At 45.1% G+C, this 530081-nt stretch overlaps 3 protein-coding genes and 1 non-coding gene across 7 annotated transcripts; all 4 read right to left on the bottom strand.

Annotated features, from left to right (window-relative positions):
• Window positions 1–28932: 28932 nt before the first annotated feature.
• Window positions 28933–376290, bottom strand: ARHGEF3 (Rho guanine nucleotide exchange factor 3). 4 transcript variants are annotated; one of them, XM_012934215.2, is made up of 13 exons: window positions 376240–376290; window positions 324196–324288; window positions 262155–262218; window positions 189092–189154; window positions 69218–69325; window positions 54847–55017; window positions 50606–50668; window positions 48906–49002; window positions 48657–48733; window positions 43168–43425; window positions 36979–37149; window positions 33558–33744; window positions 28933–31152 (listed from the first exon to the last, which is right to left on the bottom strand). In XM_012934215.2, the coding sequence occupies exons 2-13, from the start codon at window positions 324237–324239 to the stop codon at window positions 30800–30802; spliced, it is 1656 nt and encodes a 551-aa protein (XP_012789669.2). In that variant the 5' UTR covers window positions 324240–324288; window positions 376240–376290; the 3' UTR covers window positions 28933–30799. The 4 variants fall into 4 exon arrangements, with proteins under 4 accessions (XP_012789669.2, XP_004615210.1, XP_004615211.1 ...); XM_004615153.2 differs by lacking the exons at window positions 262155–262218; window positions 324196–324288; window positions 376240–376290 and adding an exon at window positions 221988–222072; XM_004615154.2 differs by lacking the exons at window positions 189092–189154; window positions 262155–262218; window positions 324196–324288; window positions 376240–376290 and adding an exon at window positions 97241–97482.
• A 13194-nt stretch (window positions 376291–389484) lies between these two features.
• IL17RD (interleukin 17 receptor D) lies at window positions 389485–463755 on the bottom strand. The gene is made up of 13 exons (XM_055136974.1): window positions 463581–463755; window positions 419464–419521; window positions 413880–414005; window positions 409554–409672; window positions 408634–408754; window positions 404461–404505; window positions 404208–404359; window positions 402941–403006; window positions 401064–401118; window positions 400479–400589; window positions 399405–399589; window positions 396693–397593; window positions 389485–396167 (listed from the first exon to the last, which is right to left on the bottom strand). Exons 1-13 carry the CDS (start codon window positions 463704–463706, stop codon window positions 396055–396057), a joined length of 2178 nt encoding a protein of 725 aa, XP_054992949.1. The 5' UTR covers window positions 463707–463755; the 3' UTR covers window positions 389485–396054.
• LOC129404533 (U6 spliceosomal RNA) lies at window positions 413534–413640 on the bottom strand. Its single transcript, XR_008629931.1, has one exon. It is a non-coding gene; the product is annotated as a U6 spliceosomal RNA (small nuclear RNA).
• A 37016-nt stretch (window positions 463756–500771) lies between the features above and the next one.
• On the bottom strand, window positions 500772–502427 carry HESX1 (HESX homeobox 1). The gene is made up of 4 exons (XM_004615151.2): window positions 502271–502427; window positions 501359–501558; window positions 500979–501080; window positions 500772–500882 (listed from the first exon to the last, which is right to left on the bottom strand). The coding sequence occupies exons 1-4, from the start codon at window positions 502425–502427 to the stop codon at window positions 500772–500774; spliced, it is 570 nt and encodes a 189-aa protein (XP_004615208.2).
• Window positions 502428–530081: the final 27654 nt, after the last annotated feature.

Consider the following 530081-nt stretch of genomic DNA (forward strand, 5'->3'; position numbering starts at 1 on the left):
CGAGATTGACCCAAGAACAGGAGAGGTAGAGCAGTGGGTAAGGTGCTTGCTTTGTATAGGCTAGCCTGGAGTCATTCCTGAGCAGTCAGAAGTTAGCCATGAGCACATTAAAGTGGCCAAAACAAACAAACAAACAAACAAAAAAGTGGCCAAAACAAAAAACAAACAAAAAAATGGAATTAATTAAAATTGGATAGAATATTTTTTTCTATTTTGACTCAACATTAATTTTGCTGTTGTTCAGCCCTGGCCCAGAGATACAGCAGTAAGTCCCAGAAGGCACCACAGTGCTGGAGATCTCTCTGGGCCCCATACTGGGCCAGTTTCACCTGGGCACCCCAGATGGAGCAGATGGGATTCCACCTACTCCATTTGGAATCCCAGGAACTTCCGCAAGAGCTTCCACAAGCAAGGCCCATTTATGTGGGTTTCAGGACTGAATCTCCAAGCCTCATGGCGACAGAGGACCTGGGCTGTCCCTCCCCGGATCCCCACCCACCCAGCAGACTGGCTGTCATGCCCAAAATTTGCCTCTGGGCTCCATTTTAGCACACGAACAGCCCTGGCCCAGAGACTCCCAATTGAATCCCAAAATATATTAGTGCCATACAGAGATGTTTCTGGAACCCAGTCATTTACAATCTAGAAATTTATGTTTACAATCGCCGCCATGTGAGCTCTCATGATGCTCAAAATGAGCAATGAAAAATAAATTATCAAGCATCCACTCCTGGCAGGTAGGCTTGAATGGTGTTGGGAAATTTTGAGCAAAACATAATGCCAAAATTAGAGAGAGTATTGGGGAAATTGTCTGCTGTAGAGACGGGGTGAAGACTGGGATGTGGGTGGTGGAAAATGTGCACTGGTGGAGGGATGGATGTTCCATCATTGTATGGCTGAATCTCAAACATGAAAGCTTTGTAACTATTTCATGGTGATACAATTAAAAAAAAAGTAATGTGGAGTTCATGCCCAATTCAATCAGCTTATTCAATGGCTGAACAAATAGCAGTATTCCTACATTATTAAATAAAAATTGCTGTTGTTTGTTTTCAGGTTGGAGTTCAAACCCAATTTTTTTTTCTATTTTTATTTGAATTTTTTAAATTTGTTCAGTCGCTGTGAGATACAAAGTTGTCTCAGTGTACAGTGTTGGATGACCCATCTCTTTACTGGTGTCCACCTTTCTCCACCAATGTCCACAGTTTCCCCCCTGTCTGCCAGCCTGCCTCTATGGCACTTTTCTCTTTTCTTTTTTCCTTTTAGGCACCCCAACTTTTTTTTCACACCACTGGCTGTGACCCTGGAAGCCACCGGCTCCACCAGGGTCCCAGGCTATCTCCAGACCATCTGAGCCCCCAAACCACTTGGGAGGACCCCTGCTAAATATATATCTACATATAACTAATGTAGATATACATATTTATATAATACACATATACATATATACATGTGTATATATGTATATGTGTATTATATATGTGTATACATATATACATACATATATGTATATATGTATATGTGTATTTATATAATACACATTTATATAATACATTTATATAATACACATATACATATATAGACATATGTAGACATAAATTTTTAGGAGGGCCCAAGGATGTAGCTCTGCAGAAAGGTGCTGTGCCTTGCATGTCTGAGGTCGTGGGCTTGACACTAAAGCATATATATGCATATTGCATAGATTTAAGTGTTTACTGAGTGTACTGCTATGTGCTAAGGATAAAATGGAAGCAAATGAACATGGTTATCTCCTTAGGATTTACAATTAGTAGGGAATATATCTAAAACTAGGATCTATGGTGATGGCCAAGCAGAAACCAAAAACTTAAGATGGAGTTAGTGGGTGATGGGGGTATGAGTGAGACTATATGAGTGTTTATACATATGCATATAGATATCAGATATATTTGTTAGGGAGCGTTACCACAGATAAACAGAATTCTAGAGCTAAAGTTACCAACCAGAGATTAGAAGTCTAAAATCTATTGTGTTCCCAACAAATCAAACTGGTAATGGGCACAACATATAAGGGCATTAGAAAATAATGTGGAACAGTCTATAAAGGGACTGCTATCACATTTCAAATTTGCAAACATAAAAATGAATTTCAACTTTATTTTAAAATAATCTCATTTTAATAGTGACCCTAGTGACATTGGATGCTAGTAAGAAATGTAAACTGTTACCCAACACTTTCTGTATGCCAGGCAATAGTATAAGACTATTCTATGGAGCCAGAGAGAAACTAAACAGACTGGAGCTCATGCTTTGCACACAGGAGGTCTGGGTTCAATTTCCAGCACGTCAAGTTTCTCTGAACACCACTGAGTGACACGAGTACTGCGGAGTGTGGGACCCAGACAAAAAGAATTGTATTACATGGTTTTGAGTTTTGGGGGCACATTTGGGGGTGTTCAGGGGCTACTGTTGGCTCGGTGCTCAGGGCTCGCTCCTGGAAATGCTGGAGATGGAGGGCTGGACCATTCCTGCTGATGCTCAACCTGGACTCAGACTTCACAATGTGATGCTTAGGGCCACCAAGTCATACTGGTGCTGGAGATAGAACTTGGGGTCTCATTTATTCTAGATGCATATATAGGCTATTGCTTGAGCCATCTCCCTGGCCCCATTAACTTCCTTCAGGTAATTTAGATTTGATAGGGATAGGGGTGAGTCACACCTGGCAGTGCTCAGGGCTTACTTACTTACTTACCCCCATCCCCCACTAACTCCATCTTAACTTTTTGGTTTCTGCTTGGCTCTGTGTTCCTGGTTCTGTGTTCAAGGGTCATTGCTGGCAGTGCTTGGTAGACCTAATGTGCTGCCAGGAATCGAACCATGTATTGTGCTCACTCCTTAACCCCCGTACTCTATCTTTATCCCCATAATTTTAAGCCAATTCTGGAAAGAGAGTTACCGGACCAGTTCTAAGAACTGAGTAGGGGTGAGGCAAGAAGAGTTATTCTAGGCACAGATGATTGGGTTAGCAAGGATTGCCTCGGTGTGACAGCATTTTAGATAAGGGAATTAAGTTATATATCTCATCACGGGGCTAATACTAGGCCACTTCATGAGGTGGGTATTCACATTTTTCTGAAGCAGTAGCTTACAATGTACTAGCTAGTATAAAATAGAAGCTATGACCAAAGAGATAAATCAAAAGGCAGGAGCACATGCTTTGCCTGCAGAAGCCCAATTTAATTTTCAGTACTACATGGTTCCCCAAGAACTACAAGGAGTAACTCCTTAGCACCAAGTTCAAACACTGTTAGATATGGCCCATAAACAAAAAATAAATTTAGAACAATTTAAAGCAAGGCACAGAATAGAAACAATAGACTGTTCTATTTGGGTTAAATCAGTTTAAGTCAAAATAAGATTAGTGCTTTTCCTACCAGCTGTAGCAATAGCACAGCAGGTAGGGCATTTGCCTTGTATGCGGCCGACCCGGGTTCGATTCCTCTGTCCCTCTCTGAGAGCCTGGCAAGGTACCAAGAGTATCCTGCCTGTACGGCAGAGCCTGGCAAGCTACTTGTGGCATATTTGATATGCTAAAAACAGTAACAACAAGTCTCAGTGGAGACGTTATTGGTGCCCGCTTGAGCAAATTGATGAACATTGCTACAGTGCTTTTCCTACATCTTTCGTGTTACATAACTACCCACATTAGTTGGCCATAGAGAGCAACTGCAGCTAAATGACAAAGATAAGGGAGACCTTTAATTCTACATACTTTTGTACCTTAAAGCATGTGAATATATCACTCAAAAACAAACTATGGTTTAAAAAGAGGAAGTGGTCAGAAAGATGTTACTGGGATTAAGGTGCATGCCTTGGAAACAGCTGACCCTGACACCACACTGCATATGTCTAGGTGCAGCCCTGGAAACCTCTGAGGGGTCCCTGGAACTCTTGAGCACTACTTGGGAGCACCCCTCCACAAAAAAAATAAGTAAAAAGAGAGAAGGCATTTGGACTCAAGTGGAAAAGCATGCTGAGTTATCATTGTCATTACTAGCAGCTTGTGCAAAAGTAATACAGTAATAATAAGAATCTAGAAAGTCAATACATAAACTTTGGGAAAAGTCCTTACATTTGATTATAAAGGAATTACAGGCTTTCTCGTGTTGGTCAAAGCAATAAGGCATGTATATAGTTAGAATAAAAAGTATTAATAAAATCTTTTAAATTTTTTTGGTGTTCAGGACTTACTCCTGGCACTGTGCTCAGGGATCAATCCTGGCTCAGGGGATTATTTGTGGTGTTGGAGGTTGAACCCGGTGCAAGGCAAGCATCGTGCCCACTATACTATCACTTTAGCCCCAGTGACTTTGAGGAGAATAAAGTCACTAATAAGATTTGATAGTAACAATCCTTAACATAACAAAGAAACTTCATGTGACTTAAAATACTTCCTTATGTGTTCTCCTTGTTCCTTTATTGTTGCAGTGACAGGAGTGAGGGAGAGATAGCACCCACAGAAGAGATGTTTATAAAATTGATTGTTCTTGTGGGGGGCTGGAGCGATAGCACAGCGGTAGGGCGTTCGCCTTTCACGTAGCCGACCTGTGTTCAATTCCTCTGCCCTTCTCGGAGAGCCCAGCAAGCTATCAAGAGTATCGCGCCCACACGGCAGAGCCTGGCAAGCTACCTGTGGTGTATTTGATATGCCAGAAACAGTAACAATAAGTCTCACAATGAGAGACATTACTGGTGCCCACTCGAACAAATCGATGAGCAACGGGATGACAGTGACAGTTCTTGTGGGAGTTGCTCATGCACATTTGGTTCTTGCACACTGTAAATTGTACAGTTTATTGGAGCATCTAAGATCCCAACTAGTACTTTTGCCAGGATCACACTCATTATATAAGTCTGTGCCTAGGATGGAAGTCATACCCTTGAGCCTGCAATGCCAACATACTACCATTGAGCTAACCCTTCATATGAACTTCTGGTAAAAGATGTATTCCATACTCTATGTATCTTGAACATTAAAGTTCACATAACTAGGAGCCTTCTTTATATTTGGTATTTCTGTCGAAATTAGCAGGAGGGAGAACAGAGAGATGCTGAAGTAAGGCACATGTCTTGCTTGTGGTCAACTGAAGTTCTATCCCTGGCACCACATATGGTTCCCTGAGCACTTCCAAGAGTGATCCCTGAGCACAGTTAGGTGTTTCCCAGCACCCTTTTCCTCCTCCCCCCAAAATAAATTAGATCTAAGGAAAGATAATATAGGCTAATCAATAAAACCACTGTGAATAAATCTAGTTTATAGAACTTTAAGAATTTTAGGAATTAAAGGTCAGATAAATGGCTAAGCAAGAGCACATGCTTAGAATGTGCAAGGCCCTGACCTTTGATCACTAGTACCATGTGTCTAGGTGTTTTGTTGCCCTAGAGCATCACTGGAGGAAATCCCTACAGAATGGGTTTGATACTTAGCATTGTGTTCCTCCGTGCACCACCAGGAGCGACCCCTAAGCACCAGAGTGGGAGTAACCCCCCCAGCATTGCTGGCTTTGGCACAAAAATAAAACAAATACCCTTTAAATGATTTATATTTAAACTTAAAGTGCCTTTTACTGCATCTGAGAAGATAGATGAACTTCATTAGCTAAATCCAAGACTTGCTGAAAACAATATGGTTTAATAATTGAAAGTAATTATTGAGTTATAACAGCTGGATTATCAGCACAAACTTGGTTATATGGTCATTTACATCACACATAATTTCACTCAGAGAAAGATTTAGATTTATACTAAATTCACATTGTTATTGTTAGAGCACAATTGGTAAGTAAGAGGGGAGAATGGCACAAAGTACGTAAAAAGGAAGTAGCTACTTCAAGAGGAAGTAGCACATTGCAAAAGTGCAAAATGGTGAAATATGAACATATTCAATTAAGAGTGTTCACGTGAGTCAGGCATTTGAAGTCAAGTAGAGCACATGCCTGGCATGTGCAAGGTCCGCGTTCAACCTCCAGCATCCCTGGACCTCCACCCAGCACTTCCCCATGTGGACCCCAACAATAAAAATAATAGGTAATTTAATGATCCCAAGTATTACCAGAATTGTGCAACACATTTAATTTTAGAATATTGTATCTACCTTAAAAGATATAATACATATCTACATATCCCTTACCTTTCACCTCCAAATCCACCATTCCTCCAGTCAGTTCTAGACAATTGCTTTTGGACTTTCAAGTCTTTAGGTTTTTCTATTACAGACATTTCATATAAACGGAGTCATAACTTTTGTGACTGGATTCCTTAATTATACATAGCTTTCAAGGCCGATCTATATTAGAAGCACATATTAGTGCTTTCTTCCTTTTTTGTGGCAAAATAATACACTGTTATATGATTATACCTTATTTTTCCATCCATTCACTAGTAGTTGAAAATTAGCTAATGGGGGACTGGAGAGATAGTACAGCAGTAGGGCATTTGCTCTGCATGAGCCATGCCAGGTGCGATCCCTGCGATCCCTGACATCCCATATAGTCCCCCAAGCACTGTCAGGAATAATTTCTGAGTGCAAAACCAGGAGTAACTGCTCAGCATCACCAAGTATGGCCCAAAAACATAACAAAAATATAAGAAAAATAAAAGAAAAAAGAATTAGCTAATGTTCCTTTAAAATTAGTACTTAATATGTCACTTCATCCCATTGCTCATCGATTTGCTCGAGCGGGCACCAGTAACGTCTCCGTTTTGAGACTTGTACACCACGGGTAGCCTTCCAGGCTCTGCCGTATTTAATATATAACAAAAAAAGATGATGATAATTTTAACTTTTATTACTGGAGTTTTGTGAATTGGGGGGGGTGAACATCCAAAGTTAGATGAAGTCTCAACATTCTGGTATTATGAAATTATGACTAGTAGATAACCAGAATCATGTTGTATAAAGCAGGCTTTGAGTTCAGTTGTTGCTCAGTCAAGGAAACTTGCTTCTGCCTGTCCAGAAGTCATCCGCAAGTCTGTAGGTGCCTTTAGAGAAACAAAAACTTAAGAATCTGGTATTCCTTTGTTTCTTTTAATTTATTTTTTATTAAAAACACTGTGGTTTTGGAGTTGGGAATGGGCTATTTCCCCCAAGCTCCCTGTACTTCCAGAAACCCTGCAGTCACACCCTGGACCACCTCCAGCACCAAGTAAGCTCATTCACTGGCAATCATCCAGAAACTCATAAATAAATATTGAAAGAGACCAAAAGATAAAGAGATTCTTCTGGATTTCATGCAAGGCTGAGTTGTCTGAGGCACACTTAAGGGGGGAAGATGAGCCCAGCACCTTTTCAAACAGAGCCCCGGCAGCTGGAAACCTCTACACTCCACAATTGCTGCCATGCTCCCAGCTGGATTCCATTGCTCAGGACGAGCCTTATCTAGAAGTTAATCCACTAAAAAACTCAGGTATGTGGGTTTTGTGACTGAAATCTTCAGACATTTATGGAGTCAGGGATGGGCTACCTCCCCCAATCTCCCTGTGCTTCCAGAATCCCTGGCAGTTAAAACTTTAACTCCATCTTTAACACTCCATTAAAAATTTTGTACTTCCTGGAGCACGCAGCCATCACATCTCAAACTCTACAACACTGATAAATCAGGAGTAGTACACCAGATTGGGTGGGATGTAATGTAGAAGGCAATTAATCTCAACAAAATATAAATACCGAAGACTTAACCTGTAACATTTTCGTAATCTCTTATACAAGGATTTAATGGCTCCATGGTAAGACAAAACAATTGTGACTTTCTTCTAAGGAAACATTTATTTTGTTAGCAAATTCTGTTAGCAAATTATTGATAACAAGCAATATAAAATAGATTATTGAGGCCCTTCTATGAGGACAGGCTTAAGGAGTGGTTGGAAAATTGGAAACAATGGTAGAGGGAAGGTATAATGGTGGTGGGATTGTTGTTGGAATATTGAATGCCTATAAAAAATCATCATGAATAGCTTTGTAAATCAGTGTTTATATAAAATGTAAGGTGAAAAACAAACAAAAATAACTACTATGATTTACAAAGTTGTTCATTATACAGTTGTTTCAGGCATTTAGTGTTCCAACACAACCATTGTGACCTTCCCTCCACCAATGTCCCCGTTTTCCCTCCCATCCCCAACCTGCCCCAAAATCTGGTGTTTCTAAGGGTGCTGGTGGGAAGTTTTTTTATTTTCTCAGAAAAACACGAAGATAAAACAAATAGGAGAAATGATACATAGAGGAATGGCTTAAATGCGTAGGGCTATAACTTCATATGTTTTATTTTATGAAAATACTAATCCAAAGAGCTATGTGCATCCCTGTGTTCATTGCAACATTATTTTCAATAGTCAAGATATGGAAACAAGGGCTGGAGAGATGTCTCTCAGGGTTGAGCACATGCTTTACAGGCATGAGTCCCTTGTTTAATACCCAGCACCACCTGGTCCCTCTAGCACTTCTAGGAGTGAACCCTGAGCACTATTGAATGTAGGCCCCTTCCAACGTGAAAATAGGTATGTAAACAACTGCTCATCATTGGATAATGAGTAAAGATGTATTATATATAGTCAAGTATAACTTCATAGGAATATATTCTAAAAAATCTATTATGGGTGATTCTATTGTGTGTGAGCATCAAAGGGTATATCTCACACCTTGGCTTACTATACGAACAACTATTGTATATGTGGTTCATCACCCATCAAAACATCATTATCCAATACAAGACAAGACTCTATATATAGTGGAATCCCAGTCAACAATAAAAAGAAGATGAACTTTGTAATTTATGGCAACATGAATGGACTTGGAGAATATTGTACAGAAGTTAGATAACTCATGTAAAAACACAAATACCCATTATTTCACTCTTATGTATGTATAAAATAAAACAAAAACACATTCTTAAATTATAAAAATAAAATGGTGACTATTATAAGGAAAAGAAGGCAGAAGCTAATCTTTTGGTCTAGTTTAAAAATATAATATATAAAAACATCAAAAGATAATACTGGGTACAGGAAACAAGGAATGTATTATTAAGCAAATTTTCAATGTTTTAAAAACATTAGTTCATATAACCTTTTAAAGACCAAGGTCATTATTAGCATAATATATTACTATGCTCATCCAAAACAAAAAAATTTAACTATTTCTATTGTTTAAAAGTTTAAATTGGCTCTTAATAATGCCCAAAAGTAGAGAGAGAATATGGGGAATATTGTCTGCCATAGAGGCAGGGGGAGGGTGGGAAGGGGCGGTATACCCGGGATATTGGTGGTGGGGAATGTGCACTGGTGGAGGGATGGGTGTTTGATCATTGTGAGATTGTAACCCAAACATGAAAGCTTGTAACTATCTCACGGTGATTCAATGAAATTTAAAAAAAGGAAAAAAAAAGTTTAAATTGGTTTTAAAATACTTTATTTTAGGAGGCCAATGCTTTGTTCATTAGGCTACTGGGGCTTCTTAAATACTTTATTTTAAATGTCATTTCCTATAATATTTCCAAACACAAAAACATTTTCCCCAATTATTTTTTTCATTCAATGTAAAACATTTTTTGGGTAGAAGTCATTCACAAATGTTTGCAAATTAGGTGTTTAAAAACAAAAATCCACAAAGTTGTAGTACCCTCCAGTGACTGAAAAAATAGACAATTAATTATTTTAATTTTTCTTCTAAGAAGTCGTTGGGGAATCAGCCAAGCTTAAATGGGGGTAATTGGTAGGTTTATGGTTACAATTTACATAAATTATAGACACATAACACCAGACATTTATCTAATTGTAAAAAAAATCTGGTGTTAAGTTACTTCCCTGAAAGAATTCTACTTGTGGTTTGTACCATATGGTGATTAGACAGTTCTCTTGAGAATCTAAATGTGTTTCTCTGGGGACAGGATATGTGAAAAATGGGAATAATGGTTTATAAAAGCTCACTTTTTCTTTACTTTGCAAAAGTTCAAAATATCTATGTATATTTCTTTAATAAAATGGTATTAAATATATAACCTCATGATTCCTTAATATTTGTACTCACCTTCCTACTAGAGATACTAATTAGCACTCATCATTATAGTTGCTTTTTTGTTAACTAATGAATTCTTCATTCTCCTAATCAATCTGCTATCATAAATTGTATGATCCTTAGTTGGTTTTTTCCCTATAAATGTAACAAGAAACATAAAATTATAATACAATCTTTTTCAGATATTTATTTTATTTTTATATTTATTTATTTTTTATTGAATCACCATGAGAACAGTTACAAAGCTTTCAGGTTTAAGTCTCAGTCATACAATGATCAAACACCCATCCCTCCACCAGTACACATGTTCCACCACCAAGAGCCCCAGTATAGCCCCCATTCCACCTCCCACCCTGCCTGTGTGGCAGATGATTTTCACTTTACTCTCTCTTTACTTTGATTACATTCAATTTTTCAACAGAAGACCCACTATTATTATTTGGAATTTTCCCCCAACAATCAGACCTGCTGAAAAGGTATCATTAGATAATTTGTTTTCTATTGCTGATAATGAAGAGCATATGATGTTGTGTGGCTGCAATAGCGGCCACACGATTTTGGGTTTCTGGTATTTTAGTAATTAAGTCCAGAGGGATTTCTGCCAGAAGCCACTGGGTTCCAAGATTGGTTTGTGTGCCTCTGGGATCATGGTCGTTTGGGAGCGGAGGAGCCATTGGTGGGCAGCCACTCAGGGTCTCATCCGGACAAGGAGCTGGGCCGGTTCTGCTCCCCCCATCCCAAGAGTCCCTGCATGCCCCATCACTGCAAGCTCATACCTCTCTCTCTGTCCAACAGGCTCTGAAAGATGGCGGTCACTATGCTGCCGCTGAGAGGAGACAACGCTCTTTCCCCAGGGGCAGCACAGGGCCATAATTCACAGACCAGGAGCATTTCTGCCAAAAGCCGAGGGGTTCTGAAATTGGTTTGTGTGCCTCTGGGATTGTGGCCGTTCAGGAGCAGAGGAGCCATTGGTTGGCAACCACTTGGGGTCTTTCAAATATTTCTTATACTAAGTTTAAAATGCTATTTTAGTTCCGGCCCCGCGCAAGATCGACCCTGGAGGCAACTGAACCACTTTGGACACGAGCGGCGCCCCCAAAATGCCTCCAAACTGTGTGCTCGGAGCTTCTGGCCCAGGCGCTACTGGCGGGGTATGGTCTTTTCTCTCTCAACTCTTTCTTTTTGAACGCAGCGAGGCAATAGCCGGTTTTTAGACTATACAGGAAGCCCGGGAAAGCCGATGGGGCGGGACTTCCGGCTCCGCCCTGTGCCTGCCGACATTTAAGCACAGAGCCATGTGGGGACGCTCCTTTCCGGCCCCGTGCGAGATCGACCGTGGAGACAACTGAACCACTTTGGACACGAGCGGCGCCCCCAAAATGCCTCCAAACTGTGTGCTCGGAGCTTCTGGCCCAGGCGCTGCCAGCGAGTGGTGCAATTACCAAAAGAATTTTCCCTGGACTTCATGTAGAAATCCAAAACCGCGTGGCTGCTATTGCAGCCGCGTGACCTAATATCTCTTGATTGTCAGCAACGTGTAAATGTTCCTTTTTGGCAGGGCTTACCGTGGGGGGAAACTCCAAACAATAGTACTAAGTTTTTTGTTGAAGGGTAAAAGATTGTAGCGATAGAATTTTAGGCAGAATTTTCCCTGGACTTTATATAGAAACCCAAAACCGCGCGGCCGCGGCAGCCTAATGTCATCTAATCATCAGGAATATGAAATGGTTCCTTTCTAATGGGTTGGACTTTAGGGGGACCATAATAGGGTTAAAGTTTGTAGCGACGTGTAATTTCTGGCTGTACTTTCCCTGGACTTTATACAGAAATTCAAAGCCGCAAGGCCGCTGCCATGGCCGTGCAACCTATTATCATTTAATCATCACCAATATGAAATGGTTCCCTATTAACGGGTCGGACTTTGGTGGGAAATCCTAACAAGAATAGTAAGTCTTTTGCTGAAATATTGAAGGCTACCAAAGTGGTAGCCATCTCTATAGACTGAACTAAGCCATATCCCCACGCCGGCTGAGAAGAAATATCCTTCTTTCTCGGGAAGAAACGCGGCGTGGCGTTAACCATAGTATGATGTCCATTAAGCTGACACGGACCTGGTGGCGTGGGAATGGGATACAAGGGAATAAATGATTATGTACTTGGAACAGCAGGACGCTGGTGGAATCTCGAGCCGGGGCCAATACCAGCGTATTACTTTTGGTTCCAGAAACTGCTTGCAGACATTCTACCAGACTATCAACTAAGCCAGAGCCCCACGCCGGCTGATGACGGGAAATAACCATCTTTTTTGGTTTGTTTTCCCTTTGTCAGGCAGCGTGGTGATTACTAAACAGGCGTGATCTCGGTGGCGCGGGACGAGGGGGGAAAAAATAGAAAAGTTATGTAACAAACAGCGGGACTTAATATCTCTACATTCTCAGCAATGGAGAGTCATCAAATGCTTCCTTGACAGTGGGACTGTCTTTTCTTTTTTGGGGGGAAACCCTAGCAACAATAGTGAGTTATGTGTTGAAACATGGACTATAACCAAGATAAAGCGTAAACGAAGTGAAACTTATCACTTACAAGGGCGGGGACTGGGGGGGCGGGAGGGGGCGGGAGGTATAATGGGGTGGTTGGTGATGGAATATGGGCACGGGTGAAGGGAAGGGTGTTTGAGTATTGTATAACTGACATAATCCTGAGAACTATGTAACCCTCCACATGGTGATTCAATAAAATTTAAATTAAAAAAAATTACCCTAAAAATTAAAATAAAAATCAGTAAGAATGAAGGAGGATAATTGTATGTAATATATTTTCTGTATCTTCTATTAAATGTGTATTTCATCTTAAAAAAATAAATAAAATAAAATGCTATTTTAAACAAGTATGTTAGGCATTTAAAACTTAAACCACTACAGAATTATATGTATCACTTGTATCACTTGTCATCCCATTGCTCATTGATTTGCTTGAGTGGGCGCCAGTAGTGTCTCCATTCATTCCTGTTGTGTGCTAGTGTAGATCAATGACGTCGGCTCACTCCAGGAACATGAAGAGCCTCAAACCATTTGTTCAGGGTCTTGATGAAGAAGTCTGACCATCTTATAGGTGGGCAGCTAGGCGTTCTTTTGATATCCCATGGAATCCAGACCGTAACAGATCTAGTCCAGTGGTTGTCTCCAAATCACATTACGTGTCTGGCCCATCTCCCAGATATTTAAGCTTAATTAATTATTCAAAGTTCTATGCTCCCTTTCCTACAGAAAGGGATTGGGAGTCAAACATGGAATTTTAAGTGTACTTTATTTAAGTCGGGGGCGGGGAGGGGGCAGGAATCTCACCTAGTTGGTTCTGAGCTCAGGGGATCACTCCTGGCAGAGATCAGGGTTCATATGTGGTGCCAGTAAGTGGGTACATGAACCTAGGTGATCCTGTCCTTAAGTGTGTTTTAAAAAACACATGATAACATATAAGTAAATTAAAAAACTTCAATGATCTCCAGCCATAGTCTACCTACCGTAGTCTATCTACTATATCTAACCTAGAAAGCAACCTTAAATGTAAAAATATCTCATACATTCATGTTGGGACCTATAATTTTCACTTTACCACAAACACTAATTGCATTTATTCACCAAACCCATTTTTTAAATAAAGTTTTTATTATTTTTTTCTTTTTGGGTCACACCCAGCGATGCACAGGGGTCACTCCTGGCTCTTCACTCAGGAATTACTGCTGGTGGTGCTTGGGCCACCATATGGGATGCTGGGAATAGAACCTGGGTTGGCTGTGTGCAAGGCAAATGCCCTACCCACTGTGCTATCACTCCAGCCCCTCACCAAAGCCATTTAATTATTTAACTGTCAGGGTTTTTTTTTATTTATTTATTGAGACACCATGTGGAAAGTTACAAAGTTTTCAGGTTTAAGTCTCAGTTATACAATACTTGAACACCCATCCCTTCACCAGTGCACATATTTCACCACCAAAAATCAAAGTATAGCTCCACCCCTAGCCCCCCTCCATGTAACTGATAAATTTTGCTTTACTTTCACTTTGATTGCATTCAATATTTCAACAAAACTCACTATTATTGTTTGGAGAGTCTCCCCCCTAAAGTCGGACCTGCTGAAAAGAAAGCATTTGATAATTTGTTTTCCATTGCTGAGAATGAAGAGGTATGAGGTCGAGTGACCGCACTTAGCGGCCTCACGGTTTTGGGTTTCTGTATTTTAGTATTTTAGTAACTAAGTCCAGAGAAAGATCTGTCAGAAATTGCATCACTGCCAACTTGTACTTCTCAGTTATATTATATTCCACATATGAGTGCAATCTTTCTATGTCTATCTCTTTCTTTCTGACTCATTTCACTCAACATGATACTTTCCATGTTGATCCATTTATATGCAAATTTCATGACTTCATGTTTTCTGACAGCTACATAGTATTCCATTGTGTATATGTACCAGAGTTTCTTTAACCAGTCATCTGTTTTGGGGCACTCTGGTTTTTTCCAGATTCTGGCTATTGTAAACAGTGCTGCAAAGAACATAGAAATGCAGATGCCATTTCTACTATACCTTTTTGCCTCTCCGGGATATATTCCCAGGAGTGGTATTGCTGGGTCAAATGGAAGCTCAATTTATAATTTTTTGAGAATCGTCCATATTGCTTTCCAAAAGGGCATTCCCACCAGCAGTGAAGAAGAGTCCCTTTCTCCCCACATCCACGCCAACACCGGTTGTTTTTGTTATTTGGGATATGGGCCAGTCTCTGTGGTGTGAGATGATATCTCATTGATGTTTTGATCTGCATCTCCCTGACGATTAGTGATGTTGAACATTTTCTCATGTGCCTCTCACCCATTCGGATTTCTTCTTTGGGAAAGTTTCTGTTCATTTCATCACCCCATTTTTTGATCCGGTTGGCAGTTTTCTTCTTGTGGAGTTCAACCAGTGTATTGTATATCATTGATATCAACCTTTATCGGATGGGTACTGTGTAAATATCCTTTACCATTCTGTAGATTGTCTTTGTACTTTGGTCACTGTTTCTCTTGAGGTGCAGAAGCTTCTTAGTTTGAGATAGTCCCATTTATTTATCTCTGTTTTCACTTGCTTGGCCAGTGGCGTGTCAACTTTGAAGATACCTTTGGCTTCAATGTCCTGGAGGGTTTTGCCAACCTTGTCTTCAATGTACCTTAGGGATTCTGGTCTGATATTGAGGTCTTTAATCCATTTTGATCTGACTTTTGTACATGGTGATAGGTGGAGGTCTAAGCCCATTTTTTTGCATGTAGCTGTCCAGTTTTGCCAGCACAATTTTTTAACTATCAGTTTTTAAACAACAGTGTCTAATGAGGGAGATTAAACATAAGACATACATCCTACTTGCAAAGATAACCAAGTGAAGGAGACCAACCTGACACCATTTCATAGAGACAGACTGTCTGAGTTTGCAAAGCCAGAGTTATGGAGGAACTAAAGCAGTAAGGGATCAATGATAGGAATCTAGAAGGTGAGGAAACAAGGGAAAAATAATATACAAACAAATGAATCAAAAACATTTATGTATCAAGGAAACTTTTATCTATCAGGTTCTTGTACACAGGGCTAGACTGAATCATAGAGACATTCATGTGCTGTTGTGTTAAGTGATCTGGACTTAATCCTGAAGGTAAGAAAGAAGAATTTAAAGAAATTAGGAGACAGATCCAGTAGAAAGTGCATTTTACACAGATCATTCTGGTTCCTTATAGAGAAAGTAGATTTTAGGGTGATACATGAAGGCTCAGAAAGACAAGTTACGATACTTGCAAAAATTAAGATAAGAGGGGCTGGAGTGATAGCACAGCAGGTAGGGTGTTTGCCTTGCATGCGGCCGACCCAGGTTCAATTCCCAGCATCCCATATGGTCCCCTGAGCACCGCCAGAAGTAATTCCTGAGTGCACAAGCCAGGAGTAACCCCTGTACATCACTGGTTGTGACCCACCCAAAAAGCAAAAAGCAAAAAGATAAGAGATAATTTAGGACTCATGGTAATTGTCAACTTAGATAGATTTTCTTTGCAAATAAGAGACTTCTTCCAGTGGCAAGATCTGGAATACTAACCAATAATAGTGAAGGGAACATGGCTACATTCCTATCTTAAATGGAAAGGATTTCACCACCCTCACCCTACTCCTTCACCCACAGCTTTCCTTTCATGAATGTGAGATGTGGACAAAAAATAAAATTCCAGTTTTAAAATTAGACAAAATTTTACTTGATAATCAAGGTGAAGATTTGAATCTTGTTAGGAGCTGCTCCACCTGTTACAAGCTCAAGCTATCTTAGAGAAAAGGAACAATCTGTGTCAAACAGTACAGTCCAATATTTTTTAGCAGAGTTTCTGAGTTTTGTTCATAAAATTTGAAGTGTCAAACTTTTCTATTTGTTCTGATTCAGAGATTGTTATCTATCCAATGAGGGAGTCAAGACATCAGCAAGGTTAGACTTTTGCTTTAAACTTGCTTGAGTACCTGTTTCATTACCTTTTTTGGGGGGAGTGGCACACCTGGCAATGTTCAGGGTTTACTCATGGCTCTGTGCTCAGGAATTACTCCTGGTGGTGCTCAGGGGATTATATGGGATGCTGAGGATCAAATCTGGGTTGGCCACGTGCAAGGCAAACGCCCTACCCACTTTGCTATTGCTCCAGCCTCCTGTTTAATCATCTTATAACTGCCTTCTGGTCAGCAACAGAAGTTAAAAAGAAATTGAAGATTTGTAGGTTTTATTTCTGCACAGGCATGTGGATTTATCTGCAGGACTTCTTCCCATAACAGGGTCAATCAATTTCAAACTAACAGTAACATCCTCTATACTAAACTGTGAACTATTTTCCTTGTTAGAATGATTTAGCAGAAACCCATTGAGTTTGAAATGGAATGATGGGGTATAAGAACAAAGAAAAAGAAAATGAATGGTTTAAGTTTTCCTGTTTTCACTCCAAGCCTAGATTCAGGCTGTATTTGATGTGCCAAAATTAGGTACATGTATAATCTTAAGCACACCATATTATGTTCTTTTAAAAAACAATACTGGGTGAGAATACCAGTTTAATTGTAAAAAGAGTTTAAAATTGTTAAGGATAAAAGGAACTGGAGAGTTAGTAGATCAGATAAGGCTCTTGTCTTGTGTGAGGCTGTCCTGAATTTGATCCCCAACAATACTTTGGGTCCTCCAAATCCCACCAGGAGTGATCCTAAAAAAAACTGTTTGGGAAATTAAATTTGAATTAGACATTTGCAGAAAGTCTGATATACCTCTATGAAACTCTGGGTTCTGAGAAATAATTCAATGCCTGGCTAGTGAACACTAAACCTAACATCTTTTTTTTTCTATATAGCAAACAATTTTTATTTACAGCATACAAGTATTTTGATTTGTTTTTTAATTAAAAAATTTCAATACCTATAAAAATGAATTAAGATCAGTGTATATTTTAGTTTGATAGAATACCCAACATAATGAACTGGAGAGATAGAAAAAAAATTGAATTGGATAATTTAAAAATTTTCCAAAATTTTTGACTCTATTAAAAATGTGCTGTTCTGAGTGGGAGACTATCACCCAAGAACTGTAGAAATAAGTACCAGGAGGTTGACTCCATGGCTTCGAGGCTGGCCTCACGTTCCGGGGAAAGGTCAACTCAGAGAAGTGATCACCAACTACATTGTAGTCGAAGGCCATGTGGGGGAAGGGAGTTGCGGGCTGAATGAGGGCTAAAGACTGAGCACAGCGGCCACTGAACACCTTTATTGCAAACCACAACAGCTAATTAGAGAGAGAGAACAGAAGGGAATGCCTTGCCACAGTGGCAGGGTGGGGTGGGGGGGAGATGGGATTGGGGAGGGTGGGAGGGACACTGGGTTTACGGGTGGTGGAGAATGGGCACTGGTGAAGGGATGGGTTCCCGAACTTTGTATGAGGGAAGTATAAGCACAAAAGTGTATAAATCTGTAACTGTACCCTCACGGTGATTCTCTAATTAAAAATAAATAAATTAAAAAAAATAATAAAAAAAAAATTGCCTTTTCTTATTTCCTTTGTAAAGAACTCAGTATTAGTAGATTATATGGCAACTGATGGACAACTTGTGACATTGGGATGGATTTAACTATATTCTGGAGTATATTGCACAGTCATATAGAGCATTTACTGTAATAGTATTAACTTTGTTTACTTTATGTTTTGTATCTTACTTTCAATTTCTTGATTATTTTTCAAGAAAAGATTTCGATTATTAAAGAAAAGTATGACTTCACTATTTGAAAAAAAAAATGTGCTGTTCTCATTTAGATGTATGCTGTGACTACACAGTTATTTGTTTGAGGAAAAAAATATAAAGCCACAGTAGGATATACTGGAGGTAGGCTAGTATTTAACCTGGACAACATTCAACATCTACTTTCAATTCACCTACCACCATCTGGATAAACACTTAAGTAAAATAAGTCAAAACCATTTTACATGCTTAATAGAAATCTCACCTGAAGTTTTCTGACTCAGTCTTTGATTGGGTGAAGTGATGAAGCTCAGTAAGTATAAAACATATTCTATAACAAATACTTCATGCAAACAGGGTTAAGTATATTCTGAAGGAGACTGTCCAGAAAAATTTCTCAGAAACTAGAATGAATAATTTTGGAAATATTTTGTTTTCAAATCATGTCCTCTAAAGCTCAACAGAGCTATTTCTAAATGAGAACCTTCATGAATCACCTAAAAAAAATCCAAAGAAAGTGAGTTCTCTCCACCATTCATTTTTATGTTATTCATAATCCATCAGTCTTTACCTGTACTTCCTAAAGGACTCTATTCTTTGATGTTAAATAAGTTAAGGACCAGTAATGACTCAACCAGCTTCTTCTAGATTCCATCCCCTCCTGTTTTGTACCTGCTCCTCTTTTTGGCCCATAAGACCTACACCTTTCTCCAGATAAACAAAGATTGGAGGGAAAATAATAAACTTCCTTTGAAGCAATGTATCTGCATCTTTCTCTATTCTAAATTTGTCCTTAAATAACCCCAAGTCAAATATCTCTATTACTAAAAATAAATCATTTACTTTAATAAACATTTCAGGGGCAGGGGTTATTGCCCTAACATCTTTTTTAAGCCCTGAAAACTAGCCCTCAGAAACATAAATATCGTCATTCCAGAAGAGGGCAGCAAAACTTTACTAAGCAGTTGAAAAAAAATCTGAGTAGCTTTTTTGTATTGCTTAACAATATTTTTCAAATGTTCAGTAAGAGTTAAGTGAACATACACATATGTATGTTCAGAAAGGTATATACTAATCTTATATATAAATGTTTAACTACACACACACATACACAAGCTTATCTTATGTGAGCTCTACTATCTAATTGTAGATTTTTTTTTGATTTTGCTTTTGAAGGCCATAACTGGTGCTTCTCAGGGCTTACTCCTGGCTTTATGCTCAGTGATCACCCATGGTGGTGCTTAGTGAACCATATGCAGTCCAAGGATCAAACATGAGACAGCAAGTGTCTTACCCTCTATACTCTCTGTCTCCTTCAGGTATTATATTTGGTTAATCAGAATTTTTCGCAGAGTTCTGAGACCACAAGTGCTCTTGGATGGATAGGACCTAAAGCAAGAGCAGAGGGAAACAGATGTGTGAAAAATGTAGACGGAGTGTGATCTCTGATTTGATCTCTGGCACCATAAAAAGCCCCAAGCACTGACAGGACTGAGCCCTGAACACAGCTGGACAACCCAACTTCTCCCCACACCATCTCCACAAAAACCAGAATGTGAGTACCACAATTAAATGAGTGTGACCTCCATTTACCACCACCCACAACAAAAAAGCAGCAACAAAGGGAAAGGTATAAAGGTTATAAAAGAGGCACAGAAAAATTTTCATCTTAACCTTTTTTCAGTGTATAATTGAACAGAGTTAAGTACTTTCACATGATATGTGCCCAATTCTACCTCCTTTCTTAGCTTGCAAAACTGGAACTCAGGCAACTATTGACTTACAGTGTTGCCCATAGGTGCTGAGACAATCCTGACAGATTTGCTCTTTGGAATTCTCAGGAAGATTCTGGAAGATTGCTCAGTGGCTTAGGAAACACTCAGGGTAAGTGAGTGTTTGAACTGAATCTCTGATGTTCAGCAAGCACCAGGCAATCCATAATGTCCTGGAAAGTGATGAGATCCTGGCAAGGGAAAACTAAAACAGCAAACAAAAAATTAACACCTTTAGACATTAAAGCACAATTTCCCATTCCCTTGTCCCCAGCCCTGTATGCTTTCTTGTCTATGATTTTGACTGTTCTAGGTACCTTATACAAATAGATATATAGTAATTGTCTCTTTGTTATTATCTTATTCCCTTATAATATCTTCAAGGTACAGCCATGATATATACTATGTGACAGGAATATTCTTTAAGACTGAATAACATTCCATTGCACATATATATCTATTTAGTTTAGCCATCTATCCATCAATGGAAATGAAGCTTCTTAGCTACTTTGAATAATGCTGACTTGCTCTCTGAGGGGCTGGAGTAATAGCACAGCTGTAGGGCGTTCGCCTTTCACGTGGCTGATCGGAGTTCGATTCCTCCACCCCTCTTAGAGAGCCCGGCAAGCTACTGAGAGTACCGAGCCCTAGGGACAGAGCCTGGCAAGCTGCCGGTGTGTATTGGATATGCCAAAAACAGTAACAATAAGTCTCTCAATGAGAGACGTTACTGGTGCCTGCTATCAATGAGCAACGGGATGAGCTCTCTGAGACCTTGCTTTCTAGCCTTTGTAGATGAACTGGGAAGCAGTATTGCTGGATTATATGGAAATTTCAAGTTTTTGATAAACCATCTTCTATCTTACTGCTTTATAGCACCTGCCCAATCTTACCTTCGTACCAATGCACAAGGCTCTAATTTACCTACTCACTCATCTTTCTTTTTGTTGTTTTTGTCTTTTGGACCATACCCAGTGGTAATCAAGGATCACTTCTGGCAGGGCCGCACACGCTCATGCTCGGTGCGTTCGGAGCCCCGGTGGCTAGCAACACTGCGCATGCGCCCTGAGAAGCCCGCCAAGGTGCGGCGCCGGCGGTCGTCGGGAGGGCAGCCCGTGACGCCGTGAGAGCTTTAAAGTGAGGGTCGAGCAGGGCGTCGGAGGGTCTGTCCGGGAGTCAGGCCAAGTGTCCTCGGCGGCACGAGGCGCTGCCGGCGCCCCTGCCCCCCGGGACGTGGAAAAGGTGGAGGAGGAGGAAGCCTCGTTGCCGCCACCGCTGCAGGACCCGTCGCCTCTGAGCCTTGACCCTCGCGCCCGACTCTCGACGTCCCTCGCCGGGTTCTTCAGCCTCGCATGGGAAACTGGCGTCCAAGATTCTACCCCCTCCCCACCCCGGGGCCCCTGGGCGCGTGCCCCGAGAGCCATGCCCGCGCGCCCCGGAGGATCCTGAAGCAGCGTCGCGGGGGCCGTGGCGGCCACGTGCAACGCCCCCATTGCCCGTGAAGGGAGCTCACTGCAGAGACTCCTGCCAGTACCTCCACACCCTGCCCCTCCGCCCGCACTCCTCCAAGAGCCCAAGCCGCTGCCACTCCGTTTACGTCATAAGGCTGAGAGCCTCCTAAGGTTGGGAGGGAAGAGTCTGGAAAGGGTGTCCCAGAGAGGGGTCTTGGGGGTTGAAATTTGAAGTTTCCCGGGACTAATTGGAGGGGATGGAAATGAACAGTTCAAATAAAAGGGTATTTGAGCCCTGCTGTATCTCCTGGGATTAGAACAATGCGGGGAAAAAAAACCCAACTTGTTACATGAATGAAAAATAAATAAATGAATATTGATGGAAAAGTCTGGTGCCTTGTGGATAATGAGAGAGGAGGAACGCCAAGTTTGGGAGTGGAAGACAGGGGGAGGTTGCTGGGGCATACTGTTTGGATCTGGGGATCAGAAGGGTTTCTTTACTCACCAACACCCACTAAGCACGGCACACTAGCAATTGGTAGGCGCTGGAAGTGGCTTAGAATTAGACAACTACAGGGGTCCCAGGATAGCTCAGGACCTTAAAGCACCTGTGTTACAAGCATAAAGGCATCGAGTTCAATTCCAGATGCACAAAGTGTGATCCTGGCAGCTCTGCCACAAGCAATTCCCAGCCCCACAGCAGATATGTGTGAGCACACAGCTAAGAAGCTGTAATACCTAATTGAGCACCATAACTAAAAGACGTGAACACTTGGGCCAAAGTGTTTGTGCCCTGTGTCCTATGTTTTTAGTCTTTCAGTTATGTCTTTTGATCATGTCAGAGCAGAAGTTTTTCCTTTTAGTTTTTTTTTTTTTTTTTTTTGCGGTAGTGGGGCTCCAAGCTCATATGGGGCTCAAGGGCTGTGAAGTGCCAAGAGTTAAACCCAGATTGCCACCATGTAAGTCATGTGCTCTGCCTTTTAAAAATCAAGTGTCCATTTAGTTGTTATGTTTTGGGGCTCTCAATTTATACTATTAACAATCCCTCTACCAATATTCCACTGGTTTGGTTATTGTAATATAGGAAAATTTGAGCAACTCTTTCAATTTTGTTCATCTTAAGTTGTTTTGGGTGTTCTATGTCTTTCGATTCTATATGAATTTTATCTTATGGATTTTATCCAGTTTCTGGGGTTCACTTAACTTCTTAAATCTGTGGATATATAGTTCCCAAATTTATGAAAGTTCTTGCAGTCTCTATCATCACAGATGGGGGAGAGGGACACGCCCATTGGAGCTCAGGTTGCTAAAGCTCCAGGCACAGTGTTCTGGGATACTCCCAGTAGTCTCTGGGGAACCATACGGCTCTAGGGCTCAAATCTAGGACTCCCACATGCAAAGCATGGGCTCTAGCTCTTTGACCTATCTCCTTGGCCCCAAATATTTATTTTTTGTCTCTTCCATTCTCTATCCCTATAGGCTTGCTCTAAATTTGTCCATGCTCCACATATGTTTTACAGGTTTTTCTCTATGTGTATGAGGCAAGGGGTGGTGGTGCGTGGGACCATGGTGTATAAGGAACCCAACCAAGGACTTACACATGAATAGGAAGTGCCCTACCTGTGAACTCCACCCTCTTTTTACCTTAAGTGTTCATCTTTGATAGCTTATATTACTATATCTTGTTCACCAACTTTCTGCAATATATGATCTGCTACTAATCTCATACATTTTCTTCTTGACATGACCATTTTCATTTTCATCACTAGAAGTCAGATTGGGCCATTTATTCATTAACCTCCATATCATTCATGTCTCTACCTAAAATATGGAAAAATGCTAAAATAAATATTTTCAAATGTCCTTGTCTGCTCTTGCTAGTATCTATGCCACATCTACATTGGTTTCAAATTTTAAAAAATATTTTTATTCTATTTTTTTCCTTCTTTGCATGCCAGTTATTGATTAGATGACATGCCATTAATTAGATGACAAACATGAATTTTTTCCTTTCCGGTACTGTATACTTTTGTGTTCTCACATAGATTTTTTAAAAAATTCCTCTCCCATTCCCATTGCCATTGTTAGTGGTGACCAGATTATACACACAACTACTGTGTCTGTGCATTTACCTGTGGTGTTCACTGAGTGTTTCACACAAACTGTGGTGCTAGCAACTTGACAGTACTTGCCAAGGGTCACACTTCTTTAGTTGTGCTTACATAATGTTCTTTGAGTTGTTATACTCATTAGCTGTGGTCCTCACACATTTTCCAGTTGTAGTGATTGCTGGGGATATCATATAGCCCTTATTTTACTTTTAGAGCTTGCATACCAGGATGCAGTGTGGTAGTAATCACTTGTGTTTGCAAAGGATCATAGCAGAGCTTGCAGGATTACACTCAATACATGTAGTGGCACTGGAGTTTCAACTTGTTATCTGATAGTCACAAGGCATGTGTTCTCAGTTATGAGATAATCCATCAGTCTTTAGCTTTGTTCTGGGATGCATTTACTTGAAGAGAGTTTAGTTCTTTTGATCCCCGCCTCTTTTAATTTGATCAAAATAGTGAGATTTGCAATACTATTAACAATGATTTCCATAGTACATAATTCCTTTGCAATACTATTAATGGTTTCCACTGCATAATTCCAATACTACAGCCACCAGTGTATCCCCCGACAGTGTATCCTTAATGCTCCTCCCTTTCAATCCTTACCCCCAACTCAGTTTGTAGAACAGTTCTGATTTATGATGCCTTTGGCCTTTTGTTGCTATATTGCTGTGTATCTTCAAGTCCTGCATATGAGAAAGATCATTCTATATCTATCCCTTTCCTTATGATAAACTTCACTTAGCATGATATCATCTAGTTCCATTTGTGTCATAAAAAATTGCATAATTTAGTTTTCCTTAGAGTTGCATAATATTCCATTGTTGTGTATATATCACAACTTCTTTATTCGTTCAACTGTAGTTTGGCATTTGTATTGCTTCCATATTGGCTACTGCATTTTAGTCTTTAAGATCTGTTGGGTGAAACCAGAGTGGTAATTTACTCTATGGTTAATTATTCCCCTTTGCTGAAACCAGGCCTCATCAGGAATTTAACCAATGATGATACTCTAGTCTTATTTGTGAAATAGGCACCAACCTAAACACCATGAGTTCCTGCCTATCTTTTGGGATATTTTTTCCACCCTTGGGTAGTTTGTTTATATGTGTGCACTGATCAGTACTCAACTGAGTACTTGAGGGAGTTTCTCTAGAGATCTCCAAGCTTTTTGTTGTTGTTGTTTTTCTCTCCATGCAGCGCTCCCCTCTTGGGGCTGAAACTGTCTCTGACTTCTCAGCAACATATCTTCAAACTGCTGAGTACACTGTGTACAGTCTGGTTTCACCTCCAATCACCACAGATGCCACAGCAGTAAAGCTTCTGTACCAGTAAGTACAAACAGTTCACATAAGTGCAGGGAAGGAGGAGCAGGTAGGGTGAACTTGGGGAGTAAGGGTAATGTCTGACACAGCATTTTAAAGTATAATAGCTCCTTTAATCCCCTTAATAATCCACAAAGTGGGCCTGAGAGAGTGCAGGAGGTAAGTCCTTGACTTGCAAGTTGCTTGCCCCAGTTCAAATCTCTATTGTGTATGATTCCCTGAGCATAACCAAGTGTCATTCCTGAGCACAGAGCCAGGAATAGTCCCTGAACACCACTACATGTGGCTCAAACCCTATATCGCCAATTCAAAATAAAATAAACAACAACAACAAAATAATCCAATAAGTTATTAATGTTATCCCTTAACTATTGTGTAAACAATACACAAGAAAAATTCAACAAATCTATAAGATACTATTTTCCTAAGATCTGGAATGCTGTAAGAATAAGGACAGTGTTGAAAATGAAAAAGTCTTTTTTTCAAAACCAAAACAACAAAAAACTGTGAGAATAAACCTTTTCCCCAAATGAATGCTTACCAGATCCCAGAAGGGTTAAAAGATAAAGGTGAGGAAATTTCCCCAGGAAATAAAGTAGAAGGACATTAAAAGTAGGAATGAAGAGATTAAGAGTAGAAATGAAGAACATTAAAAGTAGGAATGAAGAAATAAGAATACTCAAAGAATATTCAATGCAGGAGAAATGGGACCAAATCCAGGAGTTTCACTTTGCTCTTTCTAAAGTTCTTGAAAAGAAAAAAACAAACAAAATTGTGGAAAAGAAAGATACCAAAGAAGCGTTTGGGGAGACTGTCACTGTATCACTGTCATCCCGTTGCTCATTGATTTACTCAAGCGGGCACCAGTAACATCTCTATTCCTTCCAGTCCTGAGATTTTAGCAGCCTCTCCTAACTCATCTTTCCCAATGATTGGAGGCTCTTTCAGGGTCAGGGGAATGAGACCTATTGTTACTGTTTTTGGCATATCAAATACGCCACGGGAAGCTTTTGGGGGAGACAGTTGCTTGAATGTGACCAACCCAGGTTCAATTCCTAGTACCCCCTATGGTCCTCAGCCCTGTCATGTGTGAAATCTCTGGTTGCAGAACCAGCAGTAAGCCCTGAGGACCACGGGGTCCCAAATCAAAAGAAAGAGAAAATAAAGAGGGGGGATGGAAGAAAGGGAGAAAAGGAGGAAGGAAGGAGGGAGGGAGAAGGGAAGGAAGGAAAGAAGGGAGGGAGGGAAGAAAAACATTCTCTGGATAGACACCTCTCTACCCCCACTCCTCCCTGTAAATAAGAAGCAAAGTCAGTGAAAGAGTCTGGGTAAATCTTTGTGGCTGACTGAAGTGCCAACTAAGCCTTCAATAAATAGTGACTGTTTGGCAAATGTTGTTTGCTCAAGCAACCTTCTATCTGCAGTGACTACAGTTATCTCTTCTCACATGGGCAAGGTTTTAAATCATCATGATCTTCAGATTTCTCCTGGTGGGTTTGGTCACCTCTTCTAATTCCCTTTCAATGTGGTCCCTCTAGAATTCTGTCAGGAAACAAGAAAGCATGAATTAAATGAATCCATGGCATCAACAAGAGAGAGGTTCAGTGGTGTTTGCTGCAGTGCTGTGGGGGTGCCAAGCAAGCAAAACCAGCAAAGTGAAGCTGTACAACCAGATGTTCTCTTTACCAAATCTTCCAAGTCCCTGGGCTTTTGGAGAACTAGTAAGAGGATCACAGAAGCTTTATTAGAACAGGACTCTTGTCGTGAAGAGTTTTGCATTTTTAACTCTTGAAGACAGCTAGGAATGGAAACTAAAGCAGACAGTGGTAGTGACCACAACCCAGGAGCTGAAACCACACTCTAATTTTGCACAAAATTGCTAGTTCTGGCTCCCTTATTTACTTATGGCTTTTCATCTAGATGATGAGGATTACGTGTACTTGTGTGTAAAATAACATCTTGAAACTAGACTAAGAAACCATTTAGCCCTCAGCCATTTGTTCTAACCCACAAAATGTCAGTATAAACATTTTCTAACATATTCATAGTGCTTCACTATTTGATATCAAAGTTGATTTGATCATGGGAAAGTGGGGGGAAAAAGAGAAAAAAAGCAAAGTGACACCCAAGAACGATGAAATGGGGGAGAGATAAGGAAGAAGTAGAGAGGTGAGTAAGAAATACTCATTTAGAAAAAATAATTGGGGGACACATACCTGGGGGTGCTCAGTCATCCTCCCAGCAGTTCTCCAGGGGACCAGGGTGGCCAGGGCTTTGGTATTCACAGCACAGGTTTCAGCCCTGTAAGCCACCTCCATAGTCCTTAGAGAAAAATTTGAACTTACATTGATTTATACGAATATACTGGTTACTCTGGGAATTGACAATATGTCAAAGAAAATGGGGATAGTATATTTAAAGACCAATAACCTACCTTATTGAACAAACTTGCTATTGAAATTTGGCTACCAAATCTTAAATTGTTTAGATTTTTCATCTAGGAACTACTCTTAGGGCTTGATAGATTAAAAACTACTCTTGGGGAGCCAGAGAACAAGGAGATCCCCAGCACTGCATGACATTTCCAGCACCCCTGGGTGTAGCCCTGGAGACCCCAGTTCTGCAGAGACTGAGCAGTACTACATTCATGGGTCCTTTCTTGAACTGCCAGTCCTCTGGTTAGCTGAGATTTGCTAGCAGGCATCCTCACTCCCCTTGACCACCGCTCGAGAACAATGCCCCTCCAAACAAAATTAAACAAACAAAAAACTAATAAAAACAACTCTTGGGTCAGGGGAGAAGGCTCAAAAGGGCTGGGTCCTTGCTTTTTACACGGGAACCCTGGGTTTGATATTTAGTTCCACAGGGACCCCAAACATGACCATGAAAGACTTCTAAGCACAAAGCTGGGAGTAAGCCCCAAGCACTGCCATGTGTGCGCCCAAATCCAAGAAAACCCAAAATCAAAAATTTGCTCTGGATGAACTAAAAAAATTTCATTAAGAATTTGAGTAGTGAAGGGCTGGGTAGAGCACATGCTTTGCATGCAGAAGGCCTGAGTTCAATCCCTGGCATCACGGGGTTCCCCAAATAATATGCCTGAAACAGGCCCTGAGCACTGGCAAGTGTGGCCCCCAGACCAAACAATTTCAAAGAGCTGTTTGCCTCCTATTATATAGCTTGGAGTTCATTAACAGTCACATAATCTAAAAAGAAAATTCAACACTACTATTCTCTGATAAATATGGCTTATTACTTGACTTTATATGTAGTATAGTTTCAAGATAGTTGTTAAAATGAATAAGGGGCTGGGAATATAGCTCAAAGGGATGGAACACATGCCTGGCATGACACTCCGGTCACCGTAGCTCCTCGGCCCATTTTCAGATGTGGCCATGGTGGATCCCAGCAGTGATGGGCCCAGTCATCTAGCCACCAAGCCTGTTGCATCTGGTTGAATTTGGCCAGAAGTGGCCTTACCCTGCCCTTCCCCCAGTACTGTGCATGTAGCTCCTTTAAAAAAAATGCATAAGTGAATGATAAGAAAATACATGGAAAGTGGAACTTAGAAATGAGCTCAGCAAAAAGCTTTGGTGCCATTTACCAAAAGTGTTTGTTTTGAGGCTTACACTATTTTAAAGCTTGTATTTGGCTGGGCTAGAGATTAATACATTGGGTAGGGCACTTGCTTTGCATCCAGCTGATCTAGGTTTGATTCCTGACACCACATTATGGTCTCCTAAGCCTGGCAAAGGTGATCCCTGAGTGCAGAGCTAGGATTAACCTTGAGAACAGCTGAATGTGGCCTTTACTGCCCCCCACCTCCCCCCCAAAGATTTGTATTTAGGCAAAATAGGCAAACATTTTAGAAAGAAATTTCAGAAAAAGAACTGAAATTGAGAATTTAGAGGACAAATATTGTACACAACAACAACTGTGACAATGACTTTTTAATGCAATTTATTTGAAATGCTTCCAGAAAAGTTTAAGGCCATTATACAAAAACATTCAACATATCAAAACGTTCCTTGACTTTCCTCTCAGAGGCTATCACTTGACAGACCTCCTTTCTCAATACATTGGCCAAAGTGGCCGATGCTTCCTGCAAAGAATGATTCATTCTTTTCTCCACCATAAAACAACTCTCCATGACTTTCTTCTGCCTCTCTCTGCAACAGGTCCATGTTCTTGCTAAGTCTGTAACAACTTAGAAACAAAGCAGTTTTAAATAAACTTGTAATAGAAAAAAATTCATCATGTTTAAAATCTATAAATACAGAAATACATTTTACAGGGCAAAACTGACCACAATATCTTTTGTTTTTTGAAAAATAAGTAATATACCTTGCATTTTTATTGATAAATCTTGTTACATAGCTTCTTTGAATGCACAGGATAGATGTACATAATAAAACAACAACATAGTATTTACTGCTTTCCTTTCTGTAAACTTGAAAGACACAGAAGATTATAAAAGAAACTTTTTTGGCAATAATTTAGAATCATTACTACTAGTGCTGGTGTGGGTATAACTTTGCACAGATTATTCTTAATATTTACACTGGTTGGGAGCTTTTCTGCGTAGTCAGATAATGTTTCTTATTAAGGTCTGTGACCCTCAGTGCGCTGTAAATCAAGGCTGGACAAAGAGGTTACTAGTTTGGCTAGCTCTTCATTATTAATCACAGTTAATGAAGTTGGCCTTGGGAGAATATAATTAGGATTCTGATCAGCATAGAGCCAGAGCTGGCACATAGAGACCCGAAAACCAAGTGGGAAAACCCAGGGCTCTGGCCTTTCCTGAAAGGGCAGCGGACCTTGCCTTTCTTCGTCAATGTTTCTTACATAAGGTCATGATACAGCTCTTCTCAGTTTTTCTTTTCACACATTTCTGTAAGCCGAGTCCACTGGGTCACAGTTCTTCTTTCCTCATCTCTTCCTTCAAACTCTAAAATACATCAGCCTCGGCAGATAAAACAAGAGATGGGATCGTTTTGTTATCTATCCCGCGGGGCTGCCCAGGACCTTGCAGTCCTCTTCCACTGTCTTAGGCTAGAAGTGGCTTTTTCACACAAGCTGGTCATGATGACAGAGCCCTACTGGCGTGAGGTACTCTGCATTTCAAGATCCAGAGTTGACAGCTGCTTTTGTGCTCGTCCGTTTAAGGTTAGACTCTCTCTCCTGTCCCAGGAGATGTGTGCATCAGATCTGTACTGATGAAATTTCAGGGTCAAGACAGTGCTGCTTCCTTTATAAAATTAATCTCCAGAATCCCCAGGAATTTTTTTGTGCATTCTAGCTGGATAACATCGAAACAAGTTTACTCCAAGCATTGATCTTTTACAGCTCTTTGGGTGCCATTGCAATACATGAGTGACTTCCTCGTGCCCTGTCTGCAGGGCTCTCAGTTCCAGTCCTTCAGTTACCATGTCAAAGAGCTTAAGAAAGCATTTGAGGAACACACAGGGACTCTTCCAATAATCTACATGAAACAGTAGTTTAGGGATCTTATTTCCTTCAATTTAAAAAAAAAATCCAGCAGGACAACTGAATATAACTTGTTCAAGTACCTCTCCATCCATCCTGACACTTGTGAAATACAATACAAGATAATAACAGTTGCCAGATGCCAGCTTATCCAAACAGAATGGCAGTTACAGTACTAGGGATAAAGGTAGAGATACAAGAGACTGGGTCAACACAGTCATCAAAGGATTAAAAAGTGCTTCTCCAAACTGTTCCATGTGTGGAATGCAAATACTTGTACAGGTAAGACACAGGGCTACTTCAGGGAAGTACACGCACTTCTGTCAGACATTGCTTTCAACATGTGTGCCATTCCCACAGGAGGAGTCTGTCTGTTCCATGCGCTCACAGTCAAGGCTGACTTCACTGGTGTCCATGCTACAGTCAGATTCACTGTCCGATTGGTCCATCTGCTCAAGTTTGGTTTCTCTCTGGGGCTCCCTGCTCCCAGACGTGGGACTGAGAAATGGTCCCTCGGAGTCAAGCACCCCCACTTGCCCAGCTGCACACAGGACTGTCTCTTTGGCTTGACGAATACAGTTGAGCCACTGCTGTTTGTTGAAGGTGTCATTAGCTTGGAGTGAGTGAGTCTGGCTTTGGGATCCGTTTTTGAAACTTACTCTGAAGAAATTTTTAACTAGGAATGAAAAACACATGGGAGAAAAGGTTAAGAGAGAAAGAGAGAATTCCACAGGTAAAGAAAAGTGGGGACGGGTAGTAAGTAGAGAGGCTCTAACCCTGACCCCTGTTCCTAGTGGCCAACATCAGAGATTGGGTATAAAATGTGACACAGCTCAGCTTACTCAGCTGCCACCACCAGATAAGTATAGTTGATACAGGTTGAGCTCAGTTTTCATCAGACACTTGCAAATGGGTATCACAGCTATGAGCAACTACATCTTATGTTTCAGGGGACCCCAGAGGACTAGTTACCAAGTCCAGCTGCCAATCAAAATTCCCTGGAGAACTTGTTAAAAATATAGGCTGCTGGGCTCTACCCTTAGAGATCTGGATTCAGTAGGTGGAACTGAAAATCTGTATTTTCAACAGCTGATCTAAGCTAGAGTTTTTTCAAGTTTATGAAGCTCTTTATAATACCAAAATTATGCCTACAGTCCTCCATAAGATGGTACCTATGTATTTAACATTACAAATGACTGAGACAATAGGCAAAGGCACAGAGTTATTATACATTAGTTTCAATTATAAAAATTGAATAATGTTGCATTTATTTTTATTTTGGGGCCACACCAGTGGTGCTCAGGGCTTACTTCTGGCTCTGCATTCAGAAGCACTCCTATCAGGGCTCAAGGGACAATATGGGGTGCCCAAGATTGAACCTGAGTTGGCTATGTGTAGGGCAAGCCCCTACCCTCTGTATTATCTCTCCAGGCCCTGAGTTACATTTAAAATACTTCAACAGAAGTTACATCCATTTGAAAATAATAGTGCATAGTCTGGAAGACTTTTCTTCTTTTTGGGTCACACCTGTTGATGCACAGGAGTTACTCCTGGATCATGCACTCAGGAATTACTCCTGGCAATGCTTGGGGAACCATATGGGATGCTGGGAATCGAACTGGATCGGCCACATGCAAGGCAAATGCTTTACCCGCTATGCTATTGCTCCAGCCCCCTTTTTTGTTGTTTAATAGCAAAATACAACATTTAATGGGCCCTGTGCAGTGTGCAACACAGAGTTCACAGGAGCAACTGCAATCACTCCTCTTGCTCTCCTGTCTCTGTAGTCAACAATCTTGAAACCAACAGTTCATATCAATTCAGGCTCCACTCTTTGCTCCTGGTCAAGACCCTTAACTCCTTTATATCTCAGATTCATTATTTGTAAAATGGAAGAAATAAAGAAGATATCTCTTATACGGTTACTATGGAAGATAAGAGAGCTAATACAAGTAAGGGCTTACATAATGTCTGACGTGTAGTCAGTATTCAAGAAATATTAGAGCTGCTGCTTCTGCTGTTCTCACTACCACTAGTATGGAAGAAATAATGAGGAGAGAAAAGACAGTATATATTAAATAACTTCACAATAAAATAACAGTGTTGGTAGTGAAGAGACAGTACAGCAGGTAGGGTGTTTGCCTTGCACCTAGCTGACCTGGTTCGATCTCCAGCATCCCATATGGTCCACTGAGCACTGTCAGGAGTAAGTCCTGAGTACAGAGTCAGGAGTAATGCCTGAGCATCGCTGGGTATGACTCCAAAACCAAAAAATTAAAAATAAAATAAAACAATGTTAACCCAAGAGGCTCAAATGTCACTTCCTCAAAGGCTTCTCTGGTCATTTAATCTAAAATAGACTTCCTATGGTTATTTCTATCCCTCTACTGAATTTTAGTTTACTTAACAGTATACAGATTTGCTTTTGTTTGTGTACCATGTATTTCTTATACTGTAAGCTCCAGAGAAACAAGAATTTTAAGGTTTTTGTTCACCAATATATATTAGCTCTTAGCACAGTGCTTCACACATAGGTGATACCAGAATAGACACTGCTATCTTAGTTTCTCTTGGTTACATTTTTACTAAGTATAAAATTAGAGAGGCCCATTTGAGTAACTACTGAGGAACTCTAAGGCCAGTTTACAGTTCTTCTGTCTTTTTAGAAATGAGTTTGCCAGCTCAACTTTAAAAAACCCACTGTTATGTAACCTGTAATTATGTAGAGCCTCTGTGGTATTCATATGCTTTTACCCAATAGGAGACAGACACAGCGGGTATAGTGTGTATGTGTGTGTGTGGGGAGGAGGGGGGCAGGGTGCCTATAAGGAAAACCAATTTTATATGTGCACAACTTCACCTGCAGTCTCTTTCTTAATCTTTATCGCAACATGAAGTAGGCATGCGTGTATGCATCCCTGCCTTGCATATGAGAAACAGGCTTCCGGAGATTGAGTAAGGTCACCTATTAGTAAGGAGTGAGTCAAACTGCTGTTTCACTCCAAGGCTCTCTCCCTCTCTCCAGCTGGCCATCCCAACCTCAACCAAAGACAGTGCAACGGGTCAAAATGCCATGCATACTTCTTTCGTTGTTGCTGAAAGCCCCACGCAGTGAGCCGCCCAGCCTCACTTCTCCATCTTGCAAGTCTTCTAGCAGCAGATCCTTCACTGGAATGGGCTGCCGGTACAACTGGTAGCAGAGCTGTTCATTGTGGGTGATGGCTCGTGTGATCACAAGCACTTCTTGGAAGAGGAAAACATGCAGTTTCTGAAAGAAAAGAAGCCACAGATCTCCGTAAGCAACAATCTAGTGACTAGCTCACTAGTGGCTTTCCATGGGCAAGAGAGCCCATCCCCAGGTTCACGTTGGATTATGGATTTCTACATCAACTCTATCTGCAGGGGCATACAGAAGTTGTCAATGTGGAGGCATTTCCAGAGTATTCCAGTACTATTACTACAGGAGTAAGTCTGTATAATAGCATTCTGAAGCCCCACTGAAGACAAGCACTATAGACAGACACACCTGCAACCAGGAATTCCAACTCCAGATTCACTATCCTTGTTGCAAGTTACAACCTGTGCTGACACACATAGCCTAAGGCTTCCATAAAAAAGAAGGGGGGAGGGAATAGAGTGAATAAAGTGAAAAGTGGGGCTTAGAAGAGAAATCCCTGAGTGCAGAGCCAGGAGTAAGCCCTAAGCACAGCCAGTATGGCTCAAAAACCAAATAAAATGAAATAAAAATAAAGTGGGGTTTAGTACTCCTGGATTTGGCTTATAATACCTAACACTTCTGAAAGATTAAAATTAACAATAGTCTATAAAGGTTGAGACTGGTGTAACAAAACCTATGATTAATCTTTTCTTCTCAAACCTGTAAGAACACTTATTCCTTCAACCACAGATTATCAGCTTGGGCCACGCATTCCAACTCAAAACACCGCCCATTCCAGAGGAAACCAGAGCATGCTGCCGAGGCCATAAAGGAAGATGATCAAAGTTGTCCTAAGTTAAATGCATCAGAGCCTTGGATCTCTGAAGAGACTGCACTTAAAAGGCTGATTGATGACTGATGTGTGGTGGTGTGGGCAAAAAAAAAAAAGAGAGAGAGAGAGAGAGAGAGAAAAGAAAAGAAAAAAGAAAGGCTCATCTCAAACCACATCATGAAAGCAATTTTACTTGCTGGGTGAAGCTGGAGTAAATTGGCTCCACTCAGTTCCAAGTGCTAGTCTGAAAATGCTTGGGGACTGAAGTGAAAAAATAAATCTATAATTTTGTAGCTAAGTTTTTGGTTTTCTAATAGAAATACTTGGGACTGTATTTCTCAAAGGTCCAGAAGATCAGGCCAGGGGTGGAGTGAGGGTGGGGAGTCACAATTTTGATTTGGGGTACTGTAGCACTGTCATCCTGTTGTTCATCGATTTGCTCAAGTGGGCACCAGTAACGTCTCCATTGTGAGACTTGTTGTTACTGTTTTTGGCATATCAAATATGCCACAGGTAGCTTGCCAGGCTCTGTCATGCAGGTGAGATACTCTTGGTAGCTTGCTGGGCTCTCCAAGAAAGCGGAGGAATTGAACCCGGGTCAGCCATATGCAAGGCAAACGCGCTACCTGCTGTGATTTGGGGTAAAAAAACAAATATTGTCAGACAATTATTCTTTGGGAGAAAATTCTACTGAGAAAGGAAAAACTAAGTTAAAAAAAAAGAAAAGAAAAAAATCCCCCCCTTTCTACTTTTGTTCTCAAAAATATATCTACCTGTGATATGAACTACAGTTTCTTTGGGGCTGGGGTGGCAGGATCGATCCCTGGGTATCATCCATGCAAAGCATATTCCCTACCACTGAACTACATTCCCAGCTAGAATCCATCTTTAATGCCCTTGCCACAATCCACACAGTCTTCAGTCCTTAGCTGAAAGAGAACAGGCCTTCATCCGAAGGACTGAGTCACTTTCCCAAGTATCTACAACAGCACTTCTGAGAAAATATGGTGAGGGAGCCAGACATCAGACATCAGTGCTCACTAGTGCTTTGTGAAAATCAGTGAAAAGCAGAATTCAGCTTCCAGCAACAAGTGGAAGCTGAATTCAGTATAAAAAGAATTATTTCATAAGCAGTGGCCTATGATAGATCTTATCACCTCTGTGCCACCTCCAGTTGGTTGGCTCTATAGAAGTCCTGATATTGTGTACTGTGACATGTGCTAAATAATTTAAAGTAACATTTCTAAGTGACTGGGCCCAAACACTAAACTGTCAGGATTCCATACAGGGTTGGGTATTGCCTGGAGCAGCCCCTGGGCCCCAGAGCACTGCTGGGGTGGTGCCTTTCTCAAGAAAAGAGTTGGCAGATACTAAAGATGAAATGCAATTTAAATGGAAATTTTTTTCTCAATGGCTTATTAACATTGAAATTCATTGAAATTTAGATATATATTAAAAATATATTATCACATAAAACATAAAAATTATATATACACAGCATTAATTTCTACTGGCTACAAGTATAAATGGAAAAATTTTTAACTTATAATTTAAATCCATATCCTTCTTTTACTCATTGACTCCATGACCTTACATTATTGAGTGCTGACAATGTGTTAGATCACCATAAAAAGTGCTCAAATTGACAAGGCATATCAATTTAAGAATTTTTTTAAGAATTCTTTTTCTGTCAAAAAGAAGCTAGAAAATGGGATGTGTACAGTTTAGAGCTAGAGATGAGGCCAATGAGTTTAGGTTACTATTTCCACAAACAGAAACTTGGTCTTAATATGTCTTTCTAGATATATTTGCTAATCCATAAGAAAGTTTTTTCTTTTCTCTTTTTGGGTGGCACACCTGAGGATACTCAGGGCTTACTCCTAGTGGTACTTGGGGGACCATATGATATGCAGGGGACTGAACCCAGCTCGGCCATACTGTTCTGCCTACTGAGCCATCTCTCTGTCCTCGAAAAGGGTTTCTTATAGCTTAATGCATTCAACTTCAGCAGTACATTGAATTTAAGGATTATCTGTTTTCCTGTGATCTCTGTTAACATCCTATCAAAATCACCCTTTTTTTCTGGTATCAAAGTGGGGGAAGATCATAACTGTTTTGCATCTGATAAGGAAGGTCATGATCAAACAAGATAAAAAGTTGGTACCGTTATGTTTCTTTTCAGTGTTCCCTCTGAATATGTCCTGCTCATGAAATTTTAAACACACACACAATAAAATATACTTTACATAATATCTGAGTATAAATAATATATAACAAATTATAAACATTACATGTTTGTTATGTATAATTAAAGTTATATAAAACATAAAAACATAAACTTCTGTGTACACACATTCCCATGCAAAGATGAATATGTGATCCCTGATATAAAGGACAACGGGAAGGCATTTTTGTGTAAAGAACATGATGGTGGGTAGAGAAAACATAGTAACAGGAGGCCCAGCGACAAATGGATTAAGTGTTGGTCAGACTGAGACAGAGGATCTACTCACCACACCCCGGTTGTTCTTCAGTTCACCGTGACAACACAGCACTCTCGAGCTGTCGATCAGAGCGTCTTTCTGGCATTCTTCCAAGTAAAGAAGTCGCTCTTTATAATAGCGGCATTCAGATTCTCCAGTCTTGGTGTTGATTTCTGCCACAATTCCCTGAATGATGTTTATCTACAGAAACAAAGAAGAAAGTGTGGGGAAATTAAGCAACTCTTCCACACAGAGTCACAGGGTCTAAGCCAAGAAAATCACCAAGATAGGCTTGGATCAAATTCTGAGCTGCTTTGGGAAAGGGCAAAATAAAGGTAAATTTTAATATACCATATATCTATTCATCAATGCACATATACATATAGACATGCATATATATACATACATATACATATACACATACATATTTTTACAGGTCTATAGGTATTTGCAGTCCATATAAAACTATATTTTTAAAATTTGATTTTATGCACTGTAGTTTACAATACTGCTAATGATATGATTTCATGTATAATACATTCCCACATCACACACCCTCCACCAGAGTGTCCACTTCCCTCCACTATTGTCCCAGTGTTCTCCCTACCCCCTGACCTATTCCCTCCCACACTTCTCTCCCCTATGGTAAGCTTTGTACTAATGACCAGTTCTCAGTTTCTGTTGTCTTTGGGTATTTATTAAACTCCTACTTTCTTTATGTCCCACTTATGAGAGAGAGATCATTCTGTGTCTGTCCTTCTAACTACACTCTGCACGAAGCTCTCCATACCCATTCACGTAGCAGCAACTTGCATGATTTCATCTTTTCTAAAAGTATTCCATTGTATATATGTACTGTAGTGAAACTAACTAAAGCCTAATTGGATCTGTGAAGATGACCTTAGGGTACAATTTTTAATGTGCAGGAATCATAACTAAGGCTCCACATTGCATATACTGTTAATTAAAAAATTACGCAAGACAAAACAAGGATATAATATGGAGACATGATCAGTGGACATTTATTCTGTGGTGATATTTTATCACATGAATAATAGGACTAAAAAGTCAGAAAATACTAGAAAGTAAAGAAGTGATAAATTAGTTGAGCAAAAACTCAGTGAGCACAATCAAAGGCAAAGTAATGACTTCCTTAGCAGGATACTCTGTCCCCTAAGAGTGAAAAGACCAATAGTTTCATCTCTCCAGCAGTGGTATAAACTGAAAAGACCTGGTGAGAGATACTAGTAAGATTTCTTGGTCATATTTACTTAACAGAAAAACAAAGAAATCTGTGAAAAGCAAGATTTCAAAAGAGGCCTTTACTGAACAAGAAACGACCAAATCTTGTAATTTGTTAAAGTGGTCGTGAATTCTAGGACCTAAGAGATTACTTTTCACAAGTTAGTGATATGGTATCTTCTGTCCAAAGGAATAGGAATGAAGAATGAAAAATTCTACACAGTAATCTTTGGTAGCAAGTTTGGGAGAAGATTTTAAGGTTTTGAACTGAAGTCTGGTGACTGTACCCTATGGACAGATATATAATCTCCACACTTCAGTAGCGACTAAGGTTCAAGTATTTTTTGTTATTTCCTATCTCTCAAATTTAAATTCATTATACTTTGATAAAAAAATAACACAAACTGCTGACAGTAGATGAAGGATCAAACATGATGGCCTCTCAGTATCTGTATTGCAAATCATAATGCCCAAAAGTACAGAGAAAAAAGAAAGGTGCATGCCAGAGAGGCATGGGATGGGGAGGGTGGGGGCAGGGGTCAGGAGGAAAACTGGGAACATTGGTGATGGAAAATGCGCACTGGTGGAGGGATGGGTGTTCGCTCATTGATCACGGAAACTCAATCATGAAAGCTTTGTAACTCTCTTACGGTGATTCAATAATTTTTAAAAAAAATAACATTATTGAAAAAAGCACTAGGCTCCTTGTATCATAAATGTAGATCTTTAGCCTTTGATGTCAGCCTAATTTATTGAAAAGAAATCATGTGAAATTAGACTGATTTTTTATTAACACCTAACAAGCAATAAGTAGAACACTTTGGTAAACAAATTTTATCTTTGTTTCTGTCCCCAGTGGTTTTCAAAATTATCAAAAACGAAACCAAAAAAGTCACAAAATATGCTAAAACTATGACTTCTTTAAATTCAAATTAATGCACATTGAGCACCTGTTCAGTGTTAGACTAGATGGTTGCATGAAAAAATGAGAGAGCTTCTTGCCCTCACATAGCTCTAAAATATATGGCAGGGGGCTAGAATTGGGGGCTGAGTACTTAAGGTGCTTGCTTGCCTTGCATTATGTTGACCCTACTTTGAATTCCAGAAACTACATATGGTACCCTGAGCACCAAACCCCTGAGCATTTCTGGGGATGGTCTCTAACACCCTCTCCATCAAACATATCTGGGAGGTTTCTGTGCCATTGCTTTATCTTACCCCTCTGAAGCTGTAAATATTTATTTAGGAATGTTGGGCATTAACCGCAGGGCCTCATACATGCAAGACATGTACTCCATCACTTGAACCACATTCCCAGCCCCTTTAGCATTACATTTTAAATATAAGGGAAGCCATACATTTTACCTTGTTTCAGTATTCATTGCTGTGGCTCAGGTTATCAATTAACTATTACTAGGTAAACCTGGATAGCTAGATTTAACTAATAATTGAGTTGACTTCCTGTACTTTCTGCAAGTATTCTGGAAACCAAAAGAAAATGCAAAGCAGGCAGAAACACATATTCACTTCCTAAATTAACTGAGGAACTGAACAGCTGGCATATTACACAAAGATTAATAAACTCAAATGCCATAGCAGCTTCCTAGAGCAGCTTTGACTACTTTCAAATGCTGCTTCTTTCTATGGTATTTTAAAAAATGTAAAGATATAAAATAATGAAAACCATGTATTCTGTAGTTTGTGTGTCTGTGTATTAATATGAGGAACTGCCAGTCTGCCATTTATTAAAATAATTGTTTTGCATATATATATATATATGTATGTATTATCCTGCACACAAAGAGAGTTTAATCCTTCTCTACTGGTTTCTGAGAGGGATTTGTTATGCAGAATTACTTCAAGGAATAAAGTTACATATAGCAAATTATCAATAGCAATCAGTTGTGGTAAGTTGTGAGTTTAAGTGAAATTCTTTTGCTTCTCTTATCAGGGTTCAAACTGAAAGGAAAGGACAGGTGAAGGATATGATGAGGGACACCTGGAACAGACCAGGGGTGAAGTTCCCATAGGCTGGAATCCTCATCCTCAAAATGCTCTCTAAAAGCCCCGAGTGTCTAGTCACTTGTGTGATAGTATCTATTCACTGGTTCTTAATAAGAATGAAGAGCAGCAACTTTCACTGATTTTTGCAGTGACAAAAATCAAAAGCAGGACAGTCCCTCCTATTGATACCAATGATTGTGCGGGTTTATGTGTGTGGTTTTGTTTGTTTCCAGGTCATACCTGGTGGTACCCATGCAGTTGGAACAGTACTAGGGCTTGTCCCCAACAGTGCTCAGGGGCCAAGTGATGCTGAGGACCAAACCTGGGTCTCCTGCATGCCACGCATGAGCACCAGCTCTTTGAGCTACCTCCCCAGCCCTCTGATGACTTTTATTTTTTTAGGAGCTGGGAAGCAGTGGTAAGTAGAAAGAAGAGACATCTGCAGGGTCATTTTCTGGGTAAAGCAGTCCTTAGAATTTATAACATAAACAATCAGATCTAAGGATTATTTGCATATCCAAGTTCCTATTTTAAGAATTTCTCTTTTGGGGACATTCCTATAAGCCTTCCAAAATACTTTTAAGAAATTCTAATAAGATATGGTAGTTTATGTACCACTTTAAACTAGAGCTTTCCTTAAATCTAATCATAAAACTGAATGCTTGAGTAGAAGCAATTTACTTAGAATACTCTGAATTTTCCCTTTTCATAAACGAAAATTTTATTCAGAGAACCTAAGTCAAGCTACATTATTACTGTGGATTTTCTGTTTATTAAACACTCACAATATGCCCACAAGCACAGGGCTAACTATTTCTGCTCATCAAGAGTAATAACATGGGAATTTTGAAAAGAAGGGGAGAAATTGTCATGCCTATATAGTATAGTTTGGCGTTTAGAAGACTGGCTTTGCAGACATTCTCAAATGCAGATCTGCCATGCTTTGTGCACAAACTGCCTCAAACAAACTATAGACCTGCTTTTGAAAATGGCATCACATTTTATGTACCAGGAAAGCTGGGGCCTCCTTTCCAATTGTAAGCAACTATATTCTTCTTTCTCTATTTCAAAATTCACACTCTAGTTCTCTCGTGCTTTTTTTGTTCTGTTTTATTTTTTAAAAACAGGACATTATTTGTCCATTAAAAAGAATGTCATTATTTGCTCCAGATTAAAAAGAAGAAAGCTTTATAGTAAAATTCAGAGCCTGTGCTTAAAAAAATAAAAGTAATTATTTAGACTAGTTCGAGCTCTGTGTTGTTTTCATTCCTGCAGACCACACAGTAGCTGAGATGAAATATGGAGAGGCAGCAACTCTATTGCTTGCTTCCCTGTAATAAAAACAAACATTATGAAGTGAGATGGGCCTCAATCTGGGTGCCTACATCACCCCTTGTGATCAATTGAGGATCTGCTGTTTATGCCATACACACTGAACACCTCATGAATCAGGACAGTCTTTCTCCTCCTTCCTCTCTGCTTTATCCTAGCTGGATTCCACCTCAGCAAGACTGCCTCACAATGTCTAGAGGCCAGACTTCTTTCTGCAATTCCAAAGGCAACAGGGGCTTAAAGAGGTGGCAAGGCTTTCAGCATCATGGTATAGGATCATAAAGGAAGAGAAAAGGCACATGGGTCACAGTCTAGAGTTCTGATGTCAATTCCATCACCTGCAGGCACCGGACCTGGACAAGTCTCGTCTGGAAAACTATTCTAACAACAGCAGCTATTCCATAAGTTATGAGGAGGATTGAAAGAGACACATTAACCAGAAGGCAGTTACATAAAGCTGATCTACTTGGCATTCAGCAGGCATTACTAGTGTTACTGCTTATTACTATAAACGTCCTCTCTGGGAAAAGAGGAAGTTAGTTTAGCAGTTCAAGGCTTCTGTCTGTCAAATCTTTTATGCATGTCTTCGTTCAGTCATTGCCCAGATCCAGTCTGGGAATGAGCCCTATGAATAGGTCTCTTTGCTGCCGACCCCACTGCCACATCCTTTGGTTTTCAAAACTGTACACCTGCCCCATCACAACTTCCTCTCCACTTGCCTCCCTGTCCTTGAGTCTCCTCCTCTTCCTCTATCTCCTGCTCTACAGACAAAGAGATCAATATGCCCAAGGTCAAAGAGCTTATTAGTGATGGAGCTGGGATTTGTGCCCTGAATCCAATCTACAGAGAATACAGAAAACAACACAAGAAAAAAAGAAAGTCTGAAATTGTTATTTTAAAAAGCTTCTATGTGGGGTGAGCCCTATCCTTTGCCTCCTTTTCTAGCTGCTTCCTCAGACTCTCCTTGGCCCCAGGCAGACTGATCCATGATGACACTGTTCAGGCAGGACCAGTCCTGTCTCACTCTTTGCTCAAACCATTCACTTGTGCTAGGCTGCCAGCTTCCTCGACTTGCCCAGAAGAGCACCACAATAGACCTGAGCTTTCTGGGTGGAATGCTCAGTTTTCAGTGTTCCTGTGATATGGACCCCACTTCTTCCTGGCGTTCAATAGCTGCAGGGGGAAAAAATCCATAGTTCTCTCTATTCAATAAACATTCTCAGTGTTTTGACGAGTTCCTCCACTGCAATCTGGCCTTGCTCTTAGACAGGCTTCACAAATGGGCTTTGGAGTGCTGGTGAAAGGTAACTCCCATTTGCTAACTAAGCCAAGATATTCCATTTAAAATATTAGCCCTCAGCAACAGTAACCATTCGATTACAGTCATCTATAGAGAAATCAAGATGCTTTCAGAATCAAATTGACCTCAGAGCTCGTTTCAACATAAACACTGAGTTAAGAAGCTGAAAAGTGACTTGCAAAATCAAAATACATTTGATGGTCAAGTTAAGCTTGAAGCCTGAAATTCCTGGGTTCCATTTTCCTGAGGGCCCTTTACTCATCCACTTTCCTAATCCTCTAGATATAGAGGGTAGGAGTGGGGGAAGTTGAGTGGGAGACAGAAAGAAAGTCACCACTTACAGCTTCTTCCAGGTGCTGCTGGTCTGGATTATCATTTGGTGTGTGCCTCAAGATTTCCCGAAGCAGCAGAGGGTATTTCACCAGACGGCTTCTTGGGATATCAAGGAAATTCCAGAGATCTAGTTTGCGGCTAAAGGGGGATTCTAAACATCGCTGCAGAAAATCTTGAACTCGGTGGTCTTGTTTTTTGTGGTCCAGCAGAGCTTTGGCGGCTACTTGATTGCTGCAGTAGCTGTCATAGGAGCTGAGACAAGGCAGCTAAGAAAGGAACATCAAAAGAGAGTTGGAATGTTAAAATAACTGTGCTCTGAAGCTACAAGCAAACATCGCTTGTTGCAACTGAACAAACACTTAACTGGTCTCCAGGCTGGGCTATTATCCCTTTATCTGCCTGGCTGGAGGAGAAAAACCAGTGAAATTTTCAAATCATTATTAGGCTCTGGCTTCCTCACACAAAAATAATTTTCTTAGTTGCATCATTAGTTTTGTGGTTGTCAAATTCCTACATAGTTCGTTTGCATTTTCTGTCAGTCTAAGCTAAAAAAAAAATAGAATTCTTGCATATACCTAAATTTCAGTACTTTCCTAAATTGGAAATAAGGCACATATGCACAGTTCAGATATACTGTCAGAAGAACCTGGTAAGGGTACTTCTTTGAGAAATTATTTAAGAAATGCAACTTATTTTTTAAATTATTCATAAAAAATTATCTAGAAGAGTTAACTCATGCATGCATTCATGTGTGTGCATGTGTGCACACAGACACATACATGAAGAAGCCAGACTTTACAGCCCAGATGTGTGCATGGTACAAGCACCACTACATAGATGACTAGATTCAAAGGTGGATTAATAGTAAAAAAATATATAAAAATATAATTAAAAAATAGAAGCTAGAAGCATTTAGAAGGATGACTTCAACTTTTTGACAGGCCCTTAACCACTGAATCTTGTTTTTATGCAATGGTTAACCTCACAATACTATTCACCAAACAATTCAAGACTTTGAAACCCTTAGACTCCACCATGTCACTTTTAGTGCAATACTAGTTTCCCTAACATGTCGCATCCATAGCACCGCAAAGTACAAACACAAAGTCAGAGACTTAGTGAAAGGGCTGCCCATCTTTCTGTCCCCCTCCTCTCTCTTTGTGGTATCCAAGATTCAGCACCCTGATACATGAGTTGCCAGTTTCCATGGAGTTACCAGAGAAGACAAAATGCAGCTAATGGTCCAACTGTTGATTTCTCTCAACAGTGACTATAGGTGCTCCAAATCATGCTCAGTGGAGGCAAGAGAGCTTTTTCATTTCTGCCTCCCAATGATTTAAACTGGACCTACTATCCAGTTGACATTCCAAGTTTGTGTTCCGCTTAAATTAATACATAACTATTTAATAGGGTGCCAGGTTAGGAAGTATTTGATGGTTTGCTTACAAATAAGTTGTGCCAGTACTGTACAAACCAACTAGCTAATTATTGCAGCATCCAGACAATAGGTTAAAGTAAAAAGAACAAAGCTGCAGTTTCTCTTAGTTCTCTTAGTGAAATAATTCAGGGACCCGAAACAAACAAAAATACCATGGAAGTGATGTTTAAGAAGTTCACTTCTGAGTTTAACATTCCTTGGAAATGTCTACCTTCCTTACATGTTATAAAAAGAAAACCCAGAGCAACCCTTTATTTCTCTATTTGTGTTAAAAAAGAGCTGAAGAAATTCTTTCTGCAACCTTATATTTGAAAGTAATGATAATTGGTACTTACACACACACACACACACACACACACACGCACACACACACACACACACACACACACCCCTCCCAGATGTGGTATTATGGCTTGTAATTTAGATTTTTAGAGTTAATTAAAAGGAGCCTCAGGTCCTCTTAATTTCATTTCTACTTCCTCGCCTCTTAAAAAGACTGGGAAATGCCCAATGTTTTCATTACCGGAAAACAAATCAACAGTAACCATTGGATGTGAATTATCGAAGAAAGCCCGCCGCATTGCTGCCCACCGTCCAATGGGCCACTGCTCTCTCTGATCCTGCCGCCTCTGCTGCTATGGCAACCACACAGAGCTCCAGTCCTGCATTCACACCTGACAGAATAGAACGCTCATTTCCTGAGCAGGACCTCAAAGGCTGTCTGGCTTAACCCACTGGCTAGAAAAGGCCACAAGTATAACTGAGAGAGAATGTAAAAAGTGGTTCCTAAATACACACACTTGCTACTATATGCTGTGAGAGAGGATAAGGCAGTGGTTAAGAGGACAGGCTGTGAAACAGAACAAGGTTTAACTCAGTTACTGGTCAGGAAACCCTTCTGAGTTTCATTTTTTCTACTTCCCAAAGCATATACTGACATCTTCTTATACTCTCATGAAGTAAGGTAGATAAATAGTGTAGCATGGCACTTGGATCCTGGTTAGGAATCAGTACATACTAGCTATTATTGCTATCCTACAACAACAGTAGGATTTTTGCTGTTTTTTAAAATTAAAGCAGTCATAATTTAAAGATACTAAACTATTTGCTCAGTAGGAGATAAACTGAAGCATATTCTCTGCTCCCCCTTTCCGGCGAAGCTTGAAGCTATTCAACATCTCTTTAAACAGACTATAAAGAATTTATTATGGAAATTCATTTTTCTTCTTTTGCTTTTTAAAAGAAATTCTATCTCTGTAACACTGTGAAAAGTTAAAGAAAAAAAAATTTTTTTCATTTCTTTCATTCCATTCCTGACCCTCTCTTTGGAATTAAAATTTAATTAGAACCCAAATTAACATGACAACTTGTCCTTTAAAGAGCTTATAAATTATTTTATTACTGAAAAAATGATAGTCTGAAGATTAGTTGCTTGGGAAATTGCTCCTTTCTCTCTTTTTCAGTTTTTTTTAAAAATAGCCTTTAAAAAAAGTTAACATATATGTAATAGGAAACTTAAAAACTTAAAAACAAAAAGCAAAGAACAAAGTCATACACAATACAACAAGCAGTTCTGTCTGACATCCTTCTCGGTGCTATTTAGGAAGTTGTTTCCTATGACAAGGAGGCTCAGGAGAACAAGCTTGAGACATGTGGAGGCTGATCCACAGTAACCAAGGTGGCTGGGGGGAAACCCGCACTGTGTAAAGGTCTTCAAAGTGAAAGTAATTGATTCATTCTAAGGTCAAAAGGACTGACCAGGGTTGTCCACTTGGGAAGCTCACTTGTTTGAAAGGTTCTCTCCCCTCCCATTTTTTCCCTTTGGGGGCAAATAAATCAATTTTTCATGGATTGCCTGGGCTCTGACTTTTCTCATTCAAAGTCCACTAAGATGTTTATTTTGTTCTGTTAAAAAAGCCAGAACTCAAACAGATGTACCTCTTGGTTTACAGTTCCCACTCACAAGGACACATCTGCAGTTAAAAGAGGGAAAACATTTAACAGCTCATCGGGTCTGATAAATAAGGGTCAGTTCTCATGAAGCCTGGTAACAATGGGCCACTTGTTAAATATTAGGCTGCTCTTCAAGCTACAAGTCTCCATTTGAGGTTTGAAATGTTCAGATAGCAATGCACCAGCACGGTCATGCTTTCTTCGTCTAATGACAATAAAGGATAGCAAAAGCCATCCTCTCATCAAACCAAATTTCTGAACAAAAGTGACATCTGTTTCAGAAAAAACCAAAAATCTTCACTTATGCTCCTGGAATAAATGGAAAATCTATATCTGATGCCTAAGTAAACCATATAGCTGCTTAGAGCCATCAAATAGAGCAGTTGTCAAATGCATTGTGGAGTGTGGCCTCTTTGGCCTCTTTACTCTCCATCAAAGCTGTCCACAGCCTCAGGAAGGTTAACAAATACAGAGACTGACTCTTGGGAGAGAGCTCAAAGGGCTGGGGGCCTGGATTTGATACCCTGCCTCAGAGCTTCCAAATACCACCAAGTGTGGCCCAAACAAAAAAGAAATACTGAGGTAGACCATCTAATCTCATTAAAAATGTTCTGTTTCCAGCTGGTAGAATCTCTTTAGAGAAATTTTTTATGGGCTAAATCAATTTTTAAAAAAAATCACCAGGACTCAGAACAAAATGAAAGTCAAGAGTGTAAGATGAGTGATCACTCTTGAAATATTAAGGCTGACTTTCTAAATTATTTATCTTAGAACATTACTTGCCCTTCTGACACACTGGGGATATTTCAGCCTCAGTGCTAAAATGGACTACTGAACAAAAGTTATCTATGTCATGAAACCCTCAAAGTCCCTGCTGGAAAGAATAATTGGGAAGCAGAGGTTACAATAAAGAGACCAACAACATGAAAATTAGGTCCTGAAAGGTTTTTAAGAAGTTTAAAATACAAATGTGACTGTAGAAAGAGATCATGGAAACAGTATGATTTATAATCTTCATAATATACTAGACAGTGGAATGACTCTTAACACTTGTCAGTATGGTACATGCTGCTTATTTTTCCAGATGACAGTGTGGGCAGACAGATAAGAGAACTGATTTTGTATGAAAGAAGTCATCAGGGTAATCTGTTTTCATTATTTGCTTTATAACAAATGAAGAACACTTGGAGCTGGGTGGGATATTCAAGTGCTCAAAGAAACAGAAATGTACAATTTGGAAGTGATGAGCACTATGGCAGAACACAGCTCATGTCTTGTCTAAACTAAATTATAGTAATCAGCAACCACCTATGAAATCTGATAAAACACAAATTCAGGGTCAGGATTATATATTTAAAATGTATATGTACATTTAAATGTCTATATAAACATACAGGATTGTATATTTACAACCTAAGACTAAGCTTACAGTTTATTTCTTTGTTTAATTAGGAAAGGAAAAGCATTCCAGTAGGATAATTAGCACAATACCCTGTTCATCTAGTAGTTACTTAGGATCAGATGTATACTAAATATTCACAACATTTGGTTCTGATCTTGTTAATGAAATTACATTTGATCATAAGCCTTATTATGGAGCCTAAATAAAAGCCTTTAAGGTAATGGACAGGAATATATCCATGAATTTTTACTGGAATAAAAGTTCAAACAATATGGCAGAATCTGACCTGAATATCAACTAGTTTTACATGAGTTGATGTGAAACTAGAGTATCATGTATGCCTCCATGGGACTCAAGGGTTATGTGGTGCAGGGTATTGAACTTAGCCTCACAAATGTTAGGCATGTGTTCTACCAGTTTAGCCCCCTACCCCCACCCTGTGCCTTCCCATTTAATTTACTGCACAAATGTCATGCTATCGTTAAATAAATTTGGAGTAATTTTCAGTAACTTTTTAAGAAGAAAAATATGTTTTCATGCTTTGAGGAGATAAAGTATTACACAATACTTCATTTTACTAGAAATTTAGTATTTGATCTGTTTTTACATATGAATCCAATCATTTCAATTTCTAAAAATCTAAATGAAACTCCATTGAAATTACTGCAAATTATCTTCCATTAAGACCAGAGAATTTTTCTTACCCAGCCCACAAGGATAGGCCCAACATATTCAGTTGAACCATCAGGTTTCCGAACATCTCGAAGCTGACTCAGGAGCGCTGATAAAGAAAAAAAAAAAAGTGGGGGAGGGGAAAAACAAAATTTGTGTTTTGTTAGACACTTCAATATAAACAAGACTAGATTTTTCACATTGTTTCATAATCCCGAGTTGTTAAAAGACAATTCAACTAAAGCTACAAGTTATGACTCATTCAGGGAATGAAATTATACCTTCATGTAAAGGAATGAGAGAGTCCAGTGTTCCAAAGATTTGATTCAACTCTTGTTCTGTCATGATGGAAAGTTTCAGCATGGGGTCATGATAGGCCTACACAAGAAGGATAAAAGATGGGAACAGATATTGAAAATCAGAGGATGTTAGTTGTTCATGTAAATGAGGTCTGACATAGTAACAAGAAAATTTATTCTCCCCAGCAATATCTTCCAAACAGGCTCTGATCACAGCTCAGAAATGACACAGGTGGGACTTCAGAGCGACAGAAAGTTGAACTAAGCACATATAGCAGGGGTCCTTTTGTTTTTATTTGGGAGTGTTTGCCCACTACGATGTCACAGGCCTTCAGAGGTCCTTTCTGATTCTGTGATTCTTATAGAGGCTGTGACTATCAGATAGTCTGATTTTTTTTTTGTAACTGAATCACTGTGAGATAGTTACAAAGCTTTCATTATTGAGTTTCAGTCATACAGTCCATCCCTCCACCAGTGTACATTTTCTACCACCAATGTCCCCAGTATTCCTTCTGCCACCCCCACCCCACCTACCTCCTACAACTATGGCAGGAATTTTCCTTTTTACTCTCTACTTTGGGCATTATGGTTTGCAATACAGATACTGAATTGGTCCTCTGTCTACTTTCACACACATCTTGCATCTCGAGTGATCCACCATTGACTAAGTGATCTCTTCTCTATCCCAACTGCCTTCTTCTCCAGCAGGCTTCCAGACCCTGTCTCTACTGTCCTTGGGTATTAATCTCATACTATATTATTTTATATTCCACAAATGAGTGCAGTCATTCTATGTCTATCCCTCTCTTTCTAACTCATTTCACTCAGCATGATATTCTCCATGTCCATCCACTTATAAGCAAATCTCATGACTTCATCTTTTATAATAGCTGCATAGTAATCTATTGTTTAGCCCCAAGGGAGTCAATGGATAGCAAAGTTTTGGAGAAAGATTTATTGTCAAGACCTTCTTAAACTTTTCCCACTCCAACCACATTTTACCTGAGAAAATGCAGCTTGGGTAGCAATGCAAGAAACATTGTAGATTCAAGAGGTGATTGATTTTGAGTTAACTTTTGGTGGCTGTGCACCCAGGAACCTTTCCCTCTTGCCAAACATTTTGCCATCCCCCACAAATGTGATCCCCATCCCCAAGTTTGGAATCAACCAACAGTTTAAGCATCTAAGGTCAAGATTAGACAGACTACAAAAGTCAAGGGTTTCCTCTCCTGTCCAGCATTTAATTTCCACATAAAACTTATACACAGTATATAATCACCTCCTTCAAGTACTTTAATCCACTCATGAGACTCCAGTAACTTTTTTTGTATTTCTGGTCCCTATTTCAGACAGTGCACACTCCCCACGGATATAGGAACCTCCATGTGAGACTTTTAAGATAATGAAATATACATAAAACTAGGCCCCCACAAACACCTTTGGTGAAACGATTCCTGGAGGTTCATTAGTAATGTACAGGGGAGAACCCCTGAGGGTACATGGTTCAGATAGTCTTTTTGATTTGAGCTATTTTCTCCACTGCTAGATTTGCAAAGGTTCTTCTCTATTTTTGATAGCCTGTCTTAGTCATAGAGTGCCTATGTAGCACAATTTTAGAAATGTGAAATAACTCAGAAGGAAAAAAAACAAGTCGCTAAACTAACCACTAGATCTAAACTTACCTTTTTTGCCAGTTTCAAGTCCTCTATCAAGTCTTCTTCTCCTTGGGAGAGCTCAAAGATTGCCTGCAAGAAAAAAGCATATTCACTGACCTCTTCCTTTCTGAGACCAAATTGAATAGTGCTTGTTCCTGTTCTCAAAGCCCCAGGTCTACTTATTCTTAAATACACTCAAAAATTCTCAACAGTTAAATTAATCCCTAATTATCTTAAGGATTCTCAACAGTTAAGTTAATTTGCAGCAAAAGTGTCAAGTAGCTAAAACTTACAAAGCAAAGACTGTAAAGCCTCTGTATTGTGTGCTTATACATCTGTGGGAGACTTTCCACATATGTTTTCCATCTAACAAGTCATCTTTCTTGGTATAGAACTTTAATGAAGCCGAACAAGAAGGAACTATTTTAGATGAAATAATTATAGTTTGAGCTATGGATTCCATTTCTCCATTGTAAGAGGCAATCATAGTATGAGTTTGGATGTGTTGGACACATCAGTTTTATTAATCAGAGCATCACAACTTGTCTTTCTTCTACTCAACAGAAGCTGGATCTCCACAGAAATCCTTTTTCCTTCCAGCCACTATCTTTTTCATTAGTTCGGTTTTTTTTTTAATTGGGGAGGGACATACCCAGTGATATTCAGGGATTACTTCTAACTATACACTCAGGAATCACTCCTGCAAGTGCTTGGGGGACCATATGGGATGCCAGAGCTCAAACTACAGTCAATATGGCAAGGAAAATGCCCTACCTGTGATACTATGGCCACTTTTTTTTTTTTTTTTTTTGCTTTTTGGGTCACACCCAGCAATGCACAGGGGTCACTCCTGGCTCATGCAGGAGTCACCCCTGGCGGTGCTCAGGGGACCATATGGGATGCTGGGATTTGAACCCGGGTCAGCCGCGTGCAAGGCAAACGCCCTACCCGCTGTGCTATCACTCCAGCCCCCCGCCACTTTCTTAAGACTGAAAAAATCCAGTATTTCATCATTAAACATGTATGGCAAAATTAATTCATTCTAAATTACTTCCAAGTTTTACCTGGCACCATAAATTAAAAGAAGCTGTCCATGTGCAAGAGTGTGTAAATGGGCCGTTTCTACCTTGCCTATATTAAGCCATCATTTTTAAAAGCTATGATGTACAGAACAAATTTTTCCTTCCATCTGAGAGTCTAATTGATGACTAACATAACATTATAAAAGACTGCATGTTTGTGGTGATAGTGTGGTCACTACCATCTTTCTTTCAGTCTATAGGGAAGAAGTAACTTAAATTTGAACCCCATTCCCTATCTATGTGGGGAGGGAAGTGAAGTACAAGAAAAAAATGGGTATCAAAAAGCAGATGGAGGGTTGAATAGAGGGAGTGATTCCTGAACACAGAGCCAGGTGAAAGCCTTGAGCATCACTAAGTGTGGCCCCCAAACTAAATAAAACAAACAAAAAAGAGATGGAGGTGGGACATATCGCAAAAGACTGGAGCATATTCTTTGCCTGAGAAAGCCCCAGGTTAAAATTCCTGGCACTGCATGGTCCCCTGAGCACTTGGAGTGGCACCTAAGAACCAGTGTGTGACCCCAAAACAAAACAAAAGAAAATGGAAGCAGAACACAGCACTAGAATCTAGTGAATGAAGACCCCTGACTGAGGCACAGGAAAGTCTCCACGTCATGTGTTTCAGTGGGCTCTATTTTATTTAAACTTTTATTTTTTAAATAATTGCAGACTCACACAAAGTGGCAAAATCAGTACGAGGAGGATCTGTGTTCCTATAAACCTACTTTCCCCAATTGGGGGCACCTTACATAACTATAGTATATTATGTAAACCAGGAAATGGCTTGCCACAAAATAATTATCTAGCCTTTACTTAGACTGTCCTCAGATTTCCTGTACATTTGTTTTATTAGTGGTCACTTCAATAGGTCTGAGACTCTGACTTAACAAGTATGACTGGATGGGGCTGGAGCGATAGCACAGCGAGTAGGGCGTTTGCCTTGCACGCGGCCGACCCGGGTTCTAATCCCAGCATCCCATATGGTCCCCTGCGCACCGCCAGGGGTAATTCCTGAGTGAAGAGCCAGGAGTAACCCCTGTGCATCGCTGGGTGTGATCCAAAAACAAAAAACAAAACAAAACAAAAAAACAAGTATGACTGGAGAAGAGGAACCCCACTGAACCCCACTCTGGGTAAAACACCAGAGTTAGAACTTTGTAAAGGGTCAGCACAGTGTCACTGTGAAGACCAGAGGTTTTGGAGGAAGACAGGATCTGGGTTCAAATTTGATTTTGCAACTTCCTACATGAGTCACCTTGGATTCACTGTACCTTAATCATCTCCTCATCTGATGAATCAATCCTACCCTTCCTTCTTACTACCAAACTGTATAGGTCATACCTATATACTACTATTCTTTGAGAAAACACAGGAAAGTATAAATCACCCATAATACCTGTCATTGGGTTAACCAGTTTAAGATTCTGCAGTATTTCTTCACAGGAATTTTCAGGGGAGTTATTTAAAAATGTTTTCAATGTTTCACTTATTTATAAATAGTATACTGACACGGTGCATGAATGGGTACATAATAAAAACTTACCTCTAACCTTTTTTTTTTTTTCAGCCACATCTGACTGGATCAGGGGTAACACCTGGCTCTGTGTTCAAGGATTACGCCAGATGGGGCTCAGGGAACCTTATGTAGTGCCAGGGACTAAACTTAGGTCAGCTACATGCAAGGAAAGTGCCCTACCACTAGTTCTCTTGTTCTTTCTCCCCTCCTCTCTCACCTCCTTTCTTTACCCAAAACCCTTCCCAGGAGGAAACAATGTTATCAATTCTTTGTAAGTACTTCCAAAAATATTACACAGCTCTACGGTAACGCATACACACTTGTTTTATGACGGCATACTATACATCCATTTTTGTGCTTTGCTGTATTCACTTAGCCATACATATCAACTCTTGTGTTCCAACAGCTATGGACTATTCCACATGTGGACATTCATTATTTAACAGCCTCATGGTAACACAACCAGGGTCTTTTTAGCTGGCTTATAAACACAGTGATGAAAAACCTTGCATACATATTTTTTTTTTAATCTGTGTATAAGTGGACTTGACCAATAAGTTCCAAAAAATGTGTCAATGAGTCCAAAACCTAGAAAGTTTTCAAGTACTCCTTCCTCAAGGTCAAAATTTCCACAAAAATAGACATTAAAAAATTTCACTAGCTTAATGAGTCAGAAAGTGAGGGACAGACATAGAAGGACTGCACTCATCTGTGGAATATAGAATAACATCACATGAGACTGACACCCAAGGCCAGTAGATACAAGGGCCAGGAAGATTGCCCCATAGCTGGAAGACTGCTTCATGAGCAGAAGGGAGAAGGCAGATGGAATAGAGAAGGCATCACTAAGAAAATGATGGCTGGAGGAATCAGTCGGGATAGGAGGTGTGTGCCAAAAAGTAGATAATGGACCAAACATGATGACCTCTCAGTGCCTGTGTTGCAAGCCATAATGCCCAAAAGTAGAGAAAAAGTATGGGGAATATTGTCTGCCATGGATGCAGGGGGAGGGTGGGAAAGGGCAGGTATACGGGGGATATTGGTGGTGGGGAATGTGCACTGCTGGAGGGATGGGTGTTTGATCATTGTATGATTGTAACGCAACCATGAAAGCTGTAACTATATCACAGTGATTCAATAAAATTTAAATAAATAAATAATGAAACAAAACAAAACAAAAATTTCACTAGCTTAAGCCTGGCCTGGGCTTTCTTTTAATACAGTGTATACACAGCCACAGAGGGCTTATTGAGACAGAAATCTTACATGGATTGAAATTAACTGCATCTCTAAAAAAAGAGGTTTTCCCCTAGGTTGGATCAATCAATGTTTTATAAATGGAATATTTTTAGAATATTCTAGAAGTTGCTATTAAAATTAAAATGATCCCTTTTCTGAAATCCAGATTCCTAAACAGATACTTCCTGATTCATCTTTATAAATCCATTTTTTAAAAAAGTTTCCATTGAAAGCAAAGGCTACACCCACCCAGCTGGGTGCTGGTTTTTCAGTTCCTTCCACAAATTCTGACACAACCCCATGTTAGCCGCTATCCCTCTACAAATGCACTGAAGCTCTCATCTGGAGACCATGGCCTGGACCCGCCTTGGCTTTCAACTGCAGGGCACCCTGAGCCAGCTCCACTGCCTTGTCCCTGGGTCCCGTGCCTACCTCCTGCCGTTTGATTTCCTTGGAAGTAAGCATCTGATTGACGCACACATCGAAGGTCTCACTCCACAGCTTGCTGTCTCTCCGTTTGGTGCTCGAGGAGGTGGCATTTCTGGACCAGGGGCGAGGGGCGAGGATGTCGGGCCGGCTCTCACTGCGGAAGCTAATGGAACGCTAAACAATGAGAAAAAACAAACTGTTACGGGGGCAGGAATGGCAGGGCTGGGTGGATCCTCGGAGCAGCTTCCCGTCACGGACAGAACATAAATCAGACATTTGCAAGAAATTAAAAAAAAAAAAAGGCAATGCTGCAAGGCTTTTGGGAAGCCGGGCATTGTTATTTGCAGGAGGCTGCTTTCACTCACGTGCGGGGAGTATCCGCTCAGAGAGAGCTGAGTACCTAGTGTACCACTGCATCAGAACATTGCAAGCCACACTCAAGCACAAAGGCCACTCAAAGTAATGAGCTCTGCATTCCCCCCCAGGGATGCTTCCCCTCTTCAGATGAACAAGGATTAGCAGGAGTGGACGTTCTTAAAAGAACTCTGGGAGTCCCCCTCCTCTCTCTACTTTCTGGCAATAGAATCAATCTCCCAACTTCCTTCCACACCTTGTCTCACAAAGTGTGGGTGGTTTCCCCTGACCTGACCTATCACTCTGGTTCAGGGGAGTGGGACATGATTCCCTGCAATCTGTAGGAGAAAGAGAAAGAAAGTCTTTCCTCTTTGGGGACTGAACTCTAGAGAGAGTAAAAGGATGAGTTTTGTGCAACTCCTTTCAGATCACAACAAAAGAGTCCGCTATAGGAGAGAATAATAGGACAAACATAATGAAGGCTGCAGAGAGGTAATGGCAAGAGGGAGGTAATGAGCTTCACCAACACCATTTAAGCATCCCACAGTTTTAAGCCAGAAAGAGCCTCCTAGACTTAGAGACTAATTAATGCCATCCCCTTTCTCTCCTTCCATTAATCTCAGTGGAGCTGTGTCAAGTGGAAAAGTACCAACTACCAACACAACCAATTTATATGCACCATCACAGCAGCAAACAATGCCAATTCCTGAAGCATTTTCTTATTTTCCAAAAAGGTTCCACAAAATCTGGGGCCAATTGAACTGCTCAAAGTCTACCTTTATGGTTGAAACAGGCTCCCATAGTACTTCCTCATGACAAAAAATGATCAAAAAGAAAGCCTAGAGCATCATCTTTGGCCTTCATGAGAGGTGGATTCAATGTATTTATTGGAAACATTCCTAAAGTACTCAAGTATCACTGTGCTCAAAAACCACATCTTAGTGAGCAAATATTCCCATGTCAGCAGCCTTCAGTGTGAAGTTGCAACTCCTCAGTTTGATACAGAAGAGCTCTTGGAGTCTGACTGGTGTGTCTATCAAGGATCACCTCCTGCACCCACCCACTAGCCCCCATCTTCAGCTTGACTTGGCTAACTCCATTCATTCTTTAGGCTTCATGCTTTGCCAGCGCTTGGTGTTTCACTCAAGCATATTTTTCTTCCTGGAATGCTTTCATTGAATTAATTTCTTAGGGGCTTGGGACCACACCTGGAAGTGCTTGGGGCTACTCCAGCTCAGTGCTCAGAAGTCTCAGAGGTCACTTGTGGCAATGCTCAGGATCACACAATCCTGGGGATGGAACCAGTCCTGGGTTGAGGCACCTGGCATACTTTTCTTTTATGTTTTTTGCTTGGCTAACATCTAACTCTCCTCATGCTACAACTCAAATTCCTCCTATGAAAGGATCAATGCCCCCCCCCATTCCATCTCCCAGAACAATCTGAACACACCTTTGATTTAGCAATGATCACATTTCATTATTGCTTACAGGTCACCTGCTCTGAACTATAAATTTCCTGAGGGCAAGAAAGGATTTTACATGACATATGAATCATTATCACTAAGGCATTCAAAGATAACTTCCAAATATTTTGAAATCAACAGTAAAATTCAAATAAAGAAAAATAAGTGTGTGTGTTGCTAGGGATACAACCCAGGACCTCACACATGCACAACAACAAACAGTTCTACTGCTGAAATGCATCCCAACTCTGCAAAAATGTTTAGAAAACTATTGAATACAAGGACATTGTTAAGTAAGTTAGCTTAATGGAATATTACCTACCCACTAAGACAGCTCTGAGATGGCTAAAATCACTTCTACTTAGTTTAAAATAGGAAAATCTAAAAATGAATATTTTAATACCATTCCAAATTATGAAAATGCACACAGAAATAAAGGAAATGCCACAAAATTCTGTTGTTTTAGCCTGTGAATCTTAGTTGCCAAGCTTTCATGAAATATGCAGAAGGAAACTTCCAAGGGGCTTTAGGGCTTTGCCATGACCTTCTGGAAGCCGACTTTGCAAGTAGCAACACAGCCACTCAAGCGGGCATAGACATCTCTGAGTTCCCAGCTTGTTAATATGCTGGTCAAGAAAGTACTTGCAGCAAAGACACAGTTCACTGATGGTATCTTGCAAATCCCTGTGATCTTCCAAAACAGGTCCTTATAAACAACCACCCAGCTAATGTTTGCAGATGCCCCAGCACTCACAATCAATTAGCCACAGGCACAGAAAGGTCAAAAAACGAGGGAGTGAGTCATCAAGCAACTCACTCATCTCAGTTTGTGGTTCTAATGCCAGCCAGGGCAGGAGTTAAGGAACAGGAAGAGAGGAAAACATAGAAAAAGAAGATTCAAAATGAAATCCATTTTCCACTTTCACTTGAGAAAGTTAACCACCCACCGGCTCATTCTGTCAATCCCTGACCAACACCCCACACTCTCCCACCCAGTTCTGAAAGTAAGTTATGTTCATTTTAAATATTCAGACCTTACTAAAGAATAATAATGAAGTACAAATCCCCTCGTTTTCCCACATCCTCTTCCCCAGAGTAACTGTTGTTAAGTATGTTCCAGATCTTTCCAAACCCCTCTATGCACTTGCTATCATTCAGAGAAAAGAGTTTTTTTTCCTCCTCTGCAATATGAGTCTTTGCATTAATACTATTTTATTTTAGTTTTGTTTAGGGGACCTCACCTAAGTGGTGCTTGGGGGTTGCTCCTGATGATGCTTGAGGGAACATATGACACTGGGAGTCGAACCCTGGTCTGCGTGCAAAGCCTGTGCTCTATCCATTGAGGTATCTGGCCTTAGAACATGACTGAGGTGAGAGGCTGGAGAGACAACACAAGGGTTAAAATGCTTGCGTTTCGTGGGGCCAATCCAGATTCAATCCCCTGCACCACATAAGGCCTGAGCACTGCCAGGACTGATCCCTGAGCACAGAGCCGGGAGTAAGCCCTGAGCACTTCATGTGTGACTCAAAATTATCTTCCCCCCAAAATTACTGAGGTGAAATTTACAGAAAATAAAAGTAGACCTGGGTACTACTCCAGTGATTTGCAGTGAATACCCAGGCCTAAGGAAAAGGTGTCACTCAAGCCCTTAGGTGCTAGAGATTACCAGGACCAGGGCCACCTAGATGTGCATGCACCTGGGAGTCGGAGTTGGGGAAGGAACTTTCCGATCCATAAACTGATCATTTAAAAAAAAATTAAATTAAATTCAGTAGCCTTTAGCACACTCACGATGTTGTGCAACTGCCACGTCTATCTAGTTCTAAGACATTTCCATCATCCCTAAGTCACTCCTTCGGCTAGCTGCAGCATTAACCTACCTAGAATCTGGATGGGACGCAGTGATTCAATAACCCCCATCTGATGGATATTAAAGCCATTTCCTGTGTCTGGCAATTACAAAAAGTATATCAGCAAATCTCCTTTTATGTATTTGTGGTACTATTTCTGTAAGACAGAATTCCTTAAGTAGAATTCCCCAGTCCCAGAAGTATCAACATTTTAGTGTTTGATATGTACTGCCAAAATGACCTCCAGACCATCTGTTCAGCATTCCCAGAAAGGTATGCCAGCACGCTATATCATACTCCCGTCAACAGGAAGTTATTAGCAATAGGATGGGGGAAAACAATGAGAGCTTAATTTCAGTTTCATGTTTTAAATGTAAGATCAAACATCACTTATTGAAAAATTTCCCAGAGTTGAAGGTTTCCTTTTGTTGCAGGTTGGGAGAAAAAGAGAAGCAAATTCTATGAGGAAGCTAGGGCTGTGAGAAATTTGCCACTTTGTGTTTCCTTCGTGATTGCTGGGCCCTGGTACTAAGGAGGGAAGGGACGGGGGAAAGTTCACCTGGTATATCCCTTAAGAACTGTTCTATGCCTGCCTGTTCTTAGTCCTTCAAGTGAGTTCTCTATGATCCTCAAACCTACCCTGCAAAGTGGTTAGTTTACAAATGAGGAAACTGAGGCTCATGGAGGCTAAGGGACTTGCCCAGGCAGGTTTCAAAACCAGATCGGCCAGGATCCAAAACTTGAGCCCTTTTCATCTGGGGGCTACATCTGTGGCTTATAGGAAACTCATGCATGGTGGGGAGTTTCTGTGACATGGAGCCTGAAGCTGATTTTAGGAATAATGACCGAAATGGTTCTTTGATCAAAGTTCAGTCTCATATCTTTAGTTAGGCTGGTTATAACAAGCATTCGGTCTTTTAAAACTCTACCCAGAAGCTGGGAGAATGTTGATAGGAAGATCCCAAAGAAGAGATAAAGAATGGTGGTCAGGTGCATAGTCAACAGTTGGCTGGCCTTGGGGACAGTTTATAGTTAACTAGGCTGAAATCATGGGCAGCGTCCACCCAATGTAACCAGAATCATGCACCCTACCTACCAACCATTAGTACAACTGGGCACAGTGAGGCGGGGAGTTGAGGTGGAGGAGGAACTTAGACTGACCACTGCTAGTAGGAAAAAAAGAAGAGGATGCCTCTGAGAACACTGTGCTGCCACTACCCACTCCTCAATTCATTTCCTCCTGTTTTCACCATGTGCTGCATGATATAATTTGCTGAACTGTTTCTGATATGTCTGTTTCCTCCAAACTGAAGGGGAGTTCCTTGAAGGCAAAGATACCCATCTGCTCTACTCACTAATACTTTCATCAGGATCTCAACAATTTTGCTTGCATGTGCAGCAGGAGGGGAGCTGGGGAGCCGTGTTGTACCTACAAGGAACAAATCATTCCTACTCATGTTTGACCGATGTAGAAACTGCAGCCTCAGAAAAATGACACTGTGCTAAAGATTATGCGGCTAATGAAGGCTGCTCCCAAATTTATCCCCAGACAATGGCGAATGACAATGCAAGTCTGATCCCTTTCAGTCCACCCTCCACCCCGGTCCATTTTTTAAACTAGGACCTTATCCTGCTTTTTTCTGGAGGAAGATTTAAAGTGTGAAGTAATACCTGTGCCCAGATAGATGAAGTTAAGGTTTAGTTGATGACAGAGTTTCTCAACCATACCTCCACTAACACTATAGACCAGAAAATTACCTGTTGTCCTATGTGTGGTAGGAGGCTTAGTAATTTCCTGATCTCTAATATTAGATACTGGCTGTATCCTCTCCTTGATTGTGACAACCAATACATCTCCAGGCCCTGTCACTTATCCCCCAGAGGGATTGGGACAGGTCTGGCCCACAGAGAAGGACCCCACCTCTTGGAGGCAGAATGTATGAAAACAGAGACAATGTCCTGATCCCATGGGTATGGGAGAACAAGAGCTGGAATAAAATCTGTTCCAGGATAAGCATGAGATTCCATGAGGGACTCTAGCCTAGCACATGAGTTTTAAAAATCCCAAAGCTCATAATGGTTGGTAGCTAAAATAACAATGACTATAGCAGGTCCAGATATTACAAATTTAGGAAATGGGTGCACGTGTTTAGGCCTGGGCTGGGTTATGGAAAGATGTTGCAAAGTCTGTCAGGTGGGAGAGGGGCTCTGTTAAATGTGTCAGGGGAAATGTAAACCCAGCAGGTTATGCATGATGGAACCTATTTGATAATGCCACCTGTTCAGCGGGGTGCTCCCCGGTCCTTTTCCAAAAACAGAAGGACTCTCCAGCCAAAGATAACAGACTCTAACAGAAAAGAAGCCAAGCCAGGGAAATTCACCACACTCACCATTGCTATTTTGCAGCAGATGGCTTATTATGAAATAAATTGGAGGTTAGGGTGGGACTGTAAGAGAAAAACACAGCTATAATTGGATCAATCAGTATGTACCATGTTATAGGCAGGACTGGAAAATGTTCTCCACTAGTATCCTAAAGGACTCTCACAGAGAGCCTGATTGAGCAATTAACTTAAACTGAGAAATAACACTTCCCAGCTGTGTGGTCTCCATCACATTTGACCTTCATTCTAATCCTAGCGTGAAGGATTAGTGTGAAGAGGCACTAAGCAGATTCTTGTATTTTTTCCTTTTAATAAATAAAAATATTGAGTACCAGAGGATTAAAGGATAGACACAAGGGTTGGAATAGGAACTGAGTGCAGTCCTTCGACTATAAAACATGAATTTGAGTTACGAGCACAGGTTTGGGAATAAAACAAACATGGCTTCAAGTCAACTTTGTGATTGAAAGATCTTGAAATAGTTACTTTCTCTCTGAGTTTCAGTCTCCTTATCTGTAACAAGACACAGAAATGACTAATCACAAAATCGAAATGAAGATAACTCCAGGACTTATCAAAGCACCTGGAACTGGTCAGCAGGAAAGTGGATACTGCCTCACACTGTTGTTATACCTCTGACTGCATTGCCACCATTAGTGTGGTTTATGTGTGTTTTCGTCATTACCAAAAAACATGTCTCTGGTCTACTTGAGCAAAGAGGTCACTGCATGACAACCATTTGGATAACTTGAGGAGGGGGAAAACCCTCAGCATCAGGTGCGACTTATGAATGCAAAAAATCCAGAAAGAGTTTTAAAATGTTTCAAAATTGGAATTAGTTCACCAAAAAGCAACAACACCCATAATATGGAATATTACCCAGTTGTTGAAAACATTCCTTTGTGTCCCCTTTGGGGCCACAACTACTAAAACTGGAACTGTACAGAGGAGAGTTCTGTACAGTTGTATGCCCCTGCACCAAAAACCCATGCAAATTTGTCATGAGTTCTTTTAAAAAAATCTTTTTTGTTTTTTTAAAAATAGTATATATATGAGCTACCATATATATATGGTAGTTAATTAAACCTAGTATGGTGTAATCATTTCACAGTACCTGTAAATCAAGTCCGCTTATGCAGTGCTCTAAGTCAATTATATCTCAGTAAAGCCGGGGCAAAGCATTCTCTTTTGAAAAAAACCTTATTAATAAGAAAATCTCACGTGTAGAATTCAGACAAAAAAGACTGCTGGTTAAAATCAAATGCTAACAAAGGGTTATTCCCTAGATGTGGGGGGAGGGCTATAGACTATTTTGTATTTTTATCATCATACTTCTTTACACTTATTCTCCAGATTTTCTATAATGGAGTGATATGAATGAAGAAAAATCAGAACCAGTAGACAAATACACAAGACCATGAACACCAAATCACATGCATTACTTGCTAAGAACATAAAATCTCACCTGTAAAGTGTGGTTCATATTAATACACACTAAAGACATGTTTTTTTTGAAAATACCCAATGAATTCACAATCAGTAAATGTTGAATCCCAAAGACTCAGTGCAAGGAGAAACACTCTACAGCTGTGAGGCATTCTGAGCAGAATGACTGAGGAGCAGAAGAAAACTTTAGTTCAGAGGTGGGGAAAATATTAGTGGAAACTAGCAGCTCAGCTTCTTCACAGGACACCATGAAATGGCTTTTACATAATAATGTCATGTTCCACAAGCTGAAATGGAAATTCTGATTAGCCCCACCTCTCTGGCTAACAAAGGAACAGGAGTGAGATGGGACGCTGCAGTCCCAAAGCCTGGCCACGACTTTTTGATCTTGGTAAACTGCACTGTTATTCTCACCAAACTGACGTTGGGGGGCAGTCCACCTCACGAGCAGCCCTGGTAGATTCCACAGGACCCGTTTCCACAGGCACTTCCCGGTGGAATCCTCGTAGAGTTGTGAAGGAGACAGCCCTGAATCTAAATCGCTTTGCACAGAACTTGGTTTTTTGTAAATACTACACTAATGGAAGTTGTTATTTCTGAATAAAAATAGATAATTTTTATTTTTATTTATAATTTTATAAATTTATAGTTTATTAATTAAATTTATTTTATAAATCTATAATTTTATAATTTTATTTAACTTTAAATCACAATGGTCAACAATAACAATGTTTTACTATTATTCTAAAAATTATTCTATTATTCTAATTACCAGAGCAATAGTACAACAAGTAGGGCATTTGCTTCATATGTGGCCAAACTGGATTCAATCCCTGGCATTTCATATGGTTCCTTGAGCACTGACAGGAATATACTTCTCAGTGCAGACCCATGAGAAACTCCTGGGTGTGGCCTCCAATACCAAAATAAATAAATAAATAAATAAATTGTTACTTGGTGGTCAGGGATAGGGCTCAAGTAGCAGAGCATGGATGAGGCCCTAAGTTTGATCCCAGGTATGCGGGACCCATGACTGAGCTCTCCAAGCTCACTCAGAATGGGACAGGGCCTCCTCCCCCAGCTCCCCAGTTTTCCAGTAGCTTGGCAGTCACACCCACCAACTGCCCCCAGCACCATATAATCTCATCAATGGCCAAGACCAGAGACTATAAAATAAAGCTCCTAGAAGGAGGCAACACAGAATGTCCTGGAGTATGCAGCTGGACCTCTTATACTCTAGCCCACTGATGTACCAAAAGTAGCACACATTTGTCTGGTTTTAACATACATGCTCGTAATCTCTTACATAAGGGCTTAAACGGCTCCAGGATGAAATACAACAATCTTTACACACTTTCCTATTATGGTGGTGTGATGGTACATGGTGGTGGGAATGGTGTTTGAATATTATCTGTAATGGTGTGAATGGTGTTTGAATATTATCTGTAATGTACTACTGTGAACAACTTTATAAAAATATTAAAAGAATTATGTCCATAAAAATATTTAATGACTTAAAAACACATTCTCAAACTATAAGTTCCTTTATCTAAGACATGAAATTATTTATTCTGACAAGAGGAAGTTAAAATAGTATAACTATTATTTTATTAAAAGATACACATCACATATAGACTACAAAAATAAAAATACATATATGTCAACATGTTAATTATGTCAACATAATTCTTAAATAATGGTGACTTGTGATTAAAAGTGACTTTTAGGGGCTAGATGGATAGTAAAGAATGCTTGCTTTGAATGCAGCTGTGGCTGCTGGACCCTGGTTCATATTCACAGTATCTTAAATGGACCTCTGAGTGAGCACTGTCAGGGTGACTTCTGAGCACAGAACCAGGAATAGTTCCTGAGCACTGCTTGGTGTGGTCCCCCAAAAAAACATACTCTTCTCTGTGCTTCTCTATATTATTCCATTTTTAATCACTTTATATAATCATGTGGGCTGGAGCAATAGCACTGCAGGTAGGGCATTTGCCTTGCACGCGGCCCACCCGGGTTCGATTCCTCTGTCCCTCTCAGAGAGCCCAGCAAGCTACCAAGAGTATCCCACCCACATGGTAGAGCCTGGTAAGCTACCCGTGCCGTATTCAATATGCCAAAAACAATAACAACAAGTCTCACAATGGAGACATTACTGATGCCTGCTGGAGCAAATTGATGAGCAATGGGATAACAGTGATAAAGTGATATAATATGGTAAAAAAGCACTTAAAATATGGCAAATGGATTCAGAAAACATTCTATACAGTTACCTAAAGACATCAAAATATTCACAGTCTAAGTAACTTAATTAGGAGATTAGTGATGTAAAATAAATCACACCAACATGCTGAACTAATGCCCAGTTCATAAAGATCTTATTTTCCAAGATTGGCTGTGATACAATACTTCCCTTAAGCCAGATCATAAAATTCTCATCCAAATAAAGGATGAAAGTAAGAGAACAACCTATACCAGGAAATATACAACCAAAAATTCCAAAAAACCATTAGGAGACCAAAAAATATTTAAATAAATAAACAAAAAATAACTTTACGAAAAGTTAGCGTTTTTCCAGAAAGCTACAACTAGGATAAGAAACCTTTGATAATTGCACAGCTTGGAATGGTAAAACCAAACCTAACAGCAGGGTATAGAGATGCAAGAGAAACTGATCAGCCACAGGCCCCAGGCAGGTTTGCTCAAAAGCGAAAAGATGATAAGGAAGGGCAGCAGGTGAGACTCTGCATAAGCCCAAAATCAGGCTGGGGTGTATAAATTGCATATTTACACCTAGAACAACGCAGGAAGGAAATGAGAACAATATTGAAAAGGTTGATTGGGTGTGGGGGACTACACTCATTCTTTTCTCTTTCCCCTTTCTAGATTTTTCCATCATGAACACACTCTTTTACAATGGAAAAAGAATAAAGCCCATGTTGGGAGAGAAGGCCAGGCCCAATCAGAGCGGAATGAACACTGCATTCCACCATATGCACTGCTCTCAGCTCAAAGGAGCCCGCCAGCAGCACGCAGCTGGGACCGGAGGCTGCGCGCATTCTATGCGAGGAGCAGGAGCCTGCAGCCGTCTTTCAGAGCGGGCCAGATTTTCCTCTTGGGCAGGCCAGCAAGGGGATTTATAGGCCCAGGGGGATCCAGACATCTGTGCCCCAGTCTACGTCCCCATCAGAAGCAGACAGAGCGCCATGCAGTCGGCAGTCCCTCTCCAGCTTCCACAAATGCTGCCTTTGTGTTGGGGCCCTAGCCCCCAATCCATATGAGGCCCTGGGGAGGAATGGGAACAAATCCTGCAGTGTCTTGCTGGACTGCTGCTGCGTGGACCACTCATAACTGTAACTGGGCTTTTAACCTTTGTAGAAGGGGCTGCCGGTCCCCAGCTCTCCTGATATCCTCCTGGGTAACCTGTGGTCTCCCAAGGAGCCAGAGGAAGGACTGTTGAGTCTTCCGTTATTGATGAGAGCATCCTGCTTGGCCACTTGGATTTAAATCCTCTCTTCTCCTGTAATAAAAGAAACCCTATGGAGAGCCATAACCAGATATCCAAAGGGCCAGAGTTGTCTGTAAGGGGACAGGGACAAAGTACTGTGGCAGAAAACCAAGCTGCTTATTTATAGTTTTGAAAAGCCCAAATAATGCACACATGAGGATAGGGAACGAATGATTACTGACAGGGCTGGGGCTGCCCCTCCACTCCTCAGTCTCAGGTCTTCCCCTTCTAGAAGGAGCAGCCAGACCACCCCAGACCACCGCAGGCAATATGGGAAGCTATCTGAGTGTCCCTTTGGGGTTTTCCTTTCTCATTCAGCCTCCTCTCAGATGACATTAGCATGCTAGCCCATTCTAGCTGTCAGGTAAGCAATCAAGTTACAGGGCACTTACTGGGGTGCCAGGCATTCTGAGGAACTTGTCCTGCATGTGCCAAGGTGAGAGGTAAGGGTATGGTGGGAATGACTCCTGAAGCTCTGCGGATTGCCATGCAAACATTCTGCATCCAACTGCAGGGGCATATTGTTATTTGATGACTCCCTCCCCCAGGACACACTCAAAACATAAGCACATTGCTCCAGCTCTCTCGGAGTCTATATTGTAAAACCATTATGAATAACAAGTTCTCCTCCGTTGTTTCTGTCCGACAACTGAAACCTGGTGTGAGTGATTTATCAGGACTTTTTTACAAAAGCAAATTCAAATTATTTGACCAAAGAAACTCTTGAGGTTTGAAGAAGCCTATTTCAATGAACCAGACCCCTTTCTTGGATCTGGCCTTCCTGTCCTTGCTTAGACGCAGACTGCTGGAGTTCAGACCTGGCTGGATTTCTTTCTGCCTCCGTTCTCCAGCTCAAAGGAAAATTCCAAGGTGATCCGATTATTTCCGACAGTGTTCCCAGTGGAGGGGAGAAAGAGGTGAAGAAAGAGAGGCTGCCAGGGAAGGCAAGAGGAAAGATTCTGAACGTGTGACAATGGAGGATCTTAACATGATATGCAGCCAGGGCTGGTTTGTGGTGGGAGGTGTAGACAGAACTTTCTCTAGACACAGGAATACAACACCGTGGGCCAATAGGTCACGCAAGGCAATGGCAATGAGGTGGACTGTATGCTGGGGGGGAGGGACACGTGGGAGAGGTAGGGACTCTCAAAGGGAACAGCTGACTGGCTGCTCAGGTTCAGCACATCACTGCTGTGTGAGAAAACTGACCCAGCGCCATCCTGACATTCCTACTTGACTGTTTCAAATGTTAGCTAAAACACGCAGCCGGCAAAATAGAACTGGAGGGCCAGATGAGCTGACCAGAAGGCAACTCCATCTAGATGTGGCAGGATTAGGGAAGGGAACTGGGTCTGCAAGAAAGCTCATTCCATGCTTGGGGGACGTGTGCGGGCCTCCCCAAGACAGAGGGCGACTGTCAGAGGAGAGGCATAGGATGAGATGGCTGGCCTTGGAACCAAGCCTGGTTGTCTTACAACCACAGGAGGAAACACAGGCACCGAGATGGAAAGGAAAGGGTCAAATGGCAGTAGGCAGACTAAGGAATTTTTAAAAAGCAGAACTCAGCAAAAGACCAGATGTGCAGGACCAGGGCAGTGATGAATCTTCCAGGGGAAGGCTGCAATGAACTTGGCCAGAGGGCTCAGGGACTGGTCATGGGGGAGAAAAGGTAAACACATTTTTCTTCACTAGCTTCAAAGTCCCTCATCTGGCTCCCCCAGAAGATTTTTTTCTCTTCTCTATCCCCCTTCCCCCCATAAAGGGAATCAGGGGAGAACCAAGTGCTCAGATACCTCAGCACTGAGAGAAACAGAATTGATTCTATAGCCAATCAGGTGACGTGGTCTACAGTTAGGAGAAACTGAGCAGGATTAACAGAAATGTGGGTGGGGAGAGGTCAGCACTGAAGACCCACAGCTCTAGGAAAGTGACAGGAGAGCATGGGCCATGTGGTGTCACGGGGTCCCAGCTGAACGGGGCAGAAGCAAGAACATGAGGTGGGCCAAGGGAGACTCTCAAATATTTCTCAAATATTTTTGTAGTGTGGGTGATACCTGGGTTCTCCATCCACATTTTTCTAAATGGTTCAGAAAGCTAAGACACCACACTCTCTAAGTAGAAACATCTAGAACAAGTGAAAACTGGCAAACTCAAAACTCTCCAGCTAAACAAGGGGGGGAAGCCTTTTTTGTTTGTTTGTTTTTTGAATTTTTATGGCGTGACTTTTGTGGGCCTCAGTCTGAAAAGGATCTTTTTATGATATCAAATTGGATCCAAATCCTTGCGCAAAGAACAATGCTCATTTTAGGAGATAAACTTTATTACAAGCTTGGGAATAACTGTGGCACACGTTCACCAGATCATTATGATAACAGCCAGTCTTTACTACACAGCTAATTAGTAAATTAGCAGTTGCTAACTAAGGGCCAAGGTGCTTAGGCTCAGTTCTTTCCCGTGCTATCCTGTACATCTCTACAGTGATTTGATAAAGGCACAACTGGCATCACTCCCAGTTTATCCATTAGGTAGAAAAGCAGGACCCATAGATGTTAACTTACTTGCCCAAGGTGACAAAGTCTTTGAAGGAGCTGAGGTCAGAACAGAGATAATTCACTCTGGGGCCCTTATTCTAAGCCCAGCGTCAGTAAACATTCTCTATAAAGGGCCAGATAGTAAATCTTTTGACCCTGAACAGCCAATATGACTGTATTAGAAGGGTTGAGCTCTGCCATTGTAATGCAAAAGCAGCCACAGACCACACACCAGCATTTGGGGCCAGGCTACGTTCTAGCAAAACCTGACTGGTGAACACTGCAATCTGAATTTCATATCATTTTCATGTGTTATGAAACAGCCTTCCTTTTCTCTTCTCTTTCTCTCTCTCTGTCTCTCTGCCTCTCTCTGTGTCTCTCTGTGTCTCTCTCTGTCTCTGTCTCTCTCTCTCTCTCTCTTTCTCTCTCATTTATAAAAGTAAAAACTTTCACTCCTTGGCCAGAAGGAAAGAGGCTGGGCTTTTCCCTGCACCCTGTGGTTCTGCTGCTCTCAGGCTTACTCAGGTGCTGAATTCCTTAGGTTAGATATCTTAGAACAGGACCCCAAATGTGAATTTAGAGGGGGGCACAGGACTCTGAAACAGGTGATAAGAAGGGACCCAGTAGCTGAGATTTCTTGAGTAATCCTTCCAAGGACTCCACTTGAGACTCCACTTAAGACTGAAAAACACGTCTGCCTTAACGGCCCCTCATGTGTTCTCCACAATCAAAGCTGATGTGAATTCGGGTTCATCTGAAACCGAGGGAGACTCCAATAGAACAGACCACCCCCTTGGGCACAGCATAGGTTTTCCAAACATGCAGGAGCCTTCTTACCTGCAAGGTCTGACCGAAGCGCTTCAGTGGCGTGGCCTTCACAGGGGGGATGAGGTTTGCAAGCGATGTGACTCTGGAAAGGGGTTTCACCCGTTTATTACTGGGCTCCTGGAGGATTTAAAAAAGAAAAAAAAATCAAGGTCAATTACAAAGATTAAGTCACTCCACTACACAATTGGGCCCCACTCCACAGGCTACTGGTTCTGCACTCTCTCTCACTCCAGTTGTTGGACCATGGTGCAGGGGGCAAGGAAGGAGCCACGGGTGGGGGTGTCAACAGAAGAAGACTCCAACAAGGCAGCAAGTAGGCAGCCACCAGCTCCCTTGCCCCCAATATCTGCCGACATGTAACTTGGAAGCCTCCACTTTAGAGTTTATAACAAACTCAGATTCGACCCTTGATGTAGCAAAATGCTGCCTGGGATCTTCTGTCTAATGACCTTGCCAGACAGTCTTTGGAGGCTTTTGGCTTCATCTTTTGAAACCTTTTTCCTCACTGCGCCTGCAGCTTCTTTTCACATACATTTTATACAAACGCTTTCCTAAGGCACAAAGAATCTTGGTTTTATACTTCACTAAATATCTTTTTAAATGTCAAAAAAAAGAGAATTCTTCTATTACTATACTCTTAAGAAAGCATTATTGTATCTACAGTATACTTGAAATGTCCATATTAGCATATATAAATAGCAATCCAACAGAAAAAGGAAACATATATTAAAAAAAAACCCTACATGGACGTTTGCTTTTATCCTACAGATAACTACGATTTTGAAAATAATCTCTACATAAAACAGACTTGGCTGATCTGCAAATTACTCCAAACCAAACTGATGAGTGGGAAATTATGCGTTTCCGATGCCTTGGAAGAGGAGAATTACATAAATAAAAACAATCAGTGTGGGAAAGAAAGGGGAGAGACAAAACACTCGACAAAGAAAACAGTTACCCTGGTCTTCCTAAGCTCCATCTGACCTGCAGTAGATGCTGGATAGCACAACAAGACACCAAATTTTGATGGGAAAAGCCAAATGTGCCAATTGTGGTGAACTTGAGTCACTCCAAGAGGGAGCCTCCAGACGATCATCTTTCTTTTTCAGCCATTGCTTTCAAAGTTTTGAGGGGTAAGCCAGAAGCTCACATTCTCCAGAACATCCCCACAAGGTGTTTTGACCATAGTAGGTACTTGGAAAAGTCTTCCTTGAACCTTGATCACTGTCAAGAAACTTTCATATCATTTTATGCCCTTGCCAGCCACAGGAACAAGAAGTCTTCTTTGGAATAAATCCCACCTTTCTGCCATTTAAAGAGACAACCAAAAAGGATAAAAAGTTCCCAAAAAAGGAGGGGGGGACCCCAAATCCCCAAAAACCAGCAACAAAAACACACACCCAAAACACAATCCCACAATGTGGCCAGGAGTGACTTCACAATTTCTCAGCACTGTGAAAAGCCCTTTCTAAGCGGAGAGCAAATCCGGACTGCTGGGTACCTCTCCAGCTTCTTGGCAAGCCGAGCTGAACCGATAGCATGAAACCCTCCAAGCACTGGGAAGGCTCAGTTCCAAAACAAAAAGGATGAATCTCTCAACATGAAAGACAGAGTTACAAAGACTGCAGTGCTGAAGAGAAAGCTCCAACAGCCCTTTGGTATCCAGGTGGTGGTACCCTTCAGGATGTTCCTGTCCAGTGCCTGGCTCCTGAGCATCTGTGCCCAGAAGGAGAATTTCTGAAACAATTTTTACGTCAGAGCTGCACCGTCAGCATACTGAACACACACACACACACACACACACACACACAGAGCCTCTTGAGCCTCCTAAATTTCTCAAAATGGCCCCTGTTTGGGGCTGAAAATGCCAGAGTTGTGATATAATCACCTTTGGTGGCACAAACTGCATTGCAGCCCGTAAGATTTCCTGGGGGAAGCAGAAAAGGTTTCAGATAATCCTGCACGCACCTCAGAGCCCGGAGACTCCTCTGTCTCTGTCTGAGCATGCTGTCGCTGCTGGGTCATAGATTCTCTTTCAGAATGGGGAGACAAAAAGGGCAAATGCCAATTGAGTTCTCTTGTTTTAAAAGGGGGCAGGGAGCATTGCATACTTGGCAGACTGGGGGAAGATTCAACATTCCCCTTGCTGTGTCATCTTTTCTAAGGTTCTGCTGACTTTGCTGTCCATTTCACATGACCCAGACACACCAGGGTTTTCTGCAGAGTTACAAGATGTATACATAACGCAGACGCCACCCCCTCCCCCCGCCCCGAAGCCCTCTGCAGGTTGAACCCAGTGCTGTTACTAGGTAATTAAAACTCCTTCCTAAGGCATTGCTCATTGGGAAGTAAACATCATGCTGCTCTCCGGCAAACTGACATTTCCAAATAATGAGCAATCAAACTAGAAACAATTGTAAACCTCCAGCAATTGTTGTGAACCTGTGATCTAGCAAAGCAGGCTGGTACAATTTCAAAACAGAACCACCTACAGGGTTTTGCATCTATGAAAGCTTCACGCCTGACCCGTACAAGTGAAGGATGAATTGTGTAGACCTTGTGGGTTTCAGTGAGAATCAGAGATTAGAAATTTTCCTGGCCTAATTTGATTTTTCTTTTTCATTTACTCAGTGTGTCTCCAGCTACGTTTTACTGCTGCCTACAAAGAGCCTTGGGGAAAATGTTTCCAGATTCTAGTTAAATAGCTCTATGGAGAACTGGCAAATGAAATAGTAGGGATGCTTTCAGGCTTTACAGAGAGATTAAAGAACCCAACCTGCAGAAGCTTCCTAGTCTAACAACTCAGCTGGCAGACAGAACTGAGCAAGGTCAATGCTAAACCCAGCAACAACTTGCCCTGTTTCAAGTACATACACCACCCCACCATGCAATTTAAAGCCAGGTCAGAGGGCACCTCTAATAGAGTTTTTAGAAAGAAAGAAAGAAAGAAAGAAAGAAAGAAAGAAAGAAAGAAAGAAAGAAAGAAAGAAAGAAAGAAAGAAAGAAAGAAAGAAAGAAAGAAAGAAAGAAAGAAAGAAGGAAGGAAGGAAGGAAGGAAGGAAGGAAGGAAGGAAGGAAGGAAGGAAGGAAGGAAGGAAGGAAGGAAGGAAGGAAGGAAGGAGAGAAAGAAAAGAGAGAAAGAAAAGAGAGAAAGAAAAGAGAGAAAGAAAAAGTCAAGCATTGCATATGATATCTAGGCACTATGTTCTGAATAACATCAGTTTTGTTTGATCATTTCCAGATCTTAATAGCCTCGCTTTCCTGTCTTACTGCACTAGCTAAGACTATGCATGGTTGGTTATAAGCTGAGAGAGTACACTAGTTTAATTCCTGATTCTAAAATGATGGGGGAAGGTGGGACGGCATGCCTAGAAGTTCTTAGAACTTATCCTGGCTCTGCACTCAAAGATCACTACATGGGGTACCAGGGATCAAATCCAGGTCAGCCGCATGCAAAGCAAGAGCCTTACCCACTGTTATATCCCTCTAGCCCTGCAAAAGTGATTATTATGAAGAGCTGTCATTAAGGATTGTGTTTGATGACAGCATAAATGAGATATCCACTATCAAGCAGAGGAAGTGCTCTTCCTTATCAAGTTTGCTGTGAATAACTATTTTTTTTTGTTTGCTTGCTTGTTTTGGTTTGGTTTTGGTCCACACCTGGTAATGGTCAGGGCTTATTCCTAGCTCTGTAGGCTCAGGGATCACTCCTAGCTGGGCTTGAGGAATCATAAAGGGACTATGCCAGTGATTGAACCCAGGTTGACTATATACAAGGCAAGAAGAGCTTTACCTGCTGTACTATCTCTCCAGCCCCCAGTTTGCTGTGAACTTTTATCACAAATGAATATTGACTTTCATCAAATTTCTTCTTTGTCTTGACAGAGGACAGAGTAATTGAGAAGTTCAATGCATTTTTGAAAAATGATTCATGTTTGTTGCAACCCCCCTCTTTAAGGCACCATGATTTACTAAGTTACTCATAACTGAATTTCAGACATACAATATTCCAACACCAATTCTACCACCACTGTCAATTTCCCTCTACCAGTGTCCCCAGGTTCCCTTCCACTGCCCTTCCCTGCTCCCTTCCCAGCCTCCTTGACAGGCACATTCTTAAGTCTGATTTTGTAGTTTGGATCTTGTGTTTACAGTATTTCTGGCTCTGTTTTAGATGTATATATATACCAGCCCTCTATCCCAGCAATGTACAGTGGTCCCTGACCCCTACCCTGATTACATCCCATCTCCTTCTTCTTACTCTCCCACTCAATTTCTTTCCTTCTCTGTTGCAGGGACTCTTGCCAGTGGTTTTTGCATATTTACTTTTCTAGTCTTCCTAAAATCCCTGCAGAGTATTATCTATTATAAGCCTCATTTTAAAGATAGGAAAACCAAAGGACAGAGTGAGCCAAGTTGCTTAAATTTACTCAGGTGAAATAGGTGTTTAGGACTTACATCTAACAGAGTTCTTCACTAGAGCCTGCAAACCTTTTCTATATGGGACCAGATGGCAAATATTTCATGCTTAATAGACCATGCAGTCACTTTTCTCATGACTATCATTTCTGTCATCAGCCATAAGCACTAAATAAATAAATGAACATGGCTATTTGTCTCTAAACAATGTGACAAAAAATTAAAATATAATTTTCACATGTCACAAAAAATTCCCTTCTGTATTTTTTTGAATCATTGAAAAATATAGACACCACTCTATTTATGGTCCAGTAGAAGTGGCTCATGGGCCATACTTTGCTGACCACTGTTCTGTACTCCTATTGGCCCTTCAGGGCTCAGGTCCTGGATCAGTTTTCTACTATGACATATATAAAGATGAAACTCACAGGCATGACATCCTCCCACAGCACACTTAGTCTTTAGGCCCTGGCAGGTAGCACAGGCTTGGCTTATAATCTCCCTGGTACTGGATATATAAGTCCTCCTTTGGTAAGTGAGGATATATGTAGTTACCTTTTAAGAGGAAACTCTACCTCACTTTTTTTTTTAATTCTTTTAATGGCTCAAAATATCATCCTGAACAAATATTAGCCTGAATGTAATACAAACGTTTCCTGATCATTAATACACACAAATAAGGAACATTAAAAAAGAGACAGGGTGCGGGGCGGAGGAGATGTCAAAAGTCACATGGGATTGGGGAGAGGGGATGAGTCGGGAACAGGATGGATCACAGGTTGGTTAAAGTCAAAGCTGGGGCAGGGGAATATGTACTTCAATGTGCAATTCTACCCACAGAAGATGGCCCAAAATCTCCATCATAAAAAGATTTACTTTAATGAACAAAAAACTGTTCTTGCAAATGCACCAGTGCCTGTTAAACTGAAGTGCAAAGTGACATGTGAGCCATTTACTTCAGTTGTTAATGAGGGCCTAGTGAGACAGCATCTAGAACAGATGTAATTAGAAGAAACCTGTTTGTTTTGTTTTTTTTAAAAAAATCCCATTATTGAATCTTCATAATTTCCAGTGAATCAAGACCAGTACAGAGAAAGATTCACATGGCTGGGGCATCCAATGATGGGGAGTGACTCAGAGACATTTAAACATACAGAGAGGCACGAACAGGGTCCAGAATCTCTGAAGTCTGTTTATTCCATGTTTATTCTGTCTTATACATTTGCTGATTTGTTTTGATCTTATTAAGAAATGAAACCCATCAACAGGCTCCTGATCACTGAACTCTGACATAAAACAATCTGTCAGAGTTCAATTCTGATTCATGTCAGAAACTATACATAAAACATGCGGTCACTCAAGAATAGATTTCTAAGGACAGGAGTTCCTTTCCTTTTTTATTTATTTTCACTTATGAAAGACTGCTAAGCTATCTGAGATTATGTCCCAAATACATGGCACTGTCCCTTTCTGGGATGATTTAGACCTCCAATCATTGCTAGGTCCTCATTTCCACTCTGCTTCTTGCAAGAAAAGGAAATAGAAAGTTCAGTATTGAAAATCGCCTTCACTTTACACCACTTCCTTTGGACCGAACAATAGTTCACACTGTTCTAGTTCATACCTGAGATTCTCATCTTCAAAACCTCTAGGTCATCACAGATATTATTGTGTTCTCAGTTCCTTTGGAAAAACCTAGTATCCATCCCACCCTTCTGAAGTCTCTTACTGACTTACTATTCATTTTTATCTCACTATTCATTTTTGACACACTTCTTCCTTCTACACTATAGCTTTACTACAGATGGTCCCACTCTTCCCTTTTAGGGGGAAGTGACAGTTTGCTTTGTATCTTATCCCTCAAAGAATCCGTAGATTCTCTTTCCTGGTTAACGGTTTTCTAATGAAATAGTTGAGAATAAATCTTAGTTAAAAAATGAATCTTTGGGCTGGGGAGATGACTCAAGAAGCATTTTAGCTATTTAGCACCTTAGTATGTACAAGGCCCTGAGTTTGATCCCTGGCACCACGTTTTTTTATTTTTTAATTTTATTGATTCACTGTGAGATATAGTTACAGGCTTTCATGTCTGAGTTACAATCACACAATGATCAAACACCCATCCTTCTACCAGTGCACATTACCCACCATCAATATCTCCAGTATTCCCCCACCTTTCCCATCCTCTCACAGACAATATTCCCCATACTTTCTCTCTACTTTTGGGCATTATGGTTTGCAATGCAGATACTGAGAGGTTATCATGTTTGGTCCTTTATCTACTTTTGGCACACATCTCCCATCCTGACCAATTCCTCCAACAATCATTTTCTTAGAGATCCCTTCTCTATTCCTGCTGTCCTCTCCTGCCTGCTCATTAGGCAGGCTTCCAACTATGGAGCAATCTTCCTGACCCTTCTATCTACTGTCCTTGGGTGTCGGTCTTGTGTTACATTATTTTATGCTCCACAAGGCACCTCATGTATCTTGAACATAACTGGGTATAGTCTTTGGGCTCTCAGCATTGCTGGTGATTCCCTATTAAAAATATCTCATTGAAACTCATATAAACTGGGTGACCTTGATCAAGTTACCCATAGTTTCTTCAAACAAAGAAATGGGGAAATAATATTCTCATAATGCAGTAGTGGGAAATCAGTGGATAAAGTTATCATTTATTGGAAACATAAACTTATCAAGACCCAAACTAGAACCTTCACGTGGATTTGCTTATCATATCTTCAAAACTTTCTACCAGAGATAATGTCATTATCTCTAGTTTACAGATGAGTAAATTGAGGTTCAATTAGCTTAAATACCAACACAGGTCATATATCTAAAATGGCAAAGGCAAGATCATAAACAAGACCACACACCTCTTAAACCTCTGCTACAAGACTGCTCCAGAGATAATACAACAGGCACAGAGCACAGTGCTCTGTTAATGCATATTCTCAACTAACAGTCCCAGAACAGGATTGTTATGTTTTCACAAGACTGTTTCTCTGACTCTTTCCCTTTGTATCTAAGAATAGGTGAACTCATCCAATCATCCAATTGTACTTTTTCTTTTATAAAGAGCTGATTGAAAAATAATTTTAGGTCTATGGAAGAGTTGCAAAAATAGTACAGAGTGTTCCTGTGCCCTCTTTGCCCCACTTCCCCAAATGTTATGTCTTATATAATCAGACCATTTATCAAAGCCAAGTTATTAACATAGCTACAACATTATTAACCAAACTATCAAAGGAGTTCTGGGATTTCACCAATTTCCCAACTAATGTTCTTCTGTTCCAGAATCCCACATTATATTTCACTGCTTGAGCTCCATAATTTCCTCCAATCTGTGGCAGTTCTCCAGTCTATATCTTTCATGATATTTATAAATTCGACACATTCAAAGAGTATGGGTTTGTGGGGGAAGGTGTTGTTGTAGGGAAAGCACAGGGGTAAGGTGCTTTCCTTGCAAATATCTGACCCCAGTTTGATTCATGGCACCACATATGATCCTCTGACCCTCCCCACCCTCCAACACTTGAGGAATCCCTGAGGAATCTCTGAGCACAAAGAGTTGGTTATTTTATAGAAAATCTTGCAATTGAGATTTATCTGTTACTTTCTCATGGTTGTGCTGAAATTACTAAATTTAACTTTGGGTACTAAGGGCAGAAATACTACAGAAAGGATGTGACTGTTTGGGACCCTCTCAGAGGATCCATGTTGTCATGGTATCTAATGACTAGTTATGCCAATCTTGACCAGTTGGTTAAAGTTGGTGTTGTGCCCCCAAAAAGACAAGTTGGCAAGTTGACTCCCAAACCTGGAACTGCGACCTTATTTTGTATTAGAATCTTTGCAGATGTAATCACATTAAAGATGATGATACAGTAGATTGGAGTCGGCCCTAAATCCAATCACCAGTGTCCTTATAAGAAGTGAAATGCAGAAAGAAACACACAGGGAGAATGCCATGTAATGACAGAGGTCATGATTGGAGTGATGTATCTATGAGCCAAAGCATATCAAAGATTTGCAACAAATACCAGCTCCTGGGAAGAGACAAGTAGGGATTCATTCCCCTTCAGGCTTCTGAGGGAGGATGGCCTACCAACACCTTGACTTCGGATTTCCAGCTCCCAGAACAGTGAGACATAAATTTATGTTGTTCTAAGTCACCTGGCTTGTAGTTTTTAGTGACAACAGTTCTAGAAAGCTAATACGGGGGTATCTGCTGTATTTCTCCACTGGAAATTTACTGTTCCCTCATCTTTGTAATCAATACATACACTGGGAGATAGTGTGCAACCTTGCATCCTTTCAAGTTCAACCCTGTCTGTTTATCCAGTATCTGCAAAGTTGCCTTTACCAATATGTTCAGTGCCTCCCTCAGGGAATTTCTCCTAGATGAACAAGGAGAACCTGGCAGTGTACACAAGACAGCTCAAGTATTTAGTTGGAGCAAGCAAGGAGTGGGGTAGCTGAGGTGGTGGGTAGGTGGGGCACAGTGGATCCCAGGGGAATGTAGAACAGACACAGAGACAGCAATGAGGAGGCCTTGATGGAGCTGTTTGGTAAGAGGAGTGTGGTTGTAGGGATAGAAGGGGAGTGGGGTTAGTGACTATCTTATTTATTTGAACTAGAAAAGGATAATAATTAAATAATGGTTTTCTAATTCCAAAATTTCCATTAAATTTTGTTTTCTGTTCTCCTTTCCCTGGCACAGAGCTCAGTGACCCGGTGCCATCTGTTACCAGAAACTGAAAGACAAGTAATGAAACCCAAATTCCAACGGAAATCTGGCTTCATCGATTAGGTCAGATGTGTTTCAGAAGTACTTGCTTTTTAAGCCACGAGGTAAGCAGAGAGTCTTCATACTTACAATGACAATTTTTCTCTAGGCACTTATACTGGGTTTGAGGACCTTAACAAACCACCAGGAATAGCTCCGGGAAGGATCTCTGATACATTTGGCTTGGCTAATCTCAAAGATGTCCTCACACACTCGATCCCACCCTGAACAATTCATTTCTCCGGCCCTGAGTCTGATTGCCTCGCACTAAACATCGGAGGGAGATTTGATTTCCTCTTTGGTGAAATGACCCAACTTCTCCACATTATAGGCTCTCACTGAAATCCTTCTTCTTTCTTTCTCACTTTAAGAGAAAGAAATTAATGATGGCTGCCTTTTGCTAGGTTGGTTTTGGTTTTGCCTTTGATTTAGTCACTAATGGGGAATTCGGAAGGCTTGGATATATAACTACAGAGCATTCAGAGTTAGTTCAGTCCATGGCCAAGCTTCAGTGATGGTACCAGAGTGCTATGTTAAGGATCCCATAATTTTTCCAAACTTTCTTCATGGAAATGCGACAGAGCAGATGACATGATATCCTAAGATGGCCTGGGCAAGTCCACAAAAACTCATCAACTCGAAGGGGTATAAAATGGAACACAGAGGGTTGAGACAGTACAGCAGGTAAGGAGCTAGCCTTGCATGCTGCCGATCTGGGTTCAATCCCCATACGGTTCCCCAAGCCCCACTAGGAGTGATACCTGAGCACAGAGCCAAGAGTCATCCCTGAGCATGGCTGGCCCAAACATTTTTAAAAAACATTTTTTAAAACTGGAATACAGTAAGGCAGGAGAGATGTCTTGCTCCCGGTAGATCAAGTCTGTCTTTGCTGGAGCCAGAGCCCACCTGCTAAGAGCCTGGAGCAGCACTATTTGCGGAGCTCAGACAACGATGGCACAAGATTCTGGAGGTATACTCAGTTCCTGCCCCAAACACAGTGACCCCCATAAATACAAATAAAAACAGAGGAGAGAAAGAAACCACACTTTATGACCGTTTCTGTGGACATTTGGCCTCCTTTCGTCCATTCCTTCTTTGTTTCTTTCTAGTCAAAAACACACAGTGACAAAACCAAAACAGCTCTCCAGTGTTCACAACCACCACGGAATGAAAAGAAAGGTGGGCCAGAGAGATGGATTTCAGCCAGGGTGCCCTGGAGAAGCAATTAATTTTACTCCAAACAGAAAGGCTGATGTTCACAGCATTTTGTTTTGTTTCTGAGACAAGACCTCAAGCAAGCAATTAATCATTATTCATCTCATTATCTTTAAATGTTTGTCCCCACATTGTAAAAGTAGCTTGTTCGATTTGTCAGCTATGGGGAAATTCAGATTTGTGGAATGACGATTTGTGGGCTGAAGGAAAAGAAAAAAGGAACCATGGGAAATAATTCAGTTTAAAAAAAAAAAAGTGGAGGGCCCCTCCAGGAGCTGAAGCAGGGAGAAGCAATGTAGATCGTGAACACAATCTCTTTGCAGTGCCAGTAAAATAAAACAGAGCCACTGCTTCAGACACCGTCTTTTTGGCTAAGGCTTCCCTCCTCAATTACTTTCAAAGTTATTCATTTCAGTCAACATTATAAGGGTAAGTCAACATTTGTCCTGGCAGCAAGCCCAAATTTGTTATTTTATTAGTCTGCTACTGGTTCAATTGGCCCAAGATTAAACAAAGCTAATAAATAGCCCTAAAATATTGGAGTTTAGCAGAAAACCACATTCAAGTTCTCTTACACAGGATGTTACTATTACTTAACCTTGGGTCGGAGAAATGCACACCCACACCCCAATAAGTTCCTTTCAGCAGATGCCAGCCTATGGCCTGAAAATTCATTTCGGTCATGCCCAGACATGGCATGACAGACCTTCAGAGAAAGAGGAAGCCAAATATTTAGCTCTTTCTTCGGTCCCGAGCTCCGCATCTGCCTTCTGAACAACAGCAAAGCTCTTACTCTGTCGAGGCGGAGAGGGCCAGATGCTCTGGGCTAAAGTTGGACCTAAAAGAGCATGAGGCCGCCAGTGGTCCCACCTCTGGACTCCACAGAGCAAGACCAGCCTTGGGCCCAGCAAACATCTTCACCTGATTTTAAGGGGGTTACCTATGCCTCGTTGGCAAGAATGCCTTGACCGTGATGCACCCACCACATGACCCCCATTCCCAAGGCTGGAAAACGGGGCTAAAGTGGCACCGCTTCTGGTGGGAGGAAGTAACAAGGCACACAAGGGGTGGTTGTAGTGGCCTAATCAGAGTTCCAGGACCTGAGGAAGCCGCTGTGGCTCCGGGGTTTCATAACCACTCATTTCCTACCAACTTCTTGGAAACCCTTGGGTGGCATGCGAGTTCTGTGTTTGCCTGTCTCTGCGAATGGGATTCCCTGACACCCCCTGGAACTGGGTGAGAGTCAGTTGAGGGCAGGGAGTGCTGCCTCTGGGAAAGCAACTCTTCATGGTTCAGGTCTTGGTATGTGCAGGGCTCAGTAGTCCTTTAAGGGGAAGTGGTGGGGTGGGGGGGGATGTGGTGCTCAGTAGTAAAGCACCAGGCCCCCGCATGCATGAGATTGTGGGGAGTCTGACCTCTGGCGCCACCCCCACTTGACCCCAGCACTGTTCCTGTGATGTCAACATATTTTTGTCAACAATGACGACAATAATAGCAAAGGGAACAGGGAAAAACAAACAACACAGAGTCCTTTGGGCACAGTTGCTGAAGCCCGCACAGGCTGAAAACAAGGGACAAAGTCAAACCAATATTTCTGCCCAGAGTACAATGCCCTGGGAACTGCAGGCATAATGACAGAGGGTACTAAGACCTCCAGCTAAGACAGTGGCCTCTGCAGGCCCGTTCTCCTGGAATGTGGGGGTGACTCTCCTCTCTCTTTCAGAGAAGCTGGAATGGGGGCATGAAATGACAGAGCATCATTCTTGGTACTAGTGTGCCCCCCCAACCCCCAGGAAGCTGACAGTAAATATTAGGTCGGTTTCCTCCGTTCTGATGTCCTAGGAGAGGCCCGCTGGCTCCCACAGTCTCTAGTGCCCTGGCCTATCCCTGAAGCAGTGGATTTTGTCCTGGGCCTTCCAGAGACAAAGCCTGAGCTCCAGGTCATCCACCATGGACTCAACAATCACATGCTCTGGCCAGAAGCCCTGGGCTAAGTATTTGGATTTTACATTCCTGCCTTTCTTTCTTCCTGCAGTTTTATCATCTGTTTAGTCAAACTCAGGGTGGTGGGGGCTGGGGGTGGGAGGGAATAGAGCAAAACTGGGAGTGGTTTGGCAGGATCCAAGGCTAAGTCAGGAAAGGAAAACATCAGTTAAATCCTAAGATAAGAATCTGAGTATGGGGGAGGGGATCTAAGAAGGTGGGTCTAAGGGTTTTAGAGAACTCTACCCCACTCTAGATCCCTGAATTACAGGCTAGAAGAGATTACCACTTGCTTTGCAAGTGGCCAACCTGGGTTCGATCCTCAGCATCCCATAAACCCAGAGCTCTACCAGGAATAATTCCTGAGAGATAGAAAGGAGTAACCCCTAAGTATTGTTGGGTGTGGCCCAAAAACACAAAACAAAACAAAATAAGAGCTGCCATCTCAGGACTATTCAGGAATAGGTGACATAGAAACAGTCAACTCATAGTGCAAGGTGATATTTCTCCCCCAAATAACACATTAGCTAAGGTTTCCAGAACATACAAGGCGGGGGGGGGGAGGCAGGGTTCACTGTTGGGGGTTGTTTTTTTTTTCCTCTTTCCCCATCCCCAACCCCCTTCTATCAATCATCCTTTGAAGCTCAGTTTTATCTTAGTTTCCAAGAAAAGAAAAAGTGATGAAAAAGGATGAGCAGATCTTAATCTCAGAGTTCTAAAGGAAGGACAAATTGTTCCAGATGAATCTGAAGAGAGCAAACACATCTCAAGCAAGCAAAGCTGACACAGCCTGTCTCCCATCTGATGAAGACGATGATGCCACTGGGACCAAGGATGCCACCTTCAGTGCCAGGGGAGCATGTGATCAGGCCAAGAGCACCTTCTTGTTACTCAGACCATTTCTGCTTTTAACAAGAACAAAGCTTCAGAGCAAACAAGCCTCAAAGAGCTGGGAGCTCCATATGGAAATCTGAAACGCATGTGCCATGTTCCTTGGAGACCCTGAGCTGTTCCTCCTCACAGTTTACCCCTTCAAATCAGCCGTGCTTGCACTTGGAAGTGAAGAATGCCACACTTGAATGTTTTGGAACTATCTGATCTCTTCTAAGAAGAGTTCATGCAGAAATTGGTGGGGGTGAGAAGAACACACCAGTTACACAGCCCTAAAAAATGGACCAAATCAGTTAAAATAGAAAGTTTTTCAACTTCCAGCTTTCACTTGACATCTTGACATCCAATGCACAATGGTGGTATGTTGGAATATAAGGAACAATGTGTACTACTCAGGCAATGTGAGGTCAGGAATCTATACTGGCCTTCCTCTTGCTTCTGCACACCCAAGCTTAGCAGATAGCTTCTAAATGTGAATCCCTGAGGTAGGTAGGGGTATATGTGTGTGTGTGGGGGGTAGGTGTGTGTGTGTGTGTGTGTGTGTGTGTGTGTACCCACTTACAGAACACAAGACTGACTTGCTTTAAGAATTTTCACTTGGTAGCACTTTTTTAATGACAAATTTTAAAATGCCCACTGACAATAGATTCCCCCCCCCCCACAAAAGCTCATAACAAACCCTGGCTCCTAGTGCTTTGCACTTGCAACCTTGAAACCCAGTGATTAAGTGTTATTTCTAACTCTCCACAATTAATATGCAACCAGATGTATAATTATCTACAGCTGGTTAAAACTCAGAAAGCCAATGAATTTGAAAAAGGAGGTATTCTTCAGCAAAGGAGGCGAAAGTGCCTGGAGACCCAGCCTCACTTCACTCCCTATCCACTAGCTTATTTCAAATCATAAAAAAATCAAGATGGAAGGCAAATAGATGATGGGGGTTGACTTAAAAGAGTGGAACACAGACCCGTGATTTGGAGGTTCAGTTTTTGTAAAATCATGTTGGTTCAGCCATTGAAGATTCCATGGTAAGGGATGCCAAACAGAATTTCCAGAAAAAGACAAAGGTAGTTTTGCAGTATAAGGAAGTTGTCATTTATTCCTGAGGTAAAGGGCTATTGCAGAGGAGACCTTGTATCCACAAGGGGTAAATACAGAGGGCTCCCTTGGAGACTCTGGAGAGATAAGCTGCAACACACTTTTCCAGGAAAGGCTCCCTAAGAATCTTCCAGGGATGTAGGGAGCAGCTTCCTTCCTGGTCCAACCTGCAGCCTCTGCCCCGCTATTTAGGCTCAGGCTCTGTGTTCCTGAGTATGAGAAATGGGTAGCAAGGGCATCATACCCGACTAAGCCTCCAGATTTGTGATTAAATAAATGACATGCTGCCAGGGCTCGCAGTTACTCCCAGATTCTAGCAGTTTTCTAAAAACAATTGTTCTCCCACCTCTGTGTCTCACACTGTCAAGGAGAGAAGAAAGTGATCTGGAGATGATGGGGAAGCCCTGCGTGGAAGGTGGAGCCAGGCAGTCATTCTGCACTGCACGCTCGCATGCTCTGCCTGCACACACAGACACACAAAATGCAAACTGCATAATCTGCACACACACATGCATAGTCATGCAAACATGCTACACACATAATCACACAATCACACATACTCATCTAGAACACACAGCAACACCATCACCCCATTTCATAGGCGAGGAAGTGGGTATTCAGAGAAATAAAGCAACTCTCCCCAACCCACCTGACTTGAAAGTCTCTTCTCAGTCACACACTGGCCACCTCCCAGGATATACAACCCCCTTTCATATCATAACAGCAATAATACTGAGGGTTTCTTCAGACCCTCAGGTGCTTTGGGGGCAGAATTTCTTGGACTTTTTTCAAATACAAATGTGCCCATTTCATGGAGTGGACAATGAAGGCTCAGTGGGGTTAACTGCCATTAGTGGCAGTGGTCTGAGACCACAGCTGCGAGTCAGCAACATTCTTAATCATAGTATGGCTCTTTTACTAAGCCAAATGGGAGCCTGAGAGGAAACAGACCAGAGGGGCTGATACTAAGGCAGGGAGTTGGAAAAGAGGCTATAACAGTCAAACCCTGTCCCTTGGAATTGGCGTCCCCCACTCCTCTGCTGGTGTCTCCTTCTCGCTTCTTCCTCTGCCGCCAACTGACACTCCTCCATCAAGGGCACTTGGGAACTGGTCTCTTCGTACCCTGGGGCTTACTAGATGGCCATCGCCCAATAAAACTTCCCACTTCAGTCTGCCAAAGTCCCAAGTAATGTAGTCTTTTTGGAGAGATGACTCAAAAGGCTGGTGTGCTTGCTTTGCATGTGGCAGCCCAGGTTGAAACACACACACACACACACATCCTCCCCAAGCATCTAACATTGACAGTAGCACCAAAACCAAGGACAGCTGGCTTTCCTCTGACAACTGCCAATATATTCAGCTTTTAAGTAGCTTCCTCAAACTCAGTAAAGTCTGAAAACAGAAAGCATAACTTTCTCTTCTTTAAATCTGGGGGGTGGGGGAATGATAGGTCAAGTCTGGTCCCAATAATTCTTTACGGACAAAGAGCATTAGGGGTATTGTCCAGCTTCCTCTTCAGTGACTGTGGTGACTATCATGCAATGGAGTTTCCACACATTTCCAACAAAAGATCTATTTAGAGTGAAAGTGCTCTGCTAAAGAATGGAGCAGGACTCCAATGCAACCCATTCTCACCTGCTTGTCTTGGGCCTGGGGCAGTGATCAGACCAGCACACAGTTAAGATTCCCTGAAGAGGGCCAGAGTGAACGCTTTATATGGAGGAAGTCTGCATTCAGTGCTAGCACCATGGTTCCCTGAGAACTGCCAGGATAGAACCCTATGCACTGAGACAGATGTAGCCTATGAACACTGCCAGATGTGACCCCCAAACAAAATTCCCCGATGAGGGACCAGGGGTGTAGCTCAAGTGAAGAGCCTGTGTTTGCCCATTGGCACTGTTTGGTCCCTGAGCACCACTGGGCATAAATCCCCCAGCCCACCCCAAAATAGATTCCCAGAGGATATATGCCAACGTGGGGGAGAGATCACACACGCCTCATTTCCTGCCTCTCTTCCTGAGGCTCATATGCCACCTTCTCTATGAAAATCATCATATGCTGGCCTTCATTTTTTTCCACCTGTGACTCCTTTTCACCTGAGACATTTTTCTGTGACCTTAGGAATGACAGTATATAAAACAGGTATACAAACTAGACATTTATAGATAATAAATCATAGCACTATAGCACTATCATCCTGTTGTTCATCAATTTGCCTGAGCGGGCACCACATCCTGAGTAGCTTGCCAGACTCTGCCATGCGGGCGGGATAGTCTTGGTAGCTTGCCGGGCTCTCTGAGAGGATGGAGGAATTGAACCTGGGTAGGCTGCGTGCAAGGCAAACGCCCTACCTCCTGTTGCTGTGCTATCACTCCAGTCCAATACATCACAAACTAATTTATTTTAAAATAATTTTAAACATTTTTTTTTTTGCAACTGCTCTGTTGAAGCAATGATGATGGGAACACAAGAAAACCACACTGAACTCTTTTGTCCCACCTGGCAGGAATGTGCGTGTATGCCTGCCAGTGTGCTTGGAACATCTTTTGTTTTTTAAAAAATAACGTCCAGTGCCAACTCAAATCCTTGGGAAACTGGGTGGGTGTTTCCTAAAAGGAAATTCAAGTGACCTCTCTGTGAACCCCTTGATAGGACTAACCGCAGCATCCACTCAACTAATGGACGTGAAAAATAGGTGCTGCTGGAACAAGGGTCTGTGGAGCTCTGGCTGTGGGCAAGCCCTGCAAGCCCACAGTTGCCTGGAAAATTCTCATCCATATAGCTGAGGAGTTTCCACAAGTTGGTCTGAGCTCACAAGATTGGGATCCAAACTCAGCTCCTCCCGTGTTCCAAATCCAAGCTCCTCATTACTAGGCTTGACGGCTGCCTCAGATTAAAAACGCCAGTTTGCCAATCCTAACTGGAGGAGGAAAGATGATAATTTAAATGATTCCAACTGAACCTTTTGACCCTTTGGCTTTGGTCCTTAGAAGAGAAATTCTGGTGTTTTTTGTTTGCTTATTTGATTGTTTGCTTGTAAGGTGGCTAACATTAAATCCAGAACATTTTCCTTGCTACAGAAAAGCTAAATTTTCCCTATGAATTGAGCTGCTAGAAAGTCAATGGGCTGAGCTCATGTTCTGCACGTAGGAGGACAGGATTTGAATCTTAGTACTACCTGAGCAGCGTTGGGGGGACCTCTAAGCACTAAGTCAGGAGCAGCCCCTGGGTACTGCTAGTGTGTTCACCACCCCCTGCCCCCAAATATTGATATCTGAAATTTGGGTCCTATGCTCAAATTCCAAAGGTCAAGTCTAGCCTGTAAGTGGCTGTGGCCAAACATGGAAACTGAAAGGCTTTTAATCCCAGAAAAGCCTTCCTTTGGAATGCTCTTCATACACTATTTCCAAACTGTATCATCAGGACAATTTCTTAGCCCCATGTCTATATTCCTGAACTATTACATATCTCATGTTTCCTTACAGTGCATAGTAAACAGTATAAAATTAAATGATATCACTGCTTTAACTTGAAAAATCATTATCACCTGTCCTAAATAGATCAGTGATTTCCAATCTCAGGTTCACAGACTGGTGTAGCCTAGCCCTATAGATTTTTTTTTCTTTCTGGGTCACACCCAGTGATGCACAGGGGTTACTCCTGACTTAGCACTCAGGAATTACTCCTGGCAGTGCTGGGGGGGAGGGGTCATGTGGGATGCTGAGAATCGAACCTGGGTCCACCGCCTGCAAGGCAAACACCCTACCTGCTGTACTATCACTCCAACCCCCCAGCCCTATAGATGTTAAATTGGTTGGAAACTCACTGAAATAGATCACCCACAAAAAAAGAACTCTATAGTTTCAAACTCTTATCACTCTTGTTTCCCTGAAGCATCTAGGCCTGAGCTTTGTTAAAAGGGGGAAATTTGCAAGTGATAGACTCAAAAACATACCAGCTCCAGAGGTTTTCACCTTGACAAAATCAGATGGGTCAAAAGAGAACTGAAAAGGGAAAGTTGTTCAAAATCATGGTGGGTCCTCACTCCTGTACACCTTGCCCCTGTATCATTTGAGCTACCTCAAGTGCTATGAAACCCACCTTTTGAGAAATAATGCTTTAACCTAATCTCACACCCGACAAAGACTCTCTGGTTCCTAGTTATGCCCTATTGCCAGCTAACAAAGGGAGCAGTTGTAAGAAGAAATAAAGGCTGCTAAAGAAATGCAGGTGAGCATTTAAGAGTCTCCCAAGCAACTTTTCCCTTAGCACCGAACCAGAACAAAGTTCACTCTCTGAGACTCTTGGAGCCTGAAAGTAGCATGTTTGGAAGTCTTTTCTGATGTTCTCTCCCTGTTTAAAATCTATGATTAGTCCCCACCAAGAAGCTGAAGCGGAAGGAGGTGACTTTTCTTGTGGCTGACACTTGAGCTACCATCAACGTTCTCTCCTCTTCTAGCATCAACTTCCTTTGCCACAGTGGTTTGCGACCTTACTTTGTCCGTGAGACCATACCCAGAGGTGGATATGGTCTGGAGCTGGTGGTACCTTTTTGATGTCCTGAGCAATCATCAATCGGTAAGGAGCAGGGCTAGTGTGTGAATATAAATCAAGGCTGCCAAAAACCTACCCAGAATAGTGAATCACCCGCATGTCTCCCCTACCTAAAGTGAAAAATAAGTAGTGTCTTCACCGGTGACTTTAATTATCTTCTCTATATTTGCTTGGAATTGTTCTTGTCATGTGTGGGGATTTGGAAATTATGAAATGTTAGCCTTGTGATATAAGATAATATACTCAAGAAGGGAACTTGTGCTGGCCTTGTGTCAGGTCAGAGAGCACCCAGAAGGAAACCGATCACTTCTCCCCCTGTCAGGTCCAACGCCCTCTCTTTCTACCCACTGGCTGGTTCCCTTTTCTTTATGTGGCTGCTGTTTCCAGGAAGACTCCTCTTTTCCAAGTAAGATAGCTGCAAAACACTGAATTTTATAAAGTCGTTCTTGTAGGCTCTTGGTTTTATTTCATTGAATCAGGTTACCAACCTCTAGTGAAGTCTATGGAAACCAGACTCATGGGAAATGGGCTCTAGTTCACTCTAACGTTTAATTAACACCACTGCTGGAAACATTAGACCTCCAAAACATTAGAGCTCCAAAAGACACTATTTCAAGATGGCATCTATATGCATAGAAGTTTGCGTCTACTCATTCTTTGGGGCACCTGCCTTTTATCTGTGATCGTACATCACAGTTACAGTGAGGCCTTGCCATTGGCTCTTCTGGAGGGCAGGTGCAGGGAAGACCCACAGGAACACTGGCCCCCAGTGAGACTCCTCTATGTGATCACATTTAATGAGATTTATTGTGAACACCCCCAAATAGTGCTGCTTACAGCGGATCCCCCTCCCAGCTCAGGAAGATGACTGGTTTAAGACATCTGTACAGTGTGCCAAGACATCAAGACTGGGTAGGAGGAGTCACCATTTCAGCCCTGACCCTTCACTGCTCTGAATCTCTTCCCTCACTGGACAAAGAGGATTTGCGTGGCTCAGCTCCCTTAGTGGGTGTCAGGTTTAAGGAGGAAGCAACGGATAGGGCACTTGTGTAGCATGCAGCTGACCTGGGCTCGATCCCTGGCACCCCATATGACCCCCCAAACCCCACTAGAAGTATCTCTGAGGGCAGAGACAGGAGTAGGCCCTGAGCACTGCTAGATGTGGCCCCCAAACAAACAAAAATCAAAGGAGGAAAGCAGGTGAAATAACTGCAATTTGGATAGTGGTAACATTGTTGGGTTTTTTAGTAAGCAAAGGGAGGATGGAAGGATAATGATGAACATCCCTTCCCCCACTTCTCTAAGCCCAAGTGCATATGTCTACACTTAGATTGCTTACATCATGCATCTGCTTATGCTCAATTTTTCCCTCTTTGGTTTTTCCAGGAAGACTAAGGTATTTCTGATTGCTAGTGTGTGTTAGATCAAATGCTGCACATGCCCGAGGTCAGTGTATGTGGGAGCCAATCTCTCACTGTAGATCAGGACAGATGCAGGTTTTTCAATGGTTATAAACAAGTTGGAAAAAATGCTAGACTGGAGTCAGACTATCAGACTTTAAGCTTCAGTTCTGACATTCCCAGCAGGGTGATTCTGGGAAAATCATTGAGCCTCTTCAACTTGAGGAAAATTATACTCTGGTGATGTAAAGAATATAAGGTGTTTTTCTATACCTATAACATGCACCAACATAAAACTTGGGCCATTATTGTGAATTATATCATTATGAACAACTTTAGATGCCTAGTTCCCTGACCTGGCCCCATAGAACTGAAATACTGGGCCCAAAGATCTAAACCGTTTTTCCTATTCACATATGCACTGGAGTCACTTTATTCCTTACTGAAATGTGTTATTTACCTGCAACATCAGCAGCATTCAGTTTTATTCTCTCTTGAAATATTTTCAAAGTCATTTAGTTATGAAATAGTAACTTGTTATTTGCCTCTTTAAAAATATAAAAAAAAATTGGGGGCCACAACACCTGTGCTCAGGGGCTTACTCCTGACTCTGTACTCACTCCTGGCAGGGTTTGGGGGGGACCACAGGTGGTCTTGGAGATTGAATCTAGTCGATTGTGTGCCAAACAAGCACCTTCCCCAATGTACTGTCTCTCTGACCCCTCATTTTTGTAAGTTCTATTAGAATGAACATTTGAAGCCTGAAGATGGCTGAGTGGCTTAAAGCATGTGACTGGCAATACAAAGCCATGAGTTCAATGCCTCAGGCACACACCAAGCACACAGCCTCCAGGACTGCTATACAAGCTGAAGCAATCCTGACAGCCCTGCTCTGACAATCCCTTGCAAAGGAAAAATACTGGAGCCGCCCAAAGAACATTTCAAGTAACTTACGCATAACCAGGCTATTGCTGTTGCTTACCTGTCAGTAGACATCTTAGCGTATTCTTTTACATTTATGTAAGTTTATATCAAAAATTAATACTTGATCTGTATCTCTATTTCAAAAATCATTTTCAATAGATCAGTCTACTTGTCTTGTCTAAGGAAACATATTAAACATGGAAGAAGCCTTATATGTAGACTGTATCTTGGGCTGTTCCTAACTTAAGTTTTCCAGGTACACTGATTTGGCTATGAGTCCAATTTATGAAAATTAGAGGAACCAGGAATATATATCCAGGAGAAGGCAAGCTCCTGGGGGGAGTATGTGTGTGGAAAGTGAGGAGAAAGGTTGGTGGGATGGAAGAGAAGGGGGCTGGGGAGGTTTTCAAATATCAGGAGCTAACTATTGAACTCTTTAAAAAAATATTTTGCTGGTGATGGGACCAAATTGAGGGCCTCATACTTGAAGGCAAGCACTCTACCGCTGAGCTATATATACCTCCTGCCCTAGAGGCTAGCTATTGAAAAAGCACTATTGTATAATACACAGTTCTAGAAGGCAACATTAAATTAAGAAAGGATTTGTCTGTTGATCCTTATTGAACAAAGATGGAATCTAAAGCCTTAGAAGGTAATGAACTCTTCGTCCCTGGAGGTGCTTAAGCCAAGAGTGAAAATCTCCAGCAGTGGATAGAACGGGGCACTTAACAGGCCTTTCTAAGGTTCTATAACACAGTGGCCCCGGATCATTTCCATGAAGTTAGTTTCATTTGTTTCAAAAATCCTGGGGGTTGGGGCTGAGGGGGTGATGGGACACCTACTTCCTCATCTTTGGGGCTAAAAAAGGAAGAAAGGAATAAGAAAAATATCCCGAAGCAGGAAAGTTAGTAGAGGGGTAAGTTGTCTTTTGTGAGGCTGACCTGGGCAAGACTCCTGGCACCATATTTACAGTTTCCTGAGCTAAGGAGCCCCCTGAAAAACACCAAGAATGGCCCTTGGTTGGGGTATAACCCCACCCCCACCCTGCCACACACACAATAAAAAACATCCAATGAATTTATCTTGAAGGGTCTGGTTCAGTTCAAATTAACTGAAGATTACAATTATTAAGCCTGCCTTCTTACAAAGGGTCATAATAGCCCAAATACAATAGGTCTGTGTTTGCTTCAGTAGATTTTCTTCACTGAGTTGTGACATAGTCACTTCTAAGTTAATAGCTAGTGTCACTTCACAAAAATTGGAAGACATTAGAAGCACTGCCTTTTACTCCAGACAATCTATGAGCCAATAACAACAAAAATAACTGGCAAATGGATTCACAGCAATTTCCTCATTTTGAGGGACCTGTACTTATTATCATTGCTGACAAATTATGAAACACAACTGCATGCATAATGAAGTAGCCATAATGTAAATGAAGGAGTCCTTCTAGATACTCACATGCCATTAATAACAATTACATGTACCCAGGCTTTGAAAAATTAGGATATGATCAGTAATTTATTTTCATTCAGTTGTTATAAAAACAGTGGCATCAGTCCAGGATTTCATAGGCAATCACGGAGCATCTTGAGAAAACGGCACAATTTGCAAGTACCCAGATGGCAGTCAGGGGCTTCCAGTTATTGACTTACGTGGTTACCATAGATAAGCAAAATGACTAATTGCAGAACTAACCAATTCACCTCCAAAGAGCTGAGTATGCGGAATTCTGCCGAAGACTGGTTCCCTGGAACTCTTGAACACAGAACGGAAGTTACCAAAACCCTCTCAAAATGGAAGGTTTACAAACCCCACTCCTGTGGTTTGCAGTCATTCTATGTAGTAGTCTGGGAGAGTATTGTCTAATGGTGGGATCTCCCACCCAGATACATGGGGGGGGGGAATGGGCTTTTGGCCATGAAGCAATTTGCTCCAGCAACTGGGTTCATCCTGCATGTGTTATGTGGTAGGAAGCCCAGTGATTTAGTCATTTAGAGGCATCGTGTTGTGGTTGGGAAAGTACAGACTTCAGGGTCAGATTGGGGAGTCATGGCTCCACCACTGAGTAGTTCAACTCTTCTGAAAGGCTACTTTCATTTTCTTTTACAAAAAGGGGCAAAAATCTCAACCTTGTAGAGCTGTTGTGAGGTTGATGAAAGGACTTGCAGTAAGGCTCCAAAAACACTGCTATGCATAGAACAGTATATTAGGAAATTACAATCTTGATAATTTTTCCTAAAACTAGTTTAGTTTGAGATGTAGAAACCATGATGATATTCACTTAATATGTACCTAAGCACTGTAAATGAATCATCTCATTAACCCATCACTGAAGTCTTACAAAATAAAATTTTTATTCCCATTTCACCACTAAAGAAACCAAAAATTAGAAGAGAGAGCAGATGGCACATCACTGGGACCCAGCAGTCATAGTCCAGAGCTGATGCCCTGAACTGACTCAAATGTACATGTATAAAGTCAACATATTTATTTTTCTCTACAGACCTATTCCTAATTCATGGACACCCCAAAGCCCAAGACCACCTCCTACCACCACAAATACTTTCTCCTCTGACTATGTCTTGGAATCAGGACCAAAAGACTAAAACCAGATACTATCAGCATGTGCTGAGCTTTACCTGGTAACTCTATGTGGCTCCCCACCCAGCATGATCCAAAGTCACATGATTCACTGGAGTCTAGTCATCCCAAAGTTTGAAATTGCAATAACTCATCAGAACAATTTCCATGCAGCTGGTTAAATAAACTGGCAGTTCAACAGTATGTGAAGCAGATTCCAAGAAATATATGAATGGCTGGAAACTGGTTGACCCCTTTAGCTCTCCAGTTGGCAGGCCAGGAATATAGCCCCAGGTGCATACAATTTTCAAATACCTCTGTAGACTGAGTGTGCATAAATCCTGACGGGCAGAGCATTCACTTTACCCTGCAGAGCTGAGGCTTGAAAGATACCTCCTCAGTTACAAACACACTCAAGAGTATGTATTTGAAAGAAAATATTTTCATGCATTTTGTATTGGTAAATGTAAAATTTAGTCCTCTCCCCTGCCTTTTCCTTCACAGAGGTAAACGCCCTCAGTTGCCACAAACCATGCCAGTGTGAAAAGCTGGACTTAGTCCATCAGGAAACCTGGCATCGAAGCTTGGCTCAGCTACTGATTTTCTTCAAGGCTTTCTTCAAGACACCGCCCATCAGTGTCTTTATTCATGAAGTGGGGGAGAATAATGTGTGCTTTATATGCGTGCTGTTTACCTTACAGTAAGATTGGGGCTTAAGAAACTAGATACAGCACTTGGAAAAGAACTGGAACTCGGTCATTTCTGGGTAGGTGTCATCCCAAGAGTCCTGACTGAGTCAAAATCAGAGCATACACTTTTAAGAGGCAAAGGCAATAAATAGAATTACAATTAAATCTCGTCTGATACTAATCAACATCTAAGACTGAGTAGGCTGTCAACTTGTCAGCTACAGTCTTAGAAAGAAGAAAACAGAAACATCTTTGTATTTTCATGAAAAATGAAAGGGACTCCATACCTTTAAAACTATCTCAACAGGCTCCGGCATTCTTAGCTGACATATTCGTTCATTTTGTCTTTTCTTCAAAAGCAAACCTCACCATGGGGAAATAGTAACTTTTAATTTCTATCTATTATTTTGTCTTCTTGTTTGTGGCCTTCCCTGTAGTTCTGGAGGACACCAGAGCAATCAATATCTGGTGGCTCCAGGGAAGTTTATGCAATGCCAGAGATCAAACCTGGAGCATGCAAATACCAGGCATGCACTTTAGCTCATTAAGGTATCTCTCTGGCAACCAAATCTAATTCTTTAATAGTGGTGACAGCTTTTCTTTCAGTGACTTGATTGGGTGCTTGGAGGACCTTACATGTCTAGGGGAACCATATATCCTGTAATGGAAAGTACGCACCCAATAAGAAAATAAAAATAAATGAAACAAAATAAATGAAACAAAGCTGCCACCAATAATCAAATCAGAAGAAATAAGCTTAACAATGCTCACACGATCTCATGTTTCTCTGAGAAAGTCAACTAAGTGGACTAAGCTTCTAGATTTTGAGGTTAATGATTCAAGCCGGAAGGCTCTCACAGGTTATTGGTGTTCAAATTAAATATCTGAAATGTAAGTCCTGCACTTCAGTTATAAGGAATACCAGTTTAAGCAGCAGTATTATATTGATATAATTAAGACAGAATATTTTCAATATTTAAAACTGAAAAAAAACACATTTTAAAGTCATAGCTTTTTTTCCCCTTCCACTGGATGCTATAATTAAGTAAAAAAAATTAAAATAAGCTGAAATCTCAAGTAGAAATTTTGCAATTGTTCATTTCAAATAGAATTTCTATTGGTGCACATTTTTTTCAGTGCATATCAATGAACACCCCTTCCCCACAAGTCTTTCCTCTGTGGATATTCCCAGAACGCTTGCTGTATTGGCACCAATGTGCTAGTGCTATAAGGCCTTCTCCTGTATGACATTCTGCCCACTGTCCTACTTGGAGTAAAAGCTATGGACAGGGCCCTAAGGTCTTTAAGGGCACAGGTGCTCTGTTGCAGCTGCCTTTGAAGGTCATAAAGAACTTAAGGTAAGCTAGTCATTTTTTATTATAACCTCATTTTTTTCATCCAGGAAGATAAAGCTAAAAACTTACTTTCATAGGAATTAACAGCTAATGCCTAGTTTCTAAGCAAGTAGAAAGGCCAACTAATATATGCTACTTAAGTACTTAGAAATACAGACGACACCTACTGGTAGAATATATATCTAGTGAACTGCTTTTGAAGAAGCGAGGGCCCAGAAGCCTTAGCAATCTTCTGTGCTGATAGGAAAACCAGAACCCATTAAAGTCATGCACGGTTCTTTTTCTGACATTGCCTATCATAATCAGGAAGTGATATTAGCTCAATGAAACTAAGAGATGTAGTGGATTAGAGGCTTCTGCCTCGAGGTACATGAAGAGATACCTCTGATTTAAACTTCCCCCTCCCCCCACACTAAACTTCAGTGGTAATACCTGAAAAATATTAGCCAACTAATTCCAAGATTGTTTGCCTCTCATCTTTACTCGCACACCAGGATTACTCCATATAAAGGACGATAACATTTTAGAATTGAAGTCCAGGTGCCAATAAAGAAATTAACATTTGACATTTGATAACATATTTCAACCTCATCACATTTGTGATATTCAGATACACCTGTATTCTAAGATTAAGCAGCTGAAATAAGCCAACCTACTCAAAAATCAAACAGCAACAAAACAAACAAGAAAAACCACACAGGACTAAGTGACAGCAAGAAGGGACTAAAGTTCAGAGCTATCCTCACTAATCTTCCCTTCAATTCACTTCACGTTATTAAATTCAGTTATATTTTGCTTTCTTTCAAAGGGGTGTGAAAGGGCACTGCTGCTACATTTTTTTAAACTATAAATTCCCCACTGAAAGTCATTAGACCCATTCCAAGCCTGAGCAACCTGAGTTCTATGCAAATACGGTCCTGTCAAAACTCCAACAAGTGTCCAAACATCACAGTTCCACAGCTGCTGTGAACAATAACTCTTTGTGGAAATAATGCCATTGAGCTGGGGGTGCGGGGTGAGAGCTGTGCTCTTACAGAAAGCTGATTACAACCAGAGACTCATCAGCTTGGAAAAACTCTTGTTAGGGGGAATGAACCTTTGATGAAGACCTCCCGAAGATGCAGAACTCAGCGAGCCAAGGGCACACAGCTAAGTTGACCCAAAGAGACGGGTGGTTGGAAACCCCAAGAATGCTCCAACAAGGCCGGATGCACACCTGCAGACAGACTGTCCCTGGAGTGGTTAGGGGGAGCCGGGGTCTCCCAGCGGTAGGAGTGGGTGAGCGGTGAGTGAGTGGGTGAACGGCAATGATGAGCTGGGTTCTGCGGGTTCCATTACAGCGACACTGCGCTCTAACCAAAGCCATGGTATCCCCCAGACCCTCAGAGACCCCGAAGGTCCCTTTCTCCTCCAGCTAAACCCAGCCTTTCAAATCAGCGAACGCTTTGCCAGAGATATAACACGCTGCAGGAAAAGACAGACTAAACATAAGCCAGGAGGACTCCCGCTCTTAAAGCCAAGCAAAGTTCCCAGAAAGAGAAATGTTTCCGACGTTCCAACATCCCCCCCGCCACCCGCCAACCCCCTCCTCTCCAGGAGTTTAATTCATTTTCAGGATCCGTGCGGAAGACGCTCAAATTACTCATTTTGCCCTGCCCCCCCCCCCCCCCGCTGGATGACGCCCACCGACCAGGCAAAGGCGACAAGACCAGAGGTGCTCGCCGTGTCCCGCCGTGGCTGCCAAACAGGTGCAAGGTGACAGGTGAGGGAGGGATCCCGGGGGGGGGGTCCCCGCGAACCTTCCTCTTCTCCCCGAAGACGGGCTAGAGGAAGCCCCACGCTTGCACGGGAGCTCTTTCCTGACACCTGGACCTGCTGCTCTGGTCCAAGAAAAGTCTCTGAGGATGCTGGGGCGGCGGCTGCGAGCCACGACGGACGCAGCTGGAGGCAGGGGCAAGGACGCGCGGCGGCTCGGTGCGGGGAGGACGCGGGAGGGGCGCGGGGCCGGGTGTACAGACGGAGCACGGGGACGGGGAGAGACGGAGACAGGGATGGGAGGAGGGACCGTGGCCCAGTGGGGGAGTCCAGACGATAAGGGGCGCCGGGAGCCCGGTGCGGGCGGGAGGCCCTACCTCGGCGTCCTTGGCCGGACTGCTGCTCCGGGGCACCTCCAGGCTGCAGTTCGCTCTCTTGACCGTGAGGTAGAAGGGGTAATCCTTGGCCACCATGGCGGCTGCCGGGCCTGCCCTTGGGGATGTCACCGCTGAGTCGAGGCGATGGCAAAATTCCCAAGAAAAACGGGGCCCCCGCTCCACGGTGCCGGGCGGCGACGCGGAGACTGACAGCGTGAGCTTCTGGTTTGACTAGAGCCGGCTCGGGCGCTTGGGTTGAAAGGGAGGCGGAGCCGAGGCCGGGCCCGCCCACCTGGGGCGTGTGGGCGTGTCAGGGGCGTTTCGGGGGCGTGTCGGGGCGACAGGGGCGTGTCGGGGCGGGGCCAGGACGGGGGCTCCGCTCCACCCGGTCCGGAACGCCCGGGTACCGCGACGCCTACATCCTCCAGGGCGGCGAGGGGCTGGCTGGCTTGGATCCTTGAGCAGCACGGACTTGCGGCAGGTTCCTGACCTCCCGACCTAGGCTCGGGGTCCGCGATTGCGAGGCCGCCTGGCACACGAACGTCTCCGTTTGGACTCCCTGGCACTCCCAGGGAGGTGGAAGGGAAGGGGTGGCGGAAAGAGGCATCGGGCAAACAACAGCGCTGGCAAAGAGGGCAAAATGCAGGAGGGCAGAGAGCAAGTATGGTTGGGCCTGGGAGGGCCTTATTCCCAGCTCAGTCACCTCCCCCCCACCTCTTTTTAATGACCATGCCTGCAAATAATTCACAAACAGGGGCCAGAGATAGTTAAGGCACATTGATGTGCCCTGAACACTGAACCGCTGACAATATTTGGTCGAGAATAGCCTGGAGGCGCCCCAAGCCTGAGCACTACTTGGGAGAGACCCCTCCCACAATACAATTTTTTTTTTAATCGATAAGTAGTAAAACGTTAAAGGTATACAGTTGGTTAAGGGAACAAATGTAAACACCTGGGTAACAATTCCATCAGGACTCAAAACATGCCTACTATTTTAGAAGGCTTCCTCCAGTCCTTTCCATATACCCACTTTAGTACAGGAAAAGGGTGTTAAGAGGCTGCCTGCCACTCATAAAGGGCCCGGGTTTGTGAAGTTGAGGTAATGCAGTGCTGACTTGGCTCTACATTTTGGAGAAACATTAAAATGTGAAATACCCAGTAGGCAGTTAGCAGATCCTGTGCCACTGCCAATCCAGTTGGGACAGTCAAAACCCAAATGAAACTAGACTGCCAGGCAATAAGAATGTGCTGTACTATGGAGCACCACAAGCAGCACTCAAAAGGAAGATGGATTTGGGGCATGGAAAAGATCTCTTTCTGTGAAAATTACAGGTGCCAAGAAGTGCCCCAGAGGTTGGCATGCAAGAACCTGGTTCTTGATCAATTCCTTACACCACATGGTCCCCTCTGATGAATATCAACAGTTGCAGCTCTGGAGGCACCCAGCACCTTTGGAGTGGCCCACAGATCCCCAGGACCTCAAGGCAGAAGCAGCATTGCATCATTGGGCCATTGCAATGAACTGCCACCTGGTTGGCTGAGAATCACCAGTGCATCCCCTCCACCTCCACCTACCTACTGCCAGACCTCCTGAGCCTTGGTTGAGATGAGAAAAAGACACCACATACAAAAAACAAAATGATAGAATGATTATGGCATAATGTCATTTGGTTCAAAATAAATGCCATTGATTTCCTAGAGAGTCAAATGGAATTGTGAACCATCTTAAAGGATGGATAGCAATCTTAGGGGTTCCCGTAGAACTGAAAGGGATGCCAGTGGGTCAGTGGAATGAAAGTATTAAAGATCATTGACCTGCCTTTGGGCCGTGCTGTGGATCGAGCAGGATGGAAGAATCCAAAAGCGCGCCCTTGGACTCCAAGCAGCCCACTGAACTAATTCCGGCATGGGATCGGAGACCCCACAGCGGGCTGCGAGAGTGGAAACCGGGGATTCCCCAATTCTTTTAACCTCTCTCTCTCAACCCCTTCCTCAGGAGCACAGCGCAGGGTCCACGGCTTTCTGACTGCAAAATGGAGACGCCGAACCTCTCTCCAGGTTTCTCCATCTTATGAGCACCATAAAAGGGTAAAAGTTTGTAGTGATGTTATTTCTGGTTGTACTTTCCCTGGACTTTATACAGAAACCCAAAACCGCGAGGCCGCTGTCATCTTATGTCATCTTAGTATCAGCAATATGTAATGGTTCCTTCTTAATGGGTCGGACTTTTGTGGGAGATCCTAACAAGAATAGTAAGTCTTTTGCTGAAATATTGAAGGCAATCAAAGTGGTAGCCATCTCTCTAGACTGAACTAAGCTATATCCCCACGCCGGCTGAGAAGAAATATCCTTCTTTCTCGGGAAGAAACGCGGCGTGGTGTCAAACATAGTGTGATGTCCATTAAGCAAACAGACCTGGTGGCGTGGGAATGGGATATAAGGGGGAAAATTATGTAGATGGAACAGCGGGACGCTGGTGGAATCTCGAGCCGGAGCCGATACCAGCGCAAGACCTTTGGTTCCAGAAACTGCTTGCAGACACTCTACTAGACTATCAACTAAGCCAGAGCCCCACGCCGGCTGATGACGGGAAATAACCATCCTCTTTGGTTTTTTCCCTTTGTCAGACAGCGTGGCGATTACTAAACAGGCGTGAACTCGGTGGCGCGGGGCAAGGGGGAAAAAGAAAAGTTATGTAACAAACAGCGGGACTTAATATCTCTATATTCTTAGCAATGGAGAACTATCAAATGCTTCCTTGGCAATAGGACTGTCTTTTTCTTTTGGGGGGGGAAACCCCAGCAACGGTAGTGAGTTGTGTGTTGAAACATGGAATGTAATCGAGATAAAGCGTAAACGAAGTGAAACTTATCACGTGCAAGGGTGGGGACTGGGGAGGTGGGAGGGGGCGGCAGATATACTGGGGGGGTTAGTGATGGAAGATGGGCACTGGTGAAGGGAAGGGTGTCTGAGTATTGTATAACTAACATAATCCTGAGAACTATGTAACCCTCCACTTGGTGATTCAATAAAAAAAAAAAATAAAGATCATTGACGTGGGACCATTGAGAGAATACAGTGGCATTTGCCTTGCACATGGCCAATCAGGTTAAACCCTTGATACCGCATATAGTGCTCCAAGCACCTCCAGGATTAATCCCTGAGTACTGCCAGGTGTGCTGTTAGAGCACAGAGCCAGTAGGATGCACTGAGCACTCTAGTTCAGCCCCTCCTCCACAAAAAACATGTCATGAATAACAGAGATTTTAGGTAAATAGTGAATGCAGGGCCAAGGATATGGTTCAGTGGTAAAATACATATCTTGCAGGCCTGAAACCTTGGGTTTTGATCTAACCAAAACAAACCAAGCAGGGCATGTATAAACTTAGAGCTAAAGCACTTAAATTTTTACAGGAAAAATAAACTCACATGTTACTTAGGAAATGAGAAATTATTGAGAAAATATTAAAATATAAAATGACCCTGGGGCCAGAGTGGTAGTACAGTGGGTAGGGTGTTTGCTTTGCATGCAACTGACCTGAGTTTGATCCCCGGCATCCCATAGGTCCCCTGAGCACTGCCAGGGTTAATTCCATAGTGCAGAGGTGGGAGTAACCCCTGAGCATCACAGGATGTGACCCCAAAAGCCAGAAATTCACAGCGAGTGGTCATCTGGGGGACCACTCCAGTCTTTTGTTTGATGGGTAGGAGAGGGTGGAAACGAAAAGACCTGGGTGCTGTTTCAGTGCTCTCTGTCTCCAGCTAAGGCAAGATGCCAGCAGCCCCCACTTTCAAGGCAGGAAAACTGTTCTTCTGTCCCATGTACTAAACCCACACCCTGGCACTAAATTCACCCTCCATCTTGCCCAGTTAGTACAGACAAACTGCCTGCAGATGTAGGGAGTGTCTGGCCCATTTTTACCAGCTTCCCTGTTGCCTTGATGGACTGGATTCCAACTGAGATTGAAGAGACCACCTGAATGCCCGCCCACAGATATACATACCAAAGCAATGAGAAGGAAGTGATGTGAGAAAAGGTTTGGTATGGGGAAAAGAGGTTTAGAATCAGTGGCTTTTCCTATTTATGTTTTCCTGAGGACCACTCTGCCCTTTCGGCCTGAGCTCTGCTGACAGGCTCCTTACACAGATGCTCACCATCTAAGTCTGGCCAAGCTTGGGGAGACTAGAGAACACATTCTCTAAGGATACCCAACCAGTCAGTTCCTGATAAACACAGCAGTTAGTGGCTGGTGTGTGTGTGTGTGTGTGTGTGTGTGTGTGTGTGTGTGTGTGGAGGGAGAGGGGTTGTGAGACAGGACTCTCTCAAGATTCCTCTAGCTATCAAGAACCTGGGCTCTATACTTGGAACTGATCCTCATTCCTCCCTCTTCCTACTTCTCTGGCTCTCTAAACCCAACATCTCAACTAATGATGCTGGCCAGAAACAAGTTATTTGGGATAGATGGGTTGAATGCTCAGGGGAGCTCATTGGACCTTCATCTCTGGTTAGAAAGTATAAGTCCCAGCCTCTGGTAAAGAAGAGAATAATCCTGGGAAAGTCCAACAGCCCTGGTGCTGGGCTTGAGGATGCTCAGAAGGACACTGTGCTATAAATCTAGTACAGTGACAGATTATAGAAAGATAGAAGAAGAGGGCTTCAACCTCAAGTGTAAGATGAGAATGTGGCTGTATCTATTTTCTCTTAAAACATTATCTTGGTCTTCCTCAAAGATTCAAAACTTTAAAAAACCTATTAGAATACCTGGCCCCATGACATGTGCAACACGATTATATATTTTCCATAGTACATACCAGAGAGACAGAGGGAAAAAGGGGAGAAAAAGAAGAAGAAAGGAAGGAGAAGAAGAAGAAGAAGAGGAAGAAGAAGAAGAAGAAGAAGAAGAAGAAGAAGAAGAAGAAGAAGAAGAAGAAGAAGAAGAAGAAGAAGAAGAAGAAGAAGAAGAAGAAGAAGGAGAAGGAGAAGGAGAAGGAGAAGGAGAAGGAGAAGGAAGAAGAAGAAGAAGAAGAAGAAGAAGAAGAAGAAGAAGAAGAAGAAGAAGAAGAAGAAGAAGAAGAAGAAGAAGAAGAAGAAGAAGAAGAAGAAGAAGAAGAAGAAGAAGAAGAAGAAAGAGAGAGAGAGAGAAGGAGGGGGAATGAGAGAAAGAAAAAAATAAGAGAGAGAATGGCCTCTAACAAATGCCACAGGTGAAAAGCAGCATAAGCTCCAAAATGAGTGTGAAGTAAAGAGAAGTACAGAGTTCCCCTGGGTGGTCTGAGGCTTCCAAACTTCTCATGGCATGAATGTCCCACCATTATGAATCAGATTCTAGTGTTTAAAGACATATATTTCTGGGGCTGTAAGACTTGTAAACCGAAGCTAGCAATTTGGGGTATATACAGTCGTGTATGTGGTCCTTGAGACATTAAAAGGATTTTCAAGGATATTTTTGGGTTCGTGCAATTTCCTTCCACCTTGTACCCTGACTTTAGCACTCCCCATTTGGGATGTGTTACTCCAACATTAACAGGTTTGGGGGTTAGGCAATCTGCCTGGGTTTCCCGCCAGGGCTGCCTGTGACCAAAGGCTGTCAGAAAGTAGGCTTCTCTGTTAGAGTCCCAGCACCACGGAGGTGGCTGCCACAGTTGAGAGAAGGGCTCCAACTCCGCAAAGCTGCCCAGCTGCAGGGCCCCAGGAGCCCCCTTGCCCCATCCTGCCTGAAGGTGTGTTTATGGGCTTAGGAACAACTCAACCCCAAACAGTCAGCTCCACTCAAAGTTACAGCACAAAGTGCCTTTCAGAACTCGCCTTAGGCACAGCCCGTTATAATCCTATAAAACGCTTCAGAGCCGGGCAGTGTTCCTCACAAGCCAGAAGCCTGGAGACTAGAATAAAGAAGCTTGTTTTGAATTTCCAGGAACGGTGCCAAGTGCAGGGCCTGTGCTGCCGCCTGGGCCAAGCACAGCTCATTTGTGCAGTTGGTGGAGTGGTGGGCCTCCGCACATAAGCCCACCACAGGTTGTGAGCTCCTTTTAGACGCACAGAGTGAGGCAGGGTTGGGAGACCGCCCATCAACTTCTTAAATCCCACTCCCATGACTATGACAGGCCCAGGGGGTGACAATCTTCTCGGTGAACAGGACAATGCTTGGAGGGAGCATTTCTTAGGGGGGAAGGCTGCTGAGCCACATCCAGCAGTACTCAGGGGCTACTTCTGGCCCAGTGCTCAGGAATATCACTTCTCTGGGGACCAAGTGTCCTGCCAGAGATCAAACCTAGGCCAGCCATATGCATTGCAAAGCAGGCTCCTTTAACACCTGGCCTATCTCTCCAGCTCGAATTCTATTGTTTGTTAAGGGCTTACTCATTCATTCATTTGTTTGGTGATTCATTAAATATGTAAGACTACTTAATACAGTTCAAAGACTCTACAAGCTAGAGTTCATTCCTTCCCGATCAGCCCCTGGACCTATGTGCCAGGTAGGAGAGAGTGATTTTAAAACATTTCAAGTATAACTTCTGTATGCCTTTGAAGAGGAGCTGAAGTAACAGTTGTCCTATGAAGTCTAGCCTTTTAATTCATGTCCCCTCATCCGCTTCCTTAGATTGGCATTCTCTCTTCTACAATTGCTAATCTGATATGGTCACGTAGATGCATGTTGAGCACATGTAAGTAATAATACCTCCGGCCTCCTCTCCCCTCCATTTGGGTTAGGAATATTGTTAGAAGGAACAATATATCCCAGTTAGGAATATTGTTTCCTCTCTTCATGGAAAAGAATGTGTGGGTGGGGGGGATGGTAGAAATTGAAGAAGTTCTGGCAGTGAGTTGAGAGATCAGGACTGTGTTTTGCTGCCAGGCAAGTGAAAAGGGACACAACTGGGCCTGGTAAGATAGCACAAAAAACTGGAGTCCATGGTCCCCAAGCACCTTGCTGGGAGTAGCTCTCAAGCACCACCAGATGTGGCCCCCAATCCAAACCAACAAACACATAGCATATAAGGAAGAGTGGGGAATGTGTACTGGTTCTATGCTAGATTTGTGAAAATATATCTAAATATATGTGTGGATATTCTAAAATTAAAGGATTGCTTTCTTGCATTCTCTTAAAGATTTCATTTTCTGAAATAAGTCTAAAAACTCAGTGCAGTTTTAGAGAATATGGCTCTTTCCCCCAGAATTGAGCTTGATTATTAGCTGTAATGGAAAAATAACCAAGTTTGTTTTGCTTTTAAATATAAATAAGTCTTTCCTTGAGACCCCACAGACAGGGTAAGGCTCTGGTTCAGAAAAGCAGTGATTCGCCGTATTTCCCAGGGGCCTTTGGCAATGTGTAGATTTATTTTTTATTGTATAATGGGAGTTGTGTGTGTGTGTTTGCGGGGGAGGGGCGATTCTCCTGGTTTTTAATGGATTATGGTCAGATTACTGGTATCATCCTATACCGCATCCTACACCCCACACCAAGAAAGAATGAACAGATCCCAAATAACCATGGTGCCACTGTTCAGAAACTGCATAAAGAAACATGTAGAACTGAAAGTGTGGCGTGATAGTCAAGATTCCCTGTTGGTTTTGACCTAAGAGTATATTCACTGTAGACCTTCATCACTGATGGGTGTCAAGTATCAGTTTGCACTTAGGGTGGAACAAAGTAAAAATGCAGGCCTCCCAAGAAGCCCCAGGATATTTCCCTGATGCCCAGACCTGATCCTTAACAGCACAGCATATTTCACAAAACATGAAAAAGATAATAAAATGTGGGAGTCAGTGTGGGACAGAAAATTGTCCTTAACAGTTTCAGATATAAAAATGAATTTCAAAAGACAGTGAAAATTAAAGTTTCAAAGTAGAGTGCTTAAAGAAGAAATTGGGGAAAGAGAAGAGAAATATTTCAAACCCTAGTGTTTGCCAGGTCTCAGGCTTGGTGCTCAAGGGACCTTGAGAAGCCCGGATCAAACCTGGTGCTCCCATATGAAAAGCATGTGCTCCAGTTTTTTGAACTCTCCCTAGCTTCAAGAAAACATATTTCTGTCATTATCACATTATTTTAATGTCTGGGGATATAGAAATGCAAACCTAGTGATGAACTACAAACTCAATTCACTATCATTTTGATACATTTCTGGCAGTACAGCATGTATGACGGAAACCCATCTGAATAGAAGTTTTGCAATAAAAATCCCAAAACATATAGATTTTTTTGTTGGTTTGGTTTGGGACCAAGCCTGGTGGTGCGTAGGGGCCACTCCCAACTTGGTTCTGGAAAGAGGGGGGTTGCTCCTGGCAGTGCTGTAGGAACCATGTGGTCCTAGGGATCCAACCTGGGCCTCCCACATGCAAAGCATCACTCCTGACCTTCAAACCAGCTCCCTAGACCTGACCTCCCATAATTTGAGCTGATCATTATCATAAAACTTATTTTGCTCATAGAGTTTAAGTCAGTCCTTAAAACATGTTTTGTACACACAGTTGTTTTTTTTTAACTTTGTGGCTCTTCTGTATTTAAGAATATTTCATATTTTAAATGAAGAATTTGGGGCCAGAGCAATAGTACAGCAGGTACGGTGCTTACCTTAAATGGGTTTGATTCCTGGCACCCCTGTGGTTCCCTAGTACCACCAAGAGTGATTCCTTAGTGGACAACCAGGAGTAAAGCCCTGAGCACTGTCAGGTATGGCCCAAAACAAAAAGAAACAAACAAAAACAAAAAACAAGCACAAAAAAGAATTTAGTAAACATGTTATCCTCAAAAGTGCTTATTCCCCTTCCATTAAGCTAATCTCCATGTAAGGTGTTTTTTTTTTATATTAACTTAACAATCCATGGAGAAATTTGGGCTAGAAATGTGTACAGTCTAGCTTTGAGTAGTGAAAGTGTTTCCTCCACACGGAGTATAACTTCAGCAAAGTACTGTATTTCATCAAACCTCAGATGCCATAAATTATACTATGTGTTATCGCTCTATGCACTCCAATGAAAGAAATAATGTTGCCAATTAAATCATGATACTTAATAAATTGGAAGATACATCTTCATTTTAGAGAGATGAAATGTATGTGTGTGGAGAAGGTATATGCTGCAATGAGTTATTGCGGTACACATATCATCTGGCAGAGATTAGAAAATTTACATATTCCCAGAAACATGACTTCTGGGAATTCAGGAATAATAATTCCAGAAATTGTCTTCAGAGACATCCACTGAGAAACGTGGCAAATCCATTTCCCTGAGGGCGCATTTGGATCACTGACCTACAATTATTAGCAGTGAACTTCAGAAATTGGATTTTTGTTTTTTTTTGGTTACTGTTATTTTTGTTTGGGTGTCACACCCAGAGGTGCTCAGGGGACCATGGATGGGGGGACAAAGACTGAATGCTAGACATCACACATGTGAGTCCAATGAACTACCACTGAGCCACATTACCAGCTCTAAAATTTGAATTTTTGATAGATACCCTCAAAGAACATGATCTGAGGAAAACAGTGTTGTGAATTAAAATTATTAGCCATTGGACAGAGATAGTACAGAAGTTAGGCTGCTTCACTCAGGCCAAGCCTCACCCACAGGTGAATCTCCAGAAAACCCAGGTATGCAGGAGTCTGTGACTGAGAACTCTGGGTTCAACAGGACCGGGAATGAAGATCCTCTGCCCGTATCCCCCTGTCTTCGTCAACACAGCAGTCACGCCCATAAGCCACCCCTGGCTGGCACCAGATAATCTCATCATCCAGATCTCATGTCCTTCTCTCTTGGACAGAGCATAACAGGACACATACCATAACCATGCTGCCAGACCCACACTAGGCTGTTTCACTCGGGGCGCCCCTGAGGGGGGCAGGTGAGACCCCACTCCACCCCAAGCCTCAGCAGCCGAAAACCTCCAGAACTCAATCATCACCATGCTCATGGCCACTCTCCACACACTAGGGCTGAGCCTCACCCATGAGTGAACCTATTCCTGGACACTTCACAACACACACCCTACCCATACTCCAAGAGTACCGCACCACATTTGATGGTGTTCAAAGTAGGAGGTAGCCAATCTTAGAGGGGGATATTTTGTATTACGTACATATATATGTAGCACTGTATACATATGTATGTAGCACTGTAGCACTGTTGTCCTGTTGTTCATCAATTTGCTCTAGTGGGCACCAATAACATCTCCATTTGTGAGACTTGTTGTTACTGTTTTTGGCATATCGGATATGTCACGAGTAGCTTGCCAGGCTCTGTATATATATGTATATATGTATACATGTATATATATGTATACATATATATGTAAAAGAACACAAGGCTCAACCTTTAACAACATGTTAGTGATCTCTTACAGAAGGGCTTAACAGCCCCTGGGTGAAATATGACAATCTTCACACTCTTTCCTCTAAGGATACTTTTCTGTAGCATTTTCAGTGGTTTTTCATAACAAACAATACAAAATATATTATTTCAATTCTGCTTTGGGGCAGGGATTGGGGTTCTGGATGGAAACATCCAAAATATGGTGGTGGGAAGGTGTAATGGTGGTGGGATTGGTGTTTGAATATAAAATGTAATCAAATATTGTGAACTACTTCATAATATAAAAATTTTTTTAAATAATAAAATTAGTGTCAAACAATAATTAAAAAAAAAGTTAAGGTGCTTGCCTTGCACATGGCCAGCCAGGGTTTCATCCCCAGCATACCACATGATCCACAGCACCCACCTGGAGTGATTCCTGAATGCAGAGCCAGGAGTTACCCCTGAGTACGACCGAGTATGGTCCAAATCGCAAATTATTAAATAAATGAAAACAAATTATTAGCTAATCCAATAATATACTTGGGCCCTTACATTTCCCAAACCCTCTAAGCATATATCTTGAGGCCAGAGGTCCCTAGAAGTAATTTTCCTAGTGGTTGTAGCTCTGAAATCTAAAATGGGTATGAGGAAATATATGGCCTCAAGAGCGTGCTATACACACAGGGGTGCATTGGCCAGAGCACAATACACCAGGGACCGGGAGATAGAACAACAGTTAGGGCTCATGCCTAGCCTGTGCCTGACCTGGGTTTGATCTCTGCCACTACATGGTCCCTGAAGCATCACTGGGTGCAACCCTGAGGATCCCTGAGCATTGCTGAATGTGATCTCCTCACACAGTATCACTGGCCGACCCAGGTAATTCCTGGCATTATAGGGCCTCATCAGCCCAGTGTCTTCGAACACCTACACTGCTGAGAAATGCAGTTGGGATATCATGTTCCCTGAGCAGTGCTTGCTCCCCACCCCATGCCAAACACACACACACACACACACACACACACACACACACACACACATACACACACGTATATATCACTGTCATCCCATTTCTTATCGGTTTGCTCAAGAGGGCATCTTGAGACTTGTTGTTACTGTTTTTGGCACATCAAATATGCTACAGGTAGCTTGCCAGACTCTGCCGTGCGGGTGAGATACTCCTGGTAGCTTGCCGGGCTCTCTGAGAGGGGCAAAGGAACCGAACCCGGGTCGACCGCATGGAAGGCAAATGCCCAACCTGCTGTGCTATTGCTCCAGCCCACACATATATATATCATGATAAATATATAACTACATATATATGTGTGTGTATGTGTATGTCTGTGTGTGTATTTACCACTCAGCAGGAGATGTATTCTAGTTGCTGGAACTTGCTCTATCATCTAGAGTTTTAATTAAAAGCATGTTTACCTTCATAGCTGGGGGACATGTTTGCATTTCAGTTTTCTTTTAAAAAAATTAGCTGTAGCAGGAGAGATTGGGAGAAGAGCAGTTGGTTTGAGAAGTTTACTTGAAAAAAAACCTGGGGCTCTGGGGCTAGGGAGGGGGGCATGTGTAGGAGGGCGTCCTGTGTACAGGCCTTAATTACAGAGCAAGTTCAATCAGCAGCAGCAGCCCAGCACTGCTGGCAAGCATGAGAATCACTCATCTGGCAGGAGCGGAAGTGGATTGTAGCATGCTTCAAAGCGGCCCTTGCTGAGGGTTTGCATGTCGCGTGCCATGGCCATCAGACAGTGTTATAGAGGGTTAGAGGGTGCAAGTTCACTGGGAGCTTTAGCTAAAAGAGGGAGGTGAGAGGGGGAGGCACTTCAACTACATTTGAATTGTTTGATCTCACTTCCAAATATGAACTAAGCAAACACAGGAATCCTGTGTCCATAATTCTGATTGAATCAAAAGCTTGGGAAAGAGGGGCTAAAACAAAAGTGCTCCTCTAGCAGACTCACTAACTGACCAATGTGTCTTCACTGCCTGGCAGCAGACTGTAAGGGCACAAGGACCATATTTATTTGCTCATCCAAAGTGGCTCCATCTTCTACCCTGCTAGCACACAGTGGAAGTACACTTGTTGGAATAAAAATTAAATTCAAGTGATGCTAATAAAAGAATGTGTTATAAAGGAAAGTTTAGAGAAGAATCTTTGCAACAAGGACACAGTGCATTAAAACTTTATGGTATGGGACTAAAAAGTCATAGGCAAAATGCTTCCGTGAATGTTGAAATTTTGGAAAAAGTACATCAATGTACTAATACTTAGTTCTCTGAAGAGGTCAGGTACAGGGTAGGCATGAGCCCTAACTGCTGTACTATCTTCCAGCCCCTTTATATTGTGGTCTGGCCAATGCACATCTGTGTATACAGCAGGCTCTTTTTTTTTTATTTTATTAGTTCACCATGTGGAAAGTTACAAAGCTTTCAGGTTTAAGTCTCAGTTATACAATGCTCAAACACCCGTCCCTTCACCAGTGCACATATTCCACCACCAAAAATCATAATATACCTCCCCCCTTCCCCCCACCTCCCCAGCCCCCCACCCCGCATGTGTAACTGGTAAATTTCACTTTACTTTCACTTTACTTTGATTACATTCAATATTTCAATAAAAAAATTCACTATTATTGATTTGGAGTTTCTTGCCCCTAAAGTCGATCTGCTGAAAAGAAAGCATTTGGTAATTTGTTTTCCATTGCTGAGAATGAAGAGATATGAGGTCCGGAGGCCGCACTAGCAGCAGCATAGTTTTGGATTTCTGTATTTTAGTAACTAAGTCTAGTGAAATGTCTGCCAGGAATCACAACATTGTAAGCTTGTACCTTTCAGCTACTTTATATTCCACATATGAGTGCGATCTTTCTATGTCTGTCTCTTTCTTTCTGACTCATTTCACTCAGCATGATACTTTCCATGTTGATCCACTTATATGCAAATTTCATGACTTCATGTTTTCTGACAGCTACATAGTATTCCATTGTGTAAATATACCAGAGTTTCTTTAGCCAATCATCTGTTTTCGGGCACTCTGGTTTTTTCCATATTGTGGCTATTGTGAACAGAGCGGCAATGAACATGGAAATGCAGATGTCATCTCTACTATACCTTTTTGCCTCTCCGGGATATATTCCCAGGAGTGGTATTGCTGGGTCAAATGGGAGCTCAATTTCTAACTTTTTGAGAATCGTCCATATTGTTTTCCAAAAGGGCTGAACCAGTCGGCATTCCCACCAGCAGTGAAGGAGAGTCCCTTTCTCCCCACATCCACGCCAACACCGGTTGCTTTTGTTTTTGGGGATGTGGGCCAGTCTCTGTGGTGTGAGATGATATCTCATTGTTGTTTTGATCTGCATCTCCCTGATGATTAGTGATGTTGAACATTTTCTCATGTGCCTCTTAGCCATTCGGATTTCTTCTTTGGAAAAGTTTCTGTTCAATTCATCAGCCCATTTTTTGATCAGGTTATACAGCAGGCTCTTGAGGCCATAAGTCTCAGGCTCATTCTCGATTTCACTGCTACAACCAGTGGGATAGTCACTCTGAGGACCTCTGGCCTCAAAATCAAAGCTCAGAAGGGCTTGAAAGTGGAACGGAAAGTGTATTATTGGACTGGCTAGTAGTCTGCTTTTTAATTTATTTAATAATTTATGATTTGGACAATACTCGGCTGTGCTCAGGGGCAACCTGCACTCAGGAATCACTCCTGGTGGGTTCAATGGACCATATGGGATGCTGGGGATCAAACTCTGGTTGGCCGCATGCAAAGCAAGCACCCTAACTGCTGTACTATCTCTCTGCCCCATGGCTGTCACTGTCACTGTCACTGTCATCCCATTGCTCATCGATTTGCTCGAGCGGGCACCAGTAACATCTTTGTTGTGAGACTTGTTGTTACTGTTTTTGGCATATCGGATACACCACGGGTAGCTTGCCAGGCTCTGCCGTGCGGGTGAGATACTCAGGAATCAAACCCAGGTCGGCTGTGTGCAAGGCAAACGCTATCACTGCGCTATCGCTCCAGCCCTGTGGCGAATAATTTTAATTCACAGCACTGTTTTCCTCAAATCATGTTCTTTGAGTGTAATTATAAAAATTCAAATTTTAGAGTTCTTAATGTGATAGAGCACTGGAATCACACGTAAGATGCTGAGAGTTCAATCCTTGGCCCACCATGGTCCCCTGAGCACCACTGGGTGTGACCCCAAAACAATATGAAAGGGAGCTCCTATAGTGTAAGGCATCAGGACATCTTAGAATATTACTGAAAGTGTTCCCTCAATCTTTTTACACACACTCAACAATTTACACTAATTCCTGGGGGCAGGGTGACTGGCCAGGAAGATGGAAACTAGTGGCAAAGACAGTGCCAAAAAGTTTGTTTCCAGAGATGCTGTGTGGCAAGCTCTGCCGTCCTTTTTCTTCCCTCTAGAAAGACTTTGTTTTCCTCCTCTAAGATTTTGATGTTGCTTAAACCCTACTGGTGTATGTATGCCTTTTCCTTTTGCACTTGACCTGTTCAAACCTAATGCTATTTCTACTGAATCTCTGTTTTCTACATGGGGCACTCAGGAACTGACTTTTAAGAGAGAGATTTGCAAGACCAAGCATGGCCCTAATCTAGAGTTCCACAAATGTCACAAATTTATGACATTCTAGCCAAGGTGGCCATGGGAGAAGGAGGCAAGTTTTCCCTTGGCTGCTCTGCCCAGGGACGATCATGCTCTCTTGCCTGTGTTCCTTACGGAGCCTTTCAAGAGATGCTTTGAGAGCTCATTCGGTTTACATGCAATTCAATGTGAACAAAAGTCATCCATCAGTGAGAGGGAGGAGGGGAGAGAAAAAGGTAAGAGAATTAAAATTGCCAAACCAATAGCATGTGCCTTCCGCCTTGAACTTTAGTAACCCAGCACTGCCTGCAGGCTCAAAAAACCAAATGCAATGGGTAGATACAAGGCTTGCGCCAGTGCCAGGAAAATACAGCAAGACACAACTTTTACAAGGTAAGCAATTATTCATTAATAAGAGCCCTGCAGGAACAAAACTGTTTTTAATATCTTCGAAGTTGGCAACCAGATGCCTGAAACCTTGGCTCAGCACATCCAAAACTCACAGCAGATAGGACCACCTTCTTGAAGATGAAGTCATCTTCCAGGGGAAACAATAGCTGGGAGGCTGGGTTTTAATGATTCAGGGAAGGAGGGGAATTTGATCTATATTTACTTTGCCATAGCAAGACCCAAACGTTACAGGTATCCCATATGTTAGGAAAATTTTCAAGAATTTTTTTTAAAAGGAAAAACATTTTGTAGACACTCTGTGGATCAAGAGCTCCATCTTTCTCCCTGTGCCAAAGAAGAATTTTTTTTGAATCCTCTAATTTGCATGCCATATTTCATAGATCAATAGCACAGTGGGTAGGGTGTTTGCCTTGCACACGGCCGACCCGGGTTCGATTCCTCCGCCCCTCTCGGAGAGCCTGGCAAGCTACGAGAGTATTCCGCCTGCACGACAGAGCCTGGCAAGCTACCCGTGGCGTATTCAATATGCCAAAAACAGTAACAAGAAGTCTCCTGATGGAGATGTTACTGGTGCCCGCTAGAACAAATCGATGAACAACAGGATGACAGTGATACAGTGCAATGCTATCAGGAAGATCTAAAACTACAACTCTTCATTTGAATTCTGAAGATGAAACAGCTCTTTGGGGTGTCTTATTACACTTGTCACCTCCAAAAGTGTTAAAGGAAGTGCCTGTCACGAACATTCAAAAATAAAAATGAAAATGATGCTGCAGAAGCTCAAAAACCAAATAGATCAGCATTTTGCTTCTGTTTCCTGTTCATAAAACTTGATTTTTAAAAAAGAAAACACCCATTAAAGGGGGGAAAAAAGCCCACAACAATAGCTCATTATTCTTTTCCTAAAAGCTTGCCTTATGCCACTTTGAAATGAGGTACCATCAAGTTTCCTGAGTAATGGGTTCCAAATAGCACCTCCCTTTCCTCACTCTGGTAACCCCCCTCCCCCACACCCTGCAATTGGCATCATTCCTGAATCCAGGCACGCCTCAGTTGACCGTGTATATTCCCTCCTACCTGTCCAGAGGAGGCCAAGCAATTATGCCAGCTGGAAGCAGGAGTAATGGAAGCTTCCTTCCTTCCAATTAATTTTCGTTTCCTAAAGAAACTTTTAATAACATGTGCAGACTTACAAAGAAAAAAAATCACTCACAGACTGCTCTAGTGGTGAACTGAAAATAATCATAAATGTATTGCCTTGTGATATTCATCTGTGCAGAAGATAATTTCCTCCCTTGTTTTCCAGGAAAGCAGTGAAATAGTCAACGTTCTTCATTTAGTCTTCGGTGGACATGAATATAAAGTCTGGAATGAGAAGTCTGGATTCAAAAGTCAAATTTCTATTTGCTAACTATCTGAATTTGGGCAATTGAACTATATTAAAACTGAGTTTAATCATCTGTAAAATAGGGATGTAAAGGTTTCAGTTTCAATGAAATAAAACATAGAATTGTTTAATAACTTAATACACATATCACTATTCTTGTGTCTGCCACACTTGCTGGAGCTTGTGGAAGAGTGACAGTAGGAGGGAGGAGATTCTTTCAGCCCAGTGCTATGTCACTTTCTGTGGTGCTCAGGGACCATGTTGTGCTGGAGATTAAACCCAGGGCTCCTACATGCGAAGCACGTGCTCTAGCCTGTTGAACTACCTTTCCACTTCCTATATCAACATTCTTGACACCAGTAAGCACATTATTTTGCTATCAATCTCTCTGCTATATAAATCATACTACTCCCTTTTATTCCTCACTGAATAAGAAAGGAAAAGATGCATTTGGGGGATCCTTTTCATTTCTCCTTCCTTCCAAAGGGGTGACTTCTCTCATTTTAATCTATGATTTCAAGTATAGGTTCTAATATTGGACATACATTAAAGAATTCTTTCATTTTAACCAATGATTTCAAATGTGGGTTCTAATACTGTACATCAATAAAGTTGCAGAGCACAGAGAACTAATGTCAATCAGAAGACTGGTCCCATCCTGGTTCGGTGTTTTAATTTTCCCTGTGACCTTGGGCAAGTCCCTTACACTCTGAAGTGCAGTTTCTTGAGCTGTAAAGTAGGATGCCTTAAACATAAATTCATTATCTTCTGTGAGTCTATGAAACAGCAAAGGGAGTATGTATGAACTGTTACTTGCATTTTTTGCTATTTTATTGCAGTAGGGGAAATTTAAATGTTATTATTACTCCCAGATGTAAACATCCTTGTCTAAAAATCATCAAACTTGGTAAAGGCAGCCCACATTTGGGGTTAGTTTGGTATGCTCGCAGTTTATAAGGGCTCATCAGAAAACCCAGTCCCTGGGCCAGCAACGTGGCACAACAGTAAAGCGTTTGCCTTGCATGTGTGAGGCCCTGAGTTTGGTCCTCAGCAAAGAGGGAGGAGGAAGAGAAGGTGATGGAGGTGAAGACAACAAAAGAAAATTCAGTCTGCATTTGGCAGGAGATACCTATGCCTCGATGCCTGCATTCTCCACTTTGTACTGGAGCGATAGCACAGTGGGTAGGACGTTTGCCTTGCACACGGCCAACCTGGGTTCGATTCCTCTGTCCCTCTCGGGTAGCCCGGCAAGCTACCGAGAGTATCCTGCCCACACAGTAGAGCCTGACAAGCTCCCTGTGGCGTACTCGATATGTCAAAAGCAATAACAACAGTAACAACTAAAGTCTCACAATGGAGATGTTACTGGTGCCTGATCGAACAAACTGATGAACAACAAGAGGACAGTGCTACCTATGCCTTGTGCCCTTTCATATCAAATGACCAACTAAACAAGGCTGAAACAGAGGTAAGATCAGTAGTGAGCAGAAAAATACTGCAAGATAGATATAGCTAGACTACAAATGAGCTGAAATGTACCACTGCCACTTAAAAATAGGTATCTAATTGCACAGTGCCTGTATTGTCTGTAGGACTTCTACTGTGTCCTCTTCCTACTGGCCTATTAAGATTATGAGAAGTGTCTGTTCCTTTAGTGACTAGGACTTTAATGCCTTGTGGATTTTGCCACGTCATCTCTTCCGATCTGCCCCTTGTATCCCAGTGGCTGGGCAGCAGCGAGTATTGTTCTGGAGGTGACACACAGATGGCCACTGGCATGTGGCACTGAGCACTGCAGGCACCTCAAGGTCAAGAGACGGGTCTGTGCACACCCAGGCAAAATTCTCAATACAAAATATTTACATTGATACCATTGCACTTTTGTAAAAACCCCAACTTAAAATGAAGTCCTCCTTCTGCAACTTCTAAACATAGTGTCTTTATATGTAAACGAACAGAGTTAGAATTGCTCCGCCAAGCATAAATGTTGGTATTCACTCACTTGAATGTGAGCTCCAGAAAGACAAGAACACTCACTCTCCTGTTCAGGGCCCGAGCCTTAGGACTGAAAGATGCTTTGGCAAATGACAGGAGCACATCTGGTGGGCATAGTGAATGCTTACATAGGGCTCGCTCATGACAGACACTCCCTCCACTCAAAAAGATGCATCTCAGATCATCCTCACAATGATCTGGTGAGGCAAGTACTTCTATAGAGGAAGAAATGGAGGCACAAGGAGTTCAAGCAACTTACCCAGAATCACAGGACTGCTAAGTGATAGGATTGGGTAGTAAAGGCAAGAAACCTCATTTCCAGAACCTGCAGTCATTTAAAACTAACTTCACACCTTTCACAACTCAAAGGTTAGGGTCTGTAAAGCTAGGATCTGAGTCTGTAGGCTTGAAAAAAAAAAAAACATTAAATGAGAGAGAGGCAGGAGAACTGAGGGGTTAGATGACCATTTGGGTGCTAGAGACACTTTGGACCCTGCTTTCCAACCAGACCGTGGCTGGTCACACAGCTGTGCCTGCTGCCTTCCTGGAGCAAGAACTACCACAGTATTTTCAACCACCAGCCAGATACTCTGGGTGCCCTGTCAGCAACTGGGACACGAAAGCACAGCTTCACAGGGAGGAGGTGGAGGCGGGAAAGGAACCAGACCAGGGGCAAGCATAGAGCAGTAATTTCATTGGCTTCATCCAGGTTGACTGTGATCCCAAAGAAAGCCAAGAGCTAAATCTGGAGGAGTAAAAGTTCCATGTTGGATGACTGGATTTGCTTTCAAAAGCCAAAGAAGGAAGGTGGTGATGGCTGCACAACAATGAAGATAAAGTAAATGTCACTAAATGATATTTTAAAATTAGCAAGATAATGTGTTTTATTAAAAAAGAAATCCCAACAAGCTGAAAACTAATCTGTGGAGGGGGTTAGGCCATACCAAGTGGTACTCGGAGGCTCTCCTGGATCCGTGCTCAGGGCGTCACTCCTGGTAGTGCCCAGGGGATCATATGCAGTGCTGGAGATTGACAAGGGTCAGTGGCATGCAGGATAAGAGCTTCACCCCTGCATTACCTCTCCAGCCTTAAAAACTATTTTATTTATTTTTTTTGTATTCCTTTGATTATTCTCAAAACAAAACAATAAAAACCAAAAAATAACGTAGCCAGAAACTTTGGATAGAACAAAAAGCAGCCGCTGCAATTTAGGGAGGTCACATGTTATAGAGAAAGATTTCCAAATCATGTTCACTGCTGCTTTCTCTAACAGGCCTGTGACCATCCTAAGTTCTTGCGATCTGCTTGAGGGCCTTTTCTCTGCTTTGTAGAGGGTGGCAGAGTAGTTCCGAGAAGTCACACAGCTACCAAATTCACTTTGAGTCTAAGCACTAATGGTTTTAACCAGGCACCTACAATCCTCACCCCTGGTCCACGGGCAGCAGGCACTATGCACCACGGGGGCAGCTGACTTTATAGGCAGGGCTGTGTGGCCTCACTCATATGAGGTCACAGTGCACAGACAGCAGGCTGCTCAGGGCTGGTTCTCTAGGAAGGAGAAGCTGGAAAAGGATGATTTGCATTTTCAAAGAGACAACAGTGAGGATTCCTTTGTCTTTGAAGAAGGAAGTTGTTCTTTTACAACCTAAGGCTCTAAGGCACCTGAGTGGGAGTGGGGGTGTGGGGGGAGGGGAGGGCGGGGAGGGGTGGTTCCGTCCCTGTTTATCCCAGGGCTCCGGGAAGCTGTGGGCAAATCGTTGAACTTTCTTGGCTTCTGTTTGCATTAAACAGAGTGTACTGACTGGATTAGAGTTTTTCAATGCAAGTCTCGTGGAACATTAACTGCTTACCGCTTACATTTCATGCCCAGGAGGTCAGGGGTAAGAGAGGAGCCACAACATGGACTGACCTTCTGTCCCACCCTCGTGGATGTGGGGGAAGGAACGGAAGACATGCGTAGCTGGAGAACACAGCACCAGGTGACTTCAATCCTCCTTCACTTCCCTACTGGATACTCTGGGACAATATAAGAGAAAGGGGAGAGAGGCGGAACCTTAGGGACCTAGGCTGGGGTTCATCTCGAGTCTGTATTTGCACAGTTAGCACAGTGAATGCCGGGCTTTTGAGAGCGGGAGGGCACTGTCAGACATAATGGGGAGGGATGCTCAAACTTTTGTCTTGAAGTACCCACCTTTACATAGAGGGAGCACTCCAGAGATTGCTGACAGCATTAAGCTCAATAGCAGACAGGCCTGCATCAAATGGAGACAGGTTGCGGAAGCGATGTGACTATGCCAAAAGTGCCCACCGTTTCTGTGGCCCCAGCCACCCACTCCACCATAAGCCATTTTCAGATCAATGTTTTTCCACCCGAATGAGCACACCTCTTCCCGAAGGATAACCACAGGTAAAGCTTCTCTTGCTTCCATCCCACGTGCTTGGAAACTGAACAAAGGGGAGCTGTCTGGAAACTGAAGAATTCCTCCTGCTTGCATTGTATCGCTGCCCAGGGTTGTGACAAATACTGTTTCATGCATTTCCAGCTTAGCTTTAGAGCTCAAAAGACAAAGTGCCTTGCTAAGAATGGAAACAGTTACAGGAGTGAAAAAAAGGTGAAAGAACAAAGAAATGTAAGCCCTATATTATTATTTTATTCATTCACATAGTAGTCTTTTCTTCCTGAGAAAGGTGACAGTGTCCACAGCCTCCCAGGAATGACCAAGACTCACAATTAGCTCCTTATTATAATTTTTTCATTCTAAAAATAGAATTCAAGAGTAATCTCAGGTCTGCTGACTTCCAGCTTATGTTTATTCTACAAAATCAGGGTGCTCATGAGCCATGTTCCCATACCACAAAGGCTGGCACCTAAATGTTCCATAAATATTTGTTGAATGGATTAAAGAACAAAAGAAAGAGGTTCTAATAGAGGCACTGAAGGCCATGCACAAGAGTGGAGCAACTGGCTGACATTTGAAAAGTTTGGCAGCTCTTTGACCTCAGGTCCAAACTAGCCGCTCCCTCATCCTTCTCTGACTTTTCAAATATGACCCAAGCCTAGACCAGGTTTCTCTTCTGAGAAAACTGCCTAGGAACAATCCAGCCCACAGGAGATGGCTCCCTCTTAATTCTAACACTTTTTATGACTACCACTCATTAGTCTTGTTTTATTAGCTGCCGACATTTGGAAAGTGTTTAGCAGTCTAAAGCCACATAACTTTTCTGGTTATCTAACCAACTAGAAGTACAGCTGCTGTTAAAAAAAAAAAAAATTGGAGGGTGAATTGGGTCATCCCCAGTACTGTACAGGGCTATTCCTGGCTCTGTGCTCCTGGTGGTCACTTCTGGTGGTGCTTTGGGAACCATATGTGGTGTCAGAGATAGACCTGGGGCAGCTGCATGCAAGATAAACACTAATTCTGGTACTATTTCTTCAGCCCTCTGAATTCTGTGTGTTTTGATGCAAACAGAAATGGAACCCAGGGTGATATATTGGCAAGGCAAGTGCATTGTCTCTAAGCTATGTTCCTCGCCCAGCTGGAATATTTTATACTGGTGTAAGTATTCCTATATGTCCAACTTCTTACTAGTTGAATGGTCCACCCAATCTCTAGCTTCTTCCTACTGCTCTGAGGGTGGGGTGGGAGGAGACCAAGTAACAATTGGTATCTTGTCAACTGCATAGGACTCTGTATGGAAAAGGACTATCAGACTGTATTGTTTTCCCAAGTAGATCAAGAAAAAACACAGGCGGAAACCTTCATGACATTGAATCTAGAGGTATCTCCAATGACTCAATACCAACAGCAAAGCAAATGGAAGCAAAAATAAACAAACAGGGGGCTGGAGCGATAGCACAGCGGGTAGGGTGTTTGCCTTGCACGTGGTCGACCCGGGTTCGAATCCCAGCATCCCATATGGTCCCCTGAGCACGGCCAGGGGTAATTCCTGAGTGCAGAGCCAGGAGTAACCCCTGTGCATCGCCAGGTGTGACCCAAAAAGCAAAAAAAATAAAAAATAAAAAATAAAATAAACAAACAGGACCATATAAAATGAAGTCGGTTTTGTACTATAAGAACAATGACCAGAATTAAAAGGCACATCCCATGCTGGTTTTTTGTGTTGTTGTTGTTGCTATCTATTTGTATATTTTCCCCACCACTCATTTGACAAGTGGTTAATATCCAGTACATATAGAAAGCATTTGTAAAACTTAAGAAAAATAAAACATATCAACCCTCTCAAAAAATAGGGAGAAGAGATGACAAAAACTTACTGAGATATACAGATGGTTAATAAGAATAGAAAAAAAATACCATGTGTTAGTGATCATCAGGGAAATGTAAATCAAAGGGACAGTAAGATATCTTATACCACTGACAGTGACATACATCAAAAAACAACCAGTATTGGTGAGGATGTAGGGAAAAAGAAGTCTCATACACTTCTGGTAGGAATGTCAACAGGTTCAACCTATTTTGGAAACAACATGGACATTTTTCAAGAAACTAAAAATTGAGCTTCCATAGGACTCAGCAGTCCCACCGCTGGTTGTGACTCAGAGGTACAGCTCCTGCCTGGTAGCCACAAGGCCCTGGGTGTGATCACCAGCACTGCCCTGGGATCCCGGAGTACCACAGTACATGTCACTTCAGGCACACTTCAACAAGAAGCCTAGAGTGCAATGCTGGGACATCATCAACAACAAAGGATGGGAAGTGGAGGAAGTAAAGATGATATCTGATCAAACCTACAGCTCTGCCCAGCAGTTTACAGAAAACAGGAAGATCAAGGAAAAAGTCATATCACAAGAAAGCAAGTCCCAAATCCAGGAGAGTAAACATGGTGTAAGACAAGGATCTGACTTATCCAACAAATCAATCAACAAGTCAAGGAGAGGCATGGAAAAAAGGGAGAAGGAAGTTTTACAGAATAACTTCCTTATTCTGTAAGAAAGGAGTGAACTTGTATGGGATCCTGATGCAAAAGATCAATAGGACATGGAGATAAAATACCAAGAATTTCTCTTTGTCATCCAAGATGCAATCCAAAGGCAAATTTGGGGATATCTGACTTTGGACTAATGAGCACAGTATTATAGTTAGTTTTGAATGTGAAAAGGTATAGTGGTTAGTTATGTAAAAAAAAAATTAAATGCCCTCATTAGTTAGTAAGAGATTGCCTAGTCCTGGTTAGTGAGATGATGATTGAGTTTTACTTAAAATCCTAAAAACACAATGTGAGACCAGGGATTGAACATTGAGATTGAAATGCTACAAGTGAAGATGCAAATTATAATGTACTCTTAAACTATCCAACTCAGAAAATTATAGTTTCCAAGGCTGGTGAGGGTATAATAGAAATGGTACTCCAAATAGTTGAAGGCATTTAAAACTGTTCTGCTATCAGGAGGTGTCACTATGTACTAATAGTGATCACAGTCAGTCACAGTCATCCCGTTGCTCATCGATTTGCTCGAACGGGCACCAGTAACGTCTCCATTGTGAGACTTGTTGTTACTGATTTTGCCATATCGAATACACCACAGGTAGCTTGCCAGGCTCTGCTGTGCAGGCAAGATACTCGGTAGCTTTCCGGGCTCTCCAAGAGAGGCGGAGGAATTGAACACGGGTCATCTGTGTGCAAGGCAAATGCCCTACCACTGTGCTATCGCTCCAGCCCACTAATAGTGATAAAATGTACAAATATCTTGTCCTCAAGTTCTGACACATGTGAATATGCCAAAAAAATAATAATATATACAATACAATGGCAAAATTTTCAGTGTATTGTCATTTAATAGTGACTAATTTAAAATAATAATAGGCTAGTTATTGAACAGGATAATATACTACACACCAGAAACTACATTAAGTGCTTTTATACTGTATTCCCTAAACAATCCTCTGAGGAAAGTATTATCATTCTCTTGATGGAGCTCCTCCCTAAGACGACACAGCTAAGAAATGGCAAGGGAGGAAGTTCAGGTCAATTTTATCAGACCTGCACCGTTGCCCTGACTCACATGTTCGACAATATTGGATATTTAAATTAAATTATGACATTCATGGAATGAACATTATTTAAATATTAACAACAATATTTGTGAAGTCAAACTCAGGGAAAATGTTGAAAAAGAAGAATGGAACTTCATGAAGGCACTTATTAAATATGTATTTATGTGGGAAATCTTCGCAGGAGAAGTATATAAAAGGGAAGTCACAACTGTACTAAAAGCAAGGTCTTTCAATTATGGCCCTGCAGTTATTTCTGTAATTAAAATAAAAGGAAAGGCAACTGAAGTAAGGGGTTGTGACTACTGATGGAACCAGGGCTTGGTGGGATAGGTGTTCCCAACATGTTACAAACCTTTACTTTTTTCAAATAAGTGTCTTTAATTTTTTGGAAGTCTTCCAGATCTAAAGGAAGAAACGCCCTTCTCCTCCTCCCCTAAATATCTTTCCAATGATCTCTGCTCAAAATTTTGGCAAGAAATTTGACTAGCAACAAAGAATCAACCTGTTGTTTCCTCTGCAGGGATGCTGTGTAAAATATTACAGTAGAAGATGGGTGTCTTCAACATACCACAAGAATAAGACTGCAATATATGAATCTACAAAGCACGGTTGCATGATGGAGTTTCACTTAGAGTGGAGAACCTCTCACAGCTCATTTATTATTTGCATGATGTGGGGGATGGGGGAGTAAGAGGGGGGTGAGGGGTATGGAAGCACCAGAAAATGAGAGATCCAGTTTTTCATCTTATCACAGCCTAATGCATCCACCAGACTGCTAATCGCCTCACAATCCCAACCCACAGCTCACCGTCCTGCATAGACTCTGCTGTGCTCCCCCCACCCTGGAAACACCCATTCAGCTCTTAGATACAAGCTGACTGCAAGACTCTATATATGGAAGTACTTTGGAATCTATGAAATGTTTTACAGATGAAAGGTTATCCTGTTGAAAAACCTGATGTGTTTCTTCTGCCATAAATGAGTTCCAGAGACATTCTTTGAGGAGGGAAGAAAACAACTAACTAGATCTCTCTCTTTTTTTTTTTAACTGCCACAACCACAGTGACCATAAATAATCAACTTTTTATGACCAAGCTTCTGTAACTGCCAGGGGATCATTATCATCTGAAAAAGTCTCTAATCTGTAAGCCAAGAGCACATGACCATTTGTGATTCTGTGTGGTATCCATCAGTACCCATCACCAAGATAACAGCTTAATCTTGAATGGAGGAGGCAAGAATATTTTTGAGGAAGTCCTGTTAGACATTTCCCTTTAAAAAACTGAGAAGGACTAGAGAGATAGCAGGTTGAGGTTGAGAGTGTGCGTTGCATGTTGGAGGACTGATTTTATCCCAGGTACTTCTTAGTCCACCAACCACTGCTGGGAGTAACCCCAAAGCACAGAGCCCGACTTAGTACCCCCAAACCACCAGCTATGTGCAAAAAATCTCCTTCCCCCTACTTTTTAAAAATCTAAATAAAAGGATTGGGATATAGCTTGGTGGTGGAAAGCCTTGCTTGCTCATGTGAGGCCCTGGCACCACAAAAGAAAAGAGATAGACAATAAAAATATCTTGGGGTCTTGGGGAAAGAATAAAAAGAGAAAAGTGAGACACCTCGCTGAAAGAACACACTGAGCTGAAGTCAGAGGACCTTCAAGAGAGTCCGTGCAAATTTTGTGGAAGATTATGGGAAAGCCTCTAGACATGAGAATGAAAACCACTAAAGATGGTTTGCTGAACGTAACTTGAAACATTTTAAGTTTGAACAGACAGAATTCCAGGAATTAGGAAGAGAGGAAATTGCAAGGTGCTTGGCAAAGCACTACAAAGAAAAGTTCACTTAACGATAGAGTATCAGGAAGAACAATGGAGAACTTTTTGTAGAAGAGGTTATTTTTTTAAATTAATATATTTTTAATTGAATCACCGTGAAAATATTACAAGCTTTCATGTTTGAGTTACAATCACACAATGATCAAACACTTTGGAGCGGGGAGAGGGGACAAGAAATAATAGGAGTAGTAATCATAATATTAATGATTGTATCACTAGTAGCTGATGTTTTTGTTTAGGGGCCAGACCTCGTAGTGCTCAAGGGCTACTCCTAGCTCAGTGTTTGCAAGTCATTTTTAGAGGTGCGGAGGGGACTATGCAATGCTGGGGATTAAGCCCAGGACTCCTACATACAAAGTGTGCACTTCAGCCTTTTGGACCATCTTCCCAGCCTAGCATAAACATTCTTCTTTCTTTTTTCAGTGCTGGGGATTGAACCTAGGACCTCATGTATGCAAGGTGAGGCCACAACTGTGGTCCATCATCATCATCATCATTCCATTTTTTTTTGTTGTTCTGTTTTGTGGTCACACTAGGTGATGCTCAGGGGTTACTTCTAGCTCTGCACTCAGGAATCACTCCTGGTGTTGTTCAGAGGACCATTTGGTACACCAGGATCCAAACTTCGTTTGGCTGCATGTAAGAAAAGCATCTTACCTGCTGTGCTATATCTTCGGTCCCCATCATCAGCTCTTTTAATCCCTAGACATGCCAGAGAGTAGCCAATGACCCTCTTTCTAGGAAAGAGACTTGAGGCTTACACAGATTCCACAAATTTTTTTAGACAATGGTAGGGCGATGATTCAAATCCTGATTTGCTTAAAAATTCAGCCTTTAAACTATTATACAAAAGGCATGTAATTATCAGATCTCACAGATCATATTTCGATGTTGTTTTGTTTCTGGGCTACACCCAGCAATACTCAGTGCTTACTCTCAGCTCTGCACTCAGGAATTACTCCTGGAAGTGCTTGGGGGCTATATGGAATGCTTGGGATCAAACCCTGGTCAGCTGCATGCAAGGCATGCCTTACCTGCTGTACTATCACACCAGCCCCAGATCATATTGATTTTAAAGATTACTGACAATTTTTAAATTAAGGTTGCATACCCATTTCTTCTCTAGCATTTTATCTCCTCACTTCCTGTCCTAAAGATACAAATGGAAAGAATGAAGTGCTATACCAGTACAAGAAGATAAGAAACTATTAGAAAAATCTGTGTGGGGGAGGTTCTTTGTTTGCAGACCATTATTATTAATAGCTAATTATACCAGAATTCTCGAAGTGAAATACTTTAGTGACCTCACTGTTTGAAGATTGTTCTAACAACTCAAGTATGTGCCTATAAATAAGAATGTGGAAAGGCTATGAGGTAGCAAGGTCAGGGTCACACAGCTAGCTAATTCCTAAGCACTGTTCGAACCCAGACACTGGAGTCCAATGGCTGAGTCTGAATTCCTTCTCTAAAACTCTTTTCTGGGATTCTGTGTGCGGGTGCGTACGTGTGTGTGTGTGTGTGTGTGTGTGTGTGTGTGTATCTTTCCAGGCCTCAGTTTCCTCACTTATAAAATGGAGTGAAAATAGAATATAAATCCACTGTAAGAACCAAATGGACGGTGCATGAAAACAAGACGCGCAGTGCCAGACACAGTGTGAGTTACTACTCCTGGCACAGTCAACAAAGAAACCAGACTGTTTCATTTACAAAGACCCTGGCACTTCATGTCACATTCTTTATAAGCTACAAAATATTCATGTGTGGAATGAATACACAGCCTTTGCAAAAGCACCAAATTAAGAATCTTGCCCAACTCAAGGGCTCATTCATTTTTCCAAGCCAGAGTCAGTAGTTTAGAGGAGGGAAACAATATTTCTGTATGTTCTTTTCCACGAGGCTTTGGTATTTGACAAAGGCTACTGACATAGGGCTGTTTTGCCAACAAGGCCCACTAGAATCAGAACCTAGTGTCCATAACAGGCAGCAAGGTTCTCTGTTGCCAGCTTTATTTTGTAAAGCTGGGGGCAAATGACAAAGACTCTTGCTCTTGATGATCATGTGACAGCAACTCAATGACACCTCATTTTACCAGCCTAACTCAAGTCCAACTGCTTCATTCAAGCCTTTCATTGTTGAGCTGTTGGTGCCCAGAGCCCATTCTTTAAGAGCTCTAGAGAGAGGAGCTTGTGCTGTATGGCACCCTGGGGCTTTGCATACACACAGCTTCAGTCTTCGCTCTTCTAATAACAATTCTAGCATGTCTTTGGGGGAAGCTGTTTCTCTTTCAGTTCCATGATTTCAGTGAGCAAACTCACTGTCAGACCCCTTGGGAGTACATATGACTCAGGATGAACCAATCAACACCTCCTCCTTCTGATGGTAGTGATGGGGGGGGAGGGCAGGAGACTCAGTCTTTAGATTTTTATCAGAAGAATTGGTCAAGAAAGCACCTCTCAGGACCAAAGAGTACAGTGGATGATCCCTGTCACTGCATATGGTATCCTGAGACCCACCAGCACTGTTCCCTGAGTACTGCCAGGTGTGCCCCATCCCCACAAAAAAAAAGGCACCTAAATAAGAAGCTTGGAACATCTGGTGCCATCTTTCCATTAGGAGAGAAGACCATATATGAGAATGGAGGCAACAAAGAGAAATAAAGTTAGCACCTGGATCTAACCATGCCTGAATGCCATAACTCTTGGTCTTTCTGTAACTTGAACATGTATTTTTTTTTTTTGCTTAAAGGAATTTGAGTTGTGTTTTGTGACTGGAAACTGCAATTTTTAAATGCAAATACACATAAAAAAAACTTTATCATGTAAATACATATATATGACACATTATTCAGGGTTTACATTACATATCCAAATCTTGCTTCTCTTGAGAAAATTGTAAGTTTCTGGTAACAAGGAGATCAATTTGACAATCTACTATGAAGTCAAAACTGCTTGCCAAAAAAAACTCCTTAGGATAGAAGAAATTATTTACTGCAATGCCAAGGAGAACAGCATAAGAAAACGTTAACTTTTCATTGGTCAGTTTCTGGAACTTGACAGCAAACTCAGGAGCCATGTGAGTATCCAAAACTACCTTTATACTGGGGTTCCCCTACTTCTAATTCTCCTACAACCCCTTACTTGACCCTATTAGCATATAGGAAGATCAATACCCAAATACCAGGCTACAAGTTTAATTAGAACCATGAGGTTTAATTAGAACCATGAACAAGTCCCTAAGTATTACTTGTGACACTAATAAACCTAATTTTACTCCAAAGAGAGATTCACACCCTCCCCAACTCTTCGTATACAAATTTTAAGCACATTTGTATATAATTTGTGGAACTGGGATGGTGGGCACACACAGAGGTGCTTAGAGTGCTCATAGCCAACTCCTGGTTCTGTGCTCAGGGATAAGTCCTGGCAGGGGCTGGAGGACCATATGATGTGCTGGCTTGTTCCATGCAAGGTAAGCACCCTACCCTACAGATAGTACCACTGTACTATCTCTCCAGCCCCTGTATAGAATAATTTTTATTATAGTGTCATATGGACTGGTATGATAGCACAGTGGATAGGGCATTTACCTTGCACATGGCCGACTGGGTTCGATTCCTCCATCCCTCTCAGAGAGCCCAGCAAACTACTAAGAGTATCCCACCAGCATGGCAGAGCCTGGCAAGCTACCCGTGGTGTATTCGATATACCAAAAACAGTAACAAGTCTCACAATGGAGACATTACTGGTGCCCGCTCAAGCAAACTGATGAACAACAGGACAACAGTGCTACAGTGCACTGCTATAGTGTCATATGATTTTTTTTAACATATATCAAGAGAAACTTCATATATACCAAAGACCATTTATATACAAAAACACAGAAGTAGTGTATGAAAACTGACAGATAGTAAAGGCTTTTCTAACTATGAGTCAATGTTTAAGAAAAAATTTAGTCATCTTTTATACAATAAGTATAATTTTTTTAAAAAGGCCATCCACTTGGCAAACCAAACAAAAATATAGTAAGCAAAATAAAGCAACTCATGAGAAACTGGGAAAATATTTTCAACCAATTCATATGTAAACAAAGAGAAAACTGAGATGCAGAGAGGTTAAATTGCTTAAGGTGGCAACTATGAGTGGTAAAATGAAAATTAATTTCAGCTGTGACTGGCTCCAAATACAACACTTGAGGGCTGGAGCAATAGCACAGCGGGTAGGGTGTTTGCCTTGCACGTGACCGACCCGGCTTCAATTCCCAGCATCCCATATGGTCCCCTGAGCACTGCCAGGAATGATTCCTGAGTGCAGAGCCAGGAGTAAACCCTGTTCATTGCTGGGTGTGACCCAAAAAGCAATTAAAAAAAAAGAAAGAAAAAATACAACAGTTGCAGCTCAGGGCCGCACCCAGCAATGCTGGGGACCATGTGGTGCTGGGAATTGAACCCAGGGCCTCATACACGCAAGGTTTGTGATCTACTATCAGAGTTCCTGTGTATCCATTTTGCTATGCCATTCTATCTGTAATAGCACTGTAGCACTGTAGTCATCCCGTTGTTCATCGATTTCTCGAGCAGGCACAGTAACGTCTCCATTGTGAGATTTATTGCTGTTTTTGGCATATCGAATATGCCACCGGTAGCTTGCCAGGCTCTGCTGTGTGGGCGGGATACTCTCGGTAGCTTGCTGGGCTCTCAGAGAGAGACGGAGGAATCAAACCCAGTCTGCTGCGTGCAAGGCAAACGCCCTACCTGCTGTGCTATCGCTCCAGTCCTGAAGAAACAAGTCACTCAACTAAAAAGCTGTAGGAAAAGACACCCAGAGGCCTCCAATTCTAAAATCCTGGCCCTCCGGTGTAAAAATGGTCCCTGAGTAAACCACCATTCACGTGAGAGAGTTCCTAACCTCAAAGGAGGAGGCTAGAGCGGTTACTGTAGACCTTCACCACACGTTGCTACAGGTCTTCCTCTTCTTTGCTCAGAAGTCAGAAAGGGTAAGTGGGGCTCCCTCCTGGGGCCATGTGGGAGGGGAATGCACTGCTGCTGATTTGGGGGGACAGATTCTTCTTTGTTCTTTTTTTCCCTTTCTTTTTAATTGAATCGCTGTCAGATACAGTTACAAAGTTCATGATTGGGTTTCATTCATGCAATGTTCCATCATCTGTTCCTTTACCAGTGTACATTTCCCACCACTAATGTCCCTGATTTCCATCCTGCACCCCCCCAGCCTGCCTCTATGGCAGGTATTTTTCTCTTTCCCTCTCTTTTTCTCTTTCCCTCTCTCCCTCTCCCTGTTCCTTTCCTTTCCCTCTCCCTCTCCGTCTCCCTCCTACTCTCTCTCTCTCTCTCTCTCTCTCTCTCTCTCTCTCTCTCTCTCTCTCTCTCTCTCTCATTCTGGGCATTACGGTTTGAAGTATAGGCGCTGAAAGGTTATCATGTTTGTCCCTTTACCTATTTTCAGCACTCAGTTTTAGTTCAGAGTGACCATTTCCAACTATCATTGTCATAGTGGTCCTTTCTCTATCCTAGCTGCTCTCTCCCCACCACCGCTAGTTGCATGCTTCCAGCCGTGGACTATTCCTCCCAGCCCTTGTTTCTGCTGTCCTTGGGTATTAGTGTCATGGTATGTGTTTTCTTTTTTAAATATCCCACAAATGAGTCCAGTCTTTCTATGTCTGGTGCAAGTGCATCCACCTGGGCCCTGCAAAGGACCTCATAGAGGCTGTATGGGCTCAGGGACTCTACTCACTACCCAGAAGTGGGTTCCCTGGTTCCCAGCATGACCAGAAAGGACAAAGACCCCATGTTTGGTTTGGGCTCTGGAAGGTCCATAGCTGGAATACTCAGGGAGTTACTCCTGAGGCCCAACAACTGCAGTGAGGCTCTGCTTGAGACAGGTGAGACGCCCTCACTTAAGTCCCCCTTTTAAACACTGATGCTGTCACAAACCACCAGTTGCTCAAATTTGGATGTGGTGTAATTAGCAAAAATTGCAGTGCCAGTATCAATGTGTTAAGAGGGAATGTCTCCTCAGGTGGCGAGAGGCCCAAAGGCTGGGGCGCATGCTTTGTAGGTCGGACTCCCAAGTTTGATCCCTGGTACTGCAAGGTCCCCTGAGAACTTCTTTGTGTGGTTAAAAAGGCAGAGAGAAACAAAAGCCAAAGAGGCCATGCCTCCCAAATGACAGTCTTCTCAAACTCACACATATACAGCTTTTCAAAATGGACATATACCACTAAGTCAATTATCTGTGGTAATTCCAATATGTGCTTATATTGTCGTTCCATCTTTGAATGCTTACTGGAAAGTTTGCAGCAAAGTCATTCTAACAGCAACAAAACAAATGAGAGTTTGGTCCCTAAAACTGTAGCGTGTCAGGTTAGAGAAAGCACCTCCATCAACTTCATCAATTCATTAATTACATAAAAAAATAATTTGGTCTGATCTCTAAGGAGAATATCCAAACTGCTAAGATTTTAGCGACATTCTCCAAATTTCTGTACCAGTGCCCCAAATACCTGCACACTATTTAAGGTTTAGGTTTGACAAGCATGTTCTGACACCTCTCAATGGGCTGTGAAGAAGGCATGCCAAGAGCCCCTTTGAGAGAAGGCAACAAAACAAAGGCTGTCCAGTGTGCCCACAGTCACAAAGCTCTGTGACAGAGCTGGGACTTGAGCCAAGGAAAGGTGGCTTGAGTCCCCTACCCTGCCCCTCTCTTTTTAATTGTTGGGGGTGGTAGCTTGCTTGGCTGTACCGACTACACCCAACTATGCTCCAAGCTTACTCCTGGTGGTGCTCAGAGGATCAAATATGGTGCTAAGGATCAAAATGTGATCAGCTACATGCAAGACAAGAGCTTTACCTCCCTGTACAATCTCTCAGGCCTCTTGAGTTTCTATTTTATTTATTTTATTTTTGCTTTTTGGGTCACACCTGGTGATGCACAGTGGTTACTTCTGGCTCATGTACTCAATAATTACTCCTGTGGTGCTCAGGGGACCATATGGGATGCTGGGAACCGAACCCGGATCGGCTGCATGCAAGGCAAAAGCCCTACCAGCTAGGGGCCGGAGCGATAGCACAGCGGGTAGGGCGTTTGCCTTGCACGCGGCCGACCCGGGTTCGATCCCCGGCATCCCATATGGTCCCCCAAGCACCGCCAGGAGTAATTCCTGAGTGCAAAGCCAGGAGTAACCCCCCAACTGAGTTTCAATTTTAAACCATAATGCTACACTGTTACTCATGATGATGGTGGCAGTAGCTGGTGACAGTAGATGTGATGATGATAATAATAATGATGATGATGATGATGATGATGATGATGACAACAATTGTGGATGATGTTAACACTAAGTTCAGGGCCTTATGCTAAGCATTCCTTCTACCATATCACATTAAATTGAATCTCCCCACATATTCCATCAGTTTCATCTTCTCCATTTACCTCTCTCCACTTCACCTGCCACTACTCCAGCTTACCTGGGCGAGTGCCATGACTCACTAACTGTTCTCCTTGCCTTAAGGATTGATCATTTGGACAGTTATCTCAGATCACAGCATTGAGGCACTTTTGCCTAAATTCATCAGCAGTTCTTAACCAGTTAGACTGAACTGAAATCACAGTTTCTTGCCACAACTCTTTTTTTCTGTCAGTGCCAGAACCTCATATATGTAGGGTAAATGTCAGGAATAGGACCTCATACTCTATGCAGTGCAAGTGCTCTATGGCTGAACCAAAAATGAAAACTGACCAGGCTCTACCCAGCATCCTTCACCTCCTGCTTCTTTCCTCCTCACCCACAAGCCGTGCACAGCCTCCTTTCTTTTCTTTCTTTTTCATTTATTCGTTTATTTTTATTTTATTCTTTAATTAGTGAATCACCATGAGGGTACAGATACAGATTCACACATCTTAGAACTTGTTTTTCCCTCATACAATGTTCACAAACACATCCCTCCACCAGTGCCCGTTCTCCATCACCAATAAACCCAGTATCCCTCCACCCCCATCCCATCTCTCCCCCACCCCACCCTGCCTCTGTGGGCCTCCTTCCTTTTCTGACTTCAGTGTGGGCCAGGACACTTGCCGTGGCTCATCCCTGCTCCAGACCTCAGCAGAGCTGGCTCCTTTGGCTATTGAGGCATCAACTCAAATGACCACCTATTAGAGGGGCTGTCCCTGCATTCCAGCTCTCACAGAGCACCAATCTTCACCTCTTCCTGGTTGCTTCAAAACTCAAGAATTTCTTTTTGATTTACTGTTATTTACCCTCTCTCTGACTAGGCCTGCACTCTGGGAATGCAGGGATCTTGTTCCTCGTGTTTGCTGTTTTATCACAAGCACCTCAAACCGTGCCTGGCACAGAGTAGAGCCCAATAAATATTTACTGATGAAATAACTGCGTGAGCTCATTTACTCTTCTCAAGAGCACTGTTTTAGAAGGGAGGCAACAGTTTTGTAATCTTCAATGACACACCCGAGGCCATATGTCTAATTAGTGTCATTTAACCACAATTTTAACCTTCCTGTAAGAACTGGTCCTCTGACCTCGACTTTTGATCCCATTTCTCTGTGTTCAGTGTCACACTCACTTTTAAATTAGATCTTAGGACCGAAGATACAGCTCAGCAAAAGAGCACTGGCTCCCTCTCTGGAACACAAACATCAATCAATAAAAATAAAATCTCCATCTCTATCTTAATTTCCAGGCATCTTCTATGTTTCTTAGTTCTCTTCAAGAGGATTTAGAGTTTAGGGCCCATGTGTCTAGAATGTTGGCTCAAGGTTGGCAAACTTTCCTATAAGAGGCTGATATTTTATTTTACTATTTAATTGAATAACTGTGATTTGCAAAGTTATTGACAGCTGAGTTTTAGACATATAATATTTCAACACCAATTCCACCACCAGTGTCCACTTTCCTTCACAAGTGTTCCTATATTACCTCATCAGTCCACCCACCCCACTCCACCCCTGCCTGTCACTTGACAGGCATTTTACAAAATTTCAGTGGTTGCAGCTTAGATCTCATGTTTTCAGTGTGTATGGTCTTATAAGTACAGATTTATGTATTTTCTTCACTTGGAATTGTTTTTGGGATCCTTCTCTATTGTTTCCCTAGATCTCAGAGTTTAGTTGGATCCAGCCTATTTATTCTCCATCTTTATCTGTTCTCTTATTTGTAGATTATGTAGTTCTCTTTTCTTTCCTTCTGCCCACCCCACTGTTATAAAGCATTGCCTTTCACATTTGCATCCTGAACTGATATTGGTTCTATAGGGCTCAAATGTACCACAGGATATGTAGTTACAAACATACCAGATGTTCACTTTCTTCTAAAACATTTATTTAGAAACCAAATGCAAGTTTGGATCATACTTCATGAATCTTAGCCTCCAAGGTATATCAACACCCTTATGTTTGCCAAGAAGGATGAATGGTCAATATTTTTCTAAATTTTCTGTAATTTTGATTGCCATTGCAAGCATTCTGTTCAGGAGGTAGTGTAAAAAAGCACGTCTTCCTTCTTCACTGCTGGTGGGAATGCCGACTGGTTCAGCCCTTCTGGAAAACAATTTGGACGACTCTCAAAAAATTAGATATTGAATTCCCATTTGACCCAGCAATACCACTGCTGGGAATATATCCCAGAGAATCAAAAAAGTACAATCGAAACAACATCTGCACATGTATGTTCATCGCAGCACTGTTTACAATAGCCAGAATCTGGAAAAAACCCGAATGCCCCAGAATGGATGACTGGTTGAGGAAACTTTGGTACATCTATACAATGGAATACTATGCAGCTGTTAGAAAAAAGGAGGTCAAGAATTTTGTAGTTAAGTGGATGGGCATGAAAAGTTTCATGCTGAGTGAAATGAGTCAGAAAGAGAGAGACAGACATAGAAAGATTGCACTCATCTATGGTATATAGAATAACAGAGTGGGAGACTAACACCCAAGAACTGTAGAAATAAGTACCAGGAGGTTGACTCCATGGCTTCGAGGCTGGCCTCACGTTCCGGGGAAAGGTCAACTCAGAGAAGCGATCACCAACTACATTGCAGCCGAAGGCCATGTGGGGGAAGGGAGTTGCGGGCTGAATGAGAGCTAGAGACTGAGCACAGCGGCCACTCAACACCTTTGTTGCAAACCACAACAGCTAATTAGAGAGAGAAAGCAGAAGGGAATGCCTTGCCACAGTGGCAGGGTGGGGTGGGGGGGAGATGGGATTGGGGAGGGTGGGAGGGACACTGGGTTTACGGGTGGTGGAGAATGGGCACTGGTGAAGGGATGGGTTCCCAAACTTTGTATGAGGGAAGTGTGAGCACAGAAGTGTATAAATATGTAACTGTACCCTCACGGTGATTCTCTAATTAAAAATAAATAAATTATGAAAAAAAAAAAAAAAAAAAAAAAAAAAAAAAAAAGCACGTCTTGGAGCCAGAGAGATTCAAGGATACAGAAAGTACAGGGATTGAGGCACTTGCCTTGCATGTGGCTAACCCTGGTTTGATTCCTGGCATCAGGCATGGTCCCCCAACACCGCCAGAAGTGAGGACAGATCCAGGAGTAAGCCCTGAATACACCTGGTATGCCCCTTTCGCCAGAAGAAAGTAATTCTGCATTGTGTTTGTCTGAGCAATGACTCCCAAGGCACCTGGTTTGGAAGCAGTAGCATCAGCATTATCTAGGAACTTGTTAGGAAAGTATAGTTGGTTTTTTTTTTTTTTTTTTTTTTTGCTTTTTGGGTCACACCCGGCGATGCACAGGGGTTACTCCTGGCTCTGCACTCAGGAATTACTCCTGGCAGTGCTCAGGGGACCATATGGGATGCTAGGATTCGAACCCGGGTCGGCCGCGTGCAAGGCAAATGCCCTACCCGCTGTGCTATCACTCCAGCCCCAGGAAAGTATAGTTTTAAGGCTTATCCCAGTCCTGAGTCAGAAACTCTGCAATACCAACAGGTGATGCTAACACAAAAGTGTGGGAACTTCTGTATTGGAGCTTCCCCATTTTATAACAAGAGGAGGCTCAGCCAAAGGACCAGTCACATGATCATTAGGCCAAAATACACAAGCTAAGGAAGGATTGGGCAATTTTATACATCAGAGTCTTTATAAACCATGGGGAGGGTGTCACTGCGACAGAATGAGGTTCTGGTCCCGAATGGGGGCAGCCCTAGAAACCCCTAGAAAGACCTGGATATTATGGAGTTGGTGAGGGTTCAAAGAGATGTTATATAAAAAGCCTCACGTTGTATGATTCTGCTTGGAGCAAATAAGCAGGATAGGAAAACACATATAAAGTAGATTAGTGGTTGCACCGGAGAGGGACTGGGGTGGAGACAGTGCAATTTCATAATAGGCATAGGGTTTCCCTTCAGGGACACAAAGTGCTTTGAAATAAACAGAGGCAATGGTTTCACAACCTTGTGACTACAGCAAACGCCATAGATTAGTATAGTTTGAAGCAGATAATTTTATGTACTATGAATTTTGCCAGCATTAAATAAAAAAGAGAGCAATTACATGGAAAATACTCCACAGAGCACCAGGTCTGTTGTAGAAAGGAGAAATCATTATTGCAAAAAGTTGACTTTTTTGTAAAATGAAATGGTGGCAGACCCCAGGTCCAATCATAGTGCATTTAGTAAGGCTATGTCCCCAGTGAAAGATTCTATCTGAATCAAATAAATTTGTTCAATGACTTTGAATCAATACTATGGCGATACTGAGAACAATAGGGTTCAACTGTGTATAAGCAAGCAGTGTCCTCAGTGAGAGCAGCAAGTCCCAAAACAGAGTCTGCTTGAGTTGACCCATCTCTCTGTGCTCAGAGTTCCTCTAACATGCATTTGGGAGAGTTGTACATCAAAGGAGTCACTCTTCTCAGGTAGTAAAACTATGCTGGAGAAATAGTACAGGGGTAGGGTGTTTGCCTTGCACACAGTCAACCTGGCTTTTATCCCTAATATCCCATATGATCCAAACCCTGCCAGGAGTGATCGCTGAGCACAGAGACAAGAGTAAGTCCTGAGCACCACTGGGAATGACCCCCAAACAAACAAATGTATTGCCTTTATCTTATAATTGCCTATAAAGTCCATGTGCTGTGAGTATAGGAAAAAGGAAAGAAAAAATTGGAAAATGTGAAAAATAACGTACTAGGATACTTTAACTGGTGGATCCTTACTTAAAAGTATTCTGAATAGGGGCTGGGCAGATAATACAGGGATCAGGGGAATGTGTCTTGAATGTGCAGGATCTCAGCTGGAGCCTGACATTATGTGGCTGCCAGAGCAATGCTGGGTATGGCTATAGTGTCCCCCAGTACCATGGAGCTCAAACAGCACCTCATCCTCCTGCTTTAGCACTGAATCATCCAGGCCAGTTAGCAGGGTATTGCCAGGAGTGCCCCGCCCCAAGACCCCCTGGGGAGTCCCCTGCAAAGTAATCTGAATATAAATCTGGTCTGGGGGCTTGTATTCCTGGTTTTAATATTAGGCTTTCTGGAAACAGATGCACACCCATTTTTCATGAATTAAAATCAAACAAATAGTGCTAAATAAAACCATTAATTCAGAGAAAGACTAATTCTTCAATTATTGCTTCCACTTTCAAAGGCCTCAGCCACATGGAAGAACCATACTGATCCCTTGAAGAAAGGAATACTTACTTGACTTTGGCAGAAAGGCTTCAACGTAACCCACTTCCACCACCACTCCTCAATACACACAGAAAATGCCCTGTAAGGTCTCGCACCTCCAAGCAGAGGCTATCATGGAGCCCCATGACTGGGTCACCCACAATGCACTTCTGACCTTGGTGAGGGCCAGAGTAGAGAGATGGCATCATGTACCTTCATAAGAGTTAAGAACTAGGGAGTTTGTGCAAAGGGCTGGGGCAGATGTGCTGTATACTTAGGCTGGAACTTAATGCCCAGCGCTGCTTACACACCACCCCCAGCACTACTGGGTGGGTCCTGGTGGCCCCAAGCACTGCTGAGCCCAAGTACTGAACTGCTAAGCCAAGTATCACCAGGAGTAGCTTTCTGGGTCCCAGCACCACACTGGAACCTCACCCCCCAAATAATAATAAAGTTTTTAAGAAAATAATTTGTCTTTGCTCAGTTTCCCCAAAGACCCAAAATCATATCATAGAAAAATGGTGTTTAGCGTGTTTCTGTAAGACCTTCTTGAGGGTTCACCAGGCAAACATCTGATTAGCACAATTCTTTCTTTGCTTTCTTTGTTTCCCCCACCCACCCTTCTCTGTCCCTAAGAGAAAATTCATAATGATTTGTACAAGGCCAAGTAAGCAGTTTTAATTTTTATTTGTTTGTTTGTAGTGCTAGGGAACAGACATAGGGCTTCACACATGTAAGTGCTCTACAGCTTGCTTGAGAGCTACATTCTGGGCCAAATTAGTGGTTTTAGAAACGAATGAATTGAAAAACAGATGTTTCTTTTAGATCCACACTTGACAAAAAAAAACTTCTAAAGGAGTAAGGGTCATCTACAATGACCCTTGGACAGCACAGATTTGACTCTGGGACTCATTTATTTGCAGACTGTTTCTCTCCATGGAGTATGCAACCATGGATGTTGGTTGGTTGAATCTATGGACATGGAAGTCATGGAGAAGAGCACTGACTACAAAGGACTTGAGCATCCTCAGATTTCAGCATCAGGAAAGGTCCTGAAACCAATCCCTACCTCACATCCCAGCCCCCTACAGATAACAAGGGATGGCTGGATATTTGATTGTACCGGATTGGCACCTCTAAGCTCTGTGTTGTTCAAGGATAAACCCTAGAGTATTCCCTTTAGGGAAAGGAAGTTTACTTTAAGATGGGTTGGTGTTTTTATGGGGGAGTGACTTGAAGGCCACACCTGCTGGACTAGCCCCAGTTCTGAAGTTGAGGTGTCAGGAATCATAATGAGGTTGATTGTTTCCAAGGCAAGTGCCTCAACCTCTATACTATCTCTCCAGCTCCAAGGCAAGTGCCTCAACCTCTATACTATCTCTCCAGCTCCTAGGATGATTTTTTTTATTTTCTCATGCATTTTTGTACACAGAAATGTTACATGACACTCACTCTATTACACTTTTTTAAAATAACTAAGACAGCAACTTTGGCCATGAGGAGAGCTAAGCTACACCATGTATTACTATAGGGTCATTTCTGGCTCTGTACTCAGGAGTGATCCCTGGTTGTGCTCAGTGGACCATATTTGATGCTTAGGATTCCAACTGAAGTTGACGGGATGCAAAGCAAGTGCTATACTCCCTGTACTATCTCTTTAGCTCTAATAGTTGACAATTTAAATTAAAAATTAGTTTCCAAAATATTATGTCCTGTGGGATTATTCTAATTAACCGTGTCATACATTCGTTCATTGGTGAATTCATTCATAGAGATTCTATTATTCAAAAATTCATTCACTCACTCACCCAGAGACCTGAGGAGTCAAATGTAATCAAGCCATTCCCTGTTTGCCTGAATTTTTGCTTTTTATCCCCCTGTCCTACTTCAAATGATCCACACTAATTCTAAAGATGCTTTTAAGACAACTAGTAGAAAAATAAAGATACCATGTAAGGACAAAATGCAACATGAAAGAATTAGAGTACATTTCAGTGTTTACTACTTCCCAGAAGGCCCATCATCCAAATATTTCCCATGAATTTATGCTTTCAAAGATGCAGAAACTAAAGAGTGTGTTTTATTGGATGTGCAATCTTCTACAGAAAGTGAAGAATTGGATCAGAAAGGCAGAAAATGTAATTTTAGCCTTTGAAAAGGCTGGTGCTAAATTGTTGATTAAAAAGAATGGCGATTATAGTGCCTGGCTAGCTCAATCAGTAGAGCATGAGACTCAAAAAAATGGTGATCTGGGTTTGATCTCTGGCAACACACACACACACACACACACACACACACACACACACACACACTGCTTTATATTCTAGAACAGAGACTAAATAAGAGACTTTATAATAGGCAAGGGAAGAAAGTAAGCAAACTATTTTCCTGCTGTAATACTAAACACTAAAAAGAGCCTGACCAACTCAGTTTTTGGGGTTCTTGCCTAGTTTCCTGGCATTAGCTCCTACCAACCAAACTAACTAGGGCTTGTACTGTGGTTGGCCCCCAGCAAGGCAAGCACCTTAACTTCTGCACCTAGGTGTTAATGCACTAAGCCTTCCATTTATAATTGGGTAGAAAACGTATCATGAAATTTTGCAGTCCATGTAAGTAGAAAATATGAGGATAAAAGACAGTGCAATGAGTGAGAATCGAAGGAGATGACTATTCATTACAGCATTACAGGAGCTATTCCCTGAAGCTGGAGGGCAAGGAAAAGCTGTGGGAGCCTGTGGAAGCCTGCTCCTCATAAACCCTGGGCCCTGACACCATCCCTTCCACCAAATGAGATCACAACAAACTGCAACAGGTCTTGACACAGTTTCCTCCCAGGAGTCAATACCTCACCAGAAAAGGCTTACCTCTGATGTTCTGAATTCACCCCAGTGTAAAGGTGCCACTACAGGCACAGTCATTTCCTCTGCTAGTGTGTGCACACAATAAATCCACCCTGAAAGCTCAGGATTCTAGACTTACTTCAGTAGCCAGAAGTCACATCTTTCTAACACTGCAAATGTGGAAAAAGCCATAAAATGCCATCAAAGTGCACGTTTTTATTCAATGATTTCACTCCTGGGAAGACAGCCGCAGATACATAACAAAGTGCAGAACTGTTCACCACAGGGCTATTTATGTTTAGAAAAAGAGACAAATTAAAGATCATTCCCTTTGTGCTCCATATAACCATAAAATGGAATATTATGTACCTTTCCAAAATAATGACAGAGAGGTCAGGGAGCTGGTGCTGGGGTTAAGGTGCTTGCCTTGTTGGAAGCCATTGGCAGTTCAAGTCCTGGCACCATGTGGTTCCTCAAGCATCATTTGGTGCATGAGCATCACAGGGTATGGTCCCAGTAGCTCCCATCCCCAAGCACCACTGGGGTTTCTGGGTGATGCCCTGTGCTTCAGGGCCCTCCAGCATTATATCTTCGGGTCCTTGCTTTCACCCATCAGTATGGTTGAGTGAACAATTCTGGGGGAGACCCTGGCTTTCTGAGCATTTCTTGGGAGAATCCCCTAAGTTCCTTCAAATAAACTGATGACATAGAAAAAAAGTTAACCACATTTCTCAACTTTTCTACAAAAAAACACTTTGGTGAAGCACGAGAAAATACTGTGGAAGGAAAAATTATTAAAATGTTTACACAATGCCATAGCCATGTTGCCAAGACTCCATGCCAAGCTGTTTCATTCCAGACAACCGGGAAGGGGACAGGTGTAGCCCCTCCCCACCCCAGCAGAACCTGCCTCAGTAGCTGAAAACCTTGAGAACTCAACCACCGCCATGATCACAGCCACTCTTCACACGCTCGGGTGGAGCCTCAGCCATGAGTGAACCGATTTCTGGACTGTGTGACCACATTTGCAGTCACGTGACATCTCATACCTCATACCAGTAATATTACGAGTAGTGCACCACATTTGGTGTGTTTGATGGTGTTTTAAGTAGAAGGCAACTAATCTTAGGGGGAAACATTTTACATATATATGTATATATGTGCATATATACATATATATGTTTACATGTACATATATACATATGTATATATAAAGGCACAGAGTCTCTTGCCCGCACGCCTGGCTGTCTTCCCCGGGGCCCCTCGGAGGGGAACCTAGCTACAGCCATGCTGGAGGCCCCTCTCCACACTTTTGGACAGGCCTCATGCATGAAAGTACCGGCAGAGGAACCCAGGTGTGTGTAATCCCATCAACGGCCAACATCCAGAGAGAGACTTAAAAGCAAGCTCTCAGAAGCACTCGGCCAATATCTTTAGCCTTCTCCCTCTGGGAGAAACTGGCAATCTTCTGAGAGTTTCCTGCCCACATGGGACAGCCTTGCAAGCTTCCCATGTGTATTCATATGCAAAATCCAGTGACAAGCTGGATCTCATTCCCCTGACCCTGAAGAGCCCCCAGTGCAACATCGTTAGGAGGGCTGAGTCGAGATGGACTTCTAAAATCTCAGGGAAAGGATGAAATGAGATGTTACTGAGCCCGCCCGAGAGATCGGTGATTAACGGGATTTTGTGATTCATGATAATATAAAGTATATATACATATGTATATGTATATATGCATATATATGTATATATGTACATATATGTGTACATATGTACATATGTGCATATATATGTATATATATAAAGGCTCAACTTTAACAACATGTTAGTAATCTCTTTTAGAACAGCTTAATGACTCCTGGGTGAAATACAACAATCTTCACACAATTTTCCTTTAAAAAACCTTTTTTGGATAATTTTCAGCAGATTATTGATAACAAACAATACAAAATAAATGATTTTGGTACTGCTTTGGGACAGGGGTTGGGGTTCGGGATGGAAATATCCTAAATATGGTGCTGGGGAAGTGTAATGGTGGTGGGATTGGTGTTTGAATATTAAGTATAATCGAAAATTGTGAACTTTATAAAAATTACATTAAATTTTTTTAAAAAGGAAAAACTTTTACACAGACATTGCCTACATAGTTAAATGACCATTTAAATACATTAGGAGAGGGGCTGGAGCCATAGCACGGCGGGTAGGGCATTTGCCTTGCACGCAGCCAACCTGGGTTCGATTTCCAGCATCCCATATGGTTCCCTGAGCACCGCCAGGGGTAATTCTTGAGTGCAGAGCCAGGAGTAACCCCTGAGCATCACCGGGTGTGACCCAAAAAGAAAAAAAAAGCATTAGGAGAATATAATGCTAATGTAAATATTTTGGAATGAGTCTGTATATATGATAGTCCCTCCATATTTTTAGCTACTAAAATCTGTGTTGTAATGGTTACTTAAATTCTCACTGAATTTTGAATTGCTATTTATTAAAATCTGTTTTTTTTAAAAAACTGGAAAATAAAATAATAAAAGAGCTTTGAGCAATGCCATAACATCCACACACTTCACTAACTAGCATTTTTCTATCTATAAATTTAAAGATCCTAGGCTATGCTCATAATATCTTTCCAGGTTAACAGCTGACATGTAGATGTGAGAAAGAGGTTTTCCTCTTTGCATACAGACAAAATGCAGACTGCAGGAAAAAGCCACAGTAGGCATCAAGGTAACATGAAAAAGTCATGATGAGCTGGTCTGAAAACTCAAAAAGCACAAAAAACTGGAGCCAAACACCCATCACACATCCGGAAGCCAGCAGTGAAACAAGACTGATGATCTTCCTAAAATTATAACGGTTCCACTGCAATAGATAGTAGAGCAGGTAGGGAATTTGCTTGCATGCAGCTAATCCAGGTTCAATCCCCAGCATCCCATATCATCCCCTAAATCCATCAGGAGTGATTCCCTGAGCACAGAGCCCAGGGTAAGCCCTGAGTATTACAGCCTCAAAACAAAACAAAACCTCTCAAAACCCAAAAAATTATAAATGAGAATTTTATTCATATATTTAGATAATCTGCCACAAAAAGCAGGAAAACATAATATCCATAGCAAGCTAAATTTGTGTATTTGTATTTGTACATTTCAAATACAAATGTATTTCAAGGTAAGATTACTTATATATATTCATACATATACTTCCATATGCGTATAGTAGCAGGGCACTTAGGTATTTTTTAATTGTCCACACGCCCCAAGGGGGTATTTAGATTTTTCAATCTTCACACAATCTATAGTGTTTAAAAACTATAAATTTAAATCTAAATGGATTGTGTATTTTCATTGGGGAGATTGTCTGTTATTGGTAGTACATTGGGGAGATTATCTGTTGCTTTTTTGATTTCAATAAAGACATTATAGTTATGTAAACTTTTTGTATTTGTTTTTGTATTCAGTGCTGGGAATGGAACCCCAGGCTTCATATATGCAAGCAAGTGCTCTGACATTAGGCTACATGTCTGCCCTGCAAAATATTAACAAAAAGAAATGAAGTAAGAGACATGTAGGAACTCTCTCCACATTATACTATATTTTGAACTTTTCTATAAATCTAAATGTATTCCAAAGTGAACTTACTGAAACTATGAAACAACAAAATGAAAACTGAGAACTTGGTTATTTAACTTGTTTTTATGCTTTGCACTTTCTCCCCAAATCTCAGGAAGCCTATGGCTGAGATTCATCGCTGGGATTTTACTAATTGGTAGCAATTTCGTATTCTAAGCCATCTTCGGCCCTTTCTCTACTTTTATCCATTTATCATGTAGATGTTTTGGAGTAGATAGCTTTATTTAGGAAACATAAAAGGTAGTATGGAAATTGGGGGTGGAGGAAGTGCAGAGAGACAGAAACATATACTTAGGGAGAGAGACAGAGTCATGCAGGCAGAGAAACATAGAGGAGATCCAGAAAGAGAAACACAGAGAGTTGCAGGCCAGTAAGTATAGGCAGAGAAATTAAGGCTGGTACTGTACTGACTTCTTTAGACAGCTCATAGAAAATACATTGCTTTGCCCTCCAGAGCCCAGCCTCTAGGTTTACAAACAAGGCAAAAAGTGGTAGCACCTCTAGGGACCCCAGAACTCCAGAGCCTGTCATTTGATAGAAGTTCCTTGGGATGGTTTCAACCACTAATTCCATGTATTAGTTCATCTCCATGGCATGTCACCCTCCGCATTTTCCCTCAAGCTTCTAAGAGGGACTGGGGGGGTGGAACATACATCCAGCAGCCACCTAACTCTTAAGTGAATTTGTTTAACTTTTTGATGCAAAGTGGTCAATTTTTAAGAACATCCCTGGTATTCTGCAAACAAGAGGTACAGACGAACAGATTGCTGATGGCCAGAGGGAAGGCATGGGAGTCAGGGATGGAAAAATGCAGAAAATAAAATCAAAAGGCAAAGCTTTCAGCTACAATATAAATTAGTCACAGGATATCATATATACCTGCTGAGTATAGAAAATAGCACCCTGAAATGTGCTAAGAGAAATCTTTTTTTTTTTCTGTTTTCAGTTTCCCTTACTTCCATGTCTAGCCTGGTAGGAAGCATCAATTTATTTTGCCTTTAAAAAAGTCTATCCGAGATAGTACAGTGAATATGCAGATGACCCTGGGTTCATCCCTGGTACCCAATATGGTCCCCTGAACATTGTCAGGAGTGATCCTTGAGTCAGAGCAAGAATTAGCCCTAAACAATGCCAGATGTGGCCCCAAGACAAAATAAACAAACAAAATTATATATATATATACATATATATATATAAATTCCAGGTATAGGTTTAAATTCAGAAAGTTTCTTAACAACAACAAAGACGAAAATAAATAACTTGAAGAAGTACCTGAGCTAAGAGAAATCTTAACATTTCCATAGGCAAAAAATTTTGCAACTGCATATAGTGATGGATAGTAACTAGATTTATTGTGGTTACCATTTGTTAACATACACAAAAATCAAACCACTATGTTGTGTAGCTGCAGCAAACAATGATTATATATTAATTATACCTCCTTTTTTTCCAAATTAAAAAAAAAAGAGCTGGAAACCTCTGCTACATTTTAGTGAGAAATCTGTGCTATGCTTAGGAAAACTGGCCAACAATGACTAGTAACAGGAAAAAACACTCTGCTTCAGGGGCCTGTAAATATTTACTGTGTTCCCTTGTGTATTTACTGTTCAATGATCAAAAAAACAAATGTTCTAGGACAAAAGATGGGGCTTATTTTGCCAGGCCCATGAGCTTCAAGGCTAGGAAGGAGCACAGCGTTTAGATCCCACACGTTACAGATAAAATAGTTGAGGCTTCAAAAGTGCTCCCATCAAATAGCTATTGCCTTTAAGAATATAATAGAGAATATATGCTCAATGACAACATATATTCCCCAAATCATGATTCATTATTCATATCTTTGTCTCACATATGTGATGTCAAATGTTTGCCGAGGGATGTTAACCTTATCAACCACCACCAAAATTGGTGTGTGATACACCAGAAGAAATCCTGGCTTTGCCTTATTCCCACTCCTGGGGATCTCTTCACTGCACCAAATTTAAAACTGCGAGAACAAACCCTATTTCTGAAAGCCAAAATAATCAGCCAGGAGTTCACTAGAAAAGTTCACTTACTGATTTATTATAAAATGAACACTTCTTAAAAATTAATTTTCTTAAAAGGGAAAAAAGAATACTATAGTAGAGAACTTGAAGACATTGTTTTTCACTTATGTCATCAGAAAGAGACATTTAAATTAATTTTTTATTTCGTGTGTGGGGGGGTGCTGAGGATTAACTCTAAGAATTAGAGTTCTACTACTCAGCTATATCCTTAGTCCCCTATTTTCTTTTACCTTTCTTTTTGTCTATTATTCAGCTACATACTGAAAATTTTTATTTTTGAGTCACACCAGCAGTTCTCAGGGCTTACTCCTGGCTCTGCATTCAGGGATTACTATTGGCAGGACTGCAGGGGTGGGGGTGGGGAACCATATGTGGTGCTGGGGGTTGAACCTGATTAGCCGCGTGCCAAAGCAAGCACCCTACCTGCTGCACTATCTCTCCAGCACCGCCCCCGTCCTTTTTTTTTAGATAAGAAAACTTCTGGAATTTTGCTTTATTAAATTTCACGGATAAGAAGATTTACTGTGGCACATGGCTGACCCTAGGTTGAGTCTGGACGCTGCGCCCAGTCTCCTGAGCACTGCCAGGGGTGTTCCCTTAGCACAGAGCCAGGCATAAGGCCTGAGCACTGCCGGGTGTGTCCCCAAAACCAAACTAAGCTAAAACAAAATACAAAACAAGTTTTACTAAGATAGAAAGGGTTTCCATATATGGTAATATGGAAAGATTCCTATTATTAGCATACATAAAATGAAGAATGCCACAGAGAAGCCACTAGCTCCAGAATATATCCACCTGATTTTACAGCTAAATTACCAATTAAAGTCTAAAATGCTGAATGGTCCAACTCTTAGTCCCAAATTCATGAGCACCTTCTAGTTCTTCATCTGTACTAATGAAGATCAAGGTTTAACAAACAACAAATTCACAACTCTAAGTATGTCCATTTGACATCTCAAAGCCAAAGTAAGATAAAGACTCTCACTTGAGTCTTTGCCTGTAGACTAGTAATGACCAGTATAGGAAAATCTCTCTCACTTAGTCAACTTAACAAGCTAATCAGGTAGGGGCTCAAAAGAAGTGACATAGGGGCTGGAGCGATAGCACAGCAGGTAGGGCATTTGCCTTGCACACGGCTGACCCGGGTTCGGTTCCCAGCATCCCATATGGTCCCCAGAGTACTGCCAGGAGTAATTCCTGAGTGCATGAACCAGGAGTAACCCCTGTGCATTGCCAGGCGTAACCAAAAAAGCAATGAAAGAAAGAAAGAAAGAAAGAAAGAAAGAAAGAAAGAAAGAAAGAAAGAAAGAAAGAAAGAAAGAAAGAAAGAAAGAAAGAAAGAAAGAAAGAAAGAAGGAAGGAAAGAAAGAAAGAAAGAAAGAAAGAAAGAAAGAAAGAAAGAAAGAAAGAAAGAAAGAAAGAAAGAAAGAAAGAAAGAAAGAAAGAAAGAAAGAAAGAAAGAAAGAAAGAAACAGAGAGAGAAAGAGAAAGAGAGAAAGAAAGAGAAAGAAAGAAAGAAAGAAGGAAGGAAGGAAGGAAGGAAGGAAAGAAAGAAAGAAAGAAAGAAAGAAAGAAAGAAAGAAAGAAAGAAAGAAAGAAAGAAAGAAAGAAAGAAAGAAAGAAAGAAACAGAGAGAGAAAGAGAAAGAGAGAAAGAAAGAGAGAAAGAAAGAAAGAAAGAAAGAAAGAAAGAAAGAAAGAAAGAAAGAAAGAAAGAAAGAAAGAAAGAAAGAAAGAAAGAAAGAAAGAAAGAAAGAAAGAAAGAAAGAAAGAAAGAAAGAAAGAAGTGACATAGAAAAGGTGGGGTTCCCTGATGGGTGGGCTTTCAGAGCAGGTTCACCTGTCACAGTGCCACAGTGTTTATTCTTATTCCATCTTCTATGGCCTTTGTTTTGGCACTACTTACCCAGTTAGCTGCTGTCCACTGCAGAACTTGCACTCTCCCACTTTCTCCACCCCTTTCCAAATCACTTTTAAGCTGAGTAGTTACTTAAGATTCCTTCTGAGTATAAAGTTAACTAGCAAAGGCTAGAGCCAGAACAGATGTGTTTGATACAAAGTTTAAACAAAAACTGCCACAATCTGATTTTTCTAAGGCTTTAGTTACATAGTTCATGCTAAAGACCTAGCTCTCCCCTCCCCACACTTCCCATCCCCTCCCCCAGCACCATTTAATTAGAAAAATTCTTGGTTATGTAAGAACTGAATCTGTGATGAATGAGAATTCATCAGATTGATTTGAAATGGGTGATTTCCAAAATAACACCCAAAATGAAAGAAACAAAATAAAATAGCCTAGAGCCTGCCCTCCCCACCAAAGCTTCCCTATATCCGTATGCAAATTTTCCCCAAAAGGCCAGAGCAACAGTAGAGCAGGTAGGACATTAACTGTGTACGAAGCTGACCCAGGCTGAATCTCGGCATCCATTTGGTCCCTTGAGTACTGCCAGGGGTAGTTCCTGAGTGCAGAGCCAGGAATAAGCCCTGAGCATTTGAGTGTAGCCAAAACCAAAAATATGTTCCCCCCCACACAAACAAACAAACAACAAAAAAATTAGGGCAACACCTTTTCCAATGTCATATTTATATTGAATCAAGATGTTGGTATTTGTTTTATTATTAAGAAAGACCTTTCTCATTTTCTAAAAAATGTCTAAGTTCTACACATTTTGCTCAGGTAACCTTCACAATCGCCCTCTGAGGTAGGAGCTACTAGTAGCACACTCTGAGGTAAGGAAATGGAAGCAGTAAAGAAGAGTAAGAGCCCAGGTTATGTAGCTGCCGAGGTAAGATTTGAACCCAGTTCTTCAGCACGTCCGGCAGTCTTTTCCCAAACATGGTCCATGCACCAATTGCAGAAGGTGAGAATTTTAAGATATACAAGGATAAATCTTCTTTTATTTTAAGTTTTGCTAATGTATGTTTATAGAGAGATGTTTATTTTAATGTGATTCATAAAAACAAGTTCAACTAATCAGATCCATCTTGAATTACATTGCTTAAGCTCTGTTTAATTTAGCACCAATACATTCTATAGAAAAATAGGCAAGAGTTACTGGGTATTTCTTCTAGGGATTTAAGTAATCTAGCCCACCATTGGATGGAGTCTCCATCAGGCCTATTAGATTGATACATGCACTGTCGTCCGGTTGTTCATCGATTTGCTCGAGTGGGCACCAGTAACGTCTCCATTGTGAGACTTGTTGTTACTGTTTTTGGCATATTGAATATGCTACGGATATCTTGCCCGACTCTGCTGTGCAGATGGGATACTCTCGGTAGCTTGCCGGGCTCTCTGAGAGGGATGGAGGAATTAAACCTAGATCGGCGTGTGCAAGGCAAACACCCTAGCCACTGTGCTATGGCTTCAGCCCAGATTAATGCATAACTGAGTTAATCAACCTGAACATTACATGATTCTTAGCAGATATCAAGAATCTAGTGTTTTAATTTTCAAAGCTGAATTTCTCTTCTTACCCTTCTTCTTTCCTCTCATCTTCACTCTGTCACCTCAACCCCGCCTCCTTATCTTGACTCGGATTACCCAACACAAGGTGAAGTGATGGAGTGCAGAGATGACAGGATGTGACGAGAAAGTTCACTCATCCCTCAGTCCCCTGCACGGTTCATCACAGAGCACTTCCTAGGGTAGCCATAGATGACCACTGAACACGCTGCCAACTGAGTCAATGGCCAGACATTAAAGCACCAGCTGATTTGGAAATCTCTGGATGGTGAAAAGTTCTCTTGGTGATATAGTATGTTTAGTGAATCCTTTTTATTGTTGAAACAACTTATCAATAACTGCTATTGTACACAGTGGCTAGTCCTGAAGAGACCTGTGTGTTCCACTTTCCACTTAAGAAAACAACTCCTCATTCCAAAAGTAACATGCAAGTACTTTTTCATTGTAAAATTTTAAAACATTAAGGTTTAAACTAAAGTTCCCTCCCAGACTACCACAGGAGCTAAAACTAGGCCCAGTTTCAGAAGGAATCATTTAAATGAATTTAGGTTGTTATCCTTCAGACTGCTTTCTATTCATTTGTGTAGCTTTGAAAAAAATAAACAGAATTGCCTTACATGTGGTTTAGTTTAGCCCACAAACTGCATCATGCTCAAATTTCTGTAACTTGCTTTCCAAAACCTAGCAATATGTCTTGGAAGTCCTTCCATCATTGACCTGCCCCATTTCTTTCTCTTCTTTCCTACTTTTTGAATTTTATACTACTATATTATATTCCAATCATTCTAATACATATTTTACATTTTAACAGTGAAAATATTATGTGATTATAACCTTTGGCTGTTCTACAACACTTTTTTCTTCAAGGGCAGTGACTTGTTACAAGAATAAATACCACCCGAGCCCTATTCTAAAAGCCTTCTCCTTCTGGCATCTAGAAAACTGCATTTCATTTCAGTAAAAATAATAATCAGATGACAATATGGGTCAGAGATCAATCTTAGTTCTTGGTACAGTGCAGGTTATTAGAATATGGAGTCAGGCAGAACCCCAACTCATAGATGTTTTGTCTTCAACTTGTTAACCAACATCTCTGAATCTCAGGTTCATCATTTGCAAAATTAAGATCTACCCTTTTGAGGTCACTGTCCAGATTGTATATAAAAAAGAAATATAATAAGTAGTGTGTCTGATAACAGTGTATTATCATCATTCAAAGCCTTATTGTGCAGTACAGCTAAATATTGCAGAATGCAAATCAATTTCTATTGTTTAAGATTTCCTGTTTATGCTTAAAATTATTAGTTATCCATTAGAACATCTCCTTAGCAAAGATGCAGAACCCTGTGGATTTATCATCATCATCATCATCATCATCATCATCATCATCATCATCATCATTCCGTTGATCATCGAATTTCTCGAGCAGTCTCAGTAGCCTCTCCATTCATCCTATCCCTGAGATTTTAGAAGCCTCTATCTACTCGGCTTTCCCAACAATGCCCATTGGAGGCTCTTTCAGGGTCAGGGGAATGAGACCCAGCTTGTTACTGGCTTTGGCATATGAATACACCATGGGAAGCTTTCGAGACTCTCCCATGTGGGCAGGAAACTCTCAGTAGCTTGCCAGTTTCTCCCAGAGGGAGAAGTAGGTTATAGATTTATAACCTAGATTTATGGATTTATAGGTGGGGAAATTAAGCAGACAAATATGCCCAAGGTTGTTTCATCATGGTGCTACCATTAGCTTTTCAAAGGATTCTTTCTTATGATTTATCAGTAAATTAATAAACAAAATACTTGAAATTGCTACTTGAAACTTTCTAAGCACTTTGTTTGGAATACTTAATGTTAATTTTCTTCAAATGACAATTATTCAAATTAGTTTTGCTAAACAAATTAAAGTTAAAAAAAAGACAACTATAAAGAGTTAAGTCTTTCAGGCAAAGGAGAAATTTTTTAATCAAACAGAACAAAAAGGAATAGGAAAACAAACCAGTACAAACTGCTGCCGTCCCCAGGATTCTAACCAACAGAAAATGGGCCAGGTTTTGCTTCAACCTTGCAATGGAGCTAAAATAATCAACCTGAAGGACCGTAGTGAGGAGTCTGGATCAATTCCTCAACATAAAACTGGAGGCAGACACAGATGGCTTCGTGACTACAGCAATGTTTTCTAGGGGTGTATAGGCTATTGGCTCTTAACTCTCTGTTTCATCACCGCTATCTACCAAGTCCCTGAACATCACATATGGCAAACAATCTCTTTTTGTTTGATTATTTATGTTTATAGGCCACACCCAGATATGCTGCTTCCATGAACAGGGGTCATTCCTGGAGGTGCTAAGAGAACCATATACAGTTCCAGGGACTGAACTGGAATCAGCCATGTGCAAGAAAGGTGACGTAATTCCTGTACTAACTCTCCAGCTGGACACTATCTTATCTGTCTTTCATAATCCCTGCCTCCTGAGTTCATGCGCTTGAGTGATCCCCTGCCCTTGAGTTTAGGTCAATCCAGTAATTTGCTGTAGCCACATAGAATAAGACAAAGTGAGTTGATTATAAGTATATAATGGTGTTGCATTAGAGTCTAACACCCATATTTCAAAGTGACCCTCTGATATCATGAAAAAAAACAAGACCATGAGAGGAGAACCAGGTGGCAAATAAGGCTCCTGTGGTAGTGGGGGGAAGCTATAGTCAACAGCCAAGAAGAAACTAAAAATTTCGGTCCTATAAAATGAGAGGAACTTAATTCTGCTAATAGCCATGTGAGTTTTTTTTTTTTAATTAGTGAGTCACAGTGAGGGTACAGTTACAGATTCACACATTTTTGTGCTTGTTTTTCCCTCATGCAATATTCGAGAGCCCATCTCTCCACCAGTGTAAATTCTCCACCACAAATGAATCCAGTATCCCTCCCACCCCCAATCCCATCCCCTCCATCCCACCCCACCTCTGTGGCAGGGCATTCCAATTTGTTCTCTCTCTCTCCTTTTGGGTGTTGTGGTTTGCAATAGGGGTATTGAGTGGCCATCATGTTCAGTCACTAGTCCACTTTCAGCAAGCATCTCTCTTCCCATGTGGGATCTCAATCACATTTTACTTGGTGCTCCCTTCTCTATTTGGGATGCCTTTTCCCCAGCGTATGAGGCCAGCTTCCAAGCTATGGAGCCAACCTCCTGGTATTATATACTACTATTCTTGGGTATTATTCTCCTTCTCTGTTATTTTATATTCCACAGATGAGTGAAATCTTTCTATGTCTGTCCCTCTCTTTCTTAGCCATGTGAGTTTTGAAGAAAGTCTTTCCCCAGTCAAACCTTGGAGCAGATCATTGACCATGGCCAGCTTTCTAAGACCAATAGGAAAGAACCCAATTAAGCCCATGAGACTCGAGAACCATAAAATCTCTGAGATAATAAGTATATGTTGCTTTAAGTGATAAACTTATGTTACTATAGTTACAGATAACTAGTGTATCATATGTTATTTCATGTCATCATCTCAGTAAGAAGCAGAAATCACAGAGAAGCTAGTTTTACCAGTAAAAAAGGAAGTAAAAATCCATGCCAGCCTTGGGTTACAAGTTGTATTTGGTGAAACCTGGAATGAAATGAGGCTTTTTCCAAAATTTGGTGCTGCGTTTTTGTATTTCTTTGGTTCATTATTTTCCTTTTTGTTAACAGTGAGAAAGAGAAGAATATACATTTTAAAATAGAATAGAATCCCATAAATAGATGGTCATTCTGGGAGATTTCCAACTTCTTCCCTGTTATCAACCACTAGGCTCTGACTTCACTCAACCCCTTTCTCTTTTTTGTTTTGTTTTTGAGCTACACCTGGCAACCTTCAGAGGTTACTCCTGTCTCTGCCCTCAGGAATTACTCCTGGTGGTGCTCAGGGACCATATGAGGTGCTGGGATCAAACCTAGTTAGGCTTGTGTATAAGACAAGCACCCTACACTGTATCTCTGAGCCCCTCAATCATTTTCTCAATCCTTGACCTTCTGAAAGACCACTCCAATCAGATGATATCCCCCCTCTCAAACCCTCACTTCCTAGAGAATCAAAGCTAAACTCCTCAGCAAATTTCCAAGGCCAGCTTTCTTGAGTGAACAAAAATATAATGACCTGGGGCAGCATATATGCCCCACTGCATGCAGGAGTGATAGGTCAATGCCAAACATGGTTTCTCCTCCATCTTCATTCGCCTACTGTCTAGCATTGTACTGGCCATGCAGCAGCTGCCCCCCCTCCCCAATTTCCTATTGTGGTGTTAAAACAAAGAGGCAGGTTCAGGGCCTCTTTGTGGCTCTAGCATGTTATGTGGCTCATGAGTCCAAGGCCTTGGGTTTGATCCCCAGTACTGCCTGACCCCTGAGCACTGTTGGGTAAATGTCCTGAGCCCTGAGCAGCAGCAGCAACACCACCACCACCAGCACACATACAAATATACAATCCACTCCTTCTAGGATCTCTGAAAAATTTTGGTTCTGGAAACACACTTGTGACAATGAATCCAGCCTTCTCAAGCCCAACCATGTGTCCACAATGTAAAAACATCCGACAGCAAACAGCACAAAATATACCTCCAAATGGATAACCTAAAATACCCATTTGGAGGTCGTGGGAGTAGATGGCTGAGTAGCAGAGCGCCTGCCTCCCAGGCCTGGGAGCTGGATCACCTCTCATGAGCCAAGAGTGATCCTGGTAGGATTGTGGTCTGAGTTCTTGGACAGAGCAACTAAGTGTGTGCAGTCCCACATCCCCACAATAACAACAACAACAACAACAACAAAGAAGGGGGAAATTTTCTCATCTGAGTTCAAGACAATTTGCTTTTCACTCCAATGCAAAGGTCATATTCCTTATGCCATTTTTTTAGCTATATTTTACTCTACTTCATTCCTCAAAGGAGCATGAGAACACAAACAGAATTGTGCATAAACAGAAATTAGGGTTGGAGGAAACCGAGGTTGAATAAAAGACCAGGTAATGAATGGTCTTACCACTTAGGGAGTCGTGTGGACAGAATGGAGGTTGCCGGTTGTTCAGGAATAATGAATGAGAGTTAATTGTTAGGGAGGGTAAACATGACTGGAGAACTTCCAGGCCCAGGTGCTGTTTATTCAAAAGGGACACATTTATAGAAATTGCTGTGAATGGGCCCAAAATGTGTGTGGGCCGACTGATTTGCTGTTTCTGCTGCTTTGATTGCTCATCGGTACACCAGAAATTATACACTGCTATTTCAGAACAGGGCCTGCTCATGGGCAAACATCGCAAGCTTTCCCGCACCACAGCCTCTCCTCTGAGCCCATCTTTGACTAAATGGAGTGCATATCATGGGGTTTGTTGGGTGCGTGTGGGGGAGTGGCACAGAGCTGCCCCTTCCGACTGCAGGGCCACAGGAAACAGTGCACAGAACTGCCCAATCACAACCAGAAGAAGCACCAGGAACTCGGGGAAAATTCACTGCCAACTACAGCAAAACCCCAGCTGAGCAGGAAGTACCTCGGAAGCAAACAAACAAACAAACAAAGAAATAAATAAGTAAATAAAGACCTCCATTGTTACATTTAAACTATCTTTGAGTTTTAATTATATATTAAAATAATACGTAATTAGAATATGCCTTAAAATATAATAAATAGAAGGCATGTGAGTGAAGAATAAATGAAGAAAAAACTATTTTAAATGGGAATGAGCACAGCTAGAGAGAGAGTACAGCAGGTAGAATGTTTGCCTTGAATGTGACAGACCTAGGTTTAATTCCTGGCATCTCATATGGTCTTCCAAGTACCGCAGAAGTAATTCTTGAGTGGAGAGCCAGGAGTAAGCCCTGAGCATCACTGGCTGCCAAACAAAACAAAACAAAGAGAAAAGAAAAAAAGGGAATGCATTGAAAAAAATTTAAAGAATAATTTAGAACCAGGTGAATTTGTATATGACATGACAGTTTTCTTTATAGAAATCTCTTGAACTTGCTTTCCTTTAAATCTGCCCAAATTATGGCTTCCTTGTTTTTTCCTAACAACTTAATTTTTATGCATATTTTTAGTAACTTAAAAAATTATCTTTACTCCTCCTTCCTCTCATATTTCTCAAATTTTTGTTTATGATTAAGAATTTCTACAGAAAAGAAAACTAAAATAGCTTCAGGGTCAAGTCTAAGCTTTGTTATTTCTAGCTCTGTGGTTTGGAGCAATTCACTTAATCTTTGGAGCCTGTCTCCAGGTACACAATGGTTATCGCATCCCTTACTTTAAAGGCATTATGTTGAGATTTCTGTGTGGCAGTATTTCTAAAATAATGCAGGAACTCAGCAAAAGGTAGACTGCTATTGCTATCATGAAATAAAATGTACTACAGGGGGTGGGGTGGGGTGGGGAGTAGCAGAGAATGCCTTCTACATATATACAATTGCCATTCAGCTTTCTCACCTAGATCTCTTAATACACTCAATGTATGGGTAGCTTTTTTTAAAAGGTTGAACTGAACACTAATCATTATCAGAAGGTACCTTGTTCTTTATTTAGTAAAAGCACTAAGAGAGCTTTTTTAAAAAATCTTAATTGCAGTGAATCACTCCTCATTCACCTCATGCTGCAATGAAAGCCAGTCTTTTGTGCTTTTTACTTCAGCCAGTATGTTCCTGGGGATTAGAGAATAGCACCCGAGTCTCCTGTACCTACAGACTAACATGGCCATTTACCAGGAATTTACATAATTCTTTTTTACAAACTTTCCCTCTTATTTGTTTAAAATTAAAATAGCATAAGCTAGAGGGGGCTGGAGTGATAGCACAGCGGGTAGGGCGTTTGCCTTGCACGCGGCCGACCCTGGTTCTAATCCCAGCATCCCATATGGTCCCCTGAGCACCGCCAGGGGTAATTCCTGAGTGAAGAGCCAGGAGTAACCCCTGTGCATCGCCGGGTGTGACCCAAAAACCAAAATAAATAAATAAAATAAAATAGCATAAGCTAGAGGGGGCAGGGGGGCTCATAAACACACAAATAAGGGTTAGTGATCATCTGGCAATTGGTTCCAGCAATACAGTTATAGGCTTGACCAAGATTCTTTACTTTGTTCAGCCTCATTTTTAATCTGTAAAATGGGGGGGAGTGGTGGAAATAATATCAATTTCTTAGGATGTTGAAAGACTCAAAGGAGAAAATACATATAAAATCACACAGTAAAAGTTCAATAAATCTTAGTAAGTTTAGTTCCTTTAATTACTAGTTTACCATGATCTCAACCTGTTCTTACTCTGATAGTCACTTTCTTTTCACAATACCTGGGGCCCATTGGCTTCAAGATGATGTTTTACCAACTCTAGCAGGCAAATATAGACAGTTCTTCCCTATCTCTGGATGAAACAACAAGAAGTTTAATTACTAAAGAAAACACACTTTGTTTTCTATTTCTAGCTACCAATCTTAAAGTAGCACGAAGAGTGGAAGAATGTGTCTAAAAACACATTGTCATCTAGGTAGACTGTTCCTAGAAATCAGAGAACAATGAATTCTAAAAAGATTGTGTCTGCATCTTCCAGCCATCACATTCCAGCATGGACAGGACAACTCAAAGGGCATTTTGGGAAAATATCTGGTGCAAAATGTAGTCTCATGCCTTAGACTGTCCTTATCATTCTGACTCAAGTAAACTGCCTTATACCAAAAGTAAGTGGGCTTATACATTTTCTGAGTTTTAAACACTCTACCCCTGCCCCATCCCCACTCATGTCAAGGCACTTAACAATATTTTTAGCTTTATTTGTTTAATTGACACTTCCCACATCATCCACCACCTGTAGGTTCAGAGATCCTGGAATTTTTTAAAATATAAGCAGTCCCTATTTGATGAAGTCATTTCATAACGAAGTTTATTTATAAATATGTTATCAAAAAAAACTTCAAATGGCATGTCCTTCTCTCCCAGAAGGAAGAATAATATGACGCTCACCATAACCATGCCACTGGAACCCACACCAGGTGTTTCTTGGGGTTCCCCAGAGGGGGGGGGTGAGAGTCCTCCTCGCCCTAAGAAACCCAGCCCTAGCAGCTGAAAACCTCCAGAACTCAAACCACCACCATGCTCACGGCCGCTCTCCACATGCTCAGGCGAGCCTCGCCCATGAGTGAACCTATTACTGGACACTTCATACCACACACCCTACCCATACTCCAAGAGTACCCGACTGCATTCAATGGAGTTCAAGGTAGGAGGCAATCAATCTTAGAGGAAAATATTCATTTTATATATATGTAGCACTGTCATTTCGTTGTTCATTGATTTGCTTGGGCAGGCATCAGTAATGTCCCATTGTGAGACTTGTATAAGCACACATGGCTCACCTTCTAACAGCATGTTAGCGATCTCTTATAGAAGGGCTTAATGGCCCCTGGGAGGAATACAGCAATCTTCACCTTCTTTCTTCTAAGGATACTTTTTGGTAGTATTTTCAGTGGTTTTTCATAATAAACAACACAAGATATATTATTTCAATTCTGGTTTGGGGCAGGGATTGGGATTTGGGATGGAAACACCTGAAATACGGTGGTGGGAAGGTATAATGGTGGTGGGATTGGTGTTTGAATATTAAATGTAATGAAATATTGTGAACTACTTATAAAATAAAAAATTATAAAAATAAATAAATAAAGATAAAAAACTTCAAATGAGGCCAAGTGATAATAAGCAGGTAGGGCACTTGCCTTGCACACAGCTGACCAGGGTTCAATGCCTCGTATTCCATATGGCCCCCTGAGCACTGTCAAGAGTGACCTCTGAGTACAGAGCCAGGAGTAATGCCTGAGCATTGCAGGGTATGACTCCCAAACAATCAAAAACTCAAACCACAATCCTTCAAAAAAGTTGCTCTCTTTTTCCACACATAGGAAGCAAAGCCATCATCAGGCTGGAGACCATACTTTTCATTCGGGGGTCTTGGGCTGCATGGTCCACCCAGCACTGCAAGGTACCACGAACACTGCCATGCAGAACCCCAGAACACTGATGGTTGTCTCTCCCCTTTACCCCCTCAATCCCACCCAAGTCTACCAGTATCCCTCACTTGAAGGGTTTTGATCACATCTTGATAGGATTTCCTGTCCTTGGTATTTCCTACAACACTCTCTTCTCTTTAAAAATAATTTTAAAGGTGAAAATAATACACAATTTTTGCAGAAAAATAAGAAGACAAGCAAAAAGAAATGTGAAATTATTCAAGATGTCTCAAAAATTAAAGAACTAAATTACCATATGCCATAAATAGACGCAGCGATTCCACTTTTTGGTATCTACCCCCAGGAACTTTAAAGTGTTAGCTCACAAAGATGTTTGCAACTCCTACGTTCATTGCAGTGCTATTCCCAAGATCTGGAAACATTTCACATGCCCAAGAACAGATGAGTAGATAAAGACACTGTGGTATATATACACTCTACAAAATATCACTTGTCTGTATGAAAAGATGACATCCTGGGTCAAAAGGAGAACAAACACAGAGTGACTTTTCTTGCATAAAAGTTCTGAAAAAAATAGAGTAAGAGGGAAAATGTCCAACGATTATAGACCTTGAGAGTCAACCTATACCACTGAGTATTCTAAGATGAGGGGGGACGGCAAGGAAGGTGAGAGGGGACCTATAGACAGTGCTGATGTTCCAGCAGTGGGAGTGGTATAGCAACATGGTATGCTTGAAACATTATGATTAATAGTATTATAAAATGTGGTACCTAAATAAAAAGTAAAAAGAAATAAAATTACCCAAAGCTTATATCCAGAGATAAAACTTGCTTTCTGGGTTAGTCCCAGTCCTGTTGATCTGTGCCCAGCACACACACACACACACACACACACACACACACACACACACACACACACACACGCACACACACACACACACACACACGCACACACACACAAACACACACATACACACACATATTCCTGTTTTTTTTCAAATGGATCAGCAGAAAGCTATAGATCTGTGCTCTATCCTTATTCCTGAAGATCAAAATCTTGTTTCATTGAAGAGAAGAAGGAAAAGTCCTACAAATTTGTCACAAGCTGACTCACATGCTGTAAAATCCCCACTTGTATAATATGCCATTCTTAATGGTCAATTTGGAGAAGAAAATGTTAAGTATGTAGTTTAGTAATCTTTCCAGCTTCAAAATGCAATGGCTGATTCATCAACTCCCAATCTGACATGTTCACTTTATCCTCTCAACTATTCCCATGACTCACTAGAATTATTACTTCCCAAAGAGGAAGGCTGGCTGCTGAATGGATGTATATATCTTGCGCTGGATTTAGAAAATAGTGAACGCAAGGGCTCAGAATAACCAGCGAGCTCTCCAGTTGAGAGTCTCTATTTGAAGTTAAAGGGATTTTGTGTTTAAGAAGACCTCCCAGAAAGAGCGGAATTTCAACCCTGAATTTGATCCAAAGCTGGGAATCCCTATATAAAATGAATCTTGCTTCTTATTTCTTTCAATGCAGACCTTTTCTCTAGTACCTAAGCACAGAAAAAAAAAAACAGAACAGACAACAATATCAGAGGGAAACTTGCAAAAAGTGACATATTTAGTGTGTCTATAGACAAAACCATCTGGTAATCGTATAGAGGACAGCTGGCATCTTCTCCTCTCAAATAAATAACCTGATTATTAAAGGTTTTGTTGTTAGAATTTGATTATAAAAACTTTTATAAGATGTTGAGAACCAAAATTATTATGAATGCCTTAAAACTTACAGAAACACTTCCCCACACTGTGAATCCTCATGGTCTCTCTTCCACGATAATATTTAAGAAATGCAAACTATGAGGCACAAGCTCTCCTAGGCTTTGAGAGCACATAAGCAACAGGTGAAGATAGAGGCTCCTATGGAAGGTCCAAAAGGGGCACCTCACACTGATAGTCAAGGAGGGCACCCCATTGGAAGTGACAAGGAAAGCAGAGGCTTGAAAGACAAGCAGGTAGAGGCATGGACAGAGGAAAGATTCCAGTCAGAAAGAGCTGCAGATGGAAGGGATTGTGGTCCCAGGATACATCTGTTTAGAAGAGGATAATGGAGAAAGCCTCCTGGGCAGGCAGGAGCTGGGTTTTCAAAGCCACATTAGGAAGCAGGATGTTTTTCAGTAGGAGCCACACCTAGAAATGCTGGAGTGAAGGAGATGGGGGATATGTAGTACCAGGGATTGAATTCGGGGTCTCACACGTGCAAGGCAGTGCTCTACCCATGGAGCTATCTCCCGGGCCCTCAAAGTAGGCCTTTAAAAAATCACTAAGTCACTATCGGTTTATAACATTATATAAGTTTCAATTGTATCATAGTTTGACATGTATATACATCAGGGTCAACAAAAGTCTAGTTTCCAGGCACTCCCATACAATTGACCTCTTTATGTATTTTACCCTATCCTGAATTCCCTTTCTCTCTGGGCACACCACCATCCTGTTTCAGAATCTCAGAGTTTGTTTTTATTTTGTTTGTTCATTTGGTCTGTTCCTTTATCATTCATATAGGAATGAAAAAGCATTCAATATTTGTTATCTTCTTTCTCAGACTTATCTCACTTAGTAGAATCCATTCAAGGTCCCCAAAATCGGGAAGAGAGGCTGAGATCATCGCCATCTGAATTGTGACTATAAGAAGTCAAAACAAACTTCCTAATGTAGCAGGAAAATGCAAGAGAAGAAAGGAATAGCTATCTTAGGGGAGAAATAAAGGGAAACGATATTTCATGGTTGGGTTTTCTCCAGTGGGAATTGCGGTGGGGGGGCAGGAAAAGATGTAAAGTAGCAGAGCAACAACGCAGCCTGTGTGTTAGGAAGACCCCTCTGGCTTCAGCACAGGCAATAGAGAGAAGGAGAAGGAAAGAGACAGGGAGAGTACCTAGTATAGTGTTCTAGAGACTGGTGTTACTGTGCTAGTGTAAAAAGACTGAAAATCACAGAGCTAGGGGGCAACAGAAATGCAGGCCAAAGAAGGGAGCAAAGCAGCTGCCAAAAATGGGAGGAATCCAGAGATATTTAGGAGTCAGGCGGAGGGAGATGTGATGGAGTCACTGTAAGAGAGGAAGGGGTCATGATATCACCTAGGCTTCTGGCTTTGGCAACTTCGGGGCTCTATTCTGAGGGGCAAGTAGTTTAATAACTATGTCATTAACTATGTTATTATGTTTAATACTGTTTAATAACTAGTTATTTCTTCTAAGATGAGTAAGGAGAGGCTGCTAAAATCTCAGGGCTGAGTGTAAATAATAGAGACGTTACTAGTGCCCACTCGAATAAATCAACGAACAATGGGATGACAGTGATACAGTGATTCTGAGGGGCACAGATTCTTCTGGCGCAGTGGACTCAACAAGAGAAGTGTCGCACGTCACTTATGCCTGTGTGGAGGCTGAGGGGAACACTCAATGAAGTCTATAGGTCCCATGATGGGTGCTCCTATTTAAGAAATCACCGAAGGAATCTGCAAGGAAACCCAACCTGGCATTGGGCAGGGAGGAGAGGGAGAAGCAGGAGATCCTGTGAAAGGGGGAGCTGGATCAGGGGCAGCTGGCCATGCCATGTGGCAGGGTCAGGATGGCCAATGAGCCAGATAATATGGCCATGGCAGAACCTGATATTCAGGCACTTGAGTTTCTTTCCACACTGAGGATGGCAACAAGGTCAAAAAGAGGTGAAAGGGAAGAATCCCACTGAATTTGTGCAAAAGGAGCAGAGGAAAGTGGGGAGGAAAGAGATGGAGAGGAGGGCCCAGAAAGAGGGTGCTTGCAGTCTTCCAAGGGCATCTACTAGAATGAGAAAGGCTTAAGGCTATCAGGCGAAGTTCTGCTTCCCATTTTCCTCTGGAGAATGAAGTGTATTACCCAGGAAATGGAGGCTCAGGAATGCAAATACATTTTCTGGCTCTTCAAATATCTCATGTTGGTAGTAGTCCGAGGGTCTTGACAGAAATAGGTCTGTCAAGACTTATATAAAGGATGCCTATGCCTGGATGATAATGGCCATCAGTAAAGGCATTCTAAATATTCACCTCGGTACCAAAATAAAGTGCAAAATAAAGAAAATTTAATTTCTGAAATTTATACTCCCAAAGACATTTGGGTCAATGTTCAGCTCCATTACTTGGCTGTTCTTATTCTTTCTTCTTGGTGGCTCCAGAAATTGAACCCAGGCTTCACCCATAGAAGGTTCACCTTCACCTCGGAGCCACATCCCTCCCTTGAAGCTTATGTGAGGTTTATTTATACTTTTCTTTTTGGCAGGGAGCAATGCAGGGAGTCAAATGCAGGGTCACGCACATGCAAGGCAAATGTTCTACTACTGAGTCACATCATTCACTTCACCATTACTTGTTTTTCTTTTTGGTTTATTTATTTATTTATTTATTTATTTATTTATTTATTTTGGTGTGGGTTGGTGGTTAGGTGGGGCAGGAGCATATTTGGTTCACACTTGACTGTGTTCAGGGGCTGTTCCTGGCTCTGTGCTCAGAAGTCACTTGTGAAAGTGCCCAGGGGACCATATGTGGTGATGTGAATTCAAACTGCAATCATTAAAATACAAGGTAGGTACTTTAGACCCTGGCTCTGGCCCCTCCTTAGCTTTGAAAAGAATTATTCTGTCATTTCACTGCTTCATGTCAAAAGGAAGGAAGAGACTGCAGACCAGATGGAGGCCTGACTTAAGGGCACATATAGGTTGTGGTGTGACCCCATGTCTGTAGAAGATGTCTCCCAAACAGGACTGGCTATCTAGACTCATAGCCTGTCAGTCCCTAGGGATGAACCCTTCAGAAGCACCAAGCTACACATGCAAAAGAAAGCACAGGGATGAAAAAAAGGAAGAAAGTAAAAAGAATGCTTTGCCTAATAATATCTTTCTGAAAGGAATACAACTCAACATTTTTAGAAATCTCAGCTTTGTTTTGTTAAACCATAGAATCCTCAAATACCAACATGAAACAAGATTTTTTTTTTTCCCTGTGCCAGGGATCAAACCCAGAGTCTCACACATGCAGGGCCAACACTCTACCACTGAGCTACATCCCTGGATTGAAGGACTGCTTTCCAATCTAATATGTAATTTCACTTTAAAACTTATTATTGACAATAAGCAGACTTTCCCCCATAAAATGCTTACTGGAGTGATAGCACATTGGGAGGGCATTTGCCTTGCACGTGCCTGACCGGGGTTCGATTCCTCTGCCCCTCTCGAAGAGCTGGCAAGCTACCAAGAGTATCTTGCCCGCATGGCAGAGCCTGGCAAGCTACCCGTGGCATTTCCAGATATGCCAAAAACAGTAACAACAAGTCCCAGATTGGAGACTTTACTGGTGCCCACTAGAGCAAATCAATGAGCAATGGGATGACAGTGATTCTAGTAATTCATGATTGCATCTTCATTACAGATATGCCTAAAGTCACCAAGGCTCCTCCTCCTGCCTCCTCATCCACTATGCTATGTCCCAACCCCCATATTCTACCTCCTCTCTGGGGGGCTTCCTTCTATGTACAGAGTAGTGATGACTCTCACTCCAGACCTTTCTCTGTGCATTTACATTGACAAATATTTTTGCATGACACTTGCCTATCCCCTATTTTTATCTGTTCTATCATTTTCCTAAAAAAAATCGAATTCTATTCCATATTAAGAGCATTTTTTTTATTTGTTTCGAAGGAACTATCATAATAGCAGATGACATCTCTGCTGTCGTAAATTGGAATTTGAAAAAATATCTAGAGGCTTTCCAGAGATTGCATAGAGGCTTTGCTCTGTCTCCCAAGATCAATTGACTTGCTTCTTTATAGTTTCAGTAAGGTCTAAGCCATGTTATGTCTTTGAAAATTTATATTAGAGCTTTTCAAAATCCCTGGCATTCACTCCCTTTAAAACTAACCACGGAGACCAAAGCCTGTTATATAAGCATCTGAGTCTACAGCCTTGGGCTGTACTCCTTCAGCTGCCAGATCACATGACTGATAACAAGGCCAAGATAAAGGCAGTAATAACAACTTTTCCTTTTTATCAGGAAAAAGACCCAAGTCTTTGAAAAAATAAAAAATAAAAAATCTGATCAGAACCCTTTCAATGTGGTTAATCCTCAACAGCATTACAATAACAACATTTCAAACTTTGAACTCTACCTAAAATAGATGCACACAGTGTCCTAAAGACTACCCCCTATTTATTCCTCCTTGGGGCCTCCATTTTCTCAAATATTTCTTTCTTTCCCACTACACAAACTGAGAAAATCTGCCTGGCATCCTCTGCAGGTTTTCATTGGTCCAGAGATGAGCATGTGACTTGAAGGTCCCAGTCACATTAGCAGGAAGAACTCGTTTCCTAGGAGATGGAAGTGCATTCTCCAGTGGCTGTTGGTAGCCATCTTGCAATCATGAAACCATAATAAAAGAGCACAAATTGTAGGGTGTAAAGAGTAAGGCAGGGAAGGGGAATAGAAATGATTAGGGGTTTGTGAGAGTTGCATTGTGTCCCACCCTACCTTTGGACTTTTTTATTTAATGAGACAAATCTTTCTTACCATCTAAGGTCCTATGAGTCAGGATTTAGGCTGCTTTCTCCAAATAGATACATCACTAAAGAAAGCCAGAAAAGAAATCTGCCAATTTCCACTCTATCAAAGACTTAGGAAAGGCTTCATTTACGTTTTACTGAGTCAGTTATATAGCCCCATCACTGGATCCACATGTGTTTTTAAAGAAAATTTTATTGTAAAATAGAATACAGAAAATCACACACACACACACACACACACACACACACACACACACACACACCACCTGTGTGATTTAATTATAAAACAAACAGTCTTATACCCACTATCTATATTCATAGAATTTGCCAGCTACCCCAACCACATGCATTTTTAGAGCTGAATACATTTTACTACAGCTTTAAGGAGCTACTTTGATGACATTAAGCTCCCTAGCTAAATGCATATAATCTGGCAGCGACTAAGAGCGATGTTTAATAGAAGCAAACTCTGGCTCTAAGAATATTGAGCCCCTGCTAGGGCCATCACAGGGTCTGAGACAATGAATAGTCAGAGGCTCTGTCTGTGCTCTGGAGTGGCCTCTGGTGCAGGGATGCAAAGGGGTGACTGCCAAGAGGAAACAGGTGGTGGGCAGCGCTCTTAGATAGGGTTATGGGTAGGTCTCCACAGGGAGAGAACTTAAAAAGCTGAGAACAAGGTGGAAGTAAGACGGGAGATGAAGAAAGAGAGCAATGAGCTCAGACTGAGGAGCACCAGAAAGTGCTAGTTTACTAGAGGGCTCAAGAAAGGGGATAGAATAGGGAATGAGGCTGGCAAGTAGGCAAGAGTTTAGAGATAGGGTTCTGCCAGTGAGGAAAGTGGAATGGATGGATACAGGGCACTATAAGTGATGACAGCATGGGGGCATGCAACTGGGGCATGCATGATGGTGTGGGGGCATGCAACTGGAGGTTGATTCAGGACCTTGCCAAAGCTAGGCACGTGTTTTACCACTCGAACCATATCTCTGCCCCCTTGGTCAGCAAATCTTTGGAGAGTCATCTCCAGTAGAAATCAGGGGCCAGGGCCTGGCAGTTCTTGGTTTGGCATGAGGGCTTGATGACACTTCAGCATTCAGGTCTGGAAATGAGGTGTTGGATGTGGTGCTATGGGACCCAATGGGGCTGGGAGCCAGCAGGGCTACACCTAGTGGTGAGCAGGGGCCCATGTGCCAGGGATCAATTTTGGGACCTTGTGCATGCAAGGCATTGGCCCACCCCTTTGAACTCTCTCCCTAGCCCTACATCAGAGATGTTTTATTGTTTCTGTGGCATAGGTCTCTTGGATAACCAGCTGAAACCTATTGACCTCCTTTTAAAAAAATGTTTTAAATGTTACAAAACAAAAGAGAAGTGTACAAACAATGACTCTGAAAGACTACAGGTAGGGATTTGGGAGCAAGGGACAATGGGAGTGGTTTATCTTGGTATGGAGACTATCTTATCTTTGACATTGTAGTTGTCAGCCTATGATGATAATAAAAATAGAGATTTAAGTACTTTATATGGTCCATGAGATTTACACCCTAAATATAGATAATAATCACCTCTCTACTTATCAGCCTTGTACACTTCTGATGAAGAAAACTCATTATATTAATATATTAAAAATCAATTGCATAGTTCCTTTGTGCATGTTTTAACAAGATTTAATTCTTGCTCCTGTTATTTTCATATATATGCGACTAGTATGATAAATGTAATTAAAAACAAAGTCATCAGTGCATCATTTTGGTGATAACATCACAGGTACTGCTGTGGGTTTCTGTCCTCAGTTATAATGACAGTAAATCTACATTTCAGTTGGAAGTTGGTTTTAAAATGCAAATGCATAGATGCCATGGAAGCAACTGGAGGGTTTTGCTAAGGAGTGTAACACGATCATGTTTCTGAAAAGATCAGCATAATGGGTAGTGGGTGGGTGGGCAAAGAGAACACACCACAGTCATTTCCAGTTCAGAAGCTGGCATTGGCCAGATGGAAAGAAGGGCAAGCCCATGGCTCCTCTTGAAGTAATACTTTGAAGAACAGAGGATCTGTCCTTCTAAGTGGTCTCTGAGCTCTCAACAAATCAGCAATACTTCAGAAAACAAAGCCCCTCTAGCCTCCTGCTTCAGGAAAAGGAGAAAGGGGATTGTGGCCAGGAAAGATCCTTGGGAATGAGTCCGTGAGGTCTGGAAGGAAAACTTGGCCTAAGTTTCCTTTAAGATGGGGCTAAGGATAACTACTTCCTTGCTTGTTCTGCAGATGAGAGGAGCAGTCAGTGACAGAGACTGGTTTCAGGACACTCTCTGTAGCTGTGGCAGTGCTGTACCTTTTGGTATCTTCTGTCTGGGACTTTGTCATCAGCTTAGAGGGAAGTGGAACACAGAGAAGTCTCAGGGGGTGGCTTACTTTGTGGAAGTCAAGGGATGGCCCCAGATAATGTAGAAAACCAGGGACTGGATGGGACCAAAACCCAGTTCTGTTAGCAAGGGTTGGAACAAAACCAATGCAAGCTCTTCAAATACTCAACATGTTAAGACCCAGATTGCTTAGGTAAAAATGTGCAAAAGGAGGGGCTGGAGTGATAGCACAGCGGGTAGGGCGTTTGCCTTGCACGCGGCCAACCCGGGTTCGAATCCCAGCATCCCATATGGTCCCCTGAGCACGGCCAGGGGTGATTCCTGAGTGCAGAGCCAGGAGTAACCCCTGTGCATCGCCAGGTGTGACCCAAAAACCAAAAAAAAAAAAAATGTGCAAAAGGAATCGGTCCTCTAGCAGGGAAAGTAAGGGAAATGAGACCAGAACAGGATCCCAGGCAGTACTTTGCATGATCTTCAGACCTGCTTTTCCCTTATGGACATATTAGCAGAAAGAGTCTTGGATCCCCCACTTCTAGACCAGCCGTGCCCTCGAGAGAAGGGCTGTTTGCAGCCTGACTGAGGGCAAATACAGTCCAGGGCTTCCAAGGCAGTTTCTCTCTGGGACAAAATGTTCTCGCCTGGTTTTTGTTTTTCCATTTCTCTTTTCTCTGGCAGTGCCAGAGACAGAACCCAGGTCTCATGCCTGCATGGCAAGTACACTACAACTGCACCACACCCCAACCTTCCTATTTCTTTTTATCCCATCCCTTCCCAAAGCCTCCTATCTAAAACACAGCAGCTATGGGATATAAACAAGCATAGTAAGGGAATAACAAGCAATCAAAAGCAACAGAGCTTCAGAGCTTGAGAGCGGGGCTATAGAACTGAGCTTACCATGCTAGGGCGGGGAGAAGGGTTGGGTCTTGGAGGGGCACCCAGAGACAGTGGTGGAGGGAAGCAGGCACTGTAATGAGGGGTGTGGGATTGGAACGCTGCATGCATGAAACCCTATTGTTAGCAGTATTGTAAATCATGGTGCATCAAATAAAAGTTTTTTTTAAAAAAAACAAACTAAAGAACAGGAAAAATAAAACCCAGCAGCTATGTCATTAACAATAATTTTCGGGTGTCCCCCAAGACTCATACCTAGCAGCAGAAGGAGGAGAGGGGGTTCCTTTTGGGAAATATGGTACAAAGTCAGAAACAGATTCTCATCCATAGCTTGAAATGGAGAGTAGAAGAAAACTAAGGCCCTCCACTATTAAGTCCCTGCACCATTTGGGACTGTATAACGAACAGCTCAACAGTCAACTGGGAGATGGGAGCAGGGAGCAATTTGTTCTGGAAATGGGAGAGGGGCAACTATAAGACTGAAGACCTACCCAAGAGCCGCACTGCCCCGCCTATCCCTCCTCCACAGAGCCCACATGGAACCCGGAACTCCTGAACAGCTCTTGTTGAGCCAACATCAAACCACTTTTTTAAAGGGTGGGGAAATATTCTCTCCTCAAATCCCTGCTCTTGTTCCAAGGGCCTAACAAAAAGCTTTCATTGGGATGATTTCACTAGGGGACATGGCACAAAGAAAGCAGCCTGAAGGTCAACAGTGCTGCTCTTGTTTCAATTTGCAGCTCCTCTAGGAGGCCCAGGCTGAGTAAGGTCCCCCTCCCCTCTCTGTGGCAATGTGCATTCGTTTAAAGACTTACCCTGGCAAGGCTGCTGTGGGCAGCTGACCAAGGCTGATCAGCAAATTGCACCTCTTGTCTTGCCTTTGGCCCCGTCATTAGATTTTTTTTTTTTTAGGTCAATGGAAATGTTATCAACACTCCTCCACTGGAAAATGTTTGGGGTGGCCGCTGAGTGTGCCTCTTGCAACTGCTGACAAAGGATTCTAAAAATCATGGGACGCAAGAGTCAAATGAACCCCCTTAGCAAAAACTCCTCTAGTTTTTTCCACTTCATTTAGTCTGTGTACACTGGGCAGCTTCATTAGAGTCCCAGCTTTCACTCCTCCTCATGTGAGTGTGGCTCCTCCCCCCACCCACACCCATACCCTATAATGAATCACATCTGCTGTGCTGTGGTTTTGGTTTTTTTTTAAGCATCTGTTTTGGACATCGGAAAGCTTGTGTTCTTACAAAACTCTATGTATGGAATCCATAAGCCCCGAGTGTGACAGCATTTGGAAATGGAGTCTTTGGGAATTTACTCTGGGGTTTAGATGAAGTCATGAGGGTGGAGCGTTGGGATGGAATTAGCATCCTTATAAGAAGCTTTCTGCCAACTGAGGACACAGCTGGAAGGTGCGGATATGGCCAGCTGCAGGCCCTGGGCCAGCTCTCACCAGAAGCTCAATCTGCTGGCACCCAGATCATAGATTTTCCAGCCCTGAGCTTTCAAAAAAGAAATGTCTATTATCTAATAAAATGGTGTTTTGTTACAGTAGACAGACTAAGCATCCTGATGAGAGCGTCTTTACTATAATAATAAGAAATGGAAAGGTAAGCATTAGTGTCCCTAACCACTTATGTCTCTTTCATCATCTAAGGTATGGGAGAGGACTTTAAACAAACAGGCACTGGTCAATTGGTCAATGCTAACTCAGTTTTTAATTTAGTTGTGCATCACACCTGGTGGCACACAGGGGCTACTCCAAGCTCAGTGCTTGGAGAATCACATGGTGCTAGAGGTAGATCTGCAAACTCTTTGGGGCTAACATAGTTGCTCTAGACTTTTGGGTCATCTCCCTGGCCTTGCTCTCCTGTTTCCTTTTTTTCTCTTTTTGTTTTGCTTTGTTTTTGAAACATACCTGGTGATGCTCAGGGATTACTCTTGTCTCTGCACTCAGGAATGACTCTCGGCAGGTTCAGGGGACCATATAGGATGCCAGGGATTGAACCCAGCTTGACCTCATGCAAGGCAAGCGCTGTACCTGCTGTACTACCTCTCCAGCCCCTTCTCTCCTATTTTCTTTCTTCATGGTGCTGGTGACTGAACTAGCACTTCACGTGCAAGGCAGCACTTGAGAAACATCTAAGAAATGCTGAGAAACATCTCTGGCCTGGTCTCCCATTCCTAACCAAGAGTTAATGTATTTGTTTACCTTCTACTCATCTCCCTGAAAAAACCTATAGTGGCAACACATACATCATAGACCAGAGAAATCGAGCACTAGAAAGCATGGGGCTGATTGCATTATTATATCAATGTGGAAACCGAGGCACAGAGAGCTGCAGCAGCAGATACCAGGTGTGAGAACTACCCCTCTGACAGAAATGCCAATGAAGCCTAAATCTTCCCTTTGCAGCTGGGAATGCTTGTTCTAATAAGGCCCATCTGGTTATAAAGCTTGACACAACTCACCAGGCTCTCTGGCCTGCTATGTGTTGGCATATTCAAGGCAGCATCCTGCTGGGGAACCACAACTGTGATCTCCTCTAAGCTATGAGAAGCTTTTAAGAAGATAAATCATACTCTTACTTACCAACCTCCTCGACCTCCCACTGACTCCGTAGTGGTTTTTAGGGTAACAAACTAAATGTTGAGTGTGTTCTTTTAGGCTTTGCATGGTCTAGTGCCTGCAGGCCATGAGTCTTAGACCATCTACCCACTGCTAATAACACTTGCCTTTAGAGCTGCATGTTCCAGCTTGCCACAGGACCTTAGCATGAGCTGTTCCAGGCTGCAGTGCATTTTATTCTCACCTTTAGCCTAGTGAATACTCGCCCTTCTTTCACATCTCACTTCCCCCAAAGAAGCTTTTCTTAACATTTCACAATTAAATCAAGGTCTTCAAAATACCCCTAGAGTAGCAGGTTTCTTTTGCTTGCAAAATTTTATTCCCACTTGCAATTACATTCTTGTTATTTCTTGTTATTTCTGGTCACTAATTAACATCTGCCTCCTCCATTTAGTTGTAAACCACTTGACTGGTTTGCCCACCACTTATCTCTGACCACCAGCAATATACCAGCATAAGACTCACTCAACCAACATGAAAACTAATGAAAGAATAAATGAGAAGAATTTTAAAGACTCTTGGGCCAGGGATGTAGCGCAGTAATATAGCACTTGTCTTGCTTATGTGAGGTCTGGGGTTTGATCCCCAGCACACACACACACACACACAAAGCTTCTAAGCCACCTTATATCAGGAACTTTTCAGTTATAAATGTCACTTCATACAGACCTTTCTAGGAGAGTAGGAAATCACTTGATATCCTTTTCTCAGAAGTCCACTTACTTCAAGACCACAGCACATAAACTCTAATAACACTTCCAAGTCTACCCTTCCACTGACATGAACCCGTCAGTCAAACATAAACTCCCAAATGAAACAAAACCTCCAGGGACCCAGTGGCAATTTTTTTCCTTACTACAGTTTCCCAAGACCCCATAAATCAAGCCCTTCATTAGAGTGCACACAGTGATAACCCTCCCATCAAACCTCCCCTGTTCTCAGACACATTCTTTGCGACTGTCGCCAGCAGCTGGCTCATTTCTCATTTCAGACACTCCTCCACCTCCCCACAGGGACAGGGAGCACATGGCAGACCTATTTCCGCAAACTGACAATAATTTAAATTAAATTTCAGGCTCAATTGCTGCTTGCATGGTGGCGAGAGATCATCACTGAGGAACAGACTTACAACAGCAAGCTGGCAATGGGCAAGATGGGACAGAGCAAGGACTGGCCAGAAAGAAGAATGAGACTTGGTGGAGGACAGTGGAGCCAACTGCCCAGAAAGCTGCCCACAACTCAGGAGAAAAATCTCTTCAGGAACATAATTATAAGCACAGCCCATTTTGGGTGTGAGGGCAAAACAGCATGATATATCAACATGTAAAGAAGAACCAGTTATAGTTTGTAAGGCCACTATCAGCTAAACATATCATTCATTTTCTAAAAGAAATATTAAAAAGCTGTTTTCTCCTTCCTCTGTCTTCTATTGTCCATTTCTGTGTCTTCGAACATATTTTAGATGGTAGCTGGTGAGAAGCCATTTGGGAGCTTAAACATCTTGTTCAAAGGGCAATTGCTCCTGTGAACAGGGGATCAATATTTTGGGTTATGTGCCATCCCCCACCCCTCCCTAACCAACTACCTCTGATCTTTAAGGTATCAACAGCATTAAGGAGAGAGGAATGGCAGGTCCATTATGGGTCCAGGCAGTACCTCTCTTGGAGTTTTCTACTGTCTTTGAAGCTGAGAGTCAGTAAAAGGCATTTACATTTACAACCTTATTTACCTTTCTTATGTAAGCTCACTGAACACTTAGGTCAAAGGGAAGCAGAGGTGGTGGGTGGGTCCACACAGCAGGTGCCTCATCCTCCCCCCCAGGTCAGGCTCTTCACCACTGACTCTGGCAAGAGGGGGAAGAATTTCCTCAGGGACAAGGTGGCAGAAACAGGCACATCCCTAGTTCCTACAGAGGAGTGTGTCTCTCTAAAGCAGCTCCCTTATTTTCTTCACAATACCTCTTTCTGATACAACATACATTTATATTTAAACCTAACTGTCAAGACATATTCCTGGGCACACCCATGCGCCAGAAGTGCATTGTATTTTGAGTGTCTGGGAAGCATTTCTCCCCAGGAGCTAGGACAGACCAGAGATGAGCAGTGTGAATGACAACACTGCATAGTCCTCTTCTATGGCCTGGGGAGCGGTGTTTTGCACTCAGTAAATAACAGTTAAGTGGAAAGGAATTGAGACTTCAAAAGAACAACGTTTTTCATTTTAACAGATCATTTCCGTTCCTACCATCATGCCGAGAGAGTCCTACAGCACTCTCTCAGTTGAACGTAACAGCATTGGCATGAACAATTCCACCTCTGTGGAGTTCATGTGTACAATCCACATTGCTTATATCCCCTTATCTTTGGGCTGATTTATTTTATTAGGTCATAAAAGCCTGGCATTGCATTCACTTATCTTGCCTGAAGGCCTCCTCAGGTAGGCCTTGGTTTTATCTCATCGGATGGATTTTCTTCAAAAACGAAGGAATGCAAATATATGTGTGGAGAGGAAGACATTCTTAAAACGCTGCTGAGATAAGTCCAGCCTATGTTTATAATAACTTTCCAAAGACAGCAGGAAACATATGAAGAATGAAGTGGCCTCTCATCCATTTAGCCAGCAAGTGGGTAGACACACTCTGTACCAGACACCACCTCAGATGGGGAGAATACAACGGAAAACAAAAGAGAAGCTATAGTGTAGTGTGAACAGACACTAATGCATACAAAGTACATCATGGGGCAGGTGGTGATAAATATTATGAGGAGGAAAAAATCAGACCAGAAGAGTAGGGCGTACCAGGGGCTGAGAGTGGGGTAGAAACGATACTTCACACAGGAAGGCAGAAAAAGCCTGGCCATGAACATGTGAGTAGATAAACGAAGGAAAGGAGGAAGCCAGCCCTGTGTGTGCGCCTGAAGAAAGTTCTCACAGAGATAGGGACAGTCACCTGCCAAGACTCTGGGATGTGAGTAGAGGATGTTGGGAGGAGCCATTCGGGTTGAAAGATGCAAGCTGAAAGTAGACTATAGACCGAACATGAAGGCCACTCAATACCTCTATTGCAAACTACAACACCCAAAAGGAGAGAGAACAAAAGGGAATGCCCTGCTGCAGAGGCAGGGTGGGGTGGTGGGGGATGGGGCGGGGATGGGGCGGGGATGGTGAGAGGGATACTGGGATCATTGGTGGAGGAGAATGGGCACTGGTGGAGGGATAGGTAAATGATCACTATATGACTGAATTGCAAACACAAAAGTTCATAAGTTTGTAACTGTACATCACAGTGATTCACTAATAAAAAATTTAAAAAAAAAAAAAAAGAAAGGTAGGAGGAGGGCTGGTGTGGAGGGAACCCAGACAAAAGGGATCAAAGGTGGGTGATGAGGTCCGGACTTAGCAACATGACTGATCATACTCAGGGGCCAGTAAGAGATGTGGCAATGCCATGAAGACAGGAAAAGACACAGGAGAGATCAAGGATGATTTAGATTTAAAAGAAACCTTTCGATTGCAGCATTGAGAGGGGATAACAAAAGGTCAAGGGAAGCAGAGAGAGCAGGTGAGAAGCTCCCCACCTCTTTGTCACAATGAGCATGAAGGTCATCCTGCCAAAGGTGGTGACAACGGTGTGGTTTTGGCTAGTTTCAGGCAGAGCTGGCAGCAGAGATAAGTGACAAGTCCCTCTTTGGTAGATACTGCTGGGTCCGAATAAAGTTTTGTGAAGGAACTCAATTGCTGAAGCATCTTCTTAAACACTTCTAATAGCTCTTATTGACAGAAGAGATTCATTTCTAATAAACCTTTTCCCCCTAAAAAGACATAGAATCCCACAACTTTCTACTTTTAAGCAACACAAATAGATCACCTTTATTATACCAGTACCTTCCTGGTATCACTTATCTTTTATGAGAGTTGCCAAATTTACATTTGGAAAAATTCCATTCAATAACTCTTTACTGAGGACTGGATAAATACCAGGAATATTCTGGGTACCGGGGTGGAGGGGGCAGTAATGCCTAAAATAGACAATATCCTTGTCTGTGTCTATTCCCTGCTCTAGGATTGAACCAGGCATTGTGCCACAGTCCTACTTGTATTTTCTTATTAAATCCCTACAGCATTATTATCTGTTCTCCCTCCCTCTTTTCTTTCTCTTTCTTTCTTTCTCTTTTCCTTCCTCCCTTCCTCTATACTCTTTTCCTTCCTTCCTTCCTTCCTTCCTTCCTTCCTTCCTTCCTTCCTTCCTTCCTTCCTTCCTTCCTTCCTTCTCTCTTTCTCTCTTTCTTTCTTCTTTTCTTTCTTTCCCTTCATTTCCCCCTCCCTTTCTCTCACCCTTCCTCTCTCCCTCCCTTTCTTCCTACTTTCCTTCCTTCCTTTTTTCTTTCTCTCTGGGATCACCAGACACCTCCATGATGGCACTACAGGACCATGCAGTGCCACAGATCAAACCCAGGATCCACATATGCAAAGCCTATGCTCTACCACTTGAGCCACATTCTGGTCTTCATGTGCATTTTCCAGCAAAGGAGATTGAAATTGTTGTCCAAGGTCACATAGGAAATTGTGATGCCAGAATTCCAGGACGAGCATCAGAATTCTGAGCTTTCACCTTTGCTTAAATTTAAGGTATAATTTAGAACATGAATCCTAAGACTGGTATTCTCAGGTTTCCTCAATCTTTGTAGGGTGCATATTTGACTCGCCTCAGTTTCAATTACCAAATCTTACAAAATGAAATACATTAGCAAGAAAAACACTCAGGTTCAGATCAACTCTGAAACCCAAAGCACACCAAGTGAAAACACTAACTGTGAGAACAGTACCCTACACCAATGCAAAGACCACCCACCACAGATTGTGATTTCTAAAGCTCAACTTTTGCAAAGCACCTCCAAATGGAAAGTTGAGTTGTCCAGCTAAAAGAAATGAAATAGACCAAAAAGATAGTACCCTGGGTAGGGCCCTTTCCTTGCATGCAGCTGACCCAGGTTTTGGTCCTGGGCACCACATATAGTCCCCTGAGACCCTCCAGGAGGGATGCTTGAGCACTGAGCCAGGAATAAGTCTTAATGAGCATTAGGTATGACCTCCCAAAACCAGGTTGGTGGGGGAGGAAGGTAGTAAATTTAAAGAACACTCTACAGGGGAGAAATGAAAAATGTTAGCAAAATCTATAGCAATGGTTTTTCTTCAAAAGCAACTAACAATCTGAAATTATTTTATTATAAAAAGGAGAAAGCCAATTCCGGGTACTGCTACAATGTGCTATCCCCATGCCTGGTTGGTTTTATTCTTTTTTGTATGCTAGGGCAGTGCTGTAGGGTAGGATTGGAGCGATAGCACAGCGGGTAGGGCATTTGCCTTGTATGCGGCTGACCTGGATTCAATTCCTCCGTCCCTCTCGGAGAGCCTGGCAAGCTACTGAGAGTATCCCGCCTGCACGGCAGAGCCTGGCAAGCTACCTGTGGCGTATTTGATATGCCAAAAACAGTAACAACAGGTCTCACAATGGAGATGTTACTGGTGCCGGCTCGAGCAAATTGATGAACAACAGGGTGACAGTGCAACAGTGCTACAGTGCTACAGGATAGTGTTAGGAATTGAGTCCAGGTCTCATGCATGCAAGGCTTTACTTTACCTTGAACATTATCCCCAACCCTAAGTGCTTGGATAAGAGCAAATCCCACCTTTCTACAGATGAATGAGTCCTATATTTTGCTTTCTTAACTATCATTTTTGCCTCTCATTTCTCAGTAAATGCTGGCTGTTTGAATTAGCGAGTGATTCAATGAATGCACTAACGATCTCGTGAGCTCTATACTAATGAATATTTCTTGAATGGAATTTACATTGGCCTGACTTGCAAAAGTATCATCTTCCTTTGACAAATCTGAAAAAGCCTCATCTTCCATTGGCAAAGGAATACATGAGCTTTATTGTGTATAGAACATATCCTCTATGTGTGCTATAGAAGATTCCAATATTAGACATTAATATTTATTCAGGTATTTGGAGACAAAAAGAAGTCTCATTTATATTACTAAAGAGGGGAAAAACAACAATCTCCTAAAAAAGAATCACAATAAATTACATCTTCATCTCCCTGCAGGAATCTAAGGAGTTAGCCCAAATTGAGGGCTTTGACCATTGAAGATCAAATGTTCACTCTTGAGGTACAGTAGGCCGAGTGCTTGTCTTGTACGTGGCTTATCCTGGTTCAATCCCTGGCATTCCATATGGTCTGCTGAGCGCTGCCAGGAGTGATCTCTGAATTCAGAACCAGGAGTCAGCCATGAGCCAGTCTGGCATGACCCAACAACAAACAAGAAAAACTAAATGTTCACTGTTAAGAGCACCATGACTGTTGCTTACAAAGAATCCACCTGGCCAGTATCCATAAAATGACCCATCATTTGAGTATGAAATAGCAACAGGATAGAAGAAGACACACAGCCTGGAGAACTCTCTTGGACCCTACACATGATTTTTTTTCAGAAGTTCCTCCCAAGCTTTACTATCAATCAAGTAATATAGAAAACACAGGATTAGTGCAGGGAAAATGTCAAGAGAAACTGTCCTAGACTGCATTAGCTATAACTAAGAAAAGTAAGAAAAATATAGCTTCTATTATTGAAACCAGGAATATATAACCAGATCAAAGATGAGGCCTGCTGCAATTATATAAGTCATTTGAGGGAAAACTGAATTATCTGGGAGTAAAAGGCTGGATCCTTCCTCACAAGGATTATAGACATAATTTTCAGGTGGACAGACCCAGGCATGTTCTTGAAAGAAACCTTAAACAAATGTATTTGTGAACCATTCTTTTGTAGAGCTTTTTGTTTTGGGGGGTTTTGTTTGTTTCTACTGCAAATAGGAGCGCATGTTTAAAAACATATGTTTTTTAAAAGAAATCATTTAATATCATTTATCATTTCATTTAAATGAAACATAATGATAGTGACAAAAATAACTCTCTCTTCACCTATTTTCATAGCCTTTTCATTAGGTGATATTTTGATTAGTTTGATTTTAAAAATTGTTCTGTTTTTCTTTTTTTAAAACAGTTTAATAGTTTTTAAAACCAAGCTCCCGAAAGAAAGATGCAGAGTCTCTTGTCCCCGCGCCTGGCTGTCTTCATTGGGGCCCCTCAGAGCAAGGTGGGTTCAGTTTCCCTCCCCATCCCGAGCAGAGCCCCGGCAGCTGAAGACCTCCAGAACCCAGTCACAGCCATGCTCCAGACCCCTCTCCAGACATTGGGACGAACTCACACATGAAGGAACCGGAAGAAAAACCCAGGTGTATGGGCCCCAGGGCTGAGATATCCAAGCCTGCTCAGAATAGGACTGGACCTCCTTCACCCAGACTTCTCCATTTTCCAGTAGCTAGGCAGCCACACCCACAAACTGCCCCTGGCGCCATGTAATCCCATCAATGACCAAGATCCAGAGACTTTAAAACCAAGCTCCTGGAAGCATGTGGCCTCATTTGCAGCCACTCGACATTTTATAGCCTAGTTCTCTCTCGGAGAACCAAGCTCCGAGAGTTTTTTGCCTGCACGGGAGAACCTGGCAAGCTCCCTGTGGCATATTCATATGCCAAACACAGTAACAATGATGGGTCTCATTCCCTGACCCTGAAAGAGCCTCCAGTGTGGCACCATTGGGAAGGACGAGTAAAGAGAGGCTGCTAAAATCTCAGAGCTAGAATGGAGACATTACTGGTCCTGCTTGAGCAAATCGATGATCAATGGAATGACAGTGATACAGTGATTTCCTTTTAAAAAAAATCAAACTTTTTAAAAAATACTAAAACTTCCACTGAATATCACTCTAAATGAAAACTGCAATTATTCAAGCCACTTATTTTTCTTCTACCTTAAGCTCAGCTCTGTTTCTGTTTTTCTCGGAGGAAAAGGTACACATTGAGCTGTGCTCAGGGATCACTCCCTAGGGAACCCCTGGCTGTGGAGACAGTACAGAAGGTGGGGTACCTGCCATGCATGCAGTCAACCCAGGTTCAATTCCCCAGGATCATTAGCTCAGAGCCAGGAGTAAGCCCTGAGCACCCCCAGGGGTACCCCCAAATAAACAAAACAGACAGCATAAACTTATGGTTATATCTATGTCTAACTGTAAATATCTGGAAAGGGACCAAACTGATAACCAGAATTCTGAGGAACTAAGTGGGGCCTGGAAGTGGATGGAGGGATGGAGAGGTCCGTCAGTTCTCTCTCTCTCTCTCTCTCTCTCTCTCTCTCTCTCTCTCTCTCTGGTTTGATTTTTAAATCATTTTTATTCATTTGTTTTGTTATGTATGCTTAGGGTCCACATTCACGATTGCCTGGGGGCTACTCCTGGCTCTGTGCTCAGGGATTCTACGGACTGGTGCTAAGAATAATACTGTGCTAAGAATCAAACCCGGACCTGCCTTATTTGTGTGTGTGTGTGTGTGTGTGTGTATGTGTGTGTGTGAAGGGAGAGTTTGCAGTGTTACTTGTGAAATTAAACATTTTTCTCTTTAGAATATTCACCTTATGTTCTATGCTAAAGTATTCCATAGTGAATTATACCTGTCATGACATTCTGCCCCTAAGTATTTCCGTATTCATTTCTACCCCAAATGATTTTCTTGAGAGCAGAGTATTTCTACTAAAATGTTAGGTTAATATAAATCATTTCATTTTTCTCTAAAAAAATATGGGGTCATACCTGGAAGTATTTGAGGGTTGCTCATGGTAGTGCTGGCCAGTCAGAGGTAGGGTGGGAGGTGACAGATAGTTCTGGGGATCAAATCTGGGACTCTCACATAAAGAGCATGAACTCTAACCCCCTGAACTATTTCCCTGGGCCCAACTCATTATTTTCAAAAATAGTAAATGCATCTTAAAGTATTATATGAACATCAAGTATTGATAAATGATTCAAGCCACATTCCTGGGGCCAGAGAGATGGCTCACTAAACTAGAGAACATGCAAGGCAGCCTGGGCTGGACCCACCACCAGGATTAAACCTGACAATCTTGCATGCAAAGCATGTGCTCTAACCCACTGATTTTTCTCTTGAACCCTTAAGTAGGCATTCTCTTTGGTTTTGTTTGTTTGTTTGTGTTTTTTGTTTGCTTGTTTGGGGGCCACATCTAGCTGTGTTCAGACCTTACTCCTGGCTCTGTGGTCAGGGATCATTCCTGAAGGGCTCAGGGAACCATATGAGGCTCTGGGGAGCGAACTTGGATTGGCTGCATGCTAGGCAAGCACCCTACCCACTGTGCTATTTCTCTAGCTCTCAAAATATGCATGCTGAATCTAGAATTCTCATACTCCCAGAGTCAATGGATAATTTTTAGATCATCAATGAGCATAGATAGACAACAGCATCCTTTTAGTTCACTGATGACTCAAATTTATCACTGCCTTCTAGTCTGAAGAGATGCACCAACCGCAGAAGCATCTGTAAATTTGTGACTTTATCACCACACAAAGCACTATATTTTATGTCATTGAGCTGCTGCAGATATTTCAAAACATTTTACCAGCTCATGAAAAGTATAGTAGTTATTAAAATTTACTTGACCATTGCCAGGTTTTATTACTGCATTAAATAAGAAGCATATATGATTCGGGGGTAAGGTTTGGGGTTCAGAATGGAAATATGAAATACGGACTCAGCACAGGAGGGAAGGGTTTGGTGTTTGATTATTAAATGTAATCAAATATTGTGAACAACTTTATAAAAATAAAATAAATTTTTTAAAAGAAGCACATATAAAACTCTTACCATAAATGTGTTCATTAAATATTTTGTTAGCTGCAATTCAATGGAAGTGGAGTTTTGTGGTGATTTTCTGTTTTTTATTTTAAGCATAGATCAACCATCTTTGGAGGTAGTGTTCAGGAGTTTCACAGATAGCAAAGATTAAGAACTTCTAGGAGGCACAGTAACTTAGAGTACCTGCCTTGCAAACATATGGTCATGAGTTCAAATTCCCAGTGTCCCTCATGTCCTGATGCACATGAGTACAATATTGATTCATTATGTCCCTTTGAAGGAAGTAGTAAAAGCAGCAAATTAGAGGTTGCTACATCATTCATTTCAGAGAGCCAGTTGTGAAGCTCCTTGGAATTATCTCATCATTGTGCTTTTCAGAGGTGGCCCAAGAGAAGAAATCACCATACCATAATCTCCACAACTGGACCAAAGGCAAGATGACAGGAGTCTGTCAACCAGGAGGAAAGGTGCCATCAGAGAAGGCAGACAGGAATGACCATGGACTCAGCACAGGTTTCGGCACTACCTGAGGCCCAGATGGTTTCACAGTCAGCAGACAGATCATAAATTCCTCACCAAAACAAATAAGTAAATAAATGCTAACAGGTCAAATATAAGCATGTGCTAATAAGACCCAATCTCAGAGACAGGCCTATTCTCCCTGGTGATAAAGCACATTATTGAAATCGCCTGCGTAATTCATCAAGGCCCCATGCTGGCCAGGGCAAAGCTAATCTTCCTAGCTCAAAAGTTCCAGAACACATCAAGAGACACAAAACCACACAACTGGTATCTTTTATAATTATCTGGACTTGGCTGAGCAGAGATAAAACAATCTTGCTGCGCTGTAGGGTCTGGTGTAACAGCTTCTAGCAATGAGTCGTCATTTAGCTTAACCGAGACAGGAGGCCTCTGACATTCACCCAACAGGGAAAGTAATCAGAAATTTGGGGATGCATGTCATAAACCTCAAAGGAGATTTACCAAAGACCCACCAAACCACCCATACATCCATGGTCCCAGGAACCAGGGAGGCAGATGCTTTCATCTCCTTTCTTTCCTGTTCTGGAGACAGTGAGGGGAAGTCATGAAATCCAGCCACCTGGGGCTTAACGCAACACTAAGCTGGGATTCTGAGCGAATGGCTATTTTTCTGAGCCTCAGTTTTCTCAACAACTAGGAAGAGTGTGAGACCACCCATGGTCACAGGGACACTTCGAGGAGTAAATGGGTCCATCCTACCTCCAGTTTGGGTTGGCCACTCCCACCAGGAAGCCACCAGCATGGAAAGGATGCCCTGCCATCAGCTCTGCCACCCCTAGGCTGGCACACCTGTCATGAGACGGTCTGTGTCCCTGTAGGGAGCACAAGTGATAGAACACATTCCCTGTAGCATGAGGCCCTGGGTTTGATTCCCACACTGCATGGCCTCTCGGCACAGGTGGATGTGGCCCTGGGTGGCCCTTTCAAGCACCTTCAGATAGGGATGTGGTCCCCACAATGAGAGAGAGGGAGAGAGAGAGAGAACACTACTGGGTCCTGTGTTCAAGGGAGAGTGGCATCTGATCAAATGTCCCATATTCAAACCTACAGACTTAGGAACAAGTTAGCAGGTTAGAGAAAAAACAGAGAGAAGGTCTAGAAAAGCCTTAAAACAATCTCTCACTCTAAGAGTTTCCCTACCAAGCACTCAATACACTATTGACAATTTGCTTAAAAAATATATTTTAAGCATCATGATTTACATTCTTGTTACTGGCAGGGCTTTATGCACAAAACATTCCAACAGCACTTCACCAGACTGTCAGCGTCCCTCCACCATGGTCCCACTGTCCCCCAACCATCCATCCTATCCCACTTCCAAAAGAGTATGAACCTGTCCATGGGTTTAAAATATTCACCCTCTGGTGCTCGCCTTGCATGCAACAGATCCAGGTTCGATGTCCAGCACCCCTTAGGGTCCCCCAAGCTATGCCAGGAGCCAGGAGTGATCTTGAATGCAGAACCAGAATAAGGCCTGAGCATGACCAGATGCGGTTCCAAAAAACAAAAAAAAAAAATTACCCTCTTTAACTCAGGAATTTAATATTTGATCCCTATAATTCCACAGATAAAAGAGATTATACAAAGCTATTAATGGATATCCATCAGTGTTATTTATAACAGTGTAAAATTGGAACTCACTGAAACATCCAATAAAGCACTGGTTAAATAAATTTGGTGCATCTGTTTGACAGAGTACAGTTATTCAAAATAATGAAATGTTCCTGAAGAACGTCAGGATATGATGACATGATCTCAAAACAAGTATAAAGGAACACAAGAATAACTTTAAATGGGTTAGGATTCAAAACTTTTTAAAATTGTGTGCTTATGCAAACTTTAAGAACTGACTGAAAATATATTTGCTATTTAGGGATACACAGAAAATTTATAAGCAGGCAAGACAGCAATAATTTCTGAGGTGAGGGGGAGGCAGGGGTGTGTGTGCATAAACTTGGGCCACACCCGGTGGTATTCAGAGGACCATGCTGTGTAAGGTAAGCATTTTAACCCATGTACTATCTCTCTGGTCCAGTAATAAATATCAAACTCGGCCAACAAAGAGATTTGCAGAGATCTTTGGCTTTGCTATAAAGAGCATATTTCTTGAGTTGCATTGGTAACTACCCGGCAATTTTTGACAGGGGGAGGGATTGTCACACCTAGCAGTGCTCAGGGCTTATTCCTGGTTCTGCACTCAGGTATCACTTCTGGCAGGGTTCTGAGCACTATATGGGGTTCCAGACCCTAGTCAGTTGCATGCAAGGCAAACCCGGGCCCACTGTACTATCTCTCCAGCCCCGTTTTTATTTTTTAAATTGGGACCACACTCCATAATGCCCCCTGACTTTGGGGAGCATCTTGGCAGTGCCACATATTCCTGGCAGAGCTTAGCCAGATATGAGGCAGTTTAGACTGGTGGCACTCAGGGGTCACTAGGGCCATACCTGGTGCTGTTGGGCTGGGGACATAGGCAATATGGGGAACGATGCTTGGCATTACACATCCCAGGCACATGATCTACCACTTGAGCTATCTCCCAATTTCTCCCTGGACTTTTGTGTTATCTTTTATAACATCTTGTATGTCTGTATTTCATAATGAATTTTGTGCATTTATTTGGTGGGGGAGGGGACACACCTGGCAGTGTTCAGGACTTACTCCTGGCTCTGCACTCAGGGACCACTCCTGGTGGTACTCAGGGATCATATGCGGTGCCATGGATCAAACTTGGGTTGGCATCATGCAAGGCAAACCCCACCCTACCTGCTGAACTATTGCTCCAGCCCCCTAAAACACTTTTTATTTCTTTTTCTTTTTCTTTTATTATTATTATGGGCTGGAGCAATAGCACAGCAGTTGGGCTTTCGCCTTTCAGATGGCCAACCCGATTCGATTCCTCCGCCCCTCTCGGAGAGCCCGGTAAGCTACTGAGGGTATGGAGCCCGCACAGCAAAGCCTGGCAAGCTAGCTCTGCGTATTGGATATGCCAAAAACAGTAACAATAAGTCTCTCAATGAGAGATGTTACTGGTGCCCATTCGAACAAATCGATGAGCAATGGGATGACAGTGACAGTTATTATATTATTTTTAATTAGTGAATCACTGTGAGGTACAGTTATAGGCTTATAGACTTTCGTGCTTGCATTTCAGTCATACAATGATCAAGTACCCATCCCTCCATCAGTGCCCATTTTTCACCATCAATGTCCCAGCATCCCTCCCCACTTCCCCCATCCCCTCCACCCTGCCCCATCTCTGTGGCTGGGCATTCCCTTTTGATTCCTCTCTACTTTTGGGTCTTATGGTTTGCAATAGAGGTATTGAGCGGCCATCGTGTTTGGTCTATAGTCTACTTTTGGCATGCATCTTTCAACCCAAATGGGTCCTCCCAACATCTTTTACTTGGTGTTCCCTTCTCTATCAGAGCTGCCCTTTTCCCCAGCATGTGAGGACAGTTTCCAAGCTGGGGAGCAGACCTCCTGGTTCTTATCTCTACTACTCTTGTGTGTTAGTCTCCCATTCTGTTACTTTATATTCCACAGATGAGTACAATCTTTCTATGCCTGTCACTCTCTTTCTGACTCATTTCACTTAACATGATACTTCCCATGTTGATCCACTTAAATGCAAATTTCATGACTTCATCTTTTCTAATGGCTGTATTGTATTCCATAGTGTAGATGTACCAAAGTTTCTTCAACCAGTCATCTGCTGAAACACTTTTTAAAAAAGCATATGAGGGTCTGGAGTGATAGCATGGTGGGTCGGGCATTTCCCTTGCACGCAGCCGACCCGGGTTCGATTCCCAGCATCCATACTCCGAGACCGCCAGTAGTAATTCCTGAGTGTAGAGCCAGAAGTAACCCCTATGCATCGTCAGGTGTGACCCAAAAAGCAAAAAAGAAAAAAATACTGACACCAATAAAGGAGCATGTGAACAAAGGCAGGAATACATCAAAATATAGTTACTGCTTGGAGGTAGGACTATCATGAATCCTATTGTTCACATTTGCCTACAAAGAACACAGTTATATAAATGTATATCATGTATACATATGTATATTTGAATATACATATGTATATTCCTTCTAATCTTTTACCTTTTTATCATTTAAAAATGTTTTATCATTGTAAAATGTTTTACGTATACCAAGACTCCTTTGCTTTCTAAAAAATGTGGTGCTAAGCCTACGTACCCTCCAGAAGGGTAACTGTACCCACCTTGTTCTTCTTCCAATCATCTTTGCTAGGGCACCAGGAACTCTAGTTTGTCACTTGAGTATCCCTCATCCAGTAGAATCTAAATGAGAAAAGTGCTGTGGGGGAAGCAAAGTCCCTGAAAGCAGCCCACTCCTATCATCTGACGTGAGAGGTTTGTAGGCGGCAGCTGGGAGCATTCTCTACTCTGCAAATTGTTCTCGAAAGTATAGGTCGCTTTCCCACCTCCTGCACCCTACCAGAACAGTCTGTCTCCAACCCTGCCAGGAAGCAGGGGGTGCAGCCAGTGGATTGCGTGAAGTGGTAGGGGGTAAAAATGACGCTAATTATATCGTCAATGAGCATGGACTCTCTCTTCAGTCAGAATTTATTTTCACCAAGTGCTGTGGGCGGAGGGTGGAAGAACACTTCTTTGTAAATACACCAGGGTTTCCAAAACCCTTCCAGCTTCCTTGTGAGAGGACAGCTTAACACGGTATCCGCTGGGCCTCCATGGATCCATAAAATCACAGTATAATCTTGTAACATTTCTGGAGCCCAGATTATCACCAAGGCTCCACCAAAAGGCTGTGACACCCCACCCGAACATCTGAGAAGGACTGTTCTGAAGAATAAACTGTTTTCTTAGCCCACCTACTTGGGTGTCTAAGTCCAAGTCCAGTGAGAGGTTGGAGAAGAGTTTAGGAGGAAATCTCCCTTCAGGCACCAATAGCAATGACCAATTACAGCTTTAAAATAAAGCAAGATGTTGGTAGGAATGTTTGGAGTTATCAGCAGACAGATAGCCTGATGGGTCCTAGGAAAAACTTCAGGTAAAAGGTATAGTACAGCACGCAGGGCATTTGCCTTGTATGTCACAGACCTGGGTTTTATCCTCGGCGGAACATATGGTCGGCCAGGCCCACCTGGAGTAATTCCTGAGTTCAGAGTCAAGAGGAAACCCTAAGCATCACTAGGTGTGCCTCCCCCCCCCTCCCAAAAAAAGGTGATATTTCATCAAGTGTTTTCATTTCTGAACTTTAACTCACACACATATTTCTTTAAAGTGGGTGTACATGATAAACCCTCATTAGTTTGCTTTGTTGGTTTGTCTTTGGTTTGGGGCCATACCTGGCAGTGCTCAGGGACCCCTGACTCTGTGCTCAGAGATCATTCCTGGATGGACCATATGAAGTGCCAGGGATTGAACTTGGATCTGCTGCATGTGTGTAAACAAGTACTTAACCCACTATAGATGCGCTACCCACAAACAAATGAACTCCAGTTCCTTGTTTGCTTTTTAAAAATCTATCAACCAATAAATATTTACCAAAAGTCCACTGTGCATGCAGCAGTGACTGAGTCACAGTGGAAACTTGAACTTGAGCTAAGATCGCTTCTCCCTTTATCTAGCAACTTCTTTTTCAAAGCTTATTATCTGGTGAATATCTTTCCACTTATTAAATGGAATCAAATCTCAGAGTTACTAATATTTTCTCAAACTCTTACATCTCCTTGAATGAGCCATCATGGGAATCTACTTTTTATTTCAGATACTTTCCATTAACCAAAGAAATAGGTTCAAAACAATTATGGCTTCATTATGGCTGCCTGTTAGCTAATGGACTGTCATTCTACTGTAACTCTCTTTGAAAGAAATATGGGTAGCCAACAAAGACCACTGCTTCCTTAAATTGATTAATTTACTAGATTCAGGTTTTATTTCTATTTTGTTGTCTTTATTGCAAAGTATCTCTACTTAATTTCACTCAATTAATCTCTGCTGCTGTGGCCATGCCTGGATCTGTCATATAACTTGTCACATCTATATGATTGTCGGTAAACCTGCAAAACTGGTAGTTTATCTTTTTAAAAGCAAGCCTTTGTTGTCTTTGAGTTACTCTCATTTTTATAGCCATTCTGATACTATGTGGCAATATGTTGGGGAAATTCTCAGGGTCTGGAATCTGTCTACCAATATTCAGGGAAAATGCTAGGCAACTCAGAAAGGAATTTATTTGTTTTATCACTAAATTCCTAAGCATAAAGGTACATTTCTTTTTCATAAAAGTCTCTTTGCTGTAACAAAACATGGTGTGTGTGTGTGTGTTTGCATGTGTGTGTGTACATATGTGTGTGTGAGAGAGAGAAAGTGAGATCTGTAGTCGCAGGAGAAAAGACACTGAATTATTTGGTGTATAAGACTTAAATGACCTTCATGAGAAGGCAAGATTATCAATGCCAAGTGACAGAAAAATGTATCACAAACCATAATTGCAAACAATATTTTCAAAGAAGATTTTAGTGATTCCATGACAAAAAAGCTCCCAGAGATTGTCTTTTCTTAAAAGTATAGTTGTTAGCGGTGTATTAGGGGTGTAGGTAAACAGGTAAACTTGCCTTGCATCTTGCCAACCCTGATTTGAATTCCCAGCACCACTGATGGTCCTCAACATCCCTAGGGGTCACTCCTGAGTGCAGAGCCCAGAATACCTCTGAGCACCATTAGGTGTGACCCAATAATGAAAAAAAAAGTTGAAAAATGTACAATGAGACATAATTTTAGAACTAACCTAAATAAAAAGTTTTGCCTCTTCCCCTCTGGGTTTCTATTTCTTTAACTTCAAAGTGAGATAACTTGAAATACATAGGCAAAGTGCTCTTTAAATTGTAAAACTAAATGATCCAAATAATTTCCATACAACTTTCAAACACACACATACTTGTTGATAAAGGATGTTCCTAACCCTCAAGTGCTTGTTGGTAGAAAAAAATTCAGTAAGTAAAACACACAAACATCATATTTTCTTTGTTTTTGTTTTCACTTGGAGGAACCACTCTTGGTGGTGATTTGGGGTTGCTCCTAGGTGCTCAGAAGACCATGTAAGTATTAGAGATCAAACCCAAAAATCCCACATGAAAGCATGCACCCTTTGAGCTATTTCTCTATCCCCGAACATCTTTTGGTTCTGCTCCCATGGCAACCAAGTAAATTTATCCTGCTCCACGAATCTGATGGCCTAGAGATGGGAACAAACCCCATATGGTGAAATAAAGATGTGTGAGTACATTATTAATTAGATGCCAGCTCAGGCTCATTATATTGTGCTGTTTGCAACACAAGAAACTTTAATAATTAAACTAACCAAAAGAGCATTTTCTATAATCTGTGTCCATTGCAACTTTTAGTGTTTACAATGGTTTTAGAAGATTTCATCCCCTACCATGAAAAAATAAATAAAACAATTTATTTTTTTCCTGAGCGCTGAGAGCCCAGAGACATGAAGATACTGACCAAATGTCGTGTTTACTACAGGCTGTGCCAGCACCAAACCCCACTCTGAATTCTGCACACAGGTTTACTCCTTCTCATTTCACAACAATGGTTTCGGTGCTTTCTAAAGAAGCAAAAGAACTGGGCCTAATATTAGATGGATCCATGGTGTACAAAGATGAAACCCCAAGGAGTATAAAAAGATGAACAGACATGGGAGGGACCCAAATTCCTATCCCCGCCCGAGGTCTCAGGGAGCAAGACACAGGGAGGTTTCCCACTTGTGTCAGTGAAGAGACAAGGAGACTTTGCCAATGAAACCTGTTGAAATGAATGATCCAAGAACATGGAGCAGAAACATGGACACTTTCTTACCTTTACTATCAACAGCATTTGTTACCATCTTATTTAAACATCTTATACAAAAGCATCTTTTTATTCTAACAAGGAAGCTAAACATGTAAAGCTAAACATGCCTGTACTATACCAGGAAATGGACTTGACACTCTCGATTCTATTGGTTTGATCCTCATAATAATTCTTTTAGACTCTTTTCTCTTCTTTTTGGGATTATTTTGTTTTGGGGCCATACCTGATCCCAAGTAAGCTCAGAGCTTACTCCTGGCTTAGCTCTCGGGGATCACTCCTGGCAGGACTCAGAGGACTATATGTGGTGCCAGAGATCGAACCCAGGTGGGTCACATGCAAGGCAAGCACTTTACCCACTGTACTATCTCTCAGGCCTCTTTTATCTTTCTTTCTTTCCTTCTTTCTTTCTCTTTTTTTATCCCTTTTCCTTTCACTTTTTCAGGATACATTCAGTAGCATTCTGGAGCTACTTCAAGCTCAGTGCTCCAAGTGCTCAGTCCTGGCAGTGCTCAAGGACGATAAGCTGCCAGAACCCTGGCCTCCCACATGCAAAGCAAGGGTGACTAAATCTTTTCAAAACTAATTTCCATATAACAAAACCAAAGTGAGGAAAGATGTCACATGAAGGCTAAATAGACTCATTTTTCAATTTTTTAAACCTGTTCAATACAAAATCATTCAAGCCATCATGTTGTTGGACCTTTTGGCTGTTGATGAGGGGTGGGGGGCACCTGACAACCTGAGTTGGGCCAACTTGCTAACATACCCCAAAGGGTGGTAAACACTTAGACCTCTGGTCCATCTTCTAGAACCAGCCCTAAAACAGCACATCAGCATTTACCCAGATTCCCTCCAGTCAGAGTCCATCATTCATCTTGTAAGAGAAAATACTTAACCAACTCAAAGCAGCTTTCTTTAGGACAAGGAAACACATTTTCGGTGGGTTTCTAAGATTTCTCCTGGGTCAGAGCTTCCAAAGCTGGAGCCTCCTTTAAGCACGCAGCCTGACACCCCCTCAGCAGTGAGTACATGCTCCTGGGGAAGGACCACACTTACACTTATGTCGAGACTACAGAGACTGACAGCATCTTCATCCTGGGCGCTCTGCTTCCTTTTTCGCTGCAAAAAAAATGAAATAAAGATTATCACTACAACCATAGAAACTTAAGTTTGCTCTGAGCTTACAACCAAGAAGTCTGCCAGGTTAGATGTGAAAAAAATACATTTTCTTCTTCAGAAAAATAACTCCATCTATAAACACTATGAACCTCACTGAAGATAAATCAGCCTTTCTTTGGCATCCCCAGCATAATCAATGAGGCAAGTGCTTTTTCTTCTTCTTTTTTTTATTTTGTCTGTTTTTGAGCCACATTCAGAAGTACTCAGAGCAAAATTCTGGCTCTGTGCTCAGATGTCATTCCTGAAAAGACTTAAATGCCAGGGATTGAAGTTGGAGAAACATATGCAAGGCAAGTGCTTTACCTGCTGTATTATTTCTCCCAATATGTCTTGAGTTTTTAATTTGAGTCCTTAGTTTGTGAATGGCTGTCTCCTGAGTCTACTTGGGAAAAAAATGTTGTTTAAGTATAAACTGGCAAAGACAGCCCAGAATAATTGAAATGAAGTTACAATGGGGTTCAAGACATCTGAGATCTTTCTTCCACCCTACAGAGCTCAGTATGTGGGACAGAAGACACTGGAAGTACAGGGAAGTAGTTTGGTCTCCATGGGGTTGAGGAGGTTTACCTAGAGTAGGAGATACCTGCATTGGCCTGAATGATAGACAAGATTTTGCCAGACAAAGATGGGGCAGAACTGGACCCTTTTATTCTATAGCCAGTTACTTAGATCCTAAGAATCCCAAAGGAGATTGTGGTTCTACCCAGAATATTAGAGTTCTCCATGAGATATATTATTCCACCTGAGGAATGGGATGATTTAGGGGTCTGATTCCAGGACCCAGCCCAAGGGAAATTAAATCAGCTGCTTTAAGATGATACCTAGAATGTGCATGAACCAGCTCGCCAAGTTATCTGTAGGGATTCTGAACACTCTCTCCAGGGGCTTTACAGAGGAGACGTGAGGAGATGCTGGCAGCCAGGCCACACACACTTGCCACTTCTGAGGCCGCCTCATGTTTGTCGGAACCTGACTCTTGCTGACTCATCTTCCTGCTACAAGCTATGGCGGTGCTTTGTAGTCAGGGAAGCCAATTCATCTGCTTATCTTCACATGCTGACGTTTTTTAGGCAAGTGAAGATGATTCCCATTTTGTGGGTAAATAAACTGAAGTCAGGAGAGATAAGAAACTGGCTCCAAGTTACAGAGTTACCGTGCAGCACTGAATCCAGGGCTCTAATTGCTAGGGAAACCCCCTTCCCCAACATCATTAAGAGACTGTTTGACAAGTCAGCTGTGATTCATTTGTCATCTGAATGGCTTGGTGGCACATCTTTCTGGCATACTGGATTGCAAAGAACAAACAGCCCAGTAAATAGGAGACTGCTTGGCTCAGGCACATGTGCTGAGCAGAAGGATAAGAACTGCTGCCTGGGTACCCTACTGGCCCTGGGAACCCCACTTTTCCTGAGTTGGGCTGTTCTTGTCTTGAGAGGCTCTGGTATTAAACATGGGATCCTAGGAAATGCTACAAGGGGGCTGGGGGCTCTGGGATGGGGCTCTGAGATGCCATCTATCATGTGGCTGCCATCACATAGCATCCCGACTGCAAGGCACACCATGTTTACTGCCACTGGTAATGATGTTACAGCTAAGTGATTTTGACATGCCCATAGTACCTGCTACCCTCAGAAACACACTGGTCGAGGAAGGTTCTGACAAGGAGAAATACAACTTTTGCACTCATAGTGATACAGTCATTCCATGCAGGACCCAGCATGAAACTCTGCCTCTAAAGCACCCCTAGGGGCTGGAGTGATAGCACAGCGGGTAGGGCGTTTGCCTTGCACGCGGCCAACCCGGGTTTGAATCCCAGCATCCCATATGGTCCCCTGAGCACTGCCAGGGGTAATTCCTGAGTGCAGAGCCAGGAGTAACCCCTGTGCATCGCCAGGTGTGACCCAAAAAGCAAAAAAAAAAAAAAATAAATAAAGCACCCCTAACTCCAAACACTCACACCAGCCCTAGGTGCCTAAGCCAGAAGATTAAAAAGCCCTCTCAAGAGGCCAGAGAGCTAGGAGGTGAGGGGTGTGCCTTGACACAGACGCTTCAATCCATGGTCTGGCCTATGCTCCTCCAAGAACACCATCAGGAGTGAACTCTGAGCGCATCCATGAAGCTCAAACCATACACACACACACACACACACACACACACACACACACACACAAAGAGGCCTTTTGAATTAATCCACTGGGATGTTTATTAATTACTCTGGGATGAAATGATGTCCTAAGAAACCCATAGTTTTTTCAGGAGTGTGGGGCCCACACCACATGGTGCTGAGGGATCACTCCTGGTAATGTTTGGGAGATTAAATCAGGGACATCTATATGCAAGACAAGGACGGTGACCTTTGTTTTATCTAACTGGTCCTTGAAACCTTCACCTTTAAGGGGCAGAGAAACAGTTCAAGTGACAGAGCTCATGCCTAGAATAAGCAAGGCCTCAAGTTAGATGCTAGCATCGCATGGCCTCAGAGTACCACCAGGTGTGGCCACAGAAAGGGCTCAGGGAGGAGGGAGAAAAAAAAAAAACTACAATTTTATTTTTTTACAAAATAATAGCTATATGAATTAGCGAGGTGAATTTTCTACTCTTATTACACAACACAGTGACTGATCACTGTTAAAAGGACTAGAGGAGCATGCAGATTAAACTGTGGGTGCGAAGCAAACATTTCACAATGTGTGGCTCAGTTATTTGTTCATTTGCTCTATGCTCACTGAGCACTGTGGGTAAAGCCTAATTTGGGCCCAAAACTCAGCAGTGAACAGGCAGGCATGGATCCTGTTCACTGACTGGGAGCAAGAAAGAAAAGAAAACCAGATGTGGTCTCTGCTCTGAACATATCACAGAAGGAATAGAGGGGACAGATATAGTGGGGGGAGGCAGCATTTGAGAAAACTGAATTTATTTCATCCTTCACTTTCAGCTGTTGACCGGCCACCTCATGAGACACGAGGCCTTAAAGGCAGGCCTGGACTTCCACAGCCACATTCCCAGAACTTGGTGCAGAATCCGGTGCCTACGCAATCCCCCCTACCCAGAACAGTAGGCCTGGAATCTCTTCTGAATGCCAGCAGGGACAGGGACAGGTGTAGGAAGCCAAATGGGCACCGACCTGGCCAGCCTGACCAAGCCAGGTGAAGACAGGCATGCAGGTGAGAGCTGCCAGCCACGTGCTGGCTATCGTGCCCCGGCACTGCTGAATTCCACCAGCAACGGGGAACAGGCTCAAGCCAATGGTTTAAAGCAGGATGTTTTTCAAGCTTTCTCTTGATGGTGGCCCCCTTCAACCTTCTGTCCTTCCTGTGGCTCCTCATTAATGTGATTTCACTTGTGGTCCCCTGAACCATTCTGGGGGTAAAAAGGGACATCTGAGACCCCCTCCCCAGCTCCTCTGCATTGAAAACACTGGTCTAAAGAACAATTCATGGGAGAAATCACTAGTGAGGAAGGTGAGTGCTGGAGACAAGGACAATGAGTATCTCCGAACGCGGAGGCAGAGAGCAATCACCCTGAACTTCACCAAAGTGATTAATGTGGGACAACAATCAAGCTGATAATCACAGCAACTTTAACAACAGGTCAATCATGGTGCTAAACTCTTAAACACCTGACCTCCTTTGATCATCATGACCAGCCCATAAGGAAGTAGGAATGAGAATGATTTCTGTTTGATGAGGAGATGGAGCCGCAGGGATTCGCCCTTTTTTTTTTCTTTTTGGGTCACACCAGCAATGCACAGGGGTTACTCCTGGCTCATGCACTCAGGAATTACTCCTGGCGGTGCTCGGGAGACCATATGAGATGCTAGGAATCGAACCCGAGTTGGCCTCATGCAAAGCAAATGCCCTACCTACCCGCGGTGCTATCACTCCAGCCCCTCGCCCTTCATTTTTTTGTCATTGGCAGAGCCTGAATTTGAACCAAGTCTGTCTGGCTCCCAAATCACCTGTTTCGTTAGTGTGCGATTCTGTCACAGAGCCTGAGAGGTCAAACCAGACTGAGGAGAAAGACTAAGAAAGTGTGGAGAACGGAGAATGTGGAAGGAAGGACTCTTCATCGATTTGACTATACCAGAGGACTGGTCTTGGGGAGCACACAACATGCTAACATTTTAGGGCCATATCTAGTTTCACGTGATCACTGCCTGCAATCAGGTTTGCTGGGGAATGGGCCATGTCACTGACATTTTGCTTTCTCTGGACATCAGAAATCAGAGACTAGTACCCCTGGGGCAGGGGTGGGGCAGTTCCTAGGCTGGAAGGATAGCATGTGAACTCTCTGCATTGATTGTCAGCCAGGCTGAGAAGCCATGGACCAAACCTGCCATTCTTATCAAATTTATTGAAATTAATGCCCAGCCACTTCCCTTTCAACCATAAAAACAAAGCATCTTGGGTGCGTTCAGTAACTATGCTGCGATCTGTCCGTGATTTGATTACTTTGAACCCCAGTGGCCTGTATTGAAGTCAATGAATAATTTTTGAATGAGTGACTGAAAGAATGAATAAAAGAGGCCAGTGTTGTTGAGGCGACACCCTTTCCTTCCACAAACCACCTGGCTGCCAAGATTAAATCAAAACCTCAACAGCAAAGATTACTGAAGGCTGGAATTCTTCAACTTCCTATGTCCTTGGAGACTCAAAGCCTGCACATTCAACCTATGACTCTTGCTTTTTAAATCAGAGGTTATTTCTTAACCAGAGGGGGCATTTATTTTCCTCAAAGTACAGAGATATGAATGAAAGGAAATTTCAGCTGTGCAGACAATGGTCCAAATGGGACATTAGTGACTTCTGCTTCTTTAAGGAGAAACATCAGACACTTTTGAGCATGAGGCTACCCATGATCAGGCATCCTCTGTACACTGCCCTGAGCAACACTATCTCTGTGCTTCAGGAACAAGGGGCTACAAGATTGCGATGCCTCCAATGCAAGGAATCAGCCACCTGGATCAAACCAGGAACAAAATGAATAGGTACCTCCCTCTAAACACCTAGTGCCTGGCTGGAGCAGAAGAGAATTTGTGGAACATGGGGCCTGAGTATTCTATCATAGGTCTGCAGGTTACTTATTGGATGAAGACACATTATAGAAGTGTTTAAGTGCTAGGAAACCCCTCTTAAGCTCTTCCTATTGTGGAAACAACCAGGAATTGCCTTTGCAAGTTCGCAACAAAGCAACACCCTTTGTATATTTGAATATACATGGATGATTGTGTATCACTGGATGAATCTGGTCAACTCAGTCTCATAAGTGACTACATCTTTCTTCTGTCTCCACCTTCACTTTATGCTGAAAGTCTTCACTGTCTGCTGTCTTACCCCCCATTCACAAAGCATCCTTGCCTCCTGGGCCACTCTATGGATTATCTCCTTCCAGGTTTGTCTGCCTCTGGTGGAACAGAGTAGACATCTAAATATCATCAGTAAATGACCCATGAGACACTATTTTTGCTGTTGTTGTTCTGTTCTGCTATTGTTCTTTGTGACCCCCACCCCATCCCTAGTTGATGAACTTTTTAGAAGCTCTGGTCCAAGCCTGAATATATAAGTTCAGGTGTTATTCTCTCTAGAGAGAATAAGGCATTTTTTCCCTCTATAAATAGCAGGCACTAGGTACCAGGCATTAGGTGCCTCTAGGACTTTCTTTGAGTCCTAAAATCAAGATGCCCTCTGGTAAACAAATGAAGGAAGTAGACGCAAAATCTGGCTATTTGCTCAAGTGCCACACTCTACTCACAATTTAAAGGACTTTTTAAATTTAAGCTTTGCCTCAGCCACACTTATGCATTTGATCTATTTTAATGAGGAACACATTGAAGCATTGGAAGGTTCCAGTAACTTTCCTAAGGTTACAGAATTAATGCTAAAGAGGAATTTTTTTTTTTTGGCTAGGCCAATCAGACTCTCAAACTACTGATCTTTCAACCATACAACATTATTTCTCTTTTATATGCACACTTATGTTCATTGTATCTCTGAGTACAACAGCTAGGATATGGAAGCAACCCAAATGTCTAACCACAGATGAAGGGAAAAAGAAGTGGTACATATACACAATGGAATACTTTGTAGCCACTAGAAAAATTAAAGCCTTGCAATTCGTGGCAACTTGGATGGAATTAGACGGTCTCATGCTAAGCAAACAAGCCAGAGGCAAAGAACAAACACAAGATGATCCCACTCATCTGTGGTATGCAGAGGAACAAATTAATGATATGAACAATATCAATTTATAGTAAATTCTGGACATTGGATTACATAGCTGAATGCCAGGTTAAGCTGTTGTGAGGGAAAAGGATGAGACTGACTGAAAGTAACATGGGAATATAGGTGGGAGATCTGGAGCACACAGGCGGTGGCTCGAAGACTTAACAGTATGTGCCAAAGCCATAATTGTCAATCAACAAACAGTGGGCCGGGGGAGGGTTTTAAGTAGGGTGGTTGCACTAGGGGTCACAGAGGGACAGGGATGGAAGGTCATGAACACTTCAGTCATGAGACTGTACAGTAACTTTGTATACCAATACCATAAACTTAAACACTATTATATCCCTATTGCCTAAACTATAATTTAAAAACATTAAAAATTTAAATGCACCACTTGAAAAATATAACCTCTTTTTAAACTAATATATTTAAATATATTAAATGACAAAATTATTTTAATATTCATGTTAAATAAATGTGTTTCACATGCATATACAAAGGCTCATAAGGTATTTACCTACATACCTAAAGGAAATTAACAGCATAAATGAGACTTAAGTTCATTTACTACTTATAGTGTAACCTTATAACAAGTTACACTCACACAAATTGAGGACCGACTTTCTGTGATCCAGGAAGATTCCATGTAGGATGTGTGTGTGGTTATGTGTGTGTGTGTGTGTGTGTGTGTGTGTGTGTAATTTCTCCAGCATATCACTATCTCAAGGATAAAGAGAAAAAACATTTAGAACAGGGTCAGGCATATGGTAAGAGATTTCTAAAATGACAATTAACAAGCTAGAGAGCATGTGGAGGCCTCGAGTTCAATCATTGATGTAGCATAACTCCCCCTCTCCCATGAAAGTGGACACCACGCCCCCTGAGTACTGCTCGAGTGGAGGACTCCCCAACTATTTTTCATTTGTGGGGCAACACTTGGCAATGCTCAGAGGAACAGACAATGCTGGGGATCAAATCCAGCCTCCTACATGCAAAGCATGAGTTCGGCGCATTGAGCAAGTCTTCGGGCTCAAAAAAACCCCATTTATTTTTAATGAAAAAAAGGCCATAATTATTGCTACTTGGTTATTAGCACAATCATTATTACTATGATTATCACTGCTCTTTGTTGCTGTTCTGCCTTAAGAAGCAGGCAGAGCAGATAAGGGTCAAGGGACAGCACAGGATTCAGAAGCCTGGTGTGCAGCCCGGCCATCTCTAAGTATCCTCGTCATGCAGGGCTGTAAGAGCCTGTTCTCTGGATACCGTCGTCACAGTCACAGTGTGTCCCTCCCACTTCTTACACAGAGACAGGGAAAATGCAAGGTCTGTCTGACTTAATTATCAATGGCTGAGATTGAATTGATTAATGTTGGAACAGCCCTGTTATTTAATCAACTGGGCTTTTCGATTTAATAACCAAGTGAGCAGAACAGCAAAAATGCACTGATGGAAAGAGTGCAGTTCCCGATCTGACAGCAAATGGCCCCTGATTAGTCATTCGTAATTATTAAATTCAAACCAGACCCCAAATCTTTTTTTATTTATCTTTTTGCAGGCAAACTGCTTTGGTGGTTTCAGAGGCTTTGATGCCTGGTCTTTCATCTACACCTTTTTTTTTCTCGGGTGAGATTAGCACAAGGATTGCCCTCAGCTGCAACGTGACTCACTGAAGTCACATTTCAGCAAGGAGAGGGCCCACATTTCGCTTCTCTCCAACCTGAAGCTCCAGGGGTAAGCAAAAGAGAGAGTCTTCATTTTTAAAATACACTGTTCTTGTTTTTTATTTTCCTTATTTTCAGACATCCTCCCTTCCTCAGCCACCTGAATCTGGGTTTCCTGGTCCATAAAAGGGAGGTGCTAAGGCTTTGGTGAGAGCCAGACCAATGGGTTTTAAAGGGTTCAGTAGAATGCCTGGCACACAGTATTCAGTATTCCTTATCAATTGTTAGAAGCTGCAAGAACATCAGTAACGGCAAGACAGAACAAAAGAGCACTGGGAAAATATGTCAAATGTATACCATCTGCCAGGGACAAAAACACTTATCTTCAGGTTGAAAGCTGTGTGCCGAAAGTAGAATACAGACCGAACATGATAGCCACTCAATACCTCTATTGCAAACTACAACATCCAACAGGAGAGAGAACAAAAGGGAATGCCCTACTGCAGAGGCAGGGTGGGGTGGTGGGGGCTAGGGTGAGGGTGGTGGGAGGGATACTGGGAACATTGGTGGAGGAGAATGGACAGTGGTCAAGGGATGTAAACGAAATACAAACATGAAAGTTCATAAGTTTGTAACTGTACCTCATGGCAGTGATTCACTAATAAAAAATTTAAAAAAATTAAAAATCCATTATTGACATACAGTTCCCAAAATTTTAATATAATTAATAATGAATTATTCCCATTGCAATCCTAAAAAAAAACACACTTATCAATTTCAGTTACAAAATGCCCAACTCTTAGTTTGTTCGGAAGCAGAGATGAGATAGCTTTGGCGAAGGAACAGGCTTTCTCTCCAGTAGGAAGGAAAAGATGCTGCACCAGGCAAGAGGTCCACAGTGGTCCTCAGCACTGGGGTCTCCAAGCAGCAGCTGGAGTGACCCCAAAATAGTCGGGTCCAGAGGAATAAGAAAGAAAACAGAAAATGGCTGGCAAGCAAAATATTTTCAGGAAAACTGTTCTAGAAAAGTCATACTGTTAACTCTTCTAACCACCACTCATGCAGAGACCTCAACAGAAGGTGTGAGAGGAGATTCGTAGTCACAAAAATTTTTCAAGAATGAGATGAGAGACAGGAAGAAGAAAATCAAGCTAAGCAGTATACTCTTTTCCCGACTTCTAGTGATTACTATAACTTGTGGATTTTCTTTTGGATCTCAAATGCACTGAGCTAAATTAATCACAACATTGGTTTATAACACACCATTATCACTAGGATTTCTGTGGCCCTCTTGTATTTGTTTATTCACTTATTTTTAATAGCATAAGGAGCTTCCATTTTTTTACAATTCTTCTCATAGGTTGTTTGGAATACATTTTAACAAAAGCATAAGGCATAGAGTTTACCAAATGTTCAAAAAAAAAAACAACCCTATTCCTAGTGCATTACTCCAATGGGCCAATCATTTTAGATGATGCATCTGCACAATTCTAATCGGCAGGTGCGTGTTTGTCCGTTGCTTTACTGGCAGCCTAACCTCCCAAGGAGAGTTCTCTGTCCTTCCCTCATATTTGGCTGTGTGCCTACCTTTCCCTATCTAGAAAGACCTCACTGGTGGGAATGCCTTATCTGCCACTGCACCCCAGGCTTTCCTAAGCGGTCTCTCACACTGGAACAGGCAGGCATTTGAGCAGAGAGAGAACAAGGCTTCCCTTCAGCCTCTGGTCTCTGGACCCGCTCCTCCTGGGAGAGCAGGGTGACAGATGGGGGGAGGCAATGAGTCACACCAAGCAGGTGTGATGCATGTGGATAAGTGGGTTGCACCTGCTAAGCCTTTCCTGACAACTCACCAGGACACTTTTTTAAGATCTCCTGGAAAAATCATTCACCATTTTTTCTTTTAGACCATAAACCCCAAACTGAGAAGCTTCATTTTTTTTTCTTTTTTGGGTCACACCCAGTAATGCACAGGGGTTACTCCTGGCAGTGCTCGGGGGACCGTATGGGATGCTGAGAATCGAACCTGGGTTGGCTGCGTACAAGGCAAATGCCCTACCCACTGTGCTATAGCTCCAGCCCCGAAAAGTTTCATTTCTTTAGAGCATATTCTGGCTGTTAAGTAGCCTTTCCCTCCCTTTTCTGGGAGCATAACCGCTGTTGAGTGAAACTTCATACATGCTGGTGCTTTCCATGTCTTACACCCAGTCGTGACAGGCCTACAGAGAGAAGTTATCCTCAAAGAGCCTAAGACTTGAAGAGCTGAAGTGACTCGATTCAGTCTGCTCTGTGGGCAGAGGGACAAACTCAGCATTTCCTATCGGCATTTGCTATCAGCTTTCTATAGGTCGGTCATGCTGAGAGCTTAGTGCCACAGAAGCCCCACTCAGTCCATGCATGGCTGCAGTGGGAAGGTAAATATGCCAGCAGTCTAGAGCTGGAGGACATACGGTGGGGGGGGACTCCTCCATATCTTGCTTGAACAGAGGAATCACCTGGGAAGTTCAGGCGGTCCAGCTGCCTGGCTCCCACAGTCAGGGATTCTGAACAGGCTTGTGGAGCCCCCAAATGATTTTACAGTGCAGCCAAGTCACCCAGAAAGATCCAGCAGGACTGAGGCTCCCCATTGGTGGTAGAACTGAAGTGCTCATGGCCACAATCTATACTGAGTGCCTTCTCTTCCCCGTCTCCATCCTTGCTTCCTCACTGAGGCTTCTGGGGATACCTAACAAAGATCCATGTCAAGGTAGCAGCAAAGGGTCAAAGGCAAGACAGTGGGTGGATTGATCCACAGAAGTTTGTGTGTGTGTGTGTGTGTGTGTGTGTGTGTGTGTGTGTGTGTGTGTGTGTGTGTGTGTGTGTGTGTGTAGCACTGAGGGCTTGAGGAAAGTGGGCACACCAGTGTTGAGTGTTGGAATTATGTACATGTGAAAACATTGATTGTATTGCAAATCACACAACCTCAACCAATAAAAAAAAATAATACACTATTTACATTTGTACTGGGGTTGGCTACTGGAAGACTGAACTAAGATGAGCCAAATATGACTGTGCTTCTAAACTAAAAATGTACTAGGTGAAGTCACACAAAGAAGAGACACAAAGCACCTGATGCACTTTATGGAAAGACAGAAGAGCCATTAATAGAATATTTAAAGAAGGGTAGAATGTCCACTCACAGGCGTCTGTAAAGGTATGGCTGGGGAGAAATTTAGAGACAAATGAATGACTTTCACATTGCTCATCCCCCTGAATGGGTTGAAGGCACACCAGTCAGATGCTGGGAAGTGTCCAGAAGGCCTGACAGAGCCACAGCTCTGGGTTTCAGTCCATTCATGGTGCTCCTCTGGCAGGAAAAATCTCATTAAGACTCTAAAAAGAGACTTTCCTCATTGGTTGCTACTCAGAGGTCAAATCAGAGTACAAACCTTCATGCTAACAAGCACAGTTCCATTTGCATACTGTAACTTATTTTCTGTCTCTGTCTACCAGATGAGGCTCATCCTTGCATGTTGTGATTAGAACCATAGGTTTTTAATTAAGATAAGAATAACCCAAATAAAGATTAAAAGAGCTGAGGATTCAGCTCAGCAACAGAGAATTTGCCTTGCATGGATAAGACCATGGGTTAAATCCTCTGCATTGTGTGTGTGTGTGTATTAAAAGTTCCAAATAAATATTGAATTACAGTCTTGTTTGACTATTTTTTTGGACCACAGCTGGTGATGCTTGGGAGCTATTTTCGGTTTTGCACTCAGGAATTACTTCTAGCGATGCTCAGGGGACCATATAGGATGCTGGGGATTGAATCTGGATGGGCTGCATGCAAGGCAAATGCCCTACCCACTCCAGCCCCTAAATTACAGGCTTAAAGTGGAAGTCTGACTTGAATCTTTTGGTCTCTATGACTTCGAGGAATATTGCACTGCCTGATATTTATAATCAGGAACCGTAAGATGGGAAGGCAGAATGTTGTTGTCATTCAGCTTGTCCCCAAATACCACATACAGGAGGATTAGATTATATAACAGATGCAAACTTTCTGGAAGACAGCCTGACAGCAGCTATCAATATTTAAAATAACTGCTAGAAATAATCATGGGAAAATCAAGGTTATACTTTTACCAAGAACTGGGCACAAGGATGTTTACTATAGCACCGTTTATAATAATGAAACACTGAAAACAAATCTCCAACAAGAAGGACTAGCTAAATCAAACCAAGGCCATCCATATAACAAGAAAACGTATTAGAAAGAATACTGTAAAGCTATACAACATATGTGACAACCTTCAGAATATATTTAATGATAATAATATAGCATATTTCCAGCTATGTTAAATTTTTTAAATTAAAAGAAAAATACATATCCCCAATCCATAAATACATGCATATTTATATATGTACATTTTGTAAAGTATGCACTATTTTTTTTCTGTATGGAAGTATATAAAAACACTCACTGGGAGAAGAGTTGGAGAAGGAGACATAAAACTCACTTTTAATTCATGCCTCCCTATACTAAGCAGATATGTTTATCACTTCATTAAAATGTCATAGGTTACATGGATACTATGACAATTCCCTTTAACTTAGTGTTTGCTGTTTCTTTTATATATCTCAATACTAAAGAAAGACTGAAACAAAAAATTAACACATATACAACACATACATACTAGGTGGAGACTAGTATTTACTATGAATCTATGCATGTTTAAGTAGAGTGTAATTGCAACCTGAAGTCATCGGAGTGAACTTCTAATTCCACACACATTTCTAGTTTTCTCCTTTCTGTACCTAATGAGGCATCTGAAAGTAATGACACTGCAGTAGTAATGAACACATCAAATACTTCTATCTTAGCTTCTAAACCAAATTATTTATTAAAAAAAGCACAGCTCTTTGGGAAATGAATTAATTCCCATGTGGGGGCAACATAATACAAGACGAGTCTGGAATATCATTTTTGTATGAAAAGTCAGGTCAGGTATTATCAGGGACATGATTCCTTAGGCTGATCAGAATATAATTTAAGAACAAATAAATCAAAAGTAACAATTCCTCGCTTCCAAACAATACTGGAAACTCCCACTGGAGACCATTGATCCTTAAAGCTACTCCTCTCCCAGCAGGAAAGAAACAGCTACAAGTAACTGTGTAGTGATGAATATTCGAGCCCTCAAACAGGTATTCAGCTGTGCCAATAAGCACCCACTATGGCCACTTAGCAGACGGTGGAGCCTCGGGCGCATCATGCGCTATCTCTTTAACATGGCCCCTGCCCACAGCACAAAGTGGCCACCAGTTTTAAGAGTGGTTTTGACAAATTTCAGCATAACAGTCCTGGGGATCGTGTATGGAGAAACCATAGTGACACAGGAAAGCCAGTTCCTATTTCAGAGCAGAGTCTAAAAAGGTGACAACTGAGATAAGGAGGACATTTTCCTTCTGCAGTTGGCTTCAAAAGTGGAAAAATGACCCACCACAGGGGCTGGAGCAATAGTACAGTGGGTAGGGCGTTTGCCTTGCACACAGCCAACCTGGGTTTGATTCCCAGCATCCCACATGGTCCCCCGAGCACTGCCAGGAGTAATTCCTGAGTGCATGAGCCAGGAGTAACCCCTGTGCATCACAAGGTATGACCCAAACACCCCCCCAAAAAAAAAATTAAAATGACCAATCACAAATCCAAATTTCAAGTAGAAGGCAAAGGACCCTGAGATGCAGGGCATGTAGGTATTTGTGGGGCCTTCCTTCAGTGGCACTACCACATTCTGCTTGGTTTCACATAAAAAGGAAAAGTTGTGATGAATCACAAATGCACTGCAGGGGTGCGGGTGGGAAAAACTTTGCACTAAATTTTCTAATCCTAAATTTTCTCTTCAAAGCTCTTCCCTCTCACTTTTATCCTGAAGCCTAAAACTGAGGAATGGAATTTGCAGAATCAACACATATTCATCTAGTATTTAATCCATTTTCCAAGATATATCAGTGTTTTTACTTAGAATTCTTTCATGTTCAGAGATTTCCTGGATACTTTCAAGGCCTAACTCAGTACAGAGAAAGCCTCCACAAGTTTATTGACTGACACTGTGAATAAACCAATCTTTGGCAAATTAAAGCTTCAGAAGTTCAAATTTTTATATATATATATATATATTTTTTTTGCTTTTTGGGTCACACCCAGCGATGCACAGGGGTTACTCCTGGCTCTGCACTCAGGAATCATCCCTGGCGGTGCTCAGGGGACCATATGGGATGCTGGGAATTGAACCCGGGTTGGCCGCCATGCAACAGGAGCAACAGTAGATGCAAACTTATAGATGTGACCATCTAGGTTCATTCATTCTGCACTTTACCAAACACCGATCATGTGCCAGACACTGTGAAAGCTGCTATGCATCTACCAGTTAATGAAATAAGTAAAGCTCCTGCCCTCAAGAAGAATACCGTTGAATAGAGAACACAGAAGTAGGGAACAGAGACAATAAAACAGCAGGCATATAAACAAGCTGGTTCTAGAGCCTAAGAGGTATTGACAAAAGAAGCCAGAGTAACAGGAAAGTCCACGAATGGGGCTTGGGACAGAGCCATGAGAGGCTTCTTGGAAGAAGGGCATTTAGATGACATCTAATGATGAAATGGAGGGAGACAAACAGAGATGGAGATGGGTGTGGAAAGAGATCTGCTACAGGTAAAGATTCAATTCTCTCTCTTCTCATGGCTGCCACACAATATCTGAGGCCTTTTCTGAATGGTCTGTGGCCATGTTTGTGTGGTGGTTCTCCTGTTCTGATTGGTCAGTGACCAAGCATGTGACTGTTGACATGAAAAAAAAATAACTCCCCACTAACAAAGATGAGAATTATATTGGAGTAATACAATTATACTGAGGTTATTTTAAGGGTCAAAAAAAGTGAACATTTTTACTTTTATACTCTTCTGGTATTTTAAGCAGTGAAGACCATCCTGAATTTCTCCAGTCATCTTAGTTCCTCTATGATCTTGTGCTAGGTCAAGTTCTGGTTCACCTCTTATCTCCATCCTCATTCTCTTTGCTCTGCACTCTGGCCTGTCATAATCCCAGTTCTTCATCAGTGTTCCTGCAGGGTTTACACAGCTGTTCCTCTCAGCCTGGAACTCTCTCCACTGGCCCTTCCCTCCTATTTAATTATTCCTCAATATTCCAATGTCAACCCTTGGAAGTGCCAAGATGGTGCCCAACTGGATCAAATTACCAGGTTATGGTCCCTTAGCCTCGTGTGTTTCTTGGTTGTACCAGTTCCATTAAAATGTTACTACTTCTGGGTGGGATCGATAGTACAGTGGCAAGGCCCTTGCCTTGAACACCATCAATCAAAGTGCAATCCTCACATCCCATATGGTCCCCCAGCCTACCAGGAGTGATCCCTAAGTGCAGTGCCAGGAGTAAACCCTGAGCACCACTGGATATGACCCAACCCCTGCCACAACTACCATCAAAAAGGTACCATTTCTGTTTTCTTTCTTTTGGGGTCACACCCGGTGATGCACAGGGGTTACTCCTGGCTCTGCACTCAAGAATTACTCCTGGTGGTGCTCAGGGGACCATATGGGATGCTGGGAATCAAACCCGGGTTGGCATGTCCAAGGCAAATGCCTTCCCCATTGTGCTATCACTCCAGCCCCAAAGTGCCATTTCTGTGATGATTTGATTAACACATTAGCACTGGTGGCTCACACTTGAATGCTGCTTAATTAGCACAAATTGCAGTGTCAAAGTCAATGTGTTAATGACTGACACCTCCCTAAGAGTTCAGTTCAGTGAATACAAAAAGATCTAGTTTCATTGATTCTGATACCTCTCGTGCCTTCCACTGTGTGGGCACACAGAGTTGAATATTTTGCAGTCACAGTCCTAAAATTCATCAATATTTTTTTTAACCAAGACCCTTCCATTTTCATTTTTTTTGCTGTGTCCTGAAAACTCTGCAGCCAGTCCTGGTCAAGAAAGACTGCATAGGGACTCTGCCATGGTAGGTATTCATTCTGAACCTAATGTCCGGTATTGAGGACATGTTCCTGGAAATCCAAAGCAATGTGAATGGCAAATGTTTGATCATTCAAGAAACAGTATTAGGCAATTTTATGTCCCTGCATTATGAAAACTGCCTGAGTGCAGAGTCCTAGCCTGCACTTTCTCCTGGGGGTCCTGATCCTGTATCACTTTTATTTATTTATTTATTTATTGAATCACCATGAGATACAGTTACAAAGATTTCATGTTTGATTTTCAGTCATATAATGATTGAACACCTATCCCTCCACCAGTGCACATTTTCCACCACCAATGTTCCCAGTATTTCCCCCTTCCCCACCCCATCCCGCCCCTCTCCCTGCCTCTATGGCAGACAATTTCGCTCTTATTCTCACCCTGCTTTTGGGCATTATGATTTGTAATACAGATAATGAGAGACCATCATGTTTGGTCCTTTATCTACTTTTAGCACACATCTCCCATCCCAAGCAGTCACAGTCCTAAAATCCCTCCACCATCATTGACTTAGTGATCCCTTCTCTATCCTAGCTGCTTTCTCCCCCAGCTCATGAGGCAGGTTACCAACAATGGAACAATCTTCCTGGTCCTTGTCTCTACTGTCCTTAGGTGTTAGTCTCATATTATGTTATTTTATATTCCACAAATGAACCTGCATCATTTTTAAATAGCTTCTGTGACCAGAGATAGCCCAAGTGGTAGAGCACAAGTCTTGCATGTGCAATGCCTTGAGTTTGATCCCTGGCTCTACATGGTCTCCACACGCTATAAGTATAGCCCTGGTGGCCTCAAGCATTGCTAGGAATTGTCCTATAAACTGAGAAAGAAGATGCTTTTCACTCTTGAGATAGTAACAGGAATACCACACCCTATAATTCACCGTTTTCTAAAACAGACTAGGTTTCCTGGGATAGGACCTCATATCTTGGGCCCAACCCTGAAAACAAAAAACCTAGGGACTGTGATTCAAGTGGGAAAGCACCGTACCTTGAATAGGTGAGGTCCTGAGTATGATCCCAGCACCACATGAGCCCCTGAGCACTGCTCGGAGTGCCCCCTGCCCTCGTCCCTACAACACACGCACAATAGAAGAAATCCTTTCTCCATCAGACCTTTGATTTTTCCTTCAAACTAACAGTGGAACTTAAGCCAAAACAGAAACCCCACTTTAGGAAGTACCTTTTGGGGTTTTTTGGGGTTTTGTTTTTTATTTTGGTGGAGTTGTTGGTAGATGGGTGCGGGTAGGCCATACCCAGCAGTGCTCAGGGCTTACTCCTGGCTCTGTGCTCCTGGCAGTGCTGGGGGACCATATGAGATCCTGGGAATTGAACCCAGGTTGGCTCTGGGCAAGGCAAATGCCCTACCCACTGTACTATCACTCCAGCCTCAATCTCATTCATCTTAAATTTCTGGTTCTCCGCTGGCATTTGGAAAAGACTTGTCAAAAAGTGGTTGTCTAGCTTTCCCCACTGGGGTGCAGGTGAGGGGGTAGGTCAGGTAAGGAAACACTAGGACAATAATGGAAGGGGAAAGTGCGTGCCATAGAAGCAAGCTGAGGCATGGAAGGAAACAACTGAGGACAATGGTGGAGAAAAGTGGACACTGGTGAAGAGGTTGGTGTTGAAACATTGGACACCTGAAATTCAATCATGAATAACTTCATAACTTTTTAATTCATGGTGATTCAATGAAAAAAGGGGCCACGGAGGGTAATGGTCTGAGTTTGGCAACACTGTCCTACTGCCTTGCAGACAGGTCTCATCATGGGTCCACCAGTAACTGAGCAGCCTCAAACCAACAGGTGTGATTCACTGGCCACCTCATACAGGCCAGCAATAGACACATACCACTCAGTGAATATGGGCAAACTTGCAAACACCCAATTGAAAAAGGAATAGCAAAAATGGAAAATGATGCTACTCATCAGTAAACAGTATCAACCATTGTGTGTGGCTGGACTGAGCTACCAGGGGCGAGCCCATGTATACTGTACAGGAACATAGGGACGCATGAAAATGGGCGAGATTTCTCGTGTGTCCCGACTGGTTTGAATGTTTGAATGAAGCTGAACATTTTCCCTTTTCAAGCTGCCTTCAGAAAAATAATTTCAGTATACTGAAAAGAGCAGTTTTCCTTCTCTCATAGAAGCCTGGCTGGTCTTTGACATGCAGATGGTGTTAGCCAGGCCTGACCTTTGATATTGTAAATTGTAGGCTCTGGCCCAGCCTAGTCTTTGGGATGTAGATTTCAGGTGCAGGGCCCAGTTTTATCTTTGGGATGTAAATCCAAGTGCTTTTAGCCCAAGGAAGGTTTCCGTTTTGGTTTCGCATCTTCTTTCCGGAGGCCTCACATGCTGGGGGAAAAGGCAGCTCAGATAGAGAAGGGAACACCAAGTACAGGATGTTGGGAGGACCCATTCCGGTTGGAAGATGTGAACTAAAAGTAGACTATAGACCGAATATGAAGGTCACCCAATACCTCTATTGCAAACTACAACACCCAAAAGGAGAGAGAACAAAAGGTAATGTCCTGTCACAGAGGCAGGGTGGGGTGGTGGGGGATGGGGTGGGGGTGGTGAGAGGGATACTGGGATCATTGGTGGAGGTGAATGGGCACTGGTGGAGGGAGGGGTAAACGATCACTGTATGAGTGAAATGCAAACACAAAAGTTCATAAGTGTAACTGTACACCACAGTGATTCTCTAATAAAATTTTTTTTAAAAAAGAGAGAAAAACAGCAAAGAGGGTTGGGGACTGAACATGACAAGTTGCTTCATACCAGTTGGGTATAAATCTCGGGGTACTTTTTCCTGAAACTAGGTTTGGAACTCTAGGACTGGTGATACTATTTTGGGCTGGATGCTTACCAGCTGTCCTTGTTTGCGCCCTATCCAAATCAGAGACTAGGATAAAGATGTAGGTCTACAGAACCATGCTTATCATGGTGGAAGATGGGGTTAGATTCAGAGGCTGGGGAGGTTTGGGCTGTGGTGTTGGAACATGGTAGAAATGAAACCCTATCATTAACAGTATCACAAATCATGAGACCTAATTTTTTTTTTAATTCAGGTGCAAAAGAGAACTGGAGCAATAGCACAGAGGGTAGGGCGTTTGCCTTGCACACAGCTGACCTGGGTTCGATTCATCCGTCCCTCTCAGAGAGCCCAGCAAGCTACAGAGAGTATCCCACCCGCATGGCAGAGCCTGGCAAGCTACCCGTGGTATATTCGATATGCCAAAAAAGTAACAACAAGTCTCACAATAGAGACATTACTGGTGCCCGCTCGAGAAAATCGATGAATAACGGGACGACAGTGCTACAGTGCAGGTGCATGCTATTTATTGAGAAGTGATCCCCAGGTAGGCACAGTGGAGACTAGGGAACTGAGAAAGGAAAGGAGGGATGCTGATAAAGAGTGGGGAGCAGGCAGGTTAGACATGGCAGCCTGAGTTCAACTCGTGGGGATTCCCTGAGCATGGGGTGGGCAATTTCCCACTGAGGGGTGAGGAGTTGGAAGGGTCAGAACGCCAGCTCCTAAGGTGATGTGGAGAAAGCCTTCTTGGGATTTAACTCCCTTAACTGAAAAGTCTCTCAGATGGAAGTATCTAACAAGCGGTACATGGTCCAGCAGGCTCTGCACGCGGCCAGTGCTGCGAGCTCCCCCAACGGGAAGCATCTTCGGTGTGACTCGGAGAGTCGGGCCCAACACGAGCTGAGGCTTCAGCCAGCAAAGAGCACATCCCCTGGCATCTGTGACATCTTCCACGCACTATCCATCCTTAATCCCTCTGAAAGGCTCAGACTGGGGCTACCTCCCCTTTATCACTCTCCCCACGCCCCCAAAGGCATCCCAACCACTATCATTCCCCTCCAGGTGCAGAGCCTCAGACCACGACATCTACTCAGAACTGAGTCCCATTGTTCTGTGCACATTTGTTTATCTTCATGGTTCGACCCTATTTTTGGAAGTCTCCTAGTTTTCTGTTTATCCTAAGTATATAAACTTTCCCTTAAAGATAAATAGAAGGAGGAGGGGAGTGGGTTTTTATAGAAAATTATGACAAGATGATTCACAAATGAGTGAGGTTTAGGAAGAACTTTCTTTGTGGAAACTCCCTCTCACAACTGCTATTCGCAGGAACAGTCCCCCGAGGCCACATGTGTGGCGCTGCTGTCAGAAGTTCAGCAAAAGTGACGTCCCCTTGCTCGCTTCCCCCGATGACTGAAAAGGGACTCCTCCTTTCCCCCCATCCTTTCTGGGAGGATCTGTAGCCCTCTGTCTGCCCGGTCATGGATTACAAATGAAATCTGTATCTAATAGGTCTAACTTTAGCCACAGGAAATGGGAGTGCTTGGGAGGCACAGGAGGCAAGCCATGCTTTGTTTGAGGATGGGCACATTATCTCACCGAGTCCTTCCTTCCCCTTCTGGGCAGGGAAGGGAGTGGAGGCTAAGATTTGGGGAGCTAGTGGGAGGGGAGGCCTGTGATATCTGTTTCCTGGTCAGCTTTGTGGGAAATTTCATGTTTGAGTGTGTTTGTGTATACATATTATATGTATATACATATTATACCATATGTATTACACATATGTATTAGAGAGAGGAGAGAAGGGCAAAGAGTGGAAAAAATAAAAGAAAGCCATAGAATGAAGAAAATTCAATGGGAAACAACTCTGTCCAAAGTCAAAACAGTTCTCCATGAAAATGGAGATGCACCCCTTTGCCCATGTCCCTTTTGAAAACAAATTAGGGGCCACACCCTACAGGATTCTAATCAGTGGTACTTGGAGGCTAGCAGAGCCATACCCAAACTCTGGCCCAGCTGTATTCAGGGACCACTGGGGTTACATTCAGAGATGTCAGGGATCCAACTCCAGGCCTTGTACATACCGGGCATATGCTCTCCCACTAGAGGAAACCCTGCCTGTGTCTTTCGTAATCTAAGAGACATAAAATTGTTTCTGGCAGCACTGGCTATACAATTGGCAGGACCAAGAACAAAATGAAAGAGTGTGCTTCCTTATTCCCAAATAGGACTTTCCGGTTGCAAATGCTAAGCCTTAAATGGAGTACGAGGCCCTTTGAAGGCAGGGAGGATCTTGTGGTCTACACAGGGTTCAGATGGAGAGGCTGGATCTAATTTCAGGTACACAGAAGGCCCAAGCTGAGCAAGGCCCTGTGGCTGGTCCCCAGAAGATAATTTCTCCTCACTCCACCTTCTTGTCAATGTTTGTTTGAGCAGAGCCTTGAGGCTTAGTTCAGTGCCTTTATCTGAGCATGATCCAAAATACTTGCCCAGGTTAAGTAACGGGAAAAGGCTTGATTGCTTCCACCTTGGTGCCAATACAACTTAATCCAAGTGAGAAGAATACAGGATTTCTATGAAAAAACAAGTGCCCAATTTTTCATTCACTCCTTATGCACAGAACCAGAATAGAGAATTTGCACACATACACACATACGCATTTCCTTGAGGTAAAAACTTCCTGAACAGCTGGTTCTTCAAAAGAATAAACAAGATATATCAACCCTGGGCTAGATTCACAAGGAGAAGAAAGAAAATGCCAAAATCAATTGGGTCAGAGATGAAAAGGGCAGAAATAACAACAGACCCCTCAGAAATTCATAATAAAGTGAAGGGTTCCTGTGAACAAACTTTACATGGTTAAGGCAACCTTCTAGGAGAACTTGGAAGCTGTGCCTGTTAAGGAGGCAGGCTGGGGGTGGTGAAAAGCCTGGCAGTGCTATGGGTGGGAGAAACTGGGTGAAGTCTAGAGAGAGAGTCCAGGTGAGGCGACAATAAACGGCTTCCACGCAAGTTGAAGATGGACTCATGTTACTGCTCAAGATTTCCTGTTAGGGAGACATTGGAGAGCAATTCTTGCACATGGGCAAGCACTGCGAGACCAGCACAGGGGTGTCTGAGTACTTACAATAGCAAAGAGCTAGCAATAGTATTTCTACTGGAGTAGAGATGGAGTGCAGGACCTGTGCCAACATTTCTGTCAACAAAACCAATCCATTAGTCATGTGCCTACTTTCACACATACCCACCTAGTCAACAATGGTGCCTTTGGTCCAGAGGGTTAAATTCAAACTCTGGGGGCCCGGGGAGATCATATTGAGATCATATCGTGGGTAGTGCTCTTGCCTTGCATGCAGCTGACCCAGGTTCCACCCATGGTGCCGAGTATGGTCTCCCAAGCACTGCCAGGAATGTACAGGACCAGGAGTTAGCCCTGAGCACCTTTGGGTGTGGCCCCAAAATTTAAAAGGAAGAAATGAATAAATATAAACTCTGCTCACAAGGCACTCATGTGGCCAATCTGAAACCTGATCCCAGGTTCACAGCTGCCCTCACTTATGATCGGATTCCTTTGACTGCTCCTGAGTCCACTCAGTTGCCTGAATCTGCCCTGCCTCTGGGTCTCAGCCTTCCTCCTACCAGAGGGACTCCTATACCTCTTACCATTTAATCCAAAGGTCACATCCTCCAGGAAGTCTTCTCTGATTCACTCTGCCCTTACAGCTCCAACTATTTATTCTTAGATATGTCTTTACTTTGGGGGTAGGTAATTTAATCTTGAAGGGTAATGAGCTAGAGCAGTAGTCCTCTCTCTCACCCCAGGCATCCCTTCCTCTTCCTGGAGATAACCACGGGGACCAGTTCCTTTTGCCTTTTCTCAGAGTCATTCTGAATATAAATGAGGCCATCTTTCTTGTTTTGTTTTGATTTTGATTGGGAACCACAGTTAGTATTGCTCAGGGCCTGCTCCAGCTTCAGAACTTGGGAGTCACTCATGGTGATGCTGGGGAGATCATCAGTGCAGGGGACCAAAACAGGTCTCATGCATGCAAAGAATGTTGTGCAGACTTTTGACTCTCTCTCTGCTATGCAATCATTTCTTTTACCTAAATGGCAACTGCTCTATACTTGCTTAACTCTGTATCTCATACCGTTTTCCTGCCATCAGACAAAAATTGGCTTTATTCAATAGTTACAAATCACTTTTTAATTTGGGGGTCAACACCAGAAACAGAGTCCAGAACCCCACTCCTACAAGGCAAGTGTTTTATTTAGCTGAGCACATCCTGGCCCTTTTAAAATATACCATGGGGTGCCAGAGTGATAGTATAGCGGATAGGGCACTTGCCTTGCATGAGGATGACCTGGGGTCTATCCCAGCAACCTAAATGGTTTCCCCCGTGCACATCCCATATGGTCCCCTGTGCATCACCAGGAGGAATTCCTAAGTGCAGAGCCAGGATTAACTCCTGAACATCATCAGGCTGTGGTCCCAAAAGCAACCAAATTTTTAAAAAATATACCATGACTTATTTATCTATTCCCCATTGGATCAGTCTCTATGTGATTTCCAGTCTTTTGCAGATTTAAATGTCATTCTCCAATAAGCTACACATGTGAAGGACTATAACATTAATATTTAGGAAGGGAATTGCTGGTCCCAAGATGATATATATTTGAGATATGATATACAAAAAAGTGAAATATGATAAACATTGTCAAATTGTCCTCCATAAAAACTTTTCTAGTTTATATTCCCACTGGAATTGTATAAAATGTCCTGCTACCTCCTCCAAATAGTGCCATCCAACTTAGAGTCTGTCAGTGTGGTAAATGAGGGATGATACCTCTGTCCAGCTTTAATTTATATATGTCAAATAAGATCAAATCTCTAGAGTTTCACTTCCAAAAAAGGATGCTCAGTCCAGTCAGTACACATGCTATTTAATTTTAAATTAATCAAGATCAAATAAAATTTAAAACACAACTTCTTTTTTTCACTGGATACATAATGCAGGCAAAAATTAACCACCAGTATCATCATAATGACAGACTTTCCCAAGATCTTTACAGGCCAAAGGCTAGAGAAGGTGCATATGGTATTGAGGCCTTGAAATATGACTGAAATGACCTGAAAGCAACTCCTACTATATAATACACACTGGATTTTGAAGATATTGTACTGAAAGAGAGAGAGACAGAGACAGAGAGAATATGTACTTTTAAAAGTTCTAGGCCACGGCCCAGAATGATAGTACAGCAGGTAGGGCATTTGCCTTGCATGTGGCCAATGTGGGTTTGATCCCCGGAATCCCATATGGTCCCCTGAGCACTGCCAAGAGTACAGAACCAGGAGTAACCTCTGAACATGCCTAGTGTGACGAAGAAAGAGAGAAAGAAAAAGAAAGAAAGAAAGAAAGAAAGAAAGAAGGAAAGAAAGAAAGAAAGAAAGAAAGAAAGAAAGAAAGAAAGAAAGAAAGAAAGAAAGAAAGAAAGAAAGAAAGAAAGAAAGAAAGAAAGAAAGAAAGAAAGAAAGAAAAAGAAATTTAAAAAGTTCTCAGCCAGAGAGATAGTATGGGGGTAAGGAGTTTACCTTAATTCCAACTCCAATTCCAGTTCAATTCCTCAGCACAACAGATGGTATCCAGAGTACCACTAGGGGTCACTCCTGAGAAGAGCCAGGAGCACTGAAGGATGTGAACCCCAAATAAAAATAAAAAAAGAATATCAGGGGCCAAGAGAAAGTTCAACACACAGGAGTGCCCTGGGTTGGATCCCTGGCACCACATGGCACCCAACGTACTATAGCACTATAGCACGGTCATCCCGTTGTTCATTGATTTGCTCGAGCAGGCACCAGTAATGTCTCCATTGTGAGACTTGTTACTGTTTTTGGCATATCAAATACACCACAGATAGCTTGCCAGGCTCTGCTGTGTGGGCAGGATACTCTCGGCAGCTTGCCAGGCTCTCCGAGATGGATGGAGGAATTGAACCTGGGTTGGCCGCATGCAAGGCAAACTCCCTACCTGCTGTGCTGTCGCGCCAGTCCTTGGACTGGACAGGCACCCAAAGCAGAGAGCTGGAAACAGTCCCTGAGCCCCCATCTATGTAGCCCCCAAACAAAAAAAAAATCCCTAAAATTTCTCCTAATTATTTCTGTGTTGGTCTCATGTCCAATGCTAATATTTGGATATGCTTTGCTAAGTCAATTATCGAGAGTCATTTTGGTGACGTAGCTACCAGAGAATTTTAGATATGCACGTGGCTCAAATTCCCTTTATATTGAACAATGCTGCTTCACACTGCACCATTCTGTGGTAACCTGGATTTTAGCATTTTCCTTTTCACAAGGAACAAGTAAAGTTACAACCACTGTGAAGGAAAACAGTCTCATTAGAATCGTTTTTTTTTTTTTTCATCCTGGCCCTTCCCTGCCCCATGCCGACAGGGTGGGCAACAAAAGGAGCAAAGGAGGCGAGGAGTGATCAGGGCTAAAACAAACCCTTCCACTTCCCACCTGCAGGTCACGAGCAGGAACCAGCAGCATCACTGACCCCTACCAGGGACCGACTTCCTGGTGCATGTAAAAACAATGCACCACCAGAGAACAAAGTGCCTGTGAACTAAGAATAGAAGAACGGCTCCAGTAAGAGTTCCAGGACTTGGCAGAAACAAATCCCAACACTGTTCCTCTGCTGCCGGTTGTCCTGGCTGTACAAATGCCCCCATCTCAAGTCCAACCTGTTTGCATGTCCTGGAGTTTGTACTCAGCAATAAGTGAAGGGACAGATGGAAAGGGGAGACCTAGAGAAAGAGGGGACAGAGAATAGAAATAGCCCTAAACAGTTCACACCATGATAGTTCTAGAGTTAAGGCCTGGCATAGAGCGTTCTGTCATCTGAGTCTTTGCTTTGAATGTGAGAGGTCCAGAGAACCCAGTTTGGGGGTCAGAAAGGTAGTACAGGGGTAAGGCACTTGCCTTGCCAATGACGGACACTAGTTAAATTCCTGGCACTGCATATAGTTCCTGGGGCACTGACAGGAGTGATCCCTGATGACAGGGTCATGAGTAAGCCGTGAGCAGCATTGAATGTGGACTAAATTCTCCCCAACATCACCATCAAAAAAAAAAAAAACCCACCGGAAAAAAAACCAGTTTTGCTACATGGTCCAAGAAACTGATAGAATAGAATGGACATTAAATAAATACTAACTGCATCTGTTTGGAGGCAAATATGAAATTATTATTATTATTATTATTATTATTATTATTATTATTATTATTATTATTATAGCTGTTTCATTGGTCAAGTGAACTTATCTTTCTAGATTTCGGTGTTCTCACCTACAAAAAAAGAAGGGTTGAATTACAGTTCCCTATCCCATCCAGTTCGAAAGTTGTGTGACCTAACAAAATATTCTCAACACTTCGTCCTACTCACTCCCATTAAAAGAAAGCTCATTGGGCAATTTATGACTCAGACCCTGAAGTTGATACTGGCATCAAATACAAACACACCTCCCACTTAATGAAGTTCTTAAGAGAGGGAAGAGGAAAAGAAAGAACATGGAATGATTGATGAGAATGGAGTTAGTGCTGAACTTGGGGTGATGGGCCTAAAGGCAATTTTCATGATGACAGTTTCTGAAGACAACATTCAAATGGCAGGTGACCTCAAGAGAGAAGAGAGGTGGTGATTTAGAGAAGCAGTGATAGGTCAGCCACCACACTAAATTCCGCACTCTGTAAGCACTTGAAGAGTTAGCACTGCAGACAATACACAAAGTATGTATGGGTATACACACACGGGGGGCTGGAGAGACAGCACAGCGGGTAGGGCGTTTGCCTTGCACGCGGCCGACCCGGGTTCAAATCCCAGCATCCCATATGGTCCCCTGAGCACCGCCAGGGGTAATTCCTGAGTGCAGAGCCAGGAGTAACCCCTGTGCATCGCCAGGTGTGACCCAAAAAGCAAAAAAAAAAAAAACAAAACACACATGGGATTCAGACCAGTCTCTCTGGCTGCCAAGGTCACATCTTTCCCTCACATCAGGGATGATGCCTTTGTGCAAGGCCTATCCTTGATACTGAACCTTCTTCACCAACTCTCCCCATCTTCACAGCAGGGGAGGATAAGCCTTTAACAGAGTATGAGTGCATCTCGCCTGTCTTGCCTGGAATATTTGTATGTACCACTATGGAGGTCCAAGTGAAACACACACCATTAGTCAGCACTCTGGAGGGACTGGCATGCTCATTCATCACCTACTGACTTATATCTGATACATTCTAGGTTAGGATAGATGTTCTCATCAACTTCATTGGGAACCTGTTTCTCTCCCCTACTATGTGGGAGAGTGTTCCAATAATAGCCACTCAATAAACTTTGGGTGACCGGGCAAACAGTGATGATCTCCATAGTAGGTTCATTTATCCTTCAGCCAACTTTTATGCACTTGCCTGACTTCTGTATCCTGGAACTATGATGGCTTCTGGCCATTGAGACATGGGTAGAAGGAAAAGTTATCATTTCTGGACCTAGGCCTTAAGAAGCATGGGTTTCTGCTTATTCCCCTGAGACACCCAGTATCTCTCCTCGCTCCCTCCCTCCCTCCCTCCCTCCCTCCCTCCCTCCCTTCCTCCCTCCCTCCCTTCCTTTTCTCTTCCTTCCTTCCTTCCTTCCTTCCTTCCTTCCTTCCTTCCTTCCTTCCTTCCTTCCTTCCTTCCTTCCTTCCTTCCTTCCTTCCTTCCTTCCTTCTTCCCTCTCCTCTCCTCTGCTCTCTCTCTCTCCCTCTCTCTCTCTCTCCCCCCCCCCTCTCTCTTATTTTTTCTTCCCAGTGTCAGGGATCCAACCTGGGATCTTGCACACACCAAGTCAGTACTCTAACATGCAAAGCAAAGATATATCCTAGCCCTCCCTGAGACCTTCTATCTCCCTCAGGAGGACATACATGCTGTTAGCTAGTGAGTTCATCTGGGCAGACCATCCTAGTCACGCTGGGCACTGTTACTTCTGACACTAGGGTTGTTACTTCATATTTGTTACTTCTGACACTAGGGTTGAAGGCAGCTGTTACTCACCCCGTACTGAGAGATGGTTCCTTGACCTGCATCTAGAGATTTCAAGCAATATATGACTATGGCCTCTCTGCCTTCTCAGATCAAGTGGAATTTCACAAACCAGCCTCTCCTCTAGTTTTCCCTGAGCTAGTAATGCCCAATTCAAAGAAGAAAAGAGGGGCTACAGGACCTATATTTCGGCCATCTTGGCATAGGACACAGAGTGAAAGATAAAGCTGGTGCTCGGGTAAGGGCCTGGTGAGGAAAAGCATGGATGTATTCTGGCGAAAAACCTGTGCAGGCAGCAGCCTGGGTCTCAGATGCTCAGAGCCAAAAGCTCCGTGATCCTCAAAGTGTGGAAGTGGACTCCAGTGATGGGACCTTCTAAAGTAGACAAGGGTTACCATTTTAATTGTTTTTGGAGAACATAGCCAACCTGTGGTTTTGGGACTACTACTATTTAAGATAAATTGAAAAATCAAGCAGACAACTTAAAGAAATAAATTAAGTGAAAAATAACTGTACAAGTGGGTGTGACTATAGGAAATATGACTATAGTCAGGAAACACTGACCCATTTCCAGTCTCATTTGCCTACAAATCAGCCATATCATTGCCAGCACTTCTGAGCATTAATGTGATAGAAAACAAATTTGTGGATTTATAGAGCCAGAGCAATAGTACAGCAAGTATGCCTCTTGCCCTGCAATGGCCTACCTACGGATTCAATTCTTGGCATCCCATATGGTTTCCTGAGCCCTACCAGGAGTGACTCCTGAGTGAAGAGCCAGGAATAAGTCCTGAGCACCCTTGAGTATCACCCAAAAACAAAAATAATAATAATAATAATAATAATAATAATAATAATAATAATGTTTGTGAGGAGCTTGGGGGTGGGTAGTCCCAAGCAATGCCCTGGTGATCCTTGGCCAGCTAGGACAGATGGTTCAATGCTGAGACTAATGGGGTCTCCAGAGTCACTGTGGCATACTGAGGAGTGGGGTATGTGATTCCAGGGACTGAATTCAGGGTCTGCCATATGCAGGATGTGCACTCCAGCCCTTCTATCTTCTAGGCCCAGTATTTTTTTTTTTTGCAAATTAACCCATATATTTTTAAAAATTTTTAAAATTTTATTGAATCACCGTGAAATAGTTACAAGCTTTCATGTTTGGGTTATAATCCCACAATGACCAAACACCCATCCCTCCACCAGTGCACATTCCTCACCACCAATATACCGGGTATACCCCCCCTTTCCCACCCTCCCGCTGCCTCTAAGACAGACAATATTCCCCATATTCTCTCTCTACTTTTGTAGGCCCAGTATTTTGAAGCAAAAAGCAAAAAGGCCAACCTCGAGAATCCACTGTGTGTGTGTGTGTGTGTGTGTGTGTGTGTGTGTGTGTTTCCAAGAACAGAACTCAAAGCCTCAGGGCTTGAGAGGTAGTACAGCAGTTAGGGCATTTGCCTTGCATACATCTGAACTGGAGTTGATCCTGGGCAACCCACATGGTCCCTCAAACACCACCAGGAGTAATTCCTGAGTGTAGAGCCAGGAGTAACCCCTGAGCATCGCTTTTTTACCAAAAAGCTAAAAAAGAAAAGAAAAGAAAGGAAAAGGAAAGAAAAGAAAGGAAAAGAAAGAAAAGAAAAGAAAAGAAAAAAGAAAAGAAAAGAAAAGAAAAGAAAAGAAAAGAAAAGAAAAGAAAAGAAAAGAAAAGAATTCAAAGTCTCACATTTTCAAATCGTGTGCTTGATCACTGGGCTGCATCTCCCACCACAATCCCTGTTCCGAACATCAATGTCTTGACTGATTCCAGATGGAGAATCTGGTACCAGGGAAGTTAGGCTGACCCAGGTAAGCTGCAAAACCAAAATGTGAACCCCAACCTTTGGACTCTTCACCCAGTGCTCTCAATCCTGCTTCCTAAGGAGAACTGTGGCGAGAACATTGGGCATTTATGGCAGAGGCTTTTATGAATGAGGAGATCACCACAGCAGTGAAGCCTTGAAGTTCAGAGACAGGCAGAGACAAGGCTGCCAAGAGGAGGCAAATGTTTAAGGAATGTGTAGTAGCAAGAACGTGGGCAAATTTATTCCGCCACAAGGGCTGGCAGAACAAGGACGAGCAAACAGGGGCCGCTTCCTGAGAGCTTCCCGGGAGACCCGCCGCCCCCACCGCCCCCACCGCCCCCACCAGCGTTGGGAAGCAGTTTCCTTAGTGACAACAGCGGAGTTTCTATTTAGGTCCTCCACTCACCCATTGTTTCTGTCCCAGGGGACTCTCGGGGTCACTCCCCTGTGCCCTCTCCAAATCATACCTCTGAGAGGCCCTTCAAAAGGGGCCCTTTCAGGGGCAGGTTTGAATCAACTTCCCCTTCCAGGGCTCCCAGTCGGCGCCCAAGGCAAGCTGTAAAAACATGGCTGGAATCAGGGCTTTACAGTAAAGCATCAGCCTTCCATGGAACATGCTGCTTCCTTCCCTCTACAAAAATCAAACCCAGGGCATGCTTATCTCAGGATATAGGGTGTGTCATAGCCCCACTGCTGCTACATCCTTACGGGCTAAGGAGGCATTCGAAAGTAATACGTATGTAAGATTCGGGGTATGGGATGGGTCATGTTCACTGAGAGCTCACGCTGCTTGGCCTGAGTTGTTTCATTCCTCACAATTGAATAAAAAGACACAGTCTCTGATCTCCACTTCAGAGAGGACAGAGTAAATTCAGAGAGGTTCAGTGACATGCTAAAATACTGCCTGGCTAGGTATGGGCAAGACTAGGATTCAAACCTCTGTCCATGTGGTTCTACCTATTTTCATACACTTGACCCCAGCTCCACAGATACAAAACAAGCTTGGCCAGATCTTAGAAGACAGATTTATAAGATCTTTAAAGATTCCCTCTTTCCTTCTTGTCCCTTCACGTTCTATGACCAACTGCCTTCTTATTTTTCGGCCCCAATTCCTCCAGAACCTCTTTGAAGACTCTCAAAGTCATTCCGTATTTTCCAGAGCAGAAGGGTCAGTAGCCAGACAAACAACTACACTCTGAACTCTAATTATAATCCTTGGGTCGTATGTACTTAAAGGCACTCATTAACTCATTTGAGTTTGGCGAGGAGAGAACTGTTCCTGACTTCTTGTGCAAGATCTGCACACCTTAGATTCCTATCAGAGGTGATAGGAAAATGAGTGTCATAGCACCAACACGGGTCATGTGGGGAAACTCAGTGGGAGAAGGCAGAGATTCGTCACAGAAGCATTTTATACAAACACTAACCAGACCACAGCAGACATCCACCCATGGAGGCCAGCTTGCCAAAAGACTGAAAAGCAGTGGTACAGAAGATGGATGCTGAGCACAAAAGGAGATGTGGGGCGGGCCCCATGCTTCTAATTATCACATAGTGCCCGAAGGCTAAGTGTTTCTCTTGTATTCGTGCTGCCTAAGCTTGAAGTCAGGCCCATGACAAGCAAGCTCATTGACTGATGAACTATTTCTCAAAACCTCAGCTTTACCATCCACCAAGCAGTGAAATTATGTAAAACAGTGGAGCCAAATTCTAGTTTTAGGAGCATCTCAAGAGATAATGAGAGTAAGAGGCTTAGTGATACAACATGCAGCTAAATAAAATAAATGATAGCTATTATTTATTATTTCCCCCCCACTCTCTCTTTGGTGCTGAGGATCAAGGCCTCATGATCTACCACTGAGCTATACCCCCAGTCAGTCCCCACTGTACTACTACTTATTGATGTTAACTACAAGCAAACTATAATAAATCATGTAAATGTTGTCCATTTCCATACCAAAAACGCAAAAAGTATTCTTTATCAAATGAGCAAATAGTGAACTACGTGATATGGGGGAAGGAGAAAGGGTAAAAGCACTCAATTATATAGAAGGTGAAAAAATCTATGCTTATGGTCACATACGAGGAGCTGTAATGAGCAGTACAAAATCAGTCTGCAAAATAGAACGCTTATGCAAGGAAGTGAAAAATCACTGGCGATTTCCCTGAGAAAATAGTTTGGGTTTGGTAAAAACTTTAATCCTAGGCCCCAACAAATAAACAAATGGGACAGAGATAGAGTGAAGGCCAGAGTTCCCAGCATTCTTCAGTCCTTAGAAATCCTATGCTTCTCACCTCTCCTTCTGCAATAACTAGGTGCTAATAATCTCTTGGCCTGTGTGTTTGTTGTGGTGGTGCCAGGAGTAAACCCAGGGCCTCGTCTATGCAAACACACTTTCTAGCATTTCCCTGGCCCCAGAATAAACAATCTCAGCGAGCAAAGCAGCAAACTGGAGTCTCCCCTGATATGATGTGGCTGCAGCTTCCCCAGGATCATCACAATCGGATCACCAGGAGCACTTCAAGAAAGCCTACAAACACTTGACTTCAGGCAGAATAAACTTCCAACACAGACTTTAGTCCTCTTCCAGTCCAAAGAACAGAAGATCTTGGAAGTCTATTCTGCGAGAACAGACACAGCAACAACAACAAGAAAATCCAAGAAAAAATAGTCAAGGGCTGATGCATTTTTTTCCCTCCCCTTTCCTTCCTCTGAATTGAAAACAGGTCTTATCAAAAGTAAAATACTAGCATCGTGGAGTTAGAGCAAAGTGTGAAAGACACTGATCCCCCGCCACCCTCCCCCTTGCTCTGCTCCAATCACAGATGCTAAGGGAGCCCCTGACAGCGAGGCACCCACTTAACTCACCATCTCCACCAAGCACAACCATCTGTGGTCTTGAACACAACCACACAGCTCTTCTGTGATGTGTGCTAAAGTGAGACACACACCAGCCTCTGTCATTCCGGGGAAGGGGGGCTATACCAGCTCGAAGCAACACTTCTTGGGCAATGGGAAGCCAGCTGTGTTCTCAGACTCCTCAGCTACCAGCACCACACAGCTGGGGAGCTCGGCCAGCCCCAGCTGAGCCGTAGCCGCCACTGTCCTCCCCACCACGGGCAGCTTACCTGAGCAGGGACAAAAAAGCAACACCACACCATGGGGCGCTCCGACCTCATCCACCTGGAGTCCCCTGCCCCTAGCTGTGGTGGAGTCCTGTGGACGGGATTCTCTGAGTGGAGCAGAGCAGAGCATGGTTTCCTTGAAGGAACTCCTCCCCGCCACTTGGGCTGCATGACAGGAAGTGACAGGGGGCCATCAGTTACAAGTGTCACAAGCAGCGAGCGGCACCAGCCTGGGAGCTCCCCACCTCTGGCGGTTTCCTCACCCGCTGCTGCTTGCTGCTTTTTCGGAACACTCTGTCTCCAGACACTCAAAGGCACAGTCCCAGATCGGTTTCTGGCTGACAATCTCCAGCCTCTGAGAAACACACAATGCTCGCTGGGTCCCCACCTAGAGTCAGGCTGGGCATTCCTGCGGTGCGGCTGAGATTGCTGCCAAGTGTCCATAGCTTGAGTCTCAGACCCAAATATGAGAGAGAGACATAGAGAGAGAGAGAGAGAGAGAGAGAGAGAGAGAGAGAGAGAGAGAGAGAGAGAGAGAGAGAGAGAGAGAGAGACCCAGGAGTGGAGAGGAGCTTTGGGTGTCTAGAAAAGAATCAATGGTCCATTTGAATTTCACTGAAGAGCCAGCAGCCCTGCCCAGGATATAAGATCCCAGTTTCAGGGCAACTCAATCAGTGAGAGCTGCCATGCAAGTGCCACACCCATCCGTTTCTTCCCTTTTTTTTTTTTTTGGGCAAATCTGGCATCCCCTCTTCAGAGCCCCATCAAAATAGCTTCTTCTGAAACCTCCCTGAAACCTCCCTTTCAGTTTGCGATGCAGAAAACAGGAGATTTTATTGCCCTTCTCAGCTATTATGGAAACAACTCAGGACTGCTATTTCTCATAGGAACTGGGGTGTCACCGAAAGGCACACCTTGTCCCAGTCCCCTGTCTTTATCAAAATCAGACTTCCTGGCTGACACAGAAGGTTTTACAGTGAACTACAAGGCTTCAGGTGAAAATGCTGCACTCGCCCAGCCACCCCCCCACCACGCCGCCCTCCCCCTCCTTAGGGAGCGGCAGTGCTCTCAGGCCCAGGGCGCTAGCACTACAGCAGAGTTTTCACCTGTTTGCATTTTAGTTCTCTAATCAACCATTATTTAATTTATTGCAAAACAAACAAACAAACAAACAAAATGCGAACTGATAATGACCAAGCCTAGGGCTTCCTTCCTGAGGTCTCTGTGTTTAAAAAATGCACTGATTTCTAAGAACCTTTGCCTATCTCAGCTCTGAGACATGTGAGTGACCTAGTGCAGAGGATTCCTTTCATTAGGTTCAGGGGCTGGAGCAACAGTACAGAGGGTAGGGGCTTGCCTCACACACGGCCAAGGTGGGTTTCATCCCCGGCACCACACATAGTAAGCCCTGAGCACCGCCGGCTGTGGGCCTCAAACCAAAAATAAATAAATAAATAAATAAATAAATAAATAAATAAAATCTACCTTTCAACTTCAGTGCTGATAAGAAAGCGGGTTCTCCCCACTGGCCATGCCAGCTCTTCACCTGGGGCCTCTGAAACATGTCTTCCACCCCACAGACATCATAGAGGCTACACCAGACTGTAGCAGATCAAGGTGACCCACTTTGACCAGAAAATGAAAAAAAAAAACAAAACCTGCCAGGAATTTAGAAAGAAAGAAAGAAAGAAAGAAAGAAAGAAAGAAAGAAAGAAAGAAAGAAAGAAAGAAAGAAAGAAAGGAAGGAAGGAAGGAAGGAAGGAAGGAAGGAAGGAAGGAAGGAAGGAAGGAAGGAAGGAAGAAAGAAAGAAGAAAGAGAGAAAAGAAAGAGAGAGAGGGGCTGGAGCAATAGCACAGCGGGTAGGGCGTTTGCCTTGCATGCGGCCGACCCGGGTTCGATTCCCGGCATCCCATATGGTCCCCTGAGCACCGCCAGGAGTAATTCCTGAGTGCAGAGCCAGGAGCAACCCCTGTGCATTGCCGGGTGTGATCCAAAAAGCAAGAAAAAAAAAAAAGAGAGAGAGAAAAAAAAAAGAGAAAGAAAAAGAAAAAAGAAAAGAAAAGAAAAGAAAAGAAAAGAAAAGAAAAGAAAAGAAAAGAAAAGAAAAGAAAAGGAAAAGCACTGAGGGACCAAGAACGATCTGAGTCCTGAGGCTGTGTTTGTGTTTAAAGGGGAAGTGCTTTTGGGAAAGCATCTCAGAGCAGCAAACACACGTCAGAATTCCGAGGGGCATTCTAGGCAGACCTGGCAAGAGCCATAGCAGAACCATGGGCCGTGTCTTAGGGAAAAATAGCAAACATTTTGCTGGTTTTGTTTCCTGCTTCAAAGAGCATGAAGGAGGTCCCATCTGTTCAACAAGGAAGGAAGTGAAATCGCTGTGAAAGGCTCCGGCACTTCAAGCAAACAACCTAGGTCACCTCAAGTCCTTTTAGTACCTCCCCGTCCCGCACCTGGGAAAGGCTCAGTAGGCTGCATCCTATCAAACAGCAGCAGCCCCCAAAAGGTGGGTCTCAGGGCTGAGGCACACGACTTGCAGACAGAAGCTGGAGATTTGCTCCCCGGCCCAGGCAAGTTTGCAGCACCACTTGGAATAAACCCTGAGTACATCGGGATGGCCTCCGTCCCCAAAAGTAGTTTGTCCTTGGGAGCTGCTGGTACCCGGGAGGGAGGCAGGGAGACAATCCTAACACACCTCTGGCCTCGCCTCCAGCTCTGAAAGCCTGGGTTTGAGGCCTGGAACCTTGAGAGACACCAGTTTTGGTGATAGGTCAGGAAGAAAGTCAGTTCTCTGGGGGGTTTGGGAGTGGGAGTGGCGGGGGGACAGGGGGAGCAAAGGAGATCCCATGGCTCGGCCCTGCTTCTCCTGGAGGATTTTCCACCCAGCCTCTTCAGAAACCCCAGCAGTGGCATCCAGGCCCCTCGGAGTGAGGAGCCAGAGGAAACTGGAGGAGACCGTTGTGGAACAGGAGGGTTTATTTTGAGAGCAGAGAGGGCACAGTCGCACACACGAGCCTGGTGTTCGTGGAATGAGGAGCCTCCCTTATGGCTGCTGGCTGTGAATGGAAAAGAAGAACCGAAAGCCGTGGGCGAGCGCACTCAGAGCACGGGGGAAACTGGGGGCGCTCAGGCCAGGTAGCTGTGGCGCGGGGGCAGGTCCCTGCAGAAACCCCGGCAGGGGACCGGGCAAAGCCCGCCCCAGCGAAGGGAAGGAGTGGCCTGGGCCTTCTCCTCAGACGCCCAGCTCTGACCAGCAGCGCAGAGATGAATCCAGCACAGGGGCCTTACCGGGCCTCTCAGTCCTAGTTTCCTATCCGCAGGCCCTTGGCCATGTCCAGGGCCTTTATAATTTGAGCTCGGAAAAAAACTAGGAACGTGCTTCCTCTCTAGGTGGCATCTCTGAGGTTCCTGACTGGGTATTCGAACCCACATTTTCTGATTTTGGAAGGTAGGGGTCTTCTATGCAGCGCTTAGGTATTGCCAGCAGGACCATTTCCACCTACAAATTTCAGTTCCTCAACTTTTTCATGCTGGTAATGAATTTGTCTTTCTAAAATGTCACAGCGGCTACACAAAACACCAGTGCTGGCTGGATTTGAACGGAGGGTTACCAGGTTGCCACTGGTAACCATAGTGGAGCTCCTTCTAAACATCTCCATCTGTTGAAACACACATAAATTTGGGGGTATAACATTTTTCCCATAAAAAAAAATGGAACGATAGGACCAGGGAGCTAGCTGCGTCACAGGGCTGGAACACAAGCTCCCTACGCAAGAGGCCAGGGTTCAACCCCTGACAACCCACAGTTCCCACGTACCACCAAGTATGGCACCAAAATGGTAAAAATGAGGAGGGAGAGAGAGAGAGAGAGAGAGAGAGAACAGTAGAAAAATAGTACTGCTTTACCGGTTTGTTTGGTTGGTTTGTTTGTGATTTTTTTTTTCACTTAATCTTTAATCTCCAGGGTATTTTCCCACCTAACCCAAGTTCAATTTAATACGCGCACTCCATGGTAGGAAAGCACTGGAATTCCTACACCTCCACCTTGGGAGCATTCAACAAGCACTAAAGATGTTCTTAAATTATCCCTCATGTTTCCTCTTAACTCAGGTATCACTGGACATATTGCTCACACGAAAAGTGTACTGTGTTTAGATGTTAAACCCTCACCAAATAGTGACAGAAACCTTATATGGGCACTGAAAGTTTTCACATTGAATAGGAGAAACTTAACCTGTGGCTTTCAGGGACCTTCACACACATGGGAAGCTAAGCCTTGCCATTATCCCACTGTACAGATCTTTTTGTTTGGTTTAGGAAACCACATCTGGCAATGCTTGCTGATTACCCCTGGCGCAGTGCTCAGGAGCCAATCCTGGTGGTGCTCAGGGGACCATGCAGTGCCGGGGATGGAAGCCAGACCCCCCCACATACACCCTAGCACTTTGGGCCATTTCTGTTGTACATATTTTTTAAGTGAGACTCATCTGTGTACCGTGAGCCTGTCCAAGGCAGCGGGCTAGTAGAGGTCAGGAGCAGAGCTGAGTGCACTAATTTCCTGCACTCGGCTTCCCAAATACCCAGCCATAAGTATACCCTAGAAGAGTCAAAAACTTGCCATGTGGCAGATATCAAACCACAAACCACTGTAGGAGAAGGTTGGAGGGTAGGGGGAGGAAGAGAGGGAGGAGAGAGAGAGAGAGAGAGAGAGAGAGAGAGAGAGAGAGAGAGAGAGAGAGAGAGAGAGAGAGAGAAGGAGGGGAGGGAGGGAGAGAGAGAAAGAAAGAGAGAGAACACACTAAAAAGTGAGACAAATCATTTCTGGGAAAGGACAGTCTGATTTTTAAAGTCATTTTCAGTCAGTGAAAATAAATTCTACGTAAAATAAAATGTTAGGAGAAAAGGCTATACAATTCTGGGGATATAGGTTCTACTTTTTAAAAAAATGTGTGGAACTGAATTATTATGTATTTATATGTGAGAAGCTTGTATATGGCCCCGGCCATAGAAACACTGGTGTCTGTTCCCACACCTGGTTAAACAATATGCTAATGACACCCACATGTAGCACCAGCATTCGGAGCCAGCTAAGACTCCACCTCCCCGCACCGTTTAAGCCGCTTGAACTTGAAGATGTTTGTGTTGTTATTCTGCACATTTAGGGTATTTTGTGAAGCAAAGTTTCCAGTAGATTTCTTACTGAGATATTACAAGAAACATATTCATTGGGGTTATGAAATTTTCACTTGCATGAAGCAGAGCAGTTCAGTTAGGTTCCAGGAAAACTGCTTCTTCTTTAAGAGTTGTTGATGGGGGCTGGAGTGATAGCACAGCGGGGAGGGCATTTGCCTTGCATTCGTCGGACCAGGGTTCAATTCCCAGCATCCCACATGGTCCCCCAAGCACCGCCAGGAGTAATTCTGAGTGCAGAGCCGGGAGTAACCCCTGAGCATCGCTGGGTGTGACCCAAAAATTTAAAAAAAATAGTTGTTGATGAGGGGCTGGTGAGATAGTATGGGGGTTCAATCCCCAGCACCACGTGGCCTCCTGAGTTCCAGTGAACAGCAATGCGTAAGTAGCACCACATCCTCAAACTCCAGTACTGAGCTGCTGGCCACCTGTGCCATGTCCCTGAGGCTTCAAGAAAAGAAGTATTGACTATTTTCATTTTGTGTGTGTGGGCATTTTGCCCATGACGTTTTTCTGATGTGTTTTCGCCCATCCCTTTCCTGCTTCTGTTGTGTGATGTCAGGGGTCCCACACTGCAGGCTGTTGCTCTCCAGGGGTCACCCGTGACTGTGGGGCTTGCATTGGTTGCATACTCCAGTTGAGTGCTCACACACAGTTGGTTGTGATGTGCCGGAGATCAGGCACTTGGGTTGTGGCTCCAGGGATCCCACAGAGCAGAACTGCTAGGATCAGTTTGAGCCTGGGGGGCAGCGCCAGGGATCTAGCTTCTGGCCTTCTGCCTGCTAGGTAGGTCCTTTCCCACATGGCCAGCACTCCAGCTGCCTCCACTCGAATTTTATTCTGGTTTCTTGGACATTTTTCCATTTGTACCCAAGAAGTCTTAAACATCACAAAAGTCCAGAGTAGGGTAGGTATTTTAGGTGTTTTGACCATATTCTACTTGATGATCAAACACAACATCCTTAACAGCTCTGCAAGCTGAATTTTTTTTTAATTTTTTTTCATTAGAAGTCTACTACATCAACGGTATACCGATTTAGCCAAGATTCTAACATCAGAAAAGTATTATTGCCCAGATCTTAGGGTTGTGTGGTTGCCATCAAATTCATGAAAGACTAAGAAAAAAAAATCATCTGTGGTTAAGAGGGGAAGTACAATAACACTCTCAGTATTATTATGCTGGCAGGAAAGCAAAATGAACCAGACTTCAGAGAGAAGTTTAAAGAACAGAGTCCTGGAGCCTGGGAGTTACTTAGGATCCGACCCTGTCTTTGAATGTCTGAGTGGTCACTCCTCAATGCTGGAAGTATGCTGTGAACCTAAGCAAAACTGAAACCACCACTCTGATGGCCACACCATGGGCTGGGGACAAAAGGAGGCCAGGAGGGTCCACACCCTGTTGCTCCAGGCCAGGGTTGACTGGACCAAAGATGCTTTAGAACAGAGTGGAATGGAATGGTTAGTGCTCTTCCTCTAGAGCTCTGATGCGTCTGGCTCAGCGGGGTAACATGACTGGAAGAAGGGAACAGGCCCAGCTCTCAAGGTTAAGAATTAATCAATATGCAAAAACTAGAAATTGAGATTCCATATGATTCCGCAATACCACTTCTGGGAAAATATCCTGAGGGTGCAAAAGAGCACATTAGAAATGATATCTGTACCTAATGTTCATTGCAGCACTGTTCACAATAGCCAGAATCTGGAAACAACCTGAGTGCCCGAGAACAGACGACTGGTTAAAGAAATTTTGATACATCTACACAAAGGAATACTATGCAGCTATTAGGAGATAAAGTCATGAAATTTGCTTATAAGTGGATGGACATGGAGAATATCATGAAATAAGTGAAATAAGTCAAAAAGAGAGGGACAGACATAGAATGACAGCATTCATTTGTGGAATATAAAAATCACATAATATGAGACTGACACCCGAGGACAGTGGACACAAGGGCCAGGAATATTGCCCTATAGTTGGAAGCCTTCTCATGAGCTGGAGGAGAAGGCAGCTGGAATAAAGAAGGGATCACTAAGTCAATGATGGTTGGAGGGATCATTCGGGATGGGAGATGTGTGCTGAAAGTAAATAAAGGACCAAACATGATAACCTCTCAGGATCTGTATTGCAAACCATAATACTGAAAAGTAGAGAGAGAGTATGGAGGAAACTATCTGCCATAGAGGCAGGAGGAGGGATGGAAAGGGGGGTACACTTGGGACATTGGTGGTGGAGAATGTGCACTGGTGAAGGGATGGATGTTTGATCATTGTATGACTGAAACTCAAACATGAAAGCTTTGTAACTGTTTCTCACAGTGATTCAATTTTAAAAAATAATTAATCAATAAAATGTTTTCCTGGATTTAACATGAGAACTAAAAAGAAGTAACACTAGAACATGGGAGCCCCAACAGTTGCTGATCAAAGCAAATCTCAAGTGCTAATCTTATTTTTTTGTAATTTTTAAAAATTTTTATTAATTTTTTGCTTTTTGGGTCACAAACAAGAGATGCACAGGGGCTACTCCTGGCTCTGCACTCAGGAATTACTCCTGGTGGTGCTCAGGGGATCATATGGGATGCTGGGAATCGAACCCAGGTCGGCTGCGTGCAAGGCAAACGCCCTACCCACTGTGCTATCTCTCCAGCCCCAATGCTAATCTTATTGGTTTGTGACAAGTGCAGTTTTTTTTAATTAAAAAAATCTCAATTTTTTGAGTGGGGAGTCATCCCTGATGGTGCTTAGGGCTTATTCCTGGATCTACATTCAAAGATCACTCCTAGTAGTGCTCAGGGACCATATAGGGTGCTGGAGATCAAATCCGGGCCAGCTGTGTGCAAGGCAAACTCCTTATGTCCTGTCTCATCACTCTAGCTCCACAAATCTTGATTTTAATAAATTCATCACATTAGTTTGGACATGAACACATACAACGACTAGTTTTTCTAGGGAGGAGAAGGAAAGAAATAGAGTTACGGGGAAGAGGAGGAGGGATAGACGAGATGCAATGGGAGCAGGAGCCAGGGGACTCAGGTACATCGATGGTATGAAGGACACAGTCAACAACACTGAAATCGTGAGACACGTAAATTGCAAGACCTAAATTTTCTTTCTCCTATGCAAGGGGCTGTGCATAGGAGCGGGAATCTGGGAACTCTGGTGGCGGGAAGTTGACACTAATGGCAGGATTGGTGATGGAACACTGTATGCCAAAAGCCCAACTATGAATAACCTTGTGACTCATGGTGCTTTAATAAAATAAAATTTGGGGAAAAAATGTTAGTTTTGTAATCATTTTTTTAAGTCCATTAAAAAAAGAGAGAGCGTTAAGAACAGAAGCAAGAGCAGCCTGAAGAATGTGCACGCAGAGTTGACTTGAGTGCTAGCAAATCTGCTCATGAGATTTATTTCTTAGAAACACGTATACTCTGACCACAGCTTTGTCAAGGGACTATCACGTCCCCTTCTTTACACTGTCAGTTAAAAGTGAAACTTGGGCAGGTTGCTGACCTCTGTCTAATTCCTGGGAAAAAACACAAGTATAAAACCGGATTAGCTGCTCTCTATCAGCCAAAGAGCTTCCTTAGTTGGAAATGAGGCTGACTGCCCAGCATTATACTGTCAAAATTCATTAGAAGTGGAAAAATCTGAATTTGACAGGGGTAGTAGTCCTAACACTCAAATGAATACTCAAGAGAATTTTCAAAACTAATTTACTTATAGCAAAACAACTCGACTAAATTTCTTAGTTAAAAATTGGTCCCCAAATACCCTGCCACAGAGGCAGGGTGGGGTGGGGGGGAGATGGGATTGGGGGCTGGGAGGGATACTGGGTTTATTGGTGGTGGAGAATGGGCACTGGTGGAGGGATGTGTTTTCGAACATTGTATGAGGGAAAAACAAGCTCAAAAATGTGTGAATCTGTATCTGTACCCTCATGGTGATTCACTAATTAAAGAATAAAATAAATTTTAAAAAAAGAAAAAAATTGGTCCCCAAAGCAAAATTAATTTTATTAAAAAGTTTCTCAGCATTATTTTTATTCCATATATCGCCTTAGGGATAATTTCTGGGAATAACTACATGATAAGAACCCTGAAGAGTAAGTCAACATGAGGACCCCAGAATGATAGTACAACATGTAGGACACTTTACTTGCACAAGGCTGACCTGGGTTTGATCTCAGGTATCCTATATCGTTCCCCAACCCCCTCCAAGAGTGATCCCTGAGTGCAGAGCCAGGAATAAGCCCTGAGCACCATTGGGTGTGGTCCAAAACCAAATGAACAAAAAAATTTCATATGAGGGCCCTGTATTTTTTTGTTGTTGTTGTTCTGCCAATTGCTAGTTGAATGGCATGGTAAGTCATTAATCTATCTACTTACAAATTTATTTTTGGTTTGGGAGCCACATCTTGTAGTATTTAGGGCCATCCCAGCGTGGCGTTCGAAGATCACTCTTTGTGTTGATCAGGGGAACGTGCAATGGTAGGAATCAAACCCAAGGTCTTACACAGCAAGGCTTTACCCCATCCCGGGCCCCAGTAAGTCACTTAACAGCCTTGACTCTTAGTCTCCTCATCTCTAAAACAAGAATAATGATTCCATTATCCCTCACAAGATGGCAGGACTCTAGAACAGATGGGTTTTAAAAACAGAAATGAGAGGGGGGTGCTGCAGGTCACTATACTCTGTGTTTTTATATACACTGAATTGTTTTTTCATTAAAAAAGATACAAAACAGACAAAAACTCAGTTTCTTTTTCAAGCAGAATCAAGGTTCACAGATGGATAATTATAAGTTTGGTTTAAATTTGTCTCTTAGCAAATTGAAAAGCTGGTCCCAAACCCCAAATGGTTTTAATTTTATCTTTATTTTAATGAGCACTATCAACTGAGCATCTGATATGAAAAAGGCAATGAAAAAGAATTTTCCACTTTCACTTTTTCCTTCCAATAGGGAAACGCATAGGAAAGTCATTTAAAATGTGGTTAGATTTATTTATTTCATTTCGCTGCAGGCTGGTGCCGTGAGTGGCAGTACACAAGGGTGAGGCTCTCCCCCAGGAGTGCTCCATGGCCAGGATCAAACCCAGGGCCTCACGTGTGGAAAGCATGTGCTCTACCAATGGAACCACCTCCTGACCCCATGTTTATTTACCAAACGTGACCATTCTCACTTCCTCAAAATTCCCATGTCATCTAAAGAGTCCTATGAAAATACCCCCAAGAAAATTCCCAGAGACTGAAAGTATATGCACAGCCATTGCCCAGAGCCTTTATTCAGCCTACACCATGGTGAGAGTTGTTTTCTGTTTTATTTTGTTTAGTCTGTGTCCAAGTGTACTTGAAGAATGAATAGTGCCACTTTCCCCCTTGCATCAGATTCAGAAAGGAATCACCGAAGCACCGGAAACCACCAAACTAAGCAGGGCAGGGAGGTAGGGATGGCTGGGGGTGGGGGGTGTGGGGAGAGGAGGAAGGTGTTTGGGGGAGAGTGGTGGGGGGGGGTCACTCAGAAAAGGCTTTTGGATCCCAGTCTAGGAAGCCTCCCCATCTAGGGCTAAGCCCTGGAGGCTGTGCCTTTAAGTCTGACTTCCTGGTAAGGCTCAGAGATTTCCGCCTGCAGCTTCCTGGAGACCTATAAGATAAACAATAAACCTTACAGCAGAATCATGGACAATAAGCCCCACATGGCCATAACAAAAAGCAATTATAAACGCTGACAATGGCTCAGGCATTTCCAGCAGGAATGCGAATTCGTGATAAACACGGGAGAAACATGCTACTCCACACACCTGCGCAAACGAAACGGAATTTTAAAAAATAAAAGAGGTCCTAGCCGCTCATCAGACAGAGAAAGGGCCGCTTCCAAATTTGGCGCTCTTTTCTTTCGTTAATCATTGAGAAAGGCAGTCAGGTCTCTCGTAAAGTCCCACCGCCGATGAGTCACTCAGCCTTCCTGCCTCTGTGAGAAGCAGTCCCCATCCTCTCAACAGTTTGCAGCTCAATTCCCCTTTGAAGCTTGGGAGGACCCTTACTCATGAACCACAGCCGGAGAGATAAAATACAGAGGCCCCACGTTTGCCTCCCTTAAGTGAGGGCAGGCGAGCGTAAATTAGGTTCGTCCAGCCTGGTAGCCCCACCCCAGATTTGCCATCCAAAGGTGGGATGCCAAGCCACCTGCCCGGAACCTCCATCCTGCAGAGGGTGGCAGCAGGCCTCAGGGGCAGCAGGGAGTACAGACTGGGCAGGCATGGTGGTGCCAGGGTTTAGGTGCAAATCTCCTTGGTTCCCCCAGCCCTGCCCTCCCCCCCACCCTGTCCACACAGAGCAGCATCAGCACCCCGGCAGGAAACATTTGGTAGTGTCATTTGGAATGGCCTGCAGTTCCCCTGAAGCTATTTACAAAATTCTCTGAGAATTAGGGGATTCAGAATTCTCTGAAGAATTCCCTGAGCTTCCCCTATCCTTCAATAGACTCTTTTGCTGCCTAAATCAATCAGAAGTGTTTTCCATGAAGGTTTGGCTCATGCACACAGAACAGACAATGGGCTGAAGCTGAAGTCATCCCAGAAACCAATCGCTCAGAGTCATTGAGCATATGGACGGAACGATGGCTCACACTTCAGATTCCACCCAAACACAGCCCCCTGGGCTCCCAGGCCTTTCATCGACAGTCCCATCTCCCTCCTATGCTTCATCTTCCCTTCTTTCTCCTCCCAAACTCTGGTTCTACCTCCTGTTCCTCATTAGGTTCTTCCCTACCTCAGGGCCACTTGCACCACAGAAAACCCTGTGCTTCAACTGTTCACATTGCACCAGTGACTATCTCATAGTGGGGCTCTCAGCTTACTGAAGACCCTCCCTGACCAGGCTGCCTAAAGACTGCACCCCATACCTCACCATCATGGCATTCTGTTTTTCCTTTAATTGCAGAAATTGATTGATTGCATTATTAATAGCAATAGCCACAATCACTGGCTGGAAGATTAGTAGCTGCCAGATGCTAAGCCAATAAGCTCCTTTCACTCTGCCCATCCATCGCTGGCTGAGAGAGGAGGAGCCTGCCTCCCAGGGAATAAGGATGTTTTCCTAGGAACCAAGTATGGCAGTGAGGGCTGAGGGACTGAAACCTAGGCCCGCAGTCTGAACTCCTCACTGCATGTCTTCTAGACAGTGTCTGCTGGTAAGTGACCTGCCCACCCGTGAAACACAGTCTCTGGACACACAGGATGGGCCTGGCTCTCAAGCCCTGGTGGCCTGGAGCGCCATGTCTCCCAGTTAGGGCTCCTCTACTGATGCAACATTCCCCATGTTGGGCCCAAAACCCAGCCAAGCATTTAGAGAGGGGATGGCGGTAGGGGTGCCTTTACTCAAGAGAAATGTGCCCGAGTGTGGGACACACAAAAGAAGGAAGGAGGCAGAGAGAGCCAGGAGTACCCCCTGAGCACTGCCAGGTGTGGCCCAAAAACAAACCTCTATTCCCAAAAAAGGAGCAAAAAAAAAAAAAAAAAGAAGTAGGGAGGAGCCACCAGCTAGACGTGATGCTGACCGGCAAACCACATTGATAGCTCAGGCCAGGGCACCAGCCAGGCACAATTCTCTGGTCTCCCCGGAGCACCTTTGCAGCTGAGCCAGTCATAGAGGAAGCTGAAGTTGTGCCAGGCTGAGTCTCAGGGAAGAGCTTCGGGAAGTGGGCAGTCGGTCAGAGGACTGAGGGAAGGGCAGGGAGGCTGGGAGAAGAGAAGGTTGGAGCCAAGGTGGCGATTCCAGCTCCATCCTGTGGGAAATGGCGAGCCAGAGGCAGTTGAGGGGCAAGAGCAGAGACATGACCAGACATGGTTCCAGGAACTATAGTCCCATTTCAAGGCTTCTCTGCTCCCTCTCCCTGCTAAGAGAGAGCTAAGTTTGCCTTTCAGATGGGACATAAATGCAGGGCTCCCTCCCAGTGTGAAATAAGGCAGGGCACTCACCTCGGTAATTTATGGCAGGAAGAAAGAATTCCCCTGCCACCTTTTTTCACAATGCTGATCACCTCTGCTCACATTCCCCTAGTGTGATAACAAGAACCTCACCTCTGGGTTGTGTCAGCATTAAAATGAAAGGCTGATTTAAAGGGGAAAAATTTTTTTTTTTTTAAAGAATGTATGAGGTTGCCCTCCTGGCTGGCTTACATGGCAGAACACGAAGAAAGAATGTTGAGACCCAGGGGATTCATGAGCAGAATGTGCACCTGGGGCTGTGGGGGAGGCGGCCCCAGAATGACCCCGAGGCTAGGGAGCTTGGTGACACCAGTACCTTGAAACAGGACCTAAGAAATGATAGATTCGGTTTGTACGGAGGGGATTCTGAGGACCCCAAGATTAATGGAGGTGGTGAAGCGAAGTCTCTGGAAAGTAGACTGGAAGTCAATGAAGCGCAGAGGTTAGGAATCTTGAGTTGTACAACCTTGATTCAAATCCCATTGCTTTTACTTACTGAGTGGCCCTGAGCGATTTGCTACTCTGAGCCTCAGTTTTATCACCTGTAAAATGGGGGTGACTAGAGCATCCACCACTCAAGGTCATTGTGAAGATCCAATAGTTACCAAGAACAGGACTTCTTAAACCTTTTGCACTTGTCACCCCTTTGAGCCCAAGAAATTTTTCATGTGGGGTAGGCAGAAAAAAGGGAAAATTTTATGCAACCCCTGGAAGATAGGTACATAAAATAGGTATAGATATCAGCTTTTACTGATAATAAATCATAAAGAAATATATATATTTTTTTATTTTAAGATTTTTCTGCCATTCCCATACAAGTTCTTGACCCACAGTTTAGAAACTTAAACCTAAAACAGTATCTGGCATTGGACAAATACAACATTAGCTTCCTGGATACTGTATCATGTAAACAATAAACTGTGGCAAAATCATGGAAAATGAACTCCTTTGTAGGACTACAAAAGACAATTACAAGTAGCTGACAATAGTTAGAACGTTTCCAATGGGAATACAGATGTAGGCAATTTGCTGTGGCTATTACTGCAATTTATTACAATATCCATTTTGGTGTGTAAGATAAACTTTAAAAATACATTGTGCAATGTATATAACATTACTTGATATGGTTAATATAATGATACTGTGATCTGCTTTGGTCGATTTAAAAATTTATCTGGAGCTAGAGAGATAGTACAAGTGGAAGGGAACACGACTTGCACCTACCTGGCTGGCACCACATGGTCCCCCCAACATCAGCAGGTGTTGGTCACCTCAGATTTGCCAGGTGACCCAGTCATCCCTGCAGGGCCAGAACAGCACTGCATCCTCAGGCCCTTGCCAGAACTGATAGCCAAGGTAGCTGAGTATCTCCACCCATTGAGTACCACTTAGGAGCCCACACCATATCCACCCCCCAAAAAAAGAGAATTTATCAAAGGCAAAAATAAGGGCACCCCAGGAGAAGGTGCCTGGGCATTGCTTATTCATTGACTTCTGACCCCCTTCAGATACAGTAACACGAATGTCCCTCTACAGCCAAATTGGTAGGCTAGAGTCCAGGCTCTACCACATAGGACCTGCAGGTTTGTGAAGGTCACTTAGCCCAGAAAGCCTTGATGTCTTCATCTCTGCAAAGAGGATTACACCAGGACCCTCTATCAGTTCTGCCAAGCACTGATAATCAATTTCACATGCATTTTTCACCTGTACTCTTCTCTCATGGGCCAGCAAATCACATACAATTATGACATCACCTTACAAAGAAGAAAGCAGCTCCACAAGTCAGAGATGGTCAATAAATAGTAAAGGACACACAGCTAGCAGACATACAGGAAAACTGACCAGGGTCAGTCCTCCAAGAGTGGTTCCCAGCCGGTACACCATATAGCATCTCCTTATGGACCCCAGGAAACACCAAGGACCACAATTTAAAAATACCTTATAAGCAGGGGACCACAGCCTGAAACTAGGGGCCACAGAGAGGAAACGAAGCCATAAGAATAGGGCAGAGTTAGAAAAAGGGTGAGAAACACAGAGCCAAGCACTTGATTCCGCAGAGTGATGCCTGAAGAGGTGTGGAGAGCCATGGCAGAGGAAAAGAAACGGAGAAGCACAGCCATCACCTACTCAGATGCCATGTGCTCACCCACGGCAGAGCCCTGCCTCATGGCATCTGCTAGGTCCCACAGCACCCCCTTGTTGGGTACTACTGTGTTCCAGGCACACAATGGATGCTCCTTATGGACCTCACCATCTCACCATGGCAACCTTCTGGGGCAAGGACCAGTGGGCACTGAGGCTCAGAGAGGCTGAGTTCCTCGCCTGCCATCACAGAGCTTGTCATAAGTAGCCCCCGAGCCCAAGATTGCATTCACCCTACTCCCACTGGAACTGATGAACTCTGAAAATGCCCCTTAATGTCCCTCAAGTGCCCCTCTCCCCCTCATTACCTCCCACTCTGAACACGCAAAACTGCTTATTCTACACCAGGATAGGCCACAGGGGCCAAGCAGGGCCTGAGCAAAAACTATAATTACCACAGACAACAATTTGCATTCCGAATCTGCAATATGCTCCAGGCCCCATTGGAGCCTTGTAATCAGTTTGGCCTCTGCCCACATCTCGCTCTAAATAAAGGTACAGTTCACTAACGGAGCCACAGAGGGGTTGGGGGAAGGATACAGTGCTCCCCCCACCCCCAGGCCCTAAGGCTGCCAGTGGCAGAAAAAAATAAAGTGCCAGGCAATTGCCAGGGCTGGGTAGAACTGAAACTCCAGGGAGGTCAAATTCTTTTGTCACAAAACAAAGCCACCAGCAGCCAGGACAGTGAGTGAACTGGACGGTGAAACCGGTAAATAATTAAAGACAGGAAGTGTATTACATAACATGAGGGCCGTGATACAAGGTGGAACCAACACCCTTCCCTCCTGGATCACAAGTCACTGTCTTGTCCCCGAGTCACAGGTCAGGTGGGGGTGGCCTTGATACCCAGTACATGAAAGGCACTCGGGAGATCAGCAAAAGGCCTACTGTAATATAAAAGCCCAGAGAAGGTCCACAGTGAAGAGTATCCCAGAAGGACCTCTCCAGGGACAAAGAATGTCCACGGAAATTTTGGGTTACTGTGGGGCAAGCGGAGGGTGGAATCGGGGCAAGGGTGGGAGAGAAGGGTAAGTTGGGGGTGTAGCGGGGGAGGAAAACTAGAATGTGAAAGCCTGTCTGTGGCTTCCTTTGCTCTGAATCACAAAGAACTGTGAGTTCTGTATCACCCGAGTCACAGGTATCAGCTGAAATGAACTTTGGCCCTCCTTGGAGTGAGTGAATAAAGAGAACCAACCTCATGTCAGTTTCCATCACCCCAAATTCTGTCTCAAGACTTTCACATGAAATCTCTCACCAGACTTGGACTGCATGAGAAATCAGAGGTTTCTCCTAGCTGGCCGTGCCCACACAGCGCAGGGGGATCTGGGTAAGATGAGGTTCTGATTCAGATGTGCCGTGAGTCCTGAGATTTTACATCTCTATCAAAGCCCCCAGGGAAGCTGAAGAGCTAGTGTGGGGGGTTAAGGTACTTGCCAAGCCCGCAGCCAACCCACTAACGTCCCTGGCACCAACCACATCACCAGGAATAAACCCTGAGCATCTCCAGCTGTGGCCATGAAACAAAACAAGAAAAGCTCCCAGTAGCAGTAGCGGTGTCTGCCTCATGGACCAGACTTTGAGAATAAAAGCTGGACTCCCTTTGCTAATGTCTGAGATAGAACAAGTGGAAAATTCTTTTTTTTTTTTTTTTTGTCTTGTTTCCAGAGTCCTGATGGCAAGGGCTGACTTGGCTCTAATTGCAAAGAAGGGACCTCCAACACTATATGCCTTTAAAGTTCTTATTTCCTGACTTGCCAAAATGCCAGCACTTCCAAGTAACACTCATTCATGGTGACCAGTAGATCCTTCTAAATTACTTAGATGTGGGGCTGGAGCGATAGTCCAGTGGGGAGGACATTTGTCTTGCATGTGGCAGACCCAGGTTTGATTCCCAGCATCCCATATGGTCCCATGAGCACCACCAGGAGTAATTCCTGAGTGCAGAGCCAGGAGTAACCCCTGTGTATCATTGGGTGTGACCCAAAAAGCAAAAAAAAAATTTTTTTAATTACTTAGATGCTGTCACAGTCACTGTCATCCCATTGCTCATCGATTTGCTCGAGCGGGCACCAGTAATGTCTCCATTGTGAGACTTGTTGTTACTGTTTTTGACATATCAAATATGCCACAGGTAGCTTGCCAGGCTCTGCCATGTGGGCGAGATACTCTTGGTAGCTTGCTGGGCTCTCCAAGAGGGGAGAAGGAATTGAACCTGGGTTGGCCGCATGTAAGGCGAACACCCTACTGCTGTTAACTTCGGTGGGTCTTCCCTGGACTGACTGGAATAGCTCTGAGAACCTGATGTTGAAAGACTGAAGACTGAGAGCTGGGAGCATCTTTCCAGAGGATTCTCATCCGAAGATGCTCATCTTGCTGTCAGTCTTCCTTACAGGAGCTGTGGCCTGGGCCTCTCGGGATCTGAGCACTGCCTCACCAGCCAGACTACACCTTCCCCACCAGACAGGCACTTTAATAAAATCAGTCAACGGGTCCAACACATTTTCTAAAAATCTGGCTGGTGCTGGCTAGCCTGTCCCATTATGCAAGCCGTACACAATGAGTGGCTGATAGCATCTCCTTCCCTCGGCCAACATAAACCCGGCAGAGCCAGCAGAAATGAACCCAGAGACTGAAAGCAACAATAGTCTCATGCATTTGTTTAAATAAACACAAAGAACAACAAGTTAAAAAAAAAAAGATTTATCTCCTCCTATTGTCAAGCTAGACTTTTGAGGCTGAATTCTTCTAGAAAGAAAACTAGAACCAGGAGAAACAAATGTTTCTGTGGAGAGAATACTTAGAACTCTACCTATGTGTTCCTTTCAACCACACTCAACTTTTTTTTTTAATAAGTAACAAAAGCTACTAAAACCAAACTAATTGAGATACTTGCATTACCAGTTGACTGGAAGGATTTTCTTTTTTTATTTTTGTCTACAGCCCTTTTGACGTGTCCTTTTGCACTAGGTAGTGGAAATATTTCTTCATATACTAAAAGATTTTGAGACTATTTTAAAAAGTTACACATACAAGATAAAAATGTCATTCTTCATCTTTAAAGCAAAACCTTAATATAGAAGTGTGGAAGGCAAGTGAATGAGTGAAGGGAAAATGCATGGGTTAAGACAGAGGGGTTGCTTTTGTAGTGAGAACTGGGGTGGGAGGGGGTGTGGATGAACCATCAGAATGACTAATAAAACAAGTCAGAGAAGTCACTTCCTGAGCCACGAGTTTTGGGAGAAGAGAGAAGCAAATCGAGGACACGTATTTTAGTGGCACATATGCAGAGCTCTTAGTCATCCTGGAGAATGAGAATGAGTATATTTTAAAAGGCAGGGGGGGAAAAAAAAGACATGACATCAGGATGGTAAGAACATGCAGAAGGAAGCTTTATTGTGTTCCCAAAACAGCAAATCTTGTCCATTTGTAATCAAATCTGCAAGCCTAAATAGGTGAATCCTGAATGTCAAGCGTTTCCTTCTTTAATAACTTTTTTGTATTTGGTGATAAAATTATTGATGCCTACCCTTCAAAAAAAAACCACATCCAATTTAAATTATTCTAATTATAAAAATTCCACACTGAAAAAACTGCACCGGGGGTAGGAGTGGGAGGGATAGTAAATTTTAAAAGCTATCTTTTTGACCTTAAAATTCCTAAGCCACGTTTGTAATTTGCAGTCTTCTGGGTTTCAATAATAAATTAAACTAAAAGGAGGAATATACAGGCTCCCAAATGAGGCATTTGTTTCTCATTTTCCCAAAGTGATATCCTAAAGAATTTCCAAGTTATCACTCAGAACCTATAAAAATGATGCGTCCCAACTCAGTCAAATGCAAGTAAGTTACATATTAATCCTTTAGAGTTTTAACTCTTTGGGGGCTAATTGTTTCAGAACTATGCTTTCTTGGTTGAATGAGCAGAGCACTTATTCTTATTAAGGAGCTTTCCTCCCTTTGCAAATATCCAAGTAAGATTTATGGATTTGTTTGTTATTGTTAAAAAGCAAGACAAAATTCCTCCCAGGCACTTTGACCAAGTTCTCACATTTGAAACTTATCCACAGACAGGTGGTCATCTTTTAAAATTTCATCTCAAGTAGCCATGAGATTTGGGCCAATTCATCCAATTTCTGCCATAGATATTTTTCTTATCTATATTCTTGATGGGTTCTATGGGAAATATTCCTAGAAGTAGAATCATTGAACAAACAGTCATAGATATGTTTAAGGTTCCTGACATAAAGAGCTTACCAGAAAGAAATGGAGTCTCAGTGCCATAGAAAGTCTGTAAAAGCATCTGCCCTGTAGAACTTTTTAAAATGTTGATTAATTCTGTACATGGAAAAACAGCACTTAAAAAATTTCCAATCCCTGGAGAGATTGCTGGGGTCAGTGATTTAATTTGTTCCCTTAATATGAAACTAATCTTTTATCCTTCAAAACTTGATGTTATTTTTTCTTTCCCACAAGTAAAATAGCCATTCAAACCACAAACATTAAAGGAATGTGGTCATTGGACACATTTGTTGAATGTTTTCGTTGGGCAACTAAGGTGCTATAGTTTAGAAGCCAAGAATAGACAAGTGGCATGGACCAGTCTCCAGCACAGATAGATGGGAGCAAAATAAATTAAATAAACTAAGAACTGAGCCTGCTGCCAATCTTCACAAGATACAGAGGATTTGAATCACTGGAAGTCAATACCCATCAGAAAGAAAACATTAAAATTCTCAAGAACCTATTCCAACTACATTTAATATTCATTCACTGACTTTCACATAATTTTTTTCTTTTCTCCTTCTAAGTTCATAGATATTACCAAATACATCAGCTACATTTTTTTTAAATTTAGTGGTACAACCAGGCAAAGAGCAAATAGCCCAAATTTAGTCTCCCAAACCCAGAGCTTGAACTGATCACTCTATAACATGGAAACAAAAAAGATAAATGGAAAGTTTCCTACTATTCTAGAGATGGAGGGGGGAGGTCTTCCCAAGATCCTTTTTTCCAGAAAGCAAGACCCACTTCCCTTATATGGCCTACAATTCTTACTACGATGCAATAATAGTAATAGTAAGCAGAGATTATTTTAATTTTATTTTTTTTGTTTTGGTTTTTGGGCCACACCTGGAGAGATTTTTGTTTTTAATGTATATTTAAATGGGATTTAGGGCTGGAGAGATAGCACAGCGGGTAGGGCGTTTGCCTTGCACGCGGCCGACCCGGGTTCAAATCCCAGCATCCCATATGGTCCCCTGAGCACGGCCAGGGGTAATTCCTGAGTGCAGAGCCAGGAGTAACCACTGTGCATCGCCAGGTTTGACCCAAAAAGCAAAAAAAAAAAATAAATAAATAAATAAAAAATAAATAAATAAATAAATGGGATTTAAAGGGGATGGGAAGTATCTATTGGGCCTTTATTATGCCACAGTCCCAGTGCTAAACACTTAACATGGAATATTTAATTCTCAGAAGCACCTATTATAAGCTTGGTTTTTCAGAAAGGCACTCTCTTCTGTATATCTCAGGGAGATGAGTTCCTTACCTAAGCAGTGAGGGGCAGATCTGTTGGATCCTGACATTCTGGTCAGATGATTGGACCAAGAAGTCCTTTTCAATTGCTACCCAGTATTCTAACTCATCACTGTGAGGCCCAGAATGAGAGGCCTGCTGACGCAGTCAGTTTTCTTGGAGATTTGGGGATGAGACGGTCCTGTGATAAGACAACCCTGGCGTCTGCAGGAGAGAACTGCTAACAGATCGAGTCAGGCTGGATCAGAGCAAGCATCCAGACAAATCCAACAATGCCGTGAGCACAGCAATGACTCTGAGAGCTGGACCTCCACAGCCATGGTCAAGGCAAGGAAAGAGTAAAACCAGCACAGAGAGAAAGCCCAGTTCCAGCTACTGTCCATCTCTCATGAAACAGCCCTTTTCCACTGGTGGAGGGATGTAAACCAAATGCAAACATGAAAGTTCGTAAGTTTGTAACTACCTCATGGTGATTCATTAATTAAAAAAAAAGAAAAAATAGATAATTAAAAAAAAGAAACAGTCCTTTTCTTTTTAAAAAATTTTACTCTATTTATTTATTTATTTATTTTACTGAATCACCGTGAGATAGTTACAAGCTTTCATGTTTGGGTTACAATCACACAATGATCAAACACCCATCCCTCCACCAGTGCACATTCCCCACCATCAATATCCCGGGTATACCCCCCCTTTCCCACCCTCCCCCTGCCTCCACAGCAGACAATATTCCCCATACTCTTTCTCTACTTTTGGGCATTATGGTTTGCAACACAGATACTGAGAGGTTATCACGTTTGGTCCATTATCTACTTTCAACACACATCTCCCATCCCGACCGATTCCTCCAGCCATCATTTTCTTAGTGATCCTTCCTCTATTCCATCTGCCTTCTCTCCTCTGCTCATGAGGCAGGAATAGTCCTTTTCTTAAGGATCTTTTTGTTGCAGTTATTTGGATTTGGTTCTATTTTGCTCTTTCTTTCTTTCTTTCTTTCTTTCTTTCTTTCTTTCTTTCTTTCTTTCTTTCTTTCTTTCTTTCTTTCTTTCTTTCTTTCTTTCTTCTATCCTTTCTTCCTTTCTCTCTCTCTCTTTCTTTCTTTCTTTCTTTCTTTCTTTCTTTCTTTCTTTCTTTCATTCTTTCTTTCTTTTTTAATTGAATAATCGTGAGGTATACACAGTACAAAGTTTTTCATGATTGGGTTTCAGTCATACAATGTTCCAAAACCTGTCCCTTTACCAGTGTATGTTTCTAATTACCAATGGTCCAGTTTCCCCCCCCCCCCCCGTCTCTCTCTGTCTCTGTCTTTGTCTCTCTTTCTCTCTCCCTCCCCTTTTCTCTCTCCCTCCCTCCACCCCTCCCTTTCTCCCCCTTGCAACCCCCCTTGCACTATGGTTTGCAATACAGGTACTGAAAGGTTATGCTGTTTGTTACTTTACCTTCTTTCAGCACTTGGTTTTTGTCCAGAGTAATGATTCCAACTATCATTGTCATAATGGTCCCTTCTCTATCCTAACTGCCCTCCACTCAACACCCTCCCCCTACATACACACACACACACCCCACACACCTAACACCACTATCACTTGTAGTAAGCTTCTAACAGGAAATTAGGCTGTCTTCAGGATGTCCCATGAAGGAGCACCACACAAGACAGACAACCTGAAGCTGTTCTCTCCATGGATACTTGTACCAGCAGTCATTGGGATGTTTCCTGTCCCTATAGCAACCTGTTATTTAGACTCAATTTACAACCTTATTACAAATAAAACAAATTCAAAATGACAACATAGGAAAGCACTCAGATACATTCAAATGTGAATATGAACACTCATCATCATTTCAGTAATTTATTTCCTCTAATTTCCACATTCCATAATCTTTTCAGAAAGATCAAGAGATCTAAAACATACCAACATTAGTTTTTAAAAAATGGGATGAGGGAATATTTGGGGAAAAAATAAACTAAGATTTTTTTTTTAATTTTTACTATAGTTTAGGTAACATGGTAACAGGAGTGGTAAAGTTCATGCTGTTGATGTACAAAGTTACTTTACCCCATTACTACCAAAGTGCCCATAAGCCTCTACCATTATCCCTTTGTCCCCTTTAGTCCAATCTTTATGCCCCCTACTCTTCTCTCCACTGCTTACTAAGAAAAAAAATTAGACAGAATGGAATCATCAGAGTAGGAAAGATAGCTCAGCAAGCTAAGCACACACACGCTGCATATAGGATACCCAGGTTTGGTCCCCAACACATCATGGTCCCTGAGTACCACCCAGAGTCACCCTCAAGTACTGAGCAGGGTATAGGCTCAAAACAAGAAAAAGAGGAGAAATAACAGCCTTCAACTTAATAAAACAGACACAAAATTCCAACCAGATGGAAAGCATAACCTTTGAACATTGGGGCGGGGGTGGGGAATCAACTCTAAAGGACAATTGAGAAATTGTTACAAATTCTTGGAAACTATTGATAACTTTCTTAGGCTATTTTTCTTAATTATTACTATTAGTTGTTTCTATGTTATTAATAATTTTCTTAATGAGGTGATCCTTACTGTCCTACATTACCACAGTATAATTTAGAAAAATATCCTTATTCTTAGAGTTGTATATATCCTATATTTTTATTTATTTATTTATTTATTTATTTTTTTGCTTTTTGGGTCACACCTGGCGATGCACAGGGGTCACTCCTGGCTCTGCACCCAGGAATTACCCCTGGCTGTGCTCAGGGGACCATATGGGATGCTGGGATTTGAACCCGGGTCGGCCGCGTGCAAGGCAAACGCCCTACCCGCTGTGCTATCTCTCCAGCCCCTATCCTATATTTTTAAATAATAGTGAAAATGTCAGCAATAGAGTTACTTTGAAAAGATATAGTAAAATAAAGTCAAACTGTATAAACAGCTAGAGATAGATCTATAGGGAGACAAAATGCTAGCAGTTGTTGAGACTAGAGAGTGAGTGTTCATTGCATTTATATTTTAACTTTCCATCTGTTTGAGATTTTTCAAAATGAAAAGTTGAAAAATCAGCACACATAGTAAAAAATAACAATCATGGAAACCTTAGGAAGAGAGTAGGTGAAGCCTGACATCTTTTGTCAGCGTGTTTCTCCTCCACCGCCAGAACAAGTATCATACATACATGTCCACTTTAACCCCAGAAGCACTGGAAGTTCACATCACGGTCTAGAATCACTACCACTCAGTTGGGATCAACAAAGAAAAGAGGAGACTCATTAGCTTCTCTACCCTGAATCCTAAGTTCTCTCCCCAATCCTTTTTTCAATGAGCATGTTTAGTTGAACCTGAATGAAGTAAACACAATTTCTATTCCATCTGCCTCAAATCAGAGCTATGACTTTAAACAAATCCTCATTTGTCCATAAAAATAAATGAATAGGCTGCATTTTCCCTTTTTCCTAAATGGGATGTTAAGTATCAAATCAGCCCTGAGGAGTCAAAGGCAATCATGCATTAACAAGGTTCTGCTGTGGGGCACATTTCCTCCGCCCGAACATGTATTAATCAGGTGGTGAGGGCACTGGTGGTCCATGTTGCAGCTGCAGACTCTAGCTGGTAAGACTGGCAGTATCACATGGATATCAGGAGTAATAATCATGCACAAAAAGTCTAGCCCAGGAGTTAGGTTAACATGTCCAGAATTGGATGGCACAAGCAAAAAAATACCCGAAAGTCTTATTAGGCTTATGTAGGGCAGCCCATTTAGAAATAGGCCCTGTGTAATCTAATGAACACTTGCTTTTAGCATTTCTATGGTCACTGATATTAAATTTGTGAGATGTCTCCATCTTCAACAATAGAAACATTTTGCTGTGTTAAGTATAAGTAAGCTTTGTTAAGTATAAGTAAGTAGTTAGAAAGTAAATGAGCTCGATTCAGCCCAGTCCATCAAATGGTCCACGTAAACTACAGTGGAAGATAATTGACAGGAGCGAAGAAAATCAATGGCAGGAATATTGCAGGCATGGCATGATCAAAACAGTCAAAGACTACTTAGTAGGACAGAACCATGTTCCCAGGGAATGAGGATACGTGAAAACACGGGTCTCATTGTCCGGGTGGTCCTCGGGGTGGTCTTGCATATCACCCACAGCCCGCATGCTCCCTGAGTCTCCTTTGAAAACAGACTAGTATTGGCTTACACATTAATGTCAGGAATTGTTTTCAGTTTTGCTGTTTTTTCAGTTCTTGAACACAGCCCTGTCCCCTGGGCATGTAACCACCTTTGTCCTTGCTCAATACATGGTCATCTGGCCAAAGAGTAGAGCTGCTCACTCCCCAAAAGTGCTGTTCCCCAATGCCCCCCCCCAGGTGCTGAAACTACTCTGTACTGTGTTTGATCCAAAGCACAGGCCCATCACCAACTGGGATGCAAGAGGCTTCGATCTCCGCCCCAGTTTCTGACATGGGCAGGAAACAGAAAAATAAAATCTAATGTGGTGGGGTGGGGTGGGTGGAGAAAACTGAGGGACAAGGTAAGACTTCAAAATAGGAATTTCCCAAATGGTGTATCCGGGTTGCTCTCACCCCACCCCACCCTAACCCCAGCTCCCATGTTTCCTTCACAAGGCCCAAGGACCTTTGGAGGCAGAGTTGGGGTGGCTGGGAGGGTAACAAGATCACTGTCATCATTATTGTCTGTACAGTTAAAATGAAAAGTAAAAAGCTCCATGAAATAGTCCACACGGACAAAGCAAGAGGCTACGCCTGATTCCTAGGCCATCTTCTGTTCTAAGCCAGTGTCTGAGCGCCTGTGTTTCCCATTATCCCAGAAATGGCCACAGCCGCTCCAGAACACGATCGATTCTACTGAGTCAGCTATTGTTTCAATTAATCTAGAGAACAATTACATGTGCACTAAACAGTCTATTCTTGCTCCCAATACAGACTGCTAGGTTTTTTTTTTTAATCAGTAACTAAAAGGACTGCTTCTTAAGCACACATGAAAGAAGAGGAGTTTGGAGTCTTACCTACCTGGGGTCAGGACAATTGTAAGAGAGATAGGAAGACTTCTACAGACAAGAACTGTTAACTATTCAGTGCTTCTTCTCCCCTATAAACTACTCCTACCTGTACCTCTCCAACCCATTGTATGACTATGGTTACCATAGCAGCCACCAAAGTGGTAGAAAGAACCCCCATTCAATGGACACTACTTATTGGTCCAGGAGTATCCATCTAATCCAAGCTGGACCAATCAAAATCCTTCTCTAACATTTTGGCTCAGAAAAGGCTTCTTCGCAGCAGATGCCACATTTCCATGGCTTGGCGAAAGAGAGAAGTCAATCCACAGAGAAAATGCAGTAAATAACTGAAAGGAGTGGGAGACATTCATTGAGTACTTATTTCTGGTTTGGGGGAGCTCCTGAGTCCCTGATGCATGATATGTACCCCAGAAGTCTAATTTTAAAATCTCCCCTAAAGGTCAGGGAGAACCAAACCAAACCCTGGAACCATGTGACTTCCTGAGCACTGCCAGGTGTGATTCTTTTTTTTTTTTTTTTTTTTTTTTTTTTTTTTTGCTTTTTGGGTCACACCTGGCGATGCACAGGGGTTACTCCTGGCTCTGCACTCAGGAATTACTCCTGGCGATGCTCAGGGGACCATATGGGATGCTGGGAATTGAACCCGGGTCGGCCGCGTGCAAGGCAAACGCCCTACCCGCTGTGCTATTGCTCCAGCCCCGCCAGGTGTGATTCTTAAGGTCCCCAACACTGTAGACTCTGAGCTGCACAACATCCTAGGAGAGGGCCTGAAATGCTGAGCACTACTGGGGACCCCCATACTCCAAAAAAGATACAAATCACTCCTTGCTTATGCTAATTTGAGTTGTTTGTAACTTGCAACTAATACTTCTCTTTTTCATTTCTTTTTGTTTGTTCGTTTTTGTTTTGGGGCCACATCCGGCAATGTTCAGGAGTAACTCCTGGCTCTGCACTCAGGAATCACTCCTGACAGTGGTTGGGAGACCATCTGGGATGTCTGGGAGTGAATCTGGGTTGGCTGTGTGCAAGGCAACAGCCTTACCTCTCTGGCCCCAACAATTATAATTTCTTAACCTGTAAGACCAAGATCAAACTGATCTTTAACCTAGCATAACTCTAGAACAAAAATGAAACTGAAGCTTTTTAGTTTAATGTAGTCCCATTTGTTTATCTCTGTTTTTACTAGATTGCTTAGTTCCGTGTCACCTTTGAAGATACCTTTATCTTCAATATCGTGGAGGGTTTCGCCGACCTTGTCTTCAATGTACCTTATGGTTTGTGGTCTAATGTTGAGGTCTTTAATCCATTTTGATCTGACTTTTGTGCATGGTGTCAGGTCAAGGTCTAAACCCATTTTTTTGCATGTGGTTGTCCAGTTGTGCCAGCACCATTTGTTAAAGAGGCTTTCCTTGCTCCACTTCACATCTCTTGCTCCCTTATCAAAGATTAGATGATCATACATTTGGGGTTGTGTGTAGGGATATTCCACCCTGTTCCATTGGTCTACGGCTCTGCCTTTGTTCCAGTACCATGCTGTTTTAATTGTTACTGCTTTGTAGTAAAGATTGAGGTTGGGGAGGGTGATGCCTCCCATCATCTTTTTCCCAAGAATTGTTTTAGCTATCCTTGGACGTTTGTTATTCCATATGAATTTTAGGATTGCTTGATCCATTTCTTTGAAGAATGTCATGGGTATACTTATAGGGATTGCATTGAATCTGTATAATGCTTTAGGGAGTATTGCCATTTTGACAACATTGATTCTCCCTATCCACGAGCAAGAGATACAGTGACCAGAATCCAAAGACTATCCACAGAATGGGAAAGGATATTTACACAATACCCATCAGATAAGGGGTTGATATCAATGGTATATAAAGCACTGGTTGAACGCTACAAGAAGAAAACATTCAACCCCATCAAAAAATGGGGCGAAGAAATGAACAGAAACTTTACCAAGGAAGAAATACGAATGGCCAAAAGGCACATGAAAAAGTGCTCTGCATCACTAATCATCAGAGAGATGCAGATCAAAACAACCATGAGATACCACCTCACACCACAGAGACTGGCACACATCCAAAAGAACAAAAGCAACCACTGTTGGAGAGGATGTGGGGAGAAAGGGACCCTTCTACACTGCTGGTGGGAATGCCGGCTAGTTCAGCCCTTTTGGAAAACAGTATGGACGATTCTCAGAAAACTAGAGGTTGAGCTCCCATTTGACCCAGCAATACCACTGCTGGGAATATATCCCAGAGAATCAAAAAAGTACAATCGAAACAACATCTGCACATGTATGTTCATCGCAGCACTGTTTACAATAGCCAGAATCTGGAAAAAACCCGAATGCCCCAAAACGGATGACTGGTTGAGGAAACTTTGGTACATCTATACAATGGAATACTATGCAGCTGTTAGAAAAAAGGAAGTCAAGAATTTTGTAGTTAAGTGGATGGGCATGAAAAGTTTCATGCTGAGTGAAATGAGTCAGAAAGAGAGAGACAGACATAGAAAGACTGCACTCATCTATGGTATATAGAATATCAGAGTGGGAGACTAATACCCAAGAACCGTAGAAATAAGTACCAGGAGGTTGACCCCATGGCTTCGCGGCTGGCCTCACGTTCCGGGGAAAGGGCAACTCAGAGAAGCGATCACCAACTACATTGTAGTTGAAGGCCATGTGGGGGAAGGGAGTTGCGGGCTGAATGAGGGCTAGAGACTGAGCACAGCGGCCACTCAACACCTTTATTGTAAACCACAACAGCTAATTAGAGAGAGAGAACAGAAGGGAATGCCCTGCCACAGTGGCAGGGTGGGGTGGGGGGGAGATGGGAGTGGGGAGGGTGGGAGGGACGCCGGGTTTACGGGTGGTGGAGAATGGGCACTGGTGAAGGGATGGGTTCCCGAACTTTGTATGAGGGAAGTATAAGCACAAAAGTGTATAAATCTGTAACTGTACCCTCACGGTGATTCTCTAATTAAAAATAAATAAATTATAAAAAAAAAAATGAAACTGAACTGCACTGAACTGGCAACAACATAAACAAAGGCACCTATCAATTCTGCTTGAACCTTATAGAATTTGTGCCTGGGGGATAGCTCAAAGGGTCAGAACACAAGCCTTGTATGCAAGAGCCTGGTATTCCATCCCTGGCACCACATAGTCTCCTTGAAGTTCCAGGACCCCACCACCCCATCCCACCCAGCCCCCAGCCCCAGCTTCCAAAAAATGTAGAATCTGGTTGACTGGTAAGATGTCACTGAGTCTCCACAGGACCTTCCATGTAATTAATAAACTGTTTCAGAATCTAAAAGTAAGCTACAATAAGCCAGCTGGTTCTTGTTGTCAGCAATCTGGGGATGACGCAAGCTTCTCCTCACAGGTGTCAACATCTACTCACAAGCTCACTGTGCCATGGCCTGAAGGGAAACAAGAGCAGTGGCCTCAATGGAAACCAGGGATACTCAGTTTTACCATTAAGGGAGCATCGCCTCAGAGGAAAATAAAAGTCATCTATCAAATACTCGCATTGAAAAATAGTCAATCTAGGGATGAGGGAAGCCTGGTAACATAAGGTGCTGATCTCTTCTGCACAGCAGCAACCGGCAGTTCTCACTTCACACACGTCGCACCGGGGTGTCATTCTGGAGAGGACGGCTCAGTATCTCACTCTGCAGAGAAAGGACCTGATGCTATAATCTGTGTGGACGTGGTCTGCCATTCTGACCCCAGAGCACATGATTTTCACATGTTTTAGCATAAGTGTGGGTTTTCTTCAGTTGTGTTTTGTTTTGTCTTGAGTGGGGGAGTACATGACCAGCAATGCTCAGGGCTTACTTTGGGCTCTGAGTTCAGGGGTCATTCCTGGTGGGGTTCAGGGGACTCCATGTGGTGCCAAGGATCAAAGCAGAGCCCTCCAACCCCCCCTCCACCACCATGCAAGGCAAGCGCTTTACCTGCTGTACCATCTCTCTAGCCAGTGCTTAATTTTTTATATATGTTAAATTTTTGTGTACATCTGTCAAGGATTATCCACTAAACTCAAAGACTATGGGCTCTTCAGGGGCAGCTGGCAGTAAAAACCTACCCTCAAAATACATGGAAGTCGTCTCTACCTGATGGGGGGGCAGGGAGGACAGGGATGTGGGATGGTAACAAAGCCTTAAGGCCCAGCACCGAAACACACCCAGACTGGACTGGTCCCCATACCATGACACATGTGCAGTGATACGAACTTGTCTCAGGCCCCAAACTTTTCAAAATAAAAGCCCCCTCCTAAGTGGAAGGGTGTGTTTTCAATTCATGCAACTTTATTGTCTTAGCTAATAATATTGTCCCTATTTAAAAAATAAATTCAGGGGGCTGGATGAATAATACATTAGGTAGGGCATTTGCCTTACAACACGAGTGATGTGGATTTTATCCCTGGCATCCCATATGGTCCCCCAAGCAGCCCCAAGATAAATTCCTGAGTTCAGAGTCAGAGTAACTCCTGAGAATTGCCAAGTGTAACCCCAAAATTTTTTTTTAAAGTGTTTTATTCAGGGAGACCCAGAGATGGCACAGTTGTAGAGCATGAAAGGGTGAAGCCATGGGTCAATGCCGGCACCACCTCACAAGGTGAGCACAATCCCGGCTGTTCCATGCTTGGGAACTACAGCACAGCCGAGTATCTGAGGACCACAGCTCACACTTGGATCATCACAGAAGCAGGGAAGGAAGATTAAAATAAATTTAAATCAGGTATTACAAAAAAAGTATAGTACCTAGTTCCCCGAAACTTCATTTATCCTAGATACTCAACAGTAATATTCTCCCAACTTCGTATCATCACTGTCATTCTGTATCACTGTCATCCTGTTGCTTGTCGATTTGCTCGAGCAGGTGCCAGTAACGTCTCCATTTGTCCCTGTCACGTTCAGGATCAGGGGAATGAGGCCCATTATTGTTACTGTTTTTGGCAAATGATATATGCCATGGGTAGCTTGCCAGGCTCTGTGTGTGAGATTCTTCATTGCTCTCTTCCAGGAGCTTTGTTTTATAGTCTCTAGATCTTGGCTGTTGATGAGATTACATGGTGTCAGGTGCACATTGTGGGTGTGACTGCCAAGCTACTGGAAAACGAGGGATTTGGGTGGAGGACGCCCACTCCCAATCCAAGCAGGCTTGGAGATCTCAGCCACGGGTCCTGCATACCTGGGTTCCTCTGTCGGTTCCTTCATGCGTGAGGCTCGTTCGAGCGTGTGGCTCTGCATTCAGAAGAGTGAAGAGTGGAGAGTGGCCTTGCATGGCTGCAGCTGCATTCTGGAGGTTTTTGACTACAGGGGCTCTGCTTGGGGAGGGGAGGGAAATTCAACCCACCCCCCTCTGAGGGGGCCCTGGTGAAGACAGCAGGAGATTTTGTATCATATACATCATATATGTATATGATGTATATAATACATGATATATTATCTCCCTACAAAAAGGGATGGTTTTTTATTTAATAACAATAAAATTATTGTTATTATAGTTACTGGTTTAAATAAGTACTAGGTATTTCCTGTTATATGTTTCTGCATTTGTCACACATAGTATGACAATTGTGTGGCTGAAAGCACAGATGCTGGAACCAGTCTGTCTGGGTTCACAAGCTGGACTCACCCCTCTATTGCTATGGGAACCTTGGAGATATGCATTGAAGATGCTGGGCTTCAGTCTGTCCAGCTGGAATGATAATAATAGCATCTTCTGCTTTTTAGGTTTATTAGCGGACATAATGACATATTAAGCAACAGAATAGCATCTGACATTTTGCAAGTGGTAAGTAAATTAAAGATATTATTTTCATATTACTTGAATCATTTAAAAATATTTTGAGTGCTGGAGTGGATAATTTGACCTCATTAGTAGATCGTATTTCTTTTTTCCTCTATGCTGGCTACTTTGATCCCTCAACCATTTTCTTTCTTTTTCCAACTACTTTTTTATTGAGTTTTCTAAATTTCAAAAACCTATACTGCTTTGCATAGGGTCCCTTGTATATTAGTTATAATAAGATTTAGGGAGGTTAGTGTACAATGAATACTGCAAATATTCCCCCCACTTTAAAATCATTTCTCATGAAAGAGAAGTTCCCAAAACATTCTGGCAAACAACACAGGTTATGAATGAAGTGAGCCAAGTTTAAATCCCAGCTCTGCCACTAATATTTGTGATGTGACCCTGAGCAAGATGCTTCACTTTTAAAACATCTGTATATTCAGAACACAGAATTCTAGAATGGTCCCAAGACCCCCATCCTGAGTGTATACACCTGTACGACCACTTTTCCTGAATGCACAGAATCTCACTGTATAATCAAATGGCAAGCCTCTGATTAGGTTACTGAACACTGACTTACAGATCGCCCGAGGGAATCTGATCTGGGAGCATAATTAAGTCTGGTGAACCTTGAAAGGAAGTTTGTTTCTCCCTCAAGTCAAAGAGATCTGAAGCCTAAGAGATATTTGATGTGAGAGAGAGTCTCTCTACTTTGGAAGATGGAAAGATCTACTTTCTCTCAGTCACACAGACCAAGCAATTCTCACATGGCCAGGATGTGCAAGTAGCTTCTAGGTGCTAGAGTTGCACTGTCCACCGTGGGACTTTAGTTCTACAACTTCAAGGACTGCATTATTCCAACAATTTGAGTAAAACATCAATAAGGCTCCCGAGTCTTACATGACACCCTCCCCATGTTGACCTATTGACTTAGTCTTGTGGGACTCTAAGCAAGGAATCTAATCATGCCCAAACTTCCGAACTACAAACTGTGAGCTAATGAATGGGTGTTCTTTTAAGCTGCCAAATGCTTAGTGATTTGTTATGCAGCAACAAAAAATGGACAAAGTTTATCTATTTCTGGGTATTATTCTGAGAAGTAATATATACATTAAACATTCACTCAGTGATTATAGAGTATACTATATAGCGTTCACCTGGAAATAATAGAGCCATTACTATTGTTTTCATTATTATCATTACAAACTGGAATTTTTTCATATTTGCACTTATAGAATTCCAGGGAGTAAAGGAAAACCTTGAGGGGTAGATATTAATATTCCTTTGTTTTTTTTTTCTTTTTAGGCCACACCCAGAGATGCTCAGGGATTACTCCTGGCTCTGCGCTCAGGAATTACTCCAGGCGTTGCTTGGGGGACCATATGGGATGCTGGGGATTGAACCCAGGTTGGCTGCATGCAAAGCAAACACCCTATCTGCTGTACTATTGCTCCTGTCCCTGTTCCTTTGTTTCTAAACTTGAACATACCCTCATGCTTACACATTCTCAGATGAGATATGCATTCTCAGTCATACTTTAAAGGTTGCTCTAGAGGCCTGGGGACAGAGAAGGTGTCTGGGTTCAAATGCTGGCTCTATCACTTATCACAGTTGTAATTTTAAGCAAGTTAATAGGTGTGGGGTTCAATTTCTTCATTTTCTTTTTTTTTAATTTTTTTATTAGTTAATCACCATGAGGTACAGTTACAAACTTATGAACTTTCGTGTAATTTCTTCATTTTCAAAGCAGGAATAAGTAGGAACTCCCATGCAGGACTGCAATAGTCCTGCCTGGAACTGATGTTCAATTAATGGAGGTAAATATACAGATGGAAGCTGTGAGAGGAGTGGAAGCTGTGTCTGTCCTCTGTTGAGGAAGTATGGCTGGTTCACCATCGGCACCTTCCCAAGTGTCAGGTGCTCTACTGGGCTGTACATTTCAAAGCTGTTCAGTCAACAGATAATTTCTCCACACTGATGCTTTGACAGCTTGCTTACAGACAAGAATGGTCAGGGCAGTGTGAAGCAAGTGCAGGCCCTAGAGTCTGCAGACCTGATTCTCGTCCTGATGTCTCCACTCAGAGTGACCCTCAAAAGTGGTCACTGTTATCCCCTGTATGTCTGGGAACCAGACTTCCTTTTGCGAACTGTGCCAAACTCTTGAGCAAATACCTTATCCTACCAGGGCATTACACAGATTTCGTATGTGGATCTTGGAGGTGAAAACATCCTTTTCTTCCTCTTGAAAGGTGTCCATGTGCAGGAGGTAAAGACCAATAACCTAAGAGTTACTAAGCTAAGAGAGCAAGCACCCTTGCATACTGCTGTACCTAAAACTGACCCACTTCAGTTTTTCTCAGTCACGTGAACCAAGCAATTCCCTTTTCTGCTTGAGCTCATCTTAAATGAGTTTTTATCACTTGTAACTAGAAGCATTCTAATACAAAGTTTCATTTTCCACCTCTGCCTATTAAAAGATAGGGGCTCCAATATCCAAAGCCTTAAAGCCTAGAAATTGCTTCCCAAATCACCTAGGTAAAAAAGTAATGGCCAGGCTCAGGAGTTAAGAGACAAGAAATGCATGGCCCTGAAATCTATCTGATATTTAGTGAAAACCTCAGGTCTGATACCCAGCACAATGCCTGGTGATCAATGGCTCTTGTGCTTCTGGGATTTTCACATCCCCAATACATAGGTTTCCTGCCTACATCTACTCTCCCTTTGCCCCCCTCATCCCTGACGCCCCCAAACCATGAGCTGTACCTATAGTCAATATCACTTAGAAGGTAGAAATTTTGAGTTCAGCCCAGACACCCCCTTGTACCCTCGAATCCCCCCCACTCACACATACTGCATTCTGGCTTTCACTTGCAATAGTGTCAGTGTAAATGCCCCCGCCCTGCAAGCACCTCTCCACGGAATGTCTCCACAGTCCTTGAGACTGATGGGGTAGCACACCACTGTTTTCCCTGATCGGTGAGGCAGGTGAGGGGCCAAACACAACCTGCATGGAACAATAAGGACCACGCACAAAAGGACTTGGTAAGCCAAAAGGATGTGTCAGCTGTATGTCACCAGGTCTTCCTCAGCCTCTCCACAGCCAGACATTCTAGCCAAAAATAAACCATCCACCCCCAATCCCCTAACTCCCCCATGCTATAATTGTCCTTGAGGGCACAATTGATGCAATTAAAGTTTTCTGGGGAACAGAGCTTTTGGGGTTACAGCATAATTCCTGAGCAAGACTTTCCTTCAAATATCTTGGAGACCACTTTTGTTTTTCCCAGAATGTCTACTGCATAAGACTCCAGCTCCAACCCCACCCTCCCCTCATGCCCTGTCCCCCAGTCTCTCAAGAGTATCCCCCCTACCCCACCCCACCCCACCCCACCCCAGATGGGTCTCCTTCCTCTTCATCCAGAGCAGTTTCCCAAAGTGGGCAACACTGCCCCCTGGGGGCACTGGGGTAATGAGGAGAGCAGTAGTAGCCTTGGGGGGGAGTTAGCTGGTGGGGGGGGTGGCACTTTCTGTTTGTTTGCTAAAAGAAGGTAGATTTCCAAAGGGTTTTAGATAATTTTTAAGGGGGCAATAAGTTAAGTAAGTTTGGGAGCCTTTTAGCTAGAGTGATGTGTTTCTTTCTCTAGACTTTTCAATCCACTGTTCCCCATTTACTAGCCCTTCCTGCCCGATGCCCCCGCAAATATACAAATATAGAGGACTGGAGGGAACTACCATAGGATTCTTTTATTCTTCACAAGCTAGAGAGGAATGAAATCGCAAATGCTATCATGGCTGTCTCTGTCAACATTGATAACTACGGGAAGTCTGTCAGCACCAAGGTTATGGAAACTTCCTTTTTAAATAAAGAAGAAAACCAAAGGTCCACAAGAAAGCACACCCTGCCCCAAGACAGCGTGCCCAGCTCAGTCTCACAGGACTTAGACTCATTTCTTTTCAGAAAATACATCCATGACAATGCTCCAATGTCTTCCTTCCGGTGTTCTGGATCCGTTTCCTTCCGGTCATCAGAAGGACGGTCACAGGCACTTCCTGGCTAGGCTGAAGGCTGTTCCTACACAGTGTGTTCCCTTCAACTCCCATCTTGGAAGAATATTTCTCTTATGAGACTCTGAACAGTTTGCCTCTGGTATTATCTTGATGCCACCTTGTTCAACATTTCCAGTTAGACCAGGGAAAATCAAAGCAAAAACAAGAGACAAGATGAACATAACTGCCCTAACCAAACAGACTACTTGCTCCAGCAATTTTAATGATTGAAGAAAATTTTTGTGAGCTGGCTAACAATTTGAGGGCTGAGAAGCTGAAATCTATGACACCAATTTGGTTGCAATTAGCCAAGGGCAGTTTCCTCGCATGACTATTAATGAATGGCTAATTTTAAATGTTACCTCCAAGGATGAGGTTAAAGAAAGGTCATCTTAACTGAAATGGCCATCTCAAAAATACTCAAAATGTTTTTCTAGGGCAAACTGTTAAAGAAGTCTCAGGGCCTAGGTGTGAAAATTAATTGCCCTAGTTTATCTAGGACTAAGAAGTTTTCCAAGTGGTGAGACTTTGAGTGCTAAAACCAGGACAATTCTGGTAAACTCAGTGGCTGGTCACCCAAGATGTACTTCAAGCTCTCACTATTGATTAATGTTGAGTCAGAAGGTGTAAGGGAGAAGAGGGAGGAGGAGAAAAGGAACTCTACCCAACAAAACAACGTGCTCCCAGAAGGTCCAATTTCACTATTGTTCAAAATTCACTATATATATAAAATTACAAAGCATCTACAATGTGAAGGACTGCGGGTTAAATTTGGCATATGTGACACATTCCATCAACTATCCTGAAAGCACCCTCCATGCACATAAACATATGGAAAGCTCTAAGAAGTTATGCAGTGGTGAGCATATTTAACTTGGCTCGCTGAAAGGGTCCTGGGTTTATTTGACCACACGAATCCTTTCTTGCACAGTTATGATTATCCAACTGAATACACTTTGAGAAATGGGAATCTTATCCATAAGACAATGACCAATTTAGGAGTTACATGACTTTTATTTAACATTGCATGCATGTTTTCTGAAGACAAGTCAATACACTTCTTCTCCAACAAAAGTTTGTACTGTAAACAGAACTAAAGCAGAGCCATGATCAATATATTTTTCAAATAAAACACTTTGGAAAAGTGACTGAGCTCAATTAATATTAAAATATTAATTGACCTAGTAAAAATAGTACTGAAAAGACTAAAAGTCTTGAAGTTGAAATGCAATCTAAATACAGTCTAAAGTGGATTGTATTGGGGAATGTATTGTATTGTAAAGTGTTGAGGAAGATGGACAGACCAAGTGGCAGGAGGGACAAGAAACAATGAATAAATAAATAAATAAATAAATAAATAAAGTGGATTGTGTGTCTGATGGGTGTGAGAGATTTATTCATCCATTCCATGCATTTAATCAAAAATTAAACATTCACTACATCATCCAGTGAACAAAAGAAAAAGTCACTATACATCTGACACTTTGGACTTCTCATCTTAAATTTCAGTTATTGCCACTTGACAATCTTAACAATGATACAAAAGTGCAGTGACACAAGGGAGATAGATGGTCTGACTCATGCTCTTGGGGAGGATCATGATGGCTTCCTAGAGGAAGTGACGTCAAAGCTTGGACTCGGGGATGAACTCAGGAGGACCAGTTGCAGCATGTGTAGAAGTACTGAGCTTGGTATTAAGTGTTCTGGGCAGAAGGAACAAGATGTACAAAGGCCTGGAGGTAAAACAGAGCTCAGATCTTGTTCCCAAGTTCAGTGCTAGAATTCATTTTGCGCACAATAGACCCTCCATGCACGTGGACTATTATTAGTATCATTAAGTGAAGGGAAAGAACGTTGTATCAAAAGGAGGTGAGGTCTGACTCTCCCTGTAGTGTTCTAAGCATTCACACCTTTGTGAATGGGGAAACTTGGATTCCCTTTAAAATCTGTTCAGAACTTACAGCCTTCTGAAAAGCAAAGCTCCTCTCACCATCATAAATCTATGATTTAATAGGCTGTGCATCTTTCTTTTCCCCTCCCTATGTACTGCTTTCCTCCAGATTCCCAAGAAAATAGTCATAATCAACTGTGTCTCCTTCAGTAGCTTTATAAGGAGCTACCAGTAGCCCCAGACCACATGGCAAACAACTCAGCAAGTGCTTCTTTTTTTTCCCCCTAAATTCATTTCCTATACCCACATTTTCCTTTGTTATTATATACTCCAAGCATGACATGACACTTTCTCTTATCACTGTATCACTGTCATGTTGCTCATCAATTTGCTCAAGCAGGTGCCAATAATGTTTCATTCGTCCCTGTCGTGTTCAGAATCAGGGGAATGAGGCCCATTATTGTCACTGTTATTACTATCACTGTTATATCATATATGCAACGGGTAGCTTGCCAGGCTCTGCCGTGCAAGATTCTGCCTCATAAACCATACTCAATTGAAATTAAAAGTATTAGTATAGGACCGGAGTGATAGTATATCAGGTAGGGTGACCCAGATTCAATTTTATAGAAAAATAAACAAACACATCCATCCTATTAGCATGCAAGTTTATCTTCATATTTAATAAATAGCAACATTTAATTTCACTGTCATCCCGTTGCTCATCGATTTGTTCGAGCAGGCACCAGTAACGTCTCTCATTGTGAGACTTATTATTACTATTTTTGGCATATCCAATATGCCACGGGTAGCTTGCCAGGCTCTGCCGTGGGGGCAAGATATTCTCGGTAGCTTGCCGGGCTCTCCGAGAGGGGCGGAGGAATCGAACACGGGTCGGCCTCGTGAAAGGCGAACGCCCTACGGCTGTGCTATTGCTCCAGCCCAACATTTAATTTAAATTAAAGAATTTCTAAAATAATTTGTAATGTTTTTTATCAGTCAATGTTTTATTTGTTTATCTATTTTTATATACCTATATACCTAGGGTCATGTAAAAATTTCCTGGGCGAAAAGGGATCATGAATGGAAAATTTTAAGAAGCCCTGGTTTAAGTTATTCCGCTTGGATGAATTTGTTACATAGCAATGGAAAAGAAAATAGAAAGAAAGCAGGTAGGATAGAATCCATGAAGAAAAAATTCTAAAGAAACCCACAACACAAAAATATAAAATGTCACTGAGTCTGGGGGAGAAGATACAGGCTATCAGGAAACACCAGTCACAATGACAAGGAGCTGCCACCTTGAGCCAGTGCAAATGGCACAGACCAATAGGACGAGAAACAGCCAGTGTGGGCGGGAAGGAGCCGCCCTAACCTAGTGGGGATGTCATTGTCCAGCCTCTATGGGAAGGAGCATGGGGACTTTTCATCAGAGTAAGAGCAGAGCTTCCACAGGACCCAGCAAGCCCACTCCTTGGCATCTATACCCCAAACACGAAAATTCATTCATTCAGAAGGAGCTGGGCACACCTACGTCCATGGCAGAGCTTAGTACAAGAGCCAGAACAGGGAGATACCCAAAATGTCTGAGGATAGACGAGAGCATTTAGTGTGCGCATTTTGCATATTTCCATATATGCAAAATGGAATATTATGAAGCTATAAGAAATGATGATATCATGCAGTTTGCTGCAACATGGATAGAACTAGAGGGTATCACAAAATAAGTCACAGAGAGGTCAAACACAAGATGATCTCACTCACCTGTGAAACCAGAGAAACAGAACAAGGAACGAAACTATTTCTAACAATGACAACTCCCTTGGCCTTGGACAAAACTGACTGTCCAGCACGAGAAAAAGGGGGATGCAGACCAGACTAGATGTGGCATGGGGACAGAAGATGAGGGTCACGGGCATTTTGGTGATGGTGGGTGCAGTAACTTTGTATATCAATACCATATTCTTTATTGTTTTGTTTTTTGGTCACAGGGGTGCTCCGGGATCACTCCTGTGTGGCTGGGAGGTCATACGGGATATGGGATATGAATGGTGGGCTGAATCCAGGTTTATCACATACAAGGAAAGTGCCCCACCTGATGGGGTATCCAGTCCCAATGCCATATTCTTTAACACTATTATATAATCCGTCTTTTTTTGTGTCACTTTCTCTTATGATTCCCTTTATTTACACCTATCACGACTGCTGCATTGGTGGTGGTGATGGTGGTGCCCACCTGGTGATGCTCAAGGCTTACTTCAGGCTCTGTGCCCAGAGATCACTCCTGGTAGACTCTGGGGACCATAAGGTATGTCAGGGATTCAACCTGGGTGGGCTGCCTGCAAAGCAGGTGCGCTACCCGCTGTACTATTCCAGCCTTCAGCAGGCACTTCTTGAGACTCTCTTGTCTTCGTTTTTAATTAAATCTCAATCTCTGGTTAGTCAAGTCGTCGAATGTGACTTTGGTTAGCAGAGGCTGAGCCGACCGGGTGGTCTCAGGAGCATTCGGAATGTGCCATGTCACTGTGACAGGGGCGAGCCAGGAGAAACACTTACCCCTCTGAAGTTCCAGGCTTTCGGAGAGGGAAACATGAAGTTGTTCTGTCGCTGCCGTTTGGGCCTAAAAGATGAAAGACAAGACAATGAGTCTGGGATGTGTCAGTTAGATAGAAGAGATTACTGAGGTCAGGTGTGCAGCTGTACTCTTTTTTTAAGGAGAGAAAGAGAGAGAGGGAGGGAGGGAGGAGAGAGAGAGAGAGAGAGAGAGAGAGAGAGAGAGAGAGAGAGAGAGAGAGACTTGGAAAAAATGGCCTGGGCAAAGAAAGGAGGCACTGCAAACATCAGCAGTCAAATGCTCCTTCTCAATTCACCCAGGAGGAAAGTCCTCAGGTCCCCTTAGATATTGAAGCCCCTTACCACTGGAGAAATAAAATCTAAAACTCAGCCCAGACACAATCAAAAAGCCAACTCGAACTCCCAGTCTTGGTCTTGATTTCCCTCACACACAATTCCCTGCAGAAAGCCATCAGGTGATGTTCGTAGCTGCGGCTGGGCCCAGAGCAGTCCCTGGCCGCACACTCACTAGGGAGGCCCAGCACCTTCCTGGGGGCTGCCTGGGAGCTCCGGACTTTCAAGGAGATGACAGCCAGGACCCTTAGCCAGAACTGGGCTCCTCGCCTACTAGCCTCTCCCCATGAGTCTGTCCCCACACTCAGAATGAAGCAGCTCCCCCGGGGTGAGCACAGGGGCCAGGGCACGAGCACAGGTGCGGCTGGAGGCCCAGGCAGGCCAGCAGCCCCTTATCCCAGTTTGTAAAGGGAGTCCAGTGAAGGAGATGCCAGGCTACCCACAGGGACACTTTTGCACCGGGTTTTGATTAAGTTACAAAATACCTACCTCCACCCTACCCCACCTCACTCATTTTTTGTCAATACAGATGTCCAAATACTTAAGTACCAGCTCACTGAACAGCATCCCTGAAAAGCATCCCTGAAAGGGTCTATCTTGGGCTTGCCTGAGGTGTTTGTCACTGTGGGAGCAGGAGGATTTCGTAGGTGATTTTCTATGTGCCAGTGATTCCTGGGTCTGGACCCTGTGTGAGAGCAGACTCCTGACGGCCAGAAAGCCTGCAGTGAGCACGGGGCAGTGGGCAGAAATCCCCATTAGCTCTACAATACCAGAGCTCTGAACAAGGCATAACCACACAACCCTAACAGGTACTGGGCACTTAAAAGAGCCTATGCCGGTTGCAGGTGCCACTCAGCCCCAGAGCACACCCACGAGTGGGGATGGGTCTCAGACCCTCTCTGGCACCGCAAAAGTTTTTGAACATATGTGAATACTTCCTAGAACCAATCTCATTCTATCTCATCCTAAGAGTTGGAGTTCATTCATGTACCCATTAAATGGTTTAATGGATAAGAAAACAGGCTAGAGAGATAGTGCCGCGGGTCTAGTGCTTGCTTTGCATGCAGCCAGCCTGGGTTCAATCCATGGCACCTGATATAGTCCCCCGAGCACTGCCAGGAGTAATTCCTGAGTGCAGAGACAGGAGGAAGACCTGAGTATTGCTGATGTGCTCCCAGCCCCACCCAAATACACACACACACAGACACACACACACACATACACACCACACACACACACACATCAAAAACCAAGAAGCAATAAAACAAGTTAAAAGGAAAAAAAAAAGGCTGGGGGGAGTAAAAACAGACTGAAAGAGATGTAGAGGCCTGACTCCCATCTATAGGTGCGATCAGGAGTCTCATCTGCCCAGGCTGAGCTAAAATCCCATGGCGGGGGGAGGGCACAGTTATTAGCGTTGAGACCCCAAGCACGAGATCTCCAATCAATGGGCAAAACACAGAAATGAATGCCCACAACCTAAAGTCAGGACGAGGTGAAGGCTCTGGCTCCAAGCACCACTATTAAGTTCTCAGTCACTGTCAGCAGACCCCACTGGTCCTGGCTCCAAGAAACGAGGTCACAGGAGTGACCCAGAGGAACTCTACTGGCCAGATGGGAGCTTCTGCCTGAGGTCTCTGGGTCTCCCCATCTTCCCTTTCCTCCTTTCACTCAGCCAGGCTCCAACAAATAACACCCCCAACTAACAACATCTCCAGACAGAGAGGGCGGGGGCCGCCCTGTAGGTTTAATACTCTTCTCTATGGAGTAAAATGTTGGTGTAAGTTTCTAGAAGACATTTCTCCCTTCAAAAGAAAAAGCAACTTAGAATTCAGTCAGACTTTTCCCTCCCCTCCCCCAGGTAGAATTGGGTTCTGCTTTCCTAATTATTTGATGAGCTCCACTGCTTTCAAAGCAACAACACAGGCTAGCACATTTTGAGCCAACGTGTCTGTTTCATGTGTTGCAGAAAATGATCGCAGTAATTAACAGTGATTAAGTCTCAGGAGGTGCCATGGTACTGTGCTAAGCACTTTAGCTCCGTATCTAAGTCTCAAAGTAACAAGAAGATGGGTCATTTCTATTAGGGAATAAGTTAGTGCATGATCTTCAAGGAGGATTATAACAGCATTATGTAATACTTTACATGGAATACGTTCTAGTGCCATCTGCTTTTAAAGAAATATCATATACTGTCATGTGATATTTATAATACTGGCAATATTTCCCACTTTATAGATGTGATCAACTGAGGCCAGAGAGGTCAGGCCACATGCCGGAAGTTACACAGCTGGTTGGTGGCCAAGCCAGGGACCCCGCCCCCACCCCAGGTGCGTGTTCAGATTCAGAAGGTGCTGTCTCCCCAGTGGAGAGAAGCGCTGGCATACAGAGCCCCACCTGCTTTGGAAAGAATGCAGCATGGGGGTGCTCTCAGGAAAATGGGGGCCCCAGCTGGTTCAGCCAGGCTTCACCCTCTCAGTCTCTCAGGCAAGGAAAAGCCCAGAGCAAGTCTATGGGCCCAGGACACTCAGTTCTTGCTGGGAAAATTGGGAGGTGAGCGACCAAGATAAGGGCCGCCCCACCCCGTGCATTCCAGCACCAGCCAAGCTTCCAGATCACTCCCTCAGCCAGCGTTCCTTTAAACGAGATGTTTCCCAAGAGTCTCTCCGAGCCGCACCAATGCCAACGCTACGTCCCAGGCGACCTTAAAGGACGCATCAGGGAACACACCCACTCTCCTGAGAAGGCTCCTTTCTGCAGCTCGGGAAGAAGCATCTGGGCACCTATCAGCGCCAGGTCGTCGCCAGGGAGGCCAGGCAGCAGAGCCTTTCTCTCCTGCTTGAGAAGCAACTTCTTTGGGCTCTCGAGCCATCAACACCAGAGATGCAGTTCTGCAAGCTTCCCAGAAGCAAAGAGAAGCAGGGGACTTCCAAAGAAGGCCGGGGTGGGCTAGCGGAAGGGGGCAGTCCTCACCCGCTGGACCCAACCCTCAGCCTCTCGGGTGCGGGGCAGGGGCACATGCACCCAGGATAAATCTGGAGAACAACCCCCTTCCACAGAGGCCCAAGGGGGAGCAGGAAAGGCCCCGAGCACGGAGGAACTGAGCGAGAGCGCAGACATCTTCTCGCCCAGTAGGTGATCACTTGGCAGGATGGAAAGAAAACTGAGTCTGCACCTCAGGGAAGCACACAGTTTAGATGAAGGGAAATGCCCTAGGTGGGAGTGCAAGATCCAGATTCCAGGGATACTTTGGAAATGAACTTGAGTCCACGTGGTGAGGCTGGAATCAAACAGAACAAGTTGGGGTGGCAAACATCCCCCGACATGGGAAAACACTCATGGCTGTGGCTCACCCCTGCTCCCGAGAGTGAGGGTTTGGGTGTGAGAGAGGCAGAGGGAGAGGCTGATGTTTTCGTTTGAAGGAAGTCTATAGGGAGGAGCCCCAGAGGGCTTCCATCACCATCCGAAATACCGGGAAATACAGACCTCGCCAAGACCCCTGGAAAGAACTCAGCTGGGCAATGAATGAGAACAGAAGTCACTGTCTGCCCCCCTCTCCTTCCTGCCTTCCCCAGGCAGCTTCTCTTCAGGAGAGCACTGTCTAGTAGAAATATTATGTGAGTCATATATCCAACTTAAGTTTTACGTATCAATCCCATTAAAATAAATTGGGCAGGTTCAATTTTTAATAATATGGGTTGTCGGGGCTGGAGCGATAGCACAGAGGGTAGGGCATTTGCCTTGCACGCGTCTGACCCGGGTTCGATCCCGAGCATCCCATATGGTCCCCTTAACATCGCCAGAAATAATTCCTGAGCGCAAATCCAGGAGTAACCCCTGTGCATTGCCAGGTGTGACCCAAAATGCAAGAAAAAAAAATATATGGTTTGTCTACATCTATAGCCCAGATATTACCACTCCAACATGCAAACAAAGAAAAGTATTAGAGCTTGGGATATGGCTAGGTAATAAAGCATTTGCCTTACATATATGAGGCCCTAGGTTTGAGACCTGAGCACAGCAAGAGAATCAGCTATATAGGAAAAATTTGAAGGGGTGTTGGAGCCAGAGTTGGTGGTTTTAGGGACCCCCTAGCTATACTCAGGGATCATAGCAGTGCCAAGGATCAAACAGGGCTAGTCACACGCAAGGCAAGTGCTATCTCCTGTGCTATCCCTTTGGCTCTGCTGGTGATGTTTTCCTTTCTTCGGATTCCAATGAGTATTTCACCCTTATAAGAATTTTCTCCCCATACCCCCGCAGTGCTGGGGAGAGGGGCTATTCAGGTGGAATGGTGGGAGCCTCTGGGTCTGTTAATTGCCACTAGCCGTTGCAAGTGCTGACAGACATCTATGTGGCACGTGAACTGCAGAGCCATGCTGGTCAGCAGCTGCAGAGAAACAGCACACACCACTGCCAAGAGCCTTCACCTAAGAAAGCCTACTGCTCGGTGTCAGCAGTTAGTGACTGTGTTATAAATTGGGATCTAGGTGAAAAGTGAGACTATCTCCAAGATGCTGTTAGGACACATCTTTCTTTTCTTTTTTGCTTTTGGAGTCACACCCAGCGATGCACAGGGGTTACTCCTAGCTCTGCACTCAGGAACCACTCCTGGCATTGCTCAGGAGACCATATGGGATGCTGTGAATCGAACCTGGGTTGGCCTCGTGCAAGGCAAACACCCTACCCACTGTGCTATCGCTTCAGCCCCAGGACACATCTTTCAAATCAGCAAAATACTTCAAAGTCTCGGGTTGAATGAGCTGGAGAGCTCAGCAGGTTGGGCGCTGGCCCTATATGGGGCTGATATAGGTTCACTGGTTCCCTGAGCACCACCAGGAGTAATTTCTGAGTGCAGAGCCAGAAGCAACCCCTAGAAATGACCAGTGTGCATCCCCCCCTTCAAAAAAGTCTCAGGCTGGAGAGATAACAGTTACTGGGTAGGTCTTGATCTCCAGCACCACATATGGTCCCCCAAGCCCTGCTAGGAGTGACCCCTAAGCACAGAGCCAGTGATCCCTGAGCACAGTTGGGCACGGCCCCCAAGACAAAGTCTTGAAATGACTTTGCATCTAAGAAAAAAATATAAATATATGCTCTTCATTGCACAAACATAAATAACCTCCCAGGCTGAGCAACAAACAGAATTCTTCCCCAAATGAAATTTTTTTTTTCTACCATACATATATGACCTGCTCCTTAATAACACAGAACTCCTCTAGTCAAACTGATTCCAGGACTAACTATAAAGAAGTTATTGAAATAATTTTTTAAACCCATGGAATTATTATCATTGTAGTCCCTGTTTTGTGAAATGCTTGTTAAGGTCACTTTCTCACATAGAAAAGGGGATATTCTTTTTGAAATAGATTTGTAAAGGTTCTTTATTTGTAAAGGTTCCAGATATGACATGTGGCAAACAAGTACAGAGCTCATACTTTAGCAACCAAATTAAAAACACAATAAATTCCATTATCTGAGGAGGCAACACAACGTGTATATGCCTATAATGTGTTATTAGCCAATGATTTAAAGAACAAAGTACGGATACATCCATAACATGAGATAATCTAAATACATGCAAAGTGAAAGAAACCAGAAACAAACTGGCAAATATTAGATTATTCCATTAATATGAAACCCATAATTGCAACTCCACAGAGACAAAAGTATTACTAGTGACCAGGGGCTGAGAGACATGAGGAGGCAGGACTGAGTGTTTACTGGGTACTTTGAGAGTCGTGAATATCTGTAATTAGATTTCTGTCATGTGTGCCCAACACCTTGTATGTGGTGTTAATGCCACTGAATTCTTATATATTTTTAAAGTTTTGATAGTATTGTGTATCTTTTACCATAAGTTTTTTAAGTGTAGGAAAAAATGAACATTTTAGATAAAATGAAAAATACATATAATGAAAAAAATTCTCCTGAAATAGCACTGTAGCACTGTTGTCCTATTGTTCATTGATTTGCTCGAGTGGGCACCAGTAACATCTCCATTGTGAGACTTGTTGTTACTGTTTTTGACATATCAAATATATCACGGGTAGGTTGCCAGGCTCTGCTATGTAGGTGAAATACTCTCGGTAGCTTGCCAGGCTCTCCGAAAGGGATGGAGGAATCGAACCCGGGTCGGCCTCATGCAAGGCAAACGCCCTACCCGTTGTGCTATCGCTCCAGTCCAAAAATGAAGAATAAGGGAACTGGAGAGATTGGACATCTGCCTTGCATGCAGCTGATCCAGTTCAATTCCCCGGCACCCCATATGGTCCACTGAGTCACCCTAGGAGTGATCCCTGAGATCAGAGCTAAGAGTAAGCTCTGAGCACTTCTGAGTGTGGCCCCAAAATCAAAGTCAGTAACTGCAAAATTAAAGTCTATCAGCAACTCTGGGAAGGGGAATTCTGAAACTAAAACTTAAGAGAATGAGCACTCTCCCTGGCTGGGAATTGATTAAAATAATTAAAACTCACCATGAAGTTACATCAGCACTCATGAGAAAACTGCCAACATGTCCTTATTTCTGAGACATATTTATATGAATCATTTCACAATGATAAAAATTCCCACAGTCTCTGCTTCCTCCCACTCTCCACCCCCCCACTCAGACTGTGTTCGAAGACTGTTAGGAACCTGTTTCTGCTCCCACCTCTTGAGCCATTCTGCTGCCTCTCCCTTTGGGGCTGGAGCTTCCTGCAAAACCTTTATCATTACAGCTTTTCATGGGTGCTACCTTGCAGGAGAAGCTCTGCAGGTGATGAAAGTCAATGGTGCTTTGAGAATAAGGGGCAGCCTGGCATAGTGGTATTAGAATAGCGTTTCTCGGCTGGGATCAAAGACCGCCCTGTGGGTTCCCAAGATATTTTAAGGGGGAACTGCAAAAGTATCAGGGAGCTAACTGATAGGATGGTGGGCGGAGCCCATGGTTCAGAAGGGGGCCACATCAGGAAAGGGCTGAGAAACACCAGCACAGAAGATGGAGCCAGCTCTGTAATTCACCTTGCATGTCAGGGGATGGATCTTAACTTCTCCATTCCCTAGCTCCCATCTCTGTTACTCCCTCCAAGGGTTGGCATAAGAGTGAATGAGTTCTTGGGGCTGGAGCACAGCAGTGTTCGCCTTGCATGCAGCTGACCCAGGTTCGATTCCCAGCGTCCCATATGGTCCCAGAGCAATGCCAGGAGTAGTTCCTGAGTGCATGAGCCAGGAGTAATCCCTGTGCATTGCAGGGTGTGACCCCCCCAAAAAAAGAATAAATGAGTTTCAAGGGTCCAGCCATTAGAGCCTGGTACACAGAAGTGGTCATATAAGAGCCCTTTTGCTGGTGATGGCCAGGAACCACGTGCAGGATTTAGATTCACTGCCATCTCCATGATCACTGCACTACTTAAATATTAGCCAGAGAATGAATGCACAGTGTTTGCACTCTTAAGCCTATGGTTGGTGGTGTGACAGAGAAGTCTCATATCACAGGGCACCATCACAGGCTCTCAAAGGAGACAGAGGGAGAACAAACTCCCAGCTGAGGCTTTCTCAAGAGGTCTTCAGAGTCACAGGAGGGGAGTCAGAGCCATGGGTCTTTCCCATTTCAGCTTCACCTCTTCCCCCAGGCCTCTCTCATGGGGAGCTGAAACCTAGTTCACCACTATCTAAGCAAAAGGTCCTCAAATTCGGTATGGTCTTTGGCCCAAAGCTCTCCAGTGAACAGTGCTGGGGGCCACAACCAACTCTAGGGTGAGCACATCCCAAGACTACGTTCCAGGGGCACTGAGTAGCACTTTGGATTATAAATCACTTAATCCAAGTAAAATCCAAATCCAAATTAAAGCCTCAGCACCCTGCTCAGGTTTCCTCGCTGTCCCTTCACCCAGGAAAACACACCATCAAATGCCGTCACCACCCCAACAAGTTTGTGAAACCCCCAAACATTCTGAAAGACTCCATCCCACCTGAGAAATACACCGCGAATACTGCTCAGGTCCATATTTCAAGCCCACCACGGGCCAGAGGTCACTCATTCACATTTCCATCGCAAACTTACTAGAACAAAGATCACCAAACAGACTGCCGTCACACAAGGCAAACAGAGCAAGGGCTCTGCATTTCCAAAGCATGGATCCAAGTTCACATCAACCAAGTGACTCGGGGCAAATCACAGATTTTTCTATCTCCAACAGGAAATAGATATGACAAGACTAAAACTTCCTAGGGTACCTCTGAGGAGTGAATAAATGATTGCTGTAAGGTAGTTTGATTATGGGTTCACACCGAGTGTTAATAAATATTCGCTCCAATATTGGCTAAGTATCTACTACATGCCAGGCATCGGCAAAGCATAAAACATAGTCCCATTTTCCTTTTCTTGGAACCCACAATAGAAGGAGAAATATTCCAGGCAGTCAGGCAGTCAAACAAGCAGGATGGGGGCCTACGGTGGTGGAAAGGACCGCAATTTTATAAACAAGCATTCAGGCCTCTTTCCAAAAGGGAAGCTTGAACAGGGACCCACTTGGAAGAAGGGATAGAAAGTTCCAGAGAGACCCGAGTGCACATGCAGAGTCCTGGGTTGTGCCTGAAGGCTGGTAACACTGGAGGGGGCACAGGGAGTGAACTGAGACAGGACAAGTAAAGCAACAGCATGAACCAGCTCCCACGAGCTCCACTGACTTTCACAAGGTCTCTGGACTTCAGCCAGAGGGAGGTGAGGGGCAGAGAAGCAATGGGGAGTGTTTATAAAAGATTCCTCTCCAGGCTGGGTAGAGAGAAAAGAACAGACAACGAGAGTGAAATACAACCCAAGTCAAGGTCACTCTCAGGCACTCAGCCTGCAGCACGCAGGATGGCTCCTTAAAGAACAGGCTTGCAGGGTCATATGGAAGCTCAATTTCTAGTTTTTGAAGGACTGTCCATGTTGTTTTCCAGAAAGGCTGGAAGTGAAATGAGTCAGAAAGAGAGGGACAGACAGAGAAGGACTGCACTCATTTGTGGAGTATAGAATAACATCACATGAGGCTGACCACCCAAGGACAGTAGATAAAAGGGCCAGGAGGATTGCCCCATAGATGGAAGACTGCTTCATGAGCGGAGGGGAGAAGGCAGATGGAATAGAGAAGGGATCACTAACAAAATGATAGCTGGAGGAACCAGTTGGGATGGGAGATGCATGCCAAGAGTAGATGATGGAACAAACACGAGCGATAGCACAGCGGTAGGGCGTTCGCCTTTCCCGAGACCGTGTTAGATTCCTCCACCCCTCTCAGAGAGCCCAGCAAGCTACCGAGAGTATCGAGCCTGCACGGCAGGGCCTGACAAGCTACCCGTGGTATATTCGACATGCCAAAAACAGTAGCAATAAGTCTCACAATGAGAGACGTTACTGGTGCCTGCTCGAAAAATCGATGAGCAACGGGATGACAGTGACAGTGACAGTGACGATGACCTCTCAGTGTCTGTGTTGCAAGACATAATGCCCAAAAGTAGAGAGAGAGTATGGGGAATATTGTCTGCCATGGAGGCAGAGGGAGGGTGGGAAGGGGGGGTACCAGGGATTGGTGGTGGGGAATGTGCACTGGTGGAGGATTGGGTGTTGTTTTTTTTTAAGTTATTTATTTTTTAATTAGTGAGTCACAGTGAGTCACAGTTACAGATTCACACATTTTCATGCTTCTTTTCCCTCATGCAATATTTAAGAGCCCTTCCCTCCACCAGTGTCCATTATCCACCACCCACGAACCCAGTATCCCTCCCACCCCCCCAGTCTCATCCCCCCCACCCCACCCCGCCTCTGTAGCGGGATATTCCAATTTGATATCTCTCTTTCCTTTTGGGTGTTGTGGTTCCAAATAAGGGTATTGAGTGGTCATCCTGTTCAGTCTCTAGTCTACTTTCAGCACGCATCTCCCTTCCCGCACAGGATCTCCAATCACATATTACTTGGTGTTCCCCTCTCTATTTGGGATGACTTTCCCCCAGCGTGTGAGGGGGAAATGATCCCCAGCTTCCAAGCTATGGAGCCAACCTCCTGGTATTATATACTACTATTCTTGGGTATTAGTCTCCTACTCAGTTGTTCTATATTCCACAGGTGAGTGCAATCTTTCTATGTCTGTCCCTCTCTTTCTGACTCATTTCACTTAGCATGATACTTTCCATGTTGATCCACTTATATGCAAAGTTCATGACTTCATCCTTTCTAACTGCTGCATAGTATTCCATTGTACATATGTACCAAAGTTTCTTTAACCAGTCATCTGTTCTCGGGCACTCAGGTTTTTTCCAGATTCTGGCTATTGTAAACAGTGCTGTGATGAACATATAAGTGCAGATGTCATTTCAACTATACTTTTTTGTTTCTCCAGGATATATTCCCAGAAGTGGTATTGCTGGATCAAATGGAAGCTCAATTTCTAATTTTTTGAGAATCGTCCATATTGTTTTCCAAAGGGGCTGGACCAGTCGGCATTGGAGGGATGGGTATTTGATCATTGTGAGATTGTAACCCAAACATGAAAGCTTGTAACTATCTCACACTGATTCAATAAAATTAAAATAAAAAAAGAAAACTTGTTGAGATTTTTAAAAATAATAATAATAATAAAATAAAGAACAGGCTTGCAGGAGATGAGTTCCAGCCCCCCTGAGCATGATCCCCCAGCTCTGCCCTCTGAGTCCCTGGGCACTACCAAGTGTGTGATCCAGGGTGCAAGTCTCAGGGCCACCCCCAGAGAACTCGTCAAGCAAACAAGGGCAAGCACGGTGGGTGGCCAGGACTGAGAAAGAGGGTGAGGAGCATGTACGTTTACGCCCCAGTGACCCATGTCCAACACCACCAGCAGATTACGCCCAAGCTCCCCAATGAAAGTGTGCGGCAACCCCCAACCCTGGAGCACAGTGGCCAAGTGTGGGAGCTCCACATGCAGACGGGCTGCTTCGAGTGAGCACCGGAACCAAGTGAGTGACCCTCCCAAGCTCCCAGTCATGGCAACAGCAATAGCAGCAGAGGGAAGGGAATGAATGACATAACGAAGTTTTAGCAAACTGAGCAAAGTTTTAGCAAAGTTTGAGCAACTGAGAGGATGATGAAGACTCTGGGGGAGGCAAAGTTGAGGGTAAAAGACGCAAGTTCACGTCACACACGTAAGCATCACAGCTGCCTCCCACAAGAGAGGGCAAAGTCAGGATCTGGATATAAGCAACTGGAGACTATTTGAGAGTCATCAGCCTCTGATCAGAGAGGGAGCCTCCACCTAGAAAGAGATCCTAGAGAGGGAGCACTCCAGAGCCCAACAAGGAGTGGGTGTCACAGCGGAGGGCTCAACTTTGGAACTATGCAGCAGATGGGGAAATACCCACTAAAGTTTGGAGACACGACAAGAGGGAAGGGGTGAGAACTATGGCGAATTGGTCTAAAGAGCCGAAAGAACCATTATTAGTTGTTTTTTTTTTAAAAGCTGAGTGATAGCAAGCGGGTAGGGTGTTTGCCTTGCACGCGGCCGACCCGGGTTCGATTTCCAGCATCCCATATGGTCTCCTGAGCACCGCCAAGGGTGATTCCTGAGTGTAAAGCCAGGAGTAACCCCTGTGCATCGCCGGGTGTGACCCAAGAAGCAAAAAAATAAAAAAAATAAAAAAAATTAAAAAAGCTGAATTGATGGGAATTGGGTTTTAATATCTAATTAACATGTGAGCTCGTGGGGCCAGAATATGACTCTACGTCCTCCCGCTACAGGTATCTCATGCTTTGCATTTAGAAGTCTTGGATTCAGTCCTCAGCACCACAGACTCCCTTGAACATCACAGGGAGTGAATTTGGAGTTTATTTATTTGGGGGGCAGTCACACCTGTCAGCATTCAGGGCTTACTCCTGCTCTGTGTTCAGGGATCATTCCTGGTGGTACTCGGGCCTGGGATCAAACTACATTCAGAAGCATATGAGGCAAACACCTTAACCCCTGTACTATCTCTCCAGCCCTGGGAGTGAATTCGGAGTGCTGAGCTGGGAGGAGCCACTTCGCATCATTGGATGTGGCCAAAAACAAACAAAAGCACACACAGCCTCCAAATAATAATGATATAAACTGAAAGCAGGCGTTTCATCTTTAACACTTAATCTATATTTCAAATGACTTCCTACCCTCTGGACACCTGACACCTGGGGGGTGTTTAATAAGTATTTCTAAGACCTTTTTAAAAGACTTTTTAAAATTTTCTCGGTAACAATATAGATCAACAGGAAGTTTCTTCTTAGAATGGTATAGAACATAGTAAGAAAGGTCATACACAATTGTCCAAGATGGAATACTTCCCTCTCCTTCCTTGGCTAAATAAACTATAATTAATGTTGTTTAAGAATTTAATATCAATTTAATATTGTCTAATTAATTATATTACATGGGATTTATTCAGCATAAAAATACTTTGTTTCAGAGATGGTAAAGCAGGTAAAATTTTTGCCATGCATGCAGCTGACCCGGGTTCAATTCCCAGAACCCTGTATGGGCCCCTGAGCGCCGCCAAGAGTGATCTCTGAGTGCAGAGTCAGGAGTCAGCCCTGACCACTGCCAAGTGTGGCCCAAAACACTACCCTTCCCCCCCCCCAAAAAAAAAACGGAGAAAGAAAATTTAAAATAACATATTGCCTAGGATTGGCAAGCTAGTACAGGGATTAAGAAGCCAGTTTGACAAGTGACCTAGATTCTATCTCTGGCACCACATTTGGTCCCCTGAGCCCTGCCTAAAGTGATCCCTGAGCACAGAGCCAGGAATAAGCCCTGAGCACCACCAGGTGTGGTTTAAAAATTTAAAAAAAAATTAGGAAGGATGTGTGTTCCCTTCACCCCATTATCAGCCTTCGGGTTAGCATCAACTGAGAAGTGATGGCTCCCAATGTCAGCCGGTGGACCCAGAACATCCAGCTAAGTGTGAACTGGTTAAATGAGCAGAAATCAGAATAATTTTGAAGAGTTCTTTCATTAAAAAAAAAAATAGGGGCTGGATCAATAGCACAGCTGGCAGGGCATTTTCCTTGCATGCAGCCGACCCGGGTTCGATTCCCAACATCCCATAGGGTCCCCTAAGCACCGCCAGGAGTAATTCCTGAGTGCAGAGCCAAGAGTAACCCCTGTGCATTGCCAGATGTGACCCAAAAAGCAAAAAAAAAAAAAAAAGAACTCTTTTTTGTCCTATTCACAAAGCACAAGCTGGCCCTGCCATTTCTTAAGTGCTGAGGGGCTGATTTTCAAGGTGAAGGCATCACGCTCCCTCTCCCCACCTGCAGCCATCAAATCAGGGCTCGTTTTCAATGGGAAAGGCTTCATTACATCCTAAGGAAATCCACATCCTGCACCTCCAGGTCACAGCCCCGGCAGAGAGCAGCCTCAGGTCCCTCCGGAAAGGATAATTAGTTTTCTACCCTTTAATCAAGGAGCGGCAGATTGTTGTTTTTCTAAAGTTTTGCCTGGGGAGAGCGTGTTCTTTCCCCGGCCTGTGTTTTTCTAACCAGGGCTCTTTCCCCCTACCCTACCTTCCCAGGGGCCAGGACTGAGTGGCTGCCTTTGTCTGAGCAGGGAAACAGGCTCCCCACTCTCAGGACTCCAGGCCCCTCACTTCCTCAGACACAGGGTCCTTCACCGGCACCCCAACTCATGAGCACTGACCCTGGCCAGGAGACTCCTCTATCTACCTGGGATGAAGCTTTTAATTAAGGTTTTACTTCCCCCAAATCAAAGGCTCATCATGTGTCAGACACTGTTCTATGTTCTTAATAAACATTAGCTCCTGTAATCCTCAAAACAATTTTGTGGGCTGCTCGACGGCAGAGCATTTGCTTCGCACGTGCACGGGTGAGGCCCTGGGTTTGATGCAAATTTCCTGAGGAGGTACCTGTAGTGTCGTCCCACTTTGTCCGTGAGGAAATTGGTGCTCAGAGAGGTTAAATAACTTGCCCCATTTTATACAGCTAGTAGACAGCAGAGTGGGATTCAAAGCCGGGATCCAGGCAGACTGACTCCACAGAGGATGGATGGAGAAAGAGCTGGGGAAAGTGACAGCAAAGACAGATATGGAAGCAGAAATTTCAGCTTACTCATACCTGGTCCAGAGCTGATGTTTCTAGGTTGGTTTTCTCTTTACATGAGGAATAATTGGGCTCTAAAGGCATAACAATGACAAGAAATGAGTCATTCGTTGCAGGTTATTCTGTATCTGCAATAAAAACCCATGCAGATTAATTGGTATACTTCACTGTTGTATATGTTATACTTTGATAAGAGTTTAGTTAAAAAATGGACATGTCTGAGTTTTCTTAATGTTTTACAGGAATCTGGCTAAAATAAATCATCTTACAGAGACAGTTTTAAAAAGCACCCTGAGCTGTCTTTTCAATGTTTATCTTTAAAAGAAAAGTGCAAAAAATCTTTGCAGTTGTCCTTTAAAAATACACAGATCGAAAGAAATGGGAAAGGGATGAATTAATGGTTTTCAAATTCTGGATATCTCTAACTGAAAAATTATAATTACAGACACCATAATTTCCTGTTCCTTCCTAACAATCATTCTCAGCCTAAGAAACAGAAGAAAGTCTTTATACTTTATTCCATAACATATTGATCAGAAGCTAATAAATCAGTACATAGGTGGCTCAACACCTCCAAAATGAAAATTGCAACCCTAAAAATATGTCCCAAGAAATGAGCCTCTCTAACAAATGTTCTGTTGATGTTCTGACTCAGTTAAAGACATCAAAATTTCTCAAATTAGCCCACATCGCTTAAAGCTATTTACCGACCCTCCAATACAGGACCTACCACAGTCTCCAAGGTAATTAGAAGCTCTATAAATGCTGTTTTTGGCAGAACTAGGCCACACATAAAAACATGTTTATTCCCAAACCATCAGTGAAATAGAACGGTGGGGGTGGGACAACATCAGACTTGCTCTAGCCATGTGGCAAAAAAAAGGGGGTGGGGGAAGGGAATGCCAAGGGCACTGCTCAAAGGGCTGATCTCATCACGATGACAAATGGCCTGCCACCCTGAAACATGGGTAATTCCAAGTCAGAGAGGATAATACTAATTTAATCATAAGAATACCCGCAGTGTTCTGCTATTTATGCAAATCTATTCCCTTTCCTTTTCCTGGGTGCTGCGAGAAATAGGACAGTGGCAGACAAGGCTGAGCTAACAGAGGCTGGACTTGGGAATGCCTCACTGCACTAAAGGTCAAGGTCAAGGGCCAGACACTATGACAATGACGCTTGGAAATGATCCCTCTGGGAGAAGAACTGAGGGCTGAAAGTAGGTAAAGGGATATACATGACAACTTGTGAGTACTTATATAGAAAATGCCCAAAATGGGAGAAAGAGAGAGAGAAAGTGGGGGGGGAGGAAAGAGGGAGAGAGAGAGAGAGAGAGAGAGAGAGAGAGAGAGAGAGAGAGAGAGAGAGAGAGAGAGAGAGAGAGAGAGAGAGAGAGAGAGAGAGAAGTATCTGCCACAGAGGCAAGCTGGGGCTAGCCCATCCCTTGTACCATATATGGTCCCCTGAGCACCATCAGGAGTAATCCCTAAACACAGAGTCAGGAGTAAGCTCTGAACACTTCTGGGTGTGTCCCAGCCCATCCCAAAATATAAAATAAAATGAATAAAATAAAATAACAGTTATTAAGCATGAGTCCACAATCCCTGTTGTTAGCCCCTGCATCTCACTAAATCCTCTAAGAGTTTTTCTGGCCACCTAAATCCACAAGAGCCACAAACCAGGTGTGGAAACCATATGTTGGCCAGTTAGATGCTGTTTATCTGGCATTTCAGCAAGCATCTGCCATCTCATGCAGGGGACAGCGCTAGCCCCTGCCCTTTCTCTCAGATACCCCCCTTCCAGCTCACCAGCTGGGCTCTGGTGCACACAGGGCCGCGCTTGCATCAGCGTTGCCATAGCTACCACCGCAGCAACAGCCTTTTGTTGCTCAGAGAAGATGCTCTACCCAGTCCAGAGCCCTAATTCAGGATTACAGCTCCTGTAGAAACTGGCCTTTCACCTCTTTCCAATTTGCTCGTGTCTTTACAAGATGGAGAATGTGTTGGGAGACCACCAGTCCCTGGCTGTATTTAGACAAAGCTAATGAAGATACAGGCTGACAGAGAGCTGGGGTCATGGAAAGGCCGGCAGTGCAGCCACAGTGGAGTGGGGGGTTAACAGAACATCTCCAGGGGCCTGAAGGCCTCACAAGGCTAGTTTGGATCCTGGCCCTGGCACTTAGAGGCTGGAGCCCCAGCACAAATGATTCCACCTCTAAGAAACCGTGTCTTAGATCACGGTTTAGGGAGACAAGGCCAGGGAGATAATCAAAGGACTGGATCTCAGGCCTGGCATGCAGGAAGCCCCGAGTAAGATCCCTGGTATTGCATGCTCAACTAAGCACCACCCAGGGTGGACTGGAGGGCCCCCAGCACCACAGGGCTGGAACTGAAACTCTCCAAGAGTGCCCTGGGTCCCCGAGCACTTCCTGGGAGACTCCCCAGCCACCCCCCCAAAAAACAAATAAGTAGAATATAAAATTTTTCAATTCCTAGCACTGTAATGAGATTTCAGTGGGTCCATGCACATAAAGGGCATCAGAGCTAATGCTCCTCTCAGTGTCCATTAGGAATTCTTAGCACCTTGCCGTGCTGGGGTGTGGACCTTCCTCTCCCTGTGCCATATGGCCCCACTAACTGGCATTCAGAACTCGTACCCCCAGCCGAGCACAGGGAGACATGACTGCGGTCAGTGAGGACTCAAATTCAGAACCTTCCAAGCCCATGTGGCTTCTCTGAAATGATCTATCTACCAATATTAGCCTCCAGCTTTCATTCAACCATGGGTCACTGAGCCAAAAAAACCTTTTTTTAATTTTTGTGTGTGTGGGGTGGGTGGTCACACCGGGCGATACTCAGGGGTTACTCCTGGCTCTGCACTCAGAAATTGCTCCTGGCGGTGCATGGGTGGACCATATGGGATGCCCAGGACTGAAAGCCCTACCCATTGTGCTATCACTCCGGCACACAAAAAACACATCTTAAGATCTGAAGACAAGATGAAACTCTAGAAATCTTTCAGGTCAGAAGTGACAATTCAAAACCTTTCCAGAAAATTCTGGTGGTGGGGACATCTGACTGACTCATGATGTCAGTAATGGTATTTCTCAGGGTTACGATCATGGCAGGATAGGGTCTGAGGGTGGTTCAGGGGCTCAAAGCACCTGCCCAGTGTCACTTGCAGGAGCTGAGCACGGGTCCTGGGTATTTCTGCTGGCTAGTCTAGACACATCACACAGAAACAGTCTGTGTGCACCTCAAGGCTTGACCAGACATGCAAGAGCACTGTGTGAGCAACAGCTGGACCGCCACCAGAATGTTCAAGGGCAACAATGAAGCACATGTGACCTGCACAGAACACCACAGCCGAGAGTAGAAGCCCCACAACCAAGCACAGGCCATCCCCAGTTGTTGCAAAATCAGCAGCAACTCAAGGAAAGGATGGAGGGAACTAAGTTACCGGGGAAACTGCACCTGACACAACACACATTCGCTCTCTGACCTTTTATGAGAGACATATATTAATTTTGTAATCATAAAGATAACTTTCAAGAGGAGAAAACTGGATCAGAGAGAAAGAATCGGGGGAAGGGGCAGGAGTGGGGATTCAGGTGCTTGCCTCGCATGCAGTTGACCTGGGTTCGAGTCCTGCCAAGAGTGATCCCTGAGCACAGAGCTAGGAGCAAGTTCTGAGCACAGCCGGGTGTGACCCAAATACAGGAAGAGGAGGAGGAGGAGAGAGATTTGCCAATTCAACAAAAGAAGAAATCCAAACAGGAAATAAAAAAGTTTCATCCTTCTTTGAACTAGAAAAGTGGAAATGGGACTAAAATAGCACTTTTGCCCTTCAAATTGGTCATTTTTCCATGATAATCCTGAATGTGGATAAGATTGCGAGAAACAGGTGCTTTGCTTCACAATTGTGTGTATACATATATATATATATATACACTTTTTTAAAAAAAGTTCACATTTCCACAGTGTGATTTTGACAGCAATTTGGCAGCACTTCCCAAGAGCATTAAAATTACCCAGAATTTCAGCCCTTACAGTAATTAACTTGATGAAATAACCACGAGTGCAGGCTTAGTATAAGGAGACAGCTCCCGGTGTTGGTTCAGAGGGAGAAACGGACACGGCTCGAACATCAGCGAGAGGGGCTGTTTTGGCCTCTAGAGGTGTATCCGGAGAGAGAGGCAAGACCTGCTCATTCCACTTCGCCAAAATGTGGAACAATCTGAATTTGGGGTTTCCACCACACATTTACAGCCCACCCTCACTCCCTCTGCAACTAAACAAGCTAAGGCCCAATTACTAGCCGGTGGCGACAGACCCCACCAGCTGGCACAGGCTCCCAATGGCTTTGCCTTTTAGTTGACAGAGCTGTCTCCTCTGAGGTCACACACAGGCCCTGCGGTCAGGCCACACTCTGCTCCAGGGCCACAGAAGGCCCAAGTGAGGGCTGAAAACGGCTCATCTGGGCCTCCTCCTAGACTAGGAAACCGAGACAAAGCACACGCTGGAGTCCAGGAGCAAAGCTGCCCCTGCAGAGGAGGCTGCATTGTGGGCCACACGCTGGGGCGTTCAGCCCCTCGCACCCCACCCCAGCAGAAGCCAGCACAGTCAGCTATCCTGTCCCAAACCACCCAGTTCCGAGAACAGATGACTGGTTAAAGACACTTCAGTACATCGACATAATGGAATACTATGCAGCTGTTTGAAAAGATGGAATCATGAAATTTGCATACAAGTGGTTGGTCATGGAGAGTATCATGCTAAGTGAAATGAGTCAGAAAGAGAGGGACAGACATAGAATGACTGCACTCATTTGTGGAATATAAAGTTACATAATAGAAAACTAACACCTAAGGATAGTAGAGATAAGGGCCAGGAGGATCACTCCATGGTTCGGAAGGTGGTCTCACGTGCTGGGGGAACGGGGAGCTGGGATAGAGAAGGAACCACTAAGTAAATGATGGTTGGAGGGTTTTTTCAGGATGGGAGATGCATGCTGAAAGTTGACTATGCCAAACATGATAGCTGCCTACTACCTGTACTGCAAACCATAATGTCCAAAGAGAGAGAGAGAGAAAGAGAGAATGTGCCTGCCACAGAGGCAGGGAGTGGGAAGGGGTAGGGGTGGTGGGAGGGATACTGGGAACATTGGTGGTAGAGAATGGGCACTGGTAGAGGGATGGGTGTTTAATCATATGACTGAAATGAAATCACAAAAGTTTCTAAGTCTGTAACTGAATCTCATGGTGATTCATTTAAAAAAATTAAAAATTAAAATTAAATCACCCAGCTGACAACGATGCACACACATCCCTGTCTAGGTGCCTCCAATAAAACAGGGGCAAGTGCTGGCAGCCACCTGCAAGGCTTTGCGGCCAGGCCCTGGGTGGTCACCAAGAGCCCTTGCTGAGAGCATCCCCGGTCAGTGCACACTCTCCACGCAACTCGTGTGATTTCTATGAGACTGAAGTGGGGACTCCAGATCCAGCTGTCTGACTTCAGATCTCATGTCCCGCACTCACTGAGTGATGCTGAGCAAGTGACGTAACTGTCTGTGCCTCCATTTCATCATCAAAAAGCATGAAGACACCCGCGGGCATGTGCGCGAATGATGGCATTGCCCCGCGGGGAATGGACTCAGATCAGAATAGTGGGCCTGTCCCACAAAATGCACAGTCTGTGTTGTTACAAATGTACATTCTGTCTCCTGCTAGCCCCTGGTGACAGTGCAATGACACCATCACCACCCACAGCGGTCATTATTCTGGTGGCAAACACCTGACACCTGCTCCCTCTCACCCTGACAACACTCTAGGAAGGTGCCATCACTGTGCTGAATTATAGGTGGAGAAACCGAGGCACAGAAGCGCTCGAGCGGTGCCACCAGGTGATGCAGCAATGCTCCTCAGCTTCCAACCAAAGCAGCCAGGCCCCAGCCCTTGCTGCGAGGCTCAGCCAATTCTCACTGGCCCATGGCTGCCTGTTTGCAAAATTGTATGTCTGCAGGTACTTCCTATAATGGGCTGACTCACCATCAAAACCCCCACCTGCAGGAGGAAAGCTTGTCCTTGTAGACATCTGACACACACATAATAAGTCACACTAGCACAGTCACCAAGGAGAGATTCCTGGCAGCCTCTCCCACACCTTCCGGGGAAATACACACCGCTGTGTGCCTAACTAGACAGTCCAGGCCCGGCCGTTCCAGCAAAATCCTCAACTGAGACCACTAATATCATGGAAATACATGCTGACAGCCACACAGCTGGCCTTCCCCTCAGCTGGGGAGAGTCATGCTCCAAAGTTCATTCCTGGAGGTCAAGCCAGGGGAAGTCTTCTTAATGTGCTCCTTCAGGCTTTTTGAGCATGAAAATGGAGGCAGTGAGCTCACTTCCTGTTGCCCACCTAAAAGGTTGATAGAGCTTCCTTGGAGATCATGTGGCCAGACCACAGCTGGGAGCCACCAAGAAACAGCATCCCTGGAGCAGAGGCAGGTCCTGGCAGTTCACCGAAAGAGTTCAGAGTTGAAGGGGGAAAAAAAACAAAATCTGCCCATGTGTTGCACAGAAATCCATAACTCTGTATTGTCTCAGAGCATCTGAGTTCAGTATGTCTGTTTCCAATAATGTGCCTAAAGCTAAAAAAAAAAAAAAAAAACACCCAAGCTGGAAGGATCTTCAGAGAACAGGCGAGTCCCACACCTGCGCTGAGACTGGAAACTCGGGGCTGACTCAGGACCCATGCAGGTCCCCCGCCAGCCAGCTATTTCCAGCTGCTCTCTCCTAAGACCTTGCACTACCCTCCAGGTACCTGACCAATTGGTCTCTGTCACACAAGGAACGGGTGACCTGGTGTCTATCCTTTCAAACTCTGCTTTGGCCGTAAAGCTTTCTAGGAAAGCCATGGGAAGTTTCCCTCTGTCTCCCTCTCACCTGCTGCCCATCTGGGCTGCTGGAAAAGACCAGGGCTTTCTCGGCTCCGTCAGCCTCCTGCAGGCTCCGCAAGCCGACCAGGCTCAGAGTCTCGAACGCCCACACCCACTTAAGAACTGGCCCCGACATGCTTGAGCTTTGTCAGTTAGCCCTTCAGAGGTTTCAGCCCTCCTGAGACCCCCGACTCGAGAGCCTTTTCTGTAGGCAAACAGCAAATCCAGCATTTAAATCCAGCCTGCAGTGTGGACAGGCTCTGTCCACGCAGGACAGACAGCCACTGGACCACCATCTGCACCTCAACCCAAAGCCCCCCACCCCTGCACAGTCCCAGAGATGCGTGGGCACTGCTCCCCTGCTTCCTCTGCGCTTATTTGCACCCCAGCTCCGCGCTCTCCTGCCTGTCTCATTGATCACTGTCCTCCGAGACCCGCATACCCTCTTTCCCCCCAGGGGAGGCCCTCACTCCACGATGGAATAAAATGTAAATGAGAAAAAAAGAAGAGGGAAGATAGCTCAAAGGACCGGGAGGCATGCCTGGCGCTGCACACCTGGGCGTGGAGCCCCTACAATGCTGGGTGTAGTGTAGCCCTGGTTACCCCGAGCACCCCATCCTGAGTAGTACCACATGACATCACCCGCTGAGAACCACGCCTGTGAATCCTGGGGAGAGGGGGAAGGCAAACACTCCAAACCAAAGTCCCAAAGTGAACACACTCAGGTATCTATCTCAAGAGAGAAGGGAAACACTAGAACATGAGTAGTGGTAGAGCCACTTTTTTTTTCTTTTCTCTCCTTGTGCATTTTCCATTTTGTTTTATGAAGTTCGGGTCTCGCTACCCACATAGAACTGGAATCCAGAGAATCGCCTCTTCCTGGATTTTCACAGTCATCACAAGCTCGCTGAGGAAAGGATAACATTTTGGATTAGTTTGGCTCCCGGAGTGGAATTGAGAAGGGGAGGAAAAGGAAAACATGGAGAGGAGCCCAGGCCTTCCCTTGCGGGCAGCGGGCGGCTCCCTGTGGACCTCCAGTCCTGCTACCTGCTATCAGCAAGAGCAGCACTGGCTCGCCTTCCGGATCCTGGAACGCCAACACGTTATGGGAAATTCTATTTCTTTTGGAGTCAAGGATGGCAACCTTCCCCCTGACCCCCGCCGGCTCCCAGCCCGGGGTCTATGAATGTTTCCAAAGAAAAACACATCTAAGGAAATCTCATGCAAGTACAGGAATGGAAAGGAAGTGGACGTGCGTGCGCTGGACACCGCAGGGCTGTCCTCGCCGGCTGGCGGGGCTGCCCACGGCGCGACCCCCTGCATGCCCAGAGTTCACGGCTCCTGCCGCACGTGCAGAGCGCTGGGCGCGGCAGCCTGACCAGGAGGCCGGGACCCTCAGACAATGTAAACAAGAGAGCGAGCGTGCCAGGGCGCAGAGTTGAGCCTTGTTCCTCGTCTGTTTCACCAGCATTTCCAAATCCGTCCTAGCGGTGCGGATGCTGGAAAGGTGAATCCCGCCAACAGGTCGGGGCCAGACCCTCAACCAACCTAATATCGGAGCGAGATAACCCCAGGCGCCCCGAGATGAACCCGGCCAGTGGTGAATTAAACGCAAGGGGTGCAAAGTGATTGCTGCCTCCCCAAATTCCAACCAGGAAGTGCGCGGGAGGCCCCTTGCTCTGCAGTCAGGCAGGAAGTGCTGTTCTCTGGAGACCCACAGACCCGGACTGGCCCTGCATCAAGCTGCAAAGGCATCCCAGGGTTGACTGACGGGTCCTCAGACGGGAAAGGTGCCCTGCCACCCTTCATCCCCCATCCAACCTCTCCTCTCTCCCGCCACAGACGTCCGGGATGCTCTGCCCCAGGTCTGGCCAAACGGGTCCTGCGTCACTTGGGGAAGATCCTCCCGGACACGCTCTGGCCGTCCCTTCCTCCCACCACTGCAGGTGGACACCAGACCACCCATCCTCTTGGGCCTCCATTGCGGATCTGGAGGGGCGGAGGTGGAAGGGAAGAAGGAAGCATCTCCATTTATTTCCCGGGTGCTGGCGCTGCAGTTTCCACACCTTGAAAACTGGGTACAAGAGCATCCTGCGGTCTTGCATTGCTCCTGCAGGCTGCATTTATTGGAGCAGGGGTAAAGGGTAAGGGGGGCCTAATGGGGGAGGGCTCTCAGCAGGGCCCCTCCTGATGACTTGTTTTACTTTAAAAGAGTAAATGACTCTTGTTTACTTTAAAAACTTTTGACAGTTTTTAAATGTTTTCGTTTTAAAGACTGTATTAAAGAACCGTGGTTTACAAGGTTACTGATAACTGGAGCGACAGCACAGCAGGTAGGGCATTTGCCTTGCATGCGGCCGACCCGGGTTCGATTCCTCGGTCCCTCTCAGAGGGGAGGGGGAGGAAGAAGAAGAAAAAAGAGGAGGAGGAGGAGGAGGAGGAGGAAGAAGAAGAAGAAAAAGGAGGAGGAGGAGGAAGAAGAAGGAGAAAAAGAAGGAGGAGGAGGAAGAAGGGAAGGAGGAGGGGGAGGAGGAGGAAGAAGAAGAGGAGGAGGAGAAGGACCACCTGAAAAGAATGAAGTGCTCCGCATGGGACACGCAGTGCCTGTGGGGCCCGCTCATTCCCTCCTGGAACTAGCCAGGATGCCAGTCTTTGCGGCCGCCCTACAGCAGAGACAGGGAGCGCCTGGCCGAGGCGGTGTGGCTGTGGGGGTGAGCTGGCTCACCTGCAGCCAGGGTGTCCTCGGTGGGTGCTCTCACAGCACCCGTCTCCATCTCACTCCCGAGAGCCGGGGCCCCAGGAACCTCCTTCTTAGGTCGTTTATAAGGATTTGGACATTCAGACAACAGTAAATGCGATGCTAAAGCAAAAGCACAATCGTTGCCACTCTGAAAAAGTCCCCCGCGGAGAACTCTCCAGTTAGGTGGAAAATTAGTACTGCAAGGGACCCAACAGGGCGGGCGGGAGCAGGTTCTCGCCGCTGCCCGACAGCGCGGACCGCGGGTCAGGCGCGCCCTCTACTGGCCGCAGCTGATGTGCTCTGCCGCTGAGGCCTTGAAGCCCCCTCCCTAGTTCTTAATCTTTTATTTATTTGTTGGGGGGAGGGGGGCTCCACAGAGGTGTTCAGAGGTCTGAGGACCACTCTAGGAGATCCCTGGCCAATCTGGCTGACAGTTCAATGTCAGGGACCAAGGACGTGGTGCTGCTGGGTCCCCGCTGTATCAGGACCACCAGACTACCCTTTTATTGATTTATTGGTGTAGGGTCACACTCAGGGTGCCCAGGGCTCCCTCCTGACTCTGTGCTCAGGGATCACTCCTCGCGGTACTCAGGAGACTATATGTGGTGCCAGGATCAATGGGCCACATGCAAGGTGGCCTTAACCCCTGTACTACCTCCCTGATCCTATTTTTAATTTTTTTTTTAACTTAATCAGAACTGGGGAAGGGTGGAGATGGGGGGAGGAGGGAGGGCTTCTTTTCCTGAAAATAGAAGAGCTGAAAATCAGGGTCATGGAACCTCTCATTCCGCTCCTCACTTTAGTTTTCTGGCTGGAATACTTGACCAGCATCTGACAGAAACCTACCCGGAAGTGCCACAGCTAAGCCTGTCCCCTGGGGGGGGGGGGGGGTGTCACCCAGCCAGGCCCAGTTCCCTTCTGAGAGGAGGGTCCTCTGTCTTCACAGACCTTCAACACAGCCGCCTGCTTGCACCCCAAAGCCCCCAAAACCCGCCCCTGAGAGCCTGACACAATCCTGCGTGCTGGTGGGAACTACAACCTCTGTCTCATGCCCCGGCACAACCTCCACCCCACCCCCCATGCTCCTCGGGAGCCCCGAGGGGAGCAGCAGACCTCCTGGCCGCACCCAGGGGATTCCCACCCAGTGGCCCACTGGGCTGGTCTTCATATCCAGCTCATCATTTTTTGCTCTCGGAATGTCCCCGCTGGGGGTCTTTCTCCGTAAGAAAGGGGAAGTTGTCACTTCCTGAAGGCCCACCATCTGCCAGGAACTGGATGGTGTCACTTCAGGTGGCTTTCATGGCCCTGAGGCTGAGGGGGCTCTACTCCCTGAGTTGGGAGCAAAAGATTTTTGCTGGTTTGGGTTTGCATGCCAGGGGTCACCCAGCAACATCCTCAAGACTTGGTTCTAATCTGTGGCTGTAGTCAGCGTGGCCCAAGTACGCCCAAGGGCCGAAGGAGGGCCCTGATCCCCACCTTCTGCCATTTTCTCCCTCCACCCTAAGGCCCGAGGAAGTTAGTTTCCACAATGCAACTGAGTCAGAGGGAGAAATGAGGGATGTGGAGAGTTAAGAGGAAGCCAGGGGTGGCGGAGGAAAGAAAAGTCTCCCATACCGAGCGAAGGGGATAGACAGGTGGGGCTTGGCAAGACAGGAGAGAGGGTAAGATGCACCACAAGGCAAGGGTCAGTTGGTGACTCTCAGAAAGAGGAACAAAGGGACGAAAAAGTCTCTCGGCTATTAAGTCAAGGTCCTTCCAGCCTTAGAAAGACACAAAGAAAAACACCACTTTACGGCTTTACTAGCCAATCCAATACAGGGTAGGGTCATGGCTTTTGAACCGCTGAAGGCAACAACACCCAAAATCTGAGGTCTGAAAGGCTTTGGAATTTGCTCCAGTTACATTCTGATGAACAGAAGAGGAAACAGAGGCCGAGGGAGGGTCAGCAGAAGCAGAACGCAATCAGGCACGCCTGGCCCAGAGCTTCTTGGGCTGCTGTAGGCCTGTGCAGGAAAGAATGAGCACTCACTGGGCACACCAGAGGGGTACGTGCAGTGTGGACAAGGGCCCGGGGGCAGGGGGGTCACACAAGGCAGCCACCACCAGAACCACCAGTTTCTGCCTCTCCCCTCTCTCCCTCCTAATCAGTCCAGTCGTGACCCCAACCCTGTACTCACTTCTGGCTCCCTGGCATGTTCGTCAGTGCCCCTAACCCTGTGTGAGTGAGTGACCACCCACTGGCTCACGGCCCCAGCTCTGCATGCTACACTTTCCCACTCCAAACTCCTCCAGTTGGAGGAATTCACCCCTACAAAATGGCATACCAGGCTGGAGCGACAGCACGGTGGGTAGGGCGTTTGCCTTGCACACGGCTGACCCAGGTTCGATTCCCAGCATCCCATATGGTCCCCCAAGCACCGCCAGGAGTAATTCCTGAGTGCAGAGCCAGGAGTAACCCCTGAGCATTGCCGGGTATGACCCCCCCAAAAAAAATAAAAATAATTTTAAAAAGAATGACATTCCTTTCCCAGCCCCCTGAGCTACCCACATGTTCACCACTTAGGGAACTGTCACTGGTTTCTGTTTGTGCCCAGCAGTGTGTGAGGCCCTCGGGATGAGAGGCTGTTTGAAAACGAACCCTTTCAGATTCTGAGGTCAGCTTGAAGCGGCAATTTGATTTACTGTCTGCCCCGATTACAGGACCTGTAATTCCTGTAAAGTTCGGATGTGGACTTAGAAAACATTGATCAGCTACAAATCATTCGTCAGGCATAAAAGATAAATCTGAAGGTTTTTGTAGGGAGCCATCTTACAGAGTCCGGCTCTTATCGTCTAGTCAACCGGAGGCTGCTTGAGATTCCTGTGATCTTATCATTTCACCATTTGTCTCACTAGCCAAAGGCCATGCCTGATCAACATTCTACTACTGTTCCTATGGGGGTCTAAGCATGCATACCACCCCCTCCCACCAAGAGGTATAAGTATTGTAACTGCTGTGAATAAACTCTTCTTCTTCTCTCTCTCTCCTCCTCCTTCTGACTCTGCGTCTGTTCATTCGGTTACGTCCCCTCCTTAACCCCACGAAGGGTCCTCCCTGCGGGACAGGACGGGACCCCACAGGTTTTGGTGTTATGTTCCTATGAGTGCTTAACTGGCTTTTTATCCATTCACAATCGCATTCAATCTTTCTTTTCTCCACATTTCCTATGTGTGTGCACATGGGCATAGAAAACATAAAGAAAAAAATGACACATCCTCCTAGATATTTAGAAACAGAGTCTAGAGTCTTAGAATGAGCTTGACCTTCTTCATCCTCCTAGTTCTCCTGTAAGAGATTTTACCCAGGCTGAGTATACACCAGTGAGAAAGGTTTTCAGGGAAAACTGGAGTTTCGTGTGACATTGTGAAAGCTGAAGGAATGACTGGGGGAAGTACTTAGTCAGCAGTGATGGCAAGTGCAAAGACCCTGTGGTCAGGGGGTGAAGGTGATGTCTAACAACATTATAATGTGACAGTCAAATCAGGTCCCCAAGAATACAGAACTGGAGAAGAACTCTGTTCCCAAGAACTCTGTTCAAGAAGGGTAACTACATGTCACCCGTCTTGAAGAATTGGGAGGGAGCCAGGAAAGTGATGGCAAAGTCCCAGTTCTCATGAGGGCCAAGATACTCCCCACACCCTCAGCAATTGGCACGGAGGAGAGACCCACAGCCCAGGGCCAGCCCCTCTCCCACCCCCAGAGTCAGCTCCACAGTGGGCTCCAGGCTCCTATACCAAGTCAGCATGGCACTGACACCTGCCCCAGGAAGCTGCCCAGACCCTGCCACAGGATGAGAATCTCTGTACATTCCCATCCCCTGACTCCCAGGTTTTACACTCACTCTTAGTCTCTGTTGGGTTTTCTGTTTGGGGGCCACACCCAGTGACGTTCAGCGCTTATTCCTGGTTCTACACTCAGGAATCATTCCTGGCGGGTTTCGGGTGACTATATGGGATGCTGCAGATCGAACCTGGGTCATCCGTGTGCAAGGCAAACGCCCTACCTGCTGTACTATTGCTCTAGTCCCTACACTCTTGGTCTCTGAAATTGGGTTCTTCTCTCTCTTGGAGCTTAACCAGTACCCGTACTGGGGCAGAACCCTGACCAGAGGCTGTGAATTAACTACATGACACTGGGCAGTGATTTCACCTACCTAAGTCTCTGGGTTCTTGTTTGCCAGAGAAAATAGTCATTTTTAAAAAATTTATTCTTTTATTGAATCACCATGTGGAAAGTTACAAAGCTTTCAGGTTTAAGTCCCAGTTATACAATGCTCGAACACCCATCCCTTCACCAGTGCACATATTCCACCACCAAGAATCACAGTATACCTGCCCCCACCCCCCCACCTCCCCAGCCCCCCACCCTGCCTGTGTAACTGATAAATTTCACTTTACTTCCACTTTACTTTGATTACATTCAATATTTCAACAAAAAAATAAAAACTCACTGTTATTATTTGGAGTTTCTCCCCCCTAAAGTCGGACCTGCTGAAAAGGAAGCATTTGATAATTTGTTTTCCATTGCTGAGAATGAAGAGATATGAGGTCAAGCGGCCACACTAGCAGCCGCACAGTTTTGGATTTCTGTATTTTAGTATTTTAGTAACTAAGTCCAGAGAAATATCTGCCAGAAATTGCATCGTTGCAAGCTTGTACCTCTCAGCTACTTTATATTCCACATATTAGTGCAACCTTTCTATGTCTGTCTCTTTCTTTCTGACTCATTTCACTCAACATGACACTCTCCATGTTGATCCATTTATATGTAAATTTCATGACTTCATGTTTTCTGACAGCTACATAGCATTCCATTGTGTAGATGTACCAGAGTTTCTTTAACCAGTCAAAAATAGTCATTTTTCATTCAAAAGTTCAAAGATGATAGATTATAACGTAAAAAAATATGCTGTCTCATGGTGGTTAGGATCATCCGATGCTGTTTTTGAGACTGTCACAAGATTTTGTCAAGTAAACATTACAAGTCTGATTGAACCAGATGGTCTCCAGCACCACCAGGAGTGGTCCCTGAGAGCAGAGGCAGAAGTGAGCCCTGAGCACTGCCAGGAGGCCCCCAAACCAGAAACAATATAAAGTAAATGGCTCACAGAGAATTCCTGGCCTCTCATCAACATGCTCCCATTTTCTAAAGAACCCATGTTATGGGAAATATGAATAATTCTCCAAAATTATTTGCCACAAAGAGGAAAGAGCCTGAACAGTCTGGTTCATCTCACCAGCCCTTTTCTAAAGCCCTTTTTCAAAAGTGCTCCCACTTTTCACCATGACTGTGTCACTTAATTATCTTAAGGTAGGCATCTAGGTGGGAAGCATCTTAATCATTTTCTTGTTAGACCTGTAACCATACGCAGTATATTTTAAATACTCCCCACCTTCTCCCGAGTTCAGGATAATAGGAGCAAATTAGATCTGTAGCAGGAAGGATGGCTGGTGTGTATCATATCCATTCTCAACTCCAGGCTGCAATGCCTCAGTACACTCACTCTATCGGTTGATATGTAATGATCAATAAAGATTAAACCTGGGGCCAGAGTGATAGCACAGCAGGTAGGGCGTTTGCCTTGCATACTGCCAACCCGGGTTCAATTTGTGGCATCCCATATGGTCCCCCAAGCACCGCCAGGAGTAATTCCTGAGTACGGAGCCAGGAGTAACCCCTGAGCATTGCCAGGTGTAACCCAAAAAGAAAAAAAAAATTAAATCTTCCAGACACATCAATTTATTTTAGCTTATTTAATGTGTCTTCTTAATTACTTGAAGACCAACTAAACGGTCATCATAAGATTAAATATCACAGGCAGTAATTATTTTTTCTTTTTCTTTTTTTTGGCGGGGGATAGGGATCCGTGTGGGTTCACATCCGGCAATGCTCAGGGGCTACTCCTGGCTCTGCTTTCAGGAATTAGTCCTGGTGGTGCTCGGGGGACCATATGGGATGCCGGACATCGGCTTCGTGCAAGGCAAACGCCCTACCCATTGCAGTACTGATCGGGCCCCAATAATTTTTTTTCAATCAATGGACCCCAAAGTGTTTGGAATTGAAAGATGTTCAAGAAGTTGCCACTAGGGGGCAAAGGAGAGCAAACTTTCTTGGCTAGCGGGCTGGCTGGTTTTTTTATAACCAGGTCTCAATTGGAGACCAGTAAAGAACAGGTTTTTGTTTGTTTGGGTTTTTTTTTTAAATGTAATTTGAAGCCAAAATTTAACATTTGAATGTTTTCTTGGAAAGTTCTGATGAAGCTTTCAAGACTGATCTGAGAGTTCTTGAGACTCTTTTAGTCTAGATCCCAGGGATCCACTTAAAATGAAAACAGGACTGGGTAACATCTTACCACCAACTGCTCACTCCCGCGGGCAAGGAGGTGTAATGCATACACTGAGTTAATGAAGGGCCAGGCCCAGGGGGCGAGGACGGACAAGGTGAATCTGGCCCAGCCGAGGAAAAGAACTCAGGCCCAGGGTCCTCAGCGACAAACACCCCCCTTTGGTCTTCCCAAGCATGTCTTGGGAGGTTTACGGCGGGAGGCCCCTCAGTAAGGAAGAGGTTATCGCCCTACCCACCCCACCCAACTTGATTCCCCTCTTCTCCCCCCTCTCCACCTCCACTTGGCTTCAGGTCCTTCCTCCTCAGCCCAGCCCCATCAGAGCTTCCCGTGAGCCCTACAGCCAGCAAGAAGGCAGCGAGCCTCATATAGTCATTCCCTCCTCATCCCTGCATTCCACTTTAGGTCTGGGCATGGTTCCCTGGCTTTCCCAGAATTAAACCTGGGCGTCAAAGCACAGTTAAGGGGTCTTGCTCAAATGGGGGCACTCGTGCCTATTGAGCTCAAGCACCCCCAGCAGTAGCACTGGTGACCCGCAAGGGCTCAGCCACTGGGTTGAGCTTCACTAGGTGTGACCCCAGGTCCCTATGTACCCCAGGCAGGGGGAGCCTGTTTAAAAAAACACAAGACTGGGGTGATGGTTCAGAGGATTGGAGCATGTGCTTGACATGTGGGAGCCTCAGGTTCAATACTTGGCACCATATTTCCCTGAGCACCACCAGGAGAGACTTCAAGCACTGGAATAGGAGCAGCCTCCAGCACTGGCAGAAGGGAGGGGAGGGAGGGAAGGAGGAAGAAAGGAAGGAAGAAAGGAAGGAAGAAAGGAAGGAAGGAAGGAAGGAAGAAAGGAAGGAAGGAAGGAAGGAAGGAAGGAAGGAAGGAAGGAAGGAAGGAAGGAAGGAAGGAAGGAAGGAAGGAAGGAAGGAAGGAAGGAAAAAAGGAGGGAGGGAGGGAGGGAGGGAGGGAGGGAGGGAGGGAGGGAGGGAGGGAGGGAGGGAGGGAGGGACCGTTAAGTCAGCCCATTTCTAAACCTGCCCCATCCCTCCACACCTGGACCTCTCTCCTGATATCCTCACTCTGCATCCCACCCCAGGCTCCAGCCCTGCAGAGCCCACTCCCCGGCCCCCAACACCAGGGCCCGAGATCCTGGTCCCCACTAAGTTGAGCCTTTGAGACCAAGCAGGGTGCATCTTTTTCAGAGAAAACGTCATGACTCCCAAAATATCCCCCAAGCTAGACGATGGCCGTCTGGTCCCCGGTGGAGACATCCACACTTCAGTCTGTCCAACCCACACGTTTCCTTCAGGTCAGCATCCACGCATGGTCAGCTCTGTCCAATCCCTGATCTGGAAGAGAACTGGCCTGGGGCTGCAGTCAAGAGGAAGAACAGCTCCTGGTGGGCGGGAAGAGATGCCAGAAACAAGCCCTGCCCCGGACAGCTTGCAGCGGGCTTGTCTGAGCAAGAAGGACGAGGCGAGGGGGCTCTGGCAGCCGCTCCATAAACAGGGCTGTCTCCTCGCCCGTACCCTGGGCAGGTCCTCACAGGAACCCAGAGAGCTGTTATGGGGGAGGGGGACTTTTTCCACACCCTCGGCTTGACAGAGGAGACAGCCTGGGAGTAAAAGGAGGGGTCTCCAGCAGATGGGATGAGGGGTGAATGACCCCAGCGTGCCCTCTGCTCGCCTCGCCCCCGCTGCCGCACCAGGCATCCCCTATCATTATCAGGAAACTGGGGGAGTTTTAACATTTTTCACTGCTCCTTGTTCCAACTCAGAATTCCTGGAGACGCTGGGGCAGGAACTTGTAAAACCTTCACCTTCCGGAAGCTGCGCCCCCCCTGGGCGGGCACACAGCCTCTCTGGCCCCTGCTGCCTCGTCCTCTGAGCGGGGCGGGGGAGGCGTCAGTCCCTTTGATGTCTGGGGTACAGTTCGGTCTCTAAGGCACTGCAGTTCCTTATGCAAATGCCAAACCAGTATCGACGCAACCTGCGCTCCATTTCCAGTGCCAAATTTCCAGTCAGCCAAGCCTCTCTGCACACAATCAAAAAAACAATGACCTCTTTATGCAAACCTCTTTTAGAAGCCCCCAAAAGCAAAGGCGCCCAGCGCTCTGCACGCACGCGCGCGCGTACACACACACACACACACACACACACACACTCCACAATAATGACATCAACCAGAAGGTGGCCTTCCACTCAATCTTTTGGCAAAGTGGTTACTTGGTAACAGATACTGTTCAATATTTACAAACACTAAGGCTCATTAAATGTGACCAGGAAGGTGGCCTGGAGCCTTCTTTCCCGGTCATCCTGTTTCTTTCTCTTTCTCTTCTTGTTGCCAAGAGCAACACCCGCTCAATTTCCCTCCTTGCCTGTGGGGCTCCCTGCGGCAAAAACCATGTCCAGGGCTCGAGGGTGCCCTGAGCTTCCTCCTGGTCTCAGTAGCCAGATGCAGAAGCCACGGCCAAGTCCCCATGTCCAGCCCTGTGACTCAGGAACCTTCCCCCTCTCCCGGCCCCCAGCCCCCACCCCACCTCCAACACCAGGCAGAAATCCTGGCCGGCAGCAGACTGAGTGTTCCAGGCTTGACTCTGATCTCAAGCTGTTTCGGTCAAGAAACGGCCACTTCAAACAAGGCTCCCATCATCCTTTCCACCTCTGTGCTATTGGTCATTTGGAAGCCAGAGTCAGTGACGGCCATGGGCACACACAGTCCTCTCCTTAGCGTGAGAACAGGAGTCCTGCAAAGTGTAAGGTCATCCATATGGGCAGAAACTCAAAGAGCCTGACCCCCACGATGTCCTCCGGGCTGGCTCCTTCGTTATTTCCTGCGGGAGCTCTCCCTGTGCAGCTGAGGAGAAGAGGGATTTGGTAAGAGCTGTTCTTGTTGCTTTGTCTTGTTTTTCAATCAAAAAGTCCCTTAATCATGGGGCTGGAGCAATAGCACAGCAGGTAGGGCGTTTGCCTTGCACACAGCTAACCCGGGTTCGAATCTCAGCATCCCATATGGTCCCCTGAGCACGAGGGGTAATTCCTGAGTGCAGAGCCAGGACTAACCCTTGTGCATCACCGGGTATGACCCAAAAAAAAAGCAAAAAAAAAAAAAAGTGCCTTAATCAAAGACATGTACTTCATCACAAATCAGTTCTTGCCCACTCATGAGATCAATGACTTTGAAAGGTTCCATTGAAAGTCAAAATGTCTCACTTCCACTTCCACGTAGTAGGACGAAACATTCTGAGTGTGTGTGGCTCTTCCTCATTACAAATGAAGATTTAGGGGCTGGAGCGATAGCACAGCAGGTAGGGCATTTGCCCTGCACGAGGCTGACCCGGGTTCGATTCCCAGCATCCCATATGGTCCCCTGAGCACCACCAGGAGTGATTTCTGAGTGCAAAGAGTAACCCCTGAGCATCGCTGGGTGTGACCCAAAAAAAAAAAAAAAAGATTTAGGACCGGAGCAATAGTACAGCAAGGAAGGTGCTTGCCTTGCACATGGCCAACACAGGTTCAATCCTCGGCATCCCATAAGGTCCCCCAAGCCCACCAGGAATGATTCTTGAGCACAGAGCCAGGAGTAAACCCTGAGCATGTCCAGGTGTGGCCCCAAAACAAAAAGGAATTTTTATTGACAAGAACATAACATATAGACTATGAAAGATCACCCCATGTGGTAGCAAAATTCAAGTCCTGTCTGCTCCGGAGTCTGAACCCCAATGCTGCTACGCATTAGCTGTGAGGCTTCGGGAAGATGATTTAATCCCTCTGAGCCTCTGCCGCCTTGTCTGGGAAAGGGGGTTAGACTGCAGCGTCTGGAGCACGGTGGGTAGTGAGGCATCATCAGGAACGTCCTGCAAGGGCTTAGCCTGATCAGGGCACTTAAAGGGGAGCAACTGGACTGAATGTGACTATGGACCATCAACCAAAAGCACCACACATACGTACAGAAGGACTTTCCGGGACATCTCATACGATCTGGTGAGAGACTGACAGGAAAATCTAAGCGGGTAAGTAAGGTCTAAACAAAATCCTTTGTTTCCCTGAAAAGGATCTCGGGGATGAGACATGCGTCAAGCTGTACCACCAGGACCTTCCCTGGTGAAAGCTGATACTAGTGCACATCCTGCCCTGCTACTTCCCCTCCCCCTGGTGCCCCCCCCCCCCCGACTATGCTCACCCCCGGCAGGTATCTCTACCTGATGATGTCACTGAAAGCAACGACAATCCCGCATGTAAACTTCATACAAGTGGGATCCTGTTACACTTTAGTCTCCAATTTTATATTTGAGAGTCTTTTTATTGTTCTGATTTATCTTGATTGGGCTGAAGCGACAGCACAGCAGGTAGGGTGTATGCCTTGCACGCTGCCGACTCGGGTTCAATTCCTCTGCCCCTCTCAGAGAGCCCAGCAAGCTACTGAGAGTATCTCACCCGCACGGCAGAGCCTGGCAAGCTACCCGTGGTGTATTCGATATGCCAAAAACAGTAACAATAAGTCTCACAATGGAAATATTACTAGTTCCCACTCAAGCAAATTGATGAGCAACAGGATGACAGTGATACAGTGATAGAGAGATTTATCTTGATTAAAAACACTACGACTTACAAAAGTTGTTCATTATACAATTGTTTCAGGCATTTAATATTCCAATACTACCAGGGTGAACTTCCCACCACCAAATGTCCCCATTTTCCTTCCCATCCCCAATCTTCCCCCTTAGGCACATAACAAATTTACTTTAGATTATTTGTTCCAACAAAACTTTATGAGATGGCAAATAGAATGATCAGAAAATAAATCAGTAAGAGCCAATTTGTGGCTTCTATATGATTTTAACCTATGTAAATAAGGAATACAAATATAATCAAATGCTTATTCTCTTACATAAGTAAGTTCTCAACTCTGGAATCTAAATTTAATTGCATTAAATTTTGTTTTACACTTGGATCTCATTATGGTAATAACCATGTCTTACCTGCCTTTAATAAAACTTTTAAAGAAATTCTGTGCTAATAGATTTTGGAGTTTACATTAAATAGGTAATATGTAAATCCCCACACACACACTTTATATAAACACTGTGATTTGCAAAGTTGTTTATGATGATTTGGTACAGGCATTCAATTTTCCAACACCAATCCCACCACCATTATCACCTTCCTTTGCCATTGTCTTCTATTTTCCCAATTGTCCCTCAAGCCTGCCCCTATAGCAGGCCATAATAATCTGTATTATATTGCTTGTTACCAATAAATTACTAATAGCATGATCAAAAATTATTTCCTTAGAAGACGATTAGTGTAAATTGTTGTATCTCACCATGGAGACATTAGGTCCTTACATGAGGGATTACTAAAATTTTGTTAGAGGATAAGCATTCAGTGTTACTGTTTGGTTAGTCAAGATTGGTTGCCTTCTACGTTACATCCATCACACTGTAGGAAGTCCAGAATTTTTAACTGGATGGTCCAGCTGGAGTTAAATTTTTAACTGGGCAACAGCTTTGGGATGTGGATGCTACTGCCTGGGCTTCTGGAAGTACAGGAAGCACATGGGGGAAGGTAGTCCATCCTGACTCCTGGAGATTTCAGTCACAAAGACCTGCATAGCTGAATTTTCAGCAGGTTAATTTCCAGGTGGGCCTCAGTCATGCGGGCAGTTTTGCAGTGAGGGAGAGAGCACTGCGAAGGCTCTGAGTGGGTGGGCAGGCCCAAGGCTCACCCCCTTATGTTTGAGAATCCCTCAGTGTATCCATATTGGCATGTGCAGGCCATGCTGCTCTGAGTATTTGGTTGTCTGGGTATGATGGGGATTGTTTTGTGCATTATCCTACAAATGGAGGTTTATGGTACTCAGAGATTTTTGTTTTAATTTTTGCCATTTTAAAATGCACTATTATTTTTAACACTTTTTTTTTTCTTTTTGGGTCATACTCGGCGATGCACAGGGGTTATCCTGGCTCATGCACTCAGGAATTACTCCTGAGTGATTCGGGGGAGCATATGGGATGCTGGGAATTGAACCCGGGTCGGCTGAGTGCAAGGTAAATGCCCTACCTGCTGTGCTACTGCTCCAGCCCTATTTTAACACTTTAAACATACACACACACACACACACACACACACACACACACACACACACACACACACACACAGAGCAGTTCTTGTCTTGGGGCTCTCATAAGGGACCTGCCCCAGCCAGAGCACCTCCAGGGAATCACGGCAGTGTGGATGTATCTCGTTGTCCTTATAGTGTTCCCAGCCTGTAGTGAAGCATTCTCCCCTTCCTGGACTTTCCTGCCTGAGAGAAACACACACCTCAGCTCCGGCCCAAGATGTACAAGAAATCAGTGGAGGGCTCCTGAAGGTCTTTGATCTCCCAAGAAACAGACCTTCCCTTCTCCCCTTGCTCAAACATAGACACTGAGGGCCAGCGACAAGCACCCAGAGTTTAGATAAGAACGAGGCAAAGGGCAAACAGACTCTGATCTCAGAGCTAGATTAGACTTATCCTTTCTTCAGCAGTATTTCAGTATCAATCTATAATGACCTAAAAATATTTCCCCACAAAAAGTGAGCTAGACTCTTGAAGTCTTGTCTTACATACTAAAAATCAAAGTGGAATTCTTAATTTTTTTGAATAGTAAAGTAATACATATTTATTTACAAAAAGGACAAGATTCATTCCTTTGTTCCTCCCTCTGCTTTCTGGACCCCACCAACAGTTCTCAGGGGTAGTTCTGGCTAAGGGGGTTAGTAGCAGCAGTGCTTGGGGACCTTAAAGTGCCAGGGATGGACTCAAAGGATACAGCAACGCATGTACTTAGACCTGTGAGCCATCTCCCCAGCCCAAGAATGTGCTTTTTTAAAAGGTTTAGGAAAAGAACAAACAACCAAACTGTGAAGCAGAACATGCACCTATTTTCAGAACAGGCTAATGAAGAATGAGAGAGTTACAGTGATAACAGAAAATACTCAGCTACACTTACTAAATGCCAGGCCCTCTAGCAAGTGCTTCAACCATATTTCAGAAAGAGGGAAGTACCATGACTGTCCCCACATTAGAGACTCTGTAAAGAGACATCAAGTAACGTGCCAACTGACTGAGCTGGTATATGTCAGAGCCAGAATCTAGGAACTTGGCCTGCAAAGAATGTGCCCATGTGCCAGGCTAAATGATGGCCCCAAAGATGTCTGTGTCGTATTCCCAGAAGCTATAGATATGCTGCCGTACATGGCAATGAGGTTTTGCAGCTGTGGTAAGTTAAACATCTTGAGATGGGGAGACAAACCTGGACTTCCTGAGAGCCAGATGTGACAGAAGGAATCCCTGTCAGAGGGAATGGAGAGGTAAGAGCTGCGGCAGGAGATGCTGCAGTGATCTGGGGAAGGATGACAAGCCCAGGAACGCAGGGACCCTAGGCACCTCAGAAGCTAAAGACAGACTCTCCCCTGTGGCCTCGGGAAGGAGCCATGTCTACTGTCACTTGACTTTAGCCCAGTGAGAACTACTGGTCTTGCAGGGCCATGCGACTAGAAAGGTGCTAAACTCTAAACCCACTCAATTGGGTCAAAGAAATAGTACAGAGGCTAAGGTGCTTCTCTTCTGTTCTCAAGCTCAGTTCAATTCCCAGAACTGCATATGCCCCTTGACCCCCCACCAAGCACCTCCAGGGGCCACCCTTGAGCAATGAGACAGGTGTGGCCCTAAAACCAAAAAAAAAAAGAAAAGAAAAGAAAATTTAACCCTTAGATTTGTGGCAATGCGTTATAGTCAGAGGAAACTAAGCTAATACAATTGATCTCTCTCTTCTCTCTCTCTCTCTCATACAAACACACACACACACATACACACACGTTTGTGGCAATCGATGATAGTCAGAGGAAACTAAACTAATACAGTTGATTTCTCTCTCTTCTCTCTCTCTCATACATACACACACATACACACACATTGTGACAATTGATGAAAGTCAGGAAACTAAACTAATAGTTTCTCTCTCCCTCTCTCTCTCTCTCTCTCTCTCTCTCACACACACACACACACACACACACACACACTTACACACTTTCACACCACAGTTCTGCCTCAGGAGCTGGTGCTTCCAGCAAGACAGCGACAAGTCATCAACTATCCCTGAACACCAGGTGAAATAAGGGCCACATAACCCCCCCCACCCAGGTGTACTGTGGGGACCTAGGGAAGAAGTCCCCACATTGGGCCGTTGGCGTGGCTGTCCCAGTAGAAGGCCCTGTCACCTAGAACTATTTACAAAACCCAGGGAGGTCAGGACTGTCTGGAGCCACTCGCTAACGGATTGTTCCCCGGAATTCATTTTCTAATGGACCCGCCCTGATAATGTTTCCTCACTCAGAAGAGACAAAAACTTGGCAGAGGAAAAGGCAACGCCCTCAGGGCTTCCTTCCTGGAATCCTTCAGTCCGTGATCTGGACGGACCAGCTGGGTCTTCCTCCATCCCATCAGGGGCAGAAACAGATGATCTGAACTGCAGGAAGGTCTCCTGGGTCCAGGTCTTGCCTCAAGGAAGCGCCACTCGCAGGCCCCCTCAGCCCATCCCACCATGAGCCTGGCACTGGGCACACCAAGACACACAGAGACTTCATCACGTGTCACATGAACTAGATGGAGGTACAAAAAAGGAATGGCCCCCTCCCCTCTGTGAGATGTTTTCTTCAAATACACGAAGAAACCCAGCCTTTCCAAAAGCATAGTTCAGGGGCCGGAGCGACAGCACACGCAGGTAGGGCATTTGCCTGGCATGCAGCAGACCAGGGACTCAATCCTTAGCATTCCATATGGTCCCCCAAGTACTGCCAGGAGTAACTGCTAAGTGCTGAGCCAGGAATAACCCCTGAGCATGCTGGTTGTGACCCAAAAAGCCAATAAATAAATAAATAAACTTGAAAGCATAGTTCTTCTAAGACCAAAGTTTGAAGCAGCACTCTTGGAAGATAGAGCGCCCAGATCCACAGAACACCTGGTTTGAGGACCATACGCACAGAATGTTGGAGAATGCAGGAATGACTCATGACAAGTGACAGTGAACACTGATTGAGTACTTACTCTTATCATCACAACAATTCTAGATCATGGGGACAAATATCCACCCCACACAATAACGTGGAAACTGACAAGAACAATAGACTGTCTTGTGCAGGATTATAATATAAGCAACAAGGTAGAACGAGGCTCCTGGAGGCAGATGCTAATTTTTGTTTCGATTTTTGTTTTGAGTTTGGTTTAGGTTTGGTGTGGTTTGAAGACCACACATGGCAGTGCTCAGGGCTTATTCCTGGTCCTGTGCTCAGAGATCACTCCCAGTGGTGCTCAGGGGAACACATGGGGTGCTGAGATTGAACATGGGTCAACCGCATGCAAGGCTAGCCCTGTACTCTCTTTCCAGCCCCCAAATGCTATTTTTTTCTTGCAAACGTGTCTGCTATACCTCACCTGCCACCTGAGAGCCACCTGTCCCTGTCTCACACAGTCAAGTGCATGTGTGGGGAGAGAGACACATTCCCACAAGCACAAGCCCTGCAGTCACTGCACAGCAGGAGCCCACAGTCGAAGGCGGGGCCTCCAAGGAAGGCCTCTCCCGAGCCTGCATCTAGCTCGGACAACGGCCTCTTCTCCGTCATGGTTCTGTCCACACATCTTGTGCAGAGCTGGGAGCCGGGGGTGAGCATTTGGGCCACCTTTCTGGGTCTTGAAGGAGCCAGGGAATCCCCTCCACAAGGCTGTTCCCTGAGGTGCAAGAAGGCAACAATGCCATTTACAGTGCACCTACACAGGCCGACTCAAGTACACCCTAACCCAGCACGTGAACAGCATCGGCCCTGGAATGAAAATAAGCCCAGGACTTAGCACTTTGGGATGTATGGAGGTTTTTGTACACAGCATGTCCTTTGAGAAAAAAAAAAAAAAAAAACATTGTTATTTCTCTGAGGACCTCACATGCACAGATCAGAAGAGACAAAGGCACAACCATAAGCCCAAGAACAAGCATTAACATATCAGCACAATAATATCACAAGTTTATATAATAATATATAATGTTACAGGAAGAATATGTTGCAAGAGCCACATGCACAACAGCAAGCCTTAGACCAAGAATTAACATGTCAGTAACACACCGAGTACAGCAAGACCAATTACCCCCAAACCATAAACTCACCCCTAGCACCCAGAGCCCAGTTGGCACTGAATAAATGCTGAGTGATCGCTAATTAGGTGGGAATCGCTTTTAAAGGCTCTGTCACTTGCCAGGCTGCCCTCCACCACACAAAGCAAGAGTCTATAGAAACCCCTCCCGGCCACATGCTGAGGTAACTGAGCAAGAGTCACTGAGAAGCAAGAGTCACTGAGAAGCCCAGCTCTGCTCCTGCACACCCCTAAGGAGGGTGTGTGTGTCTGTGTGTGTCTGTGTGTGCATGCATGCATGCGCTCGCGCACACACGCGCGGGCGCAAGTGGTAGTGGGGAGGGGGGTGTGGAGGGGACCCAGCTATTGGAGTTAAAGACCAGACACCAGTGTGACCCAGAGGTGGAAGCTCCACATAAAGGCAGATTTCACTTGTGTCTGAACCGACCTTCTACGTGGCTAACGGCTTCCCTCGGAGACACCCCAGAGCTCTGCAGCAGACAAGGCGCCTAGGCAGAGCCGCATCCACCCTGTCCATTGTCAACAGGCCTCATCTAGACCATCGGCAAACAGCTCCCAGGAGCCCCCATGCTGACAGGAGGCATCCAGGCACGATCAGATTTCCTTCAGGAACGACACATGGCACTTCTCCCTGGCTCCGGTTCAGGCCCCAGCTCCACCTCCAGCTCTCAGCAGCTCTCGGGGCTTCCTGGACAGTCAGGCCTTTAAGGAAATGGTCTGTAAGGGCCAGAGCCATAGCCCGGCAGGTAGGGCGCTTGCCTTGCATGTGGCCAACTGCGGTTCTATCCCTAGCACCACATATAGTCCCCCAAGTCCCACCCAGGAGGGATCCCTGAGCGGAGAGCTGGGAGTAAACCCGAAGTACCACTGGGTTTGGCAAAACAACAACTGTTACTGTCGCTATCATCCCGTTGCTCATCGACTTGCTCAAGCGGGCACCAGTAATGTCTCTATTGTGAGACTTGTTGTTACTGTTTTTGGCATATCGAATACGCCACGGGTAGCTTGCTGGGCTCTGCCATGCGGGTGAGATACTCTCAGGCTCTCTGAGAGGGGCAGAGGAATCGAACCTGAGTCGGCTGCGTGCAAGGCAAACGCCCTACCCGCTGTGCTATCTCTTTAGCCCAACAACAACAACAGCGAAAGAAAACCTGTCTTTGGTTGAGAAGCAGAGCTCAAAGGGCTTTGCATGCAGGAGGCCTGGTTGAGATCCCTGACACCACGTGGTCCCCTGGACACTGCTGGGAGGACACCAGAGCACCAGCCCCCTCCTCAAGATAAAGAAATGGTCACATTTCAGGAGACACACATCAACACAATCCCAAATTCCATTTCCTGCCTGCCCTTGAGAGCGTCTGAGGCAGGGTGAGATTTTCTCTGGCCCACATGCTCTCAAGGCCATTTCACCCAGTGAACCAGCACCACCCACAGACTCGACCCGTTCCCCAAACCCTGCTCCTGACACTCAGCCAAGAGTCCTCCCTGACCGGTTCCCCCCACCCCCACCCCTGCAGCAGGCATCAGGTGATTCTTGTTGAAAGTCAGGACGGGGGATCGCTCTGTGGGACGGATGTTGTTGGGGATGTATCTAGACAGCTGGCCCTACTGCGCTCCTTGCTCTGAATGCTGGTTGCAGAGGTGTGTCCAGTGAGTGAAAACACCACGAGTTGCATGGGTTATTTGCTTTGCTTTTGTTTGGGGGTCATGTCCAGTACTGTCTGGCTTGGTGCTTGAGGAACCATGGGACTCGGGATTGCAAAGCAGGTGCTCCATCCCGCTGAACCATCTCCCCACCCCTGCATGGTTATTTGCAGCTTTTTTTTTTTTTGCATGTGTCTTGAATCTAAAAAGTTAATGACTAAACTGCTGATGCACTTGAATTCTCAGTTTGTTCTGGAACCTCAGGGGTTGGACGTGGGAGGTCAGTTACACCATACTTCAGTCACATAAATCAGAGACTTTCACAAGCAGCCTGAAAAACCAGTTGTTCTGCTGCTGAGAGCCCCGCACTGGGTTCAGAAATACTTCCAAGAGCCTGCCAGAGAGGCAACCGCAACCGAGTGGCCGGATACCCCCAGAGGGGGCACTGGAACCAATATTCTTGACCCCAAGATGAAGCTTGGAAAGGGACCAGATGCAAGTGGCAGCCAGTGTGGACGTCTGAAGAACTTTATCTTTTTCTTTCATGCTTTTATTTTTGAGGTTTTTTGTTTGTTTTTCTTTGGAATGAGGGGCATACCCAGCAGCGCTCAGGGCTTACTCCTGGCTTTGTGCTCAGGGATCACTCCTGGCTGTGTTCAGAGAGTCATATGTGGTGCCGGGAATTGACCCAGGGCCAGCTGCGTACAAGGCACACGCCTTACCCACTCTCTGTACCATCTCTCCGGTCTTCCCCATCTTTATCAAATCTCCTGACTGTCCATAGGGGATGGATATAACTGTCACAAATAATTGTTTTGCAAAACTAGAGCCTGTGTGTGCATCGCCCTTCCTGCCCGCACGTTAAGCTCCTAGCTGAACCCAGATAGGGTGTGTTCTGGGAAGCTCTGCTGCCCTGAGTCACCCTCCCCAGGCCTGACGGCTGCTCCTGGATCCTAATCAATTTTCCTTAAGAAGCTGGTGTTTGGGGAACAGGCTGCCATAACTCACAAAAATAGTAAGACTCTTTATGAGTGAACAGAGAGAACATGCATAGAGGATGTTTGAGACTCTCCACATCACCCTCTCTCATACTCCTCCCTCCCCTCTGCGCCCCCACACCTCTCCATCCCCATAACAGGAAACATTCTAAGCCCCTTAGCCAGTTCTTGGGCTGCACCCACCATTGAGCAAAGAATTTTCTCCTCCCCTTATCCCAGCTGGGCTGCTTCCTACACAGAGTGGGCTGATGCCACGATGCAGGGGCAGCCGGATCTATTCCCAACAAAAGACAAGGCAGGAAAGAGACACCCAGAGAATCATCTCATTCTGCAAGATAAAGTCTCCCAAACAGTGTCTAGACTAGATCAGAGAACGCTCTGGTGAATTCCCCCCAAGATGTTCTTTCCTAGAAACGATCAAGCTCCAGCAAAGTGAAATCCATGCACTTCTCAGCATGAGGAATCCTGGGAGGCTGGAGGCTCTGCCAAGAGCAGCCTCTTCTGGGAATGTGTGAGTGTCGCCAGGTCAGCTGAGCGCAGAGAGCTCGCTCAGGCTTCCCCAGTCTCCTTCCTCCCTCAGCCACTCGGTGAGCCCCGTGACAGAGTTTGGATGACTCCAACACCTGCAATAAAACTCTACTTAATGGCCCTCTTGGAAGCCAAACAGAGAAACACTGGAAGGAAGGGAAAGGAAAAGGCCTGAGATGACAACCTTGGCCTCAGTCCAGCACTGGGATCGAAGGTTCTTCGAGTCTCTTTTGTTTGATTTGGTTAGTTTTTTTTATTTATTTATTTAATTTGATTTAGTTTTTGCAGAACCAGGGATGGAACCTGGGTCCATGCACACAAGCCATGAGCCATATCCTGTTTCCTTATTTCTCCCATCCAAGTACTCACCAGGCCCAACCCTGCTTTGCTTCCAAGATCAGATGAGATTGGGTGCATTCACAGTGGTATGGCCATAAACCTCGTTTCCTCATTTCTAACCGTGAAGTTAGATAGCTCTGAAGTTCCTCAAAAGCTGGTGACCCAAAGCCACATGTAGATTTTTTTTCCTAACAAGTTGCTAGCATTTAAAAATTCAGAGAACTTGGGTAGGGTGTTTGCCTTGCATGTGGCTGACCTGTGTTCGATTCCCAGCATTCCCTAAGCACCGCCAGGAGTAATTCCTGAGTGCAGAGCCAGGAATATCTCCTGTGCATTGCTGGGTGTCATGCAAAAAGAGAAAAAAATTTTTTTCAGAGAACTCTCATGTGAATTGGGAGATTTTACCCTCAGATCCTGATTTTTGGGTTCTCAAGGGAAATCACCAAATCCAGCCACACTGGGGCCACAGTCTAGTCCCATGAGGAAGCAAGAACGAGAAAGGAGGCACATTCCTGGGCCACAAAATGACGTGCCTCAGCTCTGGCTTTCAAAACTGGCCCTGGCAACCCCATGAGCATACAGGGTCAGGGCTCCTGCTCATAAGCCTGGCTTATTTTTTTTCCTTTTAGCATACTGCTTAACCTTTTCACTTTTCATTTCAGCGGAAGCACTCCTGGATAAACTCTAAAGTCAGAATAATGTCACAAAAACTAGTATTACTGATCCATTAAATACAGAGCCACAGACCATCCAGGGACTCAGAGCAGCTTTAAAAAATCTTCCCTAGACTCTCTGACCTCAGAGCTGCTTCTACCCCTCCAGTCCCCCCCGGTTCTGAGCGGGGACTGTGAGGGCAGAGGCAGGCAGGATGCAGAGGGGGGCGGGGGTGGGGGTAGAGCCACATCTGCATTGTGTCATCCTTCTGCACGGGCCTCGGTGTGCAACCCTGCCAAGCGTCCAGGGAAGAGGAAACCATCAGTGACCCTCACAATGAGAGAGTCTGTGGATAAGCCCCTTCTCCCAGCTCAAGGGCATGCAGGGATGGGTGTAGGGAGGTGGATTTTGCTCACACTTCTTGCAGAGGTCCCCAGACTAATTTGGGCTATCAACCCCTTTTCAGAAAGAAAAAAAAAAAAAGAAGTCACTCCGTGGCCCCACTCACAGAAATTTACTTTCTTTAGAACATACTTTCTTTAGAACATGCAATCTAGAATTGCACCAAAAGCTTCTACTGCCCTCTGGATCATTCCAGCATCACCCCTCCCCTCCCACCACCACACCCCCAAACAGTGTCACCCATTTGGGGAAAACGCTGCTTTCAGGGAGTCATCCATGATAAGATCCCAGGAAAGGAAACTTGATTCCTAAGCCAGTCACATCTCACTGGTAATAACAATGATGTCAGTGATACTGGCAAGAACAGGGACAATGCCCACAGCACCAGGACACCGTGACAGTTAACCGTGTGCTCTGACTCTGCCTCTGCCTGCAATTCTAATGTGGCCCATCGAGGGACCGAAAACAGCTTTTACAATTCTCCCCAACCCCTCTGACCTCAGAGGCTGTTTTCCCTGGTTATTCCTATTTTGGAGCTCGTGGAAGTGAGACCCAGGAAAGCCACAGAATTGAACAGAAGAGCACGGGGAGGGGGGGGGGGGGCCCGCAGCCAGCTGGGTGAGGACCATGAGACTCCAGGTCATCCAGCCCTGGGACACGGGCACCAAGGCATAGCTACTCTGTGTTTGGACAAAATTTGAGGGGAACGGTGTTTTTCTATTCTTACTCCTAATGACCTATTGCATATAGCCCTACCGAATTCACCAGCCTTGCTCCATTTCCGAGACCACAGAGTGTTCAGTAGAGAGAAAAGTCTTGTGGATGCTATTACTAAAGCCAACTAACTTTGGCTATCCATTCCTAGACGGCCAACTCTGTAGACCAAGGCAACTGCCCTTCAAGAAACACTCCCAGGAGCCAGAGATGTGGCTCAGCAGGAGAGCACTGGCCTTGAATGTGTATGGTTCTGGGTTCAATCCTCAAAATCACAAGGCCCCTAGAACACTTCCAGGTGTGATTGCTGCAAAAAGAGGAAAAAACAAAAGAAGGAAATGCAGGCACAGGGTCCTGTCCAACCAGCACTCAGGGTGCATGAAGAAGCTCAAGGACCAGTGAAAGACCCCCAATAACCACCACCCACATCAAGAGAAGAGACATCCCAACCATCTCCCACATGCCGCCTCCATCCACTCCTGAACTGCAGGGATCACCGCTGTCTGATGGGGGTGATACAATCTGTGAGAAAACCGCTCATCACCACAGTTGGAGATGGTCTCGGATGAACTGTCTACACTGCTTCCTAAAGTCATGCTGGTGCCAGATGACAGAGAATCAAATCACATCATGTGTATCTGTATTGCAAACCATAGTGCCCATAAGGAGAGAGAGAGAGAGAGAGAGAGAGAGAGAGAGAGAGAGTAAGAGGGAAATTGTCTGCCACAGAGGCAAGGAGAGGGCAGGGTGGGATGGGGGCGGGGGGTGGGATACTGGGGACACTGATGGTGAAAATGTGCACTGGTGGAGGGCTGGTGATCAATCATTGTATGACTGAAACTCACACATGAAAGCGTTGTAAGTATAGATGACGGTGATTCAATAAAAAGAAAAAAAATCACACAATGTAGTGCATGTTCAATGTTACCTCTCTGGGGGTGGGGGTGGAGGGATTTGTTGGCTGTGCTCAGGGCTTACTCCTGACTCGAATGAGGGGTCACCCTGACATGGCTCAGGGGGACATATGGGGTGTCAGGGATTGAACTCTGGTGGGTTGCATTGCAAGGCAAAAGACTTCACCCCAGTACTCTCCCTCCCTCCCTTCCTCTCTCTCTCTCTCTCTCTCTCTCTCTCTCTCTCTCTCTCTCTCTCTCTCTCTCTCTTTATATATATATATATCTTTCTCTCTGTCTCTCTCTACTCTCTACCCCTCAAAGACCTCCCCTGTGCAGAGCACAACCATCAGTGAGGGTGAGGTGCTCTGTGCCCTCAGAGAGCCCGCCCACTTCTCCAATGAAATGCTCACACCCACCAAACGCCTGACAGTGTCCTTCACCCCCAGGCTCCTGGTCCCTCCCTGCTCTATTCTTATCTCCCCTTGCTCAGGACTGGGGGAGGGGCTGTCGCTGTGGCCTGCAGCTGGTGCTTTTGATAAGCAGGTGTCAGGAGTTTGAAAATGATCTTGCTCATCAGCTGGTGGGAACCCAGAAGACAAGGGCACCACTGTATCCCTGTCTGCAGAGTCCCCAAGACAAGGCATAGTGAGGCCCGGGGTGGGGAGGCTGGAGGGAGGCACTTAGACATCACACATCTCATAGACACATGTGCACACAGTCGCATGCTCTCTCTCTCTCTCTCTTACACACACACACACACACACACACACACACACACACACACACACACACACACACCAGGGGAAGTTAGCAGCCAATAAGATCCACAGAACTTCACCCAAGAGAAGAGAAACCCAAACCCAACAAAGAGGAAAAACAAAAAGCTGAGCCAGGCTGATGGACACGCAGAGGTATATTCCCAGACCGCAGAGGTAGCAAAGAGCGACAAAGGAGACTGAAGCTCTGGGATACCAGGGAAAGGTCCCCCCTCTCGGCGGAGCTGCAAGCTGAATGGGGAGCGCGGCAAAGGGAGGGTCATTCAGGCGCCGGGAGCAGGGAGGGCAGTCAATGGCTGCTACTGTGGCCGCTGCTGGAACAGCGCCAGTGCGGGACATGCTCTGGGGAGGGAGGGAATGTCTGCTCGCCCAGCTTCCAAGGAAATGTGGGTTAACTGGCACTGCTCCGTGCAGCTCCAGGGCCCAATGCAGAGCTGAAAGGAGCATTTCTTCCACATAGAAAGGCCGAGCCCGCCCTGCTAGTACCTTTTATTTCCTCTCATCCATTCACTCACCCATTGCAAGTCGAGATGACTCCTTGGTCCTCGAAGCAACAAACTCCCCCACCCCCACCCCGCACCCCTCCAACTCCTCAGGGCAATGGCTAAGACACCCCCTCTTGGCACACATAGACTTTTTCTCTGGTGTGGGCAGTGCTGCCCAACGATGAGTCACCAGTGAAAGCAGACATTGTCCCCTAGGGGCCTAAAGCGATGCCCACATACCCATTCACACTCTTGTAAGAGGAGATCTCTCTCTCTCTCTCTCTCTCTCTCTCTCTCTCTCTCTCTCTCTCTCTCTCTCTCTCTCTCTCTCTCCAACTTCCAGAGGAGCTGCTAGCCAAGCTGCAAGACTCATGCCTGATTCCGTTACCAGCACAGAGGACAAGTAGCCATGGGCAATAATTGCAACAGCACATGAGTACTGAGAGAGAATCAAGGCCAACTTCCAGTGAGCTGATTTTACAAATTACATTTCTTTGCAAGTTAGGCCCAAAAATATTTAGATGTATTTAGTGGTGATGACAACAATAAGTCCCATTTATTACACATCAACCAAGGCACTGGCCGAAGGGGGTGCAGATCTCATTCAACCCTCAAACAACCCTATAAGGGAACTCCGAGGACTAGTTGCACGGCACAGTCAAGACGCCGCAGCACAGAGAGGTGAAGTAATTTTCTCAGCCACACAGCACTACAGTCAGGAATTGAACCAAGGTGACCCATTTCTAAAGTCCATGTTCTTAAATACCAGATTGATGTGGGACTGTGGAACTGAAGTGAAATTCAAGTGCTCAGACTTAGGCAGTGGAGGGAGGGTGTGGTTTTGCTCACTTTCACGTTCACTTTACACGGTCCCTCCAAGAAATGCTATCACATAGCTTTTTTCTTTTCTTCTTTGCTTTTTGGGTCACACCCGGCGATGCACAGGGGTCACTCCTGGCTCTGCACTCAGGAATTACCCCTGACGGGACCATGTGGGATACTGGGAATTGAACTCAGGTCGGCTGTGTGCAAGGCAAACACCCTCCCCGCTGTGCTATGGCTCCAGCCCCTCACCTAGCTTTTCAGATGTGGAAAGAGCATATTTCAGCAGATGAGCCTGGGATGCATATTACCTCCCTTAGTCCTCACAATCACCCCATGAGATCTGAGCAAATATTACCCCTCAACAAAGATACTGAGGGTCAGGGAGATTAGCATCTTCTCGCCCAGGGTCAGAAAACAGAGCAGGAATTTGAACCCCCGAAGGTTGGATTGCAGCATAGACATTCTTTCTACTCTATATACCATCTCTCACGTGATTTCAAGATTTTCCTGGGAAGGGGGAAAAAAATCAAGAGTGTCATGATATGCTTAAGTAACAACAACCAAGGCATCCCCCAGGACCCCCGAGAGACACGGACCATAGCAGGGGACTGGCCAGTAACACAGACCATCATCTGTGTGGCCTTCAGCCCGTGTCAGCCAGCCAATGACTTTGGGCAAGTCCCTTCTCCCCCGAGACCTTGGCCTTCTAGGTGGTGAAAGAGGAGCAAGAGAATAAGAGCTTTGGCGCCTTGTCCACAGCCCCCTGGTCTCTCCCCTGGCAGACTCTGGAGCAGGTTTCAAGTCAGTCCCCAGAGACAGCTCTGCACACCTGCAAGAGGCAACAGGGCACTGGCTTGGCTGGGCTGTGATGAGGAAACCCAGGCTCTTCTGGGAGAAGGTGGGAACAGAGGGCAAGAAGGGGCCAAGGAGAGAAGCGGGCGGGGACGGGGAGCATTAGAACAAGTGCGGCTCCTAGATCTGGGGGCAGAGACGCTGGAGAAACTCAGCACCTTGAGCGGAGTGGCAGGCATGGCTTCTCTGCTGACGACTCAAGGAACAGTAAAGGGATGGCAGATCAGAGCCAGGGAAATATCACAGAGTTAAGGCGCTTGGCTGGCATGAGACAGACCCCGTTTTCATCCAGACACCACTTGGTCTCTAAGTAATACCAGGAGGGACCCCAGTATAGAGCTGGGAGTAGCCCTCAAGCACTACTGGGTATGGTTCCAGCCCCCCACCCAAAGTATGACAAATCAAACCAGGCACAAGTTTACCAAATTAAGGAGTTAGGGATATAGCTCAGCAGTAAAGATTTGCCTTGCATGTGTGAGGCCCCTGGATTCAATGACCAGCATGACTGAAAGAGAGAGGGAGAGAGAGAGAGAGAGAGAGAAAGGAAGAGAGAGAGAGAAATTTTACTAAATCAAAACTTTGCTACTATGAATGTCCAGATAGAACAAATAACATCCCATCAAAAATACCCCATTGCCTTGCACAGGTCCGACCCGCTTCCATCCAGGACACCACATACAGTCTCCTGAGCACCACCAGGAGTAAGCCCTGAGCACTGGCAGGTATGGCCCCAAATCAAAACAAAACAAAACAAATGAAAACTAAACTAAAACTAAAGTGTCTATCTTCTATGTTCATTATAGAAAGGGAATAATACAGAATCACTAAGAAGAACTGTGGCATTGAGTTAGGGGATTTGATAAGAGTGACATGCTCGGACCAAGCCTCACGCATGAGTGAAGTCTGACAAAATCCAGGTAATGCAGAACTTTGTGACCTTGGACTCTGCACTCAATAGGACTGGGAGCGGATATCCTCTGCCCGTTTCCCCTAGTCTCTGGTGACCCAGGGATCATACCCATAAGCCACCCCCTGCCAGCGCCAGATAATCTCATCAGCCAGATCACACGGCTTTTTCTCCTGGAAGGAAGCAACATGATGATCACCATAGCCATGCCACTGGACCCTGCGCCAGGCTGTTTCACTCGGGGTGCCCCAGAGCAGGGCAGGTGAGAGCCTTCCCCGCCCCAAGGGACCCAGTCCTGGCAGCCAGAAACCTCCAGAACCCAACCACTGCCACGGTCAAGGCCATTCCCCACACGCTCTGACTGAGCCTCACATATGAATGAATGTATTCCTGGACCACGCGGCGGCTTTGGGATAGGGATAGGGGCTTGGGATGGAAACATCCCAAATTTGGTGGTGGGAAGGTGTAATGCTGGTGGGATTGGTGTTTGAATATTAACTGTAATCAAATATTGTGAACCACCTTATAAAATAAAATAAAAAATTTTAAAAAGAGTGAACCAGTGAAATCTTTGAACAACCAAATCTCAAGGTGCCCACCCAGCTCAAATCAGGTTCTATGTAGAGTGAGTGGAGCAAATAAGGCCGAGAACCTTAGTTGGGATTTAGATTCCCCACGATCTGTCAGGGATTTTAAAATCACAAGCTTGCCACTCAGGGTGGACCAGACATCACAGCCCTTTGCAGTCACCCCCTCTCTCCTGCAGCAAAAGAGAGTGAAGAGGAAAAGGGTGACGCGAGCACCAAGCCTCTCTGCCACCCTGGGTCAGGTCCCCCAGCAGTGGGTAATAGTACTGGGTCTTCCTGCAGGGGAGAAGCATGCAAACCTGACTGCACAGATGCAAGTGTGCTTGGGAAATCCTACTGAGAACGAGAGAAAATGAGAAAGTCATCCACAGCTGTGGGGGTAGGCCGGCCGGGAGCTTCTGGGAGGTATCACGGAGGAAGTCTTCCTGGGAATGGAGCCAACGGAAGGCAGAGCCAAAGAAGGAGAAGAGACCCGAGCCTTGTAACACCGAGCCCCAGAGTCCAGCCATGCCTGAAGCTATGCACTGTGGGGCTTCCTGCTGATAAGCACCACTACATTCCCCTATGCTGCTCACAGCCAGACAGAACTCTGTTTCTGTCCTTGCAACAACTCTAGACCCTGACTAATGGAACCTCGAGGTAAAATCATAAGCTTGCCAAGTTCTATGGGACACTTGGAAGCTGAACAGCCAGCCACGTCTGGGGTACATCAAACACTCAATAATGGTCGGTTGGCCTAATGGGTGAATAACCTGATCATGACTCCAGTCCCAATTTCCCAAACTAAAACACTCCAGTTTGGGTGTTTTGGTTTGTTCTATTTTCTTTGGGGTAGTGGGTGGGGAATTGATTTTGCCTTTAGTTTGGGACACAAAACTGAAGTTGCTCAAGAGCTACTCCTAGCTCAGTGCTCAGAGGTTGCGCCTGGCAGTACTTAGGTACTATGAAGTGCCTAGGACCAAACTGGGATCAGTCACCTAAAAGACAAGTGCTTTTACCCCTGTACTTTCTCCACAATCCCTTGTTGCTTTTTTTGTCTGTTACTAGGACACTCGTGAATATGGCTCAGGGAGAGCATGAGAGCACTGACCCTTGGCATAACCCAACATGCAACTGGAATCAGGGAGCCCTGCAACCAGGGTCCTCAGCACCAGAGGAGTATAGGAGCCCTGCAACTAAGGGCACAGCCTCGGGTCACTACCACCACCACAGTGCACAGCAAAAAAAAAAAAAAAAAAAAGTGGGGGAGAGGAAAATTAACAAAACTGGAGCAGATGGAACCCTCCAAAAGAGATTTATGACTCAAATTAAATGCAGGGACATAAGAGTCGATCCCAGTGAGTCTGACTGGCCACACCCACCTTCCTCTATCAGTATTCAGGAAGCACTTGCCACCCAACTACATGAACTGGAAAAAAAAAAAAAGAAAAACTTTACCAATTGGAAAGGCAGAGGAAGCAAAATTTTATTAACTTGCTTACGATATGATTATATGCCTGGAAGAATTCTTCCCTGTAAAATAACATTTGAAAAACTATTAGAACAAGTAGGGAAAATTCCTAACATTAACCAAAATTAATTTTTAAAGTTATTCATTAATAGTACTACTATTATTTTAAAGGTCATAAAAATTGGGGGGAGGGTCCACACCTGGCAGTACACAGGGGTTACTCCTGGCTCTGTACTCAGGAATCACTCCTGGCAGGCTCAGGGAACCATATGGGATGCTGGGGATCAAACCCAGGTCAGCAAGACAAGCGCCCTACCTGCTATACCATCACTCTGGCCCCAAGGTCATAAAATTTGAGGATTTTCTGGCCAACATAAATGATTATTCTAAGGTCCATTTCTTCTTAGCCTTTCTCACATTCCCTCCTCTCGGCTTATTTGAATTTTAGTGGAATGCACCCTTTTTCTATATAACCACTGTACATTTTATGGTTTTGTAATTTTTTTTTTTTTTAGCAAAACAGTGAGGTGTGACTCAACTTGACCAGGCCTTTTTCCTGCCCTTTCAGGGTCATTCTCTGCCCCCTTGGATTCTGCTTCCTCTTTAGTTCCCTGCCTGGACAAAGCCTGAGCGGGACTGCAGAGTGCTCAGAGGCAGCCAAATCCCTGGGCCTAGCCCGGAGCCTGGCACACAGCAGGCTCTCAGCGGATGCCCTTCCATAAAGAAGACATGTGTCGGGGCTGGACTGATAGCACAGCGGGTAGGGCGTTTGCCTTGCACGCGGCCAACCCAGGTTCAATTCCCAGCATCCCATATGATCCCCTGAGCACCACCAGGAGTAATTCCTGATGCATAAGCCAGGAATAACCCCTGTGCATCGCCAGGTGTGACCCAAAAAGAAAAAACAAAAACAGAAGAAGACATGTGTCATACAGGACTGCACCAGGTAGGGCTGCAGTCAGCTCAGCTCAAGTGCCAGCGGGAAGCCGGGAAAGGTTTAGCTCGTGTCTCCACACTCTTCCCACCAGAGAACTCCCAGTCTCGTTCCTCTCCCACCCTAGCAGAACACCCCAGATGAATCCAGCACTTCATCGATGCATCTGGATCTTTCTGTGCCACTTGTGGTGAGGGCGCACTTTCAACAAGCCCCCGGCCTGCCTGGCCTGGCTCTCCATGCCCTAATCTTGGCCTGCAAAGCTAAAACGCTGTGTTCCTGCAGGATCGGGCCACACTCTTTCCAAACAGGAATTTTCTGATTCCCCCACTGAGGGAGATGGACACATAAGAGCTTTGCCCTGCAAGGGCTTGGCCTCAGGGTAGTGATGAGGCCACAAGTTGTCAGACCCTCAAAGAAACACTTTGGGACCTGCTAGGCCTTGTTTTTCCAGGGCCACCTCAGAGGGCTGTGTCCATTCGTGTCCCCTCAGCTTCTGTGTTTCCAAAATCCCACCATGTACTCACTGAGTGCCATGCCTGCAAGGCCATCCTTACCCCTGTGTCTCCTGTACACATACTTAGCCCCCTCCAGAGAGGCCCTGCGATGCAGCTCTGGTATCTTGGGGTGAGGGGGCTGAGTTTGAGCCAGGTATCAGACCTAGGCTGAAAGAGAATGAAAGTTCTCACCTCTGGTCAAGAGAGCAGAGGACACGCACTGGGACGGCTCCCCGTGGGTTCTGGGATTGGTGGGAGAGTGATTTCCAGGTGGTCACAGACCAGTGCTTGGTGCAGGTTAGATGCTCAGCAACTGAGTTCAGCGCATCCCAGCACACATTGGGACCACTGCCGTCAGCTCCATGAACTAAGTGCCACAGGTACCCGCCACCCGGACAGCAAACTCAGATGGAAGAGATGCCAACTGCGAGGGCAGTCTCCCCCTCCTGTCCAACAGCCTCCTGGCAGTTCCACTTGCCACTGGGGTCACGCTAGTGGAGACACCCAGAATGAAGACGTGCTAACCAGCAACTAACAAAGAAGCCCACATCTATGCCCCAAATATTCATCTCGGGCTCTGGCCCACCACTGCATCAGTGGCAGCAGCTCCTTCCCCTTATGCCCAAGGGCTCTGGCCTCTCCTCTGCAGGGAAAAAGAGGAGCAAAGTCCTAGTCTCCTGAGAAGCAGGTGGGGTGGGATGGGAGGCCCAGGCCTTCCTCCCTGGAGAGTGTGGAAACAGAGGGGTCATTCCTGTGACACTGTACTTGGTACTCTTGTATCCTCATCTGCACTGGAGGCAAATAATCTGCTCAGTTGCTGGGACACTTGGAGCCAAGCACCTAGGAGGTGTCCCTAATGGAAAGATTTTTTTTAATTGAATCACCATGAAACAGACTATCACAAAGCTATTCATAGTTGGATTTCAGTCATATAATGTTCCAACATCCATCCCTCCACCAGTGTACACTTCCCACAACCAATGTCCCACCCTAGCCCCCCCAAAGGCTTCTATGGCAGGCACCTTTCTTCTCTCTCTCTTTCTCTGTGTGTGTCTGTCTCTGTCTGTGTCTGTCTGTCTGTCTCTCTCTGTGTGTCTGTCTCTGTCCATGTCTGTCTGTCTGTCTATCTCTCTCTCTCTCTCTTCGTGCATTATGGTTTGCAACTGGGTGGTAACTTTGGGTTGTGGACATGACTGCCAGTGCTTCCTGAGGTACAAGGAGGGGAAAGATTTCTTTTTCTTTATGCTTATTAAAACACCATGATTTGCAAACTTATTCATAATCGTTGTTTCAGTCATACAGTGTTTCCACATCAGTTCAAACATCAGTGTAACCTTCTCTTCACCAATATCCCCAGTTTCCCTTTTACCTCCCAGCCTGCCCCCTTAGGCATATACATTTACTTCATATTTCTTATTTTTAGAAAGCTTAAATAAATGGTGAGTGGAATTATCAGAAAATAAATCAATAAGGGTAAATTTTTGGGAGCTGAAGAGCTGGACCAGTGGGTAAGGCACTTGCCTGGCAAACACCCGACCTAAGTTGCATCCCATATGGTGCCCGAGCACCACTAGGAGTAATTCCTGAATGCAGAGCAAGATTAAGCCCGGAATGGGAAGATTTTATTAAAATCTGCTGCGCTGAGAATGAGCTGGGCTCACTGGAGAAGTGAACTCTCAACAGCTCCACAGCTGACCTTCCAAGACCCTGTTCCAATTATGGCCAAGCTTTGGTGGCAAAACACACGCACATACATACACACACACACAAAACACACAGATACACAGACACACAGATACACACAGCACAGACACACAGGTATATACACAGATATACACGCACACAGCACACAAACACGCAGATACACACAGACACACAGACATACAGATACACAGACACACAGATACACATGCACACAACACACAGACACACAGATATACACACAACACACAGACACACAGACACACACACAACACATACACAGACACACAGCTATGCACACAGATACACACATAACAGACACACAGATACACACAGGCACACAGAAACACACACAACACACAGATATACACACAACACTCAGACACACACAATACCTAGACACACAGACACAAGACATAGACACTCAGATACACACACACACACACACACACATCCCCAAAACAGAACCTGAATTCAGGAGACTGGGTCTGGGTCTCACTTCTCCATTCCTTGGCTTCATGGCCACAGTCCAGTTCTTTAGAATTAGAACCTCAGTTTCTGGTGTATAAAATCCATGCACACGGGATTTTATCTCATATAAGATCAAACATACTGATTAAATTAGTTTAACAGTAACACATTATAAAGTTCTCTGTGGAACTAACAAGATGCCTACTCCATTTTTACATTTACTCAATATTTATGAACTGACTTTTACATCCCAGGTGGTACCCAAGGAATCAGTGAGAAGACACTCCAGCACCATCTGCCCTCATGAAGCTTATGGTAATTTTTTTAAGCCATAGACCAACATTTTAAGATTGAAAGGTAATTTATCAACCAATCCTGGAGAGATTCAAAACAGAAGCAAAGACTTGCTGCCAAGGGCATTCAGGCAGGAAGAGGCAAAGACAGAACTGACACTGTGGTTTGTCAATTTGCAGTTCAATATATTTCACCTGGGAAACTTTCTACCTGTATAAAAATCTTAATGAAGATAACTAACCATGGATTAGGAAAGAGGCTCAGGGAGTCAGACACACGCTGTGCAGTGGGAGCTTCAAATTAAAGCCCTGGCACTACACAGCCCCCTAGGCACTTCTAGGAGTGGCCCCCCAGGCCCCCCAAAAATATCTTCCTAACTTATTCCCAACTTAATTCTCAGAAACTTCAGATGACAATGAAAATACCTTTTCTGTCTTTTGCGTACAATAAATGTAAAGAGAAGAAAAGGAGATAGAGGAGGAGGACAAGGAGGAGAAGAAGGAGAAGGAGAAGGAGGAGAGGTGAAAAAAAGGAAGAAAAAGAAGTAGAAGAAGGAGGAGGAGGAGAAGGAGGAGAGGTAAAAAAAGGAAGAAAAAGAAGTAGAAGAAGGAGGAGGAGGAGAAGGAGGAGGAGAGGATGGACGGAAGGAAGGAAGGAAAGAAGGAAGAAAGGAAAAAAGGGAGAGAGGGAGGGAGGGAGAAAGGGTGGGAGGGAGAGTGGGCGGGCGGGCCATTTTAAGATCCAATGTGACTTTGGTTCCTTTTGGGAGTGAGATTTGGGCTACACACAGCAGTACTGAATTGGGGTGGGGAATGTAACTCCAGCTCTGCTCTCACTGTACTCTATGCAGTGCTGGGGATAGAACTGGGGTCAGCCACAAGCAAGACAAGAGCCTTAGTCCCCACTTCAGCTGTGGACTTTGGCTACTTTTTGTGTCCATGGCACATCATGAAAAAAGTGGGTGAAGGCATCACGATCTCACATTGAGACAGGGGCTCAGGGGGTGTGGGGGGGGTACATGCTCTCCCTGATCTCCCCTCTCTTGAGAGACCTCCATACACACGGACCTCTCTGGGGATCTGCCAGGGCCCCGTGAGACAGACCAGCAACTGCGCTGAAGCCAACATGGCACCATGTTTTCTTGCAAAGCTGAGGAGTGTTTGGGGGAACTGCACTCCAAGAGGGATCTCACCAAAGCATACCGTTGGGATCGCTGAGAGGACACTTTACTGAGCCTTATCTGAGCTCACAGAGCCCCAGAAAGCCGACTCAAGGTCAGAGGTCTGGAGTACGGACATTCCCCCTCTGTGGATTTCCAGCTTTTCAAGGTCAACAGCTGAACCTCGCAGGTGGAGGAAGCAAAGCCAACCCCGCGGGCCCTTTGGGCAGAGAGTAAATAACTAATAAAAATCAGTGACCAGAACCTCACCAGACTAAGGATGCGATGGAGGCTGATAAGCAGATGGAGACTAACAACAAACACTGGAGCTCCCTGGAGGGAGGGGGCGGGCTCTCAAGTCCCCGCGCCTCACCTTCCCTGGGAGGCTGGAAGTGAACTGACACTGGGGAAATGGCAGGTCTGGGCTGGGCTGTCTGTGATGACTCGGTTCTCTAGCTGGTGCAGTCTGCCAAAACCACGCACAGGCTGAACACCTGCTCTGTACGGACTCCAGGTCGGGGTGGGGGGCGGTATCCTTATACCAGAATAAAATCAAGCAGAGCTGATAAAGGTGCTCCAAACGTGAGCTTGAAAAGGAATGAACAAGTAAACCAGGCATAATCTTAATTTTTTAATAAATTAATTAAAAAGCCATACATGTCTGCAAGGATTGGAGCGACAGCACAGTGGGTAGGGCATTTGCCTTGCACACGGTCGACCCGGGTTCGATTCCTTCGTCCCTCTCGGAGAGTCTGACAAGCTACCAAGAGTATCCCGCCCACAAGACAGAGCCTGGCAAGCTCCCCGTGGCGTATTTGATATGCCCAAAACAGTAACAACAAGTCTCACAACAGAGATGTTACTGGTGCCCACTCGAGCAAATCAATGAGCTACAGGACACAGTGCTACAGTGCTACATGTCTGCAGGCTCAGAGCGAGAGACCCTGCAAGGAAAACCTATAGCTCTCAAGTCTGCGGAGCACTGTTGGAATGTCAGCTGACTGATCAATGGGCACAGCCAACAAGCCAGTGATCTGAGACCTGTCCCCTTCTCTGGCATGAGCTGAACCTGAACCCAAACCACCCATCCTTGTCACCATAAGCCCATTTGTAGGAAGGATTGCCAAGATTCCTTTCTGTAAAATTCCAAGAAGAATTCTTCCTGTAAAATTCTTCTTCTTGTATTGAGAGCATAAGAAATCCTGGAATACTGCAGGGCTGGGGAGACAGCCATCGAGTGTTCCGTCCTCCCAGAACGCTTCCAGAGTGTTCTGTCCCCACTTCCCAACCCAAGGTCTTAACTACCTTAGAATTTGTGTTTTAGCCATAGTTCTGTCCCTGAGGCATATGGTAGTATTCAGTAAATTCCCAGTCTATGTATCCATTGATTCCTCACAGATGTATCTGCCGCTGAGCTCTAGCTGTCTTTTTGCTTGCTTGATGATTGGTTGGTTGGTTTTTTGGCCATTCCTGATGGTGTTCTAGGGACCATATGTGGTACAGGAGAGGTCGGTCATAGGGAAGGCAAGCACCTTCCCCACTCGAACACTAGCCCTGAGGTCTAGTAGGAAGGGAAAAGGTTCCTGACAATCTCAGGAGAGGGAGCAATGATGAGCAAGAAATCATAGCAGGTTATAAGGCCTGAGAGCCAGACTTGTCAGAAGACTGAGGCAATCATCTGGGCCATCATTCCATCACTCTAGCCCTGAGTGCTTAAAGCTGCAACAACAAAGAAGTGGAAACTGATAGAGAATGAAGCCTGGGAATGTGGCAGAGTACGTGTCTTTCATGTCAGTGGCCTGGGATTGATCCCTAGAACCACACCGGGGCTTGGCCCCTAAGTACAAAGAAACTAAATGATACAATAGGGGTGGAACAGATAGTACAGTGGATAGGGTGCTTGCACTGCATAAGACTGAAAGACAGAGGTTTGATTCTCAGCGCCCCTTATGGTCCACTGAGTCCTACTAGGAGTGATCCCCAAAGGCAGAGCCAGGAATAATTCCTGAATGCTCCCCTCCCCCACCACACACACACACACACACACACACACACACACACACACACACACACATACACCATCACCAGCACCACCAAAATTGACACAGTAAGTCTAGAACCCCTTCCACCACAAGTTTTTTGGGTGGAGACCATACTTAACAGTGTTCAGGGGTTACTTCTGCATGGTGCAGGGGTGGGGAAGGCCATTGTGGTTGTACTCAGGGGAACCTCATGATGCCTGGGATCAGCCATTTGTGCTCTCTCTCCAGGCGTCCCAGATCTAAATTCTCATGTCTCTGAAACATAATGGAGATGGCGAAGAGGTCTCAGGAAGACCTTTTAAACTGTTCTCTACTTGCTTTGGGGGAAATATTTAAAGTTAAACTTTTCAGTGGAGGGATGATCAGGTCTATCAGCCTAGCTCCTCCCTCCACAGCTCAGTGGGAATATCTGTCCTCATCTAGTAGATTAGTACCCTGTGAAAAGATGTTCTTTTGGCTGAAGATGGGTGAGAATCCCACTCACTACTATACAGCTAGACAGATGGGCTGAGCCTGGGCAAGTTCATATGCTGGATAAGGACAAGACCCAGAGCCACCACTCTCCACTCCTCCACTCTCCCATGGGGAAAGCACAGAGGCAGAAAAACAGCCAAGTGTAGCCTGCAAACACGGCCCGACAGCATCACGGGGCACTGTTGGACTCAGCCTCAGCAGGCGTGAGTCTGTCTCCAAGTGAGAGTTGGAGAAGAGCAAACACCATTTTTCCCCTTTTGTTGTTCAGCTTGGTTTGGAATGAACTTCCATCATATTGTCCCCTAATAGCTATATTAGATAATGGGTAACAATGGAATACCCAACTTTAGAGGACCATTGGGAGAAGTCAATGAGACGAGCCAGCCATGTGATCCATACAAAGCCTGATAGCCAAGGAACCCTTAAGTTGCTGTCACCAACTAGAATGACAATGAAGATGATAATGACAATGACAAAGAAAGCAGCACTGGTGAATGTGACTTGCTGAATGAATTAGGAATATTCCCTAGGGGACATTTCAGAAGAGAAAACAAAATGACAACCACCACTCTTAGAAAGGTCCACAGCTGTCCAGATACCTGGGACTGAGTACAGATCACTGGGATTCCAAAGATCTGCTGGTACCATCGAGAGCAAAAACCCAGTAGTGGAGACTCGAAGATGAATTACCCCAGAGTAAAAGAAGAGAGAGGAAATAATAACTATGGAGAAATATCACTGTTCACCCAACCGACTGGAAAAATTAATGAGCATGAGGACTCAAGGCAGCAAACAGGAAATCTAGTTCCCTGATGACAAGTAGTGCTCTGGAGAGAAAGAAGTGGTTTGGCAATATTTACTAAGATCTTAAATGCATATGCAGGACATCCAACAGTGCTCACAGCAACCACTGCAGAGAATTCCCGGCTGTGCTTGGAAGACAGGACCCAGAGAGACATCTCAGCATGTCAAGGGGGAAATACCTGGAACTCAGCTACTGATCACTGCTAGGAACAAGCATGGTTCTCCATGTGCTATACAGAAGTATGATAACAAGGCAGATTCACAGACACTGTCTTATAAACATTTTAAGACATACCAGGGGGTTATCTTTGAAAAGATATTGAATAAACTAGAAACTTGTATGTAAAGAGCAAATCAACAAAAGGAGGCAGGAATTTTTTCTATGTGTGCACCTAGAAAACATTCTGGAAGTACATTCACAAAAACATGGCAGTGATTACTTCTAGGAAAAAGTAGAAGTGGAGAGAGGTTAGAAATGGATTGTGGCATCAAGGGGGAACTTTATTCTTCAAATTGCATCTAGGCATATGGAGAGATTAAAAATTTATTTACGTATTTTGGGGAGTCACACCTGGCCATGCTCTGGGCTTGCTTCTGGCTCTGTGTTCAGGAATCACTCCTGGTGGCATAAAGGGAATCAAATGGGGTGTCAGGGATTGAACCTGGGTTGGGTACATGCAAGGCAAACATCCTGACAGCGATACTATCCCTCCATCTCCCGTATTGGGAACTGAATTGGGGTCAGGTGCCTGCCTTGGCCTAACTCTCCAAATTCTTGATGAGCTCCATTGACTTATATAAGCTTAAATGAAGTCCTACAATATATTTTAAAATTCTGCAATGTATTTAAAAATTTACTGTAAAAATTCTATGGCATGCAAGAATTTTTTAAATTAATATCTTAAAAGATTGGGTTTTTTGTTTGTTTGTTTTTACCTTTCTTTGTTTTCTTCCATTCCTCTGAAGACACACTGATTCATTACTGTGGAACTGTTGATAGAGACAAAGTGGCCAGTCCAGGTCTTCTTTCTGAAAAAAGCAGAATATGGGTCACTAGTATTACAAACACTAAAAGAGCCGCTGGCAGAGCCTAGCAAGCTACCCGTGGCATATTCGCTATGCCAAAAACAGTAACAAGTCTTACAGTGGAGATGTTACTGGTGCCCACTTGAGCAAATCAATGAGCAATGGGATGACAGTGATACAGTGAAAAGAGCTGCATCAAATAGATACAGAGGTTGTGTCAAAGGTTTCTTGTGGGGGAGGGGCATGGGTCAGAGAAAGGACAGTGGTAGAGGGAAGTGGTCACTCTGGACCAGGACTAGGTGCTGGAAGGAGGTAAAGTTATATGTATGATGCCCTATCAGCAATAGTATTATAAATCACAGGGCCTAAAGGCAAGGGTGGGTAGGGAGGGAAAAAGAAAAATTAAAAGTTGCTTGCCATAGCAATAGTTTGGGGGTGGGAGAAAAATTTGGCACACTGGTGGAGGGGAGTAGACACTAGTGAAGGAACTATGTGTTGGAAAGTCTGAAACTCAATCATGATTAACTTTGTAATTCACAGTGATTCGGTTTGGAAAAATGAAAAAGGCTGCTTGGTGTCTAACAAAATGCTTCATTCCCCTCCCCATAGCCATTCAAATTTTCCCTGACACCCATATTTCCCAAGCATCCCTGTAGCTAAGTGTGACCAGGCATCTACATTCCAAATGGAATGAAAGAGGAAGCAACAAATGATACTTCTTCACCTAGGTGGGTTTGTTTGTGGTGCCAGTGATCCAATCTAGGTCTCCTGAATGCAAGTCAAGAGCTTTGCTGCAGAGACACTGCCCAGCCCAAATAAGACTGACAACCCCTAGTGTTGGCTTCTTTTTTTAATTCACTTTGAGTTGCAGGAATTGAACCCAAAGATTCACACATTCAAGGCATATACTCTACCACTGAGCTGTACCCCCCAGACCTCCAATAGCTTCCTAAGACATTTGCATGCCTGTTTATCCTTCCCACTAACTGGAACCCAGCTCTCCCACACAAATTATGACAATGCACATGGAAATAGGAGAACAACAGGATAAGGCCCCTGGGCCCCTGACTGACAGTAAAGTATGCCCCACCCCCTCTCACCACAGAACTGCCTCCTAGAGAGAAATGTCTTTGTTCTTGAAGTCAAAGCTTTATTGGTGTTTTTTAATGGCTAGTTAACTCCTCTTAGTTGGCACGGTGATGAAATCATCTCTTTGGGGCCCTTCTGAGGTTGGATTTGATTATGTGGCGTATGGGACACGCCACGTCTGTGGAAACTAGAAAGGTGAAACTGTTTCTGGTCAAATTTTTGGCAAACCTGCATGCAATCTCAAGTAGGTACTCAGTTAAGCATATGAAGGATGAGGAGGGATTAATAAGCATTTAATATCAAAGGGGGGTGCTGGAGAGATAGCACAGCAGGAAAGTACTTTCCTTGCACACAGCCAACCTGGGTTCAATCTCCAGCATCCTATATGGTCCAGAGCACCACCAGAAGTGAAGAAGGGGTCCCTGAGTACAGAGCCAGGAGTAACCCCTGAGCATCACCATATGTGCCCAAAATAAAAATAAAGTAAGGTCACTCTCAAAAGCAGGAACATGGCTGAGAATGGGGAACACTGGTACCCACAAGTATGGCTTGCGAGCTTGACTGCACTTTTCAAAATAATAGGACTGAGAATGACAAAATACCATTCAAATGTACATGACACCCACTTTTAAGGACTCAGGACTATGTGGTGAATAGTGAGAGGTACATAGGGAGAATGACAGAGAGAGAGGGGAACACCAATGAATGGAGGCCTATGCCCCCATCACTCCCTAAGTATTTGCTTAGGGGGGTTTACGACCCAATCTATGGATCCTTCTCCAGCATTAGCTACTGCATTCCTCACCACTTGGGGCACAGCTTTTGAATGAAAAGAGAGAATCTCTTTTTACAAAGTGGCACTCAACACAAACCAGTTACTTCACTTGGTATCAACCAAAACATGGGCATCAGTTTCAACACTACGCAGACTAATCTAAGGCAGAGCATGTGGTTCTCCAGCTTGGCACCTCCTAGGCAAAAGGGGGTTCAGGGTAATCCAGACACCCATGATCTCCGACATTGGTGCAGTCATTACAACCAGCTCTTCTATATCAGCCATTTTGACTATTATCTCACAGGCTTACTTGACCAATTCTCCCGCCATCCTCCTCCATCTGCCCCACTGTGGCTCTGACCTGCTCCAGGTCAAAACATCATTTGCAGAACTGAGAGACAGTTCAGTCAGGTGAGCACATGCCCTGCATGCAGAAGGCCTAGGTTCTCTCCCCTGCACCACATGGAGTGGCACTACTGGGAGTAAGGAGTACTATATCATGGAGCTGGGAGTAGACCTTGAGCATCACCTGGTATGGCCCAAAGACCACAGCAAACAAACAAACATATAAACACAAAACCTCCTTTAGATAAAACTCTCTAATCTAGATAAGCAGGACCGGATACCTAAAACCCCAACACTGCAGAGCACTGGACAGAGCCATCGTTGGGGCAAATTCCCAGCCACCGCTCTGCTTGAACTGAACTTGCAGAGAGCACCCTGGGATATATTTAGCATTTGGATCCCTGTCTGGGCCACGCTCTGGCTTCCATCAGAGCTAACTTCATCAGCCAAGGCATGTGCATGATGGGGAGCCTGGAATGAGGCCAGAAGGAAGATGTGGATCCCGGAACGAGGAGCGATGGAAGGGCAGTGGCTTGTCAGTTGCCACTGGCTGCTCACAAGGGGAAGGAGTGGGGACACAGGAGCAGCCCACACCAGTGCCGCTGTAGCGTGAGCACCTGGGCCACCTGGCTTCAGCCTGGTGGCCAGCATTGCTCTGGGAACTGAGAGCTCCTGCATCACAGTAACTACTACACAGACTCCACACTGCAGCCCCAGCTGGCGCCAACAGCAGGAATCTCCCAAGACCACATTTTCCCAGCAGCTGCAAGAGGTCAGTGCCTGCCCTTGAGTGGTCTACTGGGTGGTTGTGGGTCAGAGTTTTAGGATTTTTCCTCCTGGTTCTGGTGCACAGATTCAGTGAGCAGCCAGTGATTAAACAGTGCCCTTTAGCCTATGGCTCACGCAGGGATGGGGGCACCCAGCACAGGAGGATGCTCAGGGGTCAGATACTGGGATGAATTTTTTATCTCATCAGATTTCCCATCAGCCTTGGAGGCAGACACTGTCTTACTTTCCTATTGGCGAACTGGCCATCAAGTGGTAAAGCTTTGGCCAAAGCCATACAAAGGCAAATGGTAAAGCTGAGACATGGATTAGGCCTTTGTTTCAGAGTCTGCATTCCTGGTGATAATGTATGTAGTGGAGCTGAATGGATAAATGACTGACTGACTGAATGAATGAATGAACGAACAAATAGAGTCAGAGCCATTTTAGGGCTATGGGAAGACAGTGTTGCCATAAAACATGGGAGGGGTTTGCCCACAAGCCTGACCTCCTGTGCCAGAAATCAACGCACTGGGTGAATATTCTCAAGCACCTCTCAAGGCAGCCACTCAGTCCTGGGAACTCTGAGCCAGGACTGCCAGCTTCTATAAAAGGAACTGATGTGCTTAATTCCAGTGTTGGCAATGACCACAGCCACTGCTGACTCAGAGCCCCTGTGTGAGGCAGTAAACACAGCCCCACACACAGAGGCCCCTCGTGTCCACCCACAGGCCAGTGGAAAGGCAGGAGCACGACCATTCCACAGATGGCTAAACCAAAGCTCCTAGAGGTTGTGAGCAACTAAGATCACAGCACTTACAGGAGGGATTGTTTCCCAGCTCAGCTGCTGGCTGAACCTAGGGGGCTTCTTCCCCACCAAACATCACCTGACACGTTGCAATGCAAATGCTGTTCTAATCGCCATCTGCAGAGTTCTTGTTTGAAGGAATGTAATCAGTATTTCCCATTCTGCGGATAGAAATTCTGATTCTCCCCAGCTAGAAATGCTTACATCACTACTTCCTCATTCCTGTCCCCAGCTCACTAGCTCATATTTGACCAGCATTTGCCGAGTATCAGCTTCCTTCGGGGCATAACTTAGACACCAAACCCCAATAATTCTTCAGTGACAGGTAAGTATTCTCAGTAGCTATCAGCATTGGTGAGGGTGAGAGGCACCCGGAACTCTAACAACCTGTTTCCGATAGGGTTACAAATGGACCAAATCATCCTTGAGGAATGCGGCATTATTTACACAACTGCTATTTGTTCCTAGGTACACAGTACATACCAAGAGAGAGGTTCTAGAATGTTCTCAGAAGCACTGTGTATAACAGCACTTCCTTCATTTCCTATTGTTTTGTAACCAATTATAACAAACTTAGCATCTTCAAAAAATACAGATCTATCACCTATCATTCTGGAGATCATATATGAGTCATTAGGACTGCATTTCTTCTAGAAGTTCTAGGGGAGTATCCCTTCCCTTGCTTCTTCCAGCTGCTAGGTACTGCCTGCATTCCTTGTGTGTGGTCTCATCCTCATTTCAGAGTCACTACTGCCAGGCATTCAAATTTCCCTCTTTTCTCACTGCAGTTTCCTTCACCATATCTCATGCTCTGTGCCAGGACCCTCTTCATCCCAGAAGGAGTCAGAAGGAGCCTCCTGGCTCATTGGTCCCACCAAGATAACCCAAGATCATCTCTCCATGTCTAAATCCTTAATCACATCTGCAAATTCCCTTCTCCCTTATAAGGTATATCAGCCAGTAGACTGGTACCCAGGGGAGGGATGAGGGCAAGGTCATCTTTTGGGTGGCCATCATTTGGCCTACCACAAGCCCCACATCAGTAGTTCATCAACAACAGAACAAATGGAATGACTGGTGGTAATACCCAGCAATGAGAACAGAGAATCCATGACCACATACAAGGAGCCTAACTCTCACAGTACTTGTAGCACAAGTCTATCTGTACAAAGGGCAGAATCTGGCCAAACCACCCGCCATGATGAGAGGTGTGAAGGGAAGTTGTATCACTGTCATCCCATTGCTCATTGATTTGCTAGAGCAGGCACCAGTAACGTCTCCATTATGAGACTTGTTGTTACTGCTTTTGGCATATCGAATATGCCACAGGTAGTTTGCCAGGCTCTCCCGTACTGGCGGGATGCTCTCGGTAGATTGCCAGGCTCTCCAAGAGGGACAAAGGAATGGAACCCGGATCTGCCGCATGCAAGGCAAACGCCCTACCCGCTGGGCTATCGCTCCAGCCCAAAGGGAAGTTGTAGTTATGACTTTAAGAGGGCACAAATGGACAATTGGGGCACTGTCAAGATTCCACCCCCCCAATCTGGTTGCTACCACACAAGTGTGTTCCATTTGTGACAATCACCAAGGTACAGAGTTTTGACTAAGCCCTTCTCTGTGAGAACACTATGCTTTCATAAGAAGCCTTCAGAATTCTATAATAATTTTATGCCTATGCCAAGATTTCACTTGGGGTTCACCAAATACCTACACCCCCAATCCTACTATCCCACACATCCAATTTTGGGTGAGGGACAAGCTACTACAGGGTCTAAACAAAGGATTGGAGTCATGGGCAGGGTTCATCTTGGTGATCTCCATTTACCACTATTTTTTTTCTTTGAATTATTGCAGGTACCATACCTGGTGGTGCTGGGGCCATCAGGAATATACCCAGAGGTGCTCAGGATCATGCAGTGCTGGAGATGGATCCCAGGCCTCACACATGGGTGCCACTTGAGCCACGTTCCTGTACCCCTAACTCTCTCTCAACCTTCTGAGAGCTGTAGATGCCATGCTGAATCTCACTCTTCAGAGTGGCAGACCCTAAGAGCAGTCCCTGAGGAGAGTTCCACAGCTGCCAGCAAATAGCTCTGAGCTGGCTGGGGGCAGAGAAGTTAGTGTCAACAGCATTTACTCCTAACAAAGAAAGAGGCTCTTGCCAGTGAAAATCTGACTATTAATAGCAAGTCACACCCTTATAGATAGAAAGTACTCCGGGGGCCTCCCAGAGCATAACAGCAACGGGCAACCCACTGCCTGCTGTGCTCCCTTGTCACCCTCTGCGATTTAGCCCCCCACCACACACACACACACACACACACACACACACACACACACACACTTTAATCCCTCCTATCACAGATTCCCAGCAGCTGCTCAGGTCTGCATAACTGAGGGAGCCTAGTGGCTCCTGGGCATTGGTGGGTCTGGTAACTGCCCAGCACATTAGAACTTGACTAGCACCCTTGGGCACTTGGGATCTCAAACACCTGGTCCCTTGCCTAGGCCAGCCCAAGCTCAGAGCCAAATCTGGGGACTGAATTTCCCCAGGTATATGCTCAACCTTAGCACAGCAGCCTGTGCTAGCACTCAAGACAGCAAACCGCTTACCCAGCTGTGCCCAAACTCAGAGCCACAGCAAGGACTGGGCACCTGTGATTGTGAAATACCCAGATCATCACCTCATCTTGCTTAGGCGGGGCCTTCCAATCCTCACCCATGCCCTGGCAGAGCACCAGGCACAATGAGAAGCAGAGGAACTCCCCCCATCCTTGGATCAAGACCGTACCCTGGAGAGAACTTATAGGAACAAGCTATGCAAGCTACCTGAAGACGATTTCAAAGCCACAGTTCTATTGATGCTAATGAGGAGATCAATGGCAAGAATTTTAACAAAGAGAAATTGAGGAAAAGTTCGAGAAAAAGATTCCAAAGAGAAATGACAGAGCTGAAGAGGGCCAGAGAAATAGTATAGGGTTTAAGGTGCTCACCTTACATGTAAAATTAGTTACATGTTAGTTCAATCATAAGCACCACTTACAGTCCCTTGGGCACAGAGCCAGGAGCAAATCCTGAACACAGCAGGGAATGACTCAAACTTCCACCTCAAATAAAATAAACACAGTAACTGAACAGAACTGAATGCAATAGAATTGAAGAAGACAAAATTGAATCAATGAACTCAAAGGTTAAAGCTAGAACTATCCAAAAAAGAAAGAATTAAAAACAATAAAGATAACAATAAAGATAATATTATGTGAGACAGCATCAAGAGGATCAATTCACATTAGAGGAGTTCTAGGAGAAGAATGAGAGAAATGAGAAAAATTCTTATTTTAAGATTGAATAGCAAAACTATTCTGCAAGCTGAAAAAGGAATTAGATACCCAGATCCAAGAAACTTTAAAAGTTCCAAACAAAATAAATTCAAACAGATGCACACAATGCACATTATAATGCAACTGGCAAATAGCAAAGAAATAATCCTAAGAAAAAAAAACCCAAGAGAAATGCAAAATCATATATAAGGCAACAACCATCCCCCCAAAAAGAACTATAAGCAAATTTCTCTGTAGAAATTCTACATGCCAGGGGCTGGAGCAATAGCACAGCGAGTAGGGCATTTGCCTTTGCCAACCCAGGTTTGATTCCCAGCATCTCATATGGTCCCCTGAGCACCGCCAGGAATAGTCCTGAGTGCATGAGCCAGGAGTAACCCCTGTGCATTGCCAGGTGTGACCCAAAAAGCAAAATAAAAAAAAAAGAAATTCTACATGCCAGAAAGTAGTAGCATTATATATGTATATATATAATATGTATGTACATATAGTAGATATAGATATAGATATAGAGAGAGTGCTGAGTTGAAAAGACATCTAACTAAGGTTGGACTACTCATCTCAGCTAGCCTATTACTCATATTTGAAGGAGGAAAGGTTTTTTGACAAAGAATAATTCAAGGAATTCATCACTGCTAGACTGACCCTCCAAGATATACTTAAGAGACTTCTATATAAAGAAAAGAAGGGGGCAGAACAATAGTACAACAGGTAGGGCACTTTCCTTGCACACAACTGACCTGGCTTCAATCCCCAGCATCCCATAAGGTCCCCTGAACACTGCCAGAAGTGACCGCTGAGTGTAGAGATAGGAATAACTCCGAGCATCGCCAGGTGTGGCCCCAAAACAAAAACAATTAATTTTTTTTTTGCTTTTTGGGTCATACCCAGTGATTCTCAGGGGTCACTCCTGGCTCCGCACTCATGAATTACCCCTGGCTGTGCTCAGGGGACCATATGGGATGCTGGGAATCGAACCCGGGTCAGCCGCGTGCAAGGCAAACGCCCTACCCACTCTGCTATCACTCCAGCCCCAATTAAAAATAATTTTAATGTTTAAATAAAGGGCTGGAGCAATAGCACAGTGGGTAGGGTGTTTGCCTTGCATGGGGCTGACCTGGGTTCAATTCCCAGCATCCCATATGGTCCCCTGAGCACTGTCAGGAATAAATTCTGAGTGCATGAGCCAGGAGTAACCCCTGCGTGTTGCCAGGTGTGACCCAAAAAGCAAAGAAAAAAAAGGTTAAATAAAAGGAAAAGAAATTCTATTTAGGGGCAGGGAGATAACCCAAAGGGCTGGAGCATGTCTGTTGCATGTGGGAGGCACAGGTTTCGTCCCTGGCATCACATGATATCATAAGTGCCATCTGGATCCATCCCAAAGCAATAAACCAGGACCACCAGATACGACCCAGGAGAATAATAACAGGGATTCTATTGATTTTCATGTTTATTGATTCTTTCCTGGTTATCTCCATTCTGCTAACTTTAGAGAATTTTGAATTTCATATATTATGTTTTATTATATTTTTCAGCTCTAAAAGTTATAGATGGGCAAGGTCCATGCAGAGCACATGCCTAGCATATATGATGCCCCAAGTTTGATCCCCAGCACTGCATGACTTCCCAAGCACTGCAGCAGGTATATCCCTGGTGACCACCAAGCCCTGCTGGGCCCAAGCAGTGTGGGCTGTGGCCCAGTACCACTGAGTGTGTCTATTATAAAAGTAAAATAACAGAGCAATAGTACAGTGGGAAGGGCATTTGCCTTGTATATGGCCGACTAGGCTCAATCACCAGCATCCCATGTGGTCCCCTGAGCTTGCCAAGAGTGATTCCTGAATGAAGAGCCAGGAGTAAACCCTGAGCATAACGTGGTGTGACATAAAAACCAAGGAGGAGGAGAAGGGAGAAGAGGAGGAGAAGGGGCTTCTCTGCTCTGCTCATCCCCTTTCTAATGCACAGGCATCTGCCTCCCTGTCAATCACCATCCCCAACACAGACCTCTATTACATGGTCCTTGCCCTACATCTCCTTCACTCCATCATCCACGTGCCCATGTTGTACTCCCATCCAATTTCCATGGGAATATCTGTACAAAGCACAACATTTGGTCACTTTATCATCACCTGTAGTATCAGCCACCTGGGTCTAACCTCTGCAAGAGACTGGAAACTCTCTAGAAACAGGAATCAAAGGTCTTACACATTTTACTCTCCTTCTCCTAGTTTTGGCTTTATGCAAAATCTAATGCTAACTAATAATAACTACTAATACTATCAGTTTTGTTAATAAGAACTTGGCGTGCACTGAGTTCAGTGTTCCTCATGTGCTGTCTTTCTTTTCCTTCTCCCACTCAATGCTGTGGGCACTCTCTCCATCCTTCTTTTGAACAGGAAGAAGCTGAGGTACTGAATGGCTGATGGGCTTGCACAAAGTCCCAAACCTCATCCCAGCAAGGGTGGGCTTTGAACCCATGCAGTGTGTATCTAAACCCTGACTCCTGAGCCAGACTGTACACTGGTACAATTAGATCCCTCCCAGAATTGGGATCGCCAATGCCTAATAAACTCACTGACACACTGGCTTCCTCTCACACACAAAAAGACAGATTAAGGGAAAGCAGCTTCTCAAGGACATAAGGAACAGACCAAGACTCTTCTCCCAATAAGACCTTACTTATTCTCAGATCTCAGAAGGACACACCCTCCGGAGAGGGTCACAAAAGCTCCACATGTTCCTTGCTCTGCATCATGCTTGGCATTCAAGGAGCTTTCATAAACATTTATCAGTAAGCAACAGTCTCCGGCTGTCCTCTGGGCTGTTATCAAAACAGGGGGGGAGCTGGATACTTTTGTTTTTCTGTCTGCCAATCTCAGGGCCAAAGCCAACGTCAGGCTGGAGGCTGATTGGACAACCAAGGCTGTGACTGCAAAGTCCCAAGTCACCTACCCCGGATGACCTCACCCTACTATGACCCAAAGCCTTTGGCTGAAAACAAGGCCACCACACGCCTGAGGGCGGCGGCGGCTGTTAAGTGTCACCAGCAGTCACACTATAGAGCCATTGCTCAGTGTCCGGCTCCCCACATCCCCCTGAACCTGGCCCTGCGGTCAGTCACTACCACATGGTGCTCTGGCCTGTGCTGTCATCTCGGACCTCTGGGCCAGTTCCGTGACATCTCCAAGCAGCCAATCCTTGTACACAGACAAAAGCACCTATGCACCAGGAATCTGTAGGTGACTGGGGTGGGGGGGGGAGGGACACAGTATTTACAGGAGACAGGAGGTGGGGAGGGCTGCAGCGGTAGCACAGCGGGTAGGGCCTTGCACGCAGCTGACCTGGGTTCGATTCCTCTGCCCCTCTTGGAGAGCCTGGCAAGCTACTGAGAATATCTTGCCCACACGGCAGAGCCTGGCAAGCTACCCATGGTGTATTCGATATGCTAAAAACAGTAACAAGAAGTCTCACGTGGTGGGGCTGGAGCAATAGCACAGCGGGTAGGGTGTTTGCCTTGCATGCGGCCGACCCGGGTTCGATTCCCAGCATCCCATATGGTCCCCTGAGCACCGCCAGGGGTGATTCCTGAGTGCAGAGCCAGGAAGAAGCCCCTGTGCATTGCCGGGTATGACCCAAAAAGAAAAAAAAAAGTCTCACATGGAGATGTTACTGGTGCCAGCTTGAGCAAATCAATGAGCAATGGGATGACAGTGATACAGTGACAGGAGGCAGGGAGAGGAGGCAGTGCTGGGTCTAAACCCAGAGCCAATGTGGGCAAGTGTTCGACCACCAAGCCACATCCCAGACATTATTTTTAAATGATTGCCTCTTCCTGGAGCCCAGAGCCAGGAGAAATAGCCCCTCCAAAACTTGTTTAGAACAATTATTCTACTTATCACTATATATTCCTCTTTATTTTGCTTTTTTGGCCACACCCAGTATGGTGTTGGGGATTGAACCAGGTCAGACACATGCCAGGCAAATACCTGCTGTGTACTCTCTCTCTCTCTCACTCTCTCTCTCCTTCCCTCTCTCTCACCTTCCCTCCCTCTCTCTCCCTCTCTCTCCCTCTCTCTCCCTCACTCTCTCTCTCTGCCCTCCCTCCCCTCCCCCCGTCCCTCTCTAGTTTTCTTTTTTTTAAATATGATGTTTATTTATTTATTTATTTATTTATTTACTTGCTTATTTGGGTTACACCCAGCGGTGTTCAGGGGTTACTCCTGGCTCTGCACTCAAGAATTACTCCTGGTGGTGCTCGAGAGACCATATAGGATGCCAGGGATTGAACTCGGGTCAGCTATGTGCAAGGCAAATGCCCTACCTGCTGTACTATCACTCCAGCCCCTCTAGTTTTTTTTAAAGCCAGTGATTAATCTAAAATTAGATCCTTTTTTTCTTATGAAGCATTAAATATTTTATCTGCTACCATACTGCCTACTAAATTTTATTGTATCAAATTTACTTCCACTTGATTCTTTTAAGCTTTTGGATATACTTGAATCAATACAGGATAGCACAATTAAAATTACTACTACTTTATAATTAGCTGTAATATGTTCTAGAATAAATTCTCTAAAATTCAATAATACATGACTGCCTCTAAGGTAGGACATGAGACCAAGTGGAGGAGACGGCAGCTAGAGGAACTCAAAGAAGGTTTCTCAGAGGAGGTGATGATGAGGCCAAGTTTTGAAGAACAATTAAGGGCCTGCAAGGTAGCAAGTTCAAGTTACTCTGGATTACAGGCTAGTGCCTGTGTGTTGTTAAGGGAAGGAGAAAGAGATGAGGCAAAGAGGAGGGAGCTTGCACAAGAGAGAAGGGCATAAAGGGAGCAGAGGAAGATGAGGATACCGTGGATCTCAACTCAGGGGACTGAGCCCCTGCAGGTCCAGTGCAATCACCTACACCCATCGAAGAATGTGGACTCAGGCCCAGTGCACTCTACTCTGACTTGCATCCTACTCTGCCCTTCCTGGGGGCCAGACACTAACAGTTACAGGATTGTTGGGCCCAGAATTGGGCAACGAGGTCCCCACCGCCCCGCTCTGAAGTTATCCTAAAGCTCAACTTCCACCACCCCCCACAGGCTTTCCCAGGTTCCCAACATCCTCCATGTTCCTGGTCACCCTCCCCCTCCCCACACCCCCGACCCTGTCCATCTCCCCAACAGCACAGGTTGTGTGGCACCCCCACCTTAAGCACAATGATGGGGGCAAAATTTGCTGAGCAACCGCTCAGGTCCCCACTGGAGTGCAAGATAGAAATCTCCTTCGGGGTCGCACTGCCCCTGAGACCATCACCACACACTTTGAAGGAGCAGCCACCACCAGGGGTGTGGATCACCTCAGAATGGCAGAAAATCAGGTTCCCAAAGACAGAGCCCCACAGCACTCAGCCAGAGCCTTCAGCCACTCTCCTGCAGTAGGCATGTGTATGCAGCATGCTAGGTCTCGGGGGCTGTGTTTCTAACTGATGCGACCAGCATGACCCTTCTCCCCACAGCACTCTCCAGAGCCCCTCAGGCCACGCAGCCTCCTTGCTCCAGCATTTGGCTCTCCAAGCTCAGGCTGATCTCAGCAAGGTGGCAACACAGAAGCAGTTCCGGTCCCCCTGTATGTGTCACGGCCGGCACTGTGCACATGGCCCACACCGCCTGCTCAGCTGGAGAGGAGGAGGGAGAGATCGGTTCTAGGGTCCTGGTCTTGAGTATCCTCAGTCAAAGGTCAGATCCTAGTATCCAGTCTGGCAGTGGGGCTTCCACCAGCAGCCAAGTCCTGCCCAGCTACCTGACCATCAAAGGGCATTTCCATTTCACCCAGGGCATCACCCCCACACAGTCCAGATGCTAGAGTGCTCAGGCAAGTTCCCACACTAAAAACCATTTTTTAAGAGTTCATAAAAGCTGGTGTTGTTCAAAACCTCTGACCACGACCCCCCCCCCCGACACACACCTCTTTCTGGGGCTCTCTAGTGTTGTGATTAATGGACACTGGGGACATTTTCCTGGGCGGATGGAGAATGTATTTATCTATTCAAAGTGCCCAGCAGGAGGAGGGATGGAGACACCATAGCCCGGGTGCTGGAGTCTCCCAATGCTAGCTGGGAGTCCCCGGCTGGCTGAAATGTCACCACTGTGCCATTACCAACACTGCCCTCCACATACCACTCAAAGATGACCCTGGAAGGGGCTACAAAAGCTTGATCCTATTTGACCCTCTCAAAGAAGGCCAGGCCTCTTACCCCTGTCTCACAGATGAAGAAAACAGGGCACGAAGGTATTTAAGTGACCCACCCAGGCCCTCTGAGGCAGTGAGCAGAGGAACCAAGGAATAAGCACTAAAAAAAAAAAAATCCAAAAGGAAAATGATAATCACATAAATGTAACTAAAAATGGCTGTGGGCCAATTTTCCTAGTTAGGAATAAAACTAGATCCCTTGGGGGCTAGAGACACTGTTAAAAGGGCTAGAGTAATCCTACAGTGAACAGGGTGTTTGCCTTGCATGAGGCTGAACCCATTTGATTCCCAGAACCCCATATGGTCTCCAAATGCTGAGCCAGGAGTAAGCTTGGGGCATCACCAGATGTGCCCCAAAAGCAAAAAAAAAAAAAAAGTGGAAGGAGGTGGGTGCTGAGAGCATGCATGCAGGAGAGGCCATTTTCTATCCCTGGACCGGTATGGTCCCCCAGCACCTCCAGAAAGTGATCCCTGAGCACAGAACCAGGAGGAGTCCCAGAAAAAAAAAAACAGAACTGGATTCCTAAGGCAGGGAAAGTTTTTCTGACCTGATTCTTCACCAGGTGAAGGCATTTATCAAAGTGAACTTACTAGAACTGACACCCTTTGTGCTCAGTAACTCAACCTGAGATTTCTGAGGGTCAACTTCCTTAGCACACAGCCCCATGGGGACAAAAGGTAAAACATGGCACCCTTCATGCCCCGAGAGAGGACCCTTCCAACTTCCCAGAAGTGGTAAGCTCCCTTCAAAGCCTCACTCTAAATACCACATCTTCAAGTCGAACAGAGCCGCTTACAGACAACTAAAATTCACTAAAATTTGAGCATCACCAGGTGTGGTCCCCAAACAAACAAACAAAAATCCTTCACCAGACTCTGGTAAAGGAGTGGAAATGGGGGCGGGGGGGGGGGGAGAGTTTAAAGAGCCTAACTCAGTACCACAGTAAGTCACACCAAGTCCCCACAGAATGTGCAACATTCTCTCCCACATTTGACAGAGAAGGAAGAGAGCTCTGGCAAAACAGCCAAGCCACATTCCCGCCACTGAAGCTGGAGAGCTGGTCGGCCTGACCCCTGGCCTGGGCCTCCAAACTTCTAGGGTTCCATGGGAGTAGGTGACCCAACTCCCCTCCGAAACACAACCCTGGGATGTAAGAGCTCTGGGTTCTGAGCTCAGGGATCAGCAGAGAAGAAAAACCTGCTAAGGGGGGGAGGGAGCAGGTGGCCTGCAGCCTCTGATGCACTGTAGCACTGTCGTCCCATTGTTCACTGATTTGCTCGAGCGGGCACCAGTAATGTCTCCATTGTGAGACTTGTTGTTACTGTTTTTGGCATATAGAATATGCCACGGGGAGCTTGCCAGGCTCTGCTGTGCGGGCGGGATACTCTCGGTAGCTTGCCGGGCTCTCTGAAAGGGACGGAGGGATCAAACCTGGGTCAGCCTCGTGCAAGGCCAACACCCTACCCGCTGTGCTATTGCTCCAGTTCCAGTCTCTGATACTGCAGGGAAAATTCTATTGTGAGAATTAGGCAGGAAAGGCCCTTAGGCTGCACAATCCCCCCTGTCCCAGCACCCCTAGGAAGATGCTCCATAGGAGGAGCTGATACAGCCTGACAGGTAAAGTTGGGGGGCTGGGGGGAGAGTCAACAGCCTCTCAGACTCACCCCTGTTCTGTCTGTGCTATGCATGTGTATTGTATTTCAATGCTATGTGTACGTTCTGTTGTGCTTGTTCTGTGTGTTGTAATGCATTATGGGTGCTGTGCATGTTGTATGTATGTTGTGCCATGTGTGATGCGTATTATGTGCATGTGATGGTGTACAGTGTATGTTAGGTGTATTGTAGGTGCTATATATGGTGTGTGTGTGTGTGCGTGCTGTGTTCCGTACAGCTCCGTGCTACTTGGGGCACAGGGTGTGGGCCAAGGATGGGGGGACCTGCACATACACCACTCCAGTCTCCCACTCTCCAGAGCAGGCCCTCACGTGGTGAGAGCATAGTATTAAACAGTTCCTCTCTCTGAGAGCCTCTAGCTTAATTTACAGTGTTAATCCAGAGAAAAGTGATACCGGAGACCACCATTCCCCAAGGATGTGACTTTCTATGAGCTTCACAAACATCTGGATCATAAATTCCAAAAACATTGACAACATTGATAACCAATGACTACTGGGACTTTGAGGTCAGATAGGAAGACACGGCAGCTAAGAAACTTGTCTTGCATGCACCCGACCCAGGTTCGATCCCCAGCACCACGTAAGGTCCCCTGAGTTCCCCAGGATTGAGTCCTGAATGGAGAGCCAGGAGTAAGCCTTAAGCACTGCCGGGTGTGGCACAAAAAAAGGAAACAACAACAAAAAAAGACTATTGGGGCTTTTTACTGTATCTGCCACTTTGTGGCACTGGGATGTTGGAAGGGACTCCTCTGTGCCTCACTTTCCCCAACTGTAGGCTCGGGTGATCATCTCATCGGACTTCTACAGGAAGTCAATAAAAGAGTGCAAGGTAAGGGTCCTGCATAGGACTTCACAAAGGTCAGTGTCCCCTTCCTTTGGGAGGCAAAAAACAACAAAAAGACAAGCCGTGGAGGCTCTGGGAGAGGTTAGCCACCCCCCCCCAGTGGCCCCACAGTTAGTGTGATGGGAGCTCAGTGCAGCGGGTCCAGAGTAAGAGTGGGCACGGCAGGAATGAAGTCAGCCTGGAGGTGCGCCCCCAAGGTGAGAAGACAGAACCTGCGGTTCCACAAAGTAGGATGCTGAGCGAAGAGCAGCAGGAGCAGCAGCGGGGGGAGCACCTCAAGAGAAGGAAAAAAAGTCCCTTTATGGGGACCGAGCGATAGTACAGTGGGTAGGGTGCTTGCCTTGCATGCAGCCCATGCGGGTTGGATCCCTGGCATTCCATCTGGTCCCTTGAGTGCCTCCAAGAGTGATTCCTAAACACAGAGCCAGGTGTAAGTCCTGAACATCACTGGGTGTGACTCAAACCTCCCACCCTCAAAAAATAATTAAAAAAAAAAAAGAAGTCAGAAAGAGAGGGACAGACAGACATAGAAGGACTGCACTCATCTGTGGAATATAAAGTAACATAATGGGAGACTAACACCCAAGGATAGTAGAGATAAGGTCCAGAAGGATTGCTCCATGGCTTGGAAGCTGGCCTCACATGCTGGAGGAAAAGGCAGCTGAGATAGAGAAGGGCCCACCAAGCAAAGGATGCTTGGAGGGCCCGCTCGGGATGGGAGATACGTACTGAAAGTAGACTACAGACCGAACATTATGGCCACTTATTACCTGTACTGCAAACCATAACACCCAAAAGGAGAGAAAGAGTAAAAGGGAATGCGCCTGCCTGGAGGTGGCGGGAGGGACGCAGGGCAGGGGAAGAGGGTGGCGGGAGGGATATTGGTGATGGAGAATGGGCACTGGTGAAGGGATGGGTACTCGATCATAGTATAACTGAAATGTAAGCACGAAAATGTGTAAGTCTGTAATTGCATCTTATGGTGTTTCATTAAAAAAATTTTAAAAAAGAGCATGCCCTGTGAGAAGCCATCCAGCCCCACGCAGAAAGGTACAACTATAGAGACATCTGATAAGATCTGGAGGTAGCAAATCGGCCCTCTCAGCTACAGTCCTCATAAAAGTGCCGTGAGCCTTTGAGTTCTGGACCCAGCACACGAGGCTTCAGCCCCACCAGTCACCTCCTCCCAGAGTCAGGATTTGGGGATCACTGCCCCTCCTCTCTGAGACACCCAGCCCACATGCCCACAACCAGTGACAGTGACGCATGAGCAGTCGGCAGGGGTGTGTGGGGGGTGCAGTCACGTGGCTGGCATTTGCTCCTCTCTGCCAGCAGCCAAACCTGAACCTGCCCAGCCTGGCTTGCGCAGAGGAGAAACAGCAGCAGCATGTCAGACCCCCCAAGAGGCACCTGCACATGCCCTAGCCTTGCACACACGACTGGAGAGTCAGACACAACTTTCTACCAGGCCCATTGGGAAAGCTGTGGGGGGAGGGGAGGGGGGTGAGTGTGAAGAAGGCTCCTTCCTCTGTATCCGGGGAGGGGCAGTCAAAGGAAAGGGGCAGATGCTTCCAGAAGCAAATGCGCCTTGAGCTCTGCTTTGGGAGAGAGCAGCTGTTCCCCGGGGCCCCCAGCCTAGGGCCTGGTGGGGAGGAGGAGGCCACAAACCAAAGTAGATCTGGGGCCAAAGGCCCCCAACTACTGTGGGGGGTGCGGGGGGGCATCAGCTGTGATAAAGACATCCCTGCATGTTTGGGAGGCAGCAGAGTTCAAAATGCGATGCCGAGTCTTCTAATCCCTGTGGATGACAGGCGGGGAGCAGCCGCTGTTGCCACCCAGAAACCCTCCTGGTGACCCGGTACCAGAGAAGCCAACCGCACCCGGCTGGCTGGGACGTGTCAGGGCCTGCGGCTGGAGGACAAGAATCCTGAGTTTCCACGATGAAGACTCAGAGCATCAGAGCACCAGCTCCTCTGCAGGGCCGATGACGCCACGCTCTCCCGAGAGTGCCTGGAGCTTCCTACCCAGCATCCCTTCATTCCCTCTCCTGTCAACCTATCAGGCCCCCCAAAACCCAGAGATGGCGCCACAGAGAGAGGCTGTGCCTTGCAGATGCCCCGCCCCACCCTAGTTTCCCTTGTGTCCCCCAGCCGGCCTCTCTGGTAGACGCTTTTCCGTATACCTGTTAGGTACTGTGGCTGGCTGGCCAGACTGTTGCTGAGAGGGCATCATGCATGTCACTTCACCTCCTTTCAGCACCCGTTCTTATCCAGAGTGATCACCTCCCCCAGTTCTGCTGCTCTGCAGCACCGCATGATCACACAAACACTGCAGTGTGCAAGCTGGTGGGGGGGGGGGCTCTCTGCCACCCACTGGGGAACCTAACCCCCAGCACCAAGGTTCAAGTAGCGCTACACAATCAACCGCTGGCCGTTGGCTGAAAAATCACCAGGAGGTTCCTGGTGCCCCTGGCGTAGAACTTGAGTGGCCATTCTGCCCCTAAAGAAAACCAAGCAAGCAAACAAACAATACAAACTCACGTTCCTTGACTCTGCCGAGGGCTGGAGACCCCGTGGTTGTGACAGGAAGGAAGGTGGGGGGCACTGGCCACACCTGTTCCTGCTGCAGTGTCTGAGTACCCCAGCTCCCTGGCTCCGGAGCATCTGTCTTTTATATTTATTTTAACTTATTGAATCACCATGAGATACAAAGTTACAAAGTTCTTCGTGACAGTTTCAGTTGTACCACCTTCAGCAGCCATCCTTTCACAAGCCCATGTCCCCCCACCAACGTCTCCAATTTCCCTTCTGGCCCCCAGCCTGCCTCTCTGGCAGACACTTTTCTTTTTCCCTTTGGGCACCGTGGTTGGCCAGACTGTTCCTGAGAGGGCATCACTTAGCCTCCTTTCAGCACCCGGTTCTCGTCTAGAGTGGCCACTTTCACTATCATTGTCATAGTGGCCCTTTCTCTGACCTAACCACCCTCACTGCATCGTGACAAGCTTTCTACCAAGGACCAGTCCTCCTGGCCTTTGTTTCTATGGTCTTTGGATCTTATTCTCCTACTACGTTTCTTTATATCCTGCAAATGAATATCATTCTGTGTTTGCCCCTCTGACTCATTTCACTCAGCATGAGACTCTCCATGTTCTTCCGCGTATCAGAAAATTTCATGACTTCATTTTTTCTAATGTGGAGCCCATTATTTTTTTAATAATAAAGGGTCACACCCAGAGGTGCTTGGGGACTCAGGGTCACTCCCGAATGCTGAGCTGACACAGCGGGCCTGGTGATTCGGTGCTCAACCTGGTCGTCCTCAGAAGCCACCAAGGATGCTGAGATAGATGGAGCATTCCAGGGATCAGCTCCAAGCACATGTTCTACCACCTGAGTTAGCTCCCAGGCTCCTCGAGCCTCTGCTCCCAACCCTACACTATCCTCATCTTTTCTTGGTAGAGCGACTTAAATGATCTCTAGAACATAGCAGGCCACAAAGACATGAAAGCCCAATCTTGCAGTCCAGGGCTTATCCTGCTCTTATCAGGAAGCCAATTGACGGCTGGAAATAAAACACGTCCCTCTCCTACCAGAAAGTCTCCGGCAAAAGTTCTGAGCACAGAGCCAGAAGCCAGCAGGGCACACACCCGGCCACAGGGCACCAAGGTCCATTCAGCCGGGGCTGCCCCAGGCCATCTCCTGAACAGGCTTTAATTTGTCATTGGAGATCAGCCCAGGGCGTGGCTACTGAGCGATGTGCCCAGGCAGACAGAGGTTGTTTCCACCCCCTCCCTGGACCCCCTCCAACTTCTACAGGAACACCAACCACCACCTCCGTGACTTAGTGAGGCAGACTGCCACCCCTTTCAGGCCTGCCCATGGTAGGAAATCCACACGCCCCTCCTTCCACACACACACACCCCTACCCACACATCCCCATCCACACACCTCGCCTTTACATACACCCATCCACACACCCCTCTATCCACTCATCTCTCCTTCCACACACCCCTCTTTTCACACACCCTTCCTTCCACACACCTCTTCATTCAACAGCACAGAACTAGGAAAGGTCACTCAAGACCAATTCTTTTCACAAGGAGCCATGGCTGCTGTTCCTATAGGATGTGAAAAAGAGAGGGAGGAAGAGGAGGAGGAGGAGGAGCAAGAGGAGGAGAGGCAGATGTGGAGGAGGAGGAAGAGGAGGAGGAGGAAGAGGAAGAAGAGGAGGAAGAGGAGGAGGAGGAGGAGGAGGAGAAGGAAGACATGGAGAAGGAGGAGGAAGAGGAGGAGGTAGATGAGGAGGTGGATGAGGAGGTGGATGAGGAGGTGGAGGAAGAGGAGGAAGAGGAGGAAAAGGAGGAAGAGGAGGAGGAGGAGGAGGTTGAGGAAGAGGAGAAGGTGAAGGAGGAGGAGGAAAAGGAGGAGGAGGAGGAGAAGGAAGATGTGGGTATGCTACCGTGTGATTGTTCCTACAACTATTTGGGGAGGTGTTTTTATTTATTTTTAGGCTACACCCAGGGCACCCAGGGCTTTCTTCTGGTTCTCTGTTTAAGATTCTCTCCTGGAGAGGCTCAGGGGACCATAGAGAACCCAGGTCAGCTACATGCAAGGCAAGTGTCCTACCCGCTGTACTATCTCTCTGGCCTCTATTCCTACAATTATTGAAGGCATTTGGGTTGTTCTTAGTTTGGGATAATTAAGAATGAGCACCATCCAGGAGAGATCCCTGAATGCAGAGCCCTGAGCCTTGAGTACCACCAGCTGTGCCACCACCACTCGAAAAGAATAAAGCTAGGCTGGGACACATGGTGTGGCAGACCCTCTCCCCCACCCCAACCTAGGAGTGGAATGAGGCAGCTCACAGAAACATATATTTTGTTTTGGTAAACACTGACAAAATAATTTTCAAAGTGGTGTGGCTATCCCAATTTATAAGACCCTTGGCAGTGCATAAAGGCTTACTGTCCACATCTTCACCAAACACTTTTCTTGTCCTTCTTTTTGTTTTGTTTTTTTTTTTTGGGGGGGAGAGGAGGAAGGCACACCCAACTGTACTCAGGACTTATTCCTGGCTCTGTGCTCAGGGATCACTCCAGCAGGACTCAGGGAATTGAACTCAGGTGGATGGTGTTCAAGTGTAAGGATTGAGTCCTCCTCATCCTCTTCCTCCTCCTCTTTCTCCTCTTCCTCTCTTCTTCTTCTTTCTTCCCTTCCTCTCCCCCTCCTTCTATACTGTACTATCTATCCAGCCCCTCTCATGTTCAGCCATTCTGGGTGAATATTTAGTGGTATCTCATTACAGTTAAAAATGTTCTGCTGGAAGTCCAACAAGACAGCAAAAGTGGGGGCTGAAGTAATAGCACAGCAGGTAGGGTGTTTGCCTTGCACGTGGCAGACCCGGGTTCGATTCCCAGCATCCCATATGGCCCCCAGAGTACCGCCAGGAGTAATTCCTGAGTGCAAAGCCAGGAGTAACCCCTGAGCATCACCGGGTGTGACCCAAAAGAAAAAAAAAAGATAGCAGAAGTGGTAGAACACATGCTTTGCAAGTGCAAGACCCTGCATCTGAATCCCCAGTACCACACAGCTCCCAGAGCACCCTCAGGTATAGCTGTCAGAGCACCCTCAAGTGTATCTTTGACCTTGCCCGTGCCCCCGAGCACCTCACCACAACCAGAGCATCAAAACATCAGTTCAGGCTGAGCACTGCCAGGAGTTACCAGGGCCCCTGAGTAGCGCTGAGGGATGCCCCTATAAAAACTGCCCTGATGACTCAGGCCACACACCTCTCCATGTGTCTGTTAGTCATTTGGAAGCTTCTCTGGTGGCATGCTTAAGCAATTCTTCTCCCCCTCCCCCGCAGTGAAGGGGATCAAACCCGGGCCGCACACACGTAAGGCAAGTCTCTACCACCAAGCCACAGCCTTTGTCTCAAGTTTTGTCTTTTTTTCTTGGGAGTGGGGCTAAAGCACAGAGGGCACTCCCAGAGATATTCTGAGCAGCAGTTCAACACAAAGGTTCGAGGATGTGGTCCTGCCAGGGACCATCAGGGCCACCCCAGTGCTCAAGGGCTACCAGGACCACACCCAGCCCTTGTACTATTTCTCCACCCCTTTTGTCTCTCTTAGTTTTGTCTATTATTGATTTGTAATTCTATAATTGGTATTTTAGATTTGTATTTAGATTGGTATTTAGATTATAAATTGGTAATTTGTAATTCTATAATTCTATATATGTAATTCTCTAAGTTCCTGCTGGAGATCATGTATTTCAAATAACTTCTCCCTGGCGCACTTCCTTTAGTACTCTCTTCATGGTATCTTGTGACTGAACATTCTTAATTTCAATGAAATCTGATATATGAACTTTTTTCCTTTAGGGTAATGCTCTTCTGTCTTAAGAAATGTGTGCCTGGGACCAGAGAGATAGAACAGTGGGTAGGTTGCTTATAGAGAGATCAAATAGTGGTTAAGGGTCTCGATACATGGCACTACAGATGGCCCCCCAAGTCTCACCAAAAATGATCACCTGAACACAGAGTCAGGAGTAAGCCCTGAGCATCACTTGGTGATGCCCAAGAAAGAACAAGCAAAACAATTATTTAAAAATCTGTGCCTATAGCAATAAGGCACTTGCTTTTCACATGGCCACGTTTGATACCCAGCATCATTTATTTATAATTTTTAATTTTAATTTTATTTTCATAAAGTTGTTCACAATAATTGATTACATTCAAATATTTAAATACCAATCCCACCACCATTACACCTTCCCACCGCCATTATTTCAAATTTTCCCACCACCACTCAAGCCTGCCCCACAGGCAGATGCTAGATAATTTATTTTGTATTGCTCATTATGAATAATACAAGATTCTGTAAGGATCTGTCTCACAGTGACTCAACAAAAAAGTAACAAAAAATAAAAGTAAAAAGTATTACATTGTCTGCAGTCACTCCTGGAATTCTAAAATTTTAGATAATTGGGGTCTGGAGACATCTCTGCAGCGAGCTGCTCGGTTCTGAGATTCATTTGTGAGTCTCTGGATCATGGCCATCAATACACTTAAATCCCAGCATCATTTATGAGGTGTTCAGTACCCTGAGCACTGCCAAAGTGATTCCTGAGCACAAAGCCAAAAGTAACCCCTAGGTACTTAGCACTCCCATGTGTAACACTCACCCATGCGCCCCCCCCTCAAAAAAAAGAAACACACCACACACAGAGACACACACACACACACACACACAGAGAGAAATGTACCTAGACTAATTTTATGTATTCTTCTCTAACTTCTTCCAGAAACTCCATTGATTCCCCTTCCAGACTTAGTTCGTGAACTCAACTCAAGTTGGTTTTTTCATTATTATAAAAGTCCAAGGGATATATAGCATTATATCACTTTTAGATATGTGACATGATTGATTTGATATTTGTCTACACTGTGGATTGATTGTTCAGTCAGTTCAGCTGCCATCCATAACCATACAGAGTTATACTCTGTGTATGTGTCTGTGTATGTATGTAACCACACCTTCTAACACTTGCTTTCTTAGCAACTTTCAAATATACCAGAGTCATATGAAGTGTAGTCACATTACACCCACATCTTATCTGAGTTATTTGGGCATAGTTTGCAATAGGATTGATTGGGATGCAGATCTGCCACACAAACCGGGCACACAGTAAGTATCAGTCTCTCAACACAAAAGAAGATGCAGTTTCTCCGATGCTCCAGAACTTTACCTAGATCCTGCAGAAGCTTCTAATTTCATCTTGCCTTCTGCAGCCTAACAGGATTCAGATGAGTCCCTACTATATTTCAGAGAATTCCTGGACATAACCCATTTACAAAACACTATCCTCTCATATAAAGCCCCACAACTTCCCATAAGTTAAAAGTTGTTGTGGGTCTTTTTAAAATGCAAAATGATGGGGCTGAAGAGATAGTACAGGGTTATAGGTAGTTATCTTGCATGCAACAAGCCCCAGTTAGAATCCCTTGTACCATATATGGTGTCCCAAGGACTATCAGGAGTTACTCTTGAGCAAAGAAATGTGAAAAGTCCCTGTGTACTGCCTGGTGTGGCCTAACACACACACAGACACACATACCACCACCACCACCACCACCACCACCACCAAATAAAATGAAAAATATCAGTAGCAATCTGCATCAGGACAATGTAAGAGAGCCCCTGGCTATCAGATCTGCTAAGTTTCCATTCTACCTTTATGGGCTGAATATTAGTGGCTAGGCAAGACCAGAAGTCACCCTGCTGTCACCAAGCCCAAACCTAAGAAAGAGACCAATGGAAAATGGAGTAAGAGAAAGAGGGTAGGGAGAAGTGCCCAAAGAAGACCTCCCTTGCAACATTTAGGCCAAAACTTAAATATGAAAAGGAGTTGGCCCTGAGAAGAGCTCAGAACATTCTCTGTAGGATAGAGTAACGGCAAACTTGAACACCCTTTAAGAATGGGGATTGGGGTTTTGCTGGAACACCCATCCATGTTTCAGCATGACAGGGAGTATGGGGGAAGGTAAGGAAAAGTTGGAGTCTTTTCTTAAGTTCAATCAAAAGTGATTGGAGGGTTATTCTAGACCTCATTATCTTCTTTGACATACACTGCAAATTTCAGGCTAATGGACAGTTAACTGGTCTACCTAGAAATACTTCTACCACAGGGGCTGGAGTGATAGTACAGCGGGAAGGGCGTTTGCCTTGCAAACTGCCGAACCGGGTTTGAATCCCAGCATCCCATATGGTCTCCTGAGCACTGCCAGGGGTAATTCCTGAGTGCATGAGCCAATTGACCCCTGTGCATCGCTGGTGTGACCCAAAAGGCAAAAAAAAAGGAAAAGAAATACTTCTACCACAGCCTGATTGAAGCAAGAAAAGAGCCGTAACACTCTTCTTCGCTTTGGCTGAGTCAAACCTTGTGCATGCACTCAGTCTCCTGACCCATGTTGCTCCCTCAAGCTGAAGACTCAGTTTCTTTCTAGACCCTGAGTGGAATGAGGTTCACACTGGAGATTCCAGTAGAACTGCTATGATTTTTTAGAGGGGTAGTTGGGCCATACCTGGCTATGCTCAGGGTTTATTCTGGGCTCTGTGCTCAGAGGTCACTTCTAGAAGTCTCAGGGGATCACTTGGGGTGCTGAGGATCAAACCTGGGTCAACTACATACAAGGCAAGTGCCCTACCTGCTGTACTCGAACCCTATTCATGATTTCTTAGCACTTATTCCAACTGCAATTTTACTTGCATTCATGACCATTGGGTTACCATGTTTCCTGAATGAGTCTCTTCTGGTTGAATCCACCAGAGCAGAGTCAGAACCTGCCAAGACCCACCCGCAACCGAAAACATGGCCTGGCCTAAGGTAAGTGCACAACTTTCTCTGATGTGAAACTTTCAACACATACAAAAATAGAAAGAATGTGCCTGTCAAATGATGCATTCCTAATCTTATTTCTCCTATATCCCTTCCGGCAAAGGGAATCCCAGGCATCATACCACTCAGCACAAACCTGAATGGATGACAATGGATGACTGCCTCCTACTCTGATGGACAAAACTAAGAGCTTCATTCTTAATCACACCAACTTGACATTAAATTGGGAAAAGTTAAGGAAAAGCCACATAAGTGAGTCAGCTTTGAAACCAAGTTAGCAACTCAGATAAAATTTCAGGAGACAAGATTGAAACTATTGGCCAAAATGAATTTCGCCATACTCAAGGCATTTTCAGGCACACCATTAGACATTCATCAGAAAATAGTCACCAGCAAGGAACGCCTACCCATTTCTTTTTCAAATAAAAATTTTGGAAGAGCAAGTTTCTTTCCATAAAGCAAGACATGTGGCCTTTTACACACACAAACAGAAAAAAAAAAAAAACAGCCTTGGAAATGAGTATTCCAGCTGCTTCCTCAAGGGCCAGAGGCTTACACCTCTTTTATGGTAACTAGCTCCAAATGAGCCTGGTCTTTCTGAAATGTCATTGCAGCTCTCTAAGTCTGGGAGAGAACTGTTATGTCTGGAGTATGCCTCATGCGTAGCAGAGGGAGTGACACTCAGTCCTCAATGCATTTGCTTAAAGACATCTACTCTTTAAGAGCCCAGTGGGAGCTTTCAAAAGAACCTGAAGATGCTAAAATGCAATTATATCTGATAACATCTTTATGGTGACAAAATATGCTTATTTATAATCTTCCACTTGTTTTCAAACATGCATGGGGAAAAACGATTAAAATTCTCTTTAAATCTTTATGACCTAGAGAGAAATGCTGGAGTCTCACCTCCCACACGTGTGTGTGTGTGTGTGTGTGTGTTTATGAGTGTGTGTGTGTGCATGTGTGTGTGTGGGGGGGGTGTTTGTGAGTGTGTATGCCTATCGTCATGGCTACAAGTCCCGGCTCCTTCCTGAATCAGCAACATATCAAACCCAGCTCTGTCATGTGCAGCCCGTGAGGCCTCTGGCAAGTTCCCGTCACTCCCAGCAGCCCGTTTCCTCTTCTATGAAGTAGTGCTGATGAGAGCGGCCTGCTGCGGGAGACAAGAACAGTCCCGAGCCCTGGGTCGGCACTCATGGGGGCCTGATCCATGTAGCTGTGATTATTTGTGTTTCCAAAGAGGAGTTGCAAAGGAGCTGTGGGTGGCTGCTAGACTCTCGGGGTGCCTCCCTGTGATGGCCTGCGGAGGAAGGGAATACACCTGTCTCCAGAACCTGGGAAGGGGGCTGGCAGAGGCAGGGAAAGGGGTGGGGGAGAGCCTGGAAGGAAGCTAGCAGCAGCAGCAGCAGTGGCCTCTGAGTCACAGGCCAGCCCCTCCCTGCTACATCCCTTTGTTTGCCAGGGACTGAGCTGTGACTCACACAGTTCCAGTCCTGGGCTGGGTCCATCTGACCTGCCCACTGCCACACACACACTCCACTCGCACACTTGTCTTGCCACCACATCTTTCACCCTTTGGCCCAGTGACCAGCTCCCCCTGGAACCCCTCCAGCCCGCAGCATCAGCTGAGGGGAGCCTGGGCCCTTGTGGGCAGCAGCCCTATCTCCCCACTACCACTTCTCTTTTGCTGGGCGCCTGTTTGTTCACTGGGTGCTATATTTGGATTTAACTCCTGCCTTACAAAGGAAAAAGGTGCTGGAGATCTACTGTAGTTGTCACAGGCATTCACAGTCCCTCCAACTCTTCTACACTTTGGGGTGTGTGTGTTGTGGGGGGCGGGGGGATGTACGTAGCATAAGATGTATCCTTTTAACCTTGTCAGTACACAGTTCAGTTGCAATAGTACACACATAATGTTGTATCACCACCACAAGTACCCACAGCTAGACTGGGTTTCACCATCCCAAACAGAAGCTCTGTTGAGAACGTAGCTCAGAACTACAGCAGGTGTTTCACATGTATGTAGCAATAGGTATCAATCTCTCGCATCCACCTCCCCCCCTCCAATGGCCTATACCTATTAAGTAATACCTCTCCCATTCATCTCATCTCCTAGTACCTAGTATATATTTTCTGTGTCTATAGATTTGCTGGTTCCAATTACCCTCCCGGTAAGTAGAATCATAGAATATTTGCCTCGTGTCTGGCTTATTTAACTCAGCAACTTTCCAAGGTTCATACAGACTGTAACCTGTGTCAGAATTTCTTCTTTTCTACAGCTGAATAATATTCTATTGCAGGTAATTGTTGCATCCTGTGTATCCCCATTCAGCTGCTGGTGGATATCTTAAGTCATTTCTGTTCTTTTTTATTTTTTGCAGACCATACTCAGCAGTGTCCAGGAATTACTCTTGGCTCTGCACTCAGGGGCACTCCTGGCTCTATGTTCAAGGAACCATATGTGGTCCTGGAGATCAAACTAGTGTTGGCCACATGTAAGGCAAGTGCCTTAGCCTCTATAATAGCTTTCTGGCCACTTCTGAGTTTTCACTATTGTGAGGAAAGTTGCTATGACAGATGTGCAAGCATCTCTTTGAGTTCTATCCTTTGGGGCAAATAACTCAGGAACAAAGCTGAGTGGCATGGAGGTTCTATGCCTAACTCCTGCGACACTTTTCAAGTGGCATCAGGAAGCAGCTCAGTGAATGCCCAGTGGGAACTCTCCCATAGTGACCTCCCTTCTAAACACCGTTGTTATAAGGGTCACCCCTAGCAGTGCTAGGGACTCTGCAGTCACTCCAGAGATGCTTAGCCAGGCAGTACAGGCCTGAAGTTTCAGCACTCTGGCCCAGCAGGGCTGAGGTGCTACCAGGGAGAACTCAGGGGGCTATGTAGTGCAGAAATCAAACGAGGGTTCTCATGCTCACGCATGCTCTACCACCCAGGCTCTCTCGCTAACCACCCCCCCCAAAGACTTTCCATGCATGCGTTCATTCGTGTAGTCCTCAAGATAATCCCACGAGATGAGGTATGATTGATTCATTCCCATTTTACAAACAGAGTGAGGTCAAGCCTACAGCTGACAGTGCCAGCATCTGCCCCAGGTAGAGGCTGCTTTTACACGTTCCTCTGATGGCGACAAAGCAAACCCACTGTCCTGCACATGCATTCGCTGTTGGGAGCAATGGCTTCCTGAGGTCCTTAATCTCAGTCCTTGTTCTGGTTCCAAAAGCAACTTTAAAAGGGGTATGGGGCAACTGCTCCAACAGGTTCAATTGGTTTTGACTCAATTGTGGCCGTGAGATTGGATTTCAACATGACCATTGAAAAAGGGGGTTTGGGGCAACAGCGATGGTACAGCGGGGAGGGCATTTGCCTAGCAGGCGGCTGACCTATGCAAGATCCCTGGTATCCCATATAGTCCCCTGAGTACTAACAGGAGTAATTCCTGAGTGCAGAGGCAGGAGTAACCCCTGAGCATCAATGGCTGTGATCTAAAAAGCCAAAAAATTTTTTTTAATTTAAAAAAAAAAGAAAAGGGGAGGTTGAGGTGTCAGCCCCAGTGAGCACTGTGTCTGCTGTGGGCTGTGCACCACAATGATGGTGTGCGAACCTCTGGGAGCACCAGCACAGCAAGCCAGAGGGTGATGTGTCATCGCAACAGGGAGGGGAAAGAAAAACAATGAGGGGTGATGATGGGAGGGTTATTGGAGCAGCCGCAGCCAAGTGATTGCAGGCTAGGAGGCTGTACTGAGTCTTTTCCTCACGCTGTGGACACTCCCGCCCTGTCCTTGCTGTGCTGCAACTAGATATCTCTGAGCAGCTTCTCTGCCACCTCTGGATGAGTAAGGATGATCCAGGGGAGATGTCCAAGGAACGGCCTGGCTGGGCCTATCTGCTGCTCTATGCAGTCAACTGAGCCAGAGGCGTGTGAGAACCAGGGAGGGCACAGCCTGAGCCAAGGCCACTACCTGGGTTCTAGGGCATAGCGTGTCCTTGCAGAGAGGGAGGGAGACAGGCCCGGCACAGCCACTCACTTTACTGGAGAAGAATCTGGAGAAGCAGCCACCCGGAAGCTGCCCATTAGCACTGAGGAAAACAAGGGTAGCCTGCTCCAGCCACTCAGTGAGCCAACAGTTTAGTCAGTTTAGCAAGATAAAAAAGAGAGAGAGAGAGATTTTTAAAGGGTGTGGGTGAGTCAAAGAAAGTAGAAAGAATGTTTGGTGTGAACAAATAGAAAACACACACACACACACACACACACACACACACACACACATGCACAGAGGGGTAATGATTCACAGGAAAGGAAAAATGCTGGGGACGTTTACATCAAATGGAGGACTCCTAAAGCCTTTTTTTATCTCTAGTTTTGAAACTTTAACTTAAAGGCTCAACAAATATTTATTGTATCTACTCAGGTGGTGGGGATGTGTCAGGGAGTAAACAGAAGTAAAACCCTGCTCTTCTGGGATTTACATGCAGGAGAGTGAGTCATACCACAAAAAAAAAAAGGACAAATATACACAACCTATCCCCTTTTGAGTATTTACAGGAGTGAATACTCACTCCTGAGTATTCAAGAGCAGGGCACAGAGCAGTGTTGGGGGTACAGGTGACAGTATACAATGGTCAGTGAAAGTAATATCTGAGCAAAGGGTTATATAAGAGATGGTGAGGAATTGAGTTCTGTCCGTATCAAGAAAAGTAGGTTCCAGGCATAACAAGTGCAAAGGCCCAGAGGTGAGCAAAAGTAAGACTAAGTAGCTGAAGTGGGGTCAAGAGGAAAAGAAAACTCAGGGAAGAGGAAGAGAAAAAATGTGGCCAGAGCATGGAGGTTTTGGCTGTGAGACCCAGGTCTTTTGCAGTAAGAGCAGAGGGAGAGATTCCTTAAGAAGGCTCCCGCTGGCTTTGAATTAAGAATAATTTGGAAGGTGGTAAGAATAGAGGCTGGGAGATCAGCAAAGAGACTTTCAGGAGATTCTGGAAGAGGGGCCAGACTGGCAAGAGTGGCAGTGGTGAGAAGGGGGTAGATCAGAGGCCATGTTCTAGGCATAGTCCAAAAGATAGACATTGGGGAGTTTCTGACAAGTGTGGGATAAAAGATGCTAGAGCCAAAGGTGACGCCTGGCTTTGGGGCTGAGTAATCAGAGGAACTGAGTTGCCACTAGGGGAAAGGTGGGAAGAGCACCAGCAGAGTGAAGAAAGGGAAAGAAAGGGCTTCAAAGACAGAGAACAACCAGTTGTATCGAACGCTGCTGACTGCCCTGCAGGACGGGGCCAGAGAAGGGCCACTAGAGTAACAACAGGATGATCACGGCACACCGGGAGATGCTCAAAACAGGGCAGGGAAATCTGCTTGGGAAGTTGAGTTCAAAAGAGAAACCTGCCCTCTTCCCCCAAAAAAGAGTCAAAAGAGAATGGGACCACACCATTATTTACATTTTTCAAAAGAAAGAAGCAACCCGAATTTCCCTAAGCAGATTGGCGGGCAAACTGATAGGGCACACACATACAACAGAATTCAGCCTTAAAAAGAAAAAGAAATCATATATGCTACACCATGGATGAATGCTGAAGATATCAGATGAAGTGAGAAATTTGTCTTTTTTTTTTTCATATAAAAAAACAAATAGTGGGGCTGGAGATGTAGCTTGGTGAGCTAAGCACATTGCATGCAGGAGGCCCAGGGTCAGTCCCCTGTACCACACAAGGGCCCCGAGCAAAACCAGTACTGACAAGTGAGCACAGAGATGGGAGTAGCCCCTCAGTTCCACTAGGTGTGGCCCGGAAACAACAACAACAACAATAACAACACACTGTTGTATCCATATAGATTCTGTTTCAATCTAGTTAAATTCATGCAGACAAGTAGAAGGGTGGATACCACGGGCTGATGGGAGGAGAATAAGAAGAGCTGCCACATCCAGAGACGTGTTTCTCAAGTGGGACCACAGGCGGGAAATCATGTAAATTGGGACCATGAGGTAAGACTCTGGGATACAATGGGTAGGAGAGGAGGGCAGAGAAAGGAAACAAGGTGAGAAGGGTGCTTTGGTCAGAAACAGATTAAGAAATGCCTCAGCCTTTCTGAAGTTTTGCAAGATGGAATGTTCTGGAGATTGTTGCCCAACAGCATAAACACAGCATTATTGAACTGAAATAGTGATGATGCACGTTTCAACTTTTATATATACATATATATTTATATACACACATATATGTGTGTACACATATATATATATTTCTTTCTTTCTTTCCTTCTTTCTTTCTTTTTTTTTTTTTGCTTTTTGGGTCCAAAAAGTATCCAGCGATACTCAGGGGTTACTCCTGGCTCTGCACTCAGAAATTACTCCTGATGGTGTTTGGGGAACCATATGGGACACCAGGGATCAAACCCAGGTCAGCCGAGTGCAAGGCAAACACTGTACCCGCTGTACTATCACTCCGGCCCCAATATTTCTTCTTTTTAATGAGAGAGAACAGGGGGCTGGAGAGATAGTACAGCAGATAAGGCACTTGCCATGCATGCAGCCAACCTGAGTTCTATCCCCAGCATCCCATATGGTCCCCCAATCACTGCCAAGAGTGATTCCTGAGTGCAGAGCCAGAGTAACCCTTGAGCATTGCTGGCTGTGACTCAAAATCAAAAAGTAAATAAGAGAGAAAAAGAAGCAAAAATCTATGGTTGGCAAGTCCAGAGAGTTCTCTCAAGAAGTTCTTGTTCTAACTAGAGAAGTGTAGGCATAACTGGGCATAGAAATTGAGTTAAAAGAGGATTTTTTGTTGTGGGTATTTTTGTAAGTTAGGAGAAATAATAGCATGTTTGTTTGCTGATGGGATTAATAGAGTAGACACTGTTCTCTAATGCTTAATTGCTTTCAAAATAAAAGCTACATTTGGGGGGAGGAAACATAAATGTTAGATCATTATAATAATGATTGCACAATTTCTGGATATACTACAAACCAGTGAATTATACAGTTTATTTGTCTTGTCTTTTGCTTTTAAGTCAGATCTGGTGGTGCTCAGAGACTTCTCCTGGCTTGGTACCCTGGGCTCTCCCTTAGTGGTGCTGAGAGTCAAACCCAGGGCTACCACATGCATAGTGCATGTTCCAACCCTTTCATATGTCACACACTTTAAAAGCGACATTTTTATGGTATAGGAATAATATGAAAATTTAAATAAAACTATAATTCAACATTATATGGAGGACATGGTCTCAAAATACAGACTGGTTTTCCACCCAATAGCTCCAGCCACCAAGTTCCTGTAGCCCAAGACACACAGATTGTCACAGCTGTGCAGTTTGTGGAAAAGTCTTCCAGGCTTGAGCCAAGACACAAATGATTCATCAGCACATAGATAAATCCACTGACAACCACCCTCTAGCAAGAGAAAACGACTCTGTTCTTTCAAATCAGTGGACTCTTTGGTCTTTGGTCTAAAAGTAAGACGTAAGAAAAACCCACGTAGGGGCTGAATGATAGTAAAGTAGGTAAGGAGATTGCCTTGTATACAGCAGACCAGGGTTCAATCCCCAGCACCCCATATGGACCCCTGAGCTCCTCCAGAAGTGATTCCTGAGCGTAGAGCCAGGAGTATGCCCTGAGCACAGTTGGGTGTGGTACCCTCAAAAAAAAAAGGCAAAAAAGAAAAAATGTTTCAAATCAGAGCAAGGAAATCTGTGTCATCTCTCCCCTGACTCTGCTATCTTTCAGCCCACATTGTCCCCTGCAATGGATTGGGACCCAGGGATGAGTTTACTTTATAATCAGTCATGAGGTGGGACTCCTGAAATGTCTTCCTATGTGTGGCATATCCCACTCCTGCTTCCCACTGTTGCGCATCCCTGGTATGAATCCCACTTGATCATGATGCATGAGCCTTTTGATACGTTATTGGATTTCATTTGCTAAGATATTGAGGAATTCTGCATAGGTGCTCATCAGTGAAAGTGGTCTTTCATTTGAGTGATATGTCTGTCTGCTTTGAATATCTCTCTGGCTTCTATTAACTTTGTTTCTTAAAGAATCAGGGTGGGGGGGACAAAGAGATAGTACAGTGGGTAGGGTGTTTGCCATGCACATGGACCTGACCTGGATTCAATTTTAGATACAACATAGGGGCCCCCGAGCACCACCAGGAGTAAGCCATGAGCTCAGCGAGGTGTAAGACCCCCGCAAGAAAACCTATCCTCAAAACAACTGACTTTCCATCAAAAATCAACTCTTACAACCTGTATGTGTACAGTATTTCAAGTCATCAGATAGTTCAAAATGTAAAAACAAACAAAAAAGCTAATAAATACAGCAATCCAGAGGCAGCAGAGAAAGCATGCACCAGACCCCAGTTTGATCCCTGGCACTGCATGGCCCCTGAAAATGTGGCACAGCTCTAGAGACCCCCCCAAGCATCTTTGGCCCCAAACACCATCAGGATGGCCTTAGTGTTCCCCAAGACCACAGGGCCCAAACAGTACCATATCCCTGAGCCCAAGCACAGAATCAACCAGTTTTGGTGTATCAGGAGTATCAGCAGGAGTGGCCCCTGGGTGCCCAGGTCTAGATCCACTGAAAAAATACAGCCAAGTAGGGAAAATAGCCATCATAAAGGATACATTTGGTTTTAAATGCAAGTTTAACCAAACAAGTGATACCAAGCTTATAATCATTCTGTGACTAATTTTTTTTTTTTTTGCTTTTTGGGTCACACCCAGCAATGCTCAGGGGTTACTCCTGGCTTTGCACTCAGGAACTACTCCTGGCGGTGCTTGGGGGACCATATGGGATGCCGGGGATCGAACCCGGGTCGGCCCGCGTGCAAGGCAAACGCCCTACCCGCTGTGCTATCGCTCTGGCCCCATCTGTGACTAATTTTTTTATATACCATCAGAACTATTAGTCTCCTCAGAGAGATACATATACAGGGGTTGGACCTTTCAAAGCATTAAATAGGTGTACCCTTCTCTTAATTTCTTATAATTAGACACCTTGATTCATGCAATAAAAGTGCATTGTTATGGTTTTGAAGATATTTATAGCTTAAGGAATGACTTTTTTAAATTCTAAAATCAATAGCTTGGTTTTATAGTCTCTGAGTGTTGGCCGTTGATGGGATTAAATGGCTGGGGTTGGGGGACAGTTTCTGGGTGTGACCGCCTACCTACTGGGAAATGGGGGATCTGAGCAGAAGAGGCCCAATCCCGACCCAAGCAGGCTTGGAGATCTCAGCCCTGGGTCCCGCACACCTGGGTTCCTCTGCTGGTTCCTTCATGCATGAGGCTCATCTGAACGTGTGGAGAGGGGCCTTGAGCATGGCTGTGGATGGGTCCCGGAGGTCTTCGGCTCCCAGGGCTCTGCTCAGGGTGGGGAGGGAAACTCAACCCATCCCCTTCGAGGCGCCTGGGTGAAAATAGCCAGGCGCAGGGGCAAGAGAGTCTTATAGCTTAGTTCTCCCTCTCAGAGAACCTGGCAAGCTACTGAGAGTTTCCTGACCACATGGGAGAGCCTGGCAAGCTCCCCGTGCTGTATTCATATGCCAAAACCAGTAACCATGATGGGTCTCATTCCCCTGACCCTGAAAGAGCCTCCAATGCAGCACCATTGGGAAGGACGAGTAAAGAGAGGCTTCCAAAATCTCAGGGATAGAATGAATGAGACATTACTGAGACCACTCAAGAAAATCGATGATCAACTGGATGATGATGATGATGATGATGATGATGATATCTAACAATGTTAAATAGCACCATATTTTCACATTGCTTTCAAAGGACAAGTTACTAATTTGATTTACATCAAGAACTTTTCTGTTCCCCCACCCCGGGGATGCACCCAATGTTGGTGCATCCTTGGGGTCACACCTGGTGACACTTAGGGAAACATGGATACCAGGAATAAAACCAGGGGCTCCCCTATGCAAAGCATGGTCTTGAGTTGACTGAGCTATCTCATAGCTTAATATCAGTGTCCTTTGTTTGTTTGTTTGTTTGGGGTTTTGTTTTTGGTCACACCTGATAGAGTTCAGGATTTACTCCTGGCTCTGCAATTAGAGATCAGTTCTGGTGGAACTCTGGGGACCATATGGGTATTGGAATCTAACCGAGGTCAGCCACATGCAAGTGTCCTATCCACAGTACTATCAGTCTGGCCCCAACTAATATCAAATTTTTTAATATCAATTTTTAAATGGGGCTATACCAGGGATCTGAGGCTACTCCTAAGAGTGCTCAGAGGCACATATGCCAGGGATCAAACTCTAAGCCTGTGATCTACCACTTGCAATATCTCCCTAGACCTGTCTTCATGGGCACCACCCCAGGCTTACCACTCACTCAAATCATAATCCTAAATAGCTACCTTCATTCCTAGTTTCTCCATTCCTAAAATGGGGTTAATTACCACACCCCAAATTTTGGTGAGGAGTAAATAAAATCAATACATATAAAATACATTGCAAATTGGCTAGCATAGGGTTTTTCAAACAGTAGAGGGAGGTGAACTCAGCTCAAAAGACACTTTATTGGGCCTCATCACAATTTTTAAATCCCGTTGCTCATCGATTTGTTCGAACGGGCACCAGTAACGTCTCTCATTGACAGACTTATTGTTACTGTTTTTGGCATATCCAATACACACGGGTAGCTTGCCAGGCTCTGCCGTGCGGGCTCGATACTCTAATTCATTAATGTAAGAAAGAATTATTAGAGGACACCAGTTATAGAAAGGATAAGTATTGCTTTTCTAAGCTTTTGTTTTACTTTGTTTTGGAGTCACATTTGGTGGTCCTCAGGGGCTACACTTGGCCCAGTGCTCAGCAAACCATCTGGTGCCAGGAGCTAATTCCATTTTTCTGCATGCAAAGCATGTACTCCAGCCTTTTGAGCTATTTCCCTGTCCCCCACCAAACTTCTGATTCATATATGTTGGGAACCAGCAAAATAGTACAGCAGATAAAGCACTAGCCTTGAATGTCGCTGACACAGGTTCAATTCCTGGTTCCCCATATGGTCCCCTGAGCACCACCAGGTATGATCCCTGAGCACAGAGCTAGGAGTAAGCCCTGAGTACTGCCAGGTGTAGCACTGTAGCACTGTCCTCCCGTTGTTCATCGATTTGCTCGAGCGGGTAACAGTAACATCTCCATTGTGAGACTTGTTGTTACTGATTTTGGCATATCTAATATGCCACAGGTAGCTTGCCAGGCTCTGCCATGCAAGCAGGATACTCTCAGTAGCTTCTGGGCTCTCCGAGAGATGTAGGCCAAAACAAACTAAAAAATGATGATTCATATCTATATGTACACATGTGCACACACATGTAGTCTAGGTTATAGTTTAGGTTTATTTTGTACAACAGCTATAACCAACATCAAATGTGAAAATCCTAGTTCCACTAAATAAAAAATCCATGCTCAATAAGATGTGCTAGCATCTTCATTGTCACCTCACTATAAAAGACATCAGAGTAATTTTTTTATTAGTATAATAGAGTCGAACTGCTAACATCAGTATGAATTCTGCAGCTCGGCTAGAGCTGTGTACTTCAGCGTGACTCTGCCTCCCTAAATCACTTGCCAGTCCTCTCCTCAAAGGACTCAGGCTGCCATGTCAATATTTTCTGACTCATGATGCTGGCCTGGGTTAGGGACGCCCTGCCCAGCACACATGAATTGTTAGTGATTTCTTAAGAAAATCATTTGAGTTTCGAGACTCAAAGTTTCTAAAATCAAAGCCATGTGGGGGTGAGACTGTGCCCTCAAGCCCAGGGGAGATGTGTCACACAGAGGTTACACAGGGTCAACTAAGTGGTCCCTGGCTAGAAGCAGAAGTCACAGCCCAAACCTCTGCCTCCTCCTTCCTGGTTTAAGGGTGAGCTTCTGTCTCTGTGTTTCCCCCTAAGCTTCCATGTGCACCTGCGTGCACACTCCTCACTTATCCCTACCACCAACCAGTGTGATCTTCCCTCCACCATTGTCCCCATTTTCTGTACTGATATTAGAACAGAAATAAAGGGCCAAGAACAAGGTTCAAAGGGCTCTCCAGGAAGATTACTCCATGGCTGGAAGCCTGCCTCATGAGTTGGGGGAGAAGGCAGCTGGGATAGAGAAGGGAATCACTAAGTCAATGATGGTAGGAGAGATCGCTCGGGATGGGAGATATGTGCTGAAAGTAGATAAAGGACCAAACATGATGGCCTCTCAGTAACTGTATTGCAAACCATAATGCCCAAAAGTAGAGAGAGAATAAGAAGAAAATTGTCTGCCATAAAGGCAGAGGCTGGGGTGGGGTGGGAGTGGCGGTAGGAATACTGAGGACTTTGGTGGTGGAAAATGTACACTGGTTGGATGGGTGTTTGATCATTGCATGACTGAAACTCAATCATGAAAGCTTTGTAACTGTATCTCATGGTGATCCAATTATTATTATTATTATTATTATTAATAAGGGCTCTGTACATGCCCTGCACACAGAGACCCTGGCTCAATCCCTGGGTCTCCACATAGTCTTTGAGCACTGCTAGGGGGGAGAGGACATAGGTTTAGGGGCCACACACAACAGTGTTTTGTAGCTGCCCCCAGCCCTTTTCAGGGGTTGCTCCCAGCAATGCTCAGAAGACTACGTGGTATCAGGGATCAAAACAAGATCAGCTGCATGCAAAGCAAGCACCGGGACTCCTGTACTATCTCCAGCTCAAGTCCCCAATTCTCTCTGCAGTTTTCCAGACCTGGAGGTAGAAAAATGTGGCAGGATCTGGCAATGCCAGGGGCCACGTGGGTGAAGTAGGGTGAAAAGGGCATGTGGTGCCAGGGATCAAACTCAGGGCCTTGCATATTCTAGGCACGTGGTCTACCACTTGAGCTCTCTCCCCAGAATTCAACAGATTTTTTTACGTTTCTTTCTAATTTATTAATTTTATTCCTATGTATTGAAATTTTATGCAGCCCACACACATTATCTTCCTCTTCCATCCCCTTTTCCTCATTTTTTTACTTAATCTTTATTAACAACATCATGATTTACAAAGTTGTTCTTCATACAGTTGTTTCAAGCATTTAGTGTTCAAACATCACCAGTGTGACCTTCCCTCCCCCAGTAGTCCCAGTTTCCCTCCCAATCCCAATCTCTCCCCTTTGGCACATAACAAATTTCCTTTATATTACTTATTTCAACAAAATTTAAGAAATAGCAAATAGAATGATCATAAAACAAATAAGTAAGAGCCAATTTGTGATTACTATATGATTTTGACCTATGTAAGTAAGAAAATTAAAACCATTTAATAAAGTATAATAAAATGCCTATTCTCATATACACATATATTTTTCCAACTCTGGAATCTAAAGTATATTACACCAAATTTTATTTAATACTTGGATCTCATCATGGCAATAATCGTGTCTCACCTGGCATCAATAAGACATTTAAAGCAATTCTGTGTTAATATATCTTGGAGTTAACATGGTAGAGCTAAGGCCCATGTATGCAAATTTCCCCGCACACTTCATATAAACACTGTGGTCTACAAAGTTGTTCATGATGATTTGTTACAGGAATTCAATATTCCAACATCAATCCCACCAACATTATACCTTCCCTCCACCATTGACTCAAACTTTCCCAACCACTCCTTAAACCTGCCCTCATAGCAGGCCTTCAATAATTTATATTGCTTTTTATCAAAATTTACTAACAGAATAATAAAAAAAATGTATCCTTAAAAGAAAATTAATATAAATTATTGTAATTCACCATGGAAACATTAAGTCCTTGTATAAGAGATTACTAAGATGTTACAGGTTAAGGCCTTCTGTGTTTGTGTTATATTGAGATGGTTATCTTCTATGTTACATCCCATCCAATCTGGTGTGCTACTACTAGTTTATCAGTGATGCAGTCTGAGATGTTGTGCAGCATAAATGTGGCCGCGCACTCCAGGAAGTCTGGAATTTTTAACAGAGTGGTACAGCTGGAACCAAATTTTTAACTGGGTCGGTTAACTGATTTAGGTTATGTGCATGATTGCCTAGGTTTCTAGAAGTACAGGGAGGTGGGGGGAGGTATCCCATCCAGACTCTGTGAAAGCCTGGAGATTTCAGTCACAAAACCTGCATACCTGAAGTTTTCAGCAGATTAATTTCTGGGTTTAGTTCCAAGACAGTGGAGTCTGGCCAGCGGCATGGCAGTGATTTTGGAGTATAAAAGCAAGTGGCTCCCAGGGCTCTGTTTAAGTGGGCCAGACCAGAGCCTGACCCTGCTCTGGGGTGTCCTAGACGTCTTAGCCATGTGCAGTGAGTTGATGATCTCTTTCAAGATTCAACTGGTTTTTGACAGAGCAACTATCAACACTATAACAGAGTTCCATATGTTTTTAGTAAATGGTGCCGGAATAATCAGATAACCACATGAGACTGAGAAGATAATCTGAATGCAGACAGTAACCCTTCAAGAAAGAAATAACTGAAAATTGATCATAGAAACATGTGAAATTAACACCACTGAGCTATCACCTCACTTCTGTTAAAACAGGTATGACAAATTTAAAAACAAAAATGTTAAAGACCAGCACTAACAAGTAAGTATGTGGAGAAAAGGGAACTTTATGCAGTCAGTGGAAATATAAATTGGAAAACTACATGGGAAATGATATGGCATCTCCTCAAAAACTTGAAAAGAGAACTACTATCCAATCCAACCGTTTCACTTCCGAGACCCAATCGAAAAAAAAGAACAACACAAACTCAACATGATACTGCCCCCAGTATTCACTTCTGTATTTATTTTCACAATATCCAAGACATGAAAAACACCTGGCCCTCTAGGAATGAGTGTCTAAATACGCTGTGGCACAGATCTACAACTGAATGCTAGCCAGCCATTCAAAAGGAGAAAATTCTGGCGGAGATCATTCAAAGGATTTGAGCACATGCCTGTCATTTATGGACCTGAGTTTGAGTCTTAGCACCTCTGAACTCTGAGCATTGCCAGCTATAACCCTGGTGGCCCCCATCATTTTCAGTCCAAGCTCTGAAACCATTGGATCCACATCACCTAGACTAAGAATTCCCAGGCTTTAAAAAAAAAAGTGAGAAAATCCTGCCAGTTACACCAACCAAGATGAACTTGAAGGGCATTGTGTGACGATAAATAAACCAGAAAGAGAAAGACAAATATTGTATGATCTCACAAGATTTCATGATCACATAAATGGAAACTTTAAAAAGAAGTTCATAGAAAAAGAAGGTCAAATTTGTGGTTGCCAGAGGGAGAGGAGCTAGGGGGAATTTTCATCGCAAGGAATTTTTTAATTGCTTTCTTTATTGGCTCAATCAATTTAAAATGATAGATGCTACTAAACTCATTAGAGTAATCATTTCACAATACATAAGTCAAGTCATTGCACTGTATCCCTTAACTCAAGTTCTGATGTATGTCAGTTTCTCTCCATCAACTTAGGGAAAAAGAAGCCCAAATCTTTAACAAATACTTCTTCAAGGAAAACAGATGGATGGCAAATAAGTGTATGAAATACAGCAGTAATAGTCAGAGAGATACAAATTAAAATGGCAGTGAGACAAGAATCATTTCTGCTCTAGTAGAATGGTTCAAATCCAGAACACTGACAACACCGAATGCCAGGAAAGGTGGGTTTGTACAAACTAAACCTCCTCCTACTAAATAAATAATCCAACAATCACTCTCCTTGGCATTTACCCAAAGGATTTGAAAAAGCTCATGGCCACACAAAAAAAAGAAGCCTGAATGTGGATGATTAGAGCAGCATTGTTTATAATTACCCAAACTTGGAAGCAACCAAGATGCCCTCTGTAGGTGGATGGATAAATAAACTGTGCATGTGTTGCCAAGTCATGAGGAGCAGGGGCAGGGCAGGGCTGGTTTGGTGGCAGAACACCTGTCTTTATAAGCCTGAGGCATGAGTCCAATCCCCACATACCCCCATGTCAAGTGTGATCCCAGCAGCACTGTCATCATGATCTCCAGTGCACTCCAACCTAGTGTGTGAGCACTGCACCAAAGAGTAAAGTGAACAGTCCCCAGCCCCTCACAAGTACCACCACAAAATCCAGGAGCACCAGAACCCAGCTCCAGGACAAGGCACTTGCCTTGCATGTGGCTGATATGGTTCAAATCCCTCACACCCATATAGTCCCTCAAGCACGCCAGGATGTCACCTCCTAGAGCTGACATCTCCTGAGCTCAGAGACAGCAAGCATCCCTGCACACTGCTGGGTATGGCCCTAAATCCCCAAACATTAATAAATACATTAAATCAACTAATCTCCAAACTCCATCTCCATACAGACTTGGCTCTCTAAAAAGAATAGCTTTCACCCTGGTGATGTCTCAAAATCAGGGAGAACTTCCAATGTGGTCAAGCATACCCTTATTCTTTTGTGTTTTTTGGGGGGTGGGGGTGGAAAGGTGGTCACAGCAGGCCATGCTTGGGGCCATTCTCAATGCAGTGCTCAGGGACCATGAGGTTCTGGTGATCAAACTCAGGTCTCCAGCATGCAAAACACATGCTCAAAATCCTTGCACTCTCTCCCTGGCCAAGCATACCTTTCCTATGTAAGCACAAAGTGGGGATGAAGTGACCTGGATGAGTGCCAAATCACCAGACACTGACCAGAGCCAGCCTGTCCTGCAGGTGAGCTCCTGACAGGCACTTGGCAAATCTCATTTAACCCACAGCAACCTGAGACAAATAGTCACACACTGTCTATTAACAGAAGAGTTAACTGAGGCTGAGAGAAGTTCATCTCTTTGCCCAAATTAGCAAAGCTGTAGCTGAAACTGCAATAAGGGTCCCCATCTGCCACTTCCACATCCTTCAGACTCTGCATCAATGACAGCTGGTGGGCAGCATCCTCCAGATCCCAGGACATTATTCATGAGCTCAGCATCGGGAATAAATCCAGGGCAAGACAGAAAATCCAGCCCATACAGGTCCCCTCAGTGTCTTGCACTGCAACGGACTCATCTGGTCTTTAACTAGCTGAAGCAGACAAGGACAAAACTTCCTCTTCTGTCCTTGTCTTTCTCTGGCCCAGTGATCCAATATTCTGGCTTTCATGGAGCCCAGTTCTGTCCTAATTTTCAGGTCACCGTGGCAAGGTCAAGAGACACCTGTGGGGTTTGGGGGAGGGTTATGGTGCAGGTAAACCTATACCTGTGGGGCCAGTGCATCAGCAGCCTAATGGTGCAATGGTGCCTTCAGGCTTCCAGGTACCCCAAAATTGCTGATGTGCCTTTCAGCCAGACCCCAGCAACTTGGGGCCAAGTTTACCAGGAAATTAAATGGCCAAAGTTAGGTATATGGGGGACACACCCACAAACCACCTCCAGCTCAGCTATACAAGCTCATTTATTGGCCTTAGAGACCATAAATCTTGAAAGAGGTCAAAAGATGTAGTTAGGGCCTGTAGTGCAGAGTTAAGCGGGAACCCATAACTAAGAGCCCCAGGCTCACTTGGATCAGGACTGGGCCTCTTCCCCCCATGTTCCCAGTTTTCCAGTAGCTTGGCATTCTCACCCACAAACTACCCCCTGTGCCATGTAATCTCATCAACGGCCAAGACCAAGAGACTATAAACTAAAGATCCTGGAAGAGAATGACACAGAATATCCTGACCCCGTGCCAGGCTGTCTTCACCGGGTCACCTTGGAGGGGGGCAGATTGAGTTTCCTTCCCTGTCCCAAGCAGAACCCCAGCAGCTAAAAACCTCCAGAACCCAGCCACAGCCATGCCCAAGGCCACTCTTCACACGCTCCAACGAGCCTCTCCCAAGATGGGATGAATCTCACCAGAGAACAGACCATCAGGAAAACCCAGATATGTGGGACCTGTGACTGAGATCTCCAAGCCTGCTTGCATCGGGACTGGGCCTTCTCCCGCCAGGTCCCCAGTTTTCCAGTAGCTTGGCAGTCACACCCACAAACTTCCCCTGGCGCCATGTAATCTCATCAGCAGCCAAGACCCAGAGGCTATAAACTAAAGCTCCCTGAAGAGAATGACACAGAATTTCCTGGACATTTTATTCTATCCATAACAAGCAATACAAAACAAATTGTCTGGCATTACCTTTTCGGCCGGTTTGAGTGGTGGCGAGACTGGTGTTGAAATACCAATGTAGCTATAGTAGAGAATATAAGGGAAAATTGTCTGCCACACAGGCAGGGGAAGGGTTAGAATGGGACGGGGGCAGGGGAGGATACTGGGGGATTTGGGTGGTGGAAAATGTGTACTAGTGAGGGGATGGGTGTTCAATGGTTGTATGACCGAAGCTCAAACATGAAAGCTTTGAAACTGTATCTCATGGTAAATCAAAAATAAGGGGGGGGGGGAATAAATAATAAAATAAAATTAACATTCAGAATAGAATTTTTAAAAAGTAATATAGAATTCATGCCCAGTTCAATCAGCTTACTCAATGGCTGAAAAAATGGCAGTACTCCTACATTATTTTAAAAAAGAGAGAGAGAGAGACCTGCGAATCTCAAGCAATGACCTCCAGATTTCTTGCTCCTTAGCTATCAGGGACCCCGACATCCATCTAACATCCCAACTCCTCCTGTGCCAGAAATGGAGCATTAGGCTGGGTGCAGTTTGTCCTCAGAGATCTGACATCCTATGGGGATTCCACAAAAGTAAAAAGGAAGCCTAATCAGGCTTCATATATTTTAACATACTTTGCGGGGGACAGGGAGGGAGTGGGCAAGACATAGCGGGTGGTTTTCTCTGTCTCTCTCTCTCCCCCCCCCCTTCCCCTCTCCCTCTCTCTTTCTCCTTCTCCATCTCCCTCCCTCCCAGTTCAGTATTTGGTAGCTGCTCCTGGCAGTGCTCTGAAGTCAGGGATGGACCTGGGCACTCATGCATGCAAAGCCTGTTGTGCTCTAGCCCCCTGATCTCTCTCTCCTAGCCAAACACCAATCTTTCTTAACTGTAGCACTGTAGTACTGTCATCCCATTGTTCATCGATTTGTTCAAGCGGGGATCAGTAATGTCTCCATTGTGAGACTTGTTGTTACTGTTTTGGGCATATCGGAATACGCCACGGGTAGCTTGCCAGGCTCTCTGAGAGGGACAGAGGAATTGAATTCGAGTTGGTCACGTGCAAGGCAAACGCCCTACCCACTGTGCTATCGCTCCAGTCCATCTCTCTTAACATCACTGAATAAATCTACTGGGAGGACCTTCCTCACCCCAGTTCTAATACAACATCAGAGCCCCACAATGACATGTGCAGGGGTCCACACCTCACTCTCCTGGTCTGGAAGGTGGGACACAGGGAGGGCCCGTGATATGAGCTAGCTGAGGAGATTACATGAAGTTGGTGCAGAGCTGGGGACCAGTGCAATCACAGCAACTGCCATTTGTTGAAAACCTCTATGTCACCTCCCTTCCTAGAGTGTGCTCAATTCTCTCTGTCTCTCTCTCTCTCTCTGTCTCTCTCTCTCTCTCTCTCTCTCTCTCTCACACACACACACACACACACACACATTGCATAACAATGATACAATAATGAGATAAAAATAATAATAATGAGAATCTTGTACCACCTGAGAGTTAGTAAAGGGTAAGGATTTGGGGGCATTGGGCCACACCCAGCTGCACTCAGGATTTATTCCTGGGGACCATTTATGGTTCCAGGTATCAAACCTGAGTCATTGTATACAAAACAAGCTCCTGAGTATACTATCTCTCAGAGCTGCTAACCCTTTACCTGGCCCTCTACGTAAGCTGCTCTCCCTCTCTTCCTTTGTCACTCTTCAGTAGGGCTGACTTAGAACCAACCTTCCCTGGAACTTCGCCAATGTCATCTTTTCCAAGAAGCCATCCTGACACACCTCCTTCATGCCATGTTAAATATCATTCATTAATTCATCAACCAATAAAAAGTTTAAAATATATACCATAAATATATTGTACTATTATATTAACAATATATAATAAAATATCACATATTATTAATGTATTATATTATAAATGTATTCGTCCCTGTCCCTCCATAATGGAGACGTTACTGGCACCCACTTGAGCAAATCGAAGATCAACGGGATGACAAGTGATACAAGTGATTATAAATATATAGTCACAATTACATACTACTTAAAATATATTTTTATTTTTATTTTTTTACTTTTTTTTCTCTGCACGGCAGAGCCTGGAAAGCTACCTGTGACTTATTTGATATGCCAAAAAACAGTAACAACAACATGCTCTTCTTGTTCTTGAGCACGCAGATGCCATCGGGCTATACTAGCACGCAACAGAGACAAATGAAGACGTTACTGGAGCCCGCTCAAGCAAATCAATGAACAACGGGATGACAGTGATACAATGATACATACTACTTTTGAAAGGGATCGAAGCCGGGATCTTGTGTATGGGAAATCCTATCTATTTTCCCCATCAAAAGGGGCTGGGAGATGCTCAGTTTCTTGAGCATATGCTTTATATGCAGGAGGCCTAGGCTCAACCCCATGCACCATAAAGCCCCTAAATACCACCCAGAGCAACCCCAAGCACGGACCCAGGAGTAGCTCCAGAACAGTTCTGGGTATGGCTCCAAAACAAACAATAAAAATACCCTATGAAGTTACTACTTTCTTCTGTTAACTGGTTCCCTCCAAGGGATGTAGTGAATATGACCAATGACAAAAGGAGTCTATGGCCAGGGTGGATGGGGTAAGGCAAGTCTTAACTTGTGGCCTTATGGGTGTGGGTCATAAATCCAGCAGTGCCCCCAGGCTCAGTGACCAGGTGGCAGTTTCGGGAAACCTCCCTCCTTAGGTCCCACCCTCTTGGAGGGAAGGAATGAGCCTCTGGTCATCCCTGAGCATAAAAGCGTGCCAAGTTCTTTCTCCAGTCCTAGCATCTACTTGGGGGAGCCTGGGGAGGGGTCCTGCCCACCTGCCTCACTTCTCTCCCCTGAGACTGGTCAGGTCCGGGCCTCCAGAGCAGATTAGCCTCACCAGGAGTCTGACCCCCAAAGTCAAGTTCTATTGCCATGAGATGATCTTCCCCAGACTCACGGGGCTGCACCTTTTACATGAGGGTTTCCACTACAACGCTACTTCCGTGGAGAACTTTCCCGACCCAAACTGGTGCTGCTCCCCTCTCAGTCTCTCTGGATCTGCTGAGCCGGACCAGCTGCTCCAGGTTCTACATCTGTTGTCTACCTCACTGACAGGATGGATACTTTGCCCCTGGCCCACAGGGACCCAGCAGTGCTGCATCCTCCGGCCCTTGCATCACTCTGTCATTCCGACTGGCCAAGAATCCCCGGGAGTGACCCTGGTCTCCTGAGCCCTGCTAGGGAGCATCCCCAGAACCACCACAATGAAAGGTGGTGTTGGTTTTCTTGACTTCTGCATAACCAGTGCCAGCACCCTGCGTCACAGACGATGTTTGAATGTTTGAAGAAATGAAGCCAATGAGAGGAGCAAAGTGGTTCTGGCACATATACAGATACACCAATTAGCTAGAGTCTCATTCCACCTTTTTTTTTACCACCACCAACACCTTGCCCCCCCCTACTATTTGCTTTTTCATATTTTTTAATTTTTCATTATTTTGAGTTTTTAATTTAGGCATCATTATTTTCAATACAGTTAATAGTGTTATCGCTGGACAAGAACGGAGTGTTAAAAGTAGGTAAAGGGATATTTTTGATGACATTTCAGTATGTGTATCGCAAACCATAATGCCAAAAAGGAGAGGGAGTGACAGAGACAGACAGAGAAAGAGAGACAGACAGACTGACAGTCAGACAGAGACAGCGACAGAGACAGAGAGAAGAAAAGTACCTGCCATAAAGACAGGCTATGGGGGAGATGTGTGATGGGAGGGAAACAGGGACACTGATGCTGGGTAATGTACACTGGTGGAGTGATGGTTCTTGGAACACTGTATGACTGAAATCTAATCATGGACAGCTTTGTAAGAGTCTATCTAACAGTGATTCAATTTTTAAAAAATTAAAACTGTTTTAAAAAAAGAAATTATCAATGGGTGAGTGTGTGGAAAGTAAGTCTTCCTTTTAAAAGTGATCTACGAATAAAATTTGTTAGCTATCAAAGAAAAAAGTAGTGTTTCAGCAATCAATGTTCCAGCTCCACATCCACCACCAGAATGTCTGTGTAGCTCACCAATGTCACTAGGTCCCTCTCCCGCCCGACCCCAATCTCCTTAGGAGACCCAGCTCTTAGTAGACCTCAACTCCCAGGGGCTGATACCACTGGCTGGTTTCCCCCCTTACTATGTTTTTTTGTATTCCATATATGCGAGAGATCATTCTCTCTTTTTTAAATCTTTTTAAATTTTTTTTATTAGTGAATCACCATGGGGTACAGTTACAAACTTATGAACTTCGTGTTTACATTTCAGTCATACAATGATTATTTACCCATCCCTCCACCAGTGCTCATTCTCCTCCTCCAATTTTCTCAATATATCTCCCACCACCCCCACCCCATCCCCCACCTCCCCAACCTGCTTTTTCGGCAGGGCATTCCCTTTTGTTCGTGAGAGATCATTCTTATTTGGCCCTCTCTCTCTGACTCATTTCACCCAGCATGACAATCTCTACTTCTAGCCAAGATGCAGCAAACGGCAGGATTTCATCTTTTTTTTTTTGTTGTTGTTGTTCCACAGCTAGTAATAGGGGGTACATACACCACCATGTCTTTACCCACTCATCTGCTCCTGGGCACTTGTGCCTCAGCCTTGTTTCATTCGGGAAAATAGCCTTACCCATTTCAACGACTTGTTGAACCATTTAGCTAAAGAAGGAACCAAAGGCCAGAGATGCAGTTCAATGGTAGAGCACAGGGCTGGGTAAGATCTCCAACAAGGAAAAATACAGTGATCAGTACATGGGGTTGGCTCAGTGGCTGGCAGAGTACCTGTCCTGCACATGTAGATGCCAATTTCCATCTGCATTGTCACCCACATGAGCACAGTGCAGTACTGATTCTGCTGTTTGGGAGTCCCAGCCTGGTGTCAGTAATGTACCACAGTGAGGGTTTTTCAAGCACCACCATTAAAGTGCACAACCCATAGCACATACAACTACAAATGCATGGGCACAGCCACCAGATGGGTAACCCCTGTCACATACTGCCACCATAGCATGCATAAGGACCACACCTAAAGGTGCAACCCCCAGCAACTACTTGCGCAAACACTGCAATCAAGTGTGTGTGTGTGTGTGTGTGTGTGTGTGTGGTCCTCAGTCAACTCAACAACAACAAATGGATAGTGGAAGTAGACTCACAAAATTCAAAGGGAAGCAAAGCGGGGCTGGAGAGATAGCACAGCGGGTAGGGCGTTTGCCTTGCACGCAGCCGACCCGGGTTCAAATCCCAGCATCCCATATGGTCCTCTGAGCACAGCCAGGGGTAATTCCTGAGTGCAGAGCCAGGAGTAACCCCTGTGCATCGCCAGGTGTGACCCAAAAAGCAAAAAATAAATAAATAAATAAAATAAAATAAATTTTTAAAAAACAAAGGGAAGCAAAGCTTATCTCTAAGCCTCCCAGCAGACCCCACACCACCCACTCCACTAGTAATCTCCCACGCAGGAACTTGAACTGACTCGATAAATTAGAATCATAAAAAAAAAAGCATTTCATACTCATTCAAGTTTCAACCTGCCATATGAATTGTATGAATCAGACAATATTTGTACAAATCATGACACTCATGGGCCCCAAGATTAACTATTTAAAAGGTAGTTAGGGACACAGTTAAGAGACTGATTATAAAATGACACCAAATCACAGAGGGTAAGAACAAGAGAGTGAAAGAAAGAGGCCAGTGTAGTTACAGAGCTTGAACAATGCAGACCGTGGCCTTGAGCAGCTCAGCCAGGGCTGTTTTCTCTGGAGACCTTTCTGCCTGCGGCCTCCTCTGATAACCTCAGACTCGGGGGTCCTGATGATAAACCTGGGAAGTCACGAGGACTGAAGGAACAGCAGATTGGGGGCCAAGGCTCATCTCATTAGAGGTGGGACAGACCCTATGCCTGATTCTCTGCACCCCACAGCCCTCCTTAGAATGGAATGGCTGTTGCAAGAGGTAATAAGCTCCCTATCACTGGAGGATTTGTGCTTAGGTTAAGCAACAACTAGGGAGAGATGTGACAGAAGTGATTTAAACTGCCGGTTGAGCCATGTGTACTTTTAAAGGTTACTTTTAACTCAGAACTCCTGACAGTCAGTTCCGTGGTATTTGACTACTCTTAAAAGCTCTTCAACCTTAGCTCCCGTCACTCAGAAAACTCTCATTCTGTCATCCAGGGACATATTTGGAGCATCTACTAGGTGCAGGGGCCAGAGTTCAGCAGCAAACAGAATAACACATCATCCTCTTGGAATCTCTATTCGCCTGGGTTAGATACAAGACAATAAACCCATAAATATATATGTAAAACCAGTTCAGGTAACACCTTAAATAAAACACAATGGAACATCAGAGAGCTAGTTCAATGGACTGAGCCTAGATTTGATCCCCAACACTGCATGGCACTGCCAGGAGAGACCCCCAGGCACCAATCTGGGAGGAGCCCCTGAATACCACCAGTTCTGCTTCAAAAACAAAACCGAACCATAACAGGCAATGTAAAAAAAAACTGATGCTTCGGGCAGTACTCTCCACAAGGGTGACATCTGACCTGAAAAACAAGACAGTGTCGGACACCAGAGGTAGCTGTGGAGGAGTGTCCAGCAGAAGGAAGGGAACAAACCTGGGCCTGCTGTCCCTTCCCCACAATGGCCGCAACTTTGAGCATCTCCTTTCGCCAATTAACCTCTTTATCAGACGCTCCCAAGCCAGAGAGAGTCATTCCCACTGGAAGGTGTGCTCGGAAATGGGGCACAGTAGAACACCTCGGTACCCTCACTGAACACGAGAGAACAGACACGATACTGGCGCCCCACCCCCTCAATTTGTGCCTGTGTTCTGTGTGGGGTGGGATAAAACCCCACCATCTCCTCATTAGCAGGACCGAGTCCACTTGGGTGAAGTGCAGCCCTTTTGCAGCATGGTGACAGAAAGAGAATCTTCCAGAAAAAAATGATGCACTTGTGTGCATTTCAGAAAGTTTCTAGAACCTCAGAACTCCTGTGTGGTGCCCACCCAAAGAGAAACTAATTAGCATGGGGGCTGTAAGGGGGTGTGTTGAGGATGAAGCCCTGGAGAGTCCACTGGTGAAAGGGACAATCTGCTGGGGAAGAATGACAGGGGGGGACAGTTGGGACTCTCTAGTAGACTCACTCTGACAGAGAGGAGAGGATGTCAGCCTGTCAGGGGGCCCACAGTCATTTGAGTGAAACTTTATCCACTGCATGGCAGGGAGCAAGCATCCAGTCACACCCCAGAGCTTCCAAAGAAGATCCCGGTCCCCATTTCCCAGGAGTGTCCTTGACAAAGGTCATCACTAATCTCACATTCTGAGTCACATTTTGCACCAAGCTAGTTAGCCACAGGAAGTGCTACTGCCAAGCCAGTGTTTCTGGGGGTTAAAGGGGACTTGGTGGCTACTGGAGGAATGACATGGGTCCTTTTCAGGAGAAGGCAAGAGAGCAGGAGCCGGCCAGCCAACACTCTCGGGCGGTGACAGCCTTTCGAGACCATGAAGTCTGTTCACACTCTAGACTTACCTGATATCCCCAGCCACTGTTTCAACATGCACCCCTCCACCCTGCAGTCCTGGAAGGTGTGACTGCCTGTACCCCCATTTGACACCTGAGGAAACTGAAGCACACATAGGTGAAGCAACTTGTCCAGATACACCATGAAGACCAATCCACATACCAAAGCTCTCCTCTTCCAACACCCCAGAGAAGAAAGCCGGACCAAGTCCAAGGCAGAGGCAGAGGAGAGGCTTGAGAAGAAGTTTCTGCCAGTACACACGGGGACAACTACTTTCTGAATTTTCACATCCTCACCCGGTGCTGGGCGCACGCAGGTTCCGGCGTTCCGTGGAAAAGAGTCCTCAAGGAACCTGTCTCTCGGTCTCAGCCGCGTCCAAGCAGGAGATGAGGCCACAGATAAGTGCCTCGTCCTCACCAAAGCTCAGAGCAAAGTATTTCCACCGGGCAGAGTCAGCTCCCAGGTCTCAAACAGGCAGCCACGGAGCACAAAGGTTCTCCTGGACCCCTGGGCAGGCGCCCGCCTCCCTTGCGCCCGGTGGAGCCTGGGCGATGGCGCTGTTTAAAAGATGCAGCGGCTCAGAAACCGACCCAAGGCCGCCGCTCCCCCTCCCCCCCAGGAGCCGGGACCCTGGCCCACCACAGCCGCCCCAGATGCCAAGTTGCTGCCGCTGCTGTGCTGCTGCGACACAGACCCGCGGACGCCCGAGTCACCCAGACAGGTGGCGCCTTCCTCCCCGGAAGTGGCTCCAGGAACTTTCGCCCAAGATCTACCAGGGGATCGGGGACCAGGTCTGGGGCGGTGGCACTGCGCCCGACAGCTCGGAGAGCCCCGGGTCCCAAGAGCCGAGCGAGCGCAGAACCCGCTGCGGGCACCCGACCGGGGAGGGTGCGTTAGAACAGCGAAGGGTCCAGCCCCCGAGAGTCCCGCTGCCCGGCGCAGCTTCCCGAGGAAGGGTCGAGGGCAGGGGCGGCTCGGGGCCAGCTGCCCGCACTCACCTTGTAGCCGTTGCGGGAGCGGCTGGAGAGCGCACCCCAAGGCGCTGACGGGCTGCGGGCTACGGGGGTGGCTCCCCCTGCTGGGCGGGGCCGGGGGCGGGGAGACCCAGCGGGCCACGTGGGCGGGAGGCGGGCCGGGACCCCCGCGGGCGCCCTGATGGGTCCTTGGAGGGCTAGGAAAGGGGGTGCTGAGAAGAAGAGGGACGGGGCCCCAGGGAACCGCACCCCACCGCAACCAACACCTCACTTTGGCAGGGCGAATTTATCAAGCGAGGGAATTAGAGAAGGGGCGCACAAGCCAACTTGCCGCACACACGCACGCCCACTGCCCCAGCCTGGGGCTGTAGCTGAACCCCAATCCACTGCCTCCCTCCCTCTCCCCCACCTCCTCCGCTCCCCCTTTGCTTCTGAACTTGACTTGGGCGTGTGGGAGCTAGCCCTGGCCACACTTTCCTGGACTGTGGGGGTGAAGAGGAGGAGGAAGGAACCGCAAGCACAGCCCGGCACTAACTCAGGAATCGCCCATCCGTGGGCGAAAGCATCATCCCTGCTGAGATAACTTAGGAATCTAAATAGAACAATTTGCTGCTGCTTGTTCATGCGTCCACTCCATAGAGTAACACCTACTGTGCTCCTGAAGTCAGGAATGAAGAATACCTAGGTACCTCCAAGACAAAAACTGAAAATGCAAATTTGGAGAGTTAGTGCGGGGGTTGAGGCACTCACTCACCGTGTACACAGCCTACCTAAGTTTGATTCCCCAGCACCACATATGGTCGCCCAAGCACTACCCTGGGCACACCTGGGTATGGTCCAATATCCTCTCCCCCACCCCCCCCACCCCCGCATAAAAAACACACAAAACTTGAAAACGCATTGGTTGCTTCCCTATGACAGACTGCCTTTTAGGTGCTTGGCCCGTGTAATATTTCAAGGTTATTGTGAGGCTGGGGGCTGTACAGCTACTTCTCAGGTTTAAAAAAAAAACAAAAAACAAAAAAAACCCACGTAGCTTAGACTGGTAAAGGCAGTTCCCAGGTCAGAGGAAGAACATCAACCGCCAAGGTCCAAGGGACTGCCTGGCTGAGTCTTCAGTACTAGGCAGGCCTGGCTCCAAGTGGACACTGAGTGTGAAGTGCTCCCATATCTCCTCCCAGGAAAAGTGGCAGGGGAGAGTTCCCAAGAGGCCGCGAGGGCTGAGAGCAGTCAGTGCACTCTCCGTCTTCCAGCCCCAGCTCCGTGTCCTGCACACAGTGTTCAGAACTGGCTCTGGCTCAGTGGAGACTTCCTTCACCGGGACACGCCACGGCCCAAGGCACTCAGTCTCTTAGCACTGGGTGGCCGCTTCCTGGCCCACAGCCCACCTTTGTGGCCAGAAACCGGGTGACCCAAAGCCAACAACAAGCCAACTTTCATTCCAATAACAACAAATCATTCCACTGCTGCTTTAGGGGGAAGCTTTGACCCCCGCCCTGGTACCTCATGACCCATATCCATTTCCTGTCAGGGACACACCGCCTCCCCTCTTAACTCCATTTCCAAGGGCAAACATCCAGACTCCTGGTCCTCCTTCATCCTAATTCCTTTCTCCATTTTGTGCAAAACCCCTCCCTCTCTGTTCATATTCCTGTCTACTACTGAAGGATAAAGGGCTTCTACTCCCTCATTAACCCAGAGAGCTCAGTGGGCATTCAGAGCCACCAGTTAATACCTGACTCACGACCCCATCAGCCTTCTCAAAAGGAGCAGTTTCACCTCCATTCGATTCCTTTGATACTGATTGCAGTGACCTGCCATAGACTGTCAGGTTTTGGAAAACTACAGGGACTGCCACCCCTACAGACAGGATCCATGACCTCATGGAGATCATGGCTGATAAGGGAACAGTCAGACACGAGGCAGTGAAGGCACAGGAGGTGGCAAAAGACACCAGGGGGGAGTGCTGGTCCAGATTCGGACATGGGAAGCTTTCAGTGAGAAGTTAGTGTTGGCTGGGGGCAGGTAGGAGAAGAGGCAGTGTGGAAGCCGAGGATTCACGGCAGAGAGTGGCAGGTACAGGATGGGGGCTGGGGGAGGTGGGCAGTGAGACTAGAAAAGTCTTCTTAGCCCTGGTGAGACACCAGGCTTCCACCAAGGGAAAAGCAGAGATGGGACCCACTAGCAGCAAATAACTGTGGGTGGTGGGAGGTGTCCATGCCCTCAGCCCAAGTTCTGTGCACCTTTCACTGTTACTGAAGGCAAACTCCTTGACTTCCTTTATATTTCAATTCGAGGTTTCTAAAAATTAGAATAGATCTGTAGGTAGCCTATATAGGCCAACATCAATTCACTTAATATAGTATAGTATAGTATAGTATAGTATAGTATAGTATAGTATAGTATAGTATAGTATAGTATAGTATAGTATAGATCAGAATAGTGGGTAAGGCATTTGACTTGCACGTGGCCCACTGGTTTCGATCCCCGGTATCCCATATGGTCCCCTAAGCCTACCAGGAGTGATCCCAGAGCACACCAGGTATGGCTCAAAAACAATCAAAAATTGATCCACTTCTCTTACAAGATACCCATATCCTCTCACTCACACCCACTCCATGCTTGGCCCTGTGGGTGGGAGTGCGAGTTAGGGGCCTCCTGGTTCCAATTAAGAGTCTGTTGGGGAGAGGAGTGACAGTACAGCAGGTAGGGCATTTGCCTTGCATGTAGGTTCATTGCCAGCATCCCATATGGTCCCCCAAGCACTGCCAGGAACAATTCCTGAGTGTAGAGCTGGATGTGTTCCCAAAACAAATAAACAAAAAAGTCTTTGGGGAAGGAGGGACAAGAGAGACAGTACAGGAGTTAGGTTGCTCACCTTGCATATGGCCAACCCTGGTTTGATCCCCAGTACTATATATGGTCCCCCAAGTACCTCCAGGAGTGACCCCTGAGCTCTAGAGGGTTAGGTCCAAATACAAGTCCATTGGAGAGGGCTTGAGTGATAATTGAACAAGCTGAGAACTTGCTCTGCATGCAGGAGGCTTTGATTCAATCCATGGCACTAGTTGGTCCCCTGAGAACCGCCATGAGTGACATCCAAACACAGAACCAAAAGTAGCCCACCCAGAACTGTCAGGGGTGGCCAGCTTTTCCAGAAAAAGAGTCTGTTGGACTTGAGAGGTAGCACAGCAAGTAAGGTGCTTGCCTTGCATGCAACTGACCAGGGGTTGATCCCTATTACCATATAGGATCCCCAAGCACTGCCAGGAGTCTTCCCTGAGACAGAGCCATGAGTGATCCCTGAGAATAGGCAGGTTCGCCCTCCCTCATCAAAAAAGCAGGGCTAGGGGGCCAGAGTGATAGTACAGCAGGTAGGGCTGTTTGCCTTGCATGCAGCCAACCTGGGTTTGATCCCCATCATCCCCTATGGTCCCCCAGCAACACCAGGAGTAATTCCTAAGTGCAGAGCCAGGAGTAACCCCTGAGAATCACTGGTGTGACCCAAAAAAATGCAAAAAAATCAAAAGCCGGGCAGGGGAGAGGAGATACACGCAAAGGAGCCTCTTGGGAGGGGTGGGAGGAAACACCAAGTTTCTACATGTGGAGTTTGGAAAATGGTGGAGGGGCCAAAAATCACTGACAACCTTTTGTCCCTGAAAGAGTCCATTCATGAGACCCTGGCCCAGAATCCCGTTCAATTCCCTAAACTCTGAAGGACAGAGAGAATGAGGGGGGCAGTCACCTCACTACATTCTCTGTGGGGAGAGCTGAGGTAGCTACAGGAGGGCACCCCCATGGCCTGTGGCAGGGATGAGGCTGTGACTGAGAGTGGGCAGGAAAGCAACAGTGAAGATTTGGGTGTAGGTTGCCAGGGAAACTTGTGAGGAGACACCAAGGCAGTGCCAAGGGTGATCACCTTCCCAGCAACCAAGCCCCATACACCTTAACTGCTGTGTCCCCATGCACTGGAGACCTTCTCCCAAACCAACGCAGAATATACTAAGAGGCTTCAAGGAGTCCGGGATGTGCTACCTCCCACCATTTCCTATACTTCCAGAAGCCCCAGCAGTCACGCACACACAGCAAACCTGCCACCCAGTTCAAGATTTAACTCGAGCTCTATCACCCCATTAAAAATTTTGGACTTCCTGGAACGCATGAGGCTGCATGACATGTCAAACACTACAACAATGACAATCCAGGAGTAGCGCAGCAGATTGGATGAGATGTAATGTAGAAGGTAACCAATCTTGTTTAACAAAAAATCAACACAGAAGGCTTAACTTGTAACAACATCTTAATAATCTCTTATACAACGTAATGGCTCCATGGTGAAATACAACAATCTCCACTAACTTTCTTCTAAGGAAACACTTTTTGATCACTCTGTTTGCAAGTTATTTATAATAAACAATATAAAATAAATTATTGAGGGTTTGTTATGTGGGTAGGCTCAAGGCATGGTTGGGAAAATTGGAAATAATGGTGGTGGGAAGGTGCAAGGGCGGTGGGGTTGGTGTTGGAATATTGAATGTCTGTAGCCAATCATCATGAACAATCATCATGTACAATAATATCACAGACACACAACTAATATACTGAGAGCTGCAAAGACTAAGACAAACACCACATGCTCACCATGTAGATACCCAGTGCTATATGTGTGTCATTATCCATGTGACATTTACTTCTGTGACGAGAGTTGACAACATGGCAGTGTTTTGTTTGTGGGTGGGAGTCACAGCCAGAGGTGATCAGGGGATACTAGTGCTAGCAATGCTTAAGCGTTAGTCCTATGGATGCTGGGGTTCATGGGGTACTGGGATAAAGCTGGGGGTTCCATGCACAGGTCCTGCACTCCAGCCCTTTGAACCTTCTCCTGGGCTCCTACAATGAGACGATACATGACCTTGTGTTGGTCTGTTGTACAAACATTTTCTCTTTTGATAATTATCCTCTCAGTTCTTCGTTGCTACCTCCTTTCTCAGTATTCCAGGATGACACCTTGACTCACATTTCTGACAGTTGTCTATGACATAACCCTCAGAGCAAAATTACTGAGAGGGCCATCAGATCTTTTGCTCATTGTGATGGACAGAGGAGCAGAAGTGCTCTTGTTTGAGCCTTTGTATTTGCCTGGTGTGGAGCGGCACATTGAAAAAGTAACAGCAATCCAGGGCAGCCCTCAGCCAGGGGCCAGTGATATCTGGTAATGATCAAGGCTTCCGTCTAACTGTTCAGGCCTAAGCGGTGCTCTGCAACAGCCAATGACGGCTTCTCCCTGCACTCTGAATCTGCCCAAGGAAAACCTGAGAGGCCAGAAGGGGTTTTTGTAGTAGGAAATACCTTGATGAGAGGGACCTTGGGATAATGGTGGAGGGATCCCCAGGTTCATGGTGGGCATGATATAGCAGCACTGCAAGTATAAACCAACAATATTGGGGGGATAGAGAGACAATATAGCAGGTAAGGCACTTGCCTTGCATGCATTTTCATGGGGTTTGATTCTCAGCATCACTTACAGAGCCCAAGCACTGCCAGATGTAATTCCTGAGTGCAGAGCTAGCTGTAACACTGAATATCAATGGTATGACTCCAAAACAAAAGCAAAACAAAAAACATAATATCGGTTTTGGGTCAAAGTGAAAGTACAGATGAGTGAAATGCAAACACAAAAGTTCCTAAGTCTGTAACTGTACATCACAGTGATTCACTAATAAAAATTTTTTTTTAAAAAAAGGGACAGTACAGCATGTAAGGCATTTGCCTTGCATGCAGCTGACCTAGGTCAATCCCTGACACCCTGTAAATTTCCCTGAGTGCAAAGCCAGGAGTAACCCCTGAGCATTACTGCTTGTGACCCCAAAACAAAAACAAAAATCCACACTAATATTGGCTGTATTGTAAAGATAATAATATTTTTAAATTTTCTCAATGCAAAAAAATTTTGTTCTCTCTCAATGCAGCCTGGAACCTGCTCTGGGTTTGCCTGAGTTCTAAAGTCCCCAGCAAGTGGAGGTGGGGTTCCTGGCAGGCATCTACCCCTAGAGGGAACTCTAATCCACCCCATTGGGACCCCAACCCATGTCCCCCTCTGGGAATCTACTCTCCAGGTGAGCTAGAACCCACAAAATGAGAATCTTAAGACCACATAAGCTCTTTGAGGGTAGGAAGTGGGGGGCCCAGTGGCCCCCTCGCTCACTGTGGTGGTCATGCTAAACTCAAGTCTTCTCCTTGGGGGAAAGCGTTGTCAATTTGTTAGTTCCTGTGACTGTTAACCTGGATAAAGGTGAGATAAATGTCAGTTTCTGACCACTTGCCCTGAGCAGACACCTGTCCACTGCTTTATCCCCCATACCCCCTAAGACAAACAGGTGCATCTCTACCCCCACCAGACAGGTTAGGAAACTGAGGAAGAGAGAGAAGGTGTTTGGCCCCAGTGACAGCTCAGTGACCCTGCTGGGGTTCGCACACTGGCTAAAGTATCTAAATCCAGTTAAGAGGGAAAGCCTCTGTCACAAACATGGCCTGTAGGCAAGAGTGCCATCCCCTCACCAGCCCAGCCAACAGCTTCCAAAGGCTTATTAGACCTCACCCTGTCAAGACCTACAGGGTCAGAAATCAGGCAGGGTTTGATGGCAAAGAAGGGTTTGGGGACAGAGAGACAAAAGAAGTGGTTTGAGGCAGAAGAAATGGTCCATGCAGAGGCTTCGGGCTGCCCTGAACACCATAGGGAACAGCCCTGACATAATAAGAAAGAATGGACACACAGAGAGAGGAGAGGTCCACAAAGGTCAGTTAAGAACTTTGGGCTCGGGACCAGAGAGAGATAAAAAGGTAAAGTGTTTGTCTCGTACATATTCAACCCGAATTCAATCCCCGGCACCCCATAAGGTCCACTGGATCCCATCAGGAGTGATCCCTGAGCACAGAGCCAGGAGCACAGCCTGCGCAGAACCCTGAGCACAGCCAGAAGTGGCCCCAAACCTCTACTCTCCAACTCTCCCCAAAACATCCTCAGCCTTACCTCCAGGAGCACCAGCAGCTTCTAGAAGGAAAAACATATCTAAACTGATGGACTTCTGTGCAGGCCGCTGCCAGCTGCCCTGTGAAACAGACCTCCAGGAGCCAGGAATTTCACTTGGTTACCTCATCTCTCTGCGTAGCACAGCTGGTAGGGCGTTTGCCTTGCATGCAGCCGACCCGGGTTTGATTCCTCAATCCCTCTCAGAGAGCCCGGCAAGCTACCAAGAGTATTTCGCCCGCACGGCAGAGTCTGGCAAACTCCCCGTGGCACATTCGATTTGCCAAAAACAGTAACAACAAGTTTTATAATGGAGAAATTACTGGTGCCCGCTTGAGCAAATCGATGAGCAACAGGATGACAGTGATATAGTGACACCTAGTCTCTCTGCTACCCCAGATTAGGACTGAAGCAGACATTCAGGAACACCCGCCCCTTTCTTCAGATTTGCTTTTGGGCTGTACCCAGCAGCTCTCAGGGACTACTCCCAGCTCTGTGCTTGGGACCATCTCCCAGTGGTGGCATGGGATGATGCGGTGCCAGGGACTGAACCTGGGCCTCCTGCATACATAGCATCTGCTCAGCCCACTGAGTTCTCTCTGATCTGGAGATCCCACTTAATGAGAACACTGTTACTGTCACTGTCATCCCATTGCTCATCGATTTGCTAGAGCAGGGCACCAGTAACATCTCCGTTGTGAGACTTGTTACTGTTTTAGGCATATCAAATACGCCACAGGTAGCTTGCCGGCTCTGCCATACAGGCAGGATACTTTCGATAGCTTGCTGGGCTCTCCATAAGGGGCGAAGGAATTGAACCTGGGTTGGCCACATGCAAGGCAAACGTCCTACCCACTGTGCTCTCACTCCAGCCTCTAATGAGAACACAGTCATGAATTTTCCTGGTGGGGGGAGGGTTCACATCCCATTGCCAAGGAGTGCTCACCTTGTGTCAGCTCTTGCCCCCCAACCCTACCCGGCCTCACAGTCTTCCATGGGGCTCAGTAGGCACTGAGCTAGTTCTCACTTACTAGATGTAGCATCTAAGGTCCTAAGAGCAGGTCCCCTGCCCAGAGTCACACAGAAGGGAGAGACCAAGGACACCGGGAGGGCTGAGTGGCTCAAGTGTTGCCTTGCACGCTTGAGATCAGGGGTTTGGTCTCCAGTGATACCACAGGTGCTCAACATGATCCTGGCAGCTCTCTCTCTCTCTTTGCTCCTTGTGATCCCCGGCACGGCATGCAATTTCCAGGGGCTCTGCAGCAAGGTGCTAAATGGCTCAATGAATAAAGGGTGTAACCCTGGTGAGCCCCACACTGAAAAAGACAAGCAGATGCTGCGCCAGCAGTGAGGGCCTGGCAAGCGTGTCAGCACCATAGCAGCCCGGCAAGTATCCTCAGAACCTTGGCAAGTGCCACAAAGGAGTATGGTCGCAGCACACTCTATAACTAAAAGCCCAGCATCACAACCCAGCAGGGGGCTCACCCCAGAATCACCACATTAATATCAACTGAGAAGGGAAGGGGAACCCCAAATAAGACCAAAGAGCTAACTTGAAGGACTGGGGGTACTTGCACCTGTGGGAGTCCTAGGTTCCATCCCTTACACCACCTGGTCCCCCCAATACTATCAGTCGTGCCTTGGCCCCACCCAAAGTTAAGTAGCAGATAAGATCTAACTTCAGGGTGCCTGAGACCAGAGTCCTGATTTAATCATAATGGTAAACATAATAATAATTTCAGCAATGATAATGTGTGATTATGCACGTGTGCAGGATATTCAGCTCCATGGGACCTCAGCAAGAAAAAGCAGACAGGACCAGAGCAATAGTACAGTGGATGTTTGCCCAGCTCACTCAGGCAATCCGGGTTCGATTTCTGGCACCCCATATGGTTCCCTCAACCCCTGGGCGCAGAGCCAGGAGGAAGTCCTGAGCACCCCTGGGTGTGGTCACAGAACAAAACAAGCAGGTAAGTGTGAGTGTGTGTGCTGCGGGCAGACTGGTTCTGGCCTTCCCTGGCTGAGAGATCTCTGTCCCCGGGTCAGGCAGGGGCTGGAGGGAAACATCTGCAGTCTGTCTTGCGGCCAACGCTCACCTCTCCCTGGAACGCTGCTGCTCATCTACCTCCTTCTGGAGGGTAAAGTCTGCACCCCACCTCACCCAAACTTGTGAAAAACGGAAAATTCCCTGACCTCACGCTGATAGTGGGGTAAAGAAACAAGCCCTGCTTTGTTCCTCTCCAGAGTGGGGCGCGGTCCCTCACACAGAAGTGGTAAATTCAGGGGGAAAAAAATGTCTGTATCATGGCTCAAAGGCCAGCAGGCACAAAGGAGCCTGGTGAATGGGATGGTGGCGGGTCTCGAGGGCGTACACACTGCTGCAGGGGCCAAAGGGCCACTACGAAGAGGCCTAGTTACTGCCCTGATTAATGCTGCAGAGTGTAGCCCCGCCCCGGGCCCCATCTGTCTCCCAGCAAACAGGTGTGTGGCAGAGAACTGGGCAGACAACTGTCTCCTCTGAGCAAGCCTCGGCCACGGCCAGCCCCTGGAGTGCGCAGAAGCAGCCGAGTCTCTGCAAAGCTGTGCTCCTTCTGAGCAGGGCTGCTAATGCCTTGCAGACCAACCCACCTCATTTGGTCATCCCCACAGCCCTACCCGGAGAGTCTGAGTCTCCACGGGAGGCTCCAGAAGGTGACTAGCCCCCAGCCCTGGATGTAGGAAGAGGTGGAAGTAGGAAGGGGCAGGAATCAGGGTCTCTTGCCATATCCCCAGCACATACTTCAGGCTCTCAAATAAATGCCAGGTGAAGGCTGAGGCATGTATAAATGTGAGGGGATGGAGAGATTGTACAGGCATGAAGGTACTTGCTTTGTAGGCGCTGACCCTCATTCAATACCCACCACCACATCTGCTCCCCTGAGCAGAGCCAGAGGCAGCCCTTGGGTACTGTTAGGCATTCCACATAATTAATTACAAATGTGAGCATGGGGGTCACAGTAATAGCAGGGCAGATAGGATGCTTGCCTTGGAGGCACCTGACCTGAGGTTTGACCCCCAAACACACCCTGGTTCTGCCAGGAGTGATCCCTGAGTGCAGAGCCAGGAGTAAGTCCTGAGCACTTCTGGATGTGCCCCTACACCTCAACCCCAAAACATGATAGTGCAGCTTTTCCTCCTGCAAAAGGCTAGAGCGGCAAGTTTGCCAATCTTGGCATTACTGTCCCAGAGTTCTAACTCTGAATCTGGGCTCACTCAAAAGCCCTTGTCTCGTGCTCGTGTGCTTCCCCCCTTTGCTGCATTAGACCTACCAGTCTTGGACTTCTCACTCTGCTCCTGTGGATGGTGAGGACAAAGCAGGCTGGAAAAGATATGTACGAAGGACCCAGCATGCCCAGGAGAGCAGTGATACCTTTTCTTTTTTCTTTACCTGCTTATAACACAAAAGGAAAGGGTTGTACATATATTTTATATATATATAACGTTGAGAACCTCTGGAACCCAGCCAAAGCCATGCTCAAGGCCACTCTCCACACGTTTGGACGAGCTACATACATGAAGGGACCGACAGAGGAACCCAGCTGTGCAGGACCTGAGGCTGAGATCTCCAAGCCTGCTTGGATTGGGACTGGGCCTTCTCCACCCAGAATCCCCATTTTCCAGTAGCTTGGCAGCCACACCCACAAACTTCCCCTGGCACCATGTAATCCCACCAACGGCCAACATCCAGAGACTGTAAGACCAAGCTCCTGGAAGCGTGTGGCCGAAATCTAATAGCCTTATTCTCCCTCTTGGAGAACCTGACAAGCTACCAAGAGCCTATTGCCCACATGGGAGAGCCTTGCAAGCTCCCCATGAAATATTCATATCCCAAATACAGTAAAGGATACATACATACCTCTCGGAGAGTCCAACAAGCTACTGAGAGTATCCTGCCCACATGGCAGAGCCTGGCAAGCTACTCGTGGCATATTCGATATGCCAAAAACAGTAACAATAGTTCTCATTTGGGGCTGGAGCGATAGCACAGCAGGCAGGGCATTTGCCTTGCATGCAGCTGACCCGGGATTGATTCCCAGCATCCCATATGGTTCCCCAAGCACCGCCAAGAGTAATTCCTGAGTGCAGAACCAGGAATAACCCCTGAGCATCGCAGGGTATGACCCAAAGAGAAAAGAAAATCACAATAGCTCTCATTCCCCTGACCCTGAAAGAGCCTCCAGTCATTGGGAAAGATGAATAAGGAGAGGCTGCTAAAATCTCAGGGCTGAGTGTAATAGAGCTTACTGGTGCCCGCTTGAGTAAATCAACAAGCAATGGGATGACAGTGATACAGTGATATATAATGACGCTCAACAAGGGGAGGCTAGCCTTAGCTACTTTAAGTTTGACTTTCTTAAACAAAGTAAAATATAACCAATGGTGAGACCCCAGAGACATTGATGCGTCTCAGTAGCTATACACACCGCTTTCTAACACGAGAGTAAAAATCAAGGAGTCGCCTACTGTTCAGAAGTCTCCCCCACTTCGTAGAAAACACAAGCTGAATCTTTATTCATTAGTTTTTTGGGCCACCAGGGTTCGGGGGTGGAGAGGGTAGTCATACGGGACACTGGGGATTGAACCTGGGTCAGCCACATGCAAGGCAAATGCCCTACTATCACTCTTGCCCCTGCAAATGTATTTTAATGAAGTGACAGGACATTGGGTAGGAAAGGTACTTGCCTTCATGTGGGGGCCTGGAGTTTGACTCCAGGCACTAGATATGGTTCCCTGAACCCTCCATAAGTAAGCCCCGAGCACAGAGTCAGTTGTAAACCCTGAGGACCACTAGGTATAGTCCCAAAAGGGGGCTCGGAGAGAGAGAGAGAGATTCACTTACTCCATTCCTGTGTTTGTGCCCCCTTGGCCAAGCTATTTGATTTCCCGTTTCCAGAATCTGCAAACTGAAGCTGATTGATAGTCCCTCACACACAGGGATGAGAAGAGTACTCAGCAGAACTAGCCATGCCGATGTTCAAACGTTGTCTGACAACACTTCCTCTCTGGTACCCCCAGTAGTTCTCTAGTGCCTTCCACCAGATACTCTCAGGTGCGCCTCTACCTGGCTGGCCAGTCCTTTGCCGGCAGCAACACTGGCAGCAGGGATAGAGTCTGCCTCTAGCCAACTGTGGAGTCAGGGTGGCGGCTGAGTCCCAGCTTCCTCAACTGTAGGACTATCCAAGTTGCAGAGAAGCTAGGAAACAAGTGAGATGACTGCATATAAATCAAAGGGCACTAAGCACTGGGTCTCAGAAATGAGAAAGAACATCGAGGGCCAGGGAAGATAAAGTCCTGGAGCACATACTCTGCGTGGGGTAGCCTAGTACCACATGGTTCCCCAGGCACCGCTAGGAGTGATCCCAGAGCTGTGAGCCTTGAGGAGCCACTAGCAACATGGGATGTAGCCCGCCACTTCCCCTGCCATCTCCCAAACAACTCAACAGGAAAAGGACAAGCAGCTTCCTGGACGTGAATGGGAATGATGAAGTATGTGTCAAGGACAGGAGGCTAGAACTTGAAAAAATTTCCTCCTCCGAGCAAGCAACAGTGCTCAACTCTACTTCCGAGATCTAAAATCATCGGGACCAGAACAGCAGCACAGCAGGCAGGGTGCTTGCCTGACACACGGCTAACCTGAGTTTGATCCCCAGCACCACACATGGACCCCTGATGGCAGGAGAGATCCCTGAGCACAGAGCTACAAGCCCTGAGCATGGCTGGGTGTGGCCACCCCCACCGCCACCAAAAAGATCCAAAACTGCTTTTCAGGCCTGGGCCAGAATTCTGGGTCCGTATTAATTCTGAGCCATCTTCATCCTATCCTGGGTACATGCACTTCCTGAGCACTGAGCGGTGCCAGGGAGCACGCCCCACTCAGAAGGTCTCTGAAGGGTCAGGACTCCGAATTTCAGTGACTCCTGTCAAATTTCTATTTATTCTGGGAATCATGATTGTTGTTGTTTAGTGTATGTCTCTGTGTGTGTGTGTGTTTCTACTCCAGATGCCAGACAAGGCAACAGGCTCCAACCTGCCGAATGGTGAGGCTAAGGATGGGGAAGGCAGGTCCCTTTCCTTTCTGGGGGGCCAGAGGACCCCAGAACCTCCCCTTCCTGGAGGCAGAGGCCTCCCACAAACACCCGAGAATCCCAGCTGTTCAAGAGGCTGGAAAAAACATCCGGAGTCATGAACGATCACAATTTTAGGACAAAACATTTTATTGGATAGAGAAATTCTAAAGTACAAAAACATTTTGCCAAAGTTGGACATGAGCTACTGCCGCCTATTTACAGTTATGCACAAATCAAGTAAGGCATCGGCGCACCCCGTGTAGAAATCCAGCGAATCGCTGCAGTCACAGTGCTTGTGATGCCACCAAAGGCCACCAGGGTCCAACGTGTAGATTAAACACTTGCCATGGCACATGCCACCGCATCCCACAGGCTCTCCCGGGAACAGGGCGCCAGGGAATGTCTGCAGTCCACAAAGCAGTCCCTAACACCCGGGACTGTACTGGCACCTCTTCACTAAACGAGCACTCTGGATTTTTACAAACACTTCGTTGTTTAAACAGGCCATGGGTTTTTTTTTCTTTTTTTTTGTCAAGAGAAAATCCTTTTTGTTTTATAACAGATGTCCACATATGAGTGGAACCCAAAGTGTTTTGTCTAACAAATGGAGCAGCAAACTGGGTCTACATCACACATAAACAGATGACAGCTTCTCTGAATCTTCCCGACTTAAATTTTATTTGACATAAACATCAGCTACACAGCCCGAATGTTTTCTCCTTCTCAGACTGTGCAGAACAGTGCTGGGCCAATTCCCAGCTGTGCAGGCCTTTCACACACACAGAGAAGCTCCCGAGGACTCAGGTCCCAGCAAAGCCTCCAGGAGGAATCAAAGGGCAGCGGGCCCACAGCTCCAAGTCCCCATGAGCCCTCCCATCTGGCTTCTCTGCAAATGAGCCCTTAGCCGCTGCCTATCTCGCAGCGGTCAGAGTGAAGGCGGCACCACTTAATAACATTCTGACTCAGGAATTAAAGGCTAGAGATTAAAGGCCAGGATTAAAGGCTGTATCTAGAGATAGGGAAGAGAAAAATAAAGAGTCCAGAGTTGGGCAGGGATGGGGGGTGGGGGAGAATGGAGCTGCCACTCAGAACCTAAGAACTGGTCCTGAGGAGGTGTAGGAATCAAACACATCAGAGGAAGAAGCACCATGTATGACCACAAGTAGGAAAGAAGGGAAATGAGCCACGTATGAATGAGGTCTACTGACAAGGGGGGAAAAAAAACCTTTTCAAAAACCCGAACATAGCCAGTAACACTCAAAATGTATATTGGTGACATCACCCACTTTTTTTTTTTTTGCTTTTGTCTTTTGGGGCCATAACCAATGATGCTCAGTGGTTACTCCAGGCTCTGCATTCAGGAATTACTCCTGGTTGTGCTCAGGGGACCACATGGGATGCTGGAGATCAAACCCGGGTCAGGCACATGCAAGGCAAAACCCAACCCGCTGTACTACCGCTCCAGCCCCAGGTGACATCTCATTTGTAAAAGCATCATTAGATCTGCAGAGAGTAAGAGAAGTCAGGCTCATAAGGATTTTCCTGCAACCCTCTTCTAGGTCTTCACAAGGCACCAATGGGAATAAGGCCGGGCAAGTGATGCAAGTGTTGAGTCTGAGAAAGCAGGGCACTGAAAATGAGTAAACCCTTGGAAAAGAAAAGCTATGAAGAATGGTTTAAGTGGGTGGGATTATTCATCCTTGAAATCAAAGCACCAGGGGGATGACTTCACTGTGGTTTTCAAATGCACCGAAGGTGACCAGCTGTTCTTTCCCACTGCAAAGCAAAGGACTGGTTTGAATTTCTCTAAGGAAAACCTACAAAGAACAGGCTCTCAATCTCATCAGCAGGGCAGGTTACAGACTCACTGAAAATCCAGAATCCCGTCCGCACCTTATGTCCGAAATAACTCAGATGCGGCACTGGCACCCAAGGGGAATATGCTCAGTAATCCCAATTTTCTCTGAAATCAGAATCGAAGACATTGGCTCTTGCTTATTTTGACTCTGACCCTGGCAAGGAGGAACTAATAGTCCAGGAGGAATTCTAACTGCTCCTTCACAAGCCAGATCAGCCTTTTTCTATCCCCCCAAACGAAGTCAATTCTCAGACCATTTTGAGTGGACGACATGGCAAATACCTTGCTCTTGTGGTCACAGGAAATGTGACTAGCTAGCTTTCCCGGTAAGTCTGGGCCTATACTCAGATTGTACATCATCTGAAAAAATTATTTAAGCCAAGAGTTAAAACTATAAATAATATCCTGCAGGGAGTGGAGTTTAAATAAAAGTGTCCCAAGTGTCATGTTTAAAAAAAAAAGTTGGGAAGACACAAACCTGATTCTGAAATTAATAACTGGTCTGCCTTTCTCTTCAGAAAGAGACATTCTCATCACATTATTTTCATTGTGGGAACAAGGCAGAGAAGAAGCAACCTAGGCATCCTCTGGTGACGCCAGAGATGCGCTATTCCCACAGATGACTTTCCTTTCACATTTTACAAAGCAGAAGTGGGAGCTCGTGGGCCAAATCAGGTTCACTGTTCACTGGATCTGTTGGGCCTGAATTCACTGATTTTTAATCCAGTTGTCAACATTATATTAAGTGGCAAACATCCACACTAAGGAAATGCACGTTATTGTGGTCAGGGGTGTGACTTGGTGGCAGAACAGGCCCCTCAGATGGGTGAGGCCCTGGGTTCAACTTCTGGCACTGCAAGTAGAACAAAACATCGAGATTCTGTTTCTCATAGAAAACTGAAAGCAAACAAACAAACAGGAAACACTTTATGACCAAAGATGGTTGGAAAACAGCCCCTGAAGGTGGGGTGAGACAGCGTCAGTGGGTGGCAGGCTTCACCAGGCCCACCAAGAGGGCACAGCAGATGCTGTGGGAGGTCAGGCCTTCACAGCACCCTGGCCTACTTCTCTCTCAGTAAAAAGGGAGATTCCTGTCTTTTACAGGAGCCAGACTAAGGGCCAGACAGAGAGTACAGCTGGCAGGGCACTCGCCTTGCACACAGCCAACCTGTCGCAAGTGATCCCTGAGCACTGCTGGGTGTGCCCCCACAAGAAACAGTCCGATTAGGTGACTGGAGCTGTTTTCCTTTAGGGCGAAAGATCTGTCATTTCTCCAGGACGAAACTGTTCACCTGCTTCTTTGGGGTTTGGGTTTGGGGTCACCCCCAGTGGTGTTCACGGACTTACAGCTCCTGGCAGTGCTCAGGGGACCATGCGGGGCTTTGGGCCGACCTGGGGCTGCGGCAGGCGCTCCGGCCCTCTGAGCTCTCTCTGGTTCCTACTCTGCTTCATTCACACGTAAAGGTGCTCAACTCTGACAAAAGGTAGAGAAGCTCAGAAAGCCACATACACCATATTTTGGAGACAGAATTCCTATTTCTTGGCACTTAAGTCAGGAGCTCTGACCTGAAATTTTTTTGTTTGTTTTGGCACTGGGTCACTCCTGGTCGCTCAGGGGAGGCCGTGTGCAGTGCCTGGATTAGAACAAGCACCATCACCACAGCTGTCTGGAAGGTAAGTGTCTTAAACTTTGCCAGGTCTCACTGGCCCAAGGTTTGGAACTCTAACAAAAGAAAATCTATGATTTTGATCTTAACTCTCCATTCATAACTACCCATGGATTCCAACAGTGTCATCATTTGCTAGACGTTTCTCTAAACTTCGGATGTGGATCTGTCTTCCAGTATTGCCGATGTGTCAACTAAACAAAACACCGAAACCCCAAAGTTGAACGCTGTCTCATGACTGTGTGGCCCAGTTCATCTCTGACTCCTCACTCTATCTTCTGGCGGGGTCAGTCACCTGAGTAGGAGGCTGAATGACTTCTGATTCTTTCTGGACATGAGTAGGCCTTAAATCCCAGGACTGCGGGGCAGGGGAGAGTATTTCTGAAAGTTCTTCTGGGCCTGGCCTTGCCCCCAGCCCCTCCACCCACGCCTCTGAGTGATCCTTATTGCCAGACTCAGAGTCAAACATGCCTCACCCTGAGCTTTCCCATCCCAGATCACTCTCCTGGCAAAACAAAGCAGAATGTCAGATGTTTAATTCTTCCCCTAGGGCACTGGTGAATTAAGACGGACAACTGGCCCTCAATCTTTCACAACCTGCAGACTTCCTGGTCAGCCCTAGACCCTGGGTTTATCCCTGGTCTCCCATGACTCTAGAACATGCCATCGAAAGTAGCAACAAACTCTCAAGCTCAAGGTCTTTGCATTGGGATCATTCCCATAGTCTCATTCTTGCCCCCCCCCTGCTCCCCCCCTCCACACTGCCTAAAAGCCTGTGGCTTGGCAAAACCTTTATCTGAATTCCACCTTATCATTTCCACTGTCCAGGACAATGTGTGAGTTGAAAAATGCAGCTCTGCAGACAACAGCTGTTTTGCCTTACTCTGAAAGTCAACTTATTCCCATTCCCAGCAGGAGAAGGAGCGGGGAGAAACAAAACAATAACACAAACAAGTGAAACTAATACGGCAAAAACCAGGAAGCTGAACTTTTCAACTTATTCTGGGTTAGGCATGCACACTGCAGTTTCCTCACTTGGCACATTTTGCAAACATCAATATTTCAAATTATGTTCCCAAACTCCAAACTAAAAACAGCACCTAATGTCTGGACTAGCACAGTCTCCCCCCGCTTCCATTTTCAAAATAAGAAAGTTCCCTTACGAATGTCTGCCCAGTTTTGTTGCCCACCTTCCCTTACCCCCATCCTGGCCCCATCCTGCATGCTATCCCCGGGACCAGTATTTCAGAGACAGCTTGTTTCACATGTGGAACATTAGAGACCAATAACCTAAAGGTGGCTCTCAAAGGTTCCTTTGGGGCTGCACACCATTTTTTGGTCTCAAGGAGATCATCTCTGATAAATGTTCCTAAGTGAATTTTCGTTGTCAAGTCCATACCACCTGATCCCCAAAAGAACATAGGGTGGGGGCTGAAAAAAGATTAGATGGTCACGTATGAGAGTCGGTGCCTGTGTCTTGGGCTCCAAGAGGACAACTTGAAATCTTTTCCGACACGATGGCTGCTGTGGGGGAGACTGCTCCGCAGCTCGCTTTTCTCTCCTTTAGAACAGCTGAGGGAAACTTGATGCCCGGGAACAGATGAGCACGTTTCTCTCCCCAGAGCGAGCAGCTGCCTTTCCGGAGCTGTGGCACGGCATCTGCATCCGAAAAGCCATACCCGTGTCCCTTTCCCGCAGGGGTCCGTGGAAGGAAGGGTCCTGCCTCGTTTCCGGTTCCCACTTGCTGAAGGAGTGGGAACCATGATCCGGGGGAGTGCTGCCAAGATGGGAGGCCCAAGTCCCAGCGCATCCATGAAGCAGGTGAAGAAAGATGCTTCTCAGCCCCTCCAGCGTTCAGGACGATGAGACACCCGGAGGTAAGTGCCAATCACCAGAGGGATGGGAACACCTGCTTTTACCCCTGGCAAACAGAAATCCTGGCAGGAGACCTCCTAGAAATAAGGCTCATGTTTTCTTCTTCCAAAGCTCTAATACCTGTTTTTGGTAGGAGGGCACAAAGAGGCCTCTCTCATTGGGGAAATTGCACCAGAAATGCAGCACAACTGAATTCACAGGCTGGGGTGGGGGTGGCGGGGTGGGGGCGCAGCACTAACAGACTGAAGAATTTACCCATTTCAGGTTCACCCTCTTCTTTCAGTGATGCCGGAAAACAAATACATCCCTGGGATGGTCGCCTCCTTTTAAGCCTTCTTTAAAAGGGGTTCTCATGAGTCCAAAACCAGTTCAAGCAAGCAGACTGGCTGCGGCCTCAATACACTGCTGTACTTCCGGGGAATTCAGATCCCCAATATTTCAGACCCAGGTTTAGACCAGGGGCCAGTCAAAGCACACAGAGCAACTCCAGTGACACAGCCCGAGCAGGGATTATTCTCTTAAAAAGAAGCCTCTGGGTACACACGCATCTGAGGTAAGGCAGCAAATGGCACCCCTGGGGCGGACGGGGGCTCTGAGCACAGGAGACCCAAGACCCAGAGCTCCAGGACCGCCTGCAGCTGAACCAGCCATGTCAGAAAAACTCATCTGGAGGGGGGGGGCCTGGCCCCCACCTCAGCTAGCGGAGCTGCCTGCTGTGAGGTCAAGGCTGGTTTCATGAAAAGGTCACTTGGCTACAACCCCCTGACCCCCATAGCCCTTCTTTAACTCCTAGGCCATGGCGGTGTCTCCCTCAAGCAAACCCACCTACAGGAACCTCCCCTGCAAGACCAGGGTTCCACAAAGACTGGCACTCGATTTCTCTGGCTGTAACTGGCACTCAAAGTGCTTTTTCCTCAAAGCCCTTCACATCAGAGAAGCCAAACAGGCAAAGTTCATGGAGATAAATTAAACCTGGAACCCTCCCTCTGTGAGGCTCTTGGGCCGCCTCCCAGGACCCACTTCCTGCCCACATCCCCGAGCTGGATCTCATCCAAGGACTGACCTAACGGGCAAGCCGCTGTCAGACCTCCTGGACAAGCCTTTCAGAGTTCCATGCGGCTTGAGACAACTGGGAGAACTGGCCAAGGTATCTGCTAACGCGCTAAGAGGGTTGGGGCCAGGTGAGTGAGTCCTGGCCTGAGTTTCACTCCGAATTGCCTCGTGGGAGCCCTCAGCCCCCGAGAGAAGACCTGGGACCCGGAGAGGCGGCGGCTAAAGTGGCAATGCTTAGACGCTTCAGCTTCGTTACAAAGGGGCCACGGCACAGAGCTCGCCGGTACAGCTGCGGCAACCAGGCTCTGCTTGGCAAGCCCCCGCGGCCAGGAGCTTGGAAGGCAGAGCAGGAGGGTCCTCCTCACCTACGGAGAGAAGAGAGGACAGAGGCATGGATCAGCACACTTCCCAGAAGGTGTCTGGAGCAGGGGCTGAACCACAGGGTCCCCCAGCCAGGGCCAGCCCCCCAACAAAGAGCATCCTTCACCCGAGATCCACGGGCCTGGCATTAACAGGAGGTGGGGCGTCCCCTCCCTTGGGCCTGTGCAGAGATGCCGTCAACAGGCCCGGCTTCAAAGGCAGGCACTGAGAGGGCTTGAGCAGCCCCTCCCCTACCCTCATCCAACACCCCGGGGTGCTCTGCACCGGGAAAGCCAGGCCTTCCCAGGCACCCCGGGACTCTCACCATAATTCGTCATCTGTATTCCTGCAGCTCACAGAAGCAAACGTTCCCATTACTGGGCCCAAGGAAACTACCAATTTACGTGTCACTTCCCCTGAGGTCCTCCAGCCCAGCAAATCTGCACCCCAGTTAGGACACCGGCCAGAGTCACGGACGAGGCTGCCCCCCCCCCCCCCCCCGCGGGTGTGCCTGGCTCCCAGCGCCTTACCCAGGCCCGAGGAGGACGACACGCTCTCGGCCAGCGAGGACGTCTCTGTGGGGTCTGTGAAGAGTCCTTCCATCAGGGGCAGCGACAGCTCGGACGAGGGCACGGAGGAGTCATAGATGCCCGAGTCCCGCGGCATGTCCGAGGGCCCCGCGGCCTTGACGGCGTGCAGCAGGGGCTGGAGGACGCAGCTGCCGTCGGGGCCCGGCCGCACCTCCGCCTCGTGCCCCAGGGGGGAGGGACCCTCGTCGGCCTGCGCCCCCGGGCCGGCCGCCTCGGCCCCCGCCTTGCACAGGACGTCGTTCAACACCAAGCCCGAGTCAAACTTCTCCAGGACCGGCTCCCGCAGGCGGGGCGGGGGCGGCGGGCAGGGCACGAACTGCTTCTCGAACCAGTCGGGCTCCTCGTCGATGAGCTGGTGCATGTTGCAGATGGCCACGTACAGGGAGCGGCCCGCCTTGCTCCGGAAGTAGTTCCTCCGGCTGCCGTGTCCCGGGTGCGGGCCCGGCTCCGGCGGCCGGGGGTCGCGCGCGTGCAGGTGGGCGCAGAGCTGGGGGAGGTGGTCCATGAGCTTGTACTTGGCGCTCAGCTCCAGCACGCCGGGAATGTCCCCCTCGCAGGAATAATCGAAGTAGACGGCGATGAACTTGCGGCGCGCGGCTGGCGAGCTGTGCTGGGCCTGGCGCAGCTTCTCGGCGACGGCCGCCACGGCCACCAGGAAGAGCTCCCCCGTGCCCGGGCTGCGCGCGCCGCCCCGGCGCCTGTGGCCCCGCTTGTCCACGAAGTACTTCATGCCCTTGGAGCACACCACGATGATGAAGTGGGACTCGCGGATCTGCCGGGTGACCCACTCCCGCTGGCCCTCCCTGCAGACGGTGACGTCTTCCCACAGGTCCAGAGCCACCTGGGAAGAGAAGGCGGAAGGCGGGCGCTCAGGCAGACGGACGGCCGGAGGGCCGGGCGCGGGAGACGGCAGTGAGGTGGCCCGGCCCTCGGCCCTGGCTGGCAGCGCTGGGAGGCACAGCTGTGAGGACCTCTGTGTGGGCGTCAAGGGGCGGGGTGGGGGGGTCACAGATCACATGATCGCACTCTATATTTTGCTTTTTGGGTCACACCCAGTGATGCTCAGGGGTTCAGGGGTTACTCCTGGCTCATGCACTTCCTGGCAGTGCTCGGGGGAGGAACCATATGGGATGCTGGGAATCTAACCCGGGTCGGCTGTGTGCAAGGCAAACGCCCTACTCGCTGTGCTATCGCTCCGGCCCCAACACAGTCTGTTTTTTGAAACAGTGGTCTATTGGTCTACAAAGAACCTTCACTGGCCTCAAAAATTCTGAAGAGACCAGGGAGATGTTTCAAGGGAAGGCATGCAGACTCTGCAGGCAGGAGTCCTGGTTACATCCCTGGAACTGAACGGCACCCTGAGTAGTACCAGGTGTGCCCTCCCCACTGGAAAAAAAGGGGGACACTAAGTGAAAAGAGAGAGGGAGAGGGGAAAAATCATTTCACTACACCCAAAATTCAAAACCGTATTATATGTCTAAACTCACCTATGCAGAAAAAGACTAGAAGGAAATATTGCAAATATTAAATGTGATTCCTCTTTCTTTCAGACTGAAATTACAGAAGTTGTAAAAACTTATTATCTTTTTTTTTTCTTGCCTTGCACGCAGCCGACCCAGGTTCCAATCTCCATTCTTCTGTCAGAGTCCAGCAAGCTACCGAGAGTATCCCGCCTGCACAACAGAACCGGCAAGCTACCCGTGGCATTTTCGATATGCCAAAAACAGTAACAACAAGTTTGGAGACATTACTGGTGCCTGCTCAAGCAAACTGATGAACAATGGGATGACAGTGCTACAGTGCTATTATCTTTTCTATCTTCCAAATGTGCAATGTTAAGTATTACATTCACATTGGAAAGACTACTCCCACGCATGTCCCCCCCTCACCCAGGCTCATTTGCTTGTAAAGCAGAACACTGCTGTGTCAAAAAGATAGCACATACCATGGGCTACAACTTTTCAACACACAAGCTGTGTGTGTACTCCAGTCCCACAGCCCCACATCGGGTTTTTCAAGAACTGGGTGATCAAGTATCACACCAGACTTGCAAATACATTTGATTGACGCTAGGGGGCAGCCTCACCACGCAGAGAGCCAGACACTCCAGGAGGCCGTTTCAAAGTGCAAGGGAGTTGCCATCACAGTTCCCATACAATTCCTGCATTGGTACGGAACAGTGTGCCTTCCTTAAGTACTTTGGCTTTAGCTCTAAAATGGACACTAACAGTACAGAAAAAAATTTACATATTCCTAGCTTAACTCAAGAAAGATAAAAGGCAAAACAATATTGCAGAGAGTAGACTAGATTTTGGCACTGACTATCTCCTAAGTAGAGCCCCGTGCACCCTCAGCCCAGAACAGTCTCAAAAAACTACTATATCTGCCTTCATCCTCTCAGTCCTCCAGTGACCTGGGTGGCCCCCCCACCCCCATGATCCGGGGGCAGCCTTGACCACCGGTGCCAGCGCCAGGTCTTTCTAGGGCTTTAGGAAACTGCCTGATGGGAACCACCCTGTGTAGGGGAATGTCAGGGCTAGAACCGACTGGTTCTAGCACTGGGTGCTGGTGACAGGCAGAAGAGGGCAAGGAAGACCGGGAGAAGGCTGAGCCCGTCCTACGCCGAGTCAGGGCACAGAGTAGCCAGCTCACCTCGCAGCCACAGAAGTCTTGCAGGAAGTAGGCGAAGCACTGGACCACGTTCAGGTGGTTCTGGCCATCTTTACTGGAGTAGCAGAGGAAAACCTTTGGCCGCGGGCGCAGCCGCTCCCGGGGCAGTGCCGTGGTGTATGTGGAGGACTCAGAACTCTCTTCATCCAAATGTGAATATATATTTTCTAAATCGGAAGAGAAGACAGGGTTGATTCCTATAAGCCATGTTCCTCCGGAGCTCCAGGGACAGCCAATGATGTGTCTACCTCAAGAATTCCCTGTGCCCCAATGATGCCACCAGCAAAGTGGAGATTTCTCCACTGGTGCAACACACGACAAAAATCTGGTCTTCAGCTATGCCGGATGGGGCAAGCCTGGAACATCTGTCAGCAGGGAGACCCTAGACAAGCTCCTGCAGCCGTACATGCCCAACCCAGCAGCGAGCATCGGCAGAGCTGACTGCTTTTACCGTTCCTCACACAGAGAAACACTACCGTCAGGAAGACATACGCCAGCCAGGGACAGCTCAAAGGCCATATGCCCTGCCCACTCGGAGCTCCAAGTCTGACTCCTAGCATGGAAGATCTGCTGCCCGCTGGCATCTTCCCCTGCAATCCTGGGCCTGGGCAGCCTTGCATGGTCAGACCAGGACACTGAACCCACCACGCCCAGCTGGCTGAAGATTGCCAGGAGTGGCTCCCAGGTCCCCTGGCCATTGCTAGGGAGGTCTTGTCTCTCCCCCCTCCCTCCCACACACCAAAAGAGCACATCTCCACAAATGTTTAAGTATATCCCCCATATGACCACTGTGTAACTAGAATCAAGACACACAAAGGCTCCAAGGTCACCCCGAAGGTCCCTTCCTGGGCCTCTGGCTTTTCTGAGTGTCCAGTCCGACAGACTTCCTTCGCACCCGAAGCTTGGATTCACTGTTGTTGGTGGGAAGGCAAAAGGATGCCTCTCCCTGGAGTGTCTCTTGAGGTGTGAGGTCAAGCAGGAGCTCTGGGGGACACCAAGCCCTCCCCTCTCCCTCAGTTGCTAGCCATCCCGTCCCACCGCTGCACAAAGACAGACCTTGTTGCTTTTTGCGGCACATCACAGTGAAGAGCGTGGCAAAGGCGGATATGACCACCAGGGGCACGGTGATGGCGACAGCTCGGATGGGCCCCGCCCACGGGGAATGCACTAGAAATTCAAAGGGAGGCTTTGACACGGGAGCAGCACAACATTTCCCTTCTTGCACATAACCCACAAACAGGTCCCAGGGCCCTCTCACCACCTTCCCCAAGTCCTGGTTCCCAGTTTACAAAAGAATTCCTTTGAAAGGGCTGCAGGAGACAATTCAATAGTTCAGAGTAGTCTACAAGGACCGTAAATACCTTTCAGAGGGAATTTTGCCTAAGGAAACCTCCCCTCCCACTTTTCTTGAGAGGACAATTGACTATTTAGTCTCAGAGGTACACTTCAGACTGGCTTTGATCTTCTAGACATCAGCTTTTAGGGTAGAGGGGAAGTCAGGAGGGATGAAATATCATTTAAGAGAAAGGAGCTCCAGTTTTCTTGTGTCTTGTTCATGCGGACCTTAAAGGGTAAGTATGAAAATAGCTTGTTCTCCTATAGTCCAGAGCCAGCATTTCAAAGAACAACAAAAATTCTTACCTGGCTTTAAGGCATAATGCATCACTTTTCTTGTGGTATTAGTGTCATCTACCAGCTGCAAAATTGAAACCGCTGTATTACTATCTTTGTTTTTTTTAAAATGATAAAATTTAAGCAGATTTCATTCATCCCCCCCCACCCCCATCCATGAGCAAAGGAGGCAGGCAAGTCTCTGATGTCTCAACAACTTACAGGCAGATATTTGTTTTACTGACTCAAAACTCTCCATCACACCTCAGGGTCCGAAAGGCTTCCTCGTGAACCATAAGCCTGCTTATTCGTTGACAAACTCAGTGCCTGAGTCCCACACTCTAACGATGGCACTGTCCAGTGACGCTTACTGAGCTTCCAGTAATCGCAAACCACACAGTTCTGTGCAGCAGCCTCTGATCTAGGTGTTTCGGCTGCGGTGTTAGGGACACTTGGTTATCTCTGAATAGTGGAGGTGGAAGGCAGAGGGGTCCCTCTGGACAAATTTTTAATTTTCCTTCTAATTTCTCTTCTACGCCAAGCTTTGTAGACCCAATTTGATCACAGAAAAGTTAAGAAAAATATATAGGGCTGGAGCAATAGCACAGTGGGGAGGGGGTTGGGGTTCGATTCCCAGCATCCCATATGGTCCTTCAAGCACCACCAGGGGTAATTCCTGAGAGCAGATCCAGGAGTAACCCCTGAGCATAGCTGGGTGTGACCCAAAGAGCAAAAAAAAAAAAAAAAAAAAAAGAAAGAAAAGAAAGTAAAATATATCGACAGTACAGAGTCAGGGTACGTGCCCTAGACTGTCCCAGGTACATGTCACAGCCCCCCTCCCCCACCAGCAGTGTCACCAGCTGTGGCCCCAGTAGGTTCTGGCACCTCAGCGCCCAAGCAACACCACAGAACACCACAGTTCTGTCATCCAGCTCTCTGGCCTGCTGGGCAGAGAATCTCCGGAAGTGGCCCCTTCATGCCTCTGAGCATGGTCTGGAAGGCCTCCCCGCAAATATACACATATATAACATGTAAGGTCTTTTAAATACTATTTATAGTCATGCGTATTATAAAAATATGTCAGTAGAAATTCAGAGGAATACGACAGATGTAATGGGTACAACTTTTGCCTGGCTCTTTTAATTACTAGAAATAAAACTTTGTTTTGGGTTGCTGGCCCACGCCTGGTGGTACTCAGGGCTTACTTCTGGCTCTGCACTCAGGAATCACTCCTGGTGGGACTTGGAGGACCATATGGAAGGCCAGAGATTGAATCCGGGTCAGCTGCATGCAAACGTGCTACCCACTGTGCTATCCAGCCCCTGAACTGAAACATTAAAGGCTAAAACTTTTGAAGTATGACTTCATAGTTGAAGGAATATTACATAGAAATGTTCTTTCATGCTAGGATGTGGCTCAGAGGTAAAGCACCTGCCTTGCATGTATAAGACCCTGGATTCTATCCCAAGCACCATGGGAGAGGGGGGAGAAGGTCCAATTATGGTTGTGTGGCTTACATGGTTGCATAAAACTATTTGAAATATTTAATGATAAAAATTAAGTATCAGGCAGAGTGATAGTATAGTGGATAAGGAGCCTGCCTTGCAAGCAGCCGACCCAGGTTCTATCCCCAGCACCCCTCAGGATCACCCCTCCAGGAGTGAGCCTTGATTGAGTACAGAGCAGGAGTGAGTCCTGAGCATGGCCAAGTGTGACCAAAAAACCAGGGGAAAAAAAGAAATATCAGGGTCTGGAAACCAGTTCAGCGGTTAGGGCTCCTGCCTAGCATGTGTGAATCCAGCTGATTCCCCGAACCACGCAGTCCTCTGAGACTGCCCCGGAAGGCCCTGACACTGCTGGGTGTGGCCCTGAAAGCAAAGTAATAAATAAAGCTCTCTTATACAGACCTCAATTATGTAATCCCCTGGAGGAACATTCTGAAGAAGGCAGCTGGTTGTCTCTGCATTCTGCTCCTGCAAAGGAACAAACAACATTTAAAATCTTACTTCTCGGAGCCCGGAGATACAGAAAGGCTGGAGAGCACTTTTTGCACAGGGGAGCTTCAGAATGGAAGGGGGAGAGGGAGGAAGAGGGAGGGGAGATTGAGGAGAGGGAGAGACAGACTCCTTCAGAAAAAGGCAAGTATACTTCTAGGAGAAAGACTGTCTGACTCTTTGTTCCCCACAGGCTGAAGGATCAGTCTATCCCAAGACCTCTTACACGACCCAATTTGGCTCAAGATAATCCTGAATATTGGTATGTGAATCAAACATTTACTGATAAAAATACTACAAAGCAGTTATATTGAAAATAAAATTTTTGAAAGCTACACGGTCTACAGTTTGAGAAACCGGACTCTAGACCACGTTTTCAAAAGATGTTTAACCAATTAGCTGAAAAAGCTTCTGTGCCTGGGCCTGGGGCAATAGTACAGCAGGAAAGATGCTTGCTCTGCATGCGGCCAACCAGGTTCAATCCCCGGCACCACATACTGTCCCTTGAGCGTCTCAATAGGAGCTCAGGACCAGGAGTAAGCCTTGAGCACTGCCAAGTGTGGCTCAGAAAATCAAAACAAACAATAATTCAGTTACTTAGCTTCTGTTTTCCTTGGCCTATGTGTAAAATCAAAATACACGATAACCTTTTGGTACCTGTATTGCAAATCATAATGCCCAAAAGGGTGGAGGAGGGAGGAGCTGGGAGTGGGGGAGAGGAGAGAGAGGTGGAGAAAGAGGGGAGAGGAGAGAAAGGGGGAGAGGGAGGGGGAAAGGGAGGGGGAGAGGAAGAAAAGTGTTTGCCATAGAAGCAGATGGGGGTGGGAGGGAAACTGGGGACACTGGTGGTGGGAAATGTACTCTGGGGAAGGGATGGGTGTTAGAACACTGTATGACTGAAACCCGATCATGAACAACTTAGATACACAAGAACAAGTTAGCAACCTCTGCCCTAGTGGGTAGATGGCTCTTTACGAGGCTGCAAGGCACTGGCACAGGAGTGCAGGAACTAAGGAGTGAGGGATAAAGAAAAGAGGGTCTGAGACAATCCTGGATCCCATACTCTGGGACAGCCCCCGACTGCTGAGAGACCATCTGTTGTGCCTTTCAAATTCCAGGGCCTGGGGTGGTCACTTTAAGCCATGGGGCCTCCCACCCTGTCAGACACCTCACCGCTTACCTGCTTGCAGGTCTTCCGCCTGAAGGGTCCTTCGTGCTTGAGTTTGTAATGCAGGTAGAAGAAACGGAAGCCAAAGCTGTGCGGCGCGTGGTCGAAGGTCACCTGCATGTCCAGCCCGTGCTGGGTGATGTTCAGGCTCCGCGGCTTCCAGACTGAGGGGGCGAGAGGGCCTGGAGTGAGCACCCAGGGGTGCCCCAGCAGCAGCAAGGGGAAATATTTTGAAACAGGACAGACTCACAATAGCTCTACTTACAGGGCTTACAGGCCAGGTTGTCTGGTTGTAACAGCAGGTTGCAGGCTAGAGAGAAATATGCATTTTTAGTTTTAAGCCCATTTTCTTTGTTCGACAATTCAGTAAAATAAAATGATTCCATTTACAAAAAAAAACCAAAAACACAAACAAACAAAAAACTACTGCACTGGGTTCTACTGGAAAAACTAGATAATACACCAATTCACTAGTGATTTTCAGTAAAGCAATGGTTATCTACCAAATCCTTATTGTTTTTTTTTTTTTTTTTGGCTTTTTGGGTCACACCCAGCGATGCACAGGGGTTACTCCTGGCTCTGCACTCAGGGCTTACCCCTGGTAGTGCTCAGGGGACCATATGGGATGCTGGGAATAGAACCCAGATCGGCCGCATGCAAGGAAACGCCCTCCCCGCTGTGCTATCGCTCCAGTCCCCTCTACCAAATCCTTACACTAGAAAATATATAAAATATAACTGTAGTTCAATTTACGCAAAATTCATGGAAACTGTATGGGGCTGGAGAGACAGTACAGCAGGTAGGGAGCCTGCTTTGCATGCAGCCACGCCAGGGTCGATCCCCGGCACTCTATGTGTCCTGAGCCCCATCGGAAGTGACCCCTGAGTACTGCTGGGTGTAGCCCAAAAACAAACAAATAAAAAAGGGAACTAAAGTCACCCGGGATTTTGGGACTTGTCAAGTATCACACTGTCTCACAATGTCTGTGCTATTCTCCTATGGAGGCTATTGTAGCTACAGACAAATGCTACTGGTCGCTTATTTATTCATCCAGTCACTGAGCTTCTATTTTCCTTGGCCAAGGTATAAAATCAATAGCCATATATATAATTCATATAAATATGAATTCAAGAACAACTTAAATGCAAGTTATTCAGTCACGGAGCTTCTATTTTCCTTGACTGATGTGTGAAATCAGTAGCCATATATGATATTTATATAATTCATAGAAATATAAATTCAAGGGGCTGGAGCAATAGCACAGCGGTTGGGCTTTCACCTTTCACTCGGTTGACCCAAGTTCAATTCCTCTGCCCCTCTCGGAGAGCCCAGCAAGCTACCGAGAGTATGGAGCCCGAAAAGCAGAGCCTGGCAAACTACCCGTGTGTATTGGATATGCCAAAAACAGTAACAATAAGTCTCTCAATGAGAGACATTACTGGTGCCCACTCGAACAGTGACAGTGATAAATTCAAGAACAACATAAGAACAAGCTAGCCGCCACTGCACTATTTTGTAAGACTGTTCTTTTTTTTTTTTTTTTTTTTTGCTTTTTGGGTCACACCCAGCGATGCTCAGGGGTTACTCCTGGCTCTGCACTCAGGAATTACTCCTGGTGGTGCTTGGGGGACCATATGGGATGCCGGGGATCGAACCCGGGTCGGCTGCGTGCAAGGCAAACACCCTACCCGCTGTGCTATTGCTCCGGCCCCTGTAAGACTGTTCTTTACTAGACCGTAATAAATAAATAAATAATATATTCTTATTCTTAAATTAACAAATGGGCTTAAATCTATATAAATAAAACTTCATTGAGATTTTCAGACCCAGGGAAACTTCAGGGTATGCCTGGCAACTACCGTAGGGTTGTTTTCATCTTTAAGAGCTCCAGTTTAAGATCTTTTAGCTGGAATCTAAAAGGACAGCCAGGCACCTAAGTAACACACCAACACGAAAGCCAGACACCCAGGGAGCAAGAAGATTTGAACACGACAGGAACACAGTAAGGGGCAGAGGGAGAACCCAGAGGGATGACGCTTTGCCTGTATGAAGCCAGCATCACAGGTCCCCTGGAGCACTGCCAGGGATGACCCCAAGCACTGTTGGTTATGGTCTCAAAACCAAAAGACGCAAAAGACTGTGGGAGAATGAATCTGGAGTCCTTAGGTTTGAGTCTGGTTCATGGTGCGGGCCTAACTGTAGGGCGTGACCTCCGTGGCAAGAGAGGGGCCAGCCCCAGCACCCAGCATTCAGCTGTGTGTGAGAAACCCCAGCACACAATTCAACCAAAAGTGGAACCCCCAGACATCATGACATCAAGGGGACAGGAACAGGGAAACACACACACACCTGTTTTAGCATCAGCTGGAAAATGTCCATAAATGTCACAAAAATCAAAGACAACACCCAAGTCACATGGCACCGAGGAACGGTAAGGAATGCTCTGCCTGTCTCTGCTTCACCACCAACAGAGAGACAAGCTATTCTGATAGGAGAAGCAATCTCCAACCATGCTCAATCTATGACTTATGAAACTTCCCATAAACACATTAGGCGTAAGGCACTGAAATGAAACGAGCACCTGGTGTCAACCCCCGGGAACCTTACCATCATTTTTAAAATGATACTAATTGTGTGAGGGGTGTTTGGGCATAGGGGGATGGTGGGGGAGGGTGAGGGAGGGTGGGGGAGATAATGACACACAACACACCAACCCCCTGCATTCAGGGACTGACTATACACAGTGCTGGGGATCCAACTGCCAAATGCAAGGCAAGAGCCTACACCCTCTACTTCCTGGCTCCCCAAATGATACCAACTGTTATGAAAGAATGTCTGCATAGAAAGTAGCTCCAGATTAGAACCACAAAGCCCGAAGTAAGCCCTGAGCATCTCAGGGTATGGCCCCCCAAACCACCTCACGATCCCCCACGTCCCCGGCAAAAGAAAGGAAAATGTCTATAGTTTAAAGGAAAACTAAGGCAAAGAGAAAGCAACCTGAGCAAAAGGAAGTGATTGCGACAGGCCTGGGCAGAAAGGAAAAACATCCCTGAGTGGGCAGGAACGGCTGAATGATTCGGGCGAGCACAGGGCCCCGCCCTCATGGGCTCCCGAGCATCACTGGGTGTAGCCCTGGAGGCCCCCAGCAAGGCTACGGAGGGGGAAAAAACTTGTCATGAGAATTAAGATGGACCCAGACCACAGCCGCGGGGCCGACGCCGGGACTGATGGCTGGCAGACTGGTCAGAAGGCAGATGTCTCAGGGTGCCTGGCTGAATCTGAAGGCAAAAACTTGAGTGGATGAAAGCAGAGGAAAGCCAGATGAAAGAGGGCCCAGTGGCTAGTGATCTGAGTGTGGGGTCTAACACTAGGTTTCTTTTTTTTTCTTTTCTCTCTCTTTTTTTTTTAAGAGGGTTTTTGAAGATGTGGAGGGGGAGAGTGTGAGAGAGAGAGTGTAACATGCTCAAGAGAGAACACGGGATTCTCCAAGGACAGAGAGAGCCCCTAGACACATCCCAGCATTAGACATGAGAGCAAGAAAGTATACATCTCAAGAAGGGAGATGCAGGCGACACGTGTGCTCGAGCACCACATGTGCTCAGCCACGTGGGCACAAGCAGCACATGGGCTCGGGCAGCATATGTGCCAACACCAGTTTCTGAGGTTCAAATCTCAGCTCCTGGCAAGCCCCTTAGCCACTCCGTGTGACCCGCAGCTTGTAAGTGGGAGGTGTGGTAAGAATAAATTCTTTGGCAGGCCGGGCTGTTAACAGGGGTAAGTTAATATTTGGCAACAAGGCCTGGCTTATAAAGGTCAAGCAAACTTACTAGAAAGGGGTCATCTTGAGGGACCTACTCTGATTTTCAGAATCTCATCCTGAGAACAGCAGGCAGTCACTCACTCATAGGATGGTCGTCTTTCTGATGAAAGGCCAAAGGATGGGGGTCTTTTGCACGTGCTATTCTTCAGATGCAACTCTAGCTTTGTGCAACTGCAGCTCTGTGTGTGTGCTGCAGCGAGCAATGCTTAGGGACTCCTTGTAGTCTGGTTCTTGAGGTTCCCTCCTGACAGTGCTCTGGGGCCAGGCAGCACTCAGGATCCAACCTAGGCCTCCGACAGCCAATGTGCTCCACTTCATTGAGCTCCCTAGCCCTCGACTTGTGCTTCTCATTGAAGTCAGATCCCTGTTTTGTTCCTTTAATCACATGCCTGTCTTATGATTTCTTTCCCCCAAGAACCAACTGGCCCGCCTCGGGGAAAGGCCGTGCCCGGTGGCAGACACGCTGCTGGAGCCCCGTCTTCATTCTAAAAATTGGTTTTCCTGGATATTGTTCGCTGCGCTGGGCTCGTTTCCGACCTGTATTTGTGTCTCCGTCTCAACGCCCTTAAAATCAGAAAGGTGTGCTCCTGGGACCTGGGTGGGAAAGCCCATACTTACCGCGGGTTCTGAAGAAGAAAGGGTGGTAATTGCTTTCGTTTTTAATGGAAGGAAAAGGGACAATCTTCACAAAGTAATCCGTCTCGAACTTCATGCCCAGGAAGGGCTGCGATTCCATTCCCTGGGAGGGCACAAACACACTCGTGATGTCTCAAGACACCGCCCACTCTATGCCCAAGAGTGTCCTTCCTCCCTGCGCCCACTCCAGGGTGGGGACAAGTGCTGGTTTATCTCCTGGACCCAGAAGAGAGAGAGAGAGAGAGAGAGAGAGAGAGAGAGAGAGAGAGACAATGGCAACCCATGATATTTCTGTACTTTGGGGACCCAGAGTGAGAGAGAGACAGAGAGAGAGACAGAGAGACAGAGAGACAGAGAGAGAGAGAGAGAGAGAGAGAGTGTGAGACAATGGCAACCCATGATGCTTCTGCACTTTGGGGACCCAGATTGTGTGTGTGTGTGTGTGTGTGTGTGTGTGTGTGTGTGTGAGAGAGAGAGAGAGAGAGAGAGAGAGAGAGAGAGAGAGAGAGAGAGAGAGAGAGAGAGAGAGAGAGAGAGAGAGAGAGAGTGTGTGTGTGTGTGTGTGTGTGACAATGGCAACCCGTGATGCTTCTGTACTTTGGGGAGGAAGCCCTGGCTTGTTCACACGGGACCTCAAAGCAGCCGATCACAAAAGCACTCCCCCCACCTCCCCAGTGCAGGGTATGTAACCCGAGAGGCATGTTTACCGGCTGGGAGGTGCTGCTGAGTCTCCCTGGGAGAGCGGGGCAGGCCTGAGGTGGTGCCCGCTGCTCTCGCCCACCTTGGCAGGCGGGGTGGACCCCACAGCCCCTCCTTCTCCAGTTTCACAGACTTTCAATAGCCCATTCAGGCCCCAGAACAATGGCACATCTTGAGGCGCACATTCCCTGCGTGTGACTTACGGTTCTTTTGAAGCTACTGTTGAGCTGCTTCGGGTCCTTCAGAATCAGTTGCTGGCACTGTCTTCCCTCTGACTTCAGCTCCTCCAGTATTACCCGAAATCCTTTTAGGAATTCGATGCCTACGCAAAGCAGAATGGCTTTTCATTAGAGTGAACCTAATTACATTTGAACACTTTCCTCTGTTCCATCCAAGTTTCCTGGTCTCTCCTCCTGTACAACAGAGTTCAGGGAATCCCCCACCTGGCCAGCACATCTGAGGAAGGAGAGAGGGAGGGACACACAGGCGGGCACAACCTGCATTCCTCCCGATGAGGTTCCTTCCCCCACCAGTACTGACTCAGTTCTCATCCAGATCGTCATTCACAAATGCCCATTTTAGCTGGAGACATTGAGTCTCATTTATCTGTACGCTTGGAGGCCACACATAGCAGTGCTCAGCGGGGTCACTCCCGGCAGCGCTGAGGGTCCAAGCAGGGCCAGGGATCCCACCCCGGCCTCCCGAGGGCCTGTCGAGCTATCTCTCTGGCATAGGTTAATATATCTAAACTCATGGTACAATTGGTCATCAAAGTCTGCCATGGAATGTATTATTTTTAGATTATTAAAACAATACGTATTCAGCTGATGATAAATCCTAATCCAGACCAAGACTCCCTGCCCCACTATATGCGCATGCACGCACACACACACACACACACACACACACACACACACGTCACACTTTAAGTTTTAGTCCTATACTTGTTGGCATGTTTCACTGAACAATGTACAAAATTCCCAACAAAGTGTATGTCTGCGCCCAAGGGGTTCCTAGGCCTGAGATTAAATAGCTGAGGAGAATGCCGATGCGATTTACAAAGCGGTTCTTGCTCTAATCACGCCTGAAAGGCAGACACCCAAAAGCTGCCCAGTGTGTGTTCTTCATACAACGCTCAGAGGCCCGAGACGCCCACGGTGCTGCTGAAAGGCGCCAGCCCAGCCTCCCGCCACCTGAGCTTCCCCCGCTGCACGTCCGACTAGATGCTTTCAAAAGGATTAAGCTCTGATGGCCACAAGAGCCAGGACTGACGCTCGGTATCCCGTGGAGACTGCAGTGGTCCAACTGCAGCTGGAGAGCCCCAAAGCCGGCCTCAATTGGCGCGATATCGATTTCGCATTCTTTCCGAACACTAGACAAGGAGACATTTTCAACTCTTCCCCTCCCAGAGCACAAGTAATTACACAGGATGCAATTAACCAGGTGGGAAAATTATTGATGGCAAAGGCCACGAAAAGCTTTTTCTCTTTTCAAATAGGTTCTCCAATCCCATAATTATTTGATGAAGAGCACATACTTTTCTTGTGGGCAGGGCTACAGCAGCTACAATTAGAGCTTCGAATTTTAGAGGCGGTCAGGGTTGCAGACACAGGTACTAATCACTATGGGGTCTGTCTTTCAGTATAAAGCTGGGGGCGGCGGGCAGCCAGGTGACCCACACCCGAGATGCAAACAGGCTGTTGAGATCCAAGATCTTGGGATGACTCTTCAGTAGCTGCCCAGAAACTCATCTTTTAAGATCAAAAAGTTAAAACTAATTTCTCACGCCGCTCCACAGTTCGAGTCCTGCGGTCGTCAGCCCAGTCGCGAGGGACAGCAGCGAGATGCCAACCGCATTTGGCCCTTAGTCACGACAAGTTTACCGCTCAAGGTGAAACTTAAGTGGGGGCTCTCTGTTGCCTGGAGAAGGCTACATGAACACGCAGCTTGCAAACACAGAATGATATGTAGACAAAGCATCGTCTGGACACCTGCGTCAAGTTTTAGTGAGGTGTAATAATGTCCTTTTTAACAGAGGTGTTGAAGAAAATGAGAAAATGAGAGAATCGTGTCTTTTGGGAACCTTCTTATTATGCATTTCAAGATTTGTCTGTTTTTTTAAAAAAAAAAAGTTAAAAAAAAGATTTTGGAGCAAATTTCACCATTTCTACTGATTACCAAAAAGCTAGGAGATTCATATTAAGACTTCAGAGCTCACAATTCCATAATAACCAGTGGTGGTGGGAGTGGGCTGTTGTGTTTTTTTGTTTTGTTTTGTTTTGTTTTGTTTTGTTTTAAAGATCTGGCTGAGAAGCCACTGTGGCAATCTGGTGTGGGAGAGGCTGCAAATGTAAAACTCCTCTACAGTGACACCTTTCTAACAGTATGGTGAATGCCCAGTAGTGATGGAACATTCTGCCTTCCACCAAATTGCTGCTGCTGGGTTGTCAGATCCTCCTGACAACCAGAGGAGGGGGTATAAGCACCCCCAAACTGCCAAAGAGAAAATGAAACGACCTGTCCAAAGCCACACAGGAGTTAAATGGCAGAAGTGAGATTCAAATCCAAGACTGCCTGGCTCCCGGCCAGGGCTCTTAAGGCGGAAGCTATTCTGTCTCCCCAGGACTTTCCTAGACAGAGACTGATGGGATCTGCCCAGTTCTGCTCGCCCACATTATTGTGATGCAGGAATAAACTGACTTCTGCTGCCTCTGTGCCCTAAGTTCGTTTCACTACCACCAGGTCCTGTCTCTTTCTTTCTAAAAACGGAGCCAGAAATTCATCGGGACAACTTCTTAATCATTTAGCCTTCTGTGGGGTGATCACTTTGCTTTTATCAACAAAGAATGTTTTCATCTTTAATGTTAAGATAATATTATTTCTGGAAGACCCACTGGGTTCAGCCCAGTGATACATGGGCCAGTGAGCGGGGCCCACAGCCCTATCCCAGCCCCTGTCTCCCTGTTCCCACCTCTCCTGCAAGCTGGTTCTTCCAATATTTATCTAGTTGATATTTGGAAATCATGGCTTTATTTTGTTTTTCCATCGGTCTGATTTTTTTTTTTGTCTTTTTGGGTCACACCCAACGATAATGCTTAGGGGTTATTCCTGGCTCTGCACTCAGGAATTACTCCTAGCAGTGCTGGGGGGACCATATGGGATGCTGAGGATCAAACCCAGGTCAGCTGGGTACAAGGTAAACACCCTATCCACTGTGCTATCACTCTGGTCTTGGCCTGATTTTTGCTTTTTCCCCTTTGGTCTGCTGTTTTCAAAACATCTAAGACAGCATGGCAATGTCAACAGTGCAGGCCTGAGGCTTGGGTCCTGATGCTGGCTACAGCAGCCACTGTTTGTGTAAGAGCTCTCTCTGGAAACACAGCAAGTGTGTGTCTAATTCTTAGACAAACCAAGAGGCACTTATCTGCACTTAACACATGAGGAAGTGGGACTGAGCAAAGTTTACACGCCTCTTGTGAAAAGCAGATCCTGGGTGTGAAGTCAAGCCCACGTGAACAAAAGAGCTCCCTCTCCATGGTCCTCCCCACGCCTGCAAGGCGGCCCTGCAGAACCATCACCTCATCTAAGAGGGCAGCCAGATCCAGCCCTAAACAGTTTGGCCAGATCACTCGGGTTTGTGTTTTCCTACTTGAGTTTGGTCAGAGGTTTTTTTTTTTGTTTTTGTTTTTGCTTTTTTGGTTCACACCTGGCGATGCTCAGGGGTTACTCCTGGCTCATTCACTCAGGAATTACTCCTGGCGGTGCTTGGGGGACCATATGAGATGCTGGGAATCGAACCCGGGTCTGTCGCGTGCAAGGCAAACGCCCTACCTGCTGTGCTCCAGCCCCTGGACAGAGTTTTTTAAGTGAAAATTCAATTCGCTGCCAACACTTAAAGGTGATCGGCTCCGTGGTTTCTCACAATAACTGGAATTGTTCTAGAAGCTCACAAAATGTGCCAGTGATGTGTGCTGGCAGACTGCATGCAGAATGACACTTGTGTGGCCACAGGGACTGTGTGTCATATGCCTGAGACAGGCATAACACCCCCACAGGGTTCCACTACGCTGAGACCCAGAGGCCACGGCCTCTCATACTATATTCAACAGTGTGGCATCACTCACACGCTACTGGTTTTTGTTCTTTTTTCCATTTGGACACACCACACACAAATTCTACTGGGAAAAATGTGGAACACTTCACGAATTTGCATGTCATCTTTGTGCAGGGTCCATGCTAATCTTCTCTCTGTTGTTTCAATGTTAGTATATGTGCTGCCAAAGTCAGCACTCACACATTATTTCTCAAAGCCCGCTCCTGAGGACAGCAAGGGAACAAAAGGTGAGCCATGGGGTGCAGCATCAAGCTGTGTGCATGTCCCCCTCCCCGCCAATCAGCAAATGTGTCTGTGCCTGAGCCTGCCAAAGATGTCTTTGGACTGCCTGGCCATGGATGGCATTCACGTCCGGGACCCTGACCTGGCACTATCAGCCAGGCCACCATGGTGGGCTTTCTTCTTGAGCACTTACCGAGGACCCCTGGGGACCAAAGAATGGTGACTGCCACTTGGTCGTGGCACGCATACTGGCTGATGGTGATATTCTGGGCATCGGCAATCACGTGCTTTCCCACCGGGTTCAAGTAGGTGGTGCAGTCTAGGGGGGGAAGATGAGAGTAGTTAACATTTGATTTTTATTTCTTGTTTCCGAGTTCATCTTCTCAAATTACACAGAGCACATCTGGAGGTGACCAAATCCATTCTGTTTAAACACATCTGACATCAAAGGTTGACTGTTTAGAATACTCCGAGACGCTGTAGTGGGGTTTATTTATTGCACCAGCACCCCACTCCCATCAAATTCCAGGGCAGTGTTGGGAGGATCTTACTGTCTGGAGCTGAGTGTGTGTCTGGTTTGAACTCCCCCCACCCCCCTCCACCTACCAGGATAACATTTTGCCCAAACCAGTAATTATTTACATGGATTCAGTTTTCAGCAGCAGACAGTGATCTGAAACCAAAACACTGGCTACACAGTCATGAAGGCTGTTTACTATTTGTTTTTAGAAGCAATTTAGAGGGAAACAGGAAACCAGGAAACAGGAGTGAATGAGGATGTGAACTCCTGGGATGAGATTCCCTGCAAGATAGCTGGTCCAACAACCCCATTAGCACTGGGAAAAAGCATTGACTTAGTAATAGGCGAAGCACCTCCATGCTCACCAGCATCTCTGGTAAACCTTTTGTTCCCAAACACCACGTGTCACCTCACAACCCTACACCCACCAAACTCACAGAGCCCCCACACTGCTCAAAAAAAGAAAACCACTGGTTCTTTGATAGTGCCCAAAGACATCACTTACTGCCACCTGCCAGTGGAGCCACAACCTGTGGGCAGCTGAGCCACCTGGTACGACTAAATCCGGCTTCAAAGTCTGCAAGATTCTAAACACACTGCCAGAACTTCCAGCCAGACTGCGGCCGTGCCTTGTGGAAAAAGCTGCAGCTGCCAAGCCAGAAGGCACCAATGCAGAAACACCCCACCCCCACTCCCACCAGCCCCCACTCCCTAGTGTTTTGCCTTCAATTCTTTCCTCAGTGACTAAACTTGAAAACCCTTGTCAGCATCTGCCACAAAAGATTTTCACTTTTGGGGCCAGAGTGACAGTACAGCAGGTAGGGCATTTGCCTTACCTGCGGCCCACCTGGGTTCGATCCCCAGCATCCCCTAATCCCCTATGGTCCCCTGAGCACCGCCAGGACCAGGAATAATTCCTGAGTGCAGAGCCAGGACTTAACCCCTGAGCATCACCGGATGTGACCCAAAAAGAAAAAAAAAAAAAAGATTTTCACTTTCCTCAAACATCTCCACCTGCCATTATCCACTGGAGTCCAGGGAAGGTTCCATTCACTTCCTAAGATGCCCACTGACACACCCCACCCCGTCCGACAGTACTACACATTTCCTTTCTTAGGACTAACAATGTTCACTGAGGGCCAGAGCGAAAGTCCAGTGGGTTAGGCCCTTCCTTGCCTTGCACACAGCTGACCCAGACTTGCTCCCTGGCACCCCATAAATTCCCCCAGCACTGCCAGGAGTGAGTCCATTACCTCCCACCACACAGAAGTAACTGCTAGGAATATCTAGGGCACACCCCTCCACACCTTTTAACACGCATGGGATTAAAATTCATCTTCAAATTTCTTATTGACTTGCAAAACACGTACGTGGGCTAAAATGCACCTTTCCCCTTACACGCACCCTCCATGGTGCTCTGGGTTCCACGTGTATAAACCCATTCGGGGCACGCCTTTCTGTCAACATTGTCTGCTTGAAAAAAGCGCCACCTCTACATCAAAATGATCCTTTCTCGGCATTGTTAGAATTAATAAACAAAATTCCTCTTCTGATTAAAGGCTATTCATTATGATTAAGGGCCTGTTTTCTGAGTACAAAAAAAAAAAAAACCAACAACTTCCGAATAGAAAATAGATAAATAAACATATATATTTTTAAACACCTGGATTCACACACATTGTGTGCACGCGAACACTACACTCGGGAGGTGTGTGCCGGGGATCCCTCGGCTGCTGTCCTGTCCAGGTCAGACACAGCACAGCCGCCTATGGCTTAGACGACTATGGCTTTTGCTTGTTTGTTTCTTTCAGGGGCCATACGTGGTAGTGCTTGGGGGCTACTCACAGAGTGCTCCAGGGACTCACGCAGGCCAGGGACTGAACCCAAGTCTGCTGCATGCAAAGCATGTGCTTCAGTCAGCTGAGCTCTTTTCTGGGTCCCAAGGACATGTACCCTCCATCCTCAGCAGAGCTTATTACAAGACCAAGTTCTCAACCAGAGGTCTGCAAAAGTCTTGACTTAGACCAAGGTCTCCAAAATAACAAAGATAACATCCCATCCTACTTACAGAGTTCAAACATTTCATTGAGGTCTGTCTATAGTGAAAGAAAAAGCTTGGATTTCACCTGCTCTAAGAAAAGATGAACAAACAAGAAAAAAATTGGGATTATTTTTTCCCCCTTTGTTCATGCTAAATGCCAAAATTAGCACTCTCTGGGCTTTTGTAAATACAATTATGCAAATATAAAGACTAAGAATTAAGAAAATGTATTACAACCTACTCAGGCATTACCCCCTCCGCGCCTGAAGGAAATTGAGAAATGCAATGTGAAAAGAAGCAAGGAAAGCGAAAGCGCACTATTTGGCTTTGACTTGACGGGACATTTCACCTCCCCCCCCAATTCTGTCACATTAAGTGACAATAGATTAAGAAAGAAAAAAAAAAGAGGGTCAGGGGCTAGAGCAAGATCACAGCAGATAGAATGCTTGCCTTGTACAGGCCCACCTAGATTCAATCCTGGCACCCTACATGGTCCCCTGAGCCCACCAGGAGTGAACCCTGAGTGTAAAGCCAGTAATAAGCCCTGAGCACTGACAGTGAGGCCCCCAAACAAATAAACAAAAAAGAGGTTCTCGTGCGGCTGCTAGTGCGACCGCTTGACCTCATATCTCTTCATTCTCAGCAATGGAAAACAAATTATCAAATACTTTCTTTTCAGCAGGTCGACTTTAGGGGGGAGAAACTCCAAATCAATAATAGTGAGTTTTTTGTTGAAATATTGAATGTAATCAAAGTAAAGTGAAAGTAAAGTGAAATTTACCAGTTACACAGGCGGGGTGGGGGGCTGGGGAGGTGGGGGGAGGGGAGAGGTATACTGTGATTCTTGGTGGTGGAATATGTGCACTGGTAAAGGGATGGGTGTTCGAGCGTTGTATAACTGAGACTTAAACCTGAAAGCTTTGTAACTTTCCACATGGTGATTCAATAAAAGAATAATTTTTTTTTTTTTAAAAAAAGAGGTTCAGAAGTTCCCTAACTTACCTGGCTTACCACCCCTTTGCAGGTTTAAAAAAAAAAAAAACTCAGTGCCCTGTGCTCTGCTCCCCTCTCCAATCTACCTTCCTGTAGAGAACAGAAAACATCTTCCAATCACACCCAAGGTCACTATTGCCCCCCAAACCCATGTGGGACCCTCTGGGGATGTATCACCAGTTGGAAAAATGCAGTTTTAAAACTCAGTAATCAGTTCTTAAAGATTTCAGACAAACCCCAAAATCAGTCAAGTGTGCGGTCACAGGAAGCTCCACGTGGAAGTATAATCGCTTTTCAATGGAAAGAAACGTGTTTGGCTTTTACACAGCCTGGATCGGTTCATTAGCAATGCCAAAATTTTGGATTCTGATTACAGAAATATTAGCCCCAAATGACATTTTGCAAAAATGCAACCGAGTTTTTAGATGTTCCAGGAGTCAATGCAAAATGTGAATGATGAAGGAAATGGTGAAACGGTGAAGAGTCAGAAAATAATGATCAAGAGAGGGGTGAATATGTAGCCCCATGAAGAGAACAATATGATACTTATTAAGTTTTACAGGTAAAGATTCCCTTTCACAAAACCCCATATTAAATTAGAGATGCAAATACTTGTTTGCAGCTGACCGGAAAATTTTGAACTCTTGAATGTAATACAAGATCTGCCAGGACGAGAGCATGTATTAAAAATTAACTTTCTAACTCAAAAGAAAGATCCTTTACACATGTCTCTACTTAGCAGAATCAAGTATCATGGACCTGCACATTTTCATGAGCATCACGGCATTTACCCAAAACATGCCCACAGCGCGACCATGGAATGTCTGAGTTTCATATGTAAGTTCTCATTCATTAACTTGAAATACTCAAGTCAGCAACTGTGAATTTGACACACATACTTGCATCTTAAAATCGTTAGGTTACATACATGACTTCAAAAACCCTGTTTTCTACAGCGATCACTCGAGTCCTCAGTGTGACCTAAAGCCTCTTGTACATAGATAACCCTCTCTGAGGAATTAATCAAATGTCCAGGGTCAGAGTTATGTGCTAAGCTCCCTCTTATGAATATTTTCTCTTATACATTATGTCTAGGAAGGCTAAAAATGCTTGCACTTCTACATAATTTCCTTTTCGGCACAAGAATAGCTTCTTTAAAGACTTGCTATATGCTTAACTGGAAAAAGCACTACTGAAGCTGCCCTTAGGGGGAAAAATTTACTTCCCTCACAGAAAGGGGCAGACAGGTGCTTATTTTCCAACTCCAATAGGAATCGCTTATAGTATTAATGATTTCTGAATGTCCACTCCAAGCTCACTCTCGAGCTGTAACTGCAAGCCTCATTCAAGGCTTAAAATGATGTGGAGAAAGAAATTAATCCTTTTTTTCCTAAAAGGAGGAAACTGGGAAAAGTCACGGTCACACTTTGCCCAGACAGTTGACAGCTGTTCATCTGGGACGGGGACCCAGCCAACATCAGAGACAGATCCCTAGAGATTGTCAGGACCATCTGGAACCCAATTCACCTGCCGGCCCTATGTGTGTGAACCTTTTTAATTACAGCTAATTATTTTTATAAACATTATCAAAAAATGCAAATATACCCCTTTTTTGGGAAGTGACATCTGCCTCTACTAAGGAGGATCCTGTGTTCTTTCAGACATGACCTGGGGCTCAGGGCATAGTACTGTGTGACAGTACAGCGGAGAGAGCATTCACAAGCAACCCAAGCAGGTTTCACCCCCTGGCACCCCATATGGTCCCCTGAGCATTACTGGGAGTGATCCCTAAGCACAGAGCCAGGAATAACTCCTGAGCACATGCAGGTGTGGCCCCAGCCCTTCTAGGAAAAAAAATTAAGACAATGGGTTCTCCAGTGTGCCATTGGCCCTTAATTCCCTTATGCCCCACACTTGGGGAGCTCTGTCCATCTGTTCCCCGCTGGGCCTTACGGACATCTGCACTTGCTTCGGAGGACGACGGGTCTCTCAGGGGAGGAGGTCCCCACAAAGGCACAATTTCTTTGAAGCCTCCGGAGGACATTTGACCTGTGTGTACTCCCAAACACTCGACTGGCTTAATGGAGAGACTGTTCCTAACCCGGAGCAGGTTTGGAAACCTCCCCTGGCCCCCGACCCTGCTGTGCCCCTGATTCAGCATGACCGTGTGAGCTTTAGATTACAAAAGGGCTCCATTCTTTGGCGGTCAAGGCGGTTACTTACTGTCATATCTGAAGGTGATGTTGTGCAGCCCGCTGTTTCTGCTGGCCGGCCCCACTCCCTGCGGGAAAACAAGAGTATACGATGAGGAGGAAAGCCAATTTGCTTTTCCAACGTAGATCCCTACGGAGTTAAAAAAGCACATCGGAGCGCAGAGGCCGAGGTCATGCCCGTCTCTGGGCAATGCTTGCAGATCTCCCCACATCCGCTCCGCCTCCGGTGCCCCCTCCCCCCAGCGAGATTCCCAACTTCCAGGCCATGGGGGCCCGGAGCAGTCACTTTGCTGAAGACCAGAGAAGTAGGCTGTTCCATTTGGGGGTTAAACAATAATTCATTAACAGTAAAACGGGGCGAGAGGCCACAGGCTGCCAGCTGGAGTCCCTCCAGTTGGATCCGCCTGGAGTACTGATTGGTTATAAAACTCGCCGACCAGACACTCTCGTCCAAAAGCACTATTAAGCCACGACAGATAGGCAATTCCTCAAGTCTAAGGAAACAGGTTTCTCCTTCCAAGACCGAGAGTGTGGGAATAAGCCGTTACTTTTAATGAGAAAAATTCCTCCCTGCGTCCATACCTATGCTTGGAACACTGAGGGTGGGTCATAAAAGAAAAAGGAAAAAAAAAAAAAGACTTTAAAATGTCTCATTCTGACTCTTGGTGAGGTGGCTGTGAGCCATCTGCTCTCTTAATAGCAGGGGATAACAACTCCAGCAGACTTCCCACTTTAATTACAGCATCCACCAAGGGAGCTGAGGAATCCTCCCACCGACCCCACCCTTCCCAAACCCCCCACTTATCCATCCTGGGAAAGAGCTGCCACAGACTAACTCTAAAATTTAACTGTTTCTGTAATAATCTGCAAGTGCGCCAGTCAGTACTGATGGCAGAACTCTCTGAAACATGTCCGTCCAGAAATGCTAAATGATGAGAAAACAGTCTAATCACACAGCTCAAGTTTCCACTCATCAAGCGAGACTTTGGAAGAGGCATATGCCAGCAGCAAGGGATTTAACACTATGTGCAGAGCACTTGCACGGGGGGCGGGGGGGTAGAGGGGGGCAGTCTGGGACCCCAGGAACATCCATATACTACAGGGCATGTTCCTACCACAGAGGCTGGGCACCCCCGCCGAAACTGTATCCTGGAGCCCAGCTAAGCAGGGACTTAGGCCAGCACAGCTGTGCAGAAGGGTTCACTCACACCACACTGGGGACACCGAGCAGTGAGAAGCAGCATCTAAACCAACAAAATGCACCCGCCTGCAGCCCACGGGCATGTCTGTCTTCCTCCTGACCTTGCTTCTCCAGCTTCCCTCCTCCCAGCCCTGCTTCCTCAAATACACACACGAGATTTCCAGGGCTCCTCACCTGACATACTTCAGAACACTTGGGGCCAGAATGACAGTATAGCAGGTAGGGCATTTGCCTTGCACATGGCCAGCCGAGGCGAGATCCCAGGAGCAATACCAGGAGTAATTCCTGAGTGTAGAGCTAGGAGTAACCCCTGAGCATCGATGGGTGTGACCTAAAAAGCCCCACCCCTCCTAAAAAAAGGATGCTTTGCTTATGCAATTTTAAGTGCCTGGGACCAGAGCAATAGTACTTATCTTGCATGCAACCTATCCAGATTCAATCCTCGGCATTCCACATGGTCCCCCTAAGCATCGCCAGGAGTAATTCCTGAGTTTGGAGCTAGGTGTAACCTGCACACCTGTGCACCCTAGGGTGTGCCCAAACCCAAAGGAATTAGCATGTAAATAAATGCCTTGCCAGCTTGTTGGGGAGGAGGTCCCAGTTTATAGTCTGTGAAACAAGTGGATGTCCAACTTCCACATAGCCCTGGGTATGAGCAAGCATACGACCCAGACATAGGAGACAGTGCATTTCTCCCATGACCCTTACAGCAATGCCCAGACACACACACATACACACGCACACACACGCATGCACACGCACGCACCCATCTACCCTACAACTACTGAGACAGAAACTCTATTCACCATCTCTCAGGAGTCAGATTTGGTGAACAAAACAGTCATTGCCTGTGCCCTGGGACAAGAAAGCAGCCTGGCACTCAGATTCTGCATTGCAGTGAAGGGTGTGTGACACTCGGGGCATACACTCAACTCTCACCCCACAATCTGGCCCTCCAGACTCTCAGTGTAGATGGCAAGTCAAGGTATATATCGCCAAGGTGGAAGTATGAGCTCTAGTAAGCACACAGTGTACTAAGTGCACAGAAATGTACTAAGGAGCACTTCGGTGAGAAGGTAACAAAGGCTGAGGATCAAATCAGAAGCTACAAGAGGCAAGGAAGGCGAGGGGAGATGGCTCAAACGGCTGGAGCACATGCAGAGCATGCAGGCACCCCAGGTTCTATCCCTACATGCCCCGCCACCCCCACCCCCACCTTAGTGGTGACCACCTTTACTGTGGGCCTTTATCAGCTTTTCATTTTGTTACATTTCTATTTTGTTTGGATTGAACCCAAAACCTCACACAGGCAAGCTCTACCCGTGAGCTACATCCCTGGTCCCTCAAATGCAACACATTTTAAACAACTATTTACTGGGGACGTGCAACATATACTGCATTACAGAAGAGGTGCCCTACTGTGCCCTACTGTGCCCTACTGTGCATATGAGAGATTTCATTCCCCCCAATTAAGGTCTCTATAGTGGGTGTGCAACGCAGGTATAGTTTCAAACCTCACAAGGCGTGAACTTGCCGGCACTACCCGTTTACTAATTACTTGTCCAGACCTGGAATTCCAGGTCAAGCCCAGATTCCCGGACCTCAAAGGGCTATGTCTGCCAAGACGATCTATGTGCAAATAAGCCCACATTCCTGTGCCCATCAACTGACTTCCTGTCCTTCCCAGATCATTCCTAACAAGTTCCTTACATATTCTCAGCTGCTCCCTCCCTATCTTCCACACCTTTCCACACTTCTACATTCCCAGCCCTTCCCATCACCGGGTTCCCCTCCCCACTACCTTCTTGCCTTAGTCCACTCTCCCCCCCCCTCACTCGGACAAATTCAGCTGCCTGCAGAGTTACTTATGAGCACAGCAATCCATCATTTGACTTTCAGCATGCTTCTGCAGACACAGATGCAAAATAGAGAATTCTGATTCTACAGAGAAGTGCCTGGTGCATTATCAATTTTTAGGTGCAATTTCTCCCTGCATGGATCAGGCAGCTCTGCTTCAGAGCCCTCAGAACCACCTGTGAGAGAGTGCCCAGGATATCCCACAGGGCACCACTGCTAACTTTACACTTGGCGGAAGACAAACTAACTGCCTTCAACCCCCCTAAGTGACTACCTTATAGTCCCCCAAGCCTGTGAGTATGTTACTCTACACGGCAAAAGGAGCTATGCAGTTGTGATTTAACGCTGAGGTGCTCAAACAGGAAGATCACACAGGATTTTCCAGGTTGCCCAATGCAATCACAAGTTTCTTAAAAGGAAGAGATGTGACTTTGGAAGCAGAAGGCAAAGAAAAGGTGAACACTGGGTTAAAGATGTCACGCTGGGCTGGAGAGAGCGCACAGGAGGGTAAAGAAGGTGCTTGCTTCCCACGTCCTGATGCACTACATGTGGAGTGATCCCAAGCGTCTCCAGGAGTAATCTCTGAGGACAGAGCTGGGAGTACACCCTAACACAGCAGGGATGGCCCCCAAATCCCCCATGCACACATACACACAAGCAGACAATAAAGATTTACACTACTGATGGGGAAGGTTAAGAAGAGGCTAGAGAGCAAGGAATGCAGGGGGTCCTTGGAAACTTGAAAAAGGCAAGGAAGGAAATCTTCCAAGAGTGACAAGGAGACAGCTCTCCTGAAAATTTTATTTGAAGCCCCCAACACTCAGTCAAGACATTTTGCCGTCAAGATAACATTATGTCCTTTTAAGCTTGTAGTTTGTGACAATCACGCGGCTGCTGGAAGCTCATAGCTGCTATGTGACATGGCCATACCACTTCGGGTGTGGAACGGATCTTGGTAGCACACAAATGGCACATGCTGTCATGTGACTGTCCTCCCACAATTGGGTACACTTTTCACTCCCAGCTTCAGATCCATCCAAATAGGGATCTGCTGGAACTACTGCTTGAGATTTTGCCATCCTGTGAGCAGGCCTAAGGCCAAGCTGCGGCAGAAGCAGGGTTCCCAGAGTGCAACTTGGAGCTGCCCAGTGAGGGTTTTGTGGTCCAATTTCCCCCTCTCCTTTAGGGGCATCTCGGGCAAATTTTCAAACCTTCCTGAGACTCATTTCCCAGAGGCATAGATACACACATTTGAATAAACCTCCTGGAAAGAGCTGGCGTGGAGGCCAGGTGCTACACAAGTACTGATTGCTTATTAGCAAGCCATCGAATGCATAATGAGACAGTTATTTCATACTCACCCTCTGGGACTGTTGCTGAAAAAAATTCCTGCTCTGATCAGTAAGAGTTGGGCAAAAGGGAAATCCCTCTAGAAGATGAGGCCCCAGAAGCGGTCCCCCCAGGAAAGCTCTGCCATTGCAGAAACCCTGACCTCGGGGGAATGTGGAAGCAGCACAGGAGACCGTATCCTGCTCGGTCTTGGTGGCCACCAGGGTGCCCAGGGACTTCACCTGTCATAAGCGCACAGGTTGGGTGGGCCATGGAGAGCCCCAAGGCAGCCCTGCCTCTCCCACATGCCTGCTCACCCCAGGACTGGTGCAGTCCTTAAACACAATGATTTTTCACAGGATGAATGAGCAACTACACCAGTATTAACTACAGAGAACCCAGGGAAACCTAGCTTGGTGTGACAGGGTGATTTATGAGGCTCAGAAACAGGGAGAACACAGATAGGGTGACTTACAAAGCTGGTTTTCAGGAAACAATTGCAAGAGTTAGCTACTACATCCATTTGATATTTAATGAGCTGACAATTAAGAATACTTGTTTGCTGCCTGTTACTTGAAAACTATAAATGCCAATGCCATGGCCTCAGGGTGTCACATTCTTAGTTAATTAACCACCTCCATTTGCTGCACTAACGGGCAGTGTTTAATTTGTTCCAATGTGAGCTAAGAAGCAAGCCCGGGTGCGGAGCTCTGCTAAGGCAAGCAGGGCAGGAAGCTGCAAATGGGAACATAATGGAGAAAACATCTTTTTACTCAGGAAAGGGGAGGGGGTGGATGGGAAGGGTAACTCTTAAGTGCTCTAAAGGAATAAAATTCAAAAGGCAAAAGAAGAAGAAGAAGAAAAAAAACTCACACCATGCTCCACCCAGATGGCAAAGGAAAAGGCCTGGATACAAAGAAAGACAGGACCAGGCAGGACCCACCCGGAGCGCCACACTGACTGGGGATGTTGCTGCAATCAGATGGCCAATTTCTTGAGGGATTTGTAGAGATCCAAGCTAGCTGAAGGTAAAAACTTCTCAGGACAGCATTTCTAGAACCCAGCTACAACAAATCTGAGCTGATATTGGGGGGTAAATGCATTTTGAAATTACTACGCTTCTCCCTCCGTGGAAGGCGCAAACAAAACTTTCCAACTAAGACATTTCGGAGACTTAGTCCTGTGGCAGGGCACTGAGTGAGGGTGAACTTTTTAAAACAGATGCATCCAAGGCCATGAAGATAGTCCAAAAGGGCTGGAAAGCACAAGATCTGCACACAGGAACCCCAACTCAGGTCCCCAGAAGCAAGGATTCCTGGCACTGCTGTGAGTTAACAGACAACAATAAAACAAAGGAACATTTGTGAGAATCAAAAGGATGGTTTGGTTTTGTTTAAAGGTGTGCAGACTTTGTGTAAAATGAAGTCCCACCCCTACTTTCTATTTTCGTCACACAGTCTCCCTCTCAGTTTCCAGTGGAGAGGTAAGAGGTGGTAGGGATTTCCAGAAAGCGCCAGTTCCTGCCCCTGACCAGAGGGCAGAGAGGGTCTTTTCCATAGATTCAGGGGTTGCATCAACAGTCAGTTCCCACTTCCTTCATTCCCAATCTTTAACTAAAAAAAAAAAAAAAAAAAAGACATCAGCGGCAGCAGAGAAGCCCAGGTGATGTAAGCCAAGGAGAATGCTGGCAAACCCAGAACACAAGGAAAATAAATCCCAGAGCCAGCCTGGGCCTGGATCTAGTCAGGATATTCTCTCCACATTCCCTGCAGCGGTTCTCCCTCACTCTCCATCCACCAAGTTCACAGACTGGGGGTGCCAGCCAGCTGTCTGGCTGGGGAGGCGAGGTCTGGGGTGCCTAACAGGGGAACACACAAGCTCTGGGGGAGTGCCGGTGGGTTCCCACCAGCAATTACCACGTGGGGGGAGGGGCATGGGGACCCAAAGACCTGGAGATCTTAAGCTAATTAGAGAGATTTGCTTGAGGAGGTCGGAAATCACTACTCCAGAGCATCGCCTGTGCACCAGACCAAAGCCGTAATCATGATTCATCTCTGACATGTTGCTAATCAGCACACACATGTTCCTAATTTCACGCTCCCCAAAGGAAAGCTGAAGGGACAATTGTTTCTGAGCTCCAACATGCAGCCAACCCATGTCAAGTTACCATGTGTCCTGCATATCAAACAGAAAGCTCTCTGGTATACCCCTTCGGCTTTCCCACCCCCTCCCCCACCCCAAGGAAAACCATTCACTAAAGATAGAGATGTATTTGTAAGAGTAATTTCTCAAATTTTTTTTTTCTATTTTGAAAAATTGGGATTTTCCTGCAATGAAAACTTTAACACTGCCAGGGTTGGAGGTGTGCCACATGGTGTTATGCTGCAGTCCCACACACGGCACCTAAATGGTGGGTGCCTGAAAGGAATTTGATGAGATTTTATTTCACATGCTTTTCTGGAGAGGGGCGTACCCCCAGTGGGGCATACAGCACCGAATGTGGAATTCAGAGCCTTGCATAATAAGCTAGGCATGTGCTCTGCCTCTTGAACCATCTCTGCTATCTCCCTTCATGTATTTTTATTGACTCTTTGTTTGGGAGCCACTCCCAGCAGTGCTCAGACTTACTCCTAGCTCAGTGCTCAGGCATCACCCCTGGTGGTGCTTGGGGGGCCAGCGGGAATCAAACCTAAGTTGGCCACATGCAAGGCTGCTGCCTTACCTGCTGTACTGTCATCTCTCCAACCCCTTAATATAGTTTAAAGCATCCCGTCCTACTCCAGACACTACAATTTTCTTGCTGCTTTGCCACTGGAATGTCCGCAAACAATTAAAGCCCAGAGAAACACCCGCATACACACAAGCACACGGCCCTGCCTTTCCCCCACTGTGTTTTAAATCATAAGAAAGCAAAGCTCTGCTGCTTCCTTGGGTTTTCACAAAGCAAAGGCTCAAGAACTTTTTTCCAATTAGTCTCTTAAGGATCTGGGCCGGGTGTTCTCCTGCGGCTGATACAAATAGAATTGTTCCATTCTTTCAATTCTCCAGCCGTTAAAAGCAAGCTATAAAACATGCCTCTGGCCAGAGAGCCAGGCCTTTCCGCCGGCACACACCGCCACTCCCATCCTCTCAAATGAGAACCGCATGTTTGGAGGACGGGCATCTTCAAGGTAACAGGCAACCCATCTGCAGCTTAAAAAGCACACACAGACAACTCACAGACGCAGATTAACTGGTTTTCTGTAAATACTAGGTAGGAAGAGGAAGCAAGACACCAAGGGCCCAAATAAAGGCCAGCAAGGCAGCTACTTCTGGCTCTCACTTGGCTGTTAAAGGTGGTTACGAAGATTTCTTCGAAGCCCAAGAAAGTATCTTCCTTCAGAGCAAAATAGTGATTAGACAATAGAGGAAAACGTAAAGCTATAAACATGATTGTTATGGCTAAGCTCAGAGGAAATGTTCAGATCAAAACAAAACTCCTAATAAAAAGCCTTAGGACCACACAGAGTGTGCCGTGTGCTGAATTGGGCGGCTTCAAATACCATTTCCGAGGCCCGGGGATGAAGTCTCCAAATACTGTATCACATCTGGAATTCCGCTTTTATTGCACAAATGCCTTCACGGAAGGGGGGTGGGGATGGGGCTTGTGACGTTGCCATAGGGACCTGGCCGCCCCCGCACCAGCCCCAAGCTCCTGCACATGCGCTCCCTTCAAGGTGGATTCCGGGTTTTCGGAAAAAAACCGAAGGCCTCCCTCTTAGAGTCTCATGCTGGTCCAGACTGCTAGAAAGCAAGGCAGCTCCTCCTGTCAGCCCTTCATTTCTGTCCACCTGGTGGCCTTGGATAGAAAAACCTCCTTAAAACAACAGCGGGAAGTGGCAAGTCGGCCTTAGACAGCTTTTCAGAAGTTACTTGTGGTTTCCCCCGCCCCCTTCCTCTCGGCTGGAGAAGGGTTTCAAGCATCTTTCTGGAAACTCTCCTGGAAGCTGGTTGCAGAGTGCATGAACCTGTGTTCTGAGCTGCCAGCCCGCAGGGGGGCCCAGGCACCGGAGCGAGCAGCTTGCCCTGGTCTGCGGGGAACCAAGACTGCCATCCAGCAGGTGGCCAGAGCGAGGACCCTGCCCCTCCCCCACCCCGAAACATCTGACAGGATCTAGAGGCATCCCAGAGCTCGCTGAGGCCTCACGGGTCCCAGGGTTCAACATGTGGAATCCAGAGGTCCCACTCAAAAAGGAGGGGAGGCAACCCTCACGTGCTGTGGGGGTGGGTTTGGATACACACACAAGTAATATGACCCCCTCAGCTGCCCGGGTGCCCTCCTGCCCCCCCCACCCGCCCTCAAGGCTTGGACTCTCTCCCTTTCCCCAAGGAGCAGTCTTCTATATAGAACGTTCAAGGGACCCTTCTTACAGGGACCCGGGCTGGCAAGCTCAGCCTTTCCCCTAGGTCCCGGGGGAAGGAACTAGTCTGCCAAAAGGGGAAGCAACCAGTCACCAGGCCCCCAGGGCTGATGGGAGGGTCTCAAAATAAACCCCCAGGCCCCACAAGGGAGTGGGGTTTGCAAGTGTGTGCATGGTGCATGTGTGGTGTGCAGTGTGTGGACTGTGGGGGGTGTGGGGTGGTGTTGTGGTGGAGGGTGTCGTGTGTAGTGGAGGGGGTGGGTATGTGTACATGCTATGTGTGTTGTACAGGAGGTGTGTGATGGGGATGAGTGTGTGTCATGCGGGAGGTATGGTGTGGGGGTGGCGTGCGGGGTGTGGTATGTCTGTCAGTCGGCACACAGGAGAGATATAAAGCAGCCCTGGGAAGCCAGCAGTGGGGCTCCAGGTGCTAACACTTAGCGCATCCTGCCCAGCCCCCTCCAGCTTCGGGCCAGCCGGGCCAGCCGCCTGGGAGCCGGACACAGCAATTAGGCTCTTCCCGGGCTGGGCTCCTTTGTCCCCTCACTAACATCATTAGTGTCTGACTTCCTGTGCACAACTGGGCCTGGGGGGTCGAGGGGGGCGGGGAAATGGCAGGCTGACCCGGGCAGGGCATTAGACTTCCTTTGTCAAAGACCCTCAAATGTTAACAAGCATGTGAACAAGCTCCTCGGCCCCGCCCCCACCCCATCATTCCTCCAGGGGCCCAAACACTCTCTACAGCAGGCTTTGGCCCTGACTGTGGGGCTCTCAGCGGTCTCCAGGCTCCCGGCTGACTTCCCAAAGCCTCTTCTTTACTGAGTCCCGGCCTGAGCTCGGATGCTCGGGCAATATCCTGACAGTGAGCAGTGCAGCTGGAGGCAGACTCTTGAGATGCACGGATGTGCTGAAAGCCGGACACGCCCGCGGCTTCCAAACCCGGATCAGATGTGAACACAGCTGCCACCCTACACTGTATCACGGGAGGGCCCAAGGCACTGAAGTCTTCTCATTTACCCCTTTATAGCTCCCAATCGAGGGTAGGATTTGGGGGGCTTTTTTTTGTGATTTTTCTTTTCAGACACAGATGTCCCCGATAAAATTTGGCAAGTGAATTTTGGCGAGAGTTACAGCACAAAGCAAAGCTTTTCGCAGCTTCACCCCTGCTCTTCCTCCCCACTACCCAACCCCGCAACAGGCAGAACAACTGCGGGGTTAGAACGCTGAACCAGACTGACCTGAGGCTCACTAGAGGGTGACAACCTTCCCAGGAGCTGCATTCTATGGACTAGAGGGGCCGAAGCGGACGCAGTGTTACACTGATCCACGGGCGGTATCCCGGACCCACCCATCCAGCAGTGTCCGCGCAGCACAGCCCTTCTTCACCTCTGGCCTCTCTGCTCTTTGCTAGTGTAGTGAGAAACACCTGCTCTTTATCATTTTTTTGTACACATGATGTATGTTCATGGTATGTTCCTCATACTGTACAAATATGCTGGTCTCCCTCATGAGTATGTATGTGCTTCAGACAAACTACCACAATATATTCATATATATAGACTTTTACATCATTCTCTTTGCTGGGAGCCGTCCTCCATCCTTCCCAATTTCAGGTGTTTCCTTACCAATAAAGCTCTTCTTTCTATTCAGTTCCAGTGCTTTTTCGAGGATGACACACTTTCACTCACTGTGCACTGTTTGTCAGCAGGCTTCTGAACCACAAAATCCCACATGCCTGACTTATGAATAGTCTGACATCCTCACAGGACACACAGAGTAGTTTAGCGATCCGAGGGAAGCCCAAGAGAAAGGTAGCAGTTAAACACCAAATGCAGGGCCGGAAAGAGAGCTCAGTAGGCTGAGCACAAGGTTTCCATGCGTGGGGCCTGGTTCCATTCCCAGCACTGCCTGGTCTCCCTACAGAGCCAGAAGCAACCGCTGAGCACCGCTGAGTGAGGCTCCCCAAAACAAAGAAACAAATGAAAAGCAGGGCTGGAGAGAGCACAGCAGGCAAGGCACCTATCTTACACATAGCCAACTGGGTTGTTTTGTTTTTTTTTTTTTTTTTGCTTTTTTTTTTGGGGGGGTCACACCCGGTGATGCACAGGGGTCACTCCTGGCTCTGCACTCAGGAATCACCCCTGGCGGTGCTCAGGGGACCATATGGGATGCTGGGATTTGAACCCGAGTCGGCTGCGTGCAAGGCAAACGCCCTACCCGCTGTGCTTTACTCCAGTCCCGCCAACTAGGTTTAAACCCCGACACATATGGTACCTTGTATCCCCCCGACCTCCAATGGTCCCTCAACACGTAGAGCCAGAAGTCAGCCCTAAGCACATCCACCCCCCAAAATAAAATGAGGGAAGGGAGGTGGTTAGAAGTAAAATCCCATTTTTAAATGGAATTCTGGACTAAATGTTTCAACTATATTCCTTTCCAGGCAGTTTGTTATGGTTCAGTAGTTAAACACTTTGTCTGATCCCAGTTCCAGTGATCGCCACTTGAAAGCCAATACTGAAGAAACAAGAGCAATAGCGTAAGGGCAAGAGTGACAGTCCAGCGGGTGTGGTGCTTGCCTCACACACAGCCAGCCTGCTTTCCATCTCAGGTATCACGTACGGTCCCCCGAGCCCACAAGAGTCCTGAGCACTTCTAGTTGTACCCCCCCCCCAAAAAAAAAAAATCAAAAGCAGGTTTACTTCTAGGTGCTACAGCCTGAGAAGATGGCAGACTCATGTCCCAAAAGCCATCTTGTTTGCAAGTCACAGGAAGGAGTTCTCACGATGAAAGAGAATAGGGAAACACACTTTAAAGAGGGTGGGGCAGAGGCTGCCAATAATTTCCCCTGGGCTAATCCCCTGAGGCCCAAAGTCTTATCTAAAAATCTAAACAAAGGTTTGAGTAAGGCTTTGGGGACAAAAACAGGTAACAGATAATGTCCCCGCCCAGAAGAGTGCAAGTGTTTTTTTTTTTTAATTTAAATTTAACTCTTAATTTCTTTTGGTCTGCTTTTACTTTGACTCATGAATTGTACCAAATAGCAACATAAAAGGCTTCTTTAAAATACAAGAGAACTCAATTTTCAGATCACAGAAGGTAACAGTGATGTCAGCAGTTTTAACTTCACTAGATCAGTTAAAGCAAAAGCTGAAAATTAAACTTTTGCTTGCAGGAGGACAGAAATGACACCATCCCCATCCCCAATTTCAACCCCTACCTGTAAGCATGGAGTGGAGAAGCATCGCTGGGTGTGGCCCAAAAACCAAATGAATAAAGCTGTGGATTCATTCCCCGACTGAACATATATATCCAGAAGTGGTGAGAACAGCTGACTTCCCCACTGTTTAACTGCCTCTGCAGTGTATGGTGGCATTTGTGGTCAACACACAAATTGGGTTAGGTTTTGGATCCATTTTCAAATATTCGCATGAGACACCACAGAGAATAACCTAAATTTCCTTCTTGGGGGCACACCCAGTGATACTCAAGACCTACTCCTAGCTGTGTGCTCAGGGAACACTTCTGGTGGGCTCAGGGGAACATATGGGGTTCCAGGGATTAACCCCAATAGGTTGTGTGCAAAACAAGCACCCTACCTGATGTACTATTGTTCCAACCCCTAAAATTCCAATTTTCTGTCTGAAATGAATATCTATGACTTTGACTTCTACTCCACACACACCAAATTCCATTCAAGCTTCAAAAGTAAATGTTAGTACGCAAAGAGAAAAGACACCATCACTTCCATGATACCAAGGCCTCCTACATTAATTTTGATAAATTTTACAATTTTGAAGGGTTAAATTCTTTCATTACAGGCTTTGATTTTTTTTTCCTTTGGGTCACACCTGGCGAAAGACAGGGGTTACTCCTGGCTCATGCACTCAGGAATTACTCCTGGCAGTGCTCGGGGGACCATATGGGATGCTGGGAATCGAACCTGGGTTGGGGGTTGGCCACATACAAGGCAAACGCCCTACCCGCTCTGCTATTGCTCCAGCCCCTTACCTATAGGCTCTGATTTTTACCTTTTGGAAAACTAGTTTTAAGACTCTAAGTACTCGGAAAGCTATATTCAAACTCAAGTGAGCCTGAAACTTCACATCTCCCCACTTCTTGGATGGAAGCCAGTGGTCTGCCCTGAAACTATAAGCAATAAAGCCAGAAGACTTGCTTCTGATTTCTCAATGATACCACATGGAATTCCCATTAAAGCAAAGACACACACAATGACATACCAATTAAAGTACGGTGCCATTTAGGTCAGGAAATAATTGTGTTTGCCAAGATGTATTGGGTTTTGTTTTAATTTCTTCGAATGGCTGGAACATCCTTCTGAGAAGGAGAACAAAAAATGATGTAAAAAATAAAGTGTGAATGGCGCAGTGGATTGTTCAGGTTGAGATATATGCCCCTTTTAGGCAAAGGAGGCAGTGCCCGAGTTCCTGGGAATAGACTGCCTGGCACTTCCAGAAGGGGTTGGGATCGAGAGGGAAACCAGCAGGCAAATTCCTTGGAGGCAGAGCAAGAGAACAAACAGCAGGTCGACACACCCTCGCCAGGGTCGAGGAGCCCTGGTGGGTTCCTGCCCATCCTTCAAGTGGCCCAGGCAAGCAAATGACACACAGCCTTCCTCCTTCCACGCAACAGGAAGAAGAGAGTACATTTTGTCCCCTTCTCTCGGGGCTTCCCAAGGAGAAAACACTTAAAAAAGAATCAATGCAATACGTTGGAAACAACAAATCTGTAGTATTTTGCCGAGAAGTCAGAGTAAAACAAAGACTGGCCCAGAGAAGCATTGATTAACTTCTTTTGTTTTAAGTTGTATGGGAGCTGGAGAGAGAGTTCACAAATCATGGGGGTGGGGAGCATTGAATCCGATCCATCCTATTGCCCGTTACTGCCCCATTACTGCCATAGTACTGTGTGGGCCCTGATCACCAAGCAGGCCTGGGGGTAGGAGGCACTCTAGCATGTGGTTCAAGACCTAAATGAAAAAAATTATGCGCGCAAATGCGTGCGTGCGTGCGTGCATGCATACGTGTGTGTGTGTGTGTGTGTGTGTGTGTGTGTGTGTGTGTGTGTTGGCAAATGTGGGGTGAGGGCAGTCCACAAAGGTACCAGCTAAAATGACTTCCGACTTGGAGGGCTGAATGGGAGACATGGGCAATCATCAATGATCCTCAAATGGAGTCCCAAAGAGTTCACTTTCAAGTTTCTAGTTTCTTCTATAAAGGACTTGATATATTTTGGGTTGAGGTCAGGGCTTACTGGCTATGCTCAGAGGGCTTACTCTGGGCTGTAGAGCCCAAAGGTGGTGAGGGAGACTGAATCAGGGTGGGCCACATCCATGGCCAGCCTTATTACCCCCTGTACATTTCCTACAGCTCTGAAGAGTACTTGATGATTAAAAAAAAAAACAATTCAAGGCAAACGAAATTTCAGTTGAAGAACATGTAAATCCCTCCCTGTCAACAGTTCTGTATTCTATGCTTCAATAGTCCTGAGACTAGAATTTAAAATAGTTTCACTACAAAAAAGAAATAATTCTGTGATGTGACAGAGCTATTAGCAAAGGCTCTGTGGTAACATACTGCACAACATGAATGGAGCCACTCAGCACCTTGTCCAACTCATACTTACACAGTATAGTCTAGCGTCCCCCACCCCCATTTTTGAGCCACACCTGGCAATGCTGAAGCACCACATGTGGTGCTGGGATTCAAACCAGGGTCATGGTATTATTTTCATGGTAGGCAAGCACCTTAACCTTTGGAGTACTGTCCCCTGTCTATCGTCTTCAATAAAAAGAAATGCCAGGGCTGGCCGGAGCGATAGCACAGTGGGTAGGGCATTTGCCTTGCACACGGCCAACCTGGGTTCAATCCTCGGCATCCCATATGGTCCCCCAAGCACGGCCAGGAGTAACTCCTGAGTGCAGAGCCAGGAGTAACCCCTGAGCATCGCTGGGTGTGACCCAAGAAAGCAAAATAAATAAATAAAAAATTAAAAAGAAAAAAAAAGAGACACCTCCTGGAGGGTAGGGCACTTGCCCTGCATGCAGCTGACCTGGATTTGATTCCTGGCACTCCAAACTCTCCAGGAATGATACTTGAGCACAGAACCAGGAGTAAGTCCTGAGGACAATCAGGCATGGCCCAACTTTTTTTTTTTTTTTTAAAGAAAAGAGAGAACTGCTTCCCCCAAACTCCCTCCCTTCTTATTCTGAGGACTCTTCCAGTCTCTCTCCCGCATGCATCTCATAGACTAAGGCCTGATGTAAGTTAGATCCTACAGAACATTTGTCCTAGTCAATCACCACCAGCTGGAAATCAATGCAATTCCTCTGGGAAGAGCCACGAGGGGCCAGTGGAAGAAACGTGTTTTGGCTTTGATTTGGGGGCCACACTCAGCTATGTAAAAACAACCCCCAGTTCTGTGTTGGGGGGTTCACTCTGGGCAGTGTTCGGGGGATCATGCATAAAACCTGGGCCTCCTGCATGCAAAGCATATGCTCAGCCCCTTGAGCTATCTCTCTGGCCAATAAATTTTTAAAAGATCCTAAAAAGGTGAGATTTCAAACCAACAGTCCAAACTCTAGAGGTCCAGCCTGCCCTAACATCATTTCCCACAAAGAGAAAGCACCACCGCTAGAAAGCAGAAAAACAGGTCCTTCAGCTGTTCTATCAGGAAGGCTTCTTGGTACTCAGGGCACACATGTGGGAATTTCACAGGTTGTCTGAGAACATGGGGTCCTAAGGTCCCATTTTGTAGAGTGACCAAATGACTGCAATTTATATTGGATGTTTTTAAAAAATTACACAAGCTTCTGCACCACAAAAGAAACGACTGTCAAAATAAAGACACCCTACAGATTAGGAGAGAACATTTGTCCACCACTCATCTGATAAGAGGTCAATTTCCAAAATATATAAAGCACTGGAAGAACTTTACAAGAAAAAAGAAACCAATCCTTCCATCAATAAATGGGGTGGACGGGGGAGATGATAAACAGAAATTTCCTCAAAGACATACAGGTACCCAAAAAAGTATAATGAAAAAATACGCAGCATCACTAATCATCAAGGAAATGCAAATCAAAATAAGCTATCACCTCACAAGAGAGAATGGCACACAAAGAACAAAACAACCAGTGTTGGCACGACTATGGGGGGAAAGAGACCCTTATTCTCTGATGTGGGAATGTTGGCTAGTTCAGCCTGTTTGGAAAGCTGTCTGGACACTTCTCAAAAAAGAAAAAAAAAAAAAAACCTAGGAACTGAGCTTGAGCTTTCAGATGACCCAGCAATTCTACTTCTCAACATCTACCCCAAGGGCCCAAAATGTCTGTTCAGAAAAGGTATTTTTCACTCCTATGTTCATAGTAGCACTATTCGCAATGATCAAAATCTGGAAATGACCCAAGTGTTCAAGAACCAACAACGCAATAAAGAAACTATGGTACATATACACAGTAGAATACTACTCAGTTTTAAGCAAAGATAAAATCGTGCAATTTGCTGCTACGTGGCTGGATCTGGGGAGTATCATGATGAGTGAAACCAGGAGAGGTACAGACAGAGAGAGACAGAGTGATCTATGGGATACAAAGTAACAAAGTAGGGGGGTACCAAAGGTCCAAAGGCAACAGGAATGGCGAAGTGGTCTAAGTAGGAAACTTATCACTGGGGGACAATTGAGAACTGGGAAAACGGTGGGACAAGTGGACACTAAGATGTTTTGATGATGGAATGTCACATGCATGAACCCCTACATAAGCACTTTTGTAACTGTGGTACCTAAAATTTAAAATCACTGTATCACTGTATCACTGTCATCCCGTTGTTCATCCATTTGAAATAATAATAATAATAAATGAGGTCTGGGAATGTGCCTCGCCCTGTATGTATGAGACCAAAGTTTGATTCCTGACACCACCAAAAGTAAATAATGAAATTCCATATGAAAATAAACTGCACAAATTTAGAGGGCTTATGATTAATTTGCTGCTCTCGTGTGAGTAACAAAACTGTATAAAACAAAAAAGGATGCTGGTCTATTCAGAAACAGGCTGTCACACGCAGGCCTAAGGGGCCAGAACCACTACCTGTGGCCACCTGGAGTGAACCTGCACTCTGTCCCTGCTGCTGGACAGTCCCACTGGCCACAGGGTCAGGCATCACAGGGCAGGAACAGACAAGAGAACTCCGTTTTGCGTGTGACACATCTCTGAATCAGCAAAACCAGCACAAAGTGCTCTTATACAAAGAGAAAAACAGGTCTGGGTTTGGCAACCAGGAGGGCGCAGGGGACGGGTCTGTGACCCAGGGCAAGGGGGCAATGGGCTAGGCTGGGGGTCGGGAGGAGAGAAGAAAGAAGTAATAAAACTGCAGCTTCAAAGGATGAGCCAAAAGGACCAGTGATTTGAATCAAAGGGACTAGTCGGGTCCCAAGGACCTGCAGACTGGAGGTGACACCAGTATAACAGAGGCTGGGAGTTGGAGGCCTCCCCCTGTCACCTAACTTTCAAGCTGGGCCTGTTGGGCCTCCCAGTACAAAATCCAAGCCTGGCCAAAAGGGCAGACACAGAACTTCTCTTCCACAATGAACCAAGCAAGTCCAGCTCACGGACACAGAAACTGGACTGAGGGGGGCTGCTGCCCTAAGAGTGGACACAGGGGAAGGACAGTGACTGGTGCGAGATCAAAGTTCTGCAGAAGGATGGTGGCCACAGTGCACAACAGTATTGAGGTCCAAACTGCCACCAAACCTTTTAAAATGGTTAGCTTTAACACATGATGCCTGCACACCGGTAACTGCTATGCTAATTTTACTATAATAAAACAATAAAGGAAGGAAGGTCGAGATTCCCTGATCTCAGAGGCCGGGAGCATATGCTGTGCATATGGGAGTCCTGAGATCAATCCCCAGCTAAGGCCTGTTCCCCAGGCCCCACCAGGAAGTGACAACCTCGCCCCCACCAACACTGCCAGGTGTGGCCAAAATAAACAAAAACAAACAAAAAGGGAAAGGAAAGGGCTTCTTAAGCAGCAAAGTCACAGGAATAAAGCGCAGCACTGCTGGTGAGGCCCCAAACACAAACAAAAGCATAATAACCGGGGGCTGCAGCCCTGTGTGCAGGAGGAATAACAGAGCCCCAGTGGGCAGAGACACGGAAGGGTAGGGATCCCATGTGAAGGGGCAGGGGTGAGAGGACGGGTCTGGAGGGTAGGGAAGATGGCAGGACTTGGCGACAGACACCATAAAGTGGTGGTGAGGAAATACGAAGGAAACTGGATGGCTCCCAGTGGGGCCTGGAAGATTGTTGACTTTAAGGGAACAGAGAACACAGTGCCTCTTTCTAAGGAGGACACAGAGGGTAGAGGGGTACCGCCTAACACCAGGGGCTTGGGGGAAATGCAGGCTCGAAACAGACAGGGAAGGAAGAGATGAAGGAGAGCTCATACTCCAATGCCTGGTGATGGGTCCAAGGAGATAGTGGGCAGCAGGTCTGAGCAACAACAAAGGGTGGGATGTGACCTTTGTGGATGACCCAGAACTAGGACAAATGAGAACGAAGACTAGGACAAATGAGAAGGGAGAGAGATGGGCAAAGGAGAGCCAAGAGAGACCAGTAAGCAAGAGAGACTGAGATGGTATTAAAATAAAGAATATCACAGAAATTACATGTAAAAAAAAACAAAAAAACACCAAGAGAGTCAATGAGCTGAGTATAGAGATGCAAAATTTAGGTTTTATCCCCAGCACCACACAGTCCCAGCACCAAGCACAGTTACATGCATTCCCAGAGCACCTACCAAGAAGTACAGAGCCAGGAATAACCCTCTGAGCACCACTAGGTGTGGTGTGAAAAAACAAAAAAAAGCAGAACAATGGGGGTGCTGGAGCAATAGACAGACCCGGATTTGACCCCGGCATCCCATTTGGTCCCCCAAGCACTGCCAGGATTAATTCCTGAGTGCAGAGCCAGGAGTAACCCCTGAGCATCACCAGGCGTGACTCAAAAAAAGCGCTTCCCTCCCCACAAAAAATCAAAAGAATGGATTTTTCCCAAAACCACCTTTAAGAAGACATAAAAATCCCACAAGCAATAATTCTATCTCTAGCTCATTTAGAATAGGGTCTCCATGTCAACTCACAATTTTTTTTTACTGCTAATTCAAACTCTTCCTCTGATCTTCTATTAGAGCCTAGAGTGTCTGTTTTGAATGCACAAAACCCAGATTCAATTAATAGCACTGCACGGTCCCCCATGCACACTGACAGTAACCCCTCAAATATGATCAAAAAAAAAAAAACAAATTAAAAAGTTTATTCCCAGATAGTCACACAGGTATAGAGAAATATTGTAACATGCAGTTACTACTACGCTGGTTAAATGCTTATTACTCATGACTATGTATGGGTAGAAAGACAACACAAGAGGCCCCGTAGTGTAGCTGTAACTTTACCACACTCCATTCAAATCTTCCTGAAGGTACAACTTCAAATCACAAATCACTGCTTACAGGAATACTGAAGAATTTCTACAATCCAGGTTAGAAAGAACTGTTATCTTTAAAGTGACACACGTGTTGGGATACTCAATTTACCCTCCTTTGGAAATCTCCTCATCCTAGTGGACCAGTATGAAAGAAAGATTAACCACATCTTCTTAGCAGCAAGAAGTTTCAAGATGATTCACCTCTCCAAGAAGGAAACAAATATTATCTGATAAGGAGAAAACTGATTCCATGGCTCTCATCAGATCTGGACCACTATAATCTGCCTTTACCTGTGAGGAGTTAACCAAAAGGGCAGTGCGTGGTAGAGAGAGCAGGGCAGACCAGGGCTATGCTTTTACAACCTTTACAGCCACAGAAACAGAAAAAGTAATTTAAAAGGGGACAGATGGAGCCCCTGCTCCTCCTTCCCCAACCCCCACCAAAAATAACCAACCATAAACTTTTAGCACCTCTCCAAGACTTCAAGGGGCATAAAGGAGAGTATGTAGGCCTAGTTAAGGACTCTCAAATCAGTGTGATTTCTTTCTTTACAGTTTTATTAAAATACACAAGCACGGGCTTTATAAACAAAGGAGTCATTTCTGGTTTTGCTTGGAAAAATGGGAGCCAATACATTCCTTCTGGGAATTCAGGGTAAGAGCTTTACAAAAACAGTGTCCAGATGTGCTTAAAAAATCCAGTCTGTTCTTTCTTTGGGGGAAGAGCGTAACAAAGGGTAGGAAAGACATTTTATTAAAAATGGAAAAGGTTATTGGTTTTTCTTGGCTTGCATGCCTGCCCTTCACTGACAAACCACACAGGAGCAGGGGGTGCACCTGGGACCGTGGGGGCCACCATCCCACCAGGTTACTGATACTACGAAGGGCCCAAGGCTTCCAAACCTAAAGATTCTCCACAGAGAGGCAAGCCATTTTCTACTGAAACCAGCCCTCTCCAACACGAACCACACTTCTTCCTTTTTTTTTTTTAACTGAAATGTTTTGTCAACACTACAGCCCAGTTCTAAACGGGAAGATGTGCTGAGATCTGAAGCTTCCTCAACCCCGTGATTTCATTCCCAGAGTCCTTTCAACCGCAGAGACTTAAACAGAGAGCCGGTTAGAAAGGGCTCTTGGCTTTCAGAAGAGTTGATGCTAGCTCTGGGTACTGAAGGTAAATGAGGGTTTCAAACGGAGCATAAATAAGGGAGACAGAGTCAGGCATATATTATGAATAAAAAAAGATAATCCTAATAATAGTTTACTTTATCACGAACCAAAGTTTATACGAGCAGCTAAGCCCCCTTTCAAAGTGCAGGGCAGCTGCTGGTACGGCTGGCGGAGGAAAGTGGTATGTCAGCAATGTGACCTACCTTCCCGTTTGTTTAACTCTGCTGTCAGCCACTGCTTCCTTCCGCCACCTTACACCGGTAGCAAGGCGGGTCGGTCCTTTATGGAAGTGTTTTGTTTGCAGAAGCCAAAAAAAAAAAAAAAAAAGGACTATCTCCGTGTAAGAACAACCTCTTCTGTGTAGGTCACGATCAAGGCTCCCAAAATTAAGCCTCCCTCACCAGCTCCTGAGGGTGAAAACGGGACCCTACGGCCGTGAGCCCACTGCAAAGGCAGCCTTGGAATCCTTCTACTGCTTGGAACATGCTCAGGTGAACAGTACGTGGAGGCTGCCAGGAAGGTCATGGGAAGTAGGTCTGGGGTTCGCTTCTTAACAGAAGTACTGGGATGCAACAACGTAGCCCCTGAAGCACTCATCATGCAACATCCCCATTCACCAAAAGTCCTGCGGGTGCAAGCTGGCTGGCTCTCAGCGCAGCCGTACGCCTAGGGCACCCAGGAGGAGAGAGGAAGTGTCTAAGATTCATAGTGAAAGGGACCAGTTGCCCAGGGAAGAGACACTGAAGTGGAGAGGTGACACCTCCTATTTACCTGCATGAAGTCTAGAGGGGGTAGGGGGCACCTCTGGGGACGGCCGTCTCTGCAACTCCAAGCTCAGCAAGACCCACAGCCCCTGATGTGGAGTTGAACCTGGCTGAAACCTCCAAGGTCTAGAGCAGAGCAGAGGGGGGATAACGTGACCTGCCATGCACCTCTCTTTCCTCCCAACTTCCATAGATTGGACATCCATTCTCAGGATGCTTTCACCCAGCTGCACACCTTTCCAGTCAGAGTAGGCGGAAAGAGGGGGAACAGTCCAGCCAGGAGAGGATCCAAAGCGGCTGCCGCCCTCCTGCCCCGACTCGCCCTGCTCCCATCTGCACTCAGCGAGGGGCCGCGCACAGGCTGGCGGCAGACGCACAGGGCTGGCCAATAAGTCTCGTTTTCTTCTGAAAGGGTACAAGGACCCATAGGTCACAGATGAGGGGTCACAAAACTGGGATGGTTGATGGGGGCATTGGTGGAGGGACGTGGACTCTGCAGAAGGGACCAGTGTTGAAACATGGTGTGACTGAAACCCAATCGTGACTTTGTCATTTCACAGTGACTTAAAAAAAAAAAAATGTTTTTTAGTTAAAGAAACAGAGTTGGAGGGGGGAGGTGGTAGGAGTTCAGGGAAGGCGTTCCCAGGAAGGTTTCCTCAGAAGTGAGGGCAGCTGGAGAAACAGAACCGCACTGTCTGTGCAATCTCGGGCCTTTCCTTTTTGGTCATAGCTGGCAGTGCTCAGGGCTCAGTGCTCAGGGCTCACTCCCGATAGGGCTCAGGGGAGCCTATGGGATGCTGGGGATTGAAACCAGTGGGCCTCACACAAGGCAAGAGCCTTGGGCCCTGTACCATCACCATCTCAGCCCTTTCTGCCACGCCCTCAGACTCTTGCTCAAGAGGCAGCGAAAGGTTCAGCCCTTCAGCAGCCGGCCAAGCTGGCCTGTCATCAATCATCACTTGGATCTCAGCTCAGCGCTTCCTGGAGGGTGTGACCCTGGAGATAAGGCTCTTCACCCAGTCAGTCTTCCCTGGCCCTCCTCTGCAGGCCATGCCCTTCCGGTGGCTGGGGAGGCTTCTTCCCAGCCTCGAGCCCCCTCTGCCTCCTCCAGGGCTTGACATCTGAGTGACATCCTCCTGAGAGAGCACTGAGCCCCCCTCTCCTGTCGTGCACAAGCGGACACCTCATCTTCGTAGTGCCTGCCTCTGCCTCTGTCTTCTCTCTCTTCCTGGTCTCTTCAGGGCCACCAGCCCATGGACCCTAAGCCCAGCCCTGCATTGTTTTAGAGGCCCCGCACTACCCTGTTGCAGAACGGCTCTTCCAGACACATTACCACATCTAAGGGGCCTCACCAGCGGCCACTGAAGCGCGCTCCTCTAACTCGCGCAGGTAGGGATCCAGAGGTGACAGAGGAGACCCCAAGGGGCTGCTCTCCTGGGTGAGGGCCGGGTGTCTCTGTGTCTCTGAGTCCAACCTCATGAGCCTCCCTGCCAAAGGGGAGTATGCAAAAAGAATCAATCCCTCAACTCCGCCATCACCCCCGCGCAATTACCGGCCAAACTACTGCTCACCTCTGTTCATCGGCAGCTGCCATTCTCCTGCCCCTACCCCCAAGCTAGCCTCACACGGAATCTTCTCTCCCCAACAGTCACTGACAGAGTGGTCCAGGTCTCAGCGACTGTCAACACCCCAGTGTAATTCAGAGCTTGTGGGGATCCTGCTGGTGCCCTTGTTTATGGGTTCAGTGATTGATTAGGACCTAAAAGCCCCTGACCAGAGGAGTAAATGGGCTGAAATCAATCATTAACCGTGGGGTAATGTTTGAAAAAGGAGAGAGATGGGGTTTGGGGGTGGGGGAAGCTTTGGCCCTGAAGACAGATGGATGAGCAAGCACACAGGACTATGAAGGACAGAGGTAGAGGGACAGGCAGGCGGGACACCTCCTAGCAAACAAGGTCCGGCAGCAATGAGCCAATGGGTCACATTCCCTAAAACCAGAGCAGTCTGTGTATTAATTTTCTTAAAAATCATACTCTATATGGAAAAAACATATCATTTACCCTTGTTAGTGCAAGATCTGTAGAAGTAGTCACAGTTCACTTGTCTGGGGGGATGGAGGGATTGGACCATACCACCCAGGGTTTACACCTGGCTTTTGCTCAGGGATCATCCCTGGCAGTGCTCCAGGGACCATTAGGTGGTAGCTGGGATGGAACTGGGGTTGGCTGCAGTTGAACCTCTCTACATTCTCTCCAGCCTTGGGTGTTCTTTCCTGACAGAGATCAAAACAGATATGGCAGCAAGCACAAGGGAAAAGATTCTGGTAGAAAGAGAAATAGCCTGCACCGGAGTGATAGTCCAGCATGGAGGGCACTTGCCTTGCACACGACTGACCCAGGTTCGATCCCCGGCATCCCATATGGTCTCCCAAGCACCACCAGGAGTAATTTCTGAGTGCAGAGCCAGGAGTAAGCCCCGAACACCACCAAGTATGGCTCAAGAACAAAAATAAATTAAATACAATATACTTGGAAGGTATATGACCAGGTGGAAAGAAAATCCATTCCTTTAGAAGCTCAGAATGAGAAAAGCACGGGCAGGGAGTGGGGTGGTTCAAAGGCTGGAGTGCTGCCTGGCATGAGTGAGGCCCTGGATTCCAACCCTGGCTCCACAAGGCTCCCCCAGCACCTCCAGGTGATGCTCTCACAGCCCCCCAGCACCACCAAGCTGAAGCGGCACATTATCGGGTCAAGCTTTGAACTTTCTGGCCACCTGCTGACCAAGTATAACTAGGAGTGCCCCTGGTCTCTCTGAACAGCCCCCCACCCTCCCCACCCTGAAAATTTTAATCTAGGGCCAGAGGAATAGTACAGGGGTGAAATTATTTGCCTTTCATGTTGCCGACTCCAATTTGAACTCTGGCACCAAATAGTGCTCTGGGCACTGCTAGGAGTAGCGTCCAAACACCACCACCCTCCACCCCGCCCCCCGCAAAAAAAAAGACCCCTCAGAATGAAACAAGTACAGCCACATGGTCCCCTGGGCACTGCTGGAAGTAATACCCAAACACCACCCCCCAAGAAAAAAACCCTCAGAATGAAACAAGCATAAGATACCATTAAAATGTCAACTATGAAATTAAAATGGGTGTCAGTATTTCTTATAGTGTGCACATACTCCTTAGCAACAGGCTGCCAACAGTCACAAAGCAGTTAGTATCTGGCCAAGCAGAAAGCTAAATTACTTTAGACAGAGTTTCTCCCTCGGGTCTTAAAACAATCCTGGGAGATAAACTGCAACTAGCCCATTTTACAGCTATAGAAATAAATCTGCCCTAAGTCTCAGTAAATGTAGCAAAGGGTAGGATAGGAATTTGTGCTGTTTCTCCAAAACACAATTCTGTGCAGTAACAAGGCTCTGTCCTCACACAGGACATACTCATAAACGTGCTGTAATGCTACAAGAACTTCTCCCAGGGATTCCAGTGGGGGGAATATATTCCAAAGAAACAAAATGAAGTGGCAAGGGAGACACGCAGGAAACCATCTGATGAAGATGTTCAAAGCAGTTTTCTCAACAGCAAAATGCTAGATGCAGATCAAATGCTTCATTAGTCAGGGTGAGGGCTGACAAAAAGTGGGGGACACAACATGAAAACATCTTATGACCATTAAGAGTGGTGACGTCAAGGCCAGGCAAAAATGGCTCAAAGGGCTGAGCACATATTTTGCTCGGGGAAGCCCTGGGTTCCATCGCTGGCTCTGCATGGTCCCCGAGCACATGAGGAGTGACCCCTGAGCACCACAACAACAGTCCCAGAACATGCCAGATTCAGAACATCCTTCTCTTCCTGACCCAAAGAAGTGAGGTTTTTATATGAAAATTGAGAAATAGCTCCAGTAACTGACAAAGAAAAACCCTCTTTTATTTTGTTTTGGAGCCACACTCGGTTAGCTGCAATCAGGGCTTCAGCTTGGCTCTGTGCTCAGGGATCACTCCTGGCAGGCTAGAGTCCGAACTCAAATCTGCCACATGAAAGGCAAGAAGCACGCTAGCATTGTACAATCTCCCTGGCCCCCAATTAGTTCTATTTTTAAGTCCGGTTAACAACAATTACACACACACAAAATCTCAGTTTAAAAAAACGATAGAGGGGAGACAGAGATAATACATCAGCTAGGGTGCTTGCTTGCCTTATACGTGGCTGACCTGGGTTCAATCCTCAGCATCCCATATGATTGCCTAAGTCCTGTCAGGAATAATTCCCGAGTTTAGAGCCACAAGTAAGTCCTGAGTACCATCAGGTGTGGCATAAACACCCCCACATCCCAAAAAAGGCAGGAGCCTTACATGCAGCTGATCCAGGTTAGGTACCAACCTGACAAATGGTCCTCTGAACCCCAGCAGGAGTGATTCAACACCCCCCCACAAGTAACAAAACAAAAAAAAGAAACAAAAAAATGCATAGTTTGTGAAAAAAATTTGATGGCTCATTTAACAAATTTATCTTAGTATATATTTATAATTATTACATTATGATTAATAATAAATTATTTATAAATTAAATGTATAAATTAAAAGGTTATTTTTTGTTACCATTTGGTTTACATAAATACAAGTCATACTCTTCAAATCCCACTGTCATGCACATTTGGAAAAGCAATGCTATCTAAGATCATTTGGGGGCTAGGGAGAGTACAGTGGGGAGGGTGTTTGCCTTGCACGTGGTCGACCTAGGTTAGATCCTCAGCATCCCACACGGTCCCCCAAGCACCACCAGGAGTGATCCCTGAGCACAGAGCACCATGAGTAAGCCCTGAGCACTGCTGGGTGCCCTGTCCTCCCGCCAAAAAAGTGTCCGAACAAGTCTACGATGGAGGCCAGGTATTCGTGTTAGATGTGTGAAATAGGAGTTTTTGTCCATGTTTATAGGGTCTCACTCCCCAGAACGGAGCAGGTCAGACGCACACAAGTTCTATATCAGATTCTCTCCAAGAGGGCACACACCTAGTCATGACACAGGTACACCCCCAATCCTGTCTGCAGAATGCTCCTCTCAATCCTCAATCGCTTCCTATGTATCATGTCACTTTAGGGGAATAGAAGATCAGTGAAATCTAAACTAAACACGGCACCATTTAAAATAAGCAACAAGAGGGGGAGAGGTAGAATAGCGGGTAGGGCGTTTGCCTTGCACTCGGCCGACCCAGGTTCAATCCCCTGCATCCCAGATGGTCCCCCTGCGCCGCCAGGAGTAATTCCTGAGTGCAGTCAAGACTAATCCCTGAGCATCGCTGGGTGTGACTCCCCTCCACCAAAAAAAAAAAAGCAAAAAATAAATAAAATAAGCAACAGGAACTGGGGTGTGGCTCAGGGGCAGTGCACTCCTCTCACAGGCATGGGGCCCAGGGATCTACCCCGGCACCAAAAAAAAATTGATAAGACAAAAATAAATGCAGGCTTCAAGTGTGCATGCTAAGCCACAGAAGCTGGGCCCAGAGAGGGCATGGTGTCTCCTAGACTTGACAAAGAGAAAAAGACTCTCAAGCAGTTAAGACTGCCCTCTGCTTGGGCACAGCCACCTGAAGCCACTTTTCTTTCTGCCCTCACCATCCCATAGGCCCTGTTCATGTCCCCATCTTGCCTATATGAGGGGGGTCACTTCCATAGTTCTTCAAAAGAAAGTTCCATTGAGTTCAGCAAGCACATGGCAGCAAGCCAAAGCACCCCCCCAATAGCACAAAGTCTCCCCTCCCTCCCCAATTTCCCCCACAAGTGATCTCCTACGGTGGCCTCTATGCATGCATAGCTAGGGAAATTTAATTTGTGCACCTTCAAACTTCAGTCCCTCCTTTGTGCCAGTGAAATGGACAGCGCAGGAAGAACCTTCAGTCACCAGAGACAGCTCTGGAGGCGCCGGGCTCAGAGACCCAGCAGGCACCCATCTGCCTCTGCAAGTCCAGGTCATAAGCTCACACAACTAGATAATTGTTCCTGTTGTCATCCGCCACCAGGCACCATTTGTTTCCTCTTGTGACACTGGGGTGATCAGTCTACCTGGGAGGGCCACTTTTTTATCAACACTCAGTGAAATGGACTATTTGTGGCATCCGATCCCATGGGATTATACCTGGGTAAATGTTTCCATTGCTGTATCCACCAGCACAATCAGCACAGGGAACAGCTCCATCAACCCCACCCCTCCACCGTCCTGCCCCGCAGTCATCAAACCCTCCTCCAAGGCCCCAACCCCACCGACTACCCCAGGCAAACCTGGTAACCACTGATTCTGGCAGCATTTTTAAAAATTCAGATTCCCGGCCTTCCCCTGGAAATCCCACTTAAGTAGGTCTGGGGTGAGGCCCGGAATCATCCACCCACCGCACCCCCACCTCAAGAATGTTCCTCAGGTGATTCTGGTATTTGGCCAGCTTTGGGAACCTCTGGGGTAAATGCTGAATCCTAGCTGAACTTCATTATTTGCAAAGAGCTCTCTGGTGTCTGGTCTTACTCCCCCCGCCCCCTCACTGCTTTGTTGCACATGGCAGGCGTCCATCTGAGACCCGGTGCTAGCTAGGAAAGCAGGGCAAGCCCCTCTGCTGGGGGCACCAGCCAGCTAAGAATTGTGGCTCTGCTTGCTGGCAGAGAGAGGGCCCTGGAGTCACATGGCCTCCCATCCTAATCCCTTCCTGGCTCTTTGTGCCAGTCCTCATCGGGAACAAAAGGAACCACATCAGAAATAATCGCCTACCTCTGAGGTTCACTAGGAAGTGGTGATTTAGATAATATGGGCAAAGGCCCTGGACAGCCAGGAGGCAGGGACCCTGTCCCCCAGTCCGGGATATCACCACCACCCCAGGGGTCCCCCTGCTAGGAACTCTCCTCACCCTCACTGTTTACTTGAGGGATGTGGGCGATCAGGGCTCAAATTACAATACAACTGCAACCTTAAAAAAAAAAAAGATCAAGACTTCTTTTCCTCCAGACTTGGTGATCCCCAGGGCAAGGCACCAAATTTCTTCTTCTTCTTCTTCTCTCTCTCTTTTTTTTTTTTTTTTTTGTAAAGGGGGAACTCAGAAGAATCTGTATCATCCCAGAAAACCTCCTCTGCTCCAAAAAGTAAACAATTCAACAGAGCTTTGGCTTGTTCCAGCTCTGCAGAGGATTCCTGGAAAACACTCTGAAAAGTTTAAGATGATCAAAGGCAAAGTATGGCCAACACACGAAACTCTATCATTTAACATCACATGTTTATTTAGCCCCACCAAGCCAGAGAGAGAAGATTGTTTGAAAGAGAGAGAATGCCTGCTTAATCAACTAAAAATGCATTCATTACTATGCTATTCACTGCGGCTTTCCTGAAATCAGACACTTTTGCCCCTAGACCATAAGATTGAAGCGATTTGAAATGAAAATATTTCCTGTCCACTGCTTGCCAGTTTCTAGCCCCAGAGTGATATAACAGATGACATCCAGTACAATAAATGCTTTTATTAACCATAAATTTGAGACTGCTTTAGGGATTTGAAGTGTTGGGTTTCATGCTGAAAAAATGTAATGTTATCCACAGACCATCAGTGAGTAACAAAAACAGAGGCGCAGGTTATGCTACTTTGATCAAATTATGGCAAAAAAAAAAAATCAACTTTTGCATTTGAATAGTAGTTGCATTCAAAACCTACCTTCAAGGAGTACCACAATAGTTTAATCACATGTCGAGCAGTTTAATGGAAATTTATCCTAAGTGCAGGTTTATAGAACTAGCAGCTTCTGGTATACAGAAAGGAAGTTGAAAAGTGTGACGAGGCTGAGAAATCCAAATACGAAAACGTGACCCGCACCCCACACTCGATCAGGCGTTTTCAGCTCTGGCATTACAGCCATTTGGGGCTGGACACTGCTTTGTTGGGGCGGGCTCATTTGTGCCAGGTGTAGGTCTCCGCCCATTAAATGTCAGCAGCACCCCCCTCTGCTTGTAAGGACTGAAAATCTCTCACGAGTTTCCCACATCACCCCTAACTGAGAATTATTGTTCTACATTAAATTCTAGGCCTGGGGCTGGAGCGATAGCACAGCGGGTAGGGCGTTTGCCTTGCACAGCTAACCCGGGTTCGATTCCCAGCATCCCATATGGTCCCCTGAGCACTGCCAGGAGTAATCCCCTGTGCAACGCTGGGTGTGTGACCTAAATAGCAAAAAATTAATAATTCTAGGCCTGCTTAACCCCCCTCTCCCCCAACACACACACACACACACACACACACACACACACACACACACACACACACACACACACACACACACACACACTCTCTTCCTTTCACCCAAAGAACTGTGGAATCCTGAGGAGTGCCCTGGGTTTGGTGCAGGAACAGGGAGCCCCACGCGATTCCTGAAATGCCTGGGAGCCCTGAAAGTGGGGCTTCGGAACCCAGCAGTCCCTCCGAGTGCCCAGAGCCCAGGCAGCGCCTTGCCCTCGCAGGCCTTTGTGTCCCCCACATTCCAGCACAGGAGCAGCCCCGGGCTGGGCGGTGTCGGCACCCCATCCCTGTCGGCGTCCGGGGGGCTGCTTTCTGGCCTTTCACTGTCGGGCCTCAGAGGGGACCGTGGACTTGGTGCCAGAAAAGAAAATGAAAAACAAAGTTGAACCTCGGCAGTCCATTCTCTGGATGCTGAATGTCCCACTATGGCAGCTCGGCATGACATTTCACGGCCAGCAGGGGGGGAGGCCCTGGCCTGAAAGCTGAACAAACGTGGGGCGGAGGGGCCCGCCTGTGCCCGCCCCGCCTCCCCGAACTGATGAATAAAAGATAAGGCTTTGTCCCCTGGTTTCCCTGGTACCCCGGCAAGTATAACAACTTGTCGCTTCTTGACATTTTAACTTGCTGTGAAAAATAATCGATATTAACATGATGCATCTTAGTCCCTTAAGGCGGGGTAAGGCCAAAGGGAAGACAAAGAGAAGTCACTGTAATTAGACAGAAGACAGTGATCTGAGTCACACTCACAAATCTGTCTGGAAGGGACCCTGGTGACCAGGTGCTGGGCACAGAACCAAGAGGCCGGAAACAGTCTTGGAGGGCACGTTTTGAGTGAAGTAGCGCATCGGGGACGGAGGGGGAGATAGAAGTTCAATGTTGCCTCCGCACAGAAGAAAGCAATGGCTGCTCGGGCTGTGAGGAAGCACTCAGGCGTGAGTCCACCAGGGCAAGCAGAGGTTTTTCCCTCGGAACCTGGAGCGGCTTTCCCAGTCGCTGCGGGCAACAGCTTCCACTTAATGCCGAGCCGCGTGTGCAAGCGGTTCACAGGAGTCTGGGCTGCTCCTGGGGCCCTAACTCAGTGGCCAGTGCTCCGCTGACCTCGACCAAGTATACTGTTAGAAGGAAGAGATTTTATTAACGGAGAGCACACATCAAATCGGGCACTTTCTCTGGACCCTGAGTACATCCAGTAAAAGAAGAAAAAGCAAAATGCCTGAATGTAAAGGGCTACAGCTCTTAACAGGGCAAATTACACAACCATAAACTAGGTTAAGCCATAAGAAAGGGGCAACACTTTCCAACACTTTCCAATAGAAAAACCCAATTTTGCTTCTTGCTGAAACTGCCTATATACTTGTTACCTGATGATATTTAATATACCAGTGTCACAAAAGCACCCTTAAAGAGACTGTCATATGATTTCACTTGACCCAGATTATGGGTTAATAACCAGAAACCCAAGCTGGAGGAGTGTCTACAGAAGTGACCTGAGCTCTTCAGAATGTGTATGTTCTCAAGGACCAAAAAGCAGGAGAGGATGGGGACAAAGTATGAGGGCTGGGTGCTAGCCTTGCAGCCCAGACCTGAGTTTGGTATCTCAGTACCACATACAGTCCCCCAAGCACTGCCAGGAGTGATCCCTAAAAAACAGGTCCAGGGTGTCACACACACACACACACACACACACACACACACACACCCTCCCTCCCTCAAGAGGGGAGATTGATACACACACACACACACACACACACACACACACACCCTCCCTCCCTCAAGAGGGGAGATTGATACACACACACACACACACACACACACACCCTCCCTTAGGAGGGGAGATTGATACACACACACACACACACACACACACACACACACACACACACACACACACACACACACACACACACACACACACACACACACACACACACACACACACACACACACCCCCTCCCTCCCTTAAGAGGGGAGATTGTTCTGAATTAAAAGACACTTGAAAATAGGCTGCAGGGCCAGGGGAGATGGCCCAGAGAGCTGGAGCACATTCTCTGAACATTCAAATCCCAGGTTTGAGTTCCGGCATTGCAAAGCCAGGCCAGGCCAGGCCATCCCACCCCACTCCCAGCAACAGTTCCCCCTAGCTGGGTGCAACTCAAAAACAAAAACAAAAACAACAAAAAACAGATGTCTAAAAATAATAAGGAATTCTTGTCTGAATCCTGTAATGAGACTCAGCAAGTTGTCTTTTTTTGCAAGAAGGGGATTTTTTGGGTCACACCCAGTGACGTTCAGGGGTTACTCCTGACTTTGCACTCAGGAATTACTCTTGAATTACTCCGGGGACCATATGGGATGCCAAGGATTGAACCTGGGCTGGCTGCATGCAAGGTAAACGCCCCCCCGACACTATGCTAGCGCTATGGCCCTCAGCAAGCTGTCTTGAAGGGGCAGGGATGGGAAAACAGGTAGATATGAATTTGTAAAAATTGGTGACTTGGGGTGGAGAGACAACAGGGGTTCAGGCACTTGCCTAGCATGCCGTCATCCCAGTCTGAATCCCCAGCACCACATGTCCCCCCACACTGCTGGGGCCAGAGGGGTCGCTACTGAGTTCAGAGCCCTGGAAACAGTGTGAGCATCTCTGGGTGTATAGCATAAAAAGAAACTGTTGCACTGTAGCACTGTTGTCCCATTGTTCATCAATTTGCTCGAGCGGGCACCAGTAACGTCTCTATTGTGAGACTTGTCGTTATTGTTTTTGGCATATCGAATACGCCACGGGTAGCTTGCCAGGCTCTGCCGTGTGGGTGGGATACTCTCAGTAGCCTGCCGGGCTCTCTGAGAGGGACGAAGGAATCGAACCTGGGTCGGCCACGTGCAAGGCAAATGCCATACTCACTGTGCTATCACTCCAGGAGTGGTAAAAAGAAAAAAGGAAAATTGGAGACTCCAGGAGGTGGCTCAAAAGGCCATGCTTGGCAGCACATGGTACCCTAGAGTACCTCCAGGTGTGGCCCAAGAACAAAAGAATCTAGAAGAAGAGTACAGTGAGGGGCCAGAAAATTAGTCCACAGATCAGGCACTGCTTTACATGAGGCTGGAGCGATAGCACAGCGGTTGGGCGTTTGCCTTTCACGCGGCTGACCCGAGTTTGATTCCTCCGCCCCTCTCGGAGAGCCCGGCAAGCTACCAAGAGTATCGCGCCTGCGCGGCAGAGCCTGGCAAGCTACCCGTGCGTATTGGATATGCCAAAAACAGTAACAATAAGTCTCTCAATGAGAGACGTTACTCGTACCAGCTCGAACAAATCGATGAGCAACGGGATGACAGTGACAGTGATCAGGCACTGCTTTACATACAGTGAACCTGGCTTGGACCCCCAACACAGCACAGCAACCCCTCCCCCCAGGTCCTGCCACAAGTGACCCCTGAATGGAGAGCCAGAAACAAGCCCTGAGCACGGCTGTGAGTGTGGCCCCCAAAAGCACAATAAGCATCTTACTTTCAATTTCCCTATAGGTTTGGAAACGTTCAGAGCACAGACTATGCACAAGAGAGAGCTGAAAAGCCCTGGGTGCCGGAGACCAGCTGCCCGCGGATGTGGATGGAGGCCGGGCGGTCACAGTTACCTGCTGAGCTTCAGAAGATGCATGCCCCCAATACTACAATAATAGGGAAAAAATAGACTTCATTCAGAACAGATCCCGTATGAAAATTAAATTTTAGTGGGGATGTTATTTGTGGGGGCCACAACTTGGAGGTGTTCAGTGGCTACTCCCAGCTTAGCGCTCATGGCTGATTCCACACAGTGCTCAGTGAACCATGCAGCGTGAGGGGTTGAATCTGGGGCAGCTGCGTGCAAGGCAAGCACCTGACCTGCTACATTCTCTGCCCCCGCTCCTTAAACATCGTATAATTCATTAGGAAGGCTTTAGAACTTCTGCTCAAACCCTTCTCCCCATACCCTGTCCACTACTCCTTTTTTTAAAGGGCCATGAACGAACACTCTAATCTTGACCAACAAGACCAACTTGACCAAAAAAGTCACACACACACACATTTAAAGGAAAAAAAAAAAGGATAGTTTTCTAGTTGGTCACTTTTTTTAAGTGTGTGTGTGTGTGTGACTTTTTTACTTATGTAAAAAGAAAGCAAAAAAAAAAGGGAGATTGGAAGTGCGCTTTAGAGTTAAGTTGCAGGGACTGAATTTCTATTTCCCGAGGAGACTCACAAACTCGGGGTGCACAATGGTGCACCCCCAGGGCAGCCCTTGGAGGGCCGGGAGGAACCCTGCACCCCCAGGGCCCGGCAGCGGCCCTCAGGAAACACAGCCAGATGTTACATTTTCTCTGCTTAATTTCAGTAAAACTCCATGACCTCTTTCTCAAATTAAAAAGGCCATGCTACTTCTTTTTTTTTTTTTTTTTAAACCACAGGAGCTATCTTTAGTGAAGACTTCTAAGGATTTCATTAATTCATAGCCAGCCAACCAGGACTTTCCCACAGTCTCCCACAAAACAGCCCGGGAAGTCACTGATTGCTTGGTTGGACCTGAATATGAGCAGAGGTAAGATCAGAAATATCTAGTTCCTCCCACAGGGAGGCAAGGCATGGAAATCAAAGCCGGGCGAAAACTCATTACCACAGCTGGCCAGCAAACCCACAGCCCCGGAAAAAAAGGCAAAGAGCCTCTTGGAAGCAGGACGAAACCGTCCGGTGACCTCCAAGAACAGCATGCACTCACAGCCAGAGTGGGAGGGAGCATCAGGGGGACCCGAGGCGCCGCACTCAAGACGGATCCCAGGCCCGGCGGTGGGACTCTTCTCCTCCACACCACTGGGTGGAGGATGCTCAGGGTTACATTTTCTTGTCAACTGCCTACTACCTGGACAGACTAGACATTCCCTCTTTGAGGGTTCAGGGAGAGAGGAAGGGAAAGGCATTTGCCTTCATGCGATCAACGCAGGTTCGATCTCCAGCACCACCTATGGTCCCCTGAGCACCGCCAGGAGTGATTCCTGAGTGTTGGTTGTCAGGGGTAAGGCTTGCACAGTCAGGTGTTACCCCCAAACAAAACACAAATATAGACCACATTCCCTCTCTGAGCCACAGGCCCTTTGCACAGTACAACCTCCCTCCGTGACCAGCCCCAACCATTCATCTCACCTGTTCCCGAACCATCCAGCAGCCCAGCACTTCGTGCCTCTGTGGCCTCTGGTGCAGTAATGATCTGAGGTGGACGTGAAGTGGGATACTGAGGCACCACACATGGCAGTGTTGGGGTCCATGAGGGTCACCCCCAATAGGACTGGGTGGGAGGAAAGCATGCAGTGCTGGGGACTGAGCTCATGAGAAGTCTGTGCTCAACCACCTGGCCACATCCCCAACCCCAAGCGGAGTCTCTATTCCGGCAGCAGCAATCTGAACGCCAAGGAGCCAATTTTTAAGAAAATGTAAGTAACTCCAAACTTTAGGAACTTGTCATTGCAATTGCTGGCCTCCATATCAACCCAGACCTTCCACTCTTCAGCCAAGTGCTCTCCTCACTCCACAGTCTGGAGAGCACTGGGCTGTCATTTAAGAAACGCAGAAGGAGAAGCAACGACGTGCCAGGGACTGCGTTGGGGCACTGCAGTGGGGGCGACACACAGCCAGACAAGAAACTCCAAGTGACTAGCTCTGTTGGGGAAAAACAGAAGAAGAGAGGACGGGGTGTGCAGGGGTCACTATTTTGAATAAGGCCCAAGTGTTTCTGTACCCAGCTGGCCTTCCCTACTACAGATGGCGCTCCAGAAACTGGGCCTACCAGAAGGCACGCTCCAAAACCCCTACATGAGCGAATGGCTGACCTGAAAGCCCCTTGTATCCAGCTGTCACCTGCTCCTTGGCTGAAGGAGCCCCCTCAGCCAAGGGTGGACACAGGCTAAGTTCAAGGTGCCCAACAACTTCCTCAGCCCTCCTGCTTCACCGTTCCAATGAGTCACCTCCCTCCAGCTCTGCCCACACTTTCCTTTCTGTCCACCTGCTCCCCACCTCCAGGCCCTATTTGCTAAGAGGCCCAGCTAAGACCCTTCGGTGGGCCTGCCTTTGTCAGCCAATCTCACACCACCAAGACTCCCCTGCAGCACCCAAGTTAAATGTCTTCTTTTAGAAACTACGGGTCACCCAGCAGAGTCCAGGCACAGGAGAAACTCACCTCAGAGAGACTAGGGGACAGATTTGTGCAATGGGGAGACATCCCCTTGGAAAAGATGGGGAAACTGAAGCAGGGAGAGATATACCAGAGTTACTAGAAACAATTGCAAATTGAGATTTTTTGAAAAATAATCTGATTTCCAGGGGTTGGAGGAATAACACAATGGTTAAAGCACCTGGGTTTGATCCCCAGCAACACCTGTGGAACCCTAAGTCCACCAGGAGGGATCCCTGAGCACTGCTGGGTGTGGAAAAAATATATTTTTAAAAGTCTGGATTCCAAGGGACAGAGAAATAGTACAGTGGGTAGGACACCTGCCTTGCACATGACTGACCTGGGTTCAATCCCCAGCACCCCAAATATTCCCCCCAGCCTGCCAGGAGTGATCCCTGAGTGCAGATGGGAGTAAACACACACACACACACACTCTTAAAAAAAAAAATGAAAATCTGGATTCCAAAGGTGGGTGCCAAGCAGGACACTTATTTATCACACCTGCCTCTCAAACCCACCTTCACAAAAAAGAAAACACTCAAAAAAACACTCCCAAAGTGGGCTCCCCAGGAGCACTGGAATTGGGGTGGTAGTAACCTCAGGTGCAAATTGAGGGGCATCTTAAAGGAGACGGATATCTGGGAGGTGCTGAGTGACTTTAGGAAGGAAGAGCAGGCGCGGGAAGAGGAGAGGCTAGCATTCCTGCTGTCCCAGGTTCCTGCCTGCAACCACTACAACCAAGTGAACATGAGGTGACAAAGTAGCTGCTCAAAACATTCTTCTGTCTCCTTGCTCCGAATAAGTCTTTTCTTCCTGAACTTCAGATGTTGAGCAGTTAAACTCTAGCTATATGAGGACCAGAGAGATGGCGCTAAGGACTGGAGGATATGCTTTGCACGTGGGAGCTCTGGGTGTGCACCCCGGCACTGCCTGGTCCCCCGGCACTGTGCTGGCAGCCACCCTCTAGCACTGCCGTGATGAGGCATTTCTAAAATCAAAGAGATACGAAGCAGATGCCCACCAGAGCAAATAAGCCAATATGTCCACCTCTAAGGAAGGCTCCACTGTCACTCAGCAGGACATATGCTTAGAATTTTTCTGCATTTAGTCAGGATTGCATTGTACTGTTCTCACAGTGTGGGGGAGGGGGAACAGTCTAGAAAAGGAGAAACCAGAAATCACCTGGATCGAATAAGATCACAGAGAAAGGCTTTCTAAACCATCTGGCCTGTCTGAGGAAAGTGCACCTCTTCATTTCAAGGAAACCCTTCATCTATTTCCATCAACCCTCCTACCTTCCAATAAAACAGTCCATCTCAGAACAGAAGTCTGGGGCAATCGCCAGCAAGTTTTAAAGGGTGACCAGTCAGTGAGGAGAGAAAAATATCTACAAAACTGACAAAACAGAACACTCAGAGAAGCTCCGAGCTCTTAAAGGAATAAAATATTTTTTCTTTTAATCTAAAAAAGTTATATTTAAAGCTTAATCCCCATGAGTTCTAAATACTCATTTGAAGTATGCAGTTAATGCATAAAAAATATAAATAGCCATCTAAACATTTTAATCAATGCTATCAATTTCCACTGCCTCAGCAAAGGGCTGCTTCAACTTTATATGGCATTTCTGGTAAGTTTAAGCAAGTTTCCTACAATATAGTAACTTTAGTCAAAAGCCTGTGATTAATGTCTCTTCAATCAGGTTTCGAATAAAGACAAGTACAGCTACAATTTATTAAAATTTCAACAATGCTGACGATCTACTGCCCTTTCAACTCTAAAGGTACCAGTTTTATGCAAGATGTTTACCATTAGGTTTACTATAAAACACAAACACTTGAAAGTGCACGGTAGAGATAGTTTTCATTTACGCTGTTAAATCAGAAAATTTATGGGCCAACTTCCATTTTAGAAGAGAATTACATGTGTATTCACATCACGTCTTTATTTTGTCATCCACCCAGTGATTTGCTGAGGACAGCTGGTACCTATTAAGTCCCACCTTTAAATGTTGTAGCCTTAATTAGCTACATCCAGCTTCACCTAACATTTATTTCCAAGCAAGGAAAGAGGAAGCTGTTTTTATCATGGATACTTTGAACAATGGAGTTGTAAAAGTTACAATAATAAACTCCATTAGAGATCAACTAGTTATTCCTCTTTCAGAACTTTTCTTTTTACAAAACCAGGGAACTGGGTGTTTAAAGTTTCAGGCTTTGGTGCTTAGGCAATGTTTTAATTGTTTAATTTTTAGTTTCTTGTCTGGCATTATTAATTAAACCTCCTTTTAAGAGACCACTTGGCCCTGGGGATATTCTTGGTTTTATTTAAACAATAAACTTCTTACTTGGCCTTCTGAGCACATGAGTGCAACGCAGAGGGTGCAGGCAGAAAAGAAACAAGCCAAGTTATGGTAATCTGTGAACAAATATCAGATTCTCTCTTCCTACAGCCCAGAGTTTCCAACTCATGGGACAAGAAACTCAGCTGATGAAACCGTTTTAACCAGCAGTGTGGAGAGCACAAACAGATCTCACTACAATTAAGGTGCCTTCTTAAAAAAATAAATTAGTGGGGGGAAGGCAATGATCCGTTTAGGAGGTGGTGTGAATCACACCAACCGGCTACATTTTGAGCAAGGCAAGGAGCCATCTCAAAGAACCCGGGTGGATGTGGCTTGTTCTCTGGACTTGCCCCAGCTTTCAGCAGCAGCGGGGACTATCTGTCTCAGTGAGGATGTGATCACTCCTGGGCTTGTGTCTTTTCAATCAGCCAGTGGCCCTGCCGGGCTTAGAGTGGCAGAGAGGAAGTGGCCTGTGGTTAAACAGAGGAAATACCAAGGCATTTTAATAGAGCAAATAGTCTCTTTACTTCCCACCGGGAAGAGCTTCAAAGGGCCCGGGCCCTGGAGGAGACAATGTGTTTCAGGGCCATCAGTCACCTAATCGTGTGTCAGGCCCATTCAGAACATCCCAGCAGCCAAGACAAACAGAGCCCAGGAGGACACTACCTCCCACAGCCCAGCAAGTAGGGCTGCCTGGAGAGAGGGGGCTACTGGGCTTGCCGAGGGCTGGAGACCCTGCCAACTGGGAGCACTGGAGGAGGAGGGGGTGCGAAATGCAGAGCAGGGTTGCCTGTGTGAGGTCAGCTTCAAGGGTGCCTGCCCCCTCCCCGCCCCCCTGCCAGCCTGTCAACTACTAAGGGGATGGGAGCACAGCCACACTCTGCACTCTGACCAAACAGGGTGGGGGGCCCAAGTGTCTAGAAGCCTGAAAACTCATCCATCAGAAGCAGAAGCAGGAGGCAGTGAGGAATGAAAGGAAGAATTAATTGCTGATGCAGTAGCCCCGCAGCAGTGGACATCTGCTGGCCTGGCATGTGAAAAGTTCAGGGACTGAGGGGTTGGAAAGGCAGGTTTAAAAGTGCTGCATGCACACGCACACATGTGCGCACACACACGTACATGCACATGCATAGCTCTTTCTCCTCTCCCTCTCCAAAGCAGCATAAAGAATATTCAACTTAAAATCAAGACTTTAAAAAAAATAAAAGCATTAGCAGATTTTTCCTTTGTAGTTTAAACTATAAGCGCTGAGCGGCTGAGAATATGATTTGGATCCAACCCTACTCTTCCGAGACGGTTTCCAGCCCAGCTATCCTGGGGGAGGAACCCAGCGGGTGAGGAATCCAGTGGATGGCAGGGCTGTTACAGTGCCAGCTGCCTCTTCAATCTCAGGTCAGAGAAATCAATCCAAACTGGGGGGGGCCTCGCTGGGCTGGGTCCCCAGCTCCCCCAGACTCCCACCTGGCCCCTTCGTTGATGAGGCCTCCGGTAAAGTCTCCGCTCTTCCCTCTAAGGTCAGGGAAGTAATTTCAAATCAAAATCTGATCTTGAATTTGAGAATGCGCGTTTCCTTGAGAGCAGTGAAGCCTTGTCTACAGCAAAGGCTCTCTCCACTGAGAAACATCATGGGGACTTGCTTAAAAGTCCATCCTTTGCCTATCTCATCCATTCTGGTCCTTTTGGTTTTGTTTCTGAAGCCACAATAGGTGTTACTTAGCTGCTACTCCAGACTCAGTGCTCAGGGGCATCTCCCAGCAGGGCTCAGAGGACCATGCAGTGCCAGGGATGGAATCCAGGACTCACACATGCAAGTCATGTGTCGCAGGCCCTTTGAGCTACTGGGGAGGTTGAGGGCATTAACCTTGGGTCTGCGCTTTAACAAGCTCCCAGGGGAGTTCTGGTGCTGGGAGTCTCCGGACTTCACTATGGAAGCAAAGAGTCAGAGAGCCCATACTTAGTTTCTGGTCTCACTCAGCCGAATCCCCATGTTACTGGTGAGCACAATGCCTGAGTCAAAACGGAGGCCATCAGTAGGCTGGTTAGGTGGGGGTGGGGGTGGCGTGGGGGAAACAGGTCAGGCTGCTCCCAAGAACCGGACTGCACCAGGATTCTCAATTAGCAAGGCAAAAGAGACCGGAAGAGAGCACAGAACTTCTTAGAAAAAATGCCCACCTTAAAACCCTGTCAACAGAGCTGAGGTCATTTAACCCAGAATTCTGTAAGGGACAGAGGCTCCGTCACATGGACGAGAGGACCAGAGGACGGGCAGAGCTGATGCCGGGCTGGGCAGCCATGAGCTAGCTGCAAGTGAATGAAAACACATCCAATTCCGAATCAAATAAACATGCCTGGGCCCACGGCCAAGGAGAGTTCTTGGATTGGACCTTTATCAGGGACCTAAATTTTAACCAGCTGGAACTTCTTCTTTTCCAAGTACCACCCTACTCCTTCCTACCTTTTCAGATGAAGTATTTTCCTTAAATGGGAAACTTGCACTTCATTGAAAAGTTGATGCCAACATTCTGTTTCCTGAATTCCTGAAGAAGCTGACTTTTTGGGGGGCAGAAACTGTGTCCCAGGGATAACAGATGGGAGAAGCATTCCCCGTTTAGGTAGGAAAGCAAGCAACACTCCCTCCCCCTAAAGTCACTAAATAAAGAGCTGGGAGAGTATATTTCTCATTCCTCGTTCCTTAAATAGGCTTCTCAAAGCACCAGGAAAGTAAGGGGGAACAAAGCCCCAGCACAAGAGACTTTTTATAAAGTTTTCCATCACAAACCAAACCGTTCCATTATCAACCAGAACTGGGGCCAGAGCGAGAGTACAGTGGGTGAGGCACCCCTGCTTGCACGTGGCTGACCAGGTTCGGTCCCCAGCACCACATATGGTCCCCAGAGCCTGCCAGGAGTGTCCCCTGAGCGCAGAGCCCTGATTACCGACAGGCGTGGCCATAGGACAAAACAAAACTAAATAAAATAAGTTTAAGACCCAGAAGAAATGAGAATGGCCACCCCTCTTGAAGTTTTACAGATTGTTAGCATTTTGGGAAAAGAGTATTTATTACTCTAAGAGCAACTTCACCTGGCAGGGACAGTAAGAGGGCTTGTTTTTTTTTCTTTTTAGTAGTCGAGGAAGTGTGCCCACAACTCATTTCTAAAACACTAAGCTGTGTTCAAGATGGTATCAGTCCCTTAATTGCCGCTAATAAAGGGAAGGTTGTGAAATCTGACCACTTAAACCAGGCCAGCTCCTCCAAGAGTGCACAGCGAGTGGGTGCTGGCGGAGTCGGAGCTGGCCGCAGTCACCTTGCGAGGCCTGGGAAAGCAGACATTCCTGCAGGGACGGGAGAATGACGGGAACAAATGCTCCCTTGGAAACCAAGCCAGCCACTGGCTCCACTCCACTCCAGCACTCAGATCTGCCCCTCCTTCAAAAACTGCTCCCCCAACCCCCAGCTTCGGAGGGACCCGTGGCCCACCAGAGCCCTGGTCTGTCTGTATTCTGCATAATTTGTCTTACTCCTCTAGGTTCGTCAGGCCCCAACTAGACTACAAGTCACCCTGGTCCAGAGCTGTGGGCTGAACAGCCACAGGTGGGGCGCCCAGACACCCGAGTTCAATACCAAAGTCACTGGGCACTAGAAATTCTGACAGCCGCTTCTGGGAAGAACAGATGCTGGGGAGGTTGAGACAGGGACAGTTTGCAGCAGGAAAGGAAGGCTGGGGGGTAGAGAGAGGAACAGAGGGCAGAGGAGCATGTGCAAAGGAGGGCACTGAGGCTTGGTGCTCTGTTCTCTTCCAGCTCTTCTCAAAATCTATCACTCAACAGCAGGTTTCAACCTTCTTACACCCCTGGGGTCTGCACACAAGCAACTGATAACCACAGTAGAACCAAAAACAAACAAACAAACCCAAAAAACCAACCCCGAAAGAATTAGCAGGAAGGCTGCAAAGACTAACAGCATTCGGCTAAATGTTCCAGCCGAATGCTTGGAGTTCCAGCCTCCAAGGCCACCCAGATGAGGTTAAGGGCCTAACTCGTCTAATGACAGGGATGTGAGCAAATACTGAGGCTGCAATCTGATGAGGACCAAAGTGCAACGACCTGTCCAAGCCGGTAAGCAAATGGACCAGCATTCTGGGAGGGCTTCCCTGAGGGGGCAGCACCTGAGGTCAAGGAACAGGTTCTTAGGGGAGGAAAAGACACACTGGGGGTGAAGGCAGGCAGGTCTCAGCAGCATAAAGGGCAAACAGGGGTGGTGAGGCAAAAGGCAGGCTGGAAAGGGGGCAGCACAAAGAAGGTGGGCTATGTGGCTCCATCACATACACAAGAAGTCCGCAGACAGGAGCTGGGCCTGGGGCTGGCTGACTCCAAGACAGCCACTGGTGAAGGGGGCCGGGATGGCCCTAGGGCAGAACTGACAGGGTCAAGGCAGGAACTGTGGCAGGAAAAAAGGAAATCATGAGGGCTGGAGTGATAGCACAGCGGGGAGGGCGTTTGCCTTGCACGCGGCCGACCCGGGTTCGAATCCCAGCATCCCATATGGTCCCCCTGAGCACCGTCAGGGGTAATTCCTGAGTGCATGAGCCAGGAATGACCCCTGTGCATCGCCGGGTGTGACCCAAAAAGAAAAAAAAAAAAAAAAAAAAAAAAAAAAAGGAAATCATGATAAGTGAGAGGCCCCTGGTGAAGGAAGGGGCGTCCATTAGTTGCCCGTTAGTTACGGGGGTGCAGGCTGAGAGGAGAGAACAGACCTACTGTTCTACCACACACAGCACTGAAACTTCACAAGCCTTGTGGCTGGCACAGAAGCAAGGGCAGAAAGCACAGGGCTCCATCCTTCTAGGCTACAAGATGAAAACTGGGCAATAAAATCCCCCAAATGCCTCCACCGTCAGTCAGTCCAACGCCAAGGGAGCTGTTTAGATCCCCACCCCCCCAATCTAGGAGGTTAAGTCCACAAGAGAGGGTGGAGAAAAACTTGAAACAAAAAGTTCGGGACAAAGTTGGATGATTTCTGTCTTTAAAACAAAAAGGGGCAAGAGTGTCCCATACTTGACAAGGATGGGACCACAGAGCAAGGAAGTGTGACATTTCCCGCAAATAAGGAGGCTGTGTCCTCTATAGGGATTGTGGGGGTGAGTTACCGGGTCTGATAAAACCCCTGCCAAGCTCAGCCAGGTTGAGGCTCCGGACTGCCCAATAGCAGGGTCAAGGTCATATCCCCCGTCTGCCCCGAGTGCAGAGCTGCTGAGAGTCCTGCCCATAGGCTGCAGCCCCCCACCCCCACCCCCGAGTGCTTCTACCTGGCTTCTGTAGAAGATGGGGGGGAGGGCGGTGCAGAGAAACGCGCGCTCGGGGTCCAAGGGGGCATCAGCGCCCGGCGCAAACCACCACCCACCCCCGCGCCGCTCCGGGCTCGGCCTCCATCAAAGCAGCGCTCCGGGCTCCGGGGCGAGCGGCAGCTCCGCGCAAACGGCGACCAGGGTCTGGGCACCTGAGCCAAGGGACAGGACCCACTCCGCATTTTGGCCGTGAAAAGTATCCACACCTCGAAGTGGGCCGGGATGCGGGCCGGGGGTCCCGGGACTGGTACCTACTCAGGGGTCAGCTATGAGTCCAGTGGCTGGGACAGAAGGTCTGAACGCGAGTGGGGAGCAAAATATCCCAGGAAGTCGGGTGGGGTGAAAGGGGGTGGGGTGGGGGGATAAAACGACCCAACCTAGAAGGAACAAAGCAGCCCCCCAGAAGGGGAGGGAAGCGCCTCCTTGGCCTGCGCCCCGAGTCCCCTCTCGCCGGCCGACCCCAGCCTCGGCAGACGACGGGCCAGCGGTGCGGAGCGAGGCTCGCTCCCGGGCTGCAAAGGTGCAGGAGGTCCCCCGGCCCGGAACAAAGGGTGGGGCGCCCCCCGCGCCCGCACGCTACGACGGGAACCCCCGGGTCCCCCCCCCTTAACCCCGCGCCTCATTAACAACACAAAGCCGGGGGGTCGGGCAGCCCCTTTCATCCCGGCCGGGGCGGGCGGACGCGAGCCCCGGGGAGAAAGGCAGACAGGCGCCGCGGGGGTCCGGCCGGCCCGCGGGCACCTGTGCGCGCCGTCCTCGCCTTACCCTCCAGCCGCAGGTGTCCGCGCCCCGAGTCCGGCTGGAGCCGCCGGCGGCCACGGCCAGCTGAGAGCCGTTGAGGCAGGCGTTGACCGTGAAGAAGACGGAGCAGAGCTGCAGCCACGGGGCCATGTCCGTGCGCTGGCCCGGCCCGGCCCCAACTCCGCGTCCCCGCGGCCCGCCGCTGGCCAGCCCCGAGTGGGCGGTGGCGCCGACGGCGGGGGCAGCGGCAGCCGCGGCTGAGCGCTCCGCGGCACCGAGCATGCGCTGCCCGCCCGCGACCCGCCCCTCCTCGCGGGGCCCCGCCCCGGCCTCAGTTCTGGGACCCCGGCCCCGCCTGGCCCTCGTGGGTCACGCCCCTAGCCTGCAGGGATGCTGGTGGCCCTACCCTTCTGCTAAGAGGTCCTCGGGTGGGCATGAGGCGGTGTCGTAGGTCGAACCCTAGCCCCCTATACCAGAACATGCGCTTGGCCCCCGGAGCCCTATCTCCCCCTGCTTATTTTTTAATGCAAAGGATTTGCCCGAATGATGCTTGCTCCCTGCAAAACTCAGGAAAACACGAAGAATACAATTAGTTTTGATGATGATGATGATGATGATGATGATAAGCACCCGTTTGCTTCTGAAATCCTCCAAGCCATGCTGAAGTCTCGGTGTTACTGTCATGCAAGTTTCCAGGGCAGGAAAGTGATTCCTCGATTTGTTTGGCTTGGTTCTTTTGTTTGTGGGCCTGGATCTGTGATCACGGATAACTTCTGGCAGGGCTCAGGAGGCCACACAGGGTGTCTGGGATCCAACCTAGAGTGGACCGCATGCAAGACAAGCACGCTACCTACCACTGTACCACTCCAGCACCGCTGTGGTCCTCTGATTAACCACATAGTCTCTGCTCTTTACTGCTTCCCTCCTCCTGAAATCTGAAATAAGTATTCTAGTTTGTGGGGGGAGGGGGGTAACTGCTACAGTTGATCACTGAGTGGCTTAAGTTACCCAGAGCTGGCGGTTCCAGAGCACTAGCAATGCCAGTAGGGTGTTTCACTGGTACCCCTTAGGGTCCCCTGAGCACCGCCAGAGATGATCTCTGACCGCAGAGCCAGGAGTAAGCTCTGAGCACCTCCAGGTGTGGCCCAAGAAACAAAACAAAAGCTCTCACATCTGGTTTCCACCAAGTGAAATTCAGAGACAGCTCTGACCCAAGCCATCTCAAGATTCTAAACTACACAAGTCAAACTTCCTTACCTAGAAGCAGTGGGTAGTAACTCACTTGGGAAAAGGAAGCTGAAGCTCAAGGATGCGGAAGAGGCAAGGTCAGAGGGATTTTCACCACACCCCTCTTTTGTCTCATATCTGTGTCCCAAACGCAGGTTTCACCCTAGTCACTGCCCTGCCCCCATCCACCTCAACTGTACCACCACCCTCTCCCCAGCAGCTTCCAAAGGGCCCTTCCTGCTTTTTTTTTTCTTTTTGGGTCACACCCGGTGATGCACAGGGGTCACTCCTGACTCTGCACTTACGAATTACCCCTGGTGGTGTTCAGGGGACCATATGAGATGCTGGGAATCGAACCCGGGTCGGCAGCATGCAAGGCAAACGCCTACCTGCTGTGCTATCACTCCAGCGCCCCCCCCACCTCCGCTTCTATTTTTTGTCCCAAAATACACGCAGTCGCGCGGCTGCCTTCCATTGCCAGGTGCCAGTTTCATACACCCCCTCCCCAAGCATGCTTTCCCATGGCTCCCCACTTCGGGATCTCAGCACCACAGCAAAGCATGTGATCACTCAACCAAACCACGTGTGCAAGTACTGTGACCAAGTGTGTGGTTCCCAGCAGGCACATGAGCAGGCACCAAGTGTCCACAGAGCAGCAACAAATTGGGAAGAGAATGGGGGAAATGAGTTTAAACTTAAAATGAGTTTTAAATACAATGGGTTGGGTGGAGGATGTGGCTCAGCAGCAGAGCACTCACCTTGCAGGTGCGGTGCAAGGCCCTGAGTTCCATCCCTGGCATGGAAAAGGAAACAACCAGAACAATTCTCTACACTGGATCCAGAGAAATCTCCAAAAAGATAAATTCTGTAATACGCTCCTGCTCTAACAATCTTCTTCAGTGGCTAGTAGGCAATAGTCACTTAGTACTGACTGTTCTGACTTTCTCTTCCACATTTTCTCTTCCCACTTTCCCTTAGGTTGAGGCCATACCTGACAGTGTCAGGATTTACTGCTGACTCTGCTCAGAGATCATTCCTGGTGGTGCTCAGGAGACCAAACATGATGTCAAGGATCAAATGGGGGCTGGCAAGCCTCTTCACCCCCTCACTTGGGAAAAGGAAGTGAGTAATATCTCTCCAGCCCTATCCTGCTCTTCCTTTAGTATCTGGCTCTAACTATGCTATTTCCCCGCTTGATCTTCTGGTATGCGTGACCTTGGGACTCCACCTCTGTGCTTCTGAACAGGCCAACTCTGGTACCAGACTCCATCCTTCCTGGGCCCAGAATCCCTCCCTCCCTCCCCCCAGTTTCTGTACTTTCCCGTGGCTTCCACACCCTGCCACACCCTGAACTGAAACTGCACGGAGGTAGAGGTGGTCCAACTTTGCCCACGCCCAAGGAGAAAAAGGTCTCTTCTCTGTAATGCCAGCGGAAGGGCCAGGAAATAGCTCTGATGGAACCACCTCTGGGGCCTGCCAGAAGAGCCAGCTTCGAACTAGATCAAAAGGAGACAGCAGCGGGCCAAAAGAAAACTGGCAGAAGACCGGGAGAAAGGGAGGGTGGGTACTGGGTTCCTCGAGTTCTCCACAGGAGAAGGTGCTGGATTTTCCAGTCTACATGCATCATCCCTCCAGCTGATGGACATCTATTAAGCGCTGTGATTCAAAATTTTTCTACTTTTATCTGATGCTCAATTATTTTCTTAAGACCTGGCTGCAGGAGGTGCTTGTAAAATTGCCAAACTGCTTCCTGCCACCTTAATTGGCTTTTCTGATTGCTAGTGAAGTGCTCCCAATTCTCCGGTCTGGGGCGGGCGATCATTTGCATGTCTTTGTTCTGGGCGTTGGAATCCAGGAAAAAGGATCAGTTCCAGGAGATACGGGGAGATAAGAGAGAGGAAGCACCTTCAGCAGGCTGTAGCGGTGAGAGCCTTATCCTGGGGCTTTTACTCACACCTTCTGCTTGAGTAACTCCAAAGAAGGCAGTGAAAATGACTTTCTAACCTCTTCCCCCACCTACTGTTGAGTATCCCCCCACCCCAAAGAGCACAATTGGGGCCACATATTAAAAAAAAAAAAAAACCAACAGTTCAGAGCACTCCAACTTGAGTAAAGGTGTAGCGGGGACAAAGGGAGAGACATCAGCTACAAAGTGTGGTTAGAGTCACATCTCAGAGGGCCTCCTGCTTACCTTCCAGGAAGGCCTTAGGCATGTAGAGGGCAGTGGGGCACAGGAGAGGCGACCACCTACATCAAAGGTCAAATTTGGTCAGGAAATAAAGGTAATAAATTCACATTTGGCAACATCCTTTCCATCCCTGTGGGGGTGGGGCTTCTGCCCCCTTTCTCCCCTTCTTTTTATACTGCCCTTAGGAATGTACAAGAGGTAGAAAGTGCACCTCTGTGCTGAAGCCTGGGACGGAATGAGGGGGCAAGAGCCCCCGAGCCTGAGCTGGGAAGGTAAGCGAAGGAGGAGGCACAGATCAAGCACCAGGTCTCACGTGTCACCTCCTGTGATCAGCTCTGCAGACAAGACCCCCATCACACCCACCCGTTTGGAATGAAGCTGGGATCAAACAGATCAAATCTCCATAAGCTCCAGATAAAGGGCCAGAGTGATAGTGCACCGGGTGGGGCATTTGCCTTGCAAGCAGTCAACCTGGGTTCAATCCCATATGGTCCCCCTACCCGGCCAGAAGTGATCCCTGAGCACAGAGCCAGGAGTAAGCCCTGAGCACCTCGGGGTATGGGCCAAAAAACTTAATTAATTAATTAATTAATTAATTAACAAAACAATAGACTGAAAGAAATGCAAATACATCTTCCCAATTTACCTCCAACCTAACCAGATTTTTAAAAATCCTTACCAGGGGCTGGAGCGATATAGTACAGCAGGTAGGGAGTTTGCCTTGCACGCGGTCGACCCGGGTTCGATTCCCAGCATCCCATATCGTCCCCTGAGCACCGCCAGGGGTAATTCCTGAGTGCAGAGCCAGGAGTAACCCCTGTGCAACACCAGGTGTGACCCAAAAAGAAAAAATCCTTACCAGGAGGAATACTTCCCCCACGCAAGCCACGTGGTGCGGCGGTCTGCAACACTTGTGACCTGAATCATTGTGAGCCGAGACAAACAAAATAAAACAAACTTTCAGATGGAGAGTTAGCTAGCTGCAGTGGGCTGGGGGGCTAATTTATTTCTGGTACGGTGAGCGCATAGGAGTGCTTCAGGGATAAGTCAGACATTAAAAGCTGCACCGTCCCCCCCCCCCCAATCCGTCTCCCGAGCGGGCAGTCTCCAGAGGATTGCCGTCACCCCCACTCCGCAGATGGGGAAGCGGCGGCTCGGCCGGCCCGGGGAAATGGTAGTCCAGATCACTCAGCCAGACTGAAAAGCCCACCTGGGGACAGGGGCACGCCGCAAGGACCGCCTTCCCTGCTGGGTTCTGCCTCGCACCTTCTTCCCGAGTCCAGGTGGAAGGGAGGCGCGGGCGTCCAGTTTGGCCGCGAGGGGGCGCGCGCGGCCCGGGTCTCGTAGGCCTTAATAATCCCCGTTGTGAATGCGGGAAAGTGACCATCACTGGGGTGCAAAGCGCCCCCAGCCCTGCCGGTGCGAACACTCGCTGTTACTCAAAAAGTATATACTCCCCAAGTTGGTGAGAAAAGAGAGCTCAAGTGTTATTACAGCAGGTAGGGTACTTAGCTTGCATGCGGCTGACCGGGGTCGATCCCCAACACCCCATAGGGTTCCCGATGCACCTCCAGGAGCAATTTCTGCACAGAGCCAGGAGTAAGCCCAGAGCATCGCTGAGTGTGGGCCCCCAAATAATTAAGAAAACAGAGTTAAATACATATTCTTCGGTAACCACAGGCGCGAATTCAGGCAATTCACTTAACATCCTGGGATGTCAGTTTTCTCCTCTGACAAACTAAGTGACTGGGAGGCAGACCCAGTGTGTGAGTCGGAAATAAGTAGTCAAGGTGAGTGAACCACACTGTAGCAAGCAGGTAGACCAGGAGTTAATGCAGACAAACCCGTGGGCAGCTGGAACCCAGAGGGCAGATGGGAGATGGCAACAGACATCTTTCCAAACAGCCTGGTTTGAAACTGCACAGAAATGAAACGTAATAGATCAAGTACTCCTGGAGTCTCTGCACCATGACGAACATCAGACCTAGAAGCTGGGGACCATCGTGGACACTGTGACAAACAAGGTTCTGTCCCCGTTGTCATACACACCAACATTCTATGGGAGTAGGGGCCGTATTTGAATAGTTACATCATCAGGGAATCACTACAGACGGGTGTTTATTCCTAGTAATGATGGCCAAGATGAGATTCCATGAATGAAATACCTGGGCAAAGTGGAGGGGAGCAGAGACAGGAAGAGTCTTCTGGGCAGCGGGAACATGTGCAAAGGCCCCAGAGACAGGATGGAACATGGTGTCTCTCGGGAAACGGAAGAGGTCATGGTGGATGTAGAGCAGAGAGGTGTGAAGGAATGGTGCCAGGCGAGCACCAGGCAGGCGAGCAAGCAGAATTATGAGTCATGGTCTGAACTTAAGAGACGCTAGTAGCTTCAGAGTCACAGGGTCATAGCAGGGCTCCTTCTGCTTTTTAATGTTTTCTTTTTGTTTTTAATCCTCTTTTGTATATTGTTGCTGTGATAATAGGAGTTGCACATGTGCCTAGCTGTGTCCATGGGAGGGGTTCCCAAAGCAACAAGCCTGTAGTAACCCTTAGCACTGCAGGAGTAGGCCCAAAACTAAATGAGTATTTAACAGTCACAAAATAAAATAAAATAGAAGTATTTAACTGCCACATCTTGAGGTTCTCCTGACTGTGACAATGCCTCCAGCACCTCCAGATTTAACAGGCTTGATGATTCTGAAGTGCAACGATCAGGTACTTTAAAGGAAGCCTCTGTATTGGAACTTGATAACAATCATTCTCATTGTTAGACTGGATATAATTTCATACTTTAATCCAAGTTATACATTTATAAAGTTTAAAAAGCAGGAGATGGAGAGATAAAGCACTTGCCTTGTACAAAGGACCCTGGTTCTGTCCTGGGGACCACAATGTATCCCCATACCCCACTCCTGCCAGGAGTGATCCCTGAGCACGGAGTCAGAAATAAGTTCTGGGGACCTTTGGGTGTGACCCAAAACGCACTTTTCCAAAAAGTCAGGTTCTATCGGAGAGAAAGGTTGAGCAAATGCTTTGCATGTGGCAGCCCCAGGTTTGATCCCTAACATCAATTGATCCCAAGCACCCCCAGGAAGGATCCCCAAGAAATAAGCATATAGTAGCCCTGAGCACTGCCAGATGTAATCCCCAAACAGAACCATCTCTCCCCTAAAAAAGAGTTGGGGGTGGAGCTGGAAAGATAGCACAGCCGGCAGGTCATTTGTCTTGCACACGGCCGACCCGGGTTCGATTCCCAGCACCCCATATGGTCCCCTAAGCACCACCAGGAGTAATTCCTGAGTGCAGAGCCAGGAGTAACCCCTGTGCAACACCAAGTGTGACCGAAAAAAGAAAAAAAAAAAGAGCCAGGGCCAGAGAGAAAGCTCAAATTGCTAGAGCACAGAGATCTGGGTCCATCCTTGGTATCACATAGTCCCCTGAGCAGGCAGGAATGACCTCTGGACACAGAATCAGGAGTAGCCAATGAGGACTTGCAGGTGTTACTCAAAAATCTAAAATTAAAAAAAAAATAGTTCTGGAGCACATGCTTTGTATTCAGGAGCCCTGAGTTGAATCTTCAGAATGATATGGTCCCCCCAATATCAAAATTAATAAAAATCACATTAGAACTAATGGATGTATAATGAAAATCAGCAGCCAGTAAAAATCGACAGCCCTCAACTTCTCTCTTGTGACTCCCACTCCCGAGAGCACCCTCTTGCTATACTTTTAGTTTTGTTTTTGTTCTTGGGCCACATTCAGCAGTGCTCAAAGCTGACTCTTGGCTCTGTGCTTGGGGATCACTCCTAGGGGTGCTCGGGGCAGCACATGCAGTGCTGGAAATTGAAATCAAATGTCTTAACCCCTGTACTATCTCTCTAGACTCTTTTATTTTACTCTGTTTATGGGGCTGGGGTGGCGCTCCACCCCCTGGCTCTGCACTCAGAATTGCCCCCTGACGGTGGTCTGAGGACCGTATGTAGACTCAGCCTAAGCTGCAGCAAGGCCAGTCTTCCCTCCTCGGGGTTGGAGAGATGGTAGAGCGGTAGGGACTGGCCTCGCACTCTGCTCACCCGAGTTGATCCCTAGCACTCCATGTGGTCTCCCAAGCCCTGCCAGGAGCGATCCCTGAGCACAGAGGCAGAAGGAAGCCCTGAGCACCACCAAGTCACCCCCGCTGTGCTCTCCCTGGCCCACCCCCCTCTTTCCGGTCCTTTGGCCAATGTTTGGCACAAGCTGCCCTGTTTCAGAACAGGTTGCAGACCTTGCCATTCTTGACTGACCAGTTTGACTCTAACTTCCAGCTCCTGACCATGTTCATGTACGTTTCCCCTCCCTCTCCTCCCTGCAAGATCCCACACCCCTCAGCACTTGCAGAACCCCCTACCCTGCGGAGACCAAGTCAGCAAGCTCTCACTGCCCACCTCTGGGCCGGCCAGGCCAGTGTGGGGTACAGGCAGTGGGGGTGTGGTAGAGCGAGGAGGGGTGTCTATGCTCCAGTTACTCTGCTGCTGGGCTATACCCGTGTGGGGAGGGGGGCTGTACCCCCCCCCTCCCCAGTAAAGCACTCTTGCCCTTTCACCTCTGCACCTTTGAGGACAGGGAATGCCCCTCCCCCATACTGGCATCACCATCACACCTTCCCTTGCAGTTTCGTTGACTGCTCAGTCACAGACAAATGGGTGCTCTGGCTCTTCCCAGTTCAGTGCTCCTGTTGGTGTTCAGGAGTCCACGCAGTGCCCGAGTTCAAAGCTGGGGCTCCAGCATGCACAGCATATGCTCCAGACCTCTGAGTTCTCTTCCTGACCCTTCCCAGTCTATTTTTATTATTTAAAAATTGGGGTTTGGCGCTATCCCCAGCTGTGCTCAGGCTTTACTCCTGACTCTGTGCTCAGGGATCACTTCTGGCAGACTCAGGGGACCATGAGGAGATGGAACCTGGTGTGGCTGTATGCAAGGCAAATGCTCCACTCTGTATTATTATTCCAGCCCTCCAGTCTTTTTAATAAAGATTTCTTAAATTACCACAGTTAGGTGCTTGTGGGGACCCAGACTAACATGCCACAATTTTAGTTAAATCAATATGCAGTGTTTAAATTATTGTGGCCATGTAAAGCATCATTCACCTCGACAGCGAGAAATGTTTGAGTGCAGTATTTCCTTCCTTGTTATAAGTTTGCGTATAGTTAATATTTACCTTTTAAAAAGTTGCTCTCTCCCAAGAACAGATGACTGGTTAAAGAAATTTTGGTACATCTACACAATGGAATACTATGCATCTGTTAGGAGAGATGAAGTCATGAAATTTGCTTATGGACAAATGGACAGACATGGAGTGTATCATGGTAAGTGAAATGAGTCAGAAAGAGAGAAACAGATATAGAAGGACTGCACTCATTTGCGGAGTGTAGAATAACATCACATGAGGCTGACACCCAAGGACAGTAGATACAAGGGCCAGGAAGATTACTCCATAATTGGAAGCCTGCCGCAGGAGCGGGTGGGGTGGGGGGAGAAGGCAGCTGGAGTAGAGAAGGGATCACTGAAAAAATGATGGTTGGAGGAATCGGTCAGGGTGGGAGGTGTGTGATGAAAGTAGATAAAGGAGAAAGCATGATAACCTCTCAGTATCTGCATTGCAGGGGGAGGGTGGAAAGGGGGGTAAACTGGGGATATTGGTGGTGGGGAACGTACACTGGTGGAGGAATGGGTGTTTGATCATTGTGTAATTGTAACTCAAACATGAAAGCTTGTAACTATATCTCAAGGTGATTCAATTTTTAAAAATGTGCTTTATGTGCTTCTCTTCTATTTTTGGGGGGGAGGGGTCACACTTGGCGATGCACAGGGGTTGCTCCTGGCTCTGCACTCAGGAATTACTCCTGGAGGTGCTCGGGGGGACCATATGGGATGCTGGGAATCGAACCTGGGTCGGCCACGTACAAGGCAAACGCCCTACCCACTGTGTTATCGCTCCAGCCCCATATGCTTCTCTTCTTAACTCTGCCATGCAACCTGCACATGATGAGAAACATTAGCTTTTCTCAACTCTGCTTCCCACCCCAGGCCTCTGCTCTTGTCTGGCACCTAGAACTGTTATGCAGATGTCAAAAAGCAAATGAGGTGTGTATGCATGTGTGTGTGTAGGGAGGAGGGTTGAGCTTGAGAAATAGTACAGCGGGTAGGGAGCTTGCCTTGCATGCAGCTGACCTGGGTTAAATCCCTGGCACCTCGTGTGGTTCCCCTCCCAAGCCACTAGGAGTTTGAAACCTGATCACTGAGTCAGAATTAAGTCCTGAGTACCTCTCACTATGTTCCCCAGACAAAAACAAACAAAAAAGTGAATGGAGGCTGGAGAGCAAGCTCAGGGGCTGGAGCTTTGAGTGCTGGAGGCCCAGCTTCAATCCCTGGTGCTACATAGCCCCCACGCTCCGCTGTGGGGACCCCACCCACAAACACCAGTGTTGGGAGCAGTCCTTGAACATTGCCAGGTATGAACTCAACAAGAGAGGGAGGAAGAGAGAGAGGAGGGATGGAGAAAGAGAGGAAAGGAGGGAGGGTGGGAGGGAGGAGGGAGGAAAAAAGGGAGGAGAGAGGGAGGAGGGAGGAAAAAAGGGAGAAGAGAGGGAGGAAGGGAGGGAGGGAGTGGGAAAGAGAGGGAGAGGGAGAGAGAGGGAGGGAGGGAGGAAGGAAGAAAACAAACTGAGTGTTGTATTTTATGCTGAAAATAATTTTGCGCTGGCATGTTGATGGCACTGTTCCTCTTTCAGTTGTGAGTTTGCTATTTAGAAGTCTGATGGCATTTTTTTATTATTGCCCCTTTAAATATTAATCTCTCTTCCTCTCGCTCAGCATTCTCTTCATCTCAGCTCTGTGTTTTGTTGCCAGGGAGGGTTTGGGCCATACTCAGTGGGGCTCAGGGGACCTTGTGCTGGTGATGGACCCTAGGGATACTGCATGCAAAGCATGAGCATCTCCCCAACCCCCTTGCTAAGCTTTTCAATTCTCTCTTTACCCCCAATGTCTGAAGTTTCATAGGGCTACAACTCTTCATTTATTTCGTCTGTCTCTGCTTTGGAGATGTATGTCCTGGATTTCTGGGAAATTTCAGTATTTTTCCTTTGATTTCAACAGGTATAAACAAAGAACTTGAACTAAATACTTGGTGTGAGAGATTTACTCTTGCTGAAGTTTGCCATTAAAGTCTGACATTAGGGGCTGGAGCAATAGCACAGCGGGTAGGGCGTTTGCCTTGCACGGGACCGACCTGGGTTCAATTCCCAGCATCCCACATGGTCCCCTAAGCACCGCCAGGAGTGATTCCTGAGTGTAAAGCCAGGAGTAACACCTGAGCATCGCTGGGTGTGACCCAAAAAGAAAAAATAAAATAAAATAAAGTCTGACAGTAGAAGAACTGAAGCATCTCCTAAATGTTCACTTGAGGAACATTGGTCAGCTCTGCAATGACATGGAGGAAGATGTTTCCTATTAGTGGTTAGTTAGCCATCTATAATGGTTAATTTTTCCTTTCTTTGGTTTTTTTTTAAGGGGGGCCTTAAAAAATGGGGGGCCTTGTCAGTGTTGCTTGGGGTCCCAGACACTCCCTGAGACACTCAGCCCTGTGCTGTGGGGCCCAGAGAGTTCAGTGATTTGGCCTGCAGTAATGGGGGTAGGGTGCCATGTGGTACTTGGCAACTTACTCTGGTCAGGGCTTGGGCTCTGTCCCTGGTCCAGAGTTCTAGGATATTCCTTTGACTTTTGGCGATATCACCCGCCACTCCTGTCCCTCTGCTTGGTCTCTATTTGAAAATCCTGATTTGGATGGTAAGCGACTCTCAGTTTATCCTTCTTTTTTTGGGGGGGGAGGGTCACACTCGGCAATGCACAGGGGTTACTCCTGGCTCTGCAGTCAGGAGTTACTCCTGGCGGTGCCTGGGGGACCACATGGGATGTTGGGAATCGAACCTGGATCGGATTTGCAAGACAAATGCCCTACCTGCTGTATAATCGCTCCAGATCCTATCCTCCAATTTCTAATCATTGGCCTATTCCATTCCCTAGTCACTACATTCCTGACTCTAGAACATTTCTTCAATGCAATCTCCAAAATCAAATGAATATCTGTTTGGGTACTGTATTTCTTATCTGTCGCTGGTTTGCCCAGTGACATACAGCTCTTCAGAGGCTGTGAACCTGAAAGAAAAGCTGGAAAAAAGGAATCACAAAGGTCGAGCTGAGAGCTGGAAAGGCAAGCAAGAGGAAGCTGTATTCGTCAGGGCTCTCCGGAGAAACATTTGCTAGCATATAAGCAGAGCAATGTGTCCAAGGGGAGATTTATTATAGGAAGTGGCTCGCATAGGTTATGGAGGGCAAGAATTCCCACAATCTATGCTCTGCAAGCTGGGAAAGCAAGAAAGTCAGTGATAGAATTCAGTTCAGGGCTGGAAAATTGAGAACTAAGGACATAAATCCCAAGGCAAGAGACGTTGGAAGTCTTAGTTCAAGCAAAAAGAAAATTCACCCTTCCTTATCTTTGAGTTTTAGTCAGTGGCTGATTCCCATACACATGACGGCGATTAGTCTTACTGGGGTCACCAACTCGAACATTCTTCCAGAGTGTTCTCACAGACACACCAGAAATAGTGTGTGACCAGCATCCCTCAGCCTAGTAAAATCGAGTATAAAATTAACCATCACAGAGAGGGAAGAGTGTGAAACTATTTGCTCAAGGTGCTGGTGCCCTGCTACCCATCCCTCCTCTTCCCCACTTTACAGTTTGGTTATTATTATTATCATATATTTCATTGCTTTTTCAGTGGGGTCCATTATGGTGTTGGATGGCTCATGGCTGAGCCACTTGAGTCACATTCTCCCACCTCCCACCCTCCACTTTACATTTTCTCAGTGACTACTAGCTCAGGACAAGAGGGAACAGGACTTCCTGGCATCTGGGGGAACAAGAGCCCACAGAGAAGGGAAGCTTCACAGTTTCAGGGAGTTTACAGCTTACACGACCTTACTGCCTTGGGGTTAATCCCAGGAGCAGAAATCCTTAAAACTGAAGTCTGCAGATTCTGACAATGCAGGACCCTGGGTGCGTTGGTGCAGGGGACAGCCTGTCTCCACCAACCTTTGCCCCCAATCCTGCTAAACCGTAAAATGTCCTGATGCCCAGTGCTTCAACCTAAGACTCCGGAGCAGACAGTTCTGGGGCTACATTTTGCTAGAGGTGGAGCAAAGGAGCGACAAATTGCAAAAACAGTCACAGACTGAGGCATGGAGCCAAGTTCATGCGCAAAAGAAGTCAGCTCATACCTGCAACATGAAAGCACAGTCCTGAGAGGCCCCCCACCCCCGCCAGCCGGGTTTAAGGGAGGCAGCTGCTCCATGTCCCCGACACCGTAGGCTGGGGCCTCTGTGGACACATAGTGACTGGGTGGAAGGTGGGGTGGGGAAGAAGGGGTCAGCCTTTCTCATTACTAGAGTGGTGAGACAATGGCTTCCCCTGGCCTTCCCCCATGCACATTTAAAAAAAAAAAGAAGAAGAAAAAATATATATACTGGAAACCTACAATAAATTCTTCCTTTGCTGCCGGCTGCCATTATGTAATGTCTCACAATGTTTCCCTGGAACTCTCCAGGCGGTCTCATTTACTGCCTTGGTTGCGCTTCCAGCTTTGTTCATGACTTCCAAACTTCTTTCCATAAAATTGAGCCATATGTACATTGGCTACTTGACATGGTTCGTACCTCGACATCTGTGGGCATGGTTTCGAGGCCACTGCTGGGAACGGCTGGTGTGCAAGGCCACAGAGTGGTCCCTTTACAAAGCAAATAAAGGCTGAGAATTAATTCCGGGGGAAGGCCACTTGACTTCCACATGGTCAACCTGGGATTAATCCCCTGCACCCCACAGGGCACCCTGAGCACCACCAGGAGTGATCAGGAGTGCTTCCCTGAGCACAGAGCCAGGAGCGAGCCCTGAGCACCACCGGGTGTCACCCTCGATCCCCAAAAAAAATACCCATAGAAATAAGACTAAATTAAAAGCCAGTAACCGGGCTGGGAAGTAGCTGGAAGCGCTTGAGCATAGGATGAGGGACAGTTCTGTCCCCTGAGCCCCTGTGCAACCTGAGCACCTTTCAGTGAGAAAGGATAAAAAAGAAAACAAAGAACTGGCAGCATTTCAACTTCATTTAAAGAAATATTTACAGGGGGCTGGAGCAATAGCACAGCAGGTAGGGTTTTTGCCTTGCACACGGCGGACCCGGGTTCAATTCCCGGCATCCCATATGGTCCCCTGAGCACCGCCAGGGTAATTCCTGAGTGTGGAGCCAGGATTAACTCCTGTGCATTACCAGGTGTAACCCAAAAAGTTAAATAAATAAATGAATAAATGTTTACAGAAGATTACAAACTTACAGAATAACTGCAATAACTCCACCAGCTCCCCCTGATGTGACCCTCTGATACTGACCCACAGGGCAATTAGGGGATCCAGAAAGTTAGCATGCGTATCAGACTACTAGTACTCTCCAGAGCTTATTGGGATTTCACTGGTCTCCCTGTTCATTAACTGCCTTTAAAAAATTAACTGGTAAAAAAAAAAAATAAAAAAATAAAAAAAAAATAAAAAAAATAAAAAATTAACTGGTAGTGGGGCCGGAGTGATAGCACAGCGGGTAGGGCGTTTGCCTTGCACTCAGCCAACCTGGGTTCGATCCCTGGCATTCCATATGGTCTCCCCAGCACTGCCAGGAGTGACCCCTGTGCATCACCGAGTGTGACCCAAAAAGAAAAAAAAATTGACTGTTAGAGTTTTAGAAAAGTTTTAGATTTATTAATTTATTTATTGGTTCCCAGGCCACATCCAGCTTTGCTCTCGGGAGAGGGGGTTGTTTCTGGTGGGGCTCAGGGGACTGTTTGTGGTGAGGGGGTGGAACCGGCTGGCTGAAGCAAGGGAAGTACCTGAAGCTCTGTACTATCTCTCTGGTCCCTGGAAGGTTTAGATTTTTAGAAAATATGAGAAGACAGGTCAGAGGGCTCACCAATCCCTCATAACGAGTACCCCTTTTATTGATAGTTTGAAAGTATAATGGCACAGGGGCTGGAGCAATAGCACAGCGGGTAGGGCGTTTGCCTTGCACGCAGCCGACCCGGGTTCTAATCCCAGCATCCCATATGGTCCCCTGAGCACCGCCAGGGGTAATTCCTGAGTGAAGAGCCAGGAGTAACCCCTGTGCATCGCCGGGTGTGACCCAAAAACCAAAAAAAAAAAAAAAACCCAGAAAGTATAATGGCACAATATGGTGGCATAGTAAGTAAACTAATATCGATATACTAGCATACTATTGACATCCTAGTAATTAAAGCCCATAGTTTATCCAGAGTTCTTTCATTTTTGTTTTTGTTTTTAGGCTACACTGGCTGTGCTCGGGGCTTACTCCTGGCTCTGCACTCAGGGATCATTATCGGCAGTGCTCAGGGAGCCACATGGTGTCAGGGATCAATCCATGATCAGTATCATGCAAGGCGAGTACCCTCCTACTCACTGCGCTACCTCTGCAGAACCTCAGTTGCTTATTAATGTAATCAAGCCTCATGAATATGCATTTTATTTTGTGAGTTTTATCCCAATATTGCCAATGCTTATTTATTCATTTTAATTATTCGGGGGGTATAGGAGCCACATCCAGCAATGCCACGCATCAAACCCAGCACCCCCATCTCCTCAGCCCCCATATACATTTCATATGCGTGTTGCTGAAGTCGCCTGTACAGTCGTCTTTGGGGCTCGAGAGAGCGCTAAGTCTAAGCTCTATCCCCAGCATGGCACCTGGTCTCCCAAGCCACACCCAGGAGAGATCCCTGCATACAAGGCTGGGAGGAAGTCCTGAGCACCACTGGGTGTAGCCCTCCCAAATGAAAAATGAAATCAAAATGAAATAAATGCAATGAAGTCTCTGGGTAACAGAACATTCCCCTAGGGCTGGGGAGATGTCTCAGGGCTGGGACACATGCTAGATGTAAAGAGGTCCCACATTTCATAGGTGGCTCTGCGTGTTCCCCCAAGCACCCCAAGGGGAGCCCTGGTGGTCCCCAAGGCTCCTGGCCCAAAGGACACAGGGTCAAGTACTGCTGGGTGTAGCCCCAGGACCTCTGTGCACCGTTTGGGTGACTTCCCCCAGAGAAAACAATTGCATGGGACTGTGAACTGAGGGACAATATCCATGGGCAGTGCTGGGCACGGTAACTGCAGAGACTGTGTGTCTGCTCATTTGGGAAAGAACAGGAAAAGGTTGTTTTTTGTTTTTTTGTTTTTTGCTGTTTGGGTCATACCTGGTGATGCACAGGGGTTACTCCTGGCTCTGCACTCAGGAATTACTCCTGGCAGTGCTCAAGGGACCATATGGGATGCTGGGAATCGAACCCGGGTCAGCCGTGTGCAAGGCAAACACCCTACCCACTGTGCTATTGGTTCAGCCCCAAAACATGAAAAGTTTTGAGGGACACAGGGTTGAGCCACACTCAATGACACTGATGGGCTACTCTGGGATCCTTGGTTCCTTGGGGGTCTCTTCTGGCAGTGCTCAGGGAACAGAATGGTACCAGGGAGCCTTGGTGCCTCCCACATGCAAAACAAGCACTCTAGCCTTTCCAGGCCTCTCCCTGGCCTGGCTAACTTCACTTCGGAGATGAAAAGCTTTATCTTGTTACAGTTTGCTGTAAGAGAGTTGCAATGTGTGTAAAGGGGAGTATAGAGAAGTAAACAGACAAAGGGCTGGGCCGTACAGTTATTAATTCCTTGCCTCTCAGATCTAAATTTATCCTTTTTTACCTGATCCAGAATCCCATATCCCAAAAGGGAGATGGTTCCTTCAAACATTTCCCGTTGCCAGGCGATTTCAGTAGAGGGCGATAGAAAGCCATGGCCGGAGGAGGTGGCCGCTGGTCTCCCTGTGGCTTCCCCCAGGCTGGGCGATGCTAGCTGCTTCTCCCCTGTGCAGGTCCTTCTGTGCAGATGCTGCTTCTGCCCCAGGTCCTGGTAACCCCTGCAATGCACAGAAGGCAGAAGCATCAGCCCGTGCCTTTTCCAGCCTCCTTCAGGGGCAGTTTTACAACGGTGCTTCCAGAGAGTCACTTCATCATCAAGAGCTTTCTGGGCACTAGACTGGGTGCAGTTTTGGCAAGTTCTGACAGTGCGACCCCAGACTAGCTCGTTATTTGGTGTGTGTGTTGGGGGGGATCACAGCAATGCTCAGGGGTTGCTCCTAACTTAGTGCTCAGAGGTCACTCCCAGCATGCTAAGGATCAGACCTATTATGTCTGCATTTCAGGACTTTGAGCAACGCTGCTAGCCTCCTAAGTAGCTCTGATATCACTCAGTGAGCTGTGGCTGTGCGCTCCGCAGCACAGTCCACAGCTCCTCCTCAGGCTTTCTCGGTCCCCGGAAGGCTCAGCCTACATGCTTTAACGTTCTCTACATCCCATCATCTAGCCCTCATTTCTCCAATCTCATTATAGTTAACTTTTGGTTTTTATTTTTGGGGCCACACTCAGCAGTACTCAGGGCTTACTCCAGTTTCTGTACTCAGGGATCGTCCCTGGCAGGGCTCTGGGGACTGTATGGGACGCTGGGGATCTAACGCCTGTCAGCTGCATACAAGGCAGACACCCAACCTGCTATACTGTCCCTCCTGTGCCCCGATTAATAATTATTTTTTAATTAAACTTGACCTCTTCAAATTGCTGTGTGGTTCTGTCTCCTAATTTGGACCTGGCTTGTTTGCACAGAAAATAGTCTCACAATTGCTAATTCATTTCTCTAAAGGAGACCCAGAGACAAATAACATAGAAATGCACGAGTATTTGTTTAATCCTATTTACTTTTAGCTTTTTTTTTTTAATCATACCAATCACAGCAGGTAGGGCATTTGCCTTGCATGCGGCTTACCCGGGTTCGATTCCTCTTGGAGAGCCCGGCAAGCTACCGAGAGTATCCTGCCCGCACAGCAGAGCCTGGCAAGCTACCCGTGGCGTATTCAATATGCCAAAAACAGTAACAGCAAGTCTCACAATGGAGACGTTACTGGTGCCTGTTTGAACAAATCGATGAACAACGGGATGACAGTGCTACAGTGCTACCAGTCAAAATATGGCTTCTCAGAGTCTCTGAGGTCAGCGCTTTTCTTCACAACCTCTTCCTGGAGGGTTGTACCATTTGCTTCAAAAACAACAACAAAACCCAAAACCCAGGAGAGCTCAGTGACACAGTGCCTGCTTGCATGTGTGGTGTTCCATGGGTTCCATCACCAACACCACTGGGCAGGCTGAGCGTGATACCAGTAGCTCTGATGTTTGCAATTCCCAGCACCACAATCAATCTCTGGCACCAGAGTGTGTGTCTGCACACTCTTAGTGAGCCAAATGTCTGACCTCTATGTGGGAGGTCAAGCTCTGTGGCAGCAGCAACAGCAAAGGAAAAGATACACACCCACAGATTCCTCAGGGGTATTCAGAGAAGTGATGGGGGCCCCTTCATCCTTATACTGTGTCCTCATTCTCTCCGGTCCTCTCTCTCATCCTCTCTTTTCAGTAAGACCAGCCACTTTCAGCCTCTCCTTTAGCTCTTCTGGATTTGCTTTGCCACTTAGTATCTGCGGGCATACAGAGGCTGCTATGGGCGGAGCACATCGCCACTGCAATATGGTCTTTTTTTCCCAGCAAAATGTTGGCTCTACTCGTTAAATCTCAAAGTCTTTGGAGGGATGTCAGCTGTGGAGGCAGATGATATAGTGAAACACTAGGTGTCTGCCCTTCTTCTAGAAAATTATGGGGGAAAAAAAGAAGCCACTCCTATTTCCACCTCTCCCACAGAATATTCGAATCCTTTCTAAAAGTTGCCTTACAAAGTTATTCATGTAAGTAACACAGTAGCTGGAAGGGAGATTTCTAGCAAATGCCCTACCTGCCGCTGCATTCCATGGTCCACATTTAACTTGCTGCTCATTAGACTCATCTTAAACCCCGGATATATAGAGCTGGCTTCTTGGTTGAGTTGTAGAATGGATATTTAAGCTCAGGAAGCAATTCATGGCTCTAGTGAGTCCAGAAATCCTGAGACTTTTGCTTTCTATTTCAATCATGCGATGATATATATATACATATGTATATACACATATATACATATATATATCACTGTAGCACGAGCGGGCACCAGTAATGTCTCCATTGTGAGATTTGTTGTTAGTATTTTTGGCATATTGAATACGCCATGGGGAGCTTGCCAGGCTCTGCTGTGTGGGTGGGATACTCTCAGTACCTTGCCAGGCTCTCCGAGAGGGACGGGGTATTCAGGGTAAGTACAGGATTTTAAGAGCAGACAGAGTTTCGCCCAGGGGTGTTCTGGGGTCTCTTTCAGCTTGCTCTGGGCTCCAGCCCTCCACGCCATCTCTTGAGCCAGCCAGGCGTCTGCCCTCCACTTTGCAAATGGCTGCGTTGGGCAGCGCCTCTTGCCGTTTGGCCTTAGGAACAGTGAAGGGTGGCAGAGGGTTGATTTATATACATATACATACACATATATACATATATATATGACTAAAATAGATGGGTCTGGGGAGAGAGAGTGCAAGAGGAAAGACACCTGCCTCATGGATGATCATCCAGGTTCCATTCTGGACACATATGGTCCCCCCATCCCGGCCAGGTCAGACATCACGCCCAAGTACTAAGCCAGAAAGAGCATCTGAGCACCACTGGGCTGGTCCATTACCTCTCACCCCTCTCCCCAGTAAATAAAGGATGAAAAATATCTTTAAATTTACATTATTTTATTCTGAGAGGAAGGAAGGAAAAATAAAACTAGATGGGGCCCGAATAATACAACAGTGGGTTTTGCACGCTGCCTACCTGAGTTTGATTCCGGGAATCCTATATGGTCCCAGAGCCCACCAGGAGTGATTCCTGAGCACAGAGCCAGGAGTAAGCCCTGAGCACCACCAGGTGTGGCCCAAATCCCACCCCCAAAAAGAAAAAAAAATAGAATCTTAGTCTTTATGGCATTAAATAAAAAGGAGTAAGATGATAATGAGCCAGAAAGTCGACTAAGCTACTAATCAAAGACAGAGACACAAATACAATTAGTGTTTTGGGCAGTTGCTCTGAGGATTCTTGGATAATCCTGAGACATCCCGGGGCTTTGTAGGGGGAGCCGGGTCCTCACTGGGACACAGAAAGGCACTTCCTGCCACTGCTCTTTGCTTTTTCAAAAGCAGCTTGGGCTAAGACCATGCAAAATAAACAACGGAATTTTGCCAGGCGTCACATTCCCTTTTGGGAGGAAATTACTACACTTGGTTTTTTTTCTTTTTCTTTTTTTTTTCTTTTGGCTCCTCTGTTTGGAGTCTATCTTCTGGCATTTTAATTTTAAAGCTCTGAGCCCCTCTCCTGCCTTTTAGGAAAATTACTTGTGTTTTCTATTTATATACACCCTTTTAAAAAAAAAGCTATACCCTTTTTTTTAAAAAAAAGTCTCTTTGTCTTAAGAAATTTGCACAAACAACAAAAAGAAATCTTTTGAATACAATGTGCCCTCATCAAACCCAGATCATGCACAGAGCTGGACTCATGATGTTTTTCAGCAGTGAGAAAAGCACGCCGTAGCTCAGCATTGGCTGCTGGGCTTCCGTGAGGGTGCATATGTGCTCCTGCGGATGCAGGCTGAAAGATCGGGTCCTGCCTGAGCATTCCATGCCAGGTTTACTGACCTAGTTCTTCCCTTCCTTTCGCCGTCCATGTTGCTTTATTTTATTTTAATTTTTGGACCACGTGGCAGTGCTCAGGACTCTGCACTCAGGAATCACTCCTGGCAGGGCTCAGAGGACCATGTGTGGTGCCAGGGATCAAACCCAGGTCTGCTGCATGCGAAGAAAGCACCTTATCCGCTGTACTGTCTCTCGAGCGCCTGCTCATGTTGTTTTAAATTTAAGTGCTGCGAACAAATTATTTTCATAATATAATGAACATTTTCTTTTGAAACAACAAAAGGGGGTTCTGCATGCAGGAGACCTTTCTAGATCTCCTGCACGACATGATTTCTCCCTTCCAGCCCCAGGCATCAAGGGAATGAACTCTGAGCACAGAGCCGGGAAGAGCCCCATAGAGGATCAAGTTACGAAGCAGAAGAATGCTAATGCAAACAGTAAGATGAGCCAGGACTGAAGTTTGCACTTAAAAATCCCTATGGCTGGGCCAGAGTGATAGTACAATGGGTAGGGTGCTTGCCTGGCATGCAATTGACCCAGGTTTGATCCCTGGCACCACATATGGTCTGCCTGAGCCCACCAGGAGTGATCCCTGAATGCAGAGCAGGAGAAAATCTTAAGCACTGAAGGTTGTGGGTCCCCCAAAAAATATCTCTAGGGATCAGGAGAGAATTCAATAGTCAGGATCAGGAGTGCATGCTTTGTATGCAGGAGGCCTGCATCTATCTCTGATAACACATGGTTCCCAAGAGCACTGAGCGAGGAGTAACACCTGAGCACTTGCAGGCAAGACCCCAAAACAACAAAAACAAAATTCTCAGTTTAATTGCTGGCTGCCTCCATGTTGATCCTGCTGGGCTCCATGGCCCTCCCGGGGCCTCCTGTTTGGTCTTCCCACTTAGCCTTTGACTGGTCTTTATCCCAGCCCCTTTATGGCCCCATGTCACTGCTGTGATGCCCAGGGCTGGTGCTCACACGTGCACAGCTGTGGCATTGACTCAGGGTGACACCTGAGCTGGTGGGGCTCTCGGAGGCTGGTCTTCCTCAGGTGCTGGGGTTGAGGGGGTGTTTCACTTTCTCATGGAAATCCCTGAGCTCTTTTTTGTGCTTGTGGTGCACATTGGGACTTTGGGACTCTCCCACATGCTCTCAGGCCTGTGAGAAATTGCCTGCATGCAGGGCTTCCAGGTTTAGGCTTGGAACTCAGGGCGACACTCTACCAAGGCAGGGATCCTGAGAATCCTGAGACACACATTCATGGTGGCTCCCAGATCAGCCAGAGTAAATTTCTTTTTCCCCTCCCTTTATCTGGAGGAATGGCACTGGGGCCACACCTGGCTGTGCTCAGGGAATGTTCTTATGGGGTGCGGAGACCATAAGTAGAGCTGGGGATTGAACTGAGGTTGACTTAGCGCAAGGCAAGCGCCTCACCAGCTGTCCTGTCTCTCTAGGCCCTCCATGTGTGTGCACCCCCATGCGCCTGCACTGTTGATCATATCCAAATCCTTCCTTTCTCCCTCCTTCCTTCCTTCTCTCCCTCCATCCCTCCCTCCCTCCCTCCTTCCCTTCCTTCCTTCCTTCCTTCCTTCCTTCCTTCCTTCCTTCCTTCCTTCCTTCCTTCCTTCCTTCCTTCCTTCCTTCCTTTCTTCCTTCCTTCCTCCCTCCCTCCCTCCCTCCCTCCCTCCCTCCCTCCTTCCCTTCCTTCCTTCCTTCCTTCCTTCCTTCCTTCCTTCCTTCCTTCCTTCCTTCCTTCCTTCCTTCCTTCCTTCCTTCCTTCCTTCTTTCCTCCCTCCCTCCCTCCCTCCCTCCCTCCCTTCCTTCCTTCCTTCCTTCCTTCCTTCCTTCCTTCCTTCCTTCCTTCCTTCCTTCCTTCCTTCCTTCCTTCCTTCCTTCCTTCCTTCCCTCCCTCCCCTCATTTTCTTCTTCAATTGAACCCAGGACCTCATGCATGCAAGGCAACCATTCTGACAGGGAGTCACATGCCCCAGCCCCAAGAAAGTTTTTTGTTGCTGTTGTTGCTTTTTCCTCTGTGCTCAGGGATAATTCCTGATGGTGCTTGGCAGGTGCAAGTGGTACCAGGGACTCTAAGTAAGGTCAGTGCCCTACCGCTCTACTCTCTGCGGGCTGGAGTGTCTGAGCAGGCCCATGGAGAGTAGAGGGAGACCTGGGCATGGCAGGTACCAGAAACATGAAGCCAAAACTCTCTGAGCTTAATGTCAGAACAAATTTCTGTCCTGGGGGCTGGTACGGCACAGAGAGGACACCCCGAGAACGAACCAGATGTGCCAGGCGCTCCCCGCAAAGACTTTGGTGTCACCTCTCTGCTTCCTTTTAGGAACCCACCTCACTCCCTTTGTTCAGCGACATTTCCTCACTCTCTGGGACTGCCCTGTGGCGCTGGGGAGGGGGCAAGCTGAACTGGCCCCCATGGAACCCGGTGCCGTCCCACTGCATCCTGACCACCGGGCATGATGAATAGTGTGATGAATGTCCAGGGCTGTAAAGACAGACACTCTCCAAGTCTGCAAAGACAGCGGGAGCTGGGTAGCACCCTCCCTTGCCTTTCCATGACAGACACTAATAAACCCCCTTATTGCTTCAATTACCTGGAGCCGGTTTCTTCTTCTGCAGCACAAAGATGCCTGACTAAATGCACACTGCATTGTTTCCTTCAGATTTGTTCCAAGTCTCCAAATAAAAAATGTGCTTTTGGCAGAAAATTTTCTTTGTAATTCAATAGTGAGGCCAGTCTTGGGATATAGATGGGCAATGTCACAGTCTTGCAGGATGTCAGCCTTCTGGAAAGCTGGGGCCAGACCCAAGGCCACTATTCACAGCTCCCCAAAGCAGTTTCCTTTTGTGGGAGTCACACCCTCTTCCCTCTAAACACTTCGCTTTGCTTTCATAGACCACAAGCTGAGAATTCCTTCCACCCTCCTTTCCACACTCACAACACCCTCCGACCAGAGCGAAGCACTGAGCTCTTGCAATCCCAAACATCCGTATTTTGTTCAGACCTATCAACTTTGAGACTTGCTCATCTATGCCACCACAAAAAATAGGAAGCCTAGAGTTCACTGAACTATCTAGAGTTCAGTGCTCTTTGTTATTCCTTACCTGTGGATAGTCATAAGGGTGCAAAAAAAAAAAGTCTCCCTGTGGGCTGAAAGTAGACTAGAGACAGAACATGATGGCCACTTAATACCTCTATTGCAAACCACAACACCCAAAAGGAGAGAAAAAGGAATGCACTGCCACAGCAGCGGGGTGGGGTGGAGGGGATGGGGTGGTGGTGGTGGGAGGGATGCTGGAACCTTTGGTAGAAAATGGGCACTGGTGGAGGGATGGGTACTAGATCATTGTATGACTGAAACGCAAGCACAGAAAAGTTTGTAAGTTTGTAACTGTACCTCACAATTTTTCACTAATGAAAAAAATTTTTAAAAAGTCTCCCTGCCCTACTTCCTTATGTTTGTTACTTATTTCAAATACTGTAGCACTGTAGCACTGTCATCCCGTTACTCATCAATTTGCTCGAGTGGGCACTAGTAACATCTCCATTGTGAGACTTGTTGTTACTGTTTTTGGCATATCGAATACTCCACGGAGAGCTTGCCAGGCTCTGCCGTGCGGGTGGGATACTCTCGGTAGCTTGCTGGGCTCTCTGAGAGGGACAGAGGAATCAAACCCGGGTTGGCTGCATACAAGGCAAATGCCCTACCCGCTGTGCTATTGCTCCAGCCCATTTTGAACACTACATTTGAATGTGTCTCTGCTTTTATTGGAATTGAAGGGTTTTTTTTTTTCACTTTCATGTTTGTTGATTTTTAAGTTCTTAGTCTGTGAAACATGAGAGTCCAGTGTTGCACAGCAGTGTACGCGGCCCACACAACCAGCTCCCACCCTGTCCATGTCTGTGTCTCCTCCAACGTTTTTACTCTCACACCAGTCCAGTAGATGGGGTGGGGAAGGGCGTGTGGACTGGAGAGGTAGTAAAGTGGGTAAGGCAATACTAGCCTTGCATGTGGCCAACCCGAGTTCAATCCCAGCACCTCATGTGGTTCCCTGAGCCCCATACAGAGTGATCCCTGAGCACAAGAACCAGGACGTGTGTGGTCCAAGAGTCAAAAGGAGATGGGACCAGGGAGATAGTACAACATGAACACTTGTTCTGCATGTGACTCACACTGGCTTTGATCCCTTGCACCACAGATACCCCTGAGAACAGCCAGGAGTGGTCCCCGAGCACAGAGCCAGGAGCACAGAGCCTGAACACCACCGGGTGTTACCCCCCAAACAAAACAAAAACAAAAGCAGATACACTTGTTTTCTTATTTCTCCTATTTCCCCCCACACCATAGATACTCCAGCACTTTTCTTTCTAAGTGATCTATAACCTAGACATCCCCTCTTACTAGTTTACAGGCATGTGTGTTTCATTGGCACAGCCCACAATGTGTCCACATGCAGTGGCTCACTCAGTCATCCTACCATACATGGCCATGTAGGAGGTTTCCAAGACTTGGCAATTACAAACAGCGCTCCAGAGCATAAGGATTTTTGTATTGCTGGAAAGGTTTCTCTAGAGTAAATCCCTAGATATTGTATTGCTGAGTTAAAAGCTAAAACATATGTGTAGTTTTGTTAGATGTTGTTAGCGGTCTCTTCATAAGGGGTCTAGCGATTTGCATACCCACCAGCAGAGTACAAGCATCTCACTCCCCGGAGCTCTGTGGCAGTCTGAGAAACACGTAGCTGTTTGCCAATGGGATGGGAAGACATGGCAAGTCAGTGCGGTTTTCAGGGCCAGGGAGATAGTTCGGGAGGGAGAGCACATTCTTAGTATATACTCAAAGCCCTGCATTTGATCCTCCACAGCTTGATGGCCCCCACTGCCCTCAAGCACCGATGGCCTCAGGATCTAACCATCAGACCCTTGCCACCAGGCCACACGTCACATTTACATCACCCCATTCCATTCCCAGTCCCCCCCCCCCCCCCCCGCACTGTTCTCTTTAAGTCAAACCCTGGCCTGACCTGAGAGACAGTACTGGGGTTTAAGGCGCTTGCCTAGCACGTGGGGGATTTGAATCCCCAACATGCCTGTGGTCCCCGGAGCGGTGCCAGGGGTCACTCCTGAGCACAGTATTATGAGTAGTCCCTGAATACCGATGGGTGTGGCCCAACTGCCTCCCACAGAAAAGAACCTCAACCCACCTGTAAACTCTAACACCCTTGATGTGTTTTTCAAGACACAATTGTGATTTGTCCTGTGTTACATGAATGAAACTGCATTTTAATTTACTCCAAGCTCTGCACTCAGGGATCACTTCTGGTGGGGTCTGGGGACCAAATAGGGTGCGGGGGATCAAATCTAGGGTTGACAGTGAGTAAAGCAAGCACACTACCTGCTGTACTATCACTTCGTCTCCCCAAAACCGTACTTTTTTTGTTTTTGCTTTTTGGGTCACACCCAGCGATGCTCAGGGTTTACTCCTGGCTCTGCACTCAGAAATTACCCCTGGAGGTGCTCAGGGGACCATGTGGGATGCTGGGAATTGAACCCAGGTCAGCTGCGTGCAAGGCAAATTCCCTACCTGCTGTGCTATCGCTCCAGCCCCCTAAACCATACTGTAGTATGCAACCTTTTAACACTTGTTTCTTTCACTCAATGCAATAACTTTGAGATTCACCCATGTCGTTGTTTTTTATTACTGACCAGTAGCCTGTCCTTGTCCAGTGATGCCACAGTTGGTTTAGCCATTTACCTGTTTAAAGTCTTTTAGCCTGTATTCTGGTTTTGCTTATTTCAAATAAAACTGCTAGATGTAGGTACTGCTTTACAGGTAGATTCCTAAAAGCTGAAATCCTGAATCATATGGAAAACAGATGTGTATTTAACTGTGTAAGAAACTAAAAAATTGACCCCAGGCCTGGGCCAGGGCGGTAGAAAGGGGCTGCATATCCTCCCACCCTGGCACTGAAATGCTGGTTTGGGCTGGCTAAGAATTGCTGTTGGCCACCCCCTAGAATCTCAGGGAGCCACTTGGGAGCTCCCTTCCCACAAGTTAAAGAAATGAAAAAAGAGATAGGTAGCATGCTTGCCTCTCACGTGGCTGACCTGGCACTGATCCCCAGCACTCCTGGTCCCCAGAATCCACCAGGAGTGATCCCTGAGCACAGAGCCCTGAGCACCACTGGGTATGGCCCCCAAAACAAAACAAAAATAAACAGAGAAAAGAAAAACCCTAACACACGGATGCTATAATAATGCTATTTCCCTTTGCATTTCCCAAGCAGTATTTGGGAGGCCAGGGGGTCTGGGGGGGCTTTCAACAAAGGCTGTCTGGGCCAGGCATACCCACCAGTGCTCGGGGGCCTCCAGGGCTACACCCAGGGGACCATGCAGTGCAAGGGGTCAAACTGGGTTAATTCCCATTCAGGCCACGTGCCTTTAGCCATATACTATTTCTTTGGCCCAATAATGTTTTCCTAAGCCTCGAAACTCAGTGGTTGAAAGCAACGAGTCTGTGACTGTGTTTAGTTTAGTGGGGCCTGGCTCCAGACAGCACATGGTTCAGGCTGGCTTCCTGGTCCTTAGGGAGGAGTCCCATCTAAAGGACAGAGGCTAGTCAGGGTATGCTTTTATCCTGGCAATAGCACAATTTCAGGTAGGCAAAGGGCACTGTAGCACTGTAGCACTGTCGTCCCATTGTTCATCAATTTGCTCGAGTGGGCACCAGTAACATCTCCGTTGTGAGACTTGTTACTGTTTTTGGCGTACTGAATATGCCACGGGGAGCTTGCCAGGCTCTGCCATGCAGGCAGGATACTCTCAGTAGCTTGCCGGGCTCTCCCAGAGGGATGGAGGAGTAGAACCCAGGTCAGCCGCGTGCAAGGCAAACGCCCTACCTGCTGTGCTTTCACTCCAGTCTGTAGGCAAAGGGAAACACAATAAAACCTCCTGCTGAGATTGGTGCAGTATCACTTCTCATCCACATCTATTGGCTAAAGAAAACCATATAACCAAACAGGACTGAGTGAGAAAATAAAGTCTACTCTCTAACAGTGATGCTGAAAACTACATGACAAAGAACATGGATATATAATTTAAAAATAGATCGGGCATGAAGAATTGTAAATAATGGCTTAATTTACTATAGGCCATTCAGAAATAGGTTGATTAGAGTTCATCAATATAAAAATGTAAGTTATCAATTAACATAACAAAAGTTAAATTTCAAAGCAATCAAGTGAAATGAGTCAGAAAGAGAGGGACAGAGACAGAGAGGGACTTCACTCATTTGTGGAGTATAAAATAACATCACATGAGGCTGACACCCAAGGACAGTAGATACATGGGCCAAGGGGATTGCCCCATAGCTGGAAGACTGCTTCATGAGTGGAGGGGAGAAGGCAGATGGAAGAGAGAAGGGATCACTAAGAAAATGATGGCTGGAGGAACCAGCTGGGATTGGAGATGCATGCCGAAAGTAGATAATAGACCAAACATGATGACCTCTAAGTGTCTGTGTTGCAAGCTATAATGCCCAAAAGTAGAGTGAGAGTATGGAGAATATTGTCTGCCATGCAGGCAGGGGGAGGGTGGAAAGGGGGGGTATACCCGGGATATTGATGGTGGGGAATGTGCACTAGTGGAGGGATGGGTGTTTGATCGTTGTGAGATTGTAACCCAAACATGAAAGCTTGTAACTATCTCACGGTGATTCAATAACATTTAAAAAATTAAAAAAAATTTCAAAGCAATCAAGTTAAAATGGGAGAGATGAAACTGATTTTTATCTATGAAATTAGCAAATATTTAAAAAACGCTTTGACTTTGTGTTAGAATGACATAAAAAAGCAATAGTTAAACAATTTCCTTTTTACAACGATAATGTAAAAATATCCTTAAAGTTATCCAAAATTTTATTTATTCTTCTCAGTATTATATAAAATTTTTTGAGGGGGACACACCCTTTTGTGCTCAGAGCTTACTCTTGACTCTACATTCAGAAATCACTCTTGGTAGGCTCATGGGACCATATGGGGTGCTGGGAATTAAAACAGGATTGGACACATGCAAGGCAAGCACCTTGCCCACTGTACTATCTCTCCAGCCCCTGATATAAATTTTTGAGAGAATTTATCATAAAAGTAAAATGTCCCTTGAAGTTCCATTTCTCTACTTATTATATCTAATATGCATATACAAATAATCACTCTTGGATCACATTTAATTTAGCAGGAATTTATCCCTGTTTAAAATAATTCTAGCAATTTTCTCTAATCCATATCTCTAGTAATCATTTTCAAAGTTTCAACATATTGGAAGCTTATTTGAAAACTGGATCAGAGTGGGGGAAACTATGTCACACTGAAAGAAATGTAGATTATGAACAAAATGTTCACACATCCATTACTATTATTTCCAGATTAGTGTTATTTTTAAAATTATTTGTGGGGGATACTTTGCAAATTTCTAAAAAAACAAACAAAACAAAAGCTTTTGCAATAGCAGCAGAAGTAAAAGAAGTTAAGAGTCCCTTGAGTGTATAAGTTGAAGGCTTAAATATGGTCCACTTCGTGCAACTTCAGGAATTTTCAAATATCTCAAAGCTTACATCACTTTTAATCCAGCTGTTTCCTTCCGTCACACACTTGGTTTCCCAAACCTGTCAAATACCTTCTGACTGTCTTTCTCTAATCTTCCCCTGGTGTCCATCTCCACTTTAGTCATCTAAATCCAGGCTATTGACAGCTAGAGAACTAGATATTTCCATTGCAGGTAGGGTGATCCCCTGAATCCTGCTTCTTCTTGTTGCATCCTGGCTCTACTTCCTAAACCAAGATGTACCCCTAGTTTAATAACCATTCACTGTTTGCCATTTCTAGTAGTACTAAATTTTAGTTCTTAACCTTTTTATAAGGTCCTCCAGGGTAGGTATCTACACAACAGGCAGGGTTTACTAATTTGGGGGACATAGCATGAAATAAAAATGTGGGGCCTCTTGGTAAAAAAATGATTGAGAATTATGGAACTGGAGAGATAGTTCGGTGGGTAAGGCACTTGCCTTGCATGCGACTGATCCTGGTTCAATCTTGAATATCCCTTATGGCTCCCTGAACACCACCAGGAGTGACTCCTGAGCACAGATCCAGGAGTAACCCCTGAGCACCACCGGGTGTGGTTCAAACCCAATGCCCTGCCCCCCCAAAAATAAAAAGAATTTCAAGATGGCAACAGCATAGCCTTAAACCAAACACAGGACTGAACGCAGGAAGCTGTGTTAACTACAAGAGACGTAACAGATGAAACTGGCACTGGTAGGCATCTATGGTCTCAGGGAGGCCACAGTTCTGCTGTCCAGTTTCTGAGTCACCAGTAACACAGTCCATCAACACCAACTCCTGGGCTGGACCGATAGAGCAGTGGGTAGAATGTTTGCCTTGCATGCATCTGGGTCTGATCCCCTACACCCCATTTGGTCCCCCAACTTCACCAGGAGTGATCACTGAGCAGAGTCAAGATAAACCCTGAGCATAGCCAGGTGAGACATCCCCAAAACACAACAATAAACTAAGAACCCCAGCTGCTGTCCCCATTAAGCACTGTCCTCTTCCCAGACCCATCCAGGTAGAGGCAAGTGAAAGCTGGTCTCAACTTCTCAACATCTTTCTGAGGCCCGCCCCACCTACAGCCCAGTGGTCCTAATCATTTACACCTATTAAATGAGTCCTTAATTATACCTATCCTTATTATTTTATTTCATTCATTCATTCATCATCCTTATTATTTTATTTCATTCATTCAAACATCCAATGTGGACCAACTCTTTGCCAGGCACTGGCTATGCAAAGGCCCCTAATGGCAGGTCTTGCTCTGCTAACTGACAACTCCATCTGCATGGCTTCACAAAGTGACTGTCTGGAGCAGGCAGACATGGAATATTTGTTGAATAACTCAAAGAAATCAGATATGCCCTTCTCCAAGCCCTTCCAGGGTGGCCTCGGTATCCCCTACGCTGCAGGGTTAGAGAAGCTCTGTGTCCCCAGGCCCCAGCATTAACTGCACGCTTGGCTGGCTGAGATTCTGAGAGTAGGGCCCCCCCAGCACACTGCCCACCCCCACCCCGCACACACAGTAAACTGATATGCCTTCCTGGCCCTTTGATGTTTCTGTCTTTTCTCCTATCACATGGTAAACTCCCAGAGATCAAGGATTGTTTTCATTTGATGACATTGTTTGAGATTTTACTATATGCTACACATGGTTCCAGACATGAGAATGCAGTTTTCGGGTGGCGGGTGGGGGGGTTGGAGGGGACCTTGACACATTGATAGAGGGATGCAGACATTCTGGTGGCGGGTGTGGTATTGGAACAATGTCTGAAACTTTATTATTAGCAGCATTGTAAATCACAATGCCTAAATAAAAAATTTTAAACAAATACTTCTAGACGCTTTCCTTCACTATTGCTATTCCCTAGCATATTAACTCTAGTATAATGTTATTATAGCAAGGGTTATCCTTTTGTTTGGGGGCCACACCCAGTGATGCTCAGGGCTGATTCCTGGCTCTGTGCTCAAGGATAACTCTTGGCAGGACTCAGGAACTGTATGGAGTACTGGGGATCAAAGCCAGGTTGAATGCATGCAAGCACCCTGCCCACTGTACCATCCCTGGTTTTGTTTTTACTTTTTGTGCCACATCCAGCAGTAGATTGCTCATGGGAAACTCCCAGCTCAGGGGTCACTCCCTATGGTGCTGAACGGTAAGGGCAGGCTATGCAATGCTGGGAATCAAATCCAGATCTTCTGTATCCAAAGCATGAACTCCAGCTCTCTCAATCTGAGCTCTATAGCTAATATTTACAGGCTGGCGCGATAAAGCAGAGGGAAGGGAGCTTCCTTTGCACGCAGTGGATCTGAGTTTGATACCTGACATCCCATATGAACTTTCAAGCACTGCCAGAAATAATTCCTGAGTGCAGAGCCAGGAATTACCCCTGAGCATCACTGGGGGTGGCCCCAAAAACAAACAACCAAAAATCTAGCACTTACTGGGTAAACTTATAAGGATCAAGTATTAGTGCAAGACTTTACATTCATTATCCCATCTAATTTCTCCGATGGCTGAGTGAAATAGGTCCCATCTTTAAGCTCCTTTTATTCTACTTCTAAAATTTTAATTAATTTATTTTTAACATAAATTGTATTAATATATCATGGTTTTACAATACTATAAAAATTCAGGAATCCAGCTTCACACCATCTAAGTGTAGAGGCCTCCACGAGAGTTCTGGCACCATCACATTAGATTGACCCTATTTCCATTCTGTTGTTTTCCCTCTGTCACCACTATTAAGATTTTTAGAGTTTAAGAGAGATGGTTGTTTGTCAGATTCTTAGCTGTTTATTTATATTCCAAATATGAGTGAAACCATATCATAGCACCTTTCCCTTGCTGATTCATTACGCATAATCAACCACACATTCTATCCAAGTTCTATCACAAAAGGCAAAATTTTGTCTTTTCTATTATCTTTTATGGGCTGGGGGGAAAAATCAATGGCCAAAAATACATGCTTTCATATCAGAGCTCTGAGTTCGACTGCTGGCCACATAGTCCCCAGAGTATCACCAGGAGTGACTCTTGAACACCAAACTGGGAGAAGCCTTGAGAACTGCCAACTGTGGGACAAAATGTAGACACACACAGACACACATAGATACACACAAGCACAGACAGACAGACAGACACACACACATTCTGAAGAGGATGGATATATTATATCATAATTTCTTTATTAGTTATCTACCTATGGGTATTTAGCTTGATCCATGTTTTTGAAAAGGTGAATAATGCTGCACTGGCCCCATTTTACAGATGAGAAAGCTGAGATTCAAGAGATTAAGTAACTGGATAAAAGTCAAACAGTAAATAGGGGGCCATTGTAACTAGGGTTTACATCCTGACAAACAGGCTAAGCTCTTTGCTATATTGCTAGGCTGCCTCCAGTGAGTTTTTGTTTGTTTTGAGGCACAGATGACTGCTCAGGGCTCACTCCTGGCAGTGCCCTGGGGATCGAAGAAGGCTTGATCACATGCAGAGCAAGTGCCTTACCTCTTGGATTCTTTCTGGCTCAGTAAGTGGAATCAGTCTGATTGAATTGGAAAGATTAAGGAATATCAATGCAGGTAGCTCAATAGGAAGCCATAAATATCCAACTAGTAAGGACTAAACCCTATCAAAACAACACATTGTTGGAGCCAAAGCAATAGAACAGGGTTTATGATGTATGTCGTGTGTGGGTAGTACAGTGGGTAGGGCATTTGTGCCTTGCAAGCAACCAACCAGAATTTGATCCCTGGCATCCCATATAGTCCCCCAAACACTGCCAGAAGGAATCCCTGAGCACAGAGCCAGAAATGAGCCTGAGTACCGCTTGGTATGACCCCCAAACAAATACAACAAAAGCAAAAAAAAAAAATGCATGTCCTGCAGGCAGATGACTGTAGTCTAACCCCCGGAACTGTATATCATCTCTCAGGCACTTCCAGGAGTGATCTCTGAGTACAGAGCCAGGAGTAATCTCTGAGTACAGAGCCAGGAGTAAGTCCTGAGTAGAGCCAGTTGCACTTAAAAAAAATTTGAAAAACATATTGCTATGCAATTTCTGGACCAGCACCACATATAACAAATATATAGTTCTTTGTAATGTGCTAAATAGAACATATATTGTAGCATCACTTAGTTCGCTGAAATCATCCTGACATAAAATGTTAAATAACTAAGAGGCTTCACTAGACTATTCTAGGGAGAGAAGAAACCTCTTAAATGTCAGTAATGAGATCAAAAGTCAGCACAACTCTTTAGATTGGAGGCTTATTTGTGGAATGTCATAATGCCTATTTGATATTAGAAGGGTGGAAGGAAAAGGCAGGGATAAGAACCCAGGAGAGAGAGCAGATGGAGAGGGGAGCCAAGGAGAGCCAGGCTAGCATCCCAGCAAGAGGCAGAAGAGTCAAAATGTATAACACCAAGCCAAATAGTGGGGTGGGGTGGGGGGTTCAGGCCTCAGTGAAATGGAGACAGAAAGTCACCACCTATCATACTTTGATTCGGGTTCCACACCAAGTACAAGCACACTCTTTGCCTTTAGAAGAAGCCCAGGCAGAGGCTGTGTTGGGTTCAGCAATGGGGGATTTATGCCATTCTAGTGCAGGATGCAGGGGGTGAAAGCAGCTATTAACACTGATTAACTCAGAGGCTGGCCACCAGCACACACAGCCATTGTTCCCACCAGCACTCTTTAATGACGGGTTTTGTCTGGCTGGCTTCACAAGGGACAAGTGCCATTACAGGAGACCAAATAACCTTATCTAGACAGTGGTCAGATAATAGAGACGCTCCAGGTATTAGCCTGACTGCATTAGTTTGATTTGTTAGTACTGTTCACCTTGTCTTGGGCATTAATGGAGACAAAGACTTGGAATTAACCAGGAGCAGAGAGAAGCCGTGGATTAGAACCTGTGTGTTTCAAGGGAAAGATAATGCTAATTTGGGTTTTCATTTTCATTTTCATCAAACTTAAAAGTATAGTTTTCTCTCTGCATTTCAGTATCATCTCTCCAAATTACTAGCAACTGTAATTTTAAAAAGTTTCTGGCTCATTATTTCTTTGAACAGGATCAGTCTTTATCTTTTAGGCTTTTGAAAATGATTTTGTGGACATATACTCTGTTGTGTATTATCTTGCTTCATGAACTCACTTTCATTAAGATTAAAACAAAACTGATATTCTGTTATAGATCTGAAAGTGTAAAAGGATGTACATATTACTTTAATATTAAATTTCTAATATTAATTATTTTCTGACTTGTAACATTTCAATTACAATTTTGTCATTCTATTATAAACAGTATTTCAGTTACAAATACATGACTGGTTATAAACACAACTAATTTTATTTACAGACAAAACAGAATTTTCTGATGGTATAAATAAATTATATTTCACAGGAAAATGCTGAGTTAATTATAGTCTAGGGTTACCGTTTCTTTCCTTCTCATAATCTTCATAGATGTGATTAGTTTTGTACTAAAAACAAACAAAATGAAACAAAAAACAATCTTTTAGAGTTATTACTAGCTGTTAATAATGTCTACTATGCTGATTCATTTCTTTTTGGAGTCTATAATTTTATACAAAATTCTCACACTCTACAGAGATTTGATTCAATTTTAGATAAATTCCAGATTAAACAATGTTTACTCTTTGTAAATAATTTGTGAAATGTTTACTTAGAAATAAATACTAATATTTGGAATAGTTTGTTACTTCAGGGCTTGAAGTCTTATTCTAAGAAAACAATAAGGAGACAGAGCTATATGTCTGACAGGATAAAATATTGGAAAGTCGCACTGAATGTTAAATATGATCCCATTTTTACAAATAACTACAAAAATAAAAAATTAAGGTACACATATGCATATATACACCTATGCACATATGTTCACACATTTATAAATAAAAGGAACTATAAAAATGTTTATCAATGTTTATCTCTGAAGGATATGATTTAAGGAAAATCTTATGCAATTTCTATGCTACATCTATGGTACATAGACCCTGGCAAGCTACCCATGACATATTCGATATGCCAAAAACAGCAGCAACAAGTCTCACAATGGAGATGTTACTGGTGCCCACTCAAGCAAATCAATGAACAACAAGACGGCAGTGCTACATAGACCCTTAGGATTAAATTAAAGGTTACTGGAGCCAGAGCGATAATGAAGCAAGTAGGACACTTGCTTTGCATGCGGCTGTCCCGGATTCAACCTCTCTGATACCCCATATGGTCTGCCAGGAGTGAACCATGATCACAGAGCTGGGTGTGGCCCCAAAACAAAATCTAAACAAAACAATGAACTAAAATAAAAGGTTATCAGAAAAGGCTTGCCAGCCTACTCACTTCTGGTGATTTCTAGCCCTCTGGTTTCCCATAATTTCATGGGAACCCAGTGTAGAAGAAAAAAGCTCCTGATAGGTAAATTTTAACTAACATATTTCATGTACAGTGCATCAAATTTTACATTAACAGAAGCATTTTTTTTATATTGGAAAACGTGACCCAGTTGCCCAGTAGAGGCTCTCTTGGAATGTTTAATGTCTGTGCAAAGGCCAACACTTTGCTCTGGCTGCCCTCTCTGCCTCTCCAACTCGGCCACAGAAGAACAGAGGAAGAACAGCTGGCCAGAGGCTGACACAGAGCTCTCTACCCAAAATGTGCTTTTCAAAGATATGAGTCATGCTATTTTTTCTCTGAAATAATATGTATGCATACTTTAATCTTTTTTGTAATAAAATAAAAAGAAAGTAAAGATATAGTGGGTATAAGTTCAATAATTCAATGTGTACCTTTTATTCTATTCTGGTCATTATTGGGACAGAAAAGGACAGAGAAATATGAAAGAGAAAAAGGAAACAGGGCAAATTTAATACAAGAGGGAAAAACTGAAATATCACTTCCAGAAGACAAAGTCAGAGTCCTAAAGTTAATATTTCAAAAGAACACAGTTTTGGACTTCCATTAATTAATTAACTAAGATAAACCCACCCAGATTTCCAAGTTTAGAGATTTTTCCTTTTTGTGATACGTGTAATCCTATTCTCCACTTTAATTTATAGGTACAATGGGGAAAATGGGAAATGCCAGTTTTGGGCATTTATAAAAAATATAGTTTTTTGTCTTTTAGAAATGTCCTAATTAACTCAGTAATTATATTAGAGCACATACAAAAGGCAGGTCAGTTATCTTACCTTTTCAGTCATTATAATACTTGTGATGAGATAAATATAGTTGATTGGAAATCATTAAACTTGAAATAGATAAGCCAGATGATCATTATCCTTAATGAATAAAAGTAAAGCACATTAAATGAACTAGAAAAATACTTTATATTTTTATTTATTTGAAGCTTCTATACAATATAATATTAATGGGATGAGTAAGACAACTAAGACTTTTATGGGGTTTTTTTTTTTGGCATGACTTTAAAAAGAAGCCCCTTGAAAATTGGCATTCTGTAATGTTTGTTTTGACATATGGAGAGACTTTCTTTGCTTTATGCCAAAAGTCTAAAGGAACTAAAGGTTCAGGAATAGATAAATAAATCATATTCTGTAACATCAACATAATTATGTTTCCAATTGTACTTGTAGGAAATTAAACGAAGCAACTTTGTGATGTTCTTTGGATTATTTTACTTGAATTTTTGGGTAAATGGAATCTAATTTGTGAGTTCCTTTGTCATGAATTTGCTGATTTTAGCAGTCTAGTTTATTATATCAAGTGTGCTTATTTTAGATGTCAACAAAGAGAAAACACTAGGTAAATAAGTAGAGACTGGCCATAGGAGAAAGTTCGAGGTCCAGAGCTATATACAGCACACTTGTTCCATGTGTGTGGACCAGGTTTTCATCTCTGGGGCCCCATTATGTTCCACTGAGCCCCGCCAGGAATTATCCCTGAATGCAGAACCAGGAGTAAGCCCTGAGCATTGCCAGGTGTAGGCTCCCTTCCATGGAAAAAAAAGAAAGAAAAGGTGTAGTTTTGTTCACTTCTTCCTGGATTACAAATACCCTGGGAGGGCTGTTTCTAGCTTCAGTGTGGGTCTCAAACCTCCAAATCTACAAATACAGTTCCCATAGCCAGATACAATATTTTCTTTGTCTTCATTGGTTAAGAAAAAGTTAATTCATGATTAATAATTTTAATGTTCTAATATTATACAATAAAATTTGTAAGCATTTGGCAAAAATAATAGCTGAAAATGTTTGTTAAAATATATAGGAAAAGATTTTATTGTAACTTAAGCTGCTCGAGTATAGTAGGTGCCATATTATAATTATTATTTATAATATATTTTCATAAAAATCAAAATACTTAGATTAAATCAAGAAAAGAAAAATCACATTAAGAATTCTTGGTTCTTTATGTTCCACAATTGGAAGAGAATTTCACATGTCTAGTTTTCTATCTGTTCCAGAAGATCTGTGTTGAAATTTTTTTTTGCCATTAGGAACTGCGATTCTCTATGGGACCTTTTCAGCTTTGCACGCCGATTTTGGAACCAGATCTGAAATCAAGGAAAAATAAAACAGATCTCAGAAACATTGTTTTGCTGTTCTTAATATTTCAGCCATTCCAAGTAAGGAATAAATTCTAAAATTACCTGGATTCTGTCTTCCTCTAGATTCAATTTTCGAGCTAAATCTTCTCTGATATCAATGCCAGGATAGCAGTTTACTCTAAAGACATTTTCCAATACTTCAATCTAAGAATGGGGAAATCACTCTTTAAAACGTGAGTATTTGGTTCATCATCAAAAAGTGAATTTTAATTTGTATAACAAGACAATTGTATTGAAGTCCTGGACAACTTACCTCTATGCTTTTTTTAAAAATGACTATCCAGAAATGATTAACAACCAATATAATCTATTGTTTTATTAATAAGGCTTCCAAACTGAGATCCCAGAGTGAATGGCTCTAGCTCAATGGGGTGTCAGTTAAAGCCTCGGTATTGTCTTTACTGGCTGAAAAAACTTCCCACCTGGTTTTGTGTAAAGGCAGTTCTTGGTCTCCGGCCTCTATACCAACTCAACTCTCTTTTCAAAGACAATCTTTCTGAGGCTGAAAAGCAGTTTTCATACTTCAGAATTCTTTTTTCTGGCACTGAGAGATCCACAGAACAGGGGACTGAGATTCCACTAGGAAGGCTTGGGACAGGTAGACACAGGTTAACATCTTCCCCTGAAAACAAACAAACAAAAATACGTTCTCTCATCTTAGATGTCCAGTCTTACATTGCACAAAGTCTTATTAGAATTAGTTGTAGGAACTTAAGTTTTTTCAAGGTTATTCTGGGTCTCACAAGAGAACTGACCTCTTATTAATCAAATACAAACCAAAAAAGCAAATGAAGCTTCTGCCTTGATGGTAGAGAACATTTTGGTCTTGTTGCAGCCATATCTGCCTGCAGCAGTCTTGAAATAGCATTTGTTTTTCGTGGAAATAAGATTTAGAGCATCCAGTTCATCAATTAAACACACAGAGAAGTTTCTTCTGTAGGCATTTCCTGTAAGTATATTCACTTGGATCTAAGATCTGTTTTGCTTCCCGCTGGACTCAGCTTTTGTTATTAAGAGTCCTACATGCTTTAGTTATGTAATTGAATGAAACTACTCTTTCTTTCTTTCTTTTTTTCTCTTTTTCTTTTGTTTTCTTGGGGGAGGCCACACCTGACAGTGTTCAGGGCTCACTCCTGGTTCTGGCAGGGCTCAGAAGACCAGATGTGATGTGCCAGGGATCAAACTCAGGGCGGCAATGTGCAAGGCAAGCACATTGGTACTATCTCTCCAGCCCTGAGATTCTACTAACTTTATGCAGCATGAAATAAAAACCAATTTAAACACTGCAAACTTAAATAACAAAGAGTTTTTTGAAAAATTAAATTGTGGCAAACCTGAATTGCCGCAGGTGTCTGCCCAGGGCCTGTGAGGCTTCCTCGGTGGAGCACAGTCTTTCTTCTGGTCCAGTCCTAAGATGCTCTCAATTGAAAAGGAGCAGGACGAGGGTTTGCTTTCCCCAAGCTGAGCACCTTCCTGAAGACTGGGAGACATCCTTGTGGGGGCTGCGGCTCTGTACTCTTGGTACTTTCCGCTGGCTCTGCCCCACACGTACAGAGCTGGAACCTTCCAGCAGTTCACCTTAAGGCTCCGCTGACAAGGGGGCTGGATTTAGAACGTCACTAATTAAAATGCTGTCTTAGAAAGTTTTAGCATGTCAATGAACAGTACCCCAGCCTGCAGCTCGAGGAGTTAATTGTTTATTTGTTTGCAAGTAATTAGCAACTAATGGCTACACCAGGGGGGCCACCTACAGGGACAGAAAGTGTTATCTCTCCTAAGCAGAACACAGATTTAACTTTCTCAAAAGAAGTGATGCACAAACTAGCACTACTCTTTTATTTGAAACCATTAATGTATAAAATCATGCTTTTTATTCTGAAGTTTATACTTTCATGGACTCTGGTTACCCAAACACACAGGCAAGATAGGAGAGCAGTCAAGTAATAAATAATCTCATTTAAGTGAATTTCTTCTAAGGAAATTGGAAAAAATAATAATCTCTTAATGCTATTACAGTAATTCTGATGAAAATGCCTATTTTTATATGCATATGTAATAATGAACGTTGTCAATGAAAACACAATAGTGTTTGAAGTGCAGCATACTGGAAAAGGTTGGCAGAGTTATTCACACTGAGTATAATTATCTTCCAAGTGCCTGGATTAACTCATAAGGAACAGTTGCACCAAGTATTTTAAATAATCAACAAGCCAATTCCCCTTTTTCATCTTTTCTTTTTTACTGCGAAACATAGACATTTCTATGAAGATTCAGATATAGCCACTTCCAAGCAATTTAAAAACACGACTATTCAAACTAAAGGGAGAATTGTATTGTTTGGTTTTGTCCCATACTACAGTGCTCAGGGCTTACTCCTGTATCTGTGCTCAGGGAATCACCCTGGCAGGACTTGAGGACCATATGTGGTGCCAAGGATCAGGGATTGAAGCCAGGCCCGCCAGTACTATGGCTCTAGACCCCTTAAAGGGAGAAATTTTCTCCCAACCACAATTGTTTTAAAGGAAAGATGATAGTTTTATATATATATAAAATATATATTATAATATATATTTTATATATTATATATAAATTATATAATTATATAAATTATATATTATATATAAATTATATAATATATATATAAATATATATTTTATATATATATAAAGAGAGTCTCTTGCCTGCATGCCTGGCTGTCTTCCCCGGGGTCCCTCGGAGGGGATGGGTTCCACCTTCCCTCCCCACCCCAAGCAGAGCTCCTGGCGGCCGACGACCACTGGAACCTAGCTACAGGCATGCTGGAGATTCCTCTCTACACGTTTCGGACAGGCCTCATGCATGAAGGTACCGGCAGAGGAACCCAGGTGTGTGTAATCCCATCAACGGCCAACATTCAGAGAGACTTTAAAAGCAAGCTCTCAGAAGCGCGTGGGCGCTTTGCGCCCGCACGATATCTTTAGCCTGCTTCTCCCTCTAGGAGAAACTGGCAATCTTCTGAGAGTTTCCTGCCCACATGGGACAGCCTTGCAAGCTTCCCATGGTGTATTCATATGCAAAATCCAGTAACAAGCTGGATCTCATTCCCCTGACCCTGAAGAGCCCCCAGTGCAACATCGTTAGGAGGGCCAAGTCGAGATAGACTTTTAAGATCTCAGGGAAAGAACGAAATGAGATGTTACAGAGCCTGCCGGAGAAATCGGTGATTAACGGGATATTGTGATCTTGTGATAACCCCAAGACAATGGTTTTTAATAAACTAGCCTTTAGACAACACATCCCCAGGACAAGAACTTTCTTAATATTAATTAGCACAGGCTCTCAACCCATATGAGGTGGCAGGGATCGAACCCTGGCCCTGCAAGGCAGACACCCTGGCTGCTGTACTATTGCTCTAGACCCTGAAACTTTTCTTATCATCAGTCTCTACCTATTTACCTAGTACTTTCTCTTTAATAGCATTTAAAGTAAGCGCATTTAATATACCAGACTGCTAACATCAGTATATTCATGGCAAAGTCTCTCCACAAAATAGATTATATTATCAAAAAATCAAGAGAAATAACTTAAAGAATATCACAAAGTTGTTTCAATTAATTTCAAGGGCAACTGGAAACATAATTATGTTTATGTTATAGAACATGATTTACTTATCTATTTCTGAGCCTTTAGTTCCTTTAGATTTTGGCATAAAGCAATGAAAACTTCTCACCATATGTCAAAACAAATATTCTAGCAGGCCAGTTTCAAGGTTCTTCTCTTTTTATTTTTTCTTTTTGGTTTTGGGGCCACTCCCAGCTTACTTACTTAGGACTTACTCCTGGCTCTGAACTCAGGGATCATTCCTGGGGCACAGGGGATCATATGGGACGCTAGAGATTGAACTCAGGTTGGCCACATGGAAGGCAAGTGCCCTATCCACAAGGGGCTTCTTTTTCTTTTTATTTATTTATTTATTTATTTATTTATTTATTTATTTATTTATTGCCTTTTGGGTCACACCCGGCGATGCACAGGAATTACTCCTGGTGGTGCTTGGGGGACCATATGGGATGCTGGGAATAGAACCCAGCAGGTTGTATGCAAGGCGAACGCCCTACCCTCTGTGCTATCGCTCCAGCCCCAAGGGACTTCTTTTTAAAGCAAAGTTATTATGACAAGAGACATAAAAACTCCAATAGACCTACTCATCCCATTAATATTATGTTCTACAAAGCTGCAAATAAATAAAAATGTAAATGTTTTTCTAGTTTACTTAATGGGCTTTACTTTTTTTCATTAAGGATAATGGTCATCTGGCATATCTATTTCTAGCATAATGATTGCAAATCAACCTTATATCTTGTCACAAATAGTAATACTGAGAAGGTAAGAAAACTGCTGGGAATCAAACTGGGTTGGCCAGTTGGAAGGCAATCACCATAACCCTGTACTATCTCTCTGACCACTGCCCCAGTATTCTTTTATTATTATTTTTTGCAATGCCAAGGATCAAAATCATGGCCTCACAGATGCTAAGTACAAACTAAGCACAGAAAGCACAGAGCTACTTTGTGATCATTCTTTTTCATCATCATTATTATTATTATTATTTTGGTTTTTGGGCCACACTCGGTGATGCTAAGAGGTTATTCCTGGTTTGGTGCTCAGAAATTATTCCTGCAGTGTTCAGGGGACCATATGGGATGCTGGGGATTGAAGCTAGGTCAGCCTGCATGCAAAGCAAGAACCCTATTTGCTGTACTATCTCTCAGGCAACCCGGGCTGTGATAATTTTTTAAAAAACACTTTTTCATGATAATCCGTTCGTCTTTCACGCAGCCGACCCTTGTTCGATTCCTCCTCCCTTCTTGGAGAGCCTGGCAAGCTACCCGTGGCGTATTGGATATGCCAAAAACAGTAACAATAAATCTCACAATGAGAGACGTTACTGGTGCCTGCTCGAGCAAATAGATGAGCAACGAGATGACAGTGACAGTGACAGTGATCTTTTCCAGGACTGAGAGTTCATGAAGACATAAGATTTATGAAAAATAACAGAGTGGAATTTTAAAAATTTCATCATCCTAAGAAAACTTGGGACCTTGGTAATGTGTACTGAGAAAAACAGTCTGGAACCTAAACCAGGCCTATGAGCATGACAAGTCCTTTGAGGATCCCGGAAGCCTTTGTGATGCAGAATTGCAGGCCTAGAGCAAAGCTGGATTCCTGGGAATGGAGGTTTCACACCAAGACTGGACAAAGCCTGCAGGAAGAACTTGAAAATGGACGCCAGGAGTTCAATACTTTTCTCTATGAAGAACAACACAATTAACTCTTACTTGTATAAAGAATTTCAGACCAAGGCAGTTATGGAAAATATTCCTATAAAACCAAATTGATGGATGAATGCTCTCTCTTTCCTGGAGAAGCCCCTGCTCACTTTTTTTGGGTCACACCTGGCGATGCACAGGGGTTACTCCTGGCTCTGCACTCAGGAATTATTCCTGACGGTGCTCAGGGGACCATATGGGATGCTGGGAATTGAACCTGGGTCTGCCGCATGCAAGGCAAACGTCCTACCCGCTGTGCTATCGCTCCAGCCCTGCCCCTGCTCACTTTTGAGTGCGAAACTCTCTCTCCCTCTCCCCTCATTTCCAAAATGAACTTATCTTTGTTATTGTTTGCTTTTGGGCTCCACACAGCAGTGCTCAGGGGAGTCCAGCCAGAGCCACAGCCACAGCTGCACGATAGTCAAGCGCCTGAACTTTTGTACTCTCTGCTCCCCCAATATACTTTATCTTACCTCACTATTTGTCTTCTTTCTAAAAATCTCTTCTTCTGGAACATCTGTTGATGTTCCTAAAAAAATCTGGAAATAAGTTAGGACTGATTTCCCTTTCTTGCAAAGAAAGAGCAATTCCTTGCTCTGGCCTGAGGTCCATATCTCCCTGAGCAATTGGTGGGCAGGGATTGTTCCCTATGCCAGCTGGAACAAGTGTGACTCTAGTGCAGTTTGATCACTGCTGGCTGGATCTGGGGAGTCTGGACCACACCCATCTCAGACCCGATTCTCATCAGCTCTAAACTTGCCCAGGCATTTCCTTGGGTAATCAAGGAGAATAGAAATGAAGGTAGACTCCCCACTCAAGGCGGACACCTCTCTTTCTCAGCTTCACAGACATCACCTGTAATAGTAATATAGCTGTTAACTGAGAAATTTGAGGTGCCCCAGCCCTCCTGATTGTATACTTTGCTGCTGCTGTTGTTGTTGTTGTTGTGTTACACCCAGTGATACTCAGGGGTTACTCCTCCCTCTGTACTCAGGAATTACTCCTAGTCATGGTCACTGGGGATCAAACCCAGGTTGGCCTTGTGCAAGGCAATACCCTAACTGTGGAACTATCTTTCTGGCCCCCAAGTGGGATAGTTTTAGTCCTGGTACTCTGTTGCCCTGTGATTTCCATTACTTTCTGAATAAATTTAAGTGCTCTGTTTTACCTAACATTTACACAATGACTGGAGTTGGTTTTTTTTTCTTTTTAAGAAAGAGAAAAAAAAGAGTCTCTAGCCAGAGGAAATAACCCCTCGATGGAGCCCAACTTAATCAGATTTTTCCCTATCATTCTGTCAAAATGTTAAACCCTCCTTTTGCAAGCTCTACAGTGAACAAAAGGTTCACATCCAAAACATTGACAGGCATAAAGAATAATAGATCTATAAATGCACATTAAGTCATTTTGAGAATGAATAAACTAGTAACATTTACACTGCACAGAGTTTAGCCTATATTGTCTTGGAATATAGACACTGCCAAGGTGCAGGTGACCTTACTTCGGGAAGACTTGGAGAAAGAATTCAGGACTTTCCTAGATTCTCTTTCCTCCTTTGAGTCATATATTCACTTACCCATTCATATCACGGTTGGTTGGTACCTGTTCAGTGCTGGGAAAACAGCAGAATTCTTAGCCCCATGAAGCTTCATGTGTGATACGGGCTGATGGTAGGGAGACAGGAAGAAAATATTTATAAGTAGATTATATGGTGTGTTAGTGGTTGAGAAGAATGAAAAAGCAAATCAGGAGCAGGGAAACTGGCTCAGCAGTGTGGGAGAGGGAGGACCCACCAATATGTCACCTCCACAGATGCATAAACTGGTAGTGACGCTATAGCACTCATCAAGGCAATGCCAGTCTCCATGTTCTTGATCAACAAAGACATTCTCACATTTTATTTATTTATTTATTTTTGCTTTTTGGGTCATACCCAGTGATGCACAGGGGTTACTCCTGGCTCATGCACTCAGGAATTACTCCTGGCGGTGCTTGGGTGACCATATGGGATGCTGGGAATCAAACCCGGGTCGGCTTTGTGCAAGGCAAATGCCCTACCCACTGTGCTATCTCTCCAGCCCCGACATTCTCACATTTTAATCCAGTTCAAGTTCTTTTGTTTTTTGGTCATGCTTGGCTTTGCTCAGGGCTTACTCCTATCTCTGCACTCAGGGATCACTCCTGTTGGTGCTAGGGAGACGAAATGAAGTGCTGGGGATCAAACTCAGGTGGATGAGTGCAAGGAAAATACCCTACTGGCGATACTATCACCCTGGTCTTAAGTTGGTTTTATTTGGATTTGCATAACACCATTTGTGTGTATGTGCATTTGTAGGGGGCAGTTATGGAGGTGAAATCTGTTTATTTGACTCAGTTTGATCTCAAGTATTTCAGTAAATACCCTTCCAACCTGATCAAATATAATTCTAAAAATTACCTGACTGTCTTACAAACAAACATGACACAGATTTTATTCAGCTCATTAATTGATGGGGAAGCCTATAAAGTAAGAAAAGTGGTTCTAGGCCAAGATAATACAGGGATTAAGAGGCTTGTCATAATAGATCCCCCAGCACCCCATATGTTCCCTTGAGCACCACGAAGGGTCACTCCTGAACCAGGGGCAGCTCTAGCTCAGGGGCAGCTCTAGCCCCTGAGCACTGTCAGGTGTGGACCATCTCCTTGCCCTACTCCTTCTCTCCCTTCCCTCTTGCCCCCCTCCCCCGCCATGCCCAGAGAAAACTGACTCCAAGAACATTTGGGTGTTTTGTTTGTTTGTTTTTGGTCCATACCCAGCAATGTCCAGGAGTTACTCCTGGTGGCGCTCAGGGGACCATGCGGTATGCCAGGGACTGAAACTAGGTCAAGCATGTGTAAGGCAAGCTACCTTACCCTCTGTACTATAACTCCAGCCCTGACTCCAAGAGTATTTGAGAAACTGGGTACTTTTATTTTCTTTAGTCACTTTTTCATTGGTTCTTCCTTTATTTATGAATTTGTTTTTGGTTTTGGAGCCATATCTGGTTGTGTTCAGCGCTTACTCCTGTCTCTGCTCCCAGGGAATTTCTCCTGGTGGGCCATGGGGAACCATACAGGGTTCACGAGTCAAATCCGGATTAGTCCCATTCAAGGCAAGTGCCCTACCCTCTGTACTATTTCTCTAGCCCCTTCCCTTTGTTTATAACCAATCAATTAATGTTCTAAATTGTAGTCATTAAGGTAACATGTTCTAAATGGGGTTAACATTTATGTACTTTTTTGTTTTGATTGTTTTCGGGACACGTCTGGAAGTGCTCAGGGGCCATTCCTGACTCTGTGCTCAGAAGTGACCCAGGTGCTCAGGGGACCATATGCGATGCTGGGAATCAAACTGATCCAAAGTGACTTATTAAAAAGAATCAGTCACATGCTTATCCCCATACTATCTCTCCAGTTCCTCTATTCTTAATTTTTTTAGAAGTCTCCATAATGTTTTCTGTAGAGGCTGACCCAGATGCCATTCCCGCCAACAGTGAACAAGGACTCTGTTACCACTGCAACTCTGGCAATGCCGGCTGTCTCCAGTATTTTTAGATATGTCATTCTCACTGGTGTGAAATCATCACATAGTCATCACATAACACCACTTTATATAGGTGCGAATAGATAAATATTGAAAGCATTTTTTGTTTGTTTTGGGGCCACACCTGAGGGTGTGCTCAGACTTTACTCCTGATTCTGAGCTCAGGGATCACTCTTCGAAGTGCTCACGAAATTTTATGGAGTTCTGGGGAGCCAAGCCTTGTTGGCCACATGTAAGGCAAGTACCCTACACACTGTACTATCTCTCGACCTAAGGAAAGCATTAATATAAGCATATATATTTTCCCCAATTTTAGAAATATACATATTCCTAATATAATACTTAGTATGTGCCAGATGGGCTAGAGCACAGCGGGTAGGGCATTTGCCTTGCACGTGGCTGACCTGGGTTCAATTCCTCCGCCCCTCTTGGAGAGCCCAGCAAGCTACCAAGAGTATCCTGCCCGCATGGCAGAGCCTGGCAAGGTCCCCGTGGTGTATTCGATATGCCAAAACCAGTAACAACAAGTCTCACAATGGAGACATTACTGGTACCTGCTCAAGCAAATCGATGAGCCAGGGGATGACAGTGACAGTGATGTGCCAGACACTAGCATAGGTGCTAGAGATCAGTGATGAACAAAACAAGAAAGTTTCAAAGAGTAACAGGCTCATTAATAGGAGCAAACAAATGGGGACTGGAAAGATAGCACAGTAGGTAGGCCTTGCAAATGAATGGCCTGTGTTTGATTCCTGGTAACTCATATATGGTCCCCCAAGCCACCAGGAGTGATCTCTGAGTGTAGAACTGGGAGTAACTCCTGAGTACCATTGGATGTAGCCCCCAAACAAAAATTTTTTTAGAAAAGAAAGGAATAAACAAAGTGATGGTGATGAAACATAATGAGCTTGGAGTAAGGGGTAGAAAAACATTCTTTAAATGTGGTGATTGGAGAGGTTCTCCTAAGGAGGTGGTTTGTTTTTGTTTGTTTGTTTTTTGTCTTGGGGCCAAACTTGGCAGTGCTTGGAGCTTATTCTTGGCTCTGTGCTCAGGGATCACTCCTGGTGAGGTTCAGGGGACCATGTGGGGTGCCAGGGATTAAACTCAGGTCAATCATTTGTAAGGCAAGTGACTACCCATTGTACTATCTCTCCAGTCTTGGCATTGGGACATTTAGGGAAAACAAGTAAATAGAGGGAAGTCAGCCCCATTTATCTGGAGAGCTAAAAGGGGTTGGATAAATGACTGGCTATGATAGCTTTTCTAAATACTGCGATAAAGAGTCCAAGAGCAAAAGGAAACGAAGAAAGGGTTTTAAGCTGGAACTTATTCTGAGCTATTTTTTCTCATGACACTCTGACACCAAACATATATGAATTTTCTATACCAAATAATTCCTCAATTCTTTTTCCGTTTTTTTTTTTTTTGGCTTTTTGGATCACACCCGGCAATGCTCAGGGGTAACTCCTGGCTCTGCACTCAGGAATTACTCCTAGCAGTGCTTGGGGGACCATATGGGATGCCGGGGATGGAACCCAGGTCAGTCGTGTGCAAGGCAAATGCCCTACCCCCTGTACTATTGCTCCAGCAATTCCTCAATTCTTGTGTCTTACAGTTCAATTCAATTCTTTTTTTTTTTTCTTTTTGGGTCACACCTGGCAATGCACAGGGGTTACTCCTGGCTCTGCACTCAGGAATTACCCCTGGCCATGCTCAGGGGACCATATGGGATGCTGGGATTTGAACCCGGGTCGGCCGCGTGCAAGGCAAACGCCCTACCTGCTGTGCTATCTCTCCAGCCCACAATTCTGATACCATTTACAGTTAACACAAACCCTACAGATTAAGGACTCATTCCCATGTTTGTCCACTTTTTGGATAGATTCAAGATTCCCATGACTCCCTTCTCAGAATCAGTTATTTGTTAGAATTACAAAGAATACAACACAGGTGCAGTCAAATGGAAGAAGTACATCGTGAAAATACAGCCTAAGAGCAACAGTTTTTATACCTTCTCCAGACCCAAGTGTTCGACTGAAAGTTCTTCGAACAAGTAACTTGCTTATTTCATGAGAAAAATAATCTTTCATGATTGAAGCCACTAAGAGAAAGTGTTTAACAAGGTTCTATACCCATCTATGATAAAAGTGCTCAGAAATTCAGAATAGAAGGAACATACCTAAATATAAAGAAGGTCATATATCTCTAGCTTACATTTAATATAATTCTCAACAGTGAATATTGGAATATGTTCCCCTAATCTTAGAAACATGTCAAGGATTTCATTCTTTTCAACATAGATTTGAACATAGATTTATAAGTCATAGCCAGTGTAACTAGGTCGCACTGTTGCACTGTTGTCCCATTGTTCATCTACTTGATTGAGTGGGCACCAGTAACGTCTCCATTGTGAGACTTGTTACTTTTTTTGGCATATCGAATACGCCACAGGTAGCTTGCCAGTCTCTGCTGTGAGGGCGAGATACTCTTGGTAGCTTGCTGGGATCTTCGGGAGGGATGGAGGAATCAAACCCAGGTTGGCTGCGTGCAAGGCAAATGCCCTTACCCACTGTGCTATCACTCCAGTCCAGCGTAACTAGGTAAGAAAAAAAATTCAAACTGGAAAAGAAGTAAAACCATTATAATTTATAGATAACAAGATTCTATACCTAGAAAGTTCCAAAGAAATTTTTCAAAAATCTACTAGAGGGGCTGGAGCGATAGCACAGCGGGTAGGGTGTTTGCCTTGCACGTGGCCGACCTGGGTTCGATTCCCAGCATCCCATATGGTCCCCTGAGCACTGCCAGGAGTAATTCTTGAGTGCAGAGCCAGGAGTAACCCCTGTGCAATGCCAGGTGTGACCCAAAAAAGCAAAAACAAAAAAAATCTACTAGAAATTATTAACAAATACAGTGATAGGATACAAAAGCAATATACAAAAATATGTTTTTACACAATAATTTATAGGAAAGAGAAATGAAGAGTTTAATTCAATTTACAATTGCATAAAATACTGGTATTACACTTTAAAAAGGTGATAAAAAATCTACATACAAAACTATAATACAGTGTTAAGATAAAAAACACATATGTAAAAATATTCTGTGTTCATGAATTTGAATAATTAATAGTGCTACATCCATATTGTGAAAAAACTACCTTATTAAACTGTAAGAGGTGGCAGAAAAATAAAATATTTCTGAAGGCATATGACAAAAATTCAATTCAAAATTAACTGTGTACAGTGAGTAGGGCATTTCCCTTGCACAGACCATTGACCTGGGATCGATGCCCAACATCCATATGGTTACGCAAGCACTGCCAGGAGTAATTTCTGAGTGCACAGCCAGAAGTGACTCCTGAGCATTAGCAGGTATGGTCCCACAAAACAAACAACCCCCTCCCCATTCAAACTCAATGACACTTTCCAAGGAAACAGAAGAAATAATTTCAAAATTTGCATGAATACACAAAGGACTAGAAACAGTCAAAAGCAATGTCTTGAGAATAAGAATATGAAGGAATCATGGTTCTTGAGCTCAAAGTAAACAGTAAAGCAATAATAGTCAAAGCAGTATGGTAGCTGGAACAAAAACAGACACAATGGCCAATGGAATAGAGAGTACAAAAATTGGGGCTGGAGCAATAGCACAGCGGGTAGGGCATTTGCCTTGCACGTGGCTGACCCGGGTTCGATTCCTAGCATCCCATGTGGTCCCCTGAGCACTGCCAGGAGTAATTCCTGAGTGCAGAGCCAGGAGTAACCCCTATGCATCTCCAGGTGTGACCCCAAAAGAAAAAATAAATAAATAAATAAGCACATGTATATGAACATTTAATTTTATGACAGAAGAATTAAGAACATACAATGGGGAAAAATAACACTTCTTCAGAATGGCATTGTTTGAATCCCTGACAACACAAATAGTGCCAATAATAATCCCTGAGACAGAACTAGGTGTTAGCCCTGAGCACTATTGGATGTGACTCACCACCCCCACCCCCAAAAGCTTACAGATGACACAGAAACATGAGGAAAAAAAGAAAACTCAACATAACCTATCATTAAGGAAACCCAAACTATAATAAAATATCACTTCTCATTGATCAGAATAACATATAGATTAAAAAAAAATCCTGAAAACAAGGTCTTGGTGAAGGAGTTAAAAAAAAAAGGGTACCCTTGCAACTACTTGCAATGTAAATTGATGCAACATCCATAGAAAATGGCATGGAAATTCCTTTTAAAATGAAACAATGGAGGGGCCAGAGAGATTGTACAGTAAATAGAGCACTCACCTTGCACATGGCCAGCTTGGGTTTGATTCCTGACATCCATCTAGTCTTCTGTGCACTGCCATGAGTAATTCCTGAGTACCAAGCCAGGAGTAATTTCTGAGCACTGTTGAGTGTGACCCCTCTCCCCCCAAAAAAACCTAAACTAAGAAATGGAAATACCTTATTCAGTAATACCACCTCTAGGCACTTATATACAGGATTTGAAAACATTAATTGTTCATAGGAGTAGTATTCATAATTGCCAAGACATATAATAAATGTAAATGCCCATTAATGCATAAGTGGATAAAGACAGAGTGTAAGGTGCTTGCTTTGTTTTTGGTCGACTCAGGTTTGATCCCAGCACTCTATATGGTCCCTTGAGCCCTGCCATGATAATCCCTGGTCATAGAGCCAGGAGTAAACTCTGAGCACCACCAATTGTGCCCACTATAGGAAAAAACTCAACTGTGGTATAGCTACTCAAGGGAAAACTACTCAGCTATTCAAAAAGATGAAATTGTGCTTTTTGGAACCTGAGGTAAAGTGAAGTAAGTCAGAAAGATAAGGATGGCTACAAGATGGTTTTGCTCTAAGTGAAACACACAAAATAAAGTAAATTATACCAAAATCACTGTTACTGTCATCTCATTGCTCATCGATTTGTTCGAGTGGGCACCAGTAACGTCTCTCATTGAAAGACTTATTGTTACTGTTTTGGGCATACCCAATACACACGGGTAGCTTGCCAGGCTCTGCTGTGCGGGCTGGATACTCTCGGTAGCTTGCCGGGCTCTCCGAGAAGGGCAGAGGAATCGAGCTCGGGTCGGCCGCGTGAAAGGCAAACGCCCAACCGCTGTGCTATCGCTCCCGCCCTGACACAAAATGGATCAGCAAAAATCTCCATGGTTATCTATTCTTCACTCTTAAAGACGCTGGGGAGCAGAGAGATAGGACAGGGCTAAGACACTTGTCATGCATGGAGTCTGCTCTGGTTTGATCTACTCCTGCCCTGAACACTGCCAGGAGTGGGCCCTGAGTAGATCAGGTGTGTCCCCAGCCTCTCCTCTAAAAAGTAAAACAAAAAACTGGGGGACCAGAGAGATGGCTTACGTGCTCTGAGCACACACTTTAACATGTGGGAAGTCCAAGTCTGCTCGCCAGCACTGAGACTCTTTAGGAGCTGCCCTTGGGAATAGTTCTCAAGCACTGTTAGGAATACAAGCACGGCTCTGAGAGTAACACTCAAGCATAGCCTGGTATGATCCCCAAACCAGACTAAACCCAAACAAACAAGAACAAAAACCAACAAAAGACTTTAAAGAAACTGGACATAAATGATATAATGACTTGTCAAGTGACATCAGGTTTGTGAGAAACAAGAGGAAATGAAGCAGCCACCTTTCTCATAGGGTCCTTCCCAGACCTCCTAACTGAGCCTTCCAGTTCTATCAACTCTACCAAGAAGAGCAGGATAAACGTTTTCCAGGCATTAGTGTCAAAGAGTGATTGGAACTCATTCAGGATAAGTGATGCTATTGAGCCTGAGAGAATCCATGTGATTCAGAAGTAGAGCTTCCTATCCTCAAGTTCTATTTATAAAACCAGAAATTGCCTTCAAGTCAGAGTTGGAAGACCCATGGGGATCAGAAGACAGACCCATAAGCAGAAATTATCCAGTTTATCAGTTACTGGTGTTGTATTTAGACCAATCCTCACGTATCATTTATTTATTTATTTGTTTGTTTGTTTGTTTGTTTATTTATTTAATTTTTGCTTTTTGGGTCACACCCAGCAATGCATAGGGGTTACTTCTGGCTCTGCACTCAGGAATTACTCCCAGCGGTGCTAGGGGACCATATAGGATGCTGGGGATCGAACCTGGGTCGGCTGCATGAAAGGTAAACACCCTACTTGCTGTATTATAGCTCCAGCCCCCTCCTCATGGTTCTTATGATTGTAAGATGCCCTTCAGCAATAACAATCACAAAAGTTAAAAATCAAACAAACCCCACCCCCTCACAGAGGCTCATTACTTAGAAGACCAGAAAAATACAACAGAGACCTAGGGCCAAAGTGAGGCTGAGGGTTAGGAGAAAAAGAGTTTCCAAAAAAATTGTTTATTCTTTAAATATTGTAAAGTTTAAAATACAGTAAAGTGACCAGGGAGGTGATCCCTAACCACAGAGCCAGGAGTAAGGCCTGAATGTGCTCACCCTCTGCCCCACAAATAAAAATATAGTGCAACTTTGGAACAAACGAGTGTATAAGATTTATCTCTTTGGCCCCTGTTTTGTTTTGGTCACAGCTGGTGGCTCTAAGGGGCTTACTGTGAGCCTCTGTGCTATCTGCCAGTGCCCATCTTGTTCTAATGCAATTTTTTTTTGGCTTTTTGGGTCACACCTAATGATTCTCCGGGGTTACTCCTGGTGGTACTTAGGGGACCAATGGGGTACCAGGGATCAAACCCAGGTCAGATGAGTGCAAGGCAAACACTCTACCTGCTGTGCTATTGCACCAATTCCCATGTCCATCTTGTTTTTTTCTTGCCCTAGCCTCCTTCCTTCCTTCCTTCCTTCCTTCCTTCCTCCCTCCCTCCCTCCCTTCCACCCTTCCTTCTTCCCTTCCTTCCTCCCTCCTCCCCTCTCTTCCTCCCTCCCTCCCTTTTTTCCTTCCTTCTTTCCTCCCTCTTTCCCTCCCTCCCTCCCTCTCTCCCTTCCTTCCTTTTTTTGGGCCATATCCGGCGGGTGCTCAGGGATTCCTCCTGGCTGTGCTTGGTGGACGATATGTAGCAAGGCAAGTGTCTTACCCTTGTACTATCTCTCTGGCACCTACCTTGATGTTTTTCTCAAGCACTGACTTCCAAACTGACCTCATATGCAGACACCCTCCTCATTCCACTCTTTGTCCTGCCCAGGGCTGCCCCAGGCTGCCCCTCTTATATTCGGACACTCTCCAGGCTGATGTAGTTTCACCTGGTCTGGCTCCAACACTCAGACCCTTTGAGGATGCCTTTCTCATTCTGGCAGGGTTGCTCTACCCGTCTGGGTCCCTATAGCTCTCCAGCGGTGCACAGACTTCTTTATACATAAATGTTTTCCATTAAATCCTATCTTTTGTTGTTAAGACACTGTTATTTCCCCTGCCGTGATGCCAGGAATTGAGTGTAGGGCTTCACACATTCAGGACAAGTGCTCTACTGTTAGTCTACACCTCAGGCCCTAAGACATCACTTTTGACTCTATATAGAACATGAGTTTGCTAAATCACTGATGTAATTTTTTCTTTAAATCAATCTGTTCATAAATTACCCAGTTTTCTTAATACAAAGTTCATTTACCCAAAGAGAATGGTATTTCATATTACAAATTTACTCAGCTTCCCCAACATTTATTTCAATCACTACCTCTGCTAGAGGTATGTTTACTCTAAATCTGGGAAGAAAAGGCCACAATAGGCCACAGAGCTCCACACAGTCTAGCTTTTCCCCTGCCAGGCCTGTCAGACTCTCACTGACTTGCACCCTGGTCTGTAAGCAATTCTCTGTGTGTCATGGGGCCATTGTTCCCAGTGGTTCTTGGAGGATTACACAGAGACAGGAAAGGAACCCAGACTTCTTTCATGCAAAGGATGACACTGACCGATTTCCCCAGCCCTTTATTCTTGTAATTATTTGTTTATTTCCCACATCCACGTCAACTCTGGCTGCTTTTGTACCTTTTTTTTTTAATTTATGAATTTAAATTGAATCACTGTGAGATAGTTTCAAGCCCCAACCCCTTTAAACAATTTTTTTTTCTTTTTGGGTCACACCTGGTGACGCACTGGGGTCATTCCTGGATCTGCACTCAGGAATTACTCCTGGCGGTGCTCAGGGGACCATATGGGATGCTGGGAATCAAACCCGGGTTGACCGAGTGCAAGGCAAACACCCTACCCGCTGTGCTATCACTCCAGCCCCACTTTAAACAATTCTTAAAGCAGGCCACTCCTTCCTGAGGATTTAGAGCCTTTGCTATCCTGGTTCTTCTTCCTTGAATACTTTTTGCCCCGAGGTTTCCATTCCTCTTTTAAAATGTTTTTACAAGTACACCTTGTCAATAAAACCCACCTTAATGAGCCCATTTAAAATTGCAATTCCTCCCAATCTGTACCCTGTTCTATCTCCCATTGTACTTAGTCCCTTTCTCATATAGTATGCTTTTAAAACTGCTTGCTATAATTATCTTTTTTATTGTCTTTCTCCCCATCATTCCTTCACAAGGGTAGTTTTTCATTTTTTTTTTTATTGATTGAGATGTTATGAGTTACATTACTTTAATCCTGGTTTCTCATCAAAAATTCCAGCACTACACCCATCACTAGGGTACCCACTTCCCTCTTCATAGGTCCCTAAGTGGCCCTCCCTTTCAACATACACCCCCGCCCACAAATTTAGTTTTGTGGATTAGTCCTTCCAAGGGTGTGTGTCTGTTTTCAATACTTTGTTCATTAATAACACATACTTATTGAATGAAGACAGCATTTCCTGTTAGTTTGAATCCCAAAACTAAATTCAGAGCTCCATCTAGTGTTCTTAGAAGGAGGTGCTGATTAACCCTAAGACTTAATTGCTTTAAGTGTCTTGCTGGTCCCTCGGTAGGTGCATATTCAAGTAGGAGTGAGATCTTCCTGATGTACAGATCCCTTGATCATTAAGAAATGATGTTCACTCTCTCCTATAACCTCCTTCAGTCTCAAGTCTGTGGTCTGATACTAGTATAGCCATCCTGGCTTTTTTGAGGGGGCTGTTTGCTTGGAGAATTGTTTTCCAGCCTTTGACTTTGAGATTGAGTTTGCTTTGATTATTCAGGTGTGTTTTTTACAGGCAGCAGAGTGTTGGGTTCAATTCTCTAATCCATCCTGCCACTCTGTGTCTCTTGATTGGTGCATTTTGTCATTGACATTGAGATAGATTATTGTGATGGGAATTTGTGCTATCTTTATGTAGGAGTGCATTAGGAACACGCAAATCAAAACAACAGTGAGACATCATCTCAGAGATGGTGCCACAGAGACTGGCACACACCAAAAAGAAAAAGAGCAACCAATGTTGCCGTGGATGCAGGGAGAAAGGGACTCTTCTTCCTTGTTTGTAGAAATGCTCAGTGGTCCAGCCTTTTTGGAAAACAATCTTTCAAAAAGTTAGAAATCGAGTTTCTATAGAGCCCAGCAATACCACTTCTGGGACTATAGGCCAAGGGTCCAACAACACATAGCAGAAGTGCTACCTGCACTTCTATGTTCATTGTAGCACTATTCACAGTAGCCAGAATCTGAAGATAACCCCAGTGCTCGAGAACAGATGACTGATTAAAGAAACTATGGTACCATCTAACTATGGTATTCCATGGTATTCTATGCAGCCTAGTTAGGAAGTGAAGTTATGAAGTTCACTTATAGATGGGTAGACATGGACAGTATTATGCTGAGTGAAATGAGCCAGGAGATGAATACACATAGAATGATTGGACTCATTTCTGGGATAGGGAAAAACCACAATATGAGTCTTATACCTAAGGACAGTAAAAAAAAGGGCCAGGAGGATTGGTCCACAGTTGCAAGCCTGCCTCAAGCGCTGCGGAGAAGGCAGTTGGGATAGAGAAAGGACCACCATGACAAAGATAGTTGGAAATGATCACTATGGATAAGAACTGCATGCTTAAACAGGTAAAGGCTCCCAGGGACTTGTGCAGACCAGCTTTCAAAGCACAGATGATCTTGGAGGATATAGATACCCATGGTTCATTCCTGGTGAATATGATTCAGTGGTACTTGAGATAATTCCAGGAACCTGTAGTTAGTAATAAGTTCTGCCCATTAATTCTCTGTACAGCCTATTTAAGAACCATTGCTAGATGCAAATCGAAGATTCAATTTTCTGAAACATATCATTAAAAAAATTTAATATCAGTTGGTTTGTAGTTTATTATTTTCTTTCTTGGATATCAAATAATATATTTTGCTTACTGTAGTTCTTTTAATAAAAGATTTTGGTTAGGTATATGTAAAATAGATATCTAGATACAAAATGAAACCTAGTTGTAAATTGTCTTTAAAAAACGAAGACAATGTGGGGCTAGAGCAATAGCACAGTGGGTAGGGCATTTGCCTTGCACGCAGCTGACCCAGGTTCGATTCCCAGCATCCCACATGGTCACCTGAGCACCGCCAGGAGTTATTCCTGAGTGCAGAGCCAGGAGTTAACCCCTGTGCATCGCTGGGTGTGACCCAAAAAGCAAAAACAAACAAACTAAAAAACACTAAGACAATGTAAGCTAAAAAAGACTAAAAAGAATAAATAAGTGCAAAAATAACAAAAAAAATGAAGATGATTCTGAGTTAGTTTTCCTAAATTAGAATTTCTATATTTTAGTACCAAGAAAAAATAGAACTTAAAGAAAATGCTCAATAACCCCTTTAAATTGTAATTAGATTATTAACAAGAATGAGATTATTAATAAGAGTTGCTCTTTCTAGAATCATAAATAAAACTTATTTATTGAGAAAAAGCAGGTAAAGGAACAAGCATGATGACCTCTGAGTACCTATATTGGAAACCATAATGCACAAAGAGGGGTGCAGAGAGTGAAAGAGAGAGAGAGAGAGTGAGAGAGAAAGAGAGAGATACTGAGAAACAGAGACAGAGAAGAAGGAAAGTGCCTGCCATAGAGACAGGCGGGGGGGGGGGGGGAGGGAGGGTGACAGGAGGGAAACTGGGGACATTGGTGATGGGAAATGTACACTGGTGGAGGGCTGGGTGTTGGAACACTCTATGATTGAATCCTGACCATGAACAGCTTTGTAACTTTGAAACTCATGGTGATTCAATAAATAAAATTAAAAAAAAATTTAAAGACTTATTGCATTAGCCACGAGGTAAAGCAATATTGGTTGAATCAAGATTTACTGTTTTTTTTTACTACCCTCTGTGTTTTGTAAAAATAAAATGCTTTTTAATAATTAAATAGTCACGGACACAGTGACTTCTCTGAGATTAGCCTTTTTTTCTCTTTTTGGGTTACACTGGGTGATACTCAGGGGTTACTCCTGGCTCTGCACTCAGCACATTGGAGGTGCTCAAGGGGACCATATGGGATGCTGGGGATAGAACCCAGGTCAGCTGTGTGCAACACAAATGCCTTATCGGCTATACTATTGCTCTGGTCCTAGCCTCCTTTATCTATTGATTTGTTTGTTGCACCCAGGAATTCATGTGGGAGTTGGTGCCTTCAAGTTTTCATGCTTTGTAATAAAAACCTCTTTGAGTCACTGTGACTTACAATTTTACAATGCTGTCAATAATAGCATTTTATTCCAATATCAGCAACACCACCACACCCCCACACCATTGCCATACTGGACGAAAGTGCTACAGTGCATTGCTAATATTGCTTAAACTGTTATAACAGAGAAGGGTTTTTAGGTGTGGACAGAGTGGGCATGTGAGGAGGAGAGAGACTTTGGCTCCACCCACCAATACCACCTGAGCCCTTGCCCCCTGCCTGGACACCCTAAAAACCCTAAACTGTTGAGATGGTTGTACTCCACCCTCTAAACAAAAGTCCTTTTGGAAATCCTCAGACTTCAGCTTACCGCCATAAAACAGGACCTTTAAATTGTGGAACCAGGGCACACCCACCATGGTGGCAAAGGTCCTAGGCCCTACTAGACACCAAACCATCCCAGCACCAGCTCTAGTACTGTCTGGACATAGCACAGTCTAAGCCCAGTCACCAGTGAATGTAGCACATGGGACAGTGAAAAAACAAAAGCACACAGAGGTGTCAATAGAACAGGCAACAAAAGTCCAGGAAGATCCTCTATGACATCAGACCTCTGTAATCTGCTGAAGAAGTCTTTAGGACAACTAGCCTATCATTGCTCAGTGATTTGAAACTGACAGTTGAGCAGCGAATCCTTAAACTTGAAGAGAGCCTAATAAGAAAAAGAGAAAGAAATAAAGGAACTTAGGAATGTGGTAGCCTTAGAAGCAGTATGGATGAAGTTGAAATGTAATCAGTACACTGGGAGATAGAGTAAACAACTCCAACAAGAAAGAAGTGGAAATAGAAAAGAGAATGTGAAAAAGTGAAAAGACTATAAGGGGAATTACTCACAATGCCAAAAGGAACAAACTCAGAATCAGGAATTCTAGAGGGAGTAGAAACAGGGAGAGAAGAAAGACAAGTTGAAGAAAAAATTGGTTTGAATTTCCCAGGTGGAAGAGCAAGAAGAGAGCACTGATGGGAGCACAGATTTAGGGGTTCAAACAGTGCCAGAGTAAACCCAAACAAAACAATATCAAGTGATTTAAAAAAAATTTAGTCACAGTGAAATAACAAAGTTATTCATGATTTGGTTTCAGGCGTCCAGTATTTCAACAATAAACCCTTCACAAGTGTCCACTTCCCTCCACCAATATCTCTCCAACCTCCATTTCCCTCCTACCCACCAGTTTGGTTCTACCAGAGACACTTTTAAAAAAGTTTTTGCACTGTGGTATACAGTACTGTTGCAGATAAATGATAGTACCATCTTTCAGCACAGCCTCCTCCTGGTGGAACCCTTCCCTCTACCACAGTTGTTGCCCCCTCCCTGTCCTATCCCCCAGCCCTGTTAAGTTGAATGGCTCCTACTGAATACCAGTTCCAAGTAATTTTGTAATCCAAATGGCAAGTACCAAAGACAGAGACACACTCCTTATAGCTGCAGACATAAGCAAAACAAGGGAAAATGCTTAATTCACAGTAGATTTCTCTGATGAAACTCTATAAATAAGAAAAGAATGGAATAACATATACAAAGTATTGAATGAGAAGAACCTCCAACCAAAAATCCTCTACCCAGGAAGACTGCCACTTAAAGTGGGAGGAGGAAAACAAATATTCTCAAACAGCAGCTGAGGATATATTTGGAATCTAAAGCAGCTCTGGCAAGGACATGGAAAGGTCACATATTAAAAGGAAATGTTAAACGGCACAAATACCAATTTCCTCATGTAGACATGGCAACAAATCCCTTCATATCAATAGTCTCTCTAAACTTCAATGACCACACTCTCCCATAAGATGATACAGAAGGAGGGCAGAGAGATAGTACGGTGGGTAGGGCACTTGTCCTGCATGAAGAGACACGACTTTCATCCCTGACAATTCATCCCTGGCAACCCCTGAGCCCTGCTAGAAGTGATCCCTGAGCACAGAGCCAGGAATAAGCCCTGAGAATCACTATGTAAGGCCCCAGATTAGAAAAAAACAAAAGACACAGAGTAATGGGATGAACCAGGAACCAATTAGAACCTTCTGTTACTTATAGGAGATATAGTTAAACTCTCATGACAAACACAGGCTCAGAGTGAATCATTGAAAAACTATCATATAGGCTAACTAAAAAATAACAGGGATGGCCATATTTGTTTTAGACCAAAGTTTAAGCTAAATGAAATAATAAAAGATATTGAAGAGGACCTAGGCGAATCCTTCTCTAGCTCTTCCAGGAAACTGAGGAAACAAAAACACTTCCAGTTCTCCTATTAATCTAACATCAAAAAGCAGACAGAGATCACTGTATCACTGTCATTCCATTGCTCATTGATTTTCTCGAGTGGGCACCAGTAATGTCTCCATTGTGAGACTTGTTGTTACTGTTTTTGGCATATCGAATATGCCAGGGCTAGCCTGCCAGGCTCTGCCGTGTGAGCGAGATACTCTCGGTAGCTTGCTGGGCTCTCCGAGAGGGGCAGAGACAGAGATACAACACACACACAAAAGATAATCACAGGCCAAAATATTTGATAAACATAGATGTGAAGATCCTTAACAAAATACTAGCAAATAGATCCAACAAAAAGATCATATATTATGACCAGGTAGGATTCATCCTGAGAATGCAAGGATGGCTTAACATATGCAAATCAATCAACATAATACACCATATCAATAAAATAAAAAATAAAAACCATATGATAATATCAAAAGATGTTGAGAAGCATTTTACAAGATCCAACATCATTCATAATAAAAACTTTCAACAAAATGGGAATTGAATGAACTTTCCTCAATATAGTCAAAGCCAATTAACACAAACCTACAGCAAACATTATAATGGGGAAAAACTAAAAACCTTCTAAGATCAGGCACAAGATAAACTTGCCTACTCTCACCACTACTATTCAATACAGTACTAGAATTACTTACCATCACAGTTAGGCAAGAAAAATATCCAGGATACCCAGATAGGAAAGAAAGAAGTCAGGCTCTCACTATTTGCAGAAGCATGATACTATACTTAGAAATCTAATGACAAAAAATGTTTCTAGAAACAATAGATTTGTATAGAAAAGTGGCAGACTACAAAATCGATATGCAAAAGTCCAGGGATTTCCTATATATAAATAATGAGATAGAAGAAAGAAATGTAAAAAAAATAACCCAGCAATTTTGTTCACAATTGTGCCTCAGAAAGCCAAATACCTTAGAATCAGATCAACTAAAGAGGGGAAAGATATATACAAAGAAAATTACAAAACACTATTTCAAGAAATAGATGAGAACACAAGAAAGTTGAAGCACACTCCCTGCACATGGATTGGGAGGATTAATATCATCAAAATAGCAATACTCCCTAAAGTATTGTACAGAATCAGTGTACTTGCTATTCAGATACCCAGATCATTTAAAAAAGAAATAGATCAAACATTCTTGAAATTTGTAAGGAATAATAACACTTCCCTCCCAAATAGCTAAAGAAATCCTAGGATAAAGAATATGGGAGGCACCACTTTCCCCAACTTCAAACTTTACTACAAAGCAGTTGTAATGAAAACAGTATGGTGTTGGAAAACAGAACCACAGATCAATGAAGCTGGGAAAACTGGTCAACTACAACCAAATAAATAAATAAATAAATTTAGACTTCTTTATAATGTGATATACAAAAATAAAATAAATGAATTAAAAACCTTGATATCAGAGCTGAATTCATAAAGTACATAAAGGAAAATATACACAAAACTCTCCATGACATTGAAGCTAACGGCATCCTTAAGGATGAAACACCACTGACCAAGCAAGTAGAAGTAAAGATAAATAAATGAGACTACATTAAACTAAGAAGCTTCTGCACTTCAAAGAAAACAATGACTAAATACAAAGATAGCCCATGAAATGAAAAAAATTATTTACCCAACACACATTTGATAGTAATGTAGCACTGCACTGTTGTCCCATTGTTCATCAATTTGCTCAAGTGGGCACCAGTAACGTCTCTGTTGTGAGACTTGTGCTATTGTTTTTGGCATATCGAATATGCCACAGGTAGCTAGCCAGGCTCTGCCATGCGGGCGGGATATTCTTGGTAGCTTGTTGGGTTCTCCGAGAGAGACAGAGGAATCGAACCCAGGTTGGACGCATGCAAGGCAACCACTCTACCCGCTGTGCTATTGCTGAAGTCCATCAGATATGGCGGCAGCGATTCTCACACATTTGATAAGGGATTAATACCTAAGACATACAAGGCACTGGTAGAACTTTACAAGAAAAACATATAATCTCATCAAAAAAATGGGGAGAAGAGATGAACAGAAACTTCCTTAAAGAAGAAATACAAATGGCTAAAATGCACATAAAATATGTTCTGCATCACAAATTATAAGGGATGTGCAGATCAAAACAATAACAAGATGTCTCATGCCACAAAAAGAACACTTCAAAAAGAACAACCAAAACTGATATGAATGTGGAGAGAAAGGGATGGTCATTTACTATTGGTGGGAAAGCCAACTGTCCAGCCTCTTGGAAAACAATATGGACATTCCTCAAAAAACTAGAAATAGAGCTTCCATACGACCCAGAAATACTGCTCCTGATAATATACCCTAGTGCCCCAAAATACAATGTAGACAAGCCATCTGCATTCCTATATTCATCTCAGCACTAGTCACAACAACCAGAATCTGGAAACAACCCAAGTGCCTGAAAACAGATGAGTGAATAAAGAAATGATGGGGAACCTCTGCGCCTAAAGACTTTGATTCCTGAGACCTAACACATTTTGGCATCCAGCGCAGCTTCTTACAGCAATGCACTGGGACTGTGAGTTGGGCTACAACTGCCCGCTGCCCCGGGATGGATCTTTCCTCTCCACCCTGTTTTTCTGCACGGAAAATGGCGGCAGCAGCAATACCCACGTGGTGAGAGCCATCTTCTAAGACTCCTAACCCAGAGGTATACGGTTTTTATACTTGGGGCTCCTAGGGAATCATGGGAGGTGGGTGTAACTGGCACGCCCTAGGCCCAGATAAATCTGGAGCTGCTGAGAGTGAAACGGACCCTCTGCGCCTAAAGACTTTGATTCCAGAGACCTAACACATTTTGGCATCCAGCGCAGCTTCTTACAGCAATGCACTGGGACTGTGAGATGAGCTATGCAGTCTCTGGCAGAATTTTCCCTGGACTTTATACAGAAATCCAAAACCGCGTGGATGCTGCTGCATCTCTTAATTGTCAGCAATGTGAAACGGTTCCTTTTCAGCTTTCCCACCAATAAAACATAGTATGGTGGACACTGCTATTATTTGGACTTTCCCTGCAATATAGGAATGCAGATGGCTTGCCTACATTGTGTTTTGGGGGCACTAGGGTATATTACCAGGAGCAGTATTTCTGGGTCACATGGAAGCTCTATTTCTAGTTTTTTTGAGGAATGTCCATATTGTTTTCCAAGAGGCTGGAAAGTCCAAATAATAGTAGTGAGTTTTTTGTTGAAATATTGAAGGTAGTCGAAGTAGCAGCCATTTCTCTAGACTCAACTAAGCAACAGCCCCACGCCAGCTGAGAAGAGGAAATATCCCTCTTTCCCGGTTGTTTCCCATTTTCGGGGAGAAACGCGGCATGGTGTCCACCATACTATGAGGTGTGGGAAGGGGGATGAGGGGGGAAAAAAAGGAAAAGGAAAAAGGAAAAAAAAAAGGAGTTATATACTTGGAGCAGTGGGGCTACATATCTCTTCATTCTAAGCAATGGAAAACTAATTATCAAATGCTTCCTTGGTAGTAGGGCTGTCCTTCTTGGGGGGAAACTCCAACAACAATAGTGAGTTTTGTGTTGAAATATTGAATGTAATCAAGGTAAAGAGAAAATGAAGTGAAATTCATCAGTTATGCAGTTGGAGATAGGGGGGCGGGGGCGGGAGGTATGCTGGGGTTTTTGGTAGTGGAATATGGGCACTGGTGAAGGGATGGGTGTTTGAATGTTGTATAACTGAGACATAAGCCTGAGTACTTTGTAACTTTCCACATGGTGATTCAATTAAAAAAAATGATGGTACATAGTGGAACACTGTGTACAACAGTGGAACACTACACAGCTGTTAGAAAAAGTAAAGTCATGAAATTTTCTTGCACATGGATAGATATGAAGAGTATTATGTTGAGTGAAATGAGTCAGAGGGAGAGAGAGAGACGAACATAGAATGATTGTACTCATTTGCAGGATACGAAAAAAACAGTATGTGAATATACCCAAAGACATTAGAAAGAAGGGCCAGGAGGACTGGCCCAGTGGAGGAAGTTTGCCACAAAGGGAGATGGAGGGTGCAGGTAGGATTGAAAAGGGAACACTATGACAATGATAGTTGGAAATGACCACTCTGGACAAAAACTGAAGCTGAAAGGAGATAAAGTGATATGCATGATACCTTTTACATATCAGTGTTGCAAATCACAGTGGCTAAAAGGAAAATGGGAGAGAGAGAGAGAGAGAGAGAGAGAGAGAGAGAGAGAGAGAGAGAGAGAGAGAGAGAAAGTGTCTGCTATAGAGGCAGGTGACGGGTGGAGTGGTGGTGGTGGGAGGGAAAACTGAGGACATTGGTGGCAGGAAATGTGTATTGGTGGAGGGCTGGATATAGGAACATTGTATGACTGACAATCATGACAACTTTCTAACTGTATATATCATGGTGATTCAGTTTGAAAAAGACTGGATAAAAGAGAATTTTCTAAAATTGATGGCAGTCATAGTTGAATATATCTGTGATCACTGTATCACTGTCACCGTATCACTGTCATCCCATTGCTCATTGACTTGCTCGAGCAGGCACCAGAAACATCTCCACTGTGAGACTTATTGTTACTGTTTTTGGCATATCGAAGACTGTGAATAAACTAAAATCCATTCACTAAATTATACACTGAGTTGTGAAGTACATGAGTTATATTTTAATGAAACTGTTAAAAACAAAAAATTTTAAAAAGGCAAAAAAATATAGAAAGGGGCATCACATATCAATAGATCAAGAGAAATGAACTCTCATCAACATTTATGCACCAAATGAAGTGGCAACAGAATTTACAAAGCAACAGCTAATGGACCTAAAGAGATATATGGATGGCAGAACAGTAGTTGTAGGAGATTTCAATATCCCACTCTCATTATTGGACAGAACAACCTGACACAACATCAATAAAGAAGCAAGAGCCTAAATGAGTCATTGTAAGAGCTGGGACTAAGACATCCAGACCCTGCACCACCAGAAAACCAAATTCCCCGGGACAGATCACATGCTGGGACACAACTCAAACAAAAATGAAATCACAAAACTAAAAATAATCCCAAATGTCATCTCAGATTACAAAGCCATATAAGTAAAAATCAATCATAAAAAGAAAGTGAGGAAAAGATTAAATATTTGGAAGCTGAACAACATTCTGTTAAATAACAATTAGATCAAAGAAGAAATCAAGAAATTTAAAAAAATCTTCAAATAATCAGAACCTATGAGACACAGGAAAAGCAGTACTAAGGGGAAAGTTCAAAGCTATTTATTTGGGCTCAGACCAGGAAAAAAGAAAAAGCTCATGAAAACACAACCTCATGGCTAGAAAAACTAGAAAAAGAATAATAAATGAATCCTAAAGTAAGTAGACAACAGGAGATAATAAAAATTAGAAAATAAGTAAATAATATAGGAAAAGATGAAAATAAGAGCAGAAGTAAATGATGTAGAAAAAGATGAAAATAATACAAAAGGTTAATGAAACCAAGAGATGATTCTTTGAAAGAATAAACAAGATTGACAAACCCTTAGCTATACTCATGAAGAATAAAAGAGGAAAAAAAACCCAAGCAAACAAGATTAGTAATGACAGGGGAGAACTTATAATATTAACGACAGGAGAACTTAGATAACTCGAAATACAAAAGATTATAAGATGTTATTATGGACAACTTTATGCCACCTCACTTAAAAACCAAAAAGAAATTAGTACATAGAATCATACAAACTCCCAAGATTTGAACAAAGAGGAAAAAGAAAATCTGAACAGACAAATCATAAGTAATGACGTTGAAAAGTAATAAATAATCTCCCCAAGAAAAAAGCATGAATCCAGATGGGTACACAGGGAGTTCTGCCAAAACTTAAAGACAGAGTCAACGCTCCTCAAACTCTTCCAAAATATTTGGGAAATAGGAATTCTCCATAAAGGTGGTCTTTTTTTTTTCTTTTTTCTTTTTGGGTCACACCCAGCGATGCTCAGGGGTTACTTCTGGCTTTGCACTCAGGAATTACTCCCGGCGGTGCTTGGGGGGCCATATGAGATACCAGGGGTTGAACCCAGGTTGGCCGCGTGCAAGGCAAACGCCCTATCCGCTGTGCTATCGCTCCGGCCCCCATAATAGTTTTTTTATTGCCCCCCACGACAGCTTTTATAGAGCCCCAAACTCCCAAACACCAGAGGCAAAGACATTACTGAAAACACAAATATTCCTGATGAGCACTGATGCTCGAGCAAATCGATGGACAATGGGATGACAGAACACTGAGGCAAAGATCCTCAACAAAATCCTAGCTAATTGAATTCAATATATAGATATCAGAAGGATTATATATCAGGATCAAGTGGGGTTCATCCCAGGGATAGAAAGATGAATCAATATACTCAAATTAATAATGTG

This window comes from Sorex araneus, chromosome 4 (genome assembly GCF_027595985.1).
Source record: "Sorex araneus isolate mSorAra2 chromosome 4, mSorAra2.pri, whole genome shotgun sequence".
Lineage (NCBI taxonomy): Eukaryota > Metazoa > Chordata > Mammalia > Eulipotyphla > Soricidae > Sorex > Sorex araneus.

Excerpts from the sequence above, each read along its gene's own strand:
- ARHGEF3 (XM_012934215.2), bottom strand. The coding sequence starts at position 324,239 with ATGAATCAGTGTGTCTTCAGAGGAATGGAAGAAAACAAAGAAAG. Across the intron at positions 69,326-189,091 it reads TCTGTAGTCTCGACATAAGT|GAGCCCAGTAATAAACGGGT; the intron begins GTAAGTGTGGTC and ends TAAATCCTCCAG. Across the intron at positions 37,150-43,167 it reads AGCAGCACCTGGAAGAAGCT|ATAAACATCATTCAGGGAAT; the intron begins GTAAGTGGTGAC and ends TTGTTTCTGTAG.
- IL17RD (XM_055136974.1), bottom strand. The coding sequence starts at position 463,706 with ATGGCCCCGTGGCTGCAGCTCTGCTCCGTCTTCTTCACGGTCAACGCC. Across the intron at positions 408,755-409,553 it reads ACAGTAGCTTCAAAAGAACC|GGAATGGAATCGCAGCCCTT; the intron begins GTAAGTCACACG and ends GTGCCCTCCCAG. Across the intron at positions 403,007-404,207 it reads GGCGGAAGACCTGCAAGCAG|GAGCAGAATGCAGAGACAAC; the intron begins GTAAGCGGTGAG and ends GTTCCTTTGCAG.
- HESX1 (XM_004615151.2), bottom strand. The coding sequence starts at position 502,427 with ATGTCTCCCAGTCTTCAGGAAGGTGCTCAGCTTGGGGAAAGCAAACCC. Across the intron at positions 501,081-501,358 it reads CTGCCTTTACACAAAACCAG|ATTGAAGTATTGGAAAATGT; the intron begins GTGGGAAGTTTT and ends CCCCATTCTTAG. Across the intron at positions 500,883-500,978 it reads TAGAGGAAGACAGAATCCAG|ATCTGGTTCCAAAATCGGCG; the intron begins GTAATTTTAGAA and ends CCTTGATTTCAG.